Here is a 537,500-nt window from a genome sequence, read left to right on the forward strand (position 1 = left end):
AGGCGAGTGGAATTTTTGAGGGCTGAGCGTTTAAAATCTCAAGTCCTGAGCTACTAGCCAGGCCTCAAGGGTTACTCGCCACCAGTTGCACCAACCAGCCCCGCCCCTAAACATGCCCTCATAAACTATCTCATGAAATGACACTTAAATGTTTTATGCAGAATTAAGTTATAAAAATAAATATTAACAACTTTATCCGTGCCCACCAATGCAGCCTGTCCGTGCCCACAATGCAGCCTGTCCCCACCAATGCAGCCTGTGCCCACCATGCAGCCTGTGTCCACCAATGCAGCCTCTGCCCACCATGCAGCCTGTGTCCACCAATGCAGCCTGTGTCCACCATGCAGCCAGTGGTGGAACTACTGCCATAGCGACACACGCGGGCGCTATGGGGCCCGCAGCCGAGTGGGGCCCGATGAGGACAGGCGGCTCCGCGGGTGAGAGCGGCCGGCCTTGTGGGCCCGCGGGTGAGAGCGGGTGGCTTTGCGGGCCCACGGGTAAGAGCGGGCGGCTCCGCGGGCCTGTGAGTGAGAGCGTGGGCGGCTCCGAGGGCCGTCAGGCGGCTCAGTTGGTGAGACAGCTGGGCGGCTCGTTTGTGAGCCGGCTGGCCAATCAGGGAGCTGGCAGGCAGGGTTTCATAGAGATGACATCATCTCTCACCGCCCGGCGCCTTCCCTGCATCCCTGCAGTGCAGTTCCCCCCTCAGTGTGCAGGCAGCCTCGGGAAGCAGAGAGATGACATTATCTCTCTGCTGCCTGACTGATAATCTGCTGCCTGACTCTGGAACACAGCAGGAAAGTGACACAGCAAGTGACAATCCATAATGTGTGACAGGTGAAGTGGCAAGTGACAATCCGGGACGTGGCAAGTGACAATCCGTAATGTGTGGCAGGTGACGTGGCAAGTGACAATCTGGGGCTTGGCAAGTGACAATCCGTAATGTGTGGCAAGTGACAATCCGGGGCGTGGCAAGTGACAATCCGTAATGTGTGGCAGGTGACGTGGCAAGTGACAATCCGTAATGTGTGGCAGGTGACGTGGCAAGTGACAATCCGTAACATGTGGCAGGTGATGTGGTAAGTGACAATCCATAACATGTGGCAGGCGACGTGGCAAGTGACAATCCGGGACGTGGCAAGTGACAATCCGGGACGTAGCAAGTGACAATCCGTAATGTGTGGCAGGTAATGTGGCAAGTGACAATCTGTGACGTGGCAAGTGACATTCCGTAATGTGTGGCAAGTGAAAATCTGGGACGTGGCAAGTGACAATCAGTAATGTGTGGCAGGTGACGTGGCAAGTGACAATCCGGGACGTGGCAAGTGGACAATCGGCAACATGTCGCAGGTGACATTTTGCAACGTGTGACAAGTGACGATCTGCATCTGGTGGCAGGCGACGTGGCAAGTGGACAATCCGCAACGTGTGGCGGGTGATGTGGCAAGTGACATTCCGTGACAAGTTGCATCTGGTGGCAGGCGACAGTGGCAAGTGACACGCTCAGGGCTCCCACTGATTCTGCATTATGGTGAGTTGAACTATTTCATTTTATATAACAGAACAGAAATTGGTTAGAAGGCATGGAGGTCAGCAATGTGTGTCCTTCAGGGGCTGCATACACTATACTGCATAATTTGTTGTTCAAAATTCATATAAGCTGTTGCCTGGGTACTGTGCATGGGTGCGGTAATCTGTTGTTCAATGGCATTAGTTCTTTTTTTGTGTGTGTGTGGGGGGGGGGGCAGTTTGCAGGGGGAGGCCCATACAACATTTTGCTATGGGACCTTGTGATTTCTAGTTACGCCCCTGCATGCAGCCTACCTGTGCAGGGGAGTAGAGGAACAGGAGAGCCGCCCGGATGATCAGAGCGCAGGGAACACAGTGATAACAGCTTTCATTTCAATTGCTGTGTTCCAGCCGATCAACTTCACATACAGCCCCGCCCCCTGGCCGGGGAACTTTGATTGACAGATCGCAAGTCCTGGGACCAGGAGGAGGGGCTGTATGTGACAGCGATTGGCGGGGAACACAGTAATTTAAATGAAAGCTGTTATTGCTGTGTTCCCTGCGCTCTGATCATCTGGACGGCTCTTCTTTCTCTTCCCCTCTGCGATCGCTGGGAGAAGGACTCCCATTCAACCCAGGCTGCCAGCGGTGCTCGCCCCCCCCCCCCCCCCCCCCCCCGCTCCCAGGCAGCTCTTCCTTGCCAGCCCTCAACATCCACTCGCAAAATGCGAGCAGGCGAGTGGAATTTTTGAGGACTGCCCTACACATCACATGTAGCACCCTCCCAGTTAGGCTGCTACTGTAGGTAAATTTAGTTATTAGCTCTACTATAGTGAGTGGAGTGCTTGATTCCAGTTAGGCTGTTAGGAAAACTTTGTTTGGCTGCACTGTAGCGAGTGGAATGGTTGTTGATTATTTGGGTCTGCTCAGGGTTCCCGAACTGAGAGTTTGATTGCCTCCCCCTGCTTCTGTAGGAAGAAGTTTCCAGAGCATAGGGAGGGAGAATTTAATGATCAGCTAAATATTTATCATACCCTGGCCAAAAGCTGGAAGGGGTCATCCAGAAGGTGTCTGGGGAGGTGATAAATAGACAGGAGGCCTGACAAGATTGTTCTTTCCTTATCTAGGAGGGTTCTTGTACACCTGGGGCTGCAGCCCCTAGGAGAAGAATCACGGAGACGAGAGACTACAGTTTGAGCCTCAGTGGTGGCTGGGTTGAGGGCCTTAGAATAATTGCTGAGGAGGCATATCTGCTGAAGGACACTGCTTCAGAGTGCTTGTCTGAAGAAGGAGTTATTTTTATCTTTCTTACAAGAGATCTACCTGTAGCAGACAGTTCTTGCGACATTGTGAGTAAAGATCCTATTGGGACTATTAGTTGTGCAAGTGCCAGAAGGGATCAGTGGCCACAGATTCCTTTTGGTCTGCAGCTATGGGGCCTTAGACATTCCTACCATCCCTTGCCATCTCCAGAAAGCTGCTATCAAGAGACTAGAGAGAAGTTTGTCCTCCTGTGCTGTTGCTGAACATTTTGGAGTATCTCATGACCCCAAACCCCTTCCTGCTGTTAAAGTTCTGCTGCAATGAATCCCAAAAAAAGACATTTGTCTTGTGTCGGTGTGCTGGTGTGATTGGTGGCCTCTGTACTACCTTGGGGAGGATCTGTCTGTTTCCAGCAGCCCTCTCAGGGTTGAGTGCTATACACATAGCACCACAAAGCAGCAAACCCAGAACCAATACCAGTGCTGCTTGATAACGTTTTGCTGCTCACCTCCTACCACTGTAGATTATTTTGTTGATAATTTTGCTTTACTGTTTATTAAAGTGGTTCTCCATTCTCTAACAAATAAATGTAGTCAAATTCTGTAGCTGCTGACTTTTATTAATAGGACACTTACCTGACCATGGATCTAGTGCTGTCCTCACCTGGGCTAGTTCTTCACTAGCCTTCAGGTTCCCGGGGGTCGGCATCTTAAGTGTGGGCATCCTGTTGTGACAGCTTGCAGCTTTACAGCCGGCTGCCCTCTGTGCATGCGTGAGCCGTTCTGAGCTTTGTGAATGGTCCCACAGTCTTTTGGGACCTGTGATGTGTCCCAGAAGACTGCAGGATGAGAGGGGGAGAGGAGAACTGCTGCTCAAATCACCAAGGCAATCTGAGCAGAAGTGGGAGTGGGTATCTGTCAAAACTAGGTACCAGCTCCCCCCAAACAAAATTACGTGCCAAAATAGGTAGAGGAGGGGGACTTAAAACGGAACTCCCCCTTTTGGGTGAAGTTCTGCTTTTTTCTATTACTGAATAATTTACAGGTTCTGCACATTAACGTTAACGCTGCCCCTTCTATTTACCTGTTTAAACCTTATACTGAGCAATCCTCAGTCATTGCATATTTCCTGTTTGTTGTATATTTTCGTGTCTTTGCCTATCAGAGTAAATCTATACCCTAAAGTGCTTGGGTATCACAAACAACTGTCTTGTTTTTTGCTTAAAGTGGAGTTCCACCCACTTTTACAACTCTTCAGCATCCCTCACTAAACTGTGCACTGTAAACAAATTGGATATTTTTTTATTTTTTTTCTCAGCACCTACGGTATATCTGCTGTATTCATTTTTCCCTTCCTCCTCCCTGGCCGCAGCCAATCGCATCATTTCCTGTTTGAAATGCCTTCTGGGAAGGGGCGTCAACTTCCTCTGAAACTGCCGTTGTTATGGAAACCTGACCTGAAACCTATTACACTGCTTGTGCTGCACTGAGCATGTGCGAGATCTGCAAGGATGAGATCCAGGAAGAAATACAGTCTGGCTTCAGATGCCCACACTTAAGATGGCCACGGCCTGCTGTAAGTTTATAAAACAACAAACTACTGCTATAAACTAACAAAACAGACCTTAGTTTACAGACTAACTTTACTAGAATACATTAAGCTTGTGTATTATAGGGGTATTTTTATTTAAAAAGTATAATTTCGGACGGAACACCACTTTAAGGCCGGGTTCACACTGGTGCGATGCAGGAACCCTGCGAATCCACTGCGGGTTCCTGCATCGCACCTGACTCGCAGGCAGGTCACACTGCCTTATGCGAACCGCTAGGAGTGTCAATGCAAAGTTAATGACACCCTTAGATCGGTTCGCATTTTGCAGTGCGAACTGTCAATTCGGATAGGAAAATCTGATCGCTTGGGATTCGATTCTAGGGCGGACCAAAAAAAGGGTCCTGTGCGAGTTTGGTCTGAATGCGATGCAAAATTCAGCCATACAATCTGTATGGCTGAATTTGCATCGCACAGACATCGCATGCGATTTGTACAGCAGTGTTCTCCGTTTCAGGGACGAATCAGGGCCGAATTTTTGCCTGAATTCAGGCCTGAAACTGAGCCAAAGACGCACAGCACTCCTGGTGCAAGCGGCTCCTCCGGAGCTGCTATGGAGATATGTGAACCAGCTCCATAGAGAGCCATGCAAACTCTCCTGTCATGCAAAATTGGATGCAAGGAAACCTGCATCCAATTCGCACTAGTGTGAACCCAGCCTAAAATTTAAGTTCACCTTTGTGAAAAAAAATTAAAAATGCACATATTTTTACAGGGAAACAATGTGCATTTATTGCTTTTTTTCACAGGGGCCTGCAGAGCATTGCACCCATCAGTGGATCACATGTTTAATGTCAGGCTCCTGCAGACTCTTTCTACAGTTCTAAGCCCATACCTTCATATAGGCTGTCAGTTTCAGAACTGCAGGAAGTGTCAATGAACTACGAGGGCATTCATCAGCTACCTGGCAGTCCACTGAGAACTACAAGCTATCTTCCATGGTGGAAGATGGAGACTTATAGGGGTGGATTTATTAAAGGGCAAAAGACACTCTGCAAGTAAAATTGCACTCATATTCCCCAGAGCCTAGTAAATTTGGTAAAGCTCTGCTGAATTCCATCATCTAATCATGTGCAAGCAAAAATATTTTTTTTTTTGGGGGGGGGGTTATTCTCCTTGTACATGATTTTGTATTCTTTACAAAGTGAAGCTTTACCACATTTACAAAGTGCACAGTCTATTTGCCTTTAGTAAATAGTTTCTTGATTCACAGATTCCTGTGAATGAATGACATGGGCGGAGCTCGCCCACTGTCATAAGGTGGGATTGGGGGGGAGGGGCACCTTAAAGCGGGGTTCCACTCAAATTTTTAACTTAATCTTACCCCCTTCAGTTAATTACATAGATGTTCAAATTGCGCACAAAATTTTTTTTTATCGCTGTAATTACCTTTATATTGTACTTTATTGTGGCACTTCCTGTCTCTCCTCCCCTGGGAGTTGGCGTATTTATTGCCTTTCCCCGGTGCCGCACTGTCTCCTGGGAGCTTAGTGTCAGGCTTCCCAAGATTCAGTGCGGGAACAATGATCATGCGTGTGAACAAGCTGTGAATGAACAGCATTCACCACATCCAGGAAATCAATGCTTGTGGGCTTCACATGCCCACAAGCAAGATGGAAACAGCCAGCATCACATTTTTAAAGTTATTCTTCAGTACGAAAACAGACAGAGGCGGAAATATTACACCCAAACTGTGAGTATTATTTTGGGATTAGCAAAGTGTCTCAATGACCTAAAAAAAAAAAAAGATTGGTCGCCGGACTCCCACTTTAAATACGGGTGTAACATGTAACATGTTCCAAAGGTGAACGTATCCTTTAAAGTGATACAAAACTCTAATCACAAAAAATCTATGAGTGGAGCACCAGATTGTTCTAAGCCTCCTCCATATCTGAAAATGTATTTATTTTTTTTGCTGCTCTGATAGCAGTGACAACCTGGAATTTGATGTTTGTCAGGTACTTAGCATAAGCTCAGTACCCAACTGCAAAAAATTCTTGCACCGCCCATGAAACTTTAAGCTGGGTTAGGCCGCGTTCACACTACTGCGACTTCAAAATTGCACGATTTTACCGCGATTTTGACGCGATTTCAGGGAATGCCTGTGTAACTGCCATCAAAGTCAGACGAAAGTAATGCAGGGACTACTTTGAAGACAGAACGACTTAAAGTCGTACTAATATGAATGGTTGTCATTGGAAATCATGGGAACCACTTGTCATGCTACTTTGCAGTCCCAAATCGTGGGACAAGTTGTACAAGTGTGAAAGAAGCCTAACTCTACCTTGCTACAAGCAAGAAAATCTTCTACTCATAAAACTTATTGTATAACATGGTTGAAGCTTGTCTACTTTGCAGAAAGCAGGTCTTGAAATCCTCTGGTACCAGAACCTGCCCAAGTACCACAATTCCTTCAACATGTCCTCGAGAAAGGCCTAGTTTTTAGCACACTTAAAGTATTTGTAAACCCTCACATATACCCAGTGATGTGTCTGGCCTCAAGTAATACACAGAGATGATATAAATCCTCTTACATAAGTTATACCTGTTTATCTGCAGCCCATACTTCTCTACATCCCTTCTGAAATTTAAAGTTTTTCTGAGAGTTCAGAAAAGGTGGCAAAAAGCTGAAGTTACACTCTGCAGAGCTCAGTAAGGAGAGCTTTAAGAGCTGATTGGAGGAAAAGGACACCCCCCTCTTCCACAAAGCACACAGGAACAGAGCTGAGGCTTAGCCCTCATCTGTCACCTTTTTTCTCTTGGTTTTGGTCATATTTCATGTCTGAGGTTTACAACCACTTCAAAGTACATATCAGCACTGACAGGTATCAAAAGGGAACTGAGCACTCTAGTTATCCAATTCTTGAACGCTTATGTCCAGATCAGACCACCAGGAAATTTTTCCTTTCCCAAGTGGAATTTATCTATAGCCCTGGAAGCTCTCTCATAGTCACCCTTTTTTCCTACTAAGTTGTCCATGTTGTGGAATCCTGAAAGAATCCTGAATTCCCTGAAAGTGACTTTCCTGGTAGTCATATGTTCTTAAAAACGAGTGTCAGAGTTGCAAGCATTTACATGGAGCCTCATTTAGTCTTCTATCCAGTTCAAGTGGTCCTGAGGTCATCAGAACAATTTATTCTAAAAGTATCATGTACTTTTCACTGTGACCAGGAAGTCATTTTGCCTTCTTTTTTTCATTGAATCAGAAGGCCTATACCCCATTAGATGTGGGTCTATTCTTAAGAGGCTACCTGACAGTCACCTCTTTCTTCAGGAAATCAGAAAAGCTGTGTTTGATTCTGCATAGACTAAGGCCGCGTACACACGAGCAGACTTTTCGGCAACAAAAGTCTGACGGCCTTTCCGGCGGACTTTCGTCAGACTTTTGACGTACTTCCGACGGACTTTTGAACGGAAGGACTTGCCTACACACGATCAAACCAAAGTCCAACTGATTCATACGTGATGACAAACGACCGGACTGAAATAAGGAAGTTGGATCGGATTGTCCGCCGGACTCGGTCCATCGGACCAGTCCGGTCGAAAAGTCCGCTCGTGTGTACGCTGCATAAGAAGTAGTCAAGCAGCCTCAGCACACACTACTGCAATTTCCTGGACAACATGCTGTCGAGTTTCTTCTGAGACAATCTGCAAGGCAGCAACATGGTCTTTACAGAACAACTTCATTTCACATTACAGGGTGGTTCCAATTAGTTTGACAACAGTAGAGTTTGAAAAATAGTGCAGCTTTATTCTTCTGTTTCTTCAACTTGTTATTTGCACCCTCCCGACTGTGCAAGTTAATTCCCAGTATGAGCTGACATGATGCCCTAGGAAAAATGAAAATTGTATACTTACCTTTCCATCATTTTCCTTTCCTTCATGGCAGCATTCAGAATGCCGGTGGCCCTCAGGTGATAGTTATAAAGAATGCTGTGGTACTGGAGCCTCTAAAAAATGTATAGTCATCTAGTCCTATCAGGCTGAAGGGATGGAACCACAATCCAGTGTATGCTGCCATGAAGATGCTCCAGGAAAAGAGAATTACAGAAGTGTGAGTGTACAATTTTCTGTTTTTTGGCAATGTGTCAATGCACATTGTGGCATTTAAGTTCTTTTTTAAAAATCAGTTTTCAGGCGCATGAAAAAAGATGCCCCAAACCTGTGTTCAGAGAAGAACCTGTTGGCATATTTTACACACATACATAAACAAATGTGTATGTGCATAAATTAATTCCAGTGGTCAGAATAAATTAAAATTCTGGCCAATAGAATAAGTTTGCAACATGTGCTTCAAAATGTGATACGCCTGTAAACATGCATAAATATATGTAATTAGCTGCCAAAAACAGCATTTTTAACACTGGGGTTTTATGCCAGCTTCTGGCAGGAAGATCCATTGTAGACAGGCATATTTTAATATGTCTGTGTTCGTGAAGCCTACCAGAGATCCAGGCAGCAGTAACGAAAAACTGACAGACGTTCCAATTTCTAACCTTACCCATTTTACCAAAATTATTATTTTCACAAAAAAGTTGAGTTTGCCTCCAAAAAAACTCTATAAAGTATTTGTTTTGGAAAAAAACGTTCTAACCTGCCATGCATTTAAGAGGGGGAAACCTCCTTAATAAGCTAAAGTAGCCTTTGTTAGAACTTTTTCCACATTTTGTAGAAGTATCAGTTAATTCCTTGCATTTCTAATTTTCAAACTGATGCACAATAGATAATAGGACTTTTTCTTCATACTTACCTGTAAAATCCATTTCTTTGAGTACATCATGGGACAAAGAGCAGCCATATACATTACTACCTGGGGTTATATGCCACCTTCAGGTGAATGGACACTGGTATAATAACCAAAACAGGAAGTCCCCTCTATATAACCCCCTCCTATACAGGAAGTACTCAAATTTTGTAGCAAGCAATGAACTCCCAAAAAGAGAGGGGAGGGACCTCTGTGTCCTGTGATGTACTCAAATAGATTTTACAGGTAAGTATGAAGAAAAAAATCAAATTTTCTTTCTCGTACATCAAGGGACACAGAGCAGCCATATACATTATTAACTGGGACGTCCCAGAGCAATAGCCTTGAGGGGAGGGAGACACCCTGTATGAAAAACACAATCGGATTTATACAGCAGCCTGTAAGACACTATGGCCAAAAGCCGTGTCCTCTGCTGCCTTTACGTCCACCTGATAAAATCTTGTGAACATATGCGGCGTTGCAAATCTGCGCCACTGATGGCGAAAAGCCCAGGAGGTTCCAACACCCCTTGTAGAATGAGCTCTAACCCCAAAGGGAGGAGCCTTACCTTTCAGGCCATAGGCCTAAGTAATTAACTGGCGAATCCGAAGTGAAATGGAAGCCGCTTGACCCTTCTTGGGGCCTTCCGGCAAAAAAACGCATCAAAACTTCTGATGCTTGCAGACCTTTCCAAATAGGTTCTGACTGCACGCACCACAACCAAAAGGTGCCACTGCTTCTCGTCTGGCGAGCCAGGCTGAGAGAAAAAAGAAGGTAGAACAATATCTTGATTTAAATGAAAATCAGAAACTACCTTAGGCAAAAAGGACAGAAGAGAGGACGTAGCACCACCTTATCATGATGCAAAATTAAATACGGCTCCTTACAGGAAAGGGCCGCCAGTTCAGAGACCCTTCTAGCCGAAGTAATTGCAATCTCATTTATCGGTTCAAAAGGTTGCTCCTGTAACACCGACAGAACCAAGTTCAAATCCCAAGGACACAGAGGAGTCTTCATGGGAGGCAATAAATAAGTTTGGATCAGGGAATGTGAAGCCAAAGGCTTCTGGAAGTACACTGATGAGGCAGAAACCTGCCCCTTAATTGTTGCCAAGACTAATTTCTTGTCTACACCTGACTGAAGAAAGGAGAGAATCCTTCCCACCAAGTACTTGCGAGGATGCCAACTTCTGGCCTCACACCAAGGAATGTAGGCCTTCGAAACCCTGTGATAGATCTTCCTGGTGACCACCTTTCTGGCATTTACCAATGTAGAAATCACTGGTCCTGAGATACCACAATCTCCTAGCACCCTGGCTTCAATAGCCACGCCGTCAAAATTCAGCAAGTGTAAATTCGGGTGGAATATAGGCCCCTGAGTCAGTAGATTGAAGTTGACAGTAGATTGAGCGGAAGCATCCAAGGCTCGCCTACTGCTAATCTCACTATCTCCGGGTACCAGGCCCTCCTAGTCCAGGCCGGAGCTACCAAGATGACTGATGTCATCTCCTCTCAAATCCTGCACAAAAGATGTGGCAGGAGAGGAATTGGGGGAATGCATAGATCAGAGAGAACTGAGCCCAGGGAACAGTGCATCTATTCTGATCACAAGGGGCTCTCTTGCTCTGGATACAAACTGCTGAATCTTGCATTTGAACCGGGATGCCAACATATCTACCTCCAGTCTGCCCCAACGCTGGAAAAATCTGCATAAACACCTGTCACCTATTGCGGCGGGGTCTGTCACCACGGACCTTCAAGGACTGGGTACCCTTTTAAAATGAGGGTCCACTCCATTGAACCTGTACAGGAAATTCTTCGTTCTGAGGTGCCCAGGATTTCCACTAAGCAGGGTCCAGCGCCCGAAGGTTGAATTACAAGCAAAACCTCGGCTCAGGTACCATTTATCTTAGCATAGTAGCAATTTGAAATGGATCTGATCTGCAAGAGCTGTCCCTTGATTCTCAAGAACCTGTGCGGGATTACAGCATGGAAGCTCACAGGGAGCTTAAAAGTGGCCATCCACCTTTTCAGACACTGGCGGAAAAACTGGTGTACTTCCTGTATGGGAGGGGGTTATATAGGGGGGGACTTCCTGTTTTGGTTATTCTGGTGTCCATTCACCAGAAGGTGGCATATAACCCGAGGTAGAAATGTATATGGCTGCTCTGTGTCCCAAAATATACATGAAAATCTTTTTTTTTTTTTTTTATTCCTAAGGCTCACATATATGCAAATTTTAACCGCACGGATCCAATTCGCATAACATGTGAATGTGTCTGGCTTTCAGTGGAGCTGGTTCACACGTGTGCAGGGTGGCCTGTGCAAAAAGGGTCCTGTGCAATTTTGGGTCTGGTTCAGGTGTGATTTCAGGTAAAAATTTGCACCTGAATCGCACCTAAACCTGTGAGCAGAAGTGCATCTGACTGCCGCAGTGAAGCTACGGTCGCACATGTGTGAACCCAGCCTTAAAGAGATGCTGTTATCTTAGCAAGTAGAGCAAGGTGACAGTGACCCTGGAAAAGTGCATCCTAATATTCGCCTTAACTGTTTTTCCTCTTAGCTCTTTGCTCCTCTGCAGCTGGCTGCCTAGGGGATCTATGACATCACCCCTCCAGTCACTTCATAGTGACCAGACCTAGCAATTGGTTGTTAGGCCCAGGGACCATCACAGAGGAGCAGGTCACCATCTCTCTGCTCTTCTACTGTCAGCACATCTGCATGCTGGATATGGCTTCTACTGTAGTACTGGCCCTCCCACTTCAAGTGCTGCTGTACAGGAGACAAAAGTCTGAAATCAAGTTCAAGTCAGTTATTTACACTAAGTTCATAAAACAAAAAACAAAAAAACATGTAATGACATTAAAAATGCTGTAAAAACTGTATTCATGGATTTATCGCCAACCGGACCACGGCATGCCTATATGCATAAATGGGAGCAGGCCCTGGGTGAGGATAGACTCCTGAACATGTGGCAGCTCATATGGTCACAGGCCTCTAACAGCTTCATCTGTATGCTCTATAAAGAAAATCAATACAAGATCTTATTTCATTGGTACCAAACCCCCTGACCCGCTCCACTCCACATACCCCTCTGCCAACCCCCGCTGTTGGCGCTGTTGTAAAGATAGGGGGACGCTATATCATACCTACTGGACCTGCCCTCTACTCGTCCCCTATTGGCAGACGGTACACTCTCTACTCCAATCCATCTTTGGTACCGGGGAGCCCTTCAACCCGAAAACTTTTCTTCTGGGCCTCCCACCCCCCTCTTTCTTTAAATTGTCAAAAAAGCTTTTAGCCCACGTGCTAACACCAGCGCAGTGTTTGGTGGCCCTGAAGTGGAAAAAGAGGGAACCTCACTGTTCGAGCTGCAATCCAGGATCAGAGACGTTAAAAGAATGGAGTACCTGACAGCCTCCCTAAATAATACTCTTGATATACACAATCGAGTGTGGGAGGCGTGGATTCTGTTGGAGACTCCTAAAACCTGATATTCTGTACACCTTGACCTCGCGGAGATCGTGTGCACTTATGGTTGGTGCCCCCAGGTGGTGCAGAGCTTCTGGGGCGAGTGGTTGTCCTCTCTTATCCTTTCTCTTCCACTACTCTCTATCTTGTCTCTTGCTCCCTTTTCTGACTTTCCCTAACCTTTTTATTATACTCCTGTTCTCTTTCATATGTTCACATGCACTTCTGCAGGCTAGACTCTGTTGTACTACAAAAATTCTGAATTCTACTTAACTAATCTGACAATTCCACATATTGTCATTGGATGTAAGCTTTGCATGTCTTTACCGCATTTTACCACTGGCCAAAATGTATGTTGATTACCTGCCAGATATATTCTCTCTACAACAATGCATGTCTTCTTATATTTTATGTTGGAAATTTTTTGAAAATCAATAAAATTGTCAGTTTTCAAAAACAAAACTGTATTCAATGTATCTGCCTGGAGATCGACTTTACCAAAACACATTTCAATATACACTAATTTCGACTATACTACTGACAGATGCACAGGTACTTTACATACAACACAACAGGTACAACATAATTTTGATGGGTATATATTTAGGAAAAGGATACATCTTTTTTTGAATGGGTATTTATTTAGGAAAAGGATACATCTTTTTTTTAGACCTTTTTCATTCTTTAAACATTTATTATATTCAGATATTAAGTATTTACAAACATGTGACTATAGTGCACATTAGTGTCTCAATGTGAGCATATAATAAAAAAAAAACAACAACACACATTTGAGTTTTTAATTAATATAGGACCAAACTGTTTTAATTTTGGGCAGGTAAGAAACATTTCTGGACACATAAAAAACAGTTTATAATAGGTGGACATGTGAAAAATGGAGAAACAGATATGATGATTGAATTGCATTGCCACTCTTTTCTGTTAAAGACCTTGTACTCTTTCAAGTGTTTTGTTGTTTTAACTAGGTATTAGTGTATTTATATTCCCAGTGTTGTTTGGTTGCCTTTCCTTGTCAGTGTGGATGGGAGAATCCCTCCCACTGTGCTATTGTATTTTGACAGCAGGAGGTATCCCTGCCATCAGACTACAATGATCACTGCTGGCGGCTGTAGCTGTCAGAGGAATGAGGCAGCAGACAGAAATGACACAGAGCTCTGGATTGAGGAGAAAAGCACACACTATAGGGATACGCTTTGTTTATATTTCATGTCTGAGGTTTACAACCACTTTAAGGAAAAGTTATAAAGTTATGCATAGCAAGAAGCTTTCAAAAAAGATCATTTGCATGTCATTTGTTTAAAGGGTAACTCCACTTTCATGGGGAAAAAAAATAGCAAATAAAGAAAAAATAATATAGCACATATAATTGTGAAACTAATCATATTGTAATTAAATGTTATTAAAATTTACCTTTCCTTTTCAATCTACAGCCACTGTAATTTTCTGAGAATGCATTGCAAAATGGCTACATGGAGTTGTGTGCACTGACCACTCCCCAAAAACATCATTTCCTGCTTGTGTGATTGGCTTAAAAATTTTCCCAGAAGTCTGCCTAAGATACAAGTCAGATTTCAGGCAACAAAAATGTCATTTTTGGAGAGATACTTTCAAAAGGAACACGTCTAAAGGGATGCAGGCCCAGCAGATTTCCTCATTAGTGCCCTCCAGCTGCACAACTGAAAGTTAAAGCGGAGTTCTGCTGAAAAAAATAAAATAAAAGTCAGCAGCTACAAATACTGCAGCTGCTGACTTTTAAAATAAGGACACTTACCTGTCCAGGGCCCCCGAGATGTCCTCAACAGAAGCTGACCTGTCCCTCAGCTCCCGGGTGGAGGCGCCGCCATCTTCAGTAAGGGGATCAGGAAGTGAAGCCTTGCGGCTTCATAGCCTGGTTCCCTACTGCGCATGCGCGAATCGCTCTGGGCGTCCTGCCTGGTCCCTGCTGTCTTCTGGGACCTGTGTGTCTCCCAGAAGACAGCAGGGGAGGGAGGAGGGGCCGGACATGGCGTAGCTCGCTGCAGATTCTGCGGTATCGCCAGAAGTGGGAGCAAATACCTGTATTAGACAGGTATCTGCTCCCCCCCTAAAAGGTGCCAAATGTGACACCGGAGGGGGGAGGAATACGATAAGCGGAAGTTTTTGGGCAGAACTCTGCTTTAATTATGAAACCACTCCCATTAGACCCACTCAGTACAGAGGCACAGACAAGCACACAGGGATTAATTCAGATTAACAAAAGGTAGGAATCTGCAACAAAGTTTGTTATAATCCTTGCAATGTACATAGATCACCCAGAGGGGAATGTTTTCTTTTTCGTACATCACGGGACACAGAGCCACAGTATTTACTGATGGGTTATATAGACACTACTAGGTGATGGACACTGGCACACCCTAGACAGGAAGTTTAGCCCCTTATATAAACCCTCCCCTTACTGGGAGTACCTTAGTTTTCCCTCCTGTACAGCCTTCATATTTTCCAGATCCCTGTTCTACGGAAGAAAAGTCACTACATTCTCTGGATGTAGTGAGAGCGGTCAAAACCTATTTGGAAGTGACTGCTCAGATTCGCAAAACGGATGTTTTGTTTGTGTTGCCTGAAGGTCCTAGAAAAGGACAGGCAGCGTCGAAATCTACTATTGCTAAGTGGATTCGACAGGTAATTGTTCAAGCATATGGTTTGAAGAGGAAAGTTCCACCTTTTCAAATCAAAGCACACTTCGCCAAGGCTGTTGGTGCTTCAAGGGCAGTGCATCACCAAGCCTCCATGGCTCAAATCTGCAAGGCCGCAACTTGGTCTTCAGTCCATACATTCACCAGATTCTATCAGGTGGATGTGAGAAGACATGAGGATATCACCTTTGGGCGCAGTGTGCTGCAGGCAGCGGTATAGGGTCCTCAGATCTGATTGCACCCTACTTTTGTTGTGTCTCCCTCCCCTCAGATAGCATTGCTCTGGGACATCCCATCAGTAAATACTGGGGCTCTGTGTCCCGTGATGTACGGAAAAGAAAATAGGATTTTTATAACAGCTTACCTGTAAAATCCTTTTCTTCGAGTACATCACGGGACACAGAGGTCCCTCCCCTCTTCTAATACACATATATTGCTTTGCTACAAAACTGAGGTACTCCCAGTAAGGGGAGGGGTAATATAGGGGGCTAAACTTTCTGTCTAGGGTGTGCCAGTGTTCATCACCTGGTGCCTATATAACTCATCAGTAAATACTGTGGCTCTGTGTCCCGTGATGTACTCGAAGAAAAGAATTTCACTGGTAAGCTGTTAAAAAAATCCAATTTTTTTCCTCAACAAAAGTGGAGTTATGCTTTAAAGTCACATGGCACACACGTGAACTGGTATTTTACTGGGTATGTCACTGTCCTGGTTTTCTTGAATATATGGTTTATTTAAGAGGCCTTTAAGTAACCTAGAAAACAATACATGAATCTTTTCTAATATGGGTAATTTCACTTGGGAGACAAAATTGGAGCATGCAGCTGTCTAAATTGTTAAAAATAGCTCAATTGCAACAATGTTATTAAAAGAAATCCTCAATGTATATGTACTTTATATGTTTCACAAATCAGAATTAGGCAGCAACAGCCAATGAAACAGCAACACATTTAATGATACCTCTCTGCCCTCTGCTGGATGAATTCTGTAATCATTTTATTTTCTGAAATGGTATGAAGCAGATATTCTCAATCAGGGTTCCACAGAAATCTAGGATTCCTCTAAGGGCTTCTTGGATCAAAGCCACTTGACAGAACCAGCAGAATGATACCAATTGTTCTTCTAGCTGTCTGTTATGGTGGCATTGTGACCACTACTGTAAGAGGCATTCTTTCCTAATCATTAATGTCATTCTTCCCAACAACACCCAGTGAATTAAAGGAGTTGTAAAGGCAGAAAGTTTTTTTATCCTAATGCATTCTATGCATTAAGATAAAAGAACCTTCTGTGTGCAGCAGCTGCCGCAGCACCTCCTGATACTTACCTGAGCCCCATCTCTATCCAGCGATGTCCACTAATCATTCGGGACTCTCCCTCCTGATTGCCTGAGACAGCAGCGGCGCCATTGGCTCCCGTGGCTGTCAATGAAAGTCATTTAGCCGAAAAGGGGAGAGAGGGGGCAGGGTGGGGCCAAATGACAGCTCTGTGTCTTAATGGACACACGGAACTGTAGCTCGGCTTGGGTACCCCATAGTAAGCTGCTTGCTGTGAGGGGCACTTAACAGGAGGGGGGGCCAGGAGTGCCAGCAAGGGACCACAGAAGAGGAGGATCCAGGCTGCTCTGTGTCATACCAACTGAATAGAGCAGGTAAGTAGAACATGTTTGTTTTTTGTTTTTTTAAAACAAGCCTTTACAATCACTTTAATTTTAGCAAGGGTTTCCTGGGACCTGAAAATTATTTCAAGGTTCCTCTGGGGTATAAAGATCAAGAAAGGCTGTTATAAAATACTCAGTAAAATATGTCAAAACTAGAATGCCATAGTGGCTTAGAAGTACACTCTGAGCTGGGGTGTGCAACCACAAATGATTTGTCCTCATGTGACAGCTCTGGTGTCCGATCAGTCAACTGAAATGCACCAATGCTGTCGCTTTAAAGAAACGTTAGGATAGGCATACTCTTTCAAACCTGACTGTACCGGGTATTTTATTCGCTCCCAAAAGAAGCAATGGGAAGGCGTGTATAAGCTCCCGCAGAAGGACCTAACATTAACGTGAACTTGTCTCTTTAGCCTGCATAGAAATTACTTATTTACATACTTAGTAGCACTGAACTTACCACAGTCATGTCCAGATAGGTGCTTAGTGCCACCCCTTTCCAGACTGTACCTAGGTGAATCCATGGTCTGGTCAGCATTCTAGAATGCACAAATATGTACGTATCATGAAGTCCATTTAAAAAGCATTATGATATAACTTCAAAATATATGTCTGAGGAAAAGAAGCTGCCTAATAATTATGCACACCTTGATATAGGGTGTAGATCTCCTTAGGCCACACCCTCCCTCATTACACAAATACACATCACCTGATATGCTTAAATCTAATAAGCATTCAAGTTTTTACAGTGTGGAGTTGGACAATATGCATAATATTCATCTTCGTCAGCGGTTCTCGCTCGCTGTTGCAGGTAGGATTCAAACCTTTTTTCATATCATACGCAGGTTGCGATTCGTTCCGTTCCCTATCCCGCATCCCTTTCATAGTAAGCTGTCGGCCAGTGCATTCGTAGGTTCCCTCTGCCTTGTTCGTCACCCATCCACGAACATACGATTCATTCGTTACCCAACATTACTTGGCCCAGGCTTCGCTGGTTGCAGGTTACACAGGTTTCACAGGTTTTACCTTCCTCACAACCGACTCCCTCACTGACCGCTTTCTTGGTACACAGATTTTGGGTCAGTGTTCCACACTGGCCTCGTCGCGCTACCCCACTGAACCCACAAGTGCAGGAACCTCCTCTCAGCGGCCACCGAAGAGCTAGCCACAGATACCTCATTACGGTCTATAATGTCAATTGCTGAATCACCTTTCACTACTTGGAGAGACAGCCCTATTGTGCTTATCTAGGGCAAATTTTCAAATAAACTTTGGTTGTTGTACGACTTGCCTGCACCTCACTTTTCCCACATCCCAAGTTTAAACTCATTAATTTATTCTGAGGAGTTTTCCCTTGGGTATGCATCGGTCGACCCAGCTATTCAAGCCATTATTAGCATAATCACGGGCGCATGGCTGTCCGAAGCAGACATGTCAGATGCGTCTAAATTACTGGCCATTGAGCCATCCCTCTGGCGATGGCAAGGCATCAAATGGAAGGTACAAGACCCCAATCAAGTTTTCAGGCTGGACCCAGCAGCCATAGCAGATTTGACGATGTAGCACGAATTCTTCGCAAACCAGAACGGCATACCCATGTTTATTCCGTTAACTTTAGGTAGTCACGGATGCCGCAGCCTAGACACGCTTTCTGACAATTTTTCGCCCATCACTGGTTCGCAGGACCATGGCCAGCAGAAATCCTTCTAAATCCCCGGTTTTGGTCAGTAATCCTCAATCTTCAGACTATATTCCAGAGTAGCAGCTGCTCGGGTCTGGGACCATACCTAGACAGGACAAACTGTGAACAAAGGCAGGTCCAATGTGCTCGCCATCATGTCATTCCTACACAGGCTGGTGAAGTTGTCCCTGCAGCATCAATTTAACATTCACGGCATTTGTGTCCCGGGTAATTACAATGTTGCAGCAGACGCACTGTCCCACTTTTACTTTACTCCATTCTTTCAGCAGAAACCCTAAGCCGACCCAACCACTTCTCCGATCCCATCTTGGGGGCAGCTGACGGTGAGTTAAAGACGCACCTTTACAACACGACCCATCTCATTAGTCAGTCGTTCTTCCGCAACACACTGAAGACCTATCACCTCGCTTGGGATGCCTACTACAGGTTTCTAACCGCATGCCCCGGAGCAGCGACAGAAGACATTAGGCACGCCATAGCCTCTATATTGTATTGCCCCACGCAGCTGGCTCTATCTCATAACCCATCAGACTATACTTAGCCGGCATCCAGCATTTGACCTTACAACAGCACCCCAGAAAGCTATCCTTATTCACAGCCCATACAGTCATATCCATCCTACGTGGCATCCACAAGCATCAGCCCATAGCCAACTACAAACAATTACACGTCACAAGTGCCGCCTTTCGGCACATGTCGACCATCCTTTCACGTTCCCTGTTTGGGTTTCTACCCAGCCTGATCATCCAAGCGCCCATATACCTATCCTTCTATGGCTCTTTTGCGGCCTAGCGAGTTTACCTTTAGCGGCCCGGGCGGCCTGATACTGTGCAAGACGTCATCTGGCTCACTTTCAAGATAATTTCGTTACACCTCGTGGTGTCCAAACACATCAGTCCGACCCTGGGGTTGACATAAAACTTTCAGACCAACAACGTCTGGTGCCCAGTAGCGATACTCGATCCGTTACTGTCCCACCTAACAAACCAGTCGAACTCCAGCCCTTGCTACCTTTTCCGACCAGCCCTTTGAGTGGCAGCCAGTTCATCAGGCACGTTAGGATCCTCCTGGTTAACCTAGGCCTTGACTACGGCCAGTATTCCGAACACTCCTTTTGGATCAGAGTGGCCTCGGCCGCATGTCAGCACAGGGTACCAGACCATGCCTTTTAAAAGGTGGGCAGATGGAAATCCGCTTGCTTCGCTTGGTATATTCCAAACCCTCAGGTAGAGATGTTGCAAGCCTTCAACAAGCTTGCTCAGTAGTATGTTACCAGCTCAATAAAGTAGTTGCCTCCCTATCCGAATGTTCTTGCATCCTTTTTTGGCATACCGTCCAGCTGACCAGGGCACACTTCAAGTCTATTTCATCTTGTTAGTCTTGTGGCATTTGTGTGGTTCATATCTGTCCCAGTTGTAGGGCTCCAACCATAAATATATATATATATATATATATATATATATATATATATATATATATATATATATATATATATACTGTATATTGTGTGTAAATATTCACTCCCCAGAATAATTCCTAAGGTTGCATTCAGATGGGCATGGACATGGGCTCTCTTTAGTTTTGTGCCTGCATCCATCCTGGACTGTGTGCAGGCAGCAGGTTGATGTAAGCACAACCGCTGCATTTCAAAATCTGACATGCGGGCACATGCCTGTGTTCGAATCCATCCACCCGCTCTTGCCTGCATGTCAAATTTTGACATGTGGCTACATATGGCTGTGTCCATGCAACCGCTGCTCCTGCATCCACCCCTATAGGATACCCACACACAGCCCAGGGCAGATGCAGGTGCAAAAACAAAGGGAGCCTGCATGCAGAATGGGTCTCTGCACATGACTGAATGAAGACCAAGTTGCAACAATGATGTTAGGTGATCTGGATGTCATTTGTATTTGCTGCGCAACCATCAAATGTTCACATAAGCGAATGCAAGGTCATTTAAATCTTAACGATCGCATACCTGTGGAAAAAGTTTTGGTCATACCAGTCGAAAAATTTGTGCCAACATCAGCTCAATTTAATATTATCTCAGTGTTATACTAACCATTTGGGCTACACGTGCATAGGCATTTTGCCACGATATGAATGGTAATGGCAGGAATCCACTGATTCTTGCTACTGTTTTTGACAGGTGTGAGTGGCTAGCTGTGGCCGCCGAGCCCGTACACTTCAATGGCAAGTTGTCAACAACGTGGCTGTTTGCACAGACATTGTGTCCAGCAGTGATCACTGAAGCTAGCCACTCACACCTGTCAAATGCAGCAGCAGGGATCCGGCGCATTACAGATCACGGTATAGGGCCGATGGCAGCGGTCCTTTACCACATGATCGCTCCATCAAATTACGGAGTCATCACTTGTAAACAAGCCGGCTCATGCCTGGCTCATCTCTCCCCTCTCCGTACCGATCGGTACAGTGTGATAGGAGAGGGGAGAGATTGGTTGCAGCAGCGCTATGCCCTGGATCTGTAGTGCCCACAGCGCTGCTCTGTGCTTATTCCAGCCTCATCCATCCATGCTCAGCCATCCCATCCATATCCATCCATCCATGCTCAGCCTTCCCATCCATGGCTCAAACATCCACATTCATGGCTCAGCCATCCCCATCCACGGCTCAGCCATGCCTCATCCGTTCTCATCTATGCCACATCCATGCCACTACATGGCCCTTCAGTGCCACTACAGTGCCTCACAAACGTGTTATAGGTAGTCAAATTAGATTTATGCCCTTAGAACACCTGATGGCATACCTCCCAACCGTCCCAGATTCCTCTGGACCTTCCCGCAATTTGAAGTAAGTCCCGGGGTCCCGCGGATCTGGGCTGGAGTCCCGGAGTCCAGTGCCAGAACAAGTGAGTTCCGACACTGAGTGGGAGCATTCTCACTGCAGCCACTAAGGATTTCTACCAGCTTCTCCCTCCCCCCAATCTTCTTTCCAGCTATGACACGCTCTGCGGGTGCGCACTGTGGAGGAAAGAAACAGCGGCTCTGCCCCCAGCTTCGCCCCACCGACTCCAAGTTGTTCCTAAAAGCAGCGCTGGGACAAAGGGTAGACAGTTTCCCTGGAGGCAAAGATTACATAGGAGAAGGAAGCGCCCCCCTCTCCACCATGAAGACTAGAGCACACCAGGCTGTGCTTCCTATAGCACCCCCAGTCCCATCGCCATCGGCAGCACAAGTGATTGCACGTCAGGGTCCTGTGGAGCTGCCCTATGATTTCACTAACCAAACTCTCCTCCTCCTGGTTCCTGCTGGCTGTATCCACTAAAGGAAAGAGAGATCCACCCCTAAGTCTCGGCCCAGCCACGTCCCCTCCCCGTGTGGAGCAGAGAATGGCAGGAGTCTACACTGAAGGTCAGCAGGTCAGTTTTCATATGTTGTAATGCAGATGTGTGATGCGAAGAGGGGGAGGAGGGGTGGCTGCATGGAATGGCTGGGGGGGGGGGTTCTGTAGTGCTATCTGCTATGAGGGCTGTATGGAATAGTTGGGGGGAGGGGGTCTGTAGTATTATGGTGGCTGCATTGAATGTCTGGGGGGAGGGGGTCTGTAGTGCTATGGTGGATGCATGGAATGGCTGGGGGGGGGGTCTGTAGTGCTATGGTGGATGCATGGAATGGCTGGGAGAGGAGGTCTGTAGTGTTATGGTGGCTGCATGGAATGGCTGGGGGGAGAGGGTCTGTAGTGCTATGGTGGCTACATGGAATGGCTGGGGGGGGTGTCTGTAGTGCTATGGTGGCTGCAAGGGAAGGCTGGGGGGAGAGGGCCTGTAGTGCTATGGTGGCTGCATGGAATGGCTGGAGGGAGAGGGTCTGTAGTGCTATGGTGGCTGCAAGGAAAGGCTGGGGGGAGAGGGTCTGTAGTGCTATAGTGGCTGCATGGAATGGCTGGGGGGAGGGGGTCTGTAGTGCTATGGTGGCTACATGGAAGGCTGGGGGGAGAGGGTCTGTAGTGCAATGGTGGCTGCATGGAAAGGCTGGGGGGAGAGGGTTTGTCGTGCTATGGTGGCTGCATGGAATGGCTGGGGAGGGGGGTGTAGTGCTATGGTGACTGCATGGGGGAAGAAGTTTGTGGCATTATTGCATTGCTACAGTTCCCCCTTCTGCATGCAGACTCCATAGTGTTACAGCCCCATCACTGTAGTCAGTTTGGTAGTAGAAGACTTCAGGGAGAGGAGGGAATCTGACTCCAACAATGAGGCTTACTTTAGTGAAAGCAATGATAATTATTTTAGGTACTAATGGCAAAGGTGGGACTTATTTCACTCAGACAGCAGCCACTGGGCTTACTTTAGATGCAAACAGACTACAATATCCATCAAGCTTCAATGCAAGTATTTAATCTCACAGGTCATGATTTAAGGTGACCATACACTACACAATCTGATTGTACAATCCGCTTTAGATCTGCCAAGAACTATATAGTGTAAGGATCTGTTTATTTTATATAAATGCAATGCATTGTTTAGTAGTGTTCTCACATTACATTGTTGTGAGAAGTCTAAAGGAGATTGTAGAACGATATTGTGTGTAGTGTATGGCCACCATAAGCCCCTGTTGAGGAGAAGCACATTGAAGGAGTAGGAGAGGGTCTGTTCCTACAGTCTGGCTTTGTGAGTTTGCACTACTCGCAATAAAGCTTCTTTGATATTGAGCCTAGGTTCTTGTTGGGTCGATTTGGCATGCAATTTGACTTGTCAAATCGCATGCCAAATCGAATCCTATTGCCAGCAATAGCACCATCTGAATCGGTGCGACGCTGGCACCGATTCCCAAAATTAGTTTCTGCACTACTTTTGGCAACTTCTGGAGCAATTGGAATAGACATCTGTGCATAAACAGATGTCTGTCAAATTGCCCCCAAAGTCAGACTGAGATGCCGGTTTGAAATCCATGTGAACCTAGTGTCCAGCAGACTTTCAGTTTAAATGTTTTGGATTTGGCTTGAAGAAAAGGTGACAGCCCTGTTCTCCAGCATCCTATCCTACAGCCAGCCCACTGCTCTCCCAGGTACAGTGCTGTAGATCTGGTGCCCAGCTGTGATGAGCTTACAGCCTCAGTATGCTGCAGGAAGAGGATAAGAAACTGTGCCAATGTATTCATTCATAACTGTTTACTATGCTTCAGTTTGTGAAGCATAAAAAATCCTAAAAACTGTAAAACAAAAAAAACAGATAAGGGTTTGTTCACACTTTGGTCTCTGAAGGGTGATCGACATTTGGATTGCTTTTTAGAGAATATTTGACAGGCGATAAAGAGGCGATAAAGAGGTATTGTATCACCTCTTCACCACCTGCTTTAACCACTTCAGTCCCGCGCTAGCATGCTGCAACAGTGTTGCACACTGGATTGGGGTACTTGCAGAGCAGTGCCATTCACTTGAATGGGTCACATTCAGTAGGGGGTGAAGCTGTGAAGCAAAGCATTGTGGACGCAGTATGTTTTCACCCCCAGGTGCTGCCTCTGTAGCCAAAGGGGGTAGTGGTAGAGGCACACAGGGGATGCCAGATTGTCCTCTCTCAGCCATCATAATTTAACCACATCCACTTTTAAAACACACCCACTTTTTGCCGTGGCGCAGTACACTCACCACAGGTCAATCTCCCCCCTAAATGTCCCTCATTCTCAACTTCAAAAGTTGGGAGGTATGCCTGACAGTGCTGCCTGCATGTTGGACCTCTGTATGTGGCCAGGCTGTGTAAAAGTCTCACACATGTGAGGAATAGTACAATGTGTTTTGGGGTGTAATTTGTGGTATGCATATGCTGTGTGTGAGAAATAACCTGTTAATATGACAATTTTGTGAAAAAAAGAAAAAAAAATCTTAATTTTGCAAAGAATTGTGGGAAAAATTACAACTTCAAAAAACTCACCATACCTCTTACTAAATACTTTGGAATGTCTACTTTCCAAAAAGGGGTCATTTGGGGGGTATTTGTACTTTCCTGGCTTGTTAGGGTCTCAAGAAATTAGATCGGCCGTCAGTGCATCAGATGTGATCAATTTTCAGTCATTGGCACCATAGCTTGTAGAGTCTATAACTTTCACAAAGACCAAGTAATATACATGGATTTGGGTTATTTTTAACAAAGATATGTAGCAGTATAAATTTTAGCCAAAATGTATAAAGAAAAATTACTAATTTGCTAAATTTTATAACAGAAACAAAGAAAAATTCATTTTTTTTACAAAATTTTCTGTCTTTTTTCATTTATAGCACAAAAAAATTAAAACCCAGAGGTGTTCAAATACCGCCAAAAGAAAGCTCTATTTGTGTGAAAAAAAAAGGACAAAAATTTCATATGTGTACAGTATTACATGACAAGTAATTGTCATTCAAAATGTGAGAGCATCGAAAGCTGAAAATTGGTTTGGTTAGGAAGGGAGTTTAAGTGCCCAGTGGGCAAGTGTTTAAAGGGTAACTCCACTATCATGGGGGAAAAAAAATAGCAAATAAAGAAAAATAATATAGCATATACAATTGCGACACAAGTCTTACTGTAATTAAATGTTATTAAAAATTACCTTTCCTTTTCAATCTGCAGCTGCTTGCTGTAATTTTCTGAAAATGCAATGTAATATGGCTAACTGGAGTTGTTCTGTACACAGAAAACATAATTTCCTGTTTGTGTGATTGGCTCACCTGCCTAAAATACAAGTCAGATTTCAGGCATCCCCTGCAAAAAAAAAAAAAATATATTTTTGGTGAGATACTTCCAATAGGAACATGTCCAAAGGGATGCAGGCCCAGCAGATTTCCTCATAAGTGCCCTGCAGCTGCACAGCTGATAGATAATTATGAAACCACTCCCATTAGACCCACTTAGCACAGAAGAACAAACTGGGATTTCTTCAGAATAACAAAAGGTGGGGGGCGTGGCCTGGATGGCTTCCGGATCGGACGTGTTTCCCTGAAGCTCCTGACCTGGTCTGCCTGAACACAGCTAAAAGCAGCCAAAAATACCAAAATCATGGGCAAACCTCGAAAAGCCAAGGACACAGAGCCTAAAGGACACACCACAAGATCATCCTCGGCTCCTCCACCTCTCATCACGGAGTACTTTGGCCACGGAGCTCCGGCGGGACAGCACGAGGCCAAGATGGCGCCGGCTCCTCCAACATACGCAGCGGCCCTCTCGTCTTCTCCTCCGCGGCTCTCCCTGGGACTACGAACCGACAGGTATGCCTCTGAGGGAGACTTGCTGCCGGAACGCCCACCGATCCCCTCAACTTATACACAGGCCGGTTCCGCGGCCTCCCCTAAGGCTAACACACTGGGCAGCCTGTCCCAGCCGTCCCCCCCAGCCTTGTGGAGCTCCCGCCATCAGCGTGCACCGGCCAGGTCTCACCTTTGTGGGAGACCCCGGCTCAGGACTGGGACCCACGCTCATTACCACAGAGACCCCAGGCTTCCAGGGATAGGACACCCTCCTTATCCCCACAGTACAGGGAGTCCAGTAAAGCCCCAGGGTCTTCCCCGCCATCAGAGACTGTAGAGCTGCAGGGGGCTTATTCACAAGCTGACTGCCTACATACTACTGATCGTGCAGTGAAGCTCAACCCCAATGCACCTCCTCATACACCTCAGGGAGGACACCCCCCTTTGACTGATCCCTCCACTACCATGCAGGATCCGTACCCCCGTGCTATAATGGAGCAGGACCCTGAACCTGAAGCGTGCACATCATGGAGAGACTATGTCCGATGCATGCCTACGAAGCAGGACTTTCGTTTGCTTATTTAAGAGTTACGCGATACATGCAGATCTGAAATTAATATGCTCCGTACTGACCTGCATCATCTTTCTGCCAAAGTTGCTTCCATAGAGGAAGAAACATATGACACTAAAATGGAAATCTCCCACATACACGATCGCCTGTCCACGCAAGCTTCGGCCCTCAGAGAGTTTCAACGCCACCTTGAAGACCTCGATAACAGAGGCAGGCGCAACAATATCAGAGTCCGTGGACTCCCAGAAGCGACTCAGGATGAAGACCTACAAGTGACACTGCAAGCTATTTTCAATAATGTATTGGGTCGTCCGGAAAACCAAAGAATAAAACTGGACAGGGCCCACCGTGCACTTCGCCCCCGGGGGCCGGGTCCCAGACCACGAGATGTAATTTGCAGGGTTCACAACTTTGCCCTGAAAGAGGACATAATGAGAAAAGCGTGCAATATGCACACCATCGACTTTGATGGCGCCCCTATACAGCTTTACCCTGATTTGTCCTGGATCACCCTCCAGCAAAGACGCTCTCTACAACCACTCTTCACATCATTGAAGGAACATGACTATCGCTACCACTGGGGCCTCACTTTCAGCCTCACGGCAAAGAAGGATGGGAGATCCACCACCCTACGATATCCGGAGAACCTCCACTCATTCTGCAGGGAACTAGACATTCCGGTTCCGCCCACACCTGGATGGGACCCCCTTCCAACCCCTCCACCTCGCCCGGAACCATGGGTCCCAGTGAACGGGAGAAAGCGCCAGAGGCCGCATTCAACTGGCCCTCAAACATCTGTTCGCCAGAGATAACTCTCTGTTGTTTTGAGTCATTTGGCTACACTGAAGCTCAACTATAGGACTCTCTGTCCTTGTCTATCCTGATGGGAGCTTATGGAACTAACCTGTTTTTTCCCCTTATTTACCGAGGGTTAGATTATAAATGCCAAACATCCAGTTATGTGGTATTTTTGTTTTGTTCTGCTGTACGTTAAGTTTGCATACTCTGGTTTACACTCCAATGTTATGTTCTGGCTTCCCTAACCTACAGAAGGGGTCCCCCCCTTTCCTGCCTACCCACCTCCCTCCCCAATCTCACCCTCTGCAACATTTATGCCCTGAATACTAATCAAACTTCTTTTTTATCTAAAGTGTATAAACGACTATTCGAATCTCCCCACCAGTACCTGGTTATCGGAGGGGATTTCAACCTGACTTTCTCTTCATGTCTTGACAGACAATCCCTAGGACAGGGGCAAACCCCCAAGGCTCTTGACAGAAGATCAACGCTATTCCGTCAATTGACTAGGAAATATGCTCTATTTGACTCCTGGCGGACCATCTACCCGACAGCCAAACAATTTACTTTCTACTCTCACCCTCATAAATCTCATTCACGCATAGATTATTTTTTTGTGAATGCCCCGACCCTAAAGGGGTTGTACTGGCTCAGATATCCAGGCAATTTCTTGGTCAGACCACGCCCCGATTACATTATCTCTTGAACTGTCCCCAGGGACCTTCCGCAAATGCCACTGGCGCCTGAATGAATTCCTGCTTAAACATGGCCCCTCCAGGGATGAACTGGAAAAAACTCTGAAGCTATATTTTGCAGAAAACAGCTCCCCTGAGGTTTCCGCTTCTTCTCTTTGGGAGGGTCATAAAGCGGTCTTCAGAGGCCAATGTATTTTACTCTCCACGGCATTTAAAAGAAACGCTGATAACGCCCGCAGAGCCTTGTTAGATAAACTTAAACAGTTGGAAGCGCGCCTACTTTCTTCTCCATCTTTGTGCATTCTTAAAGAGATTACAAGTGTCCGGGCAGGGTTAAGAGATATAGACCTAGGTAAAATCGAAAAGGCGTTGCTACGCTTAAGACAAACCTGCTACGATAAGGCTAACAAACCGCATACACTTCTAGCCAGACAGCTACGGGAACGAGCCGTGGCTGCCTCAATATTCCACCTTGAAGATGAGAGTGGCACTCCCCAATCCCACCCCACTAAGATTGCTCAGATCTTTCATGATTACTACTCGTCACTATATAACAACTCGACTGTCCCACATAATCCTCCCTCACATGAATTGTCCCAAATGATACACTCCTATTTAGCAGACTGTGACTTACCGCGACTTTCCCCCTCTGCCCTGACGACCTTAAACTCCTCTATCACAGAAGAAGAAATTACTGATACGATTAAAACTCTCCCGAATAATAAAGCCCCAGCCTTGATGGACTTCCGTATCAATACTACAAAACTTTTCTACCATGTTTACTTCCATACATGACAACCTTGTTTAACCTGTTCTTGTCTGAAACGCCTGTCCCTCGCGACATGCAAAACTCCTTTCTTACGCTGATTCCCAAGCCTGGAAAGGACCACAGCCTACCATCAAACTATAGACCCATTGCGGTACTTAATGCAGATCTAAAAAATTTTACGAAATTATTAGCTAATAGATTGAACAATTTTATGCCGTCACTGATTCATAAGGACCAGGTAGGTTTCATACCTATGCGCCAAGCAGGAGACAACACCCGCAGGGTCATTGACCTCGTGGAGATTGCGAACAGAACCAAACTAGAAGCACACTTGCTCAGTCTTGACGCAGAGAAAGCTTTCGATAGGCTAAGTTGGCCCTTTCTATTTGCGACTCTGCGGCGTGCCGGCATTAAAGGTCCCTTTTTGCGAGCCATTCTCCACCTGTATTCGTCTCCATCGGCCATGGTACGCACCCAACATGCTACATCTACCACTTTCCCGATATCTAATGGAACACGACAAGGCTGTCTGCTTTCACCGCTCCTTTATGCCCTCTGTATTGAACCCTTGGCGGCCCATATCAGGGAGAATCCAAATATACATGGTGTCCCAGTTCGCACCAGAGACTTTAAGATTTCTCTATATGCTGACGACGTTCTTCTTACTCTGACGCAACCCCATATCTCCATACTGAACCTACATACAGAGTTGGATCGATATAGTGCCTTATCAGGGTATAAAATTATTAACTCTAAAACAGAAGCCCTTCCCCTCAATATGCCAACTCAGATGCTAGCGGCTCTATCGTAAACAATTTACTACTCCTGGAAGACCTCCTCTTTAAAATACCTCAGGGTCCATCTTACAGCCACATATGACTCCCTCTACAAAGCTAACTTTCCCCAATTATTCACCTCTATCAGAGCTTCACTGACCAAATGGAAACCCCTGAAACTGTCATTCTTTGGTCGTCTTGTGACCCCGAAGATGACGATTTTACCTCAGCTCCTATACCTATTCAAGACGCTCCCGATACCCATACCAACCCCACACCTCAAGAGATTACAGGGCGACCTGATAAATTTTTTTTGGAATTATAAAAGACACCGGATTGCAAAATTGGTTCTCTACTCCTCTCGTAATCAGGGTGGTCTAGCTTTTCCTAACATAGCCAAATATTACCTGGCAACCCAATTACGCCCTGTGGCCTCTTGGTGTACCCTTCATGCTTTTAATCGATGGATACAAATTGAGAAGCTATGGTTGGCCCCTATGCATCCGAACTCCATGCTGTGGAGCTCTGATGTACCGGCGGAAAGCTTACAGTTATTAGGCCTAATGTCCCTCCTGTGCCAACTGTGGCGCCTTGCTAAATCTACATACCCGCTCACCACCCCCTCCTCACCGGTAACGTCCTTCCTATTTACCCCCAACATTCCAGATAGTCTGACCTCACAGATGTCACACTTCTGTTGGGAAAAGAACCTATTTTGCTACGGCCAACTGATAGACCCTAGGACTCGAACGTTGAGATCCTTTCAGGACCTGCAAAAAGAATTCGATATTCCTAAACAAGCTTTCTTTATCTACCTACAAATAAGACATTATGCACAATCTCTAGTCCCTAATCTTCAATTCACCCCTCTAACTGACTTCGAAAAACTGTGCATAGAGAGTTCGTCCCCTAAAGGTATGATCTCACAAGCCTATCAGCTTTTGACCTTTGATTCTTCGCCAGCCGGACCCCGTCATGCTTATATGGGAAAGTGGGAGCGAGCCTTGGGAACGGATATCCCCTTACATACCTGGCAGCTCATATGGTCCCAGGCGCTCTACAAAGAGAACCAATATAAGATTTTGTTCCATTGGTATCAAACCCCAGACCTGCTCCACTCCATATATCCATTGGCTGATGCTCGCTGTTGGCATTGTGGCAAAGATAGAGGGACGCTATTTCATATTTATTGGACATGCCCCCTGATCACTCCGTATTGGCAATTGGTACATTCCCTGCTCCGATCCATCTTTGACACTGAAGTGCCTTTTGATCCGAAGACTTTTGTGTTGGGTCTCCCACCAATTTCTCTCTCAAAAATGTCCAAGAAACTCATGTCACATATATTAACTGCTGCCCGTTGCTTGGTGGCCTTAAAATGGAAGCAGAGAGAACCACCCTCGCTATCGGAGCTGCACTCCAGGGTCAGAGATGTTAAGAGAATGGAGTACCTGACAGCCTCCTTGAATGACAATCTTGAAAAGCACAATCGAATATGGGAGCTTTGGGTCCTCTTCGAAAATCCCATAACTTAATTACCCTTATCACAGACATGGGTTTTCGGGTTCCTTCTGCTTCTGGGGGGTCGTGGACTTCGGGGGCAGGGCGCTGTACTATCATTCCCACCATGCTCCACTACTTATCTCCCATCTCTACTCACCTCAGCTTACTCTTTCCTCTCCCTCTATTCCCATTTCTTCTTTTTCTCTTATCTTCCTATTCTCTTTTAACCTACTTAACTTTGTTTAGTTCTACAAGGTATACAAGCAGTAATATTTGAATACTGGTACGCTTTGGCAGCTTCTTAGCGGTTACTTGACCAACTATCACACAAAGCCTTGCTTCTTTCATCAAGAGCAGTTTGTCTGGACTTTACTTTGGAAGTACCAATTAAGTCTTAAACTGTACTACCTTGTATTTTATGTTGTCATTTTTTGTTTTATCTGGAAAAACTCAATAAAAAATGTCAATTTAAAAAAAAAAAGAATAACAAAAGGTAGGAATTTGCAACAAAGGTTGTTATAATCCTTGCAATGTACATAGATCACCCAGAGGGGAATGTTTTTTTTCTCAACAAAAGTGGAGTTACGCTTTAAAGTGGTTGCAAACCCTCTCATATACCCAGTGAAGTGACTGGCCTCGGATGATACACAGATATGAAACAAATCCTCCTACATAGGTTTTACTTGTTTATCTGCAGTCTTCTCTTCAATACACCCCTTCAAAAGAGCAGAATCATGTTAAAATCCTTCTTCATCTGTTAGTATCACAGAGGAGAGCTACAGTTACATTGTGTGAGAGCTGATTTTAGGAAAGGCATCCCCACCCTCCATATAGAAAACAGGAGCAAAGGAAGGATGCACAGCTGTGTTCTGAATAGACAAGCTCAGTTCTAAACTCCCTCCCCATAACAAATTTATTTTGTGTCCGGAAAACTTGTCAGAAGTGAGACATGCTAAGAGGAACGAAGTACCAGAGAGAAATGACACTTAGAGCTTTCGAGAGAGATAAGTAAACACTTACATAGTTACACAGTTAGTCAGGTTGAAAAAAGACACAAGTCCATCCAGTTCAACCTTAAAAACAATAAATAAATAAAATAAAAAATATCGTACAATCCAATATACAGTGGGGCAAAAAAGTATTTAGTCAGCCACCAATTGTGCAAGTTCTCCCACTTAAAAAGATGAGAGAGGCCTGTAATTGTCATCATAGGTATACCTCAACCATGAGAGACAAAATGTGGAAACAAATCCAGACAATCACATTGTCTGATTTTTGAAAGAATTTATTTGCAAATTATGGTGGAAAATAAGTATTTGGTCAATATCAAAAGTTCATCTCAATACTTTGTTATATATCCTTTGTTGGCAAAGACAGAGGTCAAACGTTTTCTGTAGGTCTTCACAAGGTTGTCACAAACTGTTGCTGGTATGTTGGTCCATTCCTCCATGCAGATCTCCTCTAGAGCAGTGATGTTTTGGGGCTGTCGCTGGGCAACACGGACTTTCAACTCCCTCCAAAGATTTTCTATGGGGTTGAGAACTGGAGACTGGCTAGGCCACTCCAGGACCTTGAAATGCTTCTTACGAAACCACTCCTTCATTGCCCGGGTGGTGTGTTTGGGATCATTGTCATGCTGAAAGACCCAGCCACATTTAATCTTCAATGCCCCTGCTGATAGGAGGAGGTTTACACTCAAAATCTCACGATACATGGCCCCATTCATTCTTTCATGTACACTGATCAGTCGTCCTGTTCCCTTTGCAGAGAAACAGCCCCAAAGCATGATGTTGCCACCCCCATGCTTCACAGTAGGTATGGTGTTCTTTGGTTGCAACAAGGCATTCTCTCTCCTCCAAACACGACGAGTTGTGTTTCTACCAAACAGTTCTACTTTGGTTTCATCTGACCATATGACATTCTACCAATCCTCTTCTGGATCATCCAAATTCTCTCTAGCAAACATCAGATGGTCCTGGACATGTACTGGCTTAAGCAGGGGGGACACGTATGGCTCTGCAGAATCTGAGTCCCTGGAGGTGTAGTGTGTTACTGATGGTAGCCTTTGTTACGTTGGTCCCAGCTCTCTGCAGGTCATTCACTAGGCCCCCCCTGTGGTTCTGGGATTTTTGCTCACCGTTCTTGTGATCATTTTGACCCCACAGGGTGAGATCTTACGTGGAGCCCCAGATCAAGGGAGATTATCAGTGGTCTTGTATGTCTTCCATTTTCTAATTATTGCTCCCACAGTTGATTTCTTCACACCAAGCTGCTTGTCTATTGCAGATTCAGTCTTCCCAGCCTGGTGCAGGTCTACAATTTTGTTTCTGGTGTCCTTCAACAGCTCTTTGGTCTTCACCATAGTGGAGTTTGGAGTGTGACTGTTTGAGGTTGTGGACAGGTGTCTTTTATACTGATAAGTTCAAACAGGTGCCATTAATACAGGTAATGAGTGGAGGACAGAGGAGCCTCTTCAAGAAGAAGATACAGGTCTGTGAGAGTCAGAAATCTTGCTTGTTTGTAGGTGACCAAATACTTAATTTCCACCATAATTTGCAAATAAATTCTTTCAAAAATCAGACAATGTGATTGTCTGGATTTGTTTCCACATTTTGTCTCTCATAGTTGAGGTATACCTATGATGACAATGACAGGCCTCTCCCATCTTTTTAAGTGGGAGAACTTGCACAATTGGTGGCTGACTAAATACTTTTTTGCCCCACTGTACCCAATTTTATACCCTCAGTTGATCCAGAGGAAGGCAAAAAACCCAAGCAGAGCATGCTCCAATTTGCTACAGCAGGGGAAAAAATTCCTTCCTGATCCCCCAAGAGGCAATCGGATTTTCCCTGGATCAGCTTTACCTATAAATGTTAGTACCTAGTTATATTATGTACATTTAGGAAAGTATCCAGGCCTTTCTTAAAGCAATCTACTGAGCTGGCCAGAACCATCTCTGGGAGTCTATTCCACATTTTCACAGCTCTTACTGTGAAGAAACCTTTGCGTATTTGGAGATTAAATCTCTTTTTCTCTAGAGTTAAAGAGTGCCCCCGTGTCCTCTGGGTTGACCGTAAAGAGAATAACTCAACACCAAGTTCACTATATGGACCCCTTATATATTTGAACATGTTGATCATATCCCCCCTTATTCTCCTCTTCTCAAGAGTGAATAAATTTAGTTCCTCTAATCTTTCCTCATACCTGAGCTCCTCCATGCCTCTTATCAGTTTGGTTGCCCTTCTCTGCACTTTCTCCAGTTCCCCGATATCCTTTTTGAGAACTGGTGCCCAAAACTGAACTGCATATTCCAGATGAGGTCTTACTAATGATTTGAACAGGGGCAAAATTATATCTCTCTCTCTGGAGTCCATACCTCGCTTAATACAAGAAAGGACTTTGCTCGCTTTGGAAACCACAGCTTGGCATTGCATGCTATTATTGAGCTTATGATCTACCAAAACCCCCAGATCCTTCTCCACCACGGATTCCCCCAGTTGTACTCCCACTAGCATGTATGATGCATGCATATTCTTAGCCCCCAAGTGCATAACTTTACATTTCTCAACATTAAACCTCATCTGCCATATAGTCGCCCAATTAGACAGTGCATTGAGGTTGGCTTGTAAATTGGAGACATCCTGTAAGGACGTTATTCCACTGCATAGCTTGGTGTCATCTGCAAAGACAGAAATGTTACTTTCGATCCCAGACCCAATATCATTCATAAAGATATTAAAAAGTAAGGGTCCCAGCACTGAACCTTGGGGTACACCACTGATAACCTTAGACCATTCAGAGAAAAAATCTTTAACCACTACTTTCTGAATTCTGTCTTTTAGCCAGTTTTCTATCCATTTACAAACTGATATTTCCAAGCCTGTAGACTTTACCTTACACATGAACCACGTGTGGGGAACTGTGTCGAAAGCTTTTGCAAAATCCAAGTATACCACGTCCACAGCCACCCCTCTGTCCACACTATAGATATACAGTATGTGCTTTGTTCAGATTTCATGACTGAGGTTTACAACCATTTTAATCCACCTTCAAATTCTCCCAAGAGGAAAGGTGAAGGCAATGGTAAGTCTAAAGTATTCAAAAAGGTGCAGTAGAAGGGTATGTGGATTACAAAAGTCAAAAAAGTAAAACAAAGGACAGAAGAAAAGAAGAGTGGAAGGTGGGAAGAATGCAGGCAAAGTGCCAGAAGCAAAACCAGATCCCCTGGGGGGAAATGGTTCAATCATATATGAGCTACTTGGAAGCCCTGGTAGTCTTTTACAACCACAGATTAATACTTATAGTTATAGTGCCTTGGAAAAATATTCATACCCCTTGAAATTTTCCACATTTTATCATGTTACAACCAAAAACGTAAATGTATTGTATTGGGATTTTATGTGATAGACCAACACAAAGTGGCACATAATTGTGAAGTGGAAGGAAAATGATAAATGGTTTTCAAAATGTTTTACAAATAAATATCTGAAAAGTGTGGCGTGCATTTGTATTCAGCCCCCTATGTCAATATTTTGTAGCACCATCTTTCACTGCAATTACAGCTGCCAGTCTTTTTGGGGATGTCTCTACCGGCTTTGCACATCTAGAGAGTGACATTTTTGCCAATTCTTCTTTGCAAACTAGCTCAAGCTCTGTCAGATTGGATGGAGAGCGTCTGTGAACAGCAATTTTCAAATCTTGCCACAGATTCTCAATTGGATTTACAGTGAGGGAAAAAAGTATTTGATCCCCAAAAAAGTATTCGATCCCCTGCTGATTTTGTACATTTGCCCACTGACAGAGAAATGATCAGTCTATAATTTTAATGGTCAGTTTATTATAACAGTGAGAGACAGAATAACAACAAAAAAATCCAGAAAAACGCATTTAAAAAAAGTTATAAATTGATTTGCATTTTGATGAGTGAAATAAGTATTTGATTCCCTATCAATCAGCAAGATTTCTGGCTCCCAGGTGTCTTCTACATCTCAGCTTGTTACCTGTATAAAAGACACCTGCTCACAGAAGCAATCAATCAATCAGAATCCAATCTCTCTACCATGGCCAAGACCAAAGAGCTGTCCAAGGATGTCAGGGACAAGATTGTAGACCTACACAAGGCTGGAATGGGCTACAAGACTATCGCCAAGCAGCTTGGTGAGAGGGTGACAACAGTCGGTGCGATTATTTGCAAATGGAAGAAACACAAAATAACTGTCAATCTCTCTCGGTTTGGGACTCCATGCAAGATCTTACATCGTGGAGTTTCATTGATCATGAGAGCACTGAGGAATCAGCCCAGAACTACACAGGAAAATCTTGTCAATGATCTCAAGTCAGCTGGGACCACAGTCACCAAGAAAACAATTGATAACACACTACGCCATGAAGGACTGAAATCCTGCAGCACCCGCAAGGTCCCCCTGCTCAAGAAAGCACATGTACAGGCCCGTCTGAAGTTTGCTAATGAACATCTGAATGATTCAGAGGAGAACTGGGTAAAAGTGTTGTGGTCAGATGAGACCAAAATCAAGCTCTTTGGCATCAACTCAACTCGTCGTGTTTGGAGGAGGAGGAGGATTGCTGCCTATGACCCCGAGAATACCACTGTCAAACATGGAGGTGGAAACATTATGCTTTTGGGGTGTTTTTCGGCTAAGGGGACAGGACAGCTTCACCACATCCAAGGGATGATGGACGGGGCCATGTACTGTTAAATCTTGAGTGAGAACCTTCTTACCTCAGCCAGGGCATTGAAAATGGGTCGTGGAAGGGTATTTCAGCAAGACAGTGGCCCAAAACACACGGCCAAGGCAACAAAGCAGGGGCTCAAAAAGCAGCACATTTAGGTCCTGGAGTGTCCTAGCCAGTCTCCAGACCTTAATCCCATAGAAAATATGTGGAGGAAGCTGAAGGTTTAAGTTACAAAACGTTAGCCTTGAAACCTTGATGACTTGGAGAGGATCTACAAAGAGGAGTGGGACAAAACCCCTCTTGAGATGTGTTCAAACCTGGTGGCCAACTACAAGAAACGTTTGACCTTTGTGATCGCCAACAAGGGTTTTGCCACCAAGTACCAATTCGTGTTTTGCGAAGCGGTCAAATACTTCACTTCATTTATTAAAATGCAAATCAATTTATAACTTTTTTGAAACGCGTTTTTCTGGATCTTTTTTGTCTCTCACAGTCATAGGCGTGCACACAGGGTGTGCTGGGTGTGCCTGGGCACACCCTAATCACCCCATGTGCATTAGCATTATCCAGGGGTGGCACCAGGTGGGTGGTTGGGGTGCCGGTGGCCAGTGTAAATGCCCCCATTATATTAAAGGCTAGGTTCAATGTAAGGTAATATGCTCCGAATCAACTGTCTCCCACCATCAGAGCCTCCTCCCTGTGACAGCAGGTGGCGCTCATGTGTGTTTGAGCTTTGGGGTGCACACCCTAATGCAATAGGCTGCGCACACCTATGCTCACAGTTATAATAATCCCACCATTAAAATTATAGACTGATCTTTTCTTTGTCAGTGGGCAAACGTACAAAATCAACTTTTTTCCCTCACTGTTTTCATCTAAGATTGCTCTGTATTTGGCTCCATCCATCTTCCCATCAACTCTGACCAGCTTCCCTAGCCCTGTTGAAGAAAAGCATCCCCACAACATGATGCTGCCACCCCCATGTTTCACAGTGGGGATGGTGTGTTCAGGGTGATGTGCAGTGTTAGTTTTCCACCATACATAGCTTTTTTCTTTTAGGCCAACAAGTTACATTTTGGTCTGATCTGACCAGAGCACCTTCTTCCACATGTTTGCTGTGTCCCCCACATGGCTTTTTGCAAACTGCAAACGGGACTTCTTATAGGCTTCTATCAACAATGGCTTTCTTCTTGCCACTCTTCCATAAAGGCCAGATGTGTGGAGTGCATGACTAATAGTTGTCCTGTAGACAGATTCTCCCACCTGAGCGGTGGATCTCTGCAACTCCTCCAGTTACCATGGGCCTCTTGGTTGCTTTTGATTAATGCTTTGCTCGGCCTGTCAGTTTAGGTGGATGGCCATGTCTTGGTAGGTTTGCAGTTGTGCCATACTCTCTTCATTTCGGATGATGGATTGAACAGTGCTCTGTGAGATGTTCAAAGCTTGGGATATTTTTTTTTTTTTTATAACCTAACCCTGCTTTAAACTTCTCCACAACTTTATCCCTGACCTGTCTGGTGGATTCCTTGGATTTCATGATGCTGTTTGTTCACTAAGGTTCTCTAACAAACCTCTGAGGGCTTCACAGAACAGCTGTATTTATACAGAGATTAAATTACACACAGATGGACTTTATTTAATAATTAGGGGACTTCTGAAGGCAATTGGTTCCACTAGATTTTAGTTAGGGGTATCGGAGTAAAGGGGGCTGAATACAAATGCACGTCACACTTTTCAGATACTTATCTGTAAAACATTTTGAAAAACATTTATAATTTTCCTTCCACTTCACAATTATGTGCCACTTTGTGTTGGTCTATAACACAAAATACATTTATGTTTGTTGGTTGTAACATGACCAAATGTGGAAAATTTCAAGGGGTGTAAATACTTTTCCAAGACACTATAACTCGTAAGCATTAATCTGTGGTTGTAAAAGACTACCCGGGCTTCCAAGGTGTCCTCTGCTTTTCCTCTGAATTATGTAATGTTGATGAAAGATCTTCCATATAAAGAATCTTATTCAATTTGGTGTACCACATAAATATTTTATACACATTCTATTTACAAAGCCTATTTCCATTTACATTTGTAGTTGTTTTCCAATATAAGTCAACCCCTGGCCTGGTGAAGCAAACATGGGCAGGGACAGCAAAACAAATTGGAAGTACTAGGTCTAAACCCTACCTTGTCCCGAAGAAGAAGAAGAAAAAAAAAAGGTGGCAAGCCCTTTTACAACACAGGGGAAAAGGAAGGCAGGCAGCAGTAAATGGAGGGAAGAAATTCTACAACAAGGATGCAAGGCAAAAAAATAAGCAGAGAACCCTAGGGCCATAGCCTGCCAGTCTTTCCTCAAATAGCTAAAAACATATATCAGAAACATAATTTGAAGTAGAACATCGATTATCAGACTGTTGGTTGTGTATGCGGCTGTTATATACAATTCGTTTACATGCTATTAAAATAAAGAATAATTTTGACATGCCTGTAAAATCTCGAATATCGAATTATCTTGAAATACATAACAGGACACAGTAATTGATTCATAGACCATGGATTATATGCTTCAGGTGATTAAACAATGGCAAAAGTTTCACTGGGTCTGTCCCCCAGAGTTCCCTTATAACCCCTCCCACTCCATGAGGCTACACTTTTGTTAGCATATAATAAAAAAAAATCACAGAAAAGAGGGAAGGGACCGGTGTCCTGTACTCCAATATATGGAATTTAGAGGGACTTCAAAACTCCTCTGTGTGAAAAAATCTCCTCTTTTTTCACACAGTACGGGACACAAGAATCAATTCGTACTCAGTGGGACATCCCCATTTAATAATCAAGGGATCACCAACAATGCAGCTAAACAGCAACCAGACCCACAGGAAAATAACAGGAAGGGTCCAGACAAACTATTGACAGTAAAGGCACTTTGCTGCTGGAGCAAGCAACAGCAAAGACATAACCACCTAGTTAGCCAACAGTTTGGGAGAAACCAAAAAAAAAAATTCAGGCGGAGTATAGGTAAGTGCCATATAGACTCCACAGCACCAACCGCAATGGGAGAAAGGGCTCAAGCACGGAATAAGGCACTTATTCCTAGAGTGCAGAAGCCCAGCAAAAAAACGGAACCAAAATGACCACCCACCCAGGTGGATATGGAGGGAGTAAATCCAAGGGGGACCTTCCAGTAAAGAATTAAGGGAAAAGGGGGGCAGGTGCTAAGGGAGACAAGGCACATTTTTCTACTGAAGAATGCACGTTGCATGTTTACGTGCCTGTGTGCATAGGCACGTTAAAATTAATGGGCTGTATTTTAGCTCAATAATAAAAAAAAAAGGTGTACTGAGCTTTTTCAAGCTGCAGTGTGCAAGAGACCTAATGTTCAACATAGGATTGCAAAAACTTTAAAGATATCATCAAAAGATTCTGAGAATTTGGAGAAATCTCTGTGCAAGGGGCAATATTGGATGCAACAGGCATGATTCTGTGATGGACATCACTGTATGGTCTCAGGAATTCTTTCAAAATTCACTGTTAACACAGTTCACTATTCCATCCAGAAATGCAAGGTAAAACTCATGTAAAGAAGCAACCATATCTGAACATGATCCAGAAACGCCATCTTCCCTCGGCCAAAGCACATTTAAAATGCTCTGTTGCAAAGTGGAAAACTGTTCTGTGGTCAGTTGAATTTAAATTTGACATTATTTTTGGCAATCAGGGGCACCATGTCCTCTGGGCTCCATCCAAGAGGAGAGGGACCTTCCGGCTTATCAGTGCTCACTTCAAAAGCCTACATCTCTGATGGGTTACATTAGTGCAGTGGTCTCCAAACTGTGACCTGGGGGCCAGATGTGGCCCTTTGTCTACTTTTATCTGGCCCTTGGGGCACTATTTCATCCACTGATAACAACAGGGCACAATTCCTCCCACTGATACTAATGATAGGGCACAGTTCCTACCACTGACACAAAAGATGGGGCATTGTTTTTTCCCACTGACTTTGGGACCTTTTCTATCCCCAGTAGCCCCAGTCCAGCCTCCCCTAAAGTCTGAAGGACAATAAACTGGCCCTTTGTTTAGAATGTTTGGAGACCCCTGCATTGGTGCATATGGAATAGGCAGCTCTGGAAAGGCACCATCAGTGCTGAAAGATATATCCAGATTTTAGTGCAGCATATGCTCCCATCCAGATGACGTCCTTTTCAATGAAGGCCTTGCATATTTCAGCAGGACAATGCTAAACCACATATTACATCTATAAAAACAGCATGGCTTCATAGATGAAGAGTCTGAGTGCTTAACTGACCTGCCTGCACTCCAGACCTTTAACCAAATGAAAATATTTGATGCATCTTGAAATCAAAAATACAACAAAGAAGACCCAGGCCTGTTGAGCAGTTAGAATCCTATATCCAGCAAGAATAGGAGAACATTCCTCTCCCAAAACTCCAGCAACTGGTCTCTTCAGTTCACAAAGGGTTGATAAAAGAAGAGAGGATGCTACACGGTGGTAAACATGGCCCTGTTCCAATGTTTTTTTTTAGATGTGTTGCTGCCATCAATTTCAAAATTACATATTTTTTTCTTAAAATGGTACATTTTCTCACTTTAACCACTTCAATATAGGGGACTTTCCCCCCTTCCTGCCCAAACCAATTTTCAGCTTTCATCGCTGTCACTTTTTAAATGACAATTGCGCGGTCATGCTACACTGTACTCAAACAACATTTTTATCATTTTGTTCCCAGAGTTTTTATTTGTTTCTGTTAAAAAATTTTGGAAATAAGTACGTTTTCTCCTTCACTGATGGGTACTATAAGGCGACACCGATGATGGGCACTGATATGCAGCACTGATGGGCATTGATAGGAGGCACTGATAGGCACTCATAGGTGGCACTGATGGGCGACACTGATGGGCACTGAAAGGCTGCACAATGGGTACTTATGGGTGGCACTGATGGGCATCGATAGGCATCACTGGCACTGGCACGCATCACTGATGGGCACTGATTGGCATATCCTCGGTGGTCCAGGGTGGCATACCTGGTGTGCGTCCTTTGTGGGCATCCCTGGTGGTCCTGGCGGCATCCCTGGTGGTCCTGGGCCAGCATCCGCGGGGGGGGCTGTGCTGATAAACGATCAGCACAGACCCCCCCCCCCTGTCAGGAGAGTCGCCAATCGGCTCTCCTCTACTCGTGTCTGTCAAATGCGAGTGGGGAAAAGCCAATAAACGGCTCTCGCTGTTTACACTGTGATCAGTCATGATTGGACACGGCTGATCACGTGCTAAAGAGCCTCCGTCAGAGGCTCTTTACAGAGATCGGTATTGCGGTCTGTCAGACTGACACACCGCACCACCAATCTCCTCGCTGTGCGCCCCCCAGGGCGTGCGATCGCGGCTTATCCTGCTGGACGTCATATGATGCCCAGTCAGGATAACTGAACCAGTCAGAAAAACTGACAGGGGTTATAACCCTTGCTTTATCCTAAATGGGAAAAAATGTTTTGCCTATAGTTCTACTTTAACTGTTGCCCACCCGCCGTCATATGACGTTGTCTGGTTTGAGCGGTGATATCTGAATGATGCCTGCAGTTACAGGCATCATTCAGATATCTTCATTTTCAGCTGGCGAATCCCTTCACCATAAGAACAATCATAGTGGCTGTTCAGCTGCTTGACCGTTCTTATAGGTGGCGGGAGGGGACGTCCCGTCCCCCCCCCCTCTGGTGCTTCTCCTGGCTTGCCCCTGCCATCGGCAAAACGGAGAAAGAACCAACTGGCGCTGGATGCTGACCATAGAGATTTTCGGTGGGCCAGATGATCCCCGGAATCTCTCTGATCGTGCGGAGGCCCGGCGTGATGTTATGACGTCACACCCAGGCTCTACATTTGAGAAAATGCCTCCGCCTCGGCTGAGAAGCTAAGATCTTTTTTTCTCTTTTTTTTTTTTTTCAAGCTTCAGCCTAGTGGTGAGATCTGAGGACTTATTGACCCCAGATCTCACTGTAAAGAGGACCTGTCATGCCCATATTCCAAGAGCGTGTGCAACGTTGAAGCATGACCTGTTAGGTATCTATTTACTAGGCGCAATATCATCTTTCACATAATGCAAAAATTGGGCTAACTTTATGTTTTGTTTTTTCCAAAAAAACGCATTTGAAAAATTGCTGCACAAATACTGTGCAAGATAAAAAGTTGCAACAACTGCCGTTTTATTCTCTAGGGTCTCTGCTAAAAAAAACATATATAATGTTTGGGGGTTCTGTGTAAATTTCTAGCAAAAACATTATGATTTTTACATGTAGGAGAGAAATGTCAGAATTGGCCTGGTAGGCAAGTGGTTAAGGTAAAAAAAAGAAAAACCTTTTGCCTTTAGAACCACTTTAATTGCTGGGCGATACCTTCCCAGCAAGCGTGCCAGATACGGGGGTCAATATGTATAAGCTCTGTGACAGGGCCACAGGCTATACATATAGTTTTATGGTTTATGAGGGAAGACATAGTCATGTAGAGCCGCCGAACTGCTCAGATTACATAGGGGACGCTGGCAAGATTGTGTGGGACTTGGTGTCACCCTTATTCAGAAAGGGGTACCATTTGTATGTGGACAATTATTACATGAGTGTGCCACTTTTTAGTCACTTGTTTGATCATCAGATTGGTGCATGTGGCACCGTGCGATCTAATTGCCAGGGCTTACCCCAAAGGTTTGTAGATTCCCATCTTAGGCTGGGGGAGAGAGCCTGTTTGAAATGTAATAACTTGCTCACTGTGGAGGGATAATAAGTGCAGGGATAATAAGAATGTTTTCATTCTGTCTTCCCCTCATGCAGACACGACGGTCCAAATTACTACGGCGACTGGTGTTGTGGAGAAACCCCTCTGTGTCCACGAATATAACCAAAATATGGGAGGGGTGGAACCTCAACGACCAGTTGTTGGCGCCATACCTAATTGCCCGTAAGGCCAGACGCTGTTATAAAAAAGTGTCTGTATATTTATTTCAATCGGCTTTGCTGAACGCTCATGTGCTATACAGAGCTTCAGGACGGACTGGATCCTTCCTTAAATTCCAGAAATAGATCGTCAGAGCCCTTCTGTTTCCAGACGGTGCTTCACCTCACCTTCCCAATCCAAATGCAGTAAGCCGGCTGCATAAGAGGCATTTTCCGTATGTCCTCTCGAGTACCCCTACCCAACGAGCCCCCCAAAGAAGATGTTGTGTCTTTAGCAAGCGCGGATATAGGTGTGACACCCGCTATTATTGTCCCTCCTCTCCTGACAATCCTGGTCTTTGCATTGGTGAATGTTTTGAACGCTACCATACACTAGTGGAGTTTTAGCGTAGGGTACAGCACTGCACAGACTAGGACACACTTTCACAGGGTCTCCTAAGATGCCATCGCATTTTGAGAGACCCAAACCTGGAACGAACCGTTGCAGTTACAGTTACAAATAAAAGTGTAAAAAAAAAAACAAACAAAAAAAATATATGAAATAAAAAAACAAAAATAGTTGTTGTTTTATTGTTTTCTCTCTCTCTCTCTCTCTCTCTCTCTTGTTCTGCTCTTTTTTTACTGTATTCTATTCTGCAATGTTTTATTGTTGTTATGTTTTATCATGTTTGCTTTTCAAGTATGTAATTTTTTTATACTTTACTGTTTACTGTGTTTTATTGTTAACCATTTTTTTGTTTTCAGGTACGCCATTCAGCTGCAGCAAGGATTTATTTATCTTGACAGCAACAGCGTTTGCTCCCACGATACATAAAGCTGTGACTCCAGCGCTGTAGGAGGTGATTTCACCACCAGTTTAAAAAAAAGAGCATATATGCCGAAGCATGGGGGCAACAGGGGTGGAGGAGCGATTTGCTCCTAACTTTTAGGGCAGATGCCCCCATGCTTCGGCATATATTTTTTAGGCCATTCAGCTGCAGCACTGATTTATTTATCTTGACAGCAACAGTATTTGCTCCCACGATACATAAAGCCGTAACTCCAGCGATGTAGTGCTGATTTCACCACCACAGTTAAAAACAAAATGGTGCATGTATGCCCATCATTAGAAGTGGGTGGATGAAGGGAGGTATTCTAATGGTGGGCATACCCAACAATCAATCTCTTTTTTTTGTTCAGCCCACAGGCTGCATGAAAAAAAAAAAAGATTACAATATATGCCCAACAAGGACCAGCAACATACTGGTATGTTGCTGGACTTTGAGTGGTTATACCAGAATGATGCCTGTGGGTTTAGGTTTCATCTTGGTATCATTCTTTTCAGCCAGCAGTCGGCTTTCATGTAAAAGCAATCCTAGCGGCTAATTAGCCTCTAGACTGCTTCTACAAGCAGTGGGAGAGAATGCCCCCCTACTGTCTTCCATGGTTTTCTCTGGCTCTCCTGTCCCAACGGTGGTTCTGCCAGCTGACCATAGAGCTGATCAGAGACCAGAACAGCTCCAATCATCTCTATGGCCTAAGAAACCGGAAGCTACGAGCATTTCATGACGATTTCGCCGGATGTAAACAGCGCCATTGGGAAATTGGGAAAGCATTTTATCAACCGATCTTGGTGTGGTCAGTTGCTTTGAGGGCAGAGAAGAGATCTAGGGTCTAATAGACCCCATTTTTTTCAAAAAAAGAGTACCTGTCACTACCTATTGCTATCATAGGGGATATTTACATTCCCTGAGATAACAATAAAAATGGTTAAAAAAATGAAAGGCACATTAAAAAAATAAAATAAAAAAGCAAAATAAATAATAATAAAAAAGCCCCCCTGCCCCCCCTGGTCTCGCGCAAAGGCGAACGCAAACGTCGGTTTGGCGTCATATGTAAACAGCAATTGCACCATGCATGTGAGGTAGCACCGCGAAGGTCAGATTGAGGGCAGTAATTTTAGCAGTAGACCTCCTCTGTAAATCTAAAGTGGTAACCTGTAAAGGCTTTTAAAAATGTATGTAGTTTGTCACCGCTGCACGTTTGTGCGCAATTTTAAAGCATGTCTTGTTTGGTATCCATGTACTCAGCCTAAGATCATCTTTTTTATTTCATCAAACATTTGGGCAATAAAGTGTTTTAGTGCATTAAAATTAAAAAAAGTGTGTTTTTTCCAAAAAAAAAGTGTTTTAAAAATCGCTGCGCGAATACTGTGTAAAAAAAAAAAATGAAACGCCCACCATTTTAATCTGTAGGGCCTTTGCTTTAAAAAAATATATAATGTTTGGGGGTTCAAAGTAATTTTCTTGCAAAAAAAAATAAATTTTTTCATGGTGTCAGAAAGGGCTTTGTCCTAGAAGAGTGGGTGATGTGTGATATAAGCTTCTAAATGTTGTGCATAAAATGCCAGGAGAGTTCAAACCCTCTCTCAAATGATCCCATTTTGGAAAGTAGACACCTCAAGCTATTTGCTGAGAGGCATGTCGAGTCCATGGAATATTTTATATTTTGACACAAGTTGCGGGAAAAAGACACATTTTTTTTTTTTTTTGCACAAAGTTGTCACTAAATGATATATTGCCCAAACATGCCATGGGCATAGTATGTGAAATTACACCCCAAAATACGTTCTGTTGCTTCTCCTGAGTACGGGGATACCACATGTGTGAGACTTTTTGGGAGCCTAGCCACTTATTTTGCAGATCTCGCTTTTTGTCACGAGGTTTTGAAAATTGAAAAAAGAAAAAAAAAAAAAAAATTTCTTTTCTTTCTTCATTTTCAAAAACAAATGAAAGCTGCAAAATACTTACCATGCCTCTCAGCAAATAGCTTGGGGTGTCTGCTTTCCAAAATGGGGTCATTTGGGGGGGGGGGGGGGTTGAGCCATCTTGGTATTTTATGGCCTTCAAAACTGTGATAGTGAGGAGTGAAATAAAAAATTTACGACCTTAGAAATGAAGGCGGTGCTTGATTTTCAGGGCCCCATATGTGGCTAGGCTCCCAAAAAGTCCCACACATGTGGTATCCCTGTACTCAGGAGAAGCAGCAGAATGTATTTTGGGGTATAATTCCACATATTCCCATAGCATGTGTGAGCAATATATCATTTAGTGACAACTTTTTGTAAAAAAATATATATATTTTTTGGCATTATTCCATCACTTGAATACATATTCAATGGTCTCAACATGCCTCTCAGCAATTTCCTTGGGGTGTCTACTTTCCAAAATGGGGTCATTTGGGGGGGGGGTTGTACTGCCCTGCCCTGCCATTTTAGCACCTCAAGAAATGAGATAGGCAGTCATAAACTAAAAGCTGTGTAAATTCCAGAAAATGTACCCTAGTTTGTAGATGCTATGACTTTTGCACTAACCAATAAAACGGAAAATTTATATCAAATACTTATCGTAATTTTCCTTTCCTGATAGGCTCCATGGCAGCATACGTGTGGGTTGACCCCGCCTCCATAACTACCCAATAGATATATAAATTTCAGCTATGAGCTCCCAGCCGTGTTTCGTAACTAGCCTACTCCAAGCATTGGGAGGGATTCCTGCTGCCATGGAGCCTATCAGGAAAGGAAAATTACGGTAAGTATTTGATATAAATTTTCCATTTTCCTGACAGGCTCCATGGCAGCATACGTGTGGGAAATAACTCGCCAAACACACCCGGGTGGGCACAAAGCTGAGCAAAGAAAATAAATTTATTTAATACTGTCAACTGACAGCGCTTTCAAACCAAAATTAACTAATGACAAGGCAGCTGGTTCAACACAATAGTGGGAAACAAAAGTATTAATAGATATCCAAGAAGCCGCTCTACATATAACCTCAGGTGCGACATGACAAGAAGCCGCCCAAGAGGTTGAGACACTCTGAGTTGAGTGTGCAGTCACTGCCTCTGGAGGAGCCAAGCCCTTCGCTTTATAAGCCCTTTGAATGGTCTGTATTATCCAAGCAGAAATGGATCTAATTGAGGCGCGTCTTCCTTTATTTTTTCCATGTAGAAGAATGAAAAGAAAGTCTGTTTGTCTAAAAGATTCCATAACTTCCAAATATTGACTCAAAGTATGTCCCACATCAAGGGGATGGACATCTTGACCCTCTGTTGTGCCAAAGGTAGGCAACACAATTTCTTGATTTTCGTGAAAAATAGATGTTACTTTAGGGTTTGAGCCCAGCATGGGAATTAACACTGCTCTATCTGGGAAAAAAGGTCAGGAAAGGCTCTTTAGAACCTAAGTTTCTGATTTCAGACACTCTTTTGGCTAAGGTTACTGCCACCAGGAAGACGGTCTTGAGTGTGAGGTCTTTGACTGATAGAGGTTTTTCAGGATTTGTTCCAAGCGTGGAAAGAAAATCTAGAACAAGGGGAAGATCCCATTTAGGAAACCTCGGTTTTCTTTGAGGTTTTAGCCTGATAGCCCCCTTAAAGAACTGACAAACCAGGGCGTGGTTAGCCCATGAAATTCCTGTAAATGCTGAGATGGCTGATATTTGTACATGAAGGGAACTCACTGCTAGAGGCAAATACAACCCTGTTTGCAGAAAGCTAAGAATATCCTGGACTTCTGGAGAACCACAAGGATTCGGTCTAGAGGACATGTGTTCTGTGAACTTGGACCAGATACGCTCATAAACTCTATTAGTGCTCTTCCGTCTGGCATTAAGAAGAGTTGGAATGGCTTCTTCTGGACAACCTAAGGCTTCAAGCCTTCCCCTCTCAAAAACCAGACCCTGAGATGTAGATGAGCAGGGCATGAATGCAAGATTGTGCCTTGGGACAGAAGATCTGGCCTGAGAGGCAGAGGAATTGAATCCTGATAACTGAGGAGTGTTAAGAGGGGAAACCATGGCCTGTTGGGCCAAAACGGTATTACTGCTATGACTTCCACCTCCTGTGTTCTGAGCCTGCGGAGAAACTAGAGTATCACAGGTACCGGAGGGAAGGCATACGCCTTGTTGAACCTCCACCGATCCGTGAGGGCATCAATCCCATAGGCTTGGGGATCCGGGAACCTCGAATAATACTTGGTCAGCTTGTAATTGTATGGGGATGCCAAAAGATTCACTTATGGAGACATTCCTAGTGTCAGGAGCCATTTGAACACCTCTTTGTGTAGGGACCACTCATTGTTGTCCATTTGAACAGGAGAAAGTCCGCCTGTACATTCTGGACCCCTGGAATGTAGACTGCCGAAATGTTGGACAGATTCTTCTGAGCCCAGTTCATGATTGGCTCCACCTCTCGTAGGAGAGACCAGCTGCGAGCTCCACCTTATGTAGGCCACCGTGGTTGTATTGTCCAACCGGAGCATCACTGAGGAGTTTTCTATCAGATGGTGGAAGGATCTGAGCGCCTGAAAGGCTGCCCGTAGTTTCTGTATATTGAATACAATCCTCTGAGATGGTAAATTCCATCTGCCCTGAGCCACTTCCGATAGGCAATGAGTGCCCCAGCCCCGATTGCTGGCATCTGAGGTTATTGTAACCCATGTGATGGGAAGAATCGAGTGGCAGTTGCAGAGATTTTTCCCTTGGAGCCACCAAAGGAGAGACTCTCTCATGGATGGAGTGAGGAGGATGCGCTGACTCTCGCTGGGGGAATCCCATTGTTGGAGAAACCCCTTCTGGAATGGGTGAGTGTGCCATTGCGCCCACTTCACCATGGGAATGGTGGCAGCCATTGTGCCAATCACCTTCAGACATTGAAGAGCGGACAGGTGAGATGAAGCGAGTGTTGAGCGGATCCTGTCCCGGATCACCACAATCTTTTCCTCGGGTAGCGAGATGGTGCCTTCTAGTGTGTTGAAATGGGCACCTAGAAATATGAGAGACTGAGATGGATTCAGGTGACTTTTCTCCAAATTCAGGAGTCACCCAAACTCTTGGAGAGTGGTAATTACTAGGCTCCTGTGCTCTAGAAGTTGACCCTTGTCCTGGGCTAGAAGAAGGAGGTCGTCTAGAAAGTGGTGAAGACAAACTCCTTTGAATCGGAGCAGAGCAACGACAGCTAACAGAACCTTGGAGAACACCCGAGGTGATGTCGTGAGACCAAATAGAAGGCAGGTAAACTGTAAGTGTTGATCGCCCACTGCAAAGCGAAGGAACTTCTGGAAGTCTGCCACCACTGGAACGTGAAAGTAGGCATCTTTCAAGTCTATTGACACCAACCATTCCCCTAGATGAATCGACTGTTGAATCATTAATAGTGATTCCATCTTGAATTTTTCCTTTCAGTTAAACCGGTTGAGATGAGTCAAGTCTATGACTGGCCTCCATGTGCCGTTCTTTTTCTGCACCAAGAATAGAGGGGAATACATGCCTTCGCCTCGTTCGCCATCTGGAACAGGAATGGCTGCGCCTTGAGCCAATAAAGAGCTTACGTAAGCTAAAAGAACTTGTTTCTTCTCCTCTGAACTTGGAAGATTTGTTGGCATAAATCTTAGTCTGGGGGTGCTGTTGAAAACCCAGGTGTGGCCTGAGGAGACCTTCTCGACAGTCCAGAAATCCCGAATTGAGGCCGCCCAAACATGCCGGAAGTGGAGAAGGCGAGCCCCCACCTGACATGTTTGAGCGGGCCCAATTTCAAAAGGACTTTGTGGAGTCCTGATTTCCAGAAGAAGCCCCTTTTGTGGGCTTTTTAAAAGAGGACTGCCTGGATTTCCAGGATCTTAAAAATTCCCGACCAGGCCTGTAGCTACGTGCTTCCCTTGCACGGTCGGTGTTCTGCGTTCTTGAAAAGGTGCGTTTCTGGTTCTGTAAACACCTACCTTGAGGGAGGAACCCCGACTTACCACCCGTAGCCCGGGTAATGGCGCTATCAAGCTTATTGCCGAAGAGAGTAGCCCACAAAGGGAATATGGCACCAAGCTTGCTTAGAAGCTGGATCCGCCAACCAGGGTCGGAGCCACAAGGCCCGACATGCGGTGACCGCTGACAACATCACCCGAGCCACTAGGCGAATAACATCAATAGAGACCTCCCCCAGAAAGGCGGTGGCTAGCATGATTTCCTGAATAGGGGAGCTCTTGGCTGCTTCTTCAGACATACCTCTAAGAGATTAATTCACATTGTCTGACCATGCCTCTAAAGCTTTAGAGACTGCTGCTAAGGCCAGGGCAGGTTTGCACACTGTGCCTGCTGTCAAATAAATCCTTTTTAGGTCGGAATCAATCCGTCTCTCCAGAGGATCTTTAAATGAGACTGTATCTTCGAGAGGGAGAGTCACATACCTCACAAGTCTCATTAATGCAGCATCCACCAAGGGAGCTGACTCAAGGTGTTTAACCTCTTCTTCCTTGAAAGGGTATAGTTTTGAGATTTTAGACTGCACAGAATTTTTTCTATCTATCTTGCCCCATTCTTCAGATATTATGGCCCCTACTTCAGTGAGAAAAGGAAAATAATGATGCTCTTTGCTGAGCTGTTTGAAAAACTTTCTCTGTTTAGGAGGAGAAATTACTGGGTCTTCCCAATTCAAAGCGTCTTTAACAGCTTTCACCAGAGAAGGAACCAGGGCGTATTCAAAGCCCATCACAGGATCATCTGCTTCTGACCCGCTATCTGAAGGGGGAGCTGACTGGTGACTAGGTTGAGAAGACTCCCACGTCTCATGGACTGGACCCTCTTCTGACAGGGGAATCGGGGGATCTGGAGGAGAATCACAAGGCTTTGCAGCGTCTTTCTCCTGTAGCCACTCTCTCACGACTCGCTTAATTAGTGTTTCCAGGTGTTGGTCTGCACCTTCCCACTCATTAGCTGCTTTAGAGAAACAGCGATCACAGAGAGACTTGCTGGCAGGAACTGGGGCCCTGCATCCCCAACATGTTTTCTCCGGTCCCCTACTATGAGATGGGGGGGGGGGGGGTGAGGAGAGCCTCTACTGTGGTCTTTAGACTTAGAGGATGAACCATGGTGTCTAGAGCCAGAGGAGGAATGCCGGTGGTGTGATTTAGAAGACCCGCTCCTTCTGCGGGAACTACTTTGTCTTTGGTCAGACCTAGAAGGGCTGAGGAAAGAAGAAAGACAGGAATAGAGAGAGAGAAAGGCACAAAAGTCAGAATAATGCCCTACACTCCACTCTCTTCCCCCCAGCAGGCAGAAAAAAGGAAAAAGACACAGTTTCCAAATCTTACCTGCTGCGAGAGGACTGGCCACCAGGAGGCGTGGAGAGTCCATGACTGATGCTTGGAATCACTGCAGGTGAACATAGAATGCATCAGACACAGCAGAAAAAAGCAAACAGGCAAAATTCAGACCCATCTGAATTGCACATACCTGGGGTAGGCTCTGCAGGTGCTCAGGGAAGTTGCCGCTATGCCCATGATCATTCCCAAGATCTGCAGGCCACTCCAGGCTTTTAAATTTGGCGCAGCGTGATGTCACGGCCGTGCCAGGCCCGCGATCCTAGTGCGCATGTGCGAAACCAGGCCTCGCTTTCGTTCCATGACGCGCATGCCCCGAGCACAGACGGAACCCGGAAGTAGAGGGAGCGGCTAGAACGCGCAGGGAACCAGCCGTTGCATAGGCATATGTATATATGAAAAGAAAAGGCACATAAAGGAAAAAACAAACAACAAACATACACACTGCTGCCATGAAGGCGATACATGCTTACCACCACCTACGATTGATTCGGCCAGGAACGTCTGTACGCACACACACACCGGGCTTTCAGGCAGATAATGGCCACCTGCATACTGCTAGGCAAACATGCCTGTGCGCGCTTGTCATTCCAATGATTCCGATAGTGCAGCGCTAAAATCCAAATAGAACATAAAAACCATTAAAAACCACCACAGTAACAAATAAGTCCATAGAAGTAATCAATGAAACATCCTCAAGTGCGAGCGGACACCCGTTTGCAGAAAAGTGATTCAGGCAGCCCTCCTCCAAGGGATAAGATGGCCTCTCACCTAAAGGAATGGACCCTTTAATTACAGAGGGTCAAAAATCGCCTTTTTCATGTAATCAAGCAAGGTGCAGCATGTATAGGCATCCGTCAGGGCTCGGGTGTCAAACACTCCAATGGGACCATGGGACTCCGGTAACAGACACTCCAATAGGACCAAGATGTAAAACAGAATGGCAGAAAGATAGTGCTCTCTGTATACAAAATCTTTATTATAAAAAAGCTAAAATGTGGCACTCACATGTAAAGCACTCGGTTAGTGCATATAAACAGCAGGAGCGAAGTGAACCTCCGTATGGCTGCGTGGATAAGCAGTGGCCGCGGGTGACGTCACGGCATATCCTCGTTCTGGACGCGTTGCGTCCTAGTGGGCGGGGACTTCATCAGCAGATGAGGATACGACGTGGGCACCCGCGCTATATGCAAGTAAGTAACCATGACAACGGAAAACATGGTACAATCAACCTCTCGCAAACCCAGAAGTCAATCCGGACATGACCCCTCATGATAAATGCGGTGAACGGAACTAGATATTCCCACACATATGAAACAAATAGCTAAAAAAAGGGGGGTAAATCAAACTGAGGTAAAAAATGCATCATTATACTAATATGTCCGGACCCTTAATATGAAAAAATATTTTCTGGCCCAATCGCATCAGGGAATTAGATCTTCAACTTCCCAATATTCCTCCCTACGGAATAAATCCACGTTTAACCCGCAGAACGCTGACAATAAGTACTTAGAAGTGTTTAAAAATATGGTTTCCCACGATCTGAACCAGCTAAGGGTTAAGAAAATCTTTGACCCTCAGTATATCAAGCGTGGGATCCAATCGCTAGCAGAGCGGAAAGACATTGTAATCCGCCCCGCTGATAAGGGGGGCGGTCTGGTCATTTTAAGTAGGGAATATTATCAATCGGAAATGGGGCGTTTACTCTCCGATCATGATACATATAGTATTCTCAGCAGAGACCCTATGCTTACATATAAGGACGAATTACATGCGATTATAGAGGATGGCAAGGACCAAAAAATCCTCAATAGGAAAGAAGCAATGTATTTAGATCCTTTGTTTTGCAGAACCCCTATTATTTACTTTTTGTCCAAAATCTATAAAGACATTGTTAATCCCCCCTGGTCGACCCATTGTTAATGGGATTGACTCAGTGTCAGCACGGCTAGGGCAATACATTGACTTCTTCTTACAACCACTCGTGACCAAAACCCCTGCTTTTTTAAAAGACACTAAGCACATTATCCAGATTTTGGAAAGTCTTGAGTGTTCACCACCTACCTTTTTGGTAACAGCGGACGTTAGTTCTCTTTACACTATCATTGGTCACAAGGATGCCATGTCCTCTGTTGAATGGGCTCTGTCCTCTTCATCATTGTCAGGGAGACATCAGGAATTTCTTCTGAGTTGTTTAAATTTCTGTTTAACCAGGAATTGCTTTTGGTATAATAAGGAGTTTTATTTACAAACTAGGAGAGTTGCAATGGGGGCACGCTTTGCTCCCAGTGTGGCTAATATATTTATGGCCCACTGGGAGGAAGAGGCTGTTTTCCGTAACAGACCCCCAGAGCTTATATGTTATCGTAGATTTATCGACGATCTTATCCTTATATGGAAGGGTGATAGAGATAAACTTGACATGTTTATCGAAACTCTTAACAATAACCAAAAGAATATTGCCCTGACTTGGACTATTGACCCAGAAAAGGTGGTATTTCTTGATCTGACTATTAGTGTTACACATGACCACTTCACGATGACTAATTATTTCAAACCCACTGACCGCAACTCATACATTCCCCTGGGGAGTTCTCATCATCATTCTTGGTTGTGTAACATCCCCAGGGGGCAGTATATTAGGTTGCGCAGGAATTTTACCCATGATGAGGATTTTATCGCACAGTCACAAATTCTGACCTCAAGGTTTGAACAGAAAGGATATGACCGCTCATTGTTAGAGAAGGAGGTCACGAAAGTGAAAACCATGGACAGGGGTACATTGGTCTATAATATCGTTAGTGATCTTGGGGGAAATAATCATAATTTTAAGATGGTGCTTGATTATAATGTGCAATATCGCACCTTTGAAAAAGTAGTATTGAAGAACTGGCCCATCTTAAAACAGGATAAAATCTTAGGCCCTGTTTTACCGGACCGTCCTCAATTTATTTACAAGAAGGCTCCATCATTGAGGGACCGTTTGGCTCCCAGCGTTCTTAACCCTCCTGTTCCTCATTCTGACAGGCTTTTTTCTTTTCTGGGAGGCTTCTACGCATGTGGCAAATGCGTCCCTTGCAAACATGCTAAGGGGAACATAAAGAAAAGAAAGAAGTTCTTGGCATCTGCTACGAATAAGGAATATGAGATCAAACAGTTAATCACCTGTGATACGGTAGGGGTCGTGTATATGCTGGAGTGCGGGGGCGGGCTCCAGTATATTGGTAGAACATCCAGACCCCTACACGTGAGGCTCGCTGAGCATGTTAACAATATTAAAAAAGGCCTAAAAACCCACAATGTCTCTCGACATTTCAAACTACACCACCATCAGAATCCAAAAAGTCTGAAATTCTGGGGCATAGAAAGGGTCACTAGGCATTGGAGGGGTGGCAACTTCATAAGACAATTGAGTAAAAGAGAATCATATTGGATCTTTGAAACTAGGGTTCTTTGACCTGAAGGGTTAAACGTGGATTTTGACACTAACTGCTTTATATCGGATCGCTAATTGTTTTAACATTAGATTGTTTTAAGATTTGATTGTTTATTGTTTTATATTTGATTGTATTAAATATTTGATGGTTTATTGCATTATTCCTGTGTGGGTGACAGTGGCTGCGGATGACTGTCATATAATTTGATAATTGGTTCGAAATGACTACTTTAGTATTCCGAATTCATATATGTTTTTCCTATCCAGTTTTTGTGCATATCTCCTCTTTAGGCTTGATGCATTTTTTTACCTTAGTTTGATTTACCCCCCTTTTTTTAGCTATTTGTTTCATATGTGTGGGAATATCTAGTTCCATTCACCGCATTTATCATGAGGGGTCACGTCCGGATTGACTTCCGGGTTTGCGAGAGGTTGATTGTACCATGTTTTCCGTTGTCATGGTTACTTACCTTGCATATAGCGCGGGTGCCCACGTCGTATCCTCATCTGCTGATGAAGTCCCCGCCCACTGGGATGCAACACGTCCAGAACGAGGATACGCCGTGACGTCACCCGCGGCCACTGCTTATCCACACAGCCATATGGAGGTTCACTTCGCTCCTGCTGTTTATATGCACTAACCGAGTGCTTTACATGTGAGTGCCACATTTTAGCTTTTTTATAATAAAGATTTTGTAAACAGAGAGCACTATCTTTCTGCCATTCTGTTTTACATCTTGGTCCTATTGGAGTGTCTGTTACCGGAGTCCCATGGTCCCATTGGAGTGTTTGACACCCGAGCCCTGACGGATGCCTATACATGCTGCACCTTGCTTGATTACATGAAAAAGGCGATTTTTTGACCCTCTGTAATTAAAGGGTCCATTCCTTTAGGTGAGAGGCCATCTTATCCCTTGGTGGAGGGCTGCCTGAATCACTTTTCTGCAAACGAGTGTCCGCTCGCACTTGAGGATGTTTCATTGATTACTTCTATGGACTTATTTGTTACTGTGGTGGTTTTTAATGGTTTTTATGTTCTATTTGGATTTTAGCGCTGCACTATCTGATGTTTAATTGTATTTAGGGATTTGTTCTTTGACCCTAGTGTTCAGCAGCTTCATTACGCATACATACCACTTCGCGCTGATTTATCATTTTCTATTCCAATGATTCCAGCTCTTCAGCGCTTACTCTGCAATGCACTCCATACCCTGCTAATAGTCGAGGCTTATCGGAGGGACGTGACATCACATCGTTCGGCCGATACGATCGCAGGACATCGTCTTCAGGTAGGAGAACCAAAACATATGGTCCTACGGAGGAGGACAAAAAAGGAACACGGCTGGGAGCTCACAGCTGAAATTTATAGGGAGGGGTCCTATTGGGTAGTTATGGAGGTGGGGTCAACCCACATCTATGCTGCCATGGAGCCTGTCAGGAAATATACGTTTGTTGACATTTTTTTTTTTACCAAAGACATGTGGCTGAATACATTTTGGCCTAAATGTATGACTAAAATTGAGTTTATTGGATTTTTCTTATAACAAAATATCATTTTTTTTCAAAATGTATGGTTTTTTCCGTTTATATCGCAAAAAATAAAAATCGCAGAGGCACTCAAATACCATCAAAAGAAAGCTCTATTCGTGGGAAAGAAAAGGACGCAAATTTTGTTTGGGTACAACATTGCATGACCGCACAATAACCAGTTAAAGCAGTGCAGTGCCAAATTGTATAAAGTCCTCTGGTCTTTAGACAGCCAAATGGTGCGGGGCTTAAGTGGTTAATAAACATTTCTTCTGTTAAAAAATAAATAAAAATATCTTGGGGTGTCTAATTTCCAAAGAGTTTATTTGGGTTTTTTTTTTAACTGATCTGGTAATTTAGGGCTTCAAGAAGTACCTCAGGACTGATCAATTTTCATACATATATATATATATATACACACACACACCATAGTTTGAAGACTAACTTTTACACAGACTAAATATACACAAATTCAGATTATTTTTTTTTACAAAGAAATGTAGTACATTATAAAGTATTACTTGTTAGTTTCTGTTATAAAATTATGCAAAGAAAAAAGTGTTTTGTTTTCAAAATTGATTTTGTTTATATACCAAAAAAAACCCAGTGGTGATTAACCACTTCACTACCAGGCACTCTCTCCCCCTTCTGCCCAGGCCAAATGTCCAGCTTTCAGCACTATCACACTTTGAATGAAAATTGCACGGTCATGCAACACTGTACCCATATGAAACTTATCTTTTTGCACACAAATAAGAGCTTTTTGGTGGTATTTATTCACCACTTTTTTTTTTTTGATAAATGAAAAAAAGACTGAAAATTTTGAGAACAAAAAAAAAACCCCACTTGATTTGGTTATAAAATTCTGCAGATAATCTTTTTTTTATATATTTAGGCCAAAAGTGGCGAGTGGAATTTTTGAGGGCTGCTCTAACGTGTAAACATTCTACAGTCTAAAAACGATGGTATATATGGGATCAAGACCATTGAGGACATCATGCCCATGGGTGCCCTCCTAAATTTCTCACAATTGTCTTAGAGGTTCAATTTGCCGGGCTGGATGCTGTTCTGGTATTTCCAGCTGCAACATGCTGCTGTGGCTCAGTTCCCTTGGACTCCTGTTCTTAAAGCCAATCCCATTGAGGACCTTGATAAACCACTGTCAACATTGTATAGTGCTCTCCTTTGTACTGATATACCTAGAATGGAAAAAACTTTGGGAATACTGGAAGGAGGATATTCCCTAAATAGACAGAGAGGACAGCCTAGAGCAAGGTCTGTTCTGTCTCTGGGACAGCTAGCTAAACCTTCTTATCCCAATAACTTCAGATACCATATTTCTTTGATCTTAGTTTTATTAGAACAAACCAGGTGAAACTACAAAATAACAGAAATATACCTCAATAAGTATAATATTGCATACAATACAGCATATATTGCATAAATGATATACAGTACAAGATGAGATAATAAAAACTTACTTTTTAAGTTCTGTAAGGGGTGATGACAATAGATTGAGAAAGACATGACTTGCTTCCTGCAATGTGTTGAAAAGAATGGTGGCTGGTTCACTTCCTGTTAAGATTCTACCCAGAATTCCCTGCTTGCTGACAACTTCCTTAATTACACATACAATAAAACAATAAAACAGAACTGCAGCAATACCAAAAAGGAACACTAGATGGAGCCTGCACACCACATATGATTGTCTTAAGTAAATTACACATTTTGCATGTAAATTTAACAACACAGGTAAATTGGTGGACAGAACAAGGTCCCAAGCTTGTAATTTAATCCCGAGATAAACTGATCCAGGTTAAGTTTCTCCACCGGGACTCCTGTAAGGCTGCAGAGAATGCTTTCTGAACATGATCCCACCTGTCAATTCCAACCGGGTTCATATATACATATATTATGGGAAAGCCCTTCCGTAATGGCATACTGGAAGGTGGTCTTTACTCAAATCAATCTCTGGTTGCAACTTACCCTGCTACCCTCTCCAGCTTTCCTGGGCATCCCTGATGACGACCAGCACTCTCATCGACAGCCTAAAGGTATTTACTAAGAGACGTGGCAAGGTTTTTTTTTTTTAAATAAAATTAGTGCAAAAACAAAATTAATACAGTACAATGTCATAATATAACTGATGTGACAGTGATCAGGGAGACTGACTGGTGACCACACAGAAATAAAACCCTGTATAGTAAAAAAAACCACAGCTAATCACATGGTAAAGATGGGCTGTGATTTGCCCGGTCTGTTCCATGTGAACAATCACAGAGATCAACACATGAATAGAAGCCATCCATTGAGTACAATTGTCATGTGGTCTTCTGTGGTCAATTGGCAATGCAATTCCAAAAACTCAAGCACAGCTTGTTAAAGTAGATATAAACAGCTTGTGATTGATATAAAGGGTACTTGTTTGGACACGGCTATGAGGTGACAACACTGTGCCAATCTCCTGCCTGTAAATTACCCTGTCACATGACTTCCGAAAAGAATAAGCTTCCGTTGTGAAGCAAATTGCCCAGGAATACACTGGCCTTTTTATTTTTTAAAAAACTGAAGCTAGCAACAACTGTACATTAAACATAAAAAAACCCCAAATGCAGCCATTTCAGTTACATGTATGTGGACAGCAACAAGCTGTGAAGAAGAAATAAAAAAACTTGCAGTCCGCAAAAATAAGGACATCCGTCCTGTGAAACAATTCACACGCAGCCGGTTAGGACTATAGACCGTGCATGTTGAGAGGGTGTGTTAAAAAATAAAAAGCTGCAAGACACGCAACAGCATTCGAATGTAAACATTTTTCTTTTCCACTTCTTACATTTCCCAGAATGCACAGCATTTTGCTACCTAAATTACTTTAAATAAGGGTTTACAGCTACTTTAAAAGACCGATGCCTGTGTGCCCTAAACAAATCTGTCCCTGTGCCCTTCAACAGCACTCTCTATCATACCTTGTTGATATTGCTGCTAGGAACTTGGCCCTTAAGGCTACTTTCACACTTCGACTGCCCGAGCGTTAGCGGCAAACCTCCACTAGTTTTAGTGGTGCTTTACCGGCAATGTGCGGGTTGCTTTTTTTTTAAATTCTTTATTTATATAAATTTTCCAATACAAAATTACAAACATAAATATCTCTCTTCCAACAGAGAGAAACAATCTCATTTTAAATGTCAGCAATCCCATAACCACCCCCAACCTTTCCCCCCTACCCCATCCTTGCCCTCTACCCCCCCCCACCCCACTGCAGGCTTGGCGTATGCCTGATCTAACTGGGTTTTCCGCTAAACCTCAAGATCAATCACCTCTTGTCACCTCCTCCAGGTAGCTCCATGAATTTTTATAGATCCGCCACCCTGACCATTTATCTCCCCAGGTTTCCCCGTCCTCTGATTCCGGTCCTTCTTCTTTCCCAACCTCCATGTTGTATATCTCGTTTATTCAGAAGAGCCAATCACGCACATTCGGAATCCCTGGTTCAAGCCAATTCCTTGCTATCAGTATCTTAGCCACATCCAACAATATGGGAACCACAGAGTTTTGATATTGCTTGATTGGCTCCTCTGTACCGTGAAACAGACATACCCATGGGTCTCATACCACACTTTTGCCCGTAATAATTCCAGTCAATTCAATTATCCTTTTCCAGTATGTTTTGATGGTCGCACCAGATGTGTGCCATCGTCCCCACTCCCCCGCATCCTCTCCAACATTCTCCAGCTTTCTCTGGAGAGAACTTTCTTAACTTGTCCGGTGTGGCATACCACCTTGCCAGGCATTTATAATTTGTCTCGGTCCTCTTGCTGTCCACTGCTGATTTATGTATTAATTTCCATATCTTTAAATAAATGTGTTTGTCACAACGTGATCCCAATTCCCTTTCCCAAGCCTTAATATAATGAGGTACCTCCGCTTCCTCTCTCTCACTTAGAATTTTATGGACTTTTGATATTATGCCCCTCTGGTGCTCCCCCTCACAGAGCTTTTCTAGAGGTCTATATCCTTCTACCCCCCTCAGAGGTTTTGGCAGTTTCCCTATGAATATAGACAGCTGGAGATACCTCCAAGGATCCAATATCAGATCCATCTTCCTATCTTTTAATTCAGTATATGTGCATATTTTCCCATCTCTTATAACGTCTTTTATTTGCAAATTATCCCTTTTTATCCAATTCCCTCCCACCTCCCTTATCCCCGGTGCAAAAAAATTATTTTCTTTCAGTGATATCAGAGGGGAATTATACGTCCACTTATTTTGCATATGAATCTGATCCCATATCTTTAAAGCATTTTGTGTTAATGTCGGCATCCATTCTGTGTCTAGTGCTCTGTATTCAGGTGGGTTCCAAATTATGTGACCTAGTGCCTTATTACTAATACTGTGCTCAATATTTACCCATCTCCTTTCTAGACCCCCTTTAGACCACTCAATAACTCGTGTCAAAACCACCGCTTTGTAGTATTTATAAAAATCAGGCAGTGACAGTCCCCCTTTTTCTTTCCTCCTACTCAGGACCGAGCAAGAGATTCTAGGTTTTTTGCCACACCAGACAAGCCTCAGTACCAGGCCTTTTAAAGCTCGGAAGAACATCTGGGGGATGGGGATAGGCAGCATCTGGAATCTATATAGAATTTTGGGCAGTAGAGTCATTTTTACCGCGTTTATGCGCCCAAACCATGAAAGGGGTCGATAAATCAAATTTCCGATCTCTCGTCTGATATCATCTAGTAGGGGCATATAGTTGTTGACATACAGATCCTTCAAATTATTTGAAAGCTTGACCCCCAAATAGCCGATTTTTTTCCTCCAAGGGAAGGGGAAGGATTTTGACAGACACTCCTCCTCCTCCTTTCTAACATTTAAATTAAGGATCTCCGACTTCCCGAGATTAATTTTAAAATTTGATATCTCCCCAAATTTTTTCAGGTTTTTGAGTATGTTCGGGATAGTAATTCTAGGGTTTGTAATATAAAACAATATATCATCTGCAAAAGCAGCTACTTTATGCTCATCAGGTCCTATTTTAACCCCACTGAAGTCTGGGTCCCCACGGATGGATGATAGCAGAGGTTCCAATGTTAGAACAAACAAAAGAGGGGACAATGGACAACCTTGCCTCGTACCGTTGTCCATCCGAAAGGACCCAGAAGTCACTCCATTAACTTTCACATAAGCAGTTGGGTCGGAGTATAGTATTTTTACCCACTCGATAAATCTCTGGCCCACCCCCATTGTTTCCAATATTTTAAACATCCACCCCCAGTCTACCCTGTCAAACGCTTTTTCTGCGTCCGTTGACAGGAATAGAACTGGGGGCCCGCCTTGTTTGATAGACTCTGTTAGGAGCACCGACCTTACTCCATTATCCCTGCACTGCCTTCCCGGTACAAACCCCACCTGGTCTGGGTGCACCAGGGCGGTCATTTTACTTTTTAGCCTCCCTGCCAAAACTTTGGCAAATAACTTTACGTCAGCATTTAGCAGGGAAATGGGTCTATAACTCAAGCACAGCTCTCCGTTTTTACCTTCTTTATGGATTAGGGTTATAGCCTCCACTAGCGCATCTCCCCCCATTTTACATTCTGGGCCTAATTTGTTCCAATAATGTCTTAATCTGGGTATCAATATTTGTTTAAATTTAGAAAAATATAATGATGTGAACCCATCTGGGCCTGGACTTTTCCCCTTGGGACTACTATTAAGGGCCTCCAGTATTTCTGCCTCTTCTATTGGTCTGTCTAAGATATCTCTCTCCTCTTCAGAAATCCTTGCCACCACTGCTCCTTTTAGGAATTCCTCCATTTTTTCCTCCTTATTACCTTCACCTGCTCCTATTTGTTTAATGGAGTACATATCTTCATAGTACTTTCTAAATTCTTCTGCTATTTCCCTGCTTGAGCCTACCTTTTCTCCTTTTTTATTTTGTATTTGCATGATATAGTTTCTCTCTCTTTTCTTCCTCAATATATTTGCTAGATGTTTACTTATTTTGTTTCCCCAGGTATATCTCTCCTTTGATAATTTGTTAAGGGCTCTGCTTGAATCCTGTTCAAAACTGTCTCTCAACTCTTCTCTTTTTGCTAATAACCGACGATAACTATGCTGACACTTGCCTTTAGATTTTTTGTGTACCTGTTCCAATTTCTGAATTTCCTCCATAAGTTTTTCCTTCTCTTCTCTCCTTTTTCTTTTCAACCCGGCGCCTATAGATATAAACACCCCTCTTATAAACACTTTGTGCGCCTCCCACAGCACCCCGGGTGAGATTCCTTCTGTATCATTAGTGCTGAAGAAAAATTTTAGTTCTTCATTTATCTTTTCTACCACTCTAGGGTCCAATAGCAGATTTTCATTTAATTTCCACGCATAGGATTGTTTTTGTCTTTCTATAATCTTCAATCTTAATATTACTGGAGCGTGGTCTTAGAGGGAAATCACCCCAATTCTAGACTCCTCAACAGAGTCCACCAAACTATGATCCAACATTATGTAATCTAGCCTCGAGTACGTCCCGTGCACAGGGGAGAAGAAGGTGTAGTCCTTGATTTTTTGATGCTTCAACCTCCACACATCCATCAACTGATTTTCCTTTAACCGTTTCTTTATCGTGTTTAGTTGAGCCTTACTTGTCCCCTGTGCCCGGGACGTGCTATCGTATTCGGGGTCTAAACAGGAATTAAAATCTCCCGCCATAACTACCTCTCTCTCCCTAAATTCCGTCAACTTGGTGAGCACACCCTTCAAAAATGTTGTCGGATTTTTATTGGGGCAATAAACGTTCACCAATGTGAGCTTTTTTTTATTAATCGTACCCTTAAGGAATAAAAAACGGCCCTCCGGGTCCGACAATCTCCCCGCTTCTAGGAATTTCACGGAGCCGGAAAGCCCTATTGCAACCCCCTTAGATCTACTTATTGGAGTGTCACTATAAATCCAGTTAGGCATCCATGAAGCAAACAATTTAATATTTGAGCCCTGCATCAGGTGGGTTTCCTGTATGAATGCCACATCTGCTCCATAGTGCTGTATCTCCCTGAGAATTTTATATCTTTTACCTGGGGAGTTCAATCCCTTGACATTGTAAGACAAAAAGTTTAAATCAGCCATATCTATGCATCATCTTATTTCCTCTGACTAATTCAGTATACTCCTGCCCTGCAGTTCCCTCCCCCCTCCCTCCCCCCAACCCTTCCTCCCGCCCCCCTCCCCCCCTCGGCCCTAACAGCCGCTGGCCTGAGCAAATAGGACCCCCTAGGTCCCATATCCCGAGCCACTTTCCCGGGGGTGGTTCACCCCAGTGGCTGCCGGAGCCCCCTCCCTACTACCTGAAATTAGCAGGGAGAAGGGGCATGCTGGACCCAAGCATGCAGTCCCATTGGGTCATAAATTGCTCCCTTGTCATTCCAGCCGTGTTATATTTAATACTTATGTATCCCCCATCCCTTCACCCCACATCCCCCCACCTCACCTAACAGCAAGCTCAAGGATGCCAACACCGTTCTGTCTCTCCGCCCCACCCACAGGCTTGAGTAGGGGGGAGAGAGAGAAAGGGGGGCAAAAAAAAAAAAGGTCCTCAGAGTCCCTTATTCTTCTTTTATTCTTCTCCTTGTTTGCACATCTCCTCTCCAATTTTCCTCATGTAGGCATATCCGGTGGTGTAATCCCCAGATTCACACAAAAGTCCCGAATTTCTTCTGGAAACCTCATTTTGAAAGCTCTACCTTCTTTAATCACTAGTAGGGATGTTGGGAACCCCCAGCTATATTTAAGGTTAGCCGTTTTCAGTTGATCCAAAAGGGGTTTTAATTGCCTTCTTCTTGCAAGTGTTCCCGCTGATAAATCTGAAAAGATTTTTAGCTCTTTGTTATCGTATCTGAGGGGTGGAGCCCCCCTCAGATTTGACCATATCTTCTCCTTATCCTCATATGCATGAAACCTAACTATTACGTCTCTTGGGATTTCTTAACTCATATTTGATGGTTTTCTGACCCTGTGGACCCTGTCTATCCTCAGGGCCTCATCCTCTCTTCTTCCCAGGATTGGATTGAATAATTTCTGCATCTTATCTCTCAGATCCTCGTTTTGTTGTTCTGGGAAGGATCTTATACGCAAATTTTGTCTTCTGCTTTGGTTTTCCTGTTCTTCTAATTTATACATCATGAGGCAAATATCATATTGCATTTTCTTCATTTGCTCTCTTAGATCTTGTATCTCTTTTGCCTATGAGTCGACCGTTTCTTCTATTTCTTCAACTCTGTGAAGTAGATGACTCATATCTAAACGCACGCTTGAGATTTCTGTTCTTATAACGTTTTCTAACCTCATGAACATTTCTGTCATCTCCTCTTTACTTATGGTAGATGTTATATTCCTTATCTCCTCAGGATCACTCAATGCAGCAGCGCCCTCAAACTCCATCTCTTCTCTAGCCTTCTCCCCCTGTCCCACTTTTTGTTTCAGCTGTGTTTTTTTTCTCCTTTGTTCCTGCTTGCTTCATTTCAGAAACCGGGCTTTTGGTATTTACTTCCTTCAAATATTTCTGTATTGTGCTTGTGTTAAGACTCTCTCTAGGAGTTTTTGGTTCAGCTGTTCTCTGGTTACGCCCTCTCATACTTCAGCAAGGTTGTTAACCGTATACCCAAACCCTTGACCTGTCAGAGTGTCCGGGTTCTACTCCGCCCTTCGGTCTAACCGAACGACTTTTTATATCACCACTGTTAAGCTGGTATATGGCGAGCGAACCATACGTTTAAAATTCTATGGGTCTAATTTCAAGCTTCCCCTCTTCTTCCTACATGACCATCCTTCTAAAGAAGCCTGCAGGGCTTCGGCTGGTGATTCCCAGGATTGGAGCACAGGGATATGGGGGTAAAGTCTCATTTACTACCGCCTTCCTCCACCTGTATTTATACCTCCTGCATTGTTAGTCCATTATCATTAGCATCACATAATAGAGGGAGATATTGAGAACAACAAGAGAAAATAAATCATACCTGGAGAGGAGATCTTCTTCAACACTCAAACTCACCAACTCCTTATTGAGCAATATGCTGTGTCATATTGTTTCCACGCTCTCTGTTCTACTATGGGACTGGTGTGAGGTGAGGTGGGACAGGGGGAAATGTTGCTAGACTGTGATTCCGTTTTGTTTGCCCTGGATTTCGTCTCAGGGAAGGGTCAAACCCCCCTCCATACTTGCAGTATGCTAGCAACCAGGGTCTGCACGTGGGGAGCTGTTCCTCCTTCCGTTTCTGCCGGCCGCGTCCTTACATGCACAGACGGAGCGGCATCGATCTCCCGACACGCCGCCCGCCCACAGTGCGCCTGTCTATTCCTCCTCCAGTTACTGTAGGTCCTCTGTGCGGTTCCGCGTCCTCTCTAGTGTCGGCGGCTTCAGTCTCTCTCCTCGCCGCTTCCTCTCCATACACCGACCCGCATTGTCCTGCACACCTTCATCCGCACTCCGGCGCCACCTTAGGCCCCTCCCCCCATCAGACGTACACGTTCACGTCTGCATCCCTCCCCGTGCGGGGTGCTTTTAACCCCAAAGAAGGGGTTAACAGCACCCACAAAGCGACGCTGCCGAAGCGGGAGCGGTGTATACACTGTTCTCGCACCGGCCCAAAGATGCTGCTTGCGGGACTTTGCAGACCATCCCGCAAGTGCACCACCCCAGTGTGAAAGCACTCTGGCTCTCACACTAGGGTGGCATGAGAGGCGCTATTTATAGCGCTAAAACACCTGTATGTCACCAGCACACCATAGATCTCCAAAATGGGTCCAAAGCTTTATTCGGCAATCACATAGTTACAGCAAAGTTTTGGAACAACGCAGGACCCCCTGCATCACACGCCTGATGAATGGGTCTTTAGTGGCTCCAAAACATTGCCATTTGCCTATGTGATCACCGAATAAAACTTTGGACCCATTTTGGAGATCGATGGTGCGCTGGTGACATCTCTCACTTTTAGAGTGGGGGGCTTGCACATAAAGCACTTTCCTGGTGCATCATGGCAGCATACATATGGGTTGTGACTCCGCCCCCACAACCTGATAGGACTGGTTAACTATAAATCAAAGACAGACCCGGCTCACAGCATTCTCCTTTTTTTCTCACCTGATCGGGACTGAAATAGCGAGGTATCCCTTACCGTTTGTCGCCCCAGCCAGGTTCAGCCTCTCCTGGGTACAGTCTCTAAATGAGCTATATGGTTGGAGCCCCATTCTGGTGGTCTGGGGGGCATATTTCAGCCTCTCCTGGGTGGAAGTCCTTCCTCTACAGTCTCTAAATGAGCTATATGGTTGGAGCCCTATTCTGGTGGTGCAGGCTTCTCAAAGAAAGCTTTAAACAAGCTTTTACGTAAGTGACAGCGTTTCCTTTTTCTTTCCATATGCTTTTTACTACTTTTCTCTGTTATGGGCGTTTGCCATTCCCAAGATGGGCACAGTGCAAGTACACCCTGAGCATGAGAGGCAGGAAGTGATGTGGCCTCTGTGTTTCCTGGCTAGAGTTTTTCCAGGATGGTGATCTGAACATGCTCAGGCACTGATATCATCACTAATGGCAAATATGAGTTCTAAATGGTTTTATGGCATTTTTGGGCAACAAATGGCGGAGCTCTCTACTCATGCATGCTGGATGCTTATCTGGTCATTGTTTGCAGATATGTTTTCCCTTTTTATGCGCTCACCTGTGTTTTTCCTATCTCCTTCTCAGTGTTGCTCTAGGATCATTGTGCTCTTTATGGCATTCACCTGGGCTCTTCCTACTCCCTTTTCAATGCTTGCTCTGGGATCACTGTGTTGGGCTCAGTTTCCACTAGTGCGAATTGTCACTGCAAAGTCGCATGACAAGCCGTACCCCATGATTTCCAATGAGTAGCGTTCATTTGTGCGTCCATAGACCTCAAGAATACACAGGTATTGCTTCAAGTTGCATCAAATTTGTGGCAAAATCATGTGACTTTCAGACTTAGCATTATGATGTTTTTTCTTTTCAGTCTGCTGCTTTGCTCTGTTTCTATGTTTTCTATGTTTCTATGGGAAACGCTGTCCAGTCAGACCACCCATTGCCTTTAAGGTATAAGGATTAGGTAAGTAGTGAAGACTGAGAAAAAGAGAGCCAATATCTATAGTTCTGTAAGGACTACAAGATGGAGGGAGCCTTCTGACGGTCAAGACAAGTCACCATCTAAGAACAGACATCCAGGCAATGTTGATTAAACTCATCTTCTCACCCATTTTCTTTGCTCCCCGTTTACAAACATCACAAGTTACCAGCCCTAATATTCGCTGCATTTGTTGTGGAAAGTCATTGCATGCCAAGCTAGTATGTCAAATCCGCCTGAAACGAGCACTCTACACTATGCAAGGACCTCAAGGTAAAGAGAGCCTGCTAAAAGCCAGAACAGTCACCGCTCAAGCGCAGACATACAGGCAACATTGATCAATGTCATCATCTCACCTCTCATTTTTGCTCCTTGTTTACAAACACCACAGATTACCAGCCCTAATGGTTGCTGCATTCTTGGTGGAAAGTCATTGCTTGACAAGCTACAGTGCATGAATTGCCTAGCACTTCCAACCAGAGCCAGTAGGTGGTGTCCAAATAGGAAAGCTTGCCATGAGAATAAGGCGTTAAAGGGTCCACAAGCTTTGAAGATTGCCCAATAGAGACTTTTTTGCAAGGGCAGCTAAGGACGCAATTGCCTGGGTTGAAATGGAGGAAACTCTCCACAAGGTTAGAAATTACTAAATTTCCTTCACTGAACAACCGGAAGAGTTAATCCAGGAAGAATTGAAGGGGTCAGAGAAAAATGCCCTTATAAACAGGCTGTAAAAACTGTATACCCTGAAAAAGCTAAAGGTCAACCTGCTGCAGTCTCCTCCGATGATAGATGCATCATAAATGTAGCTGGCAAGACATATCACATTCAGGGAGGCTCTAGTCTGAAAATTTGATCTAGATCTGAAGTGCTCCTACATACTGTAGCATCTGCAGGTGCTGGCACACCAGCAATAACCAGCCCATGTGCTGAGTGAGTCTAATGGGAGTGGTTTCATAATGATCAACCAGCTGCTGCACCTGCAGGACTCTGAGGAAAGTGGCAGAGTCTGCATCCCTTTAGACAAGATATTCCCAATAAAGAATCACATCAAAAATGAAATTTTTATTTCAGTGGATGCCAAAAAATCTGACTTATCTTGGTGTAGACTTCTGAGAAAATCAGTGAACCAGTCATACAAGCAGGACGTCAATTTTGTTTGGGAGCCACGTTGCACGACTGCGCAATTGTCAGTTAAAGCGACGCAGTGCCAAATCGCAAAAAGTGCTCTGGCCTTTGGCCAGCCAAATGGTGCGGGGCTTAAGTGGTTAAATAACCCCACCTGGAAGAAATGAAGAGACAAGGTGGTAACAGCTTTGTAAGAGCTGAAATTGGCAGCAAACTCTGTGGTGGTTGTGTCAGACGTCAATTGTTGTTTTTCAAGAGCGGTGTTCCCCGCGGTCACGGCAAGGAGTGCATTATGGCTGAAGCAATGGTTGGTGGATCCCACCAAAAATTTTAAAAAAATGGTGCAAGACACCAGAACAAAGATCCAATCTATTTGGGAGTAGACAGGATACAGCCATCTCAAGGGTGACCATTAGCGGTCACGGCAAGGAGTGCATTATGGCTGAAGCAATGGTTGGTGGATCCCACCAAAAATTAAAAAAAAATGGTGCAAGACACCAGAACAAAGATCCAATCTATTTGGGAGTAGACAGGATACAGCCATCTCAAGGGTGACCATTAGCAGGTCAGGGCGAATATCATCTGACAAAAAGCAGAAAATTCAAAAAGGTCCAGCATACAGGTGGTGACTCCCAAGTAGATACCAGGAGGCAAAATCCTACGGACCAGGAAAAAGATTAGTAAATGAAGTCGAGAAGTACCCAATCTTCATTATTGAAGCCTTAAAGATCTAAGGCTACTGTTTTAGGAGAACAGCGGAAGTCCTTTTTAAGGGTGCACTAATCCAGGGGGTGCCTGTGCGAAGCTTACGCACACACCTGGATGGAAAACCTTCAGGATCAGTGGGCCATATCAGCTATATTGGCGTGACATTGGTGGAAGTTTAAAGGAGGTCTGCCTTTCTGGTACAATAATTTTTTTTGAAAAAGTATAACATCATGACAAACTCACCCATGCAGGGGCATAATTCAAGGAGCATATAACATTGACAGGTGGGAAGTCCACCTTTCAATCTCTTCCAGTCAGCCAGGCTATCAGAGTTGATGGAAAAGTAAAAAATTCTGGTCCAGTTTGTAGCTGGATTAAAAGAAAAAAAAAAAAAAAAAAAAAAAGAAAAACGAACAATCGTGAAGGTTCTAGTTACCCAGAGGAGACGAGGATTCGTTTCACCTCTGTTCCTAGCAAAAAAAAAAAAAAAATTAATAAATAAAAAATAAAAACCAGGTAATCTGTGCCCAGTGCTAAAGTTTAAAAAAAAAAAAAAAAAAAAAAAAAGATTTGACAAGCAGCACAGGAAGTTAGAGTCGTGCAAAATGGAAAACCTCCACTCAATTATATTATTCATAAATCTGGGAGACTGGATTCTCTTGTAGGTTTATCGGACACACCTACTTGTCCCAATTCATCCTCAATTCCTCTACCACTGAGTTGCTCTCCTTCAGTCTGTACATCTCCCCCAGGGCATTCACAAAGGTCTTACTGTCTGCAATAGCAATGGGAAAAATTTGGTAGAACTTCCACAAGGGAATTTCCATCCTCTGATAGAGAAAGCCAAAGGTGTTTTGGGAGTGAAGTCTCTTCCACCAGAACAGTGCCGGAGTATCCTTGGTTCTTCGTAACTGACCACTTGTTTTCAGATGGAACATTATCACATCAGACCCCAGCTTGAAAGGTTGGGGGACGCATTTCAAAGAGCAGGCTGCTTAAGGTCATGGGATGTTAAGCTTATGAGGAATAGTATTGAATTTTCTTGAACCGAGTAGTGTTCAAAGCACTTCTGTAATTCACTCCTTTTAGCAGGAGGAGCAAGATTTGTACTGTACCTAGACAGCGATGGAAAGATAGAATTCTTAGGCTGTCAGTGCAGCTTTCTGTATCAATAATTGCAAATATACCATTTTGGCTTAGGAGGCTCTAGTGTGTCTCTCTCCCCTACTCTTAAGCTTTGAATCACCACTGCTGCTTCCAGTGATAACGGATTTGCTCTCTCATGGACAGATTTACCATCCAGCTCCAAGAGGCTACTTTTGATGGCATATAAGTTGAGAGGCAGTGGCTACCAGGTTAAGCATGCTCAGTGCAGGTAGTGCCTACCTTGTGTCAAACCAGAGAGGTCTTCATGAATAAGATTTACCAAAGAATATGGGAAAATTATGCAGATCTCACACAGCAAAAGCCTGGTGTCCTTTATTACCTAAACCAACCAAGGTTCTACAGTTGTTACAACTGGGGCTGAACAGGGGCCTAGGTTCAAATATGTTTAAAGCTCAAAGTTCAGCCTTGTCTGCACTTGCAAGGGTTTAAGGAGTCCTTTTTTTTAATCAAAACTTGTTTATTAATAAATTGGTCATATGATACGTACAAACATTGCAGTATGAAAATAAGGTAGTACATACCAAACATATATCTTTCTTTGATCATCCATATTATCCGAGCAATAACAGAATATAGTGCAAATAGTGAATTTTCACCCTAAACATAAAATGTTAACCAGCACTTTTGACCCATTATCATAGAACTGCATTAGTAATTTCTTCAGCCAATGGATAAAACATTAGGGCAGCATCTAGTGCATAACCTATAAACGTAATTCAACCTGTGTTTCCTACCTCTCTCTCTCTCATCTCTCCCCCTCCCCACATCAACTGTCAACCTTTACAGAAGGAGCCTGTCTAATACCAGTTGTGGAGGGGCAAGGCTAGGGTCATCCAACCATGGCTGCCAGATCAGTTCAAATTTCTTCGCAGCCTTTCTGTGGCTGTAGGCCAAGCGCTCCATGAGAAGTAGAGAATTTACATAAGAAATCCACTGTTTTCCTGTGGGGACCATCCAGTACCTTGCTATAAGTTTCCTGGCCAGATACATCAACCTAGTGCTCATATGGTACATTCCTTTCGGATACATTTCCTCATCAATTGCCCAGAGCAAGTACACCAGGGGGTTCAGGGGAACAGGAACCTGAACTAGTCTGGAGATGCATCGAGACACCTTCACCCAATATCGGTGGAGTTTCGGGCACCTCCAGAGTAAATGTATGAAGTCCCCCTGATGCACTTTACATTTCGGGCACAGGGGAGTCTCTACCCCCCCAGCTATGGAGCTGTACTGGTGTTCTATATGCTCTGTGTAAGATAAATAATTGTGACAGTTTATGAGAGGCTGAAACCGATACCGCAAGTATTGACTCCAGGGCCATGTCCCATTGATCCCCATCTAACCAACGAAACCACAAAGCTCCTAATTCACTCCCTGGTTATCTCTCTCCTCGACTACTGCAACTCCCTCCTCATTGGCTTACCTTTAAATAGACTATCCCCCCTTCAGTCAATCATGAATGCTGCTGCCAGACTCATCCACCTTACAAATCGCTCAGTGTCTGCTACCCCCTTCTGCCAATCCCTCCATTGGCTGCCACTCGCCCAACGTATTAAATTCAAAATACTAACAATAAGTTACAAAGCCATCCACAACTCTGCCCCCAGCTACATCACTAGCCTAGTCTCAAAATACCAACCTAATCGCCCTCTCCGTTCCTCCCAGGACCTCCTGCTCTCTAGCTCCCTCATCACCTCCTCCCATATCCGCCTCCAGGACTTCTCCCGAGCCTCGCCCATCCTCTGGAATTCCCTACCCCAATCTGTCAGACTGTCTCCAAATTTATCCACAATTAGGCAATCCCTGAAAACTTTCCTCTTCAGAGAAGCCTATGCTGCCTCCATCTAACAACTGCACTACTTTCTCCATGAGCTCATCCCACACAGCTATTACCCTTTTGTATAACTTGACCCTCCCTCCTAGATTGTAAGCTCTAACGAGCAGGGCCCTCTGATTTCTCCTGTATTGAATTGTATTGTATTGTACTGTCCTCCCTAATGTTGTAAAGCGCTGCGTAAACTGTTGGCGCTATATAAATCCTGAATAATAATAATCTATACTTCCAATATCTTCCACCCACTTACTTCTACATTTGAATGAGGCATGATCCTGGACAGAGGACAGCAATTCAGCATATATCCTGGATATTAGTCCCCTCCGGGTCTCAGCCTGTAGGACATCCATCACCAGAGGAGATGATGATACCACTAAAGAGTGGGTCTGTTGTGTCCACAGGGCATGTCTAAGTTGGAGGTATCTATAGAAAGCCCCTTGGGGCTAACTGGAATTCCTTACATAATTGTTCATACGTTTTCAGCACCATCCCTTCATAGAACTGTGGGAAAAACCATATCCCCCTTTTTCTCCAGGGGAAGAACCCCTGTAATTCCTCCAGTTCTGGATATCTAGGATTATTCCATAATGGGGTAAAGGGTAATGGGCCTTTAAGTGCTTTAGCTTTCAGAAATTCCTGCCACACTTTCCTAAGGAGATCGCTTGTGGGGGTTGAGTGTGGTATACTAGGCAGGTCCATTTCCATATGGGAGGCTGCTTTCAATGTGGGATTGGACATTGTGACCAAGTTAATTATGGGGTCGTCTCCTGCAACCTCTCCCCACCCTGCCAACTGTTGGATTTGTGAGGCTATGAAATACAGTTTAGGATGTGGTACAGCTAATCCTCCTTTATCCTTACCATATTGGAGGGTAGTTAAGCTAATCCTAGCTTTTTTCTTCTTCCATATCAGATCTCACATTAAGGAATCAATACGTTTAAACCATTTGTTTGAAATCCACATAGGTGAATTGTGGAACACGTATGAGAGTTGCGGAGCCCACACCGTTTTTATTAGGTTCACTCGTCCCACCACTGACAAGGGAAGCTTGCACCAACTATTACATTTAGCCATCTGCCTGTCTAGTAGCGGGCCCAAGTTCAATCCAAGGTCTGCCAGATATGGGGATACCACCACCCCCAGGTATTTAAAGCTGTGTGCAACATCGATCTGATTTGCTCTTGCTGGCGCCGCCAGGAGATCAATGGGCATCAAAATTGATTTGGACCAATTTATAGTAAAGCCCGAAAATCCACCAAAATCAGTTATAATACTCATCACTGTCTGCAGAGAATCAGCGGTGTCGCCCAAATAAATAAGTGTGTCATCCGCATACAGGGATATTTTATCTTCAAGCAAGCCTCTGCGAAACCCTACAACATAGTTACATAGTTAAAAAGGCACCAGTCCATCCAGTTCAACCTGAGTGCGGGTGCGTGTCTACCATTGTGTCTCATTAAGATGCTCATCTATTATTTTTATTTAAGGTACACATATAGTGCTGTCAATTTATGCAGCACTCCACACATACATTGCACACTCACATCAGTCCCTACCCTTAAGGAGCCCACAATCCAAGGTCCCCAATTCACATTCATATACTAGGGCCAATTTTTTTTTTTTCGACAGAAGCCAATTAACCTTAAGTAACACCCCCAACCTCGCAAACTCTGGTGCATTGCGGATCAAAATGGCTAGAGGCTCTACTGCCAAAGCAAACAGCAATGGGGATAATGGGCATCCCTGCTGGGTGCCTCTAGGAAGATCAAAGGAGGATAAGTTGTTATTGATACGGAGTCTAGCTCTGGGCCCTGAGTACAACACCTTAACCCAAGCAATAAATTGGCTCCCCAGACCAAACCTTGCCAGGATTTCCAAGAGGTAGGGCCACTCCACGCTGTCAAAAGCCTTTGCAGCATCTAGTGACAGAATGGCCCTACCCCCAGTATTATCTACCGGCACCTGCAGGTTCATAAACAGACACCAAATATTATCGGCCGTAGATCGAGTAGAGTAGGAATAAACCCGGACTGATCACGATGGACCAATCCGCCTATCACTCGAGAGTCTGGTAGCCAGAACTCGTGCCAGCAGCTTAACGGCCACATTCAGTAAAGAAATCGGGCGGTATGAGTCCGGCAGAAGCTTATCCTTACCAGGCTTGGGAAGTACCACTATAATGGCCTCCTGCATGCTATCAGGTAGGCTGCGCGTCTCTACAGCCTCAGTGAGAGCCCTTAACAAGGGTGGGAGAAGGACCCCACCGTAACGAGCATACACCTCAGCTGATACGAGCCCAGTGATTTGTGGTGTGGTGCCTCCTCTAACGCATCTGTCAAAGTTATTGGTGAGTTCAATGCATCCCTGTCAGCATCCGAAAGCTGGGGAAGGCAAGATTGTAAAAATGAGGTTAGTTCTGTGGGATTGTAACTAGTTTTGGAAGTATATAGGTCATTTAACATGTCTGAATTGAGAGTATGTGTTTCCCCTGTAGCTTACTTAATGTCTGTAATTGTTGTAGAATCCCGTTGTTCCCTAGCTACTAAGGCCAGAAGATGTCTTGTATTTTCCCCCTCCTTGATATATCCCTGTTGGAGAAAGTATCTCTTCTCCGCTGCAGACATTAGAACTGGTACATACATATATTGCGCCTCTGTCCATGCGTCATGATTGGATTGGGAGGGATCAGCGACTAGTGCCTGTTCTCTATTCATCATTTCCTCTGTCCTCCCATTCCCTAGATCGGTTCTGCATGTCTGTGATTTCTCTAATGAGGCAGCCCCTCAAGAATGCCTTGAGCGAGTCCCAGACCACCGCTGCACTGGCAGACCGACTATTAAATTGCAGGAATTCTCTCAATGCACTCAAAACCCCATCTGGAGATGGAAACAAGGTCAGGCAAAATGGATTCACTCTCCACAATGGACGGCCAGATGAAGCAGCAGTATCTACCCAAAAAAGGAGAGTGATCAGATAGGAGATGTGGCTAATATGCAGAGTCCCTCACCTGCTGCATTAGTGTACCATTTCCCAGTCCCAAGTCAATACGAGAGAGTCCATAATGCATAGTTGAGTAGCATCTAACATCAGTATGTCTTTCTCGCCACACATCATGGAGCCCCAGTTCTGAGAGCAAGGAAGCAAAGGCCGTCCTTCCTGTGGTGGATCTGGCCCGTCTAGGGGTCAAAGTCAACCTGTCCAGGGTGTTATTGAAATTACCCAGGGCCAACACCGGCACGTCCGGCTATAAAGCCATAAACTGAGCTAAGCTCCTGAGTGGTGCCACTGAGAATGGCGGAGGAATATATACTGCTGCAATAATATACATGAACCCATTTAGTTTACACAATATGAAAACGTATTTGCCCTCTCTGTCAACGCGCTGCTTAATGCATTCAAATGAAATAGTAGCAGAAATCAGTACACTAACTGGAATAGGAGTGTGTGGAATGGAATTGTATTGGGTATTTGCGCAATGGCAGCAGGCGGACAGAGTTGGACTGCAAGTGTGTCTCCTGGAGAAAAATTAGCTGTGGTTGCAGTCTACTAAAATATTTAAATATCGCATTTCTCTTAACCCCGTCCACCATGCCTCTTACATTCCATGACAGTAACCGCATTAGTTATGTCAGCCATTAAAATTTGGCTCAATTATTACAGTAGTTAGAGCAAACTTTAAGCTGAGGTGCACATAAAACGTGTGTGCAACATTACCAGACACTTAAAATAAGTGTTCTTGCAGCACCCAGTGGATGTTTGGAGAATGGTCAACAAAGTCAGAGTCCTCATATGTAGTTTCTGTGGAGAGATAAACTTCCAGGGGAGAGAGAGAGAACAGCACATTGATTAGGTATAAATCATTACAGTCATTGTCCAACTGGGCCCATAGAAAAACAAAGTAACACCCCCAAACTCGCAGGGGGATAAGTCCTCGCAGGACCATCTTGTGGGGGCTCAATAGTAGCTGTGTGGCTGATAAACAGTATGTGTCACAATAAACTGAGCGCTGAAAAAACAAACCAAAAAATAACTTTTTCTTGTGGTGTAGGGATGTCAGACTGCATAAGTCATCCCCGCTGGTTTTCTAGGATTCAGCAAAAGCACCTGTACAGTATTTGTGATAGACTTTGGTCTTCCCAGTGTCCCTAGAGTGGTTGCTGAGCCAAATGCCTTTGCTCCCTATCCTGCCAGTGCATTGCAGCAGTGGGATTGTCAAAGTGTGAGTTGCCGTTAGCGATGACTTTCAGTTTTGCAGGATAAAGCATGAAATACTGAACATTGAGAGCACATAGCCTCCTTTTAATAGCCATGATCTTGGATCTTTGTCTCTGCACATCTGCTGAAAAATCAAGAAACAGGGAGACTTTAGCATTATCCACTTTTAGTGCGCCAGCAGCCTTGGCTTTACTCAGTATGGCGTCTCAGTCCTTATAGTTTAGTAGGTGGAAAAAGAGCCTTGGTGGGGCACCCTGTGGTGGAGGTCTTACTGGGACCCTGTGTGCCCTCTCCACTGCAAACATAGGTGACAGAGTATAACAGCCGAAAGTGTCTGTGAGCCATGCTTCAATAAAGGCTACTGGATTTTTACCCTCTACTCTTTCAGGGACACCCACTGCGCGGATGTTATTTCTACGTAAACGATTCTCCATTTCCTCTGAACAGGCTGCATTTGCTGAGGACACAGATTATATGTGTCTAACATCTCTTTGCATAGGCTGCCATTCATCCTCTAATGTGCACTCCCGCAACTTTTGCATATCTTGCCTGACTAGGGATATTTCAACTTTCATGCCCTTCACCTCCCGTCAGGTCTGCAATAAAGGGGCTACATGTAGTCACCGCTGCAAATATGTCCCTTAATGTGGGTTCAGGGTCAGCTCTGTCTAGCTGGGACGACGCCGCCTCCATATTGGAGGCCTGGTACTCACACACAATGTGGCCTGGGTATCGTCCAGTAGCCTGTGGACTCCATCCAGGGATCCCATCTCCGGCTCGCTGTGCTCTTCCTCCAAGTCAAGCTGCCAGATCTTTCAGTACAGATCCCCTGCCAATCGTTGTGCAGCCTCCTTTGCTGAATGGGGGGGGAGGCCGCCATCATGGCAAGGTGTGCCAGGCAGTAGCTTCAGCCCCACTCCTCTCCTGGACATGGCAGCGTGAAAATATACCCGGCTGGGTGTAGCAGGGTAGCCACTGTAGTTAATGCAGGTATTTCTGCGTCCGTGCGATGGCGGTGCTTTAGGAAGGATTCTCAGCAGAGCTAGTTCAGGCACATCCTATCTCATGCCGTGTGTAGCCACGCCCCATTTAAGGAGTCCTCAACCCTTTAGTCATGCAATTCTTAAAGGCTTGCATGAAGTTAGACCTCCCAGGAACCCATTGTTCCCTATGTGGAACTTGCTTATGGTTCTCATTTCTATCCTACAGAATGGACTACACTCTGCAAACCCTAAAAAACATATTTCTGGTTGCTGCAACCTCTGTGAAAAAGGATGTCAGAACTGCAGGCTTTGTACTCAAGGAGCCTCACTTAACGTTTCTACCCGGACAGAATAGTCCTAAAACTCCAGACCACTTTTATCCATGGGGTGTCTTTCTCCTTCCAATTTAACCAGGAAGTCAATTTGCAATCTTTCTTGGTTGAGTGAGAGAACCACATCCCCCTGGATGTTGAGATAACGCTGGTGACCTGCATGGCAGCTACCTTTTCATTCAGGAAAGCTGAAATATGTTCTTGGTTCCAGCATGGCTTAAGGCAGGGTCAGCATCAACACATTCAGTCGGGGGCGGAATCACAACCCATATTGCATGCTGCCATGAAGATGCACCAGGAAAGGAAAATTACGGAAAGGTGAGTATACAATTTTGTTTTCTAAGCCAGCAGATCCTTGTTCACAGACCAGGAAGTACACTGGTAGTTGGTTGCTGTTAGTTCACCATCTCCAAACTTAGATTTGTCTCAAACCAAACCTGATCCCTGTCAATATACTAAATCTTTTTTAGCAATCGAACCAGTGAAATAAGGGTCAAAAGTAACATTACATTAGTGATATATCCGTTTAAAATGTAAGCATGTGGGAAACATCCAATTTTACATTTTTGGGAAATGTAAATATCTACTTTAAAAGTGACCTTAGTGAAACTTGTATCAACTCACATTTGCTTTAAACATAGCAGAGGCAAAACACACTATGGATGATAAAGCATTTTGTAGGTTTTTTTTCTTTGGCAATTAAAGTATAACAACAAAGCTGCACAAAGATTCTTCAATTTTGTCTGGACTTTGCAAAATATGTAAACCTTGGCGATGAGGAGGTCTCCATTGTACAAATAAAAAGTAGGGTCCTAAAAAGTTCATGAAATACAGGTTGAGGGCTCATTAAGGGAAATAAATGGGGGATGCCTCTGCTAAACTCTCCCTTTGAGAATGCTAGTTTCCTGGTTATCATGATCATACTAAAGCCTCATCGTCAATGTTATCTTAGTCAGGGACCTAGGAAAAGTATAGAGACAATATGCTTTGTTGCAGGTCTGTGGCCTAAAAGACTGTCAGGTACTTAGCATTTCCAGAAAGAATAACAATGGCAGCCATTTTAATTGCCTCATTAATCAAAGGAAGAACACGAAATGTAGCTGTGTTGCCCTCTCTAAATACCTGTCTCATACCAGTTTATTCCAAGGTAAATAGAGATTTTATTTTACGGATCACAGTGGACCAACTCATTTTACCATAGACATGTAAAACAACCCTGACCCTACAGAGGAAAAAAAAAAAAAAAAAAAAAAAAAGTATCCAAAAATTGAATTCTACCTTGATAAAAAAAAAAAAAAGCAGATGTTCTAAAAATGGTGTTGGATAAAAGCATAATGAAAAAAATATTTACATATGCACAAAAAGTGCATCCACCCAAAGTAGAATGGTGTTAGGCAAAGAGCTGAAACAAATTGGTTATAAAGTGAAAATTTTCTGAGGACGTCACCTTTCACATAATAAGAAATGTTTACAAATTTTCAAAAGATTGCAGCATTTGTATTGCAATGCACGAGAAAAACGGATCCAAATAGTTGAGCTATAAAATTAACCGAGGTATTTGTAAATAAAAAAGAATTTTTAGAGATCCATGCCATAATCCTTAGCATGTGAGAAGACATTTAGACAAAGTGCCTTTATTCCCATTCCCAGGGTCTTCTCCAGCACTAAAACATACTGACAGCAGTTCATTAGAAAAAAAAAAAAGTCCACAATAATCTTTAATCTTCCTCTTCCTCCTCTTGCTTCACCTTTTTTTTCTTCTTCTTCTTTTTAGGAGGCTGTTAGAAGGAAAAAGTGCAAGAAAGACATATAAACATAATGATAAAAACCAAAGTAAAGTACACCTACTAACATGGAAGACTAAATGTAAGCGTCTATTTTGATTAGCCCTTGTACTGTACATGATGTAACAGATCTCAGCATCACATGCAAAAATAGTGTGTAGAATAAAATGCAACCCCTTTGATTTTGATATATACAGTCTTACACATGCTAGCTTGAAACTTCAAAAAGGTGAAAGAATGTATACACTTAAAAAAAGGAAACTGTGCCAAAACAAATACTCTACCGATGCTGCCAACCTTTTGAAAATACATATTTCAAAAATGCTTCCCAGAATCCATCTCTTGCATCAGTACTCTGACCTGGAGCAAGCAAGCATGCAACCATGGAGTTTACTCTTGATCTTCATGCTTGTTGTAGGTAAAAAAAAAAAAAAAAAAACACCTCAAAAGTACTGAAGACACTGGATACGCAAGACAACCAGGTAACTGGCGTTTACAGTAGCGGGTTAAAAATGGCAGCCTCAATATTGTCTCAGCAAGGGTTTCCTTTGACACTAAACTCAGCATTAACTTTAACCGTTTGCCGACCAGCCGCCACAGTTTTACTGTGGCAGAATGGCACGGGCAGGCAAATAGTCATTATGGTACGGCGCTCCTTTGGGCAGCCACTAGGGGTGCATGTGTGCTGCTTGCACCCGGAGTCGATGCGAGTGCCCGGCAGTCTCGATGACCGCCAGGCTCCCGCGATCGCTCGTAACATGACGAGAACCGCGACCTCTGTTTGTAAACACAGTGATCCCAGTTCTCTGAGGGGAGAAGTGACAGATTGTCTGTTCATACAAAGTCCCCTCCCCCCTTCAGTTAAAACACACACTAGGGAACACAATTAACCCCTTGATTGCGCCCCCCCCCGCCAGTGACAATTATACAGTATTCAATGCATTTTATAGCACGGATCGCTGTATAAATGCCAATGGTCCCAAAAATGTGTCAAAATTGTCCGATGTGTCCGGCGTAACGTCGCAGTCAGTATAAAAAAAAAAAAAAAAAAAAAAAAAAAAAAAAAAAAAATCGCAGATCGCCGCCATTACCAGTAAAAAATATAAAAATGCTATAAATCTATCCCCTATTTTGTAGACGCTATAACTTTTGCACAAACCAATATATGCTTATTGCTATTTTTATTACCAAAAATATGTAGAAGAATACATATCGACCTAAACTGAGAAAATTTGCTTTGGAAAAAAAAAAAAAAGGGGGATATTATAGAAAAAAAAAAAAATTACAAAATAGTGTTTTTGTTCAAAATTGTCACTCTCTGTTTATAGCGCAAAAAAATAAAAACCAGAGGTGATCAAATACCACAAAAAAAAAGAAAAAAAAAAAGAAAGCTATTTGTGGGGGGGGGGGGGGGGGACGGACGGACGGGGGGACGTCAATTTTGTTTGGGTACAACGTCGCATGACCGCGCAATTGTCAATTAAAGCGACAGAGTGCCGAATCGCAAAAAATGGTACAGTCATTGAGCAGCCAAATCCTCCGGGGCTGAAGCGGTTAAGATAGTAAGAGCCCAGTCATCCAAGCAGATTATTCCATCCCCGGCCATTCTTATACTACTCCACTAATCTATTACCTCAGCTGTGCTAGTTGTAGGCTCTTCCTCTGCTTGTTCTTCCTCTTCTACTTTTATTTTAATTTTCTTCTTTTTTTTCTTTGGGGTCGACTCAACTTCTTCTGGTTCTGAAAGAAAAAAAAAAAAAAATAAATAAAAAAAACACGTTTAGCCAAAATCAAGCATTTCTAAGAATCTATTAAAAACAAATCAGCATATGATCACTTGCCTTCTGCCGCTTCTATCTCTGTTATTTTGGGTTTCTTGGCTTTTTTCGCTTTGACCTCAACTGGCTGCTCCTCTTCTTGCTCAACCTCCTCAAACTTTCGTTTCTTGGGGACAGAAGGCAAAGTGGAATCCCCTGATGGGTCATAGGTCCTCACTTCACTGAAAAGCACACATACCAATAACGTGTTAAAACTAGTTATTCATTTCAATAAATAGGCCTGAAAATCTTTTAAAGATAAAATTAGGAAGAGAAATACAGCACAAACTTTCTAGTCATCTGATGCATCACAAATGTTGTTCTTTACCACTTGCCATAAGCATATACACAGCCTGCCAGCAAGTGGTTATATCAAGATCATGACAGCTGCAGCCATATTCTTAGTATCTTTTTTTTTTACGGCGATTCGCTGTCTAGTAAAAGTGACCCAGGCAGCTCTACAGCCACCTGTCCACTTTTACGGTATTCAGAAGGGCCGTCCCCACCTCCCTCTGCTAGTAAAACGGCCAGGATTGCTTCACACAGAGGAGATTAAGCAACATCCATTCCCCAATCTTCTCTGATAAATGAAGCTGGAAGCGATAAGGTTGTCACTTCTGATTTCAGAACGGTCATCTGTGCTTGGTTAACTGCTCTGGAGGCAGGGAAGATATTGGGAATCTAACAAGAACCCCTGCCCCCCACACAAATGTAAACAGCGACTGGACCACACATGTGAAGTATCCCCAGGAACATCAGAGTGACTGCAATAATTCTAGGGCCATTATCCATAATTAACTCACACTGATAAGCTGTAAAGACTTTTAAAGTCTTGACTATAAGAAATAGGGTTGCACCGATACTAGTATCGGTGCCGATACCGAGCATTTGCATGAGTACTTGTACTAATGCTCCAATGCCTAATCCGAAAACCTAGGCAGTCGGGAATGATCGGTGGGGAAGTTAGTATAGATTTCAATAAAGCAGCAGACAGCTGCTTCTCCTCCTCTCCCGGGCTTTCAGCCGCTTTATTGAAATCTATACAGGGAGACTGGTTTACGATGCTTCAGTTTATGAATGAACATGAGCCTCTGTCTCCTGTCCATTCATCTTCAGTGCAGCTGAGACTGCAGAGAAAGGGACTGGGGAATCTGTGTCCTCGGTCCCTTTCCCTGTCTCAAAGGGGAGATGTCAGGGTCTGTTTAGACCACTGATATCTCACCAAAGCCACCCCCACCCCCCCCCCCCCAACTGGGTTGATTAAATATTTATTAAATTTTTTTCTTTTAAGTAAAATTGTAATAAAATAAAAAACACTGACACCGTCCCGATTGCTTTCTCCGGAACCATAAAATACCTTCGAGGCCTGGTTGACCATCCTGCTGTTCAGTGGTGCTGAGATGTGGAGTCTGCAGAGCAAGTCTATGTGAGGTAACTAATAGGCGTTTAGGATATTGGTCAACCAGTGCACAGATAAGAGGGCAGTTAACTAAGCCAGCTAACAGTAAAGGCTGTGATTACAACGGTTAACAGGCAGCAATAAAGTTGGGACACAATTTTTTGCCCAGCCAATATCTTCAAAATCAGCGCTTGTGTACCTTTGTAGCTGCAGTCACACTTTGCACTTAAGTACTTGTCTAAGCCCCCTTTTCAGCAGTAACTTGATAGCCACCTATATTATAAAACAAAGCATAAGCTCTGGAATGCTGTCAGGGAGGTTAACAGAGTGCCGAGAGAACCAAACTGCACAACATCAGTACTCTTCTTGTAAATGTTAAGAGTTATTAGACAGTGTCTACATATGTCAGTGAGGTTGTTATAAAGCTCATTTACGGCTTGTTAAAAAAAAGAATGTGGAAATACTTGAATGGCCATTCCCTTAACTTTTGCACACTATCCAGGGCACTTTTTTCATCTATGGTCCAGCATATGAGAATGAACGGGAAAACTCTGGACAGCCACATTCCAAAGAAAACTTCTTTTGCTCAAAGTGCTTACTCATAGAAGCATGCTATGAGTAAGCACTCTCCGTAGTGTGAAAGCGCATCAGCTCCTGTCTGTATCTCCTTGCTGTGGCCTGTACAGTGTGATCCCGATTTTTCAATAAAGGCAAAAGAAATTTTCTTTGGAGTGCAGCTGTCCAGATTTCCCGTTCATTTTCATTTGCTATACACATTAGCCAGCACCTGGGGCTCTTCAATTCCAGAGGGGAAGTCTTTGTTTCAGCTGACCGGCCTGAAACGGTGATATCCCTTTCTTCATATGGTCCAGCATAGGTTAACTTTAAAACGCAGTGTCTTCTCTACCTGCTTTTTGTGCCCAAGGCTGGGTTCACATAGAGTGGATCCATTGGACAGATTCCACCAGCTCAGTGATGGCCTGATCGGATCCATCTGAAAAACAGACAGGCTGATCCGAGCGGGTCGATCGTGTAAAAAGGGGCCTTAGTGTGGAGATTTAATTTAACATCATGCTTTAGGGGAAACATTTCTGACAACTTCTAGCAGGCCAATCGTGTAATAGGTGCCTTAATGCGGAGATATAATTTAACTTCATGTCTCAGGGAAAAATTCCTGACAACTTCTAAAAATTGGCCATAAAATAACCTTCAGCCTCAGAAGTATCCTCAAAAAAGGAGTACCAAGTAACATAAAAAGAAAACCGCTCCAAAGCCCAACCACAACCCAAAATTTACAAAATAAAATTACCTTTTGTGCTGATATTTGTCTGCCCTGGCAAGTGCTTTTCCAGTGCCGCTTATTCTTTTCAGCTGGGGGAGGGGGTAAAAAGAATAATTCAGTAGGATAACTAAAATATTACTGATTATAATAATGGAAAATACATATACTGGAGTGACACAAAAGTGGAAAAAAAATGTCTCAGATGAGGTAGTGACTGATATTGCCCTCATAGAAATATCAGGCAATATTAATAAGTCATCATCATAGACAACAGTAAGTTGTACTCCATTTACATCACATACCCCTTTCTCCTCCAGATTTCGAAGACGCACTTCCAATTTTGCTCTCGTCTCTACCCCCAGCTGAGCATTTGTGTCCTCCCCAAGGGCATCATATCTGATAGCAAGAGCCGCCTTGGCTGCCAGCATGCGGGATATCTATGTGGGGGGGGAAAGAATAAAAAATTAGTGTGCAAAGAAAATTGCTTATGGAATGCTTAAAGTGATACTAAACTCGCATTTTTTTTTTTTTTTTTTGTTAAAAAAAAAAAAAAAGCCAAACATGTTATACTTACCTGCTCTGTGCAGTGGTTTTGTACAGGGCAGCCCAGATCCTCTTCTTGGGTCCCTCTTTGGTCTCTTCCCTCCAGTTGAGTGCCCCCACAGCAAGCAGCTTACTATGGGGGCACCCAAGCTAAGCCGCAGTTCCTTGTGTCCATTCAGACAGAGCCGTGGCCTGGCCCCACCCCCCGCTCTCCTTACTGGCTCACTGACTTTGACAGCAGCGGGAGCCAATGGCACTTCACTGCTGTCTCAGCCAAGGAGGGAGAATCCCGGACAGCTGAGTCTCTTGTGCCATACCGCTGGATCGAGATGGGGCTCAGGTATTATGGGGGCTGCTGCACACAGAAGGCTTATCTTAATGCATAGGATGCATCAAGATATAAAAACTGCAGCCTTCAGAACCACTTTAAAGAAGTGACTGCAACAGCACTCCGAGTTAGATCTGTTCACCCTTGTTGTTGGGCCTGTTGGCACAGTTGTTTGCCTTGTTGTTGCCCATACTTCCTATTTACTGCCTGATCCCAGGGTCTATGAATATCAAGCCTGTGTCCTGTACTCTACAATTAGCATAAAAAGAATTGATTTACCTGTAAATTCCATATCTTGGCATACAGTACAGAGCACAGGCCATACTCCCCTCTGTTCCTCTACATTGCTTGCTACAAAATTGAAGACTCGTGTAGTGGTATAGGAAACCACCCAGGAGTTGTACCCTCAAAATATTTGCCTTTGTCCAGTCATTTGAAGGTACCAGACTATAACCCAGGGTCAATGAATATCAAGCCCGTGTCCTGTACGCCAAGATATAGATATTAAAGGCCATCAAAATCTCAAATTTTTTTAGCCATTTAATTATACAAAATAGTCATATTTTCAGATGTCAGTGTTTTGTTAGAAAGTCCATTGAATGTTTGCAGGTGGATCTAAGAAACATGTTTTAGCAAAATAGGGTGCAAATTAAAGCTTTAACATACATAAAATTACAGTCCTATAAATGTCCTGCACTATAAATTCATACAGTTTACCTCTGTCACAAGCCAAATTTCTTCCTCCTGGACTTGTCTCCACTGATCAGGCTTAATGTAAATGGAGTTACAGTAAAACCTTGGATTGCGAGCATAATTCGTTCCGGAAACATGCTTGTAATCCAAAGCACTTGTATAACAAAGTGAATTTTCCCATACGAAATAATGGAAACTCAGATGATTCGTTCCACAACCATTTATTCATAGGTCTTTCAGTTTATAGTAGATATAAAAAGATTACAGCAATGTGATAGTTTGTGTAACCATAAAATGTCCATTTACAAATGGCAGCCTCCACCACAGGGGGATTAGAACCAAAATCCAGCAGGAGATAGGAGTAGAAAAGAGAAGAGACGCATCTAAGTGTAGCAATATGGTTACATTTAAGCATTTAGCAACTCACATTGTTGTTGATTAAAACTGGCACATCTAAGTATGCAGGCATCTGGGGTAAAGATGTCCACATAGACCATCATCCGCACCGCCGGCTCTCACTGCTGTCAGTCTGCAATCGTGATCAGAAAGACTACCCTGCAGTAGAGCGATCTGAAAGTGAGGCGTAGAGCGCAGCGTGGAAAGGATGATGATCTATGTGGACAGCTTTACCCGGGATGCCTGCATACTGAGATGTGCCTGTTTTAATCATCAACCAGTTGCTAAATGTTGTACCTTCATTAAATGTAATCATATTACTACACTTAGATGCACCACTCTTCTCTTTTATACTCTGTTGTGACATGACACTACTTGTATATCAAGACAATTTACTTGTCTTGCAAAACGCTCTCAAACCAAGTTACTCTCAATCCAAGGTTTCACTGTATTTTGATTAAAAGGGGTGCCCTGCGATGTAAATAGGAAGACAGAATTATAAATGGGTGTAATGTGATGTAAACGGGGGACTGTATTGTGAAGAATGGGACCGATTTAAAAGGGGTGCACTGTGATGTAAATAGGGTGAATGTATTGTGAAGGGGTGCCTTGAGACGTAAAGGGGGGAACTGTACTGTAAAGGGGTGCACTGATGTAAATGGATGGATTGTATAGTAAAATGGGGAACTTTGATGCCGGGGGGGGGGTGATATGTGATATAAAAGGGGAGCACTGTAATGTAAGGGGCCTTTTAACACTGCCCTGCAGCCCAAAATACTGCTGTCTATACAGAGTTGAGATGAACAGCTGGTGGCAGAGGGCTATTGCATCACACGGCTCCACTTTTTTTTTTTTTACAGCAGTGACAAACCCCATGCAGTGGAGCAAAATTATGCAAACATGTTGCCCAACACTGCACAGCTCTGGTATGCAATGAAACACTGTTCTCGTCTGAACATGACACACTGTCATTGCAGTTACCTGCACTGTAAAGAAAGGGGGGTGGGGGGTGGGGGTGATGGGGGAATGTGATGTGAAGAGGGGCGAGTTATTGCATAAATAGGAGATTCAAACCTCTGCTTGAAGAAAATTATACTGACCGGACTTCCCTTTTACAACAGGGCTCTAGGCAGTAGAGTGTGCAACCTGTGTTGTGATTTAGTACCTGGCCATCTACCTATCTTTGCTAGTACAGAGTCCAATCACTTGAAGGTACCATGCTATAATGCCAGGTTTATGAATATCAAACCTGTCCTGTATGAATTAAGACAATTTGATACTGAAGTTGTCTGGCAGCAGATTAACCAAGAACATAATACAGTACTTTGAAGAACAGTCCTCCCAAAGACATGGTTTATGCCCATTAAAAATAATACCACAGAACCATTTTCTAATGTCCATCAAAAAGGGATCAACTAAGGCAAGAGGACATAAAATTGTTTCAAGCAGTAAATCTCACAAGACTCACCTTTCCCTTATTCTTAGGTGTAGTCTGTCCAACTAGGGAAGCATGGTAAATGAGACCATATTTAGGAGTGTCCCTTTTGGTCTTCAATGCTCTAAACAATGCCTTTTCTGCTCCCAAGATCTGCACAGTAGAAGCCGGGTGTTTTGCTAGATTTAGAAGGGAACCTGGAAAATAAACACACATGATCAGGTAATCCAGAACCTTATTTTAAGGGCCCATGTAGACCTGTCTTTTCTGATACACTAATCTGTAATGCATTAAGGCAGCACAATCAAACTTAATGCACCAGAACGAACCCATGATTGAACATGCACCATTTTTGCCTAATGCGGCACACAATACATGTCAGTACACTGCCAAAAGATGTGTGTAAGAGTTGAGCAAATACGTGTTGGGGCGACCTTTACAGTATATGGTTATATATTTTGCTGATATATATATATATATATGTGTAATACATACATATACACACAATTTATTGAGTTTGAGGTTTATATTTGGAGATTGAACACACCCTATTGCTTGGATACACCACTTAGGATTATTGACAAAATTTTTGGGCAAGTGCAGAGTGTTTTTAGTTTTTTTTTTTTTTTTTTTTTTTTTTTTTAACCATATACAGATTTGTGCACATATTTTGCACAAGAACACTCACCTGCATGAGCAATAAGTCTGGCACCAACTAACTCTCCTACTAATATAGTAAGGTTAGGGGCTATGGCCATCATTCTGTTCTTGAGATAATCGTAAAGCTGTGATCTGTACTCTGTAATCTCAATCACCTGCACACAGGAAAAAAAAAAAAAAAAAAAAAAAACCTGGATTAAATCAAACTGCCTAAAAGTTAACATTTTACTGCAAATTAAAGAGGTGAAGCCGAAGACCCGGTTCACACAGATGCGACTAGTCATGCGATCTGACAGTTCCAAATCACACGACAAGTCGTAACCTATGGTCGGCAATGGAACCTTTCAAACTGGTGCGATTCAGTTTTTTACGCACCAATTTGATATAAAAAAATGTTCCTGCACTATTTTCTGCGATTTCAGGTGTGACTTGCATAGACATCTGGTGCATGATGTCAGGGAAGTCGCACTGCTTCAAACGAAGTAGCACGATTTCAAAGCAGCAGTGTGAACCATGTCTTAGGAAAGGAATTAGGTTAGGTATGAAGTACACCCCCAACCACATACATTAGGTGGAGGTGTTCTGTATTTCAGAAGTAGCCAGATAATAGCTGATGAAGACTGAGATCACACTGCAGAGTGCACATAGCAGCACTGCATTTAGGATCAACAGGTATTTTTCTGCACTTATAAAACAGATAACACAATTCACCTTCCATGGTAAACTTAGGCACAAATAAGAGCTTATTGTTAGAGCTACACTTACACCACCCTAGATTTGAAGAGCACTCAATACACCTAAAACAGTTTGACCTTGAGTAAGTTTTTCAACTTTCCATCTATTAAATCTTCTGCTCTTGTTTTAACTTTGTATATATTAACTTTGGATAGTAAAACTTTTTTTCTGCCAGTAAATACCTTAGACAGCCCACTTCCTGTTTGGTAAAAAGCCTAGGCTTAAGACATGCACAGCTCTTAGAGTTTCCCAGGAAAGTAGGGGGGATAAGTCATAAGAGGGCCAATGAGAGCTGCAGGGCTGAAGGTGTGCCTCTGTGTAAACCCAGGAAGTGAACAGGTAGCAGCTTCAGACGCTCACAGTTAAAATGGTTGCAGCCAGACTCCATGGGAGAAGATTTCTGCAGCATATTTGGCAAGTACAGAATTACAGTATATCTAAAATATGCAAAGTGGTTGGAGGGAAGCTTCAGAATGGCAAAGATGTTTTTATTACAAGTTACGTGAGCAGACTGCAGTTAGTCTTTAAAAATCCTATTGGTACTAATTATAGATGGAAACTGAGGACATGGTTATTAAAATACCCGCTTAGAGCAGCCACCAAGCTGTATATTTTAGTGACTTTCAGGTTCATTTTTTTCTGTAAACCTACTGTTACTTTCACATTTGTATTTCCTAAAAACATTATACTGTACATATTTTAGGTAGGCTAGGTGCCAGAGACTTTTTTAAACATCTGAAAAACAAAAAATTTTTTTTTTAAGTACTTAATTTTATTAACTGTCATAAAATTGTTTAATGATGGCATTTTGTCAACTTAAGGGCCAGTTCACACCATATGAAAAAAAAAAAAAAGGAGGCAGTTTGGATGCATTCCAGAGGCTTTAATGCATTGCAGTGCATTCCCTCCCACTCTTTTCTCTTAATCTTAAAAGGACATGTGTGTTCCAGTGCATTTTTGATGCTTTTTATAGCCTTACAGTACAGTCCAGGAAAAATGTAGCATGTTCTAATTGTTTTCCAGAACTGGCAAGCACTGGTGTAAACTATGCCATTGAAAACAATATAACATACTTTCCATGCGTTTTTGAAGCAGAAAAAAAAAAACACGCACTGGACAGCATGTGGTATGAACTGGCCCTTCTATTATTTTAGAAGAGGCGGACTGATTTTACAAAGCACTATGTGATAACTACCTGGTCACACAAGTGTAGGATGTTGTTTATATCCTCCTCCGATACCTCCGTACCCATAGAAATTTCAGCAGCAGCTTTAACTTCTGCCTCTACCTCCTCTGGCAGATACTCAGAGAGGTCAAATGTAGCAAAGTTAACTCTATCACCTATTGGAAAAGAAAATGACTGTAGTAAATGAGCAAGCTATGAACAAAATACTAAATTCACTGATACAACATTTAGCATGATATATAGTCCCTTCCTGAGTCTGGTACAGAATCTGTAGCTACCTGTCCTAAAAAAACAAAAAAAAAAAAACAAAAAAAAACAAAAAAAAAAAACACCCCACCAAAGTGACCAGAAGCTATACGACTTAGCAAGTGTATAGTTCTCAAACTCTATCAGGCAATTAGACATGAATCATCATCACTGGCCAGAGGTTGCTGTAAAACTAGTTTGAGAGATTCAAGAAAACATCCCTTCTTACTAAACTTGAGAACTCTCAGTTTAAGTGTTGACGCCCAGCACGACAACCATAGCAATTATAATAGAAATGTTGGTCAAACTTTTTTTTACCAGAATTTCAAACTGAATTCACACACACACACACACACACACACTTTTTCAATGGTTCCACACATCAAGAATAAAAAGATACAATTTTGTCCCAGTTAACTAGGTTTTAAAATTTAGTTTTTCAAAATTCTCTTGGTAGAAAATTCTGCAGCCATCCCATTTCAATACACTGAAAATAGCAAGCCTACATATTACACTTAACTTTAAACAGAAAATGTAGACCAAACCAATAAAATTACAAGTTAGTTGGACACATCCACACAATCAAATGCAAAATAGTTATACTTTATGCATCATATTTTGTGTACAGATATGAACTTACCAACAGCTTTAAGACACTTGCAGTATGCCAGGTTGTCAGTGATAATTTTGCCAAGCTCAGGGAAGTGCCAACCATACCATTCTCGGCAACGCATTATGTAATTGTTCAACTCTTTATCCAAATCATCCAGAAGAGCTTGGGTTAAAGAAAGAAGTCATACTTACTGTTACAATAAATTACATTTTCATCAGTAAAGTTACTTTAACCTTTTTCTTACATATGGCTTGTACAATCATTGTATCCACTTTGTCTGGACTAAATTTGAGTTTGTATCGAGAAAGACTGTAGAAAAAGAAATATAACAATCAGCATCAGGAGTTATTCCACAATAAAGCAAACTGCAGAATTATAACATTACTATCCTTGATACAAGTTTACTAAAGCCACTTAAACTGGATTTTGTAGAGGTTTTCACACCTTAATTGGTAATCTAGCAAGAGAAAAGTAAAAAAAAAAAAAAACTTAAAAGCAGAGCTCCACCCATTTAAAAGTTAGAAGCTACAAAAAGTGTAGTGGCTGACTTTTAATAACCAGACTCATGGTCCAGCGATGCGGGCACATGAAGCCTCGCTCCTCTCCCCCGGCATTTTAACTGTGGGCGCCAGCCATGCTGTGAATGGCTGGGCAATCTTCTGGGACCTGTGACGTGTCCCAGAAGATTGCAGGGAGGGGGGAGAGGTTATCTTCCTTCCGGCACCGCGGCACCAGGGGAGGAAGTGGGAGCCCCCCCCCCCCAAAAAAAAGCGCAAATGTGGCATGTCAGGGGGTCACCAGCACTTAAAGCAGAAGTTCCATTTTTGGGTGGAACTCTGCTTTCACTGAATATACTATATATATACACACACACACACACACACACACACACATACATATATACACACACACACTTTCCAGACCTTTGATGTGGTGGTTGAATTTGTTTCTTTATCCCCCTTTTTTGATGGTAATCTTGCAATTAACCACTTCAGCCCCGGTAGGATTTAGCCCCTTAATGACCAGAGAACTTCACAGTTTGGCACTGCGCTGCTTTAACTGGTAATTACACGGTTATGCAATGCTGTACCCAAACAAAGTTTAGGTCCTTATTTTCCCGCAAATAGAGCTTTCTTTTGGTGGTATCTGATCACCTCTGGGATTTTTATTTTTTGCGATAAACGAAAAAAAGACTGAAAGTTATTGGATTTTTGACGTACCGTAATCCATTTCTCTGAGTTCATTGACAGACACAGCGCTTCCTTATTCAGATCCATAGGGACGTCCCAAAGCAGTGCCAAACATGAGGGGTGGAGCAGCCAACAAATAACAGGCCAACCAGATAACCGTAGCTCAACGAGAACAACTGGAGCCCAACCCGAACAGCAAGAAACCCTTTCAAGAGGGATAGACCCCCTAGACCACAGCACCTTGCGGCCAAATGAGGCAGTCGCAGATGCCAGCACATCCACTTTTTTCTGAATGTGTGCACCAACGACCATGTGGCCGCCTTGCAAACTTGCATCATTGACGCTTGATGACGGAAGGCCCAGGAGGCACTCAGCACTCGAGTAGAGTGCGTCTTCACCGGAGGGAGGGGGGGGGGGGGGGCGTCCCCTACCCCTGATAGAATAATAGGCCTGAGTCACCGTCTGGCTGATCCATCTAGAAAAGGTCGCAGAGGCCCATCCATGATCACAAACAGGGAGTCTGACCTCCGAAAGGACTCAGTGGCAGCCAAATACACCCTGAACGCCCGAACCACATCCAGGGCGTGCAAGGCAAATTCCCTCGGATGTTGCGGCCTGGGACACAGGGAATCCAACACAATGTCCTCATTTAAAATGAAAATCAGAAACAACGTTTGGAAAGAACGAAGGACAAGGACGAAGAACCACCTTGTCTTTGTAAATCACCAGGTAGGGCGTACCACAGGATAACGCCAATTCCGACACTCTGCGAGCAGAAGTGATAGCCACCAAGAAAGTGACAGTGAGCAGGGGAATTTATCAAATATTCTCAAAAGGAGGCTTCTGTAGAACAGAAAGCAACAGATTCAAGTCCCAAGGTGGCAAAGGGGACCGCACCAGTGGAGTCACATGTCGAACCCCCCAAATGAAGGTACGCACCAGGGAATATGAAGCCAGGGGACGTTGAAATAAAACTGCCAAAGCAGACACCTGGCACTTGATAGTGCTCAAGGCCAAATTCTTTTTAACGACCCGTTGAAGGAAAGGCAAAATCCATGCCACCGAAAAGGAACATGGGTGAACGCCCACCAATTCACACCATGAAACGTACGCTTTCCACGTACGATAATATTTCTTCCTGGAAGTAGACTTCCTAGCTTTAAGTAGTGTCTGAATCACCGATGCAGGTAAGCCTCTATCCTTCAGCACTTGACTTTCAACAGCCAGGCTGTTAAAGCAAGCGATGGTAAAGCAGGGTGGAAGATCATCCTTTGGGATAGCAGATCCTCTCTGAGAGGCAGCCGACAGGGGGAGTCTGCGACCAGGACCAACAAGACCGGTCCGGGGCTACTAGAATGACCGGAATTCCTTTGGCCTCGATCCTGCGTAAGCCACGGCAGAAGCTTTAGGAGGAAAGGGGTAGATCAGACGATACTGGCCCCTCCAGAGTGCGTCTGTGGCGTCCGCCAGAGGATCCAGAGACATGGCCACAAACCGCTGCACCTTTGTTGATACCAACAGATCTACCTCTGGAATGCCCCAGCGCAGGCATATCTGTTAAAAAAAATATCCTGATGAAGGGACCATTCCTCTTGGTCCAACGCCTGTCGAGTGAGGTAATCCGCCTGCCAGTTGTCCACCCCTGGAATGTGGACGGCGTGATGGCCGGGATGGAGCGCTCTGCCTATCGGAGAATGCCGGCTACTTCCAGGCCCGATAACACATACCTTGTAATATCCTGGTGGTTGACATAGGCCACCGCCGTGGCATTGTCCGCCTGGAGCCGTACCGGGAGCCACTGAAGTCAATCAGTCCAATGATCCAAACAGAATCTGATCGCCCAGAGTTCCAAAATGTTGATAGGTAGACTGGATTCCTCCAACGTCCAGCGACCCTGAGCAGAGCTCAGGCCCAGGACTCCTCCCCACCCAGACTGGCAGTGGTGGTGACCACCGTCCAGTACAGAGGGAGAAAGGATTTTCCCTGCTGAAGAGCAGGGGAATGAAGACACCAGATCAGGGACTCCTTGGTTTCTTTGGCTTTGCTCAGCCAAATCCGATTATCCAGAGATCATGGACATTTGTCCCATTTTAACAGGATCTTGTATGAATGGAGCAAACGGGACCACCTTGAAAGTAGATACCACCAGGCCCAGCACCCGCATTCAAGTCCGCAGGGAGACCCACCTGCTGGACAGCAGTAAGCGAGTCGCCGCCTGTAACTTCTGGAGTTTGTCCAGAGCGGCATCCAGAGTCAGACCCAGATAATCCAATTTCTGAGCTGGATCCAGCTCAGACTTCTGGTAGTATATCAGCCACCCAAAATCTGACAGTCTGAATAGTGATCTCCATGTCGCCCCTCAGGGTAGCAGGAGACTCCGCTCGCAGGTGGTCATTCAGGTAGCCCAGAGCAGCAATTCCCCGCTGGCGCAGCAACGCCAGAACCGGGGCCAACACTTTTGTGAAGACCCGAGGAGCGGAGGTGAGACCAAAGGGTAATGCCACGAACCGATAATGCTTCTCTCCCACAGCAAAGCAGAGGAATCGCTGGTGTCGTGCACAAATTGGAATGAGCAGGTAGGCATCCTTGATGTCGATGGTCTCCCTGATGAAGGGATGCCACCACCAAGCGAATGGACTCCATTCTGAACTTCCAAACCGGACCTCCGGGGGCGCCCAGTGCCTTTCCCCCCTTTCCGGTAAGCACAGCACCCAGCGGTGCGCACCCCCTGCCCACCTGTACTCTACACCATCCCCCAGGATCAACCACGGCAGCACACTATCCCATATGGAAGGGGCTACCAGGGGACCTCCAGGGACCATCCACCCCAGGGAGAGAGGGTGCAGGGAACAGAGGGGAACCCGCAGGACCGACCGACCCGGGGAGGGGCCGTGTCCACCGCAAACCCACCAAAGGGGAGAAGGGGTATGGAGTACTCACCATACCAGGAACCGGGTGGGCACCGCTCCAGACAGGACCTCCTCGCCACCGAAGTGGGGGCTGTTTTCCCACGAGGGTGGCTGCAACTTGTGCCAAGACCCATCGTATGCGAGCTCGCAAGACGTTTAACTCACAGGGCCAGCCCCCGTCCAATGGGGCTATGTCACGGCCGACCTAGCGCGTAGCTGCGGTCTGCACGCGTTCGCTGGCCAGACTGGGGAGACCACTGGATCAAGTGTCCAGTCTGTCGCCCAGCCTGGCAGTTGATTGTAGGTCTCACTGGGGGAAAAACAAAAAAACAAATAAAAAAAAAAAATTGCCAGGACTAGAGATCCCAGCAGGGAACTAGGTCCTTACTCCTAACAAGGCAGAGAAAAAAAAACTGAAGGCCTACAGCGGGGGTGGGGGGTGGGGGGGTGTATACCACCTAGGACTGCCCATAGGCGTAGCCAAGTCTTTTTTATGCCTAGTGTCCTACTCCTGTAGGGGGCGGTATAACCCTATGGTTCTAAATAAGGAAGCGCTGTGTCTGTCGATGAACGAAATAGAAAAAGGAAAAAGATTTTACTTGGTTAATCCAATAAAAAAAATCCTATAAGCTCAATTTTAGTCATACATTTAGGCCAAAGTGTATTCAGCAACATGTCTTTGAGGGGGGGGGGATTTCAGTAAGCGTATATTTATTGGTTTATTGTGCAAAAGTTATAGCATCTACAAACTATGGTACATTTACTAGAATTTACGCAGCTTTTAGTTTATGACTGCCCATCTCATTTATTGAGGTGCTAAAATGGCAGGGCAGTACAAAACACCTCCAAATTACCCCTTTTTTGGAAAGACACACCAAGGAACTTGCTAAGAGGCTTGAGCCCATTAAATATTTTTTTTTGTCACAAGTGATTGAAAAATGAAAATTTTTGGGGCGTAAACTCTTGATTTCACTCCTCACTACCCATTTTTTTTTTACACCAAGTTGTCACTAAATGATAGATTGCTGAAACATGCCATGGGTATATGTGGAATTACACCCCAAAATACATGCGGTGTCGTGTACGCGGCTAGGCTCCCAAAAAGTCTCACGTGGTATCCCCATACTCCGGAGAAGCAGCAGAATGTATTTTGGGGTGTAATGTCACATATACACCCATGCCATGTGTGAGCAATATCATTTCGTAACAACTCTGTGGCAAAATATAAAATATTCCATGGACTCAACATGCCTCTTAGCAAATAGCTTGGGGTGTCTACTTTACAAACATGGGTCATTGGGGGTATTTGAACTGTCCTGGCATTTTCAGCTTATAAAAACGCACGTAAAACCGCCCGAAAACGCCCAACAAGCAAAATCCCATTCATTTTAATGGCACCTGTTCACATCTGAGCGTTTTGTCACCTGAAGCAAAATACCTGAAAAACGCCCTAAGCTCAAAAAAAGAACATGAGCTTCTTTGGGCCAGTTTACAGGCATTTTTCTGCCTTTTACATGACCTGAACAAAATCGCGGCAAATATGCACGGCTTTGAAACGCTCAGGTGTGAATGCAACCTAAGTGGTTAAACTTCCCCCATTTACATAAAGAAGTTCATTCCTTTGATCTAAGAACGAATAGTTATCTACCAGCTTGGACAATGTTATGAAAAACTTAACAGGCTGCCTGGATTTTTTTCTTTTGACAGCTGAGTGAGCAGAGAACTCTCTACACTTGTTACATGAATGAATCGGGAAATTCTCCATAGAGATCGTGAGGGGGGTTGAATTGAGATCATAATTTTTTATTTTTACGATTAATCGTGCAGCTCTAACAGAAACCCAAAGGTTGCCCATTCTTTAGTGAAATCCTCGTGGCAAAAGATCAGGAGGAAATGCCCAAGTATCTTAGAGGGTTTTGGGAGGAAGTGGTGATAATAGTATGACATGTAGTGCGATATAACACACCTAGTCGTCCACTTGAGACTGAGCTCTGAATGGTTGAACTTTTACTGTTAACGTTGAAAGTTTAAACATTTGATAAGTGAATAAACGCACATTCCTGGCATCCTGATCGTTTTGCATAAAACATATACTAATCAGGGGACACTCAAATAAGTGTACTGAAAGTAATAGAGATACCAAATCTCATACTTACTGTAAAGCTACAGCATTGGTCTGATAACCAAGACAAACCAGTCTTACTTTTCTGTGTCACTGGTCCCTATATGAACCATAGGAATGGACCAAAGCCCTTGATCTGTGGTTGAACTGGATGGACTTGTGTCTTTTTTCAACCTGACTATGTAACCCTACAGCTAACAGGGGACAACAATGCTACATGTTACAGCCAATATCAATAGGTTTATTTGGAGAGACAAATATATGCTTTGATTGATCCATGCCTTGGTTTCATTTTTCGGAGGATTGAATAAGAATGACAGACACAGAGCCAAACAGCAATGACAACTTCCAAAATGACTCCCCTGACAGATTCTCTAAAATGCATCTCATTACCACCTTACTCCAAACTGTGATAATTATTACCAATTAAAATAAATAAAACTAAATGGAGATAAATTAGTTACCTGTGGGCCAAACCAAGAGACATAGCAGACATTTCACGGGTAGAAATTCCTGCAACAAGGCCATCAATCTGGTTGCGGATACCCCTCATCAGCTCTGCCACCATTGTATTGTGAACACAGCTGAGGTTCACTTTGTCCTGTTGAGATAAATTTGAGAGCACCATTAGAGGAGAAGACCATTTTAACACATCAAGGTGGTGAGTCATCATCTCACCTATTACTAGAATATTCAGCACAAGTAGTCAAAAGAAATTTGGGAGGTAGGAGGCCAGACCCAGAGATAGCAAGATGATGTAGAAATGTGCATAAGAGTAATTCCTCAAACCAGGAGACTTTTCAAAAGGTATGCTTTTTAGTCCTGTGGTCAGAATTTTTTCAAGGAAAACAGGTGTACGTTAAAGAACTCAGAAGGTGTATTTTACAGCAAACACCTTAAAGCTTAAAATCTAAAAGGGCAAATTCTGCTTTAAGTACCCCTCCTCTGCCACATTTAGATGACATTTTCTTTTGGGGGTAACTAGTTTTGACAGGCGATCGAAGCAGCGGTTCTCCTCTCCCTCCCTGCAGTCTTCTGGGACACGTCTCAGAAGCCTGCCGGACCATTCAGGAGGGACACAGTGACTCGCGCATATGCCGTGTGCACCCGGCTGCAAAGCACCAAGCTGTCACAGCTGGGTGCCCACAGTTGAGATGTCAGCACCAGGAGAAGGGATAGCTCGGGTGAGCACAGCCACTGGATACTGGGAGAGGCGAGTGTGTGCTTATTAAAATTCAGCAGGTAGTTTTTGTAGCGGACTTTTATTAAAAAAAAAAAAAAAAAAAAAAAAAAAACCTGGAGCTCCTTTTTTTTTTTTTAAAGCTTAAAAACGATGCAATGACTGGCCTTACAGACCATGACTAGAAGTTATAGTTAATAACTAAAGTACTGCTAAACAGGATTTTGAAGATAGCAGCTTCTTGGAAATCTTAACATTTCAGAACTCTAGCTATAAAAACCTTCCCTCTAAACCTTGTTCTGCCTCTACCCAAAAACATTATAAAGTCTGCATTCTATGAAAGAGCCAATACTGGAATCACAGAGATACAAGAGCTAGTTCATTGTTCATGATCACAAAAAAATGGCCACTGCTTACACCTATAACTGGCCTACCCATTATAATGCATGTCCTCCTACTATGGAGGCTCTCAAAATTTAGTTAGGACTACAGAAAATACTGGTGTGCCGTGAAGTGGTTCTGCAGCTTATGGATGTATTTGCAAATATGTGCAAACTAAACCCCTGTTTAGACAGGATAATTTGGTTGGTTGCAGGCTGGTCGGTAAGTTGAGCTGGGAATTTTCTTAGTTTTTCATTATTCATAAAAAATTTTTTCAGGCCAACATACCTTGATAACGCCACCAAGCTTGGCATCTGCAATAGCTAGTTGCTCATGTGCTTCCTTTGCAGCTATTTTTTTAAGGACTTTCCTCAGGTTTTTGCTGATCTTTCCCTCAACTAGGGCAGTGGCAGCTGTGAGGAAAAAGAAAAACGTTTACATCCAACATACATTTAATGTATCCTGCCCACCACTAGAAAAATTATGCCTCAGTGGTAGTGACGAAAAGTTAAGGTTAAATCATAGTATTTCAGGTTAACAAAAATCCATCACTGGCAACGTAAATTTCAATTTAAAAAATGCAGAGCTTAGAATATTTACCAGCCAATGCTTCTGTTGTGTCCTGAAATTTTTCAAAGTGTTTAAGCTTAACTCTGTAACAAAAAGGAAAAAAAAAAAAAATTAAATACTTAATACCACTGGAAAAAAAGGATAACAGAGCTGGACAAGTCTGTGAAGTCAGATCCCCAATTGATATTTTTTACTGAAAGAGAACGTGTGGCCCCTGGCTTTTTATATATGCTTTCCATATACAAAGAATTGTGTGGCTACAGCTTTGTACAGCGCTCTGTTCAGCCTTGATTTAGGCTAGGTTCACACAAATGCATTTTGCAGTTTTGGTTCAATAGATTTAATTGGAAACGCATTAAAAAGGCAGGCATTGCCTTTTTGATAGTCATCTGCTGCATTTTAGCTGGTTTCTCCCACATAACAGACACCTCCCCCTAACAAAAAAACCCCAAAAAAACAAAACCATGTGTGAAAAAACTGGACTGCAAAACCGCAGTGAAAACGCAAACCTTCATAACTGTGAACACCTAGCTAAAATTATGTTTACTAATTTGTTGCCTCAGTGGTAGTGACGAAACTGTATTTAATCACTGTTCAATTCATTCAACAAAAATCCATCATTGGCAACATTACAGTATCAATTAAATTTACTCACATTAAAACAAATATTAAAGTTATAAAAACACCCCTGTGGCCAATATCTGGTGTCCGTTCCAAATTTAAACAAGCTACTGATAAATGCTTTCACTTTATTTGTAGCAGTGATAGAGATAACCCCCCCCCCATCCAAAACATACTAGCTAGATTTTTACTTAAAAAACAAACATATGATGTGATTAAACTCAGCACAGATGCTAGGTAGAACTTACACTTTGTTGGCCTTCTCTGGAGTTTCAAATTCTTTCCATATACTATCTACTTCCTGTAACTTGCTCTCATCCAGGACCTGTTAAAATATTGTAAAGATTACAGTACCCAACAGAAGATAGGCAGGATTAGTTATAAACTGATAACATGCAAACCATAAAGAAAAAAAAAAAAAAGGGCGCTGAAAAGTCTCTGTAAAGTGCCTCTGCTGCAGCCCCAGTGTGAAAGCCTAAGTGCTTTCACACTGGGAGTGCAGCAGAGGAATAGAAGTCCTGCAAGCAGTGTCTTTGGGGCGGTGCGGGAGCACTGTATACGCTCCTCCACCACCCCTGCCCATTGAAATGAATGGAACGCAGAAACGCCTGCAAAATGCTTCGGCAGTGGCGCATTTCGGCCGCTATTAACCCTTCCCTTGGCCGCTAGCGGGGGTTAAAACACCCCTTACCCACGTGTGAAAGGGGTCTTACTCCTGGACCTCTCTGCTGCCTATGATACAGTTGACCACCTCTTCCTCCTGAAAAAACTCCATTCCCTTGGTGTGTACGACTGTACTCTTTGTTGGCTCTCATCTCCCCTATCTCACTGCACCTTCAGTATCATAAAGCTTCGTACACATGGTCAGAATTTCGGGAGATCTTTGCCGGTTCAAAAAACCACTGGCCGACATTCTGCCTGTGTGTGTATATTGGTCTGTCCGACAGAATCTCTGCCAACCGCAGAGAGCACCGATCGGAGTGTTCTGGCGGGGGCCACCCCCGTCAGAACACAACAGCTCAGCGGGGGAGATCGCTGTACTAACCTCACATGGTTATTACAGCGGCTCCGATCGGAGCTGACAGTAAAAAAACTGTAGCCTGTAACTGGCTTAACTCTACAACCTGCTCTCCTCTTTCTGTTGGGGTCTTGAACTACACTCTTCCACGGGTCAGCTGAAGCTCCCACAGCTTCCAATACCATTTCTATACTGACACCCACATCTTTCTACCCCTTAAAGCGGAGTCCCACCCAAAAGTGGAACTTCCGCTCATTTGCCCCCCCCCCCCCCCCCCCCATTTGGCACCTTTCGGAGGGAGTGGATACCTGTCCCCACCTCCGGGAGACCAGGCTGCGGCAAATTAAGTCAGCAGCTCAGCTCCCTCCTTCTCCCGCTGCCGGGCTAGTAGGGGAGCGCAGCGGTGCCTCACGCATGCACAGTAGGGAACCGGAGTGAAGCCGTAATACTGCGCTGCCGGGTTCCCTTGCCGGCAATGGCAGCGGAAGCACCTGACAGCTGATGGAAACATCAGACACGGTGTCAACATCGCTGGACTCCAGGACAGGCAAGTATCCTATTATTAAAAGTCAGCAGCTGCTGTATGTGTAGCTTCTGGCTTTTAATTTTTGTAGGCGTGAGCGGACCTACGCTTTAAGCTCGCCCCATCAATCTGCTAAGGCATCAAGAGATATCAGTATGAATGTCACGCTACCTCCTCAAACTCAATCAATCCAAAACTGCACACACAATACTCGTATGAGCAGGGCCCTCTGATTCCTCCTGTATTGAATTGTATTTTAACTGTACTGTCTGCCCTCATGTTGTAAAGCTCTGTGCAAACTGTTGGCGCTATATAAATCCTGAATAATAATAATTTCTTCCCCCATGCCTCTGACAACTAAATGTATTTTCTCTATCAGTTTATCCCCCCCCAGTTATTACCTTTTGTATCACTTGACACTCCCTTTTAGATCGTAAGCTCTAATGGGCAGGGTCCTCCAATTCCTCTTGTACTGAATGGTACAGTAACTTTACTGCCCGATTTCTTTTTGTAAAGCGCTATGCACACTGTTGGCACTATATAAATCTTGCATAATAATATAATTGCTTTTTTTGGAACTAGTTAGGCCCCGTTCACAAGGGCATTCTGATGAGAAGTTTAGGTCTATCGGGTCCTATGGACAGGTGGATGTTAATGGACCCAGCTACCTCCGGGTCTGTCCAAAAAAACAAAACACAGATAAGGACTGTGTCCTTTTCCTTTTTTGTGGGTCAGATTAGTGATAGTTTGATTCTAACTGCGCCGATATACGTTGGCACTTTGAAGAGGGATATCGTTATGGCAGCAGCCAGCTACCAAAACCCCGGTATCCTTCAGTCAGCGAAATCCGGTTTCAGATAAAAGTGGTCTCTGCGGCAGATTCATCTTGAGATCACTACTTTTTTTTTTTTTTTTTAATTTGCATTTTAGTGTAAATATGAGATCTGAGGTCTTTTTGACCCCAGATCTCAGATTTAAGAGGTCCTGTCATTCTTTTTTTTCTATTACAAGGTAAGTTTACATTCCCTGTAATAGGAATTAAAAAAAAAAAAAAAAAAAGAAATTGTCACTTTTAAAGAACAGTGTAAAAAAAGTATAACGCACATACAGATGCAACTACTTTTAGCTGATCTCCTTGCATTGCAACTCTGCATTAGTCAGTGGTAAATGTGGTATACACTATATACAATCACCCGACACTAGTTAGTTTGCACAATCCATGACTTAACTTCACAGTTCACACAATTACGTTTTAAATTCCAATTGTAGCACTGACGTAAGTAATTTTTTTAAATTAAACTTTAAGAAAAACGTAGAAAGTTAGTTTAACTATAATTATAAAGAAAAGATCTAAGTGCTCACCGCTTAAGTATAAGATTTAATTTTTGTGTTCAAACACAAACTACTCACATAAAGATGATAAAAACACAGCATGCAAAGCCGACAATCGTGTTAGTTCCGTAGGGCAGCAGCGGGTGACGTCACCCCGTACGCGTTACTTTCAATTAGAATTTCCTCAGCGAGGCTACAGCACCACCCTACAGTCTATTTAAATAGCACCGTTGTTATGGCAACGGTCGAAGCTGGACATCGCTGGGTATGGCTAGGAAGTCACACGTCAATCAAAAGCAAGCGCCGCCATCATGGCAACAGCAGAAGCCGATCCACACGGCAAAAATATCACAGCTTATCAGCCTCTAAGAACAACAATATAAAAACGGAGGTTATCAAATTTGCCTACACTTAGCTCACCGAATGATCCCAGTTAACCATATCCATATTTACCATCACTGTTCAGGCTGTCCGGTGACGTCATGGACATCGACGTCACTGGATTTCTCCCCCTTCCCTTTGTTAACAGATGGAGGCACTTGGTGAAGGGGGGAGGAGTCTGGTGACGTTGATGTCCGTGACATCACCGGATCTCCGATGGAACTCCGTGAAGACGCGGAAGCCGGCGAGGAGGCGAGTACCGATCAAAAGAATTTTGATCGATCAAAAAAAAAAAAAAAAAAATTAATGATTAATCGAGGAATCGTTAATTTCTGCAGCCCTAAAAAAAAGAAATATAAAAAAGGTAAAAGAAAGAAGAAAGGGAAAAAAAAATTTTAAACGCTCCCCGTCCCGCCAAGCTCACGTGGCTGCATTGGTGGGCACTGGTCACGCTGCAATGATGGGCACAGGTCGGCATCACCCCGGTACCATTCTTTAGAGCGGATGGTCGGCTTTCTTGTAATACCAGCTGGCACGTCCGAAGACCCCAACAAAGCCAATGCTTTGTTCGGGTTTCGGATCTAATAACGTGAAAGCGAAGTCATGAAATCGTTCCCGGATTACTGGCATCCTAAAGACGCCAGTTGCAGAGGAGGGGCTTGGAGTCTTAGATCCCCCCCCCATAAAAAGTACCTGTCACTGCCTATTACGGTCACAAGGGATGTTTACATCCCTTGTGACAGCAATTAAAAAAAAAAAAAGTTTTTAAAAAGGACAGTGCAAAAATAAAAATTTTAAATCTACAGAATAACGGCACCCACTATCGGACTAAAAGTCAGCTGAAAAATCAGTATGGGCCCTGAAAAAATGATATTGGTCAATCCCTAGTACATATACATGATCTGGCTCTTCTGCGTAGCAGGTGCGAATGCATACCGCCAGCGACTTACATCCACTGTGATTATACACAGAGGGAGCCGATCAGTGGGTACCGCAGACTCGATGTCCGCCAGCACCTGCCAATGATTTGGTACAGAGTGTCAGTCTGCCTATTAAACAAGGCAGATTGCTGTTCTGTCAGTGAGAAAGGCATGGATCCTGTGTTCCTGCAAAGCCGGGACAAGGATCCATGTCTTCCCCTAGTAAAATCACCTTGCACACTGTACAAAAACACAGGCTAGGGACAATTAACCTTTTGATCGACCCCAACGTTAACCCCTTCCCAGCCAGTGTCATTCGTATAGTGACCGTGCATATTTTGGCAACGATCACTGTATTAGTGCCACTTTGTTCCCATAAAAAGTATCAGCTAGTGTCTGATTTGTACGCCGCAATGTCAGTCCTACCATAAGTCGCTGATCGCTACCAGTACGAGAAAAAAAAAATCCTATCTATATTTTACACACACGTATACACCATAGTTTGTAGACGCTATAACATTTGCGTAAACCAATCAATATACGCCTATTGCGATTTTTATAACCAAATATGTAGCAGAATACATATTGGCCTAAATTGATTTAGAAATTTCATTTTCTACTGGATGTGTTTTATAGCAGAAAGTAAAAAATATTTTTTCTTCAGAATTGTTGGTCTCTTTTTTTTTTATAGTGCAAAAAATAAATGCAGGGGTGATCAAATACCACCAAAAGAAAGCTCTATTTGTGAGGGGGAAAAGGGACATACATTTCATTTGTCATTTAAAATAACAGTGCCTTGTCACAAAAATGGCCTGGTCATGAAGGGGGGGGGGGGTAAATCTTGCGGTGCTAAGTGGTTGAATAACATCCTGAAAACACAAATCCATAAATGCAGGGATCATGGTGAAAATGAGCCCTTGGGGGGGTATTTTTTAACCGATTCCCAACCACCTCACGCAGATATACTGCGGAAGAAGGGCACGTACATGCAGATTAACATACCTGTACGTTGCCCTTTAAGAGCCGGCTTGCAAATACCCGCGATCGTCTCACGGTGAGGAAGAACGGGGAGATGCTAATGTAAAAAGCATCTCCCCGTTCTGCCTAATGACACGGTCACTGATCTCTGCTCCCTGTAATCGGCAGCGGTGATCAGTGACGTGTCACACATAGCCCCCCCACCCACAGTTAAAATCACTCCCTAGGACACACTTAACCCCTACAGCGCCACCTAGTGGTTAACCCCTTCACTGCCAGTCACATTTACACAGTAATCAACATGAATGGTCCCAAAATCACGCCAAAAGTGTCCGCCATAATGTCGCAGTCACGAGAAGAAGGGAGAGAAGGGAAAAAAAAAAAAAAAACGCTAATCGCCGCCATTACTAGTAAAAAAAAAAAATAAAGTGTCAATTAAAATGCCATAAAACTATCCCCCATTCTGTAGACGCTATAACTTTTGTACAAACCGAACGCTTATTGCAAATTTTTTTTACCAAAAATATGTAGAAAACGTATCGGCCTAAACTGAGGGAAAATAATGTTTTTTTATAAATATATTTTTTGGGGATATTATAGCAAAAAGTAAAAAAGAATGAGTTTTTTTTTTTCAAAATTGTCGCTATTTTGTTTATAGCGCAAAAAAAATAAAAACCACAGAGGTGATCAAATACCACAAAAAGAAAGCTCTATTTGTGGGAAAAAAAGTATGTAAATTTTGATTGGGTGCCACGTCACACAACCGCGCAATTGTCAGTTAAAGCGACGCAGTGCTGAATCGCAAAAAGTGCTCTGATCAGGAAGGGGGTGAATCCTTCTGGGGATTAAGTGGTTAATGTCTCCATCCAAGATTTGCACAACTTTCACACACAAGTCATCTAGATAATGAATCTTGGGGGACAGTTGTGAATATATTGATATTAATGGACCCCTCGGAGTGATTTCACATTCTTTCAGCCATTGCACTCCAACCGGACTGCAGACCTTTAACTACAACATGCAATGGCAGCCTCTCCTACCAGCCCAGCAATCATCACACTTTTATGTATTCATCTAGATGTTTTGCAATCATGCCAACCACGCCGCCCCATATCACACTGATAGATCCCAGCACAGCCTTCCTATGAGAGCAGTCCGCCATGTGGCCGGAACCCAAGGACACTCGCCACGTGGAAGCGGCTCCTCGTTCCCTCTGACCGGAATATACCTTTCCCTTACCTTAAATATGGCGTAACCCGCCGCGGTCTCGAACAGCACCAGCATGGCTCAACCGGGATGTCCGCGGAGCTCCGAACCCGAGCACAACACTCGGAACCGCGCAGAACAGACACGTGTGAGCCCTAACTTCACCGCACATGCGCAGAAAGGACCTGTAATCCTTGGCATCACTTCCCGTTCCGAGGCCGAGGAGCCGCCCACTTCCTGTCGCTGCAATTACCTCATTGACAGTGGTCTATTGCGCATGCTTAGTACAAGAGAAAAGCTAGGTAGACGGGTATATGAAAGTGCTGCTGGCATGAATCCTCACATGTAGTGGTGATAATTGCTGCTGGCTGTCTGTAGATATGTGCTGTATCGGTATAGCCAGTGTTTCCTGCTCTGTGTGTGCTGTCTTTGTAGCAAGGTGCATTGGGGTCTATTTACTAAAGCTGGAGAGTGCAAAATCTGACTAATTTCTGCATAGAAACCAATCAGCTTCTAACCTGAGCTTGTTCAATTAAACTTTGGCAAAAAAAACCTGCACACTGACTGGTTTCTATGCAGAAGTGAGCCTGACTTTGCACTCTCCAGCTTTAGTAAATAATCCCCATTGTGAAGCTCTTCTATGTTGTACAAAGAGGCCTAGATTCTTGGACAACCCGAGTGGATACCTTTATCTCCTTACATCACGCTGAACCTTAGATCATTCATAAAATACAGGCATGGAGCCTAAGGACCTCTTCACACAGGGATCAATAGACCACCCCTCTTTGAAGGTACAGGGGCATATTGGACACCCAACATATAGCACATTTGGGTGGGCTCCCTCCAGGCTCACCTGCCTCTGCCTATCCATTATAAAGCATGTGCTTCCACTGTGGAGGCTCTCAAAATTTTGAGTTAGGACTACAGTAAATACTGGGGTACCTTGACGGGGCTCTGTAGCTTACACATGTATTTGTAAATGTGTGCACACTAAACCCCTGTTTTTAATCACGTAGCACCCTCTACCTAGGTAGGTACTAGAGGTTAGGATTTTTGTAGTGCAGGTAAATTTAGGCAGGCCTAGCTGGAAACTGTTTGTTTTGATTTGTGTGGGCTGGAAGTGGTGCAGAGTAGCAGACTCAGATAGCATCACTCCACTGTCACCTCCCTCTTTCTTCTGGAGGATTCTAGAAGAAGAGGAGGGGAAGAGAGATGGAGCTGTCCGGGGTGTCTCTGGGAGCCCTGACCAATCCCCAATTAGGATTGCCAGGGGGCAGGCCTCCTTGAAATACCCAGGGTCAGCCCAGCTGGGGAGGAGTTGTCAGGTGGAACAACTGAGGATGGACTGCTAGGCTGATGGGGCTTTTGGGGAGCTTCCTAGTCAGTGGGGGGGGTGGGGTTGGGGGGGGGGTGTGACCTTGGGCTCGGGACTCGGTGCAGGATGGATCCCCGCAAGAACTCATGAAGGATCTGAACAGGAGGCACAGAGAGGACGGTGGGAGCAAGTACTGCCAGGCAAGTCTTCAGGGGGGAACCACCGGTTTGCAGCCAGGAGGGTTGGTGAGTGACATGTGCTATCAGGAGGACTGGAGAGGCATGCCAGAGAGGACTGAGGAAACAGTCAGAGCTGGGTGTGCAGCTAGTAGGGAGGATTGCAATGTCACAGGCAGTGAAGTCAGGCAGCTGTAGCCAGGAGGGCTGGCAGGGCCTGAAGAGGGCTTACTGGGAGCAGTAGTCCACCTATAGGACAACTAGCACTAGAGACTTCCTATTCCATTGCTGCTACATTAAAGGGACCTGCGGTACCTGCCTCCAAGAGGCGGTTGCTAAGGCCTGGCTGTGCCAGTGTCAGGCCTAACCATGTGCTAACTGTGCCTGAGAAGTAAGAGATGTGCTGGAGAGAGAGTGTAACAGTCTGCAGGCAAGAGATGTGCTGGAGTAACTGAGTGTATATAGCTGTCCCAATAATTGATTGCTACACAAGCAGCCAATTGTTTGTTTCACTGGGCATCCCATAAATTCCTCTACCCATCCAAGTTCTATTACCATAATAAAATAACAAAAACAAGCATATGGACTGTTCATTGTCTCCAAGGTGATTGGGAAGTGAATGACGGGCTGGGCAGGGTGACAGGTGGGCCACAACATTCAGTAGCCCCTACGGGGGCACCGCTACAAACGCATGCTGCTGAGTCAGGAATTTCTTTGGTTTTGTTTTGCATGCGCTGCCCTTCAATGTGCTCCTTGCTGCAAAGGCCAGTTATAGGTGAAGGCAGTGGCCATTTGTTTGTACTGATGAAATGTAAACCAACATTTAACATGTGTAAAAATCAAGCTGGCCATTAAACAACAAAATAAATGTCTATTTTGGACCCCTTTCACACTGCGGCAGTTTTGCGGCATTTTAGCGCTAAAAATAGCACCTATAAAGCACCTGAAAACTGCCTCCCATTCATTACAATGGTTGTTTTCACACTGGGGCAGTGCGGGACGTTCGGAAAAGCTTTGAGAGCAGCATCTTTGGGGTGGTTTGGGAGCGCTGTATACAGCGTCCACGTATACAGCGCTCCCAAATTGTCCCTGCCCATTGCAACGAATGGGCAGTGCTTCCGAAGCCCCTGAAAAACGCTCAGGAAGCGCAGCAACACAGGAGTTTTTAACCCCTTCTTTGGGGTTAAAAGCCCCCCACTAGCAGCAAAAAAACGCAGCTTAAACGGTACTAAAGCACCGCTAAAACGAGCAGCTCTTTAGCGCTAACATGGCCGCGGCCCCAGTGTGAAAGGGTTCTAAATGAGACTTATATGGAGAGTACTGGGATATATCGGCACACATAGCATGATAAGCAATAGAGAAGAAAAAACTATCATCCAAAAGTCTATATATCCCTATCCTCAAACTGGATTTTAGTGTCAATATAATAAATAGGAATGTTTTAACTTAACTGTATTGGAATAACTGAATTTATAGTCTGACCATAGGAAAATTCGGGTAATTAACATTACCCATGCACTTACAGAGCAACTCAGGTCCTTTCCTAACTAACAAGGCACCCTCTTGTGGGTTCTCCAAAGCTTGAGTTGTTGTTACGATTGTAAAGCCTCGTACACATGGTACGATTGTTGGCAGGAGATTGTCTGTTGACAGACTGTTGTCCTAAAATCTTACTGTTAGTACTCTCCTTTTGACAATTGTTGTCCAACTTTTGGCCAACAAATGTTGGATGGCAGGCTTGTAAATTTTCGGTTTGACATCAGATTTTTGTATGGTCAGTACACAAATCCGTCACACAAAAGTCGAAAGTACAAACACGCATGCTCAGAATCAATGCTCACCAAACACGAAATTAGCAGAAAGGGCCCAAAGGGTGGTGCTCAACAGCTGAAATTCATCATAGTACGTCAGAACATTTGTGTTTGTGGCACGACAATTGTGTACAGTTAGTATACAAGACAAGATCCTGCCACACGCCCTTTTGACAAAAATCAGACGCTCGGTTGGCCAACAATCGTACCGTGTGTCCGAGGCTTTAGGCCCCATTTACACTTCGCACAGCAGGAATTCTTGTTCCAGCTTGTATTTTTTTTACACGTTTGTTGCACAACAAAACAGCCATCTGCTAAAGCCCCATACATACTATTAGATTTTCTGCAGATTTTTGTCTTCAGATTTACCAAAACCATATAATATGCGGTCAAACCTTAAGAGTTTCAATTTGTATGCAATCAGCCAGGCCCTTGCACTACATGGTTTTGGTGAATCTGAAGACAAAAATCTGCAGAAAATCTAATAGTGTGTATGGGGCCTAACTGTGTTTGGGGTGCCATTAAAGCTGGATACACACTATCCAATTTTCTGTAGATTTTTTCCTTCAGATTTACCAAAACCATATAATATGAGGTAAAACCTTAAGAGTTTCAATTTGTATGCAATCAGGCAGGCCCTTGCACTACATGGTTTTGGTAAATCTAAAGGAAATCGGACAACAAAAGTTGCATAGTGTGTATGGGGTCTTACAATCAATGGCATCCAAACACGTGTTGCGCATTTTGGCACGATCCAGAATTTTATAATTCTGTCTGCAGTTTTGCATCACTCAGATGTGAACAGGGCCTAAGAGACCTAGGGCACCTTTGTGCACCATAAGGAGAGTAATAATATGGCACCAATGACACATTATAGTAAACAGTCGGTGTATCGAAGTTGTGCTTAGGATGAGCTCAAGTGTGTTCTCAAGTCCACGTGCCCATCCTGGGCAGGAAGCTGACACTCCGCAGCACTAATCACAGGTAGTGAGACGTTTCCTGTTCTGTGCAGCCACGGATCGAGAAACGTCTCACTGCCTGTGATTAGCGCTGCGGAGTGTCAGCTTCCTGGCGGGCGCGGGCATGTGGACTTGCGAACACGCTCATCCGCACGCGCACTGCAGCCCTGATTGACAAGATTCCAGCCCTGCCTAGGTCCCTTCAGACGCCGGTGACATCACTTCCTGTTTCACGGTCCATGCTGGTCTGTGTGGAGCTGCTTGGTTCCTTCGCTTCTGGAGAAACACTGTGATCCATTCCAGCCAGCTGCTCAATCCGGAACAGCGGTGGGACCCACAGAGCCATGTGGAATGCCAGGACTGCACTTTACTTTGACGAGCATGCATCTTCTATCATCTTGTAAGTGTTTTTAATCTTATTCCTATTAAAGTAATCATTTTAATACTACACTCAGGTCGGCGCCTCCCCCTCCCTGTTTTTCCTTAGTGCTAACAGTGGGGAGGCTTAAAGGTGCATTGTCATATAAAAACCAAACTCCTTGTACCCATAAAGCATGTTTTGATTGCAATGCCACAAGAAAGAGTCTCACAAAAGCGTGTAAGCTCCAGCACAATCATTAAAAAATGAAACAATAAAACAATAAAAGTCCATATAATTGTGAATGTAATAGTCCCTTACAACTTGTGATATACAGTATATCACTCCCAGATAAGTGCCGCAGGAACGTGCAATTAGAAAACACCTCCACCACGGTAAATCCCTTATGGGCAAACCCTCACCTCTCTGTACTGACCCCCTCAACAAAGGTCAATATGTGCTCCAGCACTAAATGGACTCCTTCTTGATCAGCAAGGACTCTGACTCTTGGAGAACCTCAGCAGCTCAGGTGGGTGGATGGATGGATGATGCAGTGTGTATTTACAAGTTAAAAGACAATGAGAACCCACATAGTGCTCACTGTTATTTTATTAAAATAGAAAGTATAGCAAGCAACAGTCATTCACGGGATTCAGACCCTTGTCCCGGTCTGTCCGTGTCCCGGGAAAAATCATGGAAAATTGGCGTTATCCTGGCAACCCGGCTGTCAACGACCGACCACTGTGCCCGGCCGCAGCTCCCGGCTGTTAAAACATGGCCACAGGGGATGTCCAAGCAGCTAGCAGGCCTCTTCTGTGTGTACAGTGGAGAGCTGAGGGGCCTCTGACCCGGGCAGCTAATTGGCTTCTCTTTTCAGTGTACAAGCAGAGCACTTCACTTGTACGCTGCAGCCGATTAGCTACCCGGGTTGGGGCCCTTCCTCTCTCCACTGGGATTTGCAGAGACGGGACGGTCCCTGCAAATCTGGGACGGTTGGGAGGCATGAGTATGTATTAAACAATGTAGTGTATATAGTGCAGTAGTCCGTAAGGCACAGCGTGCAGGGATCAGGAGTACATAATGCACAGTGTGCAGGGGTTGGGAGTATGTAATGCACGGTGTACAGGGATCAGGAGTACGTCATAATGCCAAGAGAACAGGGGTCAAAAGGAGGTAATGCACAAAATGCAAGGGTCAAGAGTATATAATGCACAATGTGCAGGAGTGTGTAATGTGCAGAGTACAGGGATCAGTAGTACAAAACAAAGAGAATGCATGGGTCAGGGGCATTTAAAGCATTTGTAACCCTAAAAAAAAAAAAAAATTGGATCCTGTTACTTTAAAGCACAGTGCCCCTGTATCACCTGAAATACCTGGCTGATCCTGCCTAGATCTGCCCTCCCCCCTGTAAACTTACCATGGTATATCATGGCTGCTGAGCCCTGACACCATGGACAGTTTATGTGCCTCCGTCATCTGCAGATCTCCTCTGTCCTCTCCCCCCATCCTCTCTGCCCTTCCCTCCCTGTCTGTCAGCTTGTGACAGTGCCTGCCCCTCCTGCTGCTGAAATTACAGTGTAAATTACAAGCAATCCCCTCTGTTAAAAAGCGTCCCATGCTCCAGTGTCTTTGCTTTGTAAAAAAATAAGCCCACTTCTACCTTATTTCTACCTTATTTCACAGCATCGCTCGGAGCTCACGTGACTCCTCGTTGCTCCCCTCCTCCCCGGCTGACATCTCAGCTCTCTCCTCTTCTCCTCCCCTCCTCCCAACTGACGTCAGCGGGGGATTCTCAGCCCCTCCCGCTGTAGCTGTCAAAACAGGAGAGGGAGCAGTGAGGAGTCACGTGAGCGGCGAGCGGCGCTATGAAATAAGGTAGTAATGGGCATATTTTTTACAAACCACAGACACTGCAGCATAGGACATTTTCTAACAGAGGGGATTGCGTGTAATTTACTAAGTGGCTTACCAACCACTTTAATAGACAGAATGTAGGGGTCAGGGGAGTGCAAAATTCTCCCTGAAAGCTTTATTGTCTTTGATTTTCTGCTCTCAGCAGCCCCCTCAAAAAATCCAGCACTAATCTGCATGCTCACACCCCCCCCCCCCCATGCATAAATTCTTTCTGCAAGAACCCAAATCCCCTTCGCCAGTACAACTCTTCCCCTTCTGCTGATATCCCCATCTCATAGCACAAATATCCCGTCCCCGCACAAATTCACACCCTAGTAGTTTCCTTGGCATCCCCATTGTGGGATGCTTAGGTGACCCTCCTTCAAAAGGGTCAGTTTTCTGGACTTTAAAGCCAGAATCCTCTAGAGGGGTTCAACTGCTGCAGGGAGCATATAATCTGACTTTTTCAGAAGGGTCCTGTGACTCCTCAGTGGATCTCACTGAAAAGATTATTTTTCTCTACATTAGCAATAAACCTTGGGGCCCCTCACCGAGTGTATGTGAGATGACACATACACCCCATCCACAATCCTTCCAGCCAGTACCTTATATTCCCTTCCCTTCTTACAATCGTGGGAAAGAGCACATTTAGCCAACAGCAGAATTCAGCATTCCCTTATTTCCCTTTATTTAAAATTAAAAAGACTTGCAGAGACAAAACCATCTTGTGACTCTCATTGTTCCCTTTGTAGCAAGCAATCCACTGTATAGAAGAATGGTTTGTAATCAGTCAGAACTTGCCTGCCCAAAAGGTAATACCTTGGTGACTCTAGTAACCACTTTATGGCCAGACACTCTTTTTCCACAATTGAATAGTTCCTCTTTGATGGGTTTGGTTTCTTCCTAAGGTATGCCATAGGATGTTCTTTCCCATTAATTTCCTGCAATTAATGGCAATTAATCTAGTAGCAATAAGGCTACTAGATGGCTGTATGGTCAGTTCCTAAAGGGCTCAGTCTCTCTAGCAGCAGATAGCAAATCCCCACAGCAGCAGCTCACCAGTTCCAGCGATATTGCAAATTGCACCTGGTCACACACAGCAATTAGTCCACTCTCTGCTCTGCATCCAGGTGACTCTGGCTGTTGGTACCCTCAAACTTAGCGATCCGGATCCCATTCAGACTGCCGATATGCAGCATTGATGGTGCACATGTAGGCAGGTTGTCTACAGTTAATTAATTAGGTAGTGGCTGACCCAGGCTGGGGAATGGGTTAATATTCTGCAACTTGGTTCCTGGGTTTTATGGACCCTGCCTAGCCACCTTTTGTTATAAAGGAGGGGGAAAACTGGATTTGGGGGCTTGCTTTTTTTTGTCTATGCAAGTAGAGGCTGTGACTGTCATGGGGCACTGAGTGGGCCTGCTGTGCCCAGCAGTGTGTTGAGGGACACCAGGAAACCGGAGATCTGCCAAGTGTTGGGGGGACATCTACCATGGACCCTTGTTGAGGTATGAACAGCAGCCTAGTAGAGTTAGTCAGGGGATGTTCTATTCAAGTTGTTCACATTGAACGGTACCTTAAAATGTTAAAGAAGAACTCCATTTTCCACACACTTTACAAGCAGGTCCAAATGAACTATGTCCCTTACTAACCTGAATGTGTAGTATAAACTGTATGTAGCTGCGGTATAAACTGTATGTAGCCACGGCAAACCCGAAGCGATGAGGGGGTGACTTCAGAAATGGCGTGCATAGCTCGTACCGCAATGCATTTAACGCACGCGTGCTTGTCCAACGTCCTGAGAATGTGTGCATGTGCCAAATGCAATGAGGTACAAGCTATACATGCCATTTTAGGAGTCCCCCCCCTCGTCGCTTCCGGTTTGTGGAACGCACGCTGGCTCTGGGTACAGCGAGGGGCAGTGCGAGACATATCCTTACAGCTGGGAAGCTGCACATGTTGGATGCTTGTTGTTCTTCGTGAATTTGTGAGTGCATATGTTTTATTCTGTTCAGTTTTATATTTTAATAAAACATACTACACTATATACTCCCTTCTTGTGGTCCATCTTGGAGCATTTTATTACAGTGTTATAGAGTGGGAGAACTGACAGAGAAGACTGCTGAAAGAATATGTCCTGGTCCAGAGAGGTGGATTTGGTTATTATCTGCTCAATAGTCACTTTGTTGGCCAGATGGTTCTGGTGAGCGCTTATTTATTTCACACACTCGGATTGGTCATCTCTTACTATACAGTATATGGACTTTTGCTTTTATATCTACAAGTCACTATCAGTATGGAATTTTGATTTCATATATGTTTCAATTTCAGTTGATGCACTGTATGGTATTTTACACATTTTTGTTTGGGTAAATAGGGCAGCACTTTACTTTTCTTGATTAGTTTATTGTGTAGTGTTTTTTTGCACTATAAAAAGGGGCAGCAGCCTATATCCCTTAAACTGGGTACACACGGGCCAAATGTCAGGAGACAATGGCCGGTTAAAAAAAAAACGTCCGACAATCAGCCCGTGTGTATATCTGTCTGTCCGACAGAAGCCAGCTGATGGGCCAACTTCTGTCAGACATGAATGCTGGAAAACTAGCAGCCGACTGACTCCCAATCAGTGCTCTCAGCCAATGGCAGAGAGCGCCAGTTTCCCAAAGAAACTGGGACCGCACCCGCGTCACAGAGACCTATAGCCTGGCCGCATGGTACAAGAGTGAATGAGTTAAAAGTGCATGCATGTGGTCCGCACTATGTCCATGGCAGGACCCCATTCTGTCACTTGGAGAGGGGTGGTAGAGGTACGCTGGACTGGTGGAGAGGGCATGGGTTTAGCTGTGTCCCTCCTAAATGCAACATACATCAAGTGTGTAGTGACACGGGACAGTACTTTTACACAGGGACTTTGTGTAACTGATTACTGCATGCTGTATAAAACTCATCTATAAGCAAGTGAACCGCAATAAGGTTTGATGTCACACGCGGTCCCCGGCATTGATGAGCACGCTGTGATTTTGCCCACACACACTGGATGGCGATCTGCACTCTCTGGTCTCCCTCTGTCAGAAACCATAAATCAGACTGGAACAGAAGTACAGTTAAATCATACTTGTTTAATAATAATAAAAAAAGGTAAACAGAGTAAACGTAGTCAAAAAAAGCCAGAGTTATGGATAGTCAGACAAGCCAAAACGTCAGGGAGCCAGAGATGAGCGTAGTAGAACAGCAAGCAGAATCTGGAACCAGAAGGAATGTCAGCCAAGCAAGTCTTTAACAGCAACACAGGAGAGTGTCTCTAGAGATGTGACCAAGGCGAAGGCAGAGATCATCTGGACTGGACAGCTTAAGTAGGCAGGACTGACCAGCAGGATATCATCAACAGGTGAGTCATTGTGGAGAGATAGGTGCTGGCAATTAGCCGACAGCTGAGCGGCCAGCTTTGAGAAGGAAGGGCTGAGCCCAGCCCTGACACCCTCACGGCAAGAGGAAGCTGTTTCCTGTACAGCCTGAGAAAATGCAGCTCTTTCCCCTCCTGCTGGCAATCTCTGAGGAATGCAGAACAAAGGGTCATGATTACAGTAGAGTCGCTCTCCTCTTTACTACAGTTCCCAGAGTGCAATGCAGCCTGACACAGTCAATTGAACTCTTCCTGCTCAGCAGCTCCCTCCTCTCACTGATACAGCTGTTGTCCAGTTCACCACCGCAGGGATGCAGTCACAGAGCATCTGCAGCCAGTGTTTCTCTCATTCTTCACTCCAAGCCAAGCGCCTGACTACAGCAGTTATAAACTTTGACCTGTGCCACTTGGGTTTGCTTCATATGTTTCCAGACTATGGGTATGACTGCTCCTACCCTATTCTGCATCTAAGACTACAGGATGAGCAATGTATTTAAATGCTTCCTGCCCAGCCACTGTATATACTGTTGTAGCATGGTCACCTTGAGGACTGCTTGGATTTACCTGCTCATCTGCATCACCATGACCCTGTAAACCTTCCAACCCACCTGACACTCTGGGTTCAGACATCTTTCCACAAGCACCTTTAAATGACACATCACGCAGATCAATATGTTTATATTAACTCAGCTTTTACTGGCGTAGCAAAGTAGTATTAATTTAAAAAGGAGGGCAATAGATCAACCGAGTTTTGTATAACAGCCTAGACTCGGTAGAGGAATTCCCCAAAAAACGCTTAAGAACAGTTTAACAGTATGAAGATACAATATACACATATGTACAGTGAGATACCAACAGGAAGCATGACCTGTAGGACAATTAAGGGTAAAGTATTCAATGCAGGTAGTTACACTCTAAAGGGGAACCCCAGGCTGGCCTATTCAACCTTTAAATCCTAATGGCAGATCAGACAGAACAAGGATAGTGTAGGGCCCTTTAAATAGTAACAACAGCAATGTCTAAGATGCAGGCCTGATAGTCTTCACTGGTAGTTGGAGCTCAGTAGATTATATCCAAAAAGGCACAGTGTTGTATTAACAGAATGAGTGGCTTAAACGGGCTAGCGGTACTACTTGAAATGGTTGTAGGTAGAGGTGTCTATGTACAGTGTTCAAATGGAAGTGCAGTAAAGTGTTCCCAAGGTAAAGGTGTCTGTACACAGTGTTCCAATAAAGTAACCAGGGAAAGATTGCAGAAGATGGACTATTGCCCTCTCACCGTCTGGACCAAACTAGATGCCTTGCAGACTGTGACCCGGGAAGAGACATCCATCAATGAAGCAGCCAGCGATGACCCACAGGAGCGGAGCATGGATGAACGTGGTGTTGAACTGCTGAGTTGGTGCCGTGTAGATGTCTGGCAAACAGCAAGCAGAGTTATGCCGCGTACACACGAGCGGACTTTACGGCAGACTTTGCCCGGCGGACTTTTCGACGGACTTTACGAAGGACTTTCTGAATGAACAGACTTGCCTACACACAATCAACCAAAGTCCGTCGAATTCGTACGTGATGACGTACGACCGGACTAAAATAAGGAAGTTCATAGCCAGTAGCCAATAGCTGGCAAAAATAAAAATTAAGTACAGTGCTACGTTTAGAAAAAAAGTGAAAAGCAGCCAACACACCTATAGACTCAAGGCAGAAAAAAAACAAAAGAAACAAAAGTGTGGCGCTATATATCACATCCACAGCCGTGTGTATTACAATAAAGACATATAAAAATGGTGAATACTACCAAAAAATGTATGACCATAAAATGGATAGTGTCAAATAATTAATCAGTGTTGATCACATATAAAGTAAATACACAATAATACTTAATCATCAGATGTGCCAGTGATTAATAGAAACCCGTGCTGGTTCCATGAGCCAGACACCAAACATAAAAAACATGAAACTTTAGAAGTCCATAAAAAATGTGTAGAAAAATAATGAAGAAAACATCAACAGAGTTCAAAGGGGGTGATGCATGGCCAGATGATATTCACAGAATTTTAGTCGCACCAAATCTGGCAAGTGGGCAGAAGGGAGACCACAAGTGTGCATAGATTGTACATCAGTGCCGGGGCCAACACCAGGAGTAGAGGAGGCTTACCGGAAAGAATTGACCTGAAATGGCGTACGCCAGACAAGTCAAAAAAGCATAATAACCACTGGTTCTGGGAAATGCGTCTTGTCAGATATCATCAACAGATGGTGGAAAAAAAAGGGGGGTCCGCACGGCTTCCTCTCCCATAGGTAATCCAGCATAAGCCAAACGTGTAGTTTCATATGCCATGCAAGGAGCAAACAAAACTCACATAGCGTAATAACGTTTTAACCACTTCAGCCCCGGAAGGATTTACCCCCTTCCTGACCAGAGCACTTTTTACAATTTGGCACTGCGTCGCTTTAACTGCTAATTGCGCGGTCATGCAACGCTGTAACCAAACGAAATTTGCGTCCTTTTCTTCCCACAAATAGAGCTTTCTTTTGATGGTATTTGATCACCTCTACCGTTTTTATTTTTTGCGCTATACACGGAAAAAGACCGAAAATTTTGAAAAAAAATGATATTTTCTACTTTTTGTTCTAAAAAAAATCCAATAAACTCAATTTTAGTCATACATTTAGGCCAAAATGTATTTGGCCACATGTCTTTGGTAAAAAAAATGTCAATAAGTGTATATTTATTGGTTTGCGCAAAAGTTATAGCGCCTACAAACTAGGGTACATTTTCTGGAATTTACACAGCCTTTAATTTATGACTGCCTATGTCGTTTCTTGAGGTGCTAAAATGGCAGGGCAGTACAAAACCCCCACAAATGACCCCATTTTGGAAAGTAGACACCCCAAGGAAATTGCTGAGAGGCATGTTGAGCCCATTGAATATTCATTTTTTTTGTCCCAAGTGATTGAATAATGACAAAAAAAAAAAAAGAAATTACAAAAAGTTGTCACTAAATGATATATTGCTCACACAGGCCATGGGCATATGTGGAATTGCACCCCAAAATACATTTAGCTGCTTCTCCTGAGTATGGGGATACCACATGTGTGGGACTTTTTGGGAGCCTAGCCGCATACGGGGCCCCGAAAACCAATCACTGCCTTCAGGATTTCTAAGGGCGTACATTTTTGATTTTACTCCTCACTACCTATCACAGTTTTGAAGGCCATAAAATGCCCAGATGGCACAAACCCCCCCCAAATGACCCCATTTTGGAAAGTAGACACCCCGAGCTATTTGCTGAGAGGCATGTTGAGTCCATGGAATATTTTATATTTTGACACAAGTTGCGGGAAAGTGACAATTTATTTATTTATTTATTTTTTTTTTTGCACAAAGTTGTCACTAAATGATATATTGCTCACACAGGTCATGGGCATATGTGGAATTGCACCCCAAAATACATTCTGCTGCTTCTCTTGAGTACGGGGATACCACATGTGTGGGACTTTTTAGGAGCCTAGCCGCGTACGGGACCCCGAAAACCAATCACCGCCTTCAGGATTTCTAAGGGTGTACATTTTTGATTTCACTCTTCACTGCCTATCACAGTTTCGGAGGTCATGGAATGCCCAGGTGGCACAAACCCCCCCAAATGACCCCATTTTGGAAAGTAGACACCCCAAGCTATTTGCTGAGAGGCATGGTGAGTATTTTGCAGCTCTCATTTGTTTTTGAAAATGAAGAAAGACAAAAAAAAAAATTATTTTTTTCTTTTTTTAATTTTCAAAACTTTGTGACAAAAAGTGAGGTCTGCAAAATACTCACTATACCGCTCAGCAAATAGCTTTGGGTGTCTACTTTCCAAAATGGGGTCATTTGGGGGGGTTTTGTGCCACCTCTGCATTCCATGGCCTCCGAGACTGTGATAGGCAGTGAAGAGTGAAATCAAAAATTTACGCCCTTAGAAAGCCTGAAGGCGGTGCTTGGTTTTCGGGGTCCCATACGCGGCTAGGCTCCCAAAAAGTCTCACACATGTGGTATCCCCGTACTCAGGAGAAGCAACAGAATGTATTTTGGGGTGTAATTTCACATATTCTCATGGCATGTTTGAGCAATATATAATTTAGTGACAACTTTGTACAAAAAAAAAAAAAAAATTTGTCTCTTTCCCGCAACTTGTGTCACAATATAAAATATTCCATGGACTCGACATGCCTCTCAGCAAATAGCTTGGGGTGTCTACTTTCCAAAATGGGGTCATTTGGGGGGGGTTTGAACTGTCCTGGCATTTTATGCACAACATTTGGACGCTTATGTCACACATCACCCACTCTTCTAACCACTTGAAGACAAAGCCCTTTCTGACACTTTTTGATTACATGAAAAAATTATTTTTTTTTGCAAGAAAATTACTTTGAACCCCCACTCATTATATATTTTTTTAAAGCAAATGCCCTACAGATTAAAATGGTGGGTGTTTAATTTTTTTTTTTTCACACAGTATTTGCGCAGCGATTTTTCAAACGCATTTTTTGGGGAAAAAACACACTTTTTTACATTTTAATGCACTAAAACACACTATATTGCCCAAATGTTTGATGAAATAAAAAAGATGATCTTAGGCCGAGTACATGGATACCAAACATGACATGCTTTACAATTGCGCACAAACGTGCAGTGGCAACAAAATAAATACATTTTTAAAAGCCTTTAAAAGCCTTTACAGGTTACCACTTTAGATTTACAGAGGAGGTCTACTGCTAAAATTACTGCCCTCGATCTGACCGTCGCGGTGATACCTCACATGCATGGTGCAATTGCTGTTTACATTTGACGCCAGACTGACGCTTGCGTTCGCCTTAGCGCGAGAGCAGGGGGGACAGGGGTGCTTTTTTTTTTTTTTTTTTTTTTCTTTATTATTTTTTTGCTTTTTTTATCTTATTTTAAAACTGTTCCTTTCATTTTTTTTTTTTTAGTCATTTTTATTGTTATCTCAGGGAATGTAAATATCCCCTATGATAGCAATAGGTAGTGACAGGTACTCTTTTTTGAAAAAATTGGGGTCTATTAGACCCTAGATTTCTCCTCTGCCCTCAAAGCATCTGACCACACCAAGATCGGTGTGATAAAATGCTTCCCCAATTTCCCAATGGCGCTATTTACATCCGGCGAAATCTAAGTCATAAAATGCTCGTAGCTTCCGGTTTCTTAGGCCATAGAGATGTTTGGAGCCACTCTGGTCTCTGATCAGCTCTATGGTCAGCTGGCTGAATCACTGGCTGCATTCTCAGGTTCCCTGTTGAGACAGGAGAGCCAGAGAAAAACACGGAAGACGATGGGGGGGGGGGGCATTCTCTCCCACTGCTTGTAAAAGCAGTCTAGAGGCTAATTAGCCGCTAGGATTGCTTTTACATGAAAGCCGACCGCTGGCTGAAAAGAATGATACCAAGATGATACCTAAACCTGCAAGCATCATTCTGGTATAACCACTCAAAGTCGTGAATGCTGTACCTGAAGACAAAAAAATGGTTAACAATAAAGCACAGTAAACGGTAAAGTATAAAAAATTGCATACCTGAAAGCAAACATGATAAAACATAATAACAATAAAACATTGCAGAATAGAATACAGTAAAAAAGAGCAGAACAATAGAGAGAATAGAGAGAGAGAGAATAGAGAGAGAACAATAAAACGACAACTATTATTTTTTATTTTATATTTTTGTTTGTGTTTTTTTTTTTTTTTTTACACTTTTTTTGTAACTGTAACTTTTATAACTGTAACCGGTTCCAGGTTCGGGTCTCTCAAAATGCGATGGCATCTTGGGAGACCCTGTGAAAGTGTGTCCTAGTCTGTGCAATGCTGTACCCTACGCTAATACTCAACTAGTGAATGGTAGCGTTCAAAACATTCACCAATGCAAAGACCAGGATTGTCAGGACAGGAGGGACAATAATAGCGGGTGTCACGCATAAATTCCGCGTTTGCTGCAGACACAACATCTTTTTTGGGGGGGTTCGTTGGGTAGGGGTACTCGGGAGGACATAAAAATGCCTCTCATGCAGCCGACTGCATTTGGTTGGGGATGTGAATGGGGGAAGTACGGGCGCTGCAGAAGTGGTGGGTTCCCAATTAGGATTGGCGAATGCAGCAGGAAGGGCATTATGGGCACGACGGGCCTGTGTTTGTCTTCTTGGTGGCAGCGGGACACTATTTGTGCTTGCCACCTCACCAGCTTGAAGTGCACTTATGGGACTCGCCACGTCACCAAGTGTTACTGCAGTGCTGGTTTGACTACGACCGGGGTGTACTAGGCCGCTGGTGCTTGCCAGTTCACCAAAACGCTACCAAAAAAACTGTTAACGATCGCAGGGATCAGGCCTGACTCTGCGAACGCTGCAGTTATGCGTTTAGTGTTTTGTAAGTGACAGTGATCGATCGATACTGCACTTGGGTGGGCTGGGCTGGGCCGGGCGGAGGGGCAAAACGCAGGTGCTAGCAGGTATCTGGGCTGATCCCACTAACACTGCGTTTTTGGGAACCCTAAACTGCTGGGGACGCCAGTATAGATCTGATCGGATCAGATCAGATATTGATCAGTTCAGATACTATACCACTAAGGGAGGTGTACGGTGCGTGCGTGGGTGTTAGCGCTACTGGCACTAACCTGACGCTGCCTGGGGCTGGTGCTTGCCAGTTCACCAAAACGCTACCAAAAAAACTGTTAGCGATTGTAGGGATCAGGCCTGACTCTGCGAACGCTGCAGTTATGCGTTTAGTGTTTTGTAAGTGACAGTGATCGATCGATACTGCACTTGGGTGGGCTGGGCTGGGCCGGGCGGAGGGGCAAAACGCAGGTGCTAGCAGGTATCTGGGCTGATCCCGCTAACACTGCGTTTTTGGGAATCCTAAACTGCTGGGGACGCTAGTATAGATCTGATCGGATCAGATATTGATGCGTTCAGATACTATACCACTAAGGGAGGTGTACGGTGCGTGGGTGTTAGCGCTACTGGCACTAACCTGACGCTGCCTGGGGCTGGTGCTTGCCATTTCACCAAAACGCTACCAAAAAAACTGTTAGCGATCGCAGGGATCAGGCCTGACTCTGCGAATGCTGCAGTTATGCGTTTAGTGTTTTGTAAGTGACAGTGATCGATCAATACTGCACTTGGGTGGGCTGGGCCGAGCCGGGCGGAGGGGCAAAATGCAGGTGCTAGCAGGTATCTGGGCTGACCCCGCTAACACTGTGTTTTTGGGAGCCCTAAACTGCTGGGGACGCTAGTATAGATCTGATCGGATCAGATATTGATCTGTACAGATACTATACCACTAAGGGAGGCGTATGCTGCGTGCGTGGGTGTTAGCGGTACTGGCGCTAATCTGACGCTGCCTGGGGCGACGCATATCACCGCCGGGCGATCAGGGGGCTAAATCTTTATTCGGTAATAAACGGCGGGTGCCCTGACACTATAAAAAATAAACAAACTAACCAGCGTCACCCGTAACGGTTATACAGTGATCAGTGGTGAAAGGGTTAACTAGGGGGCAATCAAGGGGTTAAAACATTTATTAGGTAGTATATGGGGGTCCCTGTCGCTATAAAACGCTGACGGCGAACCTAAATATTTACCTCACTAACTAGCGTCACCAGCGACACTAATACAGCGATCAGAAAAATGATCGCTTAGCGACACTGGTGACGGGGGGTGATCAAGGGGTTAAAACTTTATTAGGGGGGGTTAGGGGGGTATCCTAGACCTAAAGGGGGCCTAACACTCACTGCCCTAAAACTGTAACTGTCACAAACTGACACCAATACAGTAATCAGAAAAAAAAAAAAAAAAAAAAAAAAAAAACCTGCTTGGTGTCAGTTTGTGACGGGGGGGGTGATTGGGGGAGGATCGGGGGGCGATCGGGGGGGGGGGATCGGGGTGTTTTGTGTGCCTGGCATGTTCTACTGTGTGTGTAGTGTGTTGGTGCACTCACATTGCAGTCTTCTCTCCTCGGCCCGGAACGGAAAATACCGAGCCGAGGAGAGATGACATCATTTCCTCTGCCTCTGTGTACAATACAGAGGCAGGGAAATGATCCCATTGGCTGGGAGCGATCGCGAGGGGGGGGCCACGAATGGATGGCCTCCCCCTCACCACCGATCGCCAGGGGAGATTTGCCGACCGCCGCAGGCACCGGGGGGGGTCCGATCGGACCCCCCACCCGCGGGCAGGCAAGGACGTACCTGTAAGTCCTTTTGCCTGCCCGTGCCATTCTGCCGACGTATATAGTCGTGCGGCGGTCGGCAAGTGGTTAAAACACTAGTTTATTAAAATAATAAAAAACAGACTCACATTTTGGAAGAACGAAACAGAGCTCAAATATCAAATAGCGGCGATCGTGAGGGGTCCACCCTTAGCCAATAGCCAGTAGCCATAAGCTGCCCTAGCATGGCTTTTTGTCCATCGAACTAGCATACAGACGAGTGGACTTTTCGACCTGAATCGAGTCCGTCGGATAGATTTGAAACATGTTTCAAATCTAAGTCCGTCCAACTTTTGAGAAAACAAAGTCCGCTGGAGCCCACACACGATCGAATTGTCCGACGAAATCCCGTCCGCCGGGCAAAGTCTGCCGTAAAGTCCGCTCGTGTGTACGCGGCATTAGGCTCTCCGAGGACGGGCTGGAATCACTTGAACACTGCGTGGTAGGCCGCAACCTCTCTCTCCCCGTCACGGAGAGGTGTGCATTACGCAAGGCCCAGGAAGAAGAGAGCCTGGGGCTGATCTCCTGGCTCCTTTATAGTCTCTCCCAGAAGTCCCCTGCATGATAGCATGGATCCCTGGGATGTGTAGACCTGGTGTATAGTTATGCAATGGAATCGCTGGTCAGAAAGACTATTAGTCCCACAATTCATTGGGTTGGGCTCAATTATATGGTGACAGTCACTGGCGCCCAGCATTAAAGGGACATAACTATAGACGATGAATGACGGGGAAAACACACAATATTACCATTATAGTCTACCATTGCTACATCCTCCCCCCACTTGAAAGTCTTTGGTCCCCGAAGACAGAACACAACCTGTGAGATCACGATACTGTATCATAAAAAAGTAAACAGTTATGTTATGGACCAGGAGCTGTAACAGTCAGCAACTGATCCAAAGAAGGATTTTCTAGAAGCAAATTATATACATTGTCAGGCAAAGTCAAATCAACTTTGGGACAGGCCAGTAATAAATTAGTGGCCCACTCAGTAGTGTCAGGAGGTCATCCACTATCAACAGTTCGATAAAGGAGGCAAGTGCTTGAATAGAATGTTGAGCGGTGGAAATAAGTTCATCAGAGTTTTCCCCAAAGGTGTCATAGGTTAATCTCTTGGGAGGGCATATTTTCTGTCTCAACCTAGAATAGATGCTTTCCAGTGGCTCCGGTCCACAATCTGTTCCCCAGAAACAGGTACTGTATTAATCAAGTATTCATTTTTCACTTCCTCCTTCTCGACCGTGGCCCTGCGCGTAATTTCAATTGCGCAATCATATGACCGGTGTGGAGGCAAACTACCGGCTTGACCTTTGTCAAAGACATCACTAAAATCATTGTACTCCTATGGCAGGGAGGAGAGTGAAGAGGTGCACAGGACCTTGGCTACCTTCTGGAAGCATGTCTTACTGCATTGAGGCAACCAGGAGAGAACCTCAGCACGGAGCCAATCAAAAGAGGGGTTGTGCCTCTATAACCAAGGGTAACCAATAACCAGCGGAAACTTAAGTGAGGAAATAACTTGGAATTGGATTATCTCATGGTGAAGAGCCCCTACGGCCATGGACAACAGAACAGTCTCATGAGTCACATGGGCAGGCTGTAGAGGTCTTCTGTCAAGAGCCTCAATGGCAAGTGGAGTGTCACGCAGCTTCAGCGGAATCGAGTGCTTCGATACAAAGGCAGTATCAATGAACATGCCCGCAGCCCCAGAGTCGTTTAGAGCCTGTATCTCGACGGACGACTCAGCTCAAGAAAGGGTAAGCGAAACCAGGGGCTTATCCTTCTGGATAACTGGGGACGAAACAACGCCACCTAAGGTCTGTCTGTGACAGGACCTCAAGGTTCGGGCATTCCCTGGACGGGTAGGACAAGACTTCAAAAAGTGACCTGCCTGGCGACAATAAAGGCACAATCTCTCCCTCCTCCTAAGGGTTCTCTCATCTGCAGAGAGACGCATGAAGCCCAAGTGCATGGGTTCATCTTCACAGACTGACTCGGTCCCAGGAGGCATGGGAGGTGAGGGAGGGAAGGGTGGGACTGCAAAGTTCAGAGACAAATGTACAGGAGGCTTCCGCAAGTGCTCCTTAAAAGGGAGTCTTTCTCTGAGTCTGGAGTCAATGAGGATGGCAAACGTGATCAACCTCTCCAGCTCAGTGGGTATATCTGGGGCTGCTATCTCATCCTTGATGGTACCCGAGAGACCATGAGAAAAAGCAGCCATGAGGGCTTCATTATTCCAAGCAACCTCTGCTGCCAGAGTGCGTAATGCAATGTATGTATCAATGCAAAAAAAAGTTTTTTAAAAACGGCCGTTTTTTCGGGAGCAGTGATTTTAAGAATGCTTAAAGTTAAACAATAAAAATGAAATATTCCTTTAAATATCATGCCTGGGGGGTGTCTATAGTAAATAAATAAAAGAAGCAGCGCTGTAAACCAAAATGTGATAAATAAATGTCACAATAGTGATAAATAATGCATAAAGTCCATAATGTGATCAATCAAATCAGTACAGTTCTAACAGTGACAATCTTCAAGGTGAAACGGATGAGGAACCCCAGCTTGGGTCTCTTCCAGAATTAATTGACAAATGAGACTGGATAACCTTCACCGCACCACTGTGATATGAGTAAAATACGTGCTTACCAACTGGCAAGCTTAAGAAAGCTTGTGACCTTAACCCGGTCGGGGCCTTTCTTGAGATGGAGACACCACTAAACCACTCCTTAGACCGTGACTGGACCACTAGCCTCCATAAAAAGGAACCTGGATGCGGGAGATGCTAAACTCCTATCTAGGAGTTGTTCTCACAGATATTGCCCCAAAAAAGAAAGAGGAAGAGCAACATAGCGTAATCCTGGATGGATATTTATTTAAAAAATTAAAAGTACACTTACAATGTGTTGAGTATAAATAGACATAAGAAGCCGGCCGGCTACACACGAACACCCGTCCTACAGACGGTGAGTACGGCACCTCAGCACGTCAGCACGCCCGACATACGTTTCGTCACACTTCTGACGTCGTCTGGGGCACGGGCGACGCACTGACGTGTCGCTCATATATAACAAACAAACGTAACCAGACCTCGAACTGACAACGAAGCCGGAAATCACCCTGCGCTCCACCAAGCAAGGGCGGATGGTGTAAACCGCCATCTTAACTGAGGGATATTAAATGGGCGTTATAAATAAAAAAGGAGGAAAAAGGAATAGGGAAAGGGGGATACCACAATAATCTCACTCCTATCAAGTGTGAGAAAGGGATATGGAGTTTAAATTAATTAATTAATTAATAAACTGGTTATTCAAACCTTAAACGAGGCATAGCTACCTAATGGTACAAGGCACACCTTAACCCTATACTAACTTATAAATCGAAAAGAATATTGACATACTAAATCACAAGAGAGTCTTAATCTGAGCAACATTGCTACAGAGAAGAAGGTGATTTCAACGACCTCAAGTAATCTAACAGTTCAAGTTATGAGTCATACCAAACAATAAATGCAATATTTGAATAAATAAATATGTGAAAATTTGGTGATAAGGTTGGCCTCAAACCTCCATTATATTAAGGGAAGCGTGGAATTAAGGTTTGGGCATAATGGAACCCAAATCAACCCCATTAAGATATATAATTATTCAAAGAATACTATTCAATAATAAGGTATGGGCCAATAATTCCATAAGCAACAGTTAATTATAAACAAATTCAATGGACTAAATGAAGGGATTCATCATGAATTATCAATAAAGGCATTGGTGTCGGTATCCACATTGAGTCCATGTGGGACATAACATAACATGTCTATAGTATGCATGTAAAGTGGCACAGTTTTCCCGGGTTTAGAACAATACCACAGCAAAATGACATTTCTAAAGGAAAAAAGTCATTTAACACTGCTTGCGGCTGTAATGTATTGTTGGGTCCCGGCAATATAGATGAAAATCATTGAGAAAAACGACATGGGTCCCCCCAGCCCATTACCAGGCTCTTTGGGTCTGGTATGGATATTAAGGGGAACCCCCCACCCAAATTTAAAAAAAAATGGCGTTGGGGGTCCCCAGGCACTATATATTCTGAACAGAAGTATATATACTATACGGCCTGCCCTATATACTCTGAAGAAAATTGGGCCTTAGGTGTTGGTGGTGCCAGAACACTGTAACCCCTCACAGTTACTCTTGTTGGGCACAGAAACGGGCCCTGCTGTTAAATATTATATCAAAAATTGTAACTACATGCCCCTGTTAAACAGGGGCAGAAAAATTGGGCCTTTGGTGGTGGTGCCACAACACTGTAACCTCTCACAGATACTCTTGTTGGGCACGGGAACGGGCCCTGCTGTGAAATATTAGATCAAATATTGTAATTACATGCCCCGTTAAACAGGGACAGAAAAATTGGGCCTTAGGCAGCGGTGGTGGTGCCCTAAACCAAAAATATTGTTGGAAGCTAGCCTCATCAAGATTGAGGAGGAATAGGATAGTCACTCAGCATAGGCGGTCTTCAAGGGATCCCACATCCATAGAAAAATCAATCAGTTACTTGATAGCTGCTGATCCAAGACTGACCCATTTTTATGAATGTGAGCCTATCAACGGAGTCTGTGGACAGGCGCACTCTATGATCTGTTACAAACCCTCCAGCAAGAACGCAGGATGCAGGACAGGCCAGTAGCTCAATTGCATATTTAGCAAGTTCTGGCCAGTGGTCCATCCTCAAGACCCAGTAACCCAGTGGATTGTCTGTTGGAAAGGCCTCCAAGTCTGCTCTTGCCCCTAGATATTCCTGCACCATGTAATGCAGACGCTGGCGATGATTGCTTGAATCAATCAGACCTTGGCGCTGGGGACTGAAAAATTGTCTAAAGGCATCGGTCAGCCAGCCACCTTCTCCATCGCTCTTCCTCTGACTGAACGAAGCCTCAGCAACACGTTGTCCAGCACGATGAAATTGTAACCTCCCAGGGTCTGGGAACGCATTGCACAAACCTTTCTTCAAGGCCTCCTGAAGATGTTTCATCCTCTGCTCCCTCTGCAAAGGCAGGATGAGTTCTGTGGATCAAGTAGGGTTGCCAGCCAGTAATGATCCCTCTCCTTGATACCATGAATCCCAGGGTCCTTTCGCAGGCTTTGCAGAATCAGGGAGGCCATGCAGCGTAAGTTTGCAGAGGCATTCGATTCTGAGTCCTCTGGGTCACTAAGGATCACATGATCCGTAACAACCTCCTCCCAGCCACGTACAACTCTTTGGGTTTCTGGGGACTAAAAACCATCCCTTGAAGACTGCTGCTGAGTGTTATCCTCCACGTCCATGCTGACACAATACTCCTCCTCCTCTTCTTCCTGTGTGTTTGGCGGACCCACAGGAATACTATCTGGATAAAGGGGTCCTTGAGAGGTAAGGAAGTCCCCCTCTTCCTCCCTCTGTTCTGCCTTAAGTGCCCTGTCCATTATTCCACAAAGTGTGTGCTCCAACAGGAAGACAAGAGGGACAGTATCACTGATGCATGCATTGTCGCTGCTCACCAACCTCGTGGCCTCCTCAAATGGTGACAGGACATTGCATGCATCCTTGATCAGTAGCCACTGAAAAAAAGCCAAGCTCCCCTGACCCTGTCCTGGTGCCATACTCACACAGGTACTCATTGATGGCCCTCTGCTGTGAGTGCAGCCGCTGCAGTATTGCCAACATTGAGTTCCACCTGGTGGGCATGTCACAAATGAGGCGGTTGGTGGGCAGGTTGCATTCCCTTTGAATGTCAGCCAGCCGAGCACAAGCATTGTATGACCGGCGGAAATGACCACAGACTTTTCTGGCCTGCCTCAGGAGATCCTGTAAGCCTGGGTACCTGTTCAAGAACTGCTGCACCACCAAATTCAGAACGTGTGCCAAACATGGGACATGGGTCAAGTGTTCCTGTCGGAGGGCGGAGAGAAGGTTGGTGCCATTGTCGCATACAACCATTCCTGGCTGAAGCTGACGTGGCGTCAACCACCTCTGAGCCTGCCCTTGCAGAGCTGACAGAATCTCTGTCCCAGTGTGGCTCCTGTCCCCTAAACAGACCAACTCAAGCACCGCATGGCATCTTTTTGCCTAAGTGCTTGAGTAGGCCCTTGAATGCTTACGGAGCACCGCTGGTTCAGAGGACAAATCTGCAGAAGAGGCCATAGAGGAAGAAGAAGAGGAGGGGGTGGAGGAGAGAGCTGTGGCATAATCACCACTCGCATTTTGGAGGCGTGGTGGCGGGAGAAGCTCCAACACTATTGAACCCCGTCCTGCATCCTTCCCAGCTGCCAGCAGAGTTACCCAGTGCACCGTGAAGGAAAGGTAATGTCCCTGGCCATGCCTGCTAGACCATGAGTCAGCGGTAATATGCACCTTACTGCTGACCGCCCTGTCCAACGAGGCCAAAACATTGTACATGCCGGTAGAGAGCCGGAATGGCGTTCCGTGAAAATAAATGGCATTTTGGAACCTGCCACTGAGGTACAGCACATTCCACAAATTTATGAAAGGGGGCAGAGTCTATCAGCTGGAAAGGCAGCAGTTGCAGTGCTAGCAATTTAGCAAAGCTAGCATTCAGACGCTGAGCATGTGGATGGCTGGGACCGAATTTCTTTTTACGGTATAGCAACTGGGGTAGGGAAATTTGCCTGCTAAAATCAGTACTGATAACAGATTGGCTGAAAGTACTTGGGACACCTATTGCTATACCTTCATTCCTCTCAGTGCAGGTTTTTGAGAGGACTGGAGGTATAGTGGGGTTGGGGATCCCAGATGAGGAGCAAGGAGAAGTCCGCCTTTTTCTTTAATGTGGGTCTTTCAAGTGCTGTTGCCAACGGACTGCATGGGAGGTTGTCATATGTCTGGTCAAGCATGTGGTGCCCAAGCGGCTGCTGTTCTGGCCACGCATGATCCACTTCAGACATAGGTTGCAAACAGTGCGATCTGCTGCACACGTGTCAAAAAAGGCCCACACCAAGGAACTTTTCAAAATCAGCGGGGAGTCAGCAGTGCCCTGCACCTGCGGAGCTCTGCGGTGTGATGCAGTATGGTGGCTGCCCTTAAGCTGCCCCTAGAGGACATCCTGCCTCGTTGGAGTTGTGCTTCCTCCTCCTCTTCCTCCTCCTCTCTTCTATCAGGCACCCAAGTAGAGTCAGTGACCTCATCATCCCCTCCCTCCTCGTCACTGGAGCAAACTTGGCAGTATGCTGAGGCTGGGGGAACATGACTGCCTGTTTCTTGTCCTTCTTGGGCACCCCCTCTCTAGGCTCTCGTTACTCCCTTCCTCAACCTGGGAACCAACATCGGAGCCTTCTAATCGCTGCGCATACTCTAGCAGCATGTACCCAACACTGTGGTCAAATGGTTCGGGGGACTTCTCTGTGCATGATGGTGGGGCTACGGAAGGAGTGACTGTGGACAAGGAGCCGGTGGAATAGGCCGCTTTGGCAGCTGCATTGGAAGGCAAACTACTCCTGGGAGCCTGGGTGACAGAGGATGAGGAGAATGAAGACGGCTTTGTTATCCACTCCACCAACTCTTCTGCATGTTCTGGCTCAATAACACGGCGAGCAGCAGAAAAAAAGGACAAGCATGCCCCACGGCCACCTGCAGAGGATGCACCATGTCCACGACCAACACTGTTGACTGTAGACACAGAGCCTGCTTGCCCTCTTTTAGTGGCCTGTGAGCATCTGCCTCTCCTTGGTGGCCTTCTGAACATGATGTATATTTTGTTTTGCAACACCACACTGCACTTTATTGTGTACTGTGTAGACCACCAGAAGTGTAGTAACAACTGCACTACGGCTGCACTGTATTGTGTAATGTGTACACCACCAGAAAAGTAGTAGCAACTGCACTACAGTTGCACTGTATTGTGTGCTGTGTACACCACCAGAAAAGTAGTAGCAACTGCACTACAGTTGCACTGTATTGTGTGCTGTGTACACCACCAGAAAAGTAGTAGCAACTGCACTATAGTTGCACTGTATTGTGTGCTGTGTAGACCACCAGAAAAGTAGTAGCAACTGCACTACAGCTGCACTGTATTGTGTAATGTGTACACCACCAGAAAAGTAGTAGCAACTGCACTACGGTTGCACTGTATTGTGTACACACCGGAAAAGTAGTAGCCACTGCACTACGGTTGCACTGTATTGTGTACTGTGTACACCACCAGAAAAGTAGTAGCAACCGCACTACAGCTGCACTGTATTGTGTACACCACCAGAAGTGTAGTTGCAACTGCACTACGGCTGCACTGTATTGTGTACTGTGTACACCACCAGAAGTGTAGTAGCAATTGCACTACAGCTGCACTGTAAGCTGCACTGTATTGTGTACACCACTGTATTGTGTAATGTATACACCACCAGAAAAGTAGTAGCGACTGCACTACGGTTGCACTGTATTGTGTACTGTGTACACCACCAGAAAAGTAGTAGCAACTGCACTACGGCTGCACTGTATTGTGTACTGTGTACACCACCAGAAGTGTAGTAGCAACTGCACTACGGTTGCACTGTATTGTGTACACCACCAGAAAAGTAGTAGCAACTGCACTACAGCTGCACTGTATTGTGTACACCACCAGAAGTGTAGTTGCAACTGCACTACGGCTGCATTGTATTGTGTAATGTGTACACCACCAGAAAAGTAGTAGCAACTGCACTACGGCTGCACTGTACTGTGGACACCACCAGAAAAGTAGTAGAAACAGTACACCACAGAATGCACTGTAGATATAGGCTACACTGGATGCTGGCAGAGTATATATATATATATATATATATATATATATATATATATATATATATCTATCAAATACACTGCCACTAACTGAATAACCTGCCTGCTTAATCTAAATCACACTATCTCTCCGTCCATGCCAACAACACTACACAGGGCCGCCATGTAGGCAGCCTTATATAGTGTGGGGCGTGGACTTAGTCCCCCTGAGACATGATTGGCCAAAGGCACCCTGCCTTTGGCCAGTTAAGGCTCTGTTAGCAGGGGGCGCTGGGATTGGCCAAAGCATAAAGGCCAGGTGCATGCTTTGGCCAATCATCATACAGCAATGCACTGCGATCTCGCAGTGCATTATGGGGCGTTCTGCGGGCGCCCAAATTTCCCACGAACGCCCTATAATGTTCATTCTTCGGCGAACAGGCGAACACCCGATGTTCGAATCGAACTTATGTTCGACCCGAACATCGAACTCATCCCTAACAGTGATGAGCGGTGGGGGAGGCGGCTGGAGCATCTCAGCTCTGGTTGCAGATCCCGGGGGACAGCACAGCCACAGCATTACTAATGATTTATAAAAAAAGTACTATGACGGGGACAATTGATGGGGGCAATTTTGATGGGGCAATTTTGATAGGGGCAATTTTGATAGGGGCAATATGATGGAGGCATTTTAATGGGCGCATTTTGATGGGGGCAATTTGATGGGAGCAGTTTTGATGGGGGCAATATGATGGAGGCATTTTGATGGGGGCAATACGATGGAGGCATTTTGATGGGGGCAATATGATGGAGGCATTTTGATATGGGCAATTTTGATGGGGGCAATATGATGGAGGCATTTTGATGGGGCAGTTTTGATGGTGGCAATATGATGGGGCAATTTGATGGTGGTAATATGATGGGGGCAATTTTGATGGTGGCAGTATGATGGTACAATTTTGATGGGGGCAGTATGATGGGGCAATTTTGATGGTGGCAGTGTGATGCAGCAACTGTGATAGTGGCAATATGATGGAGGCATTTTGATGGGGGCAATATGATGGGGGCATTTTGATGGGGGCATTTTTAATGTGGGCAATATGATGGAGGCATTTTGATGGGGGCAGTTTTGATGAGGGCAGATTTGATGGGGGCAGTTATGATGGTGGCTATATGATGGGGCAATGTGATGGTGGTAATATGATGGGGGCAATTTTGATGGTGGCAGTATGATGGGGCAATTTTGATGCTGGCAGTGTGATGGGGCAATTGTGATGGTGGCAATATGATGGAGGCATTTTGATGAGGGCAATTTGATGGGGCAATATGATGGAGGCATTTTGATGGGAGCAATTTTGATGGGGGCAGTTTTGATACTGGCAGTTTGTTGGGGGCAGTTTTGATGGTGGTAATATGATGGGGGCAATTTGATGGTGGTAATATGATGGTGACAATTTGATGGGGGCAATTTTGATGGGGCAGTTTTGATGGTGGCAATATGATGGTGGCAGTATGATGGGGTAGTTTCGATGGGGCAATTTTGATGGTGGCAGTGTGATGGGACAGGTTTCATGGTGGTAATATGATGGGGCAGTTTTGATGGGGGCAATTTGATGGTGGCAATATGATAGGGGCAGTTTTGATGGTGGTAATATCATGGGGGCAATTTGATGGTGGCAATATTATGGGGCAATTTGATGGGGGTAATATGATGGAGGCAATAAGATGGGGGCAATTTTGATGGTGGCAGTATGATGGTGCAATTTTGATAGGGGCAATTTTGATAGGGGCAATTTTGATGGTGGCAGTATGATGGGGCAATTTTTATGGTGGCAATGTGATGGGGCAATTGTGATGGTGGCGCTATGATGGGGAAATTTCGATGGTGGCAGTATGATGGGGCAGTTTTGATGGTGGCAGTATGATGGGGCAATTTTGATGGTGGCAGTATGATGGGGCAATTTTGATGGTGGCAGTATGATGGGGCAATTTTGATCCTGACAATATGATGGGGCAATTTTGATGATGGCAGTATGATGGGGCAATTTTGATGGTGGCAATATGATGGTGGCAGCATGATGGGGCAGTTTTGATGGGGCAATTTTGATGGTGGCAGTGTGATGGGACAGGTTTCATGGTGGTAATATGATGGGGCAGTTTTGATGGGGGCAATTTGATGGTGGCAATATGATAGGGGCAGTTTTGATGGTGGTAATATGGGGGGCAATTTGATGGTGGCAATATTATGGGGCAATTTGATGGGGGTAATATGATGGAGGCAATAAGATGGGGGCAATTTTGATGGTGGCAGTATGATGGTGAAATTTTGCTAGGGGCAAATCTGATGGGGCAATATGATGGCGGCAATTTTGATGGTGGTGGTGTGATGGGGCAATTTTGATGGTGGCGGTATGATGGGGCAATTTTGATGGTGGCGGTATGATGGGGCAATTTTGATGGTGACAGTGTGACAGGGCAATTGTGATGGTGGCAATATGATGGGGCAATTTGATGGTGGCAGTATGATGGGGCAGTTTTGATGGTGGTAATATCATGGGGGCAATTTGATGGGGGTAATATGATGGAGGCAATATGGTGGGGGCGATTTTGATGGGGCAATTTTGATGGTGGCAGTATGATGGGGCAATTTTGATGGTGGCAGCATGATGGGGCAATTTTGATGGTGGCAGTGTGCTGGGGCAATTGTGATGGTGGCAATATAATTTGGCAATTGTGATGGTGGCAGTATGATGGGGCAATTTTGATGGTGGCAGTATGATGGGGCAATTTTGATGGTGGCAGTTGGGAGTATGATGCGGCAATTCTGATAGTGGCAGTATGATGGGGCAATTTTGATGGTAGCAGTATGATGGGGCAATTTTAATGGTGGCAGTATGATGGGGCAATTTTGATGGCGGTAATATAATGGGGGCAATTTTGATGGTGGCAGTATGATGGGGCAATCTTGATGGTGGCAATATGATGGGCAATTTTGATGGTGGCAATATGATTGTGGCAGTGTGATGGGGCACTTGTGATGGTGATAATATGATGGGGCAATTTTGATGGTGGCAGTTTGATGGGGCAATTTTAATGGTGGCAGTATGATGGGGCAATTTTAATGGTGGCAGTATGATGTGGCAATTTTAAAGGTGGCAGTATGATGGGGCAATTTTGATGGTGGCAATATGATGGGGCAATATGATGGGGCAATTTTGATGGTGGCAATATGATGGGACAATTTTGATGGTGGCAGTATGGGGGGGGCAATTTTGATGGTGGCAATATGATGGGGCAATTTTGATGGTGGCAATATGATGGGACAAATTTGAGAGTGGCAATGTGATGGGAGAAATGTTATGGGGCAATTTGATGGGGCAGCTCCTGCAAAAGGTAATTACTTTTTAAAATATACTAATTGTAAATGATATCCTTTGTTTCTGTGCAGATATATACACATACATACATAAGTAATTACCTTTTGCAAGAGCTTTTTGTATTTCTAGATTTATAATCTTTGTAAATGTAGATAAACGTCCTAGTTCCTGGAGGGGGAGGAGATAAGGGGTGGCAACTTCCTCTGACACTGCTGTTGCTATGGAAACCCGACCTACAACCTATTACACTGCTCGTGCTGCTCTGAGCATGTGCAAGTTTTGGAAGTGCATGCTGGGTAACCAGCATGCATGGAATACAGGGAGAGATACAGTCTGGCTCCAGATGTCCACTGTCTGCTGGGACATACAAAAGTAAGAAAACAATGCTCTAAAAATACAAAACAGACCTTAGTTTACAACATACCTTTAATAGAATACATTAAGCACGAGGATTATAGAGGTATTTTTATCTAAAAAGTAAAATTTCGTCCGGAACACCGCTTTAAGAGAAACAGGGGTTTCCGCCACATTAGATGTCTCACTGAGTTCCATCTTAACTTCCTTGTTTCCTCTTGCAGGGTGGGGCTTCAGTCCTTCAACTTCAGGCAGGAGAAGCCGGTCCCTCCTCTCAGAATATGCTTCCTTACTGTTCCCCCCTGAAATCTGAGTAGTAGGGTCGTCTTCAGAGGGGGAAACCCATAGCCAATCAAGAGCAAGTTTTTCCTCATCTCCTCACCTGGAGGCATGGGTTTTTGGCCCGATCAGTCCTAGATCTCAGTGTAGAAGTCTGATAGGCCTCTGGGCAAGGAGATGGAGGCACCCTCACAGCCTTGGATATGGGCGGCAAATGATTTTGATGCCAAGTTTTTAGGGGACCGGTCTGGCCTTAAGGGCAGATCTGATATATGGGAAGCCCAGGTAATCGTTTGCAGACAATATAGGGCTGGGAGCGCCATCGATCAGCCAGCTTATGTTTCCCAGGCATGCTCAGATGTGCAGCAACACCCGATCTCCAGGTTGCAGGTCTTGAACCTTTTCTTTGAGGTCAAAGTTCTTCTTGTTTCTTTTGAAGTCTGTCGACGTACCCTTGGTAAGAGGCCTGGTATGTGTGATCTAACAACGTTCCAAAAGCCAAATCCACCGGCAAGTGAGCTTCCCTGTCAACCATCAACCACTAGGGGGAGTATCCAGTAGAGTCATTAGCTGTGCTATTGTAAGCATGTGCAATGTGATCTCCCCAATGTTGTTTCTTCTCTAAAGGAAGGGTTCCCAACATGTTCAACAGAGTGCAGTTGAAACACTCAGGCTGTGGGTCTCTTTGAGGATGGTAAGGAGTGGTTCTGGACTTTTGATACTCAAGAGTTCACACAATCTTCGGATTAGCTTACTCTCTAAATCCCAACCTTGATCTGAGTGTAGATGCTGAGGCAGTCCATAATGTATAAAAAACTTCTTCGCTAGGGTCTTTGCTACAGTACTGGCTTGTTGGTCCCTAGTGAGTAAAGTCTAAGCATAACGAGTAAAGTGATCTGTCACAACCAGGACATTACTCTGCACACCCAGGTCAGGTTCCAAGCACAAGAAATCAATGCACACCAACTCCAATGGTCCCTGACTCTGTAGATGGCCCATTGGGGCTGCCCTGCCTGGTAAAGTCTTTCTCTGAATGCATCTGATGCAAGAGCGACAGTAGCTTTCCACTTCAGCCCTCATGGACGGCCAAAAAAATCGGTCCCTGACTAACTTAAAGGTTCTATCTGGACCTAAGTGGCCATGGTCATCATTGAGAGCGCGCAACACTGTTAACTGGTGTTTCTCAGGAAGGAACAGTTGACGAACACCTTCTGGTTCCTCAGATGGGCCTTTCCGGTAGACAACTCTGTCTTCTAACTGCATTAGTTCCCATTCTTTATGGACTACTTTAGCTCCCTCAATGGAACTATTTAACAGCATCTGAAGATCCTAAACTGACAAGGATTTCTTTATAGGGCTACCTAATGGCTCTTCCCGTTGGTCCCTCCTCATGTCCTCTCTAGTTAATAGAGGCAATTCTTGACTACACACTTGTGTCAAATCACAATAATATCTTGCCAGCAGGGGTGACCCCCACAGCTTCAGCCCCTGTTGCCCCTTTATACCTGTGTTCTACTCCTTGGCATACAACCAGTATTCCCTCCATGGGCAAGTGGACCCAACTCTTCTGACCAGTATTTGTGGCATAAGGTCTTCAGGAAAGCGCATCAGCGTCTCAGTTTCCCACTCCTGGCCGATATTTCAAACTAAACAGGAACTCAGACAGAGTGGCCAACCACTGATGTCCAGTGGCATCCAGTTTGGCAGAGAACAAGTAAGTCAACGGGTTATTATCCGTTTTCACCACAAATGTGGCCCCATATAGATAATCTCATAGCTTGTCCACTTCAGCCCACTTGAGGGCCAGGAACGCCAATTTGTGTACTGGATAATTCTTCTCAGGGGGAGTGAGACTGCCACTCACATAGGCCACCGTGCGGAGTTTTCCTTCCGACTCTTGATATAACACTCCTAGGCCACCTCTGCTAGCATCCACATGCAATTCGTAAGGTTTAGAGGGATCAGCATAGGGCAACACAGGTGCTTCAATAAGGCTCCCTTTCAGGCGTTCAAAGGCTCTTTCACACTTCACTGTCCATTGCTCTTGAATAGACTCCCGTGGCTTCCTTGGGCCTCCAGTGTGGGCCTTCTGCAGGTCTTCACCCGTCTGCTTCTGCAATAACTCATTCAGAGGTTTGGCAATCTGAAAAATTCTTCACAAATCTTCTATAGTATGAGTAGAAACCCAAAAATGACCTCAATTCAGTGACAGTGCTTGGGCAAGGCCAGGAAGTAACAGCCTCCAACTTCTGAGGATCAGTAGCTACTCCCTCTGCTGAGACTACATGTCCAAGATATGTGACTGAAGTCTGATAAAATTGACACTTCTCTAACAACAACATCAGCCCCTCGGTGTGTAATCATTGGAAAACTTTCTCCAATCAAGCTTCATGTTCCTCCAATGTTTTGCCAAAAACTATGATATCATCCAGATACACTAACACTTCTATCAAGTTCATGTCTCCCACTGTGTTCTCCATCAGTCCCTGAAAGGTGGCAGGGGCCCCTGTTAACCCCTGTGGCATTCGGTTGAATTCGAAGAATCCTAGAGGACTGATAAAGGCCGTCTTCTCTCAGTCATCCGGATGCATGGGTATCTGATAATATCCACTCTTCAGATCCAGAACACTGAACCATTTAGCTCCTGATAAGCACCGCAGGGCCTCTTCTATGCAAGGGGTGTACTGATCTGGAATAGTCCTCTGATTCAAAGTTCGGTAGTTAATACACATCCGGAGGGACCCATTTTTCTTTCTCACAACCACAATAGGAGAGGCATAAGGGCTCCTGGATTCCCTAATGACCCCCGACTTTTTCAGTTCAGCTGGGAGGGGGATTTGGGGTGGAGAATTGTGCTGAAAGGGGGAGATGTGTGCTAGAAAGTGTTAGACAATTTGTGCTGGGAGGAGGAATTTGGGGGAGAAGAGGATTTGTTCTGAGAGAGGAGTTTAGGGGCGGGGGAGGATGATTTGTACTTAAAGGGGGATTTGGAGTGGGGAGGGAGAGGGGGGATTTGGAGTGGGGAGGGAAAAGGATTTTTGCTTGGAGGGGGAAATGGGGGGGGGGGTTGTGCTGAGATGTAATTTGTGCTGAGAGGGGGATTTTGGGGATTGAAACATTTGTGCTGTGGGGAGAGGATCTGTGTTGGGAGGGGGGATTTGGGGGTGGAGGAATTGTGCTGAACGGGGGAGAGGAGTTGTGCTAGAAGGAAGTAGATCATTTGTGCTGGGGGGAGGAATTTGGCGGAGAAGAGGATTTGTTCAGGGAAGGGAGATTAGGGGGGAGGCGATTTGTACTAGAAGGGGGATTTCAGGTGGGGAGAGGGGGACTTGTGTTGGGACATGAAGAGGATTTGTACTGGCATGGGGAATTGACGGGGGGTTGTACTAAGATGGGGTGATTTGTGCTGGCTAACAGGGGGGGATTTGGGTAAAGATTTGCGCTGGGTGGAGGGGGGGGGGGGTTGGGGTGGAGAATTGTGCTGAAAGGGGAGATTTGTGCTAGAAGGGGTTAAACAATTTGTGCTGGGAGGAGGAATTTGAGGGAGAAGAGGATTTGTTCTGAGAGAGGAGTTTTGGGGAGGAGGATGATTTGTACTAGAAGGGGGATTTGGATTGAGGGAGGGGGATCTGTGCTGGGAAAGGGAATTGGGGGGATTTGTGCTAGGAGGGGGGATTTAGGGGTGGAGGAATTGTGCTGAAGGGATGGGAGACAATTTGTGCTGGGAGGAGGATGATTTGTACTAGAAGGGGGATTTGGGTTGAGGGAGGGGGAACTATGCTGGGAAAGGGAATTGGGGGGGGGGGGATTTGTGCTGAGTGGAATTTGGGGAGAGGAAGATTTGGAGGGGGGTGGGGTTGTTGGGAAGAGAGGAGATTTGGAAGATTTGTGTTGGGAGGGGGAGCGCGTAGGTTAGGGGGACGTGGTGCCACTCACATGCACATTTTTTTTCTTTCTACAACGTGGATGCATTTATTTTACAAAAAAAATATGTTGCCTCTTTTCAAAGCAATGTTAGCAGATGAAGGTTTACCATTCGCACATATTCCCTTGAAATGTGAACATTTCCCACAAAATCCCGCTTCACCTTGTCTTCTCTCTCTTCCTATGAAGAGAAAAGCCATAGCAGCAAACCAGCAGCACCATGTACGTCACTAGTGTGGGCCGGCCCGGTATGACAGGAAGTGACGTCACCCCCAGGACAGGGACACCATCGTTGTTTGAGTGTGTAGTGCTGTTATTGTGCCCGGAGGAGGAAAAGAGGAGAGCGGCCGGAGGCGCCAGATACACCGCGGGGGATACGAGGCAGCATGTCTGACCAGGTGAGGAGAGGGAGGCCTGAACGGAGCACTGGACCTTCTTGTGGGGGTGCACGGCTCTCATTGGCAGGAGCGGTTACTAGGCTGGGTGGCCCGCAGATTGCGCCGAGAGGAATGCGCATGTGTCAGAACTTGTAGTAGAAATATGGAGGGATGACTTATGTAAGTGTGATCAGAATGGTGACAGGTCGTGTTATATAATGGAGGATCGGACATGGCTGAGGACGGAGAGGATTGTACATAGACTGGACAGGGGGGCTCATCTCCTACACATACCGCCATGGGGTGTCTGTGGGGAGAACAGGCATGCAGTTGTTAGGGGAGGAGCTCTGTGATGTACACAAGACTTTGTAATGGCTGACAGACTGCCCACATCTCTGATTACAACTGGTGTCAGTGATCAGCCTCATCCAGGGATCAATCATTACCCTAAAGCTGCACTCCAGGACTCCCCTGTATTGTATCGGTCTATTGGGCCAGCCTGGCACACTGTATAAGTATATCCCATATCTGATGGCTGCAGATCACAGTAGTAGTTGGTGCTACCACAGGGATAGTGATGTGAGGTGCTTTCACTTTGCTTAAAGACTGGGGGGGGGGGGGGGGGGGGTTACGACGACACTCACTTAGCACCACCATTTATAGAACACCTTTTATTCCCCTCTGATAATACAAGGCATTTTCTGGACGAGAGGGAGATCGTGATGTCACCACCCTCTTCTCCATCTCATTCAATGGGAGAACACCTTGTATTTCTATTGTAAAAATGAATACAAAGCGTTCTATAACTGGTGGAGGTGTCAAGTGAGCGACCTCCTTTGTTCTGTGTGCAGAGACGAAGCAAACTGCGTAGAAGCCAAGCAGGAACTGAAATATCGCAGTGATCTTTGTAGTAACATAGACTATTACAGTAATTTTCAGCTTCCCCCAACAACCCATCCGGAATGAAATGCACATTTCCTGAGCTTGAGATCCACTTTTTCAATGCGTTTTGCAGGCTGACTCGCTTCGCCAGGGCCGCAGATCCTATTTATACACACTGTTATTGCATCAGAACTGGCAACAAGTAGCCTGGGGAGCCCGTGGGGAATGTCTTCAACCCCTCTGAGGAAGCCATTTACACCAGCATATAGATAGTGCCGTTGACAAGAGACTCGTTGTTGCGGTGTGTCATTCTGACACACTGCAACTATGATCTCGGTAAAGAGTCTCTGACGGAGACTCTTTACCACGTGATCAGCCGTGTGCAATCATGGCTGATGATCACGATATAAACAGGAAGAGCCGATGATCGGCTTTTCCTTACTCGCGTCTGTCAGACGCGAGTAGAGGAGAGCTGATCGGCTGCTCCTCTGACAGGGGGGTCTGTGCTGATCGATTATCAGCGCAGCCCCCCCCCCTCCCGAGGATGCCCACACTGGACCACCAGGGACGCCACTAGGACCACCAGGGATGTCACCACCAGGTATGCCACCCTAGACCACCAGGGATGCCAATCAGTGCCCACAATGGATGCCAATCAGTGCCCACAATGGGCATCACTGATTGGCAGGCATTATTGTTTGGCACTGATTGGCATCCATCAGTACCATACATAACAGTACACCAGTGCCCATCCATGCCCATCCATGCTGCCTATCAGTGCCCATCTGTGCCACCCATCCGTGCCACCTCATCAGGGCCTGTCAGTGCAGCCCCATCAGTGAAGGAGAAAACTTACAAAGTTTTGTAACTGAAACAAAAAAAAAACATTTTTTTTCAAAATTTTTGTTCTTTTTTTATTTGTTTAGCAGAAAATAAAAACCCCAGAGGTGATCAAATACCACCAAAAGAAAGCTCTATTTGTGGGAAACAAAATGATAAAAAATTTAGTTTGGGTACAGTGTTACATGACCGCACAATTCTCAACTAAAATGTGACAGCGCTGAAAGCTGAAAATTGGTCTGGGCAGGAAGGTATATAAGTGTCCTGTATTGAAGTGGTTAACCAAGAGGATAATGTAAATTGTACCCTGTGGGTTAACAAACCCTTTAGCCCGGGTTCACACCTATGCGAATTAGAGGTGCGTTTCCGCACCTCTAATTCGCATAGCAGGAGAATGTGACTGGCTCCCTATGGAGCCAGTTTACATATCTCCGGGGCGGCTGCGGTGCACACTGCACAAAAACGCTGTGCGTCTTTGGCTGCGTTTCAGGGCCGAATTCAGGCATAGAATCGGCCCTGATTCGTCCCTGAAACGGTGAACAGGGACGCACAGCGCTCCTGTGCGATCCGCAGCCCGTTGTGGTGTAAACCCGGGCTCAAAGTGAAACTCATTATATAAACACGCTGAAAGGTGGGCTTTTTATGATAGAGACTTTGTAAATCTCTTCTGTCATAAATACCATGCCTTGTCATGCGCAGCTCAGTGTACAGTCTTTGAATGATTCAGTCCCAGGAAAAAGTTAACCTCCATGCACTGGAGTTATGTCAGCTCAGCCAATCAAGATGTGGAAGACTCCAAATCTTAATAAGACCGGGTGAAAATGGAAGCACAGACGAAGGGGAGCGCCAACATCACAGCACAGTGGGGATCGTTTGCAAGCTCAGTCTGCACACTGGCAAAAAGCTCCTGGGGCCTAAAATGTTCCTTTCAACGTCGCCTTTAAAGCGGTAGTAAAGTCCGCTTTGTGCTTTAACCCTATAATAAGGTTTACCTGTAATTAAAATGAATATTTCATAAATGTGCACAATTTAGGAGATATTCACCCTACATGCAGCTGGTGACTTCATCGGTGCATGCGCTCTGAAGGTCCGGGCATGCCTTTTCAAGACGTCAAAGCTTCATGCTGGAACCAAGGGTTCCCGTGCACACGTGCAGGAGTGACATCATTGCTGGTAAGTATTCCATAATGTGCTAGTATGTGACGCATACTAGTACATTATACAATTGCCTTACAGTTTTTTCTTTACACCAATCGCGGTTTACAACCGCTTTAAAGTGGACTTCCAGGGATTCTCATAACCGCACACTTGGATTGGTCTAGCTTGGTACATTCATAGTGTAATTTATTGTTATTAAAAATTACCTTTCCTTTTCAATCTGAAGCGCTGTAATTTTCTGTAAAATGCAGTATGGCGACCTGGAGGTGTTCTGTACACAGATGGTGTACAGAATGCCCCAATGCAAGCATTCTTTGCAATAAAGTGGTAGTAAACTCTTTTTATTTTTACCTACAGGTAAGCTTATAATAAAGCTTACCTGTAGGTAAAATTGAACCAGTGAACTCAAAATGGACATTAGGCACCATAACACACAGTCATCTAAAAGTATATATATTTTATTATTACAAAAGAGAAAAGATTAAAAAGACAAACAACAAGGTGAAGTTAATTCCTAGCATTGAGGGCTACCACATAGACATCACCATAACCATACATAGGCCCAACTGTAACTTGATAAGAACTTGGTACAGATGTATTCATCAGTATTGTGGAAGGCCTGGTAGAGGTTGATGTGAAGGATAGACTAACTCGGAACCCTACATGTATTGTGTTGGCATGCTTCTTCAGGAGCTTGAAGTAATAAGTCTATGTAAGGTAATAAATCATATATAAATACGATACAATGCTAATAATTTGCATAAAACACAGGTATGTAGCATAAAGGAGTGACTCAAGGTATCAATCAGTGTGTGTGTTGTCCAGGCAGTATACCAACGCAATGGAAATGAGGTAAGAGCGCAGCATGGGTATGAGGACACAAACAAGTAAAAGCACCTGCCATCACGGCGAGCAAAAACGGACCATACACTAAAGCTAGATGGAAGCTCTTATTAGGTCCCAGTGTTATCTCTCTATTATGGGTTGCTTATGCTTATCCATTGGTATACTCACCGTCTAATCCTGTTCTGCTTCCATCAAGTTTTAGTGTATGTTCTGTTTCTGCTCGCCACCTGAGAAGTGGAGGTTCAGGGCCACTCTGTGCAATTCCATTGCACATAGCAGATAAGTATATGACTGTTTGTTATTGTAAAAAAAAATTGAATTTACGATCACTTTTTAAGTAAGATGTTGCATTGCCCTAAGGCAGGATTTATGTGATTGAAACCTTGGACATCCCACTGACTCATTCAGTTTGAACTATCGCTTCTGTGAACAATTGGTTACTTTCAGCAAACTGACTTAGGCTAGGTTTACACACATGCAGCTCTGCGAGCTTCATTTTGTGTGGGCATAGCAGCTCATTCATTTGAATAGGCTGCCATGCCTCCAGGAACGCAAGGAAAAGATCCCTGCAGCATTTTAGTAATCAGAGCCAGCACGGGAACCGCATGTGCAGTGCAGGTGTGATTTCCAGTGCGTGGTGTTTTTTTGTTTTTTCTGTGCGGGTGGCTGCGGGAATCACCTACACATATGTGATCTTGGACTTAAAGCGATGGTATACCCGCAAACCTCCCCAAAAATAACCATTTTCCCCTCTGTGTTTCTTCCGGGTTCGCGGCTTCGGCGCTGTGAGTGGCTGGAACCGCGATGACGTAACTCCCCGTGCATGTGTGCAGGAGCCCTCGGTTTCGGCAAGATACACTGGACCTTCACTGCGCATGCGCTGCGGACGTCAGCAGCTGCATGCAGAGTGAATATATCCTAAACCATGTAGGTTTAGGACAGTGATGACGAACCTTGGCACTCCAGATGTTTTGGAACTACATTTATCATGATGCTCAACTACACTGCAGAGTGCAAGAGCATCATGGGAAATGTAGTTCAAAAACATCTGGAGTGCCAAGGTTCACCATCACTGGTTTAGGAGATATTCATTTTACCTACAGGTAAGCCTTATTATAGGCTTACCTGTGGGTAAAAATATAAAAAAAGGGGTATACAACCACTTTAAGCGGACTAGATACTGGTAGATTTTAGAATTAATGATTGTATGGAAATGTTCACAGTGCATTAAAATGTTGTTGAAAAGAACTTAAAAATTTCTGTTTGCTTTTAACATTCAATTTTAGGTTTAAATTACATTTTCCAAATGAAAATCACAATCGCTGTTAAAAATTTTTGTTTGGAAAAAAAATTCCATCCTGCTCCTTTTGAATCTTCTTGTCACTTTTATGTCTAGACCCCACCAAAGATTAGAAAATCAAACAAATGTTCCTGACACTGACATTTTTGAATGAAATTCCGCTAGTGTATGGCAAGCTTAAGGCTGCATTCACACCTGAGCGTTTTTAGCTCATAAAACGCCCAACAAGCAAAATCCCATTCATTTCAATGGGGCCTGTTCATATCTGAGCATTTTGTCACCTGAAGCAAAACGCCTGAAAAATGCCCTAAGCTCAAAAAAAGAATATGGGGGAGATTACAGGCGTTTTTCTGCCATTTACATTGGTGACCTGAACAAAATCGTGGCAAAAATCCAGTAAAAATCGCAGTTAAAAAAACCCACGTGACTTTGAAACGCTCAGGTGTGACTGCAGCCTTAGGCCTCTTTTACACGGGTGGCTGTTCTGCCGCTGTTAAAAGCATGTTTTTTTATTTTGAAATTCCAAGACTCCAGGCACAGCGATCACTTATGGTTGTACATTGCAATTAGCTGCGTTTACATGTGACCGCATTTAGCTCCGTTGGAACATTCTTACCATTTCTGATGTGCTTCCTGTTGTGTTTCTTTCCATGTTGCTGCTGCTATCCACAGGAGAAATAGTACACTGCGATTACCTGCAGTTATGTGCAGATAGCTGCAATAAATCGCTCCCGGACGCAGTCAAATTCTATTTTCTAACCGCACAAAACCCCATGTAACGAAATCGTTGCTAAATGCAGTGTGTGAATAGGGCCATAGGAAAGCATTGTGTGAGTTTAGCTGCGGTGGATAACTTGATCTATCCGCAACTAAAAGCTGAATTCTATCCGCCCATGTGAAAGGGGCCTTATAGTATACCATATTAAGAGGCACTAGAGCTCGACCAGATTGCTGGATAGAGAAGAGGTAAATTGTCACAACAGCCATTTTTGATTCCTGGTCTAGTAGGATAAGTTCAGTTTTCAAGAAGTATACCAAGCTTGGGGGAAGCTGATGCCTTTTTCACCCAGTTATACTGCTGTCCTCCCCAAACTTCTGCTGGAGCCTAGCACCATTGGGTGTTGCCATTTATTTTATTTTGCTGCATATTGGTGATTTCTGGAAACTGAGAATCAGGTGGGGGCACATGAGTCTATATGTTTTTCTAATGAAAAAATATGTTGGAATATTTTATTGTGCAACATGATTTTAATGTTAGTCTGATTTTCATTTGCAAAATCCAATAATTTCTGTTTGTCCAGTACTATATACTCTTGAAATAGAACTATTTCCAATTGAAGGTACTATATCCAGGTATCTTATTCAAAGTGCCTTGTAAGAGTGGAACTTGGCCAAGGCATAGACCAGCAGATATCTTCCTGAGAGGGATGACATCTGCTTGTTATCTGCTTATCTTGCTGCTGCTTCTCATGTTACTTGCCCATTGGATGGAGGCAGCGCATGTACCTGTATGTGGCAAACACCTTTCTTCCATAGGCATGTGCTAGCTTGCATGGAAATTTTCCAAACATTTGAAGCTTCATTAGCATTGCTTGGGTGTTGGTAGCTTCCTCCAGTCGTCTTCCAGGACAGTCCGTGAGAGATGGAGCTCCTCTCTGGACAGGAAATACATTGCCTCCAGCTCTTTAAAAGGCGGTGCCTCAGGCATCTGGTCAGTTTTTTTGTGTTTACTCAGTCGGAGGAGACATGTTACCTGGAGGAACTGTCTTTTAGGGGAGATGGAGTGGGAGAGCATCCATCATCAAGGGCTGTCCAGACCAGCCAAAAATCCCCCTCACCGTAAGGCCAGGAGGCCTTCCTCTCCACAGGCCACGGGTTCCCTCCGAATTGGTATAGAGTTCCCCATCCCCCCTCTCTGCGGTGCCTGGCGAGGGAGTGGGCAGTGATGGCGGAGCATCGGCATTGAGAGAGCTCACACTCTTTGCTGTAGGACGCCGTGACACGGAAAACTGCAGGCATCACTTCCGGCGGATATGATGTCATCACTGCGCGCCAGAGGTTTTGGTTTCCGGGTTCCGGGACAGAGCAAAGGGGTAGGCCGAGCCGGTGTATTTAAAGGCGCAACAGCATGGGCTTTAGATGCCAACAGCAACGGAGCACCACGGGCGAGTCAAATGCCAGCTCATCACAGGTAGCCTGGCCAGAGCCTCTTTGTCCTGTGTATCACTTATTACAAGGGGAGCTAGAAGACCCTGGGGGAACCACCTTTTATAGCTCAGTTGGGCACCTTAGCACGGCGGGAGGAGGCCAGGATTAGATGAGTTCTTTTGTTAAACAAAACCCTCTCTCCTTCTTGTCCCCCTCTCAGAATCATCCAGATCAGAGAAAGCCACTACCAAGACAGACAAAAAGAAATGTCTCTCTTGTAGTGCAAGGCTCTTTTATAGCTACACAAAAACGTTGTGTCCTACTTGCATCACAGCCGTGCTAAAAAGCGAGGAAGATTCTCCTTTTTCAAAATTCCTCTGCTCCTTCAAGGATGAAATGCAATCTAATTTTCAGTCATTAAGAAAATTTATCTCAGATGCACAAGTCCCAGGCACAGCCATTAGACAACCTTTTAGTAGGTGAGGTTGAAAAAAGACACAAGTCCATCAAGTCCAACCCATGTGTGTGATTATATGTCAGTATTACATTGTATATCCCTGTATGTTGCGGTCGTTCAGGTGCTTATCTAATAGCTTCTTGAAACTATTGATGCCCCCCTGCTGAGACCACCGCATGTGGAAGGGAATTCCACATCCTTGCCACTCTTACAATAAAGAACCCTCTATGTATGAAAAGGTGATTAGTCGTGGAGGATACAGCTGGTAATAAGCACCAATCCCCAATTAAACATGAAGATATGGAGGAGACGGGGAGTGTGGATTTTTGGGGTGATGATCACATGATGACATGTATTCGATTAAAAAATATATATTTTATTTTTGTTTTAGATGGTAAAACAAAAAATGTACATAAAAACAATAGACACAGGCATGTACAGATATTGATGGTAGGATATATAAACAAGACAACCAGACTACGCCCAACATGTTTCACCCATGGTTCGGGCTTCTTCGGGGGGGGGGGGGGGGCTGTCTTTACGGAGGTACAGGCCTTCTGTGTCTCTGATCCTAGAACAGTGTTACACTCCCGATCTATCCCATGTAATGGGGGCAGCAATCCGGTCACAGTCTAACCCTCAACCAACTAGATAGGTCAGGACCGCAGGCGAACGGGGGTCACAGAGGGAATATAAGGACCAGACTTTTGACTCTAGAAGAGCTCAAACCCAAGGGACTTGGTAGAATCACCTCACTGTGCGGGAAATGGTCTTAGAGCAAGCAGAGGCACTTCTTGTCCCTGGGGGGGCTCCAGGGACAAGAAGTGGAATTGGATGAACTAGTGGGGGTCATCTATGAGACCTTAGAGATGAAAGAAGAAAAAAACACTCTCAAGACATGACAAAATGTACCAAGGGTTGAATAAAAAGAAACTCAAGGTATTCCCGGTGCACAAAATTATGACCGATTTAGTACTTAGGGAGTGGGCGAAACCAGACAAAGGGCCCGGCCCTTCTTTTCAAGATTTCCCTTTGAGGACCCAAACACAGTCTGGAATCAATCCCCTAAATTAGATGCCCCCCTAGCAAAAGTGTCAAAACACTGTAAAAAAATCTGGTCTTTGAGGACATGGGGCACCCCATGGACAAAAGAGGCGATGTAATCCTATAAAGATCATGGGATACCGCCATGGCAAACAGACCAGCACTGGCAACAACTAGCGTAGTTAAAACAGCTGCAAGAACATCTGACGGCGGGTACCCCTAGGGGTAGAGCTGTTAAAATCTTTCCCCATGCTCTTTAAAGCAGTAGGCGTCATTGCGGACGCCCCGGCCGAGTCTGTAAAACTCAGCCAAAGCAATCTCATTATCTGATGCAGCCAGGAGAACCCTTTGGCTCAAAACCTGGCCAGGGGACACAGCCTCCAAGTTACGTTTATGTAGCGTTCCTTTTTCTGGCAAGTTTCTTTTTGGCACTCACCTAGATGAAGCCTTAGAGCGTATAGCCGATAGGAAAAAGACCTTTCCTGTTAAGAAAAGAAAAAATAAATTCCCAGAAAAAAATTTCTTCCCTCTAAAGGACAAATGAGAACACAGGATAAAGGAAAGCCAAAAAATGACTGGCCTACCCAGAACGGGAGGCAAAAAACAAACATGCTTTTTAACCCTCCTGACAAAAAAATTCAAACCACAATGATGCCAGCTTCCAAGTGGGAGGAAGATTGGAGGATTTCCTTCCACAGTGAAAAAACTAACCTCCAACAGTTTTGTCAGGGGAGTGATCGAGAAAGGATGTGCCTTAGAGTTCAACCAAAGACCTCCCGCAAGAGTATTGATTACTGAATTATCCAGGGACCCAGCAAAAGCTCAGGCATTACCACAACTCATAGGGGAATTAGTAGACCAAAAAGTCCTAATACCAGTCCCCAAACAGGAAGAAGGAAAGGGTTTTTTGTGCAGAAACCTTCAGGCAGTTATTGCCTGATCTTCAACCTAAAGCCATTGAACACAGTCAATAATACTCCCACAAGAAAGGGTCGATTGCATGGGACAACGGATAGCACAAATACAGACAAATCTCCCAGTTACAATAAGAGAAATAATGTCAGTTTTAGGATTTATGACGTCCTCCATCCCGGCAGTCAAATGGGCCAGGTTTCACCAAAGATCACTCCAGTCCTTCCTCCTACAAAATTTGTGGAGAAAAGACTTGGAGAACAAGGTGTACCGCCCAGAAAAAACAAAGCAAGCCCTTTGGTGGTGGAGAAACCAAATCAATCTACAAGAGGGACTGCTGTGGACCTTCACGATTGCTCGCATATTGACTACAGATGTCGGCAGTCAGGGATGGGGGGCCCATTTAGAGGTGCAATGGGGGGCAGGATACTTGGACTCAACTAGAGAAACAACACTCATCCAACTACAAGGAACTCAAAGCTGTAGCCAGAGGAATCTCAGCATTCCAAAGTCAGCTCAGAGGCCAACATATACAGGTCAGATCGGAGAATACAACTTCGGTAGCGTACCTAGACAAACAAGGAGAGACCAGAAGTCCCATCTTGATGAGTATAGCGCATGAAATATTCTCCTGGGCAGTGGAAAATCTGGAATCTCTTTCGGCAATCTCAAAGGAGTGCAGAACAACCTAGCCAATTTTTTTTTGAGCAGACAGCTAATCTCACAAGAATGGTCACTAGACCCAACAGTGTTTGTGGAATAGTTTCCAAGTGGGGCCTTCCAGAGATCGACTTATTTGCCAACAAAGCAAACGCCAATCAGCCAGTGGCAGTCGATGCCCTCCAGAGTGCATGGACTTTTAGGCTATGTTAAGCTTTCCCACCTCTATAGCTGATCCCAAGAGTCCTCTCCAAATTCAGGACAGAATAGACATCCCTTATCCTAATACCCCCATTTTGGCCAAAGATGGCATGGTTTTCACTTCTGCTATAATTAGCGGATCGACCACCTTGGATGTTACTTTTCAGTCGCATCCCTGCAGTACTGCATCCCAATCCAGCCATGCTAAACTTAGCGGCATGGTATCTGAAACAGAGATCCTGAAGTCTAAGGGTCTATCAAACAGAGTGATAAAAACTCTTGCTACAAAGTTGCAAATCAGTTACAAGAGCCAAATACCTGAAAGTCTGGAGGAAGTTTAACCTGGCTAACAGAGAACGGAAAAAGAGAATATGATTCTTCAATAATTCTAGAGTTCCTGCAGGAAGGCATTGATAAAAACCTATCCTTAAGCACAATTGAGGTACAGATTGCAGCCCTATCAGTCTACTTGCAGCATTCCCTACAACAGGACCCGCTCATAAATAGATTTTGTAAGGCAGGCTCTAGACTACGACCAGTGCCATGTTGTAAAATTCCGACATGGGACTTGTCTATCATGTTAAAAGCAGTCATTAAGAAGCCTTTTGAGCCGTTATCAAAGGCATCCTTAAGAGTGATTACCCTCAAAACTGTTTTTCTTATCACTATGATGTCTGCTCGAGAGTCGGTGAACTACGGGCTTTGTCAATTAGAGAGCCCTTTATGCAGATATTGAAGGATAAGGTCAGTCTCAGGACTGACCAAGCATTTATCCCCAAGGTTGCTTTTACCTTTTACAGAAGTCAGGATATAGTGTTACCCTCCTTCTGTAGTAAGCCATCGAATAGCAAAGAAGAGCAACTACTTTGGCTGGATGTCATGAGATGTCTCATAGGCAATTTGGAAGCTACCAAGAGCTTCAGAACATCAGAGGCCCTGTTTATACTCTTCTCAGAAAATCGGAAAGGTAAACCAGCTTCTAAAAGGACAATAGCTAGGTGGATAAAGATGACCATCTCAGAAGGGTACAAAACTCTACACTTGGACCCTTCATGTCTTGAATGCACACTCCACAAGGGCGTTAGACACGTACTGGGCAGAAAGAGCCGGCGCTACCCCAGAGCCGATATGTACGGCCGCCACGTGGTCAAGCATGTCTACGTTCATTCGACACCATCGATTGGACGTTTTGGGTGATCAAGATCAAGCATTTGGGAGCAAAGTCCTTTAAGCAGTGGTCCCCCGACCCCCCCCCCCCCCCCCCCCCTAAAAATTGGGTGAGTACTTGTTCATCCTATCAAGGGCTGTCCTGGAATTTAAATTGGGCCATTAGGAATGGAAATGTACAAGTATTACTATCACTGGTTTATGATGAATTTGATTGCATGAATAAAACAAATGTGTATTATGTATCTGGTAATATTTACAGACAATCTGGATGGACAATAATATAATAAACATAATGCTTTAAATCCATTATACTTGTCATGTTAGATTACACTTGACTATATATATTGCCTACCTAAACATTCTGGGGCTCCCTTGTCGACCTGTCTTTCAGACGGCCAAGCCTATAAATAGAAAATAATCAAAGTGCAGAATTATAATGACTTTCTTGTGACACAGCATTTTGCTGGATGTATTCCTGGGGTTGAATTGTTACTGAAGATGGGTCATTGCATTGAGAGCTGAATTTCTCAGCCCTGGTTTTAGAGACCACATGTGAATACGGCCACCACTAAAAAATGTTATTTTAATGTTCAAGTAAAGTAAGGAACGGTTAAAACTTGGGTGTTTTTTCTTTCTCTTTTTTTTTTTCCAGCAACCATATTAGCTGTTCAATGCTGTGTTTATTATTTATTTTGAGGTTTTGATTTTGAGATTGTGTCAGTTTTTGATAGTCGAGAAGGGATAGAACCCCTGTCATGTCTGTTTTATGTCCCTGCTAGGTAGATCACCCTCTGTTTGTCCTAGTGACCATTGTCCACCGCACAAAAAGGAATGGAAAACTCCAAAATGTTACAGAACATGAGAGCAAGGGATATGGGTATTTTTTTTTTTTTTTTTCAGTGGGGATCATTGATTTGGTGACAACTGTCTAAAACGGGGATTCTCCTCAAATTGTAGAGATTTCTACTTCCTTTGAGACCTAAAGGAAAGTAAAGAAAAATCTCCCTAACAGGACACAGACAGCAGAAAATTGAAGGTTAGTTCACCTTTTAAAATATGTTATACTCCTATTCAGGGTGCAACATGTTCTAGCTGTGCCCCCACTCAGCATAACAGTGGGTAGTGGTTCTTCTCCCTACACCCGCTGTCACGTTTTGAAAATGGTGCAGCTGTACTGGGCTTCACCAATCTGCAATCTGTGAATGTAGAAACTAAAAGTCGTGTCTGTCACCATGGCAGTAGCTTATTCGGAATGTAGAGGTATAGAGGGATTATAGCGGTGCCAAAGAATGATTATAAAAACGGTATGATTGTACCGTTTTTATAATCCTGTGTACTGCACCTCTTCTAAGATTTTAGATCTATATATTTTTCGTCTGTGTTATTTCTTAATATATTTCAATAAAGTATTTTGTATATTTTAATACGTCTATTTACCTGCATTCTTTGGCACCTCTATATACCCTCTATACCTCTACATTCCGAATCTGATACTTTGGGATGAGGTGCCGTATCTTGTGAAGTTTCTCCAGCCATACCCTGTTTTCCATGGCAGTAGCTTAAAGTGGAGTTGCACCCAAAAATGGAACTTCCACTTTTTGGATTCCTCCCCCCTCCGGTGTCACATTTGGCACCTTTCAGGGGGGAGAAGGGAGCAGATACCTGTCTGATACAGGTATTTGCTCCAACTTCCTGGCATAGATCACCGCGGCGCTTGCGGTGACCTATGCCACTTCCGGCGGTTACCTACGCCACTTCAGGCGCCTACACTGTCCTCCACCGCTGTATTCTGTGAGACACAGAACACAGCTGGAACCTGAGAGGACGCGCAGCGCGACTCGCGCATGCACAGTAGGGAACCAGGAAGTGAAGTTGCACGGCTTCACTTCCTTATTCCCTTACCAAAGATGGCGGTGGCAGCAGCCAAGAGCCGAAGGACGGATCAGCTTCGGCTGCCAACATGGCAGGCTCCCTGGACAGTTATGTGTCCATATATTAAAAGTCAGCAGCTGCAGTATTTGTAGCTGCTGGCTTTTAATATTTTTTTTTCAGTGAACCTCCGCTTTAAATGAACTGTAAACGCACTGTTCAGCACAATTGTAGTTCTTACACAGTGCGTACAGCTCTGACACAGGCACGGAATGGAGCTGTAGACAATGTTTGCAGGAGCCTGACATTGCACCCTGGTCTGCTGATCCTGCCTGCAGGCCCCCGTTTTTAAACATAATAAATGCACAATTTTTTTACCTGCAAAAATATATACTTTTCAAATTTTTTTTAATTACATGAGAATAAAAAAAATGGCTATAATTATACTTTGACAAACTATAAAAAAAAAAATAATATTCAGATACACTTTATCTGCTTTTCTAGCAATAGATGTTAATACTGTAATCAGCGCTACAGAGCGCTGATTGGATGTAGGTGCTATTCAGCTGAAAATTTTCTACCTAGCTTGAGCCCAGGGGTGGCTCCAAAGCGTATTTGGACTCAGGGTAGAAGCTGAGTCACACACTCTGAGGTGAGCACATTAGCTTAAGGGGGTCACGAAGGAGCACAGGAGCACGTTTTGCAGCACTCAGGATATCTTCGGCATGATGTTGGATTGTTGTCACAGCTGAACACCACCTGCACGCATTGTTTTATTATCACTGCTGGACATTATTTGCACACACTATTTGGAGTGCCAAAGAGAACTTTTTTCATTATTTATTATTTATTATTTTTTTCATTTTAAAAAAGCAGGATACTTTATATTGAGCACTAAGCACTTTTTATGTTGATTAAGACACTATGTATGGTGTAACAAGCACTACTAAGCACTAATTTATGGTGTAACAAGCACTTGTTTTTTCACACCTTGTTTATTTATTCAACATTCATATTATTTGTATTTAATATTATCGCACTAGTAAGCACAGAGTTGGTTATTATTAATTTTGTTTTTGGGGTCACCCAAGCGCAGCGCATAACTTGTAAATTTATCCTATGCACGTTATATGAAGCGTGATTAGCGCATGCAGCTGGAGGTAGCACAAGCAAGGCATAAGATCATTGTGGCTCACAGAATTTTTCCAATTTGATTAAAGTTTTGTCTGGTATTTCGCTTTAACTCTTAGCTTTATGACATGCAGGAAGGTGTCTGAAGAGAGTTGTATATCTTTGTCAATTAAAGCTTTTCACGTTCTATTAGCTTTTCACTAGAGTTCAGCTTTAACTGGTTCAATTCTTGTTATGTTTAATGTGTATTTTCATGCTTAATGACCTTTTTTGGGTTATCATTTTAAAGCAATAATTGGTGTACACTATGTGGTTTGCACTACCATATTAAGTTACTGATTAACCACTTCAGGCCCGGAAGGATTTACCCACTTCCTGACCAGAGTATTTTTTGTGATTTGGCACTGCGTCGCTTTAGCTGACAATTGCGCGGTCGTGCGACGTTGTACCCAAACATTGACGTCCTTTTTTTTCCCCATGAATAGAGCTTTCTTTTGGTGGTATTTGATCACCTCTGCGGTTTTTATTTTTTGCACTATAAACAAAAAAAGAGCGTCAATTTAGAAAAAAAAACAATATTTTTAACTTTTTGCTATAATAAATATCCCCAAAAATATATAAAACAAATTTTTTCCACAGTTTAGGCCGATATGTATTCTTCTACATATTTTTGGTAACAAAAAAATCGCAATAAGTGTATATTGATTGGTTTGCGCAAAAGTGATAGCATAGGGGATAGATTTATGGCATTTTTATACATTTTAATTTAATGGCAGCGATCTGCAATTTTTATCGTGACTGCGACATTGCGGCGGACAGATCGGAAACTTTTGACACTATTTTGGGACTATTGACATTTTATACAGCGATCAGAGCTAAAAATGGCCACTGATTACTGTATAAATGTCACCTGCAGCAAAAGGGTTAACACTAGGGGCTGATCAAGGGGGTAAGTGTGTTCCCTCAATGTGTTCTAACTGTGGGGGGATGGGCTCACTACAACATGACAGAGATCATTGCTCCCGATGACAGGGAGCAGTAGATCTCTGTCATGTTGCTAGGCAGAACATGGAAAGGCCTTGTTTATATAGGCATCTCCCCGTTCATATGGGTATGCCCTTTTGCCTGCCCATGCCATTCTGCCGAAGTAAATCGGCGTGCGGCGGTCGGTATGTGGTTGAAGAATAACTAATAGAGCACTAACAAAATCACTGCTGCCTATTTTCATACATAACAGATTATATTAGAAATTGTTCTGAAACGTGGCTGTTTTGTTGTACCGCAATACTGAGCATTAAGTGCTGACAGTAGAGCTGCTTTGTGTGCTGTCTTGTCTGTTCTCCTGTAGATTGTCGCTCCCTTAGAAAAATATTATTTCTCACCTCTTCTGCATGATGAGCCTGCTGATTCCACGTTCTGAAAGCTGCTCACTCCGCACGGGGCTGAATCAGCATCACTATGCTTATGAGAGGACATTAAGACGCGTGAACAGATGTAAAACAGGGCATTAGGTATCTGACTGCTGGAGAAAGGAGGGATATGGGAATAGTTCCTTCATCTGCCTGCAGTCCTGCTTAATGTACAAACTAGGCTTTGTATAGATTTACCCATTACAGTGAATGTTTTTGGCACTCTAGCCTGCATTAATAGACTCTTGTTGTCAATTATAATTTTCAAGTACCGTATTTATCGGCGTATAACACGCACCCCAATTTAGGAGGGAATTTTAAGGAAAAAAAACTTTTAGGAGGGAAGTTGAAGGGAAAAAAACTTACATTTAAATGCCCATCATTGCAGCCTTCTCAGTGCAGCCTTGCCCCAGTGCAGCCATGTCAGTGCAGCCATGTCAGTGCAGCCATGTCAGTGCAGCCATGTCAGTGCAGCCATGTCAGTGCAGCCATGTCAGTGCAGCCATGTCAGTGCAGCCATGTCAGTGCAGCCATGTCAGTGCAGCCATGTCAGTGCAGCCATGTCAGTGCAGCCATGTCAGTGCAGCCATGTCAGTGCAGCCTTGTCAGTGCAGCCTTGTCAGTGCAGCCTTGTCAGTGCAGCCTTGTCAGTGCAGCCTTCCCCAGTGCAGCCTTCCCCAGTGCAGCCTTCCCCAGTGCAGCCTTCCCCAGTGCAGCCTTCCCCAGTGCAGCCTTCGATCAACGGTCCCTGCTTCCTGGGCTTCAAAATCGCCGACCGCGATTTGAAAATGGCGCTGAAATACACAGAGCCGGTCCTCGGCTCTTTCCGGCGGCTCTCGTTTACTTTCGGCTCCACTCGTAGTCCCGAGCGGAGCTATCCAAGTAGGTTCGGATAGCTCCGCTCGGGACTACGAGTGGAGCCGAAAGTAAACGAGAGCTGCCGGAAAGAGCCGAGGACCGGCTCTGTGTATTTCGACGCCGGCGGCGCCATTTTCAAATCGCGGTCGGCGATTTTGAAATTTTGACAGCTTGGGATCGCAGGGTATCGGCGTATAACACGCACCTGCGACTTTCCCCTGATTTTAAGGGGAAAAAAGTGCGTGTTATACGCCGATAAATACGGTAGTTAGGTGTTAAATATGCCCTGTTTTCAGTGTTTGGTGCATTTTCTCTTATAACCTTATGGCCCCATTCACACATTTCTGGGACATTAACATAAGTCTTGTTTGTTTCATGTTAAAAGGCTTATGGGATTTTTTTTTCTCCAGAATCATACTTGCCTAGGTGGATGCAGCATTGGCCCGATGCTGCATCTGTCCCCCGCCGGCTCTAACACTGAGAACCGAGCTTTTAAACCCAGCTGATCACTCGGTTCTCAGGGGTCGTGCTCAGAGAGATGGTGACTGTCAGGCTCCACTGTCTGCTCTGCCCCTCCCTCGCTCACTGGAGCGCTGAGCTGTGGGGGGGGGGGGGGGGCAGCTTGGCTTAGGCTTTCAGCAGCTTGCTGAGAGGCTGAGCCCGGTTGCCGGCCCAGACATGTAGGCGGATTCTGACTCCATTGTCACGATCTTGTCCGAGCCTGGACCGACTCTGTGACGTCAGCAGACAGCGGACTTCAGCCCACCGTCTACTGAAAACAGGTCACAGGGGTGCAGAACAAACTTCACTCCTGTGATCCATAGGAGTACAGCCAAACAAGCTTTGGCTGTACTTCCCCTTTTAACTTTCGTTAGATTAAAAGAGAAGTTCAGGAATGCAAAAAAAATTTTTTTAAAAATCATACTCGCCTTGATGACTACATCACTAATCGCGACTACAGCTGCCCCCCCACAAGTGTCATTTTGATGAATGTTTTGTGTTTTTATTTTGTTTTCCAGGAAGCCAAACCATCCAGTGAGGACTTGGGAGATAAGAAAGAGGGAGGCGACTATATTAAACTGAAAGTAATTGGCCAGGTAAGCATTCACAAATCAGAGATGAAGGTTTTTCGGGTTTTCTCTAATAAAATTATCTTCATAATTATGTTCAGGCAGTTTAAACTGACTGAAATTGTAACTATAGACAATTTTATAGGGTTCACAGTGGTGTCACCTAAATACTGCTTGCTGTCTTATTCCTCACATGCCTCTTCTGCACATACTATACCCTTTACAGTCCTTTCCTGCATGCGTTGCCTGCCGTTAGTCCCTCCATGCCCCTCTTCTGCACATACTGTGCCCTCTCATACCTTGCACTTTTCTCCTGCAAGTGTTGCCCATTCTCATACCCTTTGCACTCTTCTCTGCACATATGGCCCCTTTCATACCCTCCACACTCCTTTCCTGCATTTACTGCCTCCCGTCATTCCCTCCACACTCCTCTTCTGCTCATACTCTGCCTTATCATACCCTCCACACTCCTCTTTCATACATTGCCAGCAGTCATAGCTTCTGCACTCGCCTCCTTCACATACTGTCTGCCATTACAGCGCATTCAGAAAGTATTCACAGCGCTTCACTTTTTCCACAATTTGTTATGTTACAGCCTTATTCCAAAATGTATTAAATTCATTATTTTCCTCAAAATTCTGCAAACAATACCCCATAATGACAACGTTAAAAAAGTTTGTTTGAAATCTTTGCAAATTTATTAAAAATAAAAAAAAAATAAATAAAAATTTCACATGTACATAAGTATTTACTGCCTTTGCCGTAAAACTCAAAATTGGTCTTGGGTGCATCCTGTTTCCACTGATCATCCTTGAGATGTTTCTACAACTTGATTTGAGTCCACCTCTGGTAAATTCAGCTGATTGAACAGGATTTGGAGAAGGGTGCAGAAAAATGTATGTAGCATTAAGGCTGCTTTGACACTGGGACGTTGGGGGCGTCGGCGGTAAAGCGGCGCTATTCGGCCGCTAGTGGGGAGCTTTTAACGCCGCTGGCGGCTGAAAAAGGGTAAAAACCACACTCAACGCGTCGCTTTGCCGGCAGTTTGGCGGCGCTTTAGGGGCGATGTGTAAACAGCTCCTACAGCGCTACAAACATGCTGCTTGCAGGACTTTTTTTTACCGTCCTGCAATCGCACCGCTCCAGTGTGAGAGCCCTCGGGTTTTAACGCTGGGGTGAGAGGAGAGGCTTTTTACAGGCGCTATGCAGGAGCTATTTTTAGCGCTATAGCGCCTGTAAAGTGCCTCAGTGTGAAAGCAGTCTAAAGGTCCCAGTGAGCACAGTGGTCTCATCATCCGTACATGAAAGAAGTTTGGAACCACTAGAACTCTTCCTAGAGCGGACCGCCTGGCCAAACAGCAATCAGGGGAGAAGGGCCTTAGACAGGTGACCAAAAACCACATGGTCACTCTGACAGAGCTCCAGCGTTTCTCTGTGGAGAGAGGAGAATCTTCCAGGAGAGCAACCATCTCTGCAGCACTCCACCAATCAGGCCTGTATGGTAGAGTGGCCAGGCAGAAGCCACACCTCAGTAAAAGGCACAAGACAGCCCACCAAAAGGCACCTGAAGGACTCTAAGACCATGAGAAACAAAATTCTCTGGTCTGATGAAACAAAGATTGAACTCTTTGGCCTGAATGGCAAGCGTCATGTCTAGAGCAGAGTTCGACAAATCCCGGGCGCCAGGTCGCCTGTTTATTTTTTTCTTAATTAAAATTAATTTATTTGTCATCTCCCTGCTTGGCCCCTTTCACATCAGCTGTCTGATCAGGTTCGCCTGTCAGTTTTTCAGGCGGATCTGATTGGACCTTTCACACCGAGCCGCGGGGGGCATCGTCGGTAAAGTGGCTCTATTTTTAGCGCCCTTTTAGGGGCGCTATTCGGCCACTAGCGGGGCAGTCTTTCTGTGTAAATTTAAGATTGGTTATTTTTTAGAAAATAAAGCTTTGTCGGTTGTTAAAAAAATCCTGGCTCTTAACTTTTTTTAGCTGGCTCCTAGATTCCAAACAAATTTGTCAAGCCCTGGTCTAGAGGAAACCAGGCACTGCTCATCACCATCTCTACAGTGAAGCATAGTGGTGGCAGCATCAAGCTGTGGGGATGTTTTTCAGCGGCAGGAGCTAGGAGACTAGTCAGGATCGAGGGAAAGATGAATGCAGAAAAGTACAGAGACATCCTTGATTTAAACCTGCTCCAGAGCGCTCTGGACCTCAGACTGAAACGAAGGTTCATCTTCCAACAGGACAATGCCGCTAAGCACACAGCCAAGGTAATAAAGGTAGTGGCTATGGGACAATGGGACAGACTTGAACCCGATTGAACATCTCTGGAGAGATCTGAAAATGGCTGTGCACCGATGCTCCCCATCCAGCCTGATGGAGCTTTAGAGGTCCTACAAAGAAGAATGGGAGAAACTTCCCAAAAATAGGTGTGCCAAGCTTGTAGTATCATACTCAAAAAAACTTAAAGTGATACTAAAGGTTAGTTTAAAAAAAAAAAAAATAGCAAACATGTCATACTTGCCTCCACTGTGCAGCTGGTTTTGCACAGAGTGGCCCCAAAACTGATCTTCTGAGGTCCCTCGGCGGCTTTCTAGGCTCCTCCCCACATCTGATAACCCCCTGGGAGTAGTGCTTTCCCAGGGGGTTACCTTGCGGGCGCGCTCCCGAGTCCAGCATTCGACGTCCATATTGGCCGAATTTAGGACTTGGCCCCGCCCCCCGGCACCCACGTCATTGGATTTGATTGACAGCAGTGGGAGCCAATGGCTGCGCTGCTATCAATCAAGAGCCGAGAACCCCGGGCAGAGAGACAGCGCTTCCCTGTGGGACAAGTTAGAGGGTTCAGGTAAGTAAAATGAGGGGGCTGGGGGGGCAGTCAATGCCAGGTGTTTTTTTCACCTTAATGCATAAGATGCATTAAGGTGAAAAAACTTGAACCTTTACAACCCCTTTGAGGCTGTAATTGGTCCCAAAGGGGCTTCAACGAAGTTACATAGTTAGTAAGGTTGAATAAAGACACCAGTCCATCCAGTTCAGCCTGAGTGTGTGTGGGTGCATGTCTACAAACCCATATAGCTCCGTCAGTTTACGCAGCGCTCCACACATAACATCGCACACTCGCATCGGTCCCTACCCTCAAGGAGTCCACAATCCAAGGTCCCCAACTCACATTTATATACTAGGGCTAATTTTGAACAGAAACCAATTAACCTACCAGCATGTCTTTGGAGTGTGGGAGAAACCGGAGCACCCAGGGAAAACCCACGCAGGCACAGGGAGAACATGCAAAGGCTGTGAATACTTATGTACATGTGTTTTTTTTTATTTTTTATTTTTTTAAATAAATTTGCAAAGATTTCATACAAACTTCTTTCACGTTGTCATTATGGGGTATTGTTTGTAGAATTTTAAGGAAAATAATGAATTTAATCCATTTTGGAATAAAGCTGTAACATAACAAAATGTGGAAAAAGTGAAGCGCTGTGAATACTTTTCAGATGCACTGTGTATACTACCATTCCCTCCGTACTCCTCTCCTTCACTTGCCGTCCTCCATCATATCCTCCACATTCCCCTCCTGCAGATGCCACTTGCTATTGTACCCTACATACACTTTTTTTTTTTTCCTGTACACAGTCCCTGCCAAAATACTTTCAGAATTATTTGTAATATCCCCAAATTTGCACCTTTTTGCTAGTGAGTAATAAATCAGATACTTTTTGTTTGTCCTTCTTGACAACCAGCTTTAACCAGACCTTTTCTGTTTAATTTTTCTATTATTTTTTTAGGACAGCAGTGAAATTCACTTTAAGGTAAAGATGACGACGCACCTGAAAAAGCTGAAAGAATCATACTGTCAGAGACAGGTAATTGAATTGCAGGCTGGCTCACAGTTGTTTAGAACTACATATTTGCCTTTATAGTGTGTATAGTCTGATCTGCCTGTATGTGAAGCGTGATCAAACTTTGGGGGGAAAAAAAAAATCTGCAGCTTCACTGAGGGAATATACCAGGAGTAGAGTAAGTGGTCCTCTCAAAAATCATTAGGTCTTGAAAATGAATAGCAAATTTTCAGTGTCAGCCTTTTATGTGTCTGTGCAGTAATGCATACCAGCCAGTATTTTTGCCTTGTAAGTGTTTGACAAATGCCATTCAACTACCTCGATGAAAAAAGATGGTTTGAAAAATATCTGATGTTTTCATCAGTTTAGTACTGTGAAATAGAATAAATGCTAGTGAAAAATCATCACTTTTTAATTGATGCGATTTGGTTCATCCAATTTTGGATCAATTTTTGTCCAGCTCAAAGAATGGAGAAATGATGTCTATTCTTAAGCTTGTTAGGGGCCTATTCACACATTGCCAAGTACTTTACTGCTAGGTACAGCAGTGCATGTTGCATGCGTTGGGGCAATATGGTGCCATTCATTTCAGTGGTACTTCAACACACCTAATGCCAGTCAGGAGCTCTCGAACAAAAGATTCTTTGCATATTAGTTTCTATGTGCTATTGTTGTTGCACTTTGCTGTTTTCTGTATTGCATTGTGATCGCCCCACAGTTACTTCTCCTCCTCACCTGGTAACCTCACAGTAGTGAAGGATATCTTTTGCCAAACCGTGTAACATTGGTTCATAAAGTACCAGGGCTAGTATTCTTGTCGACCCTGTGTGGATCGATTTCCCCCACCCACAATAATGTCTCCCCACAATTCTGATCACATTATGATGTTCTTCAAGAGGAAGTAAAGCCTCTGGAAAAAAAAAAAACACCCTGCAAGACAAAGGCATAATGAGCTAGTATGCATAGTAGGGGTGCGCATCTTCACTGGCCTCACGATTCGATTCGATTACGATTATCAGGTCCACGATTCACGATGCATCACGATTACTGCGCGCGGTTTTCATTCAAAAAAATTAAGTAGTCAGAAGAACTCCATTTTTTAAATTTTATCTGTTCTTAAAAAAAAAGACAACACTCCTTGCATGTAGCAAAGTGTAAACAGTGCAGACAATTTAAAGAGGAGCTCCAGACTGCCCCCAAATGACTACAGGAGATGGTCAGAGACTGCAGACATGATACAGGAGATGGTCAGAGACTGCAGACATGATACAGGAGATGGTCAGAGACTGCAGACATACTACAGGAGATGGACAGAGACTGCAGACATGGTACAAGAGATGGTCAGAGACTGCAGACATGGTACAGGAGATGGTCAGAGACTGCAGACATGGTGCAGGAGATGGTCAGAGACTGCAGACATGGTGCAGGAGATGGTCAGAGACTGCAGACATGGTGCAGGAGATGGTCAGAGACTGCAGACATGGTGCAGGAGATGGTCAGAGACTGCAGACATGGTGCAGGAGATGGTCAGAGACTGCAGACATGGTGCAGGAGATGGTCAGAGACTGCAGACATGGTGCAGGAGATGGTCAGAGACTGCAGACATGGTGCAGGAGATGGTCAGAGACTGCAGACATGGTGCAGGAGATGGTCAGAGACTGCAGACATGGTGCAGGAGATGGTCAGAGACTGCAGACATGGTGCAGGAGATGGTCAGAGACTGCAGACATGGTGCAGGAGATGGTCAGAGACTGCAGACATGGTACAGGAGATGGTCAGAGACTGCAGACATGGTACAGGAGATGGTCAGAGACTGCAGACATGGTGCAGGAGATGGTCAGAGACTGCAGACATGGTGCAGGAGATGGTCAGAGACTGCAGACATGGTGCAGGAGATGGTCAGAGACTGCAGACATGGTGCAGGAGATGGTCAGAGACTGCAGACATGGTGCAGGAGATGGTCAGAGACTGCAGACATGGTGCAGGAGATGGTCAGAGACTGCAGACATGGTGCAGGAGATGGTCAGAGACTGCAGACATGGTGCAGGAGATGGTCAGAGACTGCAGACATGGTGCAGGAGATGGTCAGAGACTGCAGACATGGTGCAGGAGATGGTCAGAGACTGCAGACATGGTGCAGGAGATGGTCAGAGACTGCAGACATGGTGCAGGAGATGGTCAGAGACTGCAGACATGGTGCAGGAGATGGTCAGAGACTGCAGACATGGTGCAGGAGATGGTCAGAGACTGCAGACATGGTACAGGAGATGGTCAGAGACTGCAGACATGGTACAGGAGATGGTCAGAGACTGCAGACATGGTACAGGAGATGGTCAGAGACTGCAGACATGGTACAGGAGATGGTCAGAGACTGCAGACATGGTACAGGAGATGGTCAGAGACTGCAGACATGGTACAGGAGATGGTCAGAGACTGCAGACATGGTACAGGAGATGGTCAGAGACTGCAGACATGGTACAGGAGATGGTCAGAGACTGCAGACATGGTACAGGAGATGGTCAGAGACTGCAGACATGGTACAGGAGATGGTCAGAGACTGCAGACATGGTACAGGAGATGGTCAGAGACTGCAGACCTGCTGGACATGGTAAGGGAGGTGCCAGACTGTCCTATCCAAGATGAATAATACCCCGCCGCCCTCACCACTAACCTGCCCCATATAACACTATTACCATAGCGCTCCCCTGCCCAGTGTCACCACGGACCAATTCTCATCCTTCTCCCACCTCTACACAGTGAACATGCAAATAGGGCAATAAATCAAAAAATTGTGTGCAGAGCTTTGTGGTGATAATAAATGCACAAAAAAGTCTTACTTATTCAAAGTAATTCCAGTGCTGAGTGTTCTCTGCTGTGTTCAAATCATTCACCAGAAATCAGGAATGACACAGCAGAGAACACTCAGCACTGGAATTACTTTGAATAAGTAAGACTTTTTTGTGCATTTATTATCACCACAAAGCTCTGCACACAATTTTTTGTTTTATTGCCCTATCTGTATGTTCACTGTGTAAGGTGGGGGAAGAGCAGAGGTGTCCTCCCATGCGGCCCCCTTACCTGGCTTGATATGCTGCAGCTCCACTCTCTTCCTCGTCTCCGTCACACCTGCTTGACATGCCGCGGCTCCACTCTCCTCCTCGGAGCTCCGTGCTCCACAAGCCGGCCACCGCCACTCTTAGCAGCGGCGCTCCATGTCCCACAACATGCATACAGCGTCGCTCCTCGCAGGGCAGCAGGGGGATGACGTAAGTCAGAGGCAGCAAGAAGGAAAAGCCGGCGCGGCTTACTTCCGCTGCTCTTCGGCGGTTTTCGGCTCCCTTCGGTCGCGGAGGCGGGGCATAACGCGGCACGAGGATGACGTCATCCTCAATCGATGCCTTAAAGCTATAGCATCGATGCCGCATCGTGGACGGTCGGATGCCGATGCATCGATTCGGCGATTAATTTCAACAGCCCTAATGCATAGCATACTAGCTCATTATGAATTACTTACCTGAGATCTGGAGTGACTTTCGGGTATTGCGGTGCCGGAGCCGCAATGACGTCACTCCCGCGCATGCACGCTGGTGCCGCAACTAACGGCAGGATCGCCGTTAGAAACGGCACGCTCAGTGCGCCTGCGCCCAATGTCTGCGGCGCATGCACCGTAGACATCGGTGCCACTATTTCTCCAAATATCCCCTAAACCATTTAGGTTTGGGAGATATTTCTTGCACCTACAGGTAAGCCTTAATCTAGGCTTACCTGTAGGTTAAAGTGGTTGTAATGGGTTTACAACCACTTTCATTCTTCTGTCATAAAAGGCCCATGCCTTCACCTTCCATGTTCAGTACTCTAGTATGAGGAAGATAGCAATTTTAGGTGATCAGTGTGGAGAAATCTACCAAACCAGAGGACTGCAGGCCTGGCACTTGTCATGGTTTGTTTTAATAAATTACTGTTTAACCACTTTTTGCAGTTCATTTGTTGTTGTTCACTCTGGAAGATTAGGAGTTTATTTTGCTTAGATGTTTTTTATTTTAACCATTTGCTTTTGGGCTTAGAGGCTAGCAGTAACTTTTCCCCACTGTTTGGCCAATCCATCATTTATTTTTACCAGTGTATTAATAACATTTTTCTTTTTTTTTTTTTTTTTTTTTTTTTAGGGAGTTCCCATGAATTCTCTAAGGTTTCTTTTTGAAGGACAGAGAATTTCAGATCACCAGACCCCAAAAGAGGTTAGTTGTGTACATATATTGCATTGTTTGTTGCACGAGTGTCATATAGAAATAGATTTATTTTAATGGTACAGTACAGGACACAGGCTTAAATATTTATAGACTTTGGGTTATACGCTGGTACCATCAGGTGACTGGACACTGGCAAAGCTTTTCGGGGACATGTTCCTGTATGTGCCCCCTATAACCATATCCCACTCTGTGGGTCCTCAGTTTTTTGCTGGTGTCCTAAGGTGATGGACCTCTTTTCATCTATGGAGAAATTGATATCAGCTAACTAGATTATTGTTTTACTTTGAACCTTTTAATCAACAGTCTTCTAATGCAACAATAGAAGCCGTGTATCTGGATCAGTGTAACTTCAGCCCAACCTTGGGGCTGGACCTTTGCACCAGACTAAGACTTAATTCTGACACCGTTCTCTCCATCTGATTTTAGCTCTGTTTCAGGCATGCCACAAGCAACCCACCTGACTAAAGCAGACTTTTTTTGCACCAGTGTCACAATTTTTCCTACAGCTAGCTGCTTTATTACAGCCATCATTGTCAACGCCTCAAAAATGCAAGACTCCTTCAGCTATACCGTCTGTAGTGAGTAGGATCCCAATATGCCTGCCCTGGGAGAGGCAAAACTTCAAGGAATATGCTTGCAAATGTGGATATGGGCAAATTATCCTCTAGAACAGTGATGGCGAACCTTGGCACCCCAGATGTTTTGGAACTACATTTCCCATGATGCTCATGCCTTCTGCAGAGGGCATGAGCATCATGGGAAATGTAGTTCCAAAACACCTGGGGTGCCAAGGTTCGCCATCACTGCTCTAGAACTTGCATTAGATGCTCTGGTAATTTCATGGACTAATTTCAGGCTAATCTATGCCTTTCTTCCAATGTGCATTTTGCCTCAACTGGCCTGCATAATAGAGCAAGAGACGGGACATGTGATTTTCATTGCACCAAATTTGCCCAGAAGAATCTGGTACAGGCATACTCAGACTGTTAGACAATCCCTGGTCTCTTCCCGACCGGCCTGACTTGCTGTCCCAAGACCCCTCTATTCCATCTGCTTCTAAATCTCTAACTTTAATTGCATGGCTGTAGAAGTCCAAGTTTTAAAAGATCCATATAAGTTCAGGTCCTAAAAGGGCCTGAGTCTGTCATCCCCAACCCCACCTTGCTTAAAGCAAGAAAAGCCATTTCCAGAAATATCTACTATTGTACATGAAAATCCTTCTTTGCCTGGTATGAACACAGGCACTTCAACCTTGTAGATTACTCTGCGCCTTGTATTCTGGCCTTTCTACAATCAGGGCTTGGCCAGAACTTGTCTGTAAGCACTCTGAAAGAATGGGCTTTGACCAGAAAACTCTGACCTTCCCATGTCAAAACCATATACCAGTGTGTATCAGGTCCCCCTTGCAGCACCTTAATCCATTTCTCTCTGCCCTGAAGAAACCACCCTTGGAACCTATCGGGATAATCCCCCTTGGATGATATCTGCTGCAAAGTAGCCTTCTTGGTTGCTATCACATTTTGGTTAGACTTGTCTCTCAGATAGCAGCTGTTTGCTCACAAGGACAAGTTTGTTTTATGCCCAAGGCCACCTTCCTAAGGTGATATCAGTCTTCCACCTCAGTGAAGACCTGTTACTTCCATTTTTGTGCCCTACTCTGAAACACCCAAAACCTTCTCGCTTCCTAGGCATAGGCAAAGCCATCAGAATACACACCAAAGCTACATCTTCTACCAAAAAAGAAAAACAGACTGGGATTGATTTACTAAAACTGGAGAGTGTGAAATCTGGTGCAACTGTGCATGGTAACCAATAAGTTTCTAACTTCAGCTTGTTCAATTAAGCTTTGACAAAAAACCTGGAAGATGATTGGTTTGGTTTCTGTGTAGAGCTACACCAGATTTCTCTCTCTCTCCCCCCTCTCTCTCCCCCCCCTCTCTCTCTCTCTCCCCCCCTCTCTCTCTCTCCCCCCTCTCTCTCTCCCCCCTCTCTTTCCCCTCTCTTCTCTCTCTCCCCCCTCTCTCTCCCCTCTCTTCTCTCTCTCCCCCCTCTCTCTCCCCTCTCTTCTTCTCTTCTTCTCTCCTCTCCTCTCTCCCCTCTCTTCTTCTCTCCCCTCTCTCCCCTCTCTGACCCTGTCATGGCCAAAAATCTGCCATAGCTAGATGGATAAGACCGCTCATCTGAAGAGTTTACACTCTAACAGGAAAAGCTCCTCAAGCATTCCTACATGCGCTCTCCACCAGATCAGTGTGTGTTTCCTGGGGATTCCAAAATCAAGCCTCTGTTCCCCTGCATTGTAAGGCCATGTCTTGGTCCTCTTCATACCAGGTAGACGTCTAATCATCTTCTTGCAGCAGCACGCTGAAGTTGGGTCTGTTGATACCTGTGGGTTAGATATGCAGGGATAAACGCTAGCATTGCAGTTCTTCATGAGTGGGGTGTCATAAATGTAGTAGATTCATGCATGTCATGTTGCTATACTTTTTATTCTATTTGCATTTCTAAGCAGCAGAAAAGTCTGATAGGAAAACTTCCATTAACAGCCATAAAGAGATTTTCTTTTTTTTCCTCCTAGGGTGAACTATTTAGCAAAATTTAGTTTACTGCATAATAGGAAGAAGGTAAAGACTGTTAGTCTTGTCTCTTCTCAAACACTTGCAGCACATCTTGATGAGGCGTGACATCAAACGTGATCATAATCTTTGTAGTTTAACTGCTACACTGTGTACAAGTAGTGTGGTTTTGTTGCTATAACCACAATGTTACTATAATAGCCTTGGCCACAGTGACTGGGTTGGAAGCTGAATGCAGTGTTTTGCAAATGGTGATTTTTGTCCTTTGATCGTGATACCTCGACAAAGAAGTGTTGTCAAGACTGCTACCGTGCTAAGTACTCTGTTGGTTTTCATTTAAAACATTAAAATCTTCTTATAAAGTCTTGTGATGTAACCCTGTCTTTTTTTTGTTTTACAGCTGGGCATGGAAGAGGAAGATGTTATTGAAGTTTATCAGGAACAGACTGGGGGGCTCTCTTCGTTTTAAAATTTCCTGGGGTTTTTCATCCCTTCTTTTGGCACTTCCTTTATTTGCCATGTTGGATTTTTTTCTTAATTTTATTTTGTAATATGCCGTTTTACCTTCCCTACGTACTGTTTCATTTCTCGCTGTATCAAGCCAGCTGTTGTCACCTCAACATCACTTCATTTCAGCTGCAACAGTATGTACCGAGATGAGCAACTTCTGCATACTGCATCAGTTATGGCCCGTCTTCTCTGCTTCTAAACAGTGAGGATCCAGCATGGAAAAGACATGGTAATGTGAAGACAAGGCGAAAACAACTGGGGACTTTGGAACTGCTTCACTTTTAAAGTAGAATAACCATGACTCCATGAATAACTTCATTGTTCCAGCGCCTGCCCAGGAGATGTAGGGATTATGTTCTTAGAAGTGTCCATGCTACACAATCCCTTATGTACAAATGTTTGGTGTATCTTTTATTTTTGTGGGGCATGGGTTTTAAAAAAAAAAAAAAAAAAAAAAAAAGAAAGAAAAAAAATGCGTTGTCTGTATTGGCTTAATTGAAGAAATATTAAAAAAAAAAAAAAACACAAGAAACATTTGTAAAACCTGCTCTCTGCTTTGTTATGGTTTTTCCCAGTGGATTCGAAGAAAACCTTCCATTTAGATATTTTCACTTTTATTTCAGTGGATGTTCTTGGCAAAGTCTCATTTTGCAAGTGTTTGTTTAGAGCAACTCTGTCACTGTACTAGAACAAAAAAAATTGTTGTTATGCCTGGATATCAGGCAAAGTTCAGATACTTCAAGGTAATGTTCCACTCGGCTGCCTCCTTAAGTTCTTTAAACCAGTGGTCTCTAAATTTGCGCCCTGGGGGGCCAGATGTGGCCATTTGCTTGACTTTATCTTGCCCTTGACTCCCACTGGCCACTGTCCAGTCCCCCTAAAGCTTGAAGGACAGTAAACTGGCCCTTTGCTTGGAGACCCATCTTAAACATTCCTATTATTTATTATTATTATTCACTATGATGGGCTGCCTCACTGGGCAAAAAAGGGACAGGCAAGTTGCAACACTGTTTACCGCTGAAGATTTCCAGAGCATTTAGACTGCATTCGTCAAGGCAAAATGAAACAAACATCTGTAATAGATGCACATTTTACCATATTTTTTAAATCCCTTTAAAAACCCTACAGAAAATTACCTGTTACTTTGCCAGAAATGCACCCAGCTCCTTTGTCCTGGTGTGAGATGACACAGCAGGGTTGATTTATTTAAAACTGGAGCATGCAACTCTGTATAGAAAGCAATCTGCTTTCAGATTTTATTGTGAAAGTTTAATGAACAAAGCTCTAGTTGGTAGCAGATTGGTTTCCATGCACAGCTGCACCAGATTCTGAGTGCTCCAATTTTATTAAACCCCCACAGCATTTTTGTCGACTGAGAAGTGTCAGTCCTGCCTATATGTCTTTTGCTGAACTACTCCTACCCATATCTCCACAACATAAGCCTAATTATTCTGTAGTCCAAATTAAAAACTAGTAAGGCTCTTTGAAATACCGCAGGAAGTATACAGGAGATAGTTTTTGCACTCATCAAACAAGATATACCAACATTCTTTCAATAGTATATTACACAGACCACAATGGAACAAATAAGAGAAGTTTATTTTTGGAGTTTAGATACAGTACACTTTAATGGTAAGAATTAGCATTTTATGATATACAGTTACCTCTAGATTGCTTGCACTTTACACTGGAAAGTAGTTTGTGTGTTTCCTTTTTCTTTTTTTGTATAGTGACAGAGTTGCTTTTTAAAGGCAATAAACTGGGGCAGATATCTAGTTAGAGAGTGATAGCGTGAAGATCTCTCTACTTGTTTGCCACATCATAACCACAACCCCTGTGTTCTGCATTTTTTGGCAAAAACTTGGAAAACAAGGACTGAGAAACCCTGATTCTGTACATTTCTCAAAATTATGGTAATATGTTTTTTTTAAAAAAATGTCTTGTTGGTTAAATTTTTCTTTTTGCGTTTTCTTTTGTCTATAAACATTTGATTCGATGTCTGTTATCTAAAAAAAAAAAAAAAAAAGCTTAAGCCTTTTGATGCGCGTTTACAGTCTGTACAGTCTCCATTACATTTGCCAACAACTACACAGTATGAGGGTTACCTAACAACTGGTTATAACCTGAACGGATCTTTAAGCTTTCTGCACTACATAGTTGATTATAAATCTAAAGCTTTCCACACACAAAACAAACTGATTGTACATTTGAGTTTATAATGGTAATAAACCCAAAAACAAATATCTAATATATTGCAGTTTACAACTTAAAGGTGGTGGCTGCATAGCTATGATTTAGGACCTTATAGGCAGAAATGTGTTAGCGGATTGCTTTTAATGCTGTTACAATAAACAAAAGATTTGGTGGATTCTGCTGTGCTGGATGCTTGCTTTACTTGGTGTAATGCTAGATGCACTGGCAGATTTAAATGGACTTGACAATCAAACAAGGTTGTGCCGATACTAAGCATTTGCACGAGTACTTGTACCTGTGCAAATGCTCCAATACCTAAAATAGATACCTTTTGCATTGCGATTTGAGGCTATACAAAATAAATGGGCTCAAATCGCACTGCAAAGAATCAACAGGAATGCGGTGTGATTCCTGTCTAAATCACATGCAGGTTTCTGCACTGCTCCTGTGTGAACCCACGCTTGTCATAGTGACTTTAGCCTGGGTTAAATAGGAGCAGTGTGGGAAACCGCATGTGATGCGGGTAGGAATCACACCACATTCCTGTTCAAACCGCAGGTGATTCTTTGCAGTACAATTTGAGACATTTTTTTATGGACTTAAATCGCACTGCAAAGATATCAGTACTCTTATTCACCGGTTAAAAAAAAAACTGTATCGGTGCAACCCTACTATCAAAGTTGAACTCCTGCTAACACTTTTTAAGCATTTAAAAACATTTTTTTTCTTTTTTTGGGATAAGGGTTTTGCATAAATGAATAAAGATTACTATTGTAAGCAGTTATGTTAGTGTTAAAGCCTAACTCCAGATTTTATTTCACTTTAGTTTGTGTGAGCCAAGCCAGCCCAAACCATTTTCTTTACTAATACATGTGGCTGCTGTCAGCACTTTATAAACTGTATGTAGCATCAGCAGCACACAGTATACCGGCACTGTGTTATGGTAGAAACAGGAAAATCAAGTCAGGCTCAGCCATTCACAGGACGCTTTGTAATTTTTGATTGAGTTTAAGGCTTCCTCTGATGTGCTGTGGTGGAGAGACAGGATGATAATGTCATGATTTCTACTTCGGAGGAAGTCTTGTAATCATTCATAAAATGCAAAGCCTCATGTAAATGGCTGAGCAGAGCTCAGCCCAACTCAATTTTGGACCGTTGCCGGAACACAGCACTGTATAATGCTTGTAGCTAACTGTTCCAGCGCTGCCACCTTTCCTGTGTTCTTGTCTTTCATGTACAATGCAGGATTAATAGCCCTGCATTGTATATGATAATACTGAGGGACCACCCAAAGGGCCAGGGAGAAGAGAACAGTGCTGAAGCCTGGTGCAGTGAGTACAGTAAGTAATAAAGCCTCTTCCAATCCCCCTAGTGGGACCCTACTGTAAGGTGTTTTTTTTTATGATCTTAACTTTCAGCTTTAATTAGATTGTGCAGCAATTGTTTAATCAATTTGTTGTGTGTCTGTCTGTTCTACATTATTACAAAGATTGTTGGGCTATTGTGCTAGTACCTCATACATTCCAGTTAAAGTCTACAAAAAATGTTTTAAAGTGGTTGTAAACCCTTACAGACCACTTTTCGCTACAGGTAAGCCTATAATAAGGCTTATCTGTAGCTACCCAGGATATCTCCTAAACCTGCATAGATATCCCCTGTATTTGCATGTGCCGACGTCATCGGCATATGCGCACTGACACAAACTGAAGCAATGGCACGTATGCGCCGTTGCTTCAGTGAGTGTGCTGTTACCGCGCACATGTGCGGGAGTGATGTCATCGCGGCTCCGGCCAATCACAGTGCCGGAGCCGTGATACCTGGGAGTGATGTCGCCGGCTGGTGCTGTGTATGGCCACCACAGCGAGAGCTTCGATCCCAGGTAAGTATTAGATAATGAGCTAGCATGCTATGCATACTAGCTCATTATGCCTTTGTCTTGCAGGTGTTAGTTTTTTTTTTTTTTTTTTTTAAATGGGTTTAAAATCACTTTAAGATATATTGGACTTTACCGGTACCAGAGAGGGATGGCCACTCCAGATTAAGAAAGTAACAGTGTTTTATTACAAATGATTAAAAATGTTTGTATGTTAAAAACAGAGTACAATGCCAAATATTATGTCGGCCATACTTATAACCATCATTATTAGTCTTTGCAAATTGATCCAAGAGGTTGATGTGTTTCGCCTTCTTCAGGACCGCCTTCATTTGGTAAAAAGTGATGTGTAGGTTGACATTGTAAGACATAAGATGTTGATAATTTTAAAGCACTATAGGATTTATGCTCATTATTGTATGTTCTTTTCTTTAGTTAGGCTATTTTTCTTTGCAACCAAACTAAGGAAGCTAATGGGTGAAACACGTTAACCTGTTGGATCAATTTGCAAAGACTAATAATGATGGTTATGAGTACGGCCGACATAATATTTGGAATCGTAACGTTTTTAACGTACAAACATTTTTAATCAATTGTAATCTGGTGTGGTCGTCCCTCTCATGTACCAGTAAAGTCCAATATATCTTTAAACATTTTTTGTAGAATCTATTGTTCCACGTGAAGTGTAATTTTTATTAATTGATCAGCTTTGAACGTATTTTTGGTATTTATTTTGTGTAAAAGAAAGCATTGTCATAATATATGAAGGATTTAGGTTATTTTTTTAGCAAGACTGCGGTATTAGAAAAAAAGGCTCCACAACCTTTAGTAATATTTATGTATATGGAAAAAAAACAATATTAAGAAAAATTCATAGCCTTCAATTGTTGACTTTTCCCTTCTGCAACACTAGTTGCCTGGCTGCCAGCCTAATCCAATAGCTGTCATCGAATACATTCAGGCAGGCAACTGGCATTTTCAGGAGGAAAGAATAGAGAATCTAGTGGAGAAATGTGACAGCATCAGTTGGTTTTGTATTAACTACTGCAGCTGGTAAGCACTGGGATTTCTAGTGGGGGTGTACACTGCTGTAGCTCTTGGGAAAGGAAAGAAGCAATTAGATAATTTAGAAAGTTTTGCAGCAACCACACAAAGCTTAAATACCACTATTTTAGGCCAGCTGCACACAGGCAAAATAATTTACTGATGTTTACTCAGGAACTTGTTGACAAAGTTTGTGAGTAAACCTGTGTAAAGACCTGAGTTATGTTGACTATAGGTGAGTAAAGGTGCGTAAGCATATAGACGAGTAAAATCCTTAATTGCCAGTGTTGTAATATACTCCTTAATATTCACATAAACACACGTATGCGAGTAAATTACTGAACTCAAATGTAAAATTTTCTATTTTTGCTTTACTGCTCTGTGCTCTATGCTGTATTACAGATTTTATATTTCAGCTGTGTTCATGGTGCAATAGGCAACAATGTATCTAATTTCAAATCCATAAAAAAAAAAGCTAGCTAGCTTTATAGATAGATGTCTATTGTTTTTTTGTTTTTGTTTTTTTTTGGGGGGGGGGGGGGGGGGGGCGGAGGCGGCTGCCCGGCGATGAGACAAAAGCCTGGCTCAAGGTATGACTTTCAATAGATCTCAGGGAGGTAGCTGCACTCTTTCTTTCGAGGTAGTTTCACACTCTTCCTTACCACTCTGTCACCGTCATCTTCTGAGTGGTTTCTTCCTTTGGCCATTGGGCAGCTGCTGATGATGTAACTCCTGTGCAAGTGCACAGAATTTTAACCATCCTGACTCAATTCTCAGGCATCTTATTTTGCAGCAGGCAGAGTACACAACAAAAAAAATGCTAATTGAAAGGTAAGCATTTTTTTGGGCAGAAGAGGTTCAACCTATTCTGTCAAAAAGATCAACCTTCTAACATTTTTTGTTGTTAGGTTTTCTTTCACTTTAAATCAGGGGTCTCAAACTGGTAGCCCTCCAGCTGTTGCGGAACTACAAGTCCCATCATGCCTTAGCCTGTGGGAGTCATGCTTGTAACTGTCAGCCTTGCAATGCCTCATGGGACTTGTAGTTCCGCAACTGCTGGAGGGCCGCCAGTTTGAGACCCCTGCTTTAAATCATGCATTTGAGTGCAACTTGACATATAATAATAGAAGTCAGTGTAGTGTTTAGAAAGTAAGGATTGACATGACCCTGGCCTGGCTGAGCAGAGTCGGGGTCCCATAGACAGGATAATGCTAGATAGGGATCAGGCATCGGCAGGTGTCTTTAGAGACACTACAACATTCTAGGGTAGGGTTCCACTACTTGGGTGTTGATAATGATTATACAAGTATTGGTAGTTTAGCATTTTCATCCAGTGGCAAACTAATAAACCTTACTCAAGAAATAAATATATTTAGTGCATCCATTAACAGAAGGTATGAATAATACAATTTTTAAAAATGTGCATGCAAATCATATCCTGTAAACATAGCAAAGTATTTCCCCAAAGCCCAACTGAAGCTTCAGTTTAAATCAGTTAAATATATTACAGGTGCTTCAAAACAAAATGTTCAAAGTTGTAGTTTTTCTTTCAAAAGGATCTACAGCATGTGGGCAGGGGACAGGCTTTTCTACTCAGTGTGGGACCCTTCTTCTCTGAGTGGAAGCAGCAGTCTCAATGCAGTCAAACCAATAGCTCTACTCCAAAGACATGCTGGTAGGTTAATTGGCTTCTGTCCAAAAAAATTGGCCCTAGTATATGAATTGGGACCTTAAATTGAGGGTAGGGACTGATGTGAGTGTGCGATGTACAGGGTTAGGGACAATTGTAGACACGCACCCACACTCACTCAGGTTGAACTGGATGGACTGGTGTCTTTATTCAACCTTACTATGTAACTATGTAACAATCAGCAAAGCCACACTGATTGGAGAGCTTTGCCTCTGGCTCAGCAGAGGGCCTGTCTGACCTTTGTAAATAGAGCACTGCTTCATCACAAAGAGCAAGTGTGTTTGCAGGGGGCAGGCTTTTTTTAATTTAAAACTAACTGTAAGATATTGCAAACTTTGTGTTTTAATGAACTTAGAATGTATTTAGCCAACTTAAATTAAATTTCTATTTGGCTTTAAAGTAAGGAATTGTGACCGAAAAACTAGTTTAAAGCTTTTAAAGCTGAAGTTTAGAATATATTTTGTAAAGGGGGGGGGGGGGGGATACAGCACCAAGCACATTAGTTATGTGTAATGGCGTGCACACCATTACCTGTAGGCTGCTGCTTCTTGGTAAACTCTTCCCTTCATTGCCTCCTTAACTGCTTGCCGACCAGCTCACGAAGATGTGCGTCGGCATGATGGCACAGCTGGGCAAATAGGCATACCTGTACGTCCCCTTTAAGATGCAGCTTAGTGGACGCTGCGTACTCCATGAGCGTGCCCGTGGACTCGATGTCCACCGGAGGCCCGCGAACGTGACACGGAGCGGCAGAACGGGGAGATGCCTATGTAAACAAGGCTTTTCCCTGTTCTGCCTAGCAACATGACAGGGAGCTACTGCTCTCTGTCATGTTGTAGTGAGCCCATCCCCCCCCCAGTTAGAAACACTCCCTAGGACACACTTAACCCCTTGATCGCCCCCCTAGTGTTTAACCCCTTCCCTGCCACTGTTATTTACACAATAATCAGTGCATTTTTATAGCACTGATCGCTGTATAAATGTCACTGGTCCCAAAATAGTGTCAAAAGTGTCCAATGTGTCCGCCGCAATGTCGCAGCCACAATAAAATTTGCAGATCGCAGCCATTACTAATAAAAAAATATTATGCCATAATTCTATCCCCTATTTTGTAGACGATATAACTTTTGTGCAAACCAATCAATATACGCTTATCACAATTTTTTTTTTTTAACCAAAAATATGTAGAAGAATACATATCGGCCTAAACTGAGAAAGAAATTTTTTTTAATATATTTTTTGGGTATATTTATAATAGCAAAAAGTAAAAAAAATTGCTTTTTTTTTTCAAAATTCTCGCTTTTTTTGTTTATAGCACAAAAAATAAAAACCGCAGAGGTGATCAAATACCACCAAAAGAAAGCTCTATTTGTGGGAAAAAAAGGACGTCAATTTTGTTTGGGTGCAAGGTCGCACGACCGCGCAATTGTCAGTTAAAGCAACGCAGTGCCGTATCGCAAAAAGTGCCCTGGTCAGGAAGGGGGTAAATTCTTCCGGGGCTGAAGTGGTTAAAAGCTGTCAGATATTGCCCTTAGTAGATCTTCCAGTGCTGTGAGAGTTAACAGCCATCACTACTAGTATGAATAGTTGCACAGCTTGTCCAATCCCCTTTTGCCCTCTCTGCCATTCACAAAAGTCATATTACTATTCTCCCAGAATGCAACAGGTTCTGTGAATAGGTGGTGGAGAGCCTGTTATCCAACTGCTCCTCTTCAATTTACAGAATGCGATGCATTTTGGGAGAATATTAATACAGGTTTTTTAAATGGTGGAAAGTGCAAATGAGTGGTGCAACTTTCTAGAAAAGCCGTAGCAGCTGTTACCTCTCACAGGGGAGATTTACTAAAACCCGTGCACTCAGAATCTGGTGCAGCTGTGCATGGTAGCCAATCGACTTCTAACTTCAGCTTGTTCAATTACGTTTTGGCAATAAAACCTGGAAGCTGATTGATTTCTTTTGCAGAGTTGCACCAGATTTTGCATACTACAGTTTTAGCAAATAACCCCCACAGTGTCACAAGATAGCTACTCAGGGCAAGGTACTGAAAAGGAAATTTTACCAATAAGCAGCAACCTGCAGATAATGGGATACGCACCGTTACACATAACTAATTTGTTTGGTGCTGTACTAAAAAAAAAAGTGCTAAACTGCAGCTTTAAATATACGCTGAGCTTACATGATTGTTTTTTGTTTTCTTTGCTAATGCACATACTTCCTAAAAGCAAACTTTTTAAACCAGCTCTCCTTCCACAGATAGAGGCAGCCCAAGTAGTTCCAGGAACTCAAAGTAAGAGAACACCCAAGATCTGGAGACACCTTGGGTCTGGTCCATGCCAACTGACTCCTTCATCAGTCCTCTGTTAAACTGCAGTTGTTTCTCCAGAGCTGCTGTCTGCCTGTTAGGACAAAAGAAAAAGTTACTTTTATCTATTTGTAGACTGTGATTGCACAGGAATCAATTGTAAACATTGTGGTACTAGGAACACTCCAAAAATGATTTAGGAAAAATTGATTGGAGCAAGCTTTTCTGAAAATTTAAAACCGGATATTTTAAGGAAAGCTGCATTTGCAGTAAGAACAATTCTAAAGCATATGTAATTTCAATACCGACTTTTCACTAATATAATGTTATTTAATAATTGTTGGAATTTTCCAAACCTATCAAAAAATCTAATGTTGCTTTCCTTGCAATATGACAATTTGCGCCGCCCTCTACCAAAAATCTTACTCCCTTACTTTTTTGACTGGCTTGCTGAAGTCTGTACAGCGCTACTTAGCCCCTGTTCACACCTGTGCGATTTTACACACATGGGCTGATGTGTGGCAATACAAGACAAGAGGATTACCGTTATTTTCTATGGGGGCCTGTTAACACCTGTGCATTTCTCTTACATGATCTTGGAAAAAAGTACAGGAGCTTTCTTTGGTGCAACAATGCATAATTTCAGCCTCTTGGCTTTCAATGGGAACATATGAAAATATACTGTATAAAAGATGCATAAAAAAACACACGAAAAATGCACATGTACTAGTATGAACTTAGCTATGATATCCCTCACAACAAGATTTGCACCAAAAAATACTTTTCGATAAATGCTAAAACAGAAACGTAAATGTTTTTAATTACAGTAAAACAAACTATTTTCTTTTTATTAAAGCCTAACTCTGGGCAAAATTTTTTTTTTTAGTTTTAGATAAAGTGGGTGATGACTAGAATTGATGTCTGTTTTTTATTGCTTTTTCTCAGTCAAGGAAAACCCCCCATTTATTTCCTGTCCCCGAGAACATGCAAGAAGTATAAACAACATCCACACTAGGGACAATGATAAAAACCTGACACGATTGTTAACTTTTCCCTTAAAGCTAATAAAAGTGATTTCTGTTTCCATCTCCTCAACGGTTTAAATGGAAAGCAATGAAAACCAGAAAGAATGCTTAACCTTTCCCCAAACTAGCCAAAACTACAAAAGAAGTTTTTGCTTAATTTTTGCTTTTAAGTAATTTACAAAGGAAAAACAGCTTGCAACAATAGAAGTGTAAGAACTATATGAATGCAAAGGAAGGTTTAAATCCATGTTTCTTTCTCATCCATTGAGGTAAACAGGAAGCCTTTCACCTTTGGGTTATGCTGTTGCCTACAGGAGGATTAGACACAACCAACAGCTGTAGGCCAACCCAAGATAACCCCTTCCCACTACCAGTATGCTTTAATATTTTGCTAGTGCCCTAGGAGGATGGATGCCTTTTTTCAGCTCTGCAGTATAAAAGACTAACCAGTTTTGGCTAGCACTTTATTTTCTTTAATGAAGACTCTTCTGTACACTGCTACTAGAGCTGGTAACTTCTATTTCACCTATTTAGGGTGGCTGCACTCGGCCTGGCCTTTGGAGTGCCCCATCTTGTCCCCACTGGAGTGGATATTGCAGGGATAGCCTGAAAAAGATCTTATGGCACTAGTTTCTGCATAGGGCGTTTTCCAGACCCTATTTTGGTAAAAAGCTGCAGAGCATACAGAGCTGTTCAAACCCATCAGAGACATTTCTCTCTCTACTCTTCCTCACAAGGTGGTATTCCTTGTTACCATCACCTCTGCAAAGAGTGTATTAGGACTGCAGTCTTTTCCTGCAAGGTACCCTTTCTGGTTTTATATAGGGACAAGGTTGTGTTAAGACCTAGGACTTCCTTCTTGCTTAAGCCACTTTCAGACTGGGGCGGGCGCTATTCGGCCGCTAGCGGGGCGGTTTTAACCCCCGCTAGCAGCCGAAAAAAGGTTAAAACCGCCCACAAAGTGCCGCTACAGCGGCGCTGCCCCATTGTTTTCAATAGGAAGGGGCGCTTTAGGAGCTGTGAATACACCGCTCCTGTAGCGCTGCAAAGATGCGGCTTGCAGGACTTATACAGGCGCTATTTTTAGCGCTGTAGCGCCTGTAAAGCGTGAAAGGGGCCTTAGGGTAGTTTCTGCCTTTTACCTAAACCAGGATATCTTTCCATTCATCTCTCCAGTTCCAGTTTACCCAGAAAAGAAAAATTCCCTCAGTTGTCTGGATGTGTTTCAGGCCGTGACAGTCTATGTTTCTGCTATGGCTTCTTTCAGGGAGACTGATTCTCTTTTTTGTCATCCCAGGGGGACTCGAAGAGAGTACTTCAGAGGCTTCAAGTTCCACCATTTTTAGGTGTACAGGCAGACCATCATGCAAGCTTATGGTTCTAAGGTGCAATGTACTATCTGTAAGAGCTTATGGTTCTAAGGTGCAATGTACTATCTGAAAGAGACTTTTTTTCAACATCAAGCAACTGGTTTCAGATTTGAAAGGCTGCCACCTGGTCTTCTGTTGACACTGCAGAAGAAAGGGGTAGATGGGTAGGAAGAAGCAGATGATGCAGAGTTTGAGGCAGGTCAAATGGTGGACTCTTCATTTGAGGATTCGGAGCCTGTGGAATTCCAGGGTCAGAGTGTCTCACAGGCTTAGAAAGCCTTCATGAGTTCTTTATCAGAGATGGTCTGATCTGATTTGCATCTTGTTGAATCCACACCTAAGAAATGTCTGCCGCTGGATTGCTGTTGACAGCTGCAAGGGGCTTAGTCATTTCCATTACACCCCCCCTTTAGAGGCAGTAGTTTTTGCAGAATGGGCTCATCCTAAAAAGGCGTTCCCCCTAAAATTTTTAATGAGTAGCTTTATACGATGGAGAAAAAGGTTACTAAGAGAGGACATATGCCCTCTATGGATGTTGCGGCTTCTTGTCTTAACAAGAATTTAACATGTCGGATAGAGGATGTTCAGGTCTTGAAGGGCCAACAGTTAAGTGATTAGAGACCTTGCTGAAGGTATCTATCTCTTTAGCGGGGGCAGCTATGCAGCTGGCTGTGGCAGCCATTGGTTTCTGTCAGAGTCATAAGGGCCGGGTAAAATGCCTGGTTTAAGATACTGTAGATTCTGCAGGTCCTGAAGAGGGTCCAGTTAAGGATTTGCCTCAAGCCCTTTGCTTTGCAGTAGATGCCTTAAAAAGATTACATTCAGCAGACCTCGTTGTGGCATGGTCTCTCGGGACTACAAGTTGGAGTTCTGAGAATTTCCTCCTCTGTTTTATGCTTTCAAATATTTCTGTGAATCTGTAAAAACGATCATTGCTTTTTCAGGTGTTCTACAACCTTCTTTTGCAGGGGGTGCAGTGGGTTTTACTTGAATATCCTCATGGTCCTTAAGCCAGATGGTAATGTTCAACCAATTTTTGACCTGAAAAACTGAACAACTTTCTACAGGAAATGAGTTTGATGGAATCAGTGCGAACAGTGGTAGCCTTTCTGCAACAGGGATAATGTTAGGTTGACATAAAAGACACCTATCTTCATCTCCCAATTTTTTCTCCTCATCAGAGGTTTCTCTGATTTGCTATAGAGAAATTAGCATTATCAGTTTGTGGCATTGCTGTTTGATCTGGCCACTGCCCCTTGTGTTTTTTTTTTACGAGAGTTTTGGCTCCCATTCTGGGTCTTTTAGGGATCCAGGGGGTGCCCAAAGATTTAAACAATTACAAAAAGGGTACCTACGTCATATCAAAATAGAAGAATTTGTGGTTTGAGGCTAATGGTACCATAACATTGGAGATGCACAAGTAGATAAAACAAGTAAAGTTTTATTAAATCAACATCAACATGTTAAAACATAATCGTTTTAAAAAACATATTGCTCTGTCTGTTCAAACATAAAAGGTGCAACTGAGAGAGATGGTAATACCAGTTCACCCTGTATCATTTATGTTGGCATAACTTAGAAGACCTGCTACTCAAAGAGCAGTCACCTCTGAAACTGCGGCACCATGTGGACCTCATGGTTCAGATATTGGAAAGATTTAGCTGGGCCCTTAATATTCAAAAATCTGTATTACTACCAACCCAGAGACTAATGTATTTGGGCTTGATCTGGGATACAGTCCAGGTAACATTTTTTTTTCCTCCAGCCAAATGTGTGTCTCTGAAAAGTCAGGTGGATTCCCTCAGGGAGCTAAGGAAATCCTTGATCTGCACTTGGATGAGGGTGTTGGGGAAGATAGTTGTACTTTGTGCTCAATTTCATTCCAGACCTCTGCAGGAGAATGTCCTGACAACATAGAATAGGAGATCCCAGTCTCTGAATTCTCTTTTTGTCCTTTGCAGAGACTCATGTTCCAGTCTGGAGTAGATCAGGGATCTTCCATTAGTGCTTCTAACTTGGAAAGTTGTCTTCCTGGTCGTTAGGCAGTCAGACTCGCTATTTGTGCTTCCAGAAGGACCAAGGATGGGTCAGCCAGCTATTAACCACTTGCCGACCGCTGCACTCTGATATACGTCGGCACAATGGCAGCGGTGGCCAAATGGGCGTACCTGTAAGAGGCGGGGATAGCAGGCGCGAGCCTGCTGCGTACAGCATGACTCGATGTCATGTGACTTGAAGCCCATCCCCCCACAGTTAGAATCACTCCCTAGGACACACTTAACCCCTTCATCGCCCCCTAGTGGTTAACCCCTTCACTGCCATTGTAATTTACACAGTAATCAGTGCATTTTTATATCACTGATCGCTGTATAAATGACAGTGGTCCCAAAATAGTGTAAAAAATGTCCGATGTGTCTGCCATAATGTCGCGGTCCTGATAAAAAATTGCAGATTGCCGCCATTACTAAAAAAAATAAAAATGCCGTAAAACTATCTCCCTATTTTGTAGACGCTATAACTTTTGGGCAAACCAATCAATATATGCCTATTGCGATTTTTATTACCAAAAATATGTAGAAGAATACATATCGGCCTAAATTGAGGAAAAAAATTGTTTTTCTATATATTTTTAGGGGATACTTATTATAGCAAAATGTAAAAAAATAATGCGTTTTTTTTCAAAATTGTCGCTCTTTTTTGTTTATAGCGCAAAAAATAAAAACCACAGAGGTGATCAAATACCACCAAAAGAAAGCTCTATTTGTGGGAAAAAAATACGTCAATTTTATTTGGGTGCAACGTTGGCGACCGCGCAATTGTCAGTTAAAACGACGCAATGCCAAATCGCAAAAAGTGCTTTGGTCAGGAAGGGGGTAAAATCTTCCGGGACTGAAGCGGTTAAGTTGACTATTTCACATTGGATTCGGCAACTGTTTTCTCTGTGGCTTGAAAGGAAGGAATCCACAGTTTTGCGTGACGGGTCACTCTATCAGGTGTATAGGGGCTTCTTGGGCTATCTGTCACCAGGCCTCAGTGGGACAGGTGTGCAAGGCTGCAACCTGGTTTTCAATTCACACCTTTATACATTTTTATAAGATGGATAAAAGTGCTGCTGAAAATGCTGCATTTATTTGCAGTGTCTTGCAGGCTGCTGTGTAGCTTTGGGTCTGGCGATGATGGTTATGTTTCCCTCCCCTCGTGGGCAGTGCTTTGGGACATTGCAGTTAGCCATGTTTATTAATTCTGCCCTGTGTCCCATGATGTAAGAAAAAGAAAACTGGATTTTTGTATTTACCTGTAAAATCCATTACTTGGAGTACATCATGGCACACAGAGGTCCGTCTCCTCTCTATTGGGAGATATTGCTTTCTACAAAACTGATGCTCTCCTGGGAAAGTGGGATTATAAAGCGAAGGACTTCCTGTATTTGTTTGCCAGAGTCCATTCGCCTATAGGTGGTGCATAACCCAGGTAGTCACGTAAGCCTGCTCTGTGTCCTGTGATGTACTCCAAGAAATAAATTTTACAGGTAAGTACAAAGTACCCATGTATTCATGCTATAAAACAAATCAGGGTCACACATGCATATGACTTTACAATAAGTGGACAATGTCTATGCCTGTAGATATCATAAAGAACATAGCTGTGTGTATTATGAAGAAATAAAGACTGTATACATTGACTTTAAGGCCCCATTCATACAACAGCACTTGCTTCAATGTGCGGTGATGTTTTTTTGTGTGCCACTGTACAATTTTTTAATGTACAGCAGTGCATTTTTTTTCACAGCAGGAACCAAAATCCTTTCCATTTAACCTATTACTGTGCAGAACTAGAGGTTGACTTTACATATCTGACTCAATACAGGGTCACTTACAGAATTAGATTTATTAACAGGTTTAATGATGTTAAAAACCCTGTAGTATCCTGAAAAAGTATTATTGCTCCATTGAATTTAACCCCCTACCTTGCTAACAGTTGAGCATGTCTTTGAGCTTCTTCCATTAGCGCCTTGGCTTCTGCCTCTGCCATCAGCCTCTGACGTTCTGCCTCTTGCCTGGCTTGTTCCTCTCTTTCCCGTTTCTGCCTCTGGTATTCTTCACGTTCTTCTGCTGCCATTTCTAAAAGACGCATGCGTTCTTCTGCTTCTAAGCGCTCCTGTTCTTGTTGCCTCTGGCGTTCCAGTGCTGCGGGGTATAGTTAGATTACAGGATAATCAAACAATTTATATAGTATCACACATGAGAAATCACACATGAAGAAGCTGGAACATCTGTGGTAAAGCTGTTTTTATATGACAGGGAAGGGTAGGAAATTCCTCCTCCATTATGATATATCTATTACACTACCTTTTCTGATACAAGAATTAAATTCATTGTAGTATACTGCTACTGAAAGGACCTATGCCTGAAGGGTATATTGCTTCATACAAGCAATCCCAATATTTACTAGCGATGCCTATGACTGTAAAACAGCCACAAGCACTGGAAACTGAAAATTGTCTTCGTGCAATTTCTGCCTTGTACTTGGCCAAGTCTGACCACAGATTTTTTTATATTATAACTTAACTGTCTCTACATTTGTATTTCCTAGAATATCAGTCTAAAGCCGGCCAAACACATTTACATTCTGATAGCATAAACTCTATCACATTTCCCATCTTAGTACTGGCACCTTTCCAAACATTTTGGGCTTATCAGGTAGGCCATCACACTATTTATTTTTATTTATTTATTTCAGGTACTTATATAGCGCCATCAATTTACGCAGCGCTTTACATATACATTGTACATTCACATCAGTCCCTACCCTCAAGGAGCTTACAATCTAAGGTCCCTAACTCACATTCATACATACTAGGGACAATTTAGACAGGATCCAATTAACCTACCAGCATGTCTTTGTCTGTGGGAGGAAACTGGAGTACCCGGAGGAAACCCACGCAGGCACAGGGAGAACATGCAAACTCCAGGCAGGTAGTGTCGTGGTTGGGATTCGAACCAGCGACCCTTCTTACTGCTAGGCGAAAGTGCTATCCACTACACCACTGTGCCGCCCTACTATATAACTGTTAGTAAATCTAAAGGAGCTAGTACGATCCGATTGTTATGTGTGTCCAGCATAAAACAGTGCATTGGTTTCATCATCCCTAGCTTTTTACATTTCTCAGCTATTTCAGCAGCAAGATTTCCTCCTCTCCTCACTTCCTGACTTACAACTCCTCCTTTAGCATTTTATTTAATATATAATAAATTAAAACCAGAAATTAGGCAGGCCATAGACAGAGCATATTTCTTTCTTTCAACCACGGGCGAGTGAAAACCCATCATGATGGCAATGGAAGGTTCTTGGAACTAAAGGTGCTGATATCTCACTTCAGGTATCATGGATATACTGTAAACACAGGTAATTCTACTTATTAGCATCTCCTTAACACCACAATACAAATTTTCAATGGACTGACTCTTCAATGCAGCTATTTGATTTTGTTCCATCAGATGGAGCCAATGCTCATAGGGATTACTCTATTAGGGAAATTTCAGTGTTTGACATTCATCCAATGAATGTTTTATAAAAAGATCCCTTATGCCACGTACACACGGTCGGATTTTGAGATCGATGAGATATTCGATGGGAGCTTGTCGGAAATTCCAACCGTGTGTAGGCTCCATCGGACATTTTCCGCTGGCATTTCCGACAAACAAAATTTGAGATCTGGATCTTAAATTTTCCGACAACAAAATCCGTTGTCGTAAATTCTGATCGTGGGTACACAATTCCGCCGCACAAAGTTCCACGCATGCTCGGAATCAAGCAGAAGAGCCGCACTGGCTATTGAACTTGTACGTCACCGCGTTCTTTACGTTCGGAATTTCTGACAAGATTTGTTTGGCCGTGTGTATGCAAGACAAGTTTGAGCCAACATCCAAAAAACATGGATTTTGTTGTCGGAATGTACGATCGTGTGTACGCGGCATAGGTGTTATGTGTATTACTTTCAGTGTTACCTTTTGCAATGAGATCCCATGCAAGGTTTGCTTCTGGTGACATTTTTTGGTGCTGATACATAATGTATTACCACATTACCCAATCTCTCCAATTCTTCCTCCTGTTTCCGCCTCTGAATTTCTTGCAGCTTACGCCGATACTCCTCTTGCTGGAGCCGTGCTCTCTCTAGTGCTTGATGTTCCAATTGCATCCTCCGAACCCTCTCCTGCTCCTGACGCTGTCTCTCTTCTTCCTCCTGCTTCTTCCTTATTCTAAAAAGGCAGAATATACTCATTGTGAGTAGTCATCTCTTCTAGCTAATGGAAGCTAATGCAATTCCTATATGTCTGATATCTTTACACTTATTAAGGGAAAAAATGTAAAATTGGCTTGGTATATATTTTATTCACTCATTATGTTCAGCACTAATAAATAATGTTAATTATTTGTCAGGTCAGTATGAAATATCCTGGCTTCTCAATCTCCTTAGCTTCTTTATTGTATAAAACAGTTGTTTACAAAGTTCAATAGCCTAAGCTGAAAATTACACACACAAGGGAAATCCTTTTTGGAAAGCTCTGTCAAAATGTTAATCAGAAAAATCTAACTGCTGTGCTGTCACTTTCAATAACCCATAGTGCTTAGGGAATACTTTATCACATATTGGATGATTATTTGTAAGACAAAGACACAAAAATACAAATATAAAATATAAATGTTAAAACCTATAAACATTAAAATGTTTACCAAAAACTATTACAGTTTATATTGAAGAAAGATAGACTCAAAAGTGACAGCATAGGTAAGTTTAAAAAAACAACATCCAATTCACATGTGTATTCATAATTGATTACATGTAGTTTAAAACAATAACAAAACAGTGCTGGTGTCTGTAGATTAGAAAACTAGCTGAACAGGGTGATCTCTGTAGCAGGTAAGACAATTCCTTTGCACTTTAAAGCCTCATACACTTAGTTTTTTTGAAAGAAAAAACAAAACGAAAAAAATACGAACAGCTCAGGTCGGAGCAGCAATGCAATGTTAGTACAGCGAACTTCCCTGCTGTGATATTGTGTTCTGACGGGGGGATGGCCCCCCTGCTGTACTATGCTTTATACAGTACAATAACAAAAATAGTGAAGAGAAAATGTGAAAGCCACACTGAAGATACTTTAGGCAAAACACTGCAATAACAAAAGCATGTGCTCACTTTACGAAAGTAAGCACATTCAGTTTACTTTAACTTGAGAGTTATAATATTTCCCTAAAACCTTTTACAGCCAGAGAGAACAGGGCTAAAAAAAACCCCTCTAGATGGAACTGCAGCCTCTTGCCATTCCTCCAGCACAAATTAAGTTCTTTTCAAGCACCCTGTATGAATACTGGGAAAAACAGGTTTTGTTTACCTGGAACAAGGTGAAAACCTTAGAAGGTCTGTTATAGCTGTATGTTTCGCCACTCATGGTAAATTACATTGTTAAAGCCTAACGCTGCACAAAATGTAAAAAAATATTTAAATAAGTAGTCCTGCAGTCCTTAAAACAGTTGATGGTTGATTTTGAGGTTTATTTGTAAAAAATCACCTTGTAATAAACAATTCCTTGTGGTTTGTTGACACTTTGTAGCATTCATTCTGGCCTCCGCCAACACAACATTTTATGTGCCTCTGCCTACCATACAATCCTTACAACTGCCTTTGTGTTATCTAGAGGATTCATTTATAAAACAATTCCAATTCTGGACATCATTTCTCTAATGGAGTAATCCCTATTATCGTCAGCTCCATCTAGAGGCCAAAATGCTTCTGAAGTTTTCTGAAATACCTCAATGAGAGAAAATAGCGCATTTTTGCCATTAGATGGAGCCAACGATTATAGGGATTACTCTATTAAGGAAATCTCAGTGTTTGACATTCAACAAATAAATGTTTTATAAATAAATCCCTGTTGTGTATGTTACTTTCAACTTTTGTGATGAGATCCCAGGCAAGGCTTGCTTCTGATGACCCATGCATGCAGATGTTTGTCCATGCAATGTTGCATGTAAATAGTCTTCAAGAAGATCTACGTTACTAAGGAAACCCAGGAGAGAGAAGTAGATTAGGCCTCCAACATACTAAAACTCTTGGGTCCAAGGATAGATATGTTCAGTGGCGGCTGGTGCTCAATACTTTGGTAGGGGCGGTGTGGCAAACTAATGCCACCCCCCCTTCATGGGAGATGGATGGGAAGGCGGCGATCTACCCCCCACGCGGGAGACGAGCGGGAAATCGGCAGTTAACAACCCCCACCCCCCACGCGGTAGACGGGAAGGTGGCGATCCCAACCCCCTCCATGGGAGACAGACGGGAAGGCGTCAATCAGAGTCCTCCTTACCTTAGGAGGCAGGGGGAAGGAAGAGCCGGGGGCTGAACAGATCTGAAAGCAGTGCAGAGGAAGCAACATTTCCCAGAGAAAAGTCTGGTCTCCATCTCGCCTCCTTCCTTCACTGCCATGGACAGAGGGGCCACCGATCACACCCACTTACCTGTCCCGGTTCCTGGGTGTAGACTTCTGGGGGGATGAAGAATGAGCTGTGGAGGCAGATCACAGGGAACCCCCTCTTCAGCAGAGTTATGGAGAGGGCTAGAACTGCAATGATGAACAGGAATTGGGTCCTGAGACTCCCTGGGCAGTCGGGTCTCGGGACCCCCTTGCTGATTTACCGGGAGGAGAATCAGGAAGACAATAGCGAATATTAATTAGCTATTGTCACACAACTGGGTGGGCTCAGGGCACAGTGCTCTGCGCCCCAAGCACACCCTTTTTTGAAAGCCAATTAGAGCATCAGGCTCTAATCATGTGCTTAAAAAAAAACCCATTGGAATCCATGCGCCCGGCGCCCAGTATGTAGCTTAGGGGCCGGAACATGGATTAGGGGGCGACGCCCCTGCGCCCTGCATGGATGGGCCGCCACTGGGTATGTACAACACTTTTTTACAAATGAAACAGCAGTGGATCAACTGATTAAACTCATTCATACTCCACTTTATACAGTATCTCACAAAAGTGAGTACACCCTTCACATTTTTGTAAATATTTTATTATATCTTTTCACATGACAACACTGAAGAAATTACACTTTTCTACAATGTAAAGTAGTGAGTATACAATTGTATAACAGTGTAAATTTGCTGTCCCCTCAAAATAACTCAACACACAGCCATTAATGTCTAAATCACTGGCAACAAAAGTGAATACACCCCTAAGTAAAAATGTTCAAATTGGGCCCAAAGTGTCAATATTTTGTGTTGCCACCATTATTTTCCAGCACTGCCTTAACCCTTAACCTTAACTCTTCCACTCCTTCATGATGACATCACGGAGCTGGTGGATGTTAGAGACCTTGCGGTCCTCCACCTTCTGTTTGAGGATGCCCCAAAGATGCTCAATAGGGTTTAGGTATGGAGACATGGTTTGGCCAGTCCATCGCCTTTACCCTCAGCTTCGTTAGCAAGGCAGTGGTCGTCTTGGAGGTGTGTTTGGGGTCATTCTCATGTTGCGGCCCAGTCTCCAAAGGGAGGGGATCATGCTCTGCTTCAGTATGTCACAGTACATATTGGCATTCATGGTTTCCTCAATGAACTGTAGCTCCCCAGTGCTGACAGCACTCATGCAGCCCCAGACCATGACACTCCCACCACCATGCTTGACAGTAGGCAAGACACACTTGTCTTTGTACTTGCCGACACACATGCTTGACACATCTGAACCAAATAAGTTTATCTTGGTCTCATCAGACAACTGAACATGGTTCCAGTAATCCATGCCCTTAGTCTGCTTGTCTTCAGCAATCTGTTTGGAGGCTCTCTTGTGCATCATCTTTAGAAGAGACTTCCTTCTGGGACGACAGCCATGCAGATCAATTTGATGCAGTGTGCAGCGTATGGTCTGAGCACTGACAGGCTGACCCCCCCACCCCTTCAACCTCCGCAGCAATGCTGGCAGCACTCATACGTCTATTTACGAAAGACAACATCTGGATATGACACTGAGCAGGTGCACTCAAATTCTTTGGTCGACCATGGCGAGGCCTGTTCTGAGTGGAACCTGTCCTGTTAAACCGCTGTATGGTCTTGCTCACCGTGCTGCAGCTCAGTTTCTGAGTCTTGGCAATCTTCTTATAGCCAAGGTCATCTTTATGTAGAGCAAAAATTCTTTTTTTCAGATCCTCAGAGAGTTCTTTGCCATGAGGTGCCATGTTGAACTTCCAGTGACCAGTATGAGAGAGTGAGAGCGATAAAACCAAATTTAACACAGCTGTTCCCCATTCACACCTGAGACCTTATAACACTAACGAATCACATGAAACCGGGGAGGGAAAATGGCTAATTGGGCCCAATTTGAAAAGTTTTACTTAGAGTTGTACTCACTTTTGTTGCCAGCAGTTTAGACATTAATGGCTGTGCGTTGAGTTATTTTGAGGGGACAGCAAATTTACACTGTTATACAAGCTGTACACTCACTACTTTACATTGTAGCAAAGTGTCATTTTCTTCAGTGTTGTCACATGAAAAGATATAATAAAATATTTACAAAAATGTGATGGGGTGTACTCACTTTTGTGAGATACTGTATGTTGGATTTCTCCAGTCCTAAATTCAGCAAATAAATAGTAACTGCATGAAAAATAAACCAGGGGGTGCTAAAAATCTGCTCACAGCTATGTTTACAGTTGCCCACACCCCTCTTAAGTTGATAATGCACCAAACAATCTGATTGTACAATCCCCTTTAGATCTACAGACAATTGTGTACATTAAGGGCCTGTGCGATTGGATAAAAATTGATTGGATTGTGTAGGTTTGTCCTCCTATTACACAGAAAAACGAGGGGAAAGGGGAATGGGGGAATGGTGGGACTTTAGATGAAGCACAACACCAGAACCAAATTAATCAATTAGTAGATACTAGTCAATGGTGCACATGGATGCATGTGGGACAATAAATAACATGTAATAACACAATAAATACATATAAATGTATACACACATAAGTGTTCCCACATAGTAAATAATATATATTAAAATGTATTAAATGTAGCCCAAACTTGCATATAGACATGATTGATTGCACACATGATAATGTAAAATTGATTCAAGTTTCTTCAAGGTAGTCTCATAGTAGATGCATGGCAGCTGTGACAATACATCGATATATAGCTCCATGCACATTTTGTGGATAACTTCCACTCATCAGGAGCAAATGCGATAACGTGCGTAGAGCTATATATCGATGTATTGAGACTACCTTGAAGAAATTTGAATCAATTTTACATTATCATGTGTGCAATCAATCATGTCAATATGCAAGTTTGGGCTACATTTAATATATTTTAATATATATTATTTACTATGTAGGAACACTTATGTGTATGTATACATTTATATGTATTTATTATGTTATTTATTACATGTTATTTACTATCCCACATGCATCCATGTGCACCATTAAATAGTATCTACTAATTGATTCATTTGGTTCTGCTGTTGTGCTTTCCTCTAAAGTCCCAGCATTCCCCCATTCCCCTTTACCCTTTTTTTATATAAATTTCAGGAATGGAGACATACGAACTCTGTAGTAGTTGTCGTCTCATATATAGTCCCAACAATTTTATTTAATGAACTCCTATTACACAGTATTGGTAAATTTAAATGAGATTGTACAGGGATTGTACAATCAGATTGTATTTTGTCTGGCTCCTCTAAGACCTTGGTCACACGGGCATACTTAAGGGTGCACCATGCCATGCATCCCTGTGCAGGCAGTCCCATTCATTCATTTAGTTGGGATGCAGTGACTGCAAAGAGGCAGCTGCTGCTTCCTATTTCACAGCCATGCAGGTGCGGCTGCATGGCTAAAATGCACACTGTCCCTGTTTGCACTTGTGCACCCACATCTGTATGGCTGTCAAAGTGGGAGCAGGAGCTGTGTCCCAATTGACATGAATAAGTCTGCCTGAATGGGGATGCACGGAAGGCCTCCCTATGGAGGCAAACATAGTCCTCCCTTAAGAAAGCTCGTGTGAATGAGGCCTTAGACTGACATAGTCATAGACTGTCTTACAGTGCCATAGTGTGTGATTGATTAGACCATTGTTGTAGCTTTCACCTGTAGATGAGACTACAGCTGAAATGAGAGGTGCACTTATTACACTGTTGGTACAATCTAGCTCAGACTTTTGAAAGTCACATTTCTGTGTAAATATAAGCAGAATTGCACACAACTACAGACATTTAGGATCGTTCTATGATAAAATGACTGAAATCTACCACTGGGTCTAAAAAAGTGGTTTATAGTCATTTTAATAGCCAAACCTAATCTATTTTCTTTTTCTTACCAGACAAAAGATTGTTGTAACAATGACTGCAGACAAGAGCACTTAGTGACAGTACCACCCTTGTGCAGATATACTGACCGTATTTCCTCTACCCTGCGCTTCTGCTCTTCTTCCAGCTCTTCCCTCATCCTTTCCATCCTCTCTTGTTGCTCTTTCTCCAGCCGCAGCTGCTCCTCACGCTCTCTCCTCTTCCTCTCTACCTCAAGCCGCCTTCTTTCTGCTTTCTCTGATCGGTCTCGAGCTCTGGCCAACTTCTGTTGATGGACAGAGCTGCTGGTGGCCTGAAAAACAAACATCTAAGTTATAACAAGGATAAGTTGACTTTGTTCCTGATGTTGTCCTGAAAATTATTGCTAATTATTGATTTGCTGGCCTCTATGGAAAAGACATTTAAAAGAACTCCACTAAAGCCAAACTTTGGCCACCTTTTTGTGTATATCTGTGGGGAAGGATAACCTCTGTTGGATTTTTATTGCTGTCTGCGTCTCCTTTGGGGAAACCCCCCCCCCCCTTCTTGTTTGCCCACTTGTACTGTTTCAATAATAAATCATATAATATGCCTTCTAACAGCATGAACATTAAGTAGTTCTAAAAGTAAAAGGTCTTTTATCTTAATGTATTGCCTGCATTAGGGTAAAAAACTTTTAATAGTGGCTTCCCCCCAGCCCCCCTAAATACTCACCTGAACTCTTTTCTTGGTTCAGTGCTGTGCACATCTGCAGCAGCTCTTCTCCCCTCTCTTGGCTCTCACAGGCTTGGCTGAGAGCATCTGGAGCCATTGGCTCTTGGTGGTGTCAATCAATATCTGTTAGCAGAAAGTGGGGGGGGTCTGAGCCGAGTTGTGTGTCTGAATAGACACAAACAACCTGGATTGGGAGCGAGCTTCCTATGGGGGGAACTCGGCGGGGGGAGGAGCCAGAAGCGCTAAAGGACCTGAGAAGAGGAGGGTCCAGGCTGCACTGTGCAAAACCATTGCACGGAGCAGGTAAGTATAACATGTTTGTTATTTAAAAAATAAATTCAAGCTTTATAATCACTTTAAAAAGTATTATATTTGATTCTGGGCATACTCTCCTTGGGCGGTACGCTACAACATCTCCCCAATTTCCACTATCCTGGCGGGCATTCGTCCATACAGACCTACGAGCCACTTCCACTTGGCCAGAGGAGGATTTAGCTGTCTTGCATAACTTGAGAAAACTCGAGGAGGATCGGAGTGTTCAGCATGCCTGTTATACCCTGATGTCCCTGGTCTGGTGAGATCGTATCTAATCATTATCTTTCCATGATTCAGCAAACACGCTGTGTTTACACATCACCATCCATACAGGCACACACTCCCTCCTGTACCTCTGCACAGCATCTACACAGCTGCCTATGTATGTTATCAGCTGTGGCTGAGTATTCATCTGCAAGTCCTACTATCAGCAACCCTCGTGGCCTATACCTTTAGTCACACTCAATGTCTGCCATCGGCAGCGTGCACAGCGGACTCCCATCATCCACGGCTGTATACATTCACCTCTTGGCCTCTAACTTCACTTTATAGACACTATATATGAGACGGTTTCTGTCCATTTAGCCTATTAGATGTGATTGTATGTGTAGTGGTGGCCATCTGTATGTTGTTTTTGTTTTTAGACAACGTTGTCTATTTTATTGTTAGTGGTGGTATTTGGTTCACTTATTGTCATATTTTTCTGACACTGTTTGGTGTATATGTGGTATTATTTTTCTATAATAAATCATATTTTTGCTACCTTGCTGGTTCCTCGTTGAAGAATTCGTTCTCCTTCCCTCCCATTTTTTTCTGATATACTCTCCTTGCACTATCATCCATTTTGCTGCATTTTCCAAAGCAAGCAAATTCAAGTAGTTCCAATTTGCTCCACTTCTACATTGTGGCACAACACCTGCACCAAATTCAAAATAAAATACTGACAGTTCATGTCATTTGAAAGTGGAGCTAATTAAGACCAACTTTCTTTTGGCATACAGAGACAGATTATGCCAAAAGTTTCTTGCATGCATTCTAAAAGTGGCGCAGCATGCGCCAAATTTAAGTATTAGTTTTAGACATGTACGTCAAATTGGAGCAAGCTGTGGCACTTTTAGAAGGCATGTAAGACCCTTTCACAAAATTTGTCTGCTCCAGTCTTTATAAATTCCAGGGTGTGTCTGTAGACAATTATTCCTCAGTGTGCTCCCTCCCCAGACACTGTGTCTATCCCACAGATAGGTGCATGGCCGAGAAGATTGGTATTTGGGTGGGGAAAGCCTGAGAGATTGGTGATGGTATTACTCAAATATGGCAATGCCCATACTTGGGAAATGATGAGCTCACAAGGGAGACCAACCTGATAGAGAACTAGTCCTTATTACCGCAGTGCCTGTTTGGTGGGCAAAGCCTGATGGAAAACAGAGAGTAGTTCCCTATCAGGCCCAGCCTACTTTTAATTGACAAAACACAACAGTGGGCAGATAAATAGCCGCTATTCAGTCCAATAGCAGCTTTCGAATCTGCCCATTGTCAGTCAAACCTAACAGGCGATGTGCCTGTGGAGACTAGTTCTCCATCAAGTACGCCTCCCCTGTGAGCTCATCATTTCCCAAGTATGCGCAATACTAGATTTAATTAATGACATCACTATTATCTTTGGCCCCTTTATTTACATTGAGCTATTGGCCGAGGAATCTCCCAGCCAACAACTGAATGTGGTTGGGGATAGAGCTCTGTGCAGGAAGTTGTCACTTTCACGACAGCTCCCCAACACAGATTTGCCTTACTCTGAGCCCTGGCATAAGTCTATACCCCAGCTCAGAGCTGGTCCTAATTCCCGCCAGATTCCTTATCTGTGAACTGGCTGTGATTATTTAAGAATTTGTGGCAGCCATAGAAACAGCTTTTAAAAGTGGCTGTAGTATGAAGTATATTAACGAAACTGGGGAAAATTCTTGCATCAATAGGACTAGTTTAGTCTTTTTGGTAAAATGCACAAAAATGCATTCAAAATGCAAATTGACCAAATTGATGTGAACCGCTGACAGCACAAGCAAACAAATTCACACATAGGTATGAATGGGGAAAGAACCTAAATACTGGACTATGTTTTGGAAAAGTTCTACAAAGCATACTCATTAATTTCACAGCATGGTCTAATGAGACTTTTTGGGAGTCTAATGGTGTGATGTGCTATATATCATTATTTTTTTTTTTCATTTAAAAGTGCAATTATTTGTCTTTTCATTCTATTTATTATACACGGTGATGTTCTGTGTAATCTGGTGCGCTCTTTTCTTTACCGCGTCTTAGTTTTTTCCATACTTCCTGTGAGTATGCTTTGAACTTACAAGGATGAGCAGACTCCTGACTGCCCCTACCATTCTTTGCTAATAATTATGTAAAAGATATATGCTGATACTTCACGATTAATTCTGTTACAATTAATGTACAACTGTTTTTCTATAAGGGTGTATGTCTAGCTGTTACCTCTGATGACTCGCTGTCAGCATACTCTTCTTCATTGGTGGGATTTGTCACTGGAAGGGTAGTAAGTGTAGTTTCAGGAACCTTCTGTTCTGCATTCTGTTTGGAAATGTTATCTGTGGCCCCTGTATCTGAGTCAGGAGGCAGGTCTTTGGGTTCGGTTGGAGAGGGGCTCCTCTTCACGTGTTCAGTTACTACATAAGAGTCTTCACTTTCCTTTTCAGAATCATTCTCTTCCTCTTCTGGCATCTCATGAGGTATTTCCTGAGTCTCTTGGATAGTTTGCTGTCTTGTGCCTGAGGACTTCTTTGGATAGGAGATTTTGCTTTCTGCCTTCTTCTCTTTGGGCTTGCCTGTAAAGTGCCCCCCACAAAAATACAAACTGTTATTGGGAAAAGGGGTAATGAGAAAAACTGGATAATTATACATGGTAACACTGGATATTCAGTCTGTATTTATGCATTTCCCAGGTGTATTTATTCTGCAAGATGTATAAACAAATACCTTGGGCAATGTTACAATCTATTTCAAAATATTATAATATATACTAACATACACACAGGTTGCACTCAGAATTCAAAGGGTATTATTATTATTTTTTAAAGAGCACTGCAGAAGCTGTTTGATTTCAGACTCTCTGTCTCTGTCCTGAAAACACAATGCTGCATATGAAGAAACAGCATATTAATATTTTATATTTAACAAACTAAAAAACTTGTTTTAAAATTTGTATTTTTTCAGTCCTGATTATAATAAAGAAATATATAAAAAGGAATAATGTCATTGCATGAAAAAACGTTAAAAACAAGGAAAGGGGCGCCTCTGAGTATGTATCATAAAAACAATTTATTAAACAGCAGTATCCACTCACATGGAGAAAAGGAGAGTTGTGTTCTGGTCTGTTAGATGGGCTGAAGAGATGCAGTGGGACTGCAGGTCACAGCAGATCCTGCAGAGTTGGCTCCACATCATGTTTAATAAATTGTTTTTATGATACATACTCAGAGGCGTTCCTTTCCTTGTTTTTATTCTAGCTTACTGGAACCTGCTTCTGGCTTTCTTGGTGGCTGCCCTGACTGACCCCTGTTATATTTATCCCAGTATGCATGTATGAGTACATACATACATCCTACTATTTCTGCTTTTGGACTATTGGGTTCTACATTGAGGTATCTGTGCATTGCACCTTTTTACTTGTTTTATGAAAAAAACGTTAAACCGCCTAAAAAGTGTAGATCCAAAACAAACCATAATAACTTTCAAAATCCCACCCGAATGATTGCCTTTCTTTCACAAATTCTAAATATCAAACTAATGCACGATTTGTACAAGTATACAACGATATGGGGGGATTTATAAAGACTGGGGAGGGGCTGCTGTGCTGCTGGACTGAAAAAATAGAAAAGGCATACAAACAAAGCTCCAAGCTGCCCTAGGTCTTTTTTTATCTTAGTCTTGGCTACTCAAACATGACACATCCTTATGATGCAAAGTGTTTGAGAACTGTCTGTTGAAGTAATTAGCTCTTCTGTTCAAAGTTCTAGTGTTCTATATATGGTAAACAGTGAAAGTAAAGGCAGGAAGCCTTTTCACATTATGTCTAATTGCAGATTGTAACTCCATTGCATTAAAATAACTTACCTACTACAAATGCAGCCTTGCCTTCTGTAGCAGATCCCTGATTTGACTTTTTGGTTGCTTTGGCTTGACTTTTCTCTGTTTTTTGAGCCTTCTCTGGTTTGCTTTTCTTCTTGCCCTTCCCCTTTACTGTCTCTTTAGTCTATGAAGTGACAATAGCAACCATGTGAAAGTAAAAAATATTAGAGAAATAGAGATGTTTTGATGTGTAGGTCTACTCTGTGTATAATGACTATTGTAGGTCAACTGTATTAGTCACATGTTACAAGTACCACAAATAGGCACTCCCCAATTCAGGGAAAGGAATACAAATCTGAAATATTTTTTCAAAATCACTAAAAACAAACCTGTGCTTGCCTATTCATTTTTCTTGACAGAACGTGAAATCACATCTCTCTAATATGGCTACATACATCAATAAAAACATGACAGAGGCCCTAACCCTTCCCTGGTCTCTCCAAAACGAAATTATTTGTTTTGGCTGGAGATGGACTTTAATCAATAAGTTATAATCATGTGGGATCACTAGGAATAGGGATTACATATTCACCTTTCTGTGGCAGTTATTATTTCCACCTAGATTTACCTTTAAGGAGAGAAAATGCCTGGGTCCTGTTGTGTTGTTGAATACATGAGAACAGAAATATGGAAGCCGTCATTGCTTCAACACACTGGGGTGGATTTACTAAAGACAACCAGACTGTGCACTTTGCAAGTGTAGTTGCACCCATTTTACCCAGAGCTTAGTAAATGCGGTAAAGCGCTGCTAATTTTCATCATCCAATCATGTGCAAGCAAAAATGCTGTTTTTTTATTATTTCCCTTGCTCCTTATTAGGTATTCTTTACCGCATTTACTAAGCAAAATTGGTTCATCTGCACTTGCAATGTGTGCAGTCTATTTGTCTTTAGTAAATCCACCCCACTATGGATAAAGGTAGCCCGTAGTGATGCCCCCTTAGGGGACAGTGCAATGATCACTGCGTTTGTAACATGTCCTGGCTGGGCATCATTAAACTCAAAAGACTAGCAAAAAAGGAACACTGCAAAGGACAGCTGAGGACTAATGGTGAGTATCGAAACCTAAGCTACTTTTTTATTTTGAAATTTGCATTTGGGCTTTAAATTGTAGTTTCCAAAGCTCTCATCTTGATGCTGTATTAGAACCTAGTGAAGCACTTTTTAGACTTTGAAGGCTATATGCTTGTTTAAAAGTCAGTGGCTTACTATGTGGTAAAACCTGGATAAGAATGACAGCCCTGGGTTTTGTACCTTTAAAATCAAGTCAGCAATGGCACATCCCATATCTCTGTCCCCATAGGTTCAATTTAAAACCATGGTATTTGTGCTATAATGAAACTTTTATGGCAATACTTCTTATATTTGCTCAAAGCTGAAAAGATACTTACTACAGTGTTAGTAATCTCCTGGACATGCACCATTTGCTCCTCTTCAGTCATCTGCTGCTTCCCTGGTGGACTCTTCTGTTGTGTGACTTCTGCCTGTAGATCAAGGCCAGGCAGCTTTTCCTTATTCTCAATTGTTTCGCTTTCTATATCTTTGTTGCTGAAAAGAAATTTGTTACGTAGACTAAGAATCCCAGCCGTGGAAGTCACATTTTACAGGCAATCTACTCACAACACCAATGGTCTGATTTTACAGTTATTTCTGCCACTAGACTACTGATATGAGTGCCAGGAAGACATTTTATTTTTGTCATTGTGGTAGGCCTACTACTGTTTTTGTTAACCCAGCACCAGTGGATCAGGAACAGTATGCACAGATAGGGGCTCTTTGGGACTGCTTAGGAATATTCAAATATTGTCTCTATCACCAATACCAACTGTTTGGTTAAGTCAATTCTTTTACATAATGTGTAGGGCAGTGGGGGCTACAGGGAGGGGTTTATAAGGATTGGGGCATTAAGTATAGGCACAAGCATGGTATGCATGTTAACTGCAGAAGGAGTTACAGGAGTTGATATATATTAATTCTGGTGTATGGGATTAAAAATCATAGGAACTGCCTAGGACTAGGATGCAACACCAATAAATGAGTCACAAGGGCAAATGCATTATTTGCTCACATGACCAGGTTTAGTTTTATGGGTAGGTCCCTTTGCAGTGGCCACATGTGAACTAGTCACAAATCTGAATAGTGTTACAGAGCTCACACAGGATTAGTGGACAGCGTGATGACCATACTGTAGAATAAAGGGCACATACCATCCTTTAGCCAAAGTGCAATTACTAGCAGACATTATTATTATTATTCAAGGTGGCAAACAGTACCCCTTCTCGCAAATTCATCTATGTCCTACAGAGGACTGCTTTTGAAAAGAAGCTGCACCATGTTTTACGGCAGAATGTCATACCCAATATATTGAAAAGGCTAGGAATGACTATGAGTGCTTAAAAGAGAAGTATGGGTTTTTTAAATTTATATTTATACTTACCTATGTGGATAAAGCATCAGACCGATGCTGCATCTGTCCCCCACCGCCTCATCGCCGATGGCTCGGTTCTCTCCCATCCCCAAGCGGAGAGATGCTGCCTGTCAGTCAGCATATCTCCTGCTCAGCTCCTCCATGCTCACTAGAGCGCTGAGCTGTGGAGGGGCGGGGAGCGGGAGTCTCATCGGCTCGCTGAGACGCTGAGACGCTGAGACTGCCATCAGTCCAGGCAGCTGGCGGATCCAGACTTCGGAAATCGGGATGACGCGTTGCCTCAACTGAACTTGGTGATGTCAGCGGAGAGCGGACAGACCGCTTTCCTCTGAAAACGGGTCACAGAAGTGACCCATAGGAGAAGCCCAGCCTAAAAAGCTCAGGCTGGACTTCTCCTTCAAAGCAGAGTTCCAGCCTGTAAAAAAAAAAAAAAAAAAATTAAAAGTTAGCAGCTACAAATACTATAGGTGCTGACTTTTAATATAAGATCACTTACCTATGCAGGTATCCCGCAATGTCGGCACCCCTAGCCGATTCGTCCATCGGCTCCGGGTGCAGGCGCCGGCATCTCCACTAAGGGAAACAGGCTTCACAGCCTGTTTATACTGCGCATGCGTGAGTTGCGCTGCGCTTTCTGAATGCTCCTGTTATCTTCTGGGATATCTCTGTGCCTCCCAAAAGGCAGCGGGGGAAGGAGGAGGGGCCGAAAACTTCGTATATCGCCATGATCATTGTGCAGCGATCTTAACCGGGTGTGGTAGCGGGTAACTGGTTTTGACAGGTATCTGCTCCCCCAAAAAGTGCCAAATGTGGAGGGTTTGCAAACAAGCGGAGCATCCTCTTTTGGGTGGAGCTCCACTTTAAAGCTGAACTCCAGGAGTTATTTGTATTGCATACTTACATTGGTCCAGCTTGGCAGTATGCATTACTCATACTGTAACTGATTGACCGCTGGGGAGGGTGCAAATCACTGTAGTTGTAGGTGCTACTACAGCAATAACCACAACCTTCCAAGTACTCCCTTCTAAGGTCTTTGTGAGCAGCTGCACCACCCCTCCTCTCCACCTCCTCCAATCAGAGTGTGCTATGAATGGTGTCAGTGCCAAGTGACTGACCCCTGTGGTCAGAGTGCAGTGGGGCGACTGCTTGCCTAGAACCTAGGCAGGACCCAGAAGTAGTAGTGCAGATTACTACAGCTATTTGCAGCTTCCCCAGAGGAGGTATATGTAATGCAAACTTACATTTTTCCAAACTGGACCAATGTAAGAATGAATATTTCCTGGACTTCAGTTTTAAAGGAATCACAAAGAAATTCTAATAACATGCATGACAAGCATTGATATCTGCTGCTTACATTTCAGGGATTTTCTTGTTTTTCCTGCTTTCCTTTGGAGTATTTTCCTTGGAAATATTGGAATCCTTTTTTATTGCGTTTGTTTGTTTTACTGTACCTACAATACAAAATACAATTTTCAGCTTAAAGAACAAGAGATATATTCTTCTAGGGGCCAGCTGTTCAAATCATTAAATGAATCATACCATTTCTCTTGCTATCTCATCTAACAGTACCAATGCATAGAAGCTGTTATGAGATTTTTATTGCTCCTTATGTTACAGCTCTCTAGCAATCTCTGCTAGAATGGCTAGCAAGAGGAATGGTATGGGTCACTTTAAATGAACCTATGAACTATCATTAGAGGTAGTTCAATCTGCCCTGATATTTGCCCATGCAATCCAATGAACATCAGAACCCACATGGGGTAAGAACTCTATTGATTTACACAGAGTTACACAAGGGAGCAGAGTGCTGACCTCATCAGCGTGTTTCCTCTCCTTCACTGTCCAACTACAAGCTTGGAGCAGAGTGGTGACCAAACTATACTTTTTAACTGCAGTAGACTAAAAATGAGGTCACTGATTTGACTATGCTTTCTGCAAGACAGGTCTGGATCACAAAACCAGTGTTAATTTCGTTGATGAAAACATTTTTCCTGACAGACTCCATGGCAGCCTACGTATGGGTTAATCCCGCCTCTCATACCTCATAGGACCCCACTCCCATAAATCTTTGCTTCTAGTCAGAGACTGTGTTCCTTTTTTGTCCTCCTCCTGGGACCAAGGTGTATCTCTTACCTTATGAAGTTTGTTGATCCAGTCCTGGTGGTTTGCACGTGTTTGGTGATGGCGGTGTCTTATTGAAGTCCAGCTTCCCCAGCTATTAACAGGGCGGACATGAGGGGTTCACTTCGATGCCTGGAAGAGCTTATTAAACCGGCCATTGGCTGGGGAGGGGCAACTCGGCCAATCGTCCCAGCTATTAGCGGGAGGCCTCCTCTATCAATACCCCGGTCGTGCGGTGAGCGCTCCTCTTTGCTCCCATTCCAGGATGGATCTCGTTGGGGTGGTAATGTATGCCCTCCTGTTTCTATGGCAGCCTGTTGTGTGTGTTATTTTGTCTTTAGCTCGTTTTCTAGTGGCCATGGTGGCTGGGACGCATCTGCGTTCCAGTCCACCACTTCCCCGCTCCGACTGCACAGCTGCGAAGTCTCGATTGAGATGAGGCTTGGTTCGCGCCTGCGCAGTCTGGGTGAGATGGCGGCGATTGCGCATGCGCGCGAGCACCGTGGAGCGGCGTCGGTCACAGCGCAGGGGCGCTGTGGCCGCAATGACGTCATCACAGGTGGCAGATTTAAATAGCTGTCAGATACAGCTATTATTTGGGTTGCTCTCTCGCTCAGGCAGCAGCTTCCCTGTGTCCATTTCTCTGGCTTCCAAGGTAAGGAGCTTTGCTGCACCTTCCTGTATCTGGGTCTTGTTTGCCAAATATGGGAAAAGAGATAGAGAAAGTAAAATCTTTGTTTATTAGTTTTTCTTATTGAATTGTTTGCAGTCTTTTGTTTCTGTCGCCATGGATGTGTCACCGCCCCCTAGTGGCCAACCCTTACACCGCAGGTAGGATGAAGTATTTTTATTTTTCATTCCGCCTGTTTTGTTTGGGGTATTATTCTTTTCTCCCCTTCAGCCCTTCTAGGTCTGAACCGCAGCTATCAGCACATAAAGAAAAAGACCAGTCTAGGTCTCAACATCACCAGCCCACGTCTGGTTCTAGACGTACTAGGTCATCCTCCAGACACCGCAAAGAGGGGTCAAGATCCAAGTCCAGTCATCATTCCCCCCGCCATTCCAGCCGCTCTGAGAGAAAAGCGTGCTGGGGATGTAAAACTCAAGTCCCAGAGGGTAAATCTCTCTGCGAGTTATGCTATTCTAGAGCCACGAAGGAAAGAGGAGCTGAGGACCAGCAAGTAGAAGCTCTGGTCAGGAAAGTGGTCCAAGAATCTCTTAACAAAACAGATTTTGACCGGGCAGTAATTCCTCCTTCTGTTATAGCTCCAGTTGTTGAAGAAACTGAGCCCGAAGTTCCGGGTCCTTCTCAACATAGTCTCTCTTTCAGTGGTTCCTCAGACAGTGAGGCAGAGATAATTGAGCCTGGTGCAGGTTTTGACTTCTCCCTGGTTCCACAGTTGGTCAGAGCGGTTAAAGACGCATTGAGATGGGAAGAACCAGTAGCGGCACCCTCTAAACAGAGGAAATACTTTAAGCATCTTAAGAAGGATCGCCCAAATTTCCCCTTCCTGGGTGAACTGGGTGAAATTATCTCGGATGAATGGGGTAAGGTTGAAAGGAAAAACTCTTTAATTTCCAAGATAGCAAAGATGTATCCTTTCAAGAGTGATGAAGTAAAACATCTTGAATCAGCCCCACTTGTCGATGCAGCTCTCATGAGGCTGGTGAGACATGTTACGCTCCCTCTAGAGGATACCGTCTCTTTCAAGGATGGTTTGGAGAGGAAGATTGATACGGACTTAAAACGTATTTATATCACGGCGGGGATGGCTTGTAAACCGGCCCTGGCCCTCGCAGCTTTGTCCAAAGCTATGGAGTCTTGGACGGATGATGTGGGTGCAGCTTTAGGAAGTGTGTCTGAAGACTTATTCAAGAGCTCTCCAGTACATGAGCTGAAGCTGGCATCGGTCTTCCTGGGGGAAGCATCCATTGACATCATTCGTCCTGTGGCACGTGTCATGCTCTCGTCAGTTACAGCAAAACGTGCCCTATGGTTACGCCCATGGGTTGCAGACCCTGCATCTAAACAAGCTTGGTGCAGGATTCCATTCGAAGGCTCCTCACTCTTTGGAAATAAACTTGATTCTGCCATCTCCCGTGCTACTGGGGGCAAGTCAGGATTCTTACCCTAGGACCGTCGTATCCTTAACCAAAGAAGAGCTCAACCTAGGCAAGAGCCAGAGCGCGCTAGAGATGCTCGCCGCTACAGACCTGGCCGTGAGTTTAAAAAAAACCGGAGGAGAGGCCAGCCTTCCGGCCAAAAATCCTCAAAGTCAGCCCCGTCAAGTGGACGGGAGACTTCCAAGTCCTTTTGATACGACGCCTGTCCAGGCGGTGCAAGTAGGGGCTCGTTTACTCCGGTATCAGCACGTCTGGGCAGCCTCGATTCGAGATTACTGGACCGTCAAAACGGTCTCCTCAGGTCACACTTGGGTTTTCATCAATCCACCCATACACCGGTTTGTGCCTACGGTCCTTCCGCACTCAGAAGAGAAAAGACAAATTCTTCTATCTTATACAGATTCACTGATTGCCCAGGGGGCCGCCATTCAAGTTCCATCAGAAGAAAGATTTCTTGGGATTTAGTCCCCCCTTTTCATGGTCCTCAAAAAGAATGGCTCTTGGAGACCAGTAATCGACTTGACACATCTAAACTCCTTCATCAAGAAGGAAAAATTCAAGATGGAAACCCTGCTGACAATCCGACAAACAGTACAACCAGGAGATTGGCTGGCCTCCATAGACCTGAAAGACGCCTACTTTCATGTGCCGATCGCAAAAGAATTCCAGAGGTATCTCCGATTTGCAGTAGGCCAGAGGCATCTCCAATTCACATGTCTCCCATTCGGGCTCACAACATCGCCTCGAGTGTTTTCGAAGCTCTTATTGGCTGTGGTAGCTCTAATCCGGGTCAAAGGCTATCAGGCTCCTACTTACCAGACCGGCGAGTCCTGTCGGGCAGAGAGTAGGCTCCCTTACCCTCCGACTATCGGCCCCCTGGTAGAGTAAACAGGGGGTGCGACAGTACGGAGTGGTATGAAGGCCTGTATGGCTGTCCAGGTATTCTAGTCCGGGTGTCACAGGGTTAACAGCTGGAAAGACTGGAGTAGGCTGGAGCACCTTCACTGAGCAGAGCAGGCTGGTGTGGACAACAGGCAGGAAGTCTGCAGACAGGCTGATAGGATCCCAGGGAGCAGGCAGATGGATGGTCAGGAGGCAGGCCGGGTTTGGCAACAGGCAGACGGCAGAGGTACAGTGGAACAGGCAAGCGGATGGTCAGACAAGCAAAGGTCGGTGCAGGCAGAGTTCAGAGAGAGGTCGGGGGACAAGGCCGGGTCAACAGGTATAGCAGGAACAGACAAGGTACACGGTCAGGCTCTGGAACGACTAGCTGTTGATTAGGCAGCACTGGTCACCAGAACTCACTGGCTTAAATAGGGCTTTTGGCGCCAAACGACGTGCACGCGCGCGCCCCGGCACACACAGGCACGCGCGCCTGCCAACGCCCGCGCGCGCGCCCCCGCACACCGGCGTGCACAGTGGAACGATCCTGGACACACACACCGGCGCCGCGAGGAGCCCGCACGGCGAGGTCCGCAGGAACGCGCGCGCCAACGCGCGCCGATGCACCCTGACGCACACCACCGCGGGCGCCCCGCCTGCCGAGGTAAGGACCCTGACAGTGCCCCCCCCTCAAGGGCAGCCTCCGGATGCCCAGCTGGGCCAGCCTGGGTGCATGGGAGTTCTTGAAGGCTCGTAGCAATTCGTTGGCATGTAGGTTACCTTCGGGTTCCCAAGAATTATCCTCGGGTCCATACCCCTTCCACTTAATGAGGTACTGGAGCTGATTCTGCCTCTTCCTACAATCCAAGATTGCCTCGACTTCGAACTCCTCCTCATTGTTGACCAAAACAGCCTCCGGTGGCTTGGCCTTACGGTCAGGAAAAGGATCGTGGATAACTGGTTTCAGTAACGAAACGTGGAAGACCGGGTGGATTCTAAGGGACTCTGGCAGACTAAGTTCAAAGGCAACATCATTCACCTTTCTTTTCACCCGAAACAGGCCCAGGAACTTAGGTCCCAACTTCCTGGAGGGACAAGCCAACTTTAGGTTAGTTGTAGAGAGCCACACTTGGTTGCCAGGCTCAAGGACGAGTTCTCCTCGCCTTTTCTTGTCGAACATCCTCTTGAAGGAAGCCTGGGATTGGGCCATGGTTTCCTGCAAGATCTTACAGTTACTAGAAAAGAACTCCATTGTTTCCGTTACTGCGGGTAGAGAACATTCCGGGATAGAACTGGGAAGGAAAGAAGGGTTGAATCCATAATTCGCAAAGAAAGGAGTCTGGTTGATGGCAGAGTGTAGGGAGTTGTTATATGAGAATTCAGCGACTGGTAACAAGGACACCCAGTCGTCTTGCGTAAATACAGAAAAACAACGGAGGTATTGCTCCAGCATCTGGTTAGTTCTTTCTGTCTGGCCGTTCATCTGAGGGTGGTAGGCCGAGGAGAACGCCAATTCAATTTCCAAAGCGGCACACAGTGCTCTCCAAAACCGGGAGGTAAATTGAACACCCCGGTCGGATACAATATTCCCACACCCCATGTAACCTTACTACTTCCTTGACGAATATCTTCGCCGTTTCTACGGCTGTGGGAGTACCCTTCATAGGGATGAAGTGTGCCATCTTGGATAGCCTATCGATCACCACAAAGATGGTTGAGAAACCTTCAGAGGGGGGTAACTCCACAATGAAGTCCATTGATAGCATTCTCCAAGGTCTGTCAGGAATCGGTAAGGGTCTCAATAAACCCCAGGCCTTTGAGCGGTTGCATTTATTCCGGGCACAAGTGCGGCAAGAACCCACATACCTCTTACAGTCCTCCAGGAGACAAGGCCACCAAAAGGTGCGTAGCACCAATTCTGAGGTTTTCCGGGCTCCGAAGTGACCCGCCAGCTTGTGGTCATGACATAGTTCCAGTACCAGTACCCTACATCTTTCAGGTACAAAAATCTTGCCTTCATGCCAGAGCAACCCATCGCTTAAACTGGTTCCAGTAGGTAGAGGAATTTCAGAGGAGGCCTGTTTAATCCTGGAAATTAAATCTCCCTGGAGAAGTAAGAAACTACCTGCAGGCAAAATAGTATCAGGAGGAGTACTTTCCTTGGAGTCGTGAAACATTCGTGATAGGGCATCAGGTTTTCCATTCTTGGATCCGGGCCTGTACGTGATATGAAAGGAGAAGCGGGAAAAAAAAAAGTGCCCATCTAGCCTGTCGTGGTCTGAGTCGCTTGGCTGCTCTTAGGTATTCCAAGTTCTTGTGGTCGGTAAAGATGAGAACCGGATGTACCGCACCCTCTAATAGATAGCGCCATTCTTCCAAAGCCGCTTTGATGGCCAACAGTTCCCGGTCTCCGACATCATAATTTTTCTCAGATGACGAGAGTTTACGGGAAAAGAATGCTACAGGAAACAAGAGGGCCTTGGGGCCCTGACGTTGAGAAAGTACTGCCCCCACTGCGATCTCAGAAGCATCCACTTCCAGCACAAACGGTAACGCAGGGTCCGGGTGCTTGAGAATAGAAGCAGAAGTAAACAGTCCCTTTAATTTCTCGAACGCTGCCTGTGCTCGGGACGACCAACAGAATCGTGCCCCCTGTCTAGTAAGTTCCGTTATTGGTGCAATGATCTTAGAGAAGTCTTTAATAAATTTCCTGTAGAAGTTGGAAAATCCTACGAAACGTTGGACCCCTTTCTTGTCTGTAGGAGCAGGCCAGTCCAGGATGGCCGATACTTTTTGTGGGTCCATCTTGATTCCTTCAACAGAAATAATGAGTCCCAAGAACTGGATACTCTGGCGTTCGAACTCACATTTATCCAGTTTAGCGTATAAGCCATGTTGCCTGAGCCGGACGAGAACATTCCTGACGTGCCTGCGATGATCCGCCAAAGAAGAGGAGAAGATGAGTATGTCGTCCAGATAAACGATGACGTAGAGGTCCAGGATATCTCTAAAGATGTCGTTCACAAAGTGCTGGAACGTAGCTGGGGCATTACAAAGACCGAAGGGCATGACCTGGTACTCGAAATGCCCGAAACGAGTGCGAAACGCAGTTTTCCACTCGTCACCCTCTCGGATGCGGATTAGGTTGTAAGCACCCCGGAGATCCAATTTAGTAAAGATTCTGGCAGTGCCCAGCCTTTGGAATAATTCAGGTACCAGAGGGAGCGGGTAGCGATTTTTAATCGTTATCTTATTCAATTCGCAGTAATCAATACATGGCCGCAGGGAATGATCCTTCTTTTCCACAAAAAATAAGCCCGCACCGGCCGGGGAGGTGGACGGGTGGATAAATTTCTTTTTCAGATTTTCATCTAAGTACTGCTTCAGGGTGCCCAGCTCCTGCTCAGTCAGGGGGAAGATCCGGCCAAAAGGTACCTCGGTTCCAGGAAGCAATTCGATTGGGCAGTCGTAGGGCCTATGTGGGGGTAGCAATTCTGCCCCCTTTTTGCTAAACACATCCGCAAAGTCTCGGTAAGGCTCAGGGATAGCTTGAAGCAGATCAACATCTGGATGTAGACAGAGGAGTTGGGTAACCTCACGGCCTGTCCCTTGCATACAGTGTTGAAGACAATATCCAGAGAGGAACTCGACATTACCTGAAGCCCAGTTGATTTGGGGGTTGTGCACCTGTAGCCAAGGTATTCCAAGAATGACTGGAAAGAGGGGGGACGAGATGGCGTCCAGACAGAGATATTCATGGTGTTGCTGGCCCATGATGGCTTCTAAGGGGACGGTCTCCTGAGTGACCGGGCCGGAGCGGAGAGCAGAACCGTCAGCAAGATGAACAGCAAGGCTTTGAGTTTTGGTTTGGAGAGGAATGGCATGTTGAGAGGCAAAGGTCCGGTCGATAAAACAGCTGCAGGCTCCAGAATCAATGATAGCTGGGACTTGGATGGCCTTTCCGGGAAGCTGTAAAGTGACAGAAATGGTTAGGTGCGTGCCCATAGTGGGTACAATAGTAGCACAGGTACGAACATCAGAACGACACTTACACATCTTGTTGGGGCAACCGCTGGCGTAGTGCCCCGATTCCCCGCAGTAGAGGCAGAGGTTGTGTGCCCGCCTACGTGTCTTCTCCTCTGGGGTCAAAGAAGGACGGAATAGACCAAGCTGCATTGGTTCAGGAGCATCATAGGTCGAGGCAGGTGGTGGAGCGGGAGATCTGCTGGGAGGACAGGGTACTTGTGGAATCATCCAGGTGGGACGAAAGGTACTGGTGGTTCTTTCAGTACGTCGTTCTCGCAGTCTACGGTCTATTTGGATGGACAGATTGATAAGCTCTTCCAAGGTCTGTGGTACCCCTACTCGTGCCAACTCATCTTTGAGGGGTTCTGACAACCCCATCCTGAACTGATGGCGCAACGCAGCGTCATTCCACGCCGTGTCAGAACTCCAGCGTCTGAACTCGACGGCATAGTCTTCAGCTGCTCGACGGCCTTGACGAAGGGCCTGTAAGGTGGCTTCCGCGGTGGCAGTGAGCTGGGGGTCTTCGTATAGTTGGGACATGGCTCCAAAGAAGGCCTCCAGACTATCCAAGGCGACTGATTTTTGCTCCAAGAGTCGGTGGGCCCATGTTTGTGGTTCACCAGAAAGTAAGGAAATAACAAAGCCCACCTTAGTGGCTTCCAGGGAGAACGTGCGTGGCAGTAGGGCGAAGTAAAGGTTGCAAGCATTCCGGAAGGCACGATACCTACTTCGGTCTCCGAGAAATCTTTCGGGTACAGGTACTTTTGGCTCAGGAGGTAACATGACCACAGAAGGTGTTGAGGTGGCTGCTGCGGACCCTGGTGGACCGGAAGGTGCGGACAAGGCCTGTACACGTTCTTCCAAGCTGGAATATCCCTCTTGTAGGCTTTTCACAGCCTGGGTTAGACCCGCCAGATGTCGGCAAAGTTCATCCATGGGGGAGGCCCCTTGCCCGGACTCGGTCATGGCTGCCTAATACTATCAGGCTCCTACTTACCAGACCGGCGAGTCCTGTCGGGCAGAGAGTAGGCTCCCTTACCCTCCGATTATCGGCCCCCTGGTAGAGTAAACAGGGGGTGCGACAGTACGGAGTGGTATGAAGGCCTGTATGGCTGTCCAGGTATTGCAGTCCGGGTGTCACAGGGTTAACAGCTGGAAAGACTGGAGTAGGCTGGAGCACCTTCACTGAGCAGAGCAGGCTGGTGTGGACAACAGGCAGGAAGTCTGCAGACAGGCTGATAGGATCCCAGGGAGCAGGCAGATGGATGGTCAGGAGGCAGGCCGGGTTTGGCAACAGGCAGACGGCAGAGGTACAGTGGAACAGGCAAGCGGATGGTCAGACAAGCAAAGGTCGGTGCAGGCAGAGTTCAGAGAGAGGTCGGGGGACAAGGCCGGGTCAACAGGTATAGCAGGAACAGACAAGGTACACGGTCAGGCTCTGGAACGACTAGCTGTTGATTAGGCAGCACTGGTCACCAGAACTCACTGGCTTAAATAGGGCTTTTGGCGCCAAACGACGTGCACGCGTGCGCCCCGGCACACACAGGCACGCGTGCCCGCCAACGCCCGCGCGCGCGCCCCCGCACACCGGCGTGCACAGTGGAACGATCCTGGACACACACACCGGCGCCGCAAGGAGCCCGCACGGCGAGGTCCGCAGGAACGCGCGCACCAACGCACGCCGACGCACCCTGACGCACACCACCGCGGGCGCCCCGCCTGCCGAGGTAAGGACCCTGACAAAGGCATTCGGTTACACCATTATTTAGACGACCTACTCCTACTGTCTCAAGACAGGGAACAGATGTTGTCTCATCGGGATCAAGTCATATCTACTCTGACAGAGTTCGGTTGGCTATTGAACAGAGAGAAAAGTCACCTAGTTCCGACACAGGCTCTAGTATTCCTTGGAGCCCTATTCAACACAGTGGAGAGCACAATCTCTCTGCCTCTGGAGAAAATTCCGGTAATTCGAGAGAGAATTCGCCTAGCGTTGTCAGTAACTCTCCTCAGAGCCTCTCAGTGTTTTAAAATAATCGGCACTATGGTAGCCACAGCCCCCATGGTGAGGTGGGCGCTATGGAAAATGTGGCCCTTTCAGAAAGGGTTTCTCCAGCAATGGGATCCAGGGTCTCGAGACCATCTTGTACGGGTAACCACCACCATGCGGGAGGGCCTCCCCTGGTGGCTGCAACGGAAAAACCTCCTCAATTGTCATTCCATAGCACCTGTCTCCTGGATTACGGTGACAACGGATGCAAGCAACAGAGGTTGGGGCGCTCTCTGTCTGATGGAGATAGCCCAAGGCAGGTGGGACTTCCCATCCCAAGGGATAGTCTCAAATGTCCTGGAGCTTCGAGCTGCCTTCCGTGCCCTTCAAGCTTTTCTCCATCTGATATCAGGAGCCTCAGTCCTCCTGAGACTGGACAACACGACCGCAGTGTCATACATCAAGAGACAGGGGGGCACCCGCAGTCTCTCCTTACTGAGGGAAGTAAGCCCGATCATGTCCTGGGCCCAGACAAACTTAACAAATCTATCCGCTGTTTATCTCCCAGGAATTCAAAATGTCCAGGCGGACTTCCTTTCAAGAGTCACCCTGGACAACAACGAGTGGTCCCTCCACACCGAAGTTTTCAATTGGCTCCTGTCTCTAGGGATGATGCCGGAAGTAGATCTGTTCGCATCCCCATGCAATTTCAAGCTGGGGAAATATTACACGAGGTATCGTTGTCCCCAAGCCATCGGAGTGGATGCCTTGACGGACCAGTGGAAGTTCCACAGGGCTTATGCCTTTCCCCCAGTTCCAGTCATTCTTCGTTTTCTTTCGAGGCTCAGGTGAGAGGATGTCGAGGTACTGGCAATTGTTCCGTTCTGGCCCAACAGGCCATGGTTTCCTCTCCTGATGCAGCTCAGTTACCGAGAGCCGGTCCCTCTCCCGTCCAGACCAGATCTCCTGCTGCAGGGAGCGTCTCTTCACCCTTGCCCATCCCAGCTCCATCTGATGGCTTGGTGGTTGAGAGGAGAAGGTTGGAAGCACTAGGTTGTCCAAGTACAGCTATTGCTACATTGTTGAATGCCAGAAGAGCGGGCACCAACAGAGTTTATCAGAGGATTTGGGCGAAGTTTGCGGACTATGTGATTTCCACCAATGGTTCCTGTAGTAATCCAAGGATTCAGGACATTCTAGGTTTTCTACAAACTGGCCTGGATCTGTCCCTATCGGTGAGTTCCTTGCGGGTCCAGGTTTCTGCAATCTCAGCCTTCACAGGCGTATCATGGGCCAGACACCCCCTTACTAGGCAGTTCTTCAAGGGAGCAATAAGGCTTAGGCCTCAGAAAAGACCAAGATTCTCTAAATGGGATCTTCCTCTCGTCTTGGATTTCTTCTCAGAAAAGGAGATACGGCATATGGATCAATCATCGATTAGAGAGCTTTCTCTCAAAGTGGTCTTTCTAGTGGCCATAACATCGGCCAAGAGGGTTTCCGAAATTGGTTCCCTAGGATGCAAAGAACCTTTCCTTACCTTCTTCCCAGATCGAGTTGTCTTGATCCCCATGTTAGGATCGAATCCAAAAGTAACAACCATCTTCCATGAAAGTGTAGTCTAAAGAAATAGGGGATTGGCGCTGTTCACTGATAGAGAATGATAATGAATAAATCAATAAACTATACAAACTGCTAACAAAAGGAAAACATAACCCCTCAATGTTGGGTGGATAAAACGTGTAACACAATGTAAATAATTGTTAAAAAATGGATATATGTGCTAAGAATGGTCAAAGGATGTGCAGAATACCTAAGTTGCAAAAGTTGTTATCACAAAATAAAATTGGTAAATAAAACACCAAGCATTAACAAAGGTGAATGATCAATCAGGTGTATATAAAAAAAAAAAAAAAAAAAAAATGTATGTGTGCAATGAAAGATATGAGTGGATATACCTAAAAAAGAGGGCAAAACACCGTGTTGCCCACTGGAAATAAATATGTGTACTGGTAAAGCTGAATCGTGTTGGAAAATTTATATGTGAAAAAATGTAAGAATATATATAAAAAATGTGGAAATATGTATAATAATCGGCATGTGATGTGCAGACAATCTAAGTGCACAAAAAACAAAAAGGTGAAAAAACCAAAAAGAAAATGAGAGTCCAAGCAACCAGATCAATTATTAAAAAATATATAAAAAGTTATTATATCCGTGAATAAAAAACAGTTCTTATGCAGCCAGCTGATATATCTTCAAAGGTTGTGGATAGGTCTGTCCCAATGAGTATATGTTGTCCCGTGTGGAGTCCCCTCTAGTGCCCCCACTCACCAGAGTGCCCAACCCCTGCAGGGGTAATGAGCATGTAGATGATCCGATGATCCAAGCGGTTGGTGTCCCCTTCACCACCTAATTTCCACCTGTGTCACCCGATCACTGTGTGCTGGTAAGCTTCAATCTTTCTCTTCCTTATGGAATGGGGAATAGGGATCTTCATACACCCATGCCACACCTAATGTCACAATGTGTTCAGAGTAAATCCCATGGTGGTTCCTGGTCTGTGTATCAGCCTTTGATATTTTTTAATAATTGATCTGGTTGCTTGGACTCTCATTTTCTTTTTGGTTTTTTCACCTTTTTGTTTTTTGTGCACTTAGATTGTCTGCACATCACATGCCGATTATTATACATATTTCCACATTTTTTATATATATTCTTACATTTTTTCACATATAAATTTTGCAACACGATTCAGCTTTACCAGTACACATATTTATTTCCAGTGGGCAACACGGTGTTTTGCCCTCTTTTTTAGGTATATCCACTCATATCTTTCATTGCACACATACATTTTTTTTTTTTTTTTTTTTTTTTTTTTTTTTTATATACACCTGATTGATCATTCACCTTTGTTAATGCTTGGTGTTTTATTTACCAATTTTATTTTGTGATAACAACTTTTGCAACTTAGGTATTCTGCACATCCTTTGACCATTCTTAGCACATATATCCATTTTTTAACAATTATTTACATTGTGTTACACGTTTTATCCACCCAACATTGAGGGGTTATGTTTTCCTTTTGTTAGCAGTTTGTATAGTTTATTGATTTATTCATTATCATTCTCTATCAGTGAACAGCGCCAATCCCCTATTTCTTTAGACTACACTATTATTGGATTGCACCATTGGTGCTTTCTCTTTTAGGGGGGCTGCAGTTCGGTTATAAGCCCGTCCTAAGCGCGGAACACCATTATATACATCTTCCATGAAAATCAGACTTTCAGGTCTACTGAGGACTCTAATGTTCACCCTCTAGATGTTGGGGAGATTCTAAAGCAATACCTAGAAGCCACAGCTTCCTTTCGCCAGTCTGATCATCTGTTTGTTCTCTTTCATGGCAAAAAAAAGGGATCACGGGCTTCCTCTAGAACCATCGCAGCATGGATCGTTCAGGCTATCCAATGGGCTTACAGGTCTAAGGGTTTGGCTCCTCCGGAGGCGGTAACCGCTCATTCTACCAGGAGCGTCTCTACATCGTGGGCAGCATCCCGGCATGTGTCTCCGGAAGTAATCTGTAAAGCGGCCTCATGGTCATCAATTAACACTTTTATGACACACTATTGTGTAGAACCGGCTTCTTTGTCTTCGGTTAACTTTGGTTTGCACGTATTATCTGTTGATGGTGCCAATTAAACCTTTTTTTCTTTATCCAGCAATTACCCACCCGGGTGTGTATGGCTAGTTATTTCCCATACGTAGGCTGCCATGGAGTCTGTCAGGAAAACGGAAAATTTATATCAAATACTTACCGTAATTTTCCTTTCCTGATGGACTCCATGGCAGCAGGAGTTCCCTCCCATTTGCTGAAGTAGACTAAGTTACGGAACACAGTCTCTGACTAGAAGCAAAGATTTATGGGAGTGGGGTCCTATGAGGTATGAGAGGTGGGATTAACCCATACGTAAGCTGCCATGGAGTCCATCAGGAAAGGAAAATTACCGTAAGTATTTGATATAAATTTTCCGTTTTATTGACTAAATTAACACTATTTTAGTCGACTAAAATGCAACTAAAACTAAAACAGTTCAGATGACTAAAATACAACTAAAACTAAAATAGTATTTTAGTCAAAAGACTAAAATAAAATGTAATTTTATTCAAAAGAGTATGACTAAAACGAAATTTAAATGTAAAGTCTAGATTAACACTGCACTACCACATAAGAATAAGAAGGGGGCATCTACTAAGCCGCTGAAAGAAAAAAAAAAGGCTTTTCTTAGTTTTTTTCTTAACCACTAGCTGACCAGCGCACAGCGATTTACGTTGGCACAATGGCACGGCTGAGCAAATGGGCGTACAGGTTCGTCCCCTTTAAGACGCTGCATTGTGGGCGTGAATCCGCAGCGTGCTCTGTGACCGTGCCCGCGGGTCCCGCAGACTCGATGTCTGCCGTGTCACAGAGCAGAAGAACAGGGAGATGCCGTTGTAAACAAGTGACATGACAGGGATCTACTGCTCCCTGTGATCGGTAGAAGTGATCGCTGTCATGTCAGTGGAAGCCCATCCCCCCACAGTTAGAATCACTCCCTAGGACACACTTAACCCCTTGATTGCCCCCTAGTGTTTAACCCCTTCCCTGCCAGTGTCATTTATACAGTAATCAGTGCAATTTTATAGCACTGATCGCTGTACAAATGACAATGGTCCCAAAATGGTGTGAAAAGTGTCCGATGTGTCTGCCATAATGTCGCAGTCACGATAAAAATCGCAGACCACCGCCATTACTAATAAAAAAAAATAATAATAAAAATGCCATAAATCTATCCCCTATTTTGTAGACGCTATAACTTTTGCGCAAACCAATCACTATATGATTATTGCGATTTTTTTTTTTTTTTACTAAAAATATGTAGAAGAATACATATCGGTCTAAACTGAGAAAGAAATTTGTTTTATTATGTATATTTTTGGTGGATTTTTAAAATAGCAAAAAGTAAAAAATATTGCATTTTTTTCAAAATTGTTGCTCTTTTTTTTGTTTATAGCGCAAAAACGAAAAACCGCAGAGGTGATCAAATACCATCAAAAGAAAGCTCTATTTATGGGAATAAAGGACGTCAATTTTGTTTGGGTGCAGCGCTGCACGACCGCGCAATTGTCAGTTAAAGCGATGCAGTGCCGTATCGCAAAAAACACTCTGGTCAGGAAGGGGGTAAATCCTTACGGGGCTGAAGTGGTAAATATTTAATGTTTTTAATATATTCAGGTATTATGTACAGAATAATAGAGTTTACCGTTTTTATTTTTTTTATATTTTATTCTTGCACTTCTATTTATCAAAAAGCAGAATTTTTGTTTGCTCATGAAACATGGTTTTATTTTAAAGACATTATATACATATCATGGCTAAATCTGTGTCTGTAGTGCATGTTCAAACCTTAATACCATAAATAATAATGTTATTAGATTTTTACTCCCGGAGTATATATATAATGAGTTTGGAATTTCTAGAGAAATGCTTAAATAATGCATTACAATTGAACTAAACCCATTACATCTTATGCCCTGTACACACGATAGGATTTTCCGACAACAAAACCGTCGATTTTTTTTCCGACGGATGTTGGCTCAAACCTGTCTTGCATACACACGGTCACACAAATGTTGTCGGAAATTCCGAACGTCAAGAACGCGGTGATGTACAACACATACGTCGAGCCGAGAAAAATGAAGTTCAATAGCCAGTGCGGCTCTTCTGCTTAATTCCGAGCATGCGTGGAATTTTGTGCGTCAGAATTGTGTACACACGATCGGAATTTCCGACAACGGATTTTGTTGTCGGAAAATTTGAGATCCAGATCTCAAATTTTGTTTGTCGGAAATTCCGATGGAAAATGTCCGATGGAGCCTACACATGGTCAGAATTTCTGACAACAAGATCCCATCGAACATTTGTTGTCGGAAAATCCTATCGTGTGTACAGGGCATTAGTCAACTAAAATGTACTGGAGATTTTAGTCAACTAAAATACAACTAAAATTAAAACAATTCAAATGGCTAAAATACAACTAAAACGAAAATGGCTTTCAAGTCAAAAAACTATGACTAAAACTAAATTGAAATTTGACATCAAAATTAACACTGCACAAAACTGGCTGCACGCATTTATAAATCCTTTTGGCAGCTAAAATCATGAATAGATATATAAACTCTGTATATAGTGATTTGCCAAGATTTCAGTTTGAAGTCTAAGAAGAAGTTGTTCAGCTTTAATTATTATTCTTCGTACAACAATTTCCTTTCTCAGTGTCCCCATTCTGTAACTCTGTCTGTGAAGATCAGTGAAAGCAAAGACCAAGTATGTTGCAAATATGTCATTCTTCACAGTAAGAAACAACAGAAATTGAAAGCATTGAAACATGGAGCCACATGGCTGAAACCATAACAAGTATGAACATGCATACATGAATAAAATACATGTTAATTAAAAAAATATTTTATATAAATATTAGAACAAGTCTTCAAACCTTTAATGTTTGGATCTTGCTTGCTGCTGTGTTCATCTTGAACAGTAGGGGGTGCCGGAGCTTCAGCATTGTAAATATTCTCTTCTGGTTTTTCCAATGTACTCTTTTCAGTTGACGGTCTTTCATTAGTTGCCTTTACTTTTTCCAGAGTGAGTGTGGCACTTGTATCTAAGGAAATGTATATCATTTTTAACAACTTTTGTGTATAAAGCAGATCATCACCCAGGAAAAGGACATTTAGATGAGTCCATGCACAGTTCCAAATACTAACAGCCTTATAAAACCCAGACACAATGATAAATGCACCCCACTGTGTCTTTTCTTGAAAATCAATGCTTACTGTTTTCCAAAATAAGAAATTACACTTAGTTTAGTTGGAAATGTATATTTATAAAGCACTGCAAATTTTGGATTATTACCAGTATATGATTTAAGCATAACTCCGTCTCCAACCAAAACTTTTTTCTTTAACAAAGAGCTTATTGCATGAAATATATGGTAGAGATACAAATGTATAAGGATGGATACAAATTGCAGAGCTGAATATACATTTAAACAATGATACACTCAATTGTGGTATTAATGACTTTGTAAGAGGGGGAAAGAGTGAGAAACAATTGTTACATCCAGCCTCTAAGTAGTGTCAATGATAACCTAAAATAATGTGATCAAAGTCTGGGGAATGTAAATTCCAACCATTTTTTATTTCTTTTTGAGTAGAGTGGGTAAGGCTCAGATGAGCACTGTCACAGGAATAGTAATAAGGAGGAAACCCTCCTGAACCTACAAAGGTTTTATTCTTCCTTACTCTACCCAACTTTTCATAGTTTTGGCTAGTGTTCCATTTTAAAGTCAGCTCATGACTAGGGAAGAGTGCCTTGCAGATGTCCTTCTCAAGAAGCAGACCCCTTATGCTCTAGTACAGTGGTCTCCAAACCTTTGCTTGCCTTTATCAGACCCTTGGGACACTATTGCCCCCCACTGATACAAGACACTATTCCTTCTACACCAACAATGGAGCACTATTCCTACCACTGACCCCAACAATAGGGCACTATTCTTCCCACTTACACCAATGATGGGACACTATTCATCCCACTGACTCCAGCTGCAGGGCCCTATTCTTCTCACTGACACCATTGATGTGGTATTAGCCCCAGGGTTGCCAACCGCCAGTAAATTTACTGACAGTTTGTAATCAGTGATTTTTTTTACAACTGCCAGTAAGTATCAGGGGCTGATAATTTCATGCTGTGTTGACTTTTTACGTGTAAATCAAGCTAATTACTTTGTTATAGGTATTGTCAGTGTTTTCATATCATGTTTATACTGTTCAAATATTCATTGTGTTAGTTTCCAATAGGAGTTCTGTAATTTCTCAAGTTGCCAGTAAAAAATGTGTTCCGCCAGTAAAATTTCCATGTTTTGTCAGTAAAAAATGCTGCGGGAGGTTGGCAACCCTGACTAGTCCTTGCCCTGATACCAACAATTCAACATTATTCCTCCTGCTGACACCAGTGATGGGGCACTATTTCTTCCCCTAATACCAACAATGGGGCAATATTCCTCCCACTACCAATGATGGGGCATTCTTTACTCATATTGACACCAGGGCATTTTCTACCCACTCTGGCCACAGTCCGGCTCCCTCAAAGTCTGAAGAACAGTAAACTGGTCCTTTGTTTAGAAAGTTTGGAGAACCCTGATCTAGTGCTTTGATAGATTCAAAAAGGAAGTGGTTGCAACTTTTTCTCTTGATATCAGTAGGTTCTTGTCCATCACTAACACCTACCCAGAGTAAAGTGTGAGACTCCACCCTCCTCACTGCAGAATAGAGAAGATAGGTATCGTATGACCAAATCACCTATACAAGAATAGGTAGATGGTTTATTGGCCTAGGATCTGTTGTTGGCGGCTTTATCATTTCAATTTTGAAATGCCATGGAAAAATGAAAATAGAATATTCACTACCTGACTTGGTGTGAGGCGTCTTGTTGATTATTGTATCTTTGGTCTTGATTGGCTGCTAGACAAACAATAAACATCAGGGATTAAAATGAGGCAGATATAAAGACTTCATTCAAAAAACCAAAGAGCCAGTGTAATTTCCAGTAATAAGTTAATATTTATCCTCCACATCGCTCTCCACCATTGGTGTTCCAAAAAGAGGGTGTGGGTTATTTTTTATTTTTATTTATTTTTTAATTTTTTTTTTAAGAGAGATGGTTATTTGCAAATAAAATTACCTTTCCAATGTTTAAAGTAAAAAGTTGTGTTTGAAAAACTTAAAACGTCTTTATTCTTTCTGAGATAACCAGTTCAAGGGTAAGTAACAGAGCAGCTCTAACAAATCCAAATGAATGTAAAGATTACAGCATTGGAACTGAAACATGAGAAACATCAGTACTTTTTTAACATCAGGATTTCTGTGTCTGAGAGGCAGCAAGAAGAATGTTCCATCATCACAAACAGGTGTAGTCCAGGATCACAAGATTACAGACAGAAATAACTTGGGTGGACTAGTGAGGACAATGTCATCTAGACAATCTTTCATGTAGACAATGTCTGGACGAAAACCTGAGCTACAAAGTAAGTAGGCTGTGTTCTCTATATGCATCTCAAGGTTTAATTTTAAAAGAAATGTACATTTAAAACAGTATTAAACCAAAAGTGTACTATATTGCAGCTTGCCAATCATTAGATGTGGTGGCTGCTTTAGTTTTCTTTTTTGTTTTTTTCACCTGATGATCAGGCCAGTAACACATTTCCTCAGGGTGGCTACACTCTGGATTAGGGATGAGCTGAACACCCCCCAGTTCGGTTCGCACCAGAACCTGCGAACGGACCGAAAGTTCGCACGAACGTTAGAACCCCATTGACGTCTATGGGACTCGAACGTTCGAAATCAAAAGTGCTCATTTTAAAGGCTAATTTGCATGGTATTGTCCTAAAAAGGGTTTGGGGACCCGGGTCCTACCCCAGGGGACATGTATCAATGCAAAAAACTTTTAAAAACGGCCGTTTTTTCGGGAGCAGTGATTTTAATGATGCTTAAAGTAAAAAAAAAAAAAGTGAAATATTCCTTTAAATATCGTACCTGGGGGGTGTCTATAGTATGCCTGTAAAGTGGCGCCTGTTTCCCGTGTTTAGAACAGTCCCTGCACCAAATGTCATTTTTAAAGGAAAAAAATCTCATTTAAAACTGCTTGCGGGTTTAATGTAATGTCGGGTCCTGGCAATATGGATGAAAATCAGTGAGACAAACGGCATGGGTACCCCCCAGTCCATTACCAGGCCCTTTGGGTCTTGTATGGATATTAAGGGGAACCCCGCACCCAAATTAAAATAAGGAAAGGTGTGGGGCCACCAGGCCCTATATACTCTGAACAGCAGTATACAGGCGGTGCAAACAAGACAGGGACTGTAGGTTTGTTGTTAAGTAGAATCTGTTTGTCATTTTGAACGGGTACATTTTTAACGTGTTTAGCTCCAGCCAAAAAATCTTTTTTAAGCTTTTTGGAAAACATAGGGAAGGGTTATCACCCCTGTGACATTTGTTTTGCTGTCTTTCCTCCTATTTAGAAGATTTCACCTCACTTTTTGTCCCAATGACAAATGTTTTTTGAGAATTTGGGGTTTTTTGTGGAACAAGGATTGGAAAGCATCAGTGGAAAGGAGAAATGTTTTTCCCATATTAACTCTTACAGGAGAGAATTTCCCTTCCTAGGGGTAGATTTCATCTCACTTCCTGTTGTCTCCTTCCGTTTGCAAGTAGGAGTCGTTTGTAAGTTAGATGTTTGAAAGTAGGGGCCTGCCCTATATACTCAGCAGAAATTTGGGCCTTAGGTGTTGTTGTGGCCACAACAACGTAAGCCCTCACAGGGCCCTGCTGTGAAATATTAGATCAAGAATTGTAATTACATGCCCCTGTTGAACAGGGGCAGAAAAACTGGGCCTTTGGTGGTGGTGGTGGTGGTGGTGCCACAACACTGTAAGTCCTCACTCGCTCTTGGTGGGTGCAGAAATGGGCCCTGCTGTGAAATATTAGATCAAGAATTGTAATTACATGCCCCTGTTGAACAGGGGCAGAAAAATTGGGCCTTTGGTGGTGGTGGTGGTGGTGGTGGTGCTGGTGCCACAACACTGCAACCCCTCACAGACACTCTAGTTGGAACGCAGGAACGAGCCCTGCTGCAAAGTATTGCAACAAAAATTGTAATTACACGCCCCTGTTAAACAGGGGCTGAAAAATTGTGCCTTAGGCACTGGTGGTGGCGCCCAGAACCAAAAATGTTCTTACAAGCTATCAGCGTGATGATTGAGGAGGAAGAGGATAATTACTCAGGGATAGTCACTCAGCATCAGCATAGGCAGTCTTTGAAGGGATCTGAGATTTCAAAAAAAATTATTCGGTTACATCAGCATCAGGTGCTTGGTAGCTGGTGGTGATCCAAGACTGATTCATTTTTATGAAGGTCAGTCGATCGACCGAGTCAGTGGACAGACGCACCCTGTGATCGGTTACCACGCCTCCAGCAGCACTGAATGTGCGTTCCGAAAGAACGCTGGATGCAGGACAGGCCAGTAGCTCAATTGCATACTGTGCAAGCTCTGGCCAGTGATCCATCCTCAAGACCCAGTAACCCGGAGGATTTTCGGTGGGAAAGGTGTCCAAGTCTGATCTTGCCCCTAGGTATTCCTGCACCATGTAAAACAAACGCTGGCGATGGTTGCTGGAACCGATCATACCTTGGGGCTGCGGACCAAAAAATTGTCTGAACGCATCGGTCAGACGGCCACCTTCTCCACCGCTCCTTCTTTGACTGACCGAAGCCTCAGCAACACGTTGTCCAGAAACAGGAGTTTGTAACCTCCCAGTCTCTGGGAACGCGTTGCACAGACCTTTCTGCAAGGCCTTCCGAAGATGTTTCATCCTCTGCTCCCTCTGCGATGGCAAGATAAGGTCCGCAACCTTACCCTTGTAACGTGGATCAAGGAGGGTTGCCAGCCAGTATTGGTCCTCCTTGATACCACGAATACGAGGATCCTTACGCAGGCTTTGCAGGATCAGGGAGGCCATGCAGCGTAGGTTTGCTGAGGCATTCGGTCCGGAGTCCTCTGGGTCACTAAGGACGACGTGGTCCGCAGCCACCTCCTCCCAGCCACGTACAAGTCCATGTGTTTCTTGGGACTGATCCCTTAAAGACTGCTGCTGATGCTGAGTGCCAGGCTCCACCTCCATACTGACACAATCTTCCTCCTCCTCCTCGTCCTCTTCCTGTGTGATCGGCGGGCACGCAGGAACACTGTCTGGATAAAGGGGGCCTTGAGAGCTAAGGAAGTCCTCCTCTTCCTGCCTCTGTTCTGCCTCAAGTGCCCTGTCCATTATTCTACGCAGCGTGTGCTCCAACAGGTGGACCAGGGGGACAGTGTCACTGATGCATGCACTGTCACTGCTCACCATCCTCGTGGCCTCCTCAAATGGTGACAGGACAGTGCATGCATCCCTGATCATGGCCCACTGGCGTGGGGAAAAAAACCAAGCTCCCCTGACCCTGTCCTGGTGCCATAGTCGCACAGGTACTCATTGATGGCCCTCTGCTGTGTATGCAGCCGCTGCAGCATGGCCAACGTTGAGTTCCACCTGGTGGGCATGTCACAGATTAGGCGGTTCTTGGGCAGGTTAAACTCCTTTTGGAGGTCCGTCAGCCGAGCACTGGCATTATATGACCGGCGGAAATGCACACAGACTTTCCTGGCCTGCCTCAGGACATCCTGTAAGCCCGGGTACCTGCCCAAGAACCGCTGCACCACCAAGTTAAGGACGTGAGCCAAACAGGGCACATGGGTCATTTGTCCCTGTCGGAGGGCAGAGAGGAGGTTGGTGCCATTGTCGCAAACCACCATTCCTGCCTTAAGTTGGTGTGGTGTCAACCACCTCTGAACCTGCCCCTGCAGAGCTGACAGAACCTCTGCCCCAGTGTGGCTCCTGTCCCCCAAGCACACCAGCTCAAGCACCGCATGGCATCTTTTGGCCTGCGTACTTGCGTAGCCCCTTGAACGGCTACGGAGCACCGCTGGTTCCGAGGACAAAGCACAGGAAGAGGCCATGGAGGAAGAAGAAGAGGAGGGGGTGGAGGAGAGAGGTGTGTCACAATCATTAGCATTTTGGAGGCGTGGTGGCGGAACAACCTCCAACACTACTGCACCTTGTCCTGCATCCTTCCCAGCTGCCAGCAGAGTCACCCAATGCGCCGTGAAACTTAGGTAACGTCCCTGTCCATGCCTGCTGGACCATGAGTCAGCGGTAATATGCACCTTACTGCTGACCGCCCTGTCCAGCGAGGCATGGACATTGCCTTCCACATGCCGGTAGAGAGTTGGAATCGCCTTCCGTGAGAAAAAGTGGCGTTTGGGTACCTGCCACTGAGGAACCGCACATTCCACAAACTCACGGAAGGGGGCAGAGTCTACCAACTGAAAAGGCAGCAGTTGAAGTGCTAGCAATTTTGCCAAGCTAGCATTTAACCGCTGGGCATGTGGATGGCTGGGAGCAAACTTCTTTCGGCGGTGCAGCAGCTGGGGCAGGGAAATTTGCCTGGTACAATCTGACGTCGGTGTACCAAAAGCAGATTGCCCACAAGTACTTGGCTGTGACACACCTAATTCTACACCTTCATTCCTCTCAGTGCAGGTCTCAGAGGACTGAAGGTATAGTGGGGTTGGAAATCTCAGCTGATGAGGAGCAAGGAGAGGTCCTCTTTGTTCTTTGGTGTGGGTCTTTTAGATACGCTTGCCAACGAACTGCATGGCAGGTCAACATATGTCTGGTCAAGCATGTGGTACCCAAGCGGGAGATGTTTTGGCCACGCGAGATACGCTTGAGACATATGTTGCAAATAGCAGCGGTGCAATCTGATGCACTCGTCTCAAAAAAGGCCCACACCAAAGAACTTTTTGAATTAAGCGCAGAGACTGCAGCGCCCTGCACATGGGGAGCTTTGGGGTGTGATGCAGTCAATGTGCTGCCCTTAGGCTGGCCCCTGGAGGGCATCCTGCCTCATTGGTGATGTGCCGCCTCCTCCTCCTCCTCCTCCTCTCTCCTATCAGGCACCCACGTTGAGTCAGTGACCTCATCATCCCATCCCTCCTCATCACTGGAGCAAACCTGGCAGTATGCTGCAGCAGGGGGAGCATGACTGCCAGATTGCTGTCCTTCTTGGGCACCCCCTCTGTCCGTGCTCATGTTACTGCCTTCATCGAGCTCAGTATCATCATCAGAGCCTTCCAAACGCTGGGCATCCTCCTGGAGCATGTACCCAACACTGTGGTCAAACAGTTCGAGGGACTCCTCAGGAGGACATGGTGGGGCTAGGGAAGGAGTCACTGATGACATTGAGCCGAGGGAAGAGGCCGCTGCTTTGCCAGACAAAGTACCCTGGGCATGGGTGAGAGAGGATGAGGAGGATGAGGACGGCTTGGTCATCCACTCGACCAAGTCTTCCGCATGTTGCGGCTCAACACGGCCAGCTGCCGAAAAAAAGGCCAAGCGTGTCCCACGGCCACGTGCTGATGAGGATGCACCGTCTCCACGACCAGCACTAGACACAGAGCCTGCTTGCCCTCTCTTATTGGCTTGTGACTGTCTGCCTCTCCTTCTTGGCCTTCCAGACATACTAATGGCCTGTAGCTGTACTAAGCTGGGATATATATATATATATATATATATATATATATATATATATGTACTGATACTGCAGCTAGCATAATCAACTGCCTGCCTGTAGTATGAGAACACCACCAACCTTCTACAGGTAGCTTTAGCTGAACACTGTGAGGTGGACGCACCCCACTAACTTGTAGGTTTAGCTGAACACTGTGAACAGGACGCACGCCACTAACTTGCAGGTTTAGCTGAACACTGTGAGCAGGACGCACCCCACTAACTTGTAGGTTTAGCTGAACACTGTGAGCAGGACGCACTGCACTAACTGTAAATAGTCTAGCTGCCTGACTGTGGTACTAATAGGATCAAAAGAACACCAGTAATTTTCTTCAGGTAGCTGTATATACTATAACAAGACAAGCCTGCCTGTCAGTAAGAAGATAACAGGAACGGATCTAGCTGAACACTGTGAGCAGGACGCACTGCACTAAACTTGTAGGTTTAGCTGAACACTGTGAGCAGGACGCACCCCACTAACTTGTAGGTTTAGCTGAACACTGTGAGCAGGACGCACCCCACTAACTTGTAGGTTTAGCTGAACACTGTGAGGTGGACGCACCACACTAACTTGTAGGTTTAGCTGAACACTGTGAGCAGGACGCACCCCACTAACTTGTAGGTTTAGCTGAACACTGTGAGCAGGACGCACTGCACTAACTGTAAATAGTCTAGCTGCCTGACTGTGGTACTAATAAGATCAAAAGAACACCAGTAATTTTCTTCAGGTAGCTGTATATACTGTAACAAGACAAGCCTGCCTGTCAGTAAGAAGATAACAGGAACGGATCTAGCTGAACACTGTGAGCAGGACGCACTGCACTAACTTGTAGGTTTAGCTGAACACTGTGAGGTGGACGCACCCCACTAACTTGTAGGTTTAGCTGAACACTGTGAGGTGGACGCACCCCACTAACTTGTAGGTTTAGCTGAACACTGTGAACAGGACGCACCCCACTAACTTGCAGGTTTAGCTGAAACCTAACTTTGTAGGTTTAGCTGAACACTGTGAGCAGGACGCACCCCACTAACTTGTAGGTTTAGCTGAACACTGTGAGGTGGACGCACCACACTAACTTGTAGGTTTAGCTGAACACTGTGAGCAGGACGCACCCCACTAACTTGTAGGTTTAGCTGAACACTGTGAGCAGGACGCACCCCACTAACTTGTAGGTTTAGCTGAACACTGTGAACAGGACGCACCACACTAACTTGTAGGTTTAGCTGAACACTGTGAGCAGGACGCGCCCCACTAACTTGTAGGTTTAGCTGAACACTGTGAGCAGGATGCACTGCACTAACTGTAAATAGTCTAGCTGCCTGACTGTGGTACTAATAGGATCAAAAAAACACCAGTAATTCTCTTCAGGTAGCTGTATATACAGTAACAAGACAAGCCTGCCTGTCAGTAAGAAGATAACAGGAACGGATCTAGCTGAACACTGTGAGCAGGACGCACCCCACTAACTTGTAGGTTTAGCTGAACACTGTGAGCAGGACGCACTGCACTAACTTGTAGGTTTAGCTGAACACTGTGAGGTGGACGCACCCCACTAACTTGTAGGTTTAGCTGAACACTGTGAACAGGACGCACCCCACTAACTTGCAGGTTTAGCTGAACACTGTGAGCAGGACGCACCCCACTAACTTGTAGGTTTAGCTGAACACTATGAGCAGGACGCACTGCACTAACTGTAAATAGTCTAGCTGCCTGACTGTGGTACTAATAGGATCAAAAGAACACCAGTAATTTTCTTCAGGTAGCTGTATATACTATAACAAGACAAGCCTGCCTGTCAGTAAGAAGATAACGGGAACGGATCTAGCTGAACACTGTGAGCAGGACGCACTGCACTAAACTTGTAGGTTTAGCTGAACACTGTGAGCAGGACGCACCCCACTAACTTGTAGGTTTAGCTGAACACTGTGAGCAGGACGCACCCCACTAACTTGTAGGTTTAGCTGAACACTGTGAGGTGGACGCACCACACTAACTTGTAGGTTTAGCTGAACACTGTGAGCAGGACGCACCCCACTAACTTGTAGGTTTAGCTGAACACTGTGAGCAGGACGCACCCCACTAACTTGTAGGTTTAGCTGAACACTGTGAGGTGGACGCACCACACTAACTTACAGGTTTAGCTGAACACTGTGAGCAGGACGCACCCCACTAACTTGTAGTTTTAGCTGAACACTGTGAGCAGGACGCACTGCACTAACTGTAAATAGTCTAGCTGCCTGACTGTGGTACTAATAGGATCAAAAGAACACCAGCAATTTTCTTCAGGTAGCTGTATATACTGTAACAAGACAAGCCTGCTTGACAGTAAGAAGATAACAGGAATGGATCTAGCTGAACACTGTGAGCAGGACGCACTGCACTAACTGTAAATAGTCTAGCTGCCTGACTGTGGTACTAATAGGATCAAAAGAACACAAGCAATTTTCTTCAGGTAGCTGTATATACTGTAACAAGACAAGCCTGCCTGTCAGTAAGAAGATAGCAGGAACGGATCTAGCTGAACACTGTGAGCAGGACGCACTGCACTAACTGTAAATAGTCTAGCTGCCTGACTGTGGTACTAATAGGATCAAAAGAACACCAGTAATTTTCTTCAGGTAGCTGTAAATACTGTAAAAAGACAAGCCTGCCTGTCAGTAGGAAGATAACAAGAACGGATCTAGCTAAACTGAATACAGTGTATATATATATATATATATATATATATATATATATATATATATGCAACACCTGGGATGCATATATATACACAATACACTGTAAGTGCAGCTAACTGACTGACTGTTCTGCCTAATCTATCTAACTCAAATCAAATGTCACTGTCTGTCTCTCTCTCTCTCTCAATGAACGCCGGAACACACACTACACAGGGCCGCTGTGCAGGCGGCCTTATATAGTGTGGGGCGTGTACTAAATCCCCTGAGCCATAATTGGCCAAAGCCTCCTTGGCTTTGGCCAATTACGGCTCTCTGTTCAGGCGGCGCTGTGATTGGCCAAGCATGCGGGTCATAGTGCATGCTTGGCCAATCATCAGCCAGCAATGCACTGCGATGCCGCAGTGAATTATGGGCCATGATGCGCCACACGAATTTGGCGCGAACGGCCCATATCGTTCGCAATTCGGCGAATGATCGAACAGCCGATGTTCGAGTCGAACATGGGTTCGACTCGAACACGAAGCTCATCCCTACTCTGGATGATGGAGAAACTGAGACACGAAGCTCATCCCTACTCTGGATGATGGAGAAACTGAGACACCCTTGGACAACAGTATTGTCATTCTAGGGGGTAAAGGAGAGTTAAGCTGGGTATACACTAAAACTAGGATTGTCCCGATACCGATACTAGTATCCGTATCAGCACCGATACCAAGCATTTGCCCGAGTACTTGTACTTGGGCAAATGCTCCCGATACTTCACCCGATTACTGGACAGTCAGCGGTGATCGGTGAGTGGGGGAGTTACAAGCCCCCCCCCTTCAGCTGCTTTAGTGAAATGATCTATACAGTGGTGATCGGTCCTTGTAACTCCCCCACACACGATCACCGCTGACTGTCACCGCATCCTCCTCCAGTCCCCCTCCATGTCCCCTCCGTTCTGCTGTCCCCCTCCTTTCTTCCTCCGTGTCCCCCGCCGTTCTGCTGTCCCCCTCCTTTCTTCCTCCGTGTCCCCCGCCGTTCTGCTGTCCCCCTCCTTTCTTCCTCCGTGTCCCCCGCCGTTCTGCTGCTGTCCCCCGCCGTTCTGCTGCTGTCCCCCGCCGTTCTGCTGTCCCTCTCCATGTCCTCCTCCTTCCTTTGATGTATGAACAGAGTCAGTGATCACTGACTCTGTCCATTCACATAACTGAAATCTCCTGTGATTACGATGTCTCAGTTTATGAATGGAGAGGAGCCGCTGTCTTCTCTCCATTCATTTTCAGTGCAGCTGAGGCTGCAGAGAAAGGAACTGGGGAATCTATATCCTCGGTCTCTTTCTTTGTCTCAAGGGGGAGATTTTAGGGGTCTATTAAGAACACTGATATCTCACAAAGCCCACCAACAGGGCTGATTAAAAAAAGAAGTATTGCAATAAATAATAAAAAAAAAAAATGATTGTAAAAAATAATAAAAATTAAAATAAAAAACACACAGACACCATCCACCCCCTCTTTCCCTAGAAAAAAAAGAAAGCATTGTAAAAAAAACAAAAAAAATTGTAAAAAAATTGTAAAAAGACCCCAAAAAACACTGTCACGTGACATTAAAAAAAAGTATCGGTAATCAGTATCGGTGAGTACTTGAAAAAAAGTATCGGTACTTGTACTCGGTCTTAAAAAAGTGGTATCGGGACAGCCCTAACTAAAACCAGAACAAAAATTATGTATGAGGAATGATCGGTCGATTATCTGTTCCTGTAAGGAACTCTAATCACAAGCAGTGAGACATTGTCCCGTTGCGCTGCTGCCGAGATCGGGAAATGTCTCACAGTTTGTGATTAGCACTCCCCAGTGCCGACCTCCTGGCGGGCTCTGTACATGCTGTTTGTGCTTAGTCTAGTGTTTTTCGACAGCCGATCTCAACTGCTCAGACGAAAAAAAAATTTTGCTCAAATAGAAAAAAACACATATGATCAAAAGCAAAGCATGACCTGGAAGAAGGTAGCAATGAACATAGAAATCGAACAAAAGAAAGAACGTTTGCTTTGTAGTTTCCAAAGTTCTCGTACAAGTGAATACCATTGTCGCTTACATCATCATTATACGCACCTTTGTGGAAAACCGGACGATCTTCAATTTTCCTATAGTGTGTACTCCACTTTAGATGTACTAGTACATTTAGATACAGTAACAAGCTGAAGCCAAACTCCAGCTAACACTTTTTTCTTGTGGGAAAAAGGTTTACATGAATAAATAAAAGCACCCCTGTCAGGTGGAAAATGGGTTGTCTAATTCCTCTAACTGCTACATCTGCAGGACAGCTTGTTCTGTTGAAAAATAACAGACTTACCAGCAGGTTCACTAGGTTAAAATAAAGGAATGAAAGGCTAAAAAAGAAAACTAATGCAGACATCACATGTAAGAATTGGTAAGCTACAGTATAATACATGTTTTTGGGCCTAATGGCGGTAAGCCGGAGGAGACCGATTGCCAGATAAGCCATTTTAGGTTATTTTTTATTTTTATTTTTTGCAATATATAGGTGAAATTAGTATTATGTATTTTTTTTTCCAGCTGTTTGACATCCGAACATCTATCTGTCTAGCACAGTGAATATAAGCAACAATTTCAGCACAGATTTCTGCTCAGCGCTTGTTAAAACTTAAACAAAAATGAATAGCTGCAACTCCCAGGAGCAGCCTATTGCAATCTATCTATTTTTTTTCTGCAAGAGTTGCCTAAAGCCCGATTTGAGCCCAAACTTTTAAGGGTATGTCTAAGTCAACACCTCTATCACATTTTTTTGTGTCCTCATTTAAGAGACTTAGCGGTGGAGTTGGTACTGCACAGCATTAAGTGATATACCCGGGTGCTGGGGGATAGTATGGATTATGTGAATGGCACTGTTTTCTCCTATTGCCAGCAGCCACAATGCTTTGCATCATGGCCACAGCAAATTTAGCCGTGGCATGTTGACAAGCAGCACAGCTTTGCAAATTTTTGCTTGTTCAAAGAACTGAGGTACCAATAGTGTCTCCAAAAAATTCTGTTCAGACTAACTTTATTTTGTAAGCATGCTCATTGGTAATTTTTGTTCTTTCTTTTTCATAATATAATAAACATCATCATAATAATATTAAAATAATAAAGTAAAATAAGAACATGCCAGTTGTTAATATAAGGTTTAGTACATACCAAACTTTCATCTAGCGATGCTGCAACTTCTTGTAAACTTACAGAACCTTTGGGTGATAACTGAGGAGATCTCTGTGAATATTGTTCAAAAGGCAGCATGTGACATTTTGTTTACAGTGTCTTAATGAGGTACAAGAAAATAACAGAAAGGAGGTGAGAAAAGGGAGGGGAAAAGGGAACAAGAGAAGCACAGGGCAAAAAGAAAGCATCATGAACAATTTAATGTAGGTCAAGCTTCAAGCTCATAGTTATAGTGACAAATAAAACACTAAAGCCATAATAAGATTCATAAACTGCCCAGTAGATTTCCTCTACTGTATATATGATGTCAATAAATGAATATGTATTTTAAACCTTGTGCTTGGTTATTAAAATATAACGTCAGGTCCATAAATATTGGGACATTGACACAATTCTAATCTTTTTGGCTCTATACACCACCACAAATGATTTTAAATGAAACAAACAAGATGTAATTTAACTGCAGACTTTCAGCTTTAATTTAAGGGTATTTACATCCAAATCAGGTGAACAGTGTAGGAATTACAACAGTTTATATATGTGCCTCCCACTTTTTAAGGGATCAAAAGTAATGGGACAGATTAACAATCATCCATCAAACTTTCACTTTTTTAAAACTTGTTTGCAAATCCTTTGCAGTCAATTACAGCCTGAAGTCTGGAACACATAGACATCACCAGACATTGGGTTTCATCTCTGGTGAAGCTCTGCCAGGCCTCTACTGCAACTGTCTTCAGTTCCTGCTTGTTCTTGGGGCATTTTCCCTTCAGTTTTGTCTTCAACAAGTCAAATGCATGCTCAAATGGTTTCAGGTCAGGTGATTGACTTGGCCATTGCATAACATTCCACTTCTTTCCCTTAAAAAACTCTTTGGTTGCTTTCACAGTATGCTTCGGGTCATTGTCCATCTGCACTGTGAAGCACCGTCCAATGAGTTCTGAAGCATTTTGCTGAATATGAGCAGATAATATTGCCCGAAACACTTCAGAATTCATCCTGCTGCTTGTCAGCAGTTACATCATCAATAAATACAAGAGAACCAGTTCCATTGGCAGCCATACATGCCCACGCCATGACACTACCACCACCATGCTTCACTGATGAGGTAGTATGCTTTGGATCATGAGCAGTTCCTTTCCTTCTCCATACACTTCTCTTCCTATCACTCTGGTACAAGTTGATCTTGGTCTTATCTGTCCATAGGATGTTGTTCCAGAACTGTGAAGGCTTTTTTAGATGTTGTTTGGCAAACTGTAATCTGGCCTTCCTGTTTTTGAGGCTCACCAATGGTTTACATCTTGTGGTGAACCCTCTGTATTCACTCTGGTGAAGTCTTCTCTTGATTGTTGACTTTGACACACATACACCTACCTTCTGGAGAGTGTTCTTGATATGGCCAGCTGTTGTGAAGGGTGTTTTCTTCACCAGGGAAAGAATTCTTTGGTCATCCACCACAGTTGTTTTCCGTGGTCTTCCGGGTCTTTTGGTGTTGTTGAGCTCAACGGAGCGTCCTTTCTTTTTAAGGATGTTCCAAACAGTTGATTTGGCCACACCTAATGTTTTTGTTATCTCTCTGATGGGTTTGTTTTGTTTTTTCAAGCCTAATGATGGCTTGCTTCACTGATAGTGACAGCTCTTTGGATCTCATATTGAGAGTTGACAGCAACAGATTCCAAATAGCACACTTGAAATTAACTCTGGACCTTTTATCTGCTCCTTGTAAATGGGATAATGAGGGAACAACACACACCTGGCCATGGAACAGCTGAGCAGCCAATTGTCCCATTACTTTTGGTCCCTTAAAAAGTGGGAGGTACATATGCAAACTGTTGTAATTCCTACAACGTTCACCTGATTTGAATGTAAATACCCTCAAATTAAAGCTGATAGTCTGCAGTTAAAGCACATCTTGTTCGTTTCATTTCAAATCCATTGTGGTGGTGTATAAAGCCAAAAAGATTAGAATTGTGTCCTTGTCCCAATATTTATGGACCTGACTGTATGTGTATAGGACTGCTGCACCTTAGAAAAATCCTGAATACTGGATTCAAAGTATAATAAATGCAAAGAAAATTGCGCTGTCCTGCATAATAGGCATTCTCCAATCCCAGAGGATGCCTATTATGGAGAAACGCACCAGTCGGAGCTAGAACTGGGTGCGCCTGCTGATCCCGTGGCCACAGTATGCAATTTAATACTGCTTGTAATTTCTACAGTCTTGTAAGTGCAATACCTTTTTTATTAAATGTGTTTCAACAGTATGGTGCTATGACACTTTTCCTTTTTGCATTTGCTATGTACTTCTGCTGGAGCATGTTGGTGGTTAGTGGCTGAAATACATTTTTCCACAGTGGGCAAATTACTGCTGAGAATCTTGTTAATGGGGTCATGGAGCTGCTTTGAGATCCGATGGTGAGAGCATCGGCTCTTTTCTGTGCAATAAAGGGCAATTGATCTTTTTTTTCTGAGATCAATTCTGTCTGGTAAGAAGCTTCACTGTTTGAACTAGCACTTTTGTCACTGGAGCGCGTTTTTTTTTTTTAGCAGGCACTGAACATTTTTTAAAGACACTTGGATGGACTTTATTTTAATATATATTTAAGGACAGTTTATGAATTAACCTCCTTGGCGGTATAATTATTTCGGATTTTAGGTGCTGAAAGCGGTACAATTATTTTGCATGGAAATTTGGCGTTTTATATTGTAGGTCTGTAATTCTTATCAATAACACACTTAAATCTGTCCAAACAAGAGTCTAGTAGATATCCCGGGTATGATAAAGGTTGAAACACAAAAACATAAATTATAATATAATAAATAAAAATAAATAATTAAAAAAAATAAAAATAAATAATAATAAAATAAATTTCCCCACGATTCACTATCGTCCAATTCTGCAAGTGTTCTAATTTACTATCGCTGTTTTCTAGCTGGTCTAAAGCCACTTTTGACGTAAAGGGACACTTTTTGGTTGCTATGGACAATCTCAAGTTTCCAGGCAGAAAGAACAGTATATATAATATAAAACTGCATGCAGGGCATTGGACAAAGCACTGGGAACAAAAGGGATGTGAAATAATTTCATACAGTACTGTAATCTGTAAGATTACAGTACTGTAAGATTACAGTACTGTATGTGTTATGATTTTTACAATTTTTTGAATTTGCCGCCAGGCTCCGCCCCCGTGCGTCGCGACACTCGCAGGGAACGGAGCCTGGCACAGAGAGGCTGCGGAGGAGGACGGAGCCCGCAGACACAGCGGGGGACATCGCAGGATCCCGGGGACAAGGTAAGTAAAGCCACACCAGGATCCTGCGATGTAATCCCGAGTGTGGCTCGGGGTTACCGCTAATGGTCCTGAATTTTAACCCCGAGCCACACTCGGGAAAACCGCCAGGGAGGCTACGAATTTTTATTTATTTATTTATACATTTTTCATTATATATGTTTCACTATATTGAGTATATATCAGTACATGATCTATTCTATTATTTTTTAAGGTTATCTTCTTTGGTGATACACAATTTGTTTAACTTGCTGAGTATGAGCGTTTGTGATATTGCAGAAATTTAAAGTGACAATGTCACAGCTTCATCAGCAACCCTTTTAAAATAATCAAGACGGCAATTGAAATTATAAATAAAGAAGGACAGTAAGTTACATAGTTGGTCAGTTTGAAAAAATGTTTATCTAGTTCACCCAATAGAAAAAACAAACAAATAGAAGAACCACCATATAAGCAATCCTGTACTCATAGTTGATCCAGAGAAGGGCAAAAACCCCTATAAAGCAGGGTCCAAATTTGCTCCAGCGATGGAAAAAATTCCTTTCTGATCCCCTGGATCAACTATCCCTGGTGTTATTAACTATACATGTTAATAGCTAGTTATATTTTACCTATTAATGATAATATCTAGTTATTTCTTTTTAGCAGAATATAAGCTGTAATTGGAACTCTAAGCAAGATTTTTTTTTTTAGTAAATAGAAAAGGAAAAGGTCAGAATCTCTGTCAGGTTTTCACTATTGTCTGTGATCTTGGCCAAGAGATTTTTTCTCATTTTCTGTTCCCAATACACAACAGGAAGGGAGATGAGATTTCTGCACTGTGGGCGAAGTCCCAATATTTAACAAATGTCACTAGAACAGATGTCCATAATAGGGGAGATCTTCTCTCTGCTTCTGTCTGGTGACAACTATAACAATGAAGATTTACTCCCACTTTATATTTTGGTTCAAACGCATCATCAGGACAGAAAGTGAGTGCATCTCTTGACAAATACTAACCTTTCCTCACTCTGCCTAACTTAGTTTTAAGGCATTAAGCCCAGTGCACGAAAATGCACAAAAAAGGATATGCCTTATTTTTCAAACCGCAGTGTAATGCGATGCAGAGATCTCAACAGCCTCATTGAATAACATTGCTTTTCCTAACGCAAACATGGCAGCATACGAATGTTGTAGCTCCGCCCCTATATCCACCCACAGGACCTGTTTAGCTCTATAAAAGTCTGACTGAGAGCTACCTCCCCCATTCTCCTTTTTGTCCTCAAAGATCAACACCTACAGACCATTACACTCTTATCTGCGGACTATGTCGGAGTCTGTCTGGGTTCAAGCCTCTTCCAGCATGCAGTCCCACATCTTAGGCTGCTAAACGCACCAACAAGGTGGGGAACCCCTTCTGGTGGTCTTTTAGGGTCGAGGTGTTCTCTAATCAGAGATGACAATCCTCTTGTGGCATGCCTGCTTTGGAGTCCCGATCCAGCAGTTGGAACTGCATGATGTCTTCTTTCCTATGTAACTCTTTCCAGGTCTGTCAATCTCTATAAAATGTTTTTTTCTTTTTCTTGCTTTCATGTCTCTAAAGACCCCATACACACTGTGCAGCTTTTGTTGTCTGATTTCCTTTAGATTTACCAGGACCATGTAGTGCAGGAACCTGCCTGATTGCATACAAATTGAGGCTCTTAAGGTTTGGCCTCGTATTTTGTGGTTTTTGGTAAATCTGAGAGAAAAAAACTGCAGAGGATTGCATGATGTGTAGCCAGCTTAAAAGTGTCCTTTTGTATGGATGGGCTTGGCTTCCCTCCTAATTGTACTAGCCCTTTGTTCTAATGAAAAGAGGCTGGGGAGGACTGTCTCTCTCTCAGGTGCTCTATTTAAAGGGCACAAATAGCCAGGCAATGGATGCCTTTGCAATTCATGCATGCAGAGAGACAGCATCTCATTCTGAGGAACAGTCAATGACAGGTAAGTCTTGATATTCTAGTAATGGGGATTGAAGGGAGAGGTAGCAAGGAAGAATATATTACTAGGGGATGGGGGAGGGGGGGGGGGGTTGCCCAAATTTCTTTTATTTAAATTTGTTTCTCTTTGCCCAAAAAATAGAGGGGTGTATATATATGTATTTTTTTCCTCTCTCGCTTCCCTTATTTCTCTCTGTTGCCATGCAGTCCCCCTTGCACCTTTCGGCTCTTCCGCCAGCATGAGCCTAACACCACATAACAAAGACCACCGCAATACCAGGTAAGGGCCAACTTTGGGTAAGTAAAAAGATGCAGAAAAAAGAGTGCATTATGCCTGGACGAGCATGCCTTCTTGTCTATTGCAGCCCCGGTCGCTCGCACTCCTGCTCTAGGAGGTCCAGAGGCCCTCTGCATCGTCAGGATTTTTCCAGGGAGAAAGTGACTCCTCCAGTCCTGGCAGACCCCAGTACAAAGGGCGCAAATATACGATTAAGAGAAAGCACACAACTTCTCCTCTGAGGGCTCAGCTCCTGAAAGGCAAATGTTGGTCATGTGGCCATAACCCTATGCCAGGAAAGCTACTTTGCAGGAACTGCTTCAGGCAACTTGCCAGAGACCAGGGGTACGAGAGTCAGCAGGTGTCAACCTTGTTTAAGAAAGTAGCCCATGACTCCCTGGCAGAATTTTCCGGTCGTCTCGGACAACCAGGGACAGAAGTGGACGAACAGAGTGTGGGCCCTGCACCAGGTCTATACCAAGCCATTCAACCGTCTCAAACTAGAGGGGTACCAGGCACTTCAGAGGTGACTCCAGCCCAGCGTATTAGGCGGCTGATTCCCCAGACCCAGTATTACAGCCAACCTTCCAGGCAGAGGGAGAAGATACCACCCCCTCCTCGGCAGAGGATCCTGAAGGTTCAGGCTTTGATTTTGCGATGATACCACCATTTTTTAAGGCAGTAAAATCTGCACTGGAATGGGAGGATCCGGAACCTCCTTCAAAGAAGGAGAAAACTTATCACACACCATACAATCTGATTTTAAATTGTGTGGCAATCGCTGCAAAACATGCATTAGGTACCTTTATCCTTTCAGGGCACCCCAAATGTTTGTTGCCCCTAAATAGGAGCAGGGGCTTCTTTTTGGAGGCGTAGGGCAGCCAAGTGAATGGGCCGCCCCCATGCGAGTTGCAACATTGTGTGCAAATTGCTCTTTGAAAATCACATAGCAGAAACACTTGTCCCCTCTACGTGATAATATCAAATGCCTCTGAAAAGTGACCTAAGCACAGATCGCTTTTCAGTGCAATAGCAGAGCCTGCTGTAAGTGTGAACAAGCCTTTGGGTTCCATAGGAGGAACCTAAAGAAACAGGTAGCTACCTTTCCTCTTATGACATACATTTCAGGAGGAATGGGAGAAGGGAGGGAAAATCCTCCTCAACCAATAGGTTGCAGACGTTGTATCCGCTCACAGAGGAGGCTGTGGCTCTTTTATCTAACCCACCAATGGTGGATGTGGCAGTCACCAGACTGGCCAAGAATGTGACACTTCCGATGGAAGACTCTTCCTCCTTTCACGATATCCTTGATGGGCGCATTGACATGAACTCAAGGAAGTTTAACCTTGCAGTAGGTGGTGCTTATAAGCCCGCCCTTGCTTAACATCCTTAGCAAGAGCTATGCGAGTGTGGGCGCAGAACTTGGAGTATGCGATCATAAACCAGCTGCCAAAAGAAAATCATCAAGGCTCTTTATTTATGGCATTGGCCACTTTGCTGCCTCACATACAGGGTCACCCAGTCCTGCTCCGTCTGGACAACACAGCAGCAGTGTCCTATATACAGCAACAAGGCGGGACACACAGCCAATCCCTCTTGAGAGAGGGGAAACCGACCATGACATTGGCACAACAATATCTCCCAGATTTGAGGGCCATATATCTTCCAGGCTGTCAGAACTTGGAAGCAGATCGCCTATCCAGACAATTCAAGGATCCCAACGAATGGTCCCTTCACCCCAAAGTGTTCAAACAGATCAAACACGAGTGGGGGTGTCCGTAACTGGATCTTTTTGCCTAATCAACCAACTGCAAGGTGAGCTGGTTCCTCTCACACCACACTCATCCATTAGCAGGATAGACGTCTTGACCCATCCTTGGGTTGCGCAACTGTCTTATGCCTTCCCTTCAATTTCTTTAATCCTGAAATTCCTGAGGAGATTGTTGACAGAGAATTGGACAGTCATCACAGTATTACCTTACTGGCCTCGCAGACCATGTTTCTCTCTGGCAATGGATCTCAGCGTGTGCCCACCGATCACTCTGCCAGTGACTCCTCATCTCCAGTCGCAAGGAGATATCCTACATCCGCAACCATCACGACTGTCTTTAGCGGCCTGAAGATTGAAAGGCAGGGGTTAGGATGTTCTCCAGAGGTTATTAGAACTTTACAGAGTTCCAGAAAGGGGTCAACTAATGCCATCTTCTCCAGAATATGGAATAGGATCATGAGCTTTGTAGCTACACGTCCGTTTGACCCTAGTGACCACAATGTATCTCAAATTCTGTTTTTCCTGCAATCCGGATTGGATTTGGGGCTCAGCCTAAGTTCGCTTAAGGTGCAAATTTCAGGTATCTCGGCTTTTACCCAAAAGAAAGGGGCAGCAAACCTGCTGGTGGAGCTGTACTTAGACTATGCCCTTCCAAGAGAAATAGGTTCCCTCAATGGGATCTGGAAGTAGTCCTCAATTTTCTAGCAAACCCTCCTTGTGCTCTCACAGAAGACTGTTCATTATGGGATATCACCTTAAAAACGGCTTTCCTAATAGCCATAACTTCAGGGAGAAGGGTGTCGGAACTCCAAGAATTGGGGGCAGCCAAACCTTATTCCATGTTCTTCCCAGACAGGGTTATGCTGAGACCATTGGATCACTTTGTCTCAAAAGTGGCATCGATATTTCATCTCTCCAGTGAATGGTTGCTTCCAGCCTTCCCAGGGGAATGAGATGTTGATCTGCACGAGATGGACATTCCAAAAGTCCTCAAAGCCTGTTTCCAGGCTACTTCTACATTCAGATGTTCTGACAGACTTTTCATCATACCTACCGGAAAATTTAAAGGGAAAGAGGCCTCGGCCAGAACCATTTCGGCCTGGATAGTAAAAACTATTCACCGAGCATATAGTAGTTTAGGAGTAGTTTTATAATTATCAATGGGCTGCTGCACCTGCAGGGCTTTAATGAGGAAAGTGGTGGGGTCTGCATCCCTTTAGATGTGATTTCCCTTGGGAGTATCTCACCAAAAATTAAATTTTTGTTGCAGGGGATGCTCAAAATCTGAGTTGTATCTTAGTGCAGAATTAAGTAAGCCAATCACACAAGCAGGAAATTACATTTTTAGGGGGCATTCTGTACACCATCTCTGTACAGAACACCTCCAAGTAGCCATATTGTATTGCATTTTACAGAAAATTACAACCCTGCAGAAAGGAAAGGCAATTTTTAATAACATTCAATTACAATAGGACTTGAATTGCAATTGTATAGGCTATATTTTTTTTGCTATTTTTTTCCCGCAAAAGTGGAGTTACCTTTTAAATATATTCCTCAATAGACAAAATTCACTTTGTGTGCACCAAATGCCTTTGCAAGCCCAGATATTACCTTGCAATGATAGTAGTGACATAATTACTGTACTGTTCAGACCCTATGCAGGGAGAAGAGTTGTGGAGAGACCTAGCTGGACCCACTCACTGCAGGCTGCCTACAGAAAACTACAAGGAGGCGGAGACAAGACTAGTCATCCTGCATAAGGAGGGAAAGTAGCAGTGACTGGTCTTTATTACATTATGTCCTAATCAGAGGCAAATTTTAATTTCTGGATTACTGCACAGCTCTGGAAGAAATACACACAGCATTCCAAAATTCAAATAAGAGTACACATGCACTTCTACTTAGACAATATTTGCTTATCCTGGAGGCACAGGGTTGCATCCCTCCTTCCCCATTACATGAAAATAAATCACTATAAAAATTATAGACTTTATATCTAAATCTGTCTTCCTTTAGAGGAGCTTTGACATGACCTAAGCATATATAAAGCCAGCTTATAAATGATCAAAACATACCTGCACCAGACGTGGAGGCTGATTGATCGCTTCATTATTTTGTAACTCACTTTCGATGAGGGCATCAGTATCTTGAAGAGTAAATGCAGAATTGTTGTTCAAACTTTCCTGTAATAATATATAAACTGGCATGTTAGACTGAATAAAAAATAAAAATTTTTGTCTTGCATATAATCTCCTTGTAAAAAAAGAACCAAAACAAGATAATAATAGAACGTAACACAATAGGTAGGTATTGTATTATTATGTGAAAGGAGCATAAATCAAACTAATAATAACCTCAATTTATATTTCATCATTGTGATTGGGTCACACCAGGCAAGAATTTCCCTTTCATGGGGAATGAGGAATTAGGCAATAAAAAGCTTAAATAATATGAATAATCACAAAGAAAATTAACATAATAAGTATCCATAACAACAAATCAGATTCATATTTCTTACCTGACATCAGTAAACATAAATCTGATTGGTTATTATGGGTACCTAGAATTTGAGCACAACCATTTACTATATAATGCACAAATGTAGCAGTAGGGATGCAAAACAGGCAGCATGGATTAAGTTAGTTACTGTACGTATTGAATAAAATCCTAAATAATATTTATTAATAGTAATTATTTTATATTACCTTACACACAAAGACTCACCCTTTTATTTAGGGCCAGCTGTGAGATGTGAAGCTGTGAAGCTCTACAGTGCTGTTAGTCTAACACTGGGAACTTGCTTACAGGAGGCAAGAGCACAGAGATGACCATTATCTGCATGCTGTTGCTCCTTTCATGTCCAGTGGGAGATGACCACACCGTTTTTATTTGTTATGGAGAAAAGTAATGCTGCCCTTACACTTTTAGGGGACAGTTGTTAATGCATGTTCTGATTGCCCACAGGGCAAGCCATTTGCTGAATGCTTCACGAGCCTGTAAGGTCTACTTTCTGAAGCTGGGAACAGGGGGCCAGTGGCAGCCTATCAGAGGAATACCAAACCAGGACACATTTACTTACCTGCCTGATCATTCTCATGTCTTCTCTCTCTGGACAGTGATGTCCTTCCCTCCCACAGACATAAGAAAACAGCCAGATCAACAATAACCCACTTCTATGGGTATCTCAAACAGTAATTTCAGGTAACTGGTGAATTCTTTCAGTAATCTATTAATGCTGTACACACCAAAGATTATAACACCAAGTTTATGAAGTTTACCCGGTTTATTTTAATTAGATACTGCTGGCCGTATGTATATATGCAATATGGGTTTTGGGCCCTAACACCAAGCCGCTGCACATATGTGTCTATGGGGAACTACTGTTCTGTGCTTAAAGCATGTGTGTCCCAGCACAGTGACCAAATTGTGACAGAAAACTCCTGGTCATTGTTATAATTGGGAGTTTCCGATCATGTGACTACTGTGACAGCCAATCACAGCAGTCATATGGGAAGACCAGCTCCCAGCAATGCGAGCCTCGTTGCATGTGTCTTCTGTAAGAAAGAGCCACCTTGCTCACAGTTTTGTTATTTAGACTGCAGTTCCACTTTAAGGTTACTCACATGGCTGTTCATTGTAGCAGAAGTGTCTGTTGAACTGGCATCTGAATTTCTGAATTCTCTCCTGGTCCCAGTATTAGATTCTGTTGTCTCATCACTCTGCATCTCTTTCTTGTTCCCTTTACTTTCTTCTCTTTTTTCATTGGTCATCTCATGAATCTCTACAGTGACAGACTGCTGTTCAGATACCTAGAAAAAAAAGAATTGTAGATATTTCAGGTACATCATTTATAGTAGTATAGAAAGGAGTAATAAATGTAAAATACCCTGTAGTGTATACTATCACGCCTATACGCATGGCCAACAAACTTCAACAGAGATACAAAGACAACATTATTGATTAACTGGGCCACTCAAACTTTCAGATCATTCAGTGGACTGGCTTGGCGCAGCTATGTATACAAATATTTATACAAATACATACACTATATAATGTATTATTTAACTACCAACATTTTGTTATACTGTTGTTAAAGGGTAAGTGCACTTAAAGTTAACTTTCTCCAGATGAGCCCCATAACCCCCACCCAATGTGCATGAGAAAAAGGACCCAAACATATGTACTATTTAACTACCAAAATGGTTATACTGCTCCAGCCCTTGGGACTTGGGATCTGAGTGACAGGCAGCTCATGTCTGAGTTCTGGCCAATCATTCATTTGTTTGGCAGGAGGCGGGACTCTCATATAAGCTGGGGTCACATGCTGCTGGAGAGTTCCAAAAAGGGAGAGTCCGGAGAGAGAGCCCCCCCTGCGGGGAGCCAAGAGGAGCCCCCCCCTACGGGGAAGGAGGGGGGGACCAGGCCATACGGAGGAGAGGAGTTAGTGACACCGCACAGCATGTAGTTGCTGGTGTCACTGGACGCCCCTGCGGGGAAGGGAGCGTGCCAGACTGGAGAGAAGGGATGGAGAAACCATTTCAGAAGAAGTAGCAACTAAGCGGAAGACAACTGGGCGATCGATTGTTTGTGAGTGGCACATGGACGGTTGATCAAGTGAGTGAAAGCCCAGGGGAACGGTACTACCAGAGGCTGAGGGATGTTGGTACGCAAGTCAGTGAGACAGGTGGTGTTAGCCTGTGACTTAGGGTTCAACAATACCCCGGGATTCCAATCAGTCAGGTGGGAGGAATTATTCAGAGTAATCTCTTCCTTAGCTCAACTTGGAAGTACTATACAGACAGGAAGTAGTGGTCAAATGGTGGCAGTAGAGCTCCGAGCACAGAGCTACAGATTGTTCTAAAAGGATCTACGGGTGAAGAGGTTATTCAGAGTAACTCTTTACTACAACAGCCTATGTATCCTCTAGTAAATCTACCAAAGTCTATATGCAAGGAGTTATTCAGAGTGGCTCTTTGCTGTTCACTTTCATTGTTCTCAAGGACCAGACTACTCCCATCTTCCCAATGAGAAGTTATGGCAGAGTGGCATATGGCAATGTTCTAAGTCTTTGCATGAGAGGCAAAGGAAAGATAATCAAGCAACAAAAGAGCATCTCAGAAAACTTTCTCCTATCCCAGTTCATGTTATACCAATAAAAGCAAGAGAAAAGCACAATATGGACTGTTTCTATTTCTATGGGCTGCGATGGGCTAGATGGTAAATATGATTTACGGATAGAACACACAAATTGCAGCTCCTTTGGGGGTAGTGCGCTACACTGAAAAGACAGTTTAAAGGGAAAAGTAGTGATGTAACTAGAAGTATAGCAGGGTCATGTCCTTTGCCTACAAAATTTGTCCTAAAAAGGTGTCCCTTTTTCTCATGTCAGAAAGTTGGGAGGTATGTACAAGTTGTAAATAAATACATACAGTAGTGCTGTTTTTATCACGTTTTGTAAATTTAGTATAGGTAATGATGCAACAGCTTAGATTTATTTTGTTTTATTTATTTAAAGAACAGTGCAGAGTTTATCTTTATTTTGGTTTGACCTTAAGCCCAGGTTCACACTTGTGCGATCTCAGACATCGCATGTGATTTGCACCAGCACCGCAGATGCTGATCACATGCAATGTCTGTGTAGTGTGAGTTCAGCCATACAGTTGTATGGCTGAACTCGCATTGGATTCGCTGCAAAAAAAGGTGCAGGGACTTTTTTCCCCCCCGCACTGGAATTGGATTGCTTAGGTGTTCTCACCCATGCGACCCGATTCCTGTCTGAATCCACAGTTCGCACTGCGATCTGTGAACTGATCTGGGGGTGTCATTAACATTGTATTGACACCCGCAGCGGTTCCCAGAGGGCAGTGTGAACTGCCTGCGGGAGAGATGCCATGCAGGAACGCTGGAATTGCTCCGGTTCCTGTATCGCGTATATGTGAACTTAGGGGTTAGGCATGCACAAGAGCGGTTGACAATATCATTGTTGCATCAAAGACATTTGTATTTGATTTCTAATATACTCTAGAGAGACATGATCTGGTTGTTACAGGCAGATATATGTTTTAAATAAATACCATTGATTTTAGGTCATTTATTTTTTACTGATATTGATCATAGTAGCTTTTGGAGGAGCACATGAACTATTCATCGTGTTTTTTCATTTATGATATGACTGGGGGCATAGCAACATTGAAGTTGCCTAAAAATGTTGTTGCTAGGAGATGTTCCCTCCTTGCCATCTCAGAAAGTTGAAAGGTTTGCTAGCGTGGTGATTACAGTAGTAGATTGTAAATCTTACCATGTAACATGGTCTGAGGGAGGGTAAATCCCACAGCTGTTGCCCTTACTGTACATCTAAGACAGAGCCAGGCCTAAGGGCAGCACTGCTCAAAGGGCAGAAGGTTAATAGATTGTACTCTTTTCTCACAAAAGGGTTAAATGCACCTGGAAAGATTCTGCTGTAATCAATCAGAATTCCCATTATATATTTTTACTATCATTTAGAAAATGTAAATAAATATTTCATAGTTTCAGATTCAGATTCAGAATACTTTAATAAACCCAAAGGGAAATGCACTTTACATAATCGTTTTGTGCATACATTTTAATAAATGTCTTGGGCTTGCGTATATGGCCTTTATGTACCCATGTCAAACTCAAGTTGTCAGAGTCCCATTTGCTGTGGTTAATCTGCTTTGTGTTGTATTTTGTGTGTGGATGCAGTGTGGCTTATTGCAGATGTGTTTGAACTGTAGGCAAAGCAAATCAAACTCAGCCTTTTGCCTTCAAACTCATGTGTTTGCATTTTGCAGCATTTAAAGTGATATTAAAGGCAGATTTAAAAAAAAATGATTTTGCATAGAGCAGCCCGGTCCCCTGCTGGTGCTCCTGGCCCCTCCCTCCTGCCAAGTGCAATGGGGGCATCCGAACAGGCTAGCTCCCAAGCCGCTGCTCTGTGTGTCTATTCACACACGGAGTGCAGCTTGGCCCCGCCCCCGCTCTCTCCTCATTGGCGCACTGGCTGTGATAGACTATAGTGAGAGCCAATAGCTCCCGCTGCTGTCTCAGCCAATGAGGAGGAAGAGGCCACTGCTCTTGTGCACATTGCTGGATCGAGATCGGGCTCAGGTAAGCACACAGAAGTTTTTTTATATTCATGCATAGAATGCATGAAGGTAATAAAAACCTTGAGCCTTTACAACCACTTTAACAGCAATACTGTGCACACAAGTAATACTTCAGTCAAATTTTCGAATTTAAAATTTCAAATTGTTAGTGGGGTCAATTTAATGTTCGTTTTCGACAATAAAATTTGAAGGTGCAGGATGGGAAATTTATCTCAAAAAAAGGTTTTTTAACAGTTAATGTTTTTTTGTTTAGTAAAGCCTATTTGTTACAGAATTGAATGTTAAAAGCAAACAATTACTTTGGAATATCATTTGTCAAGTCTTCAGATGTACTAAGAATTTTTGTATCTTCTCGTACAAATGTTCATATGAACTTTGCTTTGAAAATCTTCTAGTTTATGGATGGCAATGGATGGCCAAGGTGAAATCTGCCCTCAAGTGAGTAGTTGGGAGCATTGGGGCATGGCACACTGCTTGCTTGCTTGTTTCTTTTAAAGAAGGGTTAGGATGAGGATTTGGAAGAGGACGAGGACCTACATGTCTGGCATTGAGAGTCTTTCCTTTTATTTAGTCTCCAGGGAAAAAGACATGGAGGTTGATTTACTAAAACTGGAGAGTGCAAAATCTGGGACAACTTTGCATAGTAGCCAATCAGCTTCTAGCTTCAGCTTGTTTAACCACTTAACAATCGCGCTATAGCCGAATGACGACCACAGCGCAGGCTCAATAACTCTGGGAGGGCGTACATTGACATCCTCCCAGAAGGGCGCGCACACGGGAGTATCACGGATCACGGTAAATGGCTGCTGACAGAGGCCGTTTACCATGTGATTGCTCTGTCAAATGACGAAGCGATCACTTGGAAACAAACTGCGTCATGTACGGTTCTTCTCTCCCCTCTCTGTACCGATCAGTACAGTGTGAGTGGAGAGGGGAGAGGTCGGTTGCAGCAGCGCTGTGGGCTGGATCTGTAGTGCCCACAAGGCTGTGCCCATTGCAGCCTCATCCATCCATCCATGCTCAGCCATCCCTTTGTCATACTCATCGTTCATCCACGCTCAGCCATCCCCCTGTCATACTAATCCATCCATTCATGCTCAGGCATCCCTCTGTCATACTCATCCATCCATCCATACTCAGCCATCCCTCTGTCATACTCATCCACCCATACTCGGCAATACTCATCCATCAATGCTCAGCCATCCATACTCAGAATTACTCATCAATCCTTCTCAATAAACTACATTCCCTTGGCCTCCGAGATTCTGCTCTATCCTGGTTCTCTGGCTATTTATCACAGCGCTCCTTCAGTGTCACCTACAACTCTGTCTCCTCCTCTCCATTGCCCCTTTCTGTGGGGGTCCCCCAAGGCTCGGTTCTTGGACCCCTTCTCTTCTCTATCTACACCACCTCCCTTGGTCACCTAATAACTGCCCACGGCTTCCAATACCACTTATACGCTGATGACACCCAAATCTATCTGTCTACTCCTCACCTCACTCCTTCAGTCTCCTCTCGCATTACTAACTTACTAACTGACATATCAGCATGGATGTCGCACCACTTCCTTAAACTAAATCTCTCTAAAACTGAGCTATTAATATTCCCCCCCGCCCGTGCCCCCCTCCATGACTTTTCCATCAAAATCAACAATGCAACCATCAGTCCCTCCCCTCACGCCAGGGTACTAGGTGTAATCCTAGACTTCGACTTGTCATTTCAGCCTCAAATCCAATCATTGTCAAAAGTTTGTAGAATTCACCTCCGTAACATCTCTAAAATTCGCCCTTTTTTAACAAATGAAACCACCAAGCTCCTCATTCACTCCCTTGTTATCTCTCGCCTTGACTATTGCAACTCCCTTCTCATTGGCCTACCGCTCCATAGGCTATCCCCTCTTCAGTCTATCATGAATGCTGCTGCCAGACTTATCCACCTTACCAACCGCTCAGTGTCTGCCAACCCTCTACTTCAATCCCTACACTGGCTCCCAATCACCCAGCGAATTAAATTCAAAATTCTAACCACAACATACAAAGCCATTCACAACTCTGCCCCAAGCTACATCACTAATCTTGTCTCCAAATATCACCCAAATCGTCCTCTCCGCTCTTCTCCAGACCTCCTGCTTTCAAGCTCTCTCATCTCCTCCTCCCATGCTCGTCTCCAGGATTTCTCCAGAGCCTCTCCCATCCTCTGGAACTCGCTACCTCCATCTATCCGGCTATCCCCTACTCTTGCTACCTTCAGGCAATCCCTGAAAACTCATCTCTTCAGGAAAGCCTATCACGTCTCCAACTAATCTCCTACCACTTCCACCAGCTCATTCCCCACAGTTACAACCTTTTGTACCACCTGCCCCACCCTATTAGATTGTAAGCTCTTCTGAGCAGGGCCCTCTTAATCCTATTGTATTGTATTGTATTATATTATAACTGTATTGTCTCCCTTTTATATTGTAAAGCGCTGCGTAAACTGTTGGCGCTATATAAATCCTGAATAATAATAATAATAATAATCAATCCATCCATGCTCAGCCATCCATACTCAGCAATACTCATCCATCCATGCTCAACCAACCATAATCAGCAATACTCGTCCATCCATCCATGTTCAGCCATCCATACTCAGCAATACTCATCCATCCATTCATGCTCAGCCATCCATACTCAGCAATACTCATCAATCCATCAATGCTCAGCCATCCATACTCAGCACTACTCATCCATCCATGCTCAGCCATCCATACTCAGCAATACTCATCCATCCATGCTCAACCATCCATAATCAGCAATACTCATCCATCCATCCATGCTCAGCCATCCATACTCAGCAATACTCATCCATCCATGCTCAACCATCCATAATCAGCAATACTCATCCATCTATCCATGCTCAGCCACCCATACTAAGCAATGCTCATCCATCCATCCATGTTCAGCCATCTATACTCAGCAATACTCATCCATCCATTCATGCTCAGCCATCCATACTTAGCAAAACTCATCCATCCATGCTCAGCCATTCCATCCACCCCCGTCCATACTCAGCTATACCCAGCAATACTCAGCCATACCCAGCAATACTCAGCTATACCCAGCCATACTCATTCATGCTCAGTCATCCCATCCATACTCAGCCATCCACATTTATGGCTCAACCATGCTCAGCCACACCCATCCATGGCTCATCCATCCCCATTCATGCTCATCCATGCCACATCAATTCTCATCCAAGCCACTACAGTGCCTCACAAAAGTGTAATAGGTAGCCAAATTAGATTTGAGAAATTTATGCCCCTAGAACACCTGATGGTACTCCCTGCATGTTGGGCCTCTGTATGTGGCCAGGCTGTAGAAAAGTCTCCCATATGTGGTATCACCATCAGGAGTAGAAGAATCTATTTTGGGGTGTAATTTTTGGTATGTACATGCATTGTGTTATAAATATTGCATAAATTGACAACTTTTTGTAAAAAAAAAATGCTTTTTCATTTTCTTTCCACATTTTCCAAAAACTTGTAGAAAAAAATATCATGTTCAAAAGACTCATTATGCCTCATAGATTATACGTTGAGGTGTTTTCTTTCCAAAATGGGGTGATTTTTGGGGAGTTTCCATTGTCCTGGTGCTCCAGGGCCTTCAAAAGTGTTATGCCTCGTACACACGAGCGGACTTTACGGCAGACGTTGTTCTGCGGCCTTTTCGACGGACTTTACGACGGACTTTCTGAATGAACAGACTTGCCTACACACGATCAACCAAAGTCCGACGGATTTGTACGTGATGACGTACGACCGGATTAAAACAAGGAAGTTCATAGCCAGTAGCCAATAGCTGCCCTAGCGTTAGTTTTTGTCTGTCGGACTAGCATACAGACGAGCGGACTTTTCGACCAGACTTCAGTCCGTCGAAAAGATTTGAAACATGTTTCATTTCTAGGTTCGTCGAACTTTTGGGGAAAAAAAGTCCGCTGGAGCCCACACACGATTGAATTGTCCGACGGACTCCGGTGCACCGAACCAAGTATGCCGTAAAGTCCGGTCGTGTGTACGTGGCCTTTAGTTGATCATGTGTAGGCAAGTCCATTCATTCGGAAAGTCTGACGTAAAGTCCATAGAAAAGTCCGCAGGACAAAGTCTGCCATAAAGTCCACTCGTGTGTACGCGGCATTAGAAGTAGTCAGGAAATTAGATGTGTAATTTATGCTCCTACGCCTGATGGTGCTCCCTGCATGTTGGGCCTCTGTATGTGGCCACGCTGTGCAAAAGTCTCACACATGTGGTATCACCATACTCAGGAGGAGTAGCAGAATGTGTAATTTGTGGTATGCATATGCTGTGTGTGAGAAATAACCTGCTAATATAACAATTTTGTGGAAAAAAAAAAAAAAAAGAAAAATAAAATCTTGATTTTGCAAAGAATTGTGGGAAAAAATTACAACTTCAAAAAACTCACCATGCCTCTTACTAAATACCTTGGAATGTCTACTTTCCAAAAGGGGGTCATTTGGGAGGTATTTGTACTGTTCTGGCTTGTTAGGGTCTCAAGAAATGAGATAGGCCGTCAGTACTTCGGGTATGATAAATTTTCAGAGATTGGCACCATAGCTTGTGGACTCTATAACTTTCACAAAGACCAAATAATATACACCAATTTGGGTTATTTTTACCAAAGTAATGTAGCAGTATACATTTTGGCCAAAATTTATGAAGAAAAATTACTAATTTGCAAAATTTTATAACAGAAACGAAGAAAAATGCATTTTTTTTACAGAATTTTCAGTCTTTTTTCTTTTATAGTGCAAAAAATAAAAAAATCCAGCGGTGATTAAATACCACCAAAAGAAAGCTCTATTTGTGTGAAAAAAAGGACAAAAATTTCATATGGATACAGTGTTGCATGACTGAGTAATTGTCATTCAAAATGTGAGAGCACTGAAAGCTGAAAATTGGTCTGGTTAGGAAGTGAGTTTAGGTGCCAAGTGGGTAAATGGTTAATTAAGCTTTGACAAACAAACTGGAAGCTGATTGGTTTCTATGTAGAGCTGCACCAGATTTTGCACTCTCCAGTTTTAGTAAATCAACAGCATTGTGTTATCTGCCATCCGCTATACATAGGCCCCTTGGAGAGACATAATATCCTAACTAGGAATGAAGTTTGGTTTTGCCCCTGCCATAAGTTTTAGGTTACTTCTGGAGGTTCAAGATTTGTAGTCTCAGTGAATTTATGTGCAGATTTACCTGGGAAATTTGTTTTTCAACCATAATGCACTGCATGACCTTTGAACTATGGCCAGCAGGTTTAGAAGGACCAGTAATGCCGTGTACACACGACCGGACTTTTCGTCCGAACTGGTCTGATGGAACGAATCCGTCGGACAATTCGATTGTGTGTGGGCTTCATCTGACTTTTTCTGTTGAAAAATCTGCCGGACTTTAGAAACAGAACATGTTTCAAATTTTTCCGATGGACTCGAGTCCGATCTAAAAATCCGTTTGTCTGTATGCTAGTCCGACGGACAAAAAAGGACGCAAGGGAAGCTATTGGCTACTGGCTATGAACTTCCTTATTCTAGTCCAGTCGTACGTCATCACGTTCAAAACGATCGGACTTTGGTGTGATCGTGTGTAGGCAAGTCCGTTTCGTTGGAACTCCGTCGGAACTCCTTCGAAAAGTCCTTCTGAGTTCATTTCGACGAAAAGTCCGGTCGTGTGTACATGGCATTAAGGTGCTTTTGGATAAGCCAGCCCCTTACTATAAAAGGGGACACGGAACAGCTATAGTGTCAGTGTATTGGAAGCTATTGTTGGGAAAGAATAGGAAAACTGACATATTGTTTAACTAGTGATTAGGGTCAGTTAGGAAACTTTACCTTAATTCTGATTGTTAGTTCTTTGGGCAAGCAACCCCTTTGATGACTTTTGTTCATAATATTGGGAGCTTTTCCATCTTTAATTTTATTTTGTGGTTGATTTGAGGTCATCAGTACACTTATAGCATTTAGCCATTTTTGCTGCAATTTTGAAAAAAACCCAGAAAAACAAATGGGCTTTGGTTTCAGTCAATCAGCTGCATTTGCTGATCTGTGTATTCTGACAGCAGCCAGTCCCACTGTCAGAATACAAAGGGCCCGATGGGAAGGGGATTCCCTCATTTATCTAATTTGTGTGGATATAGGAATCAGTTTTTTTTGTTTCCATTCAGCCCAATGGCTGAAAGAATAAAAAAAAACTAGCTGTCAATGGCCAGCTTTAGAAGGACCTTCTGGACATGAAGTGATCTTCTTCTGTTGCATGAATGATGATTTGGCATCATATGGGGGGTGCTTGGCTGCAGCAGACACCCTCAGGGAAGGCTTGTTGAGAGAAAAGGCTGATGACCATATTGTGCTATCTTGGACAATGATCTACTACTACCTCAGGGCCGGTTCACACCTGGACTGCACAGGGACGAGGTTATATATTTATATATGGTACACAGTATATATTTTATATATCTATATATATCTATATATTTATATATAGATATATATATATATATATATATATATATATATACATAGTATATCTTTGCCTAGAGTTAAGCTTTTCCATTTTCTTGTAACATTTTGATTTCATTTTGTTAGGACATAGCTTCCTGGAAACATATTGTGTTTACAGAAGGAATATATTGTGTTTTAGACAACAGATGTGAATTTTCACACGCTGCATCCCATTTAATATGTTGTATAAACCATGTCAAGAATTATTAACAGGCCCAAATTCTGCTCAGTACCAGATGGGATAATTTTCCACTGTTTGACACAGACTTCTGGAGTGAGGAGACACTCAGCACCTATTTCACAACTAAACCAAACAACATGAAATCTAGGGACTTCAAGGCTAGAATAGTTTGCAAGGTAGTAAATATTCAGAGAGTGCATTCATAAATAGTGCATGGTCTCGCGGCAGGGTGTCGGATCATACAGTAGATGAGAGACGATCTCACAGCTCAGAGGTGTCTGCCTGGCTCTTCCGTATGCTCTTTCATCCATAACTTCATACTACTTATTCTACTGCATTGGTCAAAGTGCCAGGAAAGGGGAATACAACAGCAGAACTGTGATTTAGTAGCTGGAAAAAAGCACTCTTTAAAAGTTTTATATCTTATCAATCAAGCCTAATTTCTACAGAAACTTTATATTTGGCAAGATTAGTCTATAATGCACCTTATATTATCTTTAAAAGATTCATGTATGGTAAATGACTAGAAAGATTTTATACGGTATGGACTTGACATATGTTAGAACTAAAATTTTATTTCTTCTTTATGTAGCGATACCCATGAAGGAGCTGATTAAATTGGTTCAGTCCTTTACTCTGCCTCTACACCCCAGGAATGGCCTCAGCCTCTCTGGCACACCTGGCAATGTGATTAATGGAATACCACAGTAATGACACACTGACACTGTTCAAGTATTAATGTTTCTTTCAATTTACTTAGGCAGTAAGAACTCAAAATGGTATTGGTCAGCTAGATTCCGGACAAACAACAAGGCATTGGACAGGCTTTGTTAAAGCTCTCTGAACGCTAGTCAAAGCTCCTGTCATTAAATAAAATGGTTAGCTTACAGTCCTGTTTACACCTGCTTTTGCTTTGCTTTGCTTTGCTTCAAAAATTATACCCCATGTAGCTTCAGTGGTGCTTCAATTTGTCTTCAAAGCCTCCATAGAAGTCTATTGCAAAGCTCACTTGAAGCCCCACTGAAGCCTCATTAAAGCCCCACAAAGGCTCATCAAAGCCCCGCCGAAGCCTCACCGAAGCCCCACCGAAGCCCCACTGAAGCCTCACCGAAGCCCCACCAAAGCCTCATCGAAGCCTCATCGAAGCCCCCCGAAACCTCATCGAAGCCTCATCGAAGCCTCATCGAAGCACCAAGCAAAAGGCAGTGTAAACAGGACTGTAAGCTAACCATTTTATTCAGTGACAGGAGCTTTGACTGGCGTTCAGAGAGTTTTAACAAAGCTTTTCCGAAGGCATGTTTTGAAGCAAGTGTAAAATAGCACTAAAAGTCAGTCAGGCTGCTTTGTGCTGGGACTTCCTATCCCACAGTTTTCCTGATGATTGGCTCTCCGCCTCTGCCAATAGGGAGGCAGAAGAGTATGCTGTCTTGCCTGTGACTCATCTCACAGTGGGAAGGAAAAAAAATAGGAGGGAGGAACTCCACTCCAACAGAACTGACAGACTGTCTCTTCACTGAAAGTCCTGGCTAGCCTGGCAATATAGTAAGGATGGCAAACAGCCGCTACATTTATATTTATCAGGACTAAAAATAAAAAAAGTAAAATATATTGTAGCCAAATATGAAAATTGTATATGTTTCATATTTGAATTTTAAACCAGCATATGAAAGTCTAGGATTTCTCTTATGTTTAACGGGCTAACTTTATTATTATTATTATTATTATACAGGATTTATATAGCGCCGACAGTTTACGCAGCGCTTTACAACATTAGGGCAGACAGTACAATTACAATACAATTCAATATAGGAGGAATCAGAGGGCCCTGCTCATTAGAGCTTACAATCTAGGAGGGAGGGTCAAGTTATACAAAAGGGTAATAGCTGTGGGGAATGAGCTAATGGAGAAAATAGTGCAGTTGTTAGATGGAGGCAGGATAGGCTTCTCTGAAGAGGAAAGTTTTCAGGGATCGCCTAAAAGTGGATAAATTTGGAGACAGTCTGACAGATTGGGGTAGGGAATTCCAGAGGATAGCAGCTTTGCTGAAAAAAAGCCTGCTTACAGAGCTTGAATGTGCCAGAGGACTGTAATATGAGCACATGGCTAGTGTAGTAGGCATAGGTGTGCGTAGCTTATTGCATTAGGGTGTGCACCACAAAGCTCAAACCCACAAGCATGTCTCTCTCTCTCTCTCTCTAGATATATATATATCTATATATAGATATATATAAATATCTATATATAGATAGATATCTATCTATCTATCTATCTATCTATCTATCTATCTATCTATCTATCTATCTATCTATCTATCTATCTATCTATCTATCTATCTATATATACATATGGCCCTGGTACATTGATCTCTCTGCTGGCAAAGTGAAAGAGAAGTGCAGAGCAGGTAAGAGGGAGATCTTTTCCATCTCCCTGCTTCAAAGAGTGATAATGCTAATGCATACTAGGTGATTAGGGTGTGCCCAGGCACATCCAGCGCCCTCTGTGTGCACATCTATGGTAATAGGGTGACTGTCATTCTTGTTTGCCCCCCTGGCTTCCTGAGCTTTGTGCATTTACATGTTCTGAATCCCCTGTTGTTATAATCTAGTATAAACATGCATATATTCACAGACTCTAACTTGAATTCTTGACAAAACTCTTTTAAGCTGAGCTTTGTACTAGGGTAAAAAAACCCTGGCAGCATGGTTCCGACTTTGTGCAAGGGTTACATGCTTCTTATGTCTAGGGGGTAGAGAAAGAGTCTCTATTACTTGCCCTATTCCCGATCCAGCAAAGGGTAGTCCTCTTCTGACAGAAGTCTGTGGACAGTTCCTCAGCATCACAATGTAAAATGTATGGCTATTAACCCTGTATTCCATGTGAGAGGGGCAAACATGCGACCTTGAGAGCAATTGACCAGTCGCACAGATAGGGTAGGCCTGCTGAAGCACTGAATAAGGTAAGTGCTTTTCCTTATTCCAGCACTCTAGACATAATAAAAATGTATTCCTTGCCACAGCAGGGGTATTTTATTTCCAGCCCGGAGTTCACAGGTGCAATGTTTTTAATCTTTTGCACACGTCTTCATTTTTTGATAGAAATTACTTTAGAAATTACCCCCCAAACAATTATACGGTGTGAGTTGCAAATTTTTATGTTGCACGATATTTGCACAGTTATTTATCAAATGCAATTTTTCAGGAAAAATACCCTAAACCTAATTTTAATGCAAACACAATATTACATCATTTTTTTTGGTAAAAAGTAAAAGATGAGGTTGCATCAAATAAATAAATACTAAAAATGTCAAGCCTTAAAATTGTTTGCCCGTGAAATTGCAAAAAACAATGGTTCCCAAAATTCTCCATAGGCGACACTATTTACACTTTTTTTTCCTCTATTTAACTTTATCGCTATCGCAAAGGGACTAACAAGCCCCCTATGTTATAGCATTGACAGGTGGCAGGTCTTCTTTATGAAGACATCAGGGGTCTATTAGACCCCCAATGTCTCCCCTGACCTCCAGCTAATCAAGCACAGACTGGAGGAATGACAGCTGTTAACCAAAAAGGGATGTCATGTTGCTTTTGGGCTAATTAGTTGTGGGGGGATCAGGATGTTTCCTGATCACCATCTGCTCTTAAAAGTATTATTATTATTTCCAAAACAGTAAAAGTAAATAATCACTAAACAGCAAACATCCACCTTCCCTCAGCGCTCATGAATCTGTTAAAATAAACAGGTCACAGACCCTTCAGCTGCTGCTATTAAGTAAATCAGGAAGTAAAAAATATGTCTGAGGAGCCCTGAGGAGATATAGTCATTAGTAGCGCTAAACTCTTGTATCAATCCCAGAAAGATATTCATTTTAAAAACTTAATAATATATAAAACCAGCACAATGTCCTCATTATAAGCAAGAATAAAAAAGTATAACAAAGTCTCTGTAGAGTAATCAGCTGTAACAAAATAACCAACAGTGCGTGGGGGAGTGTGTACATTTTTTTAATTATAATTAATTCCTCAGATTCTTCGTCTCTTCACCACACCACGTGGGACACCGCTCCCTTAAGATTTTACACTCACCAGAAATCAGGTGAAAATCAGCCTTAACTTCCACAAATAAGCGGACCTCCTCCTCTGGTCATCAGATCATAGTACGGACTATTTCTTTAACTTCTAATGCAATTTCACCAGTTTTAGGTCTGTTTGGGTTCACACTGTGTTCTATCCTGGAATGCCAGACTCCAATAGTCTGCTACTGGATCCCAAGCTCATCAGCAATCATGCCCAAAGGATAAAGAAGCTCTCATAGCATAATTCCGTTTTAAGCTGTTTTTAATTAAATCCCCCCTTACATACTGCACTTACAAATATAGAAATAAAAATGAGCATGTAAACAGTAGCTTGCCTGCCTGGTGTCACTCTACTGCTCCTAGTATTGAAAGGATTGGGGCGATGCCCGGGTTGAGCTCCACGAGGGTAGGCAAGCTGTGTGGCCGTGTAGCCTTACCCTAATGCGTATCATCGTAGACTTCGTATAAAGGCCCTGGCGAAGCATTTAAATAAGCTACTGTTTACATGCTCGTTTTTAACCCCTTCCTGCCGGGCGTACGCAGATGTGCGGCCTCGGCTTTCGGGGGTTATACCGGGATGATGCCCGCACCTGCAGGCATCATCCTGGTACTGTTTTTTAGAGCTGGCGATCGGCTTTCCAGGGATAACAACCGACGTGGCTAAAAGCCGCTCGACTGTTATACCGGAGGAGCGGGAGGGCACGTCTCCCCTCCCGCCGCCTCCCGCCAGGAGGCCTGGTCAACAATCCGCTGCCTCCGGCGGCAAGGGACAGGCTGGAACAAAGCCGTAAGCGGCTTCGTTCCAGTCTCCTAATTATAAACACGGAAGCGACGTCATGATGTCATTTCCCGTTTACTCAGCTGCCAATGGCGCCGGTTTTAAAAAAATATACAGTATTCAGAATCGCCGAAAATGGCGATCTGAATACTTTGAAGTGCAAAGGAGGGATCGGTCTTTTAGACCCCCGATCCCTCCATAAAGAGTACCTGTTACCACCTATTACTTTCACAAGGGGGGTCACATTCCTTGTGACAGCAATACAAGTGATCAAATTTTTTTTTTTAAACACAATTTAATAATATAAAAATAAATAAAAAAAAAAAAAAAATGTTTTTTAAAGAGCCACCATCGCCGCGAGCTCGCGCAGCAAAGAAACGCATACGGAAGTCGCTCCCGCATATGTAAACAGTGTTCAAATCACACATGTGAGGTATCGCTGCGATCATCAGAGCGAGAGCAATAATTCTAGTACTAGACCTCCTCTGTAACTCTAAGCTGGTAACCGTAAAAAAAAATTAAAACGTCGCCTATGGAGATTTTTGGGTACCGTAGTTTGTCGCCATTCCACGAGTGCGTGCAATTATAAAGCGTGACATGTTTGATATCTATTTACTCGGCGTAACATCATCTTTCACATTATACAAAAAAATTGGGATAACTTTACTGTTTGTTTTTTTTTTAATTCATGAAAGTGTCCCTTTTCCCAAAAAGTTTTGTTTAAAACACCGCTGCACAAATACCGTGTGACATAAAATATTGTAACAATCGCCATATTTCTCTAGATTCTCTGCTAAAAATATATATATAATGTTTGGGGGCTCTAAGTAATTATCTAGCAAAAAATACGGATTTTAACTTGTAAACACCAAATGTAAAAAATAGGCTTAGTCATGAAAGGGTTAAACCTATATTTGTAAGTGCAATATGTAAGGGGGGATTTGGGGTTTAATTAAAAACTGTTTAAAACTGTTTAAAACGGAATTATGCTATGAGAGCTTCTTTATCCTTTGGGCGTGATCGCTGATGAGCTTGGGATCTAGTAGCGATCTACTGGAGTCTGGCATTCCAGGATAGAACACAATGTGAACCCATACAGACCTAATACTGGTGAAATTACGTTAGAAGCTAGAGAGGTAGTCCGTAGCATGATCCGATGGCCAGATGAGGAAGTTCGCTTTTTTGTGGAGTTTAGGCTGATTTTCACCTGATTTCTGGTAAAATCTTAAGGGAGCGGTGTCCCACGTGGTGTGGTGAAAGGATGAAGATTCTGAGGAATTAATTATACAGTATCTCACAAAAGTGAGTACACCCCTCACATTATTGTAAATATTTTATTATATCTTTTCCTGTGACAACACTGAAGAAATGACACTTTGCTACAATGTAAAATAGTGAGTGTACAGCTTGGATAACAGTGTAAATTTGCTGTCCCCTCAAAATAACTCAACACACAGCCATTAATGTCTACATGGCTGGCAACAAAAATGAGTGCACCACTAAGTGAAAATGTCCAAATTGGGCCCAATTAGCCATTTTCCCTCCCCGGTGTCAGGTGACTAGTTAGTTTTACGAGGTCTCAAGTGTGAATGGGGAGCAGGTGTGTTAAATTTGATGTTATCACTCTCACTCTCTCATACTGGTCAATGGAAGCTCTACATGGCACCTCATGGCAAAGAACTTTCTGAGGATCTGAAAAAAAGGAATTGTTGCTCTACATAAAGATGGCCTAGGCTATAAGAAGATTGCTAAGACAGATTGCCAAGACCCTGAAACTGAGCTGCAGCATGGTGGCCAAGACCATACAGCAGTTTAACAGGACAGGTTCCACTCAGAACAGGCCTCGCCATGGTCGACCAAAGAAGTTGAGTGCATATGCTCAGCGTCATATCCAGAGGTTGTCTTTGGGAAATAGACGTATGAGTGCTGCCAGCATTGCTGCAGAGGTTGAAGAGATGGGGGGTCAGCCTGTCAGTGCTCAGACCATACGCCACACACATCAAATTGGTCTGCATGGGATTGATACAAGAGTTCAGTCCTGCTAATGCCTATATCTCCTCAGGTTGTGTAGATATATTATTATTATTATACAGGATTTATATAGCGCCAACAGTTTGTGCAGCCCTTTACAACATGAGGACACACAAAACCACATTTTAGATTAGAGTTACATTTCAAATAGTGAAATACGGCATAAAATGAGTCATACTGAAATCAAGATGAAGAATGGAAGATGTTAGTCTATTCTTAATTCAATTCTACCACCAACCCTGTTACTTATAATAGTGAAAACTTGCTTTAAGCTACTTTCACACTGGGACAGGGGGCCGTTAGCGGTAAAGCGCCACTAATTTTAAAGGCGCTTTACTGCTGTAATAGCTGCATTTTTCAGCTGCTAGCGGGGCGCTTTTAACCCCCGCTAGCGACTGAATAAAGGGTTAAAAGCGCCCGCACCGCTTCGGCAGCGGTGCCCATTGATTTCAATGGGCAGGGTGGTGGAGGAGCAGTGTATACACCGCTCCCGCACCGCCAGAAAGATGCTGCCTGCAGGACTTTTTGTAACATCCTGCAAGTGCACCGCCCCAGTATGAAAACACTCTGGCTCTCACACTGGGGCTGCATGGGAGACGTTTTTCAGGTGCTTTACGAGCGCTATTTTTAGACCAAAAATCAGGGCTGTCTTAATGGGTGGGCACACCTGGGCACTGCCCAGGGGCCCCAGCTGCATGGGAGGCCCCTGCACTTTCCCCAAAGTAGCTGGTCCTTGAGCCCATGCTGCCCCAAAATTGGGGGCCCCATGATGGCACTGAGAGTGATGGATACACAGGGAAGGCAGGCTGGCAGTGGTGCGTCGTGCAAAACGATACCTATTATTTCACAGCCAGCAAGGAGGGGCATGGCCAGTGCGCCAGTGATGCTCTGACCCGCCCCAAGCATCTTGAATGCTCGGAACTCGAAGGCTGCGGGGTAGGAGCTGGAGTGGAAGCTGCTGAGTCGGCAGCACTGAGAGCCCACCTACAGAAGTAGCATTGTGGATGGTGTCATAGTAAGCCCAGCTGTCCAGCACTGTTTACGCCTAAGGGCTTGGAATGCAAGGAGGGATGCGGGCGCATAGCATGGTGGGCACATAGCCAAAAGTTTACATGCACTGTATCTTCACTGGAAAAGGGGGTACAACATGCATGGAATAATGGTGCTGGGGGATATCAAGGGTGTATGGGGGAAAACAATGCTGAGGGGGGATCTGGGGTGTATAGGGGGGAAGCAATGCTTGGAGTAGCTTGGGTGGCTATAGTGCTATAGGTATCAGGGATGTAGAGAGGCCACAGTATAGGGGGTATCAGGGATGTAGTGGGGTCACAATACAAGGGGTATCTTATGGTATATGGTAACAGTGCTGGGGTGATATCTAGGGGTGTAGAGGGATCAGAGTGCTGGTTGGATATCTGGGGTGTAGAGGGGTCACAGTGCTGGGGGATATCTGGGATGTAGAGGGGTTAAAGTGCTGGGGGATATCTGGGGTGTAGAGGGGTCACAGTGCTGGGGGGATATCTGGGATGTAGAGGGGTCAGAGTGCTGAGGGGATATCTGGGGTGTAGAGGGGTCAGAGTGCTGGGGGGATATCTGGGGTGTAGAGAGGTCGGAGTGCTGGGGAAATATCTGGGGTGTAGAGGGGTCAGAGTGCTGGGGGGATATCTGGGGTGTAGAGGGGTCAGAGTGCTGGGGGGATATCAGGGGTGTAGAGGGGTCGGAGTGCTGGGGGATATCAGGGATGTAGAGGGGTCAGAGTGCTGGGGGGATATCTGGGGTGTAGAGGGGTCGGAGTGCTGGGGGGATATCTGGGGTGTAGAGGGGTCGGAGTGCTGGGGAAATATCTGGGGTGTAGAGGGGTCAGACTGCTGGGGGGATATCTGGGGTGTAGAGGGGTCAGAGTGCTCTGGGGATATCTGGGGTGTAGAGGGGTCAGAGTGCTGGGGGGGATATCTGGGGTGTAGAGGGGTCGGAGTGCTGGGGGGATATCTGGGGTGTAGAGGGGTCGGAGTGCTAGGGGGATATCTGGGGTGTAGAGGGGTCGGAGTGCTGGGGAAATATCTGGGGTGTAGAGGGGTCAGAGTGCTGGGGGATATCTGGGGTGTAGAGGGGTCAGAGTGCTGGGGGGATATCTGGGGTGTAGAGGGGTGGGAGTGCTGGGGGGATATCTGGGGTGTAGAGGGGTGGGAGTGCTGGGGGGATATCTGGGGTGTAGAGGGGTCAGAGTGCTGTGGGAATATCTGGGGTGTAGAGGGGTCAGAGTGCTGGGGGGATATCTGGGGTGTAGAGGGGTCAGAGTGCTGGGGGGATATCTGGGGTGTAGAGGGGTCAGAGTGCTGGGGGGATATCTGGGGTGTAGAGGGGTCAGAGTGCTGGGGGGATATCTGGGGTGTAGAGGGGTGGGAGTGCTGGGGGGATATCTGGGGTGTAGAGGGGTCAGAGTCCTGGGGGGATATCTGGGGTGTAGAGGGGTCAGAGTGCTAGGGGGCTATCTGGGGTGTAGAGGGGTCGGAGTGCTGGGGGGATATCTGGGGTGTAGAGGGGCCATAGTGCTGAGGAGACATCATTCTAGCAGATATATTATATGCACAGGACAGCTTTGTTACTTTATGTATGTAGTATTTTCCCACTGTTTCTTTGCTGTACAGAATGATTGGTCATGTAGATATAGCGGACCTCCACCCAAAAGGGGAAGCTCCGCTTGTCTGCCGCCTACCTACTTGATATCTGTTTACCTGCACTGTCTCCATTGTAGGGGCCCCAGAGCATTACTTTGCCCAGGGGCCCATGATGCTATTAAGATGGCCCTGCCAAAAGTGCCTGAAAAACGCCTCAGTGTGAAAGGGGTCTTAATGTCAAAATATTTCTAGGCTGACAATTGATACAGATTGCTGAAGGCTGGATTTTCCAAGGTAAGGGATACATAAATATTACAAATATTGGTTATCAGCACATGCAAGGGAAAGAGAGAGGTTTGTGAATACTCAGTGAAATATTAATATCTGGGGAGTATCACTTCTACAAGCTCACACACCATTAATATTTATTTCTGTGATTTTGTTCTAGACATGCAGGACAGTTATATGGAAAACACTTCATGTACTGGAAGAGACACATTATGTACCGCCTGCTTACATCATCAGCATCTTCTTGTTTGTCTGTCCGAGGGACAGAAACCTTCCTCTGTCTAGTCTGAAATCATAAAACACAGTTACCTCTTAGACATACAGTATATGCTGGAAAAAGATTTCATTTTTACAAGCCAGCAAAAGCCAAATACCTAAATAAAACCAGGTTATCTGATCTAGTAAAGCTGAATTCCAGGTATGGATTTTTTGGCATAGATACATTGGTCCAGCTTGGATCAATGTAAGTATGCATATTCCATACCTGGCCAATCCCTGTGAAAGTGGAGAATCAGTGTAGTAGTAGCTGCTACTACAGTGATCCTAACTTTCTTCTGGATCCTTTGCTGCCATGCTGAATAGTAATTGGACTAGGTGGAGAGGCGGGATGGTGATATCAATCTCCAACTCGTCCAATCACATATCGCCTTGCATTCATTGAGAAAAATATAAGGTGTTCTTTAAATGGCACCTATGTTGAGACAGTGACCCCCTGTGGTTAACCACTTGACGACCGTCTACTGCACTTTTACTGCAGCAGGTCGGGTCTATTGCGCGAAACAACGTTTTTGTGCAATAGACACTGGGGGGGGGGGGGGGGGGGGTCCAGATCGCGTGCTGATTGGACACAGGGGATGCCAATCAGCAGGTCCGGTGGACCCGATGTCCACCAGCCATCTGCAATTGTTCCCCAGAGAGGCAGAACAGCGATCTGCCTCTGTAAACAAGGGACAGGAACACCAATCTCTGCCTTCATCCAGTCAGAGCTAACCCCACACAGCAAGCACCAGCTAGGCGCACATTTAACCCTTTGATCACCCCTGATGTTAGCCACTTCCCTGCCAGTGTCAGTACAGTAACAATGCATATTTTTAGTACTGATCACTGTAATAATGTCACTGGTCCCCAAAAAAGTGTCAAAAGTGTCAGTTAGGTGTCCGATTTGTCCGTCGCAATGTGGCAGTCCTGCTAAAAATCGCTAAACGCTGCCATTAATAGTAAATTTAAAAAATAAAGAGAAATGCCATAAAAATATCCCATAGCAGAATACATATTGGCCTAAATTGATGAAGAAATTAGATTTTTTTCAATTTTTTAATGGATATGTATTATAGCAGAAAGTAAAAAAAAATACATATATTGTTTCAAAATTGTCGCTCTTTTTTTTTTTTTCATATAAATAAAAACCACAGAGATGATCAAATACCACCAAAAGAATGCTCTATTTGTTCTATTTTTTTATTTGGATACAGCACAATTGTCAGTTAAAATAACACATTGTCGTATCGCAAAAAAAGGCCTTGTCATTAAGGGGGTAAAACCTTCCGGGGCTGAAGAGGTTAAAGTGGTTGTAAACCCTCACATATACCCAGTGAAGTAACTGGTCTCAGGTGATACACAAAGATAAAACAAATCCTCCTAAATAAGGTGTACCTGTTTATCTACGGCAATCTTTCCCCTACATTCATTCAAAGTGCAGAATTTACACAGGATCTATCAACTCTGAAAAGCAGGGGGCAGGGAACTGAAGTTACATCAGCGAGGGGATCTCTGAGAGCTGATTGGAGGGAAGGGACACACAGCACACAGGAACATAGCTGAGGCTGTCAATCACAGTCTGTGCCCTCTCCGACACTATTTTTCTCTTGGAGTCAGGAAAAACTTGTCAGAAGTAACTCATGCATATACCAGAGGAACAAAACAGCAGACAGAAATGACACTTAGTGCTCTTAATTGAGTCAAGTACACACTATAGAAGGATATGCTTTGTTCATTTTGCATGTCTGAGTTTTAAAACCACTTTAATATGCAGCGGAGCAGCTACTCGGAAGACAGCAAGGTTCTCTGATTGTGCGCTTCCAGAGGGATTGTTTGGGTATGGAACATACTTGCTTTGGACCAAGCTGGACCAACTATACAAAATAAACCACAACTGGAATTTGGCTTTAACTGTCGCTAATGTATCCGGCGCCTGACAGTAATATTCTACAGGTTACCTGTACTGGTAGACTGCCTTTATCTATCTCTAGGTATGAAGGGGAAACCTGTCATGAGAAAAATAGCTAGGATGTCCTTTTTAGTCATGCTGATATTTTGGCTTCAGTACTTTGACCCACTGACCCAGAACAAGTAAAGAGATAATAAATGTTATGTGTTCTTTGACTTTCATTTACTGTGTGCCTGTGCAGGATTAGGGATGCATTAAGAATCAGGCCTAAAGCCCTGTACACACGGGCAGAATGTAAGAAGACATTTGCCGGTATAAAAAAATACCGGCTGACATTCTGCCCGTGTGTATGTCGGTCTGTCCAACAGAAGCCGGACATTTGGATGGCTTTGGTTGGGCGTGCATGCTAGAAAACCAGCAGCCCACGACTACCCATCAGCACTCTCAGCCAATGGCAGAGAGCAATGACCGGAGTGTTTTGGCTGGGGGCCATCCCCTAGTCAGAACACAACAGCTCAGCAGGGGAGATCTCTAGACAAACCGAGCTGTCAGTCTTTTTTTTGTGCAACCCGCGGGGTTGCAGGAAAAAAAAACGTAGTCTGTACCAGGCTTAACTCAGTTCCTGCCACACCCATGGGGAACTGTCAAATGATAGCAGGCTGCTGCCCTAATCAGCTGCAGTGGTAAAGTTTCATGCCTCACAGACATTGGAAATAAAGCTGCGGGGGTGCTGATGACATCATTGACTTAATATGGTCACATCGTCATGTTTGGACAATGTAATTGACCAAATATCGGCAAGTGGCCATATTAAAGTAGAAGTCTAGGCTAATACTCTTTAGATTTAAACCTGCTTCCACAAGCATTCTAAGCCCTATACTAAGTATTGTGTAACAGAAAGATGTTTATACTTACCTAATCTAAGGGCGCTCCAGTCTGATCATGTGATTAGCTCCCAGTACCGGGACAGCGGACAATGGATGCCCCATAGGAAGTCTATGGGTAAGATCACCATCCAGGCACTGCAGCCATTGTCACTGCTTTTCTCTCCCCTGAAGCCATCCACTGGGGAGACACCATGACAAGATTGAAGCATGCCTAGATTGGGTAAGTATACACATCTTTCCTTTACATGATAGTTAGTATAGCGCTTAGAATGGGGGTAGGCGCAGGTTTAAGCTTAGATAGTATTAGCCTGGACTTCTACTTTAGGTCAATAATGTTACCGACATTCCTGCCTCATGCAGCTGCAGGGCAGGGAATTCCATGGCCCCAGCTTATTGGGCAAGCAGCTTGCTATTACATAACAGATTCTTGCAGGATATGAGTTCCTCCTGAAGCCTTATCTCATTGTTAGTACAGATTAGTGCCTTAGAAAGTGCTGAATTCAGAAGAGAGTTAGGAACTAGCATTTCCCAAAAGAGGTCACCAGTGACAACCTATATACTATGACAGGTGTATTTTAAAACTATTCTATATTTCCATCACTGATAATTGAGTGAATTACTAATGGTAACCGGGGAACAAATTCTAAATTATTAGCAGTTTCAATTAATACCTTTGCTTTGTGCTTTGGTAGTTCATTGCTGTGCTTAGGTGAAGACGTTCTTTCTACTAAATTTGTTGGAATCTGAAGAGATGAGGAGTCAGAACTATCCATTTCTGAAACAAAGATAATGAAAATTCATTAGAAATTTTGTACATACAGAAAGGGAAATAAGTATTTGATCCCCTGCTTTTTTTGTAAGTTTGCCCACTGACAAAGAAAAGATCAGACTATAATTTTAATGGTACATTTATTTTAACAGTGAGAGACAGAATAACAACAAAAATATCCAGATAAACGCATTTCAAAAAAGTTATAAATTGATTTGCATTTTAATGAGTGAAATAAGTATTTGTCCCCTTCGCAAAACATTACTTAGTACTTGGTGGCAAAACACTTATTGGCAATCACAGATGTCAGACGATTCTTGTAGTTGGCCACCAGGTTTGCACACATCTCAGGAGGGATTTTGTCCCACTTTTTTTTGCACATCCTCTCCAAGTCATTAAGGTTTTGAGGCTGACGTTTGGTAACTCGAACCTTCAGCTCCCTCCACATATTTTCTATGGGATTAAGGTCTGGAGACTGGCTAGGCCACTCCAGGACCTTAATGTGCTTCTTCTTGAGCCACTCCTTTATTGCCTTGGCCGTGCGTTTTGGTTCATTGTCATGCTGGAATACCCATCCACGACCCATTTTCAATGCCCTGGCTGAGGGAAGGAGGTTCTCATTCAAGATTTGACGGTACATGGCCCCATCCATCGTCCCTTTGATGTGGTGAAGTTGTCCTGTCCCCTTAGCAGAAAAACATCCCCAAAGCATAATGTTTCCACCTCCATGTTTTCCTCCTCCAAACACAGTAAGTTGAGTTAATGCCAAAGAGCTTAATTTTGGTCTCATCTGACCACAACACTTTCACCCAGTTCTCCTCTGAATCATTCAGATGTTCATTGGCAAACTTTAGACGGGCCTGCACATGTGCTTTCTTGAGCAGGAGGACCTTGCATCACGGCATAGTGTGTTACCAATTACTTTCTTGATGACTATGGTCCCAGCAGCCTTGAGATCATTGACAAGATTCTCCCGTGTAGTTCTGGGCTGATTCCTCACGCTTCTCATGATCATTGAAACTCCACAAGGTGAGATTTTGCATGGAGCCCCAGACCGAAAGAGATTTACAGTTTCTTCCATTTGCAAATAATCGCACCAACTGTTGTCACCCACTCACCAAGCTGCTTGGCGATGGTCTTCTAGTCCATTCCAGCCTTGTGTAGGTCTACAATCTTGTCCCCGACATCCTTGGACAGCTCTTTGGTCTTGGCCATGGTGGAGAGATTAGAATCTGATTGATTGCTATTGATTGCTTGCTTCTGTGGACAGGTCTTTTATACAGGTAACAAGCTGAGATTAGGAGCACTCCCTTTAAGAAAGTGCTCCTAATCTCAGCTCATTACCTGTATAGAAGACACCTGGGAGCCAGAAATCTTGCTGATTAATAGGGGATCAAATACTTATTTCACTCATTAAAATGCAAATCAATTTATATTTTGAAATGCGTTTTCTGGATATTTTTGTTGTTATACTGTCTCTCACTGTTAAAATAAACCTAAACTATTAAAATGACTGATCATTTCTTTGTCAGTGGGCAAACATACAAAACCAGCAGGGGATCAAATACTTTTTTCATTGTACATGGAGCCTTAAAGTGGTTGTAAACCCTGTACTACCACTTTTACCAACAGGTAAGCCTATAAAAAGGCTTACCTGTAGGTATCGTAAATATCTCCTAAACTTGCACAGTTTAAGAGATATTCACTATATCTGCATGTGTCAACATCATCGGCACATGCGCATTGAAGAAATGACTCCCACGTGCCATTTCTTCAGTAGCTGTGCCGTGACCGGTGGCACCCGTGCGCATGCGCGGGAGTGAGGTCATTGCAGCTCCGGCTAATAACAGCCCACAAACCCGGAAATAACTCCGGGAGACATGTCGCCGGTCACAGCGGTGTACGGGGCCCGCTGCAACAGTTTAGTTCTAAGGTAAGTATTTCATAATGAGCTAGTAGGTGATACATACTAGTTCATTATGCCTCTGTCTTGCAGGGTTTTTTTGTAGAGAGTTTACAACCACTTTAAGAAGGCTTTGCAGTGCAACTCATGCCAGAAAGTCATATAACGTATATATACTGTAGTGTTTACTTTAAACCACTAGATGGAGTCATCACACTGCATAGCAGATTTCACACTCTATGTACAGAGGCATAACAGTGCTTATGTATAATGAGAGTCGTCCAGTGACAGGGTAATGCCACTATTCCAATAACAACATATTTTCTTTATTAACAGTAATGATAATGAAAAATAATTATCTCCAATATTAATGATAAATTGTAAGCTTCTTTAGATGGGGGTGGTTTTGAATGGTTCCATATTCCATGGAATGAGCGCATGGCTCCCAACTGTCCCTGATTTCGAGGAACTGTCCCTGATTTGGAGCAATGTCCCTCTGTCCCTCATTCCTCCTCATTTGTCCCTCATTTTAGTCTGATATATATATAGTTGTTTATAAAATACACTTTTTATCTATCAAAAAGTGTTTTGCAGTGCTAAACCTTTCATCTGATTTCTAAATTGCTGCATTTGTAAATTCCAAAAGCCAATGTAAAGGAATAGTAGTGGTAAAAAAAAAAGCACTTGTGGGTTTAACCAATCTTGTTTTTTAGTACAATTCTCCTTTAAGGGGGCGTGGCAAGGGGTGTGTCCTATCCCTGCATACTTTTGCTGATAGGTGTCCCTCATTCCCATCTCAAAAAGTTGGGAGGTATATGAGCATGTAGGTTGGACAGAAATACAGCACAAATTAGAGCAATTTAACAAAAGTTCTTGCGTAGCACAGAAGGTATTCACATGTCTCATTCACATATAGGAGGATAATTAAAAATTTTGGGTCAGTATTCAAAAGTATGCAAATCATTACTTTATGCCTCGTCAGCCAGATGCATGTCCAGAGCTGCTGGTGTATAGTGCAAATATAGCCTAAAATTATAGAGCCATTTATTTCAAACTGCAGACAGCTGTTTCAGACTCTTTGGTCATCAGTGCAGTACTGTTTTGTCTACAGAGTAGGGCTTGGGACCCAATGAGGAATGAGACATGTTAATACCTTGTGTTCTAAGAAGGCTTTACTATGTTACGCACCAATTCGGTTGGAAGACTTTTTGATTGCTTTAGTCCCCTTCTCACCATAACCTGTATAGTTATACAGTCTACAAAAGTTCTTGAAAAGAGATGATCTCTCTGCAGTTACTCCTAAGGAAACACCAATATTATGTGCCCTCATTCAAGTTATGCTGAGACAAAGCTTGGGGTTTTAATGAGCCCTTTTTTTGGTTGATTTATTGCCATTCTGTATTATTTTAGCTTTGTAAGGAGTTAGTTGATTACTAACCCTTGTGGGAGCACAGTGGTTTAGAACATCAAAGCTTGGTTTTAAATGCTGTCTGAAAAGTTCAGTGCTGTCAGTGCTGTGTGGAGGTTGTAGTGAAGACAGCCCTATGACAGAGAGGCTTATAACCAGAGAGGCAGCCTTGTGATGAGAGGCAGCTGTCTCCTTCTCTAAGACTTGACAAAGCACAGGCAGGTCCCAAAACCAAAAAAAAAAAAAGCAATTCTGCAGTGACACCGAGGTCACATAGCTTGTCAGACCCAAGATGCCATTATTATCTTTGAAGTGGGATGGCACGTGCTGCCAGCTTACCTTCATATAACTTTCTCACAGTCAAAGGACTAAACCAAAAAACTAATTTAAAGTGTTTCTCCAGGCAAATATGAAAATCGTGGTGGCAGTAGTGTCTCATAATAGCAATACAATCATAATATGTTTATATTTTAAATTCTAAGGTTGTGTAAATTAAAAAAAAAAAATCATGAGTAGTGTCCCTTGTACTGGTGCTGGCTGTCCCACTTGAAGTCCAAAGTCCTCTGCCCTCCCGTAACTCTGCAGTCGCAATCCTCTGGTTCTGCAAATGTTAATACAGCTGCTGGACCTGTCCCAGGCACTTGTCGAGAGTGCTGACTATACCTGCCCTTTCTGCTCCTCTCCTCCATTCAAAGCTTCCATCAATGAAAAGTGCTTTATGAATGGAGGAGGTGGGCCTTTTATTCATCTCCCTGTCCTCCATTCATAGAGAAATTTTCTTTCATGGAATCAAGTATAACTTCTATCAATTGGGGGGGGGGGATGAAAGGGCAGACATAATCTGAACTTTAGACAAGTGCATGTGACAGGACCACAGCACCGGAAGGGTTGGGGATGGCAAAGAAAGGAAAATAGCAATTAGGACAGCTGGCACCAGTATAAGAACACTTCTCACTGAATGTAAGTAACATCTCAGTATAAGAACACTTCTCACTGAATGTAAGTAACATCTCTTGTGCTGATTTTTTTTTTTTGATTGATAAAACTTATGGGGCGTACACACGGTCAGACTTTTCGACTGGACTGGTTTGATGGACGCCAACAATCCAAATCCGGCGAACAATCTGATCGTGTGTGGGCTTCACAGGACCTTCAGCTGACTTTTCCAGTCGCAAATCTGACGGACTTTAGATTTGGAACATGCTTCAAATCTTTACGTCGTAACTCCGCCGGACCCAAAAAAACGCTCGTCTGTATGCTAGTCCGACAGACAAAAACCGACGCTAGGGCAGCTACTGGCTATCAACTTCCTTATTTTAGTCCGGTGTACGTCATCACGTACGAATCTGTCGGACTTTGGAGTGATTGTGTGTAGGCAAGTCCAGTCGTTAGAAAGTCCGTTGAAAGTCCGGCAAAAGTCCATCAAAAGTCTGTCGAAAGTCTGTCGGGCGGGCTGTCGGACTTTTGTAGCTGAAAAGTCCGACCGTGTGAACACGGCATTAGGCATTTTATTGCTTTCTTATTATACAGCAATTACCTGTTGAAACTGCAAGTTGTGTGTTTAGTAATGATGTTTTGATGCCAGGCCAACAACATGTATGTAGCCTCCATTCAAATGAATAATCCTCCAGCATTGTTGGAACAGGAAGCTTGGAATGCATACGGACTGAGCAGAATTTTTGGAGGTAGCTTTGTGTGCCCTTTTCATACCACAACACTGGATCATGTGCAGATTTTTTTCTGCGCATATATGCAGTTTTCTGTGCTGAAACTGTGGTGTGAACAGGGCACATACAGTGGGGATGGAAAGTATTCAGACCCCCTTACATTTTTCACTCTTTTCTTATATTGCAGCCGTTTGCTAAAATCATTTAAGTTATTTTTTTTCCTCATTAATGTACACACAGCACCCCATATTGACAGAAAAACACAGAATTGTTGACATTTTTGCAGATTTAATAAAAAAGAAAAACTGAAATATCACATGGTTGCTCAGTATTTAGTAGAAGCACCCTTTTGATCTAATACAGACATGAGCCTTTTTGGGAAAGATGCAACAAGTTTTTCACACCTGGATTTGGGGATCCTCTGCCATTCCTCCTTGCAGATCCTCTCCAGTTCTGTTAGGTTGGATCGTAAATGTTGGTTTACAGCCATTTTTAGGTCTTTCCAGAGATGGTCAATTGGGTTTAAGTCAGGACTCTGGCTGGGCCATTCAAGAACAGTCACGGAGTTGTTGTGAAGCCACTCCTTCATTATTTTAGCTGTGTGCTTAGAGTCATTGTCTTGTTGGAAGGTAAACCTTCGGCCCAGTCTGAGGTCCTGAGCACTCTGGAGAAGGTTTTCGTCCAGGATATCCCTGTACTTGGCCGCATTCATCTTTCCCTTGATTGCAACCAGTCATCCTGTCCCTGCAGCTGAAAAACACCCCCACAGCATGATGCTGCCACCACCACGCCACCATCACTGTTGGGACTGTATTGGACAGGTGATGAGCAGTTCCTGGTTTTCTCCACATATACCGCTTAGAATTAAGGCCAAAAAGTTCTATCTTGGTCTCATCAGACCAGAGAATCTTATTTCTCACCATCTTGGAGTCCTTCAGGTGTTTTTTTTAGCAAACTCCATACGGGCTTTCATGTGTCTTGCACTGAGGAGAGGCTTCCGTCGGGCCACTCTGCCATAAAGCCCCGACTGGTGGAGGGCTGCAGTGATGGTTGACTTTCTACAACTTTCTCCTATCTCCCGACTGCATCTCTGGAGCTCAGCCACAGTGATCTTTGGGTTCTTCTTTACCTCTCTTACCAAGGCTCTTCTCCCCCGATAGCTCAGTTTGGCCGGACGGCCAGCTCTAGGAAGGGTTCTGGTTGTCCCAAACGTCTTCCATTTAAGGATTATGGATGCCAATGTGCTCTTAGGAACCTTAAGTGCAGCAGAATTTTTTTTGTAACCTTGGCCAGATCTGTGCCTTGCCACAATTCTGTCTCTGAGCTCTTCGGGCAGTTCCTTTGACCTCATGATTCTCATTTGCTCTGACATGCACTGTGAGCTGTAAGGTCTCATATAGACAGGTGTGTGGCTTTCCTAATCAAGTCCAATCAGTATAATCAAACACAGCTGGACTCAAATGAAGGCGTAGAACCATCTCAAGGATGATCAGAAGAAATGGATAGCACCTGAGTTAAATATATGAGTGTCACAGCAAAGGGTCTGAATACTTAGGACCATGTGATATTTCAGTTTTTCTTTTTTAATAAATCTGCAAAAATGTCAACAATTCTGTGTTTTTCTGTCAATATGGGGTGCTGTGTGTACATTAATGAGGGAAAAAAAATGAACTTAAACGATTTTAGCAAATGGCTGCAATATAATAAAGAATGAAAAATTTAAGGGGGTCTGAATACTTTCCGTCATCACTGTAGAGCACATTCTTTTTTCTATGTGCTACTGCAGAAAATCTGTGTTAGTGTAGTACCCTCTAGTTAGGTAGGTGCTAGAGTGAGGATTTTTCTATAGGGTAGGAAAATTTAGGTAGGCCTAGCTGGTGGCTAGGCCTGTTTGTTTACATTCTGGGCTGGGAGTGGCTCAGGGCAGGGCTGGATGATTCACAGGTAGCATTACTGTTACCTCCCTCCACTTTCTAGAAGGTGCTAGACAGGAGGAGGAGAGGAGAGGTGGAGCTGCCTGGGGTATTTTTAAGGTATGTTAACCAATCCCCAACTTGGATTGGCAGGGGGCAGACCTCCTTAAATACCCAGGGTCAGCCCAGCTGGGGAGGAGTTGTCGGGTGAACAGCTGAAGTGAGAGAGTGTGGAGGCTGTCGGGGCCTACAGGGAGCTCCCCAGTCTGAGGTGGGTGACCTTGGGCCTGAGCTTGCGTGCATCCACGAGGAGAGAAGAGATCCTGGGAGAGAGGCAGGGTAGCTGGATAGAGGACAGTTAGCACCTGAACTATTTCTATGCCATAGGGGTCCGGGGCCCCTGCCCGCAAAATGCAATCCACTAAGGCCTGGCTGAGTTAGTGTCAAGCCTAACCATGCAGTGATAGCTAGTATGGAGGAGTAACAGTCTGCAGCAAGTGAAGTGCTGGCTGATCCCCCACCCCTTCAACTTCTGCAGCAATGCTGGCAGCACTCATATGTCTATTTCCCAAAGACAACCTCTGCATATGACGCTGAGCATGTGCGCTCAACTTCTTTGGTCGACCATGGCGAGGCCTGTTATGAGTGGAACCTGTCCTGTTAAACCGCTGTATGGTCTTGGCCACCGTGCTGCAGCTCAGTTTCAGGGTCTTGGCAATCTTCTTATAGGCTGAGTCATCTTTATGTATAGCAAGAATTTTTTTTTCAGATCCTCAGAGAGTTCTTTGCCATGAGGTGCCATGTTGAACTTCCAGTGACCAGTATGAGAGAGTGATGCCCTGTCCACATGGTCGGACATTGATCTGACATTCCGACAACAAAATCCATGGATTTTTTCCGCCAGATGTTGGCTCAAACTTGTCTTGCATACACACGGTCACACAAAGTTGTCGGAAAATCCGATCGTCCTGAACGTGGTGACGTAAAACACGTATGTCGGGACTATAAACGGGGCAGTAGCCAATAGCTTTCGTCTCTTAATTTATTCTGAGCATGCGTGGCACTTTGTGTGTCAGGTTTGTGTACACACGATCGGAATTTCCGACAACGGATTTTGTTGTTGGAAAATTTTATACCAAGCTCTCAAACTTTGTGTGTAGGAAATTCCTATGGAAAATGTGTGATGGAGCCTACACACGGTCAGAATTTCCGACCACTAGATCCTATCACACATTTTCCATCGGAAAATCCTATCGTGTGTACAGGGCATATGATCGATAACACCAAATTTAACACACCTGCTACCCATTCACACCTGAGACCTTGTAACACTAACAAGTCACATGACACTGGGGAGAGAAAATTACTAATTGGGCCCAATTTGGACATTTTCACTTAGGGGTATACTCAGTTACCAGCTGTGTGTTGAGTTATTTTGAAGGGAGAGCACATTTACACTGTTATACAAGCTGTACACTCACTACTTTACATTGTAGCAAAGTGTCATTTCTTCAGTGTTGTCACATGAAAAGATATAATAAAATATTTACAAAAATGTGAGGGGTGTATTCACTTTTGTGAGATAATGTGTGTGTGTATATACTGTATATGTATAAGCTGAAAAGTGCAAAAACAGGCTCACTGTTGCATAGAAACCAATGAGCTTCCTCAATTATTTTATTTATTCAATCATAAGACAAATTCAAATACATATACAGAAGAACAGGATAACACAACATCAATTCTCACAATAAGAACGTATCCTTATATCTACCTTGCAATAAATTAAGTCGCTATCTAGACACTCCTCATCAACACAATATTCTTGACCAAGGATCCCGTGTCCTGCCAACTTATAGTCTCGAACTCGTCTTAATCTGATTTATACAAAAACAACAAAGCAAAACAACCAAAAAAAAATTTCTTATAGACCTTTTCTGGTATATGAGACGCATGGAGGAGAAAAAAGGCCGGGTCTTCTGGTGTTTTACCATCCATAAAAATTTGGACAATACATCTAACTTCTGTCCAAAACTTCTTTAGTTTGGGGCACTTTCAAAAAATATGTAACATAGTACCACTATCTCTCTGACATCTCCAACACAAGTCAGAGGAGTCAGGAAAGATTCTCTTCAATTTCACTGGCGTTCTGTACCACCGAGTAAAAATTTTGAAGTTAGTCTCTTGAATTTTCGCACAGATCGATGATTCGTGCGTAAATTTAAGAATATGTTGTAACTGTATTGAGCTAAAAGGCTTACCCAGCTCCTGTTCCCATTCCCGAACACAATTCAAAATATTAGTTCCCTTAGGTGTAATCAGTAATTCATAATTGGCCGATAGGGTATGAGATATTGCTCCCGCCTCTGAGCACATTTTCTCAAAAGTAGTGAGGGACCTGGCAAACCGTCCCGGGGCCGGAAGAGTGCTAAAAAAGTGGGTGATCTGAAGAGCACTCCAGAATCTTAATCTAAACTTACCCGCCTGCTCCATCAACTCCGGGACTGTCAGCCACGCCCCGGCTTTTATGTAGCTAGACACCTGTACATAGCCCATATTCCATAAATGCTTAAATGCCACGTCTTCCATCCCAGGAGGAAAGCAGGAGTTTCCCAGTATCGGGTACAAGGGGGATTCCTCAGGTGTTATGCCCATACTAGGTAACAAAGCCGAACAGAGCCTGATAGTAGTACCTATTAAAGGGTGTTTGATAAGCTCTCCAGGAAGATGGGCAGAACACCATGGGGTTCCATCGAATGGAACGGGCGACTGGGCATATTCCATCTGTACCCAAAGTTTAAGGTCTTTATGTCTATTCCAATCAGTTATTCTGCTCAGATGTGTAGCTTGATAGTATTTTCGTATATCTGGGACCGCCAGTCCCCCAGTCCCCCAGATCTTTCTGGAAGTGTTAGTTGGTTGCGTTGCAACCGAGGTTGTTTATGTGCCCAAATAAAATCAAAAATTAACCTCTGAGTTTGTTTAAGGTATGTAGATGGTATGCGTATCGGCAATGCCTGTAGAAGAAAAAGAAATTTGGGGAGGATGCTCATCTTAATGATGTTGCAGCATCCTAGCCATGAGTGAAGGCCTGTTTTCCAATTGTCCAATAAACTCTTGACTTTTTTAAGCAATGGGGGGAAATTTGACTCAAAGATCTTACCTATATTGGGTGGGATCAGCGTACCCAAATATGTTAGCGCTTTATCCGTCCATTTAAACTTAAAATTTTGCTTAAGTTGTTCAATTGATGTTTGAGGACAATTGACCCCCATTGCCTCCGACTTAGAAAAATTAATACGAAGATTGGAAATTAAAGGCCACTAAAATGTATACTTCTCAGATTCTCTCATTAAATTTGGAATTGTGATCAAAGGGTCCGTAAGAGAGAATAGCATATCGTCTGCATAAGCTGAAATTTTACATTGGGCCTCCCCTATCTGTATTCCTGTGATATCCTGATTTAGACGTATTGTGCAGAGAAACGGTTCCAGTGACAGGGCGAACAGGAGTGGTGACAGGGGACATCCCTGGCGTGTCCCATTAGAGATTGAAAAGGTTTCTGATAATACTCCGTTAGCCCGTACTCGGGCTGCCGGGCGAGAGTAAATGGAGGTGATCCACTGCAACATTTTACTCCCAAAGCCTCCATATCGCAGAACTGCCAACATATAACTCCAGTTCACCCTATCAAAGGCTTTCTCCGCATCTGTGTTTATAAACACACATTGTGTCTGTGTTTTATTCGCTACCTGTAAAAGATTCAGGACCTTCGTAGTATTATCTCTTGCTTCACGTGTGGGAACGAATCCCACTTGATACAAGTGTATCAGATTCGGGATATACTGTTGGATCCTATTTGCTAAAATTTTGGTAAAGAGTTTGAGGTCTAAATTAAGCAGAGAAATCGGTCGATAGCTTCCGCAGGAAGCTGGGTCTTTCCCCTCTTTCGGTATCACCGAGATATGGGCTAGCAAGGTGTCCTGTGTTAATGTTGCTGACGAACCAAGAGCATTAAATAATTTAACCATATATTGAGCTAAAGAAGGGAGCAAGATCTCATAATATTGGTCCGTCAAGCCATCGGGACCTGGTGCTTTACCCATTTTAGTGGCCTTTACAGCTCCTTGAAGTTCTTCCATAGTTACAGGACTTTCAAGGTTATCTCTATTCTCGTCCGACAATCGAGACATTAATGACCGCGAAAGATACCGGTCTATCTGAGCTTGGGTAGGGGGTTGCGTCTGCAAATTATATAAAGAATTGTAAATTTTTTGAAATTCTCGAGCTATGTCATATGGTTTTGTGACCTTGAGCCTATTAGATGTAACTATATGTGGGATATAATTCCTTAATTTCTGCTCGTGCAAAGACCTAGCTAAAAATCTCCCACACTTGTCCCCAGACTCGTACAAGAACTTCCTACAAGTTTGTAGTGCTGCCTTCGCTTTAAAATGAAGAAGATCCGAAATTTGTGCTCGTTTAGCCTGAAGATCTTTCTCTAATGAAGAGGACTGAGCCCGTTTATGACGAAGCTCTAAAGAAGTCAAATCCTCCAGTAATAATTTGAGCTGTTCTGCCCGTTTCCGTTTAATCCTGGCTCCATGTTTGATCAGCACCCCTCTAATAACCGCCTTATGTGCTGCCCAGACAATTCCGGGATCACAATCTGGGGTATCGTTGGTGCTAAAATAAAATTCTAACTCTTTGATTACGTCTTCCAGGACATCTTTGTCCTGTAGAAGGCTCTCATTCAGTCTCCATTGAGTAGGTCTATTCGTCCGAGATTTATATAGGTCATATGTCACAAATATAGGTGCGTGGTCTGACCAAGTAATAGAGCCTATTGTAGCAGTTCGTACTGAATGAAGTTGGGCATGTGGAACAAAAAAGAGATCTAAGATTTATGGGGAAGGGAGTAAAAAGTATAGTCTTTTTCTGTAGGATGGAATAAATGCCATATATCGATCAATTGATTCCTGTGCAAAATTTGGGCAATACCATTCCGTGTACTAAAAGAAATGGATGACAGTCCAGTGGAAGTATCTTCCACTGGATTTAATGACATATTCCAATCTCCTCCTAAGATCAACTGTCCTTCTGAAAATTCAGTCAACCGTTTAAGCGTTTTATCCAAGAAAGTCCCTTGATGTACATTGGGAGCATACACTGTCACCAGTGTGACCCCAACATCGCCCACCCTGCCCTTTACAAACAGGAAGCGCCCTTCAGGATCTCTGACCGCATCTACAAAAAACCATGGTACTCTGCTCGAGAGGATAATAGACACCCCCCTTGACTTCGCCATTTGATTTGTAGAGTGATAAACTGTTGGATATGGCCGGCTTTTTAAGATAGGTACTTTATCGTCTCTAAAATGCGTCTCCTGTATGAATGCAACATCTGATTTAAGACGCTGCAAATCGTGCAGGAGCATCCTCCTTTTTTCTGGCGTATTTAGACCCTTAACATTAAGCGAGAACACATTGAGGGTTTCCATGATAGGGAGAGAGAGAGAAAAAAAAAGGGGGGGGGAGGGGGAAAGCAATAAGGGATGCACACTAACCTAAAAAAAAAAAAAAAAAAAGCAATATACTGCTAAAACGCTCGCCGGTCAAACCCGGTACTTGAGCGTTGGCCTATGTGGGGTTGTGGACAAAAATGGTCGGAGGTAGAGCTCCGGGTATACCTGTCCCACCCGACCATCTACAAAGAATATATAGAAAATAAAAATAGAAAGGAGCCGACCTTCTAAATTATATTGAACGGCATATAGGAATACTTATGCTACTACACGGTATCAACTTGCGGGTCATGAGGGTACTATCGTGTAATTGGCAGCTTATAATCTAAAGCATATGGTAGATTCCCCTCAATATCTGAGGGTTTCCCTTTTCTAAGATCCTCTCTCTTCTTTGATAGACCTTTTAAATCAAAATAAAGATTATATGTATAACTCCATAGGGCCCACCTCTACAATTTCAAGTAGGGGAGGTGCCGATCTTCTCTACTATACACACCTTCCAGTCACCTTCTAGAAAGGGGGCCCCCTATTTAATTTTATCTAAACTATTTATTATATTTGTCTCTCTTCCTTTTCTAATATCTACAATACCACCGACAGATAATTAACAGGAGGACTTAGGTACGACCTAGTCATATAACCTATCCCCTATTCCAGGAGGCACAAAGCAGGGTACAAAATATGCATACCCACATATATATATATATATATATATATATATATATATATATATGTACACACACCTACCCACGCATACACATATATGTACCCAAAAAAAACCCTGAAATATTAATTTTAGTCATTGTATCCGGAGGAAAAAAAAAAAAAAATCCATTAACATTTTAAAAGAGGGGAAAAAACACCTGTTGCTTCAATAGATTAAAACACAAATAAGTGCTAAAAAAAAAAAAAAAAAAGAAAATCCTTGTGTACCGTAATTATTACATCCAAGTATAAAAAAAAAAAAACGATATCCTTTTTAAGTTGCAGAAACCGCAACATAACAAAATCGTGTTGCTAACGTGCCCTTAAAAAATAAATAAATATAACAAATTCCATACAAGCTTTAAAAAACGAGAGAAGGGAAATATCCTTCCAAGTGTGGTGGTTAATTACCTATCAAGTGCTATAGAGCAAAAGGTAAAGGCCCCTGCACAAAAAAAAAAAAAAGGGAGGAGAGGGGAGAACCCCAATATATAACCAAAGCGGACCTATGCACTCATATTTCTTCTGGTTCTTCTACTTCCAAACCCAGCTTAAGCGTCTTTACATTAATATATACTAGACAACACCCCAAAATTAAAAAAAAGAAAAAAAAGGGGGTGTCTTACAAAATATATCATATATATATTAAAGAGGCTACAGCTAAACAAAATATTGCTACTAACGAGCTTAACTTAAAAAAGCACACAGATTCTAAAGAAAAACAAGTACCATTGACATTTTAGGGGGAGGGAGAAAACACTCGTTGCCTCAATAGCTTAAAACACAAATAAGTGTTAAAAAGGAAAAAAAAAAAAAGAAAAATTCATCAAATACGAGTTGCAGAGACTGCATCTCAAAAAACGCAGTGATACCCAAGTGTCTATAAAAAAACAAAAACAAAAAAAACCAAAAAAAAACAAAAACCCGTGTAATTGTTACATCCAAATGTAAACTTACAAAAAAAAAAAAAAAAAGGACTATATCCTTTTAAGTTGCACAAATCGCAACATAACAAATTCGTGTTACTAACGAGCCCTTAAAGACAAATTCCATTTGTGCTAAGGAGAAAGAGAAAGGGAAATACCCTTTCAAATGTGAATGATTAATTACCTAACAAGTGCTATGAGGCAACAGGTGCAGGCCCTCCTAAATAATTACAGGAAAAAAAAAAAAAAAGGGCATATGCCCAACACTGAATGTAATTAACTATCTTCTTAACGCATCCTAAATAAAGAGCCTACCGCTTCCCAGTTCAATAAGTGAATACATTCGTATCCTATCCTAAAACGCCAATAACCTATAGCATCCTCTCAAAAATTCCAGGGTGCTTATCTTAATACATATGGCAGGGGCCAAAATTTACAGATCTAGGATAGGAGGGATTGTGAAAAATGTCCACTAATGTCCTCTCTGTCACCTTTTCACTCAAATGAGCAAAAGGTTCTGGTTCTTAATTCTGTGCCCTGCAGGAGCTTTGGGTCCGCATTAAGGCTGCTGTTGTTGTAGCACTTGAGTATGATTTCCACGACCTTGCTTACTCTGGGGGCCCGATCTACCCCCCATATGTGGAATGTAAAAGAGCCAATTGGGAATCTGAATAGGTGGCACTTCTATAAAAGCAAATAGTCCCGGGAGATCTGTAGGTGTACAGATATGAAGATGATGCCTTACGAAATGTCACCGCCAATGGGTATCCCCATCTGTATGTGTACCCCTGTTCTCTAGCCAGATCTAAAATTGGCCGCAGGACTGCTCTGCGCTGGAGGGTAGCCCGAGATAGATCCGACAAGATTTTAATAGAGTTCCCCTCAAAGTCAATATTCCCTGCTCCCCACGCAGCCCTAAGTATCTGCTGCTTCTGTGAATAGTTATATAGTCGGCATATAACATCTCTAGGTCTCTCTGGATCTCTTGATTTAGGGCCCAGAGCTCTATGGACCCTATCTAACTCAACCATCATCTGGGGGAATTTTAAGGCCGTCTGGAATATAGTATTCACTATTTTCTGGAGATCTTCTACCTCCGTCTCTTCAGGGATACCCCGAAGCCGCAGATTGTTCCGCCGGCTTCTATCTTCCAAAACCTCCATATGGAGCTGTAAATCCAACGCTGTATCTGCCTGGATAGACTGTTTTCTTTCAATAGCTTTTACCTGCTGTTCGAGGGAGGACACATTTCCCTCTCCTATGCTCACCCTCTCCGCGAGTCTTTCAATATCTGTTCTTACCGCTTGAATGTCCTGGCGATGTGACTCCTCTACACGGAGAATCAGGGCCTCGATATCCCGGCGTTGTGGGAAGCTCTCTCAGCAATGCTCGGATGTCTCCTTCCACACTGCCTGTATCCTCAGCTTGCAGGGGGTCACTGGCTTCCGCCTGCGCATGATGTGAAGACGCCGGGATTTCCAACTTAGGGTCCGGCATAAGGGGTGGAGCAGGCAGGCTCGGCTTAATACTGACAGCCCGGTTTGAGTTACGTAAAGCAGCCACTGTAGCGCCTGGAGACTCTCGTGGAGATGGGACAAAATATTGCTGGATATCTCCCTGTACGGTACGAGAGGCAGGAGGCTGGGCTCTCCTTATTGTAGATCGTGTCTTGTACTCCCGAGTTGTCCTCATGCCGCGGTAGCACCTATTAGTCGGCTATTATTTGGTCGCGGAGAGCATGGTAGTCCCGGAACTCCACTATAGCGTGTCTTCACACCGCCATGTCCAGGCCACGCCCCATCAGATCAAGCGTTCCTAGACCTAGGAATAGGTCTTTGAAACAGGTGCACAAGAGAGTGAAGTCCAATGAGCTTCTAACCCCAGCTTGTTCAATTAAGCTTTGGTAATAAAACCTGGATGCTCATTGGTATGCAGAAGTGAGCCTGATTTTGCACTTTCCAGCTTTAGTAAATAAACACCATAGTGTACTTAAAAGTGGGGTATGCCTGTATATATGTGTGTGTGAAAATAAACCTTTTAACCTTATCCACTTACCCACCCAACACAAATCTATTTAGTGCTGGATTAAAGGTAAAAAGAAGTCAGTGTTGGCCTAAAAAGCCCACTTGGTCTAGTATTTAGTATGTCAGCTTACTGTGCAAACCTCAGTGGATCAATAATTTATTGATATTACTACAGCACTAAGCATACCATTTCACCCTGTGTTTTTTTTAATATTTAATTAAAACTGCACTATCTTTAAGAAGCCAATGAACACTAGCCCCAGAACAAAATTCTTAGCTTTGATACACCAGATTGGCTCATTCACACTAGTCATGGGCTAAAACACATGCAGGCTGGTGTCTGTAGTAGTGCTTTGTATTTCTACAACACCAGCCTTTTAATTTCTTTTAACCTTATTGAAGTATCCCAACCTGATACTTCATTCAAGTCTATGTACTGCAGCGTGCTGCAACGTGTTATAGTAAATTGCGCTGCATATAAACATGCTTGGGACAAATATAGATCTATACTCAGACAAAAAAGTTAACGAAAAAAAAAAAAACCCTAAACACAATACAAAAAAACAAAGCAAAAAAAACAGGCAGACTTGGTGGACCACTCGGTCTTTTTTCTGCCGTCACTTTTCTATGTTTATGCAGCATGTTTGCATTTTTATGCAGCACATTGCAACCAAACCACCATTGTGATGTGAATGGGGGTGGAAACAAAACAATTGATTTCTTAGTGCCCTTGTGTTGAGCCTGTGTTGATCTATGCAGATCAACACAGTTCAATGGAGATGTTGTGAACCCAAAAGACACCCAAAGACATCAAAGAGGTAAATACTAATGAACTATTTTTTGAACACATTTGTTTAATTGTAAGAATGTTTTGGTTATATGAATGACTATTCCCCATGAAGAAAACAAACTTGACAAACATGACCTGCAAAATTGTGATTTTCAGTTTGGGGTTAAATTGGTTGTAAACCTCAAACATGAAATATGAACAAAGCATATCCCTCTATATTGTGTTGCACTTAAATAAATATAGTTCAGTGAGTCCAGGTGTCAGTAACGTGACACTATAATAATAGTTCATAAACAATATACACGTGTCCACATGTCTTGGATGCCACAGTCACCAACATGTTCCTCCACCTTGTGAATACACCACCACCAATTAATGGATGTGCTCTTACCAGACAGCATTGACCACCTATTACCGGGGGGTCAAGAGAGGCTCATGTATCTCATATACTCCATCAGGTCAGTATCCAGCATATGGAAGACGAAGGAGATCACTCTAAGTAGCCAGTGGGTAAACCGACATTCCTCTTGTCTCAAACCATAGTACCGGATGATGTACCCCAACAAAAAGATAAGATGCCAAATAGTGTAAAACCTTTATGATTGGGCTTTCACTGCCATTTCACTGCGGCAGAATGGCACTGCTGGGCGAAGCGACGCTATGTTACGTCACTTCGCCCTGTGGCCACTAGGCGCACACGCTGCCGGAGGATGCACGCCCCCAGAGTCGATGCAAGTGCCCGGCGTTCACGATCACTGCCGGGCTCCCGTGATTTCCGCTGAGACACGGAGAACCGGGATCTGTGTGTGTAAACACAGTTTCCGCTTCTCTGAGGGGAGAAGTGACAACTCCTCTGTTCATACAGAGTATGAACAGCGATATATCTCTTCCCCTGCACAGTCCCCTCCCCCCTTCAGTTAGAAACACAAACAGGGAACACAATTAGTGACATTTTTACAGTAATCAATGCATTTTTTTATAGCACTGATCGCTGTATTAATGCCAATGGTTCCAAAAATGTGTCAAAATTGTCAGATGTGTCCGCCATAATGTCGCAGTCCCGATAAAAATCACAGATCTCCGCCATTACTAGTAAAAAAAAAAATTAATAATAAAAATGCCATAAAACTATCCCCTATTTTGTAGGCGCTATAACTTTTGCGCAAACCAATCAATATACGCTTATTGCGATTTTTTTTTTACCAAAAATATGTAGAAGAATACATATCGGCCTAAACTGAGGAAATAAATTGTTTTTTTTATATATTTTTGGGAGATATTTATTATAGCAAAAAGTAAAAAATATTGTGTTTTTTTTCAAAATTGTCGCTCTTTTTTTGTTTATAGCGCAAAAAATAAAAACCGCAGAGGTGATGAAATATACCAAAAGAAAGTTCTATTTGTGGAAAAAAAAGGACGTCAATTTTGTTTGGGTGCAACATCGCACGACCGCGCAATTGTCAGTTAAAGCAACGCAGTGCCGAATCGCAAAAAGTGCTCTGGTCAGGAAGGGGGTAGAATCTTCCGGGGCTGAAGTGGTTAAAAAGTAATGCACTTACATGCCAGAAAGATAAAATTAGCATAAAAAATTCCTATTAGGCACAGTAGCGATCGTAAGCTCTCTTCCAAGTGTAATTTCTGTCTGCTATTTCATTCCTCTGCTATAAGCATGAGTCACAGTGTTGCCAAGCATCAATATTTTTACTGGCAGCCAGTAAAAAACTGACACTTTTCTCCTGACAGTAAATACCATTGACAAAACAAGGTAGCCAGTAGAAAAAAAATATGGCTGTGATGCTCGGAGACCATCCGAGTGCCTGCTACAGTGAGTTCAGGCGGAGCCATTGGGGGGACGGGTCTGGATGGAGGTGGTGCCTGAGCAGGTCATGTGATCTCATAGTGCAAGGGAGCTGAGTGGAGCAGTCGGAACCTCGTGTGCGGGTCTGCAGGACAGGAGTGGGACTGTCAGTGCTGTTTGGACTGGAGTGGACTGAAGGGACCACCTGGCGTAGAGAGAGACGGTCACTGTGATTCAGAAGGTGACGTGTTGTGTCGGTGAGATGTCATCATCATCTGTGCTGCTGCACACTGCTGTCAGTGTCACTGTGAGTGTCAATTTCATATATGTGTGCCTTCCCATTGTAATTTCTTTCCCTCCTGAGTCCTGTCCCTGAGCTACTGTATGTACTTACTATATCGAAAATAAAATAAAAAATATGTTTTTTGCCTTAATTATCTACCTTACATCACATTGCTAATTGCATATTGCACTTGTTTGTAGCATAAATATTGAAATTTAAACTTAAAACTGTAATTTTTGGACATGCCAGTAAAAATGTGGCCGTGCCAGTAAACTATGGGTGTCATGTCAGTAAATTTCAATCTGGTAGGTTGGCAACACTGATGAGTCACTTCTGATGAGTTTTCCTGACACCAATAGAAAAATGGTGACGGGGAGGTCACAGCCTGTGATGGCCTCAGCTCTGTTCCTGTGTGCTGTGTGAAGGAGGTGTATCTCCCTCCCCTCCAATCAGCTTTTAGAGCTCTCCAAACTGATGTAACTTCAGCTCTCCACCCCCTGCTTTTTAGAGCTGAGAGATCCTGTGTAAACTCTGCACTTTGAATAGATGTAGGGGAAAGATGGCTGTAGATACAACTTATGTAGGAGGATTTGGGACATCTCTGTAAGACCCCCCTTAGGCCAATCACTTCACTGGGTGTGTGTGAGGGTTTACAACCACTTTATCATACACTTTAAATATGCAATTGAACTACATAATGCCAATGCTATAGGCTTCAGTGGTATAGAGGGCATTCCGTTTTAGTTTGAGGTCTCTTTACGTTTCCTAATTTGAAAGTCAGTTCCATTTTCCTGCTACCTGGGATGAAGTACGCCCCTTTTTAAGCTTGTTTTTAAGCAGCCGCATAATAATATGGAGCAGATGGAGACAATTTTGAGAGCAAACCACAAAATATGCCAAGTTATTATGTTTTGTAATCCCCCGCCCCCTCAGCATTAAGCTGGTTCCTTTGATAATAGAAGAGTTAAAATTTTATCTGTTTTTTGTCAATTCACAAGAGCCAAGGAGCAAAACAAAGGGCTGGTTTGAACAGCTGGGGAAGGCTGAATATGTTACAGAATTGAGTTACCCCCAAAGACACAACAAGAATCAGACACTTGGTAGAAGTCAGACATGCAGAGGAAGCCCGCTAACTTGTGTTTCTTTACCTAAGACCCAAGAATGTGACCTGTATTAACTCTGTTTCTTGTTCTACCAGATACTAATGGATTTGGACAAGGTGCGTGGGAAACATCAAAGGGCACAACTGCGCATATTTCTAATATTCATGGCAAGCGAGAGGAAAGGCAGACAAAGGCAGATAGGGAGAAGTGGCTATATGCGAAAATAAACCCATACCAAAAGCAAAATAGTGAAATATATAGAGGTGAAAAGTAGAATGATGTCAAATAAATAAGAAAGATGATGATAGAAAATAAGAAAGGCAGACATGACAGATGGAAGATTACATTATATTTCCTAACCATCAAAATAATACACGGAATAATAAAAAATATACATTTTACTTATAAATGCATTGTAATATTTCCTACTTCTTTAAAGCTGAATTCCAGATATTGCAATTTTTGCCCAGCTGGACCAAAGTATGTATGTGTCATAACTGTGAAATCACTGTTGTAGGAACCGCTACTGCAGTGATCTCCACTAGTTTCAGGGTCCCATGCTGAGTATTTGCCCTGCTGCTTACTAAGCACAGGAGGTCAGTCGCTCGCATTGGTGTGCGCAGCCTATTGCATTAGGTTGTGCACTCCAGAGCACAAAGACACATGCGTGTATTTCAGGAGAGCAGTGGAGCATAGATTGGTATCAGTAGCGCAGTGGACAGTGTCAGTTTTTATTTTTATTAATTTTTATTAATTTCTTATTATTTATTTACATTTTTTTAGGAGCCCCTTTCACTATGCCCTGGAAGCATAATTTACTATGCTTCAGTTAGGAACGAACACAGGAGCGATCAGTACAGATCACTCACTGTGTTAATTCAGTCCTCCATCCTGAAGTATCTCCCGCAGCAGAGGGCGCAAGAGGAAAGGAGGGAAGCTGGCAGCACTGCAGGGGGGGGAGACAAAGGGCACCAGGAAGCATCGGCACCGCACAGGGTGATTAGGGTGTGCCCAGGCACCCCCTGTGCACACGCCTATGCTCACTCGGCACAGGTACTATTCAGAAAACCATTAAAGTAAAATACCCCTGAGTTACCCTACAATAACTAAACTAACTGAAATATATAAAAATTAAAGGGCTGACTGGGCATCAATGTACATATGCTTGCCCTGGATAAACAGATTTTTTTTATACATGGAAAGCTAAAGGTATTTTTGCACTCAAAATAGTAAAAAACTGAAAGAAGCAATGTCTTTAAAAGAATAGGCAATATACATATCTTTCCAGTGAACCATGTATTTAAAGGCAGTAAAAGTTAAGCATATTGCCTCATCTTTTAGTTTTGACCCTGTAGTGATAGGATCATTTAATGTGGCTTGGTAATGCTGACACTTGTCCTACTGATTAACATGAAGTGTTAATTTTTATCCACTTCAGCTCCGTAAAGGTTTACCCCCATTCATGACCAGGCCACTGTGTTACTTTAACTGACAATGGTGCAGTCGTGCAACACTGTACCCAAATAAAATTTATGTAATTTTTTCCCACAAGTAGAGCTTTCTTTTGGTGGTATTTGATCACTACTGGGTTTTTTTTTGTGCTGTAAGCAAAAAAAGTCAGATAATTTTGAATAAAAAAAAAAAACTTCTTTTTTTTTTTTTTTTTTTTTTTTACTTTCTGCTATAAAACACATCCAATAAAAAAAATTAAAAAAATCTAATGTCTTCATAAATTTTGGCCAATATGTATTTTGCTACATGTTTTTGGTTAAAAAAATTCCCAATAAGCGTATATTCATAGGTTTACGTGAACATTATAGCGTCTACAAACTATGCAACATATTTATGAAATTTTTATTTATTTAATTTTTTTGCTAGCAATGGTGGGAATCAGCAACTTTTGACAATTGGAACCAGTGACACTAATACAGTGATCAGTGCTATAAATATGTCACTGTATTAATGACTCTGGCTGGGAAGGGGTTAACATCTAGGGCGAATAATGGGTTAACTGTGTTCCTAGCCAGTGTTTGTGTGTTAACTGTGTGCTGCTTTTACTAGGACAAGTAATAGATTCTAGTCCCTGCTTTGCAGGAACACAGAATCCATTCCTTTCCCCCCTGTTAGAAGGGCGATCTGCCTTGTTTACAGAGGCGGATCCCCGTTCTGTGTTGTTTACAGACAGTCAATGGGTGCCAGAGGACATTGAGTTCCCGACATCCGCAGATTGGCTTCTGCTGTGAATTATCACAACAGAAGTGGCCAGCCAGTGGTGCGTGCGTGTCCCCTGCAGGCGGAAGTTCGGAATCACGGATATATACGTGATCGGGCGCACAGCTGCTGCCCTGTAGCAGTAAAACTGCTATGGGGTGGATGGCAAATGGTTAAAAGAAGAGGCAATATACTGTATCTTTCCAGTTGACCATGTATTAGAAGGTAGGAAAAAGTATATAGGCTCTTCTTTCAGTTTTGACGCTGTAGTGGTAGGGTCATTTGTTGTGGCTTGGTAATGCTAACACTATTGATTAACCTGAAGTGTTCATTTTAATGAAAGATCCAACTTAAAGTGACACTAAACAATATCCTTATTCTCCAAAAACAATCCATACACATCCACTACTAAATGGCCCTGTAATCTATTTCTCCTGAAATGTATTAGGCTTCATGCACACAGGACGTTTGAAAAGCTCTTCTAATGCTGGAAACTTGACAGCTAGTAACCGATGTTTAAAAACATTCATTTGCCCCTTTTACATACAGTGTCTAGCGGCATTTATGAGCGTTTGAACGCATAAACGCCGCCATAAAAGCGTAAACACACAGATCCACGTCCTGTCAGGGGAGCGGAGACAGATCATGTGTTCCTATTATATAGGAACACCGATTGGTCTCCTCCCCCAGTCAGTCTCATCCCCCCCACAGTTAGAACACACAGTCAGGGAACACATTTAACCCCTTGATTGCCCCTAGTGTTAACCCCTTCTCTGCCAGTGACATTTATACAGTAATCAGTGGCTATTTATAGCACTGATCGCTGTATAAATGTCCATGGTTTCAAAAAAGTGTCAAAAGTGTCCGATCTATCTGCCACAATGTTGCAGTCACGATAAAAATCGCAGACCACTGTCATTACTAGTAAAAAAAAAAAAATAATAATAAAAATGCCATAAATCAATAACCTATTTTGTAGGCGCTATAACTTTTGCGCAAACCAATCAATATACGCTTATTGCAATTTTTTTAACAAAAATATGTAGAAGAATATATATCGGCCTAAACTGAGAAAAAAATGTGTTTTGTTTTAAAAAAATTTAGGATATTTATTATAGCAAAAAGTAAAAAATATTGTGTTTCTTTTTCAAAATTGTAGGTCTTTTTTTGTTTATAGCGCAAACAATAAAAACCGCAGAGGTGATCAAATACCACCAAAAGAAAGCTCTATTTGTGCGAAAAAAAATGATCAAAAATTTAATTTGGGTACAGTGTTGTCATTCAAAGTGTGACAGCGCTGAAAGCCCTGTATTGAAGTGGTTAAAGATAACCTCAGGAGACCCTCCCAAATGCCCACAGTGCATGAAAAACAAGTATTATTAACTATTTCAGCCATTTTGTGAGAGAAGAGAGAGCAGCAGCAGAGAGACAGTGTGCTTTAACTATGGATCCCATCTCTCTCCCCTCCTCTCTCTCTGTCTCCCTTTCTACCTCTCCCCTCTCTCTCTCCCCTCTCTCTCTCCCCCTCTCTCTCTCCCTCTCTCTCCCTCTCCCTATCTCCCCCTCTATCCCTCTCTCCCTCCCCATCTCTCTCCCCCTCTCTTTCTCTCCTCCCTCTCCCCCTTCCCTCTCCCTACCTCTCCCCCCTTCCCTCTCTCTCCCCTCTCCCCCCTCTCTCTCTCCCCCCTCTATCTATCTCTCTCCCTCTCTCCCCCTCCCCCCTCTCTCCCTCTGTCTATCTTTCTCCCCTCTATCTCCCCCTCCCCTCTCTCTCCCCCTCTGTCTATCTCTCTCCCCCTCTGTCTCTCCCTCTCCCCCCCTCTCCCTCCCTCCCTCTCTCTCTCCCTCTCCCCCTCTCTTTCTCCCCCTCTCCTCTTCTCTCTCCCTCTGCCCCCCCCTCTCCTCCTCTCTCTCCCTCTCCCTCCCTCTCCCTCTCCCCCGCCTCTCTCCCCCTCCCCCTCTCTCTCTCCCTCCCTCCCCCGCCTCTCTCCCTCTCTCTCTCCCTCTCTCTCTCTCCCTTTCCCCCCACCTCTCTCCCTCTCCCCCTCTCTCCCTCTCCCTCACCCCCGCCTCTCTCCTTCCCTCTCGCTCTCTCTCCCTCCTCTCTCTCTCTCCCTCTCCCCCAGCCTCTCACTCCCTCTCCCCCTCTCTCCCCCTCCCCCTCTCTCTCTCCCTCTCCCCCTCTCTTTCTCCCCCTCTCCTCTTCTCTCTCCCTCTGCCCCCCCTCTCTCCCTCTCTCCTCCTCTCTCTCCCTCTCCCTCTCTCCTCCTCTCTCTCCCTCTCCCTCCCTCTCCCTCTCTCTCCCTCTCCCCCGCCTCTCTCCCTCTCTCTCTCTCTCCCTTTCCCCCACCTCTCTCCCTCTCCCCCTCTCTCCCTCTCCCTCATCCCCGCCTCTCTCCTTCCCTCTCGCTCCCTCTCCCCCCTCTCTCCCTCTCCCCCCTCTCTCCCCCCCTCTCTCTCTCCCCTGCCTCTCTCCCCCCCTCTCTCTCTCCCCTGCCTCTCTCTCCCCCTCCCTCTCCCCCCGCCTCTCTCCTCCTCTCTATCCCTCTCCCCCGCCTCTCTCCCTCTCCCCCCTCTTTCTCTCCCTCTCTCCTCCTCTCTCTCCCTCTCCCCCCTCTTTCTCTCCCTCTCTCCTCCTCTCTCTCTCTCCCCCCCGCCTCTCTACCTCTCTCTCCCCCGCCTCTCTCCTTCCCTCTCGCTCTCTCCCCCTCTCCTCCTCTCTCTCTCTCCCTCTCTCTCACTCCCCCCTTGCTTGCAGGCAACAGCATGTGGTAAAAATTGTATTTCTTCCACATTTTACATGTTCCTCTTTAACCACTTTAGCCCTGGAATGATTTACCCCCTTAATGACTAGGCCATTTTTTTGCGATACGGCACTGCATCATTTGAACTAACAATTGTGCAGCCGTGCGACGTTGTACCCAAAAAAAAAAGTAATTTTTTTCCCCACAAATAGAGCTTTCTTTTGGTGGTATTTGATCACCTCTGTGGTTTTTATTTTTTACGCTAAACACAAAAAAGACCGACAATTTTGAAAAAAACCCCCACATTTTTACTTTCTGCTATAAAACATTTCCAATGGGTTAAGGTTGAACTGGATGGACTTGTGTCTTTTTTCAACCTAACTATGTAACTATGTAACTATGTATTCATCCAATCAGGCCAATTTGTATTCTGCTACATATTTTTGGTAAAAAAAATCCTAATAAGCGTATATTGATTGGTTTGCGCAAAAGTTACAGTGTCTACAAAATAGGGGATAGATTTATGGCATTTTTATTATTTATTTCTTTTTTACTAGTAATGGCAGAGATCAGTGATTTTTAGCGAGACTGCGACATTGCGGTGGACAGATCGGACACCTTTGACACTTTTTTGGGAACCAGTGACATTACTACAGTATTCAGTGCTAAAAATATGCACTGTTATTGTACTAATGACACTGGCAGGGAAGGGGTTAACATCAGGGGCGATCAAGGGGTTAACTGTGTTCCCTCACTGTGTTCTAACTGTATGGGGGAAGGGCTCACTGTAACAACACACAGATCCATCTTCCTGCATAGCAGAAAGACAGGATCTGTGTGATCTCCCTGTCAGAATGGATTTGCCTTGTTTACACAGACAGATCCCCGTTCTGTTACTGCGGGGACCGATCGCTGGTGGCCGGCGGACATCTAGTTTGCCAGACCCGCTGATTGGCTCCCCCTGCTGGCCAATGTAAGCGCCCACAGGATGCCATGTATGAGCCCGACATTCACCTAGGGTGATTTTCACAGCCGAGCCAACCTGCCACAGTGTAACTGCAGTGGCTGATCGACAAGTGGTTAAAAACGCTTATAAATGCAAACGCGCATAATCGTGGGTTACTGCGTTTACAAATGCAGACTACAGTCCTGAACGCGATTTTTCTGTTTTCAAAAAACCATCAGTAAACTCAACTGCCTCTAAACTACTATACATAAACGATTAAGTGTACATGTACACATAAGATAACACTAAGTAGAGTTCATGGGCTACTGAAAAAAAATGCCCAACTGCTCCTAAACGTGAGTTTAGCAGCTGCAGTGTACATGAGGCCTTACTGTGTTTTTCTTTTTCTTTGTAATGCCCTTTATGAGCTGCAAACCTCTCCTATTCCCCCTCACTTCCACTAGTTTAGAACATGCAGTGCACGTTAGTTGTGGTCATGTGCACTGCTCTATACACATTACAAATCCCATAGACCATAGTCCCTAGTCCATCTTGGGACCGAGCAAGAGAGGTTCTTACATACAGTGGGACCATGGAGCCACCCTGTAACAGGAAGTCGGATTACAGCAGAAACCAGACTTTAGTATCACTTTACTGCTCTTACATTTTTAGTAAATGGTTTTAAAATAAAGGAAGGTATTACATTATCTGTGTACTCTCCATCAAATGGAGGTCAGCACTGTAATGAAAACGAATAACATCTAATTTATCTTGACAACAACAAAAAAGAATGTAATAATTATGTAGGTACACCGTATTTCACCAAATCATTAAGAAATGATTAAAACATGGAGGCAAGGACTACAGCTAAGAAATAAAGTGACAGTCTGGGAAGTTACAAAAGGAAGAATTCCAGGATACAAATGGCCTCATGTATCATATTGTCAGTACAAAGGGTTGCTGTTATATCCTCGACCACCACATTCAAACCTTTAGATTCTAATTGTCATTTCTCAGAGCAGGTTTGGATTTGATCAGAAGTTACGGCTAAATAATGTCCGTTTTAGGCACAGAAACTCCGATGCACGGGGCCCAATGAGTTAAACATGCCAGTTCCAAGGAATGCAGTAAATCCACCTCTGAGCCCAAGTGACAGAGTGTAGGGTGTATTGAGCTGAATGCAATTTTATTTAAACAAATGCACAAGGGCCAATTAGTTATTGCTGGAAAGCAAACTATAATCACTTCAGCATGGGGGAAACGCTGTCCTGAAATCACAGGGAAGAAACACTGATCCATGATGTCAGGATGACCATCTGCCTTATTGTTTCCAGACATGCAGTGGAATTTGAAGTTCTCCTAATTTAGTTATACACTGTTATGACCACAGGGCACCACAGCAATATTCTTGATTTGGGATTGCTGGAAGATTGGATAGAATGAATAAAGCAATGTCTTCCCTGTAAAGTGTCATGTGACAAGAAAAAAAAAACAAAACTACAAGATACACAACGCATAACAGACATCAGTATAAATTATGCAGAATGCTGGGTAACAAACAATCAATCATTTAATAAACTGAGATCTCATCTCTATACATGTGTACCCCTATTAACTGCAAAAGATTTAGAGATAACTTACACCTACAGTATATTTATGGATCTATGCACATCTTTGCGAGTTTTAAACACTCAAGTACAACTAAAGGTTCCTATATGACAAGCTTAACAAGTACCAAATCCAGTTAATATGTGATGCACAAACCTCATGAAATTAACAATGTTGAAAAAAGGAGGGGTGTGGAGGCGCCAACTGTGGTAGCTTGTTTATTCAAAAATAAAAGTTAGTTAGTGTAACAATTACACTTACTGGTTCGCAGGGTGGAGGTGTTTCTTTGAGATGGAAAGTGTCCTGGAATGTGCTGTTATCTTGTTTCCGGCTCGGATTTCAATCCTTCAGGCGTCTGGGTGTGGAGTCTGTACACAGGCTGAACCGCTGCATCCAGTGCATGGAAAGCTCCACTCTGACCACGCTGGAGTGCGGAAGAGGAAATGACTTCACTGATGCACGGCAAGCGTCCAGGCTGGTGTTGGGGATGATGCAGGGATAGTACAGGCATCATCCCCAACACCAGCCTGGACGTTTTCCGTGCATCAGTGAAGTCATTTCCTCTTCCGCGCTCCAGAGTGGTCAGCGTGGAGCTTTCCATGCACTGGATGCAGCGGTTCAGCCTGTGTACAGACTCCACACCCAGACGCCTGAAGGAATGAAATCCGAGCCGGAAACAAGATAACAGCACATCCCAGGACACTTTCCATCTCAAAGAAACACCTCCACCCTGCGAACCAGTAAGTGTAATTGTTACACGAACTTTTATTTTTGAATAAACAAGCTACCACAGTTGACGCCTCCACACCCCTCCTTTTTTCAACATTGATTATCAACAGAGGTAATGGACACCCTCTGAGGATGGCTGCCTCCTCATTCTAGAATTTACCTGCCTTATTTTAATGTGCTATTATAGCTACCATTGTACTATTTACCTTAGACATCACATGTTGCGGAGCGCCGGAAACCCCCCCCCCCCTTTTGTTTCTCATAAAATTAACAGGAAATGTTCTTTATCTTCCTTGGCTGAGCCAAATCCTTCTTCATTTGCATCTCGTGTGCTCCCCAGACACTGCAGCTCACAGAGGGAGAGTTTTAGCAACAGAGGCAGTGCTGTCAATCGAGAAAGCAGTGGGCAGGACTAGGAGTGGTGAGGTGCTGACTCTCAGGGCTAGTAAATCAGCAGTGACAATGGTGATTGGCCACTTGTCCTCCAAAAATGTTTCACCCCACTATAGTGCCAGCAAGCACAGCCTACATGAGTGCAATAACTCTGCTCTGAATTCGGGAGCAATGAAGCATTGCTGCCACCGTATCACAGAAAGTTGTATTAAGTGAATTTCACTGGCAGTGCCAGCATGCAGACAGGGAATTCCTCTCAGTAACCTGTGTAGGCACGACCCTGGCTTTTTTTCTGGACCATGTCTCTCAGTCTGACTGCTTACCTGTACTTGATCCTGGCCTGTCTCCGGACCACGTCTCTCACTCTGACTGCGCACCTGTACTTGGCCCTGGCTTGACTTCTGGACAAATGGCTTGTCTCCCTACTGGAGGTATAGCCTCCTCACTGCTGCATCTAAGATTTGCCTCACGGGCTGTGCCCCATAATGCTGCAAGCTTACAGACTGTTGGCCACGGTTACTCTTGGAGTGTCTCTAAGACTTCTGTCTACAGCCCTGACATCACTTCCACTGGCAAACTCAATATGTAACCACCAGCCACCCACTTTTCTGGCACCCGTGCTACGTTGTGCCTTGCACGCCTGCCTCAATACTCAGGTGTGCTCCGATCAGAGCTGCAAGGGATGCCCTCATGTCACTTCGGCCTCCAACCAAAGTACATGCCAGTTGTAGCGGTACCAAAACAAAACTATAAGTGCAGATGCATGTATAAAAAAAATGCTGCAACACATATTTTAATGCGGTCTACAGTGTTACTTTTAGGTGTTTAAAGTTCAATTTCAGGTGAAATTATAATAAATAAATAAATAAAAAATAGTCTACTAGCGAATTCTTGGAATAAAAAAAGTTTCTTTATTGTTCAATAAGGGACACACGATCAGTATTTATACCGATTTGATTGGGTTATACTGACAGTAGGAGGAAGTGGACACTTGCAATAAAAAAAGCCAGTTATAAACTCTCCCATTATGCTTCATTTATTTTGCTAGTGTACTAAGAGGATGGAAGTCTTATGCAGGTGGTTGTCTGCTGTCAGTGAAAATACAAAGAATTTTCTGGCTTAAGTGTTGGTCTGCAGAACAGCAATCCATAAAATGCTTTATATGTGCATTAGGATCTCAAGACCTTATCTGAGAGGAGCTGCATCCACTTCACCTAGTGTAGCCCTACCACTCTCCTGACCCTCTTATGTGCCCCATTAAATGATTGCTGGGTTCTAGTCAGCGCAATAGCTTTTTGATTTTCTTTGGTACACAGCAGAAGAAGCCTATTCTGCCTCTGAACTCAAAAACAGTTCCTTTTATTTCACCCAGGCTTCTCACTCAAAAGCCAAGCTTAAAGAGGAAGTCCACCCCCCCCCCACCCCCCCCCGAAAAACGAAAAGTCAGCATCTCTACAAATATTGCAGCTGCTGACTTTTAATACATAGACACTTACCTGTCCAGGGAGCCCGCAATGTCAGTGCCCCAGCCGATCTTCAGATCATCTGTCGGGTGCAGCTGCTGCCATTCATTGTAAGGGAACCCGGCAGTGAAGCTTTTGGCTTCACAGCCGGCTCCCTACTGCGCATGTGTGAAGCGAGCTGCGCTTTCTAATTGGCCTGGCGGCGAAGGAAGGAGGGGTGGGGGCGAACATCCAAGAGACGGCGCTGCGATCTCTGGAAGTGGGGAATGGTATCTGTCAAAAACAGGTACCTGTTCCCCCCTGAAAGGTGCCAAATGTGGCACCGGAGGGGGGAGGAGATGGATACGTGGAAATTTGCTTTAAGGGAGATGTCAAAACCCCTGCAAACCCTGGGCCTTTAAATCCTCCAAGCCAATAGAGAAGTCCTCTTCACTATGAAGAGACAACGCCACTTATCAAAGGGATGTCTGTTGGTCTTTGGGGACACCAGGTCAGAAAGCATCTTGGGTGCCTGGCTAGGGAAAATAGTGTTCAGGCGCTACACAGTGTTCAGGTCTCTGCTTCCATCCAGATTAATTTCATGCTCCAATCTTTTCACCGTTCCAAAACCAAAAGTGGGTATTTGTTCCATCCTAGACCTGAAGGTTCTACATGTCTTCATTCAAACTCAAAAGCTCCGCATTGAATCCACCAAGTCTGCCATAGACCTCGTCCATCAGAGATTTTTTTGGCCTTTGTGGAAATCAAAGATGAGTACTTGCATGTCTTCATTTTACCAGTGCATCAGCGCTATATTTGTTTTTCTGTGGGCACTCAGCGCTATCAGTTTGTACAGTCTGACCTTACTACGCTCACAGAGATTTCCCATTGCGGGATACCTAGATGATCTCCTATTGCCGGAACAGTTGGCTAAACCTCTGACTGTCAATGTAATGCTGACAGTCCAGTCCTGAAAAAGGTTTGGTGGATTTTGAACCTCCAGAAATCAGCATTGAAACTAACACATCACTTGCAGTATTTGCTTAATTCCACTTCAAAGCCCTTCAATACATTCTGTTATCATGGGCAAAATTGGTTTAATCTCTTGACAAACCAATCAACCTGGCATCCAAAAAGAGATTATACCTAGTCTGGTAGTTTAGGAATCTAGGTTTGGAGCAGGGAAAATCCCTCCTCCGACTGTCATGGAAGATCATTACAATGGTTGCCAGTCTGTATGGCTAAGGAGGAGTCCTAGACACCTTGTTGGTACAGTAGGTATCTAATATCCCAATTAACAGTTTGGCGCTACAAGCAAATTGGCTGTATCTAGGACACTCTATCTGGAGGGTCATCTCATCAGGAGCCAGTCAGCCAACACCATAGCAGTGGCTTACATCAACCATGAGGAAGGAACCAGAAGTCTGACTGTGGCAAAAAAGTAGAGGGGATTCTAATCTGGGGAGAAATGTACATTCCAGCCTTGTCCGCTGTTCACATTTTAGGTGTGGACAATGGACCTCATTCAACAGTGTATGAACCCGAGGTAGTGGTCCCTACACTCAGAGGTGTTCCAAGACCTGTGTCACAGGTGTTCCTCCTGGCCCCCAGTTTTACCAAACAAACTGAACAGGTTTGTCTCCAGATGCAGAGATCCTCTGGCAGCAGCAGTGCATGCTATGGTAGCTCCATAGACTCACTACAATCTGATCAATGCTTTTCCTCTTTCAAAACACCTTCCGCATCTACTCCGCAGGATTGAGATTGAGGACAGTCCAGTAATACCTATTGCTCTGGACTAGCTCAGCCAGATGTGGTACTCCGACCTAATTAAGCTGCTGCTTCACAGTTACTGACTTTGATGGTGTGCCTGTTGAAGCCCAGGTCTTGTGAGACAGGGGTCTCTATGATCCAGTAATTTCTATCCTCTAAAAGCTAGGAAATCTACCTCCTGTAAGGCCTACCATCACATATAGAAGGATTACTTCACTTCTTGCAAGCAAAGGATCACCCCAGGTAATACTTCGTGGGACGAATCCTGACTTTTCTGCAATCAAGACTGTATTGGCATTTGGCCTTGAGTACCATCAAATGACAAATCTTTGCCCTTATGATCTTATTACAAAGATCATTATCTTTCCATTCTTTGGTCTAGACTTTTATACAGGGTGTCTCTCATGTGGCTCCTCCTGTACAAACCTCCTGTGTCTCCATGGAATCTGAATTTGGTTCTGTTGGCTCTTTGAAGGACAACTTTTTCTTTTTTTTTAACATTCTTTATTTAATAAAGGGTTACAAATCATATTCAACAGGAAGAACATGTTGTAAATCGCATGGGTATTACAAGTTATGGAATTGATTGATAAAAAAACAATATAAGTGGTCTTAGTTGTCACATTGATTCTTAAATCTCCAAAAAAATTATACATTTCAAACAAATAGATAAAGGCATGTTCTAGGTGTTGTGATGCCACCTGGCTTTTAGCAAAAAAACTAAATGGAATTTAACTGTGGAAGATTCCCTAGAGTACCAGGAGGAATAGGTTATGGGGTGGGGGGAAGGATGGGTGTTTAATGAGAGCATGGTCTATAATTCAGGGTGGTTCGGCTAGTCAGTGTGTAGTTGGCGTGGGAGAGGGTAGAGAGGAGAGAAGAAAAAAGAAAAAGAAGAAGGAAAAAAAAAAAATGATATTCTTTATTGCCATCACAACTGCAAGATGTATGTGAGCTTGCAGCCTTGTTCTGTTGGTCCTACACAAAGATAAGGTAGTATTGCTGCCAGGTATTGAAGGGAAGACTGTTCTTCCATCTTTCTGTCCAGGTCCAGTAAATCAGAAGGACGATTCCCTTCACTACCTGTATGTAGTTTGTACGGTAGTTGTTTACCTCTCAGCAACTGCTTCCATTAATACCTCTGACTCTCTTATTGCCATTCATGATGGTCCATGTGAAGGGGTGACAGCTTCCCGTTTCACCATCTTTTGGTGGCTTAGCCAGGTCATTAATAAACCCTATGGTTTTAAAGTGATTGTAAAGGTAAAAGGTTTTTTTATCTTAAAAAGCCTTCTGTGTGCAGCTGTCTCCCTCAGCCCCTCTAATACTTACCTGAGCCCCATCTAGATCCAACGATGTTGTAGGAGTGTCTCGGCTGCCCGGGACTCCCCTCCTCATTGGCTGAGACAGCCATTGGCTCCCACTGCTGTCAATCAAAGTTAGTCAGCCAATGTGGAGAGAAAAGGGGCAGGGCCAGGCCAGGGCTCCGTGTCTAAATGGACACAGGGAGCTGTGGCTCGGCTCGGGTGCCCCCATAGCAAGCTGCATGCTGTGGGGGCTCTCAACAGGAGGGAGGGGCCAAAAGCACAGAAGAGGGACCTGAGAAGAGGAGGATCAGGGATGCTCTGTGCATATCCTCTGTGCAAATCCAGAGACACGGCAGTTAAGTATGACATGTTTGTTATTTTTAATTTTAAAAAATTGAGACTTTAGTATCACTTTAAGGAGCTGGTTCCACTTTTTATTTTCTCGATCCACCTTACTAGGCCAGTGGGTTCTTCTTGGGCTTGTAGGCATTGGGCAAATGTGCAAGACTGGTCTTTGGTCAAAGTTTTACCAGGTGGATTTTCAGGCCTCATCTGCTGGCAGCTTTGGGCAGCTTTGGGCATAAGGGTCTTCAGCCAGCACTTTGAGCTGCAAGCTGTCCTTTGTTTTATTCTGTTTTGTCTGTTGGCATTTGTTTTGCTGTGCTGCTCACCCCCCAGTTTAATTGCTTTTGGACATCCCAATCATATCAAAATTACTACTGATCCTGTAGCTTTTAATGATTGTTAAAGAAAGCAGGACTTTTGCACTTACCATATAATCTGTTTGTTGATGTTTGTTAAGTCTACATTCACCTGGGTGCACATGGGCAGCCAGGGGCAACCGCTGCCATGAATCAGTAGATTCTTGCCAGCAGATATAAACACTGTATGCACACAATATGTGGAAACAGAAGCAGCTGTTTGCATTTAACCACTCATCTGAGCGGTTTCATGCGAACGGAGCCTATGATCAACCCTAAGTCAAACAGTGGGTGTGCAGTCAGGGAAGGCATTTCTGCAGAGGTTCTGGCTGCAGCTAAGCAGCCAGTCTATATGTGGCTATAGCATAGATTGCAGCTGCATCCAGAGACAGCATTTAGCCATCTCTGATTACAGCAATCTATTCACCTCCCATCAGCCATTTTAATGGTACCTATACAGCTATACTGACTTAGTAACTATACAGTGTTGTTGTATTCAAAGAGGACCTTCCATATCACTGGTCAAACAGCAGCACTGAATGCAGAAAGGGGAAAAGTTTAGTATCTACAAAACTCAAACCAAAACTACAAGAGTGGAGCTTCAGCACAATACAAAATTACTCTCAAATGAGATATCACTAGCTGGAAGAATACTATACAAAACTTGAAAGCACAAGCCACTGCATATCTGTGCTATATATTTTATTAGCTGCCACTTCACACTTTAAACAGTAACCTAGTCATTGACTTATTAGCAATTACACAACTGAGTAGATTTTACGACATTACAACTCACAAAAGTGTTATCAAACAGTAGTGCACCCATAAACAATGTGTCATTGTGTCAGCTCCACTAGTTATCAATGGTTGAAACCACTTTCCTGATACCCAGTTACCTTTTTCTGAATCCCTTTGGCTGCCAGACCATTGTTCTTCCTGACCTGCAGATTCCATTGGGAGGCAATCTAGAAGGCACACAGATAAGATGTGTTTTAATGGAAAAATGTCTAAATTAAACTCACACTGAACTGACATCATTCATATAACACTGATTACACATTTTGAACAATTAATGCTCAGTGCACATAAGGTCTGGCCTCCTGAGCTTTCATGAGGCTCCGCTGTGCTGGGTTAGCTGAATGAAAACAGAATGTTCAAAGCTGACCATATGTGGGTCATTGTTTTTTTTGAACAAATCATTGTACCTCTGTGAAATCGTGTCAATAAACAGTTCCTATACACATAGTTAGATTGTTTTCTTTCAATCATTTTCAGAAATAAATTGCAGCTATACATCTGTTGAAAGAGAGATTAGCCTTGCATCTGCCTACAACATTTTTACATGGAATTTTAAAAAGCAATTTAAAAAACGAAACCTTCTGTTTGCAGCAATGCAATACTGGGAAATCAGCATGCATGAGTTTTATGGGCAAAACAGGCCACCAAAGATGGTCTGAACTCTGATTATTTACTCATTTATAAAACTCAATTGTGGAGGGTATAACAGATGTAATTATCAAGGTATTACATACACAGTGATATAGTTACTAAAGCGCTGAAGTGGAAAATACTAATATATGAATTGTGAGAATAAATAAATAAAAATCAAATAATACAGCTGCAATCAATCAGTGACACCCCACAATTTGTATATAAATGAATAAATAAAGTGATGCGCTCGTATTATCCAATTGATATCATACTACATCTTGTACTTGCAAAATACTTCTAAATTAAGTGAATACATTGTATAAAGACTTGTTTTAAACAATAAGCAGTGAAACCTTAAAATATTATAACTTAAACACATATGAAGAAATAATAAATATTCAATGTGTTCTGAACCTACATATAAGGTTCCCTTAATAAACACACCTCCGGGACCTTCTTCCAGTGAATATTAATATAAAAAACTGTGATCTTGTAAAATTTTGATAAAAGTACACCTCAAATAATGATTGTAATTAGTCCTCTAATTAGAATCAAAATGATACCTCCTCTTCTCTTTAAACCCGGGCTTTGTGAGTCTGTGTTTGGATGGATTAGCGGTGGATAGGCTCAATCCCGTTCATCCGCCGGGATAGATCGGTAATTTACCAGCTTCTAATAGTCCTTCCCCATATGAAACATAAAATTGGCAAAAGATACCATTGCGCAAATATCGGCCAGAGTATAAATAATACAAAGAACCACTTATTTTCACTCACACGATCCCTTAAACATAGATCGCATTTCCAGATATATGGTCAGTCACATTCAGCTCCGTGCTGCTCCGTGCTGCTGCTAGTTCACTCTCATGCAAACCGCACACTACCGAGAGCGTCACAGGCTACTTCTCCCAAGTAGGGAGAAGTAGGGAGAAGTTGGGAGAAGTAGCCTGTGACGCTCTCGGTAGTGTGCGGTTTGCATGAGAGTGAACTAGCAGCAGCACGGAGCAGCACGGAGCAGCACGGAGCTGAATGTGACTGACCATGTATCTGGAAATGCGATCTATGTTTAAGGGACGCTAGAAACGCGCTAGATTTTACCTGTCTCCTTGACAGTTGGTTTGGGTTACTTCCATTTATCCATTTTCTTGGACTGTTTTCTGTCATCATGTGTTTCAATTTTACCCATGTTGTATAATGTCATTTATCTTTTATAATAAATTTGTACTGTTTTACATATAATTTTCATTTTTTGAGTGTTCATGGTCCTTTAAAGTCCCACCTTTGAAGAAATTTGTTTTTATATATTGTATTAGGGATGTGGACCTGAACATTTTCCTTTCAATCAGTTAGTCAAATACCTTTTGTCCTGGTTAGAAAGATAGCAGTTGGTGGAGCTTAGCCATGAAGGCAGGGGATAGCCAGACCTCAGTTATAAAGTGATACAGTACTTTTGACTTACTAAAATGTAATACAGGATCCCCATAATCATTACATGTATGGGCAAGTTTAGGTAAGCAAGAAGAGTGCAGAATTGTGTCAATCATTTCATCTATTACAGTGTATAACTTGGTGATTATTAAGGCTCACATTAGTAGTTATCCACCCAATAACTCTTCTTCAGTTCTTTTTCTAGTGAAACTAATTGGGTGTTACATAACAAAGATGTAATTAATAAATTAGGTTAGAAAATTAGGTAAAAAGCAATTCTGCACCCAACACAGCATTGCAATTAGAAGTCTTATTGTGTACGTGGTAAATAAAGACTTGTTAGCTAGCACAATGGTGACAAGTGCCATAAAATAAATTTGAGTTTATTACATCTCACAGTTATCAGTCGTTTGCAAATTAGCCTATTAACATAAAAGCTTTTTACAAGCCTTCCCTTTCTTTACTGACTGACATACATTTTATTATCTAACAAGCCATCCTTGACACTACAGCTAGTGTACATGTCAGTTCCATCAACTGCTGCAAGCTATAGATTGTAAGGGAATGCCATGGTTTGTAGTGTCAGCTATAGCTCTAAGTCAGTACTTACCCAAACTTGGCAAAGCTTCATATAATAAGTTGTAATAAAAACAGAATTGTGCAAGAAATAAAACACAACATCAAAAATGTGTTGGGAAGTAACACAGATATGATCTGAAGGTCTCCATATCTTTTCAGATATTCTAGAGAGTTTTTGGAACCATTAATTCTGTCTCTATTGTTACGTGTACATGTGAAATCTACAGATTTGTATAGCAAACCCAGGTTGTTTCATGTGCTTGCATCACAGACAGGTTTGAGATTTTAAATTGTATGCATGCTTGGTTACAGGTTACAGTAAGTGAATAACATTGATTATCTCATTACAATGGCATCTGAAAATCAATGGGATTTAGGCAACAAATAAACATGTTGTCCTTAAAGTTGATGTGTTGAAAGCAGAAAAAAATGGGCATTCTTCCCATACATACTGCCTACTGGTGTCATCTCTTCACACGCATGGGGGAGAGATGACACCAATAGGCAGTATGGGAAGAATGCAAGCCAGGGGGCAGGAGGAAATGTGATGGTTTGAGCAATTTTCTGCTGGGAAACCTTGTGTTCTGCCATTTATGTGGATGTTACTTGACATGTACAACCTACCTTAACCTTGTTGCTGACCAAGTACACCTCTACATGAAAACAGTATTCCTTGATGACAGTGGCCTCTTTCAGCAGGATAATGCACCCTGTCACACTGCAAAATAGGTTCAAGAATGTTTTGAGGAAAAACAATGAGTTTGAGATGTTGATTTGACCTCCTAATTCGCCAGATCTCCTTCCAGTTGAGCATCTTTGGGATGTGCTGGAAAAACAAGTCCAATCCATCTTGCAACTTACAGGACTTAAAGGATCTCCTACTGATTGCTTGGTGCCAGATACCACAGCATACCTTCAGTCATCCATGTCTTATTGGGCAAAACAGAGACCTATACTCAATATTAGGTGGGTCGTCATAAAGTTATAGCTGATTGGTGTATGTTCTATTGTTAACCTTTTCATTAATTAAAGTTAGACTGCACAAGATGCCTTGACATAGTGTATAGCTTCCTTATGTACGGTATCTGTAAATGTATGCAACTCAAACCTCTTAAAACTAGAAATGGATTAGACAGGTTCTCTATCTGGAGGGCAGAGTGCTAGAAATGTTGTGTTGTATGTGTCATTAATAGGCTTTCCTATGTACTTCCCATGTAAATTTTAAATTGATTGAGGGCCCATACTATTTGTTGTATGTGTTCTATGTGGCGTACAGAGAAAGGATGGATCTTTTTCCATGCAGGGGACACCTGATGAAGTCACGTGATCAGTGATAATATGCTTGGGGAGGAGCCAGGTGACACCAGAGCCGGGATACCGGAGGTGTAGAAGGACGCTTAGTATAATATTCTGAGAGACTGTCTGTTACATATTGCAGGCAAATTGATTTTAACAGGTGAGTGCAATTTAATTAAACATTATGGGGACTATGAATTACTACACTATGGTGGCTTCTATGTGGCTTTGAGTTCACCACACAGAGTATTAACAACATTGAAGCAGACTTTTAAAGAGACGGGCACACTATGTGAGCAGTGGATGAGAGCGTGGTTTCCAGAACCATTGAGAGGCCATTGTTATCATGCCCAGGAAGTGGGGGAAGTGCTTACTGACCTATTATAACTTATAGGTCAATACCTTAAGGTGAGGGTCCATTGTGAATTAAGTTTGAGGTGATGCACATTGATTTATAAGAAGCCTTACAGCACTGGAATTGTGGGTTCACTTACCAGTAGGAGGATCATATTGTGGATGCACACATTTTCAATAGACTGGATTGGAACTGTTTGGGGACTCTTTTTTTCACTATTCAAAGACTGAATGTTTTTGTGTTAATATGAATTTTGGCATTTCTATTTATTTAATTTATGTATTTATTTTTATTGTGGGTTGTGTAGCACCTATGATTTACAGTGACACCTATCATTTAATTCAGCAGCGCAACATTTTTTTTGTTTAAGCTTTCAGTTTGTGATGAACACACATACAGTGCCTTGAAAAATTATTCATACACCTTGAAATTTTTCACATTTTGTTTTGTTACAACCAAAATTGTAAATGTGTTTTATTGGGATTTTATGTGATGGACCAACAAAGTGGCACATAATTGTGAAGTGGAAGGAAAATGATAAATGGTTTTCCAAACTTTTTACAAATAAATATATGAAATGCGTGGCGTGCATTTGTATTCAGCCCCCTTTACGCTGACACCCCTAACTAAAATCTAATGGAACCAATTGCATTCAGAAGTCACCTAATTAGTAAATAGAGTCCACCTGTGTATAATTTAATCTTAGTATAAATACAGATGTTTTGTGAAGCTCTCAGAGATTTGTTAGAGAACCTTCGTGAACAAACAGCATCATGAAGACCCAGGAACGCACCAGACAGGTCAGGCATAAAGTTGTGGAGAAGTTTAAAGCAGGGTTAGGTTATAAAAAAATATCCCAAGCTTTGAACATCTCACGGAGCACTGTTCAATCCATCCAAAAATTGAAAGAGTATGGCACAACTGCAAACCTACCAAGACATGGCCGTCCACCTAATCTGACAGGCCAAGCAAGGAGAACATCAATCAGAGAAGAGGCCCATGGTAACTCTGGAGGAGCTTCAGAGATCCACAGCTCCTGTGGACAGATTCTCCCAGCTGACAACTATTAGTCGTGCACTACACAAATCTGGACTTTATGGAAGAGTGGCAAGAAGAAAGCCATTGTTGAAAGAAAGCCATAAGAAGTCCCGTTTGCAGTCTGCGAGAAGCCATGTGGGGGACACAGCAAACATATGGAAGAAGGTGCTCTGGTCAGATGAGACCAGAATGTATCTTTTTGGCTTAAAAGCAAAACGCTTTGTGTGGCGGAAAACTAATGCTGTACATCACCCTGAACACACCATCCCACCGTGAAGCATGGTGGTGGCAGCATCATGTTGTGGGGATGCTTTTCTTCAGCAGGGAGAGGTAAGCAGGTCAGAGTTGATGGGAGGATGGATTGAGCCAAATACAGGGCAATTATAGAAGAAAACCTGTTAGAGTCTACAAAAGACTTGAGACTGGGGCAGAGGTCCACCTTCCAGCAGGACAACGACCCTAAATATACAACCAGAGCTACAATCGAATGGTTTAGACCAAAGCATATTCATGTGTTAGAATGGCCCAGTCAAAGTCCAGACCTAAATCCAATTGAGAATCTTTGGCAAGACTTGAAAATTGCTGTTCACAGATGCTCTCCATCCAATCTGACAGAGCTTGAGCTATTTTGCAAAGGAGAATGGGCAAAAATGTCACTCTCTAGATGTGCAAAGCTGGTAGAGACATCCCCAAAAAGACTTGCAGCTGTAACTGCAGTGAAAGGTGGTTCTACAAAGCATTGAATCAGGGGGGCTGAATACAAATGTATACCACACTTTTCAAATATTTATTTGTAAAAAGTTTGGAAAACCATTTATCATTTTCCTTCCACTTCACATGTATGTGCCACTTTGTGTTGGTCTAACGCTATCACATAAAATCTCAATAAAATACATTTATGGTTTTGGTTGTGACATGACAAAATATGGAAAATTTCAAGGGTATGAATACTTTTTCAAGGCACTGTGCTTGCTTGTCCTTCTCTAGACTGCAGTCCTGCCAAGTTCAATTGCAAAATTTCTCTCTAATTGGTCTGACATTTAGATGTGGCACACTGCCCATAAGGGGAGCAAATGGTTTCATTTCATTCTGTGAAATCCCTCTTTCTTAATGATAAATAGCATCTCCAGTGCTTATAGGAGCTTATAATTACCGAGGTGTAACAACATACACTGCCTGGTTATAACAAATGATGCCTACATCTGTTGCATGACAATCGGCCATGCACGACCACTATGGCCTAAATCACTGGCAGGATACAAAAATAATTTTATTATTTAGAAAAACTCCTCAATATTTTTGTTTTTTTATTTCCTTGTCAACAGCACTGGACATCTGTTTGACATCCACCTTGTCTTGTATTCTTTGCACTCTGCTGAGACCTTTGTCAGCGAGGTTTGTTTTTCTTCCTGACAATCACAGTGCGCTGGAGTCAAGTCTGTGAGTGTGGACTATTGATTTAGTCTGGAGCCGATGAGTAGATGAAATAAACTGGGGGTTGGCGAGAATTTGTGGGGAAGGAGGGGCTGCCTGTCCATTCAATTTCTCATTTAAAATATGAGGACAGTTTTAAATAATGTCCCCTGTGGCTCAGTAATTAGTATTAATAACTGACAGCACAACAGCCCTTTAGTGTCTATGGGACTTCATTTTCCAACCCTTTCTTTCTTCTTGACTCGAAGTGCCAGAGGAAGTCTTGCTTAATAATATTTCAGTTTCCAGTTGGTTGTCAAAATCTGTCTAGACTGCAAACAATGCTGTATATGTATAGAGAGATGTGTTGTGGTTGTTGAGACATGCCAAGACAAAATGGCTTCTGTTTGGCTCACATGCTGTCTTGTTTTTGTATAGGTTGTATTTGTAGGTAAACTCAAATGTGCAAATACAACTACATGTATAATGAAAGAGTTATTTCTGTTACACTAGAAGAAGCAGCACTGGCCCACCCAATGAGTGGAAGTTCTATAAATGGATCACACATGTTTCTACATCTGTACTTGTCAGCAGCTCCCCCAAATCCGCCTCTCTTCTCTTAACCCCTCTACTGTCACAAGGGTCAGGAGCATATTGGATAGGCCACAGGTTTCAGAGGATTGACATATAAATAATTAATACATTTCACTTCCTTGTGACTGTTAATAACAGGAGGCCCCTGTTATTGTGGTTTGATTTAATACCATAAGAAACAGACAGATGTTTCATGTGAGAGCTATTATGTCATATGTAAATGCTTTTCATCATCTATCAGGATCTTGTAAGACAAAATACTAAAGTAAAAGCTGTGTAGTAAAAAAAAAATGCTTTCTACCAGATGTTAGACATGCTGTATCTAAGGTTGTCCATATACCAGTAGATCCAGCTGTTCTTTGGCTCTTATTCTGGACCGGATCATTGGGTTGACAGAACATGATGTGAAATAGCCACACCTTCTATGGTCATATTTAAACCACTTTATGCCCAAGATAAAGATCTCTAAGCTTAAGAGAATATTTTAAGTGGCTGCATAATGATTGCAAAGCTTGATAAATGCAGCCCTAATGTGCCTTGATTATTCATTGGGACAGTTTGTTCAGGGACACAAACCTTTGGCTATCCACACAACACAACTTAAAGCGGGGGTCCACCTATCTATGGTTTTTTTTTTTTTTGAGTTCATTCACAAACTTTTCTTCTCAGCATTACATACTCACATATTGTGCGTAATATGTCCGCCTGTGTCAGATTTCGTCGGAAAGAATAACTATTATTCACTGCAGGCGGTTTCCATCTTCATTGTGGGCATTTGAAGCCCACAAGCATTTATTTCCTGGATGTGGTGAATGCTGTGCTCCCAGCATTCACCACTCGTTCCCGCACATGCTCAGTGGCATCCTGGGAAGCCTGAGACTAGCTCCCAGGAGTCTGGGACAGGCTAGAAACACGCCTACTCCCATGGGAGGAGAACCAGGAAGTGCAAAGAAGAATAGAAAAATAAAAGGTAATTACGGCGATTTAAATTTTTTTAAACGGCATGTCAGCATCTAGGCAAGGAAGAGAATACATACAGATATTGTTCAAAATTTGCGTGGAACCCCGCTTTAACACTTTAAGGTCTCATGCACACTGGACGTTAAAATAATGTTATCAAAACTTCAGTAGCTTTGCAGTGAGTTTTTCAACTTTTTTCAACATTTTTGCAATAGCATTTTTTATTTCTTAGAATTTTTTTTTTTTTTTTTCCCCAACGGATCAAAAACATTAAATGCTGGTGAGCGACGTTTTTTGAGCATTTATCAACATTTATCAGCGTTTATCAGTGTTAGAACATTTTTACAGCTGAAATACTTCTCTCGGGACCCACTAGTTTTGGGGTTCTTTTTACTGCTCAAAAAGCCACTGCCCAAAACTGCTGATAACAGCCTATGTGTGCATGGACACATAGGATAACATGATGGAGAGTTTAATGACTGTAGAAAAAAACATCTACAGCCAAAAAACAGCTGCTGTAAAAACGTCCAAAAACGTCTAGTGTGCACGAGGCCTAAAAGTTTTGTACCATTTTCATGTAGTATTAATATCTTTTTAGGCTCCTTTATGCGAATTTGCAGCCTTCAAGCTTCCACTGTGTTGTCCCCATTCGTGTGTGTAACCAAAGTCTTCTTAGTTAGACAAACTGCTTACTTTTAGGATCCACAGACCACACTATATCAGCTATGCTTCAAAGAAGGTTCAATGCTAATTTTTACTTCTTTTTTTTGCTCCTATTTCATCATAATCCTCAGTCTAATTTAGCAGCTCTGGCCAAAGCTTTTAGCGCTATTAACTGTGGCATTAACAGCTGACTGTAACAAAAGGCAGTTTGTTCCTTGAAAGCCTGGAGAGTGGTACAAGGATGAATGCCTGCAGGTTGTGAAGCATGGTGGAGTTTCCTTGCAGGTTTGGGGATGCATTTCTGCAAATGGAATTTAGTATCAGGCAAAAATGAATGGTCTCTTTATTGCTGAAAAGTACAGACAGATACTTATCTATCATACAACATCAACACTGAGGTGTCTGACCAGTCTCAGATACATTCTGCAGCTTGACATTGACCCCGAACCTACACCTGAAACCACAAAACTTTTTTCAGCAAAAAGAAGAACAAGGCATCCTAGATGAGATGGTATTGTCCCCACAGAGCACAGATCTAAACATCATTGAATTTTTTGGAATTACAATTAAAGACAGAAAAACTGAAATAGCTTTAATCCGCAGAGCTGTATTTAGTTTTCCCAAATGTATGTAACAACCTACCTGCTGATTAAAGAACCATGTATAAGTGTACCTAGGAGAATTGAAGCTGTTTTAAAGGAAAAGGCTGGATGCACCAAATATTGATTTGATTTACGTAGTTTGCTTTTGTTTATGCCATTGATTTGATTGATAAATAAAAACATTGATTTTTATTATTTTTGAAAGAATTCTGACTTTACAGCATTTTTCACAAGTGCCCGAAACTTTTGCACAGTCTGTCATATTTGCTCATTACATTTACTGTACATTGTGCTTCTATCATCCTCTGTACTGTGTTTTGTGCTAAGGGGAGCAGCACTGTGACTGTACTTTATTACCTCATTAGCTCAGTGTAAAGCAGGGTATACACAGACCAAAAATCATCTGGTTCAGCAGGAATCGGTCTGTGTGTACTGCTGTCTGTTCAGCAGAAGCCGGTCTTATGTCAGGCTTCTGTCGCACGGTCATGATGGAAAACCAACGTTCAATCAGCGCTTGCAGCCAATGGCTGCAACTGCTCATCTGTGTATTCCAAAAGACAGATAGTTGAATGAGAAGGAGTCATTGTCATTTTTGTCTGACAAATCATCAGAATATTAAACAGCAAGCAAGGAAGCAAATAAGCAACAAGCACATGCACTGACACCTTCAGTCACTGGCCGGGGACACTAAAAACCAGACTGGTGCCCAGTTTTCTTTATAGAAAAAGAACAAGTTGCTTGTTTCTAGATTAGCATGCAAAGTGCTAAATTACTGTATACCTGATTTTGACCAAATTCATTGGAACAGATTTTCTGTTCTTTGCTATTATTCAATCATCAGTCATTCATTTCAACTGATTTTATGAAACTATGTAGACAACAGTACGTTAACTTGTCATAAAAAGTGTATAGTCTGTGATTCTGATATATTTGTGTGATTTTTGTGACATTTTTATTGATTCAAATGTATTACTAAGGGTAGATTGCGGGTGCCTCATTCCATTCCTCTCTCTAGAACTCCTGTGGGGCTCTCCCCACTTTTTTGTGCCAAGATAACAGTACGTATTTAGGAAAGTAGAAGCAGTCAGACACCAGCCTAATCCACACATTTTAAGTCATTGTGCCAAGCTGTCTGTCTGTGCGGTATATAATAAAAAATGTTTTTAATGTTATCATTTAATAAAGCATTCAGCAAATTATTATAATGCAAATAATGAATGAAAATCACATTCTATAACAACAGTTTACCTTCTACATCTTCTTCAGGAATGAAGTCAAAACGAATGGGAATATCTGTATCTCGTGTTGCCCCCATTAGGGAGAGGCAGACAATTTCCCCATTAGGATTCATTATTAGACTGCCCACAGAGCCACCTTTACAGCACTCTAAAAAAAAGAATACAATAGTATTATATGATAACATTTTTGTCACATATTATGAGAATTAGCAAATCAAAATTGATGTAGCTTTTTGTCTTACAACTATAATTAAAGTTTTCAGATTTTTTAATGTTTGTACCAAATATATGTAGTCCTCTCTTGTATAGATAGTAAAACCTGCATACACATCTACAACACTTATATTTATGTATCATCTTGGGAGCATGATTTGAATTCCAGCTTATATTATACTGCATTTACATTGTGTAATAAGATGATGTAACAGTTTTCAAATTTGTAGTTAAAAGTATTCCACTCCACTTACTATGGGACAGGTATGTCAAAATCAAGTAAATCAGTGGTTTGAACTGAGTGAAATAGATCTTTATTCTATTTATTGAAGGGTGTGCCTTTCATTTCAGGAAAAAAAAAAACGTTTCTATGCAATTAGGTAATTAGGTTACTGTTACTAGGTAATTAGCATTATAGCAACAACTGCAACTTACAGTATGTTGTACCAGAAAATTGGGATATGAATAATTTTGAAGTACTGAACGGTCAAATTGCAGCTTTTGTCAAATGGAAAACAGCTGGGCCCTCTTTCAGCTATATGTTACTTACCTTCAGATTCTTGCGCTATATGCCCCTGCACTATGTGCGCTACTGTACTTACTTCTAACTCCCGCGCTCTGTTTATTACTTACTCCCAACCCCTACACTCTGTGCATTACAGACCCATGGGCTCTATGCATTACGGAGTACTACCCCCTGCACACAGTGTGTTACATATTCCTAACACACTTCTGGCCCCTGCATTAGATACACTTTGTTGTACATTACATACTCCTGAGCTGTATGCTATTTTTATGATATTGTACATTACATACTACTGAACAAAGTGTTGTCTGTCTCAACAGTTGCTGGTCCTTGACTGTTTTAATCAAGTTCCTCTTTTAAGGAGGTTCAGAAAAACTGTTAGCTCTCTGTTCATATTTTGTGTACAAAAAAGTATTTTGATGAAAATCGCATTAAAAAAATATTGTGCTGATGTTTATGTGTGTCTTAGTTGCTTGTGGCACAGTAAAATAAAGCACATTTTTGGGGTACAAGCCCTGTAGCATGTGTGCGCCATGTATACAGGTATACAGTGAGTAAGCTTACTTTTTTTCAACCACTTTAGAACCGGAAGGATTTGCCCCTTTAATGACCAGGCCATTTTTTTTGATTCGGCACTGCGTCGCTTTAACTGACAATTCGTGGTTGTGCGACGCTGTACCCAAACAAAAGTGATGTCCTTTTTTCCCACAAATAGAGCTTTCTTTTGGTGGTATTTGATCATCTCTGCATTTTTTCTTTTTTGCACTATAAACAAAAAAAGAGCGCCAATTTTGAAAAAAAATATATATTTTTTTTACTTTTTGCAATAATAAATATCCAAAAAAAAAAAATTTCTTTATCAGTTTAGGCCAATATGTATTCTTCTGTATATTCTTGATAAAAAAAAAATCGCAATAAGCGTAAATTGATTGGTCTGCACAAAAGTTATAGCGTCTACAAAATAGGGGATAGATTCATGGCATTTTTATTATTTTTTTTGTTTACTAGTAATGGCAGCGATCTGCGATTTTTAGCAGGACTGCGACATTGCGGTGGACAGATCAGACACTTTCGACACTTTTTTGGGACCATTAACATTTATACAGCAATCATTGCTATAAAAATGCACTGATTATTGTGTCAAAGTCACTGGCAGGGAAGGGGTTAACACTAGGGGGTGATTAAGGGGTTAAATGTGTTCCCTGGGAGGTGTTTCCAACTGTGGGGGGAGGGGACTGACTGGAGAAGGAGAGGGATCGCTGTTCCTGATCACTAGGAACAACAGATCTCTCTCTCTACTCCCCTGTCAGAACGGGGATCTGTCTGTTTACATTGACAGATCCCCATTCTGGCTCTCTGTGGAGTGATCGCGGGTGAATGCTGGCGGACATAGCGGCCGCTGGCCACACGCATCGGCTCCAGCACCATGCCCCCTATCGCTCTTAAAGTGGCCGACGTACACCTCCGTCGATTCGCGCTGGAGAGCAGTACAATGACGGCGGCTAGTCCTTAAGTGGTTAACCACTACCCTTTAAGCTCCTCCCACTGTTAGCACAATTTGGTCGCACCCACCATTTGCAGCAGTGCATTAAATAATTGCATACAATGGAGATGTCAAAAGCAGACATATTTGTAGTCCAGTCTGGGTAACAACTATGGCTCCCTCCATAGATGCAGTGAAGGAGTGACTGTACCACCCAGGGACAGAAAGTGTGTTATTTGCAGAATTACCAGGTAAAAAGAAATGGATAAAAGTCTGAATAAAATAAATAAAACTAATTCCACCACCACATCTGAGGCCTGATAAATTGTAGCATATTAATTTTTCTGTTTTTGAGTTTGGATACACTTTTTTTTCTAACAGTCAAGAATATACTTTAATTTGAACTAGACATATACCTGAAATTTGGATTTTCTGCTTCGATCTCTGTACAACGCTATCATATTTTGTTAATTGCAGGGTCTATTTTTAACCAATATGAATAGTATATTTTCTGCATAAGTATATTACCAGCTTGTAAATACTTCAAATTGTTGGTCACTGCATTCTGACATCTATTGTGTCCTATTTGCCATAGTAGCCTGACACTGTGTCACCTCAGAGTCAGTGGGTCAGGTAGGTAATCATTAATCTGGTCAGAGTGTGTTAATCCTTCTATTTATGTATCAGTCACATAAAGGTCAGGGGAATCTCCATCCTTATCTCACAGGAAAAAAAACAGGCCCTAGGGAAGATAAGCTGCAGAATGTAGAATCCTTATGGTATAGTAGTAGGCACTTTTTAAATGTAGAGTGCAAAACCAAGCGGATGAGTTTAGTTTAGTTTAGTGAAGTGTAGTGTAGTGAAGTGTAGCACACATTCAAGTTGGCTATTTACCATTAGATTTTCAAATGAATGTTTACATAAACATTCATACAAAAATTCTGTGTGCGTTTGATGACTGGATGAAGGTCGTTCAAAAATACGTCAAAATTATGTTTGCTTTTAACATTTGATTTTGAAATTATTGTAATTTCCCAAATGGAAACCACTTACGCTGTTAGAAATGAATTTGTTTGAGAAAAAATTTCCACCCTGCTCATCATTTTGGTAGAAAATAAAGGTCGATTTGACCTCACTAATCATTTGAAAATCTAACATATGTTCTTAAACAAAAATCTTAGAATGAAATTCTTATAGTGTATAGCCAGTGTTAGAACTGTATTTCTATAAACGGAGCCAGTAGCCTCACAATCTCTGCCACCCAACACGACACCCTTCTGCTTAGATTAATTTTTACGCAGAACATTTTTTTGTGTTACTGGTCTTAACCTGGCTGGAAAACATGATAATATGTGAATAGATGAATATTAGATGTTTTGTGCTTAAAACCCCACTATGGGCAAAAGCTATTTTTTTTTTCACGCAAACCCCCCCCCCCCATATCCATACTGGTGGCCTTTTCTCTTCCTTACTCTTCCTTGTCCAAGTCCCTCCTTGCCACTAGTTCCAGTGTGGGGTACCACTGATCCAGGAGAGGAACATTTATTATCCTGGAGAGGGTAAACGTGGAACTAGAGGAAAAAAATTCCACATGCTGCGTCCAGCTTAGTTACCTTAGTTCATGGTATACTGCAGGTCCAAAGAGTTACTGAGGATTCCAAAAATATTTTTATATTAAGCCACATATCACTGTTGGCTTTGATCTTGTGGCTCAGCTGCTGTAAGTTTGGCTGCTCATCCAGTAATGATAGGGTGTTGCTCGCTCTTCAACTCTTCGTTGAAGAGGAGTTGTGTTCTTTTCACAGAATACAAGGCTTTCTCTGAATGCACGAGGTAGAGATCTTGACAGTCATCCTCCCCTCCTCTTGTCCAGTCGGAGGAAGCCTAGTATTCAGTAAAAGTAATGTTTTCTGAATAGAGTTGAGGAACAAGCAGCTCCCTATCATCACTGTAAGAGCAGAGGAACTTGTTAGCGGGCATCAGCCTGCCTCTTTGTGGTCACAGTGGCAGCCAGAGCACCCCTAACATTAAATATATTGTAACATTAAATGTATTGTATAACAGTCAACCAGGCCTTGGGTCAAACACAATTCAAACACAATGATTCTCTCCAAAAGCAGGCATTAGTCTCATCTGGCTGATGAGGTATCCCTTGTGCCAATCTTCAGGGGAACCCCTTCAGAGAAAAGGAAAGGATAAAATCTCTGCTTCTAGATGTTGCTCCCCTTCTTGGCACTCCTTCCGGTGGCCAGTCACCTACCCCTCTCAGCTAACTCCTCCCATGCTATATAAGAGATCCTGCCAGGCAGGAAGTGAACTCGCTCTCCTTCCTGGAAGGATTTAAAAGGGTAGCACTCTTAAGTGGGCCACCTAGTGGGTCCCAATTTAACCTGCCTACAATCTTACAGCAGCTGAGGCAGAAGATTAATGTTCACAGTGATATGTGTCATACTACAATGAAGATTTTTAGCATTCCCAGAAACCCACTGGATATAGTATACCAAGAATCGGAGGTAACTAAGCTGGAGCCAGCACATGGCAAAAAAACATGTTTTCCTGAAGTTCCACTTTAAAGTGAATCTGTTATCACAGGGTCACCTTTACTTATAATGCCACCTGTAAAAGTGAAAAAACTTACTTTTCCAGTGGCCCATATATTCAAAAGTCACCATATCTCTGATCCCTAGCTGTTACAAGTATTCAACCATCAAATTAGTCAAATACTTGCTTTCCTCACCGTTTGCTGTGGTTCCAGCTGCTGTATCCTACAGTGACCTACAAGCTGATAAGAGGAACCACATTGTTGCTGGGGAAGCAGGTTTTCTACATGTCCCAAAGTATTGAATAAATGCAGCAGCTGGAAAGGTATGAGCAGAGGTGTTTGAAACTTTTATTTTTTTACAGGTGACGTTATGAGCAATAATGCTGTGACCTTATGGTCACAGGATCACTTTAAAGTAGATCTAAACCCTAGTTTGTTAATGCATTGTATACAATAAACAATTGTTATGTTTATTTTTTAGTAGTTTCTCTCACCTATTTGCAGTTATTTTCTGACTACATGCATGTGCTTCATAGGCAGCTGCATGTCACTGGCCAGAGTATGCCTACTGATGGTGACAATGGCGAACCATGCCTATGCAATGAGCACTGCCATGGCCTATTGTAGTCTTCACAGTAAGTGAATGTCACAAAGCAAGAGAACAATTGAGCACATAACATAAACCCCCTAAAGAACCTTCACCAGGTAATCACCAAGTATTATTTTATTGAAGCTTCAAAATGATAGAGATTGAAAATGACTTATACAGTCTGCTCATGGGCTAGTGCCTCCCCTGGAGCAAGGTGTCCACACATTGACACTCAGGGGCCAGGCTGATCCTTTGTGGGTGCAGAGCAAAAATACAAGTACTAGGTCATCTAGATAGGAAAATTATGTTTGTTCTACACATATATCACTGCACAGATCAGAATGAGGGCAATAATTTTAATTCTAAAATGATGACCTACTGGGTGAGATAGAAAGATGTAGATCCAGCTGGTGCTGCACCGGCACCACCCACTCAAGCCCCTCCCCTCCATGATGTTGACAAAAAGGGACAGAGCATGGGTGACCTTAAAATGATGCCCCCCCCCCCCCCGAAAAAACTTCTGCGGACGCCCATGAGTCTGCTATACTGATAGCAGTTGGGTTTAGATCTACTTTAACCTTATAAAGCAGGGTGGAGGAAGTATTCCTTTGGTTCTAATTTATCAAGCAGAAAACAAACGGATTTAAATAGACACAATCAAATAAATAACCTGTCTGATGATATTTTCCACAACCAGGTCTATCTGGCAGTACCTGCAGGTGCCCCATAGACATTAGAGTGTCACCTGAAAAAATCTGGATTGGGGCGACATCTGATATCTGGGTGCACCTTAACTGAATGTTACTTTGTCGGATGCCTTGAAAGTGATATGAATACATTTAGTTCCCACTGTAAACAAGCATGGTTATAATTGCTTGGAATTAGATGCATAACAGGTGTGTGCCTTTCCTTGTACAGCATGTTATCCCATAAACAAAGAAAAGTACAGCACATGATTTACTTTCATTCAACTCATAAGGACTATGCCCTCCGGCCATTTCATACAGCTGAATATTAAACACAAAAGTGTTGACTGTAATTCTATTACTTCAATTTGATAATGCATGACACAATTATTTCTATCAAATTTTATGTTATTACCTTTCAGCTCTTCAGGTAGTGATCCACGAATTATGCCAGTGGGTAGACTTTGACCTTTGGAGCTTAATGTGCTGTTGTTGGTGCCATCGGTTGCCTTTAAATTTGCCATACTGCTTTGGTTTCCAGGTCCCTTCTTCCCATTTATAGGGGGTAGTAAACTCATTGGAGGGGCATCTGGCATTGGTAGAAAGTCACCATCTTGGAAGAGAGAACACAAAAAGCTTATTTGCGATGCATGTGGTTTTAGTGATATTTGTGCAGCTCAGTCTAATGGACATATACATATATGTGTCACTGGGCGACCAATGTTTTTGTGCTGAAAGCACACTCACTGCGAGCAGCAACCGGCTCACTGCTCCCAGCACAGAGACAAATCTGTCAAAGACAGCTCTCGGTCACCACTAACAACCGGTAGCTGGCAGGACGGCCTCCTGATCATGTGATCACTGTGACAGCCAATTACAGTGGTCACACACCAGCCCCCTGAGCATTCAGAACCTTTCAAAGGGATGCAAGTGTGAACAGGAAGGTTCAACCTTGTATTAAATAAAATAATATGTATTCCAGTTCTATGAATGTATTGAAGCCATTTGATCAACAGAGCAGCCAGGGGATTTTTAAATGGAAAATTAAGTAATGGTGGCATATTTTCTTAGGTTTCCTTTAATCATACAAACACACATAAGTGCATATTTTTATAGAACAACCATTCTCAACAAAGGCAGGGACAATTTGGCAGAGCCAACAGCATGACATCAATGATCTTTTTATCTTTCAGTAACGATGGTATTATGACCATCAATGTAAGGGAAATTTTTCTAATTGGCCCCCGATGACTTGCAGGAGTTCTCTGAGACCTGAAATGAATTATATGAGTTGGTTTACACTTGGGTATAGAAGTTTAGAAAGACTGGTATAGAAACAGGAAACTCAAATCCACTGGTATTTTAGATCCCTTTCACACTGGGGTGTCTTTCAGGAAATAGCCTCTGCTAAGCGCCTAAAAACCGCCTCCTATTCATTCCAGTATGACTTTTCACACTCGGGCGGAAAGTTAGAAAAAGACTTGCAAGCAGCATCTTTGGGGTGGTTTGGGAGAGCTGTATTTAGCACTCCAAAAACGTCCCACCCTTCAGAATGAATGGGCAGCGCTTTAAAAGTGCTGCAAAATGGGAGTTTTTAACACTTTTTTCAGTGTTAAAGCGCAAAGACACACAATCACTTCAAGTACTAAGGGGTCTTCTAAAGTCAAGGGCAACAGGGACATTGGCATTCCAAGACTGGGTGGATGCTGCTTTCCTCAGATGGGTAATCCAATCGAAACTACAAAAAAGACAAAATGGAAGGCACACAAACCTAGTGCATTCCCAATGACAATTTAATGGTTAATAAAATCCATAAAAAGTGGGTACTCACAAAACACAACTCGTAATTGAGCCATAAAAATCACACAGTGTATAGACATGTGCAGGATCATACCAGGGTAAAACTGATGCATTTCGGGCCGCTCTCCCTTCCTCAGAGCTAGGCTTATCAGGACCACCATAGGCAAGCTCTTTTATATAGAATGATAAAATGATAAAAATCAGCGGCGCTTTACCGCGCACGCGGCCGCGGCCCCAGTGTGAAAGAGGTCTTAGTGTGCATGCAAGCCTGGATTGACGTTACGTGTGCTTTAACCCATGAGAAACAATCAGCTTTATTTTATGCTCAGTGATTGCTCAGATGCTCAGCTTCTCCTTCACATTCGGCCACCTCTTTCCCATCTTTTGGGGCTCATAAACCTTTTACTTTAGCAAACTTATTATTGCATTTTACTTACTTTATGTTTAAACTTTGCTCTTTAGACTGCCTTACCAAATAAACCAAAAAGTTACTCGGTACTGAATTCTCCTCGTGCATGCAACTGGAATGTGAGAACACATTTGTCCCATATGGAAAGGATTGCTGTACACTGATAAGGGTCTCACTAGGTGTATAGGATTTCACTTTTCTTGATTGGGTTATACCACCTTATCAGAGTGAACAAAAGGATATTTTGCTGCAACTCACTAGTAACTGAGAAAGTAGCAAGGGCACTTTTTTTAAAGGAGCAGTAAATCATAAAATCTAAATAAAATGTACTTAAAATAACTACTAACTATACATTTATACATATACTGTAATGTTAAAGACCAACTATCTCCCGTAATGATTATTCTAAAAGTGTCTGAGGGCAGAATTAGCAAAGGTAGCTTGTGTTGCTCCTCAGAAACTAATCGGATCCCTTTTTTCATTCCTCCATACAGCAAAACAGAATATGATTAATTACTGTGGGAAAACATTATGTCTGGGACAGTTGTTCTGTTTTTTTGTTTGAAATAGTACAATGTATATTTTTCCTATGTTTGTATGGGTTTTCTCAGGACGTCCTGTTTTTTTTTTTTCCAGTGGTACTGGTAGGGGTACTTAACTTTCACACAAAATTGTCCCTAGAGTGTTTATATGACTGTATGACTGTGACAGTGGCTTTAGATTGTAAGAAGTGATGATTTGGATCTATATACTATGCAAAGTTGTGTCAGAAGTTAATAAAATTAATATATTTTGTTGGGTGTACTGCAAAGGAACTCAGTTTTGTAAAAAAAACCTCATATGCACAAAAATGTATTTGATTTGAAAGATCATCTGCTCTCTAATGTTGGATATACACATTTAGTATACAGCTGGGGAAAAAAAATGAACAGATTCCCCCATTTACACAAGCAAGGTTGATGGAGGAATCCTACTCCTCACTAGGACATTGTATTCTGACAGTGGGACTCCGCTGTCAGAATACACTGATCAGTGGCTGCAGCCCATTTTTTTTCAGCAGGGCCATTCAATAGAAGTCATTCTAATGATTGACTTCTGTTGAACGGGAAGGGCCACACACACGGAATGAAATTCGGCCTCTGTCTACTGAAGCAGCTGAATTTTGATCTGCCTGTACCTACCTTTAGGCTAGCCATGCACATGTAGATTTCTCTCATTCAGCTTGTATACAGCATGAATGCAGGAAACTCCACTGTGGCTATTGTACTCTGACAGCCAAAGCACTTAAGGCTGGTTAAATGCCCCAACAGTGACTGCATCTGACAGGATGCAGTCACTGTTTGGCAGATAATTTTCTACCTGGATCAGCATTTTTAAAAAAATTATTTTTATTGATTATATAAAAGTTGGTTCAGTCAGTTTTTAAATCTACTTTTGTCGAGCGGGGTGGTGCCAGTTTAGTAATTATCGCCCCAAAATTTGATGGCTAGCTTTACTAACAAATATTGGGAATGCTGGTGGGTCAATCTCATTCCCTGCCCACCGTGGAAGTAGAGTCCTGGGGTTGAGGAATCTCTGCTCAGGGTCCCAGAAACCTGTGACAAAGTTGTTAGACATGCCAAATCAGAATAATGCCAGTGGGAAGAGGGGGCTTAGGCAGCTAAAACATTAATAATTTTTTTTGTTCAACCAGCGATCCTATTTCTCCATCCACACATTCAAGGTGGATTGGGGAATCACTCCTGCTGTGACGGTAAGGAACATTCCCTGCCATCAGAAAATGATAATCAGTGCTGCTGGCTGATTTGCAGATCAGCTGGGCTGACGTAACCAGGGCACATGCGCACATCGTAGGAGGTATCTCTCGATGGGAGATACCATTTCACAGGCACAATTTAAACCTATACAAACAGCTGGGGAGACCGTAGTTCTCAGATTGTGCATCGCTGCTGCTGGAGAGCGGCTTGTGGGTGTGTTAAAGAGCTGATTTTGTCTGTGTAGCAACCCGCTCTTTCACACAGGCAAAACTAGCCATTCAAACACAGCAAACTCACCCTGCAACACAGGCAAAACTGGACCATCAGCACACTGTAAAGCCGCCCTGCAACAGCGAGGCACAATGTGAGAATTACGGTCTCCACCCGCTGTTTGTATAGGTTTAAATTGTGGCCGTTAAATGGTATCTCCCATCGAGAGATGCCTCCTACGATGTGCGCATGCGCCCTGGTCACGTCACTCCAGCTGATCGGCAAATCAGCTGAAGTGCGGCTCTGTCCTGCGCATGTGAAGGCACTATTCGATGGGGGGCACTTCTCGACAGAACACCGGCTTTAATCTAGTGACACACTCCCCAAGACTAAAACACTGTAGACAGGGGCTGAATGCCAGGCAACATCAGCTGAATCAATAAAAACTGTCTGACATTTGGCCCGTGTGTATGGCAGCTGGTCCGACAGAAGCCAGATGTTTGGTCAGCTTCTGTTGGAGGAGCATGCTGGAGAACCGGCAGCTGACCAGCTCCTGGTTAGCGATCTCAACAAATGGCTGAGAGCGCAGATCAGAGTGTTCTGGCGTGGGGGCCGTCCCCCTGTCAGAACACAACAGCTCAGCAGGGGAGATCGCTGTACTAATGTCGGATCGTTAATACAGTAGCTCCGACTGGAGCTGACAGTTTTTTCTTTCAACCTACTGGTGTGTACCCAGCTTAACAAGCTGGGATATATCTTCCTGTGCTCCGTAGGACACTCTTTTCTGTATGACATGCTTGTTGGACAAATGTAGCATACATTTAGGTAAAGCTGGCCATGCACTGTTTAAAGCCAGTTGGATCCAGGAGATGTCCTCCCAAGCCTAGGACCATGTGGAGCAGACAGAACAACTTTGTTACTTTGATAAGCCTTGTCTGTTTCATCGTTTGAACGTAGATATATGCTTATTTTTACAATAAAAGGTTATTGGGATAATGCGCTAGGCTGGTGCGCCCTCTCTTTCTTGTGTTTCTTCCAGTTTACTGTTAAAATCTTGGCGGGTTCCTGATGAAGCAGACAAAATTGACTTAGTGGGTGGCCCCGACGACTACTCGATCTCACCCAACATCTTTTGATTCAAGAATCAAAGGAGCTGGGTGGAATGTTGTTGGCCAGACAACAACTGCATCCAACCAGATGCAGCTGCTGTTTGGATATCCTGACAACTGCTGGTACCAGATGCCAGAATACAATAAGCATAGCATAAAAAATTGTTAATTTGAGGAAAAATTTAAATTCTGCTCCTTTAAATTTTCTTGTCACTGCTGTTATAAACAAATGTAGATGTGACCAAACTAATAATTAGAAAACCAAAAAAATGTTCTTAAAATTCAATGAAATTCTACTAGTGTATAGTTAGCTTTTAGCAGCCCATAGATGATTCCATTTTCGATGGATCAACTTGAGTACAATCAGCCTGGTCATAGATGGATAAAATCTCGGCTGGTCCCTGCTGAACTGGCCAAATTTCGATCCATGTATGACCAGCTTTAGATTTGTTTCTGTTCAGCCCTCAGGCAAGTATAAAACTTCTCTTTAAGCTGCATTCACATCTGAGCAGAGCGACTTTCAGGCGTTTTTCAACCCGCTGGGTTGAACGAAAAGAAAAACTAGTAGTGTGTATGAGGCTTTATTATTCTCAATGAAAAGAGGAAAGATTCAGCTAGGTCAAACTGACCTTAGCAACTTGGAAGATCTATATAAACCTCGAAGCCAAAAAGTTTCAGGATTGGATAGAGTGTAAAAGGATTAGAACCCTGCTGCGTTTTTTACTGACTTGAAATGAGATGCATTGTTGTTTATGGAACCATGCACACAGCTGAGTAAAGATCAGTAAAACAGTGTTGCATACAGAGCAGTAAAACAAAAATAGAAAATTTTACATTAGAGTGCACTAATTTATTCGCATGCGCTTGTTTACTTGTCTGCAAGCATGTTTACGCAAGTTTTTTACAACACTGGCAATGAAGAAGAATTTTACTTGTCTATACGCTTACTTACCTTTACACGTCTATACTCAACATTACTCAACAGTTCAGGTTTTGAATCATGTGTTCGGGTTTCAGTCCACCTGAAACCCGGACACATTATTCAGACCAGGCTGTGGCTCCCCAAGTAACCGAGATAGTGTGTTGCCACTTCGGGCGGCTGTTTGGAGGCAGGTTTGGCATCACTGAAGCAATTTGGCGACACCCAACGGCGCGCTCTGTTCGCTACATTACTACTCTCCTTGGGGCACCCAAATGTGTCCCAGGTCTTTTTTAATCCTATAGTGTTTACTGCAACAACAACAACAAAAAAAAAAATGCCCTGTGCCGCAAAAGTGTTTGGGTTTGGCTTGAAGAAAAGGTGGCAACCCTACTTGTGTTGCTGTTGAAGATTTTCCTTCACTTCGTTTCTGGTGAAACCATTGTCATCAGGGCAGGAAGTAAGGGAAAGTCTCTTTAACCACTTGCCGACCGCCTCACGCATATATACGTGAGCAGAGCGGCACGGGCAGGCAAAATCACGTACCTGGTACGTGATTGCCTTCCCGCGGGCGGGGGGTCCGATCGGACCCCCCCCCGGTGCCATCGGCGGTCGGCGTTTGGCTGGGAGAGTTGAGAGACGAGGGGGAGACCATCCGATCGTGGCCCCCCCCTCGCGATCGCTCCCAGCCAATGAGAAACATCCCCTGCCTCTGTATAGTACACAGAGGCAGAGGATGTGATGTCATCTCTCCTCGGCTGGCCAGTTTCCGTTCCAGCACCGAGGAGAGAAGACATGTAAGTGCACCAACACACACACACAACACAGTAGAACATGCCAGGCACACTAAACACCCCCGATCCCCCCCCGATCGCCCCCCGATCCCCCCCCAATCACCCCCCCCCCCTGTCACAAACTGACAGCAAGCAGGTTTTTTTGTTTTGTTTTGTTTTTTTCCTGATTACTGCATGGTGTCAGTTTGTGACAGTTAGCAGTGGTAGGACAGTTAGTATTAGCCCCCTGTAGGTCTAGGGTACCCCCCTAACCCCCCCTAATAAAGTTTTAACCCCTTGATCACCCCCTGTCACCAGTGTCGCTAAGCGATCATTTTTCTGATCGCTGTATTAGTGTCGCTGGTGACGCTAGTTAGGAACGTAAATATTTAGGTTCGCTGTCAGCGTTTTATAGCGACAGGGACCCCCATATACTACCGAATAAATGTTTTAACCCCTTGATTGCCCCCTAGTTAACCCTTTCACCACTGATCACCGTATAACTGTTACGGGTGACGCTGGTTAGTTCGTTTATTTTTTTTAGTGTCAGGGCACCCGCCGTTTATTACCGAATAAAGGTTTAGCCCCCTGATCGCCCGGCGGTGATATGCGTCGCCCCAGGCAGCGTCAGATTAGCGCCAGTACCGCGAACACCTACGCACGCACCGTACACGCACCGTACACCTCCCTTAGTGGTATAGTATCTGAACACATCAATATCTGATCCGATCAGATCTATACTAGCGTCCCCAGCAGTTTAGGGTTCCCAAAAACGCAGTGTTAGCGGGATCAGCCCAGATACCTGCTAGCACCTGCGTTTTGCCCCTCCGCCCAGCCCACCCAAGTGCAGTATCGATCGATCACTGTCACTTACAAAACACTAAACGCATAACTGCAGCGTTCGCAGAGTCAGGCCTGATCCCTGCGATCGCTAACAGTTTTTTTGGTAGCATTTTGGTGAACTGGCAAGCACCAGCCCCAAGCAGCGTCAGATTAGCGCCAGTACCACTAACACCCACGCACGCACCGTACACCTCCCTTAGTGGTATAGTATCTGATCGGATCAATATCTGATCCGATCAGATCTATACTAGTGTCCCCAGCAGTTTAGGGTTCCCAAAAACGCAGTGTTAGTGGGATCAGCCCAGATACCTGCTAGCACCTGCGTTTTGCCCCTCCGCCCGGCCCAGCCCAGCCCACCCAAGTGCAGTATCGATCGATCACTGTCACTTTTTTTTGTAGCGTTTTGGTGAACTAGCAAGCGCCAGCGGCCTAGTACACCCCAGTCGTAGTCATACCAGCACTGCAGTAACACTTGGTGACGTGGCGAGTCCCATAAGTGCAGTTCAAGCTGGTGAGGTGGCAAGCACAAGTAGTGTCCCGCTGCCACCAAGAAGACAAACACAGGCCCGTCGTGCCCATAGTGCCCTTCCTGCTGCATTCGCCAATCCTAATTGGGAACCCACCACTTCTGCAGCGCCCGTATTTCCCCCATTCACATCCCCAACCAAATGCAGTCGGCTGCATGAGAGGCATTTATATGTCCTCCCGAGTACCCCTACCCAACGAACCCCCCCAAAAAAGATGTGTCTGCAGCAAGCGCGTATATAGACGTGACACCCGCTATTATTGTCCCTCCTGTCCTGACAATCCTGGTCTTTGCATTGGTGAATGTTTTGAACGCTACCATTCACTAGTTGAGTATTAGCGTAGGGTACAGCATTGCACAGACTAGGCACACTTTCACAGGGTCTCCCAAGATGCCATCGCATTTTGAGAGACCCGAACCTGGAACCGGTTACAGTTATAAAAGTTACAGTTACAAAAAAAAAGTGTAAAAAAAAAAAAAAAACACAAACAAAAATAAAAAAAAATAGTTGTCGTTTTATTGTTCTCTCTCTCTCTATTCTCTCTCTGGTGTTCTGCTCTTTTTTACTGTATTCTATTCTGCAATGTTTTATTGTTATTATGTTTTATCATGTTTGCTTTTCAGGTATGCAATTTTTTATACTTTACCGTTTACTGTGCTTTATTGTTAACCATTTTTTTGTCTTCAGGTACGCCATTCACGACTTTGAGTGGTTATACCAGAATGATGCCTGCAGGTTTAGGTATCATCTTGGTATCATTCTTTTCAGCCAGCGGTCGGCTTTCATGTAAAAGCAATCCTAGTGGCTAATTAGCCTCTAGACTGCTTTTACAAGCAGTGGGAGGGAATGCCCCCCCCCCCACCGTCTTCCATGTTTTTCTCTGGCTCTCCTGTCTCAACAGGGAACCTGAGAATGCAGCCGGTGATTCAGCCAGCTGACCATAGAGCTGATCAGAGACCAGAGTGGCTCCAAACATCTCTATGGCCTAAGAAACCGGAAGCTACGAGCATTTTAGGACTTAGATTTCGCCGGATGTAAACAGCGCCATTGGGAAATTGGGAAAGCATTTTATCACACCGATCTTGGTGTGGTCAGATGCTTTGAGGGCAGAGGAGAAATCTAGGGTCTAATAGACCCCAATTTTTTCAAAAAAGAGTACCTGTCACTACCTATTGCTATCATAGGGGATATTTACATTCCCTGAGATAACAATAAAAATGATTTAAAAAAAAATATGAAAGGAACAGTTTAAAAATAAGATAAAAAAGCAAAAAAATAATAAAGAAAAAAAAAAAAAAAAAAAAAAAGCACCCCTGTCCCCCCTGCTCTCGCGCTAAGGCGAACGCAAGCGTCGGTCTGGCGTCAAATGTAAACAGCAATTGCACCATGCATGTGAGGTATCACCGCGAAGGTCAGATCGAGGGCAGTAATTTTAGCAGTAGACCTCCTCTGTAAATCTAAAGTGGTAACCTGTAAAGGCTTTTAAAGGCTTTTAAAAATGTATTAATTTTGTTGCCACTGCACGTTTGTGCGCAATTGTAAAGCATGTCATGTTTGGTATCCATGTACTCGGCCTAAGATCATCTTTTTTATTTCATCAAACATTTGGGCAATATAGTGTGTTTTAGTGCATTAAAATTTAAAAAAGTGTGTTTTTTCCACAAAAAATGCGTTTGAAAAATCGCTGCGCAATTACTGTGTGAAAAAAAAAAATGAAACACCCACCATTTTAATCTGTAGGGAATTTGCTTTAAAATAATATATAATGTTTGGGGGTTCAAAGTAATTTTCTTGCAAAAAAAAATAATTTTTTCATGTAATCAAAAAGTGTCAGAAAGGGCTTTGTCTTCAAGTGGTTAGAAGAGTGGGTGATGTGTGACGTAAGCTTCTAAATGTTGTGCATAAATTGCCAGGACAGTTCAAACCCCCCCAAATGACCCCATTTTGGAAAGTAGACACCCCAAGCTATTTGCTGAGAGGCATGTCGAGTCCATGGAATATTTTATAAAGAGACAAATTTTTTTTTTTTTTTTTGCACAAAGTTGTCACTAAATGTTATATTGCTCAAACACGCCATGGGGATTTGTGAAATTACACCCCAAAATAAATTCTGTTGCTTCTCCTGAGTACGGGGATACCACATGTGTGGGACTTTTTGGGAGCCTAGCCGCGTACGGGACCCCGAAAACCAAGAACCGCCTTCAGGCTTTCTAAGGCCGTAAATTTTTGATTTCACTCTTCACTGCCTATCACAGTTTCGGAGGCCATGGAAAGCCCAGGTGGCACATAACCCCCCCAAATGACCCCATTTTGGAAAGTAGACACCCCAAGCTATTTGCTGAGAGGTATAGTGAGTATTTTGCAGACCTCACTTTTTGTCACAAGGTTTTGAAAATTGAAAAAAGAAAAAAAAAAAATTTTTTTTCTGGTCTTTCTTCATTTTCAAAAACAAATGAGAGCTGCAAAATACTCACCATGCCTCTCAGCAAATAGCTTGGGGTGTCTACTTTCCAAAATGGGGTCATTTGGGGGGGGGGTTGTGCCATCTTGGCATTTTATGGCCTTCAAAACTGTGATAGGTAGTGAGGAGTGAAATCAAAAATGTATGCCCTTAGAAATCCTGAAGGTGGTGCTGGGTTTTCGGGGCCCCGTACGCGGCTAGGCTCCCAAAAAGTGCCACACATGTGGTATCCCCGTACTCAGGAGAAGCAGCTGAATGTATTTTGGGGTGCAATTCCACATATGCCCATGGCCTATGTGAGCAATATATCATTTAGTGACAACTTTTTGTAAATTTTTTTTTTTTTTTTTTTTTTTGTCATTATTCAATCACTTGGGACAAAAAAAATAAATATTCAATGGGTTCAACATGCCTCTCAGCAATTTCCTTGGGGTGTCTACTTTCCAAAATGGGGTCATTTGGGGGGGGTTTGTACTGCCCTGCCATTTTAGCACCTCAAGAAATGACATAGGCAGTCATAAACTAAAAGCTGTGTAAATTCCAGAAAATGTACCCTAGTTTGTAGACGCTATAACTTTTGCGCAAACCAATAAATATACGCTTATTGACATTTTTTTTACCAAAGACATGTGGCCGAATACATTTTGGCCTAAATGTATGACTAAAATTTAGTTTATTGGATTTTTTTTATAACAAAAAGTAGAAAATATCATTTTTTTTCAAAATTTTCAGTCTTTTTCCGTTTATAGCGCAAAAAATAAAAACGGCAGAGGTGATCAAATACCATCAAAAGAAAGCTCTATTTGTGGGAAGAAAAGGACGCAAATTTCGTTTGGGTAGAGCATTGCATGACCGCGCAATTAGCAGTTAAAGCGACGCAGTGCCAAATTGTAAAAAGTGCTCTGGTCAGGAAGGGGGTAAATCCTTCCGGGGCTGAAGTGGTTAACAGAGCCCTGGATGGATAGCAGTAAAACCCGACAGAGGTTCTAATCCTTACCTACTTTTTGGCTGGACAGTTTATCAAGGGCTTCCAAAGGTGTTATCCTTCTGCAGTGTTGCCCTAAAGATCCATATCCTTACCCAAGAGTTTAATTGGCCATTGGATCTGTGATGGGATAGGACCATTTATGGCCAAACTAAGCATTTAACATGTTACAAACCTTGCTTAGTATAAGATTTTAAAAAACTTTTTTAACATTTTCTGTGAATATTGCTGTCAGAAAAGGGTGTATCATAGAAGAAGAGAAGACATTTGCCAATTATTTAGAGGTCTCTGGCAGCATCACCAACTAAATGAATATTTCAGGTAGTTTTAACAAGCTTAGCTTTTTCTGACTGCAGTGAGAGTACAGTACATCGCCTAAGGTTTTCTCACCTAAGTATGAAGGAGATAATTAGATAAGTACAGTAATGATCTGAGTTCTCTTACCAGACATTGCTCACAAAGGCTAAAATTTAATTTAAAGGGAATTGATAATGCGTATTCGTGTTACTTTTAACCGTTGGATAAAGGCTTAAGTATTTAAGCAGAACTCCAGGCAAACAGCCAACTACATAAATGAAATAAGTATATCTGAACTGTTTTACCTGCCAAAGGATTTGTAAATCTGTTTGTGATTCACAGACCTTTGTCAAACTGTAGAGCTGGTTTTAGGCTAAGAATAATTTTAGTAAGGCAGGCCATACATAGTTCAAATTAAAACCGTGTATGGACAGGCGGAATGTACCAAGTTGATTGCCCGTCAGCTTGGGTACAACCAGCATGCCAGGTTTTACCTGCGATTATCGCTAGCAGCTGCTATAGCCGCTAATAATAATCACTGTCTTCTCTTGGTAGGGACGGCTTCCCCTGCCCTCCCCTGCCAGGAGAAGACAATGGCCCGGCAGGAGGAATTACCGCATCAACACTGTCTGTGTTGATGCGGGAATCAAGTGAAATTCGCTCCATGTATGTCTGGCCTTAGTACAGAATATACCTCTTGATCTCTTTTTTTTTTCATTCAACAGAAGTCCAGTCCCTGCTGAACTGGCCGAATTTCGATTTGTCTATAGCTTGCCATACATTATATAATTTTCTTGTTCAATTTCCTTTAGATTTACCTTCAACTATGAGTGCAAGGGCCTGCCTGATTGTATACAAATTGAAAGTGTTATGCCCTGTACACACGGTCGGATTTTCCGACGGAAAATGTGTGATAGGACCTTGTTGTCGGAAATTCCGACCGTGTGTAGGCTCCATCACACATTTTCCATCGGATTTTCCCACACACAAAGTTTGAGAGCAGGCTATAAAATTTTCCGACAACAAAATCCGTTGTCGGAATTTCCAATCGTGTGTACACAAATCCTACGCACAAGGTGCCACGCATGCTCAGAATAAATAAAGAGATGAAAGCTATTGGCTACTGCCCCGTTTAGAGTCCCGACATACGTGTTTTACGTCACCGCGTTCAGAACGATCGCATTTTCCGACAACTTTGTGTGACCATGTGTATGCAAGACAAGTTTGAGCCAACATCCGTTGGAAAAAATCCTAGGATTTTGTTGTCGGAATGTCCGATCAATGTCCAACCGGGGCATTAGGCTCCATGCACACTGGGCTTAAAAAAACGTCTGTTCTCTTGGGAGTAAAAAACGCTCATATAGAGCATTTTTTGTACAAAGTCTACATGAGTTTAGGAGAGTTTTACATTTTTTTCTGCCAGTGAGCTCCAATCAGAAACGCGAACCAGAAGGGTTTTTTTTTCCTGCCTCTAAACGTTGAGCTCAAAATATGCCTCTAAACGTCCTAATGTGCATGGACACATAGGATAACATTGAGCTGCTTTTACAGGCAGAACACAAAACTCCTGTAGAAGCAAGGTTTTTTATGCCAGTGTGCATGGAGCATCAAGGTTTGACCTCATATTATATGGTTTTGGTAAATGTAAAGAAAAATAGTACATGAAAATTGTATAATGTATGGACAGCTTTACTCATGTGTTACTTTTTAGGCAGCCTGGCTGCATCAGAATAATGAAAGATCAGGGTTTAATTGCTGGAGTTCGGCTTTAATCCAGTGTCATATCCTGTGGCCCTGTACTAAACTTCTATGGCATATGCTACATTCAAAGTTTTCCTACTGCTTAAAGTGGGGTTCCACCCAAATTTTGAACAATATCTGTATGTATTCTCTTCCTTGCCTAGATGCTGACATGACGTTTAAAAAAATTTAAATCGCCGTAATTACCTTTTATTTTTCTATTCTTCTTTGCACTTCCTGGTTCTCCTTCCGTGGGAGTAGGCGTGTTTCTAGCCTCTCCCAGACTCCTGGGAGCTAGTCTCAGGCTTCCCAGGATGCCACTGAGCATGTGCGGTAATGAGCGGTGAATGCTGGGAGCACAGCATTCACCACATCCAGGAAATAAATACTTGTGGGCTTCAAATGCCCACAATGAAGATGGAAACCGCCTGCAGTGAATAATATAAGTTATTCTTTCCGACGAAATCTGACACAGGCGGACATATTACACACAATATGTGAGTATATAATGCTGAGAAGAAAAGTTTGTGAATGAACTAAAAAAAAAAAAACGATAGATAGGTGGACCCCCGCTTTAAAGTGATATTAAAGTCTTGTTTTTTTTTTGTTTAAAAATAACAAACATGTTATACTTACCTGCTTTGTGCAGTGGTTTTGCCTCCTTAGCTTGCTATGGGGACACTTGAGCGGAGCCGCTGCTCTGTGTGTCTATTCAGACACGGAGCCGTGGCTCGACCCCGCCGCCTCTTTCTCCTCATTGGCTCACTGACTTTGAATGACAGCAGTGGGAGTCTATGACACCAGCTGCTGTGTCTCAGCCAGTCAGGAGGGAGAGTCCCGGACAGCCGAGGCTCTCGTGCAACATCGTTATTAGACCCCTTTCACACTGGGGCGCTTTGCAGGCGCTGCAGCGCTAAAAATAGCACCTGCAAAGGGCCCTGAAAAAGCCACTGCTGTCTCTCCAATATGAAAGCCCTGAGGGCTTTCACACTGGAGCAGTGCGCTGGCAGGACGCATAAAAAAGTCCTGCTAGCAGCATCTTTAAAATCAATAGGGCAGCGCGGCTATACCGCTGGCATTTGAGATGGTTTTAACCCTTTCTCGGCTGCTAGTGGGGGGTAAAAGCGCCCCGCTAGTGGCCGAATAGCACCGCAAAATTGGCGGTTTACCGCCGACGCACCCACTGCCCCAGTGTGAAAGGGGTTTTAGGGGGGCTAAGAGGGCTGCTGCACACTAAAGTTTTTTTAGAATGCATTAAGATAAAAACCTTTTGTCTTTAGAGCCATTTAAGGTGAGTACTGCTTGGACCTTAAAAGAAGGGGGTAGACCCAGAAAGCTTGTTCTGGAAATGTAACTGTTAGTGCAAATAAAAGAAAAAAGTATCAGAGATAGTACTCATCTGCGTTGAAATATTCTTCCTTTAATCCTTGCCTTTAGAAAGGGAACCATAGAACGTACCTGAGTTTGGATTGATATTCCAATCTATATCCATCTGTAATGTTTTGAGTTTTCTCCTCTCTACTCCTGCATTTGGGATCTCCTTCACCAGTGTGGAATCCGCTGGCTCCTCTTTATATGCCTCTTGGCTCTGTAGTTTATTGCTCGTATAATCTGTAATCGAGGAGACAACTGGTAAGTAACGTTCCACAATTTGTTTTACTGGTGTGTATGATATCAGACATAAACAATTGCTCAATTCCCAGGACCTTATTTATCATACTGCTCTAGGCACACTTAATGATGCCCTTTGTAAAGTCCATTACAAATGGTCCCTGACATTGTACATCCTTGCAATATAAGCAATAATAAGACCCCAGTGAGAATAAAGCGCTTCCCCGGAGAGCCAGTAGTCGCTCTTAGTTATGGCTGGAGCAGGATACTAAAAAGGATATTGTAGAGAAAGCCTCGGAACGGAGGTTTACATCATATGCAAACTAGCTGTCATTCACAAGAACTGGGTTGTGTGAGCCATTGCTCCAAGATTTTATTGTATTTGGAGGGATAACCTCTATGTACATAAATACATTTCTTATATGGGAGGGTAGCATTCACATACCCCAACCACAACTGGAAGGTAGGGGGGAGTGCCTGCATCTAGTTTTCACTATCCTTGCACTAAAGATTGTCTCAAGTGAGAGTGTAGTCAGAAATGTATCAGTGTCTGGGTCCAGGAGGAGACCAAGCTGGCATTGTTTAGAGTCCAGAGATAACATAAAGCCCATGTGATTATGGAAAAATTGTACTATTTGAACCCAAAATGTTTGTAATACTAGACATACCCATATCAAATGATAGAAGGTACCTGGCGTGGTAGAGCAAAGTTGGCACAGTGAGCTACCTAGTTATGTGGACCTGGGTTAGATACACTCTATGCAAGTGTAAAGTTGTGTTAACCGTTCAGAGATTTTAGGAGAAACCAGTTTGTAGTTGTCTAAAATTTCCTCCCAATCCATGTCATCTATTGCACCTAGGTGTGTTTCCCATGTAGTCTTAATTCGGATTGCCAACTTGGTGGCAGAATTCAGAAGTACTTTTAATCGTACAGGTAATCAAAGAAGACATGGGCAAATTGCCTTCATGCTTTCTGGAATATAAGGAGCTGTCAGGTTCTTCTCATCATCCTCTGCACCAATTTTTCCTCTGCAGCTTTCTTGCTAAATTTAGTCACACATATCAAGAGATGGAAAAAGGATGCAAACAAAATAAGGAAGTTACAAAGATGAATATATCTGAAGGCTTGATTCGTCCTCCAACATTCCTGTCGCCCTAAGTATTATCCTACAACTGCTTTATAGCAAATACATAAGTTCTTGCATATATCTAAGTTTTGAATTCATTACTTGGATATTAGTGATTAAGTGCCCTGTAGTTTACTACCTGTACAATATAGTGCTATATACAGTATCTCACAAAAGTGAGTACACCCTCACATTTTTGTAAATATTTGATTATATCTTTTCATGTGAAAACACTGAAGAAATTACACTTTGCTAAAATGTAAAGTAGTGAGTGTACAGCTTGTATAACAATGCAAATTTGCTGTTCCCTCAAAATAACTCAACACAGAGCCATTAATGTCTAAACCACTGGCAACAAAAGTGAGTACACCCCTAAGTGAAAATGTCCAAATTGGGTCCAATTAGCCGTTTTCCTTCCCCAGTGTCATGTGACTCGTTAGTGTTACAAGGTTTCTCAGGTTTGAATAGGGAGCAGGTGTGTTAAATTTGGTGTTATCGCTCTCACTCTCTCATACTGGTCACTGGAAGTTCAACATGGCACCTCATGGCAAAGAACTCTCTGAGGATCTGAAAAAAAGAATTGTTGCTCTACATAAAGATGGCATAGGTTATAAGAAGATTGCCAAGACCCTGAAACTGAGCTGCAGCACGGTAGCCAAGACCATACAGTGGTTTAACAGGACAGGTTCCACTCAGAACAGGCCCCACCATGGTCGACCAGAGAAGTTGAGTGCACGTGCTCAGCATCATGTCCAGAGGTTGTATTTGGCAAATAGACGTATGAGTGCTGCCAGCATTGCTACAGAGGTTGAAGGGGTGGGGGGTCAGCCTGTCAGTGCTCAGACCATACGCTGTACACTGCATCAAATTGGTCTGCCTTTGCGTCGTCCCAGAAGGAAGCCTCTTCTAAAGATAATGCACAAAAAAGCCAGCAAACAGTTTGCTGAAGACAAGCAGACTAAGGACATGGATTACTGGAACCATGCCCTGTGGTCTGATGAGACCAAGATAAATGTATTTGGTTCAGATGGTGTCAAGCGTGACCAGGAGAGGAGTACAAAGACAAGTGTCTTGCCTACGGTCAAGCATGGTAATGGGAGTGTCAGGGACTGGGGCTGCATGAGTGCTGGGGAGTTACAGTTCATTGAGGGAACCATGAATGCCAACATGTACTGTGACATACTGAAGCCTAGCATGATCCCCTCCCAGTATTCCAACATGATAACGACCCCAAACACACCTCCAAGATGACCACTGCCTTGCTAAAGAAGCTGAGGGTAAAGTTGATGGACTGGCCAAGCATGTCTTCAGACCTAAACCCTATTGAGCACCTGTGGGGCATCCTCAAACAGAAGGTGAAGGAGCACAAGGTCTCTAACATCCTCCAGCTCTGTGATGTCATCATGGAGGAGTGGAAGAGGACTCCAGTGGCAACCCGTGAAGCTCTGGTGAACTTCATGTCCAAGAGGGTTAAGGCAGTGCTAGAAAATAATGGTGGCCACACAAAATATTGACACTTTGGGCCCAATTTGGACATTTTCACTGAGGGGTGTACTGACTTTTGTTGCCAGTGGTTTAAACATTAATGGCTGTGTTTTGAGTTATTTTGAGGGGACAGCAAATTTACACTGTTATACAAGCTGTACACTCACTACTTTACATTGTAGCAAAGTTGTAGCAAAGTTTTATTTCTTCAGTGTTGTCACATGAAAAGATATAATAAAATATTTACAAAAATGTGAGGGGTGTACTAATTTTTGTGAGATACTGTATGCTGAGAACCCAGAGATGACTGCAATTAAAGTTTTAAAAACACGTGTGTCACACCTGTGCCTTAAACAAATGATCTAAAAGAAAAAGAAGGATGAGAGGTAATAGAACAATAACACAAAAAGAGATGTTTGCCCACCCTGGATCAAAACCATCAGGAATACTTTGAATATATGTTTACTTAGGGCACTTTAAACGTTTTCAGACTATAATCCACCACACATCAGCTAAGGATTATAATTGTGCCATCTTTAGAAGTTTTTTGTTATGAATTCAAAGCACTAATATAAAGCTATTCCAGTGGAGCACTGCCATGTTTAGAAAAGGCTTGCACAGTTTCATTTATGTTTTGTGAGAAAAAAAAACATCCAAGTTCACCAGCTACTAATGGTTATTTGCTTGGCTAATAATCAACAGAAATTAATGTTTTCTTGGGATGCAAAAACTAGAACACAAAGCTTTGAGGGCTGACAGAGCGTCTCATCACTAAACGTTATTCTGGTCACAAAAATGTTTGAGGTTTGACAGTATTTACAGTCTGCAGTGAAATGAGCAAATAACTTGAATGACTTTACGCATTGGAATGATTATGTTTTGATCATCTTTTTGATCAGAATCCAGAACTAGACTTCTAGTGGAATTTGTACAAATGTTTTTTAAAAATTATTATTACAGCAAATAGTCAACAAGCACAGTACATCCCACTGAAAAGAACCATATCCCCAAAAGCAGAACACAGCACTACTTCCCAGACACCACGGCCCTATCTATAATTGTGAACTTACCAGGCGTATTTTATAAATGCAGCTGGTTTATATTCAAAATCATAAATTGGGCTACCTTCCTCAGGAAAAAAACCCAGAGGAGAAGAATGAGATGGAGCAGAAAATTGTGGATGTGGCTAAATTGCTAAACAGTGGGGGGGCTTAAAACTTAAGCCTACAAACTGAGTTTAGGGGTCATACCCTGTTTCCCCGAAAATAAGACCTAGCGTGATTATCGGCGATGGCTGCAATATAAGCCCTACCCCCCAAATAAGCCCTAGTTATTTTCAGAGTAGGGCTTATTTTTGGTGATAGGGTTAGGGATTTGATTTAGAGTTCTCACTTAATCTAATGTCTACGTGTAAATCTGTTATAAAATATAATGCCTGCGTTGCAGTCTCTTATGAAATGTAACCTTTGTCTGCTGATACACCATTCTCGATGAAACTGCTTTTATTGTAACCTTTGGCTGCTGATACACCATTATCTGTCGAAACTGCTTTTATTATCTGATATCTATGTTGTACTTTGATATTTGCGTTTATGTAACCAATCCTATAAAAAGATTCAATAAACCAAGACAGTTCAGATCAATACGGGACATTCAGGGCTCGTAGATTGATATACAGATACTCTGCTTCTGTGTCTATTTCTTTAAGAGCTAAGATTTGACAAAGCAATATAAACTTAAAGCAACTTATTTAAAAGTTGCCCTTAACATTTTGGTGCCCGAAACAACAGGGACCCACCGATGATACTACAAGAGGTGGCTGAGCTACGCTGACGGAACGAAAGGACAGGCATTCCGGGAACCACAGATCAAAAACCTGGCCAGGTAAGAAAAAGCTTTATTTTTCTTATATTCTGTGCTCCCCTAATTTGTGCCTATCCGTTCTGTCAGTTACGGTTCTCCTGGTTTTAAAACACCAGCCTCTGTAGTGGTGAGTCTAGAATTACTGCATATTGTGGTTTATATTGCTGGAATTATTTGTTGTTTGTTGTCTGTCTGTTGAGAAAGTGAATGAGCCTTGCCTAGGTTGGTATGAATTGAAAGAATATCATCCCAATGAGCAACGGAATGCGCCCTTACCTCGCAAGAGGACTTTGGGGGTCTGACGCTTAAGTTTGATATTCAATTTAATTCATAAACCATAGACGGGTTGCGAGTGTAAGCCCTGTCTGCTCCAAAAAGCAGGGATAAGAGTGTATGAGAGGGATCCCAGATATGGGGGGGAATAAGGTCTCCATAAAGTCCGGAGATCTAGTCGGATACCTGGTCACTTCAAGGAATGCTTGTATATGTTGTAGTCGTCAGTCTGGTCATAATATTTGTCAGTTGACTAGCATATAAAGTAATTCGGTTTCAAGAATCTCATTCAGGAGAGGTTTTTAGTATTCTGGCATCCTAGGAGGAAGGCAACGAGGAACTAGTGTAACTTGGTTAAGTGTTTTATATTGTACACTAAGTGTCCCACACGCTACCTAGGCAGGACTGTCAGAATGGGTCAGAGGAACACAAAACCCCGTCAGGGAATTGTGGCACATTACACAGTGCCACAGATAATTAAAAACATCTGTGGGGAAGATGAAGCGCGGGACTTAAAGGATGTCCTTCGTAAATTTAAGGTGAAAGGAGCAGCGGGTTTAGACCCGGATGTATGGAGTGAAATAAAAAGGGACAGACAAGGAGAGGTGTTAGAGAAGCAATGGATGCGTCAGGTTCAATGCTTAATTAAGGTTTCAAATAGAGCAAAAGAAGAGGGATGGAAATATAATCCAGATTGTGATGGTTGGGATATGAAAGATAGAAGAACAAAAAATGTTGAAACCTTACATAATATTACTTCAACCATCCCACCCCCATACACTGATATAGAGAAAAATTCACATAAATCAGGGTTATATCCTGTACTTGAGGGTAAAGGATGGGTTTGCCAGGTTTGTGGATCACAAAACCCCGAATGGGCACAAGAATGTGTACGTTGTGGGGCGCAAAAACCTCACCCGGAACCTGTAGCCCCAGTACACGTCACCACACGAACGGTAACATTACCAAATCTCCAACATGGGGACCCACTGCATCCCAACGCGCCAGCCGTGGTTAATCGCAAAGTGGCCATACATACCTGGAAACTATGGTCAGCAGACACACTCATGGCTCTAATTCAGAACGCCCCAGACCCAGTAGCCAAGCCGGCTGCTTTTAATAGATTTGTGACTCAGCTAATGAATACACATAGAGCAACTTGGCAGGACGGGGAAGATTTGTGTAGACATAAAATGACTTTAACTATGTTCAATCAGTTTATGACAGAGATAGGTCCGCATAGACCTGTGGAAGTAGCAGATGCAGACGGCAATCTGGCAGACGGACATGTCAGGCATATCGGCTCAAGGGAGCCTTTTTTTGCTAGATTAGAAGCTTTTTGTCAGGCAAAACAGCAAGAGAGGGGATCCACTTCACCCATGAAACAACTGCCAGGGCAGACGGTATCAGACTTTTACTTAACAATGGAAAGTATGATGGCAGATGAGGGAATGGATTTAGCACTGCCAATTACGATCCGAACCTTCAACAGACAGTTTATGGAAGGATTAATTCCACAGATAAGTGAAAGACTGAAAGCCTGCACACCAGAGTGGAGGGCAATTAGAGATAGAGGGTCATTGTTACAAAAGGCACAAGGTATAGAAGCAGACTTAGCAGAAAACAGAAGTCGAAAACATCCGGCAATCAATAAGGTTGTAGATCCCCAAGAACCAAGCAGAGGTTCCTATCGCAAACCCCTTACTTGTTATTACTGTAACAAGACTGGCCACATCAGACGCCACTGCAGAAAGAGAATAAGAGATGAGGGAAAGGAGGGTGTTGATTACCCAGTAAATCAGAGGAGGAACTGGCCCAGGGACAACAATAATGGTAATGTTAGGCAGCAGGGAGATGGTCCACGAGCATGACTCGCTCCGGTTTTAGAAAGATCCAAAACTAAGATGCTTAAGACTACTATAACGGTTGGTAATAAGAAAATCTCTTGTCTAGTTGATACAGGCGCTTCACGCTCGTTACTTTCTGATTCTGAACTACTCCCTGAGCAAGAATCACATGACACTTTATTAATAACTAGATATGATGGCATTTTAGCAGACGCCCCGCTCACAAAACCCTTAAAAGTTAAAGTAGGGAACCATATGTTCCTTTCACGTTTTCTGGTATCTAGAGGAGCCCCCACTAATTTGCTAGGAGCTGACATTTTACAGAAAATAGGAGCTAACATTACCTATCACCCCGATGCCACTGTCACCTTAGCTATAAGGGATGATCAAGAACACATGGAGATGTGTAACCTGATACAATACCTGGAGGAGGAATCGGAACTGTCCGGTCCATCACCTCCAGATTTATATCAGATCTTGTCATCCCTTCCGGAAGAACTATGGGAAAAGCATCCAGCTGATGTTGGACTTTTGCCCATACCTCCGGTTACCCTACAGCTGATTCCAGGAGCAGTGCTACCCCAACAAAAACAGTATCCACTCAGTGCACCCCAAGAGGCGGCCATTGAAATGCAGGTCCAATCCTTCTTAAAAAGTGGAGTTTTAAAAGAAGTAAAATCGCCGGCAAATACTCCTTTGTACCCGGTTAAAAAGAAAACGATAGCCGGTAGTCCGGTTAAGTATAGGATGGTCCAAGACCTCAGAGCAATCAACAAAATACTAGCCCCGATGACACCTTTAGTGCCCAATCCACATACGTTACTGTCACAAATACCCTCAACTAGTATGTACTTTACGGTTATAGATTTAGCGAATGCTTTCTTTTCTGTCGCACTTGCTGAAGAATGCCAACTATGGTTCGCATTTTCAATAAAAAATCGGCAACTAACCTGGACACGCCTACCTCAGGGTGTGGCGCATTCACCTACCTTGTATTCGCAAGCATTGCAAACGGTGTTGGGAGAATGGGTACCACCAGATTCTTGTGTATTGCTACAATATGTGGATGATTTATTGTTATGCTGCCCGGACAAGGAAACTTGTTTGGATACCACCCTTAATTTGTTGCGATTTTTGGCAGAAAAAGGTTGCAAGGTTATTAAGAAAAAGTTGCAAGTGTGTCAGGAAAAAGTTATCTTTCTGGGACATTGTATATCACAGGGTACGAGACATCTCACTGAGGAGAGGGTTCAAGTGATAAAGGGAATGTTACCCCCACGGAATTTCAAACAATTGCGTATGTTTTTAGGTATTGTGTCATATTGTAGACAATGGATACCACATGCTAGCGCTTTGATGCAGCCATTATACGATTGTTTGAAAATTGTACCGTATGTGCTTACAGAAGTAGCTTATGAGTCGTTTATCACTTTGAAAAAGTTGTTGATTTCTGCTCCAGCCATTGGTATTCCAGATTACACTAAGAAATTCAATCTATACGTTGCTGAGATCACTGGACACGCCACAGGTGTTCTGACACAGGCACATGTAAAACAAAGACCAGTCGCTTACTTTTCAGCAGCATTAGATCCAGTGTCCAGAGGTTCACCGTCCTGTGTACGGGCGGTAGCTGCAGTGTCAATTATCATAGATAAGTCATCAGAGATTGTTCTAGACAATCCAGTTGTAGTGCATACCACACATGACATACATGCAATCTTGTCTCAGGTACAGCCCAAACACATTTCCATGGCTAGGCAATTAAGGTTACAATGTACTTTACTCTTACCTCCAAATGTCACTTTTCAGCGCTGTACAACCTTAAATTTGGCCACTTTTTTGCCTCTTCAGTCACCAGATTTGGCAAGGGGGAATGATAGTGCTAATAGTACTAGTGAGAAAGGAAATGAGGTACCTGACACTCTTTTGTTTAAAGAAGTAGATGAACACGATTGTTTTCAGCTCATGGAACAGGAGACAATGGGATTCCCACATGTTACAGATACACCAATTTTAAACGCTGAGCACACTTTGTATATAGATGGCAGCAGGTTTGCTGATGATAAGGGTAAATATCACACAGGGTATGCTGTAGTGACTGATACACAGGTGATTGACGCACAGCCCTTACCAGCCCACATGTCAGCACAAGAAGCAGAATTAAAAGCTTTAGAACAAGCCCTAGAATACTTAAAAGGACGAGAAGGGAATATTTACACTGACTCCGCCTACGTTTATGGTGTAGCGCATGATTATGGCCACATATGGAGGGCTAGAGGTTATCTGACAGCCTGTAAAACATGGAGAAGGGATTAAGAGAGTCCTGAACAATCTTCAAAAGGTTAAACGAGTGGCCATCATGAAGATAGCGGCACACACGAGCGCAAAAACAATTGAGGCAAAAGGAAATGCATTTGCAGATTTGACTGCAAAACAGGCAGCTCTAGGGGAAGGAAGCCCTGAGACCTTAGCAGCGGTAGAGGTGAGTATCCCAGAACCAACATGGCAGCAGCTGAGTAAATTACAGGAGCAAGCAGGGGAAAGCGAGAAAGATAAGTGGGTCAGGATGGGAGCAGCACTAGACCTTGACAATGTATGGAGGGAAGGAGGCAAAATATGCCTGCCTGCCTTTCTGTACCCAGCAATGGCAGCGGCAGTTCACCTACCCACACATGTTAGTTCCAATTCCATGTATAGGATTGTGAACCAAGGATGGCTCGCCCCTGGATTCAGTAGTACTGCGAGAAACTACTGTGCAGCCTGCCAAATCTGTCTCCTGAATAACCCAGGACAGAGAGTAAAAACCCCACGAAAACACCAGGTCCGGGCCCAATACCCCTTCCAGAGACTGCAAATTGACTACATACAAATGCCCAAGAGCGGCCCCTTTGAGTTTGTCCTCGTGTGTATCGATTTATTCTCAGGTTGGCCTGAAGGCTATCCAGTAAAATCAGCTATAGCTAAAGCCACAGCTAAAAAACTGATCACTGAGTTAATACCTAGGTTTGGTCTTCCTGAAACCATAGAATCAGATAGGGGAACACACTTTACAGGAGAAATCATGCAGAATGTAATGACCATGTTAGGGGTCAACAAAGTTTTCACACCCCTTACCACCCACAGAGTTCGGGATCAGTGGAGAGAGTAAATGGGACAATAAAGTTAAAAATACAAAAAGCCATGCAAGAGTTAAACAAGCCATGGCCTGAATGTCTGCCTTTGGCTTTATTCTCTATAAGGTACACTCCAACAGGAAAAACAGGATTGTCCCCATATGAGATACTTTTTGGGAATGCGCCTAGATTAGGTCTATACTTTCCACAGAGTATGCAATTGCAATGTGATAGTTTGACTGCATATGTAATACAATTACAACAACGTCTAAGATCCACAAAAGTGTGTATTCTTCTCTTCCAGACCCTAATTCAATAGCAGGTACAAATACTCTGCTACCAGGGGATTATGTATATGTAAAGAAACACACCAGAAAGACATTGGAGCCAAGGTTTGAAGGTCCTTATCAAGTGCTTCTGACCACGGCCACCTCAGTAAAGCTGGAAGGAAAACCTACCTGGATACACGCATCACATTGCAAGAAACAACCCGAGAAAACAACATGATGAAATATCTACTTACATATTTTCTGTTGAAGATTGTTGTTTTACAAATACATGCATGGACTCCTGGTATTAATGTAATAGAGGTAGAGGAAACAGCAAATTTTCAATGGGATATAGATGATCCTAAAGTAGCAAATGATTCAGGATATGAGATGAATAAGTATTATGATGTAGGTAATTACACTGTTAAAGGACACAGGCGACCATTTCATATAGATGTAGGTATTGCATGGATACAGGCGGACCCACTCTCAGAAGTAACTATAACCTTCCAGTGGAATGACAATATGAGCTTTCCTTTCAATAACAGTAAAAATTATAGGTGCCATAAAATATCCCTTTCACAGACGTGGAAACAAGCCCAGGAACGGGTGGTAGGACAAATGTACCAAATACTAGTCACAATAGCAGGGGGAGAAAATATATCAGAAGGGATGTTCAATCTGACAGATATTACCGTTAATCAATCCAGTACTTTCCTCTGTGCCTGTTGGTGGAGGGAAAAGAGCGACGATGGGTGGTATTGGAATGCACAGTCCTATGGATTTCACATACAAATGGAGGAAGAAGTAACGCCAATAATTGAATCTTCCATATTAACACCCGTACCAAACACTTGCATAAATGTATCAACATCACAACAGAAAACAAAAATAAAATTCAATATCACCTTTCCCTCAATACCGGAGTGTAGGTATAAGCGAGAATGGTATGATACTCTATTGGGATTAACAGGTACAGGAATGGGAATTTTAAACTCGGTCGAAATAGAAGAAATGAACAACAGATGGAAGCATGCAGGGGGACACATAGCTGACAGCTTAACTATCACAAGCAAATGGTTACCCACCGCTTTTGAAACCCAACTGCAAGAAATACCCCTATTACAATTTTTGGGAGGGTTAATAAATCACACTATAGGAGCAGAGCTCCAGCTGTGGAATCAAAGTCAACAGTTTGTAAATTTCACACAGTGCTCTTTTAACCTCTTATCCTATCATATACAAATAAATAGGGCCAGGACTGAACTACAGTTGGGAAATTATCATACCTGGATGAAATATTTTAAAGGTCTAACTGACGATGGTGTATGGTTCCAAGTAAAAGGGGATAAGGTAGAATGTGAGGATAAATGGTGTGTAGGAAGGTTTGAAGCATACCGGGTAGAAGATGTAATGGAAATGTGTAAAATAGTGGTCATGCCACTAGTAATTAAAGACGAGTTTTGGTATCCAGAAATATATGGGAAATATGTTGATAAAGGAAACAGAACCCATGATTTAAATCTATGTGAAGGAACTAATAAGGAAATGGTATGTGGCAGAAGCTCCCCAGTATATGAACCTTGCTTGTTAAAATACCAAACTAGCATATGCAAAATGCAAAGAACACCCATAAATGTGAACAATAGATTCATAGAAATAGGACCCCAGCATATTTGTATCATTACTAATAACAACCGCACCATGTTAGCGTTAAATAAATCGGCGCCGTTTGCGGGATGTATAAAAAAGATTAAAATATTACAATGGGGTAACGACACCTATCTTTTTGAACCAGACGCCGATAAAGTATTCTCTTCAGTTTATGAGGTACATAATCTCACTGACACTACACCCTTTATAATTTCTTTAAACCCACTAAAACAGGTTTTGGAACAATCAGAGTTGTTAAGACGACACATAGAAACACTAGAACATACCCTACAGAATAACCTCGTATCTGCAATAATTGACAAAGGTAGACTAGTGCATCTTTCCTCACAGATACAACAGGATACTGCACCACATTGGTGGGATATATTTAGTGGAATGTCTTCTACAGCAACCAATACCTTTCACTGGTTGTTAAGTCCAATGGTAATTATTATTTTAATACTAATTTCACTTACAATCACAAATATATGTGTATACAGGAAAATAAATAGGAAAATTAGGAGAATAGACAGGGCATACTGATAAATGTGTATTGACATCACCCTACTCCTACAAAACTCCTCTTCTTGAATTTAAGATGTTGGTAATACCTAGGGGGATGGGGTTTACCCCTCTGACAACTCGCGGTCAGGGAAAAACTGACTAGAACTTATTCATGAGGACCCAGGGGGAGGGAGAGGATGATGTCAAAGGGGGAAATTGATAGGGTTAGGGATTTGATTTAGAGTTCTCACTTAATCTAATGTCTACGTGTAAATCTGTTATAAAATATAATGCCTGCGTTGCAGTCTCTTATGAAATGTAACCTTTGTCTGCTGATACACCATTCTCGATGAAACTGCTTTTATTGTAACCTTTGGCTGCTGATACACCATTATCTGTCGAAACTGCTTTTATTATCTGATATCTATGTTGTACTTTGATATTTGCGTTCATGTAACCAATCCTATAAAAAGATTCAATAAACCAAGACAGTTCAGATCAATACGGGACATTCAGGGCTCGTAGATTGATATACAGATACTCTGCTTCTGTGTCTATTTCTTTAAGAGCTAAGATTTGACAAAGCGATATAAACTTAAAGCAACTTATTTAAAAGTTGCCCTTAACATTGGTGAAACAGGGTAGGGCTTATTTGGGGGGTAGGGCTTATATTGCAGCCGTCACCGACAATCACGCTAAGTCTTATTTTCGGGGAAATAGAGTAAGTATGTAATGTACAGAGTGCAGGTGTCAGGAGTGTGTAATGTAATATGCCCCATTCCAGCATTGATGTTGGTTGCATTTAATATACCCCTCACCCAGTATTGGTATCAGTTGGATTTAATATCTCCCACCCTGCATTGGTTTTAGTAGGACTTAATATACCCCACCCAGCAATAGTGTCAGGAGGATTTAATATACAATACTCCCTACCCAGTATAGGTAACAGTGGGATTTAATATTCCCACCGCCCTGCATTGGTGCCAGTGGGATTTTTCATGTCCGGGACAGTTGGGATGAATGGACACTGGCATATTGCCAATGTGTGCAGTTAGTGCTCATGCCCCTTATGCCCCATGTGCACTGCACACAATAAAGATATGCCACTGAACCTCAGCAAGTACGGAGCAGTGGCATGCTAATGGGGGGGTGCAGTCCGCAATTTGGCTGGGGGTGTTGCGGCCATCTGACATTTCTCTTTTGAGTTGTACTGCTCTGCACTGCTATCTTTACCACTGCAGCGCTGTGTCAAATAAAGAAATGTCAGCTGGCCACAGCATCTCCACTCACTGTGAGCTCCCACCTCATCTGGTAAATACATTTTGGGAGGAGGGAGATCGGTATTTGGGAGGGGTTTCTGTGCTAAAGATTCTGTATGGAATGGGGGGAAAGTATCTGGATTGAGGATTCTTTATGGTACAGGGTGGTGTCTGTACTGAGGATTTTGTAAGGGATAGGGGAGGGAGGTATTGGGGGTGTCTGTATAGATGATTTTTTTGGTATGGGAGATGTCTGTCCTGAGGATTCTGTATGGGATGGAGGGAAGTGTCTGTACTGAGGATTCGATATGGGGGTGGGGTGTCTGTACTGAAAATTCTTTATGGTATGGGTGGGTGTATCTGTGCTAAGGATTCTGTATGGAACTGAGGGGTTTGGGTGTGTCTGTACTGAGAATTCTGAATTGGATAGGGGATATGGGGGGGTCTCTGTACTGAGGATTCTGAATGGGATGGGGGCTTTGGGGGGTGCCTGTAACTGGCAACCCGGTGCATTCCAAATTCTTTATTAGGTTACATATAAAAACGGCACCGTGCAGCTAACATGTTTCGGCTTGTACTGAGGATTCTGTACTTGGATGAGGGGGGTTAGGAAGTATCCTGAACTGAGAGAGTATGGAGGATCTCTGTACTAAGTGTTCTGTAGTGGGAAGGGGGACTGTGAAGGGGATTTAGGAATGTTAGGGGTGTCAGTCTATATTGAGGGGTTTGTGCTGGGGGAGGGCGGTCTGTGCAGGGGGGTTGGTCTGTACTGAGGTATCTATGCTGGAGGGGTCCGTCTGTACTGAGGTGTGTGTACTGAGGGACTGTTAATGTGGAGGATGGGTATGGAAGGGGGGTCAAATGTAATGAAGGGTTTGTGCTGGGGCGGCTGTCTGTACTGAGGTGTCTGTGCTGGGGGGGGGGGGGATTGGTCTGTACTGGGGATTCAGGCTGGGCTGGAGTCTGTATTGAAGTGGGGAATCTGTGTTCATGGGTTTGGTCTGTACTGAGGGGTCTGTGTTGGTGGGATCTGTCTGTACTAAGGGGTCTGTGTTATTGGGATAAACCTGTACTGAAGGGTCTGTCTTGGTGGGATCTCTCTGTACTGAGGGGCCTGTGTTGGAGGGATCAGTCTGTACTGATGGGTCTGTGCTGGGGGGGGGATTGGTCTGTACTGGGGATTCAGGCTGGGCTGGAGTCTGTATTGAGGTGGGGAATCTGTTTTCATGGGTTTGGTCTGTACTGAGGGGTCTGTGCTGGTGGGATCTGTCTGTACTGAGGGGTCTGTGTTGGTGGGATCTGTCTGTACTGAGGGGTCTGTGTTGTTGGGATAAACCTGTACTGAAGGGTCTATGTTGGTGGGATCTCTCTGTACTGAGGGGCCTGTGTTGGAGGGATCAGTCTGTACTGATGGGTCGGTGTTGGAGGGGGGGGTCGGCCTGTGCTGAAGAAGTTGGTCTGTTCTGAGGAGTCTGTGCTGGGGGTGGGGGTGGGGGGTGGGATAGTCTGTGCTGAGGGGTTTGTGATGGGGGAGGGGGTGGGGGTGGGAAGTGGGAAAGTCTATGCTGAGGGGTTTGTGCTGGGGGAGGGGGTGAGCTATACTGAGGGTGTCAGCTGGGAGGAGGTATTTAAGGATCTTAGGAGAGATCTTTACTATGGGAGGGCATGGTTTGTACTGGAAAGAGGGGGGTAATGTTGGCTGTACTCTGTAAAGTGGCCTGTGTTTTCTGCACTCTTGACCCCTCTACTAGAGGCACAGTGTTTTACATATCATACGCCTGATTACTGCACTCCAATTACATAAGTCCTGAAGTTATTCTTTAAATAAAGCTGTGTGTAGAAAAGGATGTGTAATGGAACCATTTTATTTTAATAAAATTAGTGTTTTGAGTAAGGATGAGCTCCAGCGTGTTCGCACTCTCCACGCTCAGAGCCCGCCAGGAAGTCGGCACGGCGCTGCACTAATCACAGGCAGTGAGACATTTGCCGATCTCTGCAGCCCCACATCGGGAAAATGTCTCATTGCCTGTGATTAGCACAGCGCAGTGCCGACTTCCTGGCGGACTCTGCACGTGGAGTGTGCGAACACGCTGGAGCTCATCCTTAGTTCTGAGATTTGTACATGTCTGTTATGCCGCGTACACACGGGCGGACTTTTCGACCGGACTGGTTCGACGGACCAAATCTGGCGGACAATCCGACCATGTGTGGGCTCCATTGGACCTGCAGCGGACTTTTCCGGTCAAAAATCTGATGGAATTTAGATTTGAAACATGTTTCAAATCTTTCCAACGGACTTGAATCCGGTCGAAAAATCAGCTCGTCTGTATGCTAGTCCGACGGACGAAAACCCACGCTAGGGCAGCTATTGGCTACCGGCTATCAACTTCCTTATTTTAGTCCAGTCGTACTTCATCACGTACGAATCCGTCAGACTTTGGTGTGATCATGTGTAGGCAAGTCCATTCATTCAAAAGTCTATCAGAAATCCGTCAAAAGTCGTCCGAAAGTCCGTCGGACCAGTCCGCTCAAAAGTCCGCCCGTGTGTATGCGGCATTAGTCTTTCACTTGTGGCACAGTCATTACAACATATTTTGTGGGTAAAAGGACTGTGGCATATGCGTGTGGAGGAAAGAAGGGAGTAGCCACCAAACAGATTGCCGCTCAGGAGTTTTTAAGCAATCAATAAATTATACAATTTACTTTCAACCTGTGGTTGAAGGAAAGAAAATGGTTTGATTCCCCCATCAACACAGTCAGTGTTGATAGGGGAATCACTCCCGTGGAGCAATTGTGTTCTGAAAGCGGGAGGTTTCCCAGCTGTCACAATACAATGATCACTGCCGGCAGCTATAGCTGCCGGCAGTGATCGCACGGGAAGCCCAGACAGGTCTTTTTTAAAGCTAAGTAGATTTTCTGTAAGTGCAGAAAAATACCTATTGCTCCTGAGAGAAATTCATTATCTTTGTAACTGCCTGTGCACTAAACTGATATATTAAACAATGTTATCAGCTTCCCCAGCTATCTTCTGTGAATGACAAGATATCTAGGAAGGAAGGAATGAAGGAAGAAAAGAAAGTTATAGTTGTCACTATAGGAAAGGAAACGTGTTACTGGCAGGATTATCAGGTGAAATCACACTGCATTCAAGCACCACAAACTAAAACGCCATTTAATTCATTTTTAATATTTGAAAGCAAACTCCTCCATGTATCCATGTCTCCATGCTTTATTTTACTGAAAAATCACTTGGAAATACACCTCCTAGCATTTCTGTTGTGGCCATCTTGAGTAAGGGCAGAAGATTCATGTAGCATTTATTTCCTGGAATTAATCTGCCTTTAACTCAAACATACAGGTAAGAGGGTGTGCTTGGCTGGGTGAACCCCTCCTCCCCTCCCGATGTATGACATAATTTTGGCCTAGGCTTGGAAACCAGGAAGTAACCGATAAAATATATATATGTAGCACTAACTCTCGGTGGAGCTGCTGGTTTAAAGCGGGCTGTTACCTTCACTCTTGATACCTCTGTTTCACCGACACCGGGTCTAGGGTCCCGTTGAGTTTACCTCTGGACGATGTAGACACTAACGCTTGAGTAGATTTTTCAATGCTTTAATGAACTAATAATAAAGGAAGTAGCAGGAAAGAGGCAGAAGGAAAGTTGCAGGGAAGCTCAAATACCTTTCCTTAGTATTCTTTAGAACATTCTCTGGAATTGAACACTTGCAGTTGAATGGTTGAAGGCCTCTCTCACTTGCCTAGCAGCCAGTACGCAGCACAAACAAAAGTCTCTGCCACAGATTTGTTTGGAATAAAACCCGTACGATCCTCTGCCACAGGATGTATTGGTTTGCAATGAATGTCGGACACAGTACTAGAACCTTTAAGCCAACCCGGCAGCACTATGCAGGAAGATTACTTCAGGATACGTCCTCCAACCGAGTCACCAGGCCCCTCTCCAGACCAACACTCTGCATGATCCTTCCATGACGGGTCCTCCCCTGGGATCTCCTCGGTTGTCCAGCTTCTTCTCTCAGGATAGACAGCTCAGGACCGTTCCTCTGCTGCTGTGGTAGGCCCCTGATAAGGTCAGGGATTTAATTTAGAGTTCTCACTTAATATGATGCCTACATGTAAATCTGTTTTGAATGTAACTTTTTGGCTGTTGAACTCAATTGAAGCTGCTTTTGTTTTCTTGTAACTGTATTGCCATGGTGTTGAAGCTTGTGTTCGTAGCCCAGGTGACTCTTGTTGTTGTTTACCCTTGCCCTTTGTGGGGGGGGCTGTGCTGATGCTATTGTTTGTATAATTGCCTATAAAAGGCCTTTGAAAGAAGTAAAGAGCAGCAGCCCATTATGCTCAGAACTTTGATACAGACATACCTGACTCTGTGTCTTAATTCCTATATGAAGCAATAATTTGACACAGCAATATAAACTTAAGCAACTTGTTTAAAAGTTGAACCTAACATTTTGGCGCTCGAACAGGGACTCACCGATGATACTACAAGAGGTGGCTGAGCTACGCTGACGGAACGAAAGGACAGGCATTCCGGGAACCACAGATCAAAAAACCTGCGCAGGTAAGAAAAAGCTTTATTTTTCTTATATTCTGTGCTCCCCTGATTTGTGCCTATCCGTTCTGTCAGTTACGGTTCTCCTGGTTTTAAAACACCAGCCTCTGTAGTGGTGAGTCTAGAATTACTGCATTTTTTAGTTTATATTGCTGGAATTACTCGTTTGTTCGTTATCTGTGTTTGTCTTGTCTGTCTTGTTGAGAAAGTGAATGAGCCTTGTCAAGGATGGTATGAGTTAGAAGGGGATTGCCGAACTAAGCAACGGAATGCGCCTTACCTCACATGATTGGGAACCTGAGGGCTTGTGAGCTTGGGGGTCTGACGCTTATGCTTAACCTCACATCTAACTCATAAACCATAGACGGGTTGAGAGTATAAGCCCTGTCTGCTCCATAAAGCAGGGATAAGAGTGTATGAGAGGGATTCCCAGATACGGGGAGGGTAATGAGGTCTCCATAAAGCCCGGAGATCTAGTCGGATACCTGGCCACTTAAAGGAATGCTTGTATATGTTGTAGCCGCATTTTTGTATATGTTGTAGCCGCATTCTGGTTTGTTATTGGGCTAGCATATAAAGTAATTATTTGTTATTGGGCTAGCATATAAAGTAATTCGGTTTCAGAAATCTCATTCCGGAAGAGGTTTCTCGTATTCTAGCACCCTAGGAGGAAGGCAACGAGGAACTAGTGTAACTTAGCTGGTTTGTTATTGGGCTAGCATATAAAGTAATTATTCATTCTTGTATATGTTGTAGCCACATTATATTGTACACTAAGTGTCCCACACGCTACCTAGGCAGGACTGTTAGAATGGGCCAGAGGAACACAAAACCCCGTCAGGGAATTGTGGCGCACTATACGGTGCCACAGATAATTAAGAACATTTATGGGAAAACCGAAGCACAGGACTTAAAGGATGTCCTTCGTAAATTTAAGGTGAAAGGAGCAGCGGGCTTAGACCCGGATGTATGGAGAGAAATAAAAAGGGACAGACAAGGAGAGGTGTTAGAGAAGCAATGGATGCGTCAGGTTCAGTGCTTAATTAAGGTTTCAAATAGAGCAAAATAAGTGGGGTGGAAGTATAATCCAGACTGTGATGGTTGGGATATGAAAGACAGAAGAACAAAAAATGTTGAAATTTTTAATAATCTTAGTTCAACCATCCCACCCCCATATACTGACATAGAACGTAAACCACACAAGATATATCCTGTACTTAAGGGTAGAGAATGTTTTTTTTTTTTTTTTTTCAGGTTTGTGGAGTATAAGAATTTCATTCAGAAACTGTAGCTCCCGTACGCATTGATACATGCATTATAGTAAAGCCAGCTGTTTTCTGTAGATTTGTGACACAGTTAATGAATACACATGAAGCAACCTGGCAGGATGGGGAGGATTTATGCAGACATAAAATGACTCTGACCCTGTTTAACCAGTTTATGACTGACCTGCAGACCGAGCTGAGGGGGATGGCAATACTGGAGACAGGACATGTCAGACATATAGACTCAAGGGCTCCTTTTATTGCTAGATTAGAAGCTTTCTGTCAGGCAAAACAACAAGAGGGGGGGTCAATATCACCCATGAAACAAATGCCAGGACAGACTGTATCAGAATTTTACTTGTCTATGGAAAGTATGATGGCAGATGAGAGAATGGATTTAGAGCTGCCAGTCACGATCCAAGCCTTCAATAGACAGTTTATGGAAGGATTAATTCCACAGATAAGTGAAAGACTGAAAGCTTGCTCACCACCCTTAATTTGTTGCGATTTTTGGCAGAAAAAGGTTGCAAGGTTAATAAGAAAAAGTTGCAAGTGTGTCAGGAAAATTATCTTTTTGGGACATTGTATATCACAAGGTACAAGACATACCACTGAGGAGAGGGTTCAAGTGATAAAGGGAATGTTACCCCCACGGAATTTCAAACAATTGCGTATGTTTTTAGGTATCGTGTCATATTGTAGACAGTGGATACCACATGCTAGCGCTTTGATGCAGCCATTATACGATTGTTTGAAAATTGTACCGTATATGCTTACAGAAGTAGCTTATGAGTCGTTTATCACTTTGAAAAAGTTGTTGATTTCTGCCCCGGCTATTGGTATACCAGATTACACCAAGATATTTAATCTGTACATTGCTGAGATCACTGGACATGCCACAGGTGTTCTGACACAGGCACATGTAAAACAAAGACCAGTCACTTACTTTTCAGCAGCATTAGATCCAGTATCTAGAGGTTCACCGTCCTGTGTACGGGCGGTAGCAGCAGTGTCAATTATCATAGATAAGTCATCAGAGATTGTTCTAGACAATCCAGTTGTGGTGCATACCACACATGACATACATGCAATCTTGTCTCAGGTACAGCCTAAACACATTTCCATGGCTAGGCAATTAAGGTTACAGTGTACTTTACTTTTACCTCCAAATGTCACTTTTCAACGCTGTACAACCTTAAATTTGGCTACCTTTTTGCCTCTTCAGTCACCAGATTTGGCAAGGGGGAATGATAATGATAGTGCTAATAGTACTAGTGAGAAAGGAAATTAGGTACCTGACACTCTTTTGTTTAAAGAAGTAAATGAACATGATTGTTTTCAGCTCATGGAACAGGAGACAATGGGATTCCCACATGTTACAGATACACCGATTTTAAATGCTGAGCACACTTTGTACATAGATGGCAGTAGGTTTGCTGATGACAAGGGTAAATATCACACAGGGTATGCCGTAGTGACTGATACACAGGTAATTTAAGCATAGCCCTTACCAGCCCACATGTCAGCACAAGAAGCAGAATTAAAAGCTTTAGAACAAGCCCTAGAATACTTAAAAGGACGAGAAGGGAATATTTACACTGACTCTGCCTACGCTTATGGTGTAGCGCACGATTATGGCCACATATGGAGGGCTAGAGGTTATCTGACAGCAGCAGGTACACCTGTAAAACATGGAGAAGGGATTAAGAGAGTCCTGAACAATCTTCAAAAGGTTAAACGAGTGGCCATCATGAAGATAGCGGCACACACGAGCGCAAAAACAATTGAGGCAAAAGGAAATGCATTTGCAGATTTGACTGCAAAACAGGCAGCTCTAGGGGAAGGAAGCCCTGAGACCTTAGCAGCGGTAGAGGTGAGTATCCCAGAACCAACATGGCAGCAGCTGAGTAAATTACAGGAGCAAGCAGGGGAGAGCGAGAAAGATAAGTGGGTCAGAATGGGAGCAGCACCAGACCTTGACAATGTATGGAGGGAAAGGGGCAAAATATGCCTGCCTGCCTCTCTGTACCCAGCAATGGCAGCGGCAGTTCACCTACCCACACACGTCAGTTCCAATTGCATGTATAGGATTGTGAACCAAGGATGGCTCGCCCCTGGATTCAGTAGTACTGCGAGAAACTACTGTGCAGCCTGCCAAATCTGTCTCCTGAATAACCCAGGACAGAGAGTAAAAACCCCACGAAAACACCAGGTCCGGGCCCAATACCCCTTCCAGAGACTGCAAATTGACTACATACAAATGCCCAAGAGCGGCCCCTTTGAGTTTGTCCTCGTGTGTATCGATTTATTTTCAGGTTGACCCGAAAGTTATCCAGTAAAATCAGCTACAGCTAAAGCCACAGCTAAGAAACTGATCACTGAGTTAATACCTAGGTTTGGTCTTCCTGAAACCATAGAATCAGATAGGGGAACACACTTTACAGGAGAAATCATGCAGAATGTGATGACCATGTTAGGGGTTCAACAAAGTTTTCACACCCCTTACCACCCACAGAGTTCAGGATCAGTGGAGAGAGTAAATGGGACAATAAAGTTAAAAATACAAAAGGCAATGCAAGGGTTAAACAAGCCATTGCCTGAATGTCTGCTTTTGGTTTTATTCTCTGTAAGGTACACTCCAACAGGAAAAACAGGATTGTCCCCATATGAGATACTTTTTGGTAATGCGCCTAGATTAGGTCTATACTTTCCACAGAGTATGCAATTGCAATGTGACAGTTTGACTGCATATGTAATACAATTACAACAACGTCTAACTAAGATCCACAAAAGTGGGTATTCTTCTCTTCCAGACCCTAATTCAATAGCAGGTACACATACTCTGCTACCAGGGGATTATGTATATGTAAAGAAACACACCAGAAAGACATTGGAGCCAGGGTTTGAAGGTCCTTATCAAGTGCTTCTGACCACAGCCACTTCAGTAAAGCTGGAAGGAAAACCTACCTGGATACACGCATCACACTGCAAGAAACAACCTGAGAAAACAACATGATGAAATATCTACTTACATATTTTCTGTTGAAAATTGTTGTTTTACAAATACATGCATGGACTCCTGGTATTAATGTAATTGAGGTAGAGGAAACAGCAAACTTTCAATGGGTTATAGATGATCCTAAAGTAGCAAATGAATCAGGATATGAGATAAATAAGGATTACACTGTGGGTAATTATACTGTTGAAGGACATAGGCGACCGTTTCATGTAGATGTAGGTATAGCATGGATACAGGCAGACCCCCTCTCAGAAGTAACTGTAACTTTCCAGTGGAACGATAATATGGGTTTCCCCTTTAACAATAGTAAGAACCATAGGTGTCATAAAATATCCCTTTCACAGACATGGAAACAAGCCCGGGAACGGGTAGTGGGACAAATGTACCAAATATTAACAGTCATGGCAGAAGGAGAAAATATATCAGAAGGGATGTTCAATCTGACAGATATTACCGTTAATCAATCAAGTACTTTCCTCTGTGCCTCTTGGTGGAGGGAAGAGAGAAATGTTGGGTGGTATTGGAATGCAGAGGCCTATGGATTTCACATACAAATGGAGGAAGAAGTAACGCCAATAATTGAATCTTCCATATTAACACCCGTACCAAACACTTGCATAAATGTATCAACATCACAACAGAAAACAAAAATAAAATTCAATATCACCTTTCCCCCAATACCGGAGTGTAGGTAAAGGCGAGAATGGTATGATACTCTATTGGGATTAACAGGTACAGGAATGGGAGTTTTTAAACTCGGTCGAGATAGAAGAAATGAACAACAGATGGAAGCATGCAGGGGGACACATAGCTGACAGTTTGACTATTACAAGCAAATGGTTACCCACCGCTTTTGAAACCCAACTGCAAGAAATACCCCTATTACACTTTTTGGGAGGGTTAATAAATCACACAATAGGAGCAGAGCTCCAGCTGTGGAATCAAAATCAACAGTTTGTAAATTTCACACAGTGCTCTTTTAACCTCTTATCCTATTATATACAAATAAATAGGGCCAGGACTGAACTACAGTTGGGAAATTATCATACCTGGATGAAATATTTTAAGGGTTTAACTGACGATGGTGTATGGTTCCAAGTAAAAGGGGAAAAGATAGAATGTGAGGAGAAATGGTGTGTAGGAAGGTTCGAAGCATATCGGGTAGCAGATGTAATGGAAATGTGTAAAATAGTGGTCATGCCATTAGTAATTAATGACGAGTTTTGGTATCCAGAAATATATGGGAAATATGTAGATAAAGGAAACAGAACCCATGATTTAACTCTATGTGAAGGAACTAATAAGGGAATGGTATGTGGCAGAAGTTCCCCAGTATATGAACCTTGCTTGTTAAAATACCAAACTAGCATATGCAAAATGCAAAGAACACCGATAAATGTGAACAATAGATTCCTAGAAATAGGACCCCAGCATATTTGTATCATTACTAATGACAACTGCACCATGTTAGCGTTAAATAGATCGGCGCCGTTTGCGGGATGTATAAAAAAGATTAAAATATTACAATGGGGTAACGACACCTATCTTTTTGAACCAGACGCCGATAAGGTATTCTCTTCAGTCTATGAGGTACATAATCTCACTGACACTACACCCTTTATAATTTCTTTAGACCCACTAAAACAGGTTTTGGAACAATCAGAGTTGTTAAGACAACACATAGAAACACTAGAACATACCCTACAGAATAACCTTGTATCCGCAATTATTGACAAAGGTAGACTAGTACATCTTTCCTCACAGATACAACAGGATACTGCACCACATTGGTGGGATATATTTAGTGGAATGTCCTCTACAGCAACCAATACCTTTCACTGGTTGTTAAGTCCAATGGTAATTATTATTCTAATATTAATATCACTTACAATCACGAATATATGTGTATACAGGAAAATAAATAGGAAAATTAGGAGAATAGACAGGGCATACCGATAAATGTGTATTGACATCACCCTACTCCTATAAAACTCCTCTTCTTGAATTTTAAGATGTTGGTAATACCTAGGGGGATGGGTTCTACCCCTCTGACAACTCGCGGTCAGGGAAAGGACTCTGGGGAAAAACTGACTAGAACTTATTCATGAGGACCCAGGGGGAAGGAGAGGATGATGTCAAAGGGGGAAATTGATAAGGTCAGGGATTTAATTTAGAGTTCTCACTTAATATGATGCCTACATGTAAATCTGTTTTGAATGTAACTTTTTGGCTGTTGAACTCAATTGAAGCTGCTTTTGTTTTCTTGTAACTGTATTGCCATGGTGTTGAAGCTTGTGTTCGTAGCCCAGGTGACTCTTGTTGTTGTTTACCCTTGCCCTTTGTGGGGGGGCTGTGCTGATGCTATTGTTTGTATAATTGCCTATAAAAGGCCTTTGAAAGAAGTAAAGAGCAGCAGCCCATTATGCTCAGAACTTTGATACAGACATACCTGACTCTGTGTCTTAATTCCTATATGAAGCAATAATTTGACACAGCAATATAAACTTAAGCAACTTGTTTAAAAGTTGAACCTAACACCCCAGACAGGCTTCTGGGCCCACCCACATGCCGCAGCGACGTGGGCCTCTGGAACGGAGGACCACGAGGTGGTACTCTTAACGCATACCTGTCGTCCAGGAGGGCCAGCAGGTGGCTAAAAACGAACCCCTTAACATGGCGTCTGTCCCATGAATACCCTCTCCCAGAATGCAACTCGGAGGACCACCTCCACGAGTTGTCTCCGGGACAGAGGAGCACTCATACGCTTCAACATGTTGCTTTTCCAACACCAGCCGATGGTGACAACGACACCGACCGTCACAGTGTGGAACTACATGCAAGTAACCCACAAGATTAACCTATCAGCGGTAGATTAAAAAATCTACCAGTGCTACATACTCCCCCCACTACAATAGACGTTGTCCTCGACGTCTGTCACAAAAATAATAACTCCCAAGCCTGAGAGCAGGTATTTGAGCTTAAAACTTGGATTTAGGCAAAGAAGAAGGAAAGACAGTAGAAAGACATTATAAGATTAACATTTGTAAAACAATATGTTCACATTCGCAAACAAAACCATCCTATGACTGTACATAACCCCACTATCTATCTAGCTGAAAATCCTAACAGCTTGATAGCAGATCAAATGGTTCCTGAAAAGGAAAACATATTAAACACACATGCAACCTATACAGTTTCAGGAGCAAAGTCCCATTTGAAAAAAATGAAACTCTCTTCCCATTATCTACATCAGAATAATCTTTAGGAGTCCATCCCTATATATACATTTTTTTTCTTAAATGAAAGAAATCCGGCTAGCAAAAAGAAGTCCTTGGATTTGAAACACTGAGATGAGTATTCAGATCTTGACCATGAAGATCTCTATATACTGACACTAACTAACTATCCCAAAGTTCTTTTGTCCATAATTACCAATAAAACCGGGGATCTGGCAATGTCAGTGTTTTTCCCAGTTTATCCACTGTAGTGATGAAGTATACAATGTCATCTTTTCCGGGTCTGCAAATGACCACTTTGTCAGCATGAATGTGCCGACCATAGTTCCAGTGCATAAAACATCCACTGAAGAGTTCATCCATAGCAACAGAACATCCAGTTTTTCGGAAAGGCTTAGGCACAGACAAATAGTCCCAAACAGCTTCACTGTACCAAAGCTCCCGGTTAGCTTCAATCACTTGCATTATGTCCTGAGGGACATAAGGGAACTCCAAACCATATTCCGTAGCTCCACGCTTATTCAACATTCTCTGCAAACGTGCAAGTTTGGGTAAGGATCTATTTTTTCCCATTACAGGAGGCACACATGAATCCAATGACTTGCTCACCATAGACCCAGCCGGTATCCGAAGTGAACTAGCAACTTTTGACAATGTCTCATTTACAGTGCTGTGTGGCTCCACACAAGGTGATATCTTCCCAGAACTCAGGGCTGTCCATTCAGGGAAGGTCATAGCAGAGGCGACATCCTCGCCTTGGGCCCATAACAGTTCTTGTGACATAGTCTCAAATAGGTCATCATCACCGGAGAGATCCGACATGGATTCTATCTTCGAATCTCCCAGCTCTTCTGCTGGCAGATATTTATTTACAGTCCAAGATACATTCCCCATTAATTGCTCACCCGTTCCTGTCGTGGACTTTGTTGGATCCGGTTTGGGTAGTCTCTGGGGTAGGCCTCGGCCACGGCCAAGGGAAGCCTTCACATATCCCACCTTCCTTTGGGCAGGTACAACAGGGATTGGCGTAGTAGATGCAGAAATCAAAGCAATGTCCGCTGATGAATCGGTAACAGCAGTGTGTCTCTCCGGAACATTCTCGGCAACAACAGGCAAAGTCACAGCCTGCCATTCTCTTTCAGCAGGAGTAGCAGCTTCTACTGTGGCGACACCTGTAGCCCAGTCCATACGATAAGCATGGGGCGACATGGTAGGTTGCTCCACCACAAACAAATATTCTCCACATTGCGGGCAGCGACCAAATGGACGGAGATGTACGGCCAGTCCTTCACATTTGTGGCAAATCATGCCCAGCCCTTCGATATCTCCGATGGTATAGAGAACAAACCTCCCCTGCGGCTTCAGACGAATACCGGTATCTGTAAGCAGGGTTCCGGCCAGCACAGTACTTGACACGGTGCTCGCAGGGAACATTCTTGGTCCCATAATTGGCTGCATCGCTGGAAAAGACATGGCCACACTCTGATCTTCTCAGTACGATCACAAGGCCTCTCTTCTTCTCTGGCGCCAAACACATACACCCGTCCCACGCGGTATCAAGTAGGGTAGGCTCCTCCCACTTGTTCTTCTGATCACATAGCTCCCGGGCTTTTACTAGTGCCCGCTGCCTACGCACTCAGAAATAAACAACTTTTAACCTCTTCTTTTCCTGAGAAAATGACAAAGTCCAGCTCTCACCGTAAACTCCCGGTGAAACACTTCTCCGGGTTGCAAGAACTGATGGCTAACAAATCCCGGATGACGCCCCCACATGTAGCATTAACTCTCGGTGGAGCTGCTGGTTTAAAGCGGGCTGTTTCCTTCACTCTTGATGCCTCTGTTTCACTGGCACTGGGTCTAGGGTCCCGTTGAGTTTACCTCTGGATGATGTACACACTAACGCTTGAGTAGATATTTCAATGCTTTAATGAACAAATAATAAAGGAAGTAGCAGGAAAGAGGCAGAAGGAAAGTTGCAGGGAAGCTCAAATACCTTTCCTTAGTATTCTTTAGAACATTCTCTGGAATTGAACACTTGCGGTTGAATGGTTGAATGCGCTCCCCCTTGTGGGACTCAATCTTTGCCCGCCTGGATAGGCCTCTCTCACTTGCCTAGCAGCCAGTACGCAGCACGAACAAAAGTCTCTGCCACAGACTTGTTTGGAATAAAACCCATACGATCCTCTGCCACAGGATGTATCGGTTTGCAATGAATGTCAGACACAGTACTTGAACCTTTAAGCCAACCCGGCAGTACTATGCAGTAAGATTACTTCAGGATAGTCCTCCAACCGAGTCACCAGGCCCCTCTCCAGACCAGCACTCTGCATGATCCTTCCATGACGGGTCCTCTCCTGGGATCTCCTCGGATGTCCAGCTTCTTCTCTCAGGATAGACAGCTCAGGACCGTTCCTCTGCTGCTGTGGTAGGCCCCAGACAGGCTTCTGGGCCCACCCACATGCCGCAGCGACGTGGGCCTCAGGAACGGAGGACCACGAGGTGGTACTCTTAACGCATACCTGTCGGCTAGGAGGGCCAGCAGGTGGCTAAAAACTAACCCCTAAACATGGCGTCTGTCCCATAAATACCCTCTCCCAGAATGCAACTCGGAGGACCACCTCCACCGAGTTGTCTCCAGGACAGAGGAGCACTCATACGCTTCAACACGTTGCTTTTCCAACACCAGCCGATGGTGACAACGACACCCACCGTCACAGTGTGGAACTGCATGCAACTCAGCCAAGCTGGAACAGAGGCAAATCTAACTTCCTCTAACAAGTAACCCAAAAAATTAACCTATCAGCGGTAGATTAAAAAATCTACCAGCGCTACATATATATATATAAAAAAAAAGTTTAAAACAAGTAAATATGATATACTTGGCTAGCAGCATAAGGATTAAAAATAGTCAATGTTGACTGAGAGAGTAAGGTTCTGCTTTAAATGTCCACAGTCTAAACAAGTATAAAGCACACTTGCAATTATCTTTTTTTTTTAAGATCAGCATATAATAAACAGCATAAAAATATGCTTACTGGCACAGGTTAGGATGGGCCAATATCCAACATTGTAGCTTGTAAGTCAAAATATGCCTTGTTTAGTCAGAACCCTTTTTATGAAGTTAACAAAGAAAAAAAAGCTTTACAAATGCCCTTTCAGAATCAATATTAGTAAAAATGATAAATGAAGTGGGTATAGGACATTCCAAGTAGATAAAAGGAAAATGCCATCCAAATGGATAGTTAATAGATACTAGATCTGAAGAAGACTGATTGAATTGAAGAGGATGTAAATGAAATACAGGAGATAACAATTGACAGAGATCAATGGACACATGGGTCAGTGTAGGGGCAGTAGTGGCAGGAAGTGGTTTGAGTAGGTGGAAAGGAATAGGGTCAAAAGATTAGGTGATGGAGAAGAGGAAAGAAACCAAGTAGCTCTTTCCTGTAAAAAAGGGAGAAATCAGCATGGGCTGCATTGGGATTAGAACTGGAGGTTTAAGGGATTTTGAAATGGAGAAAATCATAAGTAAATATTATGTTAAATTAAATATTGCTGAGAAGTGCTTACCATCAACAAATCCATATATCCTTAGATTTAGGAAGGATGTGTGGGGTATAGGGGAGGGGGAGGGGAGAGAGGCGCCAGGCGACCAATAGTGTAAAACAGTTTATTAAGTAAATATAAAACACAGTAACAGGTTCAACCCACAGGGTAATAATGAGAGGCTGTCTGTGCCCAGGTGGGCTGTGTGAAGGATCCTGCACGAGCTAGCGAGGATCCTTCATACAGCCCACCTGGGCACAGACAGCCTCTTATTATTACCCTGTGAGTTGAACCTGTTACTGTGCTTTATATTTACTTTAGAACTATTGGTCATCTGGCGCCTCTCTCCCCTCCCCCTCTTCTGTTTCAATGTGGGTTCCCTGACCCCAGAGTAGACTGCCTGTTTCCAATGAATACTACAGACTTTTCTCATTGATTTTTTTGTCTCTCATTCCCATCCAGATGGAGTATATAAGAGACACTGTTTCATATAGTTTGCTAAAAAACACTTGAAGGACTCAAAGATGGTTAGAAATAAGATTCTCTGGTCTGATGAGATCAAGATAGAACTTTTTGGCCTTAATTCTAAGCGATATGTGTGGAGAAAACCAGGCACTGCTCATCACCTGTCCAATACAGTCGCAACAGTGAAGCATGGTGGTAGCAGCATCATGCTGTGGGGGTGTTTTTCAGCTGCAGGGACAGGATGACTGGTTGCAATAGAGAGAAAGATGAATGCGGCCAAGTACAGGGATATCCTGGATGAAAACCTTCTCCAGAGTGCTCAGGACCTCAGACTGGGCCGAAGGTTTATTTTCCAACAAGACAATGACCCTAAGCACACAGCTAAAATAATGAAGGAGTGGCTTCACAACAACTCCGTGACTGTTCTTGAATGGCCCAGCCAGAGTCCTGACTTAAACCCAATTGAGCATCTCTGGAGAGAGCTAAAAATGGCTGTCCACCAACGTTTACCATCCAACCTGACAGAACTGGAGAGGATCTGCAAGTAGGAATGGCAGAGGATCCCCAAATCCACGTGTGAAAAACTTGTTGCATCTTTCCCAAAAGGACTCATGGCTGTATTAGATCAAAAGGGTGCTTCTACTAAATACTGAGCAAAGGGTCTGAATACTTAGGACCATGTGATATTTCAGTTTCTCTTTTTTAATAAATTTGCAAAAATGTCAACAATTCTGACCAGGGACTCTGCCATAAAGCCCTGACTGGTGGAGGGCTGCGGTGATGGTTGACTTTCTACAACTTTCTCCCATCTCCTGACTGCATCTCTGGAGCTCAGCCACAGTGATCTTTGGATCCTTCTTTACCTCTCTCACCAAGGCTCTTCTCCCCCGATAGCTCAGTTTGGTCGGATGCCCAGCTCTAGGAAGGGTTCTGGTTGTCCCAAGCGTCTTCCATTTAAGGATTATGGAGGCTACTGTGCTCTTAGGAACCTTGAGTGCAGCAGAAATTTTTTTGTAACCTTGGCCAGATCTGTGCCTTGCCACAATTCTGTCTCTGAGCTCTTCAGGCAGTTCCTTTGACCTCATAATTCTCATTTGCTCTGACATGCACTGTGAGCTGTAAGCTCTTATATATACAGGTGTGTGGCTTTCCTAATCAAGTCCAATCAGTATAATCAAACACAGCTGACTCAAATGAAGGTGTAGAACCATCTCAAGGATGATCAGAAGAAATGGACAGCACCTGAGTTAAATATATGAGTGTCACAGCAAAGGGTCTGAATACTTAGGACCATGTGATATTTCAGTTTTTCTTTTTTAATAAATCTGCAAAAATGTCAACAATTCTGTGTTTTTCTGTCAATATGGGGGGCTGTGTGTACATTAATGAGGAAAAAAATGAACTTAAATGATTTTAGCAAATGGCTGCAATATAACAAAGAGTGAAAATTTTAAGGGGGTCTGAATACTTTCTGTCCCCACTGTATATTTCTCAATGACAAATGTCTCATAGATCTGAAAAAACCCACAAAATTCTACAGAAAATCTCAGATTTGGTCAAAAATTTTAAAAAGATCTGGAATCTTTGGATCTCTCATTATTTCTCAGAAAGGTAAATTACTCTTTATGGGCAATTTAACCCCTGTTGGTACTATGGGGTGATGCATTAGCTCGTGCAGAAACATCCGAGATGGTCCAACTTCAACTTCCTTTCCTGATTGCTATCCTTCCCTACCTCCCCTCCTCCATAATTCCTGTAGTTTGCTTTCTGTACATCCTTTTTCCTCAGCTCTTTTCTTTTAACTGTTTTTTCCCTGTCTGTGTGAGATACTTATTTGCCTAGAGGCAAGACTGTGGGGTGATCCCCTAACAAGAGCTTCCCAATGTAGATTGTACTATGAGGTTTCCCCTTCTAATAGATACTTCCTTCACCTATGCTGTGATAGGAGAATTCACACTCACACCTCACTTAGCACCTTGACACTTGCATTTGGATTTTAATTATGTATCCTATGCTAAGATGTGTACTCCTTTATGTAAGAAGTTCATCTATGTTTCTGTGCATTGTTTTTTTAATTATGTAAATAAAAATGTATTGAAACAGACAATACTGGGTTTTGGAAAAATTACTAAGAAATGTGATAAGTAGCAGCTAAGGAATATTAGAAGATAATTATTAACCCAATTGCCTATATGGTCATTTAATTGCCCACTACTATATATTTACTTTTTATGCCACTTTTAATTTATGATGTTGTGTTATAGAATTGCACAACTATGGTTACTAAGATTGGCTGAGGGCTTCTGATGACCAGAGTAGACATTATGAGAGGAACCCAATTTGACTAGGTTTATAATTTGTTGGAATAAAGCGTGCTCATGGTCGAAACATAATTAATGGCATCTTTTTCAGTAGTAATGGATTTTTATACATTTGCTGATGCAGACTGAATTAGTCACATAATATGAACAATTAAATGGTGACATTAAATATTAGAACTTTTAAAATTTTAGCTTCACGCAGCTAGTCATAAACAAATAGATAATAACCTATAATAAGATCTATGGCCATTTTTACAAATACACATAGTAAACTTCCTCTTAAATGCACTGTACCTTCATCATTGTTCACAGGTACAGCTTTTGCGTTCCCATCTGTGTTTGTCTTTTCGCCTTGGGGTACTTTCTGATTCTCAAAGCGAACAAGCAGTGGTATGACCAAAAGTTCCTTTGGTGGATCTGCAGCTTTGCGCCTCCTCTTTCTTTGTAGAAATCTGGAGGACTCTTCCTTAATTGAGGGTAGCTTTAAGGGTTCCTGTATGTAAAGAAATACATCAGCAACAATGGTCCATAACTTTGCACCTAAATGGTATTACTCAGCAAACACAAACATTTAATGTTATTTTTGTTATAGAACAGTGATGGCGAACCTTGGCACCCCAGATGTTTTGGAACTACATTTCCCATGATGCTCAACTACACTGCAGAATGCATGAGAATCATGGGAAATGTAGTTCCAAAACATCTGGGGTGCCAAGGTTCGCCATCACTGTTATAGAAGGATGGCCCTCCAATTTTAAATCTACCATAGCCTAAGGGATATCTGGTGGGCCTAACTACAACCTTCCTAGTACAATTTGTTTGCTGTAGGCATTTGGTGTCTGCTGAGATGGGCCAAGCCAGTAGAGCAATGTAAGTAGGGCAGTTAGTTGATGCCTATTGCAATCCTTATCAATATCAATTAAAGGGATGGGTGGGCTTCTACACTGAGACATGAGGCTAAAATTATGATTAATGGTTTGCCAACACAATTAGGGATGAGCCAAACACCCCCCCCCCCCAGGTTTGGTTTACACCAGAACGTGCGAACAGACAAGAAATGTGTGCAAACACATGAACACCGTTAAAGTCTATGGGACACAAACTTGAAAAATCAAAAGTGTTCATTTTGAAGGGCTTATATGCAAGTTATTGCCATAAAAAGTGTTTGGGGACCCGGGTACTGCCCCAGGGGACATGTAACAATGCCTGTAAAGTAGCACATCTTTCCCATGTTTATAACAGTACCGCAGAAAAATGACATTTCTAAAGAAAAAATGTTATATAAAATTGCTCGAGGCTGTAATGTATTGCCGGATCCCAGCAATATACATAAAAAATCATTGAAAAAACCAGCATGGGTTTCCCCCTACCCAGTCCATACCAGGCATCGGGTCTGGTATGGATATTAAGGGGAACTCCATGTAAAAATTAAAAAAAAATAGTGTGAGGGTCCCCGCCAAAATCCATACCAGGCCCTTATCCGAGCATGCAACCTGGCAGCACCCCCACCTGAACCGTACCAGGCCAAATGCCCTCAACATGGGGAGGGTGCACCTTATCCCCATGTTGATGGGGACAAGGGCCTCATCCCCACAACCTTGCCCGGTGGTTGTTGGGGTCTGCAGGCGGGGGGCTTATCGAATCTGGAAGCCCCCTTTAACAAGGGGGCCCCTAGATCTCGGCTCCCCCCTATGTGAATGGGTATCGGGTACATTGTACCCCTACTCATTCACCAAAAAACGTGTAAAAAAAAAAAAAAGTAAAAACGACAGGAGACAGTTTTTGACAATTCCTTTATTTAAAAAAAAAAAAGTGTCCCTCGATGTCCATCCATCTTCAATCATGGCGCAGATGAACCCGAAAAATAGAAAAAATTTAAACGAAAATACTCTGCCTCCACGGACCCCAAAACACCCTCCCCATGTTGAGGGCATATGGCCTGGTACAGTTCAGGGGGTGCGCTCTCTCGTCCTCCCCCTTTTCCTGCGGCCTGCCAGATTGCATGCTCGGATAAGGGTCTGGTATGGATTTTGGGGGGACCCCAAGCCAATATGTTTTTAAATCTTGATGTGGAGTTCCTCTTAAAATCTATGCCAGACTCAAAGGGCCTGGTATGGATTTTGGGGGGGACCCAACGCTGTTTTTTTAAAAAACATTGGCATGGAGTTCCCCTTAAAATCTATACCAGACCCAAAGGGCCTGGTATTGACCGGGGGGTGGGGGGTACCCCATGCCGTTTTTTTTTCTTAATTCTGTCATAGGGTTCCCCTTAATCAGTTCAATACACTATATTATATATTGTACACTGCACTATATACCCTTCACTGTATTATATATACTATTGTACACTGACTGCATTATATTCTCTGAACTGCAGTATATACTATTCGGACTGCACTATATACTCAGTATCTCACAACAGTGAGTACACCCCTCACATTTTTGTAAAAATGTTATTATATATTTTATAATATATTTTCATGTAACAACACTGAGGAAATTACATTTTGCTACAATGTATAACAGTGTTAATTTGCTGTCCCCTCAAAATAACTCAACACGCAGCCATTAATGTCTAAACCACTGGCAACAAAAGTGAGTACACCGCTAAGTAAAAATGTCTGAACTGGGCCCAATTAGCCATTTTCCCTCGCTGGTGTCATGTGACTTGTTAGTATTACAAGCTTTTAGGTGTTAATGTGGAGCAGGTGTGTTAAATTTGGTGTTATCGCTCTCACTCGCTCATACTGATCACTGGAAGTTCAACATGGCACCTCATGGCAAAAAACTCTCTGAGGATCTGAAAAGAAGAATTGTTACTCTACAAAATGATGGCCTAGGCTATAAGAAGATTGCCAAGACCCTGAAACTGAGCTGCAGCACGGTGGCCAAGACCACACAGCGGCTTAACAGGACAGGTTCCATTCAGAACAGGTCTCGCCATGTTTGACCAAAGAAGTTGAGTGCACATGCTCAGAGTCATATTCAGAGGTTGTCTTTGGGAAATAGATGTATGAGTGCTGCCAGCATTGCTGCAGAGGTTGAAGGGGTGGGGGGTCAGCTTTTTAGTGCTCAGACCACACGCCGCACACTACATCAAATTGGTCTGCATGGCTATCGTCCCAGAAGGAAACCTCTTCTAAAGATGATGCACAAGAAAGCCCGCAAACAGTTTGCTGAAGACAAGCACACTAAGGACATGGATTACTGGAACCATGTCCTGTGGTCTGATGAGAACAAGATAAACTGTTTTGGTTCAGATCGTGTAATGCGTGTGTGGCAGCAACCAGGTGAAGAGTACAAAGACAAGTGTGTCTTGCCTACAGTCAAGCATGGTTAAGAAAAGAAAAAAAAACCCTTCAATGGGACTTTCAAGGCAACAAACACTGATATAATGTGAAAAATAGTTTATTGGATATACATAAAAGTCTACGATTAAGTGGAGTGATCGTTATTAAATATGACAAAATATGACAAAGAGATTATGATACCTTCCGGTATATAGTAATCCCCGGTACCCCGGGTACCGGGGATTACTATATACCAGAGAGTATCATAATCTCTTTGTCATATTTTTCATGTAAATTGTGTTTTGTTTTTGTTGTTTTTGTTCACACGTATGTATACTTTGTACAAATTTTGGTATTTTTTAATATCGATCACTCCACTTGATCGTAGACATTTATGTATATCCAATAAACTATTTTTCACATTATATCAGTGTTTCTTGCCTTGAAAGTCCCATTGAAGGGGGATTTTTTCTTTTCTTAATCATATCTTAGGGATGTGGCAACTACACTGTTTCAACTTGATATGGTGAAATCCTCCTCTTTGCTACAGTCAAGCATGGTGGTGGGACTGTCATGGTCTAGGGCTGCACTGGGGAGCTACAGTTCATTGAGGGAATCATGAATGCCAACATGTGCTATGACATGCTGAAGCAGAGCATGATCCCCTCCCTTCTACTGCCTGGGCCGCAGGCAGTATTCCAACATGATAATGACCCCAAACACACCTCCAAGATGACCACTGCCTTGTTAAAAAAGGGTAAAGGTGATGGACTGGCCAAGCATGTCTTCAGAACTAAACCCTATTGAGCATCTGGGGGGCATCCTCAAACGGAAGGCGGAGGAGCGCAAGGTCTCTAACATCCACCAGCTCCGTTATGTCGTCATGGAGAAGTGGAAGAGGACTCCAGTGGCAACCTGTGAAACTGCTGAACTCCATGCCTAAGAGGGTTAAGGCAGTGCAGGAAAATAATGGTGGCCACACAAAATTTTGACAATGTTGGCCCAATTTGGACATTTTCACTTAGGGGTGTACTCACGTTTGTTGACAGAGGTTTCAACATTATAGGCTGTGTGTTGAGTTATTTTGAGGGGACAGCAAATTTACACTGTTATACAAGCCGTACACTCACTACTTTACATTGTGGCAAAGTGTAATTTCTTCAGTGTTATCACATGAAAAGATCTAATAAAATATTTACAAAAATGTGAGGGGTGTACTCACTTTTGTGAGATACTGTATATACTATACGGACTTCACTATATACTCTGCAGAAAAATTAGGCCTTGGGTGTTGGTGGTGCCAAAACAATGTAACCCCTCACAGTTATTCTTGTTGGGCACAGGAATGGGCCCTGCTGTTAAATATTTTTTCAAAAATTGTAATTACATGCCCCTGTTAAACAGGGGCAGAAAAATTAGGCCTTGGGTGTTGGTGGTGCCACAACACTGTAACTCCTCACAGTTACTCTTGTTTGGCGCAGGAATGGGCCCTGCTGTTAAATATTATTTCAAAAATTTCTAATTACATGCCCCTGTTAAACAGGGGCAGAAAAATTGGGCCTTGGGTGTTGGTGGTGCCACAACACTGTAACCCCTCACAATTACTCTTGTTGGGCATAGGAATGGGCCCTGCTGTTAAATATTATTTCAAAATTGTAATTACATGGCCCTGTTAAACGGGGCAGAAAAATTGGGCCTTGGGTGTTGGTGGTGCCTTAAACCAAAAATATTGTTGGAAGCTAGCATCATCAAGATTCAGGAGGAATAGGAAAGGCAGCATAGGCTGTCTTCAATTGAGCCCAGATCCATAGCAAATTGAATCAGTTAGATCAGCATCTGGTGCTTGATAGCTGCTGATCCAGGACTGATTCATTTTTATAAACGTGAGCGTATCAATGGAGTCTGTGGACAGGCGCACTCTTTGATCCGTTACAAACCCTTCAGCAGCACTGAATGTGTGTTCAGAAATCACGCTGGATGCAGGACAGGCCAGTAGCTTGATTGCATATTGAGCAAGTTCTGGGGAGTGGTCCATCCTCAAGACCCAGTAACCCAGTGGATGCTCTGTTGCAAAGGTCTCCAAGTCTGCTCTTGCCCCTAGATATTCTTGCACCATATAATTCAGACGCTGGCCATTGGTTGCTTGAACCTATCAGACCTTGGTGCTGAGGACTGAAAAATTGTTTAAAGGCATCAGTCAGTCGGCCACCTTCTCCACCGCTCTTACTCTGACCGAACGAAGCCTCAGAAACACATTGTCCAGCACCAGGAAATGGTAACCTCCCAGGATCTAGAAAGGCATTACACAAACTTTTATTCAAGGCCTCCTGTAGATGTTTCATCCTCTGCTCCCTCTGCGAAGGCAGGATGACTTCTGCAACTTTACCCTTGTAACGTGGATCAAGAAGGGTTGCCAGCCAGTAATGTTCCCTCTACTTGATACCACAGATCCTAGGGTCCTTTCACAGCTTTGCAGAATCAGGGAGGCTATGCAGCGTAAGTTTTCTGAGACATTCGATTCTGAGTCCTCTGGGTCACAAAGGATCACATTATCCGTAACTACCTCCTCCCAGCCACGTACCACTCCTTGGGTTTCTGGGGACTGAAAACCATCCCTTGAAGACTGCTGCGTGTTATCCTCTACATCCATGCTGACACAATCCTCCTCTTCTTCCTGTGTGTTTGGCGGCCCCCGCAGGAATGCTATCTGTAAAAAGGGGGCCTTGAGAGGAAAGGAAGTCCTCCTCTTCCTCCTGCTGTTCTGCCTCAAGTGCCCTGTCCATGATTCCATGAAGCGTGTGCTCCAGCAGGAAGACTAGAGGGACAGTGTAACTGATGCATGCATTGTCGCTGCTCACTATCCTTGTGAGCTCCTCAAATGATGACAGGACAGTGCATGCATCCTTTATCAGTGGCCACTGGCGTGGCGAAAAGAAGCCAACCTCCCCTGACCCTGTCCTGGTGCTATACTCGCACAGGTACTCATTGATGGCTCTCTGCTGTGTTTGCAGCCGCTGCAGCAAAGTCAACGTTGAGCTCCACCTGGTGGGCATGTCACAAATGAGGCAGTTGGTGGGCAGGTTGCATTCCCTTTGAATTTCAGCCAGCTGAGCCCTGGCATTGTATGACCGGCGGAAATGACCACAGACTTTTCTGGCCTGTCTCAGGAGATCTTGTAAGCCTGGGTACCTGGTCAAGAAATGCTGCACCACCAAATTCAGGACGTATGCCAAACATGGAACATGTGTCCCTGTTGGAGGGCGGAGAGATGGTTGGTGCCATTGTCGCATACAACCATTCCTGGCTGAAGCTGGTGTGGCATCAACCACCTCTGAGCCTGCCCCTGCAGAGCTGACAGAATCGTTTCCCCAGTGTGGCTCCTGTCCCCTAGGCAGACCAACTCAAGCACTGCATGGCATCTTTTAGCCTGACTGCTTGTGTAGTCCCTTGAACGCTTACGGAGCACTGCTGGTTCAGAGGACATTTCTGCAGAAGAGGCCATAGAGGAAGAAGAAGAGGAGGGGTGGAGCAGAGAGCTGTGGCAGAATCACCACTATCTTTTTGGAGGCGTGGTGGCGGAACAAGCTCCAACAACACTGAACCCTGTCCTGCATCCTTCCCAGCTGCCAGCAGAGTTACCCAGTGTGCCGTGAAGGAAAGGTAATGTCCCTGCCCATGCCTGCTGGACCATGAGGCCAAAACATTGCCTTCCCCATGACAGTAGAGAGCCTTACATGAAAAGTAATGGCGTTTTGGAACCTGCCACTGTGGTACAGCACATTCTACATGGCAGGTCGTCATATGTCTGGTCAAGCATGTGGTGCCCAAGCAGCAGCTGTTCTGGCCACGCTTGATCCGCTTCAGACATAGGTTGCAAACAGCAATGGTGGAACTTGTACAGTAAAGGCTTCTTCTGGCAACTTGACCATGCAGCTCTTTTTAGTTCAAGTGCTATTGTGTTGTGTTCCTTAAAAACAACCACACCATCTTTTTCCGAGAGCAGCCTGTATTTCTCCTGAGGTTACCTGTGTGTTTATCTTTGTATCCCGAACAGTTCCTGTAGCAGTCGTGGCTGAAATCTTTCTTGATCTACCTGACTTTGACTTTGTATCAAGAGATACCCACATTTTCCACTTATTAAGTGATTGAACAGTACTGACTGACATATTCAAGGCTTTTGGATATCGTTTTGTATCCTTTTCCATCTTTGTAAAGTTTCATTACCTTGTTATGCAGCTCTTTTGACTGTTCTTTTCTACCTCCTCATGGCTCAGTGTCTAGCCTGCTTAGTGCATTCATGTGAGAGCTAACAAACTCATTGACTATTTATACACAGACAAGAATTGTGATTTAAAAAGCCACAAATGTGGGAAATTAACCTTTAATTGCCATTTTAACCTGTGTGTGCCACCATCTTTGTCTGTACCAAGGCCAAACATTCCAGGGTATGTAAACTTTTTATTAGGGCCATTTGGGTGATTTCTGTTATCAATATGATTTAAAAAGGATCCAAAAAAACGTGTGATAATAAATGGCTTCATGTGATTGCTATCCTTAGGTAAAAGACAGTTTTTGGCATGATCAGTCATATTTTCAATATTAATGCCAAATTTTCACAATTTCTGCCAGGGTATGCAAACTTTTAAGCAGGACTGTATATATACTAGACTGTATATATATATATATATATATATATATATATATATATATATACATATATATATACACAGTTATATATATATTGATACACCACCTGAAGTGTATTATATACTGTACTCCGCCGAATGCACTGTATATATACGCTAATGCAGAGTATATATATTTATACTAGACTGTATATATAGATAGATATATATCTATCTATATCTATATCTATATATATCTATCTATATCTATATCTATCTATCTATCTATCTATCTATCTATCTATCTATCTATCTATCTATCTATCTATCTATCTATCTATCTATCTATCTATCTATCTATCTATCTATCTATCTATCTATCAATCTATCTATCTATCTAGATATGTAAATAAATGCAGCGCTAAACAAAAAATTCAAATATTAGCTACCACACTACATATTAGTGACATATATGTGACAACCAATCCTTCAGCGTGATGAAATAACAACCATATGTGAGAAAAAGAGAGAGGAATAAACCTCATAGAGTAAAAATAAAGTTCATAATAAAATAAATGTCCATCAATTTAAACAGCATGTTTTCTCCAGTGTCAAAAAAGAGAGAGCGTGTATCATAGGTGCAATGTAAATCACATGAGTGGTCTTCCTATATTAGGCATCCACAAGTAAAGGTAGAAGGAGCAAATACGCTTGCCGGAAAAGGTGGACACGTTCGCCGTATGGCTAAGTGTCATTCAGGCTTGTGGATCAACCGATCCAGATAGGTGCTTGCGAAGAAGCGTGTGTGGCAGGTTCAAATGGTTCCTTTAAAACGACCGTGGACAGCCTGGGGACATCTGATGTTCAAGGTGTAGGTATGATCACCTTCCCAGCAAGTGGATGGCTGGAAAGTGTGGCTTTCACTGAAACAAAGACCACAACAGGTCTGGTGGCGATTTGGCATACAAATCCTTAATGGCAGTTCACATTCCACTCTCCTCGCCTGCCTGTTGTGGTCTTTGTTTCAGTGAAAGCCACACTTTCCAGCCATCCACTTGCTGGGAAGGTGATCATACCTACACCTTGAACATCAGATGTCCCCAGGCTGTCCACGGTCGTTTTAAAGGAACCATTTGAACCTGCCACACACGCTTCTTCGCAAGCACCTATCTGGATCGGTTGATCCACAAGCCTGAATGACACTTAGCCATACGGCGAACGTGTCCACCGTTTCCGGTAAGCGTATTTGCTCCTTCTACCTTTACTTGTGGATGCCTAATATAGGAAGACCACTCATGTGATTTACATTGCACCTATGATACACGCTCTCTCTTTTTTGACACCGGAGAAAACATGCTGTTTAAATTGATGGACATTTATTTTATTATGAACTTTATTTTTACTCTATGAGGTTTATTCCTCTCTCTTTTTCTCACATAGAGCCCTTTCACACTGGGGCGGGGGCGGCATCGGCGGTAAAACGCTGCTATTATTAGCAGCGTTTCACACTGGAATGAAAGTAGCGGCACTTTCGGGTCGGTTTGCAGGCGCTATTATTAGCGCAATAGCGCCTGCAAACCTCCCCAGTGTGAAAGGGCTCATATGGTTGTTATTTCATCACACTGAAGGATTGGTTGTCACATATATGTCACTAATATGTAGTGTGGTAGCTAATATTTGAATTTTTTGTTTAGCACTGCATTTATTTACATATCTATATTCTTTTCACATTGTCACTACACTGTTGATGCTGGCTTCTAATTCTATTATATGTTTTGTACAGTAGCGCAACAATATTTAGTAAATTTTATATATATATATATATATATATATATATATATATATATATATATATATATATATATATATACTAGACTGTATATATACACAGCGTATAAGTGGTATTGGAAGCCGTGGGCAGTTATTAAGTGACCAAGGGAGGAGGTGTAGATAGAGAAGAGAAGGGGTCCAAGAACCGAGCCTTGGGGGACCCCCACAGAAAGGGGCAATGGAGAGGAAGAGACAGAGTTGTAGGTGACACTGAAGGAGCGCTGTGATAAATAGGCAGAGAACCAAGATAGAGCAGAATCTCGGAGGCCAAGGGAATGTAGTTTATTGAGAAGGAGCGGGTGGTCAACAGTATCAAAGGCCGCAGAGAGGTCAAGTAGTAGGAGTATGGAGTACTGGCTGTTGGTTTTAGCAGTTAGTAAATCGTTAGTGAGTTTTAGTAAGGCAGTTTCCGTGGAGTGCTGTGAGCGAAAGCCAGACTGTAAGGGGTCAAGAACGTTATTTTCATTGAGGTAGGAGCTAAGACAGTTGTAGACTAAGCGTTCTAGAAGTTTAGAGGTGAATGGGAGCAATGAGATGGGTCTTAAGTTGTTCAGGTCGGTAGGGTCCAGTGAGGGCTTTTTAAAAATGGGAGTGATCTGCGCATGTTTTAGAGGAGAGGGGAAGATGCCACTAGAGAGGGAGAGATTGAAGATGCGGGTGAGGAAGCATAGGATAGAAGAAGAGGGTGACCGTAGTAGTTGTGAGGGAACAGGATCCAAGGGACAATTGGTTAGGTGGGCATCCGAGAAAATTTTTGTAACCTCTTTTGTAGTAGCCAATTCAAAAGAGCAGAGTGTTGAATGTGCTGCTAGGCAAGGTATGTTGGGTGAGGAAGATGTACGCACAGTGGAGATGTCCTCACGAATTGCATCGATATTGTCTTTGAAGTGATTGGCAATCTCTTGGGCAGTGAGTGTGTTAGTGGGTAGAGGGGGTGGTGGACGAAGCAGAGAGTTAAAGGTTGAGAAGAGCCGACGGGGACTGGATGACAAGGAATTAATAAGAGAGACAAAGTAGGCTTGTTTGGCAGCATGGAGGCTTGAATTGTATTTTAGAAGGGCAGATTTATATAGGGTGAAGTCTTGCAGGCATTTGGTTTTACGCCACAGTCGTTCAAGAGCACGGCAATGTCTCTTGAGATTTCTAGTGTTGTCAGTTTGCCAGGGTTGTAACGGTCGGGGGCCCGATTCTGCGTGTGGTTAGAGGAGCAAGTGCATCTAGTGATGAGGAGAGTGAACTGTTGTAGACAGAGGTGGCCAGGTCAGGACAGGACAGGGGAGAGATTATGTCATAGAGGTGGTCAGTAGCAGTAGCAGAATAGAGAAGAGAAGGGTTAAAGTGGCGAAGGTTTCTACAAGTAATTGTTTGCTGCTTGGAGGGATGGGTGGTTGGAGGCAAGGATACAGTGAAAGTAATGAGGTTGTGATCAGGACTTGAAAGGTGCTTTGTGGGGATAGAAGGAAGCCAACTCCACCTCCTTTCTGTCTGTTGGGTCTGGGGGAGTGAGTCCAATGGAGACCACCATGGAAGAGGGCAGCAGGTGAAGCTGAGTCAAAATTTTGAAGCCAGGTTTCTGTTATGGCGAGTATGTTCAAGCCATGAGAGATGAAGAGGTCATGTACCGATGGTAGCTTGTTACAGATGGAGCGGGCGTTCCAAAGGGCGCATGAGATTGGTGGGGTGCTTTGAGGAAGCAGGGGGATAGAAATTAAACTGAGTGGATTGTGGTGGTTGCCAGAGGGGGAGGGGTATTGGATATGTGGCTTGCATTTGGAAAATGGCGGACCAGGATTAGGAGAAATGTCACCTGAGACTAGGAGAAGGAGGAGGGCGAGGAAGGCAAGGTGGGAGTGGGATGAAATAAATGAAATAATAATTTATTAATTTAATTTAATAAATGAAATAATAATTTTAAAACTAAATCTTGGATTTACTCGGGTTATCTTTGTGTAATATTACAATTTGTTTGATGATCTGAACCATTTAATTGTTAGAAATATGCAAAAAAAATAAAAAATCAGGAAGGGGCCAAATACTTTTTGACACAACTGTATATCAAATACACTGCCACTAACTAAATAACCTGTCTGCTTAATTTAACCCAAGCTATCTCATCTCCGTCCACGCCAACAACACTACACGTGGCTGCTATGTAAGCAGCCTTATATAGTGTGGGGCGTGGACTTAGTCCCCCTCAGCCATGATTGGCCAAAGGCACCCTGCCTTTGGCCAATTATGGCTCTCTCAGCAGAGCGCACTGTGATTGGCCAAAGCATGCAAGTCAGGTGCATGCTTTGGAGAATCGTCATACAGCAATGCGATCTCGCAGTGCATTATGGGGCTTTCTGCAGCGCTCAAATTTCCCGCGAACACCCCATAATATTCGCTGTTCGACATTCAACTCAAACATCGAGCTCATCCCTAATTACAATAATGGTCTTCTCTGGTGTAGATTATAAGCACTTGTTACTTAAAAGAAACCTATACTGAGATAAAATGAAGGCTCCTTGTGCTGACCAAGCCAACAGGCTGTGTCGCTGCTAGGTGGGGATGCCAGATGATTTTGGTGGTAGTACGTCTGTATTATTGACTATACATGTTAGGAGTAAACTAGCTCCTATTGTTTTTCCAGGGGATTTTGGCATCCACCTCCCAGTATCAGCTTCTATGTTTTTGGCTTGCCCCAATTTTTGATACTTGGTTAAAGGTTTCTACATTATGTCATTTTACTTTCCTCTTATGGTACCATCTGCACCTTGAAACTATTGGTTCTTCATTTAGATCTTCTATTATCTGCCATATCTTAAGATCATATGAGAAAGTGGATCCTGAGGAAGCAAGATTATATCCAAAACGTTCTGATCAACCTAATTCTATACGACATACATTGTACATTTGATATGGCGACTGTATGGATATGGCGTTTTAGTGTATTTTAATGCATAAATAAAGTTGTATATTTTTTAACTCTATTTTTGTATTGGCACATATAAAATCCCCATTTTCCAGTCTCCCTTTTGGTTGACTGGAAATTTTGTAATTTATTGCCTTTGCTGACCTCTCTGTTTAGCAAAAACTACTTTGCCAACCTCTGACTTTGTAACATGCATATGTGCTTTGGGTCAGTGCCTTTAAATGTTTTTGAAGCCGGTGACAGCCAGGAAACAAGCATTGTTAGGTGGAATGGCAGCAGCGAGATTTATATCACTATGCCCAAGATCTCAAATTTCCGACAACAAGCTCCCATAGAACATTTTCCGTCGGAAAATCCTATCGTGTGTACGGGGAATTACTATTACTAAATAATGGCAATGGATTAATCACATTTAATTCCTAAAGATAAAAAGTGTTTTTCTTTCTATACAAAGCAGTCTAATACAAATCTTATCTTTCTTAAGTTAATCAGCTGAACAACTGTATAACTGTATATGAACAACTATATCAGATCTCTGTAAAACTATTTTATCTAAAATCATTGCATTATCAACTGATATGACTGAATTGCTTAGCTGACACTAGTTGGTGTAAATAGCATTCTTCTCTACTACACAATAAGGCCTCATTGATACTGACACTCCTGCTTTCAGATTTTGTAAATGCAGGAGAAGTCATCTGGGGAGTTGAAATGACTTTTTTGCCCCCCTGATCACCTTTTCCTGTGTTTAGATGTTCCCTCTTTAAAGTGGGTTTAGCCACATTCAGGTGCATTTACATGAACTTAGCCACATTTAGCATGTCTAATCAGACCCTGGGTGCACAGAATTTGATTTTCTCTAAAAGCAGCTAAGCACGGGTAAATGCCTAGTGTGCATAGCACAAGTTATATGAATTTAGAAATCTCTTTTAAACACATACAAACACAGATTTGACAGTCTCAGTGTGAATGAGGCTTAAAGGGGTTGTGCACCTTTGTGTTTTTTCACCTTAATGCATCCTATGCATTAAGGTGAAAAAACACCTGGCAGTGACCGGCCCCCAAACCCCCCTGTTTTACTTACCCGAGCCCTTGAACTTGACCCGGCGGTGACAAATTGTCTCTCTGCATGGGGTTCTCAGCTCTTGATTGGATAGATTTGATAGCAGCGCAGCCATTGACTCCCACTGCTGTCAATCAAATCCAATGACGTCGGGGCCGGGGGGGCGGGGAAGAGTCATACATTCGGCGTCTACGGACCCGGGAGCGTGCCCGCAAGGTAACCCTCTCAGGAGAGCGCTTCTCCTAGGGGGTTATCTGATGTAGGGAGGAGCTGAGAGAGCCGTCGGGGGACCCCAGAAGAAGAGGATCGGGGCCACTCTGTGCAAAACGATCTGCACAGTGGAGGTAAGTATGATATGTTTGTTATTTTAAAAAAAACAAAAAACGAACCCTTATGCCCCGTACACATGAGAAGATTTTCTGTCGGGAAAAACTTGGATGGTTGTTCCGACGGAATTCCTCTCAAGCTTGGCTTGCATACACGCGGTCACACAAAAGTTCTCTGAACTTTTGACCGCCAAGAACGCGGTAACGTACAACACTACGACGAGCCGAGAAAATGAAGTTCAGTGCTTCCGAGCATGCGTAGGAATTTTGCGCATCGGAATTTGTACAGAATCTTTGTCGGAACTTTTTCCGACCGAAAAATAGAGAACCTGCTCTCAATCTTTTGCTGGCAGGAATTCCGCCAGCAAAAGTCCGATGGAGCATACACACGGTCAGAATTTCCGACCAAAGGCTCATATCGGACTTTTGCTGGGGGAATTTCCGATCGTGTGTACGGGGCATTACAATCACTTTAAAGCGGGGGTTCACCCACACCGCCAAAAAAAAAAATATTAAAAGCCAGCAGCTACAAATACTGAAGCTGCTGACTTTTAATATGGCCACTTGCCACATGGCCACTTACCTGTCCCAGGGTCCAGCGATGTCGGCAGGGGACGCCGAGAACCCGCTCGGTTCTCGGCAGCTGCCGCCGCCATCCTAGGTGAGGGAATCAGGAAGTGAAGCGTTGCGGCTTCACTTCCCGGTTCCCTACTGCGTCCCTAGTGGTCCCCGCTCTCTCCTGGGAGCTGTGTGTTCCCAGCAGACAGCGCGGTCGGGACGGGAAGAGGCATAGACTCCCATGGGAGTCTATGTCGGAAGTGGGTGCAAATACCTGTCTTAGACAGGTATCTGCAACCCCCTCCTCCCTGAAAGGTGCCAAATGTGACACCGGAGGAGGGGAGGGTTCCGAAAAGCGGAAGTTCCATTTTTGTGTGGAACTCCGCTTTAAGACAATGTATTTAGGATCTCTATTGAAGAGCATGTAAGCAATACAAAACCTTATCAATATTTTATACAAAAATGTCATGTGTTTCCAGTTTATTTTCCTAAAGGTTAGTTAGTTAGCAGATCTCAATCCAGCGCTGTGCATGAGAGCAGCAGCCCTCTCTCTGCTCTCTTCCTCCTTATAGGCTCAGAGACGCTATGTGTGTCAATGGACACACAGAGAGCACAGCTTGGGAGTGATCTTGCATGAGTGCCCCCATAGCAAGCGTCAGGCTATGGTGGACACTTGGCAGATGGGAGGAGCCAGGAGTGCTGGCAGGGAACCTAAGCACAGAGCAGGTAATTATGACATGTTTGTTACTTAAAAAAAAAAATATGGGTTTACAATTGCTTAAAAAAAAACACTTTTAGGACAATTTAACTACAAGTCTTTGAACTGTAACAAAATGTGTACATTTGTCCCAAAAGTAAGAAGGGTGCAGCTGCAACCTTCAAATGGCCAGACCGCTATATCAGTTAGCATAGGCAGGGAAAGATAATCATCCAAATAGGTAAATGCTGCGAGGACTAGGGGTATAGGTTGCGTGTTTTCTAAGTTAGTTCACATGTTTTGTGAAAAGCACTGCCGCCGTCACACACAGTGCAAAATGAGTATTGTAAGTCAGTACCAAGGAAAGTATCATCTGGAGGCAGCCAATTGGTAATATTGGTGACCAGTCCTTTGCCTACACTTGCCTTTTTTGGGTACAGATTCCACAGTTCAGGTCTTTCTAAATCTGTAGCACATATAGGGCTAACCTCTTACCATAGCTTTAATCATATCTGCCTGTCTAAGCCAGTGCCCCATGATATCTCTGTTGCCAGGCTGCCTGAGCACCACAACCCAAAGACAAAGAGTAATCCCTCTTAAAATCAAAATAATAATGAGATCACTCACTATTGCCGCTTGGTATGAGCAAAAAGGACTAAGGCTGGCCATATAAACTTGAATCTAGGCTGATTCCTTTTGAAATGGCCAAAATTGAAGCCAGGTGTGGCACTGTTGGCACCCTCTGGCTTGACAAACTTTTACTGAAAAATCTAAGGAGCTGAGTGGAAAATTGCCTGCCGAACGGTAACTGTATCTTATCAGATGCAGTCACTGCTGGGGTATTCAAGCAATATTGCAGCAACGGACACTGCTAAAAAAATAGCAATGGATAATTTGCTAAATATCGTACTGTAGATGGAGAAATAAATGCGTGTATGGCTAGCCTAAGGTGAGTGCTGGAACACATAGCAGCACATCTGGATTATATGCACATGTGTAGCTCTTTGCAAAAAGAGCCAGCGAGTCACCTGTTTTCCTGTGTCTTTGCCAGTTAAACAGCCAGGACTGCAAAAAATAATATATCTACCCGTGTATTTTGTAATTGCCAAGGCTGTAAGTTATTATTATATAATTATAGGTTCTTATATAGCACCGACAATATATTGTACATTCACATCAGTCCCTTCTCTCAGGGAGCTTACAATTTAAGCTCCCCAACTCACATTCATACACACACACATACTAGGGTCAATTTAGACGGGAGCCAGATAAACTATTAGAACATCTGTGGAGTGTGGGAGGAAACTGCAGTACCCAGAGGAAACTCATGCAGGAAGAAATAATGCATTATTTGCAAAAACTGCATATTGTTGTGCCAGCTTAGCAGATGTGCTCATTCTGTTATTAGCAAAAGTTGATGTCTGGGTGGGTATGGTGTTATAGCCAGTGCTGGATAATTTGTGGGCCATGTGATTTCTCTCTGTAGTAACTGAAGCTATTCACACATGCAGGAACAGCAAATATAAATGATTTTCATTGAGATGTAAAGCAACCAAGCAATTGGGCCTATGTGGCCTTTTTTAAACAAAATTTAAGCATTTCTATAGGAAGCTGGAGAAAAATGGTTTCTGACGGATACTTCAGGCAAGATACAAGTCTTGGAAGATTTTTTTTTACCCAACATATGTATCAGCCACTAACTTATTTCTCCACTACTGGCACAGAGTAGAAAGGTACTGTTCAGAATTTAAACAAAAAATGTCCAACCAAGTTCAGAGGAGCTCTTTTGTAAATGTTGTCGCAGATGGCAAGATTACCCTGATTGCACTTTTATTGTTAAAAATAGGAAGGTTAGAAAAAAAGTTGCTCATGGTGTCTTGTTAGATGTTTTTTTGTTTATATAGAACTAAAGAGAAATATGATTGGTCATCATGGGCAACACAATTTGTTTTTGTATAAATAACCAACAATTCAATTGTCACCTATATTTTGTGTACATTTTTACCTTGGTATCTTTAATGACTTCAGACTCTGGGCCATCAGGTTGAGAAATAGGTGGCAAGAATGACCCCTCTGGAAGACGTTCTATATTTTCATTGTACAATCTCAATGGCTCCTGTTTACCTGCATAGCAAAATTTTAGACAGCAAATGATGAGCATCAATAGCTTGGCAATACTTTCAGTTGGTCAGTAAATGAGGAGATGTGGTGTGATTTTAGGTGCTTAGCTTTGTTGCAGACTTAAATGGTGTAGGAGGTATATAGGGGGGTAACAACAGTGTAAGAGACCATCCAGTGCTCTGTGGAGGGGAGCAGTATCAGGCTAACTTTCCCACCCACCAGCTATCTAAATGTACATCTTTTCCAGGTAGGAGTGTAGTATATATTGAATTATTTTTGTTTACAATATTGTTTGAATTATTATCATTTTGTCACTGTAGTTGGTTAGGCTTTAGAGCCCTTACAGGCTGGAATTTCACCCAGATTTGATGGAGATAGGACAGCCATCTCAGGATTGGTGTTAGAATGGTATCTGCAGTGACAGGGGTGTAGATAATGGAGGGTTAGGGGGGATCCAACTCCTCCTCCCCCTTGCCCACAGCATCCGTCCACAACACAGGAGAATATGTTTTTTACCTTAATGCAGATAATGCATTAAGGTAAAAAAAAAAAACCCTTACCCTTTACAACTGCTTTAAGTCTAAAAATCAGTTTTAAGGGTCCTCCAAAAAAAGGAGCTGGTGGATTAATTAAATGAGCACTGACTGTCTCAGAACTCATTTATGGCAGCATAGATATTCCATCCATGACTTGGATGTCATGGCCACCCTTCTCAGTGCCCCCCCCCCCCCTTCTTCTGCTCCTCTCTTCCCTCAGTCCTATCCATCTATGCCTTCTTCTACTACTCTACACCTCTCCCCAAGAGACACCCTTTTTACGCCTGTATTACAAGGTGGCTGAAATTATCTTTTGATAAACATGTATTCTCTGGAACAATTATTAACTGTGACCAACCTTACTACCTGTACTGTTAAACTTTTACACCTCAAAAAATTAAATTGGCTACAAATGCACTTTGAATCAAAATGAACTGCCACAAATGACCACCAACAGTAAACTGCCTGCATTTGTCTATATAGTAGTACACTGATCCTGAGAACACTGTTCAACCTATTCCCTGCAGTTATATCTGGCTTCTTTCAAAAGTTCAAAAGTACCGTGAAACATAATACTCCAGCTTTGTTGCTTGCTGTTTCTAAAAGCCAAAACAATGTGCCATTTGTTTAAACATAGTACTGTGATTTAACATACTTCATGTTGTGGTTGTCCTAATTCTGTGTCCTTTCCAATATGTTGTGATTGTTTTATTGAGGTTGCTTTGCTGCGGCCAGTCTTTCCATGTGCATACTACCTCCCTCCATTTGTTTGTTTACTGTGTGAATTGCCAGATTTTTGACATTTTCTATTTGTAGCAATTTCTTGAAGAGACCATTATACTATAAGTTTTGTCAGTACTGGTTACTCTCATTATAAAGAAAAAGGCTATCACAGGTAATGGGGGGACTCAGAAAGCATACCTGCCATGACACTATTGAGAGGTGATGCTAACTGAAAAGGAATTGAGAAGGTGGAACTTCAGGTATTTTTGAGTGGAAAAGGATTAAAACCCCTGTCAGCATTTATTTGCTGACTGTGTCCCTGTTCGGAAGGTATCTCCTCACTACTCCTCACTTAATGATCCCTGGGACAAGGAGTGATGGGAAACCAACATGTATGCAAATAGCAATAAAACCTAACAGAAATGTTATCTCTACCCAGCTATATTACAATAAAGTCATTGTTTTGCTGTCTATGTCTAGGTTGGAAATATTCAACTCATTTCCTGTCCTGCTGACCACACAGGAAATAAGGGATAATCTTTTTTTTGTGAGAATACAAACAATAATTAAACCCTGACAAAAGGTCTATCTTTTATCCTAAATGAATTACCCTGTGTCAAGTAAATTTCTTGTTATTGAAATAACTGTATACAGCCTGGATATCAAGTCCTTATTTACCATAACACAGGCTTTGGCCTGTACTTAGGGCAGCAAGGCATGAGAGGGCAGCAAAAATACAACATACACACTTAATTTTTTTTGACTTATCATTGTCTAGCAACCTCTAGACATTTAATGCTAAATCAAACAATTTCTATTAGTTTTCTGAGACAATCACACATGTGTATAGATCCCCTGAGTCACCAGTGGACTCCTTTAGGTGAAGAGACTATGGAACATTGGGAGTTTATCAGAAAACGCAAAAGCAAGAGCCTCAGATTTAAAGCTGAAATTTTGGTATGGCTATTTTTTTAGAGTTCCATTATTCCAACTTGGACCAATGTAAGTATGTATATGTTATACCTTTGAGATCTTCATGGAAGCTGGAAATCCCTCTAGTAGGCACCAATATTACAGTGATCTCCAGTAGCTTATAGGTCCCATGCCAAGTGGCTGCTCTGTTGCTTAGGCAGGCCATACACGGTTTAAATCTAGGCCATTTCAGCAGCCGAGATGTGAACCGTGTATGGACAGGCTTAATGTAGGAAGTTAATTGACTTGGGTGCAACCAGCATGCTGGGTTTTACCTGCGATTATCGCCAGCGGCTGCCAGGGCCACTGATAAGGCAGTACAACTGGTCCTGTTGTACCGGGCCTGACCCAATCAGCTTCACGGGGGGGCCCGGGCTGCAATACAGTTCATTACTGCATAATGAAAAAATAGCACTTGCTAATATTCTCCCCCACCCTTACTTGCTTATGGGGAGTGTTAAATGCAACTGTTAAATAAGTTGCTTATAGTTTATATTGCTTTGCCAAATTATTGCTTCATATAGGAATTAAGACACAGAGTCAGAAATCCGTGTATCAGTTCTTGAGCATAATGGACTGCTGCTCTTTAATCTTTCCAAGGCCTTTTATACAAACAATAGCATTAGCACAACCCCCCCACACAGGGCAAGGGTAAACAACAACAGGAGTCACCTGGGTTACGAACACAAGCTTCAACACCATGGCAATATAGTTACAAGAAAACAAAAGCAGCTTCAACAGAGTTCAACAGCCAAAAAGTTACATTTAAAACAGATTTACATGTAGGCATCATATTAAGTGAGAAAATTAAATCCCTGACCTTATCAATTTCCCCCTTTGACATCATCCTCTCCTTCCCCCTGGGTCCTCATGAATAAGTTCTAGTCAGTTTTTCCCCAGAGTCCTTTCCCTGACCGCGGGTTGTCAGAGGGGTAGAACCCATCCCCCTAGGTATTACCAACATCTTAAAATTCAAGAAGAGGAGTTTTATAGGAGTAGGGTGATGTCAATACACATTTATCAGTATACCCTGTCTATTCTCCTAATTTTCCTATTTATTTTCCTGTATACACATATATTCGTGATTGTAAGTGATATTAATATTAGAATAATAATTACCATTGGACTTAACAACCAGTGAAAGGTATTGGTTGCTGTAGAAGACATTCCACTAAATATATCCCACCAATGTGGTGCAGTATCCTGTTGTATCTGTGAGGAAAGATGTACTAGTCTACCTTTGTCAATAATTGCGGATACAAGGTTATTCTGTAGGGTATGTTCTAGTGTTTCTATGTGTTGTCTTAACAACTCTGATTGTTCCAAAACCTGTTTTAGTGGGTCTAAAGAAATTATAAAGGGTGTAGTGTCAGTGAGATTATGTACCTCATAGACTGAAGAGAATATCTTATCGGCGTCTGGTTCAAAAAGATAGGTGTCGTTACCCCATTGTAATATTTTAATCTTTTTTATACATCCCGCAAACGGCGCCGATTTATTTAATGCTGACATGGTGTGGTTATCATTAGTAATGATACAAATATGCTGGGGTCCTATTTCTATGAATCTATTGTTCACATTTATCGGTGTTCTTTGCATTTTGCATATGCTAGTTTGGTATTTTAACAAACAAGGCTCATATACTGGGGAACTTCTGCCACATACCATTCCCTTATTAGTTCCTTCACATAGAGTTAAATCATGGGTTCTGTTTCCTTTATCTACATATTTCCCATATATTTCTGGATACCAAAACTCGTCTTTAATTACTAGTGGCATAACCACTATTTTACACATTTCCATTACATCTGCTACCCGGTATGCTTCAAACCTTCCTACACACCATTTCTCCTCACATTCTATCTTGTCCCCTTTTACTTGGAACCATACACCATCGTCAGTTAAACCCTTAAAATATTTCATCCAGGTATGATAATTTCCCAACTGTAGTTCAGTCCTGGCCCTATTTATTTGTATATGATAGGATAAGAGGTTAAAAGAGCACTGTGTGAAATTTACAAACTGTTGATTTTGATTCCACAGCTGGAGCTCTGCTCCTATCGTGTGATTTATTAACCCTCCCAAAAATTGTAATAGGGGTATTTCTTGCAATTGGGTTTCAAAAGTGGTGGGTAACCATTTGCTTGTGATAGTCAAGCTGTCAGCTATGTGCCCCCCTGCATGCTTCCATCTGTTGTTCATTTCTTCTATCTCGACCGAGTTTAAAATTCCCATCCCTGTACCTGTCAGTCCCAATAGTGTGTCGTACCATTCTCGTTTATACCTACACTCCGGTATCGAGGGAAAGGTGATATTGAATTTTATTTTTGTTTTCTGTTGTGATGTTGATACATTTATGCAAGTGTTTGGTACGGGTGTTAATATGGAAGATTCAATTGTTGGCATTACTTCTTCCTCCATTTGTATGTGAAACCCATAGGCCTCTGCACTCCAATACCACCCATCATTTCTCTCTTCCCTCCACCAAGAGGCACAGAGGAAAGTACTGGATTGATTAATGGTAATATCTGTCAGATTAAACATCCCTTCAGTTATATTCCCTCCTTCTGCCATGACTGTTAATATTTGGTACATTTGTCCCACTACCCGTTCCCGGGCTTGTTTCCATGTCTGTGAAAGGGATATTTTATGACACCTATGGTTCTTACTATTGTTAAAGGGGAAACCCATATTATCATTCCACTGGAAAGTTACGGTTACTTCTGAGAGGGGGTCTGCCTGTATCCATGCTATACCTACATCTACATGAAATGGTCGCCTATGTCCTTCAACAGTATAATTACCCACAGTGTAATCCTTATTTATCTCATATCCTGATACATTTGCTACTTTAGGATCATCTATACTCCATTCAAAAGTCATTGTTTCTTCTACCTCTAGTACATTAATACCAGGAGTCCATGCATATATTTGTAAAACAACAATCTTCAACAAAAAATATGTAAGTAGATATTTCATCATGTTGTTTTCTCGGGTTGTTTCTTGCAATGTGATGCGTGTATCCAGGTAGGTTTTCCTTCCAGCTTTACTGAGGTGGCTGTGGTCAAGAGTACTTGGTAAGGACCTTCAAACCTGGGTTCCAATGTCTTTCTGGTGTGTTTCTTTACATATACATAATCCCCTGGTAGCAGCGTATGTGTACCTGTTATTGAATTAGGGTCTGGAAGAGAAGAATACACACTTTCGTGGATCTTAGTTAGACGTTGTTGTAATTGTATCACATATGCAGTCAAACTATCACATTGCAATTGCATACTCTGTGGAAAGTATAAACCCAATCTAGGTGCATTCCCAAAAAGTATCTCATATGGGGATAATCCTGTCTTTCCTGTTGGAGTGTACCTTATAGAGAACAAAGCCAAAGGCAGGCATTCTGGCCAAGGCTTGTTTAACTCTTGCATGGCTTTTTGTATTTTTAACTTTATTGTCCCATTTACTCTCTCCACTGATCCTGAACTCTGTGGGTGGTAAGGGGTGTGAAAACTTTGTTGAACCCCTAACATGGTCATCACATTCTGCATGATTTCTCCTGTAAAGTGTGTCCCCCTATCTGATTCTATGGTTTCAGGAAGACCAAACCTAGGTATTAACTCAGTGATCAGTTTCTTAGCTGTGGCTTTAGCTGTAGCCGATTTTACTGGATAACTTTCGGGCCAACCTGAGAATAAATCGATACACACGAGGACAAATTCAAAAGGGCCGCTCTTAGGCATTTGTATGTAATCAATTTGCAGTCTCTGGAAGGGGTATTGGGCCCGGACCTGGTGTTTTCGTGGGGTTTTTACTTTCTGTCCTGGGTTATTCAGGAGACAGATTTGGCAGGCTGCACAGTAGTTTCTTGCAGTACTACTGAATCCAGGGGCGAGCCATCCTTGGTTCACAATCCTATACATGGAATTGGAACTGACATGTGTGGGTAGGTGAACTGCCACTGCCATTGCTGGGTACAGAGAGGCAGGCAGGCATATTTTGCCCCCTTCCCTCCATACATTGTCAAGGTCTGGTGCTGCTCCCATTCTGACCCACTTATCTTTCTCGCTCTCCCCTGCTTGCTCCTGTAATTTACTCAGCTGCTGCCATGTTGGTTCTGGGATACTCACCTCTACCGCTGCTAAGGTCTCAGGGCTTCCTTCCCCTAGAGCTGCCTGTTTTGCAGTCAAATCTGCAAATGCATTTCCTTTTGCCTCAATTGTTTTTGCGCTCGTGTGTGCCGCTATCTTCATAATGGCTACTCGTTTAACCTTTTGAAGATTGTTCAGGACTCTCTTAATCCCTTCTCCATGTTTTACAGGTGTACCTGCTGCTGTCAGATAACCTCTAGCCTTCCATATATGGCCATAATCATGCGCTACACCATAAGCGTAGGCAGAGTCAGTGTAAATATTCCCTTCTCGTCCTTTTAAGTATTCTAGGGCTTGTTCTAAAGCTTTTAATTCTGCTTCTTGTGCTGACATGTGGGCTGGTAAGGGCTGTGCTTCAATTACCTGCGTATCAGTCACTACAGCATACCCTGTGTGATATTCACCCTTATCATCAGCAAACCTACTGCCATCTATGTACAAAGTGTGCTCAGCATTTAAAATCGGTGTGTCTGAATCCCATTGTCTCCTGTTCCATGAGCTAAAAACAATCATTCCTCTACTTCTTGAAACATTCATCTACTTTTTGAAACAAAAGAGTGTCAGTTTCCTCATCTCCTTCCTTATTAGCACTATTAGCACTATCATTCCCCCTTGCCAAATCTGGTGACTGAAGAGGCAAAAAGGTAGCCAAATTTAAGGTTGTACAGCGCTGAAAAGTGACATTTGGAGGTAAAAGTAAAGTACACTGTAGCCTTAATTGCCTAGCCATGGAAATGTGTTTGGGCTGTACCTGAGACAAGATTGCATGTATGTCATGTATGGTGTGCACTACGACTGGATTGTCTAGAACAATCTCTGATGACTTATCTATGATAATTGATACTGCAGCTACCGCCCGTACACAGGACGGTGAACCTCTAGATACTGGATCTAATGCTGCTGAAAAGTAAGCGACTGGTCTTTGTTTTACATGTGCCTGTGTCAGAACACCTGTGGCGTGTCCAGTGATCTCAGCAATGTACAGATTAAATATCTTAGTATAATCTAAAATGATAAACGACTCATAAGCTACTTCTGTAAGCATATACGGTACAATTTTCAAACAATCGTATAATGGCTGCATCAAAGCGCTAGCGTGTGGTATCCATTGTCTACAATATGACACAATACCTAAAAACATACGCAATTGTTTGAAATTCCGTGGGGGTAACATTCCCTTTATCACTTGAACCCTCTCCTCAGTGAGATGTCTCGTACCCTGTGATATACAATGTCCCAAAAAGATAACTTTTTCCTGACACACTTGTAACTTTTTCTTATTAACCTTGCAACCTTTTTCTGCCAAAAATCGCAACAAATTAAGGGTGGTGTGCAAGCTTTCAGTCTTTCACTTATCTGTGGAATTAATCCTTCCATAAACTGTCTATTGAAGGCTCGGATCGTGACTGGCAGCTCTAAATCCATTCTCTCATCTGCCATCATACTTTCTATAGATAAGTAAAAGTCTGATACAGTCTGTCCTGGCATTTGTTTCATGCGTGATATTGACCCCCCCTCCTGTTGTTTTGCCTGACAAAAAGCTTCTAATCTAGCAATAAAAGGGGCCCTTGAGTCTATATGTCTGATTGCCATCCCCCTCAGCTTGTCCTGCAGGTCTGTGTGGACCTATTTCTGTCATAAACTGGTTAAAACAGGGTCAGAGTCATTTTATGTCTGCATAGATCCTCCCCATCCTGCCAGGTTGCTTCATGTGTATTCATTAACTGTGTCACAAATCTACAAAAAGCAGCTGGCTTTACTATAATGCATGTATCAGTGCGTACGGGAGCTACAGTTTCTGAATGAAATTCTTATACTCCACAAACCTGAAAAAAAAAAAACATTCTCTATCCTTAAGTACAGGATATATCTTGTGTGGTTTACGTTCTATGTCAGTATATGGGGGTGAGATGGTTGAACTAAGATTATTTAAAATTTCAACATTTTTTGTTCTTCTGTCTTTCATATCCCAACCATCACAGTCTGGATTATACTTCCACCCCCCTTCTTTTTCTCTATTTGAAACCTTAATTAAGCATTGAACCTGACTCATCCATTGCTTCTCTAACACCTCTCCTTGTCTGTCCCTTTTTTTTTTCACTTTTTTTTTTTTTTTTTTTACTATTTCACTCCATACATCCGGGTCTAAACCCGCTGCTCCTTTCACCTTAAATTTACGAAGGACATCCTTTAAGTCCCGTGCTTCATCTTCTCCACAGATGTTTTTAATTATCTGTGGCACTGTGTAATGTGCTACAATTCCCTGACGGGGTTTTTGTGTCCCTCTGGCCCATTCTAACAGTCCTGCCTAGGTAGCGTGTGGGACACTTAGTGTACAATATAATGCGGCTACAACATATACAAGAATGAATAATTACTTTATATGCTAGCCCTATAGCATACCAGCTAAGTTACACTAGTTCCTCGTTGCCTTCCTCCTAGGGTGCTAGAATTCTAGAAACCTCTCCGGAATAAGATTTCTGAAACCAAATTACTTTATATGCTAGCCCAAAAATAAATAATGACTTTATATGCTAGCCCAATAACAAACCAGAATGCGGCTACAACATATACAAAAATGCGGCTACAACATATACAAGCATTCCTTTAAGTGGCCAGGTATCCGACTAGATCTCGGGACTTTGTTGAGACCTTATTCCCCCCTCGTATCTGGGAATCCCTCTCATACACTCTTATCCCTGCTTTATGGAGCAGACAGGGCTTATACTCTCAACCCGTCTATGGTTTATGAGTTAGATGTGAGGTTAAGCATAAGCGTCAGACCCCCAAGCTCACAAACCCTCAGGTTCCCAATCGTGTGAGGTAAGGCGCATTCCGTTGCTTAGTTCGGCAATCCCCTTCTAACTCATACCATCCTTGACAAGGCTCATTCACTTTCTCAACAAGACAGACAAGACAAACACAGATAACAAAAACAAACAAATAATTCCAGCAATATAAACGAAAATATGCAGTAATTCTAGACTCACCACTACAGAGGCTGGTGTTTTAAAACCAGGAGAACCGTAACTGACAGAACGGATAGGCACAAATCAGGGGAGCACAGAATATAAGAAAAATAAAGCTTTTTCTTACCTGCGCAGGTTTTTTGATCTGTGGTTCCCGGAGTGCCTGTCTTTTGGTTCCGTCAGCGTAGCTCATCCACCTCTTGTAGTATCATCGGTGAGTCCCTCGTCCGGGCGCCAAAATGTTAAATGCAACTGTTAAATAAGTTGCTTATAGTTTATATTGCTTTGCCAAATTATTGCTTCATATAGGAATTAAGACACAGAGTCAGAAATCCGTGTATCAGTTCTTGAGCATAATGGACTGCTGCTCTTTAATCTTTCCAAGGCCTTTTATACAAACAATAGCATTAGCACAACCCCCCCACACAGGGCAAGGGTAAACAACAACAGGAGTCACCTGGGTTACGAACACAAGCTTCAACACCATGGCAATATAGTTACAAGAAAACAAAAGCAGCTTCAACAGAGTTCAACAGCCAAAAAGTTACATTTAAAACAGATTTACATGTAGGCATCATATTAAGTGAGAAAATTAAATCCCTGACCTTATCAGGAGTATACTTAATTTTTCTGGGCCCCATCAGGTGAACAAAGGGGCCCAGGAGGTGAGTGTAGTGGAAGGACTTTTTCTTCTTTTTCGGGGCACATGTACATAATTCTTCCCTACATGAATGAATGAATGAATGAATGAAAGATTTGTATAGCGCTGCAAATGCAAACTGAATCGCCTTAAGGCGCTTGATCCGTGCGCCCGATGGTTTTCTTCCATGCGGATGTTGGTGGGTAGAGCGATCCATAGCCGTGGTCACTGGACTGCGAATCTTCGTTCTCCCTTTGATTTGTAGTGGGACTTGGGAATGAGGAGGAGGTTTTGGTTAGTTGATCGAAGACTGCGATTGGGTGTGTAGTGTTTTATTTTCTCACATAGGTATTGTGGAGCGTTTCCTTGAGTGCATTTGTGGGTGAAGCAGAGGGTCTTGAAAGTGATCCGATCCTTTACGGTTAGCCAATGTAAGCTCCTCAGGGATGGGGAGATGAATTCCCAGGGTTTTTTTCCTGTTACCAGTCTTGCTGCAGTGTTTTGGATGACTTGTAGGTGTGCAATCTGGTATTTAGGTAGTCCTATGTAGAAGGAGTTGGCGTAATCGAGCCGGGAATTGATGATTGTTCCAACTACTGCTGCTTTGTCCTCTTCTGGAATGAAGGGGATGAGTCTTTGTAGTAGGTGAAGGAGATAGTGAGATCCACTGACTACCGATCCTATTTGTGCATCCATCGACATTTCTGAGTCAAAGATGACTCAGAGACTTTTGGCTTTGGTGCTTGGGGAGATGGTCTGTCCAAGGATGGTGGGTGGTGTCCAAGGGGTCTTAGTTTTTGTATTATGGTTTGCGTGGAGGGGAAGAAGCTCTGTTTTGGATCCGTTGAGTTTGAGGGAGCTAGTGGTCATCCAGTCGTCTATCAATGTGAGGTATTTTTCTAGTCCTTGGTAGTGGTCTTTTTGACCAGTGATATGAAAGTAGAGTTGGGTGTCATCAGCGTATGAGTGGAAGCAGAGGTCTGATTTTATAATGATTTTGAGGTGTGGACGGATGTAGATGTTGAAGAGCACTAGTGATAAGGGTGAACCTTGAGGGACTCCATAAGAAATTGCGTGAGTTTCAGAGGTGAAGGCTCCTAGTTTCACTGTCTGTGAGCGATTTTGTAGGAAGGATGTGAACCATGGTAGATCTGAATCTGTGACTCCAGCTACTTCTGTGAGGCGGATGAGTAGGGTATTGTGGTCCACTGTGTCGAATGCTGCACTAAGGTCCAACAGTACCAGGAGACATGATTCTCCGTCATATGGTGCTTCGAGGGCATCGTCCTATATTTTAAGAAGTGCCATTTCTGTGCCATGGCCTGGGTGGAAGGCTGATTGCAGTGGGTCCAAGAGTTTGTGTGTGTCCAAGTGGATTTGTAGCTGTTGTACTACTGCTTTTTCCATAATCTTGGAGATGGTGTTGAGGCTTGTTACCGGTCTGCGGTAGTTGGGATCTTTAGGGTCGAGGTTGGGTTTCTTTAGGAGGGGTTTGACGATGCCTTGCTTGAGGGTGGTTGGAACAATCCCTTCTTTGAACGACTGATTTATGAGATGTGTTATAGAAAGAACCAGAATGTCGGAACATTCTTTTAGGAGTTTTGTGGGAATTATGTCGTTTGGTGATGTGCTATCTCGGAGGCTTCTGATGATGTTTTTGTTGGTGTCAGTGGTGATTGGGATCAGCGAAAAATGTGGTGATTGTGTGACATTTGTGTCGATTTTCTCTTTTTGCTTTAGTTGAATGAGGTTGGTTGTTTTTTTCTGTTGAATTGTTTCCCGAATGTTGTTGATTTTGTCGATAAAAAAATCTGATAACTCATTACAGAATTCTTGAGTTTCGTATACTGGGGGCTCTAGGCAGGTAGGGTTCATAGTCTGCGCGACTATTTTGAAAAGTTCCCGAGGGGGGTTTAAGGCTGTTGAGATGGTGTTTGAGAAATGTTCTTTTTTTGCTTTGAAGATTGCTGTGTGATATTTCTTAGTGAGTGCTTTGTAGTTTGTGTGGTTTTCCTTTGTAGAAATGCTTCTCCAGGCTCTTTCAGCTCTTCTGCGTTCCTGCTTCAGTAAAGTAAGAGTGCCGTTAAACCATCCAGTGTTCTACGTTTTGGAGCCACTTCATCTGCTGTTTGTAGTAATGCCTTGTTCAAGGAGTTGAGTGTTTGTTCCGTTGAGTGGTTTGAATTTAGCATTGCTATTTTGGTTGATAATGTGATTTTGAAGAGTTCGGAATGAAGTTTCTTCTGAGATCTGGTCCAGTGTGTTGTTATTGGGTGTTTTGATTTTTGGATGGTGGTGTTGGTGGCGATTTTAAATTTGATAGCGTGGTGGTCCGTCCATGGTAGCGGTACGTTGTCGAATATGTTGATGTCCATATTTTGTTTGAAGATGAGGTCCAGAATGTGTCTTGAACCATGCGTGGGAGCCTTTATCAGTTGCTGCAGACCAAATTCTTCTAGTTGGATAATGCAGGCGGTGGAGATGGGGTCTTTGGTAGAGTTTGCCCAGAGGTTAAAGTCCCCAAGTACCAGAAAGTTTTTGGTTTTCATGGTTTATGTTGAGATGAATTCAGTGAAGGGTGTAAGGAGATTAGTCTTCGGTCCTGGTGGTCTGTAGCATAGTAGTATGTGACTGGTGTCTTGGGGTGTTGTTTGAAGATGAAGGGTGAGTGTCTCCATGAAAGGCACTGAGTTCTGTAAAGTTGGTTTGATGAGCGCAAGGTGAGATTTGAAGATCACTGCTAGGCCTCCTCCTTTTTTTCCTCTTCTACGCTCAGTTAGAATGCTGTAGTTCTCCGGCACCAATTCTGTTAGGATGGCATTGCAGTCGGGTGTTAGCCAGCTTTCGGTGATGAAGAGGCAGTCTATGTTGTTTTGGGTGATGAAGTTGTGGACTTCCAGTCTGTGTTTGACTGCAGATCTGGTGTTGATCAGGGCGCATGCTAATTGTTGTGGTTGGATTGGTTGTTGGTTGCTAATTGTTGTGGTTGGATCTGAAGTTGCACATGGTGAGAAAAAGAGTTGATGTTGGTAGGATGATGTGATGATGATGATACTGATGAGGCGACGATGGGGTTGCTGAGTTGAATGATGGTCCTGAGGGGTGCCACTGATAAAGGGGTGGCGTAGCTGATGGTGCTGATAATGGTGTGAATGTTCTGGTACTGGTGATGGGGGGGGGGGCCCACTGGCCTATCCTCCCGTTGATCCAGAGGAAGGCGAAAAACCCCTAGCTGAGCTGGCCAATTGCTGCAGCAGAGGAAAAAATTCCTTCCTGACCCCCCGAGAGGCGATCGGACCCGAGGACCCTTGATCAACTGCTGTGGGTGGTGCCCCGGGGCACTTACCTGACCGGAATTTCCAGAGATGGAGAGAGAGAAGGAAGGATGTTGAGGTCAGGGGGGGAAACTGTCGGACAGAAGGAAAGGGTGTACCTAGGCCACTGCTTACCAGTCCTGCAGCCGCGTCTGGGTGGGCTAGACTCCGAAGCTAGGCCTGGGCGGTGGTTATCCTGGCTCTTGTATCCCCCGGTGCCCTTACGGTTGTCTGGTAGCAGAGGGGGGGGGGTGTTCAGAGTAGGAATGGTCACATATAGCTACTAAATTAGTCTTGGCTGCCGCTGCCCACTGGCTTTCCTGGCAGAGTGATACTATGATTCTCTGCTCAGCACAGCTCCCGCCGCATTACCTGCACTCAGGGGGCCTGGCTTCGGTACTGTACTATGCTCAACGTCCAGCAGGAAAACCTGCCCCATTGTCCTGGAAGAATCTTCACAATTCTGAAGTTCCCACCCCGGTCTGCATACACCAGCAGGAGAGGAGCCACCCCATACAGGATCTGATTGGTTGAGGTATGGCGGGGGCGGGGCTTGTGACTGTTTGTATATAGGGATAGCTGCTCGATCTTCCTCTCAGCTGCCATCGCTGACCTCCACTGTACACAATGAACACATGACTGCTCATACTGATTTCTGCCACACAAAAATGTGAAAATCAGAATGCTGCAGATTAAAAAGGAAAGGTCGTTTTTAACAACATTAAATTGCAATATGGCCTGTGTAGTTGTATATTATTACACAGGATTTATATATATGTTATATAATTTTTATTTGCTTTAAGTGTTTAGGCATAAGTTTGAACAGAAGCTAGCACACAAGTATACACTAGTATACCTTACTGACTATGCAGGCCAGATGATCAGTCATAGGTACATACAGTAACATACAGTAACTACAGCAATGTATATAAACTAATGTTATTAATACGCATACAGATACTGGAAGATTACAAACTGTATATATATATATATATATATATATATATATATATATATATATATATATATATATATATTTTGCAACCATTGTTTTAAACATCAGACTGACATTAAGGGTCTAAGTTGGCTACTCACCATAACGGTATTTCCTTCGACCAGTAAAAGGGCCACCATAAAATGTAGTATGTGACTTCTGGTGAGAGAGGGAAGAATTATCCTTCTCAAATGTCACCTCCAAAGGAACAGTAGGCTTTTCATAAAATTCAGTCCTGTTACTTATTGTATCATCTTCATTTATTTGACTGTACTTTGTCTCTCCCTGCTGGATGACAAAATAATATTATCACATCAGCAGTGTAAGGGCAAATATAAAATATATTTATATAAAGCATGGCTACATCCTGATACAATATTTTCCTGTTTTGTACATGGAAAATTTAATAGAAAAGTCTATAAATATGTGTATATTGGTAAAGTACATTGTAGTACATACATTATATACAGTGCCTTAAAAAAGTATTCATACCCCTTGAAATGTTCCACATTTTGTCACAACATATTACAAACAAAAACGTAAATGTATTTTATTGAGATTTTATGTGATAGACCAACACAAAGTGGCACATAATTGTGAAGTGTAATGAAAATAATAAATGGTTTTCAATTTTTTTTTACAAATAAATATGTGAAAAGTGTGGTGTGCATTTGTATTCAGCCCTCTTTAGTCTGATACCCCTAACTAATATCTAGTGGAACCAATTGCCTTCAGAAGTCACCTAATAGGTAAATAGTGTCCACCTGTGTGTAATTTAATCTCAGTATAAATACAGCTGTTCTGTGAAGCCCTCAGAGGTTTGTTAGAGAACCTTAGTTAACAAACAGCATCATGAAGGCCAAGGAACACACCACACAAGTCAGCGATAAAGTTGTGGAGAATTTTAAAGCAGAGTTAGGTTATAGAAAAATATCCCAAGCTTTGAACATCTGACGGAGCACTATTCAATCCTTCATCCAAAAATGGAAAGAGTTTTGCACAACTGCAAACCTACCAAGACATGGCCGTCCACCTAAACTGACAGGCCGGGCAAGGAGAGCATTAATCAGAGAAGCAGCCAAGTGGCCCATGATAACTCTGAAGCAGCTGCAGAGATCCACAGCTCAGGAGGGAGAATCTGTCCACAGGACAACTATTAGTCGTGCACTTCATAAATCTGGCCTTTATGGAAAAGAGGCAAGAAGAAAGCCATAAGAAGTCCCATTTGCAGTTTATGAGAAGCCATGTGGGGGACACATCAAACACGTGGAAGAAGGTGCTCTGGTCAGAGGATCTCAAAATTGAACCTTTTGGCCTAAAAGCAAAACGCTATGTGTGGCGGAAAACTAACACTGCACATAACCCTGAACACACCATCCCCACTGTGAAACATGGTGGTGGCAGCATTATGCTGTGGGTATGCTTTTCTTTAGCAGGAACAGGGAAGCTGGTCAGAGTTGATGGGAAGATGGATGGAGCTAAATACAGGGAAAACTTAGAAAAAAAACCTGTTATTCTGTGTACACACGACCGGACTTTCGACGGACTGAATCACGTCGGACTTTTCAACGGACTTTCGATGGACTTTTCAACGGACTTCCGTCGAATCAGACTTGTCTACACACAATCACATCAAAGTCCGACGAATTTGACCGTGATGACGTACGACCAGACTAGAATAAGGAAGTTCATAGCTAGTAGCCAATAGCTGCCCTAGTGTCGGTTTTCGTCCGTCGGACTAGCATACAGACGAACTGATTTTTTGACCGGACTTGAGTCCGTCGGAAAGATTTGAGACATGTTCTAAATCTAAAGTCCGTCAAATTTTCTACAGAAAAGGTCTGCTGCAGGTCCGATGAAGCCCACACACGGTCGAATTGTCAGACGGATTCGTTCAGTCGGACAAGTTGGGTCGAAAAGTCCGGGCGCGTGTACATGGCATTAGAGTTTGCAAAAGACTTGAGACTGGGGCAGAGGTTCACCTTCCAGCAGGACAACGACCCGGAGCATACAGCCAGAGCTACAATGGAATGGTTTAGATCAAAGCACATTCATGTGTTAGAATGGCCCAGTCAAAGTCCAGACTTAAATCCAACTGAGAATCTGTGGCAAGACTTGAAAATTGCTGTTCACAGATGCTCTCCATCCAATGTGACAGAGATTGGGATATTTTGCAAATAAGAATGGGCAAAAATATTACTCTCTAGATGTGCGTGCAAAGCTGGTAGAGACATCCCCAAAAAGACTTACAGCTGTAATTGGTGCAAAAGGCGGTTCTACAAATTATTGACTCAGGGGGCTGAATACAAATGCACGCCACACTTTTCACATATTTATTTGTAAAAAATTTTGAAAACCATTCATAATTTTCCTTCCACCTCACAATTATGTCCCACTTTGTGTTGGTCTATCACATAAAATCCCAATAAAATACATTTACATTTTTGTTTGTAACATGACAAAATGTGGAAATTTTCAAGGGGTATGAATACTTTTTTCAAGTTACTGTGTATATGATAGAATAGATGTTACAACAATCTTCTAATTGGTCTTTTTTTTTTTTACTGCAACCATTTTCAAGCTGCTACTTTTAGTTTTGGCATTTACACTCTCTGGAGAAATTAAAAAAAAAAAGATAATTCAATGTTGTTGATTATTTATCCAGCAGGTAAAATACCCTGAATGAAATTAATTGGGTGTGGTTTTTATGCTACATGTGTGAACCTTATGTACATGGTTATGAATAGACCTGTCACATCCTATAGCAGCCTTTCTCAACCTTTTTACCCCAGTGGAACCCTTGAAATAGTTTTAAGGTCTCTAGAAACCTCTGCTAAAATCAATAAAATTGAAAAGAATGCCCCTAATATTGAGGACAAGTGGGAAGGATGCACCCCTTTCAGTGGTGGTCATAATGCCACCCCTACAGACACCTAAAAATATTGTTGCTGTAATGTCGCTTGCTTTGCTAAATGGTAATGGCTTGTAAGTATTCAAGCACCATGAGATGGTATGTCAATCAGCCATAGTTCAAGGTACACCTAGCAATCTCTAGAGGAACCCTAATTTTTCACAGAACCCTGGTTGAGATTGGCTGTATGATACCTGTTTTAAAGTGGTTATAAAGTCCAAAGGTTTTTTATTTATTTAAATTGCTTTAAAGTGATTTGTAAACATAGATATTTTTAAATTACAAACGACCTGATCTTGAGCTGTGCTCTGCGTGTCCATATTCACACAGCGTGGCTTGGCCCCGCCGCCTGCTCTCTGTTTACTGGCTGTAATTGACAGCAGCAGGAGCCAATGGCTCCCACTACTGCCTCAGTATCCAGTGGAGAAAGTGAGAGTGGAGAAAGCTAGCTCTTCTCTCACAGACTTCCCTGAGTACAGCAGAAGCCATTGGCTCCTGCTGATGTCAGCCAAATCCTGTGGAAGGAAGGGTGGGGCCGAGCCTTGCTGTGTGTATCTATGGATCTATGGACATACAGCTTGCTATGGTGGGCACACGCAGAAGAGGAAGAGCCGACAGCAGAGGCAGGGGGACCCCAGAAGAGGAGAATTGGGGTTGCTCTGTGGAATACTATTGCAGGTAAGTATAAACATTTTTTTAATTTAATTCATACAATGTATGCCAGATTGTGCCATTGCCTATAAATGCTAATTCAACCTTCTTTGATAGGAGTAGATTATAGGAAAAAATACACTTACTGTTGATATTTTGTATGCATTTGCTCGGTATAGAATTGTCAGTAATTTTATTTTGTGTCTATGGATTGTCTTATTAGAATGAAATTACAAAAAATAAACGCTTATGATAGAAAAATTTATATTTGAAGTTTTCTGTTTTGTGTTTACTTTATTCAAGGCGTCAGTATTCTATAAAAGAATGCTTAATGTTTCAGTGGTTGTCAGTGCATTAAAAGAATCCTGTACTGACAAAATACCATAACCATCTGCTACTACCAAAAATAAGTGTTTTTATTGCTGCGCATCCCTTTTTAATGTTTCCTCTCGCTTCCTGTCCTGTCCTCATAACACATTGTTACTGGGAGAGAAAGAGAGGAGATTCGGTCATAGAGGTAGGTAAAGCTGAAAGAAGTTCTAACCCTAACTTTTTGGTTGGAGATAAATTTTAAGCAAAAATAACAATTCAATAATGAGAACAAAACATTCTTATAATGATTACAACAAGTGATTAGAATAAGAAAAAAGGATTCTCTGCTCCCCAGTGCCCCTCAAGCTCCAGGTGCCTGAAGTAAGCACGCTGGGAGTAGAAGAAAAGGCTGCCACCCACTGGTTAGATCACAAGTGTTCATGTTTACTGTAGAAACTATCCACAGACATGGTAATGGTGGTCCCTGCCCTAGGACCCCTACTCTAGAGGGGCAGATCTAAGGAGGAAAATGCCATTGCCATGCCTGTGGACGGTTTCTACAATAAACGTGGATGACTGTGATCTATCCAGTGTTAGGCAGCCTTTTCTTCAACTCTCCCAGTAGGTGTTTAGAGCTGAAAACATATACATAAATCTTGATACTTCAGTTTTTTACAGATACTAGAAGCTGATAGTCAATTCAACCTGTTTGAATGTACTAAGAACTAATAAGGCAGCCTTGGGTTGACATAACAGACAGTAATGGTTTTACCATGTGTGAGTTATATTGCTCCTTGGTTTTCCATGAACTTTGGGTAGCATGTGATTTGGTTCGTTCAGGGCTTGACCTCCTAAAGGTTCCAGTACCAGATAATGTTACAGTTGAGTTCTTTCCATTTACTTCAAGGATTTCACCGTAAGCTCCCAATTCTTCCTCATTTCCAGTCTCCTCCTCAACCGGGGTACAACGTCCTAATGAGAACATACAATGAGTATGTATTAGGCTGCTAGGCATGGCTAAGTAAGTATAACTGTAGAGAGGTTGATATTCCCAGAATAATAACATAAGAAAGCTATGTTCCTAGAAATTTTAGGGGTGCTTTAGCACTTGTTTAAGTGGCACTTTTCAGCCCCTAGTTGAGCGCTTTTAACCCCAAAGAAGGGGTTAAAAGCGCCTGTGTTGCGGTGCTTCCGAATCGCTTTTCAGGCACTTTGGAAGCGCTGCCCATTCATTTCAATGGGCAGGGCGTTTTGGGAGCGCTAAATACAGCGCCCCCAAACTGCCCCAAAGATGCTGCTTGCAGGACTTTTCCTTTCCTTAAATAAACAAAATCAATGCAGCCACCGCATCTAATGATTGATAAGCTGCAATATATTACATTCTACAGTTCCCCAGCACTGACTCAGTACAATGTCCTTTATTTAACGGGTCGTTGTGATCAAACCATGACTTAAGGCTCAATTTACAAAGTTAACACACCAGGATAAGAATCTATGTTTTGAAAATAATAACAGTTATTTTCAGCTAAGTCAAATAAGATTTGAAAATGACTGTCACGTGTAAAGGTTCATGAATTGAGCCCATTAGTGTTATTGTTTTAAAGTGAAGCCTTTCTTGTATGCCCTGTTCTTAATGCCTGTGGGGTATCACGGGTCATTGTTATGACATTCATTTTGGATAACAGGTCTCTGTTTCAAAATCATTCCCAAAACAAAATGAAAAAGAAATGATTTACAAATCTACGTGGGCAAGTTGGTAAAAAAAACACAAAACAAAAAAATAAATAAAAACTCCTGATTAAATATTTATTTTGCTGACTTGATTATTTTCACACTCTGCAGGTTGTTGACACGCAGACATTTGGGTTCAATGATTACCACTGAAGTATAAAACTACAATCATCTGATAATTGGAACTCTTCTTTAAAGTATAAACAGTAAAATTACAGCTATTAAGAGATGGAGGGGTTACAGCTAGCACAGATGGTATTATGCCATGCTTAAATATTAAAAGGAAAGGTGTCTTTTTAACCACTTCAGCCCTGGAAGATTTATCCCCCCCCATGACCAGGTAATTTTTTGCAATACGGCATTGCGTTACTTTAACTGACAATTACGCGGTCGTGCGATGCTGTACCCAAATAAAATTTATGTCCTTTTTTACCACAAATAGAGCTTTCTTTTGGTGGTATTTGATCACCTCTGCGGTTTTTATTTTTTGCGCTATAAACCAAAAAAGAGCGACAATTTTGAAAAAAATATATATGAACCCTCACCTTGTAAAACAACACATTCAGATTAAAATATAAATGAAAGGAAAAACATTTGTGCATTTGTGCATATATGTGCCCTGAAAGACAACCCCACACCATAATCCCCCCCCACCGCCAAATGATTTGGACCAGTGCACAAAGCAAGGTCCATAAAGACATGGATAAGTTTGATGTGGAGGAACTTGACTGACCTCAACCCGATAGAACACATTTGGGATGAATTAGAGTTGAGACTGTGAACCAGGCCTTCTCGTCCAACATTAGTGCCTGACCTCACAAATGTGCTTCTGGAAGAATGGTCAAACTGCAGCATAAGTTGCATAAGGTGCTCAGAGAGGTAGGGGAAGAGAAACACCAACACACTAATCTTCCCAGTAAATGGCTGTGCAAGGGGGTAAGGTGTCTGCACAAGTCTGATCATTGGAAGAAAGCAGCCTGAGTTCCAGCACAGCTAGAAAACTGACCCCACTATGCTCTCATGCATAGTGTGGTCAGTTTTTGATAGGACAGCAGAGGGACTAACAGGAGGGACTAACATGTCAAATCGCATGTCAAAACGCTCCAGTGTGAACCGGGGCTTAAGTTAGTTTTGAAGAAAGCGATAAAAGTTTACAGCCTCTGTCAGGTTTTTATTCCATCTTCTTCTATATTGGGGAGATCTCACTTCTGTTAGAAATTTAGCCAATGGAAAAACACTTATGTAACAGAGTAAGGATGGGTTAGAACCTTTGACAATCGTTTTATTGTTTTTTTGTGTCTTCCTATCCTGATAACAACTGCCCCCCTTCTGCTGTTTCTTGTACAGAATTGACAAGGTCAGGAGTGGGGTAAATCTAACAGAAATGTTAACTCTTCACCATTCTATGGAAAAGTAAAAAAAAAATGTCTGGAATTAGGCTTCAGAGTAAAATAAAACAATTTATATCTATAGTTTTTATTTCTATAGAGTGTATAGATACAGTGCATCCAAAAAGTATTCACAACGCTTCACTTTTTCCTCAGTTTGTTATGTTACAGCCTTATTCCAAATTGATTAAATTCATTATTTACCTAAAAATATAACAAACAATACCCATAATGACAATGTGAACAAAGTTTGTTTGAAATCTTTGCAAATGTATTAAAGATAAAAAACAAAAAATCACATGTACATACAGTAAGTGTTCACAGCCTTTGCCATGACACTCGAAACTTAGCTCAGGCGCGTCCTGTTTCCACTGATCATCCTTGAGATGTTTCTACAACTTGATTGGAGTCCACCTGTGGTAATCTCAGTTGATTGGGCATGATTTGGAAAGGCACACACCTGTCTATATAAGGTCCCACAGTTTTTCTCCAAAAATAGGTGGTGGAACTCAAACATGACACACACACTCCAAACTACATTAAATAGTGGGTGTGGTCACGTTTTACTAACAGTGAGAGGGTCAAACAGGGGCATTAAATACTAGGAGTACATAATGTCAAGAGTGCATAGTTTGGGGGGCGGTGTGTGTTACACACAGAGTGCAGAGTTTAGGGGTGTGCTGCATACAGAGTGCAGAGTTCAGGGGTGCTCTATTTATTTATTTTATTTCAGGTACTTATATAGCGCCGTCAATTTACGCAGCACTTTACATATACATTGTACATTCACATCAGTCCCTACCCTCAAGGAGCTTACAATCTAAGGTCCCTAACTCACATTCATACATACTAGGGACAATTTAGACAGGATCTAATTAACCTACCAGCATGTCTTTGGAGTGTTTGGGAGGAAACCGGAGTACCCGGAGGAAACCCACGCAGGCACAGGGAGAACATGCAAACTCCAAGCAGGTAGTGTCATGGTTGGGATTCGAACCAGTGACCCTTCTTACTGCTAGGCGAGAGTGCTACCACTACACCACTGTGCCGCCCGCTCTACACACAGAGTGCAAAGTTTAGGGTTATGCTGCATACAGAGTGCAGAGTTCAGCCTTCTTCTACAGCTGCCTACATCTGCATCCCCCATCCACATCTCACTTTCACCCTACTTTAGCTCTGACCTCCCGCATGCAACCCCCCTCCACCGCCCCATCCCCCCCCTTAAAAGCTCCACCATCTTCCACATGTCTTACTTTTGTTGCTGTATAAGCTTAAGCTTTCAGCCGGCTCTTGTGCCTCGCCACACATTGTAGCTGGCTCCTCACCTTTCACTTGCAGGGAGATCATTCAATCGGACTGTCAGCATCCACACTCCACCCTGGGCACCTGCATTTTCCTTGCCTCCATTCTGAACTCAGTGGGAGACGCTGAGGAGATCAGACCTGTGGGAGCCAAGCTGTCACTTGTAAACACAGAAGCCGTACTTCAGTGTTCACAAGTGATTGTGTGGAGCGGGGGGCAGAGGGGCTTAGCCAAAGGTGGTGGAACTGAGTTCCACCAAGTTCCAGCTGAAAAAAAGCCCTGGTTAACAGTGTATGTCAGAGCACAAACCATGAAGTCCAAGGAATTGTCTGTAGACCTCCGAAACAGGATTGTATCAAGGCACAGATCTGGGGAAGGGTGCAGAAAATGTCTGCAGCATTGAAGATCCCAATAAGCACAATGGCCTCCATCATCCCTAAATGGAAGAAGTTTGGAACCACCAGGACTCTTCCTAAAGTGGGCTGCCCAGCCAAACTGATCGGGGGAGAAGGGCCTTAGTCAGGGAGGTGACCAAGAACCCGACGGCCACTCTGACAGAGCTCCAGCATTTCTCTGTGGAGAGAGGTGAACCTTCTAGAAGAACAACCATCTCTGCAGTACTCCACCAAAGGCCTGTATGGTAGAGTGGCCAGACGGAAGCCACTCCTCAGTATAAGGCACATGACAAGCTGCCTGGTGTTTGCTAAAAGGCACCTTAAGGACTCTCAGACCATGAGAAATAAAATTCGCTGGTCTGATGAAACAAGGTATGAACTCTTTGGCCTGAATGGCAAGGGTCATGTCTGGAGGAACCTAGGCAACGCTCATCACCTGGCCAATACCATCCCTACAATGAAGCATGGTGGTGGCAGCATCATGCTGTGGGGATGTTTTTCAGCGGCAGGAATGGGGAGACTAGTCAGGATTGAGGGAAAGGTGAATACAGCAATATACATAGACATCCATGATGAAAACCTTCTCCAGAGTGCTCTGGACCTCAGTCTGGGGTGAAGGTTCACCTTCTAACAGGACAACGACCCTAAGCACACTGCCAAGATAACAAAAGAAGTGGCTACAGGACAACTCTGTGAGTGTCCTTGAGTGGCCTAGCCAGAGCCCAGACTTGAACCTGATTGAACATTTCTAGAGAGATCTGAAAATGGCTGTGCACCGACACTCCTCATCCAACCTGCTGGAGCTTGAGATGTCCTGCAAAGAAGAATTAGAGAAACTGCCCAAAAATAGGCGTGCCAAGCTTGTAGCATCATACTCAAAAAGATGTGGTCCCAAAGGTGCTTCAACAAAGTATTGAGCAAAAGCTGTGATACTTACAGTACCTTGAAAAAGTATTCATACCCCTTGAAATTTTCCACATTTTGTCATGTTACAACCAAAAACGTAAATGTATTTTATTGGGATTTTATGTGATAGACCAACACAAAGTGGCACATATTTGTGAAGTGGAAGAAAAATGATAAATGGTTTTCACATTTTTTTACAAATAAATATGGGAAAAGTGTGGCGTGCATTTATATTCAGCCCCTCTAAATCAATACTTTGTAGAACCACCTTTCGCTGCAATTACAGCTGCAAGTCTTTTTGGGGATGTCTCTACCAGCTTTGCACATCTCGAGAGTAACATTTTTGCCCATTCTTCTTTGCAAAATAGCTCAAGTTCTGTCAGATTGGAAGGAGAGCGTCTGTGAACAGCAATTTTCAAGTCTTGCCACAGATTCCCAATTGGATTCAGGTCTGGACTTTGACTGGGCCATTCTAACACATGAATATGCTTTGATCTAAACCATTCCATTGTAGCTCTGGCTGTATGTTTAGGGTCGTTGTCCTGCTGGAAGGTGAACCTGTGTCCCAGTCTCAAGTCTTTTGCAGGCTCTAAGGTTTTCTTCTAGGATTGCCCTGTACTCCATCCATCTTCCCATCAATTCTGACCAGATTCGCTGTCCCTGCTGAAGAAAAGCATCCCCACAACATGATGTTGCCGCCACAATGTTTCACCGTGGGGATGGTGTGTTCAGGGTGATGTGCAGTGTTAGTTTTCCACCACACGTAGTGTTTTGCTTTTAGGCCTAAAAGTTAAATTTTGGTCTCATCTAACCAGAGCACCTTCTTCAACATGTTTGCTGTGTCCCCCACATGGCTTCTCGCAAATTGCAAATGAGACTCTTGGCTTTCTTTCAACAATGGCTCTCTTCTTGCCACTCTTCCATAAAGTCCAGATTTGTGGAGTGCACGACTAATAGTTGTCCTGTGGACAGATTCTCCCACTGAGCTGTAGATCTCTTCACCTATTCCAGAGTTACCATGGGCCTCTTGGCTGCTTTATAACCTAACTTTGCTTTAAACTTCTCCACAACTACATCCCTGACCTGTCTGGCGTGTTCCTTGGCTTTCATGATGCTGTTTGTTTACTAAGGTTCTCTAACAAACCCCTGAGTGCTTTACAGAACAGCTGTATTTATACTGAGATTAAATTACGCATAGGTGGTCTCTGTTTACTAATTGGGTGACTTCTGAAGGCAATTGGTTCCACTAGATTTTAGTTAGGGGTATCAGAGTAAAGTGTGCTGAATACAAATGCACCCCACACTTTTCAGATATTTATTTGTAAAAAAAAAATGTGAAAACCATTTACCATTTTCATCCCACTTCACAATTATCTGCCACTTTGTGTTGGTCTATCACATCAAATCCCAATAAAATCCATTTATCTTTTTTGTTGTAACATGACAAAATGTGGAAAATTTCAAGGGGTGTAAATACTTTTTCAAGGCACTGCATGTACATAGGATTTTTTAAATTTTTTTAAAAATAAATTTGCAAAGATTTCAACCAAACTTCTTTACGTTGTCATTATGGGGATTGTTTGCAAACTTTTGAAGAAAATAATGAATTTGATCCATTTTGGTATAAGGCTGTAACATAACAAAATGTGGAAAAAGTGAAGTGCTGTGAATACTTTCCGGATGCACTGTATGAGCAGCCATGTTTGTTCTGCCTTTTGCCATTGTTTGTATCGTGCACCGTGACAGTTAGGTTTTACCAATGTTATGTGGTTGAGATTTCATTGGTCATTGATCAGAGAGATTAAAGCGGGGGTCCACCTATCTATGTTTTTTTTTTTTTTTGAGTTCATTCACAAACTTTTCTTCTCAGCATTACATACTCACATATTGTGTGTAATATGTCCGCCTGTGTCAGATTTCATCGGAAAGAATAACTTATATTATTCACTGCAGGCGGTTTCCATCTTCATTGTGGGCATTTGAAGCCCACAAGCATTTATTTCCTGGATGTGGTGAATGCTGTGCTCCCAGCATTCACCACTCGTTCCCGCACATGCTCAGTGGCATCCTGGGAAGCCTGAGACTAGCTCCCAGGAGTCTGGGAGAGGCTAGAAACACGCCTACTCCCACGGGAGGAGAACCAGGAAGTGCAAAGAAGAATAGAAAAATAAAAGGTAATTACGGCGATTTAAATTTTTTTGAAAGGCATGTCAGCATCTAGGCAAGGAAGAGAATACATACAGATATTGTTCAAAATTTGGGTGGAACCCCGCTTTAAGTGACTTCAGTGAAACACAATGGGAAAAAACCTAAAATATATTTTTATGGCATGAGGAAAATATTTAATATCAAGCATATAAAAATGTTCAAGTAATAGAAATTTTTTTTTAAAGCGATCCTTACATAAAAGGCCCACTTAATGTCTAGCCCCCACCCATACAAACAAAAATGCAAGTTAAAATTTTGTGATCCCACTGGCAGGCCTGTGACATTGTTCTTGCTTAGGCGAGCCTGCCAGATGTCAGGGTTATAAATAAGTGGTTTTTTTTTGTTTTTTTTTTACATATTAATGCTTAATTTTTAAATATATTTTGGGTAGTTATGCATTAAGTGGATCTTGCATTTTCTTACAAGGTCTGCTTTAAGGTTCACTATTCACTAATAGTGCAAAGAGCAGTATGAAATAAATATACACTAGAAGTTTCTCTTACAATTACAAATACAACATTTTTGTGAAAAGAAGATCTTAGTGTAAGAAATTTGAAATATGTGGTAGGTAATATGATGCAACAGTTTGCAAACCTTTTCAAGTCAAGGAAAACAATTTTTTGAGGTGGTAAGGGTCAACTTTAAAAAAAAAAAGCATGTTTGCTTTTCAAACCTGTTATTTATAACAAAATGGATAGTATGTTAAGTACAATTTATTTACAACGTATTATAAAATAGTTTGTAGGCAAAAACAAAAAAAAGAAAAATTACAAACTTCTTTAAAATTCATGCTGATTCATAACTGATTTTATTTAGCATATCTTGTTCACCATGGACCAGAAGACTTTAGCCTGGGGACTGCTAAAGGTCCATACCTGTATATTGCAGTTCTAAGACGCATCCAAATACTAGAATCCAGTGGCCATAGTCATGTGGTATGTATGTGTAGCAACCCCTAGCTGTCTTGCTTGAGTGCCTGTGTTGTTTGTTGATCACGGTCAGGTGAGTGACTCGGGGAGGCTGGTATGACTCACAGGCAGCATCTCTGATACCTCCCCGTACTTTTGGAATATAGCAGAAAATTTCAGAAGGATGGGCATAGAGGGGAGGAGGAGCTGCCTGGAGTACTCTGAGGGCCCTGATTAATCCCCAACAGATGGGTTGGCAGGGGGCAAGCCTCCTCAAATACTCAGGGTCAACCCAGCTGGGGCAGTGTGAGTTCGGGTGGAAGATGGAGATGGAGTGAGGCCTTTGAGTGCAGCCCCCTAGTCTGGGGTGGGGGGGGGGTGAACTCAGGCCTGGGCTCAGGTGCAGAAGGGACTCCTTCTCATGACACATGGAGGGATCCTGACCAGAAGGCATCAGAGCAAGGAGAGGACAGCAGGAGAACACTTCCGGGCAAATCTCCAGGGCGAAAGACAGCCAGGAGGGCGTGTTACAAGTGTCACAGTCAGGGGACTTAGAGGCATGCCTGAAGGAACTGGGTGCAAGCAGTCTGGAATAGATGCAGAATCAGTCTGGGAGGACTGTGGAGAAGTAGCCAGGAGGGCTAGTGAAAGGGGCAGCTGCAGCCAGGTGGGTTGGCAGTGCCTGAAGAGGTGGTACTGGGATCAGCATCCATAGGAATAGAACAACTAAGCACTATAGACCTCTTTTCTGCTACATTACCGAAGGGGCCTGCGGTCCCTGCCTGCAAAGGGCATTTGCTCTGGATCTGACTGAGTTTGTGTTGGATCAAATTGTCAGTGGTGGCTGGTCCTGGGAGATGTAGTTCTACAAGTAAGATTATGCAGGAGGTAGAAGAGAAGAGTATATATATTGGATGTATATAGTTGTGTCCCTGAAGATTTTCTTGTTGATCAAGTGGGTATCCCATTATAACCCCATCTCCATCCAAGTTTAATTGCCCTAATAAAATACAAAAACAAAGCTGAAAGGACTGATTCCTGTCTCCAGAGTGTGTGCCTGGCTGTGCAGGGTGGGAGATACCCATATTCACCAGCGGCTCCTATGGGGGTAACACTACATATGTGTCACCTTCAATGTAAGGTGTAGAGATTAGCATCAAGGACAGATCGTTTTAATGAGTCAGTCCATTCATCAACATATGTTTCAGGGCTCCCTACCCAATTCCTGATGAGTGCCCCCACAGCAAGCAGCTTGCCATGGGGGGACACGAGCCGAGTTGCAGCTCCGTGTATCCATTCAGACACGGAGCTGCTGTTTGGCCCCGTCCCCTCTCCTGATTGGCTAACTGAGTTTGATTGCCAGCAGCAGGAGCGAATGGCTCCGCTGCAGTGTCTCAGCCAATCGGGAGGGACAGTCTTGGGTGGCCGAGGCACTTGTGGACATCGCTGGATAGAGAGGGGGCTCAGGTAAGTATTAGGGGGGCTGAGCGGTACTGCTGCACACAGAAAGTTTTTATCTTAATAAAATGCATTAAATGCAACCACTAGCCGACCAGCTCATACAGATATACTGCGGCAGGTCGGCTCTCTCTGTACAGCGCCTTGCACAGGCACAGCTGCGGATGGGTGCGCGCCACCCACGTTGCACTCTCGCTCCCGCAGCACGCTGCGGGAGCGTGCCGCAAGTCAGGGATTCTTGACAAGGCGATTTCCCGTTCTGCCAGATGACATGACAGAGATATACTGTTCCCAGTGATCGGGAACAGTGATCTTAGTCATTTCTCAGGCAGCCCATCCCCACTACAGCTAGAACACACCTAGGGAACACAGTTAACCCCTTGATCGCCCCCTGCTGTTAACCCCTTCCCTTCCAGGGTCATTTTTACATTGATCAGTGTATTTTAATAGCACTGATCAATGTAATAATGTCACTGGTCCCCAAAAAGTGTAATTTGGGGTCAGATTTGTCCGCCGCAATGTTGCAGTCTCTCTAATTTTTGGATATGTATTATAGCAAAAAGTAAAAAACAAAAAATATTTTTTTTTTTCAAAATTGTCACTCTTTGTTTAAAGCACAAAAAATAAAAACGGCAGAGATGATCAAATACAACCAAAATAAAGCTCTATTTTTGGGGAAAAAAAGGACATGAATTTTGTCAGTTAAAGCGACGCAGTGCTGTATAGTAAAAAATGGCCTGGTCATTAAGAGAGCAAATCCTTCCGAGGCTGAAATGGTTAATATAAAAATCGTTCTACCTTTACAACCACTTTAATTTCTCAAACAAATAGAACAGATGTTTTTCCCACACAAGGATATCTTTAAGCAATACAGAGCAACATGCACAATATGGCCAGAAGTATGTTAGCATTCCTCTACATTATTGAGTTCAGACGCACAAAGCCAATTCCATTAATTCATGGTTTGATGAGTTTTGGTGTGGAGGAACTTAAGTGGCCAGCACACGACCTCCACCTTATTAAACACCTTTGGGATGAATTGGAACTCCAATGGCGAGCCAGTTCCTCCCATCCAACATCAGCACCAGACCTCAGAAATGCTCTTTTGGTTAAATAGGCACAAATTCCCTCAGACACATTCCAAAGTCTTGTGAAAAGGCTGTCCAGAAGAGTGGAGGAAATTAAAGCCACAAAAGGGAAAACCAGATGCATATAAATTACTATAATTTCGGAATGGTATCTTATATATATGAAGGCCCAGTGTCCCCAAATGTTTGGTCTGATATTGTAGGTCAGCATTACCAATTTAAAGCTTCCTAGCTAGCTAAACTTCCCTAAACGTTAACCTTTTGCTACATTAAGCCTATCTGGGTTTGTTTCACTCAGACTAGCTCTCCTAACAGTCCTTGGATCAAGACCTCCAATTTGTTTTGGGTTCTTGTTCATTCAGCCTCAGAGAAGCTCATACACACACTGCCAGTGTGTTGATCTAACATGCTGTCTTAGCAGCTTTGGCCTACACAGGACAACTGTCTAATTGAAGCCTCCTGTATGTGCCTTGCAAGCATTGTTATACATAGGTTTCTTACAAAGATCATACAGAAGAGGTTATGCTTACAGCGGCAAATGCACTTAAAAGTCCATCAATGAAAAGTACAGCATTTGCAAAATACATCTTCCCATAGGATGCATGCCTATTATTTGGCTAAATATTCACAAACACAGTAATCCCTTTACAACCTCATGGCAAAATAAATGCTCAGAGCTGCTGAAATTTAGAACACTAAAGGGAGAGAAACATGGATGTTGCTATTTCTGACCTTCTTCTAAAAAAAGCATTTTTGGCTAGCTGACTGTCTTAATTTTCAGTAGTCGGTGAATCACTGAACCAGAATCAGCATGCAGATCAGGAAAGTCAGAAGGAGACAGGGCTCCTAATCTGTGGTCTTGTTCCAGACCAGTGACTTAGAAAGTACTTTAGTCACTGATTCGGCATGACAGTCAGGCAGCTAGAAGTTCAGAGGGAGAGGTCAGCAATGACAGCTTACATACCTCAATACAGGTTTCCATAAAGGTAAAGATGAAGCCTAATATGTAAAGTCACTAACACACAAAAATACTCATCTGTACGAAGTTGTTAGTCTTCATTACCAGGGGCATAGATAAGGGGGGGTTAGGGGGGTTGGTGTTATTATTGCATCCACTGACACCAGTGTTGGAACTCAATTTAAAGAATAATTCCAAGTATGTATATTTTATACATAATTACATTATTCCAGCTTGGACCAATGTAAACATATGTAGTGCTACCCCGATAGGAGTTGCTAGTTACTGTATTTGGGTCCTCTACTCTGGTCCAGCCCTATGTGAGGCCTCCGCCTCACTGACACCACTAGTGTACCTTTCTGTAACCCTCAGCAGGCACACAACAATTGGACCCACAACTCTAGAAAAGATAAACAGACTGTATCGGCAGGTTAAGGTCATGGAAGTTCAACAGAGTACATTGGCATGTGAACATCAATCAGCATGAACACAATGATAACTGAAAATTGACCTCACAGGGCCTCTTAAACAAACTTCAGACTCCAGTATATACTGTGACCCCCATAGGCATAAACAGTAGCTCTCCGTATGAGATGCACATGACTAAACAAGAGTAACAACGTAGACAGCTAGGCCACTTGATAGCTTTCAAACAAGGAGCCTAGGCTTAGGCCTGCAAAGTAACAATTTAGAGTTAGACACAAATCTGCCCTCAGGTTAGAGTGGTTTGAGTAAGCTTTTGTGGTGGATCTTCTGCCAGCTACTTTGGGCCCCTTTAAGAAAGTTGGCGTGCAAGGTAGTGGGGGTATCTCAGTGAAATTAGTATTGCAGCAGTGTATCCAGTAGTCTGATCTTAAGGGAGAAAGGGACTCCTTAGGTGTATATGAAATCTTAGAAGAAACAGACCCAGTTGCAGCAGCCAGGTGCTAAGACGTGCCCAGTGGCAATAGTTAGATGTAAGGGTGGGCACAACTGCAGTAGTGGGATGTGATGGTATTCACAAAATCAGCACTTTGGGGAGCAAGTTAAATAACTGGACTGCGTTGCGCCTGACCTATAATAGCATGAACAGTTCACCTAACAGCAAGATGTAGGTTAGTTGTGAATGGATGCAGCTTAACAGTGGGTCTGTGACCCTCTACAGCGTCCTCTCTCGATAATTCTCTGATGGTTGTTGGTTGGATGAACAGAGAAGGGCCCCCTTTCCTGTAGTTGACTGATGGTAGAAGCAAGTAGGATTGTGACCACCTCAGTAAATCTGGACAATAGTGACCTGGATCACAACAAGTGTGTCAGGATGAGCACCAAACTGATAATGCAGTGAACTATGCCCAGTGCAGCCTCCTGGCTCTTAGATTTAGCAGTGTCCAGCAAACTCAGCTCAGGAACAGCTCGGCCAGGAAGAGGAATAACACTTTTAAACAGTGTTAGTAACAAAACATGTTACAAGCAGATGAACAACATTAACTAAGAAGAAAGTAGGTTTGAACAACTCACAAACTCAGCAAAGAAACCTCCCACCGTGAGCTTGCACAGATGGAATTTTTATGACCAAATGTCAACAATTTTGGATCTACCCTTCTGATGGTGTCAGAGGGTATGCTCTTCTTACCCAGAATGTAATGGGCTGTGCAAGGGATTGGCTCATCAACAGTCTGTTGGCTGGCATGGGTTTATGTCTGTTCAGGAATTTGCTTGAAGGGTTTAAGGTCAGGCGTTTCTGGGTTGAAGGTCTCTATTTTGATATCTGTGCTGGGTGTATCCCCCTCGACAGAGAACAGGGTCCCCCACCAATTGAACCCTATTTTGTCTCTCTTTTCCTCTTCTGGGGCCCTTTGCTCTTGCAGGACACGTTGATATGCATGGAGCAACTGAGGGTGAATACTTTCAGCAGATATGTTTTTCTTAATGGCCAAAGGAGTGAGCAACCTCCGTACCAGATCAGTGTTGATTATTATCAGTAAAGAGCTTTGCTTCGACCCTTGGGGGAATAGACACACGACCTCCAAAGTTTCGGAACTCCCTACTACCAATAAGCTGAAAGTGAGCCTGATGGGCACATATCCGTCATATGGAAACTTCTGGGTCCTGATTCCCAGATCTCTAACTCTTCTAACTTCTCAAGTGGTATGTGCTTTAGATACTTTTCATAGATGTCTCAGTATAGCAGTGCTACTTGTGCTCAGGTATCTAGCAACGCCTTAGTGTAGACTCCTTCCACCTGAATAGGGATGATGGGTGAAGGGTCCACTAGATCACCAGGAAGTTTGTGTGGGCCAGGCTCAGCAGTCCAGATATAGGCACTTCTCTTCTTTGGTGTCAGCCTTCTTGCAAGCCTAGGAGGAGAGTTTCCATCGACGTCCCACAACTGAGGACCAGTAAGCGGACTTTGCCGATTGACCTGTTCTATGGTGGGGTCACTGGGGCCAATCTTTGCTGTACCCAGTTCTCATGTTTGGATTACTTGGAATATGGAGCTCATGATAGTTTCCGAGTCCTCAACTAGCTCCTTTGCTAAGGTCCTTTGAAATTTCCCTCCGGCTTCCCTAGCTACAGTTTCCGCAATGCTTTCACAACTTCAGCTATAGGGTTGGCCATAGTCTTTTTACCCATACATTGTGTTCTGAAATGTCTTGTTTCTCCACAATGATATCAATTTCTAACTAGGCATAGAGTCAGTTCTCCCCTTTCTGCAACTTGCGTCATTGTTTGTTTTACTTCAGTCAACAACGTCTGCATGTCCGTATGAGCTCGGAGCTGAGGTACTATGGGGTTTAAAGGCTGGGCCCCTTTCTGAACTTGCGACCACAAAGCTTTACTGGTGGTTTCGGCTTCCATACCGCCCTTCACTATTATCTGGTGAAGGATTTTGTCTAGTCACCTGACAATGCCTGATTCTCATTATCTCATTGATAGGTATGTTTGAAAAGGTAAATGATAAAAATAGTCCTCTGCGCTACCAGATAATCGTGAAAAAATAATTAAATAAATCAAATTAGTGGAAATGCTGCAAAACCTGAAAGTGTTCACAACTACAAATATAAAGATATATATAATGTACAGTGATCTTGCGCACAACCTTCAATATAACATCATAATAAGTATATGAACCATAGGTGAAAAATGAAGAAATTATTAAATATAGTGAATAAAGTCCAATGACATAGCTCATCCAGTGTCCCAATAGTGAAGATAGTGAAAGAAAGTCTATTAATGGTTCCCAGATAGTCAAAACGCTGTCACCAACACCTCCGTGCTCCCAGAACTCTTACCTCATATGCATGAAACATAAGCCTTGGATACCAATCCAAAAGGAATCAATAAGCTTCCCTTCCGGGATCACAGCTGCAGCTCTTCAATAAAGGATTCTGTCCCACATTACCTCCTCTGCAGATCCTGCAGTGTCTTCTCTCTATGTCTTAGAGACACAAGGATGAGCTACGTCATTGAACTTTATTCACTATATTTAATCATTTTTTTCATTTTTCACCTATGGTTCATATACCTATTATGGTGTTATATTGAAGGTTGGGCGCAAGATCACTGTACATTATATATGAAAAGGTAAATTGCCTTTTGAAGGGCCTCCAAGCATTCAGATATGGCTGGGGCCTGTAGATTCTTGATCACTCTTTTGCCGCGTACACACGATCGGACATTCCGACAACAAAATCCTGGATTTATTTTCGATGGATGTTGGCTCAAGCCTGTCTTGCATACACACGGTCACACAAATGTTGTTGGAAATTCCGTTCGTTAAGAACGTGCTGAGTTACAACATGTACAACGGCACTATAAAGGGGAAGTTCAATAGCCAGTGCGCCACTCTTTGAGCTCCTTCTGCTAATCTTGCATTAGTAGAAGTTTGGTGAGAGACGATTTGCGCTTTTCAGCCTCGTGCTTTTCAGATCGTTACTGCTCTTCAGTTTGTGCTTGTGGGTTCGTATCTGTTCTTCAGTGCTTGAAGTCAGTTCGTATCTGGTTTTCAGTGCGTAGTTTTTTATTACGTATTTGATTCTCAGTGCGTTCTTGTCCGCTCATTTCTGAATTTCAGCTCGCTCTTCTTGGGCCTTTCTGATTTTCAGTGCATTCTGTTAGTTTATTCTGACCAGCCGAACCGTTTTTAAGCCATGTTGCGGGTACGTACTCATCGTAGAGTTTGTGCTGTGTAGGGGCTTGGTGTTGGGGTTCTTACTTTAATCCGTCCATGAACAGGGGGAGGAGGAGTTCATGGACGAAGAATTGGTTGCTCCAGCGTGACCAATTCTCGCACATGCCTTTGTTGCGGGAGATCCGTGAGAATAATCCTGCTGATTTCAGGAATTATCTCCGGGTGACAGACCCCGTTTTTCACCATCTGTTGGCTTTGCTGTCCCCTTATATTACCAAGTAGGACACCTGCATGCGGCAAGCCATCACTCCGGAACAGAGGCTAGTCGCCACCTTGCAGTACTTGGCGACGGGGAGAAGTCGGCAGGACATCAAGTTCTCGACAGGCATCTCCCCCTGGCTCTGGGAATCATTAGTCCAGAGACCTGTTCTGCCATTATACAGGTCCTGCAGAAGGTCCTATATTAAGGTAAGATTTCTCCTTTAACATCACATTATTTGTTTTTAAATAAATGTATTTTTTAAATAAAGTTGTATTTTAAACATAAAAATATATTTTCTTTGATTTACTGCTTGTGTTTCTTTTAGCTGTCTCCTAGGTTCTCCAATGGGCTTTTTTTTTTGCCCATTTTCTTCAATAGTGCAAATGTACTTTCTTTGATACATGAGGTGACAATCTTTTCTTCAGCTAACTATTATGTTGTGGGTCTGCTACACACACACCTTGTTTTTGTTGTTAATGTATGTAATGCATTAGTGATATAAATATTCATCATTTTCAGCACCATGAATACATTTTTTTGAGCGACGAAAATGGCCTGATTGATGCAAATTATAAAGCACTGTGGGTGTTATTTACTAAAGTAAAATCCACTTTGCACTACATGTGCACTGCAAAAGTGCACTTGAAAGTACAATGAAATTGTACTGAAAGTGCACTTGTAGTGCAAAGTGGATTTGCCTTTAGTATATAACCCCCATTGTTACTGTAAACATCAACTTACGCAAAAAACTGCTATTGAGCATTGAAAGTAGAAGCCACACATTGTTGAGTAGAAAATGTTTTACTCTGTGCACATTCACATGTGCGTTTAGAAAACGGTTTTTGAACAAACCAACATATTTTTGGAATACATTTTTTTTTTTGTGGACAGTGGAAATATCTTTTTTTGTGGTAAACAGGCATGTTTTTAAAACCATAAAGCAATATACAACTCAGCAACTTACAAAGTTCAACTTTGATAAAGTGAAGGCAATATCAGACATTTGTATGTCCAAACTGTGTTGATATTTCCTTCATCAGATGGGGTGATGTCACCCCTGTAAAAGCCAAATTGGGAGTCAAAATGGGGATTTCCCTCCTGATCCCATGCCTAAGGTCAACATGTGCTAGCTGCCATCATGGGGGATCAATGGACATGTTTAGGGGGAAAACCCTTACCTCTCAGCTACTTTAGTTGCAAGGAAGGGGTTGCACCCAAAAAACGTGTACATTGATATCCTGTGATAGCAAATAGCACATGTTGACACACTGAGTGCATCTTCAAAATTTGGCTTTCAACATTTTTTATTAAAGTTAGAAAAATAAAAACAATTACAAAAATTTTGGTGTGTTTTAGATTCTGCCTAAAACATCAATGATGTTTTTGAGTCTTTTTTCCACATCATTGATGTCTTCCTTGATCTTCTGTAAATCACGATTGCACCCCATGATCTCCCCGATGAGGACGTGTGCACTTGCACTTGTGAAATGTGTTTTTTCTTCTTCTTCCACAACATCCACATCAGCTAAAAAAAAACACACCTTGTATTAAAAATATGCAGGCATCCATCTATTACCTGAAGCTGTGGTCTCAGACACTCACCTGTTGTGGTCACTATTTCTACCACTTCATAAACCTCTCCTTCATCCACATCCTGAGGTTGTTGTTTTGGGATTTCCCCTTCTTTAGGAGGTTGTGGGTCCCTGGTGACCTCAGACGTCCCAAGTCTTTTCTCCCCTATGTGAATAAAAAAAAAGGTATACTTAGCACACAGATATTTAAGGGCAGAAATAGGAATATGAAACATTGCTTGGAAGTGAGGTACAATTGTCTGTTTTGGCAGAGTTCCAAGCTGAAGACATGATTTTTTTCCCTTACAAAAGCTGGAATAATGACCTTTTTTGTGCAAGCTTCACAGATGGAGACACCCCTAGTATCCACTGGAGCACCTGTGTGGGTCACCCTAAAAAGTTTGTTCTGGTGTCTCACACTAGTGCTCCTGCGTCCAGATGTGTAAACAGCTGCTGAGTGTCCTCTCCTTACACTAAATCAAGTTTGCATTTCATTCTAGTAACAAACCCATCCAGACAACAATGTACTAAACTTCTTTAAATACAAATAGGCATGACCAAAAGTAGTTAACCTGCATCTGCCAAAAACATTGTATTAGTGGGCGAACAAACGATGTTTACTACGAACGATTACTGTGCCCACGAACCTGAAACTTGCCATTTTAACCGCCATCTTAAACTGTCCAACAGTAAAGAGAAGTACATGGAGCAGCATGCAAGTAATAATAATAATAGGAACACACGACAACTACTTACTTTTTTGCAGCACTCTCTTGATTCTTCTGTACTGATCCTGCTCCCTCAATTTGAGGTCTGACCAATGTTTCCTCTGTTGGTCCTAGGATCGCCGTACCCCTTGTGCAGACTTTTCACAACTTTAGTCATGATCTTGGCCTTTCTCACATTTGGGTTTGGGTAAGGTCCATGCTTCCCGTCATAGTCGGCCCTCTTCAAGATGTCCACCATCCCCACCATCTCTACAAAGGACATATTTGAGGCCTTAAATCTCCTCCAGGATCGGGATGCTCGTGGCTCCTAGCTTTCGTTGTTGCTGCTCTCTGCTGTATGCACCTGTTGTCTCTCCACCATGTGCTCTCACACTGCATGAAAGAGAAGGGGCGTGGAATATACTAGAAAGAAGGTCAGGGACGGGCAGAGTTTCACGCATGCGCAGTGTATATAAAGTGGAACACACGTGCGTCATACGTACGATCTGTGAGCGGAGGAAGGAGTAGCGGAATCGCAGATCGTTCTAATGAAGGTAAAATTTTAACTTGGGGCATCAGTGGTCTATACTGCTTAGAGATTGAGGCCTATATTGGGACAAGATTATGCGAGTTTAGCCTGACATTAGGGTTTGTCTTGTGTTGTGTCTTGCAGAGAAAATGATTCGATTCAACGATCATGATTTCCTCCCCCAATTCATTGATTTGTACAGAGAGCTGCCCTGTCTGTGGCAGACAAAACACCCCTTTTATACAAATCGTCTAAAGAGGCAGGCAGCACTGGATAAATTGCTGGAATTTGTGAAGCCACAGGTCCCCACGGCAAACATCAACTACTTGAAGTGCAAAATTGGTGGCCTGAGGAGCACATATAATAGGGAGCGCAAGAAGGTCCAGGATTCCATGAGATGAGGAGCAGCAGCAGATGACATTTATGTCCCCAGGCTGTGATACTATGACAGACTGCGTTTTCTGTCAGACCAGACTGAAATCAGGCCCTCACTCTCAACCCTTCCTTCCACAGTTCCTTCCACCCCAGCTGAGGCTTCAGAAGTTCAACCTGGGCCTTCCACCCAGGAAGAAGATGTGGAGGAGCCCTGCTTGAGTCAGGTATAGCATTGTTTAACATATTTCTCAAACTTGTGTGTGATTGATGAACAATAAACTATGTCCCTTTTTCATACACAGGAAAGCCTCAGCCAGGAGGAGACTGTGGAAAGTGGCAGCCAGGAGGTGGCGGGGAAAGTGGCAGCCAGGAGGTGGCGGAGGTAAGTGGCAGCCAGGAGGTGGCGGGGTAAGTAGCAGCCAGGAGGTGGCCGGGCCCAGTAGCCTGACCGAATCCCAGGCCCCTCCCCTCCGCCTTCAACAAAAAAGGCCCAGGAAGGGGAAGGGGAGGAGCATGGAGGAGTCAGCACTTGGGTTCATTCGGCAGGCTTCTGCGGACCTCAGAACCCCGCCAGTCTTCTTGAGGCCTATGCCTGCATGGCTGCCAACAAAATGCAGGAAATGGAGGTAGGCCAACGCCTCTTTTGTGTGGAAATGATATATATGGCCCTAAATAAGGGGTTGGGGGGCGAACTCACAAGCAAAACCCACCTGTGTTAGTTGAACCATCCTCCTCCTCCTCCTCCACCTACTGCCACAACTCCAACATCAGAGCCACAGCCCAGAAGCAAGTGTGAAAGGAAGCATATCAGGAAGACAAGAGTGTGATGGCCTGAGTTTAGTCTGGTCTGACAAAAGACGCAGGCTGTTGTAAGACCACAGCCTCAGAACATATATGTCACCTGCTGCTGTTCCTGGTCTCTCGAAGTCCTGGACCGGATTGTGCTCCCTATTAAATGGATTCCTCAGCTCCCAATTTTGCATGTCAAATAGTTGATGTGTGCCATGGGGTACAAAGGCTTTGCCAATTTCATCAGTTTATCCAGCGTTGCCTTCCTCTTTATCTTGTTATGACCCATAATAAATGTCTATTTTTTTTCACAAATACTTGTACATATGTGTTTTAATTCAAAAAGGACAGTTTGTTTGTGAGTAGGCAGGTACATTTCAAAAAAACAATGTCAACAAGGGACACCAACACCAACCAACCTCTTTGAGGTTAAAAAATATAAGATAATAATGCTGTTGTGGTAACTTGACACACAAAACGGGAAAAAATATTATGGAGATCACTAGAAAAAAACAAAAAAGCAGGAGATCTTGAATTCCACAAAAAAAAGAAGATCACTATAAACAAAAATTATAAACATTATTCTGGAGATCTGGCGAAAAAATAAAAGAGATTATTCATGAGATCACAAGAAATAATAAAGAAATCAGTTTGTCAGAACTCTGTGTGAATATCAGCAGCAAGACAACTTCATAATTCTAGCATTATAAAGAAGAAGAGAATGCGCTGCATTAAAAGATTAAAAAATGTGCAGCGTGAAGAATGTGCTATCTCCATTACGAGCGCTAGTTTTGCCAGGCGCTTCCGTCTCGTACTTGATTCAGAGCATGCGTGGAATTTTGTGCGTTGGAATTGTGTACACACGCTCGGAATTTACGACAATGGATTTTGTTGTCCGAAAATTTGAGATCCAGCTCTCAAATTTTTGTTGTCAGAAATTCTGATAAAAAATTTCCAATGGAGCCTACACACGGTCGGAATTTCCGACAACAAGCTCCCATTGAACATTTCCCGTTGGAAAGTCCGATCGTGTGTACGCGGCATTTATTTCTTGATAGTGTTGGTCACCTCCCACTCCTTGGTCGTTCCAGGTGTCGGGGACTTGCCAGGAAAGAACCTTAGCTATAACTAGTTGGTGTGGCAGAATTCTTCACAGGGCTTTCTATAAGCTTCCCAAGCTCGGCCAAGAGGGAAGCTGAGAGCCCATCAAATGTCGTGGCCAAGGCGGGGTGGCATGGTTAGCCCAGAGCTTTCTGGATTCAGCCCTGGTCTGTCTGGTTGAATCAACTGGGTCTCGGCTGAATCATTCAGGTAGAGCCTTCCTCCTTGTATCATGGTAGGAATCCCTTTCTTCCATTATGTCAGAACGTATGTGTGAGGTGTATCTGGATTTGCCTTCACATCAAGGATAAACACTCAGTGGCCCAGAACCATCACTGCTATTGCCTGTTTTACTTGCTCTTCAGACCAGGTACCCCCGAGTATATCAAGCAACACACACAATTCAGTTTGACCGGTTTGGCATGTAAACATCCCCATCTGCTGCCTATTGCAGATTAACTTCATTATCGGTACCTTCTTTTTCTATTGAGTCTGGTGAATATTTTAGCAGCCCTAAGAGCAGCGTTTGGAGACCTCATTAAGGACACCAAAGAGGCCTGGTATTCCCAACATCAGACATATGTGTTTTTGACCCCAGACTGAAAATCTGTGGGTCTCTTCTTTTTGATATGAGAGGGGAGTGTGGCACACTTCACGGCATGTTTACTTGAAGCACTTCAGCACTTTGTTTATGGAATTTGGAGCACTGAGCACTTTATATGTGATTTTTTGAAACACTTTGGACTTATGTTTGTTTGTTTTTTCTGGTTATCACTGTTATACACATACATAGATTTTGGACTGTAAGCGCTGAACTATTGATATTTGATTTATGAAGTGATTTAGCACTTGGTGGACAGCAGCTGCAGGATTTAGAATTTTTATTTTCACATAGCGCAGGCATTTATATGTTTTTTTATTGTTTACAATTGTCGTGATATGCTGTGATTGGTCACAGCGATCACATGATGCTGGCAGCAGGCTGGTATAGTGATCAGTCATCGGTTGTGTCTGGTGGACACAGCTGGTGACAGATCATGCAGCTGTGCGGCCCCTTCTGAGAGAACATCACATGAGTCACTCAGAAGGAGGAAAGATATTAAAATATACACATACAGTCAGGTCCATAAATATTGGGACATCAACACAATTCTAATCTTTTTGGCTCTATACACCACCACAATGGATTTGAAATGAAACAAACAAGATGTGCTTTAACTGCAGATTTTCAGCTTTAATTTGAGGGTATTTACATGCAAATCAGGTGAACGGTGTAGGAATTACAACAGTTTGTATATGTGCCTCCCACATTAAGGGATCAAAAGTAATGGGACAGATTAACAATCATCCATCAAACTTTCCCTTTTTAATACTTGGTTGCAAATCCTTTGCAGTCAATTACAGCCTGAAGTCTGGAAAGCATAGACATCACCAGACGCTGGGTTTCATCCCTGGTGATGCTCTGCCAGGCCTCTATTGCAACTGTCTTCAGTTCTTGCTTGTTCTTGGGCCATTTTCCCTTCAGTTTTGTCTTCAGCAAATGAAATGCATGCTCAATCGGATTCAGGTCAGGTGATTGACTTGGCCATTGCATACCATTCCACTTCTTTCCCTTAAAAAACTCTTTGGTTGCTTTCGTAGTATGCTTCCGGTCATTGTCCATCTGCACTGTGAAGCGCCGTCCAATGAGTTCTGAAGCATTTTGCTGAATATGAGCAGATAATATTGCCCGAAACACTTCAGAATTCATCCTGCTGCTTTTGTCAACAGTCACATCATCAATAAATACAAGAGAACCAGTTCCATTGGCAGCCATACATGCCCACGCCATGACACTACCACCACCATGCTTCACTGATGAGGTGGTATGCTTTGGATCATGAGCAGTTCCTTTCCTTCTCCATACTCTTCTCTTCCCATCACTCTGGTACAAGTTGATTTTGGTCTCATCTGTCCATAGGATGTTGTTCCAGAACTGTGAAGGCTTTTTTAGATGTTGTTTGGCAAACTGTAATCTGGCCTTCCTGTTTATGAGGCTCACCAATGGTTTACATTTTGTGGTGAACCCTCTGTATTCACTCTGGAGAAGTCTTCTCTTGATTGTTGACTTTGACACACATACACCTACCTCCTGAAGAGTGTTCTTGATCTGGCCAACTGTTGTGAAGGGTGTTTTCTTCACCAGGGAAAGAATTCTTCGGTCATCCACCACAGTTGTTTTCCGTGGTCTTCCGGGTCTTTTGCTGTTGCTGAGCTCACCGGTGCATTCTTTCTTTTTAAGGATGTTCCAAACAGTTGATTTGGCCACACCTAATGTTTTTGCTATCATCCTGATGGGTTTGTTTTGTTTTTTCAACCTAATGATGGCTTGCTTCACTGATAGTGACAGCTCTTTGGATCTCATATTGAGAGTTGACAGCAACAGACTCCAAATGCAAATAGCACACTTGAAATGAACTCTGGACCTTTTATCTGCTCCTTGTAAATGGGACAATATGGGAATAACACACACCTGGCCACGGAACAGCTGAGCAGCCAATTGTCCCATTACTTTTGGTCCCTTAAAAAGTGGGAGGCACATATACAAACTGTTGTAATTCCTACACCGTTCACCTGATTTGGATGTAAATACCCAAATTAAAGCTGAAAGTCTGCAGTTAAAGCACATCTCGTTCATTTCATTTCAAATCCATTGTGGTGGTGTATAGAGCCAAAAAGATTACAATTGTGTCGATGTCCAGATATTTATGGACCTGACTGTATATATACCGTATAAACTCAAGTATAAGTCGTTCCGAGTATAAGTCGAGGCCCCTAATTTGCCACAAAAAACTGGGAATTGACCCGAGGGTGAGAAATGCAGAGGAACAACAACAACAATGCCCATCTGCAGCTGCATGCCTCCCTGTGTTCTGTGCAGCCTACCTGTACCCTGTGCATGTGTCCTGTACATGTGCATGTGTCCTGTACATGTGTGTCCTGTACATGTGTCCTGTGTTCCTGTGTCCCTGTGTGCATGTGTCCTGTGTGCATGTGCAGCCTACCTGTGTCCTGTGCAGCCTCCCTGTGGCGATCTCCATCCTCCCTGTGGCGATCTCCATCCTCAGACGGCGGCCGGCGTGTGATGATAGTGTTCGGCGGCCATTCCACAGTTCAAAAGCCGCGCCTCCTCCTCGTCTGTGATAGGCTGACCGCTGACTGCCTATCACGGACATTCTCTCATTCTGAGATGAGAGAATGTCCGTGATAGGCTGTACACTGACAGCTGTTCAGCCTATCACAGAGGAGCAGGAGGCGCGGCTTTTGAAAGCTGGAATAGCCTCCGAACACTATCATCACACGCCGGCCGCCGTCTGCCTGCATGACACGCTGATCATGCAGACAGACGGCGGTGACTCGAGTATAAGTCGAAGGGGACACTTTCAGCCCAAAAAAAAGGGCTGAAAAATTCGACTTATACTCGAGTATATACGGTATATATTTTTTTATTAAAATAAATTGTAAGTTCACCAGCATTTAGTTTCTTGAACTCTTTTGTTTACCATAAATATACATTGTAACTTCTAATATGCCGTGCAAGCCATATTAGCTAAAAGCATTCCAGTTACCTGAATTTGTGAAAGCATTGGTATTTGTCCACTGGGGAAGGTAAGTAAAAGCAGGCAGGTGCTGATATTTCAAAGGAGTAGATGACAAGTCTGGATGTCTTCCACCATTCTCTCCCAAATAGCTGGCCAGTTGTTGAAGCTGAACTGAGTCCCTAAGGCTTCCTGAAAATACATGCAAAAAACAACAACAGAAAATTAAGGAGCTCCGTACTCAACCAGTATGGCAGGTCACAGTTCTGCCCAGGGACTTTCTCTAATGTTTTCAAGTCCTCTGAAAGACCACCAAGCCTGCATATGTAAAGCTCCCTTTAGGCATTCATAAATATTGTTTACACAACATAAAAAGAGCAACAAATAGGAACAATGGTATCAGTATCACAAGGTCTTTATATTTACCTTCAGGGGAGTTTCACTGTCATGGTAAAAATCATGTTTTTCCATATGCTATGTTGTTCCCTCTTGTAAAAAATCCATTATCTGGTGTTAAAGTGACCACTAACTTATAAAATCCACCTCATAAAAAATATATACATCAGTGTAAATGAATCTTGAGCGTGTAAACCAGAATTAGCAGCTGGCTTTTCATAAACATTATTTTACAGCAAGATAAACTATGAAGCTATAAAAAAAAGGCAAATGAGTACTTTGACCAAATCATCATTTTTATGCATATTGTCCAACTCCAAGCTGTATAAACTCGAATGCTTATTGGATTTAAGCATATCAGGTGATGTGTATTTGTGTAATGAGGGTCGGTGTGGTCTAAGGAGATCAACACCCTATATCAAGGTGTGCAAAATTATTAGGCAGCTTCTTTTCCTCAGGCAAAATGGGCCAAAAAAGAGATTTAACTGACTCTGAAAAGTAAAAAAATTTAAAAAGTCTTTTAGAGGCATGTAGCACTCTTGAAATTGCTAAGATTATTGGGGCGTGATTACAGAACCATCAAACATTTTATTGCAAAAAGTCAACAGGGTCACAAGAAACCTGTTGAGAAAAAAAGACACAAATTAACTGCCAAAGATTTGAGAAGAATCAAACGTGAAGCTACCAGGAACCCATCATCCTCCAGTATTGTAAAATTACAGAACTGCAACCTACCTGGTGTGCCCGGAAGTACAAGGTGTTCAGTGCTCAGAGACATGGCCAAGGTAAGGTAGGCTGAAACCTGACCAGTCCACCACTGAACAAGACACATAAATTGAAATGTTAAGATTGGGCCAAGAAATATCTGAAGACAGATTTTTCAAAGGTTTTATGGACTGCTGAGATAAGAGTGACTCTTGACGGATCAGATGGAAGGGCCTGTGGCTGGATCAGTAATGGGCACAGAGCTCCACTTCAAATCAGACAAGAGCAAGGTGGAGGTGGGGTACTGGTATAGGCTGGTATTATTAAAGATGAGCTAGTTGGACCTTTTTGGGTTGTAGATGGACTCAAAATCAATTCCCAAACCTACTGCCAGTTTTTAGAAGACACTTTCTTCAAGCAGTGGTACAGGAAAAAGTCTGCATCTTTCAAGAAGACCATAATATTTATGCAGGGCAATGCTCCATTGCATGCAACAAAGTACTCCACTGTGTGGCTAGCCAGTAAAGGCCTTAAATATGAAAGAATAATGACATGGCCCCCTTCCGCAACTGACCTAATCCCTATTGAGAATTAGTGGGCCCTTCTTAAATGGGAGATTTACAGTGAAGGAAAACAGTACACCTCCCAGTGTCTGGGAGGCTGTGGTTGCCGCTGCACAAAAAGCTGATCGTCAACAGACCAAGAAACTGTCAGTCTCCATAAATGGAAGGCTTATGCCTCTTAATTAAAAGAAGGGTGGCTATATTGGTCACTTTTTAGTTGTTTGTTTATTATTCTCACTTTAACAGATGAAAATAAACAAGTGAGATGGGAAAATTTTCATTTTTCATTTAGTTGCATAATAATTCTACACACAGAGATATTCTCCTAAGAAAGCCAAAACCTCACTTTTACCTTCTTAAATATTCGAGTTTGAGGTTTATTAATATTTTGGATTGACCAAGAGCACTGTAGTTGTTCAATAATTAAATTAATTCTCAAAAATACAATTTGACTAATAATTGTGCACACAGTATATTCTGAATATGAATTTCTTTTTACATCACATTTACATTTTTTTACAACATTTACTAGTTTACTATTACCAAGTTGTTTAGAGATGTGACAATGACAGGGATTGGGACAAATTATAAAGGTATATGAAATAAAAGAAAGAACATTCTGTACTGGTATTTTTATAGTTATCAGAATACAACACTTTTCAATTTAGTGGTACTTTCAAAACTTTTATTCATGACTATCAAAATATTTTTCAAAGCTAACCTGTTTGCTTTAGCTTGTAAAGGTAGTTTGGATCCCAAGTATGGAGAAGACGCGTAAGATATCTCTTGGGTGAATAGCCAGGCCGGATCTGTCTGTTATACTGAATATCCTCTTCATTTAGAAAATGTAGGTATGGCTGCCAGTTGGAATCTATATGGCCATTCTGGAGAAACAAAACAGTGGTTGGAAGCATGCATTATTCATAGTCAGCAAAGATCAAGTCCTCTGTCAGTCTCTTGTATGTCCTCAGCAATGTTCTGTTGTGTGATGTCCACCAGTACAATCATAAAGTCATGAAAGGAAAATAGCTATCACCTACTTTGTCTAAGTTTTTTTTGTTATTGACCTCACATGGAATACTAATACTTTTTTTCAGAAAGAATGGTAGTGATGCATACTGAAATCCTCCACACTATTGCGTTGTGGTAATGACTGCATTAACAAAAATTAGCATTACTTGTGCTGGTGTGATGCAGTATCAATTATTCTGAAAGGCACTCCCACGCACCTTCCTAGTGGACCTGTGCTGTAGCACTAAAATGTGTTGCTGTGCATTACCAGTAATGGTGCAGGTACAATTTCTGGGATGTTAAGGTGTGTTGCCCAGCCCATTCATTTAAATAGGCAACCATACACATGGCAGGTTAATGTACCAAAAAGTGCAAATTAACGAGTAACACGCATGCGTTAATGTAACACACCCCAGCAAAAAGGTGTGAATCTAGCCTAAAAATAAAAGGTGAGTAGTATAAAGGCAGTTTAATGGGCATAGTAAGAGTCCTATGAATATAAATTACTAATCACACATTGCATTTTCACCAAGGACATTGTATGCTTCACATAATGACTGTCTATATCCATGCACTCCAGTGGCAGATGCATGACATTTGTCAGAGACATTTTCCTAAGGCTTCATGTACACGGGACGTTTTTACAACCTCTCCTGAACGATTCAACTTGACAAATAGTAACCCACGTTTAAAACGTCTGTTTTGCCGCGTTTACATGCCGCGTTTAGCGGTGTTTTGCCGCATTTTGCCGCGTTTGCGTTTAGAAGCATTTGTAAAAAAAAAAAAAAAAATATTTTTTTTTTTAAATGGCCAAACACAAATAATGCCTATAAATGAAACGCGGCATGAGTTACAGTGTTTGGCGTCTGAAACGTTGGAGACTTCGTCGTCTGAACTAATTTTTTTGCCTTAAAAAAAGGCCTATAAACACAACTGCCTAAAAACAACAGCAAACAAACCTGTGTACATGTACACATAAGATAACATTGAATGAGTTCAGGGGCAGTTGAAAAAAGCGACCAACTGCCTCTGAACGTCTGTTTAGCAGCAGCAGTGTACATGGGGCCTAAGGCCACCGAGTCACCGATGCCAGTGGAGAGCAGAAGAAGGGAAAGCTGTTGGCACCGAGCAAGGGAGGCCGCTGGTGAAGCGCTGCATAGATGGGGTAAGTGCACCAGATCCACCAACTGACTGTTTGCCGCCGGTACTGTTTGCCACCCCCGCCAAAAAATTACCACTGGAAGCCGGCTGTGCATGCTGGAAAACCAGCAGCTGACCGACTCCCGATCAGCGCTCTCAGCCAATGCCAGAGAGTGCTGATCGGAGTGTTCTGGGGGGGCTGCCCCCCTGTCAGAACACAACAGCTCAGTGGGGGAGATTGCTGCCCTAACCTTGCTAGCCCTAAGAGCATGTCCCAACTGGAGCTGTCAGTCTTTTTTTGTGCAACCCACGGGGTTGTACGAAAAAAAAAATGTAGTGTGTACCAGGCTTATTAAGGGTACTGCTGAAACAGTAAAAAGACATTTTTAATCCTATTACAACACTGGTACAGTTTATTGCCTTATGAAGATTTGGCAAGGGGCGGAGTTTATGATAGTGGCCCTCCTGATGTGGAGTAGCTTTTGTAGCCAGTAAGAGCAGTAGAACAGTTAATGGGCGTACCCACTCACGCTAGACTAGGCTAGTGGTTGGTACAGTTTTATGGATCATAATACCCTCCCCCCGTGAGCGGGGAGTAGTATATGGCAAAACATCAGTTTGTAGTGTCTTTAGTTTAAGAGGGACAGTGAGGGTAGGGTAACTTGGCCTTGCACCCAGTCATGTACTTTATTCTTTATTTCTTATTAGAAAACCCAAGCATAATTAGTATTATAGAGCATACCATGATTTAATTGCCTATATACTGTACATACTCCATTATTTCTTGATTTCTTGGGATTAAAAATAAAAACTTCTAGGCATGTACATCTTAATGTCAGTTAGGTGTATAACTTGTTTTTTGTTGTAAGAAATAAAAAATAAAGCTCAGGATCAAACCCTTGTTGAATCAAACCCAGGCAAATTCACTCACCACTAATGTTCTGCTATAGTGATCTCAGACATGCTATGGGGTGGAAACCACTGATAATCACCGAATAAATGTCAGTTGTAATAAGTGTTTGCTACCCCATGTATCAACTAACATTCCAGGTCATATGTTGCAAAGCCATAATAATCTAAGGATGGGTAGGGCACTTTTAGTTGAGCAGTAGTGCGCCTGAAAAAAATGTATTGCAGAAAATCTCTTAAGATTTCTAACTGTAGTTGTATCATTTCTGTAAATCTTTACAATTGCCAATTCTATTATATTGACATTATTGATATATTATATTTATTTTGCTAGCGGTCACAAATAGTTCTCAGAAAATTGTATGTGCTGTCATTGTTTTACATGTTTGCATTTGTTAACAGACTTTACTTAGCAATAGTAACTGAAGCAGCTTAGCAACAAAGGTGTGTGTGAGAACAGATTATGGCCCTTCAATTACTCTTCATTCCAATGAAGCCAACCATTCATTTTAAGAAAGCCGTCAAATTACTTTGCGTTTTAGGAACACGCCCATGTTATGAAATCCCAGTAATACAACAAATGCTTATACGAAACAAATAAACAATGGGTGGGTTAGGAGAATCACTTGTATCACTGGTTATTCATTTAGTGCAGCCAAATTCCCAACTGTCAGGATATTTGTAATAAATGACAGATATCAGAGAGCCGTCTTTATTTACAATGATCTCCAGACACCCATCATGGCCAAGAGTTATGGATTCTTTTTATCAATGCTATTTTTATGAGTCATCACTGAGTTATCACACCCTGTCACTAGGTCATCATACAGTGTTACCCAGTCAATTCTGTAAGAAAAAAACAAAACAAAAACAAAGTGTGTGGCCTGGCTATATCTTACAGTCTAATGCCCTGTACACACGGTCGAATTTTCTGACGGAGAAAGTGCAATCGGATTGTTTTGTTGGAAATTCCGATCGTGTGTGGGCTCCATTGGACTTTTTCCGTCGGAATTTCCGACACACAAAGTTTGAGAGCAGGCTATAAAATTTTCCGACAACAAAATCCGATCCTTTAAATTCCGATCGTGTAGACAAATCCGACGCAAGTTCCACGCATGCTCAGAATAAATTAAGAGATGAAAGCTATTGGCTATTGCCCCGTTTATAGTCGCGACGTACGTGTTTTATGTCACCCCGTTCAGAACGATCGGATTTTCCGAAAACTTTGTACCCAGAGGCGTATCTAGTGAAAATGGCACCTATGGCAAGCACTAAAACTGCGCCCCTGTTAAAAAAGAAAAAAAAAAACAGCTAACAAAACTACAAGTCAAGCTCTTTGATCTTTCAATTAACAAATTATGAACTAGCACTACATAAACTGCCCGATGGGTCAGTTCGCCCCTGGTCATTAAACATTCTACATTCAGTGAAAGTTCATGTACTAAAGTTTGCACTACATGAACTTTCACTGACTGTAGAATGTTTAAGGAGCTTGTTGCACAAATCACTTTATTAAACTTTATGATATCTATTTATTTAATCCTTATTGAGCACTATTTGATTGCGCGTGTGTGCCACGCAGAAGCAGCCAATCAAATATAGTGCTCAATATGGATTAAATAAATATGCATAGCCATAAATATCAGAAATAAACGTGTAATAAAGTGATTTGTGCAACAGCAGGCACTACTTTTAAATAGACTGTAGATGCGACTACAGGAGATGACCAGAGACTGCGAATGTGACATACTAAAGGAGATGACCAGAGACTGCGAATGTGACATACTAAAGGAGATGACCAGAGACTGCGAATGTGACATACTACAGGAGATGACCAGAGACTGCGAATGTGACATACTACAGGAGATGACCAGAGACTGCGAATGTGACATACTACAGGAGATGACCAGACTGCGAATGTGACATACTACAGGAGATGACCGGAGACTGCGAATGGGACATACTACAGGAGATGACCAGAGACTGCGAATGGGACATACTACAAGAGATGACCAGACTGCGAATGTGACATACTACAGGAGATGACCAGAGACTGCGAATGGGACATACTACAGGAGATGACCAGAGACTGCGAATGGGACATACTACAGGAGATGACCAGACTGCGAATGTGACATACTACAGGAGATGACCAGAGACTGCCAATGTGACATACTACAGGAGATGACCAGACTGCGAATGTTATATACTACAGGAGATGACCAGACTCTGAATGGGACATACTACAGGGGATGACCAGACTGCGAATGTCACATCCTACAGGAGATGACCAGAGACTGCGAATGTGACATACTACAGGAGATGACCAGAGACTGCGAATGAGACATACTACAGGAGATGACCAGAGACTGCGAATGGGACATACTACAGGAGATGACCAGACTGCGAATGTGACATGCTACAGGAGATGACCAGAGACTGCGAATGGGACATGCTACAGGAGCTGACAGGAGACTGCGAATGGGACATACTACAGGAGATGACCAGACTGCGAATGTGACATACTACAGGAGATGACCAGAGACTGCGAATGGGACATACTACAGGAGATGACCAGAGACTGCGAATGGGACATACTACAGGAGATGACCAGACTGCGAATGTGACATGCTATAGAAGATGACCAGAGACTGCGAATGGGACATACTACAGGAGATGACAGGAGACTGCGAATGGGACATACTAAAGGAGATGACCAGACTGCGAATGGGACATACTACAGGAGATGACCAGACTGCGAATGGGACATACTACAGGAGATGACCAGAGACTGCGAATGGGACATACTACAGGAGATGACCAGACTGCAAATGGGACATACTACAGGAGATGACCAGACTGCGAATGGGACATACTACAGGAGATGACCAGGCAGTGAATGTGACATACTACAGGAGATGACCAGACTGCGAATGTGACATACTACAGGAGATGACCAGAGACTGCGAATGGGACATACTACAGGAGATGACTAGACAGCGAATGTGACATACTACAGGAGATGACCAGACTGCGAATGTGACATACTACAGGAGATGACCAGACTGCGAATGGGACATAATACAGGAGATGACCAGAGACTGCGAATGGGACATACTACAGGAGATGACCAGAGACTGCGAATGGGACATACTACAGGAGATGACCAGAGACTGCGAATGGGACATACTACAGGAGATGACCAGGCAGTGAATGTGACATACTACAGGAGATGACCAGACTGCGAATGTGACATACTACAGGAGATGACCAGAGACTGCGAATGGGACATACTACAGGAGGTGACCAGAGACTGCGAATGGGACATACTACAGGAGATGACCAGACTGCGAATGTGACATACTACAGGAGATGACCAGGCAGTGAATGTGACATACTACAGGAGATGACCAGACTGCGAATGTGACATACTACAGGAGATGACCAGAGACTGCAAATGGGACATACTACAGGAGGTGACCAGAGACTGCGAATGGGACATACTACAGGAGATGACCAGACTGCGAATGTGACATGCTACAGGAGATGACCAGAGACTGCGAATGGGACATACTACAGGAGATGACAGGAGACTGCGAATGGGACATACTAAAGGAGATGACCAGACTGCGAATGTGACATGCTACAGGAGATGACCAGAGACTGCGAATGGGACATACTACAGGAGATGACAGGAGACTGCGAATGGGACATACTAAAGGAGATGACCAGACTGCAAATGTGACTACAGGAGATGACCAGACTGCAAATGTGACATACTACAGGAGATGACCAGACTGCGAATGTGACATACTACAGGAGATGACCAGACTGCGAATGTGACATACTACAGAATGGTAAAGGATAAGAACCACCACCAACTTTTATTCATTGCTGTTTGTGTCCCCATTTAGGAATTTTCCCCTTACATCTGTGTATTAAATTGGTTATAGACAGAACAGAAAATGATCAAATCAAAAAATCATGATTTCCTGTCTAGGGTGTCAGACAGAAGACCCCAACTCCACAGAATAGGCACCCTTGAAGAACCCCATCTGAAATAGTGTCATACTCCCCTGGGCTGGTGGAACCTGAAAAGTTCTGTCATGCCACTTTTGTGAGTCACACACAGCTCTCTATGTATAATTAAATAAATACTAACAAGTTCTAGCATTATATGGGGACACAATAGGTGGTTTGCCATATGTGATGACAGCCAAGTGCGGGCTTTATTATTATAATATAATGTTGTGTGTTGTGGTGGAAGCAGTGGCTTGGCAGATGACTCCATGCAGAGAGAATATTTGGTGTTTGGAGGAAGACAGCAATGTGCAGTATGCATCAGGTGATGGATGGACATGGTGGGCGGAGCCCATTTGGATAGGTGTAGCAGGCTCTGGTGGGCATTTACCTATATATGTGACTGTGGGTATATTAAGAGGATGCTGGTGGAGGTCAATCTACCGACGTTGTGGCTCTGAGGAAGAGGGTTCTCCCTCGTAACGCGTAACCTGTTTGCGATGCCATGTGGTTCCTCCGAATATCTGGTCCAGGTTGCAGGTGTCTAGAGATACTGCTCGCAATTGCTGGAGAATCGATAAGCCTTGTTTTAAAGCACATTTGTGAGTATAATTCTTGTTATATTTTATAAATAAATGTGATCTTTGGCAATGCACAAGGTCAGTGTGCCCTCCTTTTCTTTTTGTGAGTCACACACATCTGCCAGACATCCTCATATGGCAGTGGACAAAAAAGCAGTAGCAACAAACTGATAATTTGTGTCTCTGCTGTAATCTAGAGCCTAATTATTTCTGACTGTTGACTCTCCCTCTCCAAGTCTGAGTCCTGCTGTGTATGGGTTGGCAAGAGGCAGGAATAAAGGCAGACTCAGGTACATAATTTGGCCATACACATATAGATTTCTTTTGTTCAGCTAACAGTGGAAAATGGATGAATCTCCTGATGCTGGCTATCAGAATATCAGAACAGTGCCTGTAACTCATTGTTCAGACAACAATTTTCCACCTAGCAGCTTCAACAAAAACTGATTGAAGAATCAACTTTTGTAGATCTGGGTGTACCCGATAGGGCCACCCATGGATCAAATTTTGGCTGATTCAGCATAAATTGTCCAAAATATGATGCATGTATGGCCAGCTTTATTCCGGTTGAAGGAAATGTATTTATTACATTTAAAAGAACCACAATTACAATAAATTACATATATTTATATCTGCTTGAAGTTCTCTCTCAAAGAACTTTTTAGTTGAAATTTGGGAATATTGGTCATTTAAATTAAGGTTGCACCTATCTTTACTTAACTATACACCTTTGAAGTAATAACATACAAAAGTGATGAAGTACATTTTTCCATTCAGGCACATTCTTTGTCATTAATGTTGCATTATTTTCATTCCCCAGCAGGTATAGCACCGCTGGAGATTTATTCTACAAATACTCATATCTAAGAAATGATTCACATATTTGGAATATTTGCAATACATTAGCCACAGGAGGGAAATACACTCAGTGCAGAGCTATGTGAATTGGATAGCCCATTTTCTATAGAATTTAATACAGAATGACAAAATCTTTCACTACAATTTGTTTCCACCAATCAGATACCAGAAAGCAGCCCGCTGTCTTACAGAGTTGATGCTTTGTGTTGATAGCGGAGCCAGTTAGGGAAAACAATGTAATAGTTTTCCAGGCTAAAGGCATGTTTCAGCAAGCCCTAAATATCCACCACCCTTGTGATGGGCATTAAGCAGACCCTGACAGCTCTCTTATACTTGTGTAATATAGAAAATGAAACACTCAAGGATGTATCAATCTGCCATGTTACATTACTTTAATTAAGGCTGCAGTCAACCATTAGTAGGCATTTTTAAAATGTGGCAGCATAAAGCCAAAAGCTGATTAAAGGTTGAATGCATATTAAACAACCACTCAGTTAAAAAAAAAATACTTTATAGGGTATACACCTCTTAAAAGTAATTGTTTCTTTTTTCTGTCATTTTTTAAAACACCTGTATTAGGCCCGGTTCATGCTGCCGCGATTTAGAAGCTGACGTTCTAGCGCGACTTCGGCATGACTTGCATGCGACTTCTTTAACAGAAGTCAATGCAAATCGTGCCGAAGTCAGCCCAAAAGTAGCGCAGGAACCTTTTTTTAAATAGGAGCGACTCAAATCACTCCTATTAGAATGGTTCCATTACACTGAATGGGGTGAGACTTGTCATGCAACATGTGCCCTTAAAGTTGGAGTGTGTGTCACACCAGTGTGAACTGGGCCTTAAAGTGGAACTTAACCCACTGATGTAACTGTTTCCCAAAACAGTTACATTCAAGGCATGCCTTTGGTGATAACAGTTATAGTTGCCAGCATGCTTATGTCAGCTCTCTAATGAACTTTTAACCAGTCCCTGTCCTGCCTATAGCAAAATGACGGCTTGGCGGGACTTTTGTCGATCCAGGTGGACATCATATGACGCCCTCCCAAATCGCACCCCGTGACAGAGCCGATGAATGAGCAGTGTACCAGCCAGCTGCTGGTACCATATGATCGCTGTCAGTGGCCTTGCTATGTGGGGGGAGGCTGACTATAACACTCCTCAGTGAGGTTAAGCTGTCACTCGGGGATCTCCAATATCTCCCAAGGCAGCCGGAGTTGGTGAGCAGAGCTGCGGGTGTGGCTGCCTCCACTCTTCCCACAAACTCTTTCACTCTAGCTGATCCCGCAGCTGAAGGAGATAGAGGTGAGGATGCAGCAGGGTCTTCATCTGCAGACATGAGGCATGCTGTAAGTTACTGCACAGTGTCACTACATAGAGTCCTAACCTGCCCAATACCACCACAACCTGCCCTGTGCCACCCTAACCGGCCCTATACCACCTTAACTTGCTCTATACCACCCCAACCTGCCCTAAACCACCTCAACGTGCCCTGTTCCACCCAAACCCTCCCTTGTACCACCCTAAGCTGCCATTTACCACCCCAAATTGCCCTATACCACCTCAACCTGCATATATATCACCCCAACCTATCATTAGGGGGAGAAACCTCTGGGGGAATCTAGAATGGAAAAGGACCTGGGGGTCCTAGTAGATGACAGGCTCAGCAATGGTATGCAATGCCAGGCTACAAGGCTGCTGCAAGCAAAGCCAACAGAATATTGGCATGCATTAGAAGGGGGATTAACTATAGGGATAAAATGATAATTCTCCCACTCTACAAGACCCTGGTCCAGCCGCACCTGGAGTATGCCGTCCAGTTATGGGCACCAGTCCTCAGGGGGGATGTGCTGGAACTGGAGAGTCCAGAGAAGGGCAACAAAGCTAATAAAGGGACTGGAGGACCTTAGTTATGAGGAAAGATTACGAGCATTGAACTTATTCTCTCTGAAGATGAGACGCTTGAGAGTGGACATGATTTCAATGTACAAATAGCATACTGGTGACCCCAAAATAGGGCTAAAACTTTTCCACAAAAGGGAAATTAAAAAGACATGCGGCCATTCACTAAAATTAGAAGAGAAACAGTTTAACCTTAAACTACGTAGAGGGTTCTTTACTTTACGAGCAGTAAGAATGTGGAATTCTCATCCACAAGCAGTGGTTTCAGCGGGGAGCTGTAGATAATGTAAAAAAACTATTAGATAGGCACCTAAACCACCTTAACATACAGGGATATACAATGTAATACTGACATATAATCACACACATAGGTTGGACTTGATCAACTTGTGTCTTTTTTCAACCTCACCAACTATGTAACTATATGTAACCTGCCCTTTACCACCTCAATCTGCCATGTTCCACCCTAACCTACCCTGCACCCCCCACAACCTGCCCTATACCACCCTAACCTGCCCTATACCACCCCAATCTGCCCTATACCACCTCAACCTGCCCTATACCACCCTATCCTGCCCTATACCACCCTAACCTGCCCTGCACCACCCCAACCTGCCAACATACCACCCCAACCTGCCTTATACCACCTCAACCTGCCCCATACCAACCTAATCTGCCCTGTACCACCCTAACCTGCCCTATACCACCCAACCTGCCACTATACCACCCTATACTACCCTAACCCGCCACTATACCACCCTATACTATCATTTTCAGGGGCCGGTTTGGGATGCGCCCCATGCAGGGTGCTGGGCAGCCTAGAGAGGAGGGTGGGTGACACCATGTTTTACCGCACCAGGTGACATCAACTCTAGTGATGCCACTGATCACTGTGACCAATCACAGCAGATCACATGCCAATTGTAAACAATGGGTGGCTTCCTTTAATGCCATCCATTGTGTACAATTGTATTGCTAGCTGTGATTGATCACAGTGATCACATGGTACAGACGAGGCCAATCACAGACCATCTGCACCATGTAATTAGCTGTGGCTAATCACAACAAAACAAACTGAATGTTTCAACTTCATTCAGTAAAATGCTTGATTATAGCAATGACATTGATTGCAATAAGCACTCATAATGTGTAAAAAAAAAAAAAATACTGATCACTTCCCCAGATTAGTACAATGTTACTATGGTAATATTATATCGCTCTGGTCACAGTGTGGTAACCTCCCTGGCGGTTTTCCTGAGTGTGGCTCGGAGTTAAATTTCAGCACCATTAGCGGTATCCCCGAGCCACGCTCGGGATTACATCTCAGGATCCTGGTGCGGTATACTTACCTTGTCCCCAGGATCCTGCGATGTCCCCCTGCGGTGTCTGCTGGCTCTGTCCTCCTCCTGAAGCCTCTCTGTGCCGGGCTCCGTTCCCTGCGAGCATCGCACAGGGTGGAGCCTGGCGGCAAATTAAAAAAAGTGAAAATTTATAACACATATAGTACACTGTAATCTTACAGATTACAGTACTGTATGAAATCATTTCACATCCCTTTTGTCTCCAGTGCTTTGTCCTATGCCCTGCATGAAGTTTTATATTATATATACTGTTCTTTCTGCCTGGAAACTGGAGATTGTCCATAGCAACCAAAAAGTTTCCCTTTACGTCAAAAGTGGTTTTAGACTAGCTAGAAAACAGCGATAGTAAATTAGAACACTTGCAGAATTGAGCGATAGTGAATCGTGGGGAAATTTATTTTATTATTATTATATTATTATTTTTTATAATTATTTATATTTATCTATTATATTATAATTTATGATTTTGTGTTTCAAACTTCATCATATTTGGGATATCTACTAGACTCTTGGTGGACAGATTTAAGTGTGTTATTGCAGGCCTACAATTACAGGCCTACAATATAAAATGCCAAATTTCTATGCAAAATAATTGTACCGCTTTGAGACACAAAAATCTGAAATAATCATACCGCCAGGGAGGTTAAAAAAAAAAAAAATTGTAAAAAAAAAAAAAAAAAAAAATTGAAATTATTTTTCATTTATATTCCATTTTTTTTTCATATTGTCACCAGTCAGTGTCCCTGGTCACCACCACACCTGTTATATGATGACACTGTACTGCACTGGTGACAGTATGTAAAAAAAATTAAATTGTTAAAAAAAATATATATATTTTTCCAAAAAATTATGAAAAAAGTACAACTTTAAAGAACTTGTTATGCCTCTTACTCAATACCTTGGACTGTCTACTTTCCAAAAAGGGGTTAATTGGGGGATATGCGTACTGTCCTACAATTCCCTTTTGGGCCTCAAGAAATTAGCTAGGCTATCAGTACATTGGCATTGATCGATTTTCAGTTATATGCCATAGTTTGTGGACTCTATAACTTTCCTACAGACTAAATAATATACACTGATTTGGGTTATTTTCAGCAATTAAATGTAGCAGAATACATTTTGGCCTAAATTTATGAAGAACGATTATTTATTTGCAAAATTTTATAAAAGGAACGAAGAAAAATGCTTGTTTATTTATTTTAATTTTTTTGGTATTTTTCCCTCTATTTAGCAAATAATAAAAAACCTAGTGGTGATTAAATATCTCCAAAAGGAAGCTCTAGTTGTGTGAACAAAATCATAAAAATTTAGTTTGGGTACAGTGTTGCATGACCACGCAATTGTCATTCAAAGTGCGACAGCGCTGAAAGCTGAAAATTGGCCTGGGAGGGAGGGGGTAAAAGTGCCTGGTATTGAAGTGGTTAAGCCCTCAAATGGCTGAAGTCATAGCTGATCACATGTGTGGCACCATGGCAGCTGCAGATCTAAATAGAGGATAAGATCTTAGGGAGGCAGCTAGCAGGGCACTGTTCCAAGCCCGCAGACTTATTCTGCTGCATTGGATCTCCCAAATGGTACCAACACTGTAGATGTGGATAGACCAAATGGGCATAGTACTTAGGTATCAAAAATTGATATATACGCATAGAGGTAACCCGCACAAGTTTGACAGGGTATGGGGGAATTGGTTGTCTGTGCCAGGCCTATCTCCAGTAGACTTAATACTGGATAGATTATTACTATGATGTGGCAGTAGACCATGTAAGTAAATCCATATCACTGGGGAACGACCCGGTAGGGTGATGGAAGGGCAGTTGACAAGATAATGTTCTTTTCTTGTTTATGGTGCATGTGAGGTAAATGAGTACAGCTATTCTGTATTGCTAAATGTAATCAGATATGACTTTGTACTTAATTTGAGATGATATGGTATAATGTGCATGGACTCTATGGAACGTTATTTTCTTTGTTTTCTGTGGTTTGTTGACTTTCTTCAATAAACTTATACCAGATTAAAAAACAAATAAAAATAGAGGATAAGACAGTGCCATCTTCAGCTCTAAAGGATAGGAGGGTTTGATTCTCTGGGAATGGCATTCCTGTGAAGGATTCATACTGATCCCTCCTGTTACTCTACTGGCTGAAGTATCTTCTGCATTCATTCTGGGAGTTTTGGATGCTAGGTCCCTCTCTGGGTTCTTTTCTCTAGTCCAACGTTACTACTGTAACCTGTTGTGACCTAGGGGCTAAGGAGTCACAGAGCACAAGGGAGGATGTTGGCCTCCTACACTACTGTAAGTTTTAAACTTAGAAGATCTTTCAGCAAGCTTAAATTTCAACCCTTACTCACACACTGTAAGGGTAAATAACCTAAATGCCTCTTCTGCACATGACTACATAGAGCAGCCGCTGACGGCTTAGCATGGGACTGGACCAGAGGGGCTGCAGAAAAGGTATGTATAGAGATTTTTGCTTTACAGAGTTAGATTGATTAGTCATACGCCGCGTACACACGATCGGACATTCTGACAACAACATCCATGGATTTTTTCCAACGGATGTTGGCTCAAACTTGTCTTGCATACACACGGTCACACAAATCTTGTCGGAAATTCCGAACGTCAAGAACGCGGTGACGTACAACACGTACAACGAGCCGAGAAAAATGAAGTTCAATAGCCAGTGCGGCTCTTCTGCTTGATTCCGAGCATGCGTGGCACTCTGTGCATCAGAATTGTGTACACACGTTCGTAATTTCCGGCAACGGATTTTGTTGTCGGAAAATTTGAGATCCAGATCCCAAATTTTGTGTGACGGAAATTCTGATGGAAAATGTCCGATGCAGCCTACACACGGTCGGAATTTCTGACAACAAGCTCCCATCGAACATTTTCCGTTGGAAAATCTGACCGTGTGTATGGGGCATTAGAATGTGGCTGCCAGTAGTTTTATAGTTGGTTAATTCGTTTTAGACTGAAGTTCTACTATAAAGAACGTCAATGCAGTGCAGTTTGGTGGTGCAGGCAGCATTATAGATAAGCATTAATGGCTTGTTTTGCAGGAAGAACTTATTTTGAGCTTACAAAATAGTGATAGAGCTGCTTTAATGTTTTTTTTTTATATCTTTAATACAGGTATTTAAAAAAGTCACAGTCATTAAAAAGTGAAACTCTAGGGCAAACAACTAACTATTTGGTTAAAATACACATATATGTTTTAGCTGCCAAAGGATTTGTAAATTTGGGTGCACCCTTTACTCATTGGACAGACGTGATGATGCTTATTCACTGTCCAGTAAAGAAGCCGGAATGTAAATTGCTTAATTAGGAACTATATATATTATCTGTATAGCTTTGCAATGTGACAAATGTGTATAAATTAAAAGACTGGCTGTACGGAAGTACAAATTCTTTGGCAGATAAAATAGTAAACATGTCTATTTCACAAGTGTGTTTAGCCATTTGCCTAGAGCTTCTCTCTAAATAGACATATGCGCTATGCCATTAATAATGCAGTTGGAAAAATCAAGCTTTCAAATAAGAGCAATCATGTTAAACATAGTATGCCATTTTTTTAAAAATAACCATACAGTGAAATTAAGTCCTAGAGAGGGGGTTATGCATCTATTAGTAAAATGTATGCATAGATATAAAAAGTGTAAAATGTGTTTGTGCGCTGCTACTGAACCAAATTGTTTAACTGTTGGCTGCTGCTATCACAATATGTGTTCCCACATACAATAAACAATATTATTAAGCATGAAGGTGATTGCGCTACCCAAATAACGTGACTAATAACACAAACAACACCATCTAACATTATCAAAAATAAATGTAAGCGCAAGATAATTATCAATGTTGATCCAAAAATAAACAAGAAAATTGTAACGAAAGAAAAGAGGAAAATACGAAAAAAAATCAGGATAAATACCAAAGCCCAAACAGAAAGTCCAGTAAGTAAGTCCAGTCTTATATAGATTTTTTTTTAAATCCCCTTTGTGCTCCAACATGGCATGCAGTGGTTCTCCGCCACCAGGTGAAATGGTTGCTCACCTTAGTGCAAGACCCATATCTGGGTCAACCCAGCTTTTGAGAAGATAATGTCTCATCAAACACATTAAACGTTGATCTTCCTTTATGGTCCTCCTTAATTAGCATACCAGCTCCGCAGAGTGCTCAAAGGAAAAATAGGGGGGAGAGAACTCCAATAGTGTAGTATACCATTAAGCACAGATTACACTAGCTAAACCTTTAAGAATTAAACTCACATTTTATTAATAAAAACAAACATGTATGTGGAATGGCATCCAGCAATATCTCACTTGCTCCAATGGTATTCACATGCTCCCTGGCTTTGCCTCAATTTGTGCTTAATGGTATACTACACTATTAGAGTTCTCTCCCCCTTTTTTTCCTTTGAGCACTTTGCAGAGTTGTCCTTATGGGAGCTGGTATGCTAATTAAGGAGGACTATAGAAGAAGATCAACATTTGGTGTGTGAGACCTTATCTTCTCAAAAGCTGTGTTGACCCAGATATGGGTCTTGCACTAAGGTGAGCATCCATTTCACCTGGTGGCGGAGCGCCACTGCATGCCGTGTTGGAGCACAAAGGGGATTTAAAAATCTATATTGTTATTCTTCTGTGAAGCTTACTGTACTTTCTGTTTGGACTCTGGGATTTATCCTGATTTTTTTCTTATTTTCCTCTTTTCTTTCTTTACAATTTTTTTGTTTATTTTTGGATTAACATTGATAATTATCTTGCATTTACATTTATTTTTGATAACGTTATATGGTAGTGTTTGTGTTATTAGTCACGTTATTTGCACAGTAAAAATTAGTTTGCTCTAATGATACATGCCCCATCTAAGTATTTCAGTGTTTGTTACATTTTACTCAGCCAGCCGTCTCCTGTTGGCATTGAACATCTTATGCTAAGACTTCTAGATATGAATGCAGTACAGAAATCAGAGGCAGTCACTCATTTGATACCTCCTCCTTTCAGAATATTAAGAATATTAATATTAAGAATATTAATATTAAGAATATTCATCTTAATGGATGAAGGGTGTTCTGTGTATAAGGGAGGGGAGACCATGATTTTCATCCGCACTTCCTCCAATTACAAAGTGCCTTGCATTCACTGACTAGAACCGGAACTACAAGTCTCAGAGCCGAACATTCGCTGCCAACAGGAGACTGCTGCCTGAGAAAAAGCAAGATATTTAACAAATGCTGCAGCAGCCAGATATGGGCCACACATCATTAGAGCTAACTTATTTTCACTCTGACAACATTCATTTTTGGCCATACTTTAGCTTTAATTAGTTGTATAGTAAATATGGTTAGGCTATAATTTTTGCTTGCATGTGATTGGATGATTGAAGTAAATTCAACTTCACCTTATTTACTGATCTATGTGAACATTTTCTAGGTCTTTAGTAAATCAACTCCAGTAAATGAATGCTTAAAATGGAAAGAGTATCCTGGCTCTTCAGATCTATAAAAAACAAATTTATTTAGAGAACACGGGCTCCTTTCTATACATGTCAGCCCTTCATTAGCTCTTATGCAGTTTTACTGCGGTTTGTGCTGCTTTCCCTCCACTTGACAGATGGCAGATTTTGCTGTTTAACTTCAATGCTCCAATATTAACAAGGTACAGAAGGTACAAACCAGAGGTTGAACCTTGTTACTTCATTTACCAAATATTGCTTACTGAAATGTTGTTTTCAATGCCATTTTTAACGATAATGAAAACATATGCAGCAGGATTACTTACAGTAAATTGGATAGTTGCTTATTATACTCGTTCTTTCGATAGCTGAACAGCAGCAGAAGTTTTTGGCCTCTGCTAGCAATCATAGTTTATGCCAACAATCAAATGCTTTTATGTGGCCTCATATGCTTGACATTTTATTTGTCCAAACTTTTACAGTATCTTTACTGTAGCTAGGGTCATTTTAAGACACTGGTGGGCTTTAGAGCAAAATCACACCCTATCTTTTCATTCCCAAAACATAAAAAAGAATGCTAACAGCAAGTATAGAAACAAAGAGTAAAAGATACAGAGTTTGTGGGAAAGGTTTCATGCACACGGGCAGTTTGGCCAATCAGCGTCAAATCATGGCAATTTTGGGCACCTAGGAGTCACGGATGGAGTGTACAGCCCCATTGTCAGCTGCCTGTTAACATCTATGACAGGTTACGGATGGGAATGGTCACTGTACCAAACAGTACTCATGGTTAGGGCTGTATGCATTCAAGGATGTACACCCCGAAAGCAGAATTCGTCCATTCATGGCACACATTTATTAGCACATATGGCCCCAAATGCTCGGTACATCTTTGAACCCTAAGAAGCCGCCACATATTTCAGTTTGACTTATGCCGCGTACACACGGTCGGACTTTCCGGCATACTTGGTCCGGCGGACCAGAGTGTGCCGGACAATCCGCCCGTGTGTGGGCGGCGGCGGACTTTTCCGGCGGACTTCTTCCCAAAAGCCCGCCGGACCTAGATTTTAAACATGTTTGAAATCTTTCCGTCGGACTCAGTTTCGGGCGGAAAGTCCGCTCGTGTGTGTGCTGGTCCGACGGAAAGCCCGCTCGTGTGTAGGCTGGTCCGACAGACCAAATACGACACGAGGGGATGGTATTGCATCTCACGCTCGCTGCAATAGGAAAAACAAATCTTCCTATTGCGGCGAGCGCGGGGCATACCAGGCCCTTAGGTCTGGTATGGATTATAAAGGGGAACCCCGCTACGCCGAAAAAACGGCGTGGGGTCCCCCTAAAATCCATACCAGACCCCGATCCGAGCACGCAGCCTGGCCGGTCAGGAAAGGGGGTGGGGACGAGCGAGCGCCCCCCCCCCTCCTGAACCGTACCAGGCCGCATGCCCTCAACATGGGGGGTGGGTGCTTTGGGGGAGGGGGGCACCCTGCGCCCCCCCCCCAAAGCACCTTGTCCCCAGGTTGATGAGGACAAGGGCCTCTTCCCGACAACCCTGGCCGTTGGTGTCGGGGTCTGCGGGCGGGGGCTTATCGGAATCTGGGAGCCCCCTTTAATAAGGGGGCCCCCAGATCCCGGCCCCCCACCCTATGTAAATGAGTATGGGGTACATGGTACCCCTACCCATTTACCTAGGAAAAAAGTGTAAGTAATAAAACACACTACACAGGTTTTTAAATATTTTATTAAACAGCTCCGGGGGGGGGATCTTCCTCCGGCTTCGGGGGTCTTCTTCCGGCTTCGGGGGTCCCTCCGCTTCATCTTCTCCCGGCGTCCGGTTGGTTCTTCTCCGCTCTCCGGCCTCTTCTCCCGGTGTCGCAGGTCTTCGGCCGGCCCCTCCGCTCTCTTCATGTAGCTCTATTGCGAGCGGAGGTCCGGACTTCTGGGCTTCTTGGCTTCTTGGCTTCTTGGCTTCTCTTCTCTTCTCTTCCCCCAGATGTTGACACGACGCTCTCTCCGGCTGGACTGGTCTCTGAGGGCTGCGTTGTGACTTATATAGGCGGAGACCCCGCCCCCATATGATGTCACAGTCCCTGGGCATGCTGGGACTGTGACGTTTTAGGGGGCGTGGTCGACCACGCCCCCTAAAACGTCACAGTCCCAGCATGCCCAAGGACTGTGACATCATATGGGGGCGGGGTCTCCGCCTATATAAGTCACAACGCAGCCCTCAGAGACCAGTCCAGCCGGAGAGAGCGTCGTGTCAACATCTGGGGGAAGAGAAGAGAAGCCAAGAAGCCAAGAAGCCCAGAAGCCCAGAAGTCCGGACCTCCGCTCGCAATAGAGCTACATGAAGAGAGCGGAGGGGCCGGCCGAAGACCTGCGACACCGGGAGAAGAGGCCGGAGAGCGGAGAAGAACCAACCGGACGCCGGGAGAAGATGAAGCGGAGGGACCCCCGAAGCCGGAAGAAGACCCCCGAAGCCGGAGGAAGATCCCCCCCCCGGTACGGTTCAGGAGGGGGGGGGCGCTCGCTCGTCCCCACCCCCTTTCCTGACCGGCCAGGCTGCGTGCTCGGATCGGGGTCTGGTATGGATTTTAGGGGGACCCCACGCCATTTTTTTGGCGTAGCGGGGTTCCCCTTTATAATCCATACCAGACCTAAGGGCCTGGTATGCCCCGCGACGGGGCTAGCAAGGTGTCAATCTCGCCGATAAAAGCGGCAAGATTGACATCCTTTTCTAGTCCCGTCGCACCTGAGTCACGTTCAAAATGAACGGACTTGTCCGTGTGTGGGCAAGTCCGTTCATTCTGAAAGTCCGCCGGAACTCCGGCGAAAGTCCGTCGGAAAGACGGGCGGACTTAGCCCGCCGGAAAATCCCGGCGTGTGTGGGCAAGTCCGTTCGTTTTAAAGTCCGGCGCACCTGGCGGACAAAGTCCGTCGGAAAGTGTGCCGGACCAAGTAGGATAGAAAGTCCGCTCGTGTGTACGCGGCAATAGACTTTAAGAGACTGCTGGCAGCGGAGCTGGATGTTGCATCTGTGCCTCCCAGGTGCTTGACCAGTGGCGGCCTTGGATTCCCTGGGATGGGGCTTCTTTTCTCTTTCATGACTCTCTTCTTCTTGGTTTTCTACCTCTACACTTCTTTTCTGTTCCTTCTTTTTTTACTTCTTATTTTTGGTTATTTATAGCCAGAAGCCCATGTGTGGAGTTTGTTATTGTTTTCTTGCCACACTTTCGGGTCAATTTTTTCTGCCCTTTTTCTCAAAATTATTTTTGTATAGATATATTCTCTAAATTTATTTTGGTCTTTGAGATTCTCAGACTTTATTCCAGATATGAACATAGGTCAAACTCAGGTATTCTATGATATTTGCTACATAATGATGTCTGGAATATTGTTTGCCTAACATACCTTCTAGGCTTTGATCATTCAGAGCTATATGGTTTGTTATTACCCCATAGACTGTAAAGGTGCTGAGGCATTCTCACCTGGTTACCTTTTGTCTTTGTTTGAAGCTACTAGCTACACCATTTAAGAGACTTACTTGTCTGTGGTATGTATGTTATCCTTCTCAAATTACTGTTTGCCGCTAGCTTTGGCTTATATTCACTGTTTTGTGAGTTTGTTTTTATTCAATAAAATATTGTGAAAGAAAATGCCGTGATTTGATGCTACCATGGGTATGCATGTAACCTAACAGCTTCAGGTGCTCCTCTCTTGGTGAAGAAATTAGGTAATTTCTCACTCGGAATGGTGCCAGAGAGATCTCCTCTGACTTCCTGTTGTTTGTCAAGACAGGAAGTGAAGGAAAATAAAAGAGACACAGACAGCAAAAACAAACCAAAAAAAAAAAAAACAATCTGACAGGGGTTGTCCTACATCATTGGCAACAGAAACCAAGTCCAGATAGCATTTTGCCACTTCAAAGAGCAATTAGCAGAGTGCTCTAACCTATAGCAATTAATGAGTAGTCATCTTTCATCCTTCTAACTACTCAAAACTGATAGAAAGTAAACTCTAATTAGTTGCTTAGTGTTTCTTATCTTCCCACCACACTGCACAGTCTCCTGTCAAAATCCTGCTGGCCGGGCCAATGAACTTTATTCTCTACATTGAATCCTACAGAGAATTTGTACTCCATGCTCAAGTATATAGAACAAATTCTCCATAGGATTCAATAGTGAGTGTATGGCACATGGCAGGATGTTGACAAGAGGCTGTGTGGTACCAACAAGCTGTACAGCCAATATCTTGTTGGATCAGAAACCGTTAGGTATAAAAATTGGAGGAAGGAGTGGCAGGAGTCCATCAGAGAATATGTGTAATTGCACCAAAGGTGTACACTTTAGTTATATGCAATATGTTCATTTATGAAATTATGAATGTGTATATCTGTTAATATATGTCTATCCATAGGCAGTCCTTGACCAGGCACTTTCCTGCTGTCCTATGTAAATGCATGTATTACGATAACTAAATTGATGATTAAGAAGGAAGCACACTGGAAAAGAACATGAAGAGTTTAAGACCAAGGAACAATTTTAAGAGAACAAATAGGTTCTACAATATTTTATTACTAGGCATGTTGGTGGTATTTCCACATATTCTGTAGCAGTATGAAGTTCAGATGTATATGTGGGATCCAGGGTGAAAACATATTGGGAAGTCAGCAAGGACTTTTTCCCCTTGTTTGTTCCCTTTGAGGCATAATTGATTCAAAATGTCTCTGGATTTTGCTTAACGCTCCTCTGGATCCAAAGAGCTGTGATTCCTGAAGCAAACCTTGGGAACCCGCCATATTGGTGAATTCCTTTAGATTATTGCAATTTATTGGGGATTGCCCAAGGGTTAGCCTCTGAGTCATAGTTATTTATTGCAAACATTTTGAAAATAATGTTAACTGCTATTCTCGTTAATGCTAAATAAAAATATTCAGCTTAGAAATTATAATTTGGCATGGTAATTTTTGCGTAAAGTGCCATTTTCTGCGTTAAGTGTTTGGCACTTTTAACACAGCACTTTATCTAAGGTAAAATAATATAGGCAAGTACAAGCAATCCACTCCAAACAGTCTGTAATTGCACTTTTATCTCTTATCTCTCTCCCTCAGCCTGCTTTTCCCCTCTCTTCACCCTCCAAAATGCTCTCATTACCCTCTCTCCTCAAACTCTCATGTATTTACCCCTGCTCACCACCCCACAGCTTTTACATATCACCCTCACTTCCACTCTCTCAGTATTACTGCACTTATCATCTCCTGCTCCTTCTGAGCCCACATAAGCCCCCCCCCCCCTGTGTGTTCTCTGGAATGTCCACTCAGTCACTTACAAACTGGCCTCTGACGATTACCTTTGCCTTTCCAACTACCTCAGTCTACTTGCTTTTACTGAAACCTAGCTCCAGGAATCCAATTCTGCCTCTCCAGCTGCCCTCTCCCATGGTGGATTCCACTAGACTCACTCACCCAGATCCAGTGGATGAAAAGGAGGTGAAGCTAGACTTCTCCTTTCCCCACAAAGCCCCTTCCAGGTTCTTCCTACACCTCCCTCGCGGTTCATCTGCTTTTTTAAAGTGCGCTATATTCATCTTTATTTTCTCCAGTTTGTCAGAGGATTGCGGTCATTTATAGTCCACCTGGAACCAGTGTCACGCTTTCTCAATGACCTCTCTGCATGACTACCCTGCTTTCTCTCTCTACATGCAGAACCAGGCCTCGCTATAGCCCTGGGAAACAGACACCAGAACAGCAAGTGCTCTTGAGAGAGTGTGGCATAAAACAAAATACCTGCAAGACTTCACCCTCTATAAATCTGCCCTACTCAAATACAACTCCTACCTCCACACTGCTAAATAAACCTACTACACCACTATCATGAAAACCCTCTACCCTTTCTTCCCCTTATTTCTCTACTTCCCCCCAACGAGCCTTAACTCACTACCTTACTTACTGCCCAGGGGATTGCCAATCATTTAAAAAAACAAGATTGATTCAATTTGTATTGAGATCTCCAGTGCCCTGCTCTCTTTTACAACTGACATACCAAGTCCAACACCACATTCAACACTTTCTTCCTTTGAACCTGTTACCACAGGAAAATGGCAAACTCCTTTCTGAGGCCCACCTCCTCACCTGACCCCTCACAACTATTACAGCCCCCTTCCTGCTCTATCCTACACTCTCTAACCCACATCTTTAGTCTCTCCCTCTCTATCAACACCTTTCCCTCCCCACTCAAACATGCACTGGCTTACTTAAAAAACCTAATTGGACCCCACCTGTTTTAACAACTTAAGACCGATCTCTCTGCTCCAGTTTCCCTCCAAGCTTTTTGAATGCCTTGTCTATAATCGTATGAGTTGCTACTTCACTGATAACAACCTTCTCAACCCCCTACATTCTGGCTTTCATCAGCAACATTCCACTGATGATGACCTACTAACTGCTAAACCAACTGCATTTACTCCATACTCATACTCTAATGCCCCATACACACGGTCAGACTTTGTTCGGACATTCCGACAACAAAATCCTAGGATTTTTTCCAACGGATGTTGGCTCAAACTTGTCTTGCATACACACGGTCACACAAAGTTGTCGGAAAATCCGATCATTCTAAACGCGGTGACGTAAAACACGTACGTTGGGACTATAAACGGGGCAGTGGCCAATAGCTTTCATCTCTTTATTTATTCTGAGCATGCGTGGCACTTTGTCCATCGGATTTGTGTACACACGATCGGAATTTCCGACAATGAATTTTGTTGTCGGAAAATTTTATATCCTGCACTCAAACTTTGTGTGTCGGAAAATCCAATGGAAAATGTGTGATGGAGCCTACACACGGTCGGAATTTCCGACAACAAGGTCCTATCACACATTTTCCGTCAGAAAATACGACCGTGTATACGGGGCATCAGACCCTTTCGCTGGCATTGACCATCGATTCCTCCTCAATAAAATCAACTCCCTTGGCCTCTGTGACTCTGCTCCTTCCTGGTTTTCCTCCTACCTATCGAAGTACGCCCGCAGTGTCACATACAACTCTATCTCCTCCGCCTCTCTTCCTCTTTCTGTTGGGGTATCCCAAGGCTCTGTCCTAATTTAACACTATTGTCTCTCTACACCTCTTTCTTGGGCCAGTTGATAACCTCCCATGGCTTAGATTTTCTCAAACTCAATCTGTCTAAAACTGAGCTTGTAATATTTCCTCCTCCTCCCTGATCCCCCACCCCCATGACTTTACAATTGAGATCAATAGCACAATTATTGGTCCCTTCACACACGTCAGGGTGCTAGGTGTAATCGAAGACTCAGACTATTCCGTGATTTCGTTTCACTTTGCTACTGGGTCTTGACTTTATGTGGCTTCATAGCTTAACCCTGTCAACTGGAATTCCACTGTCCAATACAAGATCAGTGGGGGACCCTTGTTTGATACAAGAGAGGTTGTTGATAAATAACAGCTCCATAGTATGGGAAAGCCAGGACCCATTAACTGATTGAACTAAATCCTCAAATCTGTTGATGGGTCCCCTGGACTGATGGGTTGGGGAACTGTCCCTTTTACCGTCTTTGATAATACGGCACTGGCTATTACTCAGTGCCATTGTTCACACTCATCTCAGAAGCTGCACATAATTGACGGCCTCCATGAGCCTAAATATAGGATTACCTTTGTATTCTTGTTAATTTGTTCTGTGTTAACAGTTCCATTTCATGGATAATGTTGTTATTTATCTCACCTCAATTGCCCTGTGGACTTGCACAGTCAAAAAAAGATTACTGTAGTCAATTATTCTTGCACAGGCAAAAGCTGTGTTTTATGATAATTTAACACTGCTTGTGTTTATTTAATTTGTAGGTTAAATTATTCGTAGACATTAGAGAGCAGCTGGATCTTGCCTGCTTGACAGAATGTTTTCAAAGCATTACTAAGCACTCCTTTAAGCTGAATTACAGGAATTCAGCTCCTTTTAAAAAGTGAAGGCACACTATGAGTTAAGTCAAAAAAGGAGCATGACATCTCCTGGACTTATCTCTATTATTTATATCGGACAGGTTTATAGTACTCCCCGGAATACACCTTTTGCTCTCTTTTCAGAAGCCCAATGCCGACCCTTCTGATCTCTACTTCTTCAACAGTAGAGTCTCTGTAGCTGTTATGCCTGCCCCTCCCCTCCTCCTGCCCAATCACAGAAGTCTTAGTATCATGTGATCACATTCACAAAATACAAAGGCTTTTGTGCATGTGCAGCAGAGAAGCATATTTGCTCTGTGTGCTTCTCTCCTCTTAGATCCCAGTGTGCCTCTCCAGCATAGCAATAAACCTGTCAGATGTAAATAATAAAAAGAAGTCTAGAAGATGTCATGCACCTAGTTGGACTTAAAGTGGATGTAAACCCGAAATTTTTTTTGAGAAAAATTTTGTCAAATCCTCCCCCTTGCTGTGAGTGACAGGTGATTTACATATCTCGTGCACTAGCCTAAGACATGCATTATTTTTTAATTCCCACCCCCACTCCTTTCTTCAGCAGCTCTGCAAGGATTGGTTGCTCCACACCTCAGCATGATTTGGCATGCTGAAGTCATGTGGTTACTTTCCTGTCTTTTCACTGGATGTTAGAGATCATAGCAGAAGTTCAGTGTAAGAAATACACAGGAGAAAATGCATATTGACAAGGGGAGTGTAGAGGTGGGCGGGGAGTCTACTGACATCACGACTCCACCCACCGAGCTCCAGACAACAGACCCACCCACAGAATCTGCAGTATTTTGGGTCTCATAAAAGACAGAGGGGAGACATTTGATAGGTAAAGATACATGCAGGAGGCATGTATATCCTTATAGATAACCCCTATGGCAGTAGTTTAGAAAGGATGACATTGGGTTTACATTCACTTTAACTCAGTGTGCATTCTCTTTTTACAGAGTTCCTGAATTCCAGGAATTTAGCTATAAACTTGTAAGGTCTGCTCCATATATATTTCTTTTCTTCAGACTGTGGGCTGAATGAAAGAAATCTAACAGATTCAGCCATCCAAGCTAACAGTGCAGAGAGACAAAGTCCCCCTGCCAGGCTATTATATTCTGACAACTGATGCTGTAGGCTTTCTGAATAACTGAACAGTGTCAGTACCTGGTTAGATGCAGGCACTGTTCAGCTGGCAATTTTCCAACAGGCTCCTTTAACAAAAGTCGATTAAAGCAACTCTGTCACTGTTTAAAAAAAAAAAAAAAAAAAAAAAACTAAATTAAGGTATCCCTGTAAAGCAAGCAATAATTACCTATGTAAGTTCTAAGCTTGCTGAAAAATCTTCAGCAACTAGCACAATTCTGGATGTCTCAGATGCCTGGTCCTCCTGCTCTGTGTTTCTTTTTTATTGGCTCCTTCCACACTACTGTGTCCTGAAGTAATGTAGGGGCCAGCTGAGGAAACGACAGAGCACAATGGGTGACACCAACATCCAGCACTCCTAGAAGGGACAAATGCTGGACTTTTAATCGGGTAAATAAGAAATATTGCACATAGCTATTATGCAGTCTGCTATTAGTTACACAGTAGAACTTTTTGCTTCTTTTCACATTTCCTTGTTTCTCATTATTTATTGACATAAAAGCTTGATTTACAGCACTCAGTAGCTTAAGCTAAAATTTACACACACACACTCAAGTGAATAATGCATAGGTGCAACTCCTCCCTTATCGGATAGTTCTGTGTGAGGTTTAAAATAGGACAAAGGGAAGTTTGAGGCAGGGGCTGCTGTTATGCTGTCTCCTATAATGCCATGGAAATCCTCTGTCATGTAATAAATCCTTATATATAAAACAAATATTTTATATATCAAGTAAAATAGATGTAAAATATTACTTTTAAAATTGACCCAAATCATTATAGCATTCCTTTAAGACACTCATACGATTCAACTTCCTGCCTCCAATGCACACATAACCGATATAGCCATGACTCCAGATGACATCAAGTACCCTTACAATACTTTTATTTTCTCCAAATAAAAGAGAATGCTTTCTTACACATTCAGACCATTGTCAAAGTGTGAATAAATAACACATATTTTATTTAAAACACATAATGATACTTCTATTATATTGTGTTAAAAGTTACCTTTGTTGCAAATAAGTGTTAACTAAAGTTCAAGCTATACAGTTTCTTGGCTCTTAGTGGTAGTAAACTGTAAAAAAAAACCAAACTGGTCCCCCTACAGGTTAATGTCATAATGTGCTAGTATGCACTGCAGGCTAGCACATTATGACAGACTTATCTTAAAAAAGGATCCCTCCAGTCACGGCTAACAGGGATTTCATTTTCACTCAGCCTACATTCTGGCTTTGTGTGCTTTGGCCATTTGAATGGGTGAGCTGCGTTGACGTCACTCCCGCACATGCGTGCCAGAGTCGCACAGCACTCTCAATGGTCAGCACTCTAGAGCAGGGGTAGGCAACCTTAAAGAGGTGGAGATCTACCTGAACAACATGGGGGGAAGTCAAAGATTATTGGGCATGGTGTCGCCTCCTGACACCTAATGTTTCATATTCCCATCGCACACGTTCCTGGTATAAGCTCTTAAAGGTCGGGTGCTGCAGCAACAACGAGCTGGATACTGGTTCAAGTCACAATGCAGATATTTGCCAGCACACCAAGGATCAGCACACGGTGGCGTCCAAACGGTTTAATTTATTGCATGATCACAACACAAAAGGTGCAACGTTTCAGAGTCACGCAGGACCCCTTCGTCAGGCATGTGATCACGAAGGGGTCCTGCGTGACTCCAAAACGTTGCACCTTTTGTGTTGTGATCATGCAATAAATTAAACCGTTTGGACGCCACCGTGTGCTGATCCTTGGTGTGCTGGCAAATATCTACATTGCCTCCTGACACCTGATATCTCTAATTGCCGTAATACTGTGTTGCAAACGCAAGCATTGCATGGCAATCATGGGTTTAATTCAGGTGGTGAGGAGGCAACATATCGCCTCCTCACCACCTGTCAAACACACTTGGATCGCTTTTCAGAGGAGCAGCAGTGCCTGCTGCACTTGTGAATGAGCCCTTCATGGCAGTGCATCAGTGTGAAAGCAGCCCTATACTATGATGCCCAGTGTATTGCTTCACTCTGACCTGAAGATCTCTTCTTTCCTGCTTCTGGCACCATTCTGGAGACCACTAGCCAGGATAAGAGGTGGAGTGCAGTTGGTATCACTCTGCATGGGAGAAGAGCCAGTACTTCAAAGGAGGCATCGGTTATATGGCTCCGGTTCCCTACTACAGCTCCAACTTTACAAAGACTCCCTCTGCATTGCACTCTGTTTGATGCACTGCAATAGCTGGTCAGCAAGCCCAGACCGCAATCTACAATTCACCTGTCTGCGATCTACTGGCAGATCGCGATCTACAGGTTGCTAACCCCCGCTCTAGAGTGTGCCATCTATCCAGAGTGTAAAGTAGAAACGCTGGTGACGTCACCGGCTGCAACACATGTGAATATCTCCTAAACGGTGCATGTTTAGGAGATGTTAACTGTACCTACAGGTAAGCCTTATTATTGGCTTTTCTGTAAGTACAAGTTGTAAAGTGAAGTTTACTATCGTTAGCTGCTCTAACTGGCCATATACACATAGATTTTTTTTCCTAAGAAATTGTAAACATTCCTCCATCAATTTATCTCCCACTGTGGTTACTTTATTCTGATGCTGCCAACTGTCAAAATACCCAAACAGTGCCTGCCTCTGATTGGATGCAGATGCTATTCATTTGTCAATTTTCCATATGGCTCCTTCAATATTTCAATCAAAGAATTTTGGGCAGGAGGGTGCCGACAGGGACACCCATGGAGAAAATGTTAGACAGTTCATTGGGAACTGGTCGGTATTCACTTTGTCTATGGCCAGATTTAGTTCTGCCCAGCTACCGGTCAGAATAATATGCACAAGACAAGGAGTATGGAGATACCAGTATGACTATAGGAGGCAGATGAAGAGGAGGGAAACCTGCTTCAGATAACCCATCTCTTGCAATGTGTTTCCAATATAAGGATTCTGGAAACAGTATGGTTTAAAATAAAACTTTATGCGCACATGACTTTGATGAATATTGTTCCAAGCTGAGCTCCAAGCATAGACATTTTTATTCAGATATGTTTGTCAATAAAAACACATGATAAAACCCCCCTTTGTGTGCACCAAATGCCTTTGAAAGCCCAGATATTACCTTGTAAATGTAGCAATGACCAGGGATCGACAAGGTGCCCGGATACTGGTGTCCATGAGCGGTCCTTGCAGGGTCCGCGGCTGCCCGTTCCACCCGTTTTGCATTGGGCTGCGGGGAGTTGGTCAGAAAAGCAGTATTGCAGAGATAAATTGGTCATGGGACTTTGAATGAGGCGTGTCACAAATGAAAAAGTAACAATATAAATCGCATAAAAGGGTACATAAGTAAAAATATTTATTTTACAAGCTGAAACATTTCATTATCTCAAAGTACAAAATACAATTGGTATAAGAACAGATCCCAAAAAGGCCATACTAAGCTGACACATGACAAATAACAAATAAAGCTTAATTCATAAAGATAAATACATAATGGTGTTTTAAAACCAAAGGTACATGATGAGTGTTCCTTATGGAAATCGAGAGATTGGCGGCATCATGTGAACTCTACGCACTTTTCGTGGATTGTCCACTAGTCAGGAATACAATGCCACAAATAGATATAGATCTAAATGAAAAATAGTGTATTGGTAAAAAGTTATCTAGGTTTGGAAAAAAAAGGGGGGGGGGGCAAGTAATCCCATACTTACATGCCAGCTCAGAAAGCTGGCCCAGTCACTGATAGGGGAAACAGAGGACGCCGGATACAATGCTAAGTCTGGGACTGAGGCGGGGGCCCCCCACCCAAATCACGGGTGCACCAATGCAACAATCCAGATAACCATTAAATGATAATGTGAGGGGAAGGTGAGAGGACACACCCGATCCACACTGAATCTGAAAGTATAAATATACACATGTAAAAAGTGTAGTTAGTAAATGTGACAAAGTGCTTGTATCTAAAAATGTGTCCTGCCCCAAGTGAAAAAATAAATATTTTTACTTACCCTGTTTCCCCGAAAATAAGACCTAGCGTGATTGTCAGTGATGGCTGCAGTATAAGCCCTACCCCACAAATAAGCCCTACCCTATTTCGCCAAAAATAAGCCCTACCCTGAAAATAAGACCTACAAGGACTTTAACTAGGGCTTATTTAGGGGGGTAGGGCTTATATTGCAGCCATCACCGACAATCACGCTAGGTCTTATTTTCGGGGAAACAGGGTATGTACTCTTTTATGCGATTTATATTGTTACTTTTTCATTTGTGAAACGCCTCATTCAAAGTCCCATGACCAATTTCTCTCTGCAATACCTGCAATTAGGGATGGACACTTGCCACATTGGCTATGTCAGGTCACACTCTGTTTTTATATGGTCAGAGAAGCAGGACAGATGAATATGCTGTCTGACAGTCACAGCATCCACTGATCCAGGTCCCCCGCCGCTACCCGCTGATTGGAAGGACCGCAGGCGTCCTATCAACCAATCAGGTGCTTGCCCCACCCCCAGGCCCTGACCTTCAGAGGAGGAGAACGGAACTTCTTCCTCTAAACCTGCCCATGCCCGGTCTCTGTGCCCCGGCCCTCAGCTTCCTTGTGAGTCGTGTATGTGTCCTATTCCTATAACTCCACTAGAAGAATCGGATCATCGTGTAAGGGTGATCTATAGGGGAGCCTGCTCTAAAGGGGGATCTTGGGGGACCCTGGCCTGCTCTAAAGGGGGATCTATGGGGACCCTGCTCTAAAGGGTGATTTATGGGGACCCTGCTCTAAGGGGGGATCTATGGGGACCCTGGCCTATGCTAAAGAGGGATCTATGAGGACCCTGCTCTAAAGCGGGGCCTATGGGGACCCTGCTCTAAAGGGGGATCTATGGCCAGAGAGTAGACAGAGTGTTTTTTGATGGTTTTAAGTTGAAATGTACCTTGGTGTCCTTCACTAAGGTCTGTACTTTGGAAAATGTCCGCCACACCCTTGGTCTGTGCCTATCCCTGGCAATGACATCACTGTGCTGTGCTAGGCCTGTGCCGATAGCAGAGCTGCAGGAGAGGCCCAGCAGGCTCCATTTACTACAGGCTGCCTGCAAAAAACTACAGGAGTGGGTGGAGACAAAGCCAGTCATCCTGCACAAGGAGAGAGAGCAGCAGTGTCTGGTCTCTATTACAGGAAGCTCCTGCACAGAGGAACATTTTCACACTGGTTTACTGTACAGATATGGAAGAAATACAAGAAGCATGCCAAGATTCAAGTAAGAATACATGCGCATCTTGTATTTAGACAATATTCACTAAACCTGGAGTTCTGCTTTCATTTCATACTATGCAGATCAAAATCTGCAGCTCCAATTTTATCTCCTTTCCAGTGTTATGAATGTGTCTTTAACTTGCCAAAAGTAACCTAATGTCTCCATGTTTCTATAAACAGCAGGGCTGGTTACAACCAGAAAAACATGCTAATTGGCTTATGACACAATTAGCTCTGCTATAAATGTGCACACTTGTAGTTGGGAAATTAACTTGGTAGCGTCAGTAGCATAAGAGACATACAAACTATCATAAGACTTTACACAGCTGGGAATAATAATAAATATATATTAAAGGATCAGTCCATCCAATACCGATATCCTAAGTTTTGTCAGATGCTGGAGATAAATCAACAGCCAGCATCTTATATCTCTGCTAGTTATATCACTGTGCTTCATTTTCTGTGTCTTTATACCCCCTGTGACCATTACAAGGGGCTCACACTCTCTGTTTTGGATTTTTAATTCATAGCATATTATGGAGAATGCATGCAATAGGAGATGCAGAAGTGGGTAGGAACACCCTACATTCCAGATAGACTGGAGCAAAGTAGGAAATTAGGCAACTAAATCTTGTTGTTGGAACAACCAAAACACATAGAAAGCCAGGGGCTGACACAGCCCACCATGATCAACTTGAACCTAATATAACACTTTTGGACTGAAATATCGATGCTGATCATTTGATTTTTTATTTAACTTGAATTGCCACTTTACCTGTTTTCGCCCATAAGATAGAATAGCTCCAGATAAGTCCAGAAGAGTGCTGAGCTCAATCTTGAACTTTTTTCTCTTGTATCGATGACTTCTATGACCATGTTTGTCCTGTGATAAATTCCATGCCGGCAATGCCAAATCCTCAGAATAAAGAACCAGGGGCCCCTTTTTAGTGCTGTAGGTTTTGTGTGTTGGAATCTCCCAATAGTTGTGTGAAGCACATTTTCCATTCAGGAATCTTCTAAGCTGAAAATCATGGTGGGATCTCCAGTTGAAGTAATCCTAGATAATTGTAAATGTACACACATATGAGAACATGTGCATGACTAAGCAACAATACATTTTTGTTTAAAATGTATGCCAAAATTAAATAAAAAACATGTTTTGTCCTCTACACATGCACAATTTGCCTTGTTTTATTCTTTTAAACATGCTGCAGGTACAGAAAAATACTTGTCTCTTTAACTGACAATTGCGCGGTCGTGCGACGTGGCTCTCAAACAAAATTGACGTCCTTTTTTTCCCACAAATAGAGCTTTCTTTTGGTGGTATTTGATCGCCTCTGCGATTTTTATTTTTTGTGCTATTAACATAATAAGAGCGACAATTTTGAAAAAAACGCATTATTTTTTACTTTTTGCTTTAATAAATATCCCCCAAAAATATATAAAAAAACTTTTTTTCCTCAGTTTAGGCCGATACGTATTCTTCTACATATTTTTGGTAAAAAGAAAATCGCAATAAGCGTTTATTGATTGGTTTGCGCAAAAGTTATAGCGTTTACAAAATAGAGGATAGTTTTATAGCATTTTTATTAATAATTTTTGTTTACTAGTAATGGCGGCAATCAGAGATTTTTATTGTGACTGTGACATTATGGCGGATACGTCGGACATTTTTGACACATTTTTGGGACCATTGTCATTTATACAGCAATCAGTGCTATAAAAATGCACTGATTCCTGTGTAAATGACACTGGCAGTGAAGGGGTTAACCACTAGGGGGCGGGGAAGGGTTAAATCAGTACTAGGGAGGTGTTTCTAACTGTAGGGGGGTTGGGCTGTGTGTGTCAGTACACTGATCTCTGCTCCGATGACAGGGAGCAGAGATCCAGTGACACTGTCACTAGGCAGAATGGGGAGATGCTGTTTACATCAGCATCTCCCCATTCATGCTCTCCGTGAGACGATCGCAGGTATCCCCGCGGCGATCGAGTCCGCGGGACCCGCGACCCGACTCACGGAGCTCCTGGCCAGGGCAGCGGGAAATTCAAATGGACATATATATACGCCCATTTGCCCAGCCGTGCCATTCTGCCGACGTACATCGTCGTGCGCCGGTCGGGAAAGGGTTAACTGAGCAAGCTGAATGTGGAAGCTGATTGGTTACTATGCACAGCTGCTTTAGATCCTGTCTACTTCAGTTTTAGTAACCCCCCTCCCCCCCATGTGTTCTTGGCACTGAATTCCAAAGCGTGTGTTGTCAGCCCTGCCTACTTCAATTCTGATAGATCACATAGAACACAGACATTTCTTCATCTCCCTCCTTGTCTCCATAACTCCTCCTTGTACATAGGCAGAGAACACAGAAAGTTATCAGCTCACATGATTTCCAGCAAAATCAACTTTTATATTTTGAATTTACAAAATAGATATAACAAAACAGTTTCAGTTCTATACTTAGCAGACCAAAAGGAAGCAAATAGGAGAAGTTTATTGGTAGGGTATACATGCATGTTAAGGGTCCATGCACACTGGGCTTAAAAAAATGCCTGTTGAAGCAGCTCGATGTTATCCTATGTGTCCATGCACATTAGGATGTTTAGAAGCATGTTTTAAGTTCAGCATTTAGAGTCAGAAATTTTTTAAGCCCAACGTGCCTGGCCCTAAGTCTTTTTTTTTGTTTTTTTTAGTATATTTTGCAATATGTCTCACTGTATGCAGTTTCCTTTGTTTTTTATGAGTCTGTTACAATGTTTCTCACCTGGAGTTTCTGGCAGTAACATCACTTTCAGTTGCAGGCTGACAACACTAAGCCACTGCCTCACAATTAGTAGCCGCAATTAGTAGCTGCTTTGTCAGTTTGCTATGCAAGCTTTCCTATTTGACCATTGGGCTGCCAATTTGATAGACATGATTGGTAGCCAACTGCCAACTAAAGGAGTGCACATGGCAGGATGACAATGCTGTTACTAATTGAGAAGCAATGGCTTAGTATTGTCAGCCTGCAACGGGAAGTGCTGTTCCTGCCAGGATCTCCAGTGAAGAACATTTGCAACAGATTCTCAAAAAAGTATTTGTTTCAGAAAACTGTTTGCAGTAAGACATGATGCCAAACATACTAAAATAGATTTTGTTCTTACCAACACTTCAAAGCAAATGGTGTATTTCTCTTAAAGGCTAAGTTCACCTTTTACATAAACTGGTCAATACAGACATACTGGTCAAGGAGCCCCAGTAAAAAATACAGCAAATGCAATGCCTGTAGGCCATTTCTGTCACTCGTGAAGCCTGGCTGAGTTACTCCCAATTCCTACGTCCTGGCTTATTTTCAGGACATTGGCTTCAACAAAATGGCTACTGAGCCTACTTCACTGAGGACAACTAAAGTGAAAATCTATTTAGCTGAGATGGAGGCCCAGTGGCCATTTTGTTGGTGCCCAGAGTATGAGATGGAAAGGGGCTATAATAGTGTGAGAATCCGGGTGGGAATGTGCCAATGGATTGACTTTGCTGCAATGGGTGAGAGCGCACTGCGCATGTGTGGCTTTTTTATCAGGAAACATGCTTGCATGTGTAAGTGCAAAATGACAGTCATGTCCTGGAAATAAGCCAGGACATAGAAACATAAACATTTGGAGTATTTCAACTGTGTTTTATGGGTGGCAGAAAAGCCTACAGGTATGGCATTTGCATTAAGCATTATTTTTACAAAAAGGTACAGTGTATTTTAAACTATCGGGGCTCCTTCTCTGCATGGGCCAGTTTATGTAAAAGGGTAATATAGCCTTAAATCAACGAGGACCAACTGGCAGCCCTCTTATCTAAGTTATGGCTTAATTTTCATTAAGAATGTAATCTATTCCAAAGTTGACAGGAGTCTCCTCCAACACCATTACCTTAATTTTTTCACTCAGTTTAATGCCAAGGCATGGCAGAGGTCAGAACCTCTGGATCCAAAATAGATTAAATCTCACAATAAAAAAAAAAATCTACATTGTAGAGTACATTTATTTATTAAAGGTACTTATTTAAGCAGTGTTTTACATACATATTGTACATTGACATCAGTCCTTGCCCTCAAAGAGCTTACAATCTAAGGTCCCTAACCCACATTCATACATATACAAGGCCCAATTTACTTACCAGCATGTCTTTGGAATGTGGGAGGAAACCTTTGCAGACACATGGAGAACATGCAAACTTCATGCAGGTAGTGCAGCGGTTGGGATTCAAACCAACAACTCTAGTGCTACTAGGTGGAAGTGCTAACCACTTAGCTACTGTGCTGCCTATTAACTAACAAGCTTTTAGGGGGCACTGCAAGTGTTATAAATGAGGTATAGCAATAATGGAGTGCCCAACAAATGCTTAGAAATGGATCAGTAATGTCCACAACACATCTGACCAATAAAATTATTTGGACTTTTAAGCATCAGTTTGGTGTTCTCTTCCTTTTTTCATAACTTATGCCAAGGTATAAGGGCAGTGTTCTGTTAGAATGTATTTAGAAAGGTTGAGTATGGAAATATCAGGAGATGTGGGTGATGAGTAATTTTGGGAAGAGCTCTCTACATAGATGTTTGAATGTTACAATTATCGTAGCTAACAACTGAATGAATTTATCAGTCACCCAAAACATTTCCAGTTCTGGACTTGTTCAACAGAATTAGTACTCTTCATCTGTATATAAAAAATGAACAAATCATTGTTTATAAGGGTCAAAGCTAACTAGTTACTGGGAATCTTTATAGCCGAAGCTCCCATCCAGTGATGGAAACAGCCATTGCCTGATCCTTTCAAATAGTGCAAATGATGGATCATGCCGAAGTATGCTGTATCCTAGACCTAGCACCACTATTGGAGGGTGCCCTCCACTTCTGGGCGATGGGCAGTGGCTGCCTCTAGTGCTGGACAGGAGCCTCATCTATAGGAGTTAATAGCTGAGGAGATCCAACTTAAAGAATTAGTTTAACTCTTAACAAAAAATGAAAAGGTGACCTAACATATAAAACCTTCCCCAACCCCTGTCCTTACTGGACTTAGCTACTTCTTTATAATTAGAGCTCCAAATATAACAGCACAGGCAAGAAGAACCATATTCTATGGTGAATGAAGGTCATCATACACACACAGCACACGTTAGGACTGCAACACTCTTCTGTAGACACAGGAATGCTTATCCATTTACTTCATGAATATTCTAATCTGAAATTGTTACACAGAGCAAGTTATTAAGGCATACTATCTCTCACTATGTATGGATACCCTAAAGGAAACCTGCAGTGAGAGAAATATATAGGCTGCCACTGCTTACATCTCCCTATGAAATGCTAATTGTTTGGCTTTCAAGCTAATCTATTGTCTTCAATACTATATGGGTACTTGACTTAGGTGTGAATTAACATCAGACATAAGTGTGTACACTGATTAAATAATTTGCAATGGTAGCAAGCAAAAAGTCCATAAGTGAAAAATCCCAACACCAAATCGAAATGCTCTGAGATAAAACTTCTAGTTCTTCCACCACGAGTGCTCAGTATAAAGGTGCCATTATTGGTATATATATATTTTATGTAGGTGAGAATTAGATATTTGTATATTTATTTTAGGATGGTGAACCAGAGATCAACAAAGACAAAGTGTCAGAATGACAGCCAGGTAACAAGTTTTTTTTAAAATGGAAAGGTCTGTCATGGAAGCCTACATGTTTCACTTGCTATAGAATTCCTTGAAATTATTCCTGTAAGCAGTGAGTCCTCTCAAAAATCTCATTGTCCGTGTTAAACATTGAAAGAACTTTGCTGTGCAAACATAGAGGCTTTTGCATATCACAGTAAAACTACTATATATAAACTCATGGCTTCACTTTCAAGCATTGCATGTTGGTAACATGATTACTTTACAGGATGTGACATTTGCAAATATTTAAACCTTTTGGCTCATAACCATCCCTGGGATCAAAGGAAAACATGGAGGAGCTGGCGTAATGACCATCAAAATTCATAGCAGCTGTGCTCAGGTCCGTTCCAACACCTGATATGTGACACATTTAAGCTAATATCTCACGTCCACATGACTGTTTCAGCTTTGTATAGTTCACTCTATGTCCCTTGATGGCACAAACAGCAAAAATAAAAATAAAAATGTACATATAAAACTCATGTACTGTATAATTATGAAGCACTCCTAACATCGACACGATTCAGTGAAAATATATCTATTATCATGATGCAGTATGCTGGGTTTCATTTATGGTAACAAAAATATAGGAGCTAGTCCATTTTGCTTTGTGTTATACCCATGTATATACAGACTGGAAACACATGACAAGGTATTTTGTAACATGGAAGAAATGATCCACATTGTATCATTGCAAATCTGTATTCTCTACTAACTTTTACTGAGACCAATGTTGGGGGTTATTATTACTGTCACCAATGTTGGGGGTTATTATTACAGTCACTGACAATAATGTTGGTGGTTAAAGAGGTTGTAAAGGCTGAAGGTTTTTTTACCTTCATGTATTTTATGCATGAAGGTGAAAAACCTTCAGTGTGTAGCTCCCCCTAATATTTACCTAAGCCCGATCTCGATCCAGCGAAGTACACGAGACCCTAGGATCTCCCGGGTCTCCCCATAGTGATTGGCTGAGATGCAGCAGCAGGATGCATTGGCTCCCACTGTTGTCAATCACAGCCAGTGAGGTGGAAGGTTAAACGTTGGGGGGGGGGGCACTACTAGGGTTGTACCGATACTAGTATCGGTATCGGTGCCGTTACCGAGTATTTGCACAAGTATCGGTACTCATGCAAATGCACAATACTTGAAACCGATACTTTCAGGCTCGGCTCTTTGAGCTGTCAGTGGGTCTCCCCAGTGTTAAAGAAGTCCGGTAATTAGAGCTGTCAAAAAAAAAAAAAAAAATAGCAGCCGCAACGTTTATCACTTATTACCAACATTGCTCAGCCCTGAAACACTAAAATAAAAAGAAACATTGTTTCTTTTTGTATATTTCTGTTTCTTCATCTGCACATCAAAGGGATGAACAAATGTTCTTCTCTTTAACCCCTTAATAAACCTTAATTTAATCTAATCAGCCTTAATTAACTCCCTATTGTCCTCCATTTAATTATTATTTTCCTGCTTTTTTTTCTTTTGTTCATGTCTATTTTATAAACAATAAACAATTAAAACTTTTTTTTTGTTTGCTTTGTTAGTGAATATTTTTACACATATATATTAACATATATTTACACATTTCACATTGAAAAAGTGCTAAATTAAAAATAAAAATCGATTTATTTCATTTGTAAATAACTTTTCAATGCTTTGTACCATTGCTGACAGCTGAAGTTAAAACAAAACAGTTGCGGTAGGTATCAGTAATTGGTATCGGCGAGTACTAAAAAAAATGTATTGTTACTTGTACTCATTGTAAAAGAAATGGTATTGGTGCATCCCTAGGCACTACTGAGCCATCTGTGTCTTGTGGATGCAGAGAGCCAGCTCGGGCTTGAGCTCCCACAGCAAGTGGCTTACTATGTGGGCACTCGGCAGGGAACGCCCAAGGGGGACCTGAGAAGAGGAGGATCAGGGCTGCTCTGTGCAAAACCCCACTGCACAAAGCAGATAAGTATGACATGTTTGTTTTTGTTTTTTTAATACAGTTTTTTCCTTTACAGTCACTTTAATATTGCAGTCACTGATGTCAATGTGGGGGTCGCTGCTGTCGCTGACATTGGGGTTAATATTGCAATCACTGACACCAGTGTTGGGGGTTGATATTGCAGTCACTGAGAACAATGTTAGGGGTTGTTATTGTAGTCACTAACACCAATGTTGGGAAGTTATACTGCAGTCATTGACACCAATAGGGGGGGGGGTAATATTGCCATCACTGACATCAATGTTGGGGGTTATTATTGCAGTAACTGACACCAATGTTGGGAGTTGTTTTTGTAGTCACTGACGCCAATGTTGGGGGTTGTTATTTCAGTCAACGGTTCCAATGTTGGGGGTTATTTTTGCAGAATGTAGTTTATTAATGGCTCCAATGTTGGGGGTTATTTTTGCAGAATGTAGTTTATAGCATCACAATAACTTACTAAATAGTCCTCTTTCTGATTGAGAATGTGACACAGACTTTTTTTATATATATCTGGAACTCTATTTCTTTCAAAAACAAATGTTAGCACACTAAACTCAAATGGTTGCCCATCCTTGCTCTATAGTGAATACTATAACATCTTTATGAAAAAGATTCTAAAGAAATACTCTGAGCATTATCCTTTGGAAAATACAGATGCTTTGATTGGTTCGCCCCAGTATTAACACATTGTGGAAAACTGATACAAGAACCCTAGAAACTAGGACACATAACTTGATTAGGAAACAAAAGTGGGGTCACTGGAGCAAGATCACAGAGAGCCAGGTTGGTAAGGGGAAGGCTGAAGGGATTTGAGCCAAAAATGCAACTTGGGACAAAGTCAATAACAGAGGTTGGCAATAAGAGACAGGATGCAAGCCCAAATTAGAAATAAGGAGGCAAAAATAACCATTCCTAACCAGCTCACAATGAAGGTCAGTCAGCTGATCAAAAATACAAGGCATACAGAACAGCATACTGATGATCACTCAGCAACTATGTCAAAGCCTATGGGTCCTTATAAAGAATAGAGAAGATAGACTGGTGTCTTTCTGCATATTGATATAAATCCTTGGGTACATGTAAGTATGCACAAATTTGGTGTCAGAACTTACGTCTATAGAACAAATATATGCAGACGACCCTTCTCCGACAAATGCTTCCGTCCTTTAATTACAGACTAGGGTGGTAAATCAACTATAATATGAGAAATCTAGGCAAAAACTATTTTTCGCTAAACAAAAACACTTCGAGCAGGGACAAAGGGCTGGCAAACTCCTCGGTTATCTGGTTCATAGTGAAGACAAACCTCCAGTGGTTATTTCACTCCAAGGCCCAGACGGGCAAAAAATTTCAGACCCCTCTGCGGTGTCATCCAGGTTTGGAGAATTCTTTAGGGACCTGTATACATCTATAGTGCAGGAAGAGTCCTCTGTTATGGATCTCTTTTTGGACAAAATCGTATTCCTTCAACTTACAGATGAGCAGGTTGGCCTTCTAGAGGCCCCCCTCACTGTGGAAGAAATAGAGACAGCAATCTCTAGCTTTGCCAGATCCAAATCTCTCGGCTCGGATGGTTTACCTATAGAATTTTATTCTCAATATAGTGAAGTGATCACCCCCAAATTATTGGCCCTCTATAATGAGAGAGAGTTTCAATCTCTCTCTTTGCCATCATCCATGAGAGAAGCCACAATAGTCCTAATACCTAAACCGGGCAAAGACCCAGGCTACCCGGAGTCATATCGCCCTATTTCATTATTACAAGTTGATATCAAAATCTTAGCCAAAACGCTTTCCATTCGCCTAAATTAGGTCATACTTTCTCTCATACATCCAGACCAAGTGGGATTTATGCCTGGCCGCAACACTTCATGTAACCTTCGAAAATTATTCATCAACCTACAAGCTATACACGAAAATGTCGGTTCAAGGGTGGTGGTGACCCTCGACACGGCCAAAGCATTCGATTTGATAGAATGGAATTATCTTTGGGGATGTCTGGGGAGGTATGGCTTTGGTACCAACTTTATTAAATGGGTTAAGTTATTATACCAAAACCCCACAGCTACGGTGGTGGCGAATGGTTGTCCGTCTCAGAAGTTTGACCTCGGTAGAGGCACGAAACAGGGCTGCCCACTTTCCCCACTGCTCTATGCTTTGGCTGCGGAGTCACTTGCCGTATCTATTTGGGCTGACCCAGAGATTGTAGGGTTGAAACTCGGACCCCTCACTGAAAAAATTAGCATGTACGCTGATGACACATTATTATACCTAGCTGATCCCGGACACTCGCTTCATAATGCCCTTCAGACTATCAAACAATTTGGGAAATTCTCCGGACTCAAGATTAACTGGAAGAAATCCCAAATCTTGCCAATTGACAATTTTCCGCCTACAGAAATTCAAGCTAGTATGCCATTGCAGAGAGTAGACAGGATTAAATACCTAGGGGTGTATACCTCCAGAACCCCAACGGATTATATAACATTAAACATAAAACCAATATTCTCCCTCATCAAAGCTAAAATTCAAGTATGGTCTCGCCTACCTTTGGGAATATGGGGCCGTATTAATCTTATTAAGATGGTATTACTCCCCAAAATACTTTACATCCTTTGGAACACCCCGACGTACATACCCTTAAAACATTTTAAGTCACTCGAGGCCCTTCTCAAACCCTTTGTTTGGGGAAACAGTAGGCACAAGTTAACATGGCAGGCCCTTAAAAACTCGACAGATATGGGGCACGGCACTTCCAGACCTCAACCATTACTACATCGCATCCCAACTGTCACAGCTTTTTCACATAGATAAAACAGACAGCGAAAGATTCTTACTCCTGTTGTGTCCACGGTGGGCACAACAAACCATGGATCCGATCTATGCTATCACCATGGGCACAAAGACCCCGGAAGGATGTGGGGACAAGAAGTCTTCACTGTACCACTACAGACGTATCTGGGAACTTGCTACTGGCAAACTAGATATCCCTTTACACAATGACTATACTCCCCTGTGGTATAACAAGGATCTTCAGGAGTTTCAACATATTCAAAATCTGGGGCTCTGGATTAGACAGGGTATATTTTATCTACACCACATTTTGTCAAACGGGACTCTCAAAGACTTTAACACCCTCAAACGGGAATTTGCACTGTATGACCGTATGTTCTACAGATTTCTCCAATTGAGACATGCAACTCAATCACAATTTTTACAATCCCCCCCCACAACCTACGCCTAATCCCATTATAGCAGTTGTAAAGTTGACACAGATCCCAAAAAACTGATCTCTTGTTTTTACAACATGCTTAACGCACCAGTGTCCGCTAAAGTTGCGTATAATCTTAAACCACGGTGGGAGGGGGATGTGGGACCAATGGAAAATGAAGAATGGGAAAAGGCGATGGAATCCTGTAAGGAAGTGTCCCCCAAACTTTCAGATAGGTTATCTCAAATATACATACTACACCGAGCATACCTGACCCCGCTTAGGGTAGCCAGATACAGGAGTAATCAACCTATTACATGCCCCATGTGCGGCACCGCTAGTGGTACATTTTTTCACCTCATTTGGTCCTGTCCACAAATCCAGGGCTTATGGAAGCAAATTGTAACCTTCCTACATGACAACATGGGTTCCTCAGTAGCACTGGACCCGAAACAATGTCTGCTTGGAATATTTCCTGACCCCTCTGACAAACTTACCAAAATATTCCTCCAGGAGACTCTCTTCCCTGGAAGGAAAATTATAGCTAGGAGGTGGATGCGACCGACACCCCCGGAGATTAAGGAGTGGAAGGCGGACATAAATGTAACTCTCCCTTACAAGAGGTTTCTATATATCATTAGAGGTTGCCCAGACAAGTTTAATAGAATATGGGATCATTGGATACAAGACTCGGAAACCTGCTCATAAATGATATATATCTTTATTACATCTGCATTAACCCCTTGTATTAGGTGTTTTGTTTCTACATGCTACACTTGATGATAAAAACGACTACTGATAGATTTATAAAAAACTACCATGTGTATGAGCTATATTATCACATTGTACTCTGTAAATGCAACCATATATATGCCTTACAATACATGTATGCACTTTTGTTTTATAAAAACTCTTTGTTGAAAAAAAAAAAAAAAGTATTCACAAATTTCCATAAGGCACACATGCCTTTGTGTTTGGATAGCCAGCCTAAGTAGGATTTGGGCTCAACATGCCACAGTATACTGTCCATGACAGCAATGTTCGTGGAGCCTTCCTAAAGGCTAGCCAAAAGTTAACTGGCGTTTATGCACAGATGGATGGGCATGGATGTGTTGCTACACAGATGGGTGGGCAAATGTGAAGATGCCTGGACACATGCACAGGTTGCAATAAGGCATGCATGCCTGTATGCACAAACACCTGGTATAACTGGCAAGAAATCAGACAGTGACTTTACCTTACTGATATTACCCACACCAAATGCCAGATTATACTCTACTGATTCATAAACAATATATGCTCTAAGTAGCCTAACTCAATTAGTTTATCCTTTTAGTTAGATGCTAACTGCACAAATTAAAATACAATTAGCAACCAGGGTGGAAAGCTTCAAATTTGTATATTAAATACACTTACTAAAATATAGCAGCCTAGCATGTAAAATGTGTTGGTAACATCAAAGATGAATTTGAGGCATATATAAAACAACCAAAATAATACAGGTCTGTATTCAATGATACATAATCAAAAGTTGTTTTTTTTAAACATAAGCTGTGTAAATACCTATGATTGACTTGGTATCAGCCTCTTAAAATCCCATGTATAGCAGCACTCAGGCTGTGAGACCGAGGGGCAGCACAAGGAGCCAGTCAGTTGTTCTGTATTGCTAAAAGGGATAAAGGATTACTGAAAGGTAAAGGGAAAGCAGAGTGACAGAAATTAGCCAATAGGGGGAGATTTAGAAAAACTGCTGCACACAGAATCAGCTTCCAGGTTTTATTGTCAAAGCTTCATTTAACAAGATGAAGTTAGAAGCTGATTGGTTACTATGCACAGCTGCACCAGATTCTGTAGATTCTGTATGCACCAGTTTTAATAAATCTCCCCCAATCCGTCTGCTACATCTCCTTTCACTTTCCATTCACAGGCTGGGGGAGGGACCTGTAAGGTCAGCCATAGACAGGGCGATTTTTTCTGCAACTGCAGAAGGAAGCTGTCCCCGCCAGGAGAACACAGCGATTATTGCTAGTGTCTATAAGAGCTGCTAGCGATAATTGCATGTAAAATCTGACAGGCTGGTTGTACCCAAGTTGGTCAATCAATTGCTTGGGTACATTCAACCTGCCCATACATGGTTTGAATCTGGGAACCATCAGCTTTAGTATATCCTAACTGTCAAAGCAAGAAAACAAGTATCCTGTCTTGCCACACAGTGTTGTGCTGTGGCGCAGGGTTGTATAAATCTCAATGTGTGGGAGACGCAAAACCGTGACTTTCCATTCTACAGTCACTTCTAGGGGCTATAACATGAAACACTTCACCACGTGCGCTACCTGACATGTTGTTTATCTTATTACTTGCCCGTGTAAGAGGCAATATGTCAGACGCACAACTAGAGCCTTCTCTACTAGGGTGAATGAACACACTGCGAAAATTAAAAAGGGCTGTATTAAGCATAGCATCCCTCGTCACTACCTGGAGTGTCATGACAGGGACCCTACAGGCACTTCTTTCTTGATTATTGACAATTTCGTCCCGCATTGGAGGGGTGAGTCCCGCCTCAGGGGTGTGTCACGGCTCGAGACTTATTGGATTTACGAATTGAGGTGCTACTCGCGGTACGGCATGAATGTAGATTGGGACATAAATTGCTTCATTAGCCGTGCGTGATGTGCACCTCTTCTCGTTTGCTTAAGCCGTGACACACCTCCATTAGTCTATACTGTTCTATTACTTTTTCATTTTTTTCCTTATTTCTCTTTTTGTGAGGAGTGATGTTACCTTAACCTCATATCATTGGAGGTTTTGGTTGCCGTTGATTTCCAGTTTTTCATAGGTTTGAGGGGGACAGGATCTCTGGTGCCCTCCCTTTGGGTGGGTGGCCTTACATGAGGGTGTTCACACCCACTGGCCATCCGGTGTGTATGTTATTGGCTATCCGGTGTGAATGCTATTGTACCTTTGGGAGTTTAGCACCAGTTTTATCCACACCTCGGTTTTGTTGTGTCTTCCCCTTTATGACAGCACTGTGGCGTTGCCTTGCGCTCACTATGGAGGCTTGGGCGTGTATTACCCTGCTGTCCCTATAAAGGTTTTTTGGTGGCACAGATATTTTACATTTCAGGTACTATGCTTAGGTATTTTTATTTTTCATGCTGTTGTATTTTGTTTTTACATGCCAGGACGGGATATTGTGTGACAGCCTGCTGTATCATTGCCCTCTATGTCCCGTGCTGTGTCTATACATCGGCGCTGAACACAGTGGGGCGTGGTCTGGCCGTCCAGCCCGGAGGGTGAGACCAATTACTAGGCGCTTGGTAGGGTAACGAGGGTGCCTGGGCTGGTTTGTCTTCTCCACACACATGAGGCTTGGAATGCAAGCCTCCTGTGTGGGAGTCGACCTAACACCAGCTGCCGATTGGTCATGGCACACCATCCTCTCCCGGTGTGGCGATGACAGCAATTTCACTGGATTGTCTCTTCGACGCATACGAGGCTTGGAACGCAAGCCTCCTGTGGGTGAGCCGATGAGACACCAGCAGTTGATTGGTCATGACGCACCGTTTCCTCCTAGTGCTGAGATGACGTCGGCATTCACGCTGGATTGTCTCTTCGACGCATATGAGGCTTGGAACGCAGGCCTCCTGTGGGCGAGTCGATGAGACACCAGTGGGTTATTGGTGATTTCCTGTCATCTCCTCCTTCCTTCAGGTACACAAGGCTTGGAACGCAAGCCGCTCGGGAGATGCATTAATTTTAGAGTTCCCTGAGGCTTTCAGCTGTGTCTTTTATTATGCTATGAGTGGTTATTGTCTTTCACACTATCTTTAGCTCTCATGCTGTGGGGTTATGATTGCGTATGTTGCATATAGGTTTTTATGTACTCACTGAGTTTCTACTTCCGGTTCCGCCATGATGGGGGCGGATCTGGCCAATTTAAAAGTTTTTGTACTGTCTATAAATAAGAGCAATGTGGGGAGGCTGCTTTATGCCCCTGTTGAAGACTGTTCAGTCGAAACGCGTAGGGCTAGCATTTTCAGCTTCCCACAATACCATTTTTTATCCTGTTTGTGATCACTTTTAATCGTATATGGTGTTTATCCAATAAATCCCATTTTTGACCTACACCATGTGGAGCTTCTTTTTTTCTTTTTCCACGGCTCCATACTGAATCGCCCCTCTGGATCATTCCGCTCTGTAATCGGAGAACGTGCGCAGCAGTTGTCCAACCTCTGCCTGCAACTACCACCTTCCACCGGTGCTCGTAGCCCACAGGACACCGTCCGGCTTGACATCATGGGAGTTCATCCCCATGCCTATTTGACGCACTACTATACGGTATGTGCGTCCTACGGATCTGGTAAGGGTATCCATTTACTTCCATTCAACATCTGTTTGCCTTGGTATCCGCTGTCTCCTTTCCATTTGAGTATCTACACACCTTCCAGTGTCTACTGGTGCCCCCCTGTTGGAGAAGATACCCCTTTACCTTTCACCATAAGGACTTCTACTATTTGCTGTTCCATATTTCACTACAGACACTTTGATTATTTATTGCTGGTTTTCATTGCTGGTTTTTTTTCACATTTGTATGTTGCCTTATTCACTTTTCCTACATGTGTATTTAGTACACTATTTACATATTTATTATAATACACATTTTTCACATGTATATGTAATATATGTTGGATGTTTCTAGCGCTGCACTTTGTGTATTTGATTGTATAAATCTCAGAACTGGATAAACAGAAATCTCAATTCATTAGCAAATAAAACAGCCCATATACTGTATATGTATTTAATCTGCGTATTTAACTGTTTGACTGGAGTTTAGCTTTAAACAGTGGCGCCGTCCCCCTAATCGATGCACCAGGCCCCTAATCTACATGCAGGGTGCTGTATGCATAGATTTCAAATTTTTTTTTAACCACATGATTATAGCCCGAGGCTCTAAATTGGCTTTAAAAAGGGTGGGCTTGGGATGCAGAGAGAATTAATATTTGCTAATGTCTTCCTGTTTCTTCTCCCAGCCAATTAGGAAGTGGGTCCTGAGAGACCTGAATGTCTAAGACCCAATTGGCCGCCAGTCCTAAGTCCTGATTGGCCAGGAGGGGAAGCAACTGTCGGGACTCGGGAGGAGACGCGGGGGGGAAGCTGTCGAAGCTGCGACCTGGATGGGGTAAGTGCAAGGCAGGCGGGGGGGCTTAGTGGGCAACGGGCGAACAAAGCGGCGATTGATCGAGCACCGGGGGGTGGGGGGTGGTTGGATGGCTGGGGGGGTGGCTAGCTGGGCGGGGGCCGTGGACCGCCCCCCACTAACAAAATTGAGCACCAGCCGCCACTGGCTTTAAAATTTAACTTCATGTATCCTTTGCAATAATAACTACTCACTGAAAAAACTGTATTACTTCCCTTCACAAACCTAAACACAAAACTACGGCCTGCCTGGCTTTAGCCTGTAAATGCCAATTCCCATAGCCCATCCAGCATACATTTCAAGATCAAAGTCAAAAGTCAAGCAAAAATAATTTCATTTTGCTATCACTAGCCAGTGAATGATAGCTAAAAAAAAATAGAAGCCATTATTTAATAATTACTAAATTTTTAGCAGGGCACCCTTTTTGTAGAAATAGGTTAGGGGCATTCTTTCGTTTGGGTTCCAGACATGAAAATCAGCTTTCAACTTTTAAAAAAACTTTCATTTGAACTGCCTTTTGACAAACACCACTTCTTGTATGCTAGCAGTCTGTCCGCCAAAGTGCTCCAGAATAGATTTATCAAGTGTTAGAGAAGGGTTGCCGAGCTTTCAGACACAAATCCCGACAGTAAATGGAACACGTTTTTTCATCTCATTAATCACACTTTGTACATGCTGATAACAATGTACAGCCTACAAGCTCCATCTGTCCCTGTAAGCACCCTGGATCAATCTCATTTCCAAAGTAAAAACATATTCACTTGGTACAGCCCTTTCCAAACGTGTGAACATAACAGTGGTCATTTATCAAGTCATTGGATAGAATATCCATTAGAAACATCAACAGATATTTGGATGACATTGCCAGCTTAACTGCTGGTAGTACCATGGAACATGCTGGCTTTCCAATATTAACATTTAAATTACTATAATGTTATATAGTATGTTTATTTTAGACCATAAAGGTAAGTAAAATATTTATGCATATTATGGTGGCTTTTTAAAAATATAGTAACAAGGATAGGTAGTCATTATGAGAATGTCAAAACCAGTGGGTAACCTTGAATCCATGGGGCACAGAATCTTAGGTACACCAGGTGCTTTACAGAATGAGTGAACTAGGCAGTGAACAAGAGGTCAAATAAGAAGCTAAATCACCAACAGAAGAACTGGTCAGTTATTTGCTCAGCATAAAAAAGGAAAGCTGAAACTAAAGATTGATTAGTAAGGACTCTATGACCTGGTCTTTTCTTTAGTTTGCCTACTTAATGCTGTTGCTGGCACTGCCAAATAGGTTGATCAGGGCCATCTTAAGAGCATTATAGGCCCCCGGGCAATACAGTGCACTGGGGCCCTGTCTACACAATCACGCACGAGAATAAAAATGCAAATGATCAATAAGGCTATATTTATTGGTACTTCCAACAAAATCTGTGTTTAAACATTAACACAACTTTTGGACAATATAACACGAGTTTGATGGGCACAGTGGCAGTGTTTGATGGGCACAGTGGCTGCGTTTGATGGGCACAGTGGCAGCTTTTAATGGGCACAGTGGCAGCTTTTGATGGGCACAGTGGCTGCGTTTAATGGGCACAGTGGCTGCGTTTAATGGGCACAGTGACTGAGTTTAATGGGCACAGTGGCTGCATTTAATGGGCACAGTGGCAGCTTTGATGGGCACAGTGGCTGCATTTGAAGGGCACAGTGGCAGCTTTGATGGGCACAGTGGCAGCTTTGATGGGCACAGTGGCTGTGTTTGATGGGCACAGTGGCTGTGTTTGATGGGCACAGTGGCAGCTTTTGAGAGGCACAGACAGTGGCTGTGTTTGATGCACAACTTGAACTTACTTAAGTAGACAGTGTTAAACTTACTTGAGGCCGCGGGCCTGGTGCAGTACAGTGTGTCACTCACAGCAGCAAGGCAGCGCCAGCTATCAAGGGCCGTCCTTCTGCTCCGCTCCCTCTCCACACTGTCTGAAGAACATGGCAGAGGTGGGCGGTGCTTGTTCTCTAACTGCTGGGGCTGCCGCGGCGCGCTATGAATGCTGGGGTGGCCGCGGCCTCTGACTGATGTCACTGGTTGCTAGCTAGGCTCCGGGCAGCCGGCGATTCTAGCAAGTGAACAACCAGTGCAGTCAGTCAACTTAAGCAGCAGATTGCAGCGCTGAGGATCGGCCCTGGATGGGGCCCTCCAGACAAGTGGGGCCCCCGGGCAACTGCCCAGCGTGCCCAGTGAAAAAAACGGCCCTGAGGTTGATAAGAATATGTGAATCCAGGTGGTATGATGACTGACAGTTCGGAGTTCCAGGATGTGTTGGTGAAAGGAATGAGTAGCAGGCACACTGATGGCTGATTCCCAAGGAGTTGTCTTCTGGGTCAAAACCTTTACATTTGACAAGGTAAAGCACCCGATTAAGCCTTTTGCAAGAATCCAAGATGCCTCATACTCTTCTTTTATTTTTAATTTTAAAAGGTCCTGGATGTGCTGAAAAATGTATTGAAGAAGGAGCTATTAAATGCTCTTGAATTCATTCCTTGTATGGCTGGGAAATCAAGTTTGAAGATAACTGGACTAATTGCAAAACTAACATGAAAAGAACTTATAAAAACTGAATGGGAGCTATTTTAGGCATTGACATCGGAGCTTAAAATTTAACCAAAGGCAATTTTTATTTTAGCTTTGGATAGAGTAGAGAGGGATTAGAACTTTTGTCAGGTTTTTACTGCTGTCTGTGCCCTCATTAAAGCAGTAGGAAACCCATTCTATTCTATGGATGCTCTGTGTGAATGGCTTCCTACTACCTTCCTTTCAGTACAACCCTTCATTTTCTGAGTAATGATATCACCAGGGCATGCGCTCTTAGTCCCATTTTTCTGGAACAATGGTGTTTACATGTCGGGGCTGTAATGTAATTTCCTTTGCTCGGCGTCAGGCCCGTGATCCTACTACTTCCCTATTCAGAAGCAGGTCAGCTCTGATTCGCTGAACTTGGTTGTCATGGTAAAACTGTAATGAAAACAAGGCTAGGCTTGGGAAGTACTGCGCATGTGCGGGATTATGGCCATGGAGAGGGAGTAAGGGCGGAAATAAAAAAAATGAGTAAGAGCGACTGCAAATGAGTAAGAGCTTTGAAAAAATGATTATTTTATCAGATAGGAAGCGTTCTATTTACCTTCCCTATGCGGCGCATTGCTTCACACTAACTACATGTATTACCCTATTTGTAATTTGTGGTAGAATGATCTGATTTTACTACCGCTTTAAGGAGATTTACCATCTCTGTTTGCCCTGTTTACCATTATCATAAAAAAGAAAGTAAAAGAAAGTCCCAAATTTTGGGTTGACATCAGAACAGGAAGATAGGGCAAATCTTCCAGTGGGGATACAGGGTGGAGATCAGATTTGAAAAAGACCTTTGGGTTGAAACACGTTATCTGTATATTATGCAGTACTTTCTTGCATTGTCTGATGTTTTTGATCAACTTTAAAAATGTTGATTTTACCCTGTTATGGAGGCACTGATCATACCTTGTTTAGTTAAGTAATTACCACCCGTGCTATAGCAGAGAGACAGCTACAGTGCGGGCCTCCAGTTCTAGGAGAACACCCATCAATGTCCTCCCACACGCGTGCCTCCCAAACCCCCTGGGGTGCGAATAGGGCATGCTCTGTGACCACTGTTTGTTTAGGACACAGCTGATCACCGTGCCCATCAGTGCCGCCTATCAGTGCCCATCAAAAATTTCTCATCAGTGGAACCTCGTAAGTGCCTCCTCATCAGTGTCCATCAGTGCAAGCTTATCAGTACCCATCATGAATAATATAAAATTTAAACTCGCGCTGAATGGTGAAAAAACAGTGAAAGAAAAAAATAAAGCAGCTGCCACACACAAAGTGCTACTAACTAGAAAAGTAAAATTATGGAAATGTGGCGCTCGCTAATGTTATTAACATGTGTGACTAAGTGTAGATGAGTGCAGATGTGAATATATAAAGCAAAAAACATATAAATATTTATAAAGCAAAAAACATATAAATAAAGTCCAAATAAATGTGCTGAATGTTCTGATCCGCAATAGAAAAAACTTTTGAAGTGCTATGGACCACAGATGCTCCAGGACTTTTCAGGTGCAGAAATGCTACCCCCACATGTGTCCCCACTCACCAAATGGCGATGACCCCCATTTTTGTAGTCTGGGGGTCACTTCAGGCTTATGTGATGGTATCCAGAGAAGCTCAGGAGTGGTGTTGTGCACATCGGATCAAAGGATTTCTTGTTGGAATTTCTCAGCAGAATCACCAGGCACCAAAAAGGATAAAAAAATGGAACCAATAGTGAAAAGTACTGTTTGAAAAGGGATTTATTCCATATACAAATGGGTACTTACAAAATAGTTGATAAAAACAGGCATGTAAAGGGATTAGAGATGGATCTGAACTCTGCTCACAGCGTGCGTTCCAGAAACCAGGAAGTGCATTCCAAGGAGCAGGAAATGACGCCAGTGCCACCGGAAATACGTCAACATGTTTTGCCAGCCTACAGGGCGTTAAACCCTGTGGTCCATTGCACTTCAAAAGTTTTTTTCCATTGCAAGTCAGAACATTCAGCACATTTATTTGGACTTTATTTATATGTTTTTTGCTTTATATAAGTTTATATGTTTTTTGCTTTATATATTCACATCTGCACTCATCTACACTTAGTCACACATGTTAATAACATTTGCGAGCGCCACATTTCCATAATTTTATCAGTACCCATCAGCCCCACCTCATCAGTGCCGATCAGTGCCACCTCATTAGTGTAGCTAGCCTCATCAGTGCCCATCAGTAATGCCTCACCAGTGCAGCCTCGTCAGTGCCTCCTCATCAGTACCCATCAGTGCAGCTAATCAGTGCCCATCAGTGCCACCTCATTAATACAGCCTTATCAGCACCCATCAGTGTAGCCTTTATCAGCGCAAAAATTCCTTATTTTTTCCTATTCTTAATTTTATAACAGAAACTAAAATTTTCTGCCTTTTTCATTTATTTAGCAAATAAAAAACCTCCAGTGGTGAATAAATATCACCAAAAGACATCTCTATCTGTCTAAAAAATTGATCAAAAATGTAATTTGGGTACAATGTTGCATGACCGCGCAATTGTCATTCAAAGTGTGACACCGCTGAAAGTTGAAAATTGGCTTGGGCAGGAAGGGGTGAAAGTGCCAGTATTGAAGTGGTTAATTTTGTTTTGCGATGGAGCACACCGATGTTGCTTCCCAGTCCTATTACAGGGGATGGAACAAGCATATTGAGGGGGTGAGTAGGCTGAACTGTTTTCTATGCTGGAGATTTGAAGTACCCGTCAGTTTCTTTCCAAAATGAATTACTAATTTTGGGTGGATTGGCCTTTTGTGGGACATTCATAAATTATTGAATTTCAAGTTGGTGACACTTGTTATATAGTAATACAATACTAACTGTGCAAAGTAAAATAAAAAAAAGTCAGATAATATAAGTAATAGTTTTCTTACCTGCGGTTCATAGCAGATTTCTATCCTCTCTTGGGTAGTTTTGATCACCTTGGCATTCCCTCGGCTCAGCAAGGAGAGAGTTGACATCTTTCATGGCCGAGTTCTCCTGAGACCTCCAATCCCAGCAGCCCCCACCACACTCACATTCCTCTGCTTTGAGCTAGAAGCTGATTTTGATGGAATGCTTTCTTACAGATCCACAGCAATTGTCCAGAATTGTCCAATGATTTATATTTAGGTCAGAAGACAAAGTTTTATAGAAGTGTTGAAGATTTCTGTACTGTGCTCTCAGACCCGCCTATTGCTTACACTGTTTGTGTTGTCTTTGCTGCACTGGTTGCTAGCCTGCACCATCTGAACATCTCTCATACTCCTCACTGCTCTTCATTGTTAAAAGGAATTGTTTCTATTGTTACCTTGGTAGCAGATTGGGAAATCACTTGGGGACACTGGAAATGCCAGCACTTTAAAACTGGTGCAATTCAGATGGCAAAACCCAGCTAGAGCACAATCAGTTCAGACAAATTCTACAGTTTGGTTTTAACAGTTCTAATTTTTATAGATTAGTATCTAGTATACAAATATACATTTATTGCAAAAAAATATATCGGTGCTGAATCTAGAAGACAAGATATTGTTTTTAAAATGTGTTAGCTTTCTGTGTGTTTTCTAGTTTACTTATTGGAAATGTAAAATGATTTGTGTGTTTATTTTAAGCTGTTAATAAATAACTGAATGCTACTTGTGTAAGCAGCTATTAAGGCTGCTGCTAGATTTTTGGCATGTCTGGCTTAAAAAATGCAGCATTTAAAATGTAACAAACATATCCCAACAAAGAACAGGCTCTGCCAGGGGGTAAGAACGTGAGGTCGATCAAAATGTAACTGCATAAGAAAACATCTCTCTCTCTTCCCATGATTTCCCCTGCTATACTTATAATCGACAGCTAAAACTACGCCAGAAAATACGCAGCTTTCTTTGCTCTCACGTGTTTCAAGAACCACATACATGCTAATACATGAGAAAATCCATTATTAAAAATTCTACTGATACAGTACAGTTTTAAAGTGAATGTATGGTCAAAACTATGTTTTAGAACCATGGATAGAATAGTGAAGTGTTAATCCCTTTTTTAGTTTATTTTTTGCTGCATGCATTTCATTGAGATTTCTTTTCACTTCCTGTTCTGAAGATGCAGGAGGAAGTGAGAGGAAGTTCTCTTCTAAGGTCTTGTGTACACTAATGGCATGGACTGCCACATCTCTGAAAATCGATTTGTGGTCAGATTGCTTTTCACCTCATGTCACCTCCTCAACGCCTGTTTTAACCTCCTAAATACAGCATTACCACTCTACAACCGCGTGCAATGTGATGCGATTACAGCATGGCCCCATTCACTAGAATGGGTCTTGTTCGGTGGGCAGTAGTGTACACCCCAAGCCACTGCCCCGTGTCAGAGGAAAGCATCCTCGGCAGGATTTGTGTAGATGCCACTAGTTGGGCTCCATGAGCTATATTGATACAGCCATGGTCCCACAGTGATATCTAATCATTAGGTGTGACCAGACACCCAGGATCTGCAGCCAATCAGTAAGGCCTGGGTCACACTGGTACGACATGAAAGCCGTGTGACTGTCTATCCGACTTTGCTCTCCAACTTCAGTTCGACATTGATCTGACTTCCATGTGACTTTAATGAGCGGGATCAGACTTCATCAGATAAGTGTGACTTGGGTCTTAAGGGGAAACCCCATGTCAAAAAAAAAAAAAATAAATAAATAAAGCGTGGGGTCCCCCCTCAAAATCCATACCAGACCCTTATCTGAGCATGCAGCCTGGCAGGCCAGGAAAGGGGGGGGGCATCTGAGCGCCCCCTCCCCTTCTGAACCATGCCAGGCCACATGCCCTCAGTATTAAAGTGGTTCTAAAGTTTAACCATTTTTTACCAGTAGGGCCAAAACTTCTTTGGCCATACTTCTCCTGTTGGTCACAGGAGTGCACTTGGTTCTGCAATCCTATGAACCATATTCAGCCGACATTGGGCAAAAGATTTGATTGCAATATATATTTGTATGATAATTTAAAACAGTTTATTGATATTAATGGTTTATTTTTTTAATTAAATAATTACAGTGCCATCATCCACATACAGAAAGAGAATGTATAATGTAAATTATCAGAGTGTGTTTAGTATTACTTTATTTCATTTGCTGGAATTGTTAGATTTCGCACTGGAAGCATCTGTCCTTCATCAACCAAAAATCGAAAGAAATATGTTGCCACAAAAAAGAAATAAAACATCATCATCCATTGATGTTAAAATCTGCTTTGGACTACTTTAATTAAAAAAATATATGACACATTTTAAAGCTGAATTTTAGTCTGCTTATATTTTGCCTTCTCTTGTTCCTCATTTTCCCCCTCATTGACATAGTTACATAGTAGGTAAGGTTGAAAAAAGACACAAGTCCATCAAGTCCAACCTATGTGTGTAATTATATGTCAGTATTACATTGTATATCCCTGTATGTTGCGGTCGTTCAGGTTCTTATCTAATTTTGAAACTATCGATGCCCCCCGCTGATACCACCGATTGTGGAAGGGAATTCCACATCCTTGCCGCTCTTACAGTAAAGAACCCTCTACCTAGTTTAACGTTAAAACTCTTTTCTTCTAATTTTAATGAATGGCCACGTATCTTGTTAAACTCCCTTCAGCGAAAAAGTTTTATCCCTATTGTGGGGTCACCAGTATGGTATTTGTAAATTGAAATCATATCCCCTCTCAAGCATCTCTTCTCCAGAGAGAATAAGTTCAGTGCTCGCAACCTTTCCTCATAACTAATATCCTCCTTTATTAGCTTTGTTGCTAATAAAATGTTTAAATAAAACATTTTTGTTTTCATGACACACATTATTTTAGAACCTGTGACATCGTGACTAAGCCTCTGTGCTTCTCCATGCAGTGCAAGCAGATCATGGCTGATGGGAGGGCCAGGAAAGTGAGGTACATACTGTAGGTTCCTAGAAACATCACAGCATCCTGCCTCAGTACTCCTCTCAGGAACCTTAATCCCTGGTGCAAGTAGGCTTGCTCTTGGGAGGAGATGTGCAAGTCTGGGGGTGTGGGCGTTCCTAGGCAGACTGCATTTTGTCCACCTTAGATGTCAACAATATGATTGATAACAGCCTCATGATTGAAAGGACTGAAATTTAATGAATGAAAGGGGCAGTCCAAAGACAGTAAAGCTGGGGAGGAAAGTGCTAGATGATGGTAGACATTCTCTAGCCAGGAAATGAGGCTGGCTCTATCAGACTGTTGCAGCACCCTATGCACACTGTGAGAAGCTCACCGTGTGCAGTGAAATTGAAGTAAACAATTTCATTACAGAAAAGAAGCCCATGCAATTATTTATGTAAATGAGTCAGGTATATTTTTTCATTACTAATGTAACCTGTGTTTGTAGTGCCACACAATGCTCTTTATGGCTCTTTCCCACATTGCAGGTCTAGGAGTCCACCGACTTGTTGAAAACAAAATACTACATGGCCCTTATCTTATCTCAACATTTGTTAAATAACTGAGCCATTCCATCTAGTGGTGAATGTACACATTCTTAAATTTACCAATTTTATAATTTTAATAACATTAAAATAATGTAAGAGCAATGTGTATAAATAATAAAAAATGCAGCGCTAAATATAATAAGTGCCAGGATGACGTGCTCACATCCTGTATAGAGATCAATGGTGGATGTAACAAATAATGTTCGTGAACTAAATTGAGCAAAAATAATCAAACAGTCACAAATAGATAAAAAGTGTCCATAATGGTAGAAAACTCAGTTAATATGTGCAATAACTTCTTCTTAAAAAGCACAATATGAGATGTGAGTGGTGATTATAATTCGGGAAGGAATCCTCATACACTCGAATCAACATAAAAGTGGTAGAAGTGGGTACTCTTACCGGAGAGGGTGGACACAAACACCGTACAGTGGAGTGTCATGCAAGCTTTAGGGATTGAACAATCCCAGGGATACTATGCTGGAAGACGCTGCAAAAAGATTCCATCCAGGACCACCATGGTTGTAGAATGGTGTATGGATCCGCAGCAGGTGGAGGAATGATTCTTAAAGGAAAACGACTTCCGCTTCATATAGGTTCAATTCATGGGAGGAAAAGAAAGTCTCCACATAGGGCATGAATCTGATAGAAAATAATTTTATTTTTTTAAAAAGTGCCAGAAAATACTTTTTGACAAGCACTGGATAAAACGTGATCACAGAATAAAAATAAAAATTGCGTGGTAACAAGACATCGAAAGCTTCAGCAACCCAGATTGTAAGATTGTAAAAATGTGAGAATCAAATCAAAAATCACTTTGGGTTAAACACTGCAATAATAATTTAACATATGTATTTGCTTAAGATACATCAGACTTTTAATTTATCCTCTCAAAATGGAAGAGAACTTGTAAAAGAAAAATGTTTGCCAAGCCCATCTTTATACATAGAGGAAGGAGGTGTGTTTGTATGTTGTGTGTACAAAATAAATCATTAAGAAGAATGTTATTCAAATATTTTATGAGCTTAAAGACACTATCTCTTGCAGTAATCTAAAAGTAAACACTACTCCTTTAATTTATTCATGTCTTAAGCCTCATATACATCACTAGTTTTTTTTTTAACGAAAACTGACAGCTATGGTCAGAGCCGCTGTACTAACGAATCGAAGTTAGTACAGCGATCTCCCCTGCTGTGCTATTGTGTTCTGACAGGGGGACGCCCCCCCCCCCCCCCCCCCCCCCGCTAGAACACTCTGGTTAGCTCTCTTAGCCATTGGCAGCTGGTCAGCAGACCCTTTTCGGTCATGAGCCTTCGACAGAAACTGGACGAACGGTCGGCTTCTGTCGGACCAGCTGCCATACACACAGGTCAAATGTCGGCCGGTTTCTAATGAACCGGCCAATGCTGGCCGACATTCAGCCCATGTGCACTAGGCTATAAGCAGGTATGCATGGACAGGTAAAATAAACAGGATAGGGGAGACGGGAAAGCCCTGCCAGATTCATTTTTCTGGTTGGGGAAAAATGGTTGGGGTATCAGACATGAGCATTATGGTAAAGAACCTTCGAAAAAGACAGGACATTTTCCATTAATCACCTTTTAAGGAGAACTTAGTGTATGTAGTCCCATAAAATAGCATCAAATGTCTCATGAATGTCCTTAGGCAGAAGCATTGCAATAAAGTTTTTTGGTGCATGAGATAGGTCAGATGGATATTTTTGCAGGTATTGTCTGTTGGTGGGGGATGAAGTCAACCCTTCTTATGAATCAGTGTTTCTAAAAACCTGTTAAAGAATATGTTACCCCAAAATGTAATATTTCTGATATGTGCCCGTTGTATCATGTACCTCTGGTAAAATGTATCCTGTTCTCTTTGCATTGCTTCTTTTGTGTGAAATACCTGGTGTTCCTGCCATCTATCTCAGCGTGCTCAGTTTTCTGGCTTTGCTGGGAGCACAGCCTGCATGTCCTCCAATGATCAGACTTCTGCTGACACACTGCCCCTGCACAGCCATTCAATGGGAAGATAACTGTACTGCTGTTTCTCTACCTCTAGCTTTCTAAGCCACTTACGAAGCTGAGAACAGAGATTATGTGATCACTTATAAAAAAAGACCTCGTCTATTACTTGACTTTGTTAAAGAGGTATGGGAAAGTGAACCTATTCAACATAAGGGTGTTCTTGAATATGTTTCCCAAATGCAGGAAAGGATCCTAACCATTATGCCACTGGTCAAGGAACATTTGCAAAAAGCCCAGGAGGCTCAACAGCGGGGCTATAACAGGTCTGCTAAAATAAGTGGCGGTGTTGATTCCCGCTGTGGAAAATAAATTCTTTGCTAGATGGCAAGGTCCCTTTGAAGTTGTGCAAAAAATGGGAGAGGTAATTTATAGAGTCCACCAGCCAGGCAAGAGGAAACCGTATCAGATACATCATGTTAACTTGTTAAAGCCCTGGACGGACAGGGAACCGGTGACCTCTCTGGCTGGTGCAAGACTTGAGCCTCAGGTTGGGGTGAAGAGTGTCTAAGTAGCAAATACCTTGTCTAAAATCCAAAGTCAGCAAGCAAAGGAGTTCTTGCAGAGAAATAAAGAAACATTTTCAGACTTGTCGGGTCTAACTAATGTCATAGAGCATGATATTATCACAGAACCAGGAGTAAAAGTTTGTGCCCAGCCTTACTGTATCCCAGAGGCTTAGAGGAAGGCAGTTTCAGAGGAAGTGAAGAAAAGTTAGACCTGGAGATTATTGCAGAATCGCAGAGTGAATGGTCGAGTCCGATTGTGTTGGTACCGAAGCCCAACGGGACTCTGTGATTTTGCAATGCTTTCCGGAAACTTAATGAAGTTTCAAGGTGTGATGCCTATCCCATGCCCCGGGTAGATGAGCTTATTGAGAGACTAGGTCCAGGAAGATATAACACTACATTAGACCTTACTAAGGGGTATTGACCAATTCTGTTGACTAAGGCTGCTAGAGAGAAAACTACCTTTTTCACCCCAGAGAGCAGATTTCAGTACAAAAGAATGCCTTTTGGACTACAAACTACCCACGAGCAATGGATAGGATTTTACGACCTCACTGGGAGTATGCCTCCATATATTTGGATCACATAGTCATTTTTAGCAGAGACAGGGAATCACACTTGTCCAAAGTCCAGGCAGTGCTGGACTCCCTTTGGAAGGAGGGGTTTACAGTGAACCCTGAAAAATGTGCTTTGGGAATAGAGGAGGTGAAATACCTGGGGTATATGGTGAGTAAAGGGCTGGTGAAACCTCAGGTTAGCAAGATAGAGGCTGTGCAGAACTGTCCCCATCCCCTTACAGAGAAGCAAGTATGTGCATTCCTGGGCATATTGGGATACTACATGTGGTTTGTACACAACTTTGCCACATTGGCGGCTCTATTGACCGATCTGAGTAAGGGTCAGAAGTCGGTCATGGTTGAGTGAAATGCAGACTCTAAAAAAGGCTTTTTTGGAGCACAAGTCAGCACTGTGCCAACACCCTGTCTTAATAGCATCAACATTTTTCAAAAGAGTTCATTGTCCTGACTGATGTAGAGTTGGGAGCGGTTCTGTCACAGGTTGTTCATAGCGAGGAGCACCCGGTAGTCTTCCTCGGTAGGAAGTTGACACCAGCGGAAAAAACTATGCTATAGTTGAGCGAGAGTGGGTGGCCATTAAGTGGACTGTATATAAATATTTTTCCTTTCATTTCTATTTTAAACAGAATAGGTTGTTTTACAGGGTGGGGGTTCATGTACAGTATAAGTGTAAGTACAATACAGTACCTAAAGCTTGGAGACAGGTTGCTAGGAAGTATTTTGTATCTATGTTTAATAATGAAATGGTCTATAATTATGAGGGTCTAGCACGCCTTGGCCTGGCTTTGGTTTCATGGCCATGGTGAAAGAAGGGTGAAACTCTGAGTGGTGATTATGTAAATGTACTAAATAGAGAGTTGAAATTTATAATCAATTTTTGTAGAATAGGATGGAAAAACCATCTGGGCTCGGGGTTTTGTTAGAGTTAGAGGCCTTTATAGCTGAAATTACATATTTAGTAGTGAGATCAGCTTCTAGCCTCTCCACCATATTCTATGACAGCGTTTGTAAGGAGATGTGGCTCAATGGATCATCTGCAAGATGGACTGGAAAGTATGGTACAGTTTAGTGAGAATGTTTACTATAGTGGATGGGTTGGCAGAGATTATGCCATCCAGTACGCCAAGTCTGATTGGTTTGTGCTATTTGGTTTACAATTTGTTAAATTAGCTAATATAGAACAAGGTTTGTTGGCTCTAGCATAGAAGTTAATCTAAGTTTAAAAGGATAGTGGGAAGTTCTCAAGAGTTCTAGATGATAGAGGGCAGGGACTAGTGTGAATGTACAATATACTGTACATGTAAAGTGCATAAGTACCTGTAATAAATAAATAGAATAAAATATCCCACTCGGTAAGCTATCATTTGATGTAGGTTTATGTTTTCCATTGTGTTTGATGGTTTGATAATGTCTTGATTTAGTTTAATTTTCAAAAGCCTGGCTTTTTTCTCCTCTGTTTCACTTGGTGATCTGGACAGTATCACACCTCCTGTATTCGAGTGCCCCCACTCTGGATGAAGGAGCACAGGGGCACCTTTGGACAGCAGCATTGTCAGTCTGGGAGGGAGGTGAGTGTTAGATGTACTAGCAGATTTAGATACACTAAAAAATTGAAGCTAAACTACAGATAACACTTTATAAGCTGTTACAGCAAACTGTTTTTTTCCTTTTGGGATAAAGGTTTTACATAAATGAAAGCTGATCATTGTAAGCACCCCTATCAGTGCTAAATGGTCTCTCTCACCCCTCTAACTACTACATCTGCAGGACAGCTTGTTCTGTTGAAAAACAACAGACTTACTGGCAGGTTCACCAGGTGAAAATAAAAGAAAGAAAGTAAAAAAAAAAAAAAAACGATGGCAATCATTACAAGCTGCAATATAAAAATGTTTGCTTTTGGTTTGATACTACTTTATGGTCAGTGACATATCCTCCACAATTCATGAAATGTTGTTCTCATGTTCCCTAAACATTTGCAGAGTTACCTTACTGTATTGAAGTCGTTGCTTTCTCATGCGCAGATATGGAGTTTAAACATTAGTTTAAGAAACAGTTCTCTAAACTGGCAAATCAGGTTTCTTCCTCAATGAGCTTCAGTGAGCTATGGCAGTTTTGTAATTATTGCATGTTTCATAATGCCAGCCTGTTGCTGGTGGGTAGTGTGCTCTTTTGCCACACCATTACCCTAAAAAGGAGCTGCAGGCGAACTGGTACCCCCTGCATCAGTGATCCTGTATTGGGATTAGAGATGAGCGAACTTCTGAAAACTTTGATCAGCTGTGGCTTGGTAATTGTTTTTTTTTTTAAATCGGGAACCTCCACAATTGGGAATTTTTTAATTAGGAGTCCCACTGAAGTCAATGGGAATCTGAAACCAGCTCCAAAAATGTGCGTATTACAGAGAAGCAAATCATGCAGAATTGTGCAAAATAATATGGAAAGATCCAGGCAGCCCTGCATGATAATGAAATGGGGCCAAAAGCAGTCTGAGACACTTTCTTTAAATTTCTACAAGGGATGCTTTGAAAAAAGGGTGGGATCTAGTGGCACTAGCAGTCAAGCTAAAGCCGGCCATAGACGGTTCGAATCTCAGCTGGTTAAGTAGAAACCATCCGAGATTCGAACCATGTGTGGGGCAGGCTGAATGTACCCAAGTTGATCAATTGATCAACTTTGGTACAACCACCCTGTTGGATTTACATGTGATTATTGCTAGTGGCCGATATAGCTGCTAGCAATAATTACTATTATTATTATACAGGATTTATATAGCGTCAACAGTTTGCGCAGCGCTTTACAACATGGGGGCAGACAGTACAGTTACAATACACTTCACTTTACAACATGGGGGCAGACAGTACAGTTACAATACACTTCACTTTACAACATGGGGGCAGACAGTACAGTTACAATACAATTCAATACAGGAGGGTTAAGAGGACCCTGCTTGTTAGAGCTTACAATCTAGAAGGGAGGGTCAAGTGGAACAAAAACATAATAGCTTTGGTGGATAATCAGGTGGAGAAAATGAAAATACAGTTTTTAGGTGTGGGTAGGCTTCCCCCCCAGAAGAACACAATGGCTCCGTGGAAGATATTCCCCCATCAACACAGACTGTTGATGGGGGGAATCCCTTCCACGGGATTTGCATACCCCATACCCCAGATGCCTGCAGATGTGCCTCTTTTAATCATCAACCATGTGAGTTGCTAAATGTTGTACCTTCATTAAATGTAACTATATTGCTACACTTAGAGGTGCCTCTATACTCTTTTATACTCAGTTGTGACATGACGCTACTTGTATATCAAGACATCGCTTGTATATCAAGTCAAAATTGATTTAAAAATGTTGCTTGTCTTGCAAAACGCTCTCAAACCAAGTTAATCTGAAACCAATGTTTTACTGTACATTGGAAAATGAGGGGACACACGGCCTTCCCAATTCCTCTGCCTCCTTTTAGCAGCAGAGGTTGTGCTGAAGAGCCCAAGTGTGTATTAATGTATTACCGATGTTCTGTTAAAACACCTGCTTAAAACCTGCAATGCCAGATTTAACCCTAGTTAGGAGGGTTTCATTGGCCATTGTATAAAACTTCCTTTTTGATTTTTTTTCCCTCAACCAACCCTCCTAACCCAACCAAATACATTTTATGCTTATTCCAGAATACCCTTTCCTCCTCCCCTTGGATTCACCCTGTTTTTTTTCTTTCTGTCTATCAGATACATTCTTTATTACTTACTGGTTTGGGTTTAAGCCAGTTATTTGAAGTTCATTATCATTTTCTTGATACTCGCAGCCTTCCTTGATGTTGGGCACCGATAACCCCTAGGCAGGCTAACTGTGTGTACATGTTACATTTATACAACTGTTTGTCCCAGCACATTGATTGTATAACAATATGCTTGACATATTTTACTCTTTGTACTGTATATTTGAAAATTCTATTCTCAATAAATCTTGTTTAAAAAAAAAAAAAAAAAAAACAGTGATGCATTTACATACCAGGGACCTCACATAGCTCTTTGCTTTAGCGATACTAGCCTATAAGTTGATGCACTAGACTCATTTCTATAGGCCAAGACATGCTATTTTGAATTTAATTAAAAAATGTTTCAAATATACTTAAAAAAAAGAAGATCCAAAACTGGCTAATTTAAATTTAAAACAGATCAGCAAACTGGAGTGAGTGCGCTTTACATTATTCACTCATCTGCAGAATATCCAAAGCTAACTACTTTGGTGCAAAACTGAACTTTTATTTTTTGACTTTCTACTTTCATTTCAGTCCCTCCCCAATGAACCTGCTTTGAAGATAACACAAAGACCCTGAATTTAGAGTTGGACCTTTTAATTATAGCCCTTTTTATGTCAAGAGAGCTGGGGAGATGAGGTATGAATACAACTGCTTTCTCATTGATGCCAGCATAAAAAGAGTTAACAAAAGACTTTGGTCTCTGCGATCCTCACATGGTTTGTATTCTTCTGCTACTGGAGAGGTCTGTTCAAGGCATCTGCTTCCCTGGAAACAGCTTACATTGGATCAATCAAAGCCTTTTCTTCTAAAGAAAGACTCCTACTTTGAAGCCCTTCACCTCTGCTAATCATGCCATCCTAACCAGGACAAGAAGGTGCCACCAGTAATAACCCTTCACATACTAAAGTTTCAATGCAATAAGTATGATGCTAAACATTGCAATAACAATTTAGGATGTTTTACTTTTTTTTCTGAAAGTGGAAACCCTGCCTCCCTGCTGCTGATTGCTGGGGTTCTCACTGTTAGCTCAACCCTTCCCCCGCTGCCAATCAGTTGTTTTAGCAGCCCTACTGAGCCACTTTTAGGCTACAATTGATCAGAAAGCTGCTACCCTACTCTCCATGTGCAACCTATGGAATAGCAATGGGTCCTAAAGGTTGGACTATGTTATTCCAAACAGTGCCCACTAGTCCTGAGTGGCAATACCCTAATCTGTGTTATTACAATGGTTGATCTCTGGGCATTCCAAGCAGGGAAATCTCTGGCAGTCAGTAGTGGGAAAACTTGTAGACAATGTTTCCACTTTTTTTCTAAAAGTGAAACATATATCGAGTGAATGTAAAGTGATTTGCATTTATATTTTTCCTTTTTTTTTTCTAGAATGTATTTGTATTATTATCACTGTTAATATTTTTATAAAAAAAAATGTAAAAAAAAAGTTTTTGTTAAAGTGGTTGGAAACCTCAGACATGAAATACGAACAAAGCATATCCTTCGTTACGTCTCATTTAGGAGCACTAAGTATCATTTCTGTCCATTGCTTTCTTCCTGTGCTATCATCATGAATCACTTTTGACAAATTTTCCTGACACCAACAGAAAAAAGGTGACGGGGAGGGAGCGCCAGATGATTTGACAGCTTCATCTCCTGTGTGCTGTGTGGGTGTGGTGGGTGTGTGTGTCTTTTCTCTCCAATCAGCGCTTAGAACTCTCCTCAATGAGTTTTGCAGAGTGTAATTTCACTGCTCCGCCCCCTTTTTTTCTGACATCTCAGATAAGCTTTAGTAATTCTGGACTTTGAGTGGATGTAAAGAAGAGAAGACTGCAGGAAAACAGGTACAACAGGTACAAATCATGTAGGAGGATTTGTTTCATCCACATTCAGGCCAGTCACTTCACTGTGCATATGTAAGGGTTTAAATATGAACTGTTTCAAAATAATATTATGTAGTCCTCATCCAGCTAAAAGGTAGATCTCCAGTCTCCATATAACAATAAAATGGGTCCTTTTAGCAGTAAATCCTCCCTTATTAGAGTGTCATGTTTGTTGTTTCTAGCAGACAAAGTGATACAGTTGTATTTCTGTGCCCATAGAATTGCATTTAGCAGAGGCTATGTGTAGAGCTCTTGGTATGTGTTAAAAGCCTTAAAGGAAACCTGTACTGAGAGAAACATGCAGGCTACAACTTCCTACCCCTTACTGAAAATGCCAATTGCCTGTTTGTCAAAAAGCACTGATGTGTTCTTTAAATAACCCATAGTGCTTTGGGAATCCCGTGTCATATTGTTAAAAAAAGTTAAACTTAAAAAAAGAGCTAAAATGATAGTTTAAAAATGTATAAAGTTTACAAGAAAAAACCCAACTAAATTAAAATTGACCAAAAACCATTATAGTTTCCTGTTCAAGTGAAAGCAATGTCAAGAGGAACATGTGGGCTGCAACTTCTGACCTCTCCTTAAAAAGCTTGTTGACTTGGCCTATTATGCTTTCCCTCTGCCTTCAATACTTAGGCTGGCCATACATTTAAAAATTTCGCGTTTTCTGCCATCCACACCAAATAGAATCCCCCATCCACCCTAAACAGTGTGGATGGACGAACTTCCCTCTGATGGCTATTGTATTTTTCAAGTCAGATTCCAAGACTGTCAGAATACAGCTGATTGATTGCAGTCACTGTTCAGCTGACTTTTTTCCGCTCAGCAAACCTAAATATGTCAAGTCACATGGTGTCAAGCAGGGCCACCCTCAGTTTGAATTGCATCCAGTGACTTAGAGAGTACTGAAGGCAAAGAAAGCCAGGCAATTAGCATTTTCAGAAGGAGTCAAAATGGTAGCCTGCATATATATCACATTACAGGTTTCCTTTAAAGTTTTTCAAGCATGGCCTAGGGCATGGGTGTTCATTCTGTGGCCCTCCAGCTGTTCCATCATGCCTCTGCCTTTGGGAGTCATGTTTGTAACTCTCAGTGGCTTGCAATGCCTTATAGTTCTGCAACAGCTGGAGGGCCACAGGTTGAGCACCCATGGCCTAGGGCTCTACACAAAGTCTCTGTTAAATGCAATTCTGTGGGCGCTGGAATGCAACCTTAAGCAGTTTGTGCCTGCCAGTGGTTGCTCTGGTATATATAGGTATATGGTGTTTACAGTAATCATTATCCCTCAACAGGTGAATAGGGATTTCAGTGACACTGTAGTTAGCTGTGTGCACAGAATGGATATACTGAACATCATAATCTGTGGGCTTGATGTTGTTGTATGTAAAGGTGCCCATTGAGAGGTCGCTCTCTGCTGAACTACTCTCACCAGAGCTGCTACACCAGGATTTTCTTCCCAGCATGGCTAATGCATTCCATACCTTTCTCTACATAGAAAAGGCAAGGGTTCTTTCTTTTTTGAAATGAAGGAGAATTTGAAAATTTAGAGTTGTAACAAGAACAAGAATAGAGGGGCAGGCAATCTTTCAATGGGGTCATCTGTTCCAGTGACAACTGTTTAAGAGGGAGTCTCCCTCACATTGGAGAGATTTCCTCTCATCTTGCAGGGCAAGGTGACAGTGTCTCTGCAAAGGACATCCCCTTATCTCCTTATACTCACATTACCTGTGTCCCCTGCAGCTTCTGTCTTCTCCATAGCCGACAATATAATCAGCTATGTTGGTGACCAGGGGAAGCAGTGATGTGACTCCTCCAGTCATGTGACAGTGTTCCCCTATGACACTGCCCAGGTCTGGCAGCCATGTACTAGGCCCAAGCAGCATCACAGGGGATCATATGTTCCACCATACCCAGAAGTGCCAGGTATTCTTGCTACAGAGGATCGAGGCGCTCCAAGACAGAGCAGGTAAGTTGAGTATAAGGGGGTTGGGGTATGCCATTCGTGGAGATGCTGTTACTTTGCCCTGCAGAGCCAAGGTGATTGTTTCTTTTTGACTTTAACGGGGGGGGGGGGTTCAGCTTTAACATATATATATATATATAGATAGATAGATAGATAGATAGATAGATAGATAGATAGATAGATAGATAGATAGATAGATAGATAGATAGATAGATAGATAGATAGATAGATAGATAGATAGATAGATAGATAGATAGATAATTCACTTACATCAGAGCCTGAACCATACGTATTACAACCCCCCCTTCAAATCCACTGACAGTATACATCACATGGTCCATGTGATAAGGAAGTTCTGCATGTTAGTGAGAAGAGACTCGTGGAGGTTGAAGGAAGCAAGTATTCATTTCGCAAATACCAAAAGGAAAGGATGACAGGATGAGACCCAGATAAACAAAGAACGGTATGTGCCATGTTGAAGGAAACAAGGCTAATTAAGGCCATGTGCAGGCAGCCGATTTGTTTTTGTCTCACATTTTTACAAAATGTGTGAATGATGAAATAAGGAGGTAGAGGAGAGTAGGATGACAATGGGGTTTATTTACTGAAGCTGGAGAGTGCAAAGTCAGGCTCACTTCTGCATAGAAACCAATCAGCTTCCAGTATTTATTGCCAAAGTTTAAAGTGGGAGTAACCTCCCACGGTTGATATCTACCTATGGGTAAACCTATATTAGGGCTTACCTATAGGTACAGTAAATATCTCCTAAACATGCATCGCTTAGGAGATGTTTACTTGTAAATGGGCCGCTGATGTCACCGCGCATGCACTGAAAAGGAACGGCATTCCTGTACTGTTCTTCAGAGTCCTGTGCCCTGAATAGTGCCTCCCGTGCGCATAAGTGACGTCATCGGGACGCGGCCAGATAGCTGGAGGACACAAAGCCGGAAGGAAGACCGGGTGAAGATGGAAGCTCTGTCAGAAATGACAGCACGTCACTGGAGGGCTTTGTTTCAAAGTTTCACATAATGTGCTAGTATGCGATGCATACTAGCACATTATAACTTTACCTTCCAGGTTTAAAAAAAAAAAAAGCATTGCGGTTTACTAGCGCTTTAATTGAACAAGCTAAGCTTAGAAGCTGATTAGTTTCTATGCAAAAGTGAGTCTGATTTTGCACTCTCCAGTTTTAGTAAATAAACCCCAATGTGTTTTTTTCTCACATTTTGCTGTCTAACATGGGGAAAATGTATCAACTTTTACTCAAAGCAAGGCACCACAAAACAAGCAGCAGTACGTTTTATGGGATAGGATTTCCTATAGAAAAAAATCCTAAGCACTTGTGTACTTAGCACAGCTAGCTAGCAAAGAGAACTATGAATACTTTTCACCATTGTACTGCAGCAATGAAAAAAAACACTCACCTAGCACTACATCTACACTTACTGATTGTCGGCCATACTTGTGAAATCAGATAGGCAAATTAGAATATCTCTCGACAACAAACCTCATATACAGAGTAGCATGAACCCAACATATAGGATAATAAACAACCTAAGCAAGCATTAAAGTAGCCATGAATTATGCAACAAAAGTATATACTGCTGCCGCTAAAGATCCCGGGCATCATCAACCCTGTAGGACACTCACAAGACTATGCCTTGCCTGGACACTGATGAACAGCAAAATGAGGAAGAATAGATGATCTGCAAAGATACATGCCAGGAAATGGGTGTTTTATTCATAAACAAGCCTCATAACATCAGCAGAAATCACAAGAAACCTTGATGTGTTTTGCAACAATGGTGCTTAATCATAAGGCCTTTGGTGTGAAAAGCATCAAGGTTTCTTGTGCTTCCTGCTGATGCTCTAAGCCTTATTTACAAAAAAAAGTCCAGTTTCCTGACAAGTATCTGTGCAGACAATCTCTTCTCCCTCATTTTCTAGTAGTTCATACAAAAATAACTCCTCCTGGGGAAAAAAAAGCTAAAACACACAGAGACGTGTTACAAGCTTGCCTTTTAAGAGTTGGTGCATTTAAATAGGACACACATTTGGTGGCATATTTTCACCCTTCTCCACACACTGCTTATTTTACTGGGTGGTCCTTCAAAGGTAGTGTTCATGTTATGTATTGCCCCTCTCTCTGTTCTGGGTGAATTTTGATCATGAGTATACACAGTTATATTGATATGTACATAACATTTTTGAAAATCATATTTTGTATATTTGGGTATATTTTGTCAGTTAGTTCAGTAGAAAAAGGCAATCAGCAAAGCACTTACTTTGTATCACTTGAAGAATTGAGAGATGACCACATGGTCCAGTCATGGGTCCCTCTGGTAGGCAGTCCACCAGGGAGAACATTTGCACTGATGCACAATTTGACTTTGTTCTATTGCTTTATTTGTTCTTGTTGCTTTATTTTTTTCACATGTACTATCTACATATTATGCCTTTATACCCTGTAATCTGCATGGAACACTGTACATTGGGTTTTGTACTGTATATTAAAAGAGCCTATCAGTAAAAGGAAAACCATGTCAATTCCAAATGTTTTGCCTATAGATAAAATTGTTCAAAGTGATCTCTCCACCATATTTTAATAGTCCACTATACAGTGCACACCATTTTTGGTAAACTGTGCTCTTTTCATAATGTTTTTACAATTTACCTTGTTAGGGTACAGTGCAGAAAATGGACACGTTTGGTGATCTTTATAAACTGACTTGACTGTCAGTAGTAATTGTCTTTACCTACATCCACCAATCAGGTCGTGAATTTCAGACTCTAGTTGTCATTTTCCTGTGCAGATGTGATCTAATTGGTGGATATAAATAAATAACAACAATACTTGGAATAAATCTCTGATACATGAGGCTCCCTGCAAGCTGCTTCTAGTAAGATTTTTTAAAAACTGCCCATAGATATAAAGTTGATAGGAGATATGACTACTGCACACTCTGTAAAGCTGGCCACAGATGGTTTGAATGGTTCGAGCAGGGACCGGCCGGGATTTGAACCATGTATGGGCAGGTTGAATGTACCCAAGTTGATTGATTGATCAACTTGGGTACAACCAACCTATCGGATTTTACATACGATTATTGCTTATAGCCGCTAGCAATAATCACTATTTTCTCCCGGTGGGAGCGGCTTCCCCTACCCCCCCTCAGGGAGAACACAGTGGCTCCGCAGGAGGGATTCCCCCATCAAAACTGACTGTGGTGATGGGGAGATCGAGCGATTTTCTTTAGAAAGAAAAACGCTAATTTTATGGCTGGCTTAAGATTAAGCCCCACACACATGGGCAGAATGTCAGGAGACATTTGCCAGTACAAAAACACCGGCCGACATTCTGCCCGTGTGTATGTTGGTCTGTCCGGCCGCTTGCAGGAAAGAGAAACACCTAGTCCAGTGGTCTCCAAACTGCAGCCCGGGGGATGGATGTGGCACTTTGCTTGCCTTTATCTGGCCCTTGGGGCACTATTCCTCCCACTGATACGATACACTATTCCGTGTGCACTATTTCTTCCCGCTAACACCAACAATAGGGCACTATTCCCACTGCTGGGACAAGGTCATCCAGCTCCCAGGGTAAAGATGCCAAACCGCGCCCCACCATTCATGATGTGCAAGCTTAGGGGATCCTACACCCAACAGTCACTTGCTTGTCAAAATCACTGTCACTGTCACTACTGCTGTCAGTCTTGTTGCAGAAGGAAGGCGCCCCCATCCCTACAGTAATCCATTGTGTCCAGGGCAGCCGTCCCACCTGCCCACCCCTAACTATTCCTCCCAATAATACCAATGATAGGGCACTGTTCCTCCACCTAATACCAAATGTAATGCTTTATCCCACTGATGCCAGGAAATTATCCACTTCCGCAGGCCACAGTCCAGCCACCCTAAAATCAGAACAACAAAAAACTGGCCCTTTGTTTAGAAAGTTTGGAAACCCCTGGCTTAGTCTTTGGTGGCTTAGGATTAAGCCCCGTACACACGGGCAGAATGTCGGGAGACATTTACCCGTACAAAAAATACCGGCCCACATTCTGCCCATGTGTATGTCGATCTGTCAGCCGGCGTCTGTCAGACGTGCATGCTGGAAAACCAGCAGCTGACCAACTCCCAATTAGCGCTCTCAGCCAATGGCAGAGATCACTGATCAGAGTGTTCTGGCGGGGGGGAGATCACTGGACTAACCATGGATGGTTAGTACAGCGGCTCCCAATCAGAGCTGTCAGTTTTTTTTCATGCAACACAAAAAACTGTAGTATGTACCAGGCTTAACTGTATCAAAATGCATGTCCAATCACTTAAAATTATCCAGCATGTTTATGTACAAAGCAGACAACCTGTGTAATAGGATGACAATGGTAACTGGCAAGGAAAATCAATTTGTAATCATTGAATCATTCTCTTGTTCGATCAGGGGAGTGTCTACATGTTGCATACTGCCAATAGCCAAATTAAGGTATTCTGATCTAATGGCTGGACTGAACAGAATTATATTGTGTCTGCAGGCACCTTTATCCTGCAATGACTAAAAATATGGAATAATCCATCAAAACTAGGATTCATAGCAAATGTAGATATGGTGTCACTGATTCAGGTTTTGTACAACTTTGGAACCTACACATGCATATTTGTAGAGGCAGTAAAATCTCTTTAACACAAAGGTAACATAATAAATATATTAAATGCAATGTAATAAATATATTGCTTTATATACAGCTATACAAATGTATCATTCTCCAGATAGACCATTTTGAAATTAGACCTTAAAATTTGTTTATGACTAAGTTTTACTAAGGGCAAAACCTTTTTTTTAGTTTTGGATAGAGGATAGATGGATTAAAACACCTGTCAGCTTTTACTGCGGTCTGTGCACCATTAAGGAGATTCACCCTATTTGTCCTCTTTACCAAGATCATTAAAAGTAAAAGAAAATCACATATTTTATTTTGCCCCCAGAAAATGAATATCAACAAACAGACTGGTTGCTTTTGTCTTTTTTTTTTCCTCAAAAGGATTAACAAGGACATACAATCCAATACTGTCAATTCCAATTCCAGGCACAACATTGTCATTTAAAGAAGTGGGGTTCTGAAAATAAGTGACACTTCTGCTCTTGCACTTCAGCGATTTGCACAAAGCAAACGATAAAAGACTGCAGGTGACTCCATTTCCTAATTTTATCATCTTCCTCTCTGAAACATGCACTCTTTACCTCTCCTCCTTTTCACAATTGCTGCCTATCTCCTCAAACTCTCTTTTCTACATCCCTCTGCTCCACCCCACAACCTGTACATATCACCCTCACTTCTCCCCTCCCCCTATTACTGCACTCATCACCTTTCTAACTCTAAGCCCACTTGCTAACATACCCCCCAGGATACTGAAGCATGTCCCCTCATACAAATCATATTCTCATATTACCTCCCTCACTCTTCTGCTTCTCCTAATCGCTGGAGATATTTCCCCAAACCCTGGGCCCACTTTATTTAACTGTGCCCAACACACCCATCACCATCACCCTACACCCTCTGGCAGTAGTCGCAATCTACACAATCTAGTCTCCATTCCTCTTCTTGCCAACACCAGCCTCACTCTCTCCTGCGCCCTCAGGAACGCCCGCTCTGTCTGCAACAAACTCACTGCTATTCATGACCTCTTTGTCACTAATTCCTTTAATCTACTTGCTCTCACCGAAACCTGGCTCCACGAATATGACACCCCTTCTCCTGCTTCCCTCTCCCAGGGTGGCCTTCACTGGACTCACTCCCCCAGGCCTAATGGACGCAAGGGAGGTGGAGTGGGATTCCTCCTATCCCCCCAGAGCACCTTCCAGGTTATTCACCCTCCTCCCTCTTTTTCCCTCTCATCATTCGAAGCCCACTGTATACGTCTATTCTCTCCCACTTCCCTAAGAATTGCTGTGATCTACCGGCCCCCTGGACCATTATCGACTTTCCTTGATGAGTTTTCTGCCTGGCTACCCTACTTTCTCTCTTCGGAAATTCCCACAATCCTTCTCGGTGATTTCAACATCCCTGCTAATACAAACACTCCTGCTACTTCTAAACTTCTTAGTCTAACCTCTTCATTTGACCTGAAGCAATGGGTACAGGCTTCTACTCACTCTGATGGCAACACCCTTGACCTTGTATTCTCCTACCTATGCACTCCATGCAACTTCTCAAACAATCCTTTTCCTCTCTCCGACCACCACCTTATTAGTTTCTCTCTCCCCCTGTCTTCCACCACCTTTCCCTCCAATCGCCTAACCGTCACCCGTAGAAACTTTCGCAACTTCAACTCCTCTCTCCTCTACTCTGCTACCAACCACCTCTATGACAAAATCTCCCCCCTGTCCTGCCCCAACCAAGCCATATCCATCTACAATAAATCTCTGTCCTCCACCCTGGACAAGCTCGCTCCCCTCACTACACGCAGAATCAGGCCTCGACCCCTACAACCCTGGCAAACAGATGACACTAAAATTCTCAAAAAACGTAGTCGCGCTCTTGAGCGTCTGTGGCACAAGACTAAGTCTCTCAAAGACTTCAACCAATACAAATCTGCCCTCCAAAAATACTATTCTTTCCTCCACACTGCCAAGCAAACCTATTTTACAACTCTTATTAATACCTTCTCATCCAATCCCCGTAAACTCTTCTCTACCTTCAACTCTCTACTTTGTCCTCCACCGCCTCCCCCCACTGATTTACTCACTGCCCAGGAAATCGCTAATCACTTCAAAAACAAGATTGATACAATCCGTGATGAAATCTCCACTCTACAGGTATCTCCCCCAGCTAAGACCCCATGTCAACAGATACAACTGACACTACCTCTATTCAAATCTACTACTCCAGACGAAGTTGCTAAACTCCTTTCTATCGCCCACCTAACTACCTGTCCCCTGGACCCTGTTCCCTCTCAAATGCTACGGTCACCCTCTGAATCCATCCTACACTCTCTAACCCACATCTTCAATCTCTCCCTCACCTCTGGCGTCTTCCCCGATGCTCTAAAACATGCACTGGTCACTCCCATACTCAAAAAACCATCCTTGGACCCTACCAATCTTAACAACCTACGCCCTATCTCCTTGCTCCCCTTTTCCTCTAAACTCCTTGAACGCCTGGTTTACAACCAACTGAGTGACCACCTCATTAAAAACAACCTTCAGGATCCCCTTCAATCTGGATTTCGCCCTCAACACTCCACAGAAACTGCTCTATTAAAACTCACAAATGACCTACTAACTGCAAAAACCAACGGACACTATTCTGTACTCCTACTTCTGGACCTTTCAGCTGCCTTTGACACGGTTGACCACCCCCTCCTCCTCAAAAAACTTCACTCCATCGGTCTCCGTGACTGTGCTCTTTAGTGGCTCTCATCCTACCTATCCCAACGCACCTTCAGTGTCACTTACAATTCTACTTCCTCCACTCCTCTTCCCTTCTCTGTCGGGGTCCCCCAAGGTTCTGTTCTTGGACCTCTTTTATTTTCAATCTACACCTCTTCCCTGGGTCAGCTGATAGCCTCTCATGGCTTTCAATATCATTTCTATGCTGATGACACACAAATCTATCTCTCCACTCCTCAACTCACTCCATCAGTCTCTTCACGCATCACTAACTTACTAACCGACATATCTGTATGGATGTCACACCACTTCCTCAAACTCAACTTGTCCAAAACTGAGCTTATAATATTTCCTCCCCCACGTGCCTCTTCCCCTGACTTCTCTGTCAAGAGCAATGGCAAAACCATCCACCCGTCCACACATGTCAGGGTGCTAGGTGTTATCCTGGATTCTGAACTCTCCTTTCAGCCCCACATCCAATCACTTTCCAAAGCTTGCCGCCTCAACCTCCGCAACATCTCTAAACTACGTCCCTTTCTAACCAGTGAAACCACAAAGCTCCTGATTCACTCCCTGGTTATCTCTCGCCTTGACTACTGCAACTCACTCCTCATTGGCTTACCTTTAAATAGACTATCCCCCCTTCAGTCCATCATGAATGCTGCTGCCAGACTCATCCACCTTACAAACCGATCAGTGTCTGCTACCCCTCTCTGCCAATCCCTCCATTGGCTGCCACTCGCCCAACGAATTAAATTCAAAATACTAACAATAAGTTACAAAGCCATCCACAACTCTGCCCCCAGCTACATCACTAACCTAGTCTCAAAATACCAACCTAAACGCCATCTCCGTTCCTCCCAAGATCTCCTGCTCTCTAGCTCCCTCATCACCTCCTCCCATATCCGCCTCCAGGACTTCTCCCGAGCCTCGCCCATCCTCTGGAATTCCCTACCCCAACCTGTCAGACTGTCTCCAAATTTATCCACTTTTAGGCGATCCCTGAAGACTTTCCTCTTCAGAGAAGCCTATCCTGCCTCCATCTAACAACTGCATTATTTTCTCCATTAGCTCATCCCCCACAGCTATTACCCTTTTGTATAACTTGACCCTCCCTCCTAGATTGTAAGCTCTAACGAGCAGGGCCCTCTGATTCCTCCTGTATTGAATTGTATTGTACTTGTACTGTCTGCACTAATGTTGTTGTAAAGCGCTGCGTAAACTGTCGGCGCTATATAAATCCTGTATAATAATAATAATAATAATAATAATTTACAATCAGACATAGAAGCACCATTCACCATTAAAACAATATCTATAAGTTTTCTCTGTTTCACCCCCCCCCCCCCCGATCCTCCCACAACACCTTCAAATAGAGGTATTATATCCCCCCCAATATCCAACACATGTGCATTCTGAGTAAAATCAATCTCCATGTTACAGGAGAAGTCTGTCCAAAACGAAATTGATGGGAGAAAGGCTGGCAGTGTCTAACCATGGAGACCATAGAGCAGTGAATTTTCCAGGACGACCCCTATGCTGGAAAATGTATTTCTCCAACCTCAGGATGTTCCCCATTTAGGCAATCCATTCTCGTAAGGCAGGTGGCTCTGTCGCCTTCCAGTGCCTGAGGATAAGCTTATGTGCCTGGAAAAGAGCTCTGGCTATGGACTGTTTAGGGAAGTCCTCAATAGGAAGGTCATCTAAAATACCTAATAAGCAGGGCTTAGGGTTCCTCTGGATATTGACCTGAAATACCCTGTTGATGGTATTCACAACTCCCATCCAGTAAAGATGTAGCTTGGAACAGTGCCATAAAAGGTGAATAAGGTCTCCATGGTCCTTGGAGCACCGGGTACACTCAGAGCTCACTCTGACCCCTATTCTATAAAGCCTTGCGGGGGTAAGGTGCACCTGCAATACAATATACAATTGGGCCAACCGTTGTGCCACCTTGAGAGAACATAACTGCACTGCCAGAAGGGCCTCCTCCCACTGCTCCTCCTCAAATGTGCCCACATATTTTTCTAGAGTGGCCTTAGAGGGGAAGCCTTTCAAGTGCATAGACAAGAGCATAGAGTAACACCGCAATATAAATCCCTTGTATTGAGAGACTTCTGTCATATAATGAAAAATGGGGGCCGGGGATTGCATCCACCATACTCCTTCCGACTGTGCTCTAACTGCATGGTGTACCTGCATATAGGGAAAATACATTGATTAAGGGGGGATTAAATCGAGTCTGTAAATTCCGTGAAGGAGTGCAATTTGCCATTGGAAAAAAAGGGGAACCATTTGTGTGACTCCATGTAATTGCCACCGTGTTCGACACGGCAATGATTGAAACTCCTTATAGTACCCATTGTCCCATATAGGGCTGTGTCCAGTAAAGCCATTAACCTTCTGTAAGTGCCTAGCTTTATTTCATGTCTTCTGCATCAAGACATACGTAGGAAAAAGTTTATTGGATTTAGTGTAGGCCAAAGCCTCCATGCCCATGGCCACATTGTGTACTCCCGTGACGTGATGCAGAAGAGCCATGACCGGGTTGATGGACTCCTTCTCATTGGCTGCCTCCAGGGACAAAGCCCTGGCAATGTGTTGCAGCTGGGCTGCCAAGTAATAGAGCCACGGGTTGGGCAGTGCCAAACCACCTGCCTCTTTAGGTCTTTGTAGTTGCTCCAACTTAACCCTCAGAGGTTTATTCAGCCACATGAAAGAGCGGAACATTGAGTTGATGATCCTAAATACTTTAAGTGGAACAACCAGTGGAGTGTTATGCAGGATATAGAGGAATTGTGGTATAAAGATCATTTTTAGAAGGTTCACTCTACCCACCAGTGAAATTTTTGAATATCAACATTCTTAATTCTACAAAAAAGGAAAGCCTAAATTACCATAAGGGTTTTAATGAATACAAGTACCATCATCCCAAATGATCAAGTTCAAAGAAGGAAAGAGGGTGGAGCAGTGGCCACAGTTGCTGCTACTGTCAGCCAGTGTCTCAACCCCCAATGGCAGGAGGGGAGGGGACTATTACGGTACTCAGTGTTAGTAAATCATAGTAGGTATGTAACGAAACAAATTATGAAATATTTTTATAAAAATTCACTTTTAATAGAAAAAATGTTCATAAAATTGCAATACCGCATACAATTGCGATTATAAACAACAATACTACAAATAACCATAAAAGAGGAGATACCACATAGTCTGAGCCAGTGGATTCCACACAGTTTAAGATGGCAAATTTGTGTACAGCTTTATTTCTCGACCAGTTTTGCGGTTGCACACCGCTTCTTCAGGAGAATAGTATCTACAATATGACATAAAGTAGTTTAAACAACTACAAACATAAATATGTATGCATATAGAATTATTGCAGCAAAGCTGTTTACAAAAAATCAACATATTCCATACAAAAAACATAAAAATAAGGGCAAGCTCACCCACTGAGTACCGTAATAGTCCCCTCCCCTCCTCCCATTGGGGGTTGAGACACTGGCTGACAGCAGCAGCAACTGTGGCCACTGCTCCACCCTCTTTCCTTCTTTGAATTCTTAATTCTAATATGTTTACTTACATTAAAAAGTACCTCCTGAACGAAAAACATTTTTTGAGCTCCAACATGCGACCTAAAGCCTAGGCAAAGATCACATGATCTCTGGCTCCCAAAAGCACTGTAATGCTTTCCCATCAATGGTGACTGCAGACAACTGTCAGACAGAAACTGTCTAGTAGACTCGCACAGAAAAGATGATTAACAAGACACAACCATTGTGCAGAAGTACTAAGCAGGAAGGATTTGCTGGATATGTAATAAGCAAATCCAGCTGCCCTGTGCATGTAGAAAATTACCAACTATGTAAAGTTTTCAAAAGTAATACATATTAGTAGGAATATTTAAATTAGGCTGACATTTCCATGTGTACATACAGTATAGAAACACTTGTTTCTCCTTAAGACTGTGTACAGGAGGGTCTGCCCATACATAAATATCTTAAAGCTAAAAAGCATTTTATGTTAAGTAACTCACAGATCTTCTCTGCTTCAGATGATGTTTTTTGCTACAAGCTGTGTATAATGTCTCAAATTGTCAGCAAGCACCTGTGGCTATAAATCAAGCAAGTGTTAGAGGGAAAAAAGGAAGTAAATACACTGCATATCCAGTCTATCCTTGCAGGAGGGTCATGAAGGTTCTCCTCTGCTGTCAATCACTCTGAAAATGTAGACATTTCTTTGGCGTGCTGTTGATGTGGAATGCAGTCTGTGTAAAAAGCAAACAGTCTGTTAGTTGAAGGTATTTAAATAACTAGAATACACATAACTGTAGCCCTGCATTACAGCAAAGCTTTAGAAGGACCATAGAACTGTCTGTTTTACTAATTTATTCGTCAGCTCTGCATTTACAGTATTTTTTAAACAGGACACAGAAAATCTAACTGAGCTTGTGCAGTCTGTTAAAGAACAACTAGAGCCGCAATTAGGAATTGGGTTGTTTGTCATTGGGCAAGATATGCTGTACTGTACTTACAGTATACAACATCTTGTAGCGCTACTGTTTAGATTATTGTGTTTCCTCCAGCAATCTTCACTCTGCCTAGTCTGGTCTAAGTAAAGATGGCATGACATGACAATATAACATCTGTAGATAATATAGAAAAGAAAATTGTGCACACAGAACTGAGTGAGCTGCCAACACTTCGCTAGACACAAAGTGTATACAAAATAAAAACAAATAGTGTAGCGCTCAAAGATAAGTGAATGTGAACATTAATTCCATGGTGAAAAAAAAATAATGAATCAAATTTAACATATCAGGTATAACATATTAGTTCATCTTGAATAGAACATATAGAATAATGGTATAAAGGAAGTCCATAAGTGATGAATCAAAAATGAAGAAATAAACTTTGGTGAATACTTGATCGTGAAGTGCACACAAGAGAAAAGTACGATTGTCACACTTACCAGACAAGATGGACACACATACTGTATAGCACGTGAGTCAAACAGGCTTTGTTGAGGAAAAACCTCAAAAGAAAATCATCCATACGAGGCAGTGATTGGAGGATAAATCATCCATACGAGGCAGTGATTGGAGGGATACAGGTGATCCCTCCTCCGACGATAAACTCTGTGGTGAACAGCAAGTACATCTCAAATGGAAAGTTATCCCATGCCATCAGACATGTAAGATAAATAAAATCTGCATAGTGTAACACTGTATGGTCTTTTTATAAAAAAAAGGGGGTTCACACTTACAAGAAAATCAGTGTACTATATATACTCGAGTATAAGCCAAGTTTTTCAGCACATTTTTTGTGCTGAAAGTGCCCCCTCGGCTTATGCTCGAGTCTGTGTCCATCTGCAGCCTCACGCACCTGATCTCCCGACGCTGTGACATGCAAGTCAGTCTAGTCGGCGGCCAGTGTAACAAAGCCCCGCCTCCTCCTCGTCCCTCGTCCGTGACGGAACACTGATTCAGTTCTTGCAAGCAGTGAGTCAGAGTCCCGCCTATCACAGGCGAGGACGAGGAGGAGGCGGAGGCGGGGCTTTGTTACACTGCACGGCCGTCGACTAGACTGACTGCAACAAAGCTCCGCCTCTGCCTCCTCTTCGCCTGTGATAAGCGGGACTCTGACTCACTGCTTGGAAGAACTGAATCAGTGTTCCGTCACAAAGGAGGGAGGAGGAGGAGGCGGAGGCGGGGCTTTGTTACACTGGCCACCGACTAGACTGACTGCATGTCACAGCGCTGGAGATCAAGGTACATGAGGCGGCAGGGAGATGGACACAGTGAGGAGGCAGGCAAATGGGCACAGTGAGGCGGCAGGCAGATGGGCACAGTGAGGAGGCAGGCATATGGGCACAGTGAGGAGGCATGCATATGGGCACAGTGAGGAGGCATTCAGATGGGCACAGTGAGGAGGAATGCAGATGGGCACAGTGAGGAGGCATGCAGATGGGCACAGTGTGGAGGCAGGCATATGGGCACAGTAAGGAGGCAGGCATATGAGCACAGTGAGGCGGCAGGCAAATGGGCACAGTGAGGAGGCATGCAAATGGGCATTGTTGACCCTCTTTTCCACTTACAGTAGCTGCTGCATTTCTCACCCTCAGCTTATACTCGAGTCAATAAGTTTTCCCAGTTTTTTTGTGGTAAAATTAGGTGCCTCGGCTTATATTCGGGTCGACTTATACTTGAGTATATACGGTATATTATTTAGACTGTAGGAAAGTTATAGAGTCCACAATCTATGGTATATTTACTGTATTTGAAGAATCGATCAATCCTGATGTCCTATCTCATGTCTTGAGACCTAAAAACACCAGCACATTACATGTAATCAATTGTCCTGTGATATGCTGTGATTGGTCACAGCAATCACATGGTACCGGCAGCAAGCCAGTACATTGATCAGTCATCAGCTGTGCCCGATGGACACAGCCAGTGAAAGATTGTGTAGCAGCATGGCCCTGAGATCTGGGAAGACGTCAAATGATGTCCACCCGAACCAACGAATGTCCCGCCTGGCCAACATTTTGCTATAGGCCAGGTGGAAACTGGTCAAGAGATTATGGAAAAGAAAAGTAAGGGGGGGGGACACCTTTTGCCAAAAAATAGCCTCTGTAGTCAAGGGGCGTCAGTGGATATTAAAAAAAAATCTGCAATTTTATAAAATTTTCATTCATTTTATCATAATACATGTAAGCTATCTGGGCCCACCTATAGGCCAGCTAAAAAATTCCTAGCTAGCAATCCTCATGTCCTGCCTTGCTGCTAAAATGTGAAACTGTTGGAAGCTCAACCACTATATTACAGGAGTAAAAAGCAATGTTTTTCATGTCCTAACAAAAAGATAAGACGCAGAGATTTCTAACTGGGAGTTTTTTGAGCAAGCTTCCAGGGGCACACAAAAAGCCTACAGGTAAAATGCTAAAATAAATTCACATGTGCGGCCGCGGTTTCCAGGATGGGGTCCGATGCATTCCTGTTCACTGGTTCAGGTGCAAATCAGGTCCGAATTTTTGCCTGACCTCGGCCACCCCAGACATGTGTGAACCAGCTCCATTGCGACCTGGGCACACCCGCATGTAATGCGAATCCGGCCTTAGTTAGATACGATTACTTTTCAGTTCCAGTATATTTGCTTCTCAGGTTCTTTTTGGTTTTCTGTCAGATATTTATTACTGCTGGCACAAAATATGCACAAAAGTACTGTACTTTTTTTTTAAACATTAAATGGCCACTAGATACAGGCTTCAGCTTATGTACAGTGCCTTGAAAAAGTATTCATACCCCTTGAAATTTTTCACATTTTGTCATGTTACAACCAAAAACGTAAATGTGTTTTATTGGGATTTTATGTGATAGATCAACACAAAGTGGTACATAATTGTTAGTGGAAGGAAAATGATAAATGGTTTTCAAATTTTTTTACATATAAATATATGAAAAGTGTGGCATTCATTTGTATTTAGGCCCTCTGAGTCAGTACTTTGTAGAACCACCTTTCGCTGCAGTTACAGCTGCAAATCTTTTTTGGGTATCTCTCTACCACCTTTGTACATCTTGAGAGTGACATTTTTGCCCATTCTTCTTTGTAAAATGGCTCAAGCTCTGTCAGACTGGATGGAGGGCGTCTGTGAACAGCAATTTTCAAGTTTTGCCACAGATTCTCAATTGGATCTAGGTCTTGACTTTGACTGGCCCATTCTAAGACATGAATATGCTTTGATCTAAACCATTCCATTGTAGCTCTGGCTGTATGTTTGGGGTCGTTGTCCTGCTGGAAGGTGAACCTCCGTCCCAGTCTCAATTCTTTTGCAGATTCTAACAGGTTTTCTTCTAATGCCGCGTACACACGATCGGAAATTCGGCCAGCAAAAGACCGATGAGAGCTTTTGGTCGTAAAATGAGATCATTTGTATGCTCCATCGGAATTCCGCCAGCCAAAGATTGAGAGCAGGTTCTCAATTTTTCGGGCGGAAAAAGTTCCTATCCGAAAATGCGATCGTCTGAACAAATTTTGACGCGCAAATTTCCTACGCATGCTCGGAAGCATTAAACTTAATTTTCTCGGTTTGTCGTAGTGTTGTACATCACCGCGTTTTTGACGTTCGAAATTGCAGAGAACTTTTGTGTGACCGTGTGTATGCAAGGCAAGCTTGAGCGGAATTCCGTCGGAGAAACCATCCAAGTTTTTTCCGATGAAAAATCCGCTCGTGTGTACGTGGCATAAGATTGCCCTGTATTTGGCTCCTTCCATCTTCCCATCAACTCTAACCAGCTTCCCTGTCCCTGCTGAAGAAAAGCATCCCCACAACATGATGCTGCCACCACGTTTCATGGTGGAGATGGTGTGTTCAGGGTGATGTCCAGTGTTAGTTTTCCGCCACACATAGCGTTTTGCTTTTGGGCCAAAAAGTTCAATTTTGGTCTCATCTGACCAGAGCACCTTCTTCCACGTTTGCTGTGTCCCCCACATGGCTTCTCGCAAACTGTAAACAGGACTTCTTATGGCTCTCTTTCAACAATGGCTTTCTTCTTGCCACTCTTCCATAAATGCCAGATTTGCGGATTGCACAACTAATAGTTGTCCTGTGGACAGATTCTCCCACCTGAGCTGTGGATCTCTGCAGCTCCTCCAGTTACCATGGGCCTCTTGGCTGCTTCTCTGACGAATGCTCTCCTTGCCTGACATGTCAGTTTAGGTGGACGGCCATGTCTTAGTAGGTTTGCAGTGGTGCCATACTCTTTCCATTTACAGATGATGGATTGAACAGTGTTCTGTGAGATGGTTAAAGCTTGGGATATTTTTTTTATAACCTAACCCTGCTTTAAAGTGGAACTTTAGTCAGAGAATGAAGCCCTGTTAGATCACATCATGCTGGCCCCTTTTGCAGGTATAGCTGTAAAACATTAAAAATAAATGCCTATAATGTTTAAAATCCAGTAATACTGTCTCACACTGCTCTGCACATGCTCAGTTGCTCTCTATTTTTAGGCACTGGTGAGTTTGTAGAGGTCAATCTGCTGCCTTAAAGTGGAATTAAGCTCTCCAATCCTTTACAGCCAAGGAAGCTGCTTCTGTTTAACTGCCATGGTGCTGCACATGTGATCAGTTATGACATCAGTCGTTTGATAAAGATGTAAGGTTTTTTTTTAACTGTTCAATCGATGTGTATAGTTTCACTTTATGATTAACTAATGTTCAAGGGCTCTGAGGTTCAACAAAATGGCAGCCTCCAGCAAGAAGAAACATGAGCAATGCTGGAGGCAAATTACAGCACACACGTAAATTGATAGCATAAATATTATTGTGGAACATATATTACTTCCCAAAGAGCATTATTTTTTTGATCAAGTTGTTATGGGTAAAGTTCCACTTTAAACTTCTCCACAACTTTATTACTGACCTATTTGGTGTGTTCATTGGCCTTCATGATGCTGTTTGTTCACTAAGGTTCTCTAACACACCTCTGAGGGTTTCACAGAACAGCTGTAATTATACTGAGCTTAAAATTACACACAGGTGGGCTCTATTTACTAATTAGGTGACTTCTGAAGGCAATTGGTCCCACTAGATTTTAGTTAGGGGTATCAGATTAAAGGGAGCTGAAAACAAATGCACACCCCACTTTTCAGATATGTATTTGTAAACAATTTTGAAAACCATTTATCATTTTCCTTCCACTTATTGTATTATATCCACAATTATGTGCCACTTTGTTTTGTTCTTTTCATAAAATCCCAATAAAATAAATTTTTGGTTGTAACATAACAAAATGTGGAAAATTTCAAGGGGTACGAATACTTTTTCAAGGCACTGTCAGAGCAATGTGTACAGCAAGCTTAAGGCAGCTTTGTTAAAGAATTTAAAGTTGTTTATTTTTGAAGACATTGTACACAGGCGCTAATGGGAAGGAAGATTGTCAGCATAGAGAATCGCTGCTTTCGGTACAGTTACAATTCACCAATTAGTTGCTGTGGCAGAGCCCCTTTAAGTCATTTAGTGTTAGGTCAGCTAAACATGGACTGATCTTTTCATCAGATACAATGAAAGATCAGAGAAGTACCTGTTCGTATTACAGTGGCTGACCTGCAAATTTAAATCCCAACTCAAACAGTTCTCTCCAAGAGGTTTTCTTCTGAACAGATTATAGATCTTTTCAAGCACGTTTGACTTTAATCTCACATGAGCACTTAACCATCTCCTACACAATTATCCCTGGTAATTTCACCTCAAAAGCTCAGCTCCCTTTTGCAGAAATTGGGGGTGATTTGTAAATAGGCTTTTCACCTAAAGTGAATTTTCACTTCGCTTCGTGAATGAGGTTAAGCTCTACAGACTACTGAGTATTCTTTACAAAAGACGTTTTCACCACATTCACTAAGCAAGATTCACTTTGTATAGTGAACATTATCTACTGCTTTGATAAATCAACCCTAATAGAGCCACTATATACAATGGTTTGTATGTGTTTAAGAGGCTACCAGAAAATTATATGCATTTTTAGGAACTCCAAAGAGAGCTCATACACCGTAGAATGTGGTCACACTGTCATTTGTTGAGGTTCTCTGCTACTCCTATGTAGAATCCAGCAGTAGGAGTATGCCTACATTACCATGGGTAAAGATAAGGTAGATAAGTAAAAGACAGAACAGTGGTATGGAGCCTAGCTCTCCAAAGTAGGGTTCCCCCATGAGTAGCTAAGGCAGGCCATAGACTGTGCAAATTTCTTTCCTGCAACCAAGTTTGCACAATTCCTCCACCAATGCAGACAGAGCTGATAGGGTAATCCCTCCACCTCCCACCACACTGCACGCCATACAAACTGAGGATTATATATTCAATTCTGGATAGATTGGTGCACTGAAGCACCTGGAGAATGTGAGTACCCTCCTGGAGGAATATTTCTTACTTTTAAATAAATCCCTAGCTATATTACACCATGGAGCTTTTTCTTTCTTTTGTATGAACATCACTGTTGTCACCTGAGAGGATTGGAGCTCTAACCAGCGTATCCTGAATGAGCCCAGGAGTGGCTCCAATGTGTGTTTAGACACTGTTTAATTACCGTGTCACACACCTAGAGGTGAGCGCAAGCACAATTGGGTTATCACAGGAGAGCACAAAAGCATGTTTTATTATGGACACTATTAACGAGAAGCATGATGGACACTGATTTTATGGACACTATTTATGTGCACTTTACATTGTGATGTTAAATTTGATGTGGACATTTGATTGTCACAAGAGCAGCACCTGAATTTACGTCTATAGTTTTATATATATTTATGTCATTTTTCTTTTGCATGATGCACTTTTGAGGATATTTTTTCATAAGGATCGCACTTATTATATGTATTTGGTTTTAATTGGCACATTTTTTGGTTTTATTATATCAGTGTTATTTTTGCACAATTTTTGTATATATTTTAGCGCAGACACAATTGGTTATATATATTTTTATGCACACGGAATGAAACGTGGTTAAGTGTTTGCTGCTCATCTATAGTTGATGCACTCTACAGAGGCATTAGTCCACTTGTGGCTCGCAAGATCCCCACGTAACTTACCTAAGGGTAATCCCTCCTGCCAAGACATTGTGGGGGAGATTTACTAAAATTGGTGCACTCAAACTGGTGCATCTGTGCATGGTAGCCAATCAGCTTCTAACTTTAGCTTGTTCGATTAAGCTTTAAAAAAAAAAAAAACACCAGTAAGGCGATTGGTTTCTATGCAGAGCTGCACCATACAGTTTTAGTAAATAGCCTGTGTTCTCATGGTGGGGGAAGCTGTCCCCACTGGGAGAAGACAGTGATAATTGCTGCGGCTATAGCAGCCGCTAGTGATAATTGAAAGTAAAATCCATCAGGCTGGTTATACCCTAGTTGATTGATCAACTTGGTACATTAAGCCTGCCCATACACCGTTTGAATCTCGGCTGGTTCCTGCTGAACCAGCCATGAGTCGAACAGTCTATGGCCAGCCTAATTAATATAAAAGCAAGAAATAAACATTTTTTTGGTGAGAAAAACAGGCGATAGCATTTGCGGTCCTAAAAAGATTAGTTTTCGTCGCTCATCTGAACAAGTGTGTGGCAAATAAAAAGGCAGAACTCCCAATCTGCATACTTTTAAGACGAGTTTCCCAGAGACCCTATTGAAGCCACTGGATCAGCATGCCAGCCAGGCAACCAGCAGTGTCATGAGGTCAGCAAAGACTAACTCCACTTTGAGGTTGATTTACTAAAGGCAGATATACTGTGCAGTAGAAATGCACTTGCTCTAGAGCTAAGGGGAAGCTCTGCTGATTTATATCATCCAACCTCCCCTCAGAACTAGAGCAAGTGCACGTGCATTGCAGACTATTTACCTTTAGTAAATTATCCCCCATTGTCTCAATACAAGATTCCTTTAAAATGATCATTGTGCCCTAGTTAGAGGCAATTGGGTAGATAAATAAAAGTAATGAAATGAATTACGGTTGAGCCCAGTACAGTAGCAAATTGCATTAAAAATACTCCTTTATTACACACCTTGGGATTTATTTACTAATTTGGTGCCTGGGAAAGTGCTACAGCCAACAATTTAACTATAGTAACAGTGACACCTGCAGGCTGTAAGCATCACACCTTAAAATATAATATTCAAAAGATGTCCAAGTCTACCAAAATTTCATTATCTGGATATAGAGATCCATAAAAAAAAAAAAAAAAAAGGGTATTCATATTCTTCAAAACAGGTCCGGTGCATATTTAGGTTTTCATTTAACTTTTTTAATTTTAGGTGGACTTGGGATAATAGTTTAAAAAAACAAAACAACAAATAAATTCTACCTACCCATGTAGAACTTACTGAGCATAGTTAGATTAAATGTAAACTGCCTCTGGCAGGTACAGCACATAAGGCTGTTCAATTAATTAATATTATATTTTCTCTCTCTCAAACAGGTATTTTTCCCACCCCCCCCCAAAAAAAATAATAACAAACAACACACAAACCCACATTCCAAAGCCAAAAATGCCGGCAACTTGGTTTTACACATTATACAAAATGTTGTTTTTTTTTTTTTCTTACCCATCTATTTTTTCCATTATTAAATTAACACAACCCAAAAAAAAAAAAAATTAAAAAAAAGTTACCTAAATGTAGGCTTTATTTAGTGAGCTGTACACAAGATAAAGTGAGGCTTAGAAACATATAAATACATATATATCTTCATACAAAAAGTTACAATTATTTACAAAAAAATATATATATATATAAACAATGTCTTCATTTGCAGATAGTTGACATGCACATAAAAAAAATCAAGTTATAAAAAAGTCTCTTAATGTCATACATAGTATTTGACTTTCAAAAATACACATTATGCAGCAACTGTTGCAACTCCCTGGATATTTAGAATGATGAAATCAACTAAAGTCAGTAAAAAATAGAAAATAAAGCAGGGCTGGATTTAGGATTTATGTACTGGACATTGTGGCACTGAGCTGAAACATTTCACATAGGAAATATCGTTTAACCAGTAATTTAAATTAATATTGCCACCGCAGAAATGTATTCCACAAGTGACAGCAGCAAATATTAAAATGTGTAATACTACTAGAGAAAATCAAATGAAATGTAAACATGATATGAAAGGGGAGTTTGTCACCTTTCACGTGTACTCTGCTGGGGTGACCCCTCAAAAAAAAAAAAAAAAAAAAGTATTTTTTTGTGCTAGTGCTATAAAGAACATTAAAAAGGCATAATGCATTTTAAAATAATTAAAATAAGCTATATAGAGCCCATTTTTAACATTCCAGTAAAATCGTAATATTAAGGCTATTACCCACACAAATATGGGTGGCGGATTTAAAGGAATTTCAGAGGCGATTTGGCATTTGTCTACAGAGGAAATGCTTTAACCCCATTTGCAGCTGGAGAAGATAGCAAAGCCTTGCAAAAGGAATGTGTTGCTGGCCCAGAGTCTAAACTCTTTTAACCATTTCTCACCTACCCAGCCAGAACACTGCATATCTTACATTACAAAACACATCATTTACCAAGTGATAAGAGTATCAAAAGGCATATGATGTGAAATAAAATGTACACCTCATAAGGCTGTAGTAATGTAATTTGGCATTGTTGTAATTAAAAAAAGATAAAAAGTATAATGTAGTCACTTTAGCGTCTGCATGGAGATTTAAAGCTGTGTGAAAAGGTTGTTGACATAGCGGTGGGAGACAGTAACACCAAAAGGCATTATTTGCCCAGCTGCTGGGTAGGTGAAGCCCACTCTGAAGAACTTTAATTAACTGCCTGCAGGGTGCTTAAGGGACCCAAACTTATTTACCAAGCACAAGGCTTGATCTGTTAGGTAAACACAAAAATCCTATGCCTGGCAGCTGAGTAAATGACAAATGCAAGAATGTGGGGTCTGTTCCAGCACTTTATGCTGTATACAACCCTACTGTTCATGTAGCAAGTTGACCCCTTTGGCCATCACAAATTGATTAACCACAAATAAAATTAAAAGCCCCTTACACCAGAGTTTCAGCACACTGACTCACCAGGTGTTGCGGAACTATAAGCCCTGCATGTGAAGAGCAGGGTATGCTTAAACTTGTAGTTCCACAACACTTGATACCGACACACTGCCTGAGCACAGTACTAGACAAGACGCCAGCCCCAAATCTCTTCAATTTCCTTTAAAAAAAGACAAAAAAAAAAACAAAAAACACATTTTGATGATGATCTGGAATAAATCGGGGTAAAGAGCCAAGATTAAAACTAAAAAAATAAAATCATAATCTGCAGGGGGACCCTCAACATGATCACACTGTCCACATAAAATCAATCACAGTGCTTCCTTGGATCTATTCCTGTAGAATGGTTTCTGTGGGAAGCTGCGCACTGAGTCAAAAAGTTTGTCAAGGCAAGATCCACAGTTACTGAGTACCATTGAACTTTAAAGTCCCTTTAACTCCATAGCAAGGAGCAGAAAAGTCCCCAGGGCTCATACAGCAGTCTCCCCTTTGCTGTTGTTGCTTAGTCTGTGGTAGAATTTGCGCCAGGACTGCAGGGTCTTGCCCGACCAGATCCAGAAGCTGGAGGTGATGCCCACAATCATGGTCATCAGATACTTGATCATAAAAACAGTAAAATCCGGGCTCATGGGAGCAAAGTGATGGTTCGGGCAAGGGATGGCAAAGCTTTTGCAGGTCTGCATGAGCCAGGTCTTCTCCCAAGTGTCCCTGAAGGCCTGCTCGTAGAAGTAGCAGGCCAACACGATGGTGGCTGGCACCGTGTAAAGGACGCTGAACACCCCGATACGAACCATCAGCCTCTCCAGCTTCTCGGTCTTGGTGCCGTCGTGTTTCATGATGGTGCGGATGCGGAAGAGAGAGACGAAACCGGCCAGCAGAAAGGAGGTGCCGATGAACAGGTAGACGAAGAGGGGCGCCAGCACGAAGCCACGTAAGGAATCCACACTGTTGATGCCCACATAGCACACTCCGCTCAGGATGTCTCCATCCACTCGGCCCATGGCAAGGATGGTGATGGTCTTGACGGCCGGCACAGCCCAGGCGGCCAAGTGGAAGTACTGGGAGTTGGCCTCGATGGCTTCGTGGCCCCATTTCATGCCGGCGGCCAGGAACCAGGTAAGGGATAGGATGACCCACCAGATGGAACTGGCCATGCCGAAGAAGTAGAGGATCATGAAGAGGATGGTGCAGCCCTCCTTCTTGGTGCCCTGGGCCACCGTGCGGTAGGTATCGTCCGAGAAGCGCTCCAGGCACACGCCACGCTCCTCCAGGAGGAATCCGGCAGCGTAGGCCACGGCCACCATGAAGTAACAACCGGAAAGGAAGATGATGGGGCGCTCGGGGTAGCTGAAGCGCCTCATGTCCACCAGGTAGGTAAGCACAGTGAAGAGGGTGGAGATGGCACACAGGATGGCCCAGATGCCCACCCAGAGCCGGGCGAAGCGGACCTCCTCCTCCTTGAAGTACATAAGTCCATTGGCTTTGCTGGGCTCACAGGGGGCCCCACAGTCCTTCTCCCCCAGGAAGCGGTAACCCAGGTAGGGGGGTACTTTGAGCTGGCGGGGGCAGGTGAAGTCCCGGGCTGGGGAGTGTGGGTGGAAGGTGATTAGCTCCGGTAAGTAGGGGGTGGGGTTAGCGGTAGGTCTGGTGGGGGTGTCCGAGGTGTTCTGGCCCACACAGATCTCCCCTGCCCCGTGTACCGGGAAGTTCTCACAGCGGAGACGCTCTGGCCATTGGAAGCCGAACTTGTTCATCAGGGCCTCGCAGCCTTGGCGGGCCCGCTCACATAGAGATCTGCACGGCGGGATGGCCTGCTCCAGTACCGTACACACCGGGGCGTACATAGAGCACAGGAAGAAGCGCAGCTCGGCCGAGCATTGCACCTTCACCAGCGGGTAGAACTGGTGCACCTCCAGCCCGGCGTCCTCCTGGTTCGTGTGGCCGAGCAGGTTCGGCATGATGGTCTGGTTGTAGGCGATGTCCGTACACAGCGGGATGGAGATAGGCTGGCAGAAGCCGTGGTCCGGGACGGAGATCCCCTTCTCCCCGTGGTAAGGCTGAGCGCCCGAGCTCAGGACACTCAGCAGCAGCAGCGGGGTCAGCGCGCTCCATAGGCGCCCCGCTCTCCTCATCTTCACCGGTCTGTAGCAGCAACAAGTGGGGGTGTACTGTGCTTCTCCGGGCACCAGGAGGCGCTCAGTAATCCGGGCTGGCCGCGGGTCCAAGAAGTATCACGGCGGACTTCGGCTCGTCTACACAGCAGTGTCCTCCGCTCTCCTGACTTTCACTTTATCCACTATTCCAGCCCGGCGCCGCTCTCCTTATAAGAGGGCGTAACTTTGGAACAAGGAAAAGGGGAGTGGCTCTCCCTCCCCGCCCACCATTCCAATCTGGCCAAGAGACCCCCCATTCACAAACCCGTGGCTGAGCGGGGAGGGCGAGGACTCCGGAGCAGGGGAGTACGTCCAATCAGAGCCTTTGTTTTTCTACACAGCCCCTGTCCTGATTGGCCGGTGCGGTGTGGAGGGATGAGGGAATGAAGCAGGGCGGGATGTTGGAAGATGAACAAAGCAAAGGGGCGCCTGGAAGGGGGGAGGGAGAGGTCCTGTTTGTAGTGAAACTTGCATTAAAAGTCTGTGAGGGAAATGGAAAGAAGTTTTGTTCTTTCCTTACAAAACAAAGTTGGAAGAGTTCCCATAAAGCTGTGTCATAGTGGAGATGGGACTGTCCCTGTGCCATGTTATAGAAGGGAAAAGCTAGTCTGTGCTGATTGTCCCACAGATAAGGGCATTTGAAGGACACCCATATTGTCCTTTATATTTCCTCTCAGTATGATGTGCTGACAGACGTACAAAGCTAGTATGAGCATGGCGGCCCTCAAATGTTTTATACAAAGGACCACTTCAATGTCCCTCACACTGCAGACAGTCAGAGTACAACATGACACCTGGTCACAGGGACAAGAATAGTGCCCCATTGTGGGTGTCAGTAAGAGAAGAATAGTGCCCCATTGTGGGTGTCAGTAAGAGAAGAATAGTGCCCCATTGTGGGTGTCAGTAAGAGAAGAATAGTGCCTCATTGTGGGTGTCAGAGGGAGAAGAATAGTGCCCCATTGTGGGTGTCAGTAAGAGAAGAATAGTGCCCCATTGTGGGTGTCAGAGGGAGAAGAATAGTGCCCCATTGTGGGTGTCAGTAAGAGAAGAATAGTGCCCCATTGTGGGTGTCAGTAAGAGAAGAATAGTGCCCCATTGTGGGTGTCAGTAAGAGAAGAATAGTGCCCCATTGTGAGTGTCAGAGGGAGAAGAACAGTACCCCATTGTGAGTGGGAGAAGAATAGTGCCCCATTACGGGTGTCAGTAAGAGAAGAATAGTGCCCCTATTACGGGTGTCAGTAAGAGAAGAATAGTGCCCCATTACGGGTGTCAGTAAGAGAAGAATAGTGCCCCATTACGGGTGTCAGTAAGAGAAGAATAGTGCCCCATTACGGGTGTCAGTAAGAGAAGAATAGTGCCCCATTACGGGTGTCAGTAAGAGAAGAATAGTGCCCCATTACGGGTGTCAGTAAGAGAAGAATAGTGCCCCATTACGGGTGTCAGTAAGAGAAGAATAGTTTCCCAGTGTTGGTGTCAGTGAAATAAATAGTGCCCCATCAGTGAGAGGAATAGTGCCCCATCATTGGGCTCCGTTCACATCTAGGCTTCCCAAATCATGACAAATCACAGGATGCCCTTGCGATCCCCGTCACTTCCAATAGCACCCCAGTCACAGCCTGGTTTTGACATGATTGTCGCCCCGACAAATCGTGGTAAAATTGCATAAACAGAATCACGGTACCCCTGTCGCCCAAAGGAAGTTCTGGAACTTCTTTTGGGTGACAGGGGTACCGTGATTCTGTTTGCACGATTTTACCAAAAATTAATCAAGCAACAATCGCAGCTAATTCACACCATGATTGGGGTGCCATTGGAAGTGATGGGGATCGCAAGGGGGTCCTGTGATTTGCCATGATTCAGGATTGTGGGCAGAATCACGGCGATTCCACCCGCGATCTGGGACACCTAGATGTGAATGGAGCCTTAATGTCAATGGGAGGAATAGTGCCCCATCATTGGTGTCAGTGTGAGGAATAGTGCCCTATTTTAGGTGTCACTGAGATTAGGAAAGCCCCCCAGTACTGGTATCCAGTGTTCACTACCATTATACGGTATGTGCACCATGTCATGCTCTGCTCCTCAAGTGGCCAGATGACATCACAGTGGGAATTGTATAGACATTGTTGGGCAGGAGCTAACTCCACCTAACCATACTGGCTAAAGTACATTGCCTGGAGATAGAGCTCCCTACATTGCGGTGCCTTCTACCTGCTGCCACTTTGGATGCTGGTAAAAGGAAGGCAATGGGTCATATGTTTTCCCTGAGTGGTAGTTTAGGCTGGTCTAGCTGCATTTGCTGTTGACAGCTGCTTAAATTTGGCACTAAACGGACAAAAGATTGTCTTGCATTCGGACAATCTTTGTGCAACTGTATCATAATCTTTACATACAGTGGGGACGGAAAGTATTCAGACCCCATTACATTTTTCACTCTTTGTTATATTGCAGCCATTTGCTAAAATCATTTAGGTTAATTTTTTCCTCATTAATTTACACACAACACCCCATATTTACAGAAAAACACAGAATTGTTGACATTTTTGCAGATTTATTAAAAAAGAAAAACTGAAATATCACATGGTCCTAAGTATTCAGACCCTTTGCTGTGACACTCATATATATAACTCAGGTGCTGTCCATTTCTTCTGATCATCTTTGAGATGGTTCTACACCTTCATTTGAGTCCAGCTGTGTTTGATTATACTGATTGGACTTGATTAGGAAAGCCACACACCTGTCTATATAAGACCTTACAGCTCACAGTGCATGTCAGAGCAAATGAGAATCATGAGGTCAAAAGAACTGCCTCAAGAGCTCAGAGACAGAATTGTGGCAAGGCACAGATCTAGCCAAGGTTACAAAAAATTTCTGCTGCACTTAAGGTTCCTAAGAGCACAGTGGCCTCCATAATACTTAAATGGAAGACGTTTGGGATGACCAGAGCCCTTCCTAGAGCTGGCTGTCCGGCCAAACTGAGCTATCGGGGGAGAAGAGCCTTGGTGAGAGAGGTAAAGAAGAACCCAAAGATCGCTGTGGCTGAGCTCCAGAGATGTAGTCGGGAGATGGGAGAAAGTTGTAGAAAGTCAACCATCACCGCAGCCCTCCACCAGTCGGGGCTTTATGGCAGAGTGGCCCGACGGAAGCCTCTCCTCACTGCAAGACACATGAAAGCCTGCATGGAGTTTGCTAAAAAACACCTGAAGGACTCCAAGATAGTGAAAAATAAGATTCTCTGGTCTGATGAGACCAAGATAGAATGTTTTGGTCTTAATTCTAAGCGTGTGGAGAAAACCAGGCACTGCTCATCACTTGTCCAATACAGTCCCAACAGTGAAGCATGGTGGTGGCAGCATCATGCTGTGGGGGTGTTTTTCAGCTGCAGGGACAGGATGACTGGTTGCAATCCAGGGAAAGATGAATGCGGCCAAGTACAGGGATATCCTGGATGAAAACCTTCTCCAGAGTGCTCAGGACCTCAGACTGGGCCGAAGGTTTACCTTCTAACAGGACAATGACCCTAAGCACACAGCTAAAATAACAAAGCAGTGGCTTCATAACAACTGACTGTTCTTGAATGGCCCATCTCCGGAGAGACCTAAAAATGGCTGTACACCAACGTTTACCATCCAACCTGACAGAACTGGAGAGGATCTGCAAGGAGGAATGGCAGAGGATCCCCAAATCCAGGTGTGAAAAACTTGTTGCATCTTTCCCAAAAAGACTCATGGCTGTATTAGATCAAAAGAGTGCTTTTGCTAAATACTGAGCAAAGGGTCTGAATACTTAGGAACATGTGATATTTCAGTTTTTCTTTTTTAATAAATCTGCAAAAATGTCAACAATTCTGTGTTTTTTCTGTCAATATGGGGTGCTGTGTGTACATTAATGAGGAAAAAAAATGAACTTAAATAATTTTAGAAAATGGTTGCAATACTTTCTGTCCCCACTGTATATGGGCTCCGACTGTTCAATCCATGGGACGCTTGTCACCTGAGCAGATCCAGTGGGTGGGAAATGTTTCAAACACAAGGTCATACACAGCACAGATAAGCTGGAACTAGGCTGAACTATGCATTGTAAAGCCAGTGTGTGCAAGTTAGAAGAAGGAAGAATCAAAGGATGTGATTGATTTTTTTCAAGCTGCCCATAGATATGAGATAGGAGCAGACAGTGCCTATTGGGGGTGTCAGTGGGAGGAAGAATAGTGTCTCATTGGGGGTGTCGGTGGGAGAAGAATAGTGGCTCATTGGGGGTGTCAGTGGGAGAAGAATAGTGTCTCATTGGGGGTGTCAGTGGGAGAAGAATAGTGCCTCATTGGGGATGTCAGTGGGAGGAAGAATAGTGTCTAATTGGGGGTATCGGTGGGAGAAGAATAGTGTCTCATTGGGGGTGTTGGTGGGAGAAGAATAGCGTCTCATTGGGGGTGTCGGTGGGAGAAGAACAGTGTCTCATTGGGGGTGTCGGTGGGAGAAGAATAGCTTCTCATTGGGGGTGTCGGTGGGAGAAGAATAGTGTCTCATTGGGGGTGTCGGTGGGAGAAGAATAGTGCCTCATTGGGGGTATCGGTGGGAGAAGAATAGTGTCTCATTGGGGGTGTCAGTGGGAGAAGAATAGCATCTCATTGGGGGTGTCAGTGGGAGAAGAATAGTGTCTCATGGGGGGTGTCAGTGGGAGAAGAATAGTGCCTCATTGGGGGTGTCAGTGGGAGAAGAATAGTGCCTCATTGGGGGTGTCAGTGGGAGAAGAATAGTGTCTCATTGGGGGTGTCAGTGGGAGAAGAATAGTGTCTCATTGGGGTTGTCGGTGGGAGAAGAATAGTGTCTCATTGGGGGTGATAGTGGGAGGAAGAATAGTGTCTCATTGGGGGTATTGGTGGGAGAAGAATAGTGTCTCATTGGGGGTGTCCGTGGGAGGAAGAATAGTGTCTCATTGGGGGTGTTGGTGGGAGAATAGTGTCTCATTGGGGGTGTTGGTGGAAGAAGAATAGTGTCTTATTGGGGGTGTCAATGGGAGAAGAATAGTGTCTCATTGGGGGTGTCCGTGGGAGAAGAATAGTGTCTCATTGGGGGTGTTGGTGGGAGAAGAATAGTGTCTCATTGGGGGTGTTGGTGGGAGAAGAATAGTGTCTTATTGGGGGTGTCAGTGGGAGAAAAATAGTGTCTCATTGGGGGTGTCCATGGGAGAAGAATAGTACCCAATTATGGGTGTCATTGGGAGGAAGAACAGTGACTCCTGGCTAATTCTTTTGAGTAGCATGTAAGCCTCTATGCGTGTGCGAATTTAGAAGGTTATAGAGGTACCATCATCCTTTTATATATTTTTATTATTTTTGTTTAATTATTGGGTACCGACATAGTCCATTGTTCTTCCTACTGGGAGTTTTGCAGGGGTCATCTCTAGTTACTCTTCCCTATTTACTTTTAAACATTGATAGGACAGGTTGGAAATCTTGATAATAGGCACTGCTTGCATCACTCTTTCCCCCCTCATATCTCCATTTACTTCTTTCTCCATCTTCATATGCTTGCTCCATGAACAAGTGTTATGGTAAGGTCAACTTTCATATTTATGAGCATGACACCCAGTCCTGGTGTCTGATCACATACACACTTCAGATCTTTGCCATGGGCCTATGAACATTTTAATATCTCTGTGCTAGAAGTTTTCTTCTTGAAGTGCAGGAAAATCAGTGGTGTAGCTCAAACCACTGGTTAGCACTGCAAAGTAGTAACAAAACCACATGTGCAAATGTTTGTGTTCAGCATGGTGAAAATCATCCTATATGGAGACACAGTTCAGACATGTAATGCCACTATGGTGGAATGGAAGTGGGTGGTACCTCTGTTAATAAGGCTTGCGTGAAGCTATTTTCTCATACCACTCATGTAGTAAGCCTTATTTCTTCTAAACACCTATAAAGAGCACTGTACAAAAATGGTATTTGATATACCTATGCATTTATAAATGCATGTATTCTAAAGGTCTTGTGCTTTAAGTGTTGTGTTGTAGACTTGTTGGAGTGCCTCTGTGCATGTATTTTAACCACTTAAGCCCCGGACCATTTGGCTGGCCAAAGACCAGAGCACTTTTTGCGATTCGGCACTGCATCGCTTTAACTGACAATTGCGCAGTCGTGCGACGGGGCTCACAAACAAAATTAACATCCTTTTTTCCCCACAAATAGAGCTTTCTTTTGGTAGTATTTGATCACCTCTGCGGCTTTTATTTTTGCGCTATAAACAAAAAAAGAGCGTCAATTTTGAAAAAAACGCATTATTTTTTTACTTATATATAAAAAATATACAAAAAATTTTTTTTTCCTTAGTTTAGGCCGATACGTATTCTTCTACATATTTTTGGTAAAAAAATTGCAATAAGCGTTTATTGATTGGTTTGCGCAAAAGTTATAGCGTCTACAAAATAGGGGATAGTTTTCTGGCATTTTTATTAATAATTTTTTTTTTACTAGTAATGGCGGCGATGAGCGATTTTTATTGTGACTGCGACATTATGGCGGACAGATCGGACACTTTTGACGCTATTTTGGGACCATTTATACAGCGATCAGTGCGATTAAAAATGCATTGATTACTGTGTAAATGTGACTGGCAGTGCAGGGGTTAACCACTAGGTGGCACTGTAGGGGTTAAGTGTGTCCTAGGGAAAGATTCTAACTGTGGGGGGGGAGGGGCTATGTGTGACATGACACTGATCACCGCTCCCGATTACAGGGGAAAAACTTGTTTACATCAGCATTTCCCCGTTCTTCCTCCCTGTGAGATGATCGCGGGACCCACGATCACAGAGCTCGCGGTGGGCGCACGCGATGACACGGCGGCAAATTTAAAGCCATGTACCTGTATGCCCATTTGCCTGTCCGTGCCATTGTGTCAATGTATATGTACATGTGGCGGTCACCAAGTGGTTAACAAACATTTTCGTTCACAGAAGAGAAACAAGTGGCTGAGTACTTTGTGCACATGTTTACTGCTGTTGGTCCTTGTTTCCTATAAAAGTAGCGCAAACAATAAGAATAATATCGTTCAATTACCCCCAAACCTGTATCAGATGGATCAGTATGTGAATAAACAGGACAGACAAAATCAGCTTGGCAGGCTCTAGTGGACTTCAAGAAAATGGCACCCAGCTACATGCAGACACTGGCACACTGTAAGAGCCCTTTCACACTGGGGAGGTTTGCAGGCGCTATTGCGCTAATAATAGCGCCTGCAAACCGACCCGAAAGTGCCGCTACTTTCATTCCAGTGTGAAAGCCCCGAGGGCTTTCACACTGGAGCGATGCGCTGGCAGGACGGTAAAAAAAGTCCTGCCAGCAGCATCTTCAGAGCGGTGAAGGAGCGGTGTGTTTACCGCTCCTGCCCATTGAAATCAATGGGACGGCGCGGCTATACCGCCGGCAAAGCGCCTCTGCAGAGGCGCTTTGCGGTGGTATTTAACCCTTTCTCGGCTGCTAGCAGGGGGTAAAACCGCCCCGCTAGCGGCCGCATACCGACGGTAAAACACCGCTAATAATAGCGGCGTTTTACCGCCGACACCGCCCCCGCCCCAGTGAGAAAGGGCTCTTACATAAACATAGATGAAAAATAGGCTTCAGCTTACACTCTTCGCTTGTGGAGGACTCCACAGATGTGTTTCGCCCTTTCCGGGGCTTAATCATAGAAGTCTCTATGATTAAAGTGGATCTTCACTGCATCTGAGCACCAGAAACCAAATGCACTAATTTTTAATATTTAAAGCAAACTCCCACATCCATCCATGTCTCTATGCTTTATTTTGTTAAGAAATCATTTTGAAAGACACCCCCCTAGCATTTCTGGCTATGGCCATCTTGAGTAAGGGTAAATGATTCATGTAGCATTTACATCCTGGAATCCATCCTTAGTTCAAGCATGCATGCAGGAGGGTGTGCTTAGCTGAGAAAACTCCTCCCCTCCTCCCCTCCTGAAGACTCCTGGGATGTATGACCTAATTTGCCTAGGCAAGAAACCAGAAAGTAACTAAAGAAATGCAAAAAATAAAATAAAAAAAAAGTTTAAAACAAGTAAACATGATATTTTTTCCTATCTATTAACTAATGTTAGCAGCATGAGGATTAAAAATAATCAATGATGATTGAGGGAGTGAAGTTCCAACATGTCCGAGGAGTCCTCCACGGGTGATGGGTATGAGATGAAGCTTATTATTCATCTACAGTGCATCCGGAAAGTATTCACAACGCTTCACTTTTTCCACATTTTATTATGTTACAGCCTTATTCCAAAATGGATTAAATTCATTATTTTTCTCAAAATTCTACAAACAATACCCCATAATGACAACCTGAAAGAAGTTTGAAATCTTTGCAAATGATTAAAAAGAGAAAAAGAAAAAAATCACATGTACATAAGTATTCACAGCCTTTGCCATGACACTCAAAATTGATCTCAGGTGCATACTGTTTCTACTGATCATCCTTGATAAGTTTCTACAACTTGATTGGAGTCCACCTGTGGTAAATTCAGTTGATTGGACATGATTTGGAAAGGCATACGCCTGTCTATATAAGATTCTACAGTTAACAGTGTATGTCACAAACCAAGCCATGAAGTCCAAGAAATTGTCTGTAGACCTCCGAGACAGAATTGTATCGAGGCACAAATCTGGGGAAGGGCAGAGAAAACGTTCTGCAGCATTAAAGGTCCCAATGAGCACAATGGCCTTCATCATCCGTAAATGGAAGAAGTTTGGAACCACCAGGACTCTTCCTAGAGTGGGCCTGCGCGGCTAAACAGAGCAATTGGAGGAGAAGAGCCTTAGTCAGGGAAGTGACCAAGAACCTGATGGTCACTCTGACAGAGCTCCAGCGTTTCTCTGTGGAGAGAGGAGATCCTTCCAGAAGAACAACCATCTATGCAGTACTCCACAAATCAGGCCTGTATGGTAGAGTGGCCAGACGGAAGCCACTCCTCAGTAAAAGGCACATGACAGCCCGCCTGGAGTTTTCCAAAAGGCACATGAAGGACTCTCAGACCATGAGAAACAAAATTCTCTGGTCTGATGAAACAGATTGGTCTGACTCTTTGGTCTGAATGGCAAGCGTCATGTCTGGAGGAAACCAGGCACCGCTCATCACCTGGCTAATACTATCCCTATATTAAAGCATGGTGGTGGCAACATCATGCTGTGGGGATGTTTTTTAGTGCCAGGAACTGGGAGACTAGTCAGGATCGAGGAAAAGATAAATGCAGCAATGTACAGGGACATCCTTGATGTAAACCTGCTCCAGTACGCTGTGGATATCAGACCGGGGGCAAAGGTTCATCTTCCAATAGGAATATGACCCTAAGCACACAGCAAAGATAACAAAGGAGTGGCTACGGGATAACTCTGTGAATGTCTTTGAGTGGCCTAGCCAGAGCCCAGACTTGAACCCAATTAAACGAGATCTGAGAATGGCTGTGCACCGACGCTTCCCATCCAACCTGATGGAGCTTGAGAGGTCCTGCAAAGAAGAATGGGAGAAACTGCCCAAAAATAGGTGTGCCAAGCTTGTAGCATCATACTCAAAGACTTGAGGCTGTAATTGGTGCCAAAGGTGATTCAATAAAGTATTGAGGAAAGGCTGTGACTACTTAAGTACATGGGATTATTTTGTTTTTTTATTTTTAATAAATTTGCAAAGATTTCAAATAAACTTCTTTCACATTGTCGTTATGGGGTATTGTCTGTAGAATTGTGAGGAAAATAATGAATTTAATCCATTTTGGAATAAGGCTGTAACATAACAAAACGTGGAAAAAGTGAAGCGCTGTAAATACTTTCCGGATGCACTAATGTATATTTACATTACACTGAGCCGGTATCTGTGTGTGGATGGGCACATTTTTCCTGTTACCTGTGTCTTATATGGGTTAGCATTCATCTTTATATGAGGCAAATTTGTAGACTGCTCCACAATGCACAAAAATAAACCATACAATTGATAACTATGGTACAAATCTAGGGAAATGTTTATATATATATGTTTATCTGTTTATATATATGTAGGGAATCGCTCTCAAGTCCACAAGTGTAAATGTATCCTACATTCATTAAAGCAAGGAATATAAGCATAAGTACTTACCCATTTGAGGCATAACATCATAACATCTAAAATAATATCACACATGATGTTCTTTGTACTTATTTAAAGGAGGTCACGTTTATAAAAAAAAAAAAAAAAGATAATAAGCTTGTAAAAAGTGCATGTCTGTAACATCTGAGATCTAATAAAGCACCAAACTTTTCTTCTTCAAAACAACACTGACAAATCATTAAGACAAAATGACAAATGATTGATATTTGACAAGTGGGATAATTTATAAATGGTTGCCAACACCCAGTTGAGAAGATTAAACGTAGGTAGCGTCTGATGTTTGAAAATTTTGTGTTAAACATGACAGTACTGTGGCGCCTTTTTTTAATTAAACATGTAATTATATTTTTTTTTGTTTGTTCCTTTTTTTCTTTAAATTACATTACAAGAAGAATCCAGAATGTTTTAATTGCAAAGGACTGTGAAAGGATAGTGTAATGTGTTAACCACTTACACATGTGGCGTCTTTTTTTCAGAGAGCCCAATGGAAACACCACTGTCAGAGCACTGGTACCCGAAACTGACTACTGACTTAAAGTTGTTGAAACTTTAGAAATCCTTGCATTACACACCTGGATCTACCTAACATTCAGGTACCTAATTCGGTCGACAATAAGATGTTTGAGGTTGGAGTGTTCCCACACGCATAACAATTGTTTCCCAGCCTGAATGTAAAAGGTTGGAATGAGAGATTACGGTATTATTTTATATCTGAATACATCTTTGAACTGGAAGTTGATATTTATATAAAGTGTATGCTCAGATTTTGCGGACCCAGGGAGTTCAGAAACACTTTTGGCATGAAACACAGATTTGTGTATACATCTTAAGATGTATCGAGGACACTCCAAACATTAGTATCTTAACCCTTTAATGCCTAAGCCTATTTCTGACATTTGTTGCTTACAAGGTAAAATCCGTATTTTTTGCTAGAAAATTACTTAGAAGACCCAGACATTATATATATTTTTAGCACAAACCCTAGAGAAAAAGATGGCGATCGTTGCATTTTTTTTACGTCACACAGTATTTGCACACGCAATTTGTATTGAAAAAAAGACACTTTCACGAATGAAAAAAAACGAAACAGTAAGGTTAGCCCAATTTTTTTGTATAATGTAAAAGATGATGTTATGCAGAGTAAATAGATATCTAACATGTCATGCTTTGAAATTGCGCACACTCGTGGAATGGCGACAAACTACGGTAATTAAAAATCTCCATAGGCGACACTTTAAAAATTTCTACAGAATACCAGTTAAGAGTAATGCCGCGTACACACGATCGGACTTTCTGGCATACTTGGTCCGGCACACTTTCCGACGGACTTTGTCCGCCAGGTGCGCCGGACTTTAAAACGGACGGACTTTCGCCAGAGTTACGGCGGACTTTCAGAATGAACGGACTTGCCCACACATGGACAAGTCCGTACATTTTGAATGTGACTCAGGTACGACGGGGCTAGAAAAGGAAGTCAATCTTGCCGCTTTTATCGGTGAGATTGACACCTTGCGAGCCCCGTCGCTGGTCATACCAGGCCCTTAGGTCTGGTATGGATTATAAAGGGAAACCCCTACGCCGAAAAATCGGCGTGGGGTCCCCCCTAAAATCCATACCAGACCCCGATCCGAGCACGCAGCCCGGCCGGTCAGGAAAGGGGGTGGGGACGAGCTAGCGCCCCCCCCCTGAACCGTACCAGGCCGCATGCCCTCAACATGGGGGGAGTGCTTTGGGGGAGGGGGCGCCCTCTTCTCTTCTCCAGATGTTGACACAACGCTCTCTCCGGCTGGACTGCTCTCTGAGGGCTCCGTTGTGACTTATATAGGTGGAGACCACGCCCCCTAAAAGTCACAGTCCCAGCATGCCCAGGGACTGTGACATCATAAGGGGGCGGGGTCTCCGCCTATACAAGTCACAATGGAGCCCTCAGAGAGCAGTCCAGCTGGAGAGAGCGTCGTGTCAACATCTGAAGAAGAGAAGAGGGAAGAAGACAAGAAGCCCAGAAGTCCGGACCTCCGCTGGCAAGAGAGCAGCCTGAAGACAGCGGAGGAGCCGGCCGAAGAACTGGGACACCGGGAGAAGAGGCCGGAGAGAGCGGAGAAGAACCAACCGGACGCCGGGAAAAGAGGAACCGGAGGGACCCCCGAAGCCGGAAGAAGACCCCCGGAGATGTTTAATAAATTATTTTAAAAACCTGTGTAGTGTGTTTTATTATGGACACTTTTTCCCTAGGTGAATGGGTAGGGGTACCATGTACCCCATACTCATTCACATAGGGTGGGGGGCCGGGATCTGGGGGCCCTCTTATTATAGGGGGCTCCTGGATCCCGATAAGCCCCCCGCCCGCAGACCCCGACAACCAACAGCCAGGGTTGTCGGGAAGAGGCCCTTGTCCTCATCAACATGGGGACAAGGTGCTTTGGGGTGGGGGGACCCCGCAGCGCGTCCCCTCCCCCAAAGCACCCACCCCCCCATGTTGAGGGCATGCGGCCTGGTACGGTTCAGGAGGGGGGGTGCTCGCTCGTCCCCACCCCCTTTCCTGACCGGCTGGGCTGCGTGCTCGGATCAGGGTCTGGTATGGATTTTAGGGGGGACCCAACGCCTATTTTTCGGTATTGGGGTTTCCCTTTATAATCCATACCAGACTTAAGGGCCTGGTATGCCCCGCGCTCGCCGCAATAGGAAAATGTGTTTTTCCTATTGCAATGAGCACAAAATGCAATACCCTGCCCTTGCGTCGTATCTGGTCCATTGGACCAGCATACAGATGAGCGGGCTTTCCGTCGGACCAGCACACAGACGAGCGGACTTTCCGCCAGGAACTGAGTCCGATGGAAAGATTTAAAACATGTTTCAAATCTAGGTCCGGCTGGCTTTTGGGAAAAAGTCTGCCAGAAAAGTCCGCCGGAGCCTACACACGGTCGGATTGTTCGGCGGACTCTGGTCCGCCGGACCAAGTATGCCGGAAAGTCCGACCATGTGTACGCGGCATTACAGAGGGGGACCTGTGCTAGAATTATTGCTCTCACTCTAATGATCTCAGCGATACCTCAGATGTGTGGTTTGAACACGGTTTACATTTGTGGGTGCGACTTATATATGCGTTCGCATGGAGGGACGGGGCGCTTTAAATTTATTTATTATTTATTTTATTTTTATTTTTTTTATTTTTACACTGTTTTTTAGAGGCAGCCAACCGACGGCTCTAAAAAACGGTACAGAGGGTACTGCAGCAGCAGGCATTACCTTGATTTAACCTCTTCAAGCCCACAAAGCATATTTGTGCACGATTGGCGTGAAGGGGTTAAGTTGGAGCTATTGTGTTCTCCCTGCATGGGGGGGCTTCCCACCTGGCCCAGGAGAACACAGAGACTATTGCTAGCGGCTACAAAAGTAAAAATCCAGCATGCTGGTTGTACCCTAGTGGATCGATGGATCCACTTGGGTACAATCAGCCTTCCCATAGAAGGTTGGAATCTCCGCCGGTCTCTGTTGAACTGTGAGATTCAAACTTCTATGTCTGGCCTAACCTATCCCTTTGTTTCAGCCAGTGTGTCCCTATAGGTGAATGGTTGCATCAGGCGGTCATTTGTTTTTCTGGCCTATGGAACAGGGTGGTAGATGCACGCTGCATACATCTCCAACATCTCCAAATGTAACTTAAGGTATTTTAACCTGTCTATTCCACTACTCCCACTGCTGAGCTTTAGCTAATGGTTTTTGAAGGTGCCCTATAGAAAAATAGTTGTGCCAACCTGGTGATTGTCATAGTTACATAGTAGGTGAGGTTGAAAAAAGACACAAGTCCATCAAGTCCAACCTATATGTGTGATTTTATGTCAGTATTACATTGTATATCCTTGTATGTTATGGTCGTTCAGGTGCCTCTCTAAAAGGTTTTTGAAATTATCAATGCTCCCCACTGAAACCATCGCCTGTGGAAGGGAATTCCACATCCTAACCGCTCTTACAGTAAAGAACCCTCTACACAGTTTAAGGTTAAACCGCTTTTCTTTTAATTTTAGTGAATGGCCACGTTTTATCCCTATTGTTAGGTCACCAGTACAGTATTTGTACATTGAAATCATATTCCCTCTCAAGCGTCTCTTCTCCAGAGAGAACAAGTTCAGTGCTCGTAACCTTTCCTCATAACTAATATCCTCCAGACCCTTTATTAGTTTTGTTGCCCTTCTCTGGACTCTTTCCAATCCCAGCACATCCTTCCTGAGGACTGGTGCCCTGAACTGGACAGCATACTCCAAGAGCGGCCGGACCAGAGTCTTGTAGAGCGGGAGAATTATCGTTTTATCTCTGGAGTTGATCCCCTTTTTAATGCATGCCAATATTCTGTTTGCTTTGCTTGCAGCAGCTTGGCATTGCATGCCATTGCTGAGCCTATCATCTACTAGGACCCCCAGGTCCTTTACCATCCTAGATTCCCCCCCAGAGGTTCTCCCCCTAGTGAGTAGATTTCATTCATATTTTTGCCACCTAAATGCATTATTTTACATTTTTAAATTTTTCCACATTAACCGCTTCAGCCCCGGAAGATTTTACCCCCTTCCTGACCAGAGCACTTTTTGCGATTCAGCACTGCGTCGCTTTAACTGACAATTGCGCGGTCGTGTGATGTTGCACCCAAGCAAAATTTATGTACTTTTTTCCCCACAAATAGAGCTTTCTTTTGGTGGTATTTGATCACCTCTGCGGTTTTTATTTTTTGCGCTATAAACAAAAGAATAGCATCAATTTTGAAAAAAATGCAATATTTTTTCCTTTTTGCTATAATAAATATCCCCCAAAAATATATAAAAAACTTTTTTTTTCCCTCAGTTTAGGCCAATTTGTATTCTTCTACAGAGAAGGGGTTAACACTAGGGGGCGATCAAGGGGTTAATTGTGTTCCCTCTCTGTGTTCTAACTGAAGGGGGGGAGGGGACTGTCTAGGGGAGATGACAGATCGCTGTTCATACTTTGTATTAACAGACGATCAGTCACTTCTCCCCTCAGAGAACCGGAAACTGTGTGTTTACATACACAGATCCCGGTTCTCGGTGTCTCAGCAGCGATCACGGGAGCCCGACGGTGATCGCGACCGCCGGGCAACTCGCATCAGCTCCGGCGGTGCAGGTGCGCCCCTAGTGGCCACAGGGCAAGGCGACGTTACATAACGTCGTTTCGCCCAGCCGTGCCATTCTGCTGCAGTAAAACTGCAGTGGCTGGTCGGCAAGTGGTTAAACCTTATTTGCCATGTAGTTGCCCACCCAATTAATTTGTTCAGATCTTCTTGCAAGGTTTCCACATCCTGCAGAGAAGTTATTGCCCTGCTTAGCTTAGTATCGTCCGCAAATACAGAGATTGAACTTTTTACCCCATCCTCCAGGTCGTTTATGAATAAATAAAATAGGATTGGTCCCAGCACAAAACCTTGGGGGACCCCACTTCCCACCCCGGACCATTCCGAGTACTCCCTATTTATCGCCACCCTCTGAACTCACCATTGTAGTCAGTTTTCAATCCATGTATTCACCCTATGGTCCATGCCAACTGACCTTACTTTGTACAGTATAGGTTTATGGGAAACTGCATCGAATGCTTTTGCAAAATCCAGATACATCACTCATCTAATGTCTTATTTATCCAATAAAGTCCATATCCCAAAATAGTCCTAGATGTGTCTTCTTCTTTCTGCTCTTGGTATCACAAGTAAGAAAGTGCAAAGTGCCAGTTGATCACGCGTGAATATTTCTTCCCATCGATAAGGTGCTAAAAAAAATATAAAACATAATATAGGGGGTTATTTACGAAAGGGAAATTCACTTTGCAGTACAAGTGCACTGCAAGTGCACTTGGAAGTGCAGTCGCTGTAAATCTGAGGGGTAGATCTGAAATGAGGGGAAAGCTCTGCTGATTTTATCATCCAATCACGTGCAAGCTAAAATGCAGTTTTTTTTATTTTCCTTGCATGTCCCCCTTGGATCAACAGCGACTGCACTTCCAAGTGCACTTGTAGTGCAAAGTGGATTT

The 537,500-nt window shown here is 43.2% G+C and overlaps 4 protein-coding genes and 2 non-coding genes across 9 annotated transcripts; 1 reads left to right on the forward strand and 5 right to left on the reverse strand.

Annotated features, from left to right (window-relative positions):
* Nucleotides 1-78,670: 78,670 nt before the first annotated feature.
* NOP58 (NOP58 ribonucleoprotein) lies at nucleotides 78,671-106,822 on the reverse strand. Its single transcript, XM_073633289.1, has 15 exons — nucleotides 106,642-106,822; nucleotides 100,499-100,575; nucleotides 99,660-99,712; nucleotides 99,348-99,472; nucleotides 97,963-98,099; nucleotides 91,522-91,586; nucleotides 91,305-91,439; nucleotides 90,428-90,573; nucleotides 88,526-88,652; nucleotides 87,871-88,034; nucleotides 84,745-84,879; nucleotides 84,470-84,531; nucleotides 81,786-81,943; nucleotides 81,578-81,684; nucleotides 78,671-79,938 (listed from the first exon to the last, which is right to left on the reverse strand). Exons 1-15 carry the CDS (start codon nucleotides 106,684-106,686, stop codon nucleotides 79,879-79,881), a joined length of 1,596 nt encoding a protein of 531 aa, XP_073489390.1. The 5' UTR covers nucleotides 106,687-106,822; the 3' UTR covers nucleotides 78,671-79,878.
* LOC141101951 (small nucleolar RNA SNORD11B) lies at nucleotides 84,634-84,715 on the reverse strand. Its single transcript, XR_012235077.1, has one exon. It is a non-coding gene; the product is annotated as a small nucleolar RNA SNORD11B (small nucleolar RNA).
* On the reverse strand, nucleotides 100,177-100,261 carry LOC141101938 (small nucleolar RNA SNORD70). Its single transcript, XR_012235066.1, has one exon. It is a non-coding gene; the product is annotated as a small nucleolar RNA SNORD70 (small nucleolar RNA).
* A 34,858-nt stretch (nucleotides 106,823-141,680) lies between the features above and the next one.
* SUMO1 (small ubiquitin like modifier 1) lies at nucleotides 141,681-173,329 on the forward strand. The gene is made up of 5 exons (XM_073633294.1): nucleotides 141,681-141,850; nucleotides 159,734-159,811; nucleotides 163,575-163,652; nucleotides 167,795-167,866; nucleotides 170,852-173,329. Exons 1-5 carry the CDS (start codon nucleotides 141,839-141,841, stop codon nucleotides 170,918-170,920), a joined length of 309 nt encoding a protein of 102 aa, XP_073489395.1. The 5' UTR covers nucleotides 141,681-141,838; the 3' UTR covers nucleotides 170,921-173,329.
* Nucleotides 169,960-483,346, reverse strand: KIAA2012 (KIAA2012 ortholog). Of its 4 annotated transcripts, none has more exons than XM_073633290.1 (28): nucleotides 482,993-483,346; nucleotides 462,192-462,473; nucleotides 430,553-430,715; nucleotides 428,198-428,359; nucleotides 403,575-403,774; nucleotides 399,030-399,216; nucleotides 384,523-384,641; nucleotides 367,509-367,707; nucleotides 335,241-335,393; nucleotides 320,368-320,565; nucleotides 313,924-314,061; nucleotides 303,214-303,282; nucleotides 268,322-268,425; nucleotides 264,826-264,882; nucleotides 244,582-244,767; nucleotides 243,034-243,141; nucleotides 233,642-233,713; nucleotides 222,038-222,092; nucleotides 220,067-220,234; nucleotides 203,748-203,844; nucleotides 201,357-201,513; nucleotides 199,952-200,090; nucleotides 198,314-198,663; nucleotides 194,902-195,104; nucleotides 188,547-188,719; nucleotides 186,427-186,646; nucleotides 179,975-180,158; nucleotides 169,960-170,261 (listed from the first exon to the last, which is right to left on the reverse strand). In XM_073633290.1, the coding sequence occupies exons 1-27, from the start codon at nucleotides 483,077-483,079 to the stop codon at nucleotides 179,993-179,995; spliced, it is 4,212 nt and encodes a 1,403-aa protein (XP_073489391.1). In that variant the 5' UTR covers nucleotides 483,080-483,346; the 3' UTR covers nucleotides 169,960-170,261; nucleotides 179,975-179,992. The 4 variants fall into 4 exon arrangements, with proteins under 4 accessions (XP_073489391.1, XP_073489392.1, XP_073489393.1 ...); XM_073633291.1 differs by lacking the exon at nucleotides 169,960-170,261 and adding an exon at nucleotides 172,542-172,967; XM_073633292.1 differs by lacking the exon at nucleotides 169,960-170,261 and having other exon boundaries at nucleotides 176,612-180,158; nucleotides 399,030-399,213.
* A 34,364-nt stretch (nucleotides 483,347-517,710) lies between these two features.
* FZD7 (frizzled class receptor 7) lies at nucleotides 517,711-521,627 on the reverse strand. The gene has a single exon (XM_073633296.1). The coding sequence runs from the start codon at nucleotides 521,315-521,317 to the stop codon at nucleotides 519,656-519,658; it is 1,662 nt and encodes a 553-aa protein (XP_073489397.1). The 5' UTR covers nucleotides 521,318-521,627; the 3' UTR covers nucleotides 517,711-519,655.
* Nucleotides 521,628-537,500: the final 15,873 nt, after the last annotated feature.

This window comes from Aquarana catesbeiana, linkage group LG06, assembly GCF_042186555.1.
Source record: "Aquarana catesbeiana isolate 2022-GZ linkage group LG06, ASM4218655v1, whole genome shotgun sequence".
NCBI lineage: Eukaryota > Metazoa > Chordata > Amphibia > Anura > Ranidae > Aquarana > Aquarana catesbeiana.

Excerpts from the sequence above, each read along its gene's own strand:
- NOP58 (XM_073633289.1), bottom strand. The coding sequence starts at position 106,686 with ATGCTGGTGCTGTTCGAGACCGCGGCGGGTTACGCCATATTTAAG. Across the intron at positions 91,587-97,962 it reads TCTCTTGGTTTGGCCCACAG|TCTTTCTCGATACAAACTCA; the intron begins GTAACTAATTTA and ends CTTTTTCTACAG. Across the intron at positions 88,653-90,427 it reads TCCTACACTTGTGTGACCAG|GTGATTGAGATTACAGAGTA; the intron begins GTAGTTATCACA and ends TCCTGTGTGCAG.
- SUMO1 (XM_073633294.1), top strand. Across the intron at positions 163,653-167,794 it reads AATCATACTGTCAGAGACAG|GGAGTTCCCATGAATTCTCT; the intron begins GTAATTGAATTG and ends TTTTTTTTTTAG. Across the intron at positions 167,867-170,851 it reads ATCACCAGACCCCAAAAGAG|CTGGGCATGGAAGAGGAAGA; the intron begins GTTAGTTGTGTA and ends TTTGTTTTACAG.
- KIAA2012 (XM_073633290.1), bottom strand. The coding sequence starts at position 483,079 with ATGTCAACTCTCTCCTTGCTGAGCCGAGGGAATGCCAAGGTGATCAAA. Across the intron at positions 403,775-428,197 it reads CAATGCTTTCACAAATTCAG|GACGTTGTACCCCGGTTGAG; the intron begins GTAACTGGAATG and ends TGTTCTCATTAG. Across the intron at positions 220,235-222,037 it reads GACGCCTCACACCAAGTCAG|ATACAAGTGCCACACTCACT; the intron begins GTAGTGAATATT and ends ACATTTCCTTAG.
- FZD7 (XM_073633296.1), bottom strand. The coding sequence starts at position 521,317 with ATGAGGAGAGCGGGGCGCCTATGGAGCGCGCTGACCCCGCTGCTGCTG.